Source organism: Corvus kubaryi, unplaced genomic scaffold, assembly GCF_017639235.1.
Source record: "Corvus kubaryi isolate FWS band 111438036 unplaced genomic scaffold, C.kubaryi_AGA036_p1.0 37398, whole genome shotgun sequence".
NCBI lineage: Eukaryota > Metazoa > Chordata > Aves > Passeriformes > Corvidae > Corvus > Corvus kubaryi.
In genome coordinates, this window is record NW_024581137.1 from 38074708 (window position 1) to 38651423 (window position 576716).

A 576716-nucleotide genomic window follows, 5' to 3' on the forward strand; every position below is an offset into this window, starting at 1 on the left:
TCTATGTTCTGAACATAAAAGAATCTGCCTTTCCAAGCCTTTGAACCAATATTCAAAAGGGAACTTGATTTTGTATCCTACTTTTTATATAAATCATCCCTGTTCTCCATGCATTGCAAGGCCCAGAATATGTCAGTGAATTTGTCCATGACATCACTCTTATATCTTAGGAAAACACCATGTAAGAGATGGGAATAAAACTCAGAACCTGTAGGTTCCACGTGATCTTTCAAGATGTTTCTGGTGGTGCACAAACTAGGGGGTTTTTTGTGACAATTTTGTCTCTTCAGTACCAGTGGTTGGTGAGGTTGGGAACCTCAAGCTGTAGCTTTTCAGGCAAACTAAGGCATATTTAAAGTGAAGGTCAAATTGTGCTCTCCTAATGAAGAAGGTTGTTTCTTGTATACCTTGCAGAAAAAACCCCATAGATCTGCACAACAGATGGAGGGCCAGTTGCCCTGCTGTGCCCCCATGAGTCCCTGTTTTGCAAACAAACAAAACACAGAGGCAGATACATTCCTGACCTCTAATCACAAGCCTTTATTGTGTATTTAGAGAGGTTGAGGATGCAGGTGATACTATTTTCCATGGGTTTGGTCCAAGTTTTGTCACAGACAGGAGTCCTGGAGTCAAACAGGACCAGGCTTAGCTTCCAGAGGGTTTCTGGCACGGAAATTTTTGGTGGGACTGTGTAACTGTTGTGATCATGCATGAATATTTATGGACTTCTTACTTCAGGGATATCTTTGTGCAATTCCTTCTTTAAAAAGCTGTTGAAGATTGCTTTTATTTCTGACAATTAAATGTAGTTTTTTTCCCTGTCTCATTTTGCTACCCATAGAAAACAAGAGGTTTGTGAAGCTTAAGGTGTGGCATGTGTCTCACAAGGTGATGTTAAACACTCTGCTCTTCTTCTGTGGCTCTCAAAGCCCCCTCTAAACCTCTCAGTGTTCTTATCCTCATTTTTGTATGTGAAACACAGAGAAGTCTTTAATTGCAGTGATTATCAAGTGATTAACTGGCAATCTGAAAATGGCATCCAGAAAGACCTTGACTGCCTCCTGTAAAGGGCCAAATGAAAAATTTGACAGAAGAATAGTTAAAAGTTTCATAGAAGTTAGAATCCTCTTCCTCCAAGTGTAATAATTCAAACACTCTGAGACGAATCCTGTCCCTGTTGCTAAATTTGGTCTGGACCCTTACACATACTCTTTTCTTGGTGTCTGCACCAACTCTCAGGGGAGGATCTCCTCCTTTTCAATATTCTTAAACATCCGAGTGCCCAGGACTGTGGCAAGAGAAGCCCAGAGTCACAAAAAAATCAGAAATTTTTTTTCTGAGAAATTTTTCACTGAAAGTAAGAGCAGCTCATTAGCAATGTGTTAACTCATACTTGTAATTTTACATCTGACATTTGACTGTCACCCTGTTCTGGACACCAATTTTGTATTTATTCACCATATTACATCTTCTGGTACGTAAAGAGTAAGGCTCAAATTCACAAAGGGGCTGAGGGACAGGTGCTGATACAAGGGACAGTTGCTATTGCCTAAGATACCAGGATCCAGCAGTGCAATTCCCAGAGCAAACTGGAGGTTAGGATTTAAAGTCATGATGCCCAACATATCCGGCTGGTTGGTAGGGAGTTAGGCAGAAATGCTGAGAGAACTGCTTTGGGATTTACAGTCCAGGAGCCCTCCCTGAACTAAGGTGTCCCTTGAATATATGCACCTTTCTTAGTATTTTCTTGGGAAAGATAATGACAGGGGAAGAAGAGGTGTGAGAGGTGGCACAGACTTATTACCCATAATGATTCAGTGCACCTAAGTGGTTCATGCAGCACTAGAGCTGGCATTTTAATTTAATTTTTGGAATCATGTGTTCCATATCTTTACTGAGGTTTCCCAACGCTTCCGAAATTGGGGAAAAAATCCCCAAACAACACAATCCTCAACCCCCCCACAACCTCAACCCAAACAGTAAGGTATACAGCAATGTTCCTTGGTAGATTTTCAAATTGGCTGTTATGCCAGTTAGAAGTGTATTACCCTGATGCTGGAAAAAAAGTAGTTACATAATTTTGCTACATTCTTTTGAGCTTAAATGCCTAAATCAGTGTTGGCTTCCTGTAATACTAAAAAACACAAATATGTTTTTAAATCACAAAATAGGCAGATGGTGAAGGAAAACTCTAGACCCAATGCACAAGTATCTAGCGACTGTTTTCTTTCAGTGGACTTTGCAAAACCTGTTGGGCAAACAGAATCCTAACTAAATAATGCTGATTCTACTTCTTTCCAAGAAGAAATAATTGAAAAGAATCAAATGATAAATGAAATGAATGGTGCCCCATCAAAGCAAATGGTGATAAATAGAAACACCTTAGTGTTGCCAGCACTCACACTAATGTGAACAGGTCAGTAGAATTTATAATTATTTTTTTTACCTTTTGCAGGCTGGTTCTTTGTGCTGAATCTGATGTTAAAGTGATAAATTAGAAAGAGGGAGGTTGTCTAATGAGCAAGTAGGCAGCAATATATCAAAACACCCCAAACAAATCTAGGCTTCTACCAATCTCTAGGGTTTTTTTGGTGTTCCTTTTAGGAGAGAAAAGCATGCTCATTCTGACGCTGCAGCCAAAAACATATAAATATTTTATATTATTTTCCATATAGATGCATATATAGATAGGCACACAAATACTCATGTCATCTTCCAATATGTGTACAAGTCTGCAAGACTGGGAGGACAATCTCTACTCTTGATCAGTGGAAGAGTTTGCAGTTACTTGCCTATGAGTGTTTAAACATGCAACAATACATCTGCATTTCTGAAAGTGAAGCCCTTCATGTTGTACTAGAAATATAAGTCACTTAAGTCAATGGGGAAATGCTCATTTAATTCCATGAATATTCAATCAAATGCATAATTTTCTTGCTTCTAAGGTTGGATGTGGTTCCTCTAAGGAATATATTTAATCACAGGGAAAGCACCCCTTTAAATGTCTTCATTATTCCATTCAAAAAGAGTTAATGAATAAAGAGGAGAAATTATATCTTTGTACTAAAAAGATTCAGAAATGTTGAAAATTTAAAACATACAAATAACAGAAATCAAAATACTGAGAATTTTCATAAAGCAATAACATGGGTGAAATTGTCATTTCTATAGTTTCAAATATTTCATTTTGCTTCCAACTTCTATGTTTTAAGTAACTTAAATGTCAGTATAGAAGTAATTTTGAACTGAAAATCCAACATGTTCTTTTCTTAGAATAGTAACATCAAAAGTTTTGTGCTATTTATCTAAATATTCTTTTCTTTTAGTAGGTTAGAATACAGACCTTTTCCCATATTTTGCTTTAAACATTTTTCAGCAAGAAAGCTCTTAATCAATAAATTAACTACTTATTCTGTACCAAATCCCCCACAGCCAGGAAAACTAGCAGCATTTTCCCTTTTTTTCTCCTATTCATGGATGAATTTACTCAAATTGTCTCCAGTGTTGAGTGATGTATCACATACAAGTCTGGGCATAATCTTCTCTGCCAGTTGTTTGCTGAAGACAACCTGATGAAAATGATGGTTTACCTCTGTGCTTTCAGCTCAGCATTTTGCTCACTATCACAAAGAGATAAACCAGAGGTTTTATATCTAGCCTTTTTTCCAAGGTCTGTGAATATCTACAGGAAAATCATTAAAAACAAACAAAAAAATTATTTATTTAATTCTGACTCCCTGTCCTAGAAATGCTGCTCTGACATAAAGCCTGTCTTTGGTCTTTTAATTTTGCGTTTGGTTTTGTTGCTTTTCTTGATGGTGTTCCAATATTTTCCTGATTTTTTTCTCTGTTTGGCTATCGTGGGAGAACCCAGCTCTTTCTTCATTTTCAGTCTCATCCTAGAGGACATGTATGCCAGACAACCTTCCTCAAGCTGACCACAAGGCTTCTCTTTGCTATCCCCTCAGCCTAGTGCAAGGGCACCTGGTAGTGTCAGAGAGCATTTCTGGCAGAGTGTATACAGCAGACAGCTGTGAAGGTAAACTTACAAAGAAAACTTCAGAGAAATGGAAGATAACCTCCTGTGGCTGCAATGTTCTTTCTTATATCTCACAGACTAAAAATAGGCTTTTGTGTTTGTCTACAATTTGTATTTTTATTTTCTGTGGGTTTCCTATTAATAATGGACAATAAACTAATTAAAAAACAGCCTCTCTGTGTGCTTTGGCTCCCTTATAGCTGAGTTAGCAACTCTGGCTACATGCTGAGATGACTGGTAGAGCTGCAGGCCCTTATTGCCAAGGTCTGCATTATATTTTTTCCATCACTAGCAGTGAGCAGCTTTTCCTTCTTCTTTTGAAGCTTCTAGGTAATAGTCTTGTTATTCCAAACTCATGGAAAGGGAAAGACATTCAAACAGACACCAGATGATAGCCTCAGTGAATCCTGCATTTTAAAAAATTTGGACTTTTTTCTTTTCAATTAAAAAAAATCCATTAAAAATTCCTTTAGAACTTTAGTTACTGCATCCAAATTTCACTTATACCTCCAACCTCACATTTTGTGCTTCTCAGTTACCACAGGTACTGAGAGCCTTGCAGGACCCCTGGGAGTTTGAGAAATGCTGCCATTTTATCCACAAAAGCCTGAGTCTCATACATTAAAAGTACCATGATTAACCTGCCTTCAAAATTGGTTAAAATGCCTCAGATTTATTTGTGGCCATATAGGAAATCTTTGGAGAAGCTGAGACATAAACCTGGAGCATTTGGTATAACATGGTCTTGTGAATGGCTGAGTGCAGCTTATTGTCTAGCCAGATGACTTCAGATCTTAAAATCAGCAACCCTTGTAAGGCTTTTTCTGGTTTTAGAAGGAGAGAGACCAAGAATATGGACTTACTCATATCTGGAAGGGGAATATCCTACACTTTGGATAGTATGAGGGAGCAGCCTACCACAAAGCAAGGACTGGGGAACACCCATTGAGTACAATCAGTAAGAAAGTAATGAGCTTTTTGATTTCTTAGGAGCCATAAATTGATTTTTGCCATTGGGATACTGCAGCATTAGATACAGTGGGTCTGAAAACTAAATACTAAATGTTTTTCAGTTCCTGAGAGAAATAAAACAACCAATAAGTGGTGCAGGATTGTATATTAATCACTCTCCCCTATTTCAAATGTTTTCCTCATATTTGCAGTTTGCCCTATGTAAATCTTGCTTATTCACATGGTTCTCATTAGCATTTCATGTCTTCAAGAATCCACACATGAAATTACTTCCTTTTTTCCAGCTGTACCAGAGCAAAAGCTTGCATTCACTTTGTGCTGGTGTATTTGCCACTTAAAACTAAAGTGCTCTGTTTTGCTGAGTTGAGTCATCACTAAAGGGTATGCAACATCCATCTTGTAACCAACTGTAGTCAGACCCTTTAATTAATGGCTTGGGATTCTGCTTTGCCTTTTAAAAGGATAAAATCTAATTGCAGTTCAGATTAGGCTGTCTAATGAACATGACCACAAAGCAATTGATCAAAACTAATAGGGGGAATAGTTATGCCAACATTAAGTAAACCTTGTTTGTTTTGCATATGTAACCTAAGGAAGTATTGCAAACATTATTGATGCACTATTTGCTTCTCTGGAATTTCAGTCAAATACTTTGCTGTGGTTCAAAGACAGAAGCTCTAAGCCCTATTTTTCTAGTACTAGGAATATTGCTTTTTCATCTTCCATTTAGTATAATATAACAAAGATGCTGTTCTGAGAACCTTTTGACATAGCAGATCTAATTTTAATTTACCACACATTGGGAGAGATGCTGGAGCTGAGTAAGGCAGCCTGATCTGCTCCCTGTATAACAACCAGAGCAACTCAAAAGAGGTGCAGAGTGATAGCAGGAGGTGACTCTCTTCCAAGAGTTATGGAACACCCATTTGCTGACCTGACGCATGCTCCAGGGACGTGTGAGGCTTACCTGGTGTTCGTATCAGGAATGCCACCACGGGACTCCCAAGCCTCTGACAGTCCGCTGACTGCTACCTGCTGCTGTTCCCTGTTGTTTCATGTGGGCACCAGTGATACAGCCAGGAGCAGCCTGAGGAGTATCAAGGATTGCACAGTACTGGGAGGAGTGGTAAGGAACTCTGGAATGCAGGTGGTTTTTCATCAATCCTCCTGGTCAAAGGGAAGGGGTTTGAAAGAGCCAGTTGAATGTGACAAATCAACAAGTGGTTACAGGACTGGTGCCACAGCCAAGGGTTTGACTACTTCAGACCATGGGACTGTCATTGAGAAACCTGGTCTGCTGGGGGCTGATGGCGTCTGTCTGTCAGTCAGAGAAGAGGAACAGCATCTTCAGCCGTGGGCTTTAAACCAGGAAACCTCAATCCATCCCACTCCCATGAGCACGATGCCAGTGCCTGCAACAGATGCCCAGAGCCTGCAGAGGGATCACACATCAGCAGGCAAGCACCTGAAAACCAGCACAAAGGAATTCCAGCCACTCCAGCCAGTAAGTCAGTTTCACTGGGGGGAGGGGGGGGGAGGGACAACTCAAATGCCTCTATGCAAATGCACACACCATGGGGAATGACCAAGAGGAGTTAGAGCTATGCACATGCCTGCAGGGCCATAGTCTTACTGGGATTGTGCAGATGTGGTGTGATGGCTCCTATGACCACAGTGTTGGAATGGATGGATACAGGCTCTTTAAGAAGGACAGGTAGGGAGACAAGGAGCGGGTGTCACCCTCTGTGTCAATGACCAGCTGGAGTGCATGGAGCTCTGCCTGGGAATGGAGAGAAGTGGGCTGGGATTAAAGGGAGGGCAGGGACTGGGGACATTATAGTGGGAGTCTCCTACAGGCCACCTAACCAGGAAGACTGAGCAGATGAGACCGAGCAGATGGGACATATTGGAGCAGCCTTGCATTCAGAAGCCTTAGTCCTCATGGGGGTCTTCAAAGACTCCATGATTAGGAAGAAATTCTTTACTGTGAGGGTGGTGAGACACTGGAACAGGTTGTCTAGAAAGTGGCTACCCCACCCCTGGAAGTGTTCAAGGCCAGGTTGGATGGGGATTTGAGCAATGTGGTCTAGTGGAAGTTGTCCCTGCCCATGACAGGGTGTTGGAACTAGAAGGTCTCTCCCAACGCAAATCATTCTATGATTCTGTGATTTTAACTTCTGTGCAGGAGTATTCTAGAGGTTTATCTTCGCATATGAAAATAAAACAACCCCCAATTTTCTCTTATGGAATATTTTGTTTTTATTATTGAAAACAAGTCTTTTGTCCTAATTAGACAGAGTTGGAGATCAAAAGATAATCTTTACATTTTTTCTGTATGTTCATGGTGTACTTGTAGGCAAGAATTAGGTCACAGCATGAAATTCATGCTCCAAATGCACAGTAAATTTTTCAAATTTACATAATGTAGCAATGTATCTTCAAAGTACTTTCCTCTTGATCTTTAGTTAGAGATGATTTATGTTACCTGAGAAAGGGTTTCAAGATAAAGCCCTTTTCAAAGATCATAAAAGATTAACTTGTATATTCAGATACAAGACGCTTGTATTTCGATACATTCAGATTTGCAAACAGAAGTCCAAGCTTCTTTTACCTTTTTTTTTTTTTTTTTTTTTTTTTTTGGTGACATGAGGTAAATTTCTTAAATGTTAGGCAATTTTCTCAGGTTCATTATTTATGAGTATTTTTATGGGAAGGTCAGTTTAAGAATATCACAAAATCTTTGAAATGAGAAAAATTTCTTGAAATGTTATGCTGCAGATGTGGCACATTTCTTAAGATTAAGGCAAAACTATAAAAAGAAACAAAATACAATATAAGAAGGTTTACTGGACTAAACATAGGTGGAATTAATTGGAATAATTTCCACAGAATCACAGAATTATGGGAAGGCACCTCTGGAGATGGGCAAGTCCAACCTCCTCCTCAGAGCAGGGTCAATGACACCAGGTTGCTCAGGGCCATGTTCAGGCAGATTTTGAGCATCTCTAAAGATGAAGATGACACACCGATCTGAGCAGCCTGCGCCAGTGTTTGACCACCTGCAGAATAAAAATTAATTTTTTCTTATTTTTAAGCAGAATTTCTTGTACTTCTGTTTGTGCCTATTGCCTCTTGTCCTATCACTGAGGGCCACTGCAGCTCAGTCTTAACTTTACTCCTTCTCTTCATCTGTTTATACACTTGGATAACATCCCCCCAGACCCTTGTCTTCTCCAGTCTGCATGGCCCTGGCTCTCTCAGCATCTCGTCATGTGTCAGATGCTTCAACCTCCTCAACACTGCTGTGGCCCTTCTCTGGACTCTGTAGTGTGTCCATGTCTCTCTTGTCCTGGGGAGCCCAGGACTAGACACAGCTCTACACAGCTGTCTCACCAGGCCTGAGTAGACAGGGGGGAGCATCTTCCTTCACCTGCTTGCAATGCTTTTTCTGAACCAGCCTTGGACCCTGTGAGCAAATTTTGCCTAACTTTCAGTATCTGCCAAGCAAATACTAGCATCTAACCTAGCTACCCAAAGATGTCTTTGTAATCAATGGAGAGAAATAGGATCATTTATTGGAACTAGTATCCTTGAATTGTGTCTTTTTATTTATAGTAAAAGGAATTTAAATTACTCAGATTAGAAGTATAACACCAAATAAAAGACGCTCAACCACAACTTAGAATTTATGAAGCTTAATCCAACAAGGGGGTTTGCTCTGCCTAAGTTCTTAGCACCTATTTCCATCTAATCATATTTGGGAGTTAAAATAAATTTTCTGAGGTCACAACTTACAAAGGATTACTTTTGCTTGGAAACATGATCAGAGAAAAAGAAAGTACTCAGCTTTCATAGAAGAACCTATCCACCAGAGCATTCACCCAGAGGGTGGAAGAAAGACAAGTTCAAAGCTCTAGTCCCTACTTGCCATAAAAGTATTTGAATGACTACCATATAACCTAGTAGAGCAGAGTATTTTGCAATGTGTTGAAGTCAAATGACAGTAAAGAAAAAAGAAGGAAAATTCACAAGGTCAGTTAGAGATCCTGACTTTCTAGCTTTTGCATAGGCATGAACAGGAAGTTTGTTGGCATAAAACACACTTGCATAGGGAATCAGATCCCTCGAACATGACTGCCAGTGGCTGTCTGGTGGTGACAGGAATCTCTCCTGGAAGAGTCTTTGCAGCAGTGTCTTTGGCTGGGTTGAGATTCCCAGAGCTGTTGCTCTGCTCAGTTCTGACCTGGTTGGTTCATGGTCCTACACAACCACCTCCAGCACATAGTTAATGACATATACAACAACTCTTAAATACCTTAACTACATATTAAAAAATGGGTTATGTGAACATTTTTGTAGCTGCAGTAACAGGTTCAACTATTAGCAAGTGTCTTATCTATGCACACATATGAGTTCTACAGCAGAAACAGCCTGGGCATCTGTAGGACATTCCAATCAGGATATTAATCAACACATTTGAGCATACAAATTGTTGCCTGGGGAGAATCTCCATCATTGCCTGAAATTCCCATCTGGAGAGCTCCTGTCACAATCAAACACTTTGCTGTGGAGGGGTAATGTTGAACACCCATTTCAAACCAGTCCACTGTCTCTAAACAGCACATTATCTCACTGATAGGTCCAGAATTTCCAGTTTCCTCCCTAGGGCATGCATTTCTGGAGCACAGTGACTCACCCCAGTAGGAGCAACTGGGCAGTTCCTATTGTGCCTGATTCACAGCTTGCTTTCAGGGAAGTGTTCTGCAAAGTAGTGTATCTAAATTTGGGCATTACTGGACACTACAGAACTCAAATGTAAGACTAATCCATGGGAAATAACCTTTATTAGTCATTTTGCTTTTGGATAATTTTTTTTTAATTCTACAGCATTTTACAACCAGCTTTCTATCTTAATGTTTCCTTCACCCATTTATACAGAAATGTGTTGCTCTGAAATGCAGAAATTTCTGCAGAAATGCTAGAAATAGATACATGCCATGAAAACCTCCACATAGCTTACATCTATAGTTCCAACAATGAGAGAAATCAATATATTTCTCAAAAATATTCCTATGGGGGAAAAAGGCAGAGTTTCCTCTTATTTTATGTACAAACCAATGTAGAAGTACTATTTTTAAAAATTATGTAAAAGCTGCAATGAAATTGAAAAGAAAGTCCGCAAACAAAATGTAAAAATCAATGTTTCAGTAGGAATTTCAAGGGGTTTTGCTTTCATAAATAACTATATCAAATTTTGAAGTCAAACTGATTCATTGATGAGAGGGAAAAAATAATGTTAAAAACATAAGACTCTCTGCTGTATTGAGGAGGAGATAAGAGGGATGACGAGGTGCGATACAGATTTTTTTCATACGTATATATGAAATACATACTTCATTAAAATCACTGCAGAAAGCCAACCTATGCAAAGCAAGTCAGAAAATAACATATTTTCCTTTTATGCACAAAAATGCTAGTCTCCAAAATATAAGATCCCAAAATACAGGCAATGAATCAGCATAATACAAATAGAATCACAGAATTGTTTAGGTTAAAAGAGACCATTAAAATCATCAACTCCACCTGTTAACCCAGCACTGCCAGGCCCACCACTAAACCATATCCCTCAGTGCCACATCTAAACGTCTTTTAAATACCTCCAAGGATGGTAACTCAAATGCTCCCCCGGGCAGACTGTTCCAGTGCTTGACAACCCTTTCTGTGAAAAAAAATTTTCATAATACCTATTCTGAACCTCCTCTGGTGCAACATAAGGCCATTTCCTGTTGTCCTGTCACTTGTTACCCATGAGACGAGACTGACCCCACGCGGCTACAAGGTCCTTTCAGGACTGTAGTAGGTTGTAGTTGTAGAGAGCCGTAAGGTCCCTGTGAGACTCATTTTGCCCAGACTAAACACCCTCAGCTGCCCTCAGCTGCTCCTCACAAGACTTGAGCTCCAGACCCTTCCCCAGCTCCATTGCCCTTCTCTGGACTTGCTCCAGCAGCTCAATGTCTTTCTTGCAGTGATGGGCCCAGAACTGGATGCAGCACTCAAGGTGTGGCCTCAACAGTGCCCAATACAGGGGGATGATCACTGCTCTGGTACTGCTGGGAACACTATTTCTCATACAGGCCAGGATTAGCCTTCTTGGCCAGGTGGGCAGAGCTGGCTCATGTTCAGCTGCTGTTGACCAGCACCTCCAGGCTGTTTTCTGCTGGGCATCTTTCCAGGCACTTCCCCCAGCCTGTAGTGCTGCCTGGGGTTGCTGGGAGCCAGGGGTAGGACCCAGCACTTGGTATTGTTGAATCTCATACTGTTGGCCTTGGCCCATCGATCCAGCCTCTCCAGATTCCCTCTGCAGAGTCCTCCTGACCTCCAGCAGACCAACACTCCCGCCTGGTCAATTAGATACAGGGCTGATTAGGCTGTCTTTCCACCAGGCACAGTATTTTCACACTTTTGTGAACACCTTCATCTGGATCCATTCTGACACAAATATACTGTGCATTGAGTTTAAAACATTTCCACTAAGAGAACATGTCTTGTGATTTCAGATGAAAATCAGGAGCATTACCTTTACTATTACCACATTTGAAAGTGAACTTGCTTTCTTACTCCTTTGAAAGAATGAGATCTGCTAGCATTCACAAATGGCCCAAGAGACAGGTAACATATTAAATGAATAATTTTGAATTCGGTAGGTGGTTTTATTTCAAATGTGTCATAAGCCTAAAATATTGAGCTTCCAACAATTAAAAAAAATATTCCCATATTCCAATTAACATTCTGAACTTTACTTTCAGGAAAATTCTAACTTTAAAACATTCTTATAAAGTAGTCTACAAATACATACAAGGAATTTACAAGGAATTTCACTTTTCAGTATAATGCATGGAATGGTAGAGTTGCAGGAGTTCTTAGGACTGGGGGACTAGAGAAGTTAAAATCAGGATAGATCACATCATTTAGGTGCTAGAATTTCCCAAGTCAGAGGACTGAGGTGGAGTCTGCATGACAGAAAATACATAGCTTTTCCTTCCTAATTCCTAGCATCAAGAGTCATAATAAAAGAACTCTTATAACTTCGTAACAGAGATGGGTCTGGCACTCTGCTAGCTAGTGAGATGTCCCCAGGACATGAGAAGAACATCAGTCTCTTACTAATAATTTGCTTCTGTGACATCTGTGCACCTGGGAATGCATTGCTAAGTTTCTGTAATTGTGAAATACTTCCTTGTTTTGTATGGATCAGTGTGCTCAACACAGCAACAATTCAGACTTTCAACGCTCCACGATTCACTACTGACTGCTATTTATGCCATCCCCATCTCATACTAATAATTGTTGTAGGTATTAAAAAATACATTGTTGTAACTTTCAGCAAATGATCTGAGTCAAATCATTTTGCTGACAAAAAGTGATATTGCTTATATGAGGCTCTCAGATACTCGAAGGTGGAGTAAGAAGAATAAGATTAGGATCTAACAGAGATTTGATCGCTGTCATCTCAACAACAAGATGTTGACAGCTAGAATAAATAACTTCTCAGGAGCAACTTGTTAAACTGGGTTAAAAGAGGATCTGTAATGATGTGGCCTACTTTAATACCTCCTGCCAATCAGATTATATTTTATTACTTTGCTGAACTGTACAGCATGATTCAGTTTGTGTGAAACTAGAGGGTGTCACAAGATACAGACACTCATATTTCCTGAAAGCAATTTGGCAGAAAACGTGGATAAAAACAACAGCATGCTGGTGTCAGAAGAAAAGACAAAAGGCTTCATGAGAGTTATTTAGGGCTAGCAGAGTGCTGGTCTAAGGCAAAGTGGCCATGCTTTGCCATCTAAAAAATGTTCTCTCTGCTTCTGTGGCACGCATCAGGAAAACCTCTGAAAGTAGTACATATACATCAGCTCATATTACCATTAAATGTCCTTGAGAGTAAGTTATGGGGCACCATCAGCCTCTTCAAGCAAGTAAAAGTCCTTCCTGAAATATTATGAGTGGAAAAACTTAAACTACCAAATTCAAACCCACCCAAATGGTAAACAAGAAATTAATAGTGTTGCTCAGAAAAGGGCTGTAAAGCAGAACAGGCATGAAAATTTCACAGCAATACTAGTACTAGTGACCTGAACAAATTACGTTGTATCTTGTAGTTTAGAACACTACACCTACTTTTATAAACTGACAGAGAATATGGCTAAAAGGAGCTAGTAGCTTTTAAGCAATCTTTTGATATGAAGCACCCTCTGTTTGCAAAGGTATACATTATAGTCAATGTAACTTAGTTTCTTTGCTGGTAGCTGGATGCAAAGACATTCTGCAAGTGTTTTCTCTGGTTTTTGAATTGCTGTATCATTCCTCTGTGTTCTCTCTCAAACCAGCTTGTAAGTATGTGGGTATCAGAACCAATGCAGACTTTCATGGTTATCTTTACTGATATTAGGTTTAAAAGCAAAATCAACATTCTCCTTCTAGTCAGTGTCACCTCTTTAAGAGGAGATATTTGGCCATTCTGACCCAGCATCTTTCTGACTTGGGACCCCAATAAAAGGCCCACAAGTTAAAGCCAGAGGAAAATGTACCTTCCCCTTCTAGAACAGACTGGTGCTCAGACACTTTCTGGGGAAGCAAAAGATTAACTTCTGGGCAGTGTGATAGGCTCAAATCCAATTTTTAATTTTTTTTTAGAAATTGCCCTTCTGAGCTCTTCATAGTCTAATCTGAAGTAGTGGTCCTCTGAAGCTGTGACCCTGCCTTGGAAAAGAGACTGGAAGGTGCAGAAGAGTGCTTGGATGAGACAGCCTGGGCAGCATGGCAAGTTACAGCCTCAGTGGGAAGTCTCATGTTCCCATGTCTCCTTCAACAGCTGGCTTTGTTTCACACACAAGGCTCTGTATATTTTTTCATTCATTAAAATATCTGTCTGTTCTGCTTCGTTCCTGTTTACCATTCCACAGACATTTGTGTCAATGCCAGTGTTTTTAGCAATGGCTTTGTGTGTAAGCATGGATGAAATCATTAAGTAGTAACTAAGCAATGATCCACGAGGAAGTTCTTGTAAAAGCACAACCCAGTCACTACTGCTAATAACCCATGCCCAAGCATTTTAGATCAATCCTAGAAACTATTTAAAATGTGCTCTACTACTAGAGTGCTGTTTTAACCTTTTAAAAATGAACATTTTAGGGGTTTATTGCATTTTTTGGCTCTGTGGGCCCATCTGAAATACCTGCCTCCTGAAACAGCACAAGAAAACTTAAAAACTCATCATGTCAGTACAGCTTGATAAGGACACCACCAGTAATGTATGGAGCTGGTGGTGGTTGAGTGGCTGAGGCAGATTAAAGAACACAGAACTTGACCTGATCTTTGCAACTGCCAAAAAGACAAATCTTTACCAAATGTGGTGGTTAACAAGTAATAAGCTTGTGTCAGGTAGCTCCTTTCAGTTACACTTCATGTCTTTCGTTCCCTCATCTTAACCCATTCATGTCAGAGATATCTTGAGCTCTCAGCAAAATGCATCATGTGTTTGAAGCAAAATTACAAAATGAATGAAAAACACTTTTTTTGCGCTAACCTTGTTGTTTTGCTGTGGGTTGAAGAAAAGGGAGGTGAGAGATAAGGAAAGAACTGTTCTAGTGCCTTTTGTTTCAGATCATAAAATAAGAAGATGGGTTAGGGAATGGTTGGAGGATTTAAACACTGAGAGGCAAGTACAGAAAGGATTTTCTCCTATAAACCTGCATGAAATGCCTTTCAAATATTTTGTTTTGTTTTAGCTTGGAAAAAACACTTGATTTGTAGTTGAGCTTATCCCGTATTAACAGGCATGCTGACATTAACTTGGGGAAGAAAGACTGAGAATCCTCCTCTGTCTCAGGCAAGTTATTAAGATTCACAGTAAACCTTTGCAGGAAAAGAAAACAACTGTGAACAGCAGAGCTGAGTTTGCCAAAGGACTCTGGGCTGTGCCAGTGCCCTGGGGGCAGCACGTTCAGGGTGGACGTGCCTGTCTGTCACTAATGAGAATCCTGAGGGACTCCCGGGGAGCAAATTTAGGACCAGGAGATGGAAAGAAAAAACCTGTTTATTTAGGGAGGCTATGCCACTAAAGCAATCAGCCCTCACTCTCCAGCTCCAGGGTTCTCTACAGAGCTGCCTAAACCTATTTTCAGTGATGCCCCGCAGCTTTCCAATGCTCCCAGTCCACCAGGGCTCTAACTGCAGCAGCTGCTCATAAACATGTGAAACCAACAGGAAAGGACAAGTAACTTCCAAGGACTTAACACTGAATTTCTAAAGGTTGGAGCTTGCTTTGATTTTCTCCACGGAAAGTTGGAGAGATACCCCTTTTCTAAGAACGTTTTGGTCAAATGCTCCTGGCAGAACTGAAGGATAACACAGAGTTGTGATCAGCCTGGGCAGAGTCAGAGTAATTTAAACTTTAGTGGTCTTACATAGGTAATCTAGTCTTGATGACAGTCTGGGTTTTGTAAAAAGTTTTCTTTCAGTTTAGAGATAAATTCTTTAATATTTTCCTGTAAATAGCCAATCTCCTGCTACCTTTTCTAGAGCTAAGATTTTATCCTTCACAGCATTCTTATTAAATTTCAATAGATAGTTAAATTAACAGGCATTTTTTGACAAAGCAAATATTTCTGCCTACTACTGAGACATTTATGTACATGAAACTTAATATGTCATACTTTTCCTCTTGCATTAAAAAAAGCCCCCCTTCCTATGATCACAGATGTGCACTTTCTCTAGTGCTTATCCGATAAGCTGGGACAATTTCCACACTCGTTTTACAGAGAGTCAGCTGAGGAAACTTGGTCAAAGAGAAGGTATGCAATGCAGGAGATGCATAAAATCCCTCCAGAGCCAGGTTGCCACTCAGGTTGTCCTTCCTTTCCATCATCACATAAATTTAAATTGGACACACAGCTACTCCCTAACGTGTATATGCATGCACTCTCTACCCATACCCAAGCAGTAGGAAACACTGAGTAGGAAACTCATATGATTAGGAAAGGAGGCAGTCACACTGAGCTCCACCAACCTCTCCACTCTAGATGCCAGAGGGCTGGATATGCAGGCCACAAGCTGGAGCACACTTGCACAGCTATAGAGACCTAGCACTGGCACTGTAGAGATGTCAGGCTGTTACTGTCAACTACTAATTTGCAAGTCACAGATGGGCTGCATTTGAAAGAAGTATATTAAGTATCAAAGGTGCAACTTCCATGACTATCCAGTAGCCTAAAGGAGGGGAAGGGTAATCAGATTAATTTTCTTCATAGCTTTATGTGGAAAAGCTTTGGACTATTTATGAGAACCCTCAGAATTATTTGGACATTATATTGCTCTTACCCAGTTTGCAATTAGAAATTAAAATGTTTGATTAATACACAAAGTGAATGTTGATCCACATAGAAACAGGAGAAATGGGTTGGAAGTGTCTCCCTTAGTTATAAAGTTCATCTTGCTGCTGTCTCAGTCAGTCATATAATGAAATTCCTTTCATAAAATTATCTCATTTCATTGTAGAATGACTTAAAGGTTTTTTCTGTTCCCAGTCTTTCTGCAGGAAGGCAATTCAAGAACATAATTTTTCTTATGGCAGGAGACTGCACTGGTGCCCAGCCTAAGTTTGTCCTCAGCACAGTATTCTTCATAGACTAATAATAGGTCTGTTGACTTAAGCAGCTCTTTTTCCCCGATTTCTTCCTTCCATATTGCATCCATAGAGGGTGATCATCCCAGTCTGCATGTTGAGACACTTTTCAAATCACATGTTCCAGGTCTGAGGCTTTTACTCCCTAGCTGTCTCCCCAGTAGCTTCTCCATATCTGCTATGTGTCCAGTCACTGCTCCTGCACAGAAGTCACTGCCACCTGCCATAGCATTCTGGGTGATGTCTTGCCAGGGCCTGTATGGACATTGATGACTCTCTGATTCTCCTGAATACATTTTAAGCCATTCATCCTCTTTTTCCACACATCCCTCACCGAGACACTTCTGTGGAAGCTGTGATCATCTGCAATACTCACATTTTTCCAAACAATCCCACAATTTTTAAAATTTAACTTCTAGAAAAAATGAAAATGTGTGTTTGTAAGTCCATGATTTTGCCATTTCTATCATTAATTTCATGACAGTTCTCAAGCTCTGCTGTTCATCATGACCCGCCCTGCCCTGATAATTCTTTTCAATTCCACATCATCGGAAAATGTCATCAAAATACCCTTGGTTTTCATATCAGGGTCATTAAGAAAATATTAAGCAAAATATGTGCTGCAGATGATCCTTAGAGATGCCTCAAGTATCATACTTCTTCCTTCAAGATTAACTTTTGCCATTTGGTTCATTTGATCCCATTTGGTTTATTTTCTACATTCCTTTAAGTACTGTGGAAAGTAACATTGTTATATACAACTGCTTCTGTGTTTACTGAAGATCAGATAGATTAGGCTGCCTGCGTGTCTTTTGCATGGAAAAACAAATTGTCAAGGGAAGATACAGAGTTATTCTGACAGTATTGTCTTCTAGGGTATCAGGAAAAAAAATTGGACTCTTATGCTGAGTTTTATCCTATCTTCTTCCTACAGGACTGGAAACAGCACTGTGGTGCCTTTCCACAGCTGCGTGAGAGCCCTTCCACCATGGCCCACCACTCTTCCAGCAACTGCACCACCTTTGTAACACCAACCAGTGCGGCATGGAGGGGGGACGCAAAGCCCCTTAATTTTCTTTCCCGGCCTAATGAATCTTCATTTGTTTACCTCTGAGTCTTTGACACCACCATTTTCATACTCGTTCTCAAAACCCCCAGACATCATGTCCTGGGATGACCACAAACTATAGTGTAGTTGCTGGCATTACATCTCTCCCATCCTCCTTTTAAGAAGAGATACCGTATTTGCTGGTCTCCAGTTCTCTAATATAACCCTTGATTTTATGAGCTTCCAAAAAGCCTTTTTCTACAATTTATTTTTTTGAAATGGTGGAAAGACTTTTAGTATATCACTATAGAAAACTGAGGACTTGTACTCATCAGTCTTTAGGCTATACCCAGTCTATCTTTAATCATTATTTCCACTCTGAATACATAACAGCTAATTCTTCTATTTTTTTGTTGTATGAATCCCTATTTTTTTTATTTTCCCCCTGTTTTCTTTGGGAGGTCTAACTCAAGGTCGTAGATGGTCAGAACTGTACAGTGTTGCTTTAAGTCATTGAAGAATTGATGATACTAATTGAGGAAAGCATGAGCTGGGCTCCTGATTGCCTGGCTCAAGCAAGGGTTGACAACAGAAGGATGTCTGGAAAGACATGGAGGTCTCACACCTGAGAAGAGGCACAGAAGAGCACCCACAGCTCTGTACTCCCCCTTCACCCTGAAAACCAAGCCTTGATGTAAAATTGGTCCATTAAGGAATAAGGATATACGCAAAGACTCTCTGGCAAAGGTCAGACAGCCTCCACTGCTGCATATAGCATGCCATTTTTCCATCCCATTGGGAAGGGACAAAAATGTATAGTAAAATAATGCCTTTTCCTGGTCTTAATTTTTAAGAGGCAGACATGGTTAAGGGAGAAAGGGTTTTTATCTCGGTATTTAATAAGGATCCTTATGGTGCACCACTTTGCCCAGGTGGAATGCGCTGAAATGCACACCCATGACAGATCGCGTATACAATTTATAGACCTTGCAAATTAGCATATCTAACAAAGATTCCCCAATGAGAGGCTTGAATGAATAGCATGACACCCCCCATCCCAAGGAATTCCCCCCTGGATGAGCCTGTCCTTGTTTACAGGATGCGTTCTAGAGAGGACCTTGGTTTCGCAGGACAGTGTAGGCCTTTCTAGGCTCCAACTGCAAGGCCTTTAGGATGTTTGGTCTCTTGGTTTAACAGAATATTAGGACTATGCTAAATTATTGGGCTTAAGGAATTACAAGTATGCATGCTAAGAGCACTGAGGATAAATAAAAGCTATATAAAAGGTATATATAAAAGGTATATAAAAGACAAAAAATCATCATGGCATCAATAAAAGGGTGGCTTCAGGGCAGAAAGGGTCACAGGGGGAAAACACCTCTGCCTGCTCAGGATCAGTTGGTAGACTGTGTCTCTCCTCCTCTCCTGAAAGGATGCCTTTAGGTGAGCTTTGCACCTCCAACTTTGTTGGACCAGACCTGGGAATATTCATTTCATGTATATGTGTGTGTGTGTGTATGTGTGTGTGTGTGTGTGTAGACACACACATACAGCACTACAGATGTCTGTTGCCATGCTTTCTGTAGTAACATGCATTAACACTCTGCAATTGTTTCCTTGATCACCAGCAATCCTGAACCTTCTTTCCTGTTGCTTCAATGAACTGTACTGTTCATGAACCTAGATCATGCAAGTCCTTATTGAACACAACCAGACCTGAATTGGTAAACTGCATTATTTGTGAACCTGTACTTGTGAAAGTTCTTATTGAACTTAACTAGGCATACCGTGCTGACTTAACTTCAATCAGAAGTTAAACCCAGTCATACCCAGCCCCTCTGATCTCTGAAGACCAGCTGCAACCAACGGTGGTTTACTTTCTGCTAAATTTCTATACCTTTAATGCAACACTCATTTTTTGGAGAGTCTTGTTCTATTTCAATACTTTCCAACACCTTAGTTTTCTGTATTGATCACTTCTTCCTTTCCTTATAGCCATATTTCTTAGCCCTACTATTTCCCTTCAAGTCTGCAGCTGATCTTTCCAAGGTTTTTACCTCTAGGCTGGTAGTATACATGTTTTGAACATTTCTGCCTGTGAGATACAGAGGAATCTGAACCCTGTCTTACATGCCAGTTCTGATGCTTTCAGGTATTCTTACATCTTTAGCTAGTTCCCTCAGTTAAAATTTTGAAATTGAGAATTTTAAATCCAGAAGTTTTTCATTATCAATACTTCTAAACTGGGGTGCTGGACTTGAGATATCCCACTAAATGATGTTGGTTTGGGAGGTGATACTAATTAGCTGCAAACCCCATGGAAGAGAGGAAAAGCAAGGGTAATGCAGCTCCCTGACTCAGGTCTGCTGCTGTCCACACCTGAATTCCCCATTTCCCTCACACAAGGAGAGGCACCAAAGTGGTAAAGCAACACACATTCTGTGTTTATTAATGGTTTTCTTAGCTTACCATGTAGGAACAAATGCAAATAACATTATGAATTTTTAGGAAATGAGGCATTTAGAGGACAAGCAATTTTCTTCAGGAAAGGGATTTGGTTTACCATGATGTTAGACATATCTCAGATCTTCGGAGACAAAAGCCCTGACTGAACCAGCTTGACCACCATGCCTTGCACTTCAGATAAACGCACCCCCAAAAGCAACAGGTTCAAGCTAATGGTAGACATGGATCACAAGCTGAGTGTCAAGCATGATCAAGCTCCAGTAAAAGTGATGTATGAGGTAAGAACAGATGAACGAAGATTGTCTAAACCAGACAACGAGAAAATTAATGATAACAGTCCTTAGCACAACTGTAGTGAGGATGGGAGAAATCTATGCAGGAATAAATAGGAAAAGGAATAATGGACTTGAATTGCTGCAAGAAAGTTTTAAAACATGTTAAAATATATCTTTCATATGTGTATACTAAAAAATGGATAAGAATTGATTGGCAAAGAAATCTGCAACACGTCCGCTATTGGAGTTCTCTAAAAACAGATTAAATAGATTAAAATAGCTTTTCTCAGGAGAGTTGTGGTTATCATTGATTTTACCTTGAGGATGATAAACAGACTACATGAGCCCCAGGGAAGCTTCCAGACCTATGACACTGTGGCAAAGACTGGGAAATCTAGGAAAGGTCTGGCCTTTCGTACACTTGCTCATTCACTGTTTCTTTAGATACAGACTCTTCACCAAGAAATTATATAAGTGAAATATATTCAACTTTAGCAAATGTAATGGTTGAGGTCTTGATATCTTTTGCTTGATGAAAAAATACAGCTTGGTGAAAGCCAAAACAAAGTTGCAGGAGGAACTCCTTTTTGTACATAGTGCCATAAATAGTTCTTTTTCACTCTGTGTGGTACCAGCTAGAGATCATTTTGTTTCCTAAAACTACAGGACCTATATCTTTGTCTTGGCAGGTTACCATTTTGATATTGCTCCTTGCTTGCCCTCCCTCTGTATTACTCAGATTAAAGACAAGACTTTTTTTCTGATGAATTTCCCATCAATGCCTCTATTCTTCCTCTTTCAATTCATTTTCCTAGTAATTTTAGCTGGCCTTTCTAAAATGGCCTTCCTTACTATTAATCTAGGTCTTCTACAGTATCTAATTACATATGGCTATCATACACACAAGTTTGTATGAAAGCCTTTTATATTTAAACTCTATAACCCAGCTCTATAATTAGAGCCATCAGATGGTTTTTCATCTCTGCCATTAATTTTACCAATACCAGTTCACCAACCTGCAGCAGTCACTGTGGCTGTTCCCTTTCTGGGCTGCAGGCCATGGTGGGATGGGGCTGGAGAGGTGTCTTGGTTTTTGAGACAAAACTCTGGAATGAGTGTTCCTCCCCTTTCCCTCCGTCAATGAGACAAATGGGTCACAAGGAGTGAAAGTGGGAAAAAGAAACCAAACTGTTTATTAACACATGAACAAAACAGGGTAGAACAGGATAAAAAAACGCCCACAAAATACAACAAATTCCCGGAGAGGGAACAGACACGTGGGCTCGGACCAGCCAGGGCCACCTTGCAGAACCCCCAGACCAGTGAGGAGGGAAGGGAGGCAGTGAGGCAAGGGGAAGGAAAGGGAAAAAAAAACCAAGAAAAAACCCCAACAGAACCTTTTCCTAGCTAGCTGGGACACAGAGGAATCCCAGGAAAGCAGCACAGTGCTCCCGGCGTGTTCCCTCCCGAGCCCTCCCGAGCCCTTGGGCTGAGCCGTGGCTCCGCCCCCTCGGGCCCGTGGCTCCGCCCCCGGGTCCATCTTAAAGGCACAGCGTCCTTGGGCCTTGAGTGGCCGGTTAAGGAATAAAGCGGCTTCATAACGTCACCCCGGGACAAGAGGTCCTGCCTGTGTCATCCTGCTCATCCCATCCAAAAAGGACAAGGAAATTGCAGCCTGACCTCCCCACAGCAAAAAAAAAGGTGGCTCATAATAGATACATTTTCTTCACAGGTCTCCCCATGATGAGGTATATTTGTGCCCTGTTCCCATTCAGAGCCTTTGCACTTTAATGTCTTACAAAAACATTGCCATTTCTACATTTAGACTTAGGGATTTGATGAGATAGATGGTGTTTTGGGGATAGTAAAATATTTTAATCCAAGGCCATTTTCTGTAAAAGAGTGGAAAAGTACTTTTTGAGGAAAAGGTTCATAATTTTCCTCTTTTTTTTTTTTTTTTTAAAGACAAACATTTGAGTATACTTTAAATTAGTTTTTCTTTTCAGCTGTGAACAAGATGAAAAAATGAGTCATGGATATCCTGATAATCTGAGGAGAGCACAAACCATCATTGAGGACAAGCAGGGGAACAAGAATGGAAAGAAACTTAGAAAATTTAAGCTTGTTATAAGACATCAATTTAATACACAGAAAATAATGTTTAAGGTAGGGCAACATTAAAAATCTTACAGAATATGGATGCTAAAAGAGTAAGCAATCGATAGTTCAGCATGGGGAAGATTAAGATGACATTGGCTTAATTTGCAGCAAAGAATTAGGTTTGACTTTAGGAAAACCTTGCTAATTCTAACAATAGAAAAATACTGTTAGAGGCTACTCAGAGAGATGGCAGAATTCCCAGTGGAAAGTTTCAAGAACATATTTCCAGAATGGATTCGGTATGTTTGGTTCTGCCTCATTACAGAAAGATAACCTGACCCAGCCTTGTATTGCTCTGAGCTCCCTTCCCTATACTGTTTCAAGGAGACAAAAGGGAACTTGAGAGAAACTTTCTCAAACTTTAGTTTCAGGTCAAATTGAAATTTTTCTTGTATTTCTGATTAAAACTAAAAGTCTTGGAGAGTTTTTATGAAAAACAGATCAGATTTTTTCCCCAAAAGTGTTAATGGTGATTATCTTTCAAAACCTCTGATACTTTAATTTATTTCCAAAAGGAGAAAAAAACCCCACCTCTTTATATTTGAGCATGAGAGACTTTTTACCTGAGCTGTAAGTGGAGGTGAACTTCTCTTTCTGGGTTTGGCTGCCGTGTGAGCCTGGGAATGCACCACACATTCTGACTGATCAGCAAGACAAAGTGCTTTTCTCTTAGTCCTAAGACTTATACTGCAGGAAGAAAGTCTAGCAAATTGGATGTAGATAGCAACATCTCTTCCAACCTGGCATCACTTTAGCCAGTTCAGAAGAGACTAAGCCCATCTCCATAAGGAAAAAGGCAATTAGCTGGCTACCTAAAATAAACAGAGAGCTACCTCCTTCACAGCTGGAGGCACACTCTGCCACTGTGTTGGAGATGGTGTTGGGTACCACAGAGGGAGAGGTGAGAAAAATAATACCAAATTAGATCAATTCATGATTTCTTCTGCTCCCTGCAGAATAATTCCCAGGAACTATAAGCAGCTGCCCCTGGGTGCAGGTTTCCAGATGCTGTGTGTGTTGCGTCTTGCCACTCGGCAAGTGTATTCTTCCTCCCAGTGTCTGCTGACAGGTCTGGCCCTGTGACCATCTGGCTTGCAAAGTAATGAGACCAAATGAAATGGAGCTTGAAGAATTAACATTCTTTCCTTAATCTATTAATAACCGCACAGTGTTGATTTTGGTGACAGCTAGATACTTTATTGTGAAGCAGACTGGTTAATTAGAAGCATCGTAGTGAAGGTTATATTGGATATGTGTATCCCTTCAGAGACACACATTTTTAATAAGGAGAGGTTGGTTTTGCTCATAGACTTAAACAGTCACAGAAAATGCTATTTGTGAAAAAGACAATAAAATCTAAAAAAAGGACAATTTTCTCCAGCTCTCTGTTACTGGATTTTTGCTATTCAGAAGATCTGTCTATTTTTAATATGGCTGCCAGCTAAAAGCTATCAGTACACAAAAGGAGGATCAGAGACATGCAGATCTCTGCACCAGTACCAAGCCACCTCATTTTCAGAGTCCTGAGGGCCGTCTTCCTAGCCTGAATAAGCACACAGACAGGCACCTTTCTTAATAAGGAAAAGCATTCCCATTTACATAACTTAACTCTGGTCACGAGCATCTCATTGGTTCTTTTATCTGCTCCTGCCACTGGCAGACACAAAACACAGCTGACCCATAGGCATTCTTAATTGTATTTAGAGAAGGTTCATATGGTTTCAAAACAGTTCAGATTAAGTCTATAGGACCTCTGGATAAATTGGAAGAAATAGAGGTTTGGCTTGATTTAATTAAATTTATTTTAAGCTGATCTAAAGCCACACTGGTACAATTTTGAATTTAACCATCACCTTCTGGTAACTTGTTATTCTGGGAGTAGCTTGTTCACATGTCAAGGCTTTCAGATTGAGGAGCTGGCTGTATAAAAATACCTCTATTTTTCTGGCACAGTTATTAACTGGTACAAGTCAATGCTTTTAAAACTGGTGTTTGTTATTTGAAATATCAGCCTTTAAGTAAATATCTTTTCATTACCACTTCCCAAGTGAGTAAGGTACTGAGAGTGAAGGCACAACTGAGTAGTTCCAGTGTTCCCTGTGGACCCCTGGCACTGCCACCTCTGATATTTTCACACCTTCTCCATCCTCGAAGACTGCACAACAGTGTCAGCTGCCCAGGTTAACTTATTACCTGTGTAAAGTGACAGGTTTTTTGCTCTTAATCCTTAAACTTACGCTACTGTAATAACAAAAAGCCTCGTTAATAATTACTGTTCTTCACCACGAGAGACATGCAGGCACTCGGACTGCTCCTTTCCTTTTCTCCTCCATCTCTCCACTGTAATGCTTTGTCCCCTCCAGCTCCACCTCTGTAAAGACTTTGCTCTGATTTCTGCTCCCGTTGATGCTCATCATCTCAATCATTGCTTTCTCTCCACCTCACTTCTTCCCTCTCTTCCCAGCAGCTGTTTTTTCATCTTTCAACTCTGGCACAGAATGGGTCCAGCAGTACTAATCAGAGGATTATATTTGCATAGTCCTCACTGCCTGCTCAGATCAGGTCCAAGCATCTCTGGTGGCTCTGCACCAGGTGGGCCAGTGGGTCCCAAAGAGGCAGCTGGGGCCAAGACTGTCAGAGGCTGCTTCTTCCCAGTGGTCCTTTCACTCTTGTACTGGCATGGGCTGCATCACCCTGGGAGGGACCAGCTGTCCCCTGGCCACCTGCCAGGCACTGCTGCTGGCACTGCCATGCTGATATAGTGTCCTCTTGCTCAGCAAGAACTCAGCACTGGCCCTGTCAAATGGCAGTCTGCATTTGAGTAGGGGAAACTTACATTTTGATTACTGAACCCCATCAGAGAAAAACTTTGGGATTTTTGTGACATTTATCACACAAGCATCTGTTCTTTTCTCAAATGGTTGTTTCCATTATTAAGTTCAGGTTCAGTATTCCTAAATACTGCTTGGTTTAGGAATGTAACAGAGTGCTCTTCAGATTTTCAACTGTAGATCTGATAAATTGTGGAAAATGGCTGTAGTTTTCCTTGTGCTTCTTCTTCTGCTCTCACTGGGCCAGTGGCAGCTGAGTTTATGGTCTCGTGGCCCCAGGGCTCCCTGCTGATATTAGGAGTCCCTTTTCCTCTGGAACAGAAAACCAAATGTATTTGTGATATAATCATGATATCAACAGGTAGGGAAAGGCAATGACAGCATGACCACAATGACAGAAAAATGTGCATTTCTCTTTCCTATCCTCTGAGTATCCCCATTTAAACCTCCACATCTCTCCAACTTCAGGAGAAACATGTGGGGCCAGCACTACCAACTGGATGGATCTGAAGTTAGGATCCTTTAAGAATTTTTAGATATCTAAATAAAATACTGGCCTGATATCCAGGAAGGTTCAAACCTGCTTTATTTTACCTCTGCAGCCCTAGAAATTACATATCCCATATAGATGTCCAAAAATGAATTTAGTGGTTTAATTTGTGTTTAAATACATTGTCCCAGGAATATCTCACTTTGATTAAGAAAATTCTATTATTGCAATGTCTAAATAGCAGCAACGAATGAAACCCCAGAGCATTTTATTCCAAGTGGAGGAGGTGTTCAAGGATATACCAGACGAGTACACTATCTGGATGAGAAAAGCAGATTTCAATAGAGCACATGTGGAAATGGACATCAGAGTTGTTGGGCAGAAAAAAACTGGAGACAAAAGACTTGAAGTTTTTCATGTATTTTCTTACTGCTCAGGAGACTTTACAGCTCCATCTGAAGAAGGATACTTCTTGTCCATAGGTGGAATTGAATTTCTATATTTGAAGACCACACTTTGGTTTTGAACCTGAGGAAATGGAATCGGAGAACCTAGCAAGTTCTGGTGAAAAGTGGGGAAGAGCAACCAGTTTACAACTCTACCAAGGATTTTTTTGTGTACTATGGTCTCCAGGAGATATAGAGTTGCCAGAAAAGGGCTGTGGGAGGAATCATCCACTTCCAACCTCTTTTTTTTTTTTCTCAGAACTATATTTAAAATACTATAAAACTGTCATTTGTTTTGGATAGTTTTGCCTGATCCTGTTTCTGGCTGTGATTTACTGCCGATATCTTGGTAGATGATTTTCCTTCTGATTTAGAGTAGTATTAAAACTAAGCAAAGCCCATCACAAGGATCTCAGTGTAGTTCCAGAGGACTCACTCACAGCTTTTCAGCAGCTGTACTGTTTGTGTAATTTTGTGTAAGAAATACCTAATCCTGCAAGTGATACTCAAGGGAATAATACCACCGACAACAAGCATCTAAGTTTAGCACCAGATTTGAAAGCTGGCACACAGTCAATAATACAGTCCAAAACTGCTGCCCAGCACTTCTACAACAACAGTCACAGCTGAAGACTATTGCACACCCACCAGACATTCTACAATAACACGCCTGGGAGGTGTTCCCGCAATAGTCTTGATAGTCAGTGAAAAAGCAGAGTGGAAAAAAACCCCCAGCTTCCAGATATAAAATATTTTGAGACTCCATTCAAGCTATTATAGCTGTGCTAAATCTGGCCTTGAAAATTTTAGACATGCTACTGATGGGCATGAAAAAACGTTGTGTCACATACTAAATTGAGTATTGTTGATGCATTCACAAATGGCCATGCAAAATTAGATAATTTAATGACCAAAAAAAAAAAAAGTTAGTGAACACTGCTAAAGAATTACATGCAGTACCATCTGTTGGCTTTTTTCTTCTTCCCTTGAATCTTTGCACGTCCATTGAAGGTTACTGTTACCATCTAAGTTGCATAAACTCAGTGTGAGTAAACAGAAATGATTTATTTTGTGAATTTCCAAGTTCAAAACTTGTGAACTGCAGCATTTAGCCTTGTCACTGATTAAACTGTTTTATAAAGAATTTCATTAATCTTACTTCATTGTGTAAGTTATTAATTTTAGAAGATTTTTTGCTATGTGTTTTCATAGTTCAGTAAAAAATGATCAAGTTAAAGTGGAGATGGATATGGAGCAGAAGGTCTGTGCCTTTAGGGACTGGCACCAGTTATTAGACACATATCTTAAAGAATCTGAAATTCCTCCTGGCAGGTGTATCATAAACAAGAAGCTGTAACTTATGGTCTGATGGTGCTGAGCTACTTGGCCATTATAATTAAACTTACATTAAAAGAACCCTCCTGCTGTTCCCCTCTCCTTCTGGAAAGGCTAGCAGTTTTCTTCAAACAATTATGACAGTATTTCTAACACCTCTGCATTAGTTTTCAGGATATAAAAAGCCACATGCTCCTTTACACGGCCAGACTGCAAATCTAGCAGAGGGGAAAGGAAGCACAGGAACTGGGAGCAGCATTCCCCATCAGAAATGGGAATTGCTGGGAAGAACTAGGCAATAGCTAGAGTGATCTCTTCTTCCAGTTCTATTTTAAGATAAAGTGACATAGATACACAGCTCTCTAGCTGAAAGAAAAAAGAAAATCCAAACAAGAAAATTATGTCAGTAAGAAGCAATTGCTTTCCTGGGTTGGCCAACAGCTGTATATTTAACTCATGACGTGGGGGATGGCAAAGACAAAGGTGAAGCTTCCCAGGTAGTGTGACCACTTTGGTCTCTTCCTCCAGACAACCCCAGTCTTCAGTTTCAGGCTCTCTCCCAGGCTAGTTTCCCCCTGGAGTTCAGTCTCCCACACACCTCCTGACTCTATTCAGGATCTGGTTCATACCTTATCAGTAAATTGCTCCCTCTCCCATTCAGTTCCATTGCTATTCCTTCACATCTTCCCTTCATCTCTGTTTTCTGCTACCTGCAGGATCCAGTATACTCACACATACCAGAGTTTGCATATCATGAGATTGTAAGGGCATTTAAAAACTAAATTTGAACCTCAAGTGGTCCTATACCAAATGAATTTTCAAGTTTTAATTTGGGCAGAAGTTTGACACACATGAACAGAGCTTTCTGGCTCCCTCATGCTCCCACTTGGGGCACTAGAAGTTTTCAGGCCCTCAAATGCATTGACTTGTGTGAGAGCACCAGCTTTTCTGCAAGCAGTTTTTGGCTGAGTTCTACAAAAAAAAATTTATTCTCCAAATAGAAATTCATAGACACAGCACTTGCAGCTTTGCAAAGTTATAAGCAACCAAAAGACAGGCTAAAATGGGAATCAATACCAAATCTTATCTACAGCCAATGCTGGGATCTTGTTTGCAATAAGAACACGTGCCTGAATAGTATCTATATAGCATCCTGTCCACCTGCTGCCTCAAGAGATATTCAGACTATGTCATAAAATGCCAGCAATTCCAATTCTTCTCCAGCCAAGCCTTCCAACTGTAGATTTCCAAAGTGCACAGAAATATTTATAACTAGCATTCATACTGTTAATTGAAATATTAGTGGGAGATACCGGCTGCTTCATGTATCAAAATACTGACATTTATTATTGCTGGTTGGCAGAGACTTCAGGGATCTTTTAAATTGTTGTACAAATTTGAGTGTTAATGAAAGCATACTAGTGGAGTTGAGAGAGACCCAAACATGAGCTCTAACCCTTTGCTCTACTCCTGCCTTTGTAAGAGCTTTACTCTGCAGAGCCAAAGCCTGGGCTGGGTTCCCTGGAAAGCAAAGGACTAGCATCATAATTTGACTTTTTCCAATTTCTTTTTCTCTGTGCAGGAAGAGCACACCAGATACTTGAAAATCTGCTATCCCTATGGCTTGGTGTGCAGTTATATTAGCAAGAAGAATGAGAGAAATGGAAAAAGAAAGTCTTGGGCAGCCTTGAAAGATGTTGCTTTAAGGGAGCTTGACTCAGTCCCTTCAGGGCGAAGATGTGTTTTATCCCACGCATTGCCAGTTTGAAGTTGCATGCCATTTTCTTAATTGCATATTCAAATTATTAAGAAGCACTGCTGCTAGCATTATGATCACAAGTGAAATTAATATAGGCTCTCACTGATTTTGGAACGAATTGGAAAATTATTACATGTGTAACATTACATGTATATTAAATAAGAACATAATGACCATTTAGACATTTTACACAATATAGGAACAGCAGGTGCAATTTCCTTATTCTCTTTATGCAGCCTGATAACTCTTATAATCCTCCTTCTTGGAAAGACTGACTATATAATTGTTATCAATCTTGTGGTAGCAATCTTGCCTAACTAGGAGGATACATTACAATTTAGACCTCCCTATCCTAGGCGTTGTACAAACGGAAAGAAAAAGTGGATCCATGACAAACAGAAATTACAATCTTAGTCTAAGGCTAAAGTCAGTAGGTGGCAAGGTAAAGAAAAAGTATAGTTTTGTTATAGTGTATTTTAGAAGCTGAATTGCCTGTTGCCATGACTTACCATGCTACAATTTCAGGATTGATTTTACCTGAGCAGTTTGTTAACTTTTCATTGTATCAATCCAGACATTTATGCTGTGTACTCACGATAGTGGTGCCCAAGAGAGTTGGAGGCTCATGACAGCTTTAGTAGCCAGCCTTTGGATAAATACATGGAAGAGCACTACACAATGAAAACGCAGAGATTTCATTCTCAACATCCTATTAGTGTAACTCTTAAATGGTGATAGACTCTCACTCAAGTGTGACATTAGAGGGACTATAAGACACTCATGGCTCAGAATCCCTTAGAAAGCGGTGGAGGATTACTGGCTAATCCTCCTTTAATGGTTACTTAACAAAAATCCAGTAGATTATATAAAAGAACCTAGTTATTTTGTGTCTTTGACTGAAATATCTGTTTTGCTGTATTAGAACAAGGCACACACTGGACACAGCATCTCTGGTCCTGCCTTTCCTCCGGCTTTGCTGTATTAGATCTTTGTGCTTTGTTTCTGGCATTACTTCCAATGAAATAACATAAGTGAGAAAGCAGAGGTCCCAAAGCTCCAAAGCTGGAGTGAGCTGTGCTGGTGGTGGGACTTCCCCCTTGGGCTCCTCTCCAGGGATCCATGTAGGTGGGCTCTGTTGCACACCAGCTGAGTGCTAGAGCTGACTGGAATGTTTCAGCCACACAATTTTGCCTGAAAACTTGTATTTGTCAAAAAAAGCACTCAGAGAGAAAGCATAGTTTCACTGAAAAAGATCTTTCATGTTTTAGATAGAATTTTTAACTGCAAAGGAAGTTTTCCCCCCAGAACTGGACATCCAAGGCATAGAAACCATGATTCCCTTCCCTGCTCTACCTGAAGTACCCAGAGTATTTCAGCCTTCATTTCTCACTCTCTTGTTTAGCACCCTCAATGCTAGTAATTGATAGGCTGGGTCCATTTACTGTTCTTCAGTGTTTGGAGTGTTTCTTATTTTGTCCTGCAATGAAAGCTTGTCTCTTTTGCAGCCAGAATATCTATCTGCTGACGAGCCTTACTGTGACTGTCAAAACTGTACCAGCAGCTTTTATCTTCACAGCACATAGGAAGGCCTTAGGAAAAAATACTGGACTTTTAAGGTGGAGAGGGCACAAAATCTTGCTAGTTATGTCTGTCCAAAGCCACTGAGGAGGTCTGTAATTGAAGTAGTTTTTCCTATTTTCTCTAGCTATGAGGCCATTGTAAGCCACAAAATTTACACAGAGATGTACAAGGATCTCCAGTAACTCTAGATCCATTTATTTCAAATGAACTTAAGAACTCAATAGCCCTGGCTCAAGCACTTTGACTGGACAACCCATTGCTGAGTGTAAATGACTTGAAATCAAGAGCTACTTTATCTCCACTTGCAGACTTCTGCAACTAGTTCCTGAAATCATGAAGGCAAAATTATTGTTCTTTCTGAGAACACAGAAGCTTTGGTTGTCTTGTTGCTTTATTCCCTCTCATCTTTTCTAGTTGCCCTTAAGTTAATTACAGTTAATTAAAAATGTGATTTGAAGATCAGAAGTAAAATTCAGTAATCTTTTAATTGCTGTTGAAACATTTGCATAGGCGTTTCCACTTTCTCTTAAGCTGGTTTAATTTTTAATAAAATCTTGTCTGGAGAGTGAGGTTAGCAGACACTTTGTTAGCAAAACAGCAGCTTAACAGCTGGGGAAGGCAGACCATATAGCCTGTTGCTATAGAGTCTGGCTGTTTTGCTATTCAAATATCATGCCTTTATATTATGCCTTTTAGGAATATTTCTAAGACAAGCTTGCATCATATTGGATTAAATCAAATCCTGACAGTTTTCTCTGACTATATGTAACCCCGTATTATTAATTAACTATAAGGTATGAGAGCTCTGACAGTTTCTGAAATGGAAGAGAGCAAGTTCCTTAGGGCTAGAGGCTAAGAATTTCAATCTGCAAAAACATACACATCAGTGTAGTGCTGTGCTTTTGTACTTTTTGTTTCATTTTGCAATATCAAATACTGCATCCCAGTTGTATAATCCAATTCATGTTACTGGACCAAATAACTCTACAGACATAGGACACTGCTTAAGTTTAAATGCAGCATGTAGAGGATATGAACATACAAAATGGCAACAAAACACAGAGCACAGAACAAGAAAATAACAGATACGGAAAAAATAAGACTAGGAAGAATCTTGACATATGATACCCTTCTTCTCCCTCACTGCAAGATCAGCTCTGCCTTTGCTGTTTGCAGCAACTGGGATCAGAGCTCTGCAGCTCCAGAGATGCTCTGGCTGCATCCCCTGCATCCTGCTGTCTTATTGGGTCATTGTCATTATGGAATTTAACCTGCTGTCTCACCTGGGATTCTTTGTCCGCACGTTAAACTCATTGCTCTTTTCTTCTTTGGACGATAATTTACTACTGTGTGATACTTCACTTGCTGCAGGAAGAAACTGTCAGAAATCAAAGATTTTAGGCTCATAACATATCAGTCCAGACACATGGTGCCCTCCCTATAGCTCTAAAGTGTGATTACATATTCTGCCACAGGTTAGCCAAGGATGTTGCTTTTACTAGGTTTGCAATGGCTCTTGTAGCAGCGTCACTGTTGGTAGACGGTGCCAGTGCTGTGTTTTGCAATCATGGGTAACTATTTTCAAACACATCACTCCAACATTGATAATGCATCACCAATTAGTCTGAACAGAAGCTCACACTCCCAGCTGCACTGATTCAGTACTGTAACACTGTGCATTTCAGAGCCATGGCTTTCGCTGTTGCCTTTGTTGTGTTCTTTTTCATCCAGGCATTCTCCATAGACCAGTTGTTACAGCTAAATTTTTGCTCAGATTGTGGCAATTCCAACCACTAACAAAAAATCCTTTAAAAACAATCCACAGGGCTTGTACGTCTTGTGAGAATATGTGGGTCTTGAAAGACCAAAGGAAATCTTTACCTTAGGAAAAGATAAAATTTATTTAAAGAGCATTAACATTATAAATCTTGAACATGTTTTAAAAGACTACACTCACTGAACTCTTAATCACATTTGAACATGTAATGATGATGCCAATATTTTGTAAGTTATTATAAAAATAAATTTCTTCAGAGATCTACAGAGTAACCATTGACAACCAAAGTTTCATCCTGTTGAGTTCATTGCATCAGTTTGGGAAGAAAATTTTTCCAGGCAAACATGTCTCAAATGCACTCACTAATTAATCTGCTAATATTAAAGGCAAACAGTTGCAAATCCTGCAGGATAATTTTACCCCTTGTGCATTCTCTCTATAGTAGATCCATTACTCTGATGCAATTAAGATCCCTGCATTTTTGCAATGATTCACTAACAGTAATTTGTAATGCAGCAATCGTATGATGCCCCAATGAGCTGTACATATAGTAAAGATACTGCTAGGTTTCAGAACTTTTATTCCAAGATTAATGAAAGAGAGAGGCTGTGGCAGACAGAGCCACTATACTGAAATCATGTGTTATTATTTGCATCTTTAAAAATACAGTCTGTTTAAGGTACATATGATTTGTGGGAGGAGCACCATCAGAGTTTGTATATGTGACACTTCATACACCAGAATATGGCCAGTAGTCTTTTAAACATGCTTCTGTCAAAGACAGGAACTCCCACACGCTCCTATTACATCCCAGGTTTGAAAGTAATTTATAAATGTTTAGACAATGTAGAACAGGCAAGAAATTCATTAAGCCATTCCTCAATAGCTAGACAGAGATAGGAGTTTCCATCTGGTACAGCCCAGTGGTTCCCACTGCGGTGAACTGATAGTGCATATGGTTTCTTTTGGCAATTAGTTCACTTTTTAGAACTTTTCCTTCCAAGCATGGGGGAAAAAAACCAAAACAGGACCAAAAAAATAGGAAGGTCTCCCTGCTTCACCTATGTATTTATTATACCACTGACTCTGTGAGAGTCCTGTCTATTAATTCCACACTAAGAAGCTATTGTTAATGTATCTTTCCTGCTGGTCTTTACTAAGTTGAATGATTGATGCATCTGTGTCAGTATACTCTTCTTGTAACTACATATTCACAGGCAGAATTAGAATTATGTATTTTGTAGTTGAATTTTGAATAAGTAAATTCCATGTAACTAGCTGAGAACAGTGATAAGAAATTTCTCACTTCCATACTGATGGGGCATGAGACAGCCAATACCTGGTTTTTGTTACAGTTCCTCTCTCAGAGTGTGATGTTACTTGTTTTCATCACTGGCCTTCTCTGCCATCCCAGTACTCTGCAGGGTATTTATGCATGTATCAGTGCTTTATAAAGTACCAGAGCTTGAACATGATTTAAAAGAATGTTGAAAACTTACTTTATTTAAAACTAAGTTAAATAATATTATTTAAAATAACTTAAAAGCCTAAAAATGGATTTACCTAGAGTTAAAATAACAGATAAAGGTTCCATGCCCAGCAACATTACTCACAAAAATTTTATTAATCTTTATGTCTTTCTTATACACTTTGCTCCATTGGTAGTTGCTATGATTACCTGTAAATGCCATTAATTTCATTACTTTATCAAAGTACACAAACCAAATGAACATCAACATACACTGAACTTTTTAGATTAAATTTTGTTTGAAGCTTACATTCCCCCTGCATTTCTAAGCAGTTATATGCTATAGAATTAAAGACAAGATAGATTTTTCTTTTGATGATATTCTGAACCAAAGCTTTAGAGAGCACTGTGTGTTACAGGAGACATGAAAAAGATGTGACAGTTGGCAACACTGGTTGTGTTTCGTTACCATCACATCCGAATGCAGGGAAGCTGCTCCCAGCACTGCTAACATTTACTCCTCTGGAAATCGCCCAGACCACCATCCTTCTCCAGGCTGCAAAGAAGGGAGAAGGTATCTGGAAGCAGTGATGAAAGCTGGCTGTTAAAAAGCGTGCTCTGAGCAGAGATTTGTTTTGAGTCAGGTGGCAAAATATCTGTCTGCGAGCAAGACAGGCTTGTGAGGCGTCTGTGGGCAGAGCTCGCTCAGGTGCTGGCAGGTTGCAGATTCTCCACCAGCTGGTCTGAAGGCTCTCCCGAGCCCGTGGAGGAGACAAGCTCCTCCTCTCCAACCAGCAGTTTTCAGTTGTACAGGGAATGAATAGCAAGAGTGCACCTACTGCTTATCAGCACAGAATAGCTGAAACCTCTTCTTCTCCTGGCTCACATAGAGCAAGTCTCTCCAAGACTCTCACACTTCTCCAGAGTGTATGGCTCAGATCCTCCCGCTAATCTGGTTTTACAGTATTGTGGTGTAATGTCACACTTGTCTGGCAGTTTGTCTGGCCCTCTAAGCCCCTCAGGATGCTGTTGTACAAGACAACCATAACACATTTCCACTTCAGACCTGTGGTCTGGCTTGAAAATGCAAACATCTCCTTTACCACAAACCTCAACGCACAATGATATACAGCAGAGGTACTCCCTAGCAACGAAGTTCAAGGAAAAATCTTCTTATTTGGAGTTTAGAATACGAAAACACAGAGAACAAAAAACCATGCACAGGCTGTGAAATAAGTGTTCATTATAAAATTAAATATAATTGAACTTTTTAAACTTCTGTGTGTTTATAGCTGTTTCACCAGAAGAAGGCAATTTTGGAGAGGTAGCTGGAGGCTGTACCACTGGGGATTTACTCCTGTAGTAGTGATGACTGGACCATGTATGGGTCTATTTCAGGGACTACACAGTGATTTAGCAGAGCTTTAGGTTCCCTAGGGAGTAATCAGTGGTGAGGGTGCGTGTGAATGTGATTATGGGGACCTCAACATACCATATGTTCTACAGGCTCAAAATATGGGAAAATGATTTCCTAACTGGTAACACGTAACTGAAACAGCTGCTGTTTTAGAAGGAGCAAATCCATCACCTAGGATTCCCAAGAGGAGTTAAATCATCACTTGATACATCAAAGTGTTGAATTAACTTTTCCCGGTGAGGCAGAGTTTAACTGCTGCTGTATTTGAGCCAGATATTTGATAGTCTTTGTAAATTGAACAAAGCCCCTGCATGCCAAAATTAAATGGTGATTCTATCTAAAGAAAACAGGGGGGTTTCCAACCATCTCGAAGGAGGCTTTGTGAAAAGCGGAAATCTTTCAAGAGGAAATATACTTGAAATATCTTGAAAGATAATTGTTTGGATATGTGGGACATGCAAACTAGTTGTCCAGGTTAAAAGAAAGCTTTCTTGAAAAAAGAATACAAAACTGTCGCTGTTGACTGAGGAAACCACTACTATTTTTAAAATACCAAAATACCTATAGAAGATGACCTCTGCCTTAGTTTTGCTTAAGGCATGCAAGACCCATGCTAGTCAAAACCCCAACAATCTCTTTGAAGCATTCCTCAGATACTATGTCTGTCTTTCACAGAATTCAGACTTCTGCAGTGGACAGTGGATGTCTTCAGACTATGGTCACACCCTGTGAAACCCAGATAAGCAAGTAACAAGGAACCAGTTTTCAGAACACCTTTTTTTCCATTCACTTTCTAGGAAACCTTGATCACATCCAAATTGAAGACTAGTCCAAAGTGATCTATACACCTTCATAAGAAATTAAAATACCTAAAGCTGAATTTAAGAGCAGCTTATAATACATCACAACAGCTTTATTGCTTAAGACAAAAAGTAACTCAAGACTTCTTTTGCACACTCAGTCGAGAGGACGTAATTTTGGAGCTCCAGATTCTTTAATATTCCTGAAAAAGTCTTCTTTGCCAAAGAAGAAGCTTTCCATTCAAGTGACCTTTTCACTTCCAGGCCACATTCCAAAAACAACAACAAAAAAGGAAAACAACCCACAAATTAAACAAAACCTAGGCAAATTTCTGGTCTAGATGTTCGTCATTTTATTGGGAACTTTGCTATAGGTTTATATGAAAGCTGTTTCTATATGATAGTGGTGGAAAATAATTTAAAACCACAGAATACAAAATCAATGGGTAACTTTAAAGAAGGGGACTCTAGGCATCAAGAGATGAAAGATATTCTTCTCTTAGGACAGTTATCTTGTTTTCTCAGTTTTGGATGGCTAGATGCCAAGCAAGCCTGAAACTGTCACAAGAAGGAGAGAACTAGATGATGATGAACAACTCTCTCAGCTGCCACCACTCTGGATTTAAGAAAGCTTTAGAGAATCTAGGGGGTATTAGACAGACCATAAAGGAGACAAACTGGAAGAAGGGAAATCAGAGTTGAGGGACTCTGAGATTCACTATAATAGACACAAATACGTATTATATAATATACCTATAGATATCAAAAGCAAATTTCATGGGCCAGAATTGATGCACTGGAAGGAAAGGAAAAGGATTTGAAATTTTGTCTTACAGTGACTGAGAGGGAAAGAGGGAACAGGGAGTCCATACAGCCCAAAGTATTGATAGATCAAGTGCTAGGGAGATTAATTGGAGGAGCAGAAAGCCACAGAGGCAAAATCTTTCTGGAATTAAAGAAGTAGGCTAGTTTTTGGTCCCGAAAAAGAAAGAGGTTCAAGGGGATGCAAATAGCAGCTCTGACACTGGTTCAGACATAGGTTTCTGGAAGCAAGAGAGGAAAAACCTACGCACGAGAATGAAGATAGCAAAACAGAGATGAGATCTCAGAGCAAATTAATTTTAAGGATTTCAAGAAGCTCAGAGATGAAGTGGAAAAGGGATACGAAATGATCATTGGAAAAAGCTTGCTTTGTATTTACTTGGAGCAGTGGTGCTAAAAGCTGAACTGACAGGCTGGAGGTAAGGAACTGAAGAGAAGGAAGTGATTTTATGGCTTACAGGAACAAGTAGCCAGAGGGGAAAATAAGTCTTAATTGATGCAAGGTCTCCTAGTTTATTCAGAAAAAAAATACAATATTTTTCCTGTTAATTACTAGGGACAATTCTTGAAATGCAACAGCTTGTTTTAAAGAGCATATGGTAGGGGGTGCTAGGCAAATGCAGCAGACAATGTGTTACCAAAAGAAGAAAATCTCTTTTACATAAGGAGACATATGTAATCCAAATTTATCCACACCATACCATCCAAAAGGGTATTTTAAATCATGCTGTCTATAACACTAATAGTCAGTCTGCAATTACTCAGTAAGGTATGTGCAATCAGTACTTTCAGACATTACTCCAAGGGGCGGCTTGAATCTTAGATATATAGGAAAAAAATAATGGAATCGTAGCTAGGAGTTTGTGTGATAAGCGATGGGCTAACCTGGCTGTGATAAGTGATGTGCCAACCCAGCTTGATCACATGCTGAGGCCAATAAATGGTCCTATTGTCTGGAAGCTACTCAAAACTCTGCAACCACAGGATTTACCTCTTTTACATAAATATAATTTTTCTGCCTTCCTCAAGCAGTCTTTGAATATGTGCTAATAACTTAAATTTATTGTTCAGCAGTGCTCTCTTTATGGCATTAGGTTTTTATATCTCTGCAACAACATGGTTCTCTTACTGTCTCATTGCCACCTTTTGTCAGCTGCCTTCCAGTTTTATATTCTCTGGCACAGTGTGAAGAAATTTCTGATCTACCTTCTCTTATATCCACCCAAATACTTTTGTAGATGAGCCACGGAGGGGAAAACTGGCAGCACTCTGCAATTCATCATAAAATTACCTCGTTTAAAATAAAATTTTGAGTTCCTATGATAGAGTCACAAACAAGCCATGTCACAGAATGGATCTTATTAAAAGCAGAAACTAATTATGAATGCCCATCTTTCCAACATCAGTGAGCAGGATAGAGATCTGAAGGAGGATATGGAGGACAGTGGCTGGCATCAGGAATTATGTGGGAAGACAGGGTTCCACAGTGGGATCTGCTCTGGGAACAGACATGCAGACTGCTGGGTTGGGTAAGATACGGTGCCCATATCAGCTCTGGATCAGTCAGGATGGTTGAGGGGTGCCAGGGGGTCTGAGGGATAGGGTGAGTGGGCTAGCACAGCCTGCAGCTCAGGGGGCTCTGTGCTGGCAACAGGTGCTGGCAGTGCCACCTCTGAGGAAAAGGGGTTTCTGTGGCAGCCTCTGTGTTCAAGTGGCCATCTGGGTTCATGCTGTGTGGCCTCCTCAACTCTTTGTGCAGGTTTCCAAGGTGGAGTAGGGATGAAGAGCACAGTCCCAACTTCACACCTTGGTTCTGCTGGGGAACCAAAAACCTGCGAGCAGCTCTCTGCGGCCAGCTGGGAAGCCAGCCCACAGGTTGCATGGCAAAGACAGTGCCATGCACTTTAACCTGAAATGGATTTTGATGAGCATTTTGGGTGTTGTAGAATGAGAAATGATGACTAGTATTTTCTTGTTTAAGATAAGATCAAAACAGAACCCACAGTGACTTCAAACCAACAGTAAATTCTATGTAACCTAAAGAAAATATGCCCTTCCCAGTTTTGAGTCTCCTTCAGTCACAGCAGATACTGTGATGCCTCACCAAGAGAGTGAGCATTAATGTTGCCAATTCAGCCATCATGTCCTCCTGATTGCACTGTTTCTGCCAAAGGAGCTAGCAGCAGATGCAGCTGCTTGTAAAGAAGAACAGATTAAAAACATGCAAAGCTTTCATGAAGGTGAAGCACATGTACTAAGTTAGCAGTTCAATATCTATCCACTCTTGACTTAGCTGAGTGTTTCCAACAGCTCTTTATTTCATACAAAGGCTAATTTTTGTAGCAATATCTACTGAGAGAGTAAGGCCAACTTTGGAGATGTCATAACCACAAACAAAAAAATCTTTCACTTCCTGACACATCTTCTTCGTGCATGATCTTGCAGTACAAAGCACTAGTCCTTTGTGAGTGGCAGTTTCCATACCAACCTTGCTCTCTTAAGCACGCTTATGAAGAGCTGAGATGAAAAGACTGGAGTTGAACCTGACAGCTACTGCACTCTGTGCTCACTACGATTGTAGGTTTGCAGCCCCCACCTGTGGAGGTGCTCACCAGAGAGCACTGCAGCAGGAGCATCACGCCTCCATTAAACCCAGTGCCAGGTTAGGTATCTACATTAGTCACAGGGAGAGCTAGATATGGAGGAATGGAAATCACTACTGAATGAGGGGACACCTTATAATAGTCAATAGGAAGTGCTAAAAAGGGAAGAGTGTTTCTTCCAGACTTAGACATCTGTTCCTTCTCTGGCCCCAGACTCGAAAAACATATGTGAGATTCACAGACCAACACTCTGTCACTTAAATCATTTCTTTGGGTACAGACGACCAGCTCCCTTTGTTTCTTTAAAAAACATAGTCAGTGGCAACATAATTTTATCAGCTAGTCTGGTGTTCAGATCTGAGTCTTTTCCAGCATGAGGCAGATCAAGCTCTCTTCCCAGCAGACAGATCTGTGTGGCACACTGGGATGAGCCTCCTGCCTGGTACACATTTCCTACTGTTCAAAAACAGTGGGAACAATTTTAGGGTCAGAAGGAGTGACAGTAGGAGAAATCATGATGTTGTAAATCTGAGAAGACAGTATTCAGATAAGACAGAGGGCCTTACTTCAAGCCTTGCCCAAACACATGAGTAAAAACATGCATTAAACAGTATTAAACAGTTGCCGTACAGTCACACAGCATAAAATAAATTATATAGTGATCAAGAACTAAACCCCAGCTATGTTCATGAAAAGCAAATGCTATAAACATCTAGTAGACATCTAGTACCTCTACATCCCTCTTTCTGAGCAGAAACTCTCACTGAAGCTTCTTCTATTTTAGTTGCTATTCCCTCTCTTACCTCTGACCATGCCTCACATCAAAGCCATCTTTGCAGTTTTCCCTTTGCAGCCCATTTCTAGCCCCTCTCCAGGTACAGCTCTAGGCTTTCTCTGTCTTTCACCTTACCTTTTGTTCATTTGTAGGTGCTTAAACTCCTTTCCATATCTGCTCCATGTTCTCAATCATAGTTACTTTGAATTTTAGCTTTTGCATCATGACTCTGGAAAGATGTTTTCTCACTGTCTTGCTGCTAATTAAAGGTAGCTTGCTGAGGGCTCTGATCCACAGTCCCAGGAGATTCCTTACCCTTTCATTTGGCACACAGTTATTTTCCAGGTGATTAGTTATGGTATTTTTAAGTGGTTTACAAAAATGATGTTTGCTAGGTACAGTGCATTAAATTCTCCCATCAAAGTCATACTCTTTATATTTTTAAGAGGAAGTAATTATTAATCATGCTAGTTAAAATATTCATTGTAATTTTGAGTTTGTCTGCCACTTTGAAAATAAACAGCTTGTTTTGCTATTACATATGTTTTAGAACTGCATTACTTAACACCCAGCTGTAAGCCTGAGTAAAAATCACAGAAACAGAAATCTGTAGGCAGATGTTGCATTTCAACATCCGTTCTCACACTCAGCTCAGAAAATCTTGTGTGCAGATTACACTTTCCTTGAGACGATCCAGTTCCTAACCACTGACTTGGCATCAGCAATTACATCAGGGCAGCAAGGCAGAGTACATGCGTCCTTTGAACTGACTTCATGGATCATTGATCCCAAAAGTCATTGAAGGCAACAGGTGGTTAGACAGCATTACAGGAATAGGTTTATTGATTCAACTCCTTAAATAAAACATTATGAAGAAAAGACTATCACAAAAGATCTGCAGGTTATCCAGCAGGTTTGTGCTGTGCATCTCACTCCTGATATAAAATATGCATGGTACAAATGCCCTGGGAATCTGCTCCTTGTCACTGGGATTGTGTCACACAGAGCAAGCCAAGCAAAGGCAGGATGTGTGTGAATAGCATGTTTACAGCGATAGGTGACTGAGCACTAGTGCTGAGTTCATTCACTTTGTGCCTGCTAAAAATCAAACTTTCATCCATATTTGATGTTTAGTACAGGCTGAATCTTTCCATATATTTACACCGATTTTGTTTTTCCAGCTATCTCAGCTCTCATTGACTATCCAGGCTCTCCCATGCCATTTCAGGGCAAAATTACACAGGTCAGTCATGATTTAAAAGCTGATTTTGCTCTGGAAAGAAAACTCATACAATTAGGGTCAGCCACAAGGTAATTTTAGAACCTGTCATCTCCACAGAGCTGAGCTGGGCTCACAGGCTGTGTGATGTTGGAGCCCAGTTGTTCAGCTCGGGAGGGTCTGGAGGCACGTGGGTGATATGCTTACCTGTCCAGCTCTTTGGATGCAGCACAGAGGGTCTGCTGACATTGCTTCACAGCTGCAACACCTGGCCTGTTGTCTCTCTTAGCATTCCAAGGCCAGGGTGAGCGCTGAGGCTTATTGCTGGTGTGCTTTTCACCACAGTCTGCCTACCCTGGCCAGAGTGCAATGCCCCTGCTGCCCAAGGTAGCCAGGAGCTCCCCACGCCGCCAGTGCAGCTCACATCCTAGTTGTGTCAGGAATCACACGTTGACACAGGTTGTGGAAATGATTCCCTCAACTTGGTGGCCCCACTTGCAAAAATATTTTTGGGAATGGCACTGACTGATAAAAATATGCACTGTAGTCTATGCCAAGGCAGTGGTAAATTTGCTATAGCAACATAGTATGTCTGATGGGTATGTTATTCTGAAGCCTCAGCTGTGGGCCAGGACTCCACACTAGATACTGCACAAGCCCAGACTGAAAACTGTCACTGCGAATTTGCTTTCTAAAGTAAGTGATTTGATGAATGATGATAGCCTCTGTTGTCAAAAGTACTGGTTTCAGAGTACAAATCCTGCTATTTTTATCTTCAGTTGTTTGCTAAACCTCCAAGTAAACTTTCAAGTTCCAGAGCAACTTGCTTTCTCACAAAATATTTTTGAGTAATTTCTGACTTGCCTTTTAACTCTGCCCTAGAGGTAGCCTAATGAAGTCCTGACAAAAAAGGACTTCAGGAGGTTGTAGAAACCCTCAGTCATTGACGAATATTGATATTTGCAAAGATGTTTCACATGGAATAAAACACATTCACATTTACCAAATAGTTGTTATCTCCAGCCTATTCATACATGAGACTTTGCTTTCTCTCCTGCAGTGGAAGAGCCAAAACATAACTTGATGTAAGATCATGTAGGCTAAGGATGACAGAAAAAGTGCAATGAGAAACAAGGGGGTGCAAAGCAACCCCATGGGGACTGCAGCTGCCTCCTGCTGAGACAAAATGTCTCCAGAGACACCAAAGGAAACTATTTCATAAATGGGCCCTCCTGGAGTATGAAAGTCTAAAGGCATCCCACGGGCACAAAAAAGTGAGTAATTCCAAAGGAAGGGGTGGTTTTCATATGATATGGTTAAATCATGCTGTGTAGTCTATTTATTAATGCTCTAAATGGTTTTCTTATTTAGGTTACTTGCTTCAGATTAAACCCTTTTTCCAGTCGGCAGTGTAAGTAAACAGCTGTATGATGAGGTTTGCTTCCTGGTGCTGGGATGTAGGAAGGACTCCAGACTTACAGTGTGCAGCTCCTAGCTAGTGCAGAGTCGATGCAGTTCCATTTGCATAATTTTAAAATATCAAATTAATCCTGATTATGTAACTTTAACTTTTATGCTTACCTAATGAACCTGAACATGACAGGTGCACCTTAGACAGCTATTTACACCTGGGCTGAATTTTGTCTTTAAAAGGCCTAGTAAGGTGAAAAAGATTTCTACAACAAATTTTCATCCTATTTGATAAACACACCTCTCTGTGTCAATCCTATAATGATTTTAGATAGAACATAAATGGCTATATGAATAAAAGTACCCAATTCCAATGGAATTTGTTTCATTACATTCACATGTTTTGTTTAGCATTTTTATGATACCACATGAAAAATGAATGAATACTCAAACTTCAGTTTACATCATTCCTTAGTGATTAATTGCAGCATAAACACCATGATTCTTCTATACTGAAATAAAAAAAAAAAAACCTCAGAGACATGTTTAATCATTTGGATCTAATAGTGCTGTGTTTATTCATTCCTTTTTGGTCCATTAGAGAGTAAATTAGATTTGATTCACTTACTTTGATTGGCTTAATTGTGCCAGTTACAGATGAAGTACAAATAAAACCGTAATAAATCCAGCAGATGTTTAACCTGCTCAACCAAGATCTTTAACAGTCAATTCCAATAGCAATTTACACTCAGCAGTTTAACCAGACCCTTAGGAAGTTGATTTGATCTTTCTGAAAACCAGACACTTTATTTCTGTGTTGTTGAAACAAGACTGCTGTACCATATTTTCAAGTCTGGATTATTTTACAAATACTTTTTGTGATCTTGCTCTTCTCTGTGCTGGGAATTCTCCTCTGCCAAGAGGATTTTAGGACCTGGTGTAAAAGTAAATCCTATGGCTTCTGCCCAAGGTAAAAACACTAAAGGTCACTAGTAGAGAAAACAACAATTTCAGAATAAAATTATAAAATAATGGTTTTTAATGTCTTTGATTCAAAAATCTGAAAATACTTACATCTAATGCATAATGCACTAAACCACAAGGTTCATCAGATCACAATTTAAATTGCTGTGACCTTTAAATATGCTATTTAATATGTGCATGAGAAATTTTAATACTAAATACCATATCTTAGTCAAATTGGTCTTTCACGTGGCATTGCAAAGCCATCTGTATCTATAGAACTAAAAAGGACAATATACATGAGCGAACCAGTCCATGCTGGAGTTCATTATGCCCCACCAAGCCCCACCAAGAAATAAAGTAGCTTATTAACATAGAAAAATGTCAGTTATTTTAATTATAACAGGAGGTGAAAGGAATCTTCTCTGAGTGTGAAATTACTGTGAAGCCATCCATTGATCCCTCTATTTAATCAGTCTCTTGAGAACACTAGGAAGATGGAAGAGTATCTGATTAGTGTGGAAGTGTCAGCCTGGAATTAGCTTTAGGCACCTGGCTTTCATACTGAGGGCTTTCCCCTCTCCACCCACAAACCTGGATTGCTGGCTGGATTTACCACTTACCCCACTGAAGCAGGGTTCCTTCCCTGTACGATTCCAATGTGAAAAACTAGAGGATGCCCAAACCTTTTGGTTAGGTTTCCTGACCAAAACTCAGCAAATGACACACCAGGTCTCAGTGAAGAGAACAAACCCAAAACCCCCAAATAAGTTACTCCAAAGGCATCCAAGAAGGCCAAGCAGACCACTGTCCCTGGGATGAAACCCACTGAGGTGGGTCAAGGAGAGATCCTTCCCTCCCCAGCCAGCTCCAGCAAAACATGGGCTGACTGTGCGCAGGGACATGGGACTTATTTTGGACTGTACGGGGGAACAGCTGTGCAAAACTTACAGGACATTTTGAAGGGATTTAGGGTAAAATGGCCTATGGGACATTTAGGGAAAGAACCAAGGTTGGGAAAGGTGTCCAGGTGGCTCAGGGTTTTGGGTGAAACAGGGAAGAGGCCCACAAGTACCAGGTACTTCCATCAGTTCTCCACAAGAAAATCACAACTTGACCATGCAGGCAGAGCCTGCTGCTCATGCAGGTGCCTATTAGTGTGAGGAAGTTACACTCCTCCTTCCTCTGTTGTAAAATCTTTTACTTCTCCAACTAGCAGCAGAGGATGATACTCAGCAAACCATTGAATTCACACCCATACTGAAAACAATCAATTTGCAAACAAGATATAACCTGGAGTAGGTTCTGAGTACTTTGAATATTGAACAAATCTGTCAAAATCAAATTCTGTTCATAGATAATTCGTGAATAGCAGAAAAAGCTAAAACAGCAAAATAAATGTTTGATCTGCATAGTGTATGCTGTTCTGTCAACATCTGAATTATCAACCAGAACACCTACTCAGATTCTTCAATGTCAGATCCAAATTTACTGCCCCCAAGACAAGTCTGATCTGTTCAGAGGAGGCTGAGGTGAGCTGATCAGTGCTAGGCATGTATATACCTTCTATTAACACTACAATGGCCATCTCTAGGAAAAATCTCTTCCCTATAAACCAGCTTTCTGTTTTAAACCAAACTAAACTATGCAACGTCTGATTTTTCTTCTTTGTGTGCGTGTGTGCATGTATGCATTACATTACACTTGATTATTGTGATGATTTTCAAAGCACTTGAATTATCCACCAACCACATTATTTTGTATTTTATTCAGTTTACCATGAAAATTGCCTGTGAATTAAACCACAATCTATAATAATGTTCACTCCATATTATTGATTTTTAAAGTGTTTGCAAATAAAATCTATATTTAGAGCGTAAAACTTCTCAATACAGTCCTGAAACTGTTCATATTGAACTAGACATCTTACTCTCAGACTTCATCTTTGCTGCAAACCCTATCACTTTAAAAGGAGCCCTTTATTAAAACGGTATTCCTACACCAGCAGAGCAATACAGGAAGCTGTGATCGGATCTGACAGTTGGTTTACTCTTAACATTTGATCACAAAATTTCCGTGCCATCTGCGGGAAGCCACACAGGCAAATGTGTCATCACATCTAATAATGAAAAGAAGAAACAGACAGAACGTGCTGTAGAAACAGACTGCTTTAATTAACCCCCGAACAATGCTTTGCAGAATTTGCAGAGGAAAAGTCCTGTGTGGACAGGTTGCAAAGGAGAATGTCACAACAACAGCAAAAGAGGGTTTTACCTTAGATGCACCATAGATTTATTAAGAAAACCTTCTAAGTGAAGCATTAGGGATTGCACGCCCTGCAGACCTCTGAATTCAGTGAAGGCAGGCAATGCTGGTAGCAACTGGCAGCTTTGCCTTGTGACAAGGGCAGTGCCCAGCTGTGCTTGCAGACTGTCTGCCTCGGGCCACTGACTGCACTGACCATATGAGATAAGGGTGTAGGAGACTTGAGAAGTTCAGTAGTTATGCTTAGGAGATAAAAAAGCTGTCTGATTTTTACTCTGAATGGGGGTCTCCAGCCACAAAGAGATGAATGGAAATAGATGCAGAGCGGCATCCCCCGGTGCCAGTCAGGGTGAGGTATGGTGTGGGGAACATAATGGGGGATCAAATCCCTGGGTGATTCAAGCACGTGAAGCTCTGAAGGACTGGCCTGTGATGATGGGTAGAATATAGGTGCACTTTAGAGAACAGTTTGCTCCTGCACAGGTCATGACACTCCTATGTGATTTATATCTCAGCAAAGAAATGGTGCTATGCTGTTTTATCCTGACTGCATGCCCTGCTGCCTGGTTATTCTGTGCTGAGGACAAAGGTGATAGCTTGCCATGCTCGTTCGAAGAGATGCAAATCTTTCATTATTGAAGACAGCCTGAGCACCAGGACATGGTTGCAGTGTGAGTTGTGCCAAACACCACCCGACAACCAGGCAGGAGGGAAACCCCATAGTGGCAGGGTGGGCTCGCTCGGACAGTGTTTGGATGTCTGGGGAAAACAAGTCATACAGGATCGTTCTTATCTGCAAGTCAGCACCCTGTTTCAGCACACACTTGAGGTTCCAGACTGCCCCTGAGCCTTCCCAGCTGCTTCCTCATTTACACCTGGTCTCAAGTTCTGCTGCACCAGTGTTTGGAGGAAAGCAAGTGGTGATACTACTATTACTTTCTTTATGTTTTTCAAGCACTTTATTTTTTCTCTGCCTTTGGCAGGTTGGTCATCCTCCCTAGGTATGATCTAAAGAGGTGACACCCAATGGTCCTTCAAGGCACTCCAGGCAGTGGGTTGTCAGGATTTGATCTCTTGCAGGAAATAAAGTTTCTTGGGATTTTATTTGCAGTCCAGATCCATCTGCAACAGCATAGCCAGGGTTGGCTTTGGGCACTTTGTGGAAGCATCCATGAGTTGTCTGCTCAATGCCAGCTCAGCAGAGCCCTGACAGCGACGTCCAGGTTTGGCAGCTGGAGCTCGCAGTGTACTGGGACCTTCCCCTCCCAGCAGCAGGCAGTAGATGGACACGGCTCAGGCTGCCCCTGACCAGGGACAGGCAGACTTGGCTGGTGTTCAGCTCACGTCACAGCCCAGGACCCATTTCTACCCAGCCCATTTAACAATTCAGCACTTAAAGTAAAAAAGGAGGGTCTGTGGCATGGCACAGAACTTGGTGGAGAAAGGCAGCTGACAGCTCTCAGAGCCATGGCAGGACAAGCACATTACCCATTCTGGTCTGTACCACCGAGAATGACACTGCAACACTCACTTATGAAAAAATTAGCACCTTCATAACATTCCTGTGTGACCAAGTGTGGTAGCACTATACCTGTGTGAAAATTGGAGTAATTTGCTATCCTTGAATGCCACCTATAGGTTAATGTTTTCTGAAATAATCTTGATAAAAACCATGGAAGACAGAGGTCAAAGTGTAGTTTTGGATCAAAGTGCCAAACTTTTGTGTGCTTACATTGATTTTTGTAAGATCACTACTTGTCCTCAGGACAGTTGCATCCATTGCCTGATTACCTCTCTATATGATTTTACAGATCTTCTCACTCATGGTCTTAATGACTCCTTTATGAAGTTGTCACTCAAAGGTTAATCTTTTGCAGGAAAACAGCCCTATGGATTTATTCCTTATTGCACAAAACCCTTTAGTTACTGCATGATACTGACACACAGCATCCTTTAGGAAGATGTCACAGGGCACTTTGCAACAAGTGAGTTTCAGATCATTAACAGGGAAGTCAGTAATATTCAGCAGCTGTGTGGCTGGCCCGACTTTCTGGTAAGAAATTTTTGAGCAGCTTGCATTTGACCCTCCACTTTACATTGTGTCCTTTCTATTTATTTATATTTTCCTCATTAGAGCAGAAACTTACCACTTCTCAACTCTGTAAAAACAGGAGGTTTCTTTGGGAACCAGTTTATTTGGGAAGTTTTTGATAAAATAAATGAAACCATCTAGAGATGGTCAATCCATTTCAAAGAGGATTTATCCTGCAAGCTGCCGGGCATAAGCTGCACTGTGTTCATGGCCTTCCCCTGCATAACACCTTTTGAGAAGGCACCCAGTACACTGCAAGACCTCCGTGCCTTACCCCACCTCTGGCTCAGTGATTCAGCTACAACAATTTTAGAACATATTTTGTCCCACTCCTAATATATGCTGACACATATTTGGTAGCATATTTGGGCAATGTTGCTATTTTAGCACTATGAGACAGCCTAATGTAACTTCTATTACAATAACCTCCCTGAAATGCTTGGGAAAAGAGGAATACAGATTTGGGTTTTCTTTTTTTTTTTTTAGACCTTCTAAAAGATGTAGATGGATAAGATGTTACTACAAATATTTTCTTGTTCTTCACACCTGTATACATGGAACATATGGGAGTATAATTTAATAAAGAATGTTTCTTTTATTCACCTATAATATCTTCAGGACACTTACAATGAGGTCAATGTTTGATGTCAGCCATTGAATCTCCAGCTTGATATCAAATAAAATCAGCAATGCAATAATGGAAGCATAATGCAGATTAAGAAATTCTGTTGATGAAGGATGTCCTGGGATATAAAATGTCTCCTAAAAATGTTTCCAGAAGTACATGGTAACTCATTACAACACTCAATTTCACCGATATGTGTAACAGCAGGAAAAACCAGCTTTCTCATATAAACGTCAGCTTTTCATTTTCAAAAATTTAAAGCACAATTAATTACTGCAGTCCTTCCTCAAATCCTTAGATTATTTCTTAGAGAACACCCAAAAATGAATACGCAAACAGCCTGGGATCCCTTTGTTGTACAATCTAATGAACTGTTAAATACATGAGCAGAGGTGCATAATTCTGTCTCCTCAACCTTTGTTGCTAAAATAAATGCTCAATGGATCATTGCGAATACATCCTTACCACACAGGCTGATATGCTCCTAAAGCCCCTGTTGTCTTCAAATTTTCCTTAAAAGACTTGAGAAAATATTTAATATTTGCACTTTTTGGATAACAGTGATGTAATAAAGTAACAAAAGCAGATGTAATCAGCTCAAATGATAAAGAGTAACTTCTCTTTAGATAGCCTGATATTACTTTATTACGAACATTGTTTTTTTATTTCTCAGCTTAAGCTATTTGCCTATCAGTTCCAAATGTCCTTTAACTGTGCTATTGTACATACCAAATGCCTTTGCTTGAATAGAAGTTTGGGCTATTGAATTGCTGCAGTCTTTCATTTTTTATCACATGCGCTGAAGGTACTGTACAAGCATCTGTCCACATTAGCAGGCTCAGCTGCACATTTGCTCTCATGGAGTCAAGAGAAGGCAGTATTTTCCTGATGACATTCCTAGGGCCATCTAATTGTTTTTCCTCTGTTAAGAGTCTCTCCCAGGAGGTATAAACAACTTGCAGAGAGGAAAAAAAAAGCATTCAAGGCATCTTCCAAGATGACAAAGCACAAAAAGTTAGGAGAGACATGACTTTGCCTTCTCTTTTTCTTATTTCGGTATTTGCACTGTTCCTTAGTAAGGCCTCAGAAGCAATGAGTCAGGAAGTAAGGCTCTTAAAATAATCTAGAAATGTTCAGAAGAAATGTATGTTTTGCAAAATCCTAGGCTGTGCCATCTCCAGCAATTTCTCTAATGACTGTTCTACTGGAGAAGAGAGAAATACTTTCCATCAGCCTTCTCCTTGCAAGTATTGCTCCCCAGAACTCCCATCCTTAGCAACAGAGAGTTTGGGCAGGCCTGACCTCTCCTGTTCCTGATGGTGTATTTCTCACCGGATGGGCTTTTTGAGGTGGCAACCCATTTATTTAGGGACGACTTCGCTGAGGGGACCAGTGTGAGGCTGGTGAGCAGCCACAGTATCAGTGGTTCCTGCTGTCTCCAGATATCATCCCCTTCACAACAGAGCCTTCCCAAAAGGGGAGGAGGAAGGGAACGAAGTGGTATCATAGAGGGGCTTCCCTTCAAGGGCTGCCTGTTGCCTGGCCACATAACTCATTTTTAAATACATACATTTAGAGAAGCTTCTCCTGAGCTAGGAACAAGCTTGGCTTTGTCACGTCTGCAAGATCATGGATGCAATTAGGACTCTGCCAGCGTGTGACCTGGTAAACTGCATGGTGAGATAAGGTAACGCTTTCTCATCCATTTCTGTCAACGAAGGCAGGTTTTGGCACGGCTAATGACAAAATTCTTCCCTTTGGACAAAACAGTGCATTTTTATGATTCTGGTGCTGGCTGTGATTCAGCTTTTCTGTATGTCAGTTGCCAGCAGCTTCCTCAGATGAATCAGTTTCTGTTCCCTAAACTGAGGCAGACAGATGTTAGCAAAATATCTGTGCAGTACTTAATTCCAAATACTATAAAGAGAACTTTCTTGGATTTTCATTCTGTCTAGAGGACTGGTTGAGGCTGTGCAAAAAAAAAAAATTGCCTTGGAAACAAAAGGATCAGAAGGCATCCCCTTGTTCCAACTTGGACAGAAGTCTTTGGCACACTCACATAAACTGTATTTCACATGTTCTTCAGTATCTGTGGGATTTCAATATTTTTTTTCTACATGATTCTGAAAATGTTAAGATGCCAAATGATCTTTGCACAGAAAACTCTAGCATTGCCTTTTGGCCAGAAGGTGATCATAGAGCTTTCTGACTCACTTCTAGCACAAATAGTAAACAAAGCTTATTCAGCATTGAGCAGCCGTCTATGTTGGCAGATTTTGCAAGAATCCCAGCAAGAGTGGAATCCTACCAAAATAAGACTGTGCCAAGTTAGCGGAGTACGATGCAGAGGCCAGCATCTGCAAGTCCTCTTCCTATTACTGTCAGATACGGGAAGCCTTGGTGCAAGGTATTACATTTGGAAAAGTATCTTGGGTTTTCCACATAATCATACTGCTCTGGAACAGATAGCTGGACCAAGAAGGAAATATCCACTGATACTATTTTCATTAACCTTCCAGGGAATCATTCATATGAAAGCATAAATAATTCTATGGGGGAAGCCTGAAAAAATTGACAGCAGTATTAACTTGCACTCTACCTCAGGGGTTGTTCCTCTCTATCATTAGACTGAAATGGAAATATTCTGGGAATGACTACCTGATCCCCTAGATTTACTTTTAATGACAAAGACAGTTTAAGCCCAAGAAAAGCAATGGCATTTTTAGGAAAAGGAAAAATACATACAGAAATATTTGCTGTATATCAAATGCATGCCCATTTATCACAATAAGCTAGTATGCATGGATTGCACTTTATCTGTCCTTAGAAAGAGTTCAGTGAGTACTAAGGAGGCAATTATTCTTAAAATATCTTAAAGGACCAACGGGCAAACAGATGGGTGATTCCAAGCAGGGTAGACAAGAAGCTCCTGTGGTACAGCTGGTGTTTGCAGTGCAATCACCTCCAGCTGAACTCCTCACTCCCTGCAGGGTCGGTGTAGAGGAAGGCGTGACGCCAAAAACACACTTGTGGCATGACTCACCCAACCTCTTGTACAGTCAAAACTGGAGCATCAAAATTCAAGCATTGAAACAAGCTGCCATGGGGAAGTGGCTGAGACACCATCCCTGGAAGTATTTAAAAGATGTAGCACTTAAGGACATGGTTTAGTGGTGAACTTGGCAGTGTTTATGGCTGGACAAGATGATCTTAGAAGTCTTTTCCATCCTAAATGATTCTCTGATTCTAATCTGAATTTCTCTTGCTGCAACATGGGAAGGTTTCCTTCCAGTGCTCAGCTCTGTAAGGAGTCTAACTGCCCTCTCTCTAAACCCTGGCAGGTAGCTGAGGACAGCAATCACATCTCACCTCCATGTATCTCCTCCAGGTGATTAAGCCCAGATTTTAAATACCTGCAGGAGGCCAAGGTGCAGCTCCCACTCCACTCCTTGGCCAGCACTGCCTGCATCTCCCTGGAGCAAGGTGAGAAGCTCAGACTCAGGTAGTGATGGGTAGCAGGTTTAACAGTGTCACTTGTCAACCATCCATCCATAATTAAAGCTAAACACATGTCTTACCCTGTCTGATGGGCAGGGCAGTCTCTCCTCCCACACAGACTGCTCTGAGGACACGTAAGGGCAGTGAGCACTGTGCTTAGATACAGCTGATTTAGCATCCCCATTCAGATTAGGGGCATGTATCACTGATAGTCTCAAAATTAACTTGCCACTGAACTGATATTTTGAAAATATTCAAAAAGTTTATCTATCAGGGGAAGTTTCAAAGAGAAAAAGGCAAATGAGGTATAATGGCAAAACACAGTTTCTAGTGGGACTTGAGTCAAAGCTCATCTGTCATTGCCAGCAGTATGACTACATGCACAAGGTAGGTAGTTTCAAAAATAAAACGATTTCACCAGAACAGATAAGTGTTGTTTTAAAAATGGCAGATACCATTTTAGCATTCGTATGAGAAAGGTTATAAATAGGTAGTTTTGAACATAAAGCATCCAAGCTACAAGAGAAGACAGACCCTGCTTTATGCTGTTGCTGCCGGGATTATCTGTGCTGCGGCTTTGCCCAGAAGGAATCAGCCTTATCAAGGTTCTCTGATCTCAAAGAAGAACAGAAATGATGTTGAAGATGATACAAGAATTGTCCGTGAGACCTGCCTTCTCAGGGTCTCTTTAAATCATGATTGGTTATTCTTCTTTTTTTGTGTATCTATTACATCATGTTTTCCATGAAGGGCTGTAGGTGGTCATCGGAGGAGACATGGAGGAGGAGAGACACACAAACAGGAACAGACTGGGATGTTGTTCTGCAGCTGGGCCAGCATTATTTCCTTGGATGGGACAGAGAGATCCAGGCTTTTCTCAGCAACACAGAAGAGTATAGGTAGAGCTGTTTCTATACCTTTGTGCTTTCACTCTGTCTAAAAAGTTTTCTATTTGATGTGTTCCTTTTTTTAGCATTACAGATTCCTCCCTTCCCTGTAGGGAATTTTATCTCAAAGCCTTGGTCCTTTTGGGGCATGTCGCAGGAGTAGTCTTTCCTTGTTACCATGCTAAAGAATCCATTGATTGACCTGTACATGAAACCATCCTATATATTTAGCAAAAAGTATATGAAAATTTATACAGTATGAAAACAATCACAGGAAAGCTGGCATATGCTGGGCATCTCATGAGGGATTTCATTTTACCAAGCAATTCTAATTTTTTTTTTCATTTGAGTACAGCAAGAAAGATGAGTGCCAGAGATAAAATTACATTAAAGAAGGCAGTAGCTTAGCACCCTGGGACATGGAGGACAAGAGGTGTTGCACGTGGGAAAACGCATGATGAGAGATTCATGGTGTGCTGTAGCTTTGCAAAGCTTACCTGGCACAGCCAAGAAAACTCAAATGAGACAGAATGGGCAACAAGGAGTCAGTGGCATGAATCATAAGGGTGTAATGACTCAGGAACCAAGTTCATATTAACCAATGGGATAGACTGAATGGGAACAAAGCAAATCTCAGGGAGGCCAGATTCAATGACAGCACAATGTGAGTTGATGATTTGTAATTTTAATAATGCAAAATTCAGTAAATAAAATGTTAAAATAAGCAACTTTAATAATTCATTGCAATATTTACTATTTTAGGACTGTTATTTTGATTCAATTGTTCAGTGTCATTGTATGTCCTTTCCTTGTAACCATGTCACAACTTAGACATTACAGTGTTTCACAATGGCCAGCTAACTGTAAGGCATTTCTGGGTTTTTCAACAATGCAGAACCCCATCTGTCACGCTAGAACATCAGCTTTGCACTACACTCTTGCTCACCGAGGTTTTGTATCACCTCAGGTGGCCTATATTTCTAATCCTTGTCCTAAAGCAGCAAGTTTTTGTAGGTTTGAATACCATTTAGGACTTCAATAGTTTGTGTCTCCAAAGCACTGTGTAAATATTAACCAATGTACACATACGGTAACTTCACCCAATGATAACTGTGTTAACTGCAGCAGTTAGAGCCAAAGGCTGCATCAAAATTTAGAGGTTATGCTGTGATTATCTTTGCTGTATCTGTAAAAGCACTCATAGGTGCTTTTGGTAGACCTGACATTTTTGCATACAGAATATATATAACCTACACCAAAATCAATCTTTTAAAAAATAGTTTGTCTGTGTTTGATGCTGCACAATGACAGATGCAGACATAAGAACAGGTAAAGTGTTAATGGTGGGCAAACTGCAGGGCTGACTGCAGGCTTCTCAGCTTAGCACTCATCACAAGCAAAATCATAGGAAAGACTGAGCCTGACATAAATATTATTGTTAAAGACTGGTTTAAGTACAATGTAAGATGCAAATATAAGGAACACTGACAACACACTTTAATGAAAACAATAGCATCCCTTTTAAATGTAAATTTAAATGTTAGCATTTAACACTGAAATATTGCTAGCATTTTTGACAAGTTTAGTTAATAAAAAGTGACAGCTGACATAATACACTTAGATTTCAGAAGGTTCTTTCCCGTGATACAGTATGACATCCCAATTAAAAACATTTAACTGAACCACTGAAGCACAAACTAAAAAAGATTTAAAACTGTCTGTTTGGTGGATCTCAGAAAGAAATCATAGGTGGGGTCTCTTTTTAGGCTCAAATGTGTTCAGTCTGTGCTGCGGAGCAGATGCCATCAGATTACACCTACAACCCACCAAGACCAAGGCTTAGGAGAAGAAGACTACCTAGCTCAGTTTCTCACTAGCACAGAAAGCATCTCATGAAGGCCCCTACATTTTTAGTAACACATTCACATCTGCTCTCTTGCTTTTCTCACTATGGCATTTTTCCCATCTGACCTAGTCAGGTTTCACCGTGTTCGGGGCAAAGTCTTCACTCCTGAGCTGTAATAAAATCTTCTTGTAGCCAATACCAGGCTTTTTGTCAAGTTCAGTTGACTTTGGCTAAGGTCCTCAGTGAGTTATTCAAACAAACAAAATTCCACCAATTACTTGTACCTAAACAGTGGTGAAAGTCAACTCCCGGATGCACCTGAGGACCTCTACAAAGAAAAACACTAGTCACAGAGATTTGGGTGAAAACAAACCTTTATGTATTACTCCTGCCCAGGGGTAGCTTCCAGCCGTAAAAGACAATAGTAGAACAGGTACATACACCTTGCACTGCACAGCAAAATAGTCTGCAAACTCTGTGTGAAAACAGAAGATTTTGGTATTGCTATCTGCATAAAATTGCAGAACCAGGCCTTGTGCACACCTGAATAAACTGATCTCCAGAGCCCTTATGATGGGTTAATAGCCTCATAGCAAGTGCACAAACTGAGGTGACAGATGTAACAGACACAGAGAATTAAAATGTAATTAACATTACATCCAGGATATATGTTTACATTAACTGCCAACCTGATTGTTCCACTATATAACCAATGAGAAAAGTTGAGAGACCCCCAGCATAAACAGAGATATTTTTATATGGGTACCAGTAGGCATGAAAAGTAAATCAGAAGAGCAATGGTGATCACACAATGCTCTCTGAGCCTGTGGCACAGAAGCAAGAGGCTTGCAATTTATCATGCAGTTAAGAAGGCAGCAGGAATCCTACAATTCCTATTGTGAAGCTGCAGAATTGTCCTGTAGTCAGCAATTTAGTCTGGACCATTTTATTAAAATATCTTTTAGTGCTTTGCAACATAACTTCTGTTTGAGACAATAATCTTGAATTCAAAGTGAGAAGAGTCTCCAGGCTGCAGTGGAGAGCTCTGCAAGCTCAAGAGGACAGATTGCTATTAGCACTCCAGCAGTTCCTCACTGTGGGTAATCACATTATAATATGCTTTCTTCTCCTGCAGAGGCTGATGAATATATGTATATATAACAGGTTCAGGATGCATGTTTCTACCATTTTTAAAGTCTGACTTCTTACTGTGGCAATAACTTGTTTTCTGTTTAACACTGGCAAGTAAAAAAATTGCTAGAACTTGGGCATCTTTCCCAGTCTCTTTAAACATACTGCCTTTATAGGAGCCATGAGGCTTTAGCTGCTCCCACTACAAACAGCATCAGGAGCTCACTCTGTCCTTTGTTGTATCAAGCTTGTTATGGCTTTCATTTGAGAAGATTGCATGTATACAAACCTCAGAAAATGCAAAGTGGTTTAGGTTGATCTGACATTTGTAACACGCCTCTATCTTGTCGGTTTGGAGTGTAGGGAGGATGGATCTTACAAATGGATACTCAATTTCAAAACTCACATTAACGTCATGGGATCTTTACTTGAAACAGCCCTAGGGTAACTATGAGGTCCCTATTCAGCTGTTACCAACTCTTCGAAAGTATCGTAGGACTTCAATGAAGATAAATAAAATGAATACATTGTAGTCTAGATCCGTAACTTCTTATGGCATAAAATAGCACTTCAGTGAACAATCAAATTACCATCAAGAGATGGGTCTCAGAAGAGGTCCTCCAGCCCTCTGCCATTCTCAGTTATAAAGGGTCTTTATAGTAGTTTTGAGATCCAGTCCAATAAAGCAGTGCAACATAAGAACACAAGACTGGTGTTACTGAGGCAGACCATGGGTTTGTTGATCACTGCCTCCTGTTCCTGTCTGTGGTCAACAGTGGAGGAATACTAATGCAGGGGAAGCAGGCACTTCTATTTCCCCCAAGTTGAGTCCCTGACTCCAAAAAAACATTGTAGCTCAGAGCCTTTCTGAACAAGAGCTGTTGCCTTTTCATTTAATGGATACTGATGGGTTCTTTTAAATTAATTTTTTCTACTCATGTTTTTAAAGCCATTCAAATTCGTAGTATTCCCAGCATCCAAACTCAAGGGGCCACACAGATTACCTGTGTAGTATGCAAAAACCATCACCTTTGTTTTGAACTTTCTGCCTGCTGTTAAAATTAGATGTCCCTTAGATCTTTCAGCTGGATGTGTCAGAGCCCCCATTCATTCCCCATTAACCTTTTCTGAGCTGCTCCTTAGTTTATAGCTCTCACATGCCCTGAAACTGTCATGTCTTAAAGCATTTAGATCTTCTTTGAAATAAGCTTTGCTAGCAAAGAGAAAACATTGTAAGCTTTAGCCTTCTAGCAGGATAGCGAGAAACCATCACCATCTTCCGACATCACAACAAAATGCACATTGGCCAAAAAACACCTCAGCAGTTTTTTTCTGTCTCACTCCAGGAAAAAACTTCTATTCCAAAAGATCATATCCTAAGTGATGCAACACCATTCTTCGTCCAAACTCTGTTATGCAGCCATATACAAACAGGCCAGCTCTCAGAGGGTATCATCCCATCTTACTGTCCCATGCACAAAGTCCAGAGCATAAATGGTCTCCACAGATCCATACATATTATAACAATAAGGAATTACACAACATGCTTTTCATGTTGAGGCAATGCTTTAGAGGTTTCTCTAAGTCTGTGCTTGCATAAATCAGTTGTGTTTGTTGGGATGGTGAAATAACTACCACATCTCACACAGCAACAAGTAGTATGGGAAATTTCGAAAGAAAAAAGTCTTTAATCACACAAATCTTCAATTCATACTGACTCAGAACTATCTTCCATTTCCATAATTTACAGGAAATGGACAATTAGGAAGTTTCTAAGCCTGCTCATTTATTTTGAGCCTATTTCAAAATGATTGCTGTCTTTTCAAGCCTGTCTCCTTTGAGTAACACAGGACTGTGATTAACAATAACCAAGTATAATTTGAGAACAAATCAGTACAGCACTGAGTGCCGTAGCTCAGGAGTTTCTCTCCAAACTGTCTGCAATGCCTTCAACCACCAATCTTTGCTTCTTCCCCGACCACAGCAATATTAGAGAGCGATTTTCTGTTCAGCTCCCAGTAGCCAGGAGGTGGAGTCGTGGGGCTTCAGCACCGCCCAGCCTAGCTCATAGCCCACAGGCCTCTTCAGATGATCAATCTATTAGAGATCTATCTTCTGAAAATAAAAAACGTAAAAAACAAGAAGTTTTTAATGGATCATAGAGATGACAAAGACCCGGAGCCATCACATGCTTCTGAATTTGCTGCACAGACATATTTTGTGTGATTAGCAGAAGCCAGTACTTCTTGGGGGAAAACATTGTAGGGTAAAAGGTTCAGAGAAAGGAAAACAATTTGAAATTGTCTGCAGCCAGCCTTGCTCAGACAATATGGATCTGAATTTCAATTCTCTGTAAACAAGCAGCCCATCTCTGAGTGTGTCAGCAGTTTTAATATCATGTCATCCAATCAATGCAGTTTGTGTTCTGGGAATCAGAAAAAAAATACTTTTGCATTCATGGGAGAGAAGACATTTAGTCCCGTTTTACTAATTCCTTCTACTAAATTGTACCTCACTTAGTGTCTTGCTGATGGCAAAGACCAGCATTTACTTTCTGGCACTCTCGAATTCCTTTTTCAACAACATAATGAGTTCACACATGCTTCCAGACTGCTGTACAGAAAGAAGTAGCAAATCACTCTACAGAGAGTGACATTTCTTCTTCTGTGATGCAGTCTGAGTGTACCACTGCTGAACACACTTTTTAAGGTGAACTGTCTATCTGAAATCACAATTTGCTTGACAATACTGAGCTAGTTCTTAAGCTGCTGAAGTCTGTCAGAGATCCATTTAATTCAATGGAGACATGCTAATTTGAACTAAAGAGCTGACCCTCTGTGCCTACCCATATTAAATTATGATTCTATTAGACGGATCACAGATAATTATAATCCTGTATTCTTCTGTTTATTGACACCGTGTCTCTGGGAACACTCTCTTAAATGAATTTAGCTAGTCATCTGCCATTCATTACAATTACAGGAACATAAACACAGACTCCCAAACGAAAACGGAAAAAAAAACCCCAACCCAGAAATAAAAGACCATAAAACCACAGCAAAATTCAAAGAAATTATAGGCAGGTCTAATATTTGATCTGCTTTCCACTCATTGTAAAAATGTTGCCTACCAAGCTGGAGAGATTTGAATGACTCCTTAACAGGCAATTCATGATCTTTGTCATGCAGCATCAATCTGCACACATAAGCCCCATCTCATTCAGTTCTGGACCAGGACTGGCCCCAGCACTCTTCAGACCATAAGGTTTCCTCTTATTTTAATTTTGCAAGAACAGATGTCTCCTGCCTGGCAAAATATCACTGCCTTTGCGCAGTGGAGAGCCACTGTCCCCTGCCATGCACTGACCTTGACACAGAGCCTTACCAGTGTGGCACAGAGGGCTCATCACGTCACAGAGATGCTGCCCCACTGCTGCAATGGTGATGCTGCCTCACTGCTGCCTTGTGCCATATTCTGCTCTGATGGAGAATAACAGAGGTAAAGTTACCTTGTGTCTTCAGGTTCTCATGAAAATCAGAAAGGAAAGGAGCTTTGTAGACCATGTGATCCCTCCTTTCTGTTTGCCTTTTTCTCCTCCGTATGTTCATTTCTCTGGTAAAAGACTGTGAACCTGATTTAACAGATAAACCTAAACCCTCTCCAAGCTGTAGTTAATTCTTGTCTGTCTTAGTAAAGCAGGCTTCCATTTAATCCTAAATCACTAAATACAAAGTTTTTAAGTACACTGCACATCTCATCATGTTTGGTGGAAGAGGTACTACAAACACCTTGTATGCCCTTTAACAAATTTAACCACAGCAAACTTTACTCAAAAGGCAGATCATCTCCTCTCTGGTACCTCAGCTAGCTCACAAATCACTGTATTGCCATACATCTGGGATGAAATCACCCTCTGCAACAGCACAGGCCAGGGCCAGCTGTGGGTACTGGTGGAGGGGCAGCTGAACCCAAGTCTGCAGTGGGCTCTTGGGGCTGGGAAGAGCAGCCCTATGCTGGGCTGCCTGTGAACAGCACACCCAGCAGATGGAGGGATGTGTTTATTCCCCTCTTTCTGGAACTTGTGAGGCCAAATCTGGTGTGCTGTGTCTAGATCTGGGTTCCCTGGTACAGTAAAACCATTACACATGGGAGATTCCATGGGAGGGACATCAAGAAGATTACAGGGTGGTAGCACAAATCAGGAGTATAAATATGTAAAGAGAGTGAAGAATTGGATTTGTCCCATTTGAAGGTGGTCAGGCTAAGGGAAGATCGTACTGTCTTCTTCAACCAACTCATGGGAGAATGTGGAGAACATGGAGCCTGACTCTTTCCAGTGATGAACTGTGAAATGCATGCAACTTGCAGCAAGAGAAATTTGACATGTGGAAATGTATCACAACAGAGAAACAAAACAAATTCTGGAACAAGCAACTCAGCAAGCTTCTGGAATTCCCATCCTTGAAGATGCTCAAAATGCAACTGGGCAGTAAAGCAACCTGGTTGAGGTTTGAAGTTAATCCTGCTCTGAGCCAGGCACTGGAGCATGTGACGTCCAGGGTCCCCTCCAACTTAAACCATTCTGTGATGTTGTAGGGGAAGAGACAGATGTTTTGTGGGGATGTAAGGTGGTGCAAGTCCTTTGGAGGCCAATAAGGTCTAGATGCTCCTTCTGAGTCTGCCCCACACATCCCGTGTGACCAACCACCCTGAGGCAGCTTAGGCATCATGCATCCTGGTGAACCTGGAGACAACAGGAACACCTATATTGTCCGAGCAACTACCCACTGCCAGTAGCATTTAACCTTGTCTAGGATCATGTCATCATCTTTCCCAGCTGAAAACTAGGCACACACAGAGGGAGACAGATTAACTGTATTTGAAGGCTACGGGTTCCATAGCCATGGAGGCCATCAAACAATAAAGGAAAACATCTACAAATAACGCAAACTAACATCCAATACTGGGGAAATCCATAATTTTGTCTGTCAACTTATCTGAAATGGAAATCAGCTGTCAGGGATTGAAGTTAAGTGGGGAATGTGAAAACATGATTTTAAATGTTTGGTGAGTACTTTTCAAGGCAGTATTAACATTAATAATTCCTGTTGGTATTTGGATCGCCGTTGTCACCCACTCGCTTTGGCATCGTATCATACATAAAACTTTTGCCATTTGAGCTAATTAGTAACATTCTCCGATATTGCCACTAGCACCTAACTTAAAATTTGTCATCATTTAGCATTCCCAGGTCATTTGTTTGCACCATTTTTTAAACTTCTTCCACATATTCAGAACCATTTCAAGGCTATGAAGGTCCAAATTTTGCTAGACAGCCCTCTCCATGAATCTGTAGTCCCATCTCTGGGTACTAGGATCTAGGAACTCTTTGTCATTTTAAAGTAGGAGCCACTCACCACCCTTTGCATGTGTGGAAACTGCTGCTGAAAGCAGCAGGCCTGTGTGCACGGGAGGGATCGTAAGTGTGTATTCTTACTGTGGTCATCCTGTGGTACATAATCATGGCTTAGTGGATGTACACAGGGCACCACAGTGCCACATAAAGATATCCAAATCAGCTGCAATACTGATACTTTAGCTCAGGGATCCATCAGGATGATTCATCTATTTGTCACCTTAACAATAGACTATACAGTATCTTCTTGCAATCATGAGAGAGGTACCTCCAGATGCTGATTACCTTGATCTTGGCAAGAAAAACTGCTGGCAGGCAGTTCAACAAGGTCAGACTGACCTCAAACGCATTTGAGGTGCCTTGGCATGAGAGATTTCTTTAGGGGATCACTGACCAATATAAGGAACACGGTGAAGCAGCTATATGAAATGTAAAAGTAATAATATTCCTAATAAGCACCTGGCTTTTTATTGCTACAAGATTTTGAGTTTATTTTCTTGTAAAAACTCTACTGTAACTCTAGGTCAGGAGTCACCATCTCCCTACACACCTAGCATTAAGAATTATAATGAACATCAGTCAACATCTGTAAGCTTTTAAAAAGCACTAGATTTCATATTTTCATGATATTTTACCATTACCTTTATTACAAGAAAATTGCAGAAAATAAGAAGTATGACTGCTCTGTCTTTATTTCATTTAATCTTGATACCTAAATAAATGCATTTTCAAGTATATAGCACAGCTGAGGACAATATGCTCGACTGTGGTGCATGTGCCTTTTGCAGCAGCTGAGGTTCAGGAGATGCTGCCTTGCACAGAGACACGACCCTAAGCTTGTCTCTCCATGTGGTGGTTTTCCCCATGGCTGGAAGGTGCCAAGGAGCAGATGGCCACCAAGGCCACTTCGTGCCTGCCATCCTCCAGAGATGCCTCAGGGGTGGCGGCAGCGGCCCCCAGGGCTCAGTGCATCGCTCTGACTGACACAGGGACCAGCCGGCCTCCTGGGCCCTGCCCTTTTAACCAAGAATGCTGGGGGAACCTGAAGCACAGGAAAGGAAGGGCAGAGAACTGATCAGTAGTAGTCTGATCCTGGGCAATTTATTTTCAAAACAGTTTTTTCTTGCTGGCTGCATTTTTATGTAAATATGTGGGGGGTTTTTAGGAGAGGGAGTCCATGTGTCATAATAGATACTCTGCAAATTTACACTGGCTCTCTTAATTCCTTATTGATGCCTTTTCCTGGTCTTAAAATCAAGAGTCAAACATGGTTAGAAGGGGAAAAGGGATTTGACCTTGGTATTTATTTTAAGGATCCTTAGGTACACCACGTCCAGGTCATATGCATCGAAATGCACCCCGCAAAAATGTCCCCCCCCCCCCCCCAAAGATCTGGTATAACATTATAGGTTTTACTAATTAGCATATCTATCAAAGATTCCCCAATGAGAGGCTCAAGTGAGCCCCCCTCCCCAAGGAACCTTCCCCTGGATGGTTCTATCTTGGTTCACAGAATGTGTTCTGGAGAGGACCTTGGGGTCTGGGGCACACTGATCCCTAGCTACGAAGCTTCTAAAATGTTTAGTCTCTTAGCTTGACAAACAAGTCCAAGAATGTAGGCAAAAAGCACTAAGAATACAGAAGTTGTAAAAAGGTATAACAGGGGTATAAAAGAAAAGGCAAAAAATCTTCATGGCATCATTATGAGTAGCTCACAGTATATAAAAGGTACAAGTTAAAGACTTTTTTTTTCTTAAGGGTATACATTCAGTGTGAAGCTACAATTTTAGGTCTATTATTGAGAGGCAACCAGCAGTCTGCAAAAATTGAATGACTTTATCAACTGGGTGATCTCACAGTCCAGTTTATAGCAAATACAGGAGGGCCAAGTCTGATTGTTAGCAACAAGACAGCCATGGGCAGAAAATAGTTACAGAAAATGCCAGTCACTAGAACAAAAGAAAATTCTATTTTAGTCTCACCCCCACAAACACTATATTCAATGCAAAGCAGGAAAAGATTAAAAAATGAAAATATTATTATTTCAAACAAAATGAAATGCTCAGCTCTAGTCTAAAAAAAGACAGTACTGATGTGGGCATACAGAAGATGCTACTTTTCAGGGAAGCATTTGCCTTGCTAACACCCTGTCTATCTGTGAGACAAAAATGACACAAACATATGAAGATGATAAAATGGGGTTATCCACAGGGGTAAGCACATTCACGAGAGGGGGAGGCTGAAAGCCTGCATTTGCCAGTTACCCAGCACACTACTACTTGGTCTCTCCAAGCGGACAGCCTCTGCTCCTCTTCTTAAGACTTTGTTGCTGCAGAGCTTGTTCTTCTCTGCCGAGACCCTGCCTGGTTGTACCCAACCCAGGTGTGCCCAGGCCTGGGGTGTCGCTGCTGCTCACAGCACACCAACTCTCCACTTCCTGAGCACTCCCCTGTGTGCAATGGAATAACACCTCCTTCAGACAGTCCCTGAGGTAGCTGGGGGGTGGGCTACAGGGGTAGCTTCTGTGAGAAGCTGCCAGAAGCTTTCCCCATGTCTGGCAGAGCCAACTCCAGCTGGCTCCAGGATGGACCTATCACTGGCCAGGGCTGAGCCCATCAGTGACGGTGATAGCACCTCTGGGATAACACACGTAAGAAAGGGAAAAAATACCCTGAACTGATTATGCAGGCAGAGAGAGGAGTGAGAATATGTGAGAAAAAACTGAAGACACAAACATCAGTGCTGAAGCAGGGGAGGAAGTGTTCCAGGCACTGGAGCAGAGTTTTCCCTGCAGCCCCTGGATGCCCACACAGGAGCCCATAGAGGACCCCACACCAGAGCATGTGAACGCCAAAAAGCAAAGGCATATGGTATCCCATGGAAAAACGATGTTGGAGCAGGTTCCTAGCAGGATCTGTGACCCCATGGAGAGAGGAGCTCACACTGGAGCAGGTTTGCTGGCAGGACTTGTGACCCCATGAGACACCCATGCTGGAATAGCCTGTTCCTGAAGGACTGCACCCTGTGGAAGAGTCCCTCACTGGAACAGTTCTTGAAGACTGTCAGAAGGACTTATGCTGGAGATGCACATGGAGGACTGTCTCTGATGGAAAGGACTCCATGCTGGAGCAGGAGGAGAGTGTAAGGAATCCAGTCACAGTCATCTCACCACTGCAGGAAAAAGCACACCAAGTTTTTCATCTAAATAAGACAGGTGAAAAACACCAAAGGAAGTCTCATACCAAAATCTTTAGCAGGACACAAAGGAAAAGAAAAATGATACCACTTTTTTCATGACCAGAGAAGAAATCTATAGTAACGTTCAAAAGCCATCCACTCGTCATGAATCTTCACCACAGATCCCTCACCTAGTGCAATCTAAACATGACTAGACCTTCACCCAGACTCAAACAGTCTTCCTGGAAAATTCTTGTGATCCAGTCTTTGTGGCAATGCAGGCAGTAGGACAGTAAGTGCTATACCATGGAAATAGTTGCAGTTTCAGCAGCACCAATCAGGAAAAATGAAAGGGTGCTGCCAAACGCTTCACGATCTAGATGGAAAATAAAACACTTTGGTTCATAAGAAAATGGGTTTCGTCTTCCTCTCAGGCTATGAAGTAGTTCTCTTATTGGTAATTCCAGATATGGAAGATTTTTAGAAACAGACATCAGTAAGTTTATCTCCAGCTGGAGCAGGTCTCCCTGGTTTGTTGTTAACCACTTGTGTTCCCTAACTCTATGTTGAATTGTTTGTCTCTTTACAGAACTCTGTTCAGAACTGTCAAAATTAATTCCTAGGATATATGCTTGGGAAATTTTGTCCCTGCAGACTCTGTTCTCATATAGCTTCTACTAGATTATTTCAGTCAACTGAACAAAGTTTTCCATCCCTTTCAATTATTCATTTTTTTCCCAGAGATGTTATTTATACAGCAGTGTACACAGTGCTTTGCAGTAAGTAGGTATGTCAGGCAAAGAACAATGTCCTCTTGACAGCCTTTGCAGCACAAAGAAATTAATAAGGTACAGACCAAAACAGTAAGAGTAAGGAGGCAAGGTGACTGCAGTTCAAATATTTCGTGGAACAAAAGCAATGGTATGAATGTTTGAAAAAGCAAAAGTATTTGTCACATTCAGAAGGGTTTGTTCACTTCAAACATCTATAATGCAAGGATCCATGTCTGAGCTAGTCACTGGAGGTTCCTTTCTGGTGAGAAGCAAGTGTTTTAAGTGCTGAGATTCATCTAATTTAGACACCTTGAAAGGAATTATGCTTTATGTTCTACTTATCAAGCATTCCTCCATTGACTGAAACTTAGTCAAGCTGAGCAACTCAGATGAGGATAGTTATATTTAGTTAGATGATTCCAACCTACTATTCTAGCCACATGACAATATCTCTTTTAAGTCCTTTGTAAATGAAATTTCTGCTTGACAAAACTTCAAGCAGTGGTTCCCCATTCTTTTCCACTGTGGAGAGCTTTTTTTAAGTCCCCTATGCACAAACATTTTTTTCCTGGAGGTAATTGCTAGATTAGCTCAATTAAATCAGCTGTCTCATAGGCTGCATTCTAAATCAGATTTGGTTATAGAAGCCCGTTTTTTAAATGCTGTCTGCAGATATTTTTTCTTTTTGTTGTAAATAGATGCTGTGTAAGTGTGGTTTACAGCCCTGCCATGGAACAGGCTGAGTCAGAGCAAACTGGAGTTGACCTGACTTAGCCTTTTACGTGACTGGTCACAAACAGGGATGGAGTAACTAAAGGGAGGCAGAAACCTTTTAGCTGTGTCTGTAAGCTGCAGATTATTCCACGGTACCATGTCTTCAGCCTCCACTGCTCCCACTCCTGTTCAACGTGGCCACCCACTGGGCAGGGACAAAGCAGGCAGACATCCAGTGGGGTTTTGCCTGACACCCTGTGACTGCTGGAACTCCAACTGGAAACTCACACCTTTGAGGAAGGAAGTGGAGTGCAGCACAGAGAGCACAACTGCAGCCCAAGCTGAGCACCTTCAGGTCCCTGCAGCAGCAAGGAAAGCTGAGGTTGCTCAGAGCTTGGTCTCACATTTGAGGCTATAAACGTTGTCATGGGAAAAAATACTGAAAATTTTTTTTTCTTCTGCAAGTAGAAGAAGCCACTTGTGCTGTGGCACCGAGCAGCAATGAGACTGCAATGATTTGGTGCCAGTGAAGCCCATTGATCTGGAATGGAAAGTCCTGCTTCCCTTTAGCACTGCTAAACCTCAATCAGTCTCCTGTATGAGACATCCTTTGTTTTTCTATTTAATAATTTCAGTAACTCTGCAATATGAAACTTTCTCCATCCAATCCTTGTGTGTGGGAGGGTGTGAATATTTCCAGCTCATAGTAATGAATGCTTTGGCACAGGCGGTTGCAGCAGGCAGAGGCCTGCGAGCTCCGCTTTCCAAGCCAGACTCCAATATGCTTCTCGCTGCACCCCAGTGCTAATGCAATTAGCTTTGCTTTCCATGTGCACCATGGTGAGACAACACAGGCAGAGCAACGGATGAGTACTCAAAAAACTCTGTGCTTTTTTTACATACTAAAAAGTAAATCACGTTTCTTACATTAGACTCTTCAGTCTGAAAAGGGTGTCTAAAAATCTGAGACACTCATGAAAACAGAATGTCCCTCTGCAGTGGTTTGGTGACACAGAAGAATGTACCTGATCAGCTCAAAGCTGGTCCCACCCTGGCAGAAGGAGGCAGCTACAGATGCTTCCTGCTCTCTTCCCCAGAAAACAAATTCTCTCTCAGCTGCATTCAGGAAGAGTTTGAATTCAATGTCTGTTTTCAATGTGCACATTGCCTTCCTTTTCAGTCCTGAAGCCAGGCTCCAGAGAAGACCTTGAGCAGCACAGACAGTATAAAACACTTCTGATTTGTCTTTTCTGTCGCTACCCTATGAATGCATTAACATTTTAGCATTTTTCTGTATTATGGCAACACAGAAGTGTTGATGCCATTTAAAATTGGTCCCAAGTAACTGATGAAGTGATTAGATGCTGCCATGGTATGTTAATTAGATGTGCAGCACAAAACCTGTCTATTTAGCCAATCATGGTATTTCTTCTAAAATGAAGCCATACATTTCAAACTTTAAATATATAGAATGAAAAATATGAATTAAGAGAAGAAAAAACCAAAATATCAGCTAATGAAAGGTATTGATAATAGATTATTATGCATACTTTAATCATGAAAAGCACATTGTTTTAAATAATACAGTACATTCTAAAGCCAAGTAGATGTAGATGCTAATTGTCTTCTCCATTACAGAGAGAGAGCTAATGCCAGAGATTTGAGGCAAATGGCACTTAACCTCCTGAACCCCAGATGAAGAGGGAGATAGATGTTTGCTTTTGATCATTCTGGTCTTTTCATTATCTGAATCAATAAATACCCCTTATATCTTTGAGTCATGTTTCTAATTAGTCAGCCTCTTGGGCCTGGTTTACAAAATAAAATATAAATCAACGCACATTTGTAAATTCCAACAAGCATGCTGGGCCAATGCCATCTCAATAAAATAATTAAAATGCCATCAGCCTGTTAACTTGCTCTCATCTCTGCCAAAATATATATACTGTCAAATGCCAACTCATTTGGAATGCTAAAGAGAAAGGTATTTTGAAGATACAATAGATGCAATAAATATAAGATATAAAATACTTAACTCTTGATATAATCAATTAAAGATTTACTTTCCTTTGTTAGTGGAAGGAACTGCATAAAGAGAACTAGCAATTAATGTTCTTGACTATGAAGATCACAGAATCACAGAATAGTTTGGGTTGGAAGAGACCTTTAAAGGTCATCAGTCTAACAGCCCCTGCAATGAGCAGGGGTATCTTCAACTAGATCGGGTTGCTCAGAATCCTGTCTACTGTAACCTTGAATGTTTCTAGGGCTGGGGTATCCACCAGCTCTCTGGGCAACCTGTTCCAGGGTCTCTCCACCCTCACTGTAAAAATGTCTACCTTAGATCTAATTAAAATCTATCCCCTTTCACTTTGAAACTGTTATAACTTGTCCTATCACAACAGGATCTGCTAAAAAGTTTGTCATCATCTTTCTTATAAGCTGTCTTTAGGTACATGGAGACGGCTGAAAGGTCTTCTCAAAGTCTTCTCTTCCCCAGGCCGAACAGCCCCAATTCTCTCAGTCTTTCCTCACAAGTCACATATATCATCCCTCTGATAATTTTTGTGGTCCTCCTGCGGGCCTGCTCCAACCCATCCATGTCCTTCCTGTGCTGGGCACTCCAGAGCTGGATGCAGTGCTCCAGATGGGGTCCCCCTCACCAGAGCAGAGCAGAGGGGCAGAATCCCCTCCCCTTCCCTGCTGCCCACACTGCTTTTGGTGCAGCCCAGGACACGTTTGGGTCTCTGGGCTGTGAGTACACATGGCTGGGTCGTGTCCAGCCTCATCCACCAGCAACCCCAGGTCCTTCCGGGCAGGGCTGCTCCACATCCCTTCATCCCCCAGTCTGTGTTGATACCAGACAGTTGCCCCAGTCCAGGTAGGTCAGATACCTATGATCCAGAAAATACTCAATGAAGCTTGCAATTAGCTTCTCTAAAAGGAAATGCATGCATTACAGAGTGAAATATATATGGTGACACATGGGGCTTGAGTTCTACAAAGACAAGAGCCTGTAAGGGACCCCCCTCATTGGAGCATCCAGGAGACAAATTGATTAAGATGATTAATTTTCCCTTCTTGTGCTTACTGTTATGCCTCATGTGTACCAGGACAAATGTGTAAGGACAAATTATCAAAAACAGCCTCTGAAATCCCATCTGCCCCTCTCTGAATTCCCAGCTTTGTGTACACGCTCTCGCTTGCTGCTTCCAACAAAAGGCCAGATTCAATTCTCATCGGAACCAGTGAAGGAAGGGAGATAGAAAATAGCACATTTAAAGTGGAAGACAAATCCCTACAGCTCCAAATAGGTAAAAGAAGGGACTGGAATTTTTCCATAAAGAGTCTCCAGTGAACTAGTCAAGCAAGTGATGTATCACACATCAAGCATCAATTAATTGAATATCTATAATTATGAGGCTCATTAGCAGTATGCAAGACTTGAGAAAGAATTCTTAAGGAAAGAAAAGTGGAAGATATGGAAACATGTAGGAAATAATATAGAAATACTTTTTTTTCCAGAATAGATAAAGCCAAACTGTCTTGATATTTTGGGGGTTTGTATGCTAATTGCTGGTGAAACGTCCTAAATTTCCTTTACCTAAATTTAAGATAATCTACATATGGTGCCATATGAGGAATAGTTAAGCTGGAAGAGATCGTCCTTTGTGTAAGAATCATAGATTTGCTCAGAAACTGACTGCAATAGCAATGAGAAAAGGAAAAGGAAAGTTACTGGTGCAAATCCCAAAACACAAGTCTTAGGATGTAGCATGCTTAAAATTTTTGCTAATGGCACAGACACAACCAACCACGCACAAAATGATCTGGGTGCTTCTGACACCTGTGGCAGTGCAAGTGGCTCCAGCCACTCTGTCTCCTGAGGAGAACCCAGACAACCAGCTGTGGTGGTCAGCAACCCAAGATTAGCATGTAACTCCAGTCGTGGTGAGAACCCACGAGTCCCTTTTTCTGCCTTTTGCATGTTTTCTCCCAATTGGTTAATGTTTTCCCCTCCCTGTTTTATGTATGAAGTTGTGTATATCCATTTCCCTTCTTTAATATGTATCAGTTCTACAAAGTTCTTTGTTCCTTGACGCCCCATTGGATCCCTAAGTCCCTCCTATGCGTTGTTCGCATTGGTTCCCATTGTCAACCCTGCCTACTTGCCCCTATCCCATTGGCTGTGATCCCTCTCCCCGCCTATCTTGTACCCAGTATAAAATCCCTGGACCCTCCTACCAATTGGTGTCTATGTTCCTGTCTTTTCACTGGGTAAACCTGCGTGGAACACATACAGAGAGTCCCCTCTCTTTACTTCTTTGCCTCTGCTACTGCGCACTTACTCGACCAGCTTAGAGGGAAGCTCCCTCGGGTGAGGAGCTCAGCTCCATCTGCCTGCTTCACTTGTGGGTGTGTGACTGCCGTGGCATGGACGGGACCATGGCTAGACCTCCAGGTGCCTTTTAAGCTAGCACGCAGCTCCCCATCAGACACCCAACTGGGAAGTACCAACATCATGATGAGGATTCAAAACAGCACAAAGAAAAAAGCAAATTACTTAGAGACACGGAGGAGAGGAACAAAATAATAATACAATTGGCACTAAAGGTTTATCAGGATTTGGTGGGAAAGGGCAAAGAATATTTGTTTTGGCTACACCAAGATAGCAGTCTAAATTCTGTAGTAAATTTTTAGCAATCATCACCCACATCTTTTCTCATCACTATTAACTTTTAAATCAAAGTGATAGAAAATGCTCAGCAGAGCATTGTCTGTTGTTCTGTCCTGAGTTGCATCAGGATCAGAAGCTGACTCCCTTCCTGGGTTGGGGCAGCTTCCCTATTCTAAGGGCAGGCTGCAGGAGCTGTAGGAAACACTGCGAGGGGAGAAGGTGCTGGTGCTCTCATGGCAAGCAGGACTGTGTGGGCTACCGAGCTGCTTCCAGTGAGAACTGAAGGTTGATACTTCTTAAACACAGCCTGAATGTTCAGTGAGCTTTCTTTTTGGCAGACTTTCTTTTTTTTTTTTTTTTGGCAAACTGTTCTCCTCTCTGCAGTAATGCTTCAGCTTTGATCTGAAAGCCCTAGGGCCCGAGAGCTGGGAGGAAGGATTCGGGCAGTGCTCACATCAAAAGCCCCTTCCCTCTCAGAGCACTTTCAGCACCAGTTCCCCGTGGGATTTACTGGGTCACCTCCCCAGCATGCACTGCAATGGGGAATGAAGGGGATGAAGAGGGACGTGGTCTTGCTGGATGTCATGCTTGCTTTGACAGTGCTCTGTAATTCCAAATGGGTGGTTTTGGACACAGAGACTCACAAAGGGTTTTAGGTGCTGGTTTGCAATCAACTTTAAAAACGAATTGAAGTAGTGACTACCAATGAAATAATGCAGAATTACACTGGAAGCAAAAAACTGGAGAGTTGGGACAGAAGCTCCAATTTTGTTCATGCTGATGACCAAGGAATCAGAGACTGCATGGCTACATTTTGTCACCCCACCATAAAGGTCTATGGGACACAATATAACAGTTGCTGTTTGGAAGACACATAGGTGAGGATGTGCTTGAAAAGTAGCATCCTGTATTTGGACAGCCCCAACCTGAGCAACACCCCAATGTGGAAGTCCCTCTGTCAATATGTTATGTATATCAACTTAGTTTACACGCACTAATTCCACTTTAAGAAGCGTAAGAATTTCTAACCATTTATTCCTTTGCAGAAAACATTGTTTTGTAAGCACACTAAGAGCAAGAGAACAGTAATGGGTTTCTAGATCCTTGGCCTTTTGCAGACTGTTTGCGATGAACACCTCAATACCTGAGGAAGTGACGATATAATCATCTTTATAAATAATAGAAAGGACTCTGCTTTGCTTTGCTGTTCTCCTGCTCCAAACTTAAGGAAAGACACAGAGAAGCAGAGGAATGCAAATTACATTTGTTTCCAACTCTGTGGCCTTATAACACTTCATAAACAGACAAAGCAGAGATATCACCCACTCATTACAGGAAAAGGAAGGCAGTATATTCCTTAATGACTGAGTAACCAGTGTGCTTCATTGCCTTCAAAGACCATAACATTCAGGAGAACTAGTGAAATTTAGAGCAAGAAAAATCTTTGAAGCCCCTGGAGCTTGAGGGAACTCAGCCTTCTGTAGGAATAGGCACAAGAGGGTGGAGAGGGCATAGAAGGATTTTGCCTCTCTTATGTTTACCCATCTGCCAGGTTTCTACTTTGATCTTGGTTTTCTTACTTGTAAAGTACTAGGATGTGATTTTAAAGGCTTGTGATTTACTCTGCTGCAATTTTCAGCAAGTAAGAATGATTGTATTTATTTGATAATTATCATTATTTACAATAATTTCAAAGACTAATTGCTCACAGTATCACAGAAAAAAATAGGTTGGAAAAGACCTTTGAGATCATCAAGTCCAACCTATGACCCAACACCACTATGTCAAATAGACCATGGCACTGAGTGCCACATCCAATCTTTTCTTAAACACCTCCAGGGACAGTGACTCCACTGCCTCCCTGGGGAGCCCATTCCAATGCCCAATCACCCTTTCTGTGAAGAGCTTGTTCCTAATGTCCGACTTAAATTTCCCCTGGTGCAGCTTAAGGCTGTGTCCTCTTGTCCTGTCACTGGTTGCCTGGGAGAAGAGACCGATCCCCACCTGGCTACAACCTCATTTCACAGAGTTGTAGAGAGTGATAAGGTCTCCCCTGAGCCTTCTCCTCTCCAGGCTACTCTTAACATAATTTTTAAAAATAATTTTCAAAAGCTGGAGGCTGCTGATGTTATAAGAACAGAGTAGAAACAAAAGACCCCCAGTCTATTTTTTTTACAATTCTTCTCCTGAGCAACCTCAACCAGCACCAATGAACACCCTGCTGACTTCCTGGGGATAAGAAGGAACCTCAAGTGTCATCTGAGTTGTACCTCTCATTTGTAAGACTGGTAGAGGGGCTTACATCAACAGTTGCAGGGCAGTGATAACTACTAGGTTGAAAAAAAACATGAGACCTTTAGCAGGGGGGGTTCCGGGTGCAGGTCCCCGCATATTAAGAACGTACCACTGGGGAGGCGTTTCGGGGCTTGACCCATGAGGTTGATTCGGTGGTACATTGCTTCGGACTCGTGGTTTCTCAGAAACCAGGCTGCAAGAGGGTCAACAGTGGCCCAAAGGCGCTTATTAACATTGAATTGACTGGTAGTGGGAGGCTCGAATGTCATGTAACCATCCCCAGTTTGGTTTGTGGAACCCAGTAGATCTAACTCTTCTGGTGTCCCCATGGTGACACTGATGCTTTTCAAGAATGCACCTTGCCAGCAGGCATGCTGCTGCGCAGGCTTGAGTCCGATCAGCCCTGAACAGTTGTCATTGTTTGTGGCGTTCCCTATCAGTGAGCTGTTGTCTAGCATCCCTCAGAAGTCTTGCGGGTTAAAATACGGGACCCCAATTAAACAGGTGTGAAATGGGTCCCCTGGCGTGGCCAGGCTCAGACACATGGAGTCTTGCCCCATTAAATCAGCTAGGGTGGCCCACATGTTTTGTCTCTTTTGGATTGCTGTTAACATTGCATGGGACCCGGTTAGGATGCTTATGAGAAGCAAACTTCTCAGAATGTTTGCAGGTCCAGCTCTGCTTTGTCGCTTCCCAGCGCTCAGGGATCACCACATGCTGCCACAGGACACAAACCTGTGTGCTACTCTCTCATCCTAACACTGTCACACTCCGTACTGCCTTCACTCGATCTAAATGGGCAGACAGCTGATCGAAAATGTCCACCAATGCCCTTGTCTCAAGACAGTCAAAAAACAATTCCCCACTCTACCTCTGTGTCTGGTGCTATACCCAAGAATTTACGCAACCCCCCTTCTTGGTTCCGCCTTCGATCACGGTCCTAACAAGGCAGGCATGTATACCACCCGCCTTCTAACATTAGCTCCCAGAGCAGGAACTGTGAAGGGGTTAACAACAATTGTATGACGCTGATGCAATCATTAGGATACAGGACATCTGGCACTGGGTCAGTCCTCACCGTCGGGGCTGATGGAGGCAATGGCTGCACCCCTCCTCGCGGGAAGGGAGGGGCCGTAGGCACTGTGCCTGGTTCTCCCGACAGGAATGTAGGAGTTCTGGTGGCTATCTTGACCGGGGGCCATGGGATGCCACAGTGCTGATGTGGTTCCACAAGCCTTAGATTCCAGCACGTCCTGACGTGTAGACAATTCAGCAAGTTTCTTGATTACTTCATGCATCATCTCTTGGTGGTTCTCCTCCTCTTGGGGCTGACCCTGGCTGGCTCTGTTTCTGTGGCCGACAAAGCCGTAGAGGCTGCTTTGCTGTCAGACGATGATGCGCTGTCTGGCAGAGGGGGGTGGCACGCCGCCGCTTTCGGCCAGGAGCTAGGACCGCTTGTTTCTCCTCTGCTGGCCTGCGCCCCACCCCCAGGGTCGGGAGCCTGTGCTTCCGCCTTTGCAGCCATTTCTCCCTCAGACGTCGAGGGGTAACTTCCTTTCCCGCCGCGTCTAGCAACTCCCACAGGGACCGTATGGGTGCTGCTGTTCCCTTAATCTGTGTGCCCGCGGTCAGCCCGAAGAATCGCGCAGCCCTGGACTCTGCCCTGGTCTCTGGCCGCCGCTTTGTAAGACCCCCATCACCTTCCTTCCCAGAGCCACTAATCCCTAAAGCTTCCATGGCTGCCACGGCCACTGTCCTCTCTGCTTTCATCTCTGTGAGAGTGTTAGTCACTGCCCTCCAAGTTAATCCAAGAGCTTTAGCTTCTTTACCTTCTTTTCCACCCTCAATCATGGACAGCCACAGTTCGTTCCCAACTTCCCACCACGCTTCGGTCAAAAACAAAAGCGAAGTGTATTTCAAAAATCCGTGTTCCCAGGCCCATGTAATGAGGGCATTAAGATCACGATCCTTTGTAGTCTCGCCTCTCTTAGAGAGGATTCTGGCTAGGAGGCAAGTCCCTGCCTTGTACTCCACAGCTTCTTACCTGCGGGGACTCACTCGGCTGCATGAGCTCTGGTCTCCAGCATCACTCCGCTTTGAGACCCTTCCCGCATCCAGCTCCCACAGGCTCCAGCACCGATAATAGGATGATTCGGAGTCTTACTGCATTTAAGCAAACCTGCATGTAGCAAAAATCACTCAGGTCCCTGTTCGGGCACCAGGTTTAGCAGGGGGGGGTCTGAGCGCAGGGGAGCCGGCCAAAGTCACGATACGAACACCAATATGATTTGAGCATCGTGCTTCCTTTATTGTTTACTTACACTCACTTATATCTACTTTACAAAGCTTCACGCCCTATTCCCACGGGACAGCCTCTAAGCAGCGGGGGAGCCGACCAGCGTGTAACTTTTCCCAAGGCTGTTCAAGGCTGCCCGCTGCCAGGTGTCTTTCTGGCCTATCTGCAGCCTTAGGCCCCTTCAGGGGTTCTTCTGCAGCAGCCCTGGGTTGCCCAAACTCTCCTGGGCTATCATATGCCCCTGTTCCACAAGGAATCCCTCTACAGAGACCGTGTAAAACTGACAAGAGAATAAGCTCTCTACAGAAGAAGGATGGGTTACAAAATATTCTATGTCAGTGTTTAACTGAACATATTCAGCTAGAAGAAATAGAGAAATTAGGCAGCAAGGCTAAATTTATATTTAGTTTTACACTGGTGATAAATACAGATTTAAATGAATATCAAATACAAGCAACACACAAAACAATTGTATTTCTTCTTAAGAAGTGGCTGTGTTCTGGTCTTTTGCCTAATAGAGGATGCTGGGCAGAGACTGTAGGCCACTCCTGCTTGGGGGAATATCATGAAATGCCAAATTTTAAAAATCACAGGCCATATAATGAGTACAAAATCCTTATCCCATGGCTGTAGTTGCATATGCAGTTTTCTTTCACTGTAGGCACAATATTACCAGTACTGTTGTGCAAGTCTTTTGTATTTTGTTCCTAGATAGCTCAGTCTATCTTGGAGCCAAGTTTTGTGAAATAGTAAAATCACGTTCCATTAAACAACTCTATTTTTAAGCTGTGATTAGGCTTTATAGCAACAAGCAAACAAGAATCTGATTTAAAAACAAATATACTAAGTGCAAAATACAAAAAAAAAAAAGGCACACATATACATCTTAGGATCTTAGGAATTTATTTAGGGTTTGGTTTTGTTGTTGTCTTGTTTTGGGGTTCTTTTGGTTTGGTTGGTTTTTTGGCTTAAGTACCTCAGGTGCTCAAGTCTCTGGAAAACTACCCTAGCTACTGAATTTTTTGTAATGTGTAGAAGTGAAGCAGACGGAAGTGAGATGAAAGGACGGAGTTTAGGTAGGGAGGTGGTGAGAGCACTGTAAACACTTGGAAAGATTTCTTATAAGTTAATAAAAGTTTTGTTAAATGGCTACCAAAGCACTCCTGTCACACCCCAGGTGGATCATCAGCTCTGCAAGGGCACAGTGAGTACAGAGGGACCGCACATTAAGGACAGCACTTCTGCCTACATGCACACAGCCGGGGCTGTAACTCTGCTGGAGGGAACAGAGAGCTGCTGGCCACGATGTTCAAGCATGACAGCACATGTAGACATTGAAGCTCAGCCTCTCCTCTGCTCCCCTTTCTCACAGATGTAAAAAGCCTGGAGCCCCTTCTGCTCATCACACAGGGAGACCCCAAGACATCAAGGCCAATGTCAGCTACAGGCCTGGTCCTAAAACATTTTCCCTTGAGACCAGCTTTGTAGATTTTCTTGTAAATACTTTATTCCTAGAGGCTAAATTTCCACCATTTGCCTCCAACTGAATAGCAAACCCATAGCATATCATAAAATACATGTTTCATTCCTCAGCAGGTGCAGATAATGGCACAGATTTCTCAGATTAGGCTGGAGAAATTCTTTGATACTTCAAAATAATTAAAAATGATCTGGCATGCAAATGTCAAAATGGAAGAAATTTAGCAGAAAATGGAGGAGAAATGGCCAGATCTTCCTATTATCACTTGCTGTACATCTCACAAGACAGCTGATTCCCAGCTCTGTATGGGTTCCAGCATTCAGTGATTTATTGGGTAATTCAGCATTTGCCAGTATGTCTTGTGCTAATTAAATGCATCGCACTCTATTCAGAAATGTCACAATTGATTTGTCTTTTGCAAGCACTGACTTTATTTCAATCTTCTAAAAAAGATTTTATGAGCCCCAGATAACTTATCCTGGCACATTCATCTCCCAGGGCAGCTTCCGCATCTGAGGGCAGTATGGGAAGAAACCAACAGTGAACAGCCAATACAAATGTCTTCTTTGGACAGCTTATTTATCTCATATATGCTGTATATCCAGGAGTGTGTAGCCTATATGGTGAAATTACAAGCTGGTCCATTAATGTACAAAAACACTTAAACATGACAGAAGTTAATATACTGTATTGGCAGGCTTTATTGGCTGATAGACTGAGCCAAAGAGCCATGAGACTGAAAACACTGTAATCTGTAACAAGGTGTTTATTTACAAGTGGTTTTGTGACTGAATTTGGCTATTAACTAAATTGCGTCAAGAGGAAACGAGCATAAAATAACTCACTCTAAATATAAGATGCCAAAGCATGCTTAGTATAATATTCAGAACCTGAGGACAATTCTGTCGTTTTAATTCAGTGCTTTTCCCCACACGCTATGCATAACTGAGTGCTGAGGGTGAATTACAGCTTTTGCGACTCAGCTGTGGAGAACACATTTACAGTGTACAGTAGAAAACTGCTTTGTTCTGAGAAAGTACAATTCCTCACATGGAATTGTGGTTGCAACTTAATCGGAATTGAAAATCTGTGATGCAAGACAAGAAAGGCCACTTTTCATGTGACACAGAGGAAAATAATTACCTGTTTTAAGGCAGGGAATGATTAGTCAGAGAGCCAGCAGCAGGATCAATGCAAATATTTTGAGTGTTTTAGTATAAACCAGTAATTTTCTATTACTACTATCCTAGACCCTTTGCAGATTAGATTATTCTGTGACAGAAATTGTTGCAGGGAGGGAACTTGCTGCCTTGACAAGAAACTTTACGGAATAGGCTCGAATCAGTTAAACACAGTTTGAATTTGTCATTTGTCACATTAGCAACTGAGTGTTGCATTTGTAGCAGTTTGGTGTAAAGCAGAGGGAGGACACTGTGTCTATTTTTTGCTGCACAGGCTTCTGCTGCTGGGCCCCAACCAAGGATGCCTCCTATAAGTGGCTGTCTGAGATACTGCAGCAGTGGTGACATTTAACTGGAAGACAGTGATTCACACAATTTACTCCCTGGTGACAGACAGTGACTCTTTACACGCTGTCTGAAGAAAAGCCTTGGCCATGAACATGGTTATTTGGCTATGGCTGTTCATCTTGCCAGAGCATGGGTGAGTGTGGAGTACAACTGGACTGTTGGTTCGAGGTTGCTGTTCATTCGTACACCTTTGTTGTCTCCTCTTCGCTGATTTGTATGTGAAAGTGAGAAAACACAGTATGTGAACCGGAATAGGAAGGTCTTGGGTCCTTTATTCTGCAACTTCAGGCAGACATACTACACACTTCTTCTCATAAACTCATCATGTTCAGGCTGCTGAAATTACCTCTTAGTGAGGCTGTTCCAGAATCTCACCAACAATTAGAAACACTTTTCTCCTGATTTCCATCTTAAAATATGTATTTATTTGTTCTGTGCTTATATGATTCTTCTGCTTAAATATCTCTTCTTATTCTGACTACATATGTCCTTTATGCATTTATAGAGCAGAGCACTATCATATGCTCTCCCAGTTTCCACCCAACCAGTCTGCTAAGCTGTACCAACCAACTGTTTTAACATCTATTCCTCTGGTCATCCTCACTCCCTGCACCAATTCTAATTTTATTTAATGTTTCTAGCACACAGAGAGCCAGAATTATTTCAAATAATCTATATTGTACAATGACTTTTATACTTTCCTTTTTTTCTGATTATGCTCCATATGCTACATTAGTACCAAATCTGATTCTTTCACAATTGCATGATAATTATTGCTTACAGGGACTCTCTCATTGAGTAACATACTTTGGTTTTCTTCTCCTTTTTCATTTCAAACCTATGAATTCCTAGTTTACATGAAAAGATTGTATCACTCTTCCTTAAGTGCAACTACATTTTACCCAATTTTCTATTACCTAATCTATTTTAATCCTTTGGTTATCCAGTTCTTCATAATATTCTGATTTGTTGCTCTCTTCTGGTGCAACAATTCTATTTTCTATGTGCAGAATGTATTTCATATAGAACCCCACAAATACACTGTTTACATGATGGAGGGGAAGATTACACACCAAACATCTTTGCTACAACCGTTTTAGTATTGCTTTATTTTCCCGTGTTACTGACAAAGACGGTGTCATGGAAGTAGCTGTACCTTCACTACTAAAAGGAGCATCTGCTTCTGTAATAAAAGGGTAGGCATTTGTCTCTAGAAGTATTTTAGGATACCATTACTGCAAAAGGCTGAGACAGCTCACAGGAAAGCAATATTTTCAAACCCACAGTTTTTCATAACTGACTGTTGGAAAGTAAGAATTAGTAGTTCACCAAAACTGGTATTTTAGAGAACTGAGATGAAGGAACAAATCTGGTTAAAGAAGAGGACCATATCACATATGGAAACTTAGCTGATTAGTAGTGTCATGGAATATGCTTCTATTTCATCAGGAAAACTTTCTGGCGATGCAGAAAGCTCAAATCTAACACAGTATCTGGTGTTCTGATAAGTTTTGCTTTCAGCTGCAATTGCCAAGCCACTCTTTCAAGTCACCATCTGTAGGTCATGCAGGGTACTCCAGAGCAGTCACTGCTCATTTGCCAATGCAAGAAGTCATGGACCACTTACACTGTTGTATCTTCCAACACAAATTTTTACCATCAGGAATCATGTTTTTGGAAAGGGCCTCCAAATTCACAAATTGAGTTTAGCATCCCACCTGTTGTGTTGGTAAGTCTTCATAAAACTTTTGCAAATCGGGTAGTGGCAGAGATGTGGTTGAGTGAGATGGCTAAGGATTGATACCCCTCCCCTGCTGTATATGCAGTAGTGAAGGTCGTGTTTAAATGGGGTCTCCCTGCATGTGTAGTGGAGACACTGACAACAGCGTCACTTCTTGGTCTGCCCACGGCACAGGTCGGCACTTGCAGGGGAGGGACTGCTGGAGTCTTTGTCAGTCTCTGAAGAAAGAACACCCTCACACACTGCTGTGTAAAACTTCTCTCATTTCTTCTAAACTTAACTTCCATCCGTAGTGCATTGCATAGTGGGTGGGGAAAAAAGGGGTGCAGACCGATTAAATGTTCTAATTGGAAGTTAGAGCGAAAATGTACAATTAGTGCCTGGAAGATAGAAACAATGAATCTCGATTTCCTTGAACACTTTCTAATGGGACAGTTGCTAATGCAGCTGCTTTTTCTTCTATGCATGCAAAACTGATGCACTTCTTTGCAAATATTTCCCATTCTCTTTCCTGCCAGTTCACTCCCATTTGTGTCATTGGCAAAACTCCCACTGATCATGCAGGCAGAATGATCAATGCCTTCTATACCTGGATGTTTGTCTTCCTTTTTAGGATATATTTGATTGTTTTTCTTCTTACTAGCTCACTTGTTCTACCTATGTTGGCTTCCCTTCATGGCACTGTCACAAATAAAGATGGTGATTTAATAGAGGTGAGCAAAATTTTGCCTCTGAGTCTTTCTAGGTGGTAAGACCAGAAAAGGAGATAGCTAAACAGGCCATAGTGTGCATTTCTACTTGTATTTAGATTAAGAACTATGTAGAAAGATCTTGGTAGATAGGAAAGCCTAGTTGCTGACTTGTAGGGCTCATGAATCAAACACAAGCCTTTTCTTAGACCCCCAGCATACAAATGCACCACAGACAATTTCTATGTTAGAGCACTCCAGAGGTCCGCAAACCCATCACTGCTAGTTCAAGTCCTGGGAGATGCCTGTCTTTCCTTCCTGGCTATGTCATTCCTCTCCTCTGCCTTGGAGAGGTCATAGCATGCTATTTCAGGCAGTACAGGTATGTTTCTCTTCTCTTCCTTCCCACACCATTTACCCTTCTCAGCCAGGAAATGAACTACATTTTCTCTATTCCTGCATCTTCTTTTCATATTCCCTCTCTCTCTGTCATGTCCCAATAGCTCCACTCCTTAGTGCGGCTCCCCAGGGTGGGTTACAATGTGCCATCCTGAGTGCATTTCTTTCTAAGAGTGTCAGTTTTCACTGGATGAGAGGCAAACACTGAGGACAGAGAAGGATTCTCTCTAGGGCTGTGCAGAACTGTTCCGCCCTTATTTTTATTTAGACTTCTGTCAAATAAAAGCAAGCATTCACTGTCTGAGCTGTGTCCTCCCACTATGGCAACAAACACAGGTCTTAGAGAGGGGAAGGGAAAACAGGTTATGAGAAATCACGTACACAGGACAACGGCCCTGAGCCTGCCTTTCTGGCTCCTTGAGCCACCCCAGCTCCGAGGAGCCGCTGCGGGCTCCCACGTGGCGCGGCGTCTCAGCCCCCGCTCCGCCGTCCACGCAGCGACGGCGCCAGTGCCAGGGAGCCTCCCGCGCCAGCTGAGTCACAACGCTCCCCACGAACACAACCAAGCAGCCCGCTTGCCCCGGCACTACTGAGCTCCTTCGTAATCCTCATCTTCCCCAGAGCTTCCGAGGAGAAAGCCAAAAGAGCCTTCTCCTCTCAGTCATTCTTGGAAGACGGGCATTTGTCCCGCAGAAGCAAGAAGGCTATGTTTCTTTTATTTGCAATTAAAATAGAGTTCTTAAGCACCACATTTTAACGCAGAAGCAAAATAAACAATAAATCAACAAAAGCGTAGCTTGTTAGTTGAGAGAAAACTGCTACATTCTGCCTTTGCTGCTCGCTTTCTGGAATATGAAAGACTCCAGTCAGTTGCTGTGTGCCAAGGATTCAAATAAAAAATACATACATAAAAACAGACAGTTACTTCTAGCAGAAAGCCAGGATTCGTGCTTGATAGGCTCTAGAATAGATATTACTCACTAGTTGCATCTGCTGAAAGTCTGGATCGTTCCCTGGAATATGTCATCTTAGCTCCAAGCCACAAACTGAACCAAGGGGCTTCTCAGGGACTGTGAGCTCATATCTGCTGTAAGGGTGAAGATGGCCACAGGTGCTCGGGACAGCTGAGACAGCCATGTGCAGCTAGAACACTGAAAAATATTAGTCCTACTGCCCGAAAACTGCCAGCAATGACTTGTCCTTCTGGTGTACAGACAATCACTCAGTTTATTTAAATTAGCTGTACACATCTACACGAGCTGCACTTGGCCACATCTGACTTCCCAATCAGTTTGCAGCATGAGAAATTACATGTGGAAAACTGCAAGTGGGTGGCTTATCCTGGGCAAGGGCCAGAGTTGTTGCAAGTGGCCTCAAAAAGCACTGAGTAAACTTGCCATTTCCCTGAACCCTACGCATGTTTCCCCATTCAGTTCTTCTTCTGTCTGTCATTCTTTTGGTGGTAGAAATGCTCCATACCAGATTTCTGCACCTGTTACTCTCCTAAAACACTAGAAATACCTTCCCTTGCTATGAGTGTGACTGTTCACAGTGACAGGAGTCTGCAGAGTCTCAACCCTGGTTAAAAAACACCCACTGTAATTGATAGATGAGGTGATTAACACCAGAAACACTACCCCAGGAAGGGGAAAAAGCAGCTAAATGCTGACAAAATCCTGCCGTCAAATGGCAACCAAGTTGCAGAATATGAGTCTTACCTGTTAATTGCTGTGATTTGCTTCTGAGACAGCTGAAGGTCAGCAAGAAAAAAAATTATTTTTGTTCAGTGGAAAATAAAAGCCCTTCTGGGGTGTAACAAAGAAAATTCTTTTGATTACTCACCTGGGCAAAGTCAGACTTAAATCTCATAATTTTATTTGGAAAAGAGTCCTAATGAAGGAAGGATGTTTAGGCAAGTGGGAAAACAAATCCCTCTTTAGGATTCCTGTGATTTAAACTTGAGTGAGAACTAACCCTTGAAGTCTGGGCAGCAGGAAGTAGAAAAGGCACTGACAAGCAAGACATTTGTTTCTGCCTGACTTATTGTGCTGACTCTTGCAGGGAGCATGGTGACAAGCAGGAAAGACAGAACAGGTGGTCAGATGTTGCCTAGGAATAAAAACAAAATGCTTTTTGAAGAAAGCACAGGGAAATGAGTCAAACAGAAATAAAAGGAAGGTTAAGAAAACAGATCACAAACAAAAATTAAAAAAAAGACCACCAAAACCACTAATGATTAAGAAGAGGGGAAATACCAACAAAATGGGAAAGGACCTACTTACAAATTTACCTGTGGTCCAAGAGAAGAAAATAACTGGACTTTTAGTAGAAGCTGCTCACTCAAGCCATCCATCGGTAAAAGAAGTATCAAGATAGGTCTGTGTAACTTGCCACATCCTCAACTGCCTTCAGGAAATCAGTACATGTCAACTGAAATGACACTAATGGAGCTCCTGGCCCAAAGATTTCAAATGTTTGTGATTAGCTGGCTGTCGATAGATGTGTAACTGAAGTAAAATCCTTCCTTAAGTGAAGCTGCAAGTGCATCATCAAACACAAATCACAATGAAACCCAAAAAGTGGAGGACTTGTCTATGCTGACTCAGTGATGTTTGAGAGATCCAAATTGCTCATGGAGTTTTTCAGATTGGACGGAAAAAATATTTACACCCTGAACTTGAGAAGCCTTGTAGCTTTGAGTGTAAGCAATACTTACATGAAGCTGGACCAGATGATCATCTCCACTTGAATGGTGGGATTATGGTGACAAATAGTCACATCTGCAGAGTCCCTTGCTTCTGTTATCACTATGCATGCTCAAATGTCTCTCAGCAATGAAATTGCAACTTTACATTTGAAAAGCCTTTTTAGAAGGAAAGTAATACGGCATGTGGGAGGTCAGGCAACATATCCAGCAAACGAATCCTCCTGCTCTTATTGGAGGGCAAATGATGAAATATGACAATAAGCAAGAAAGTTGCAGTGGGAAAGGTGAGGGTTGATCAAGCACATTGATTTTGGGGACACTTAGAAACAAATCTGACCTGATGTAAAGCTCCTGTAAAGATTCTGCCAAAGCAGAGTCATTAAATGTGACTTCATCGCCAGTCAATGTTGCCCATTCAGTATTGCTCACAGTGTTAACAACAATTACTTTTCCTCAATACAGAAAATCTAACAAAAGTCTGTTAATGAGGAGAGCGAAATAATCTTCTCTCATTGCTAGTCCACTCTTGCATATATAGGTATATGTTGGTGAGAACATGGGTTGGCAGGCAGTCTGCAACACATGAGAACTTCATGTAATCAGCTCTGCATGTGTCTTGGTTTGAAAGACAGGTGTCTGCTAAGGAAGGCAGGAGCCCCCCTTGGAAAGGCAGATGCAACCCCCCTTCCCTCCGAGTTATTATAATTTTGAAATCAAGGGGCTTTTAGGCAAAGATGTGGAAAATAGGAATAACAGTTCTTTACTATTATATACCTATATGTGTATAACCAGTCAAACAAACAACAATAACCATGGCAGTAACAGCGAACAATCACAAACCCAGTCCCAGCCTTCTCGGCTGTCGGGCCCTTTCCCCTCGGGTGCAGTTCCGCTCGCAGCCGGCAGGGGCGCTGGCGGCTCCCGGTGAGCAGGGCAGGTGCGATGGTTCCCCCGCGGCTGCAGGGGGCGCTCCGGAGCGAGCTCGGGGAGCACGCGGCACCGGTGCCCTGGGATCCCGGGAAGGGATGGGACAAAGGCTTCACAAACCCCTGGGCAGCCGATCCCGGTGTCCGGCCAGACCCTCGGGAACAGCAGGCTGGAACGGCAGGATGGAATGGCAGGGACGAGCACAAATCCCGGGTGGCAGACGAGATGTATCCAAATGGGGAACCCCCCAGAGGTCTGGGCAGGCAGGGTGAGCAGGACTACAACGTAGTGAAGGCATGAGGCAACAGCGGGCCAGGGCGACCACAGCCCGGCTCCAAGCGGGGCAGGGAAGGTGGGCTTTGGGATCCCGGGGCTTCTCCAGCAGAAGGAAAAGCAGCCGAAGAAAGCAGCCTCCCTCTCTGTCCAAACGAGACAGACTCCCCACACACCCAGGTGAAACAAACGAGTAGCCAGCTCTTTTGTTTTTCTTAAATACCCAGCCATTTGTCCCCCTAGCAACATGTATGGGTAAAATTCCTTTAACATAAAAAAAACCCAGCAGAGCTCCTAAAACCCCAACAGCATGGAAGGCTGGTCTCTTACAGGACTCTGAAAAGTCTAACAAGAATTTCACTGAACCTCAGTGCCAAGCAAATTTAAAAAAAAAGTTGGAAATAGTTCTTCTTTTCTATTTTTCCATCCTTTTACTTTCCATTTTATGAAGTCCTTCCTACTCTTAAACAGCCTTGCTTTAGAGTATTTGCAATAATTTCAGACCAGATGGAGTCACACACTGATAGGCAATACTGTATAACAATTGTCCAATAATTAATAAACACTTGGCATTTCATAATTTGATATAAAAATCATCATACACTAATTTATTGCAAGTATGAGTCCAACAGGTAATTCCGGATGACTGCTATAGCTTGGCATCAGCTCATGTTCTTCATGTACGTATGGTACAGCATTTTCATTTTAAGAAAGAGCTCTAGCAAAACTTTACAACCAAAGTACACAGAAAAAAAATCACCAGGTCTCTTCCCCACATTGGGCTTTTCTGTGTCAGTAGAGAGTGTAGATCTTCTGACAGAAACATTGTACCTTTCTGGTGGAAACCTTGTCATCACATCCAGAGCGATGAAAATTTTTCTGTGCAACAGCAGTAGGCTGAAGTTTTACTGTATTTAAAATAAATCAGGATTTCTGGCCCATGGCCTTGTAAGAAAAGCCTCCTAAGGAGTATTATGACTTGGGTACAAAGCTTTTCAGCTACATTGCGTGGAACGTACAAATGTGGGGTTTTTTTCAATGTATGTATTTGTGAGATCTTGATATTATAGCAGAAACTGTTTTGAAGAAGCAATAAGAAATCTGTTCACCTAACTATAATGTGACTCTCACAATTTTCATATGATACAATTTCATAGGCTATTTTGTAATCAACACATGATCCCTCAGGAGCCTAGAAGTAGGAGCAGAGCATAATTACAAAGGTTGTCAGCACATTTCTGCAAATAAAGTGGCCAAAGTTTCCTTCCCTTAGTTCCAGTTTAACTCAGGAGCATAACTAAGGGAGTTCCTGAGATACAGGGGAGTTTCAAATGCTTCTGATCACAGTTTCCCCAGTATGGCGCAATGCAGCAGTAGTGGGTTTAATCTCAGGTGTGATCTTTTCAAAATGATTTTGTATCAAGTTAAATCAGAGCTCAGGACAAGTACTCAGAGAAGCTGAACTTCTGATTCATCCACAGGTGCAAACTATTCCCACCAACCTAGGGTAACTGTTTTTTCTTATGATCTAACAGTATTTATCAGTGCAGCAAAGTATCTAAGAATCTTTCAGACATGAAGGAGAATAATATCTAAAACTATGCTTGCAATTTGCCATGACAGGTTTTTGCATGTTTCAGGTATGTTGGTGTATGCTAACTGGATATAGTTAACTATACAGTTAATGAAAAAAATGCCTATATGGGCATGCAGATGCAGGGTCTAATTGCACAAATCGCCAGATGTGCTCTGACAGTACATGGCAGATTTGGTTTAGGGCATCAGGACATGGGCTTTCCCCTTTCAGAGGGATTCTGCACAAGTGTCCCTGCCATTCCCCACAACAGGAGCTGTGAAGAACGAGTGTCCAGCCTGCATCTAATACACAATTTTGCTGTTGAAATACCACTAGCCCTTTGCAATATTTCATGGTGATTCTTAAAACGTCATCTCCTCAACTTAAGTAGTTTAATCTAAAAATGTTTGATGTTGGTTTGAAAACCAAAACAAACCAGCACGCCTCTCCCTCCCCAACACCTCTAGCCTTAAGAGGACCTATTGAGAAAATCCTATGAACATAATCCAAGTGCTTCCAAAGACTGAGAGTCTAAATGAGAGCTCAAGCTGCATAACTTTGTCTCCTAAAAGCACCCCTTGCCCAGCTGCTGCAGGAGCCCTCCCCATGACACTGGGGAGTAGGCAGCAAAGTACCCTGGAGCTGTGCAGCAAAACTCCTGCTGCAAAGCAAATCCTTCACTTACCCTGTAACTCTGTGGGCAGGAGCACCCATTCCAGCAGCTCCCTGTGTGCTCCCACCTCAGCTCCCTGAGACACAAAAGGTTCAAATGTTTTTTCATGTCTTGTTTAAAGCCCTGGAAGATCCTTTTTGAATAAGCCTAGTTTCAGTGTATTCTGCAAGCTCAGTCTGCTCTGCAGACTTCATATTCCAGCTTTTTCCTAGCCTACAGGCAAATTAGAAATACATGCACATTCTAGGAGACTAGAAACCTCAGAGGGACATCTGAAGGGAACTGGAATGGTTTCACAGTTAAGTCACACCAAGGGATCTTACCTTTATTCGAATAACCTTTACATAAGTGATCATTTGTACTGCTTGTGCGATGTCAAAGCAGTCGAGACAATCAGCAAAATGTCAATTCTCTCTCCTGCTTTCAACAGACTTTGCTACAGACCCCAACAGAATCCTCTGGCCCTCTGGGAATAGAGTTGTCATGCTGGAAGAGCCAGAAGTGAAGGTGGGGTAGTTAATATCCCCAGCAAGGCACCTACATTGATCTCCAGTCTACTCCTGTTCATATTTCTCTCGTTGGGATTAGATGCAGAGCAGGCTCCCCAAAGACCACTTAGCAGGCAGGCTGTGATTTGAACCACTTCAGGGCTTCTCGATCGGGTTGTTACCAGACACTAACAGCCAACATTTCTCAAGCTGCTCTGCCCTTTTGCTTAAGGTTGCTTTGTGCCTGCTAACCAAACTGATATCTCAATCATGGCAGATTAATGTCACTCTGCTGTACCCTGAGAAAAAAGGGAGGAAAAAAAACAGTGTGTTTCTTTTTTCATAAAGGCTGCCATGCCAGGAGGGACCATGATGAATTTTCACTATCCACTTGCCCATCTGCCCTGCACCCTCTCCATCAGGTTTTGTAATTAATTCCTCCTCAGCAAGGGCGACTATCCTGAGCAGTAAAAGACTCTGGGTAATACAGTTATAAAAACTATCAAGCCTGTAAATGGGGCAGTAAGTGATAAATAATTTACTTTTATCAGAATTCCTGAATCTTATTACAGGTTCAGCAATTGTATGTCCTTCTAGTCCACAACCATGCCAAAAAAGGGAAATAATTTCAATAGTCTTGTGGTTAAATATATTGAATTGCTGTACAAGTATTGAACTCACCACTCTTTTACCTTCTGTCCTTTTAGAGTTGCCAAGGTCGCTATTATGGTGGGGCCTGCAAAATGCAAAATAGAAACCACTTCAATTTGATTTGTTGGTGAAGATTTTGTCATAAATAAATGACAAACTGTCCCTGGAGGACAAGTATATCCTCATCTTCTTTTCAATCCCATTGTAAGGTTTATTATATTTTATATGATCAGAGATACATTAAACTGCTCTGGTTGTCTCCTTTTTCCCTCCCCACTATTAGTGTCTGTGTATATAAAAATATGTATGGTCACAAAAGAAACTAAGGGAAAGTAGGGAGGCCTCCACTAGCCCTGCAGTCTGGTTCAGAAGTGACAGCTGAAACACCCACTATGACAAGCTAAGCAGAAAAAAACTTTACTGACACCTCATAACTGCCAAAAGACCCAGGGATGGATTGCACTCAAACTCCCATTCTTGGTTTTCATAACCAAATGTGGCAACAGCAACAAAGAAACCTCTCTCATCTCTTCTCTTCTTCAAAAAGCTGGAAAAGATTTTTTTTTACATGTTGATTTTCATCTTGATTCCAGGAAAGAAACAGCTTGAGAAAGCACATGCCTCCTATGAAATAACCAAAATTCCAAACTGCTTCTCACTGTCTGTTCTTTTCCTGGCCTTCTGATCTATGCTAATTGCTAAACTTTGAGTATGTACTTGAAATTTTCTGTGGGCAATGTGACTCTCTTCAAATAAAAATAGATGCCAGAATTTTTTTCTAACTGAAATACATGCAAGAGAATGACATTTAATGTAAGTGTTTAATCATTATTAATTGCTTTGGTATTCATTGAAATCATGATGGGTTCATTTGAATGTATAGCACCATTTAAGAATAATCTGAACAAGTAAATATGCCAGATCAGTGTAAAAAAGCATAGTGAAGCCTTCTAGGAATGTTATTTAATCCACAGATGTGTATGTTGGAGATAGTTAGAAATTCTTATTAATTGCATGAGATACCTTCAAGAAATAACCCCACCTATTTCATGGAATAAAGAATTTTGTTGAAAATCTGAAGTTTAAAACATTTTAAAAGCAAAGTCATTATAATAATTAAGTTTAGAGTTTGAAATTATTTTTTTCCTAACAAGTTTTGTGATAAAGCTATGTTTTGTATTTTCTTTAAAGTAATTTCTTTAAAATATAATGTTTGGTATTTTCTTTAAAATTTTCTTTAAAAATGCCCAGCTCTAGCCCAGGCAGACAAAAGTCATCAGCCAAAGTACACATGACCTGTCAGGGAATATAGCATCCCAAAGACTTGCCAAAAAGGTCTCTACGGAGCTCTTTTTTGTGAGTTCAGGGAAAACTGTTTGGAATCCTGCCACCTTAGGGACACAGAGACTCCAGAGCACAATTTTCAGTTGACACCCTTTCTCCATTAAAATAACTCTTAACCTCTTACCACAGAGACCTGGTGTAAATGTATCCACTTTTTCCTTCTCAAAAAACCCCCAAACTCTGTTAAGACTTTCAATCTCTTTAAAACATCAGAAATATAATCACAAGAACTGGCAGATGTAGCAAGCCAAGCAGTTATAGCCACACAGGGCAATATTCAGACATCTATTCACACGTGCACGCACACAGATGCCATACAATTTCATTTCAGAAGAAAACAAATTTAAAATTTTATTATTTCTTCCTCTTATCTAGTAACTACGCTGTTTCTTCCAGTTTCCTACTCATTAAACACACCATTTTCCAAGTCTCAGTTATGAATCCCTTAGCTGAACAGGGTCAAACTTTTCAATATTAGACACCAACATTTCTCATTGAGCCAGTTGTTGGCATTGCAATTTTACTGAAGTTTTACTGCTGACAATGGGCACCGAACAGAAAAGAGAAACAGAGCCTAGATAAAGGGAAGGAAGCCAGTTTTTCTACTGGAAAAATCTATCTTGATGATTAGGAAGAACAATTGGTTTTCTTTTTAAAGTTATGTTTCTGAGCAGAGCAGCATTTTATAAACTGCGTAACTACAGCTGTAGGAATTTAAGGCAATGGATGCTAAGAAATCATGAGTTAAAAGTAAATTTTTCTGGAAGACAATAAATCTATTTACATGACAATTTCTATTCTCATCTCAGAAGGTGAGTGCACAGCTGAAGATATGCAGTGGTGAACATTTTGATATCTATCCCTACATTTTACCAGTGCTACCCATCCTGTCGATTCTCCTCCACTCCAAATACAATAGCATAGTAATGCATTTCTCTCTCATGTTTGTAATTTTATCTTAGCTCTCGTGCTCTATAGTTACAGTTGGGAAAGTTTAAATGGAAAGATTCATCTGGCCTTTTACATATAAAAGTTGCCATTTCATCTTAATGCAACAAAAGAATACTTAATGATACTTAATCATATATGAAGACTATTTTGAACCAGGTAGGAAGATTCAAATAACAAATTGTATATATTCTTTAAAAAAATATGGAGATGTTTCACTCTGCTGGCTTAGAACAGCTGAAGGAAGAAAAACAATGACATTTTGAAGTAAGAAGAAGAAATCTGGCTTATTTGTAGAAGCAAGACAAAAGGCAATGAGAGATGTGAATTCTCTTTCTCAAATTAAAGAAAAAATTTGTAAATATATGCTTTAAACTCTCTACTTTTATATTTGTTGATGGAATACCTGATAGAATTGGAGTCCTGTTACTATCCTCAAAAAGATCAACATTGGAGATGGTGGGAATTTTTCTGGTAAAATAGATTTCTGTCACAAATATGTCAACTGCTCAAAGCCAAAAGTTTGTGCAAAATATGGATGTGCTTGCTTCCATAAAGATGAGCTCCTCTCTGCTGGGGAGGAAGCTGGAGGGAAAAAAAGTATATTCAGAGATAATATTTTCATCCCAACCTTTTCCTCTTAGATCACTGGCCAAAATACTGTATTTTCAGTCATTCTGAGGTAAGCATGACCAGAAACAGAATAACAAGGGCAGGATAGGTTGGGCTCCCCTTATTTTGTATGGTGTGACTTCCACTTTTAAACCTGAGACAGAGAAAAGCTTCCCCTTTCATGACCCCATTCACATAACATTTATGTCTGTCCTGAATGAGAACCAGTCTATTTGATTTTCTCATTTTTCCAGTTCGAAAACAGGTGAGTATGCTTGGGTTAATCCCCATGTGGAAAAGGCAATCAAGAAAACTTTTCCAAGGAGGCTGAAAAACATTTTCTATTTGAACTTTATTAATATTACTAGTGGCTGAAGAGCACTTTCCGAGTCTTAAAAAAGTGTTAAAAGAAAATGTCCTTTCATGGCTAAGTGAAATAAAAAGCTTGACAGCAAGATAGCTCTCTTCACAATTAAAAACATCAGCAAAGCTGTAGCTAAATATGTTTCAAATTCAGTTCCAGCAAATGTTAATCTGCCAACTGTATGAAGCCACCTCTAATAGCCAATGGCTTGCTAGTGAACTGCATAGAAGTTCTGGCACATTGATGCACATACATAATGAAAACAAGGCATTTTAAGGTATTTAATTCAATTTTTTCAAGTCACCACTGAAATTTAATTCTCTTTTACAACTGACAGTGGTAATACCAGCAGTCATATGATATTCACAGACATTAACAATGTGAACAGTTATTACTGTGGGCACCGCCAAAAGTAGAATTGTAAACCAACAAACATATCTGAAGGCTTTCCTGGGAAGATGACTGAGGGTAAAAAAGGTAACAGTGTGAAAATTATAGGGAACAGTATGTTTGCTGCTCCCTGGATGGCACGTGGTCAGCATACCCAACCTTCCACACACAACACAACCTAAGAGGGATTAAATGGAGAGTGGAGAGAAGCGAGACACCCAGAGCAGCCAGGCTTTGTCAAAACCCATGCAGAGGAGGGAACTCAGTGGTACTTTCTAGCTGATAAACTGTGCAGCAGCTGAAAACCAAGGGAGATTAAGGAAGATGTTCTGCTGTTGAATCAGCAACCATGGCAAAATCACTCTCCTTGATGTGTGTCCCCATCCCAAGGTTATCTCAGGTACAGAAAGACAGAACAACTAGCTCACTGTTCACATGGACCCTAGTGTTCCAGACTCCTGATGTAGTATCTAGCACTAGATACATTGCTGTCTTGCAGAGATGTTAAAAGCTCTCAGTAGAGAGTACTAGAGAAGTGTAGAGTGTTGTCATTGAAGCAGAGCAACCAAAAACAATGAATGGACTCCAAGACTGTGGACCTTACGGAGCAGAGAATTTTGTCTCAACATTAAACCATCACAATCAAAAGTCTGGATTGAATCACTGTGGATCATGTATAAACACATCCTTTGATTTAAAAGTGGATACTTTGCTCTTCCCTTAATAAAATATTCAAGGAATGAATTACTCTCACTTGTTAAACAACAGAGTATTATTTCTAATCTGAGTTTGTCTAGTTCAAGGTCACTATTTTTACCTTTTCAGATGGACAACCAGCTACCGCTACTTAATGTATAAGGATCATATATTTTAATCTTACCCGTAATAAAAAATATTTGAAAAACTAAGGGCTTAAGCATGGCTCTCCTATTTTCCTTCAACCTTCCCTGTAACTCTCCTCAGAGATGTTTTGTGTTTTTTAACACCCTTTGTGAAGAGACAAGATGGGAAGGAATGGTCAAATAATACTTGAGTCAGTGTCACTATAGATTTGAGATAATTCCATCTGCCTACTTCTCTTTGATAATGGCAGATGTAAGCATGCAGGGATTACACTGTGGTCTTGCATAGAGCATCAGATTGGGGTCTTGGCTTCTTTTGATTGTTTTCTGTGATTCCTATGTCATCTTCAGAACTACTGAATTACACCCTCACCTTATCAATACTTTCTCTGAGTCTAGATACAGGGTCTTCATATAGGGATGAACTTAAAAAATATGTTCTTGAGGTAAGCATAGCATACACAATTTATCCACTGGGAATTTTGTACCTATCTGTAAATTTTAGCATGATGATTCAAAAATAGTTAGCAAGACAATTGAACAGCAACAACCTGAGAACAGATATCTTCTTTCTGCCAGATAATTATTTTCCCATTTTGTGAGATTAAGTATCCAAGTTCTAGGTAATACAGGCAACATCAATCTTGCCTTCTCCATTTATTTTCCAAGTTTAAAAGTGAGTTTCTAAGAAACCACTATGAGAAGTGGTCAGTTGTGAATGTTGATATTTTTATTTGTGAAAAGTAAAGAATTTTTCTCTTAAAAAAAAATCAAAATTTTACGAAGAAAAGCATTACTCTGGAAAACTCAATCTCTAAAACCCATCTTCTGTGATGAATCTAGTAAATACAGGGTACTCAGTTGCTTTTTTTAAATGTAACTACGGAATATTCATCTGTTTTTGGAAATGTTCAGCCTATTCAGGGACTACAGCTATTGAAAAAATTCTTAATATCAGCAAACAAGTGTATTTCATAACTTTGACTATAACTTTGTAATACAGCCATTATAAAGTCTGTGTGTCTTTGGCCTAAATAGACTCACGTTAATGCATACACAGGACTATTTCAGCATGCAATTACCACTATTTATTTAATATGCTGTCATTAAAGACTGCACTTCGAAGCATGATGAATAAGGCTTCAAAAATATAAACCAATTTTGTATGATGCATATTGCAAGTAAGATTATTTTCTGGAGATTTCTTGCTTTAAACAAGGTTTTCCCCTTTCCCTCTCCCTTCCCTCTCCCTTCCCTCTCCCTTCCCTCCCCCTTCCCTCTCCCTTCCCTCTCCCTTCCCTTCCCTTCCCTTCCCTTCCCTTCCCTTCCCTTCCCTTCCCTCTCCCTTCCCTCCCCCTCTCCTCCCCTTCCCCTTCCCCTTCCCCTTCCGCTATAAAATTTGTAAATTCATTTAAAAACAAGAGATTTAGACAAGGTAAATATTGTGTTCAGTGTACTATGGGGGCAAAAACTATACTTTTGGTATAAGGTACCCAGGAAATCCTCTTTGTCAGCATCCACTGATTCTCAGACATCTGAAATGCAGACATTTTATACAAAGAAATAGAAAATGAGAATATTCTGACAGGATGAGGAAACAGCCTTGTCTTGAAAATCCACATTAAAATGAGCTGGATTGCACCCAAAATGCTAATTTGTTTTCAGGAGAGGAAGTTTCTTGATATATTTAATATTTTATCTACTATTATTAAACTGTGTCTATATTTTTACATCACAAATGAGACCATTTGCTTGTATTTGTTCCCCCAGTTACACAAACCATCTCTGTTTCATTACTCTGCCATTAAAAGACGCTAGGGGCATAGGTTTAATCTAAATGAAGCACCTTTCTTACAGTGAGACGCCAGATTGATTTACATGCTCTTGTAACACATGCCTCATGGCAAAATACAGACAGCTCAAATCTGAAACCTGAGAGCTCTTTAACAGTGCACAGCAATACTGAACTATACTCCAACCCTTGAAGATAAGAACATTTTATCCAAATCCATTAGCAGGGGTTTGGACAGCATAACACATACCTGCCACATTGTATAGCACACGCTTACACACTCAGAGCTGTAGGACTCCCAGCAGCCTAGATCAAAGGTCTCATCTCTCAGATAGCTACAGAAAACCAAACTCCCCTGAACATACAGAACTGCACAAATTACTTTTTGCTGCTTTAATGCAGATCGGTATATTCTGTAGGTTTGCATCAATCTGGTTTCCTAGTGAAGGAAGGCACATTCCTGGGTGCTTCAGTGCACCAAGATTCAATGCTAACATACTGATGGCCTGAGAAAAATGAACGTTTTCCTGATGCAACGACTCACATACTGAAGGACTACATAGCTGAGCTCTGACCTCTGCTTTGCCTTGCCCCCTTCCTGGTCTTGACACATGGTTTCCCTGGCTCACAAGCCAGCTGGTAGAGGAGTTACCACTGCTTTCACTAACACTTCTGTGCAAAAAAAAATTCACTGTAAGCCTCACCTGGTTCTTACTGGGTCAACTAAGTATAGGAGTAAATTGTATCACTAGACTGGGAATCTAACTCTCAAATCTTGGGAAAAACCTATTGTGAATCTACTGATAATGTCATGTCATAATTCCTTCCTGGATGTTTCACCAAAACTGTAGTTCTAAAAATCTTCTGTTGCTCCTCTTCAAGCCCTATGCATATGTAAAAAAACCCCCAAGACCTTGAAACAATAAAACCCCTGAAGTTTTAATTAAGGAACAAAATTTGGGTGCTTTCAACTGCACTGAAACACATTTTTCTTTCTGTATCTGCAAAATCAATTGCAGGTGCATTAGGGAGTATTTGTACTGCTGACTCTTTGACTGACATCTTCAAATAAATTGTTCATGGTCCAAGTACTCAGGTGTAAAGTTTACACAATTGAATTCTAAGTGGATGAGGGAAGCAAAGCTTGACACCTGCTGTATCATGGTTACAAAAATGAACTTCTTTGAACTTGAAGTCCTGCCTGCACTAGAACGACATGTTCCTATCAGTCGAGATGCTAGATCCTAAGTCGCTCAAACACGCATGGAAGTACCCTGTACCCTCAGATATCTGCGTGTTTTGATACATAAAACAGAAGCTGTGTCCTGGATTTACCTGGCTTTATAAAGTGTTACAGGAGGACCTGATCAGCACCCAACAACTTTCAATATTAAGCAAAAGACAATATTAGCAGGGAGCTTTTAGTTAAATAAATATAATGGACATTGAGAATGTGAGATCAATAGAGTGCTTAGGTAAACACTTAAATTAAGACAGGTAGCCATTGTCTTCTTCAAGGTCCCATTCAACTGCTTTTTTTAACTCATTCCTACATAGCCATCAACAGCGCTTTTAATCAAACTTTGCAAAACACTTTCCAATAGCAAGTGACAGACCTGGCAAACTTGTGTGAGGAAAAGCCAATGACTTGTTATGAAGAAAGTCATGGCAGACAGGAGAAAATCTATGATTTCAGCATTGAATGCCACAGAGCACTGCAGTGCTCCTTCTGAGGCAGTGTGAGCAGGACAAGCAAAGACCCAGCCTGCACGAGTCTGAACTACCTTCTCTTTCCATTGGCTGGTTGACTAAATGTCACATTACTGGGGCAGCAAACACTGAGTTCTCACTGCTGCTCCATGGAATGTCCCCTGAGAAAAAAAAGGGGGGGAAATATCCAGGGCTGTTAATTTGGCATCTTTCATGAACACAAAACTCACACAAAAAAAATTAAGAAGGGAAAAGTAACCAAGCCAGTTTCAGCAAAATGACTGCAAAGTTGTACTGAGTTGTGATAAACCACTAAAAGTGTGGAGTGACTCTATTTTCAAAGCAATTGAAAAGTTACTGTTCAAATGCAGCACTAAGCATAACTAATTTGTTCTGGTAGTGACTTCAGGCTGCCAAATGCATTTTAAAAAGAACCCCACTTAAAATGCATCCTTAGAGCAAAATGTACCAATGTTATCTAATTGAACAGTGAAAGGAGGGGCCCACTGCCTTTCTTTCAAGCAGGAATGGTTCAAGAAAAGAATATTTCTGTTGCACCACAATAACAAAGCTGTAGGTGACAACTGCATTTTCCTATCAGTTTCAGCCTTAATAGGTCTGCACAATCACTATCACACTACACTTCAACTTGCTGTATCAAAAAAATTAGAACAGACAGGCACCACTTTAAGGCAGTTGGTACAATTTACCTTAACTTAATAGGGTCTTTCTGTGGGAGGATGGCTAGGGGTATAACAGTCCTAAAGATATATTCATACCTTTCTTCGACGCTTCGTAAGGTCAGCTGCTTTCATGACAGCAGTCATAGAGATATTTATCTGGCTCAGAACATTTGTTTAGTCCTTGTTTGAATATCTCAGTCTTCATTCTATTAAATATTAGCAGATTTTTAAAAAATTTTCATCAAGTTCAGATGCAAGCAATGACAAATCTTTTTTTCAGATTTTTTTATGGCTGTTTGCTCTCCACTCAGTTTTCTGTGCAGACATAGTTTGAAGCTGACCTATCATGTACTGCTTCTGTTGCACTCCCAATAGCAAAGCTGATAGAGAAGTAGACAGTCCCTGAATTTCTTCTTCTCTAGACAAAGTAAATATTTAAGGAAATTTAGACAAATTAGCAACAAGTCCCCTGATGTTTTACAGAACATCATATTTTCCAGCAATTAAAGGTGTTCTTGTAAAAGGAGGCATCCACTTCTCATGGTCCCTGGGGTAAATGATATGCCCGAAAGGAAGCTATGACCAGGATCTTCATCATCTGGAACATGTTTTGAGGGCCACTGGCTGGAAAATTACATTGAGTCTAGCTGAGTCCAAAACGCTGGCATGTAACTATTTCTGAGTTGTAAGTATTCTCCTAAATTTAATAGAAGAAGCCACAGATTGTTAGAATGCAAGCAGCTGGAACTGGCTCGGTATATTTCTAGCTAACTGGCACCCATGTTACAGACAATTATATTAAATATACTGAGTTATTATTTCTGAATTGATAGATTTCCAAACAGGAAACAAAAATATACCTCAGATTTATAAAATGTGCCTATTATCTCTGATTAGTTTGTCCCATCTGTTTTCCTCAGAAAACAATCTCTCTATAAACATGGGCTTCCATGTATGATTGCTGTCACCGGTACAAATAAGAGGTGGAATTTTACTAAGTACAATTTTCACATTCTTTTGCACAGGAGATTATGCAATCTGCATTGACAAGAATTTAGACTTACAGTTTATGCAAGGCAATTAAATAGGAAGGTACAGTGTCTCAAGTGCACTGTCTGAGATAATTAATATAATATTCAGAAACTGTAACTTTGCCTCCTAAAATGCAAGCTCTTCTGATTTACCTATCACTGAGAGAGGAGAAAAAACCACTCCTGCTCATAATAGGAATATTGTGGCATGACACTTGGTATCCTATCCAACAAGGCAATAAATCAAAGAACACAGCAGCCAAATTTTTAAAGAAAGAATGTTTTCAGCTGAAAGAGAACTGTCCTTGACTTTCTTCATGTGGATGTAAAACTATGATTCAACAGCAAATATGAATAAAAAATTAAAATGTACATATACAATAACAGTAGCTCTAACCTCAGAAATCAAAACATGGGAAAATGAAAAATCTCTCCCTGTAAGATGTTGCAATTGATAATGCTGTTTCAGGATACAAGGGCATACTGTCAGCTCATCATTTAGGCAACAAAAAAATTAACCAGAAAAGCTTATTTTGATGTCTGTTCTGTTTTTGTGCATGAGTACTTCCACGTGCATGTGGATGAGGATGCATGTGTGGCTTTCAGTTCTTTGCTACCTCTTATCTTCCTTTTTGTTTTTTTGCCTGTAAGATCAACACAAACAAAGGAAGACTGACTAATGCGTCTCACGCTGAAAGTTTCTCTCCAGGGAGAACTGCCTTTGCCCACACAGCACACCATTAAAAATGGTGAGGCTCCACATGGGAGCACAGGGCTTCCCACATGCAGCAGCCTGCAGGATCAGGGGAATTAATGGTGCAAAATGTTGTCTAAAGCAGGCACATGACTGAAGAGTAAAAAAATATATAGATCTAAAAACTTAAGGAGCTCCTTGTAAATGCAAAATAAAAACAAAAAAGTTTTTCTTTGTCCTGTTCTCCCACAAACATTCAATATGAGAAAATCCCTTTCACTTGTTTGCCTGATCTCCAGTTAGTTATCCTTGAAGAGCTGTCAGTTTACCCCTTTTCCCATGACTACATCAATTCCTGCATGGTGTGCACAACACAGAAGGGAACTATTTTCAAGCAGGTTTCTTGTCCCTATTAAAAATTTGCAACTGAGGAATTATGCAAGAAAACGGTAAATCCAGGTCATCCTCACTCCGGCAATCCCCAGCAGCTGCTGTAGCCCCTGGAAGTGACAGTAGTCAGCCTTGAAATTTCTACAGCTATGTAATATGGCTGGAAGCAATACCATCAAGTATACAGTTGGTATCATACAAATTAATACAGTGTAAATTCTGCCACTTTGCTGCTCACCCCAGTAAGCTCTTCCTTTCGCTTTCAAGGAGTAGCTGTGCTGATCAATAACCAGAAAATCTGTTAGAACCAGAGAAAATTGTTTGCCTTGTGAAAGCTGTTTCTCTCCTGTAAACATTTGCTTTTAAATAGCATGGTCTGCAGCTGCATCCTAGATTGAGCAAGCCAGCAGAAATTGCTCACCCTAGTTTGACTTGAAAGGGGCAGTCATTTCGACTCCTATCAGTCGGCCTCAAACTTGACCCCTCTCCCACCCAACTTATGGTCAACACCAAGGGACTGCAGGATCAGGATCATTAAGCAGTGCTGAATGGACAAGTCCTAAAGCAAAGCAGAGGGACAGTCAATTGTAGGCAGAATGCAGCAGATTTATATCCACTAGGTGAAAGAAAAATGACTCCTAAATGGGTTGGAGCAGCTGTGAAACTAGTCTGCCACAAGAAAGGATGAAGCATGGGAATCTCAGAGAAGAGCCTCTTTGCTATCCAACTCTAAAAGCAATTACCATAGATAAAAGCAAGTTCCTGACAGGGGAGGCAAACTGACAGGGCTCAATTCTTAAACAGCAATCTGATCCCCTGGGACCTTCCAGATCACTTACAGACCTACCATCACAGCACCATTACTGACGGAAAAGATGACAACAGAGTAGGAGTGGGAGAGACTGTCCCTTCAAATAAACTGATGTTGTCCAGAAAGAGAGGCAGTAAAGAGAGGATTCCAGTGTAAATTACTGTCCTCGATGCACATGTTAGGGAAAGCAATATAGTCAGGGTTGGTAAGAATAAGCTTCAGTTCTGCAAATCAGAAAGTAAAACCCTCAGGCATTTAAATTTTTAATTGAATTCCCTTTTAGTGTGCTAAATCTGATTGTGATTAGGGTTCAGTAGTTAATTTCATGGATCAGAACAATTGTTCCATAATCTCCCAAACATGATTCCGTAAGGCCTAAAGCTGTATTACATTTTTGCTGTAAGCACAAACTAATATAATTTTTTAAATAAAATATGAAATTATAATATATTACATTGTACGGGGAGGCAATTATTTGGTCTAGTGGTAGGCATTGATCTATTTAAAAAAAATCAGAGAAAAGCTCAAGGTTAAACTGAGGAGTTAGAGGAAGACTGGAGAAAATACAATATCTTTCATTTCTCTAAAAGAAAGTTTTGAACTATATGTCTCATGAGCCATGACAGAGAGCAAAAACTGAGAAGATAGAGCAGAGCAAGAAGCTGGACACTGAAGCATGGAAAGATGTATGCTTATTATTACTTAGAGAGACAGGTGAAAACAACAAGTAAGTGAACAAGTGAGAATAAAAGATCAAGAAGTTGCAGTTAAAGCTGAAGTGGTAGCAGGTGGCCATGCTGCAAGAAGGGAAAATAAAGAATTTCTACTTCTGAAAAAAAAATAGACAAATAACATAAGTTTACAAAAAGAAGCCCTCACAAATAAAACTTTCAGTATGTGGATGGCTGGAGTCAGAACTATAAAAGTTTTACTCAACAGGGAAATGTTTAAAGGCATTGTGTGGTAACTCCTCTGCTGACGGTGTAGTTCCTTGATCAGGCTACCTTAGTGCAAAGTCCAGGCAAGCTAAAGCATGCATGGGTGCACCACGCTCACCAGGGGTAGCCCAGATAGCATTAATAAATACAAATACTTGAGCTTTCCTTGATCTAGCATTAACCAATTTCAGATCCATCTGTTCCACTTTGGATCGCAGCCTGAATGTCTCATGTTAACTTCATATGCTTCTAAATTGCCATCAGTTGTATCTTCTATTAAATAATGTTCATAATTCAATAACCATCTGTACAGAACAAGGGCAGTGTTCTCACTAATTTCAAAAAGCCTGCTTAGAGAGTGGGGCATAGAAGACCTGATCTCATACTCCTAAATTCACTCCTAGGTTTAAAGAACACTACTAATAGCATCTTCTTGTGCCCAAATTAACAGTGAAACATTCAAACAAAATAAAAATGTGCTTTAAGCAAACAAAACAAAGGCTTGTACGCCAAATTTTATCTTTTGTTAAACATAAGCAGTCTTGTGACCTTCAGAGCCCTTTTCCTAAGCAATGGAAATTTGAAGCAAATAAAGAACAAATTGTGTTTCCAAAAAGAAATGGGAGGTAGGGAACTGATTTAACGAGATAGGATTTGATCCAGTGAGTTAGTAGGAAAACAAAACAGTCTAGCCTCCCTTTATGGCTTACTTTGAGCCTGTAGAGCCATCTCCATTTCAATTCCCCTCATTAAGGAGTTTTCTCATTCTCAGTTTCTCTCATTAAAGACATAAAGTTTAAAAGGTGTCAAGTAACTGGAAGAAATTGTGTTTGTACAGTGAATTGAAATCTAGCAGCCTCAAGTTTTGCCCTCAATTACATCCACACGAACATATTTGTAACTTTGGTACTAATTGCAAATACAGATGGTATCAAAGTCATTTATCTGCAGCTCTTGGGATTTATCAAAGAAACGAAGGTAAAGTGGCAGGTTGAAGTGACAACTCTTGGTTTACTCACGTGTGTTATCACTGATCACAGCAGAAATAAGCTTGAATTTTGTGCTACTGAATGAAGTCATCCTAGCACTGAGCTGGAAACAAAGCAGTGGTTGTTTCAAAATTTCCTCCACATAATACTATAAAATGATGTTCAAATCAATAAAAGTGAGTGAAACAGCAAAGTGTACTCCATTTTTTGCTGCATTGTAAAAAAAATGTTTCTTGAAAAGAGCTGGAAATGTTTATTTGGGAATCTTTTGCTGTTGACCAGCGGCCCCTTATAAATTATGCAAATTTCCCCATCAGCCCATCTTCTACTCTGTCAGTGAACTTTTCCTCTCCTCTGTTCCTTTTCATTCCTCTCCTCCTTCTATTCTTCTACTGTGTCATCATCAACAGTAGGACACCTGCAGTTTAAGATTATATGTGACTTTAAACCTGTCATTTTCTAAAAAAAGTCTTTGTAGTCACTTGTCATCTAGATCCAGTAAACTTATGTACATGTCTTTGAAAAAATTCCTCTTAACACAGAAGGTGAACATGCACTTTTTGCTGAAAACACCTCAGAAGCTTACAGACTCCCAGGAATACTTGTCTGCATACTCCTCTCTGGGAAAAAAAAATCTTTTTCGGCTCAAACAAAAGCTTGAAAATACTTACCTCCTAAAATATTAATCAACAAGATAACAGGCGAGGTACCATCACACAAGCTGCTTAGAGTTTCTAGCCTAGTCAAAAGAAAAACAGATGAAGGTGCTGAGAGAATTGAATTCAGTGGTATTCTGAAATAACATTAAGCTGAATTCTACAAACTTTCTTAATGATCAGCCTAGCTTGGCTTTTTCTAAATACCCTCCACCAACGCAAGTTATAACTAAGAATGTAGGATTAAGCAAGTCTTTAGTCAAAGTCAACATTGTTCTGCCTTTTGCCTCCAGAGACATATTTACTTTTGCTGTTAATGAACAGCTTTGTGTTATTTCTATTTAAATATTATGTATTGCCTACTTCTTCCAATTTTTATTTGCTCCTTGGAGCACCTGCAATTTAACACTCAGACGGGTACCTACATCTTCAGTACCTCAGAATTTTTCCAAAAAAGTCACTGTCATCATTGAGTAACACTTAATAAAAAAACCTCCATTTCCTAAAGAAAAAGTCATACCTCAAGCCCCTTGCAAACAGTCATGGTTGATTTTAAAACCCTACTTACCATCCAATTCATGTCCCACATGCATAGAAAGAGTCCCGTCTGTCGCTCTGTCATTTAAGAGCAATAGGCATACGCCAGACTGACAAGCAAATTATTCTTTCCGACCCTCTAAGTTCATGGAATCCCTTTGGAAAGAGCATGATCAATAAAGGGTTTCCCTTGAGGATTAAATTTTTCTTATTTTACCCTTGCTGAATGAATTATGTCTGCAGTGTTTTCATGCTCTGGAGTTCCCATTTATTCATCCTACCAACTTAGATTGGATTATATTGTGCATGTGCGCAAATTATACTCTCACTTCCCATTTCTCAACAGCATGTGCAAATGCTTATGTTTGCAATGGCCCTTGCACATGCACTGCATGTTACATTCTGCCTCTTTTTCCTTTCTATGCTTACTATCTTTCTGAAGAAGGAGTAGTAGTAATCTGGGGCCTTCAGTCACTAAGTTTTATTATAGCAAACTGGAATTTTCTGTCTTTGAGTCATACCAGAAGAAAAACTCATAAACAGCATAATATTGAAGAAGTGCTTGTTTGTACCTGAAATTTTGCCTGGTTTTCCAGTTACATTAGAATCATGGAACCACAGAATTTTTGGATTGGAGAAGACCTCTCTAAGGTCATTGAGTCCAACCATTAACCTAACACTGCCAAGCCCACCACTAAACGATGTCCCTAAGCACCACATCTACATGTCTTTTATGTACCTGCAGGGATGGTGACTCCACAACTTCCCTGGGCAGCCCAGCTGGCCTAATGAATGCTATAATGTTTTACTGTTATCACAGTCCTCCCAAAAGGGGCTTGTATAAAAGAAGAAAAATATTGCATTTAAACTAGTGTAAACGTTACCAATTGTTCTCTGAGTAAAAGTAAAACATGGCATAGTTTTTCTATCTTCTATATCACCTGAGTAATTGAGCTCCAAGAAGAAGGTTTCAGTCTGGAAGAGATCACCCAGTCTCAGGGGTCCCTCTCCACAGGGTTCCAGTGTCGTGGCTCAGCTGCTTCCATAGCTACCAGGTGGCAGTGGCTCTCACAGCCTCTCTGCTCTGGGAAAACCCACCTGGTTTTGGGACCTATGCACCCTCCAGGTATGGACCTTTGAGAGCACTTTCCCCTGGGTCACCCTGGCCTGATGTTGCAACTACTGGTCTGCTCTCTTCTTCATACACCTTTGTAAAGAGAAGAAATGCTACTGAAGCTCAAGAACTGCAAGTATTTGGTCCTTGTTTTGTGTCTACTGTCAAACAGTGGACAGAGATTACAACAATGTCCCAAATGGAAAAGGAACATTGGCTTCAGTGCTCCTTCTGGTCATGCCATGACTGGGATGGACAAAAACACAGGCATGATTTAACCTTGAGCAAACTAACTTCTAGAAAAGCTACTGACATCAAGCTTTGTTTTAGAGCAGACCTAGCAAAATAAAGAACACTCTTTTTTTTTCTTTTTCTTTTTAATAGTAAACTATTTCTCCTTGTTTCTGAACTATGAAATATGGATATTTTAGCTTATGATGTTACTGACAGCTGTCACTGCTATTGGTACAGCTGAGAGGCTTTGGGGGGCAAGGGTGGTGGCTTGATTCCCCAGTTTCATGAACCATTTAACCTGGCAACCAATTCAGTATTTCTAGAAAGCCCACGGCCTGGTTTTCAGACTTGGAAAGTGGATTCAAGTGCCAGATACATTAAATAAGGTTGTATATCACCTAAATTGTGAACACAGTGTCATATGTATAGACTCTGCCAGCTGCTGACTTGTTTTCACTGTTCACTATGCATTTGGTCTGAACGAGGCAGTCTCATTACTTTATGTTTACAAGCCTCCGTTTTGTAGCAGGTTGAAGACAAGGACGTAAAAATCAAACATATAGTATCTTACTTCGCTTTGGACATAGTGAAGATTGCTGTAAAGAGAAGCTCATTCTTCATGTGTAAAAATGCAGACTGAATATGATTTTACTTTGTACCTACCCAAGTTTTAATACTGCTTGTATATTTTAAAACACAAAAGATGTAGAAGTGCAGGTCTTATGTAAAATTCATCACAAATCTTCAAAACAGGTTGGATATGGCCAGTGACAAATAATGTCCCATAAAGCATTGCATGACTATTTTTAACATAGCTCTCATACATAATTTCTCCTGCACTGAGTGCCCAGCAATATGAACATATTGAAATACAAGGCATTAGAAATGACAGGCCTTCATATCTCCACTTAATCTTTGCAGGACCCCTCCTCACTTAACTTCATATGAGAAGCAAATAAAAGCAAGTGACGTGAACAACTGGAACCATCCCAGCAGCTTAGTTCCAGCCATCTATTTGTATTAATCACTACTGCATATTCTTGGTGATGGATGCTAATTCAAAAGATCCCAAGCATTTCACTTGTGTCACCGTCTTCATATTTACTTTCTCTTACTGGGCAGTAATTTCCCTTCAGTTGAGATCCTAAAGGTTGAGCCCTCCCCACACCAATATCAACAGTCATTGCGGACTCTAACCCTCAGGTCTAGTATTCTCAAAATGCCTTTTTTCTCTTTCTTTCTTTCTTTCTTTTTTTTTTTTGTTTTAAGCCAAAGTTTCATGTCTCCATCACTTTCATAGAAGAACAACTTTGTCTTACCTCCTACCTCTCTGAAGTTGTTTACTTCAGCACCCTCCTCATTTTTCATCCACTACCTCCACTTTTGTCCTTCACTGTAAGATAGGTGGTAAATGGCCCGTGCATCAGCATGAATTGGCTTTCATTCCCAGTTTTTCCCACTCACTTTCTGCATCACAAGATTCTCTGGGATCTGAATAAAAGCTAGGATCCATCTCCCCCAGGCCACATTAAAGGCAGGCACACAAGAATCCATTTGCAGGCATCATGCTGCAGTGCTGGCCCCAGACTGTTACAAATGGGAACAAGGAAGAGTGAAATAAAACAGATAGCAATGAAAAGAGTAAGTACTTCTCCCAGAAAAGCTTGAGGTCCACTTCCTGACTTCAGGTAATATGTCTCCACAATGCACTGGGTGACTTTGCTGCAGCCTTGGCTGTGTGTGGGGGCTAGAGAAGTTCTGTTCCCTGTGCCTTTGCTAGTCATGTTGACAGCAAGTTTACCCTTCCACAAAATGGAATAGTACCACACTGGGTGCTGTGAGCCTTAGGGAAATAAGACACTTTTGAGATCCTCGGTCAAGGATTCTGAAGATTAATTATTTATCAGAAAAATTTCTTTACTGAGAGGGTTAAAAAGCATTGGAATTGGCTGCCCAGGGAAGTGGCATAGCACTTAGTGCCAAGATTTGGTTGATGTGGTGGCATTCAGTCAAAGGCTGGACTCAATGATCCTGGTAGTCTTTTGCAACCTTAATGATTCTAACTTGGTGTGAGCTGAGTTTTCATTTCATACTCTGGACCTGCACTTTCTTTCAGAATCAGACATTGCCATCCTGTTTGTACATACCAGGCAGTGCCTCTTCAACTTTCCTATTTGCATTGCAAGGACAGATTAGAAAATACAGCTTCTTGCAAGCCCAAGCACTCAGCACAAACTCCCACCCCCCCTATGCCCCCGCGCCCCCCAAATGACTCAGTTGATTCCAGCCTCCTCCCTGTGTAAACAGGGGGTACGCACAAGGACAGGCAGGATGATCACAGCCACCGACTCTCATTCGTACTAGGAGCCAAGGATGACACAAAAAGCACTGCTGCCCCTCACTGCACGGGGAAACTCCTGGGTCCGGCGAGCGGGCAGCGCGCTGGGCGGCTCCCGGCGGGGAGGCAGAGCGGCAGCGCTGCGCTCCCCAGCCATTCTCCCGCCCTCCGGAGCGTCCGACACCCCGGACTCCGCAGGCCCCACCACCCCCAGCCTGCTCCACCACTCGCTCCCGTCCCCGGGAAGTCCCGCCCCGCTCGGGGCGGTCGCGGCTCTTTGCCCGCCAGGGGCCTGCGGGGTGCGGTGCTGCTGGCGGAGGGTCCGGCCCGCGGGGTGAGCGCCCGGGACCCGGGGAACATCTGCGGAGCTGCTCCGCGACCTCCCGCGGCCCAGAGCCATGCCGGGCTCCCCCTTGGTGCCCTTGGCTCCCCCTTGATGCCCTTGGCTCGCCCTTGATGCCCTCGGCCCGACAAGGTGCCCGGGCCGGGAAACTTGGCCCGAGTTGAGGGGCGAGAGCGGCTTGCGCCCGCTGCGCTGCTGGCCCGGGAAGGCCGGAGGCGGGAGAGCGGGAAGCGGCCGGCGGCGCTCCGGACTGGGGCGGGCGGGGAGCGCAGGGCTGTGCCGGGGCTCGGGCCGCGGGTCAGGGCTGCGGCGCGGCCCGGCCCACCCGGTACAGCCCCGGCTGCGGAGCGGCTGCGGGACGAGGGGCAGAGGTGGCCGGGACGGCGGTGCTGGGTCAGGCAGGCCTCCTGCGGGGAGCCCCGCGGCACGTCTGAAGTGCGAGGGGACGAGCAGCTCTCTGCAAAAGCGTTTTACAGCACCAGATGATAGTTATCAGCAGAATAAGCCTCGAGCTTAGGCGGCTTCACTGTGTGAGTGCAGCTACGCTGCTATTATTAGTGCTGGTATTTAATATTTGTACAGCCATAACAAGTTAAATATTGGAACTACGTCCTCTCTAGTACTCCTCTCCCGACAGTTCCCGAGGGTGTCTCTGTGAAGGAACAAATGCCTCAATCCAAAACTGGGACCTTCAGAGCCTGCCTTCAGCTGCCTCTCCATCTGGAAGCACTAGCAGCCCTCTGCAAGATGCTTCCAGAGTTGTTCAGGCTTGTCAAGGCTCAGCAGCAAAGCTCCAGACTTGCCTGTGTGCCCTGTTGGGGTTCCTACACCATGCATGTTCTCCGTGGCCTGAGGCGTGCTGCCCTTTCCAAGACACAGATGCAGCAGGCTCCCTACTCCCCTGGCACCAGCTTGGTGAGCTGCGGAGGGGAGGCTGAATTGAGCGAGGGAGGTCCAGCTCCCCCTGCCAGGTGTGCACGGTAGCAGTCACTGCTGGGCAGTGGCCTTGGGTTTTGGCAACTCCTCTGCAGCAGGTCTTGTGTTGTGGTTAGTTTGGTCGCGAGTTGAAGCGCACAGGTCCGGTTGGTGATGTATGTGTGATCTCTAAGATACCTGTAACCATAATCCTTTTTTTCAGGTGTCTGTTGTTAAGGGTGGTGTCTTCTGTATGCTAGAGGCTTGTGACAGTTCTTGAATGAAACAAATTTTTAGCTCGAGGTCACATTTGGGAAATTTTGTTTTACTTGTCTGGAATTCCCTTCTGTTTTACACTGGATACATTATTCAACATCCTCTGTCATAATACGTTCTGTAGTGTTTAAAGGTTGTTGCCTTCTTTCTGCTGCAGGCTGTGTTTCAGTGATGGGTGAAGTGATGCTTCTAATAGGTAGTTTTGTATCATTTTGTCAGGTACTTTGGGATTGTTTTATGAAAGACTACGTAAGTGTCATTTATTATTATGAATGCCTCTCATGTTTGGAATTTACCAGACATAATATTTGCCATCCTGTCACCATCATCACATTCATTTTCATAGTTATAATCAAAGGTGGCAACAATGGCATTCAGATGCTTAATTATACTTCATGTAGGTGACCAGTGCTAACTTATTAAATTAATGCATGGTGCAGCAGGAACAAGTGTCACAGCTTCCCTCTGTGGTTAGGGAGCCATCAGCTTGCTTCTCACACATAAAAATCAGTATACAGTGAAGCATATGGCACCAGTGAGTTCTGTGTTTATTAAAGGACTATTCCTCTGAACATTCTGTGAATTTTTTTCCTTATTTCACTTGATGTAGATCTAAAATGTTTTTCCTGTCTTTCAGGACTTGAAATACTGAGCAAATTCATTTTTTTGTTAGATGAAACCAAGACTTCTTAAGGCTCATGAAAACAGTGAGACTTCTGCTTGCATCAGACTGGCCACCTGTCTGGTATGGGGAGGATTAGAGATCCATGTAGACTGTGGAAACCTAAGGTTGAAGTCCCTGGTTTGATTCAGAGCAGTTTTGAACTTCTTAACATTTTCTGCATTTCTGGAGAACTGGATTGCCAGCTGTGTTGGAAGGGAAAGGGAGTATCCCATCCCTCTAGTTCCAAGAAGAAATTACATCTTCTCAAAACTGGTAGGGTGAAGCAGGTTTCCTGCTTTAATGTCATTTTTCTGGTCACAAATTAAAAAGCTTCCTCAGAATTTTCTAAGCAGTGGCCATGTGTTTGGTCTGATAGTAATATGTATGCTGGTAATAATCCAAGAAAAGCATTTTATCCTAACAATAGCTGGGATATGTTTCACAAGTACTTAACTACTCAGATAAAAAGGAAGTACAAAGAAGGGCCACCACCACCATCATCTCTTAGATGACAGCTTTAGGAAAATCACAGTTTTTTACTTGGATCTCAGAAACATGTAGAATCACTCTTCTCAAAGATATTCTGAAACCCTACTTTCGTGTAGCAAAAGCCACAGGGTTTTTATTGACGTAACTTTTGTGGAGGAGGGAGGACCAAAGAATGGTATGTTACCTGCTGAACTACTCCCTTTTTCTGCTCTTCTGGGATCTCACTTCTTTCCTCAAAATGTGAAAGGAGAATTGTTTTATCCCACAGTTGTCTTTTCCCTGTCCAGAGTTGCTACAGTGAGGATTAGTGATCAAGTGAAAGGAATTTACCTCTTTTTTTTAGATGTGATTTGTGTACCTTTTGGCAGATGGGTCATTTTCAGATGCGTCTGGAAATCTTCCACTGGTTTTAATGCTTGAACTCTGGTGTTCTGTAAGCTTTATTGGTGGACTTTGTTCTTTGTTGTTCACTTTAGACTGGGTAGCAAGGGGTTTTTTTTGAAAATAGTTAATAGTTTTCAGGACAAAAATACTGAGTTTGTATCTTCTTTCAGAAATACAAAAAGGCAAAACAGTGGCAGGGTTCTCTGTCCAGTTCTGGTTAAGACTGAGGATTCAGCAATACCTGGAAAGGAAGCAGAAGGTTATGTAGGAGACCTGACAATTTTATCAGCTTGTGTGTGTTGGTCGTTCCTAGCATTCCACTGTTGTTCCCAGGTGGGGATAAGAACTTTAAAACAACAGGAGTTGTATAAGCAAGAGGTCATTGACTCTGACCGCTGACAAAGCATGCAGACTCTGTAAAGGCGTTCTCTAAGGTAAAAGATACTCCTTGAATTACACCCATCAGCTTTGAGCTTTCACTTGTCTCACATTAGCTTTTCTTGTGTGGCCTTGTTTCTTTAGAGCAGAAGTGGATTTTGAGAAGGGCATACAGCTTCCATTTCCTGACACAAAGCCACAGTCCAAAGGCTTTTCTCCAGGTATTTTTTCCCATTAGGTCTTCAGATTGGTTGCAAATTTTGTGATGCAGTTGTTTGCAGTAGTGGGACACTGAATTTAGTTCTGTACATCTAAGCTCATCACTCCCTAGTAAAGAAGGTGGTTTTCTGGAAGCCTGTGCTTATTTCAGTTGCTGCAGTCTGTAGTATTTAATGAGACATTAAACCCAATCCCTATGCTCTTTTCCACCATGCATGGCTTTACAGGTCTCAGTGGATCAGTGACTGGTGTGTTCTGTGGCAAAGCTGATGTTGGGGTTCATTCATCTGAATTTTTCTTGATGGTAATGTTCAGTCTTGATCAAGAAGTAGTAATGCACATCACTCATCCATTGCTTAGATTTGTATAGTGCATTTCTGCATGTAAAGATCATAGAGTGATTTGGTGTGGCTGTGTAAGACTGTACAAGTGAGTGATAATGCTCCACCCAGAATGCTTACTGCAATGTTTAAGCTCATATGAAAATATGTGTGTGACCTTAAGTAGAGAGAAAACCAGTAAAAGTCAGTGAGAATAACAGCAAAGGGTAGAGTTAGATGTATGCTTGTTTCAAATTTGAAATTTAGAGGGAATAAAGGCTGGATATGCATTCCTGAAAAGGAGACTTTTTTTCCTACATCTTGTTGTCCTAGCAAGAGAGTATGTATTTGTGCCCTAGAACCCATGAGAAGCAAATGTGATTCCATTAAGTCTTAAGAACATGAATGTATGTATTAACATGCAGGACTTAGCCCATATTTGCATATAGCATAATGTGACTTCAGTTCTGATTTTTGGCCTAAAAACACTATGTGTGCATGTAAAATATAATTAATGTAATGTTTGACCCTGGAGGAGAATTTTTATCTGACCTTTTATCAGGAGTAATTTTGGAAGCTGCCCAGAATGAAAAATCCCTGAAGTTCTTCTAAAGGAGATGTTAATGAAAAAACACTTAGGGGTATGCTGGTCTCAGATCTCTCTGAGGAAGAGAAACTTCAATGTGACTTTGCTCAGAGAAGCCTAGATTTTGAGACTGTTATCTGCACAGAAATAAGGTAAAATAGAAGTCTGAGCATTCTGGTCACAACAGCTAAACTTTAACCAAATTAAAAAAAAAAAGTGCAAAGTTCTATATGCAGAGTGACTTAGACTCTGCTTCTTGGGGCAAATCACGCGTGCTTGCTTTGATCCCAAGGGTCTGTGCACCCTGCAAGACCAGTACTGCGCTTGTTCTGGTGTGGCAGTTCGACTGTGAGGAAGCAATCTGCTTTAGAGATGCCTGGCTCAAAGCCTGGCTGGAGCCAGAATGTGATCCTCAAGCCTTGCAAAGCCTGAAGGTCTGTCTGCCACAAGCTGAGCCACAGAGGGAAGCCGCTGTAAGAATTTTCTCTTACCTTTCAGGTGAACATTTAAAAGCTTTGCTTCTCACTTACCCAGCTCCTTATCAGAGTGTGCCTTTCAGAGGTTCGGAGGGCAGGGGCTCAATATATTGGCCTTTCCCGTATGTGTACTAGTGTTTACATTTCTCTTAAAATTTAAGTGACTTTGCTTTTGGGTTGTAGAACATTCACAGTGCCACTCAAGCAATGTAGCTGCTGTGGAGTGTGTGTACCTGCATATTTTGATGGGACTTTTCTTTATCACAGTTGGATGATATAAGGCTTGGTTAAAGCTCTTGTAATTTTTTTTTCATAGCACATACTGTAACCTTATATAAAGTCTTAGTTTTAGTATTCCTTGTCACTTCTGTAGTGTAAAGGCTTTTTGTTTGTTCAAACCATATATAGAAAATTTAGTAAAAAGCAATATGTAGCATTTCTTTTAGCTTGGCTTCTTAAGGAAATACGTTTCTGAATGGTTTGTGGACCAGAAGTAGGTTACTGAAGGCCACAACATTAACCCACTATTCTGAGTATTTCCAGAATAGTGTGTTTCGTGGAAAAATGTGGCCAGGTAGAGTAGATGATGCTTTTTAAATACTCCCCCCCAAGAGTTCTCTAGGCTTTGAGTCTGTTGGCCAATTTCTACCCAGTTGAGAGCTTACACATCCAAAATGATGAGGACTGTATGCATGCTGCATGAAGATACAGCCATCCAAAGGTGTGAAAGTGAAGGTGCCCCACTAAGGGAAGAGCTGCAGCATATGCTCCTGTGGGGTTAGGCAGGAGTTTGTGTAGGAGAGGGGCACCTCTCTTCTTACTCCTCTCTCATAAGAGCTTTATTCAAGGCATGAAAAATCTCCCATGTGACATTGTTCCTTAGGACACAAAGCTTTGAGTTAGCTTGAAGTTCAGAAAATCATGGTAATCTCGTAGCTCCATTTTGGGAGAGGAAAAAGACCAGTGTCACTTCTGACCGTTGTCAGTTCTGAAGACAGGGAAGAACATTTATTACTTTTAATGAAAATAATCTGTCACCTTCAGAGCAGCATATCTGCCATTTCTACAGAAGAGACAGAAGTTTGTCCAGAAACCTCAATTTTTTCAGTACTTCCACTCATTTTCAAATTCTGTTTCTTGGGCAGAATAACCCAAAAGCTATATAAGATGCATTGTTCTCTCATGTAACACAAACTGGTGATGGTGTGAGTGTGCCTATGTAGGACTACAGTGTCACAGGCTTTGGAGAACTTTGTGGAGACTGGCGCACAGGGAATTGCTGGGCTAAGTGACAGGTGAGTCAGCATCTGTCCTGGAGCAAATGCAAGTTCTGTCCTGCTGCCCTCAGCCACCCAGCTGTGACAAGCTCTGCTCCACAGTCCCTCTAGCTGTGCTTGCCTGACAACATGCATGAGCAAAAAAGCCATGCTTGCTGAAATCTGTGTCCAAGGGAGTGCTGGGTTTCAGGTGTGTTTGTGCTGTAATTACCACTCGTGAATATACTTTTGAAGAAGGTAAAGTAGATCTGGCATCCATCTGTTGGAGAAGTTAGAAAGCTTGCTTGTCTGGTGGGGAAGAGGAAGAATGGGGAGTATTGAGCAGGCAGTATTGAGTTCCTTCCACTCTGTAAACCTCTACAGGATTGGCAGAAACATGGAGAAAGAGAAAAAGAAGTTAATTTTTAAAATTCTTCCTGACATAGTCTACATATGTTCTCTTACATCTGCCTCTCCTCTTCCTTTGTCTTGCTAACTTTCTCCCTTGTCACAAAATGTTTACATGTGGGGAATGGCAAGATAACACAGCATAGACTAACTAATAGTAATTTCCTACACGTGTCTCATATATTTCTAATTAGTGGCTTTTCCATGCTCTGTAGGGGTTGCTCAAACTAGAATTGAATGCTCAAAACATTTCCTCCATCTGTAAGTATATAGTGAGCCTGTGCTATGTCACATTTCCCAGGACTGCATGGTTGTAAAGGAAAGACCCACTTAAAATGCTCTTGATGCAGCCAGGGCAGCCCTTTTTTCTAAATGGCAGCTGTGTTTAACTTTTTCTGGATACAGTTAATACCTATTGAGCCGTTCTTTTTGCTTTTTTTGGTAAATTTTATGTCACAGCAATCTGGATTTAATGTTGCTCTAATCTCACATTGTAATGTAACAGCAATGAAATGATTCCCACAGCAGTCCACAGAGAATCTGTGGTAATGCCATTAAAATGTGCTTACCGAATCAAAACAAATGCAAAATTAGCATGTGGAAACTGTGTTTATGTGATTATAATGTTTCAGCAATATGAGATTACTGTAGGAAGCAACTAATCCAAACCTAGGGGGACTTCCCATTACAAGGCCATTAAAATGACACAATGACTGAAGCACAAGTTTCAGATGGGAAAAGTGGAAACATAAATCTTGTCATCAGTATTCAGGCAAAACATCTATTGAACTCAGTGGAGTTTTTATCAGAGTCAGGAAAGCAGCACCATGACCTTTTCAGTAGCAAGTCTCTTTTCTCTTACCAATACCTCTAGGAAGAATATTTACTTCAGCAGGATTTGGTAGTTGGCTGATGGTGAGAGTTGTATTTTATGCATCATGCAATTGGTGGTTACAAAGATTTGTCCAGCATTTATTACAAAAATGTTAAGGTATTGTTTCAAGGTTGTTGTGTAATAATACAAGTTTTGGTTATATCTTGAAGTAATTTTCTCATTTTTGTCTGAATTTTTAATTTTCAGGAAATATAATTTATTTCTCTCTTTATACAGCGCCCAGAGCTGAGAAGTCTTGGACTGTGCAGGAGCTCCTTGGCAATACTACCACATAAATTAGTGATTTTCAAAACCAAAATAGCTGTTATTGCCAGATATGAACCTACCTGTTTATCTTCTGTTATAGGAATCAGCACCTTTCCCCCTAACCTCAGACTGGGTTGAGATTAAGGAAATGTAATTCAGATGTCTTATGTAGAACCATCTGAAATATATTTGTCTTGTCCTGGATTGTTTCTTGGCTTGCTCCTTAGTCCATGGAAGGAGGATAACATTACAGAAAGTGACTTGTCCTGTCCTATTACAAGCATCCAAAATAAGCTGGACGAATTGCCTATAGATAACGTTCTTCCATCTCCACTATGAAAATGGTCTAGATGATTGTTCTGTAGTAGACATACATCATTTAAATGGCTAAATTGGGTGGTATGAATGCAGTTCTTGGTGTATGAAAGAAGCAACTTTTTCAGAAGAAAGTTCTGTGTAAAACGTGGCATGCAAGTCACAAGAAAAACACACAAACGTTGATTTCTGTAGTAACATATGCATACTTAAATTAAATATGAATCCTTCTTCCATTTAAAAGCTATTTGCACCTAAATTCTGTTTTAAAAATACTTAATTAAATTCTGATTCCATCAAGTGAATCTTATTAGGAATAACGTATCATAGCATAATCAGAGTAGGCTGTTTATGTGAATGACAGTAGGGAAGATATCAGGATAGTGGTTTCAAAAATAATTCCAGTCACAGATTACTGACTGTCTTTATTTTTTATAATTCTTTTATTCAGAGTGGTGGGTTTCTAAAACTGTGTTATTAAGCTGGACCAGGCATTAATATATTTTTCATGAAGATAAAATTAGGCCTACTTTAAATGCTCTTTGTGTCAGTTTCCATTTCTTGTGATGCTTCTTATATTTATAAAAATCCTTGGCCTCAGTCAAAAGGTTCTGTAAATTCTGTATGTGAGCTATAATCTGAAATCTAGAGTTTAAAAATCAACAGGTTGTGTCTGCTACAAGAGAAACCTGGCACGGGAATTGGTAATTTTAGATGTTTCCTGCCGTTACAAATCACAAGACAGCAGCCTCAGATCTCACATGAGCAGCCATTGGGTCTTTGCAATGGGCAGGCCAGATTAATTGAGGGTAATCAACTTTTCTTCAAAGTGATAATCTGAAAGCAAGCAAAAATTCACAGTTGATTAGAGTGGCCTTTTTGAGTAACTGCAGTACTAAATAGCTAAGCGGCTGAAGTGTAAGATTGTTAAGGAAACAGACTGTAATTGATCTGTGTCAAGCTTTATCAAAAGAAATTAAATACTTGTATATTTAATTGTACATAGGTTTGGTTTGCTAACTTAATAAATGGATTGGAAAATTGTCAGTAAACATGGGGAAAGAGAAGTGTGAATCCAATGCAGAGGGTAGTTATCACTCTTTGCTGTCAGGGTTTTGCTGAATGCCAGAGCATAGATACTTAACATTAAAAAAAAAAAAAAAAGGTAAAAAAATAAAGCAAAGGTAATGCTTAGAATTATGTCAGTTGCTTTGCTGTGCATATAAGAATGACTCAGATCACTGAACTTTCTCCGAAATAGTGGGTTGCTCTATATAGAGCACCAGCCTTCTTCAAGGATGGAATTAACAACTGCTTAATTGAATTGCAGCTAGGAGCAGTTTCTGACTAAGACAGGTATTTTGCTTTGAATTATTTGCTCAAGAATAATATTTTCTGAAATCATGCACTTCTTAATTTGTTTGGAAGAAAAATAAATTGTTCTATTAATCAGCCAGCTGATTAATAGCCAGCTGATTCAGTCTGTTCTATGAGAGTAATTATTCTTCTACCTTCTCAGACAAGTTAACGTGCTAGTTCAGGAAAGAAATTCCTAAAAGAACAGTTCTTCCTAAGTCTACTTGTATACAAGGCAAGTAAACATAGTCAGTCAGTCATTTCTCTTTTTTACGGATGGCCAACTCTTCTTATTACAGTGAGCCCCAGCACTATGGACTTCACCAGGGAGGCAATAGCTGCCTTTTCTGGGGTCTGGGTCACTTTTGTGCATTGATGCTCTGACAGTGACTGCTTCTCATGAGATCAAAGTATCCCCAAAGAGATCTTGATGTTCCTGTGCCCTTTGATATGTAGAGTTCAGTGCCCTTCAGATTTCAGTTTTTCTGTCATCCTGGTAGATTAACCTTAGCAGTTAAAAGGAAAATGTCCTCTGAGGGCTTTACCAGTAACAAACCCATGTTTATGACATTATTCACTAAAAGGGAGGCAAAAATGGGAAAGACCTTTCTCTCTTTAATCAATAATGCATGCTCTAGTTAGTCCTTTCCTCTGGACATGATTAAACATGTATTTTGTTTCATAACTGATGATTTTGGTTGTGTAGGGATTTTAACTATATATCCTCAAGCCTTTGTGACTAGCATCAGGGAGATCTAACATGAACTGGTTAGTCAGGACTACCCCCACTACCAAAGGAAAAAAAATTAAAATCCCAATGGGGAGAGCTGCAGTTAATTCTAACCTGCAGTGAGTCAGGCCAAACTGGCACAGGGCCTTCAACATGAACCAGTTGCAGACTGTAACCTCAGTGTTTGTCTTTGTCACTGCTCATTTGAAGTTTTGAGAAGTAACATTGTTTCATTTGTGTTAAAGATGAATTAAACAGTGTCTGAGATGCTGAGCTGTATATAAATTGTTAGATTAAGGTCTGTTCTTCGCTGGTAAAATACTTGGCCAGTGAAGCACTTCGGCTTCTCCACCGCTGTTTGTGGGCTGTGCTGTATCTTTGGCAACTGTTGTCAGCCTTAGAGGAGTGGTCCTGGGCTGTTCCAGACCTCCAGAGCGCAGCTGTCAGGAGAACCTGAGTCCTGCTGTAGCCAGAGGAGCAGATTATCACCCCTACTCCTGCCTTCCACTTAGAGGGGGGCAGACAAGGTGCCCAAACACAGACAGCTTCCTCGGCATGCGAGGGGGACATTGAGTCTTGGAGGCCACAGATAAACTGAACATACCAGTAAGGAATATTCAGGCTTGGTGCCAAGTGTGTTCATCTGGTGGCTGAAGCTGACAAAATTTGACAGCTGCTGAAGAGCAAAGAATCCTAAATGAACATACAGTGGTTGTTATTAAATAGGAAACATTTATCTTAATGTGATACTGACTGCAGCACAATAAATGATTGCAATTTCCAGGTACTGAAATATGATGTGTTTATGTTACTGGAGTACTGATACAAGTACAGTTGGTTGAAATAAATGCCTTGTTTTTCATATTGCCCACCCTGCTGCAAACAGCTTTTGGGAACATCCCAGTGAACACACACAGTGTGTAGGTACATGTGCAAGAGATTTCAGAAACTGCCTGAGAAAGCACTGCTCTTTCTGAAATGTTTTTGTTTCCTTTCTTCTTCCTTCCCAGACTCCTTTAGGATCTGATTTTTTTCCCCCTTTGTTAAAGAAAAATGCCTTCCTTGAGTGGAAAAGTGCAGACTGTCTTGGGCCCTGTGGAGCCAGACTGTCTTGGCTACACATTAACTCACGAACACTTGACAATGAACTACAGCAGCTGCTTTTGTCCACCTTCTCCAGGCCAAGAGCCTTTGTCTAATGGGCCCATTGAGATGAAGAACTTGTTTTGGATTAAGCAAAATCCCTACAGCCATAAAGAAAACCTTCTTTTGTATCGGGAAACAGATGCTGTGAGGGAGGAGCTGCTGCATTTTAAAGCAGCAGGTGGTGGGACGATTGTGGAAAACACAACTACAGGAATTGGCCGGGATGTGAATACTTTGAAGAAACTTGCTGAAGAAACTGGAGTTCATATTATTGCTGGTGCTGGGTTTTATGTGGATTCCACTCATTCTTCTCAAACACAGGCCATGACGGTGGAGCAGGTAAGTCTTAACCATTGCTTCAGTGTCTCTGTCCTGTGAATTATCTCTGGGTAAGCCAAAGTTGGAGAGAGGTTCCAGTAAAATAGATGAAATAAAGAGGTTCTCAGTGTAGAAAACAGGATCAGCATTACTGCTCGTGTGTAATAGCTGGAGGAGCACTGCTTGCATGCGCTTGGGTTATCTGTCAGAATTTCCAGTTCTTAAGCTCCGTTTTCTCTGAGGGGTTTGTTATAATGCAACAGTAAGAGGAAAATACAGTATTTCATATGTGGACCTGTGGTACACCACCAATTATCTTGAGTTTTTTACTATTTTTTAAGGAAGGATTTTATCCTGGCTACCTCTTTTGTCACTTTTTCTGGCTAATTGCTTCCCAGTGAGTTTACCCAGCATTCTTGTAAAAATCATAAATAATTGCAATATTTATAGGACAGTTGTAAATTATTGCTCTGCTCAGGCTGTGTGTTATAGCTCTCTATCATTTGTCCAGGCTTTTCAGGGCATAGTCTACATCAGGCTGTTTGTACGGTGACTAAGACAATGTGTTAATAATAACTGAGGTCTCCAGATACTCCTATAATAATAAATATTCATCTTTTATTAAGAAAATGTGGTGATAAGGAGAAGAGGGAATGGAACTCTCCAAGGTAGGAGGCTGTGAATGTGTATGAATAGAGCTGAGAAATTTTTTTTTTAGTCTGTTGCCGTTTACAAATGAGTCAAATTAATTTTAAAAATCAGTGGTCAAAACTTGAGCAGTGCTGCCAACAAAACTGGACCCAAGCAGGCCCAAACTACACTACAGTACTGCTTTTCGTAAGTGTTCTTCCATTGCTTGAAATACAAATAGATACAAATAGAATAGATACAAATAGATTTCCAAGGCAAAAGTTTCCCTTCTGTGTTTGGTGGGCTGATGGGAGACCCACAGATTTCCTGTACTCAGCACTTAGAAGGTAGGCTATCATCAGTGCCGTTTTGTGCTCTCAATTCTGAATGTATGCTTAAGATATATGGCCTGTTCCAGGAAAGAAAAACGAAAGCTTTCATGGCAAACTAGTTTTATTAAGAGATTCTGATATTTTTGTTAATGGATGTTCTAAAGCAGGCTAATTTTGATCCTGTGAATTTGTCAAATGAGCTTTGTTTTTGTAGTTCTGAAGTCAGCAGAGCTCCTGTTGTTTTACGTTGGCATTGCCATAGGCAGGTTTTGCCTTAAACTTATCTCTTCAGGATGCTCGCCAGAGTTTCTCCCTTTCCTATCTGAATGACAAAGTTTCCTTATTCTCTGCTCCCTTGTTTTGGAAAAAATTACATTGAGTTGTGTCTGGAGCCAATTCAGGAGTGCAAGGCAAAGGTTTTGGAATAAACTAACCTTTTTTTTTTTTTTAAAGAAAATTTAATCTCTGCCTAAATCAGAGTTCAAATTACGTGTAGACCAGCTTTCTTGGCAAACCTGGACAAATGTGTGAGTGGATACTGTTAAACTGATTTGCTTCTATGTTTATTTTGGTCTTGGTGAATGGCTGGCATAACATTAGTTGACAGAAACCAGATTTTAACTGCAGTGTTTTCACACACGCAGCTGTTAATTAAATAAATTCTGAAAGACCTTGGGAGTATAACTAGCCCAGTGTCCATAGGCCAAATCTGATGCTATTTAACACAAATAGTATTAATAACCAAAAATCTCATTTTACTGTTCTCTAGCTGGCAGGGATTATTGTTGATGAGGTACTCAAAGGAGCAGATGGGACTAATATCAAGTGTGGTGTGGTGGGAGAAATAGGTTGCTCCTGGCCTTTGACTCCGAGTGAACACAGAGTGCTTCAGGCAACAGCACAGGCTCAGTCCCAGCTTGGGTGCCCTGTTATCATCCATCCTGGCAGGAACAGCGACTCACCTTTCCAGATTATCCGCATTCTGCAGGAAGCTGGGGCTGATGCTTCAAAGACAGTCATGTCTCACCTCGACAGGTAAGGAGACTGTTCTGCTGTGCTTCCACACAACTCACTGGGATTTTGCAAAACTATGCTGGAAAAAGTTGGCATAGATTATTATCCTCAAGTTTACTGACTTAAAGATAAGTGCTTATGTAGAGCCTGATCATCCTTCAGCAATTCAGTCAGGATCAGCTTTTAGATTCACATTGATAAAGATTTTGGTATTTTAAATGCTGGCTTTGAAAGCTTAGGTGAGGGGTTAGGAACAACTGTAGACACATTTAAAAAATGGGAATTCCATGAATTTGGATCCCTGCACAAATCCCTGTATTTACAAAGCACTGGACATTGAGCAGCTCTCACTAAATTGGTTGGGAAGTTGCTGGGCTTCCAGAGCTTTTGAACACTGAGTCACTCTTAATGGCCTTACCAAAATCTCACAGAAGCTAATGGAGATTTCCTTGATTTGGCTGGAGTCTGGATCAAAGCAAAAGGCAGATTTTTAATGTTCTACTACCAGACAGAGGAAATATTGCTTAAAAAGAAAATAGTTGGGTTTTGGATAGTTCATACATAGACCAGATAGTTAACTTTTAGCTTCCTCAAGAACAAAAGCCAGGAGCTCCACATGAGGCATGGAGAGAAATTGGGATGCTTTTCTGTCCCCAGCTTAGAAATACAGCCTCTATTACCAAATCAGTTTTGTATGACCTTGTGTTGCTCATGGTGAGCTGGAATATGTCCAGGCATTGATTAGTTTGGCCAGTTGCTGAATAATGGAGACTATTTGTGGTCATATGATTCTCAGAAATTGGATTGTTTGCCCTCAGTGTGAATGCAGTGCAGGCAACAGCACTGTGCTCCAAATTTCTCATGGCTACAGGCTCTAAGAGCTTGCAAATCGAGCTACAGGTGTTTGATATTCACACAGAGCTCCTTGTTTTACTTGAGGATTTTAGGAGCATAAAATTCGTGCCATGAAATTATATTTGAGTATTATAAATTAATTCCTTTTCATATTTACCTGTATTCCACTGTATCTATAGCTGTATTTTTCACCCCTTTTTGAAGAAAAAGTGGTTACTTAAATCTTTTTATGAAAGAGGACTGAGCAAGCTGCAGGTATCAGTAGTTATGTAGCCATTTTGGTACAACATAAACATACAATTATGGTTTTTCGCCTCTTGTACATTGTTGTAAATTGTTGAATTAAGTAATTAATTGATAGAAACTAAGCAATATAAGTAGGAAAACAGAGATGCGGTTTCAGTAACAGCTGCTGATGCACAATATGACATTTCCTTATATCTCTTTCTATCATTACTTTCACACATTCAGGTTGGCACTTGCTATAACATAAACTACTGTGAAGTTTGGCTTTGCAATGTGCATTTAACATTTTAAGTCTCCTCCAGTAAGAAAAATCCACGTGGGAGCATCCCAGTCCCTTAAATGTGAGATAAATTTGTATATAGCTCCATATTTCATGTCTGTATTTGACATAGAATGGTAGTTTTACAGTGGATTTACAATGAAATGATAAAACTAAAATGCTGGCTACCATGTCTTGCAATTTAGCACCTTAGAACAAAAGGTAGCACGTATCCATAGTGGAACTATGGTGTACTAAAAGGCAGGGAGCAAAAGCTCTTGAGCCTTGGCTTTAGCCATTTGTTCAGGGTTAAGTTTGTAAAGGACATCAACATCTTGGTTCACTTGATTAACTTTTGTTAGAAGACTCAGAGCAACTGTTATGAATTTGGGGTGTCTGTCCCTGTGGTATTTATGGCTGAGGTCCACATTACAGGATGCTTCACCATTCACCCCCCTCCTTTTCCATGAGCTCATGGCTGTTCAGGGACAGTGTTGCACAAACACTCAATTCCAGCTCAGAGATCAGCAATTTGTACTGGGAACTGCTGCTGTTGCTACATCTTTGTGGATCACAGTGGACCCCATGGCTGACAAAACTAAGTTCTCCGGCTCTTCGTTGGGATAGAACACCCAAAAGCATGACACTAACAGTAGTTTTAAAAAGAAATTGTTCTGGCTGTGATTTTGAACTAGATTGTTGGGTGTTTTTGCCACCTGCACAGCATTGAATACTCTTGGTGATTGTCTCCCTGTGAACTGAGCCGGGCTGGATCTAAAATAATCTGTTCTTTTGCTCTGCACTTTGAAAACTCACTTGGTGATATGTTCTGTCTCTGTAAACTGTAACATTTATTTTAAAATAACATTTTTTATTAATTACAGTTGGCAAGTCTTAGACTCCTGCTGATGGCAGGCTTGTTTGAACATGGGTTTTCTCTCTCTATACCCATCTGTTCCTCCTACTTGATCTGTTGTTAAGTCATAATATTGAAATTGTGACATCAGTCATTTCCATAGCAACAGACTGTGATGTAATTGTATAAGGTAAAACTGCTTTGTGACATCAACATCTGCAATAATAAACCCCAGCAAACTACTGCCCTTTTGGTTAACTGTGCTGCTCTTGTGGAAACTTGGTTTCTTCTTAAAAAAAAAAAAATTGTAGCAGCTGTAAAGATAAAATCAGATCATTTGAGTGTTTTTGTTTTCCTTTGGACAGCTTATACACTTGGTAAAAATGGTTCAAAGAAAACCCAAAATATTCCAGAGAGCTGTTATTTCTGTTGCCATTATTTTCCAAATGAGTGAGAGGTGTTAGAAGCTTTGTTCCTTCACTTCTCAAATCTGCTGCAAAGCCCATGTCCCAGATACTCACAGTGCCATTACATATTTTGGTGAGGACGTTTTCTTAAGGTGTTCTGGCCAGATCCCAGTGCAAACAATGATATATTGCTGTTCTAATGGCAATCCAGAAACATCACTGTACAAAATAGAAACTAAAGACAAAATTGTATATTACCGGTGTGTGATGGATGAAACAAGCCCTGGATGAAGCTGTCTCCTGTAACTCTTTTGGGAAAGTAAATCTGTCTTGTGTAAGTAATCCATTGTGGTTTTTTTTTTTTTTTTTTTTGATGTCACTATGAATTAACCTCCTCCTTAAATGTCCTTCCTTGTTAGGTTGTCTGTTGAGAGGGTTAATGATATCAAAAGTAAGTAACTTTCCTGTTTCTGTTTAAAGGTTATCATAGAGGTTTTCATTATTTCCTGGGGAAAGAGTTGGTTTTGTTCTGGTTTTTTAATGCATGAAATCCCAAATGAATGTAAGAAAGACAATGCTGTGTATCATCTTAAGTTGCATGTGTCAAACAGGAGTCCTGTTTTTCAAATGGGTGAATTAAATCTTAGATTATTGGGTTTTTTCCTTGCAAATAGGAGGTCACAAGACACCTGTTCTCGTACCATAAGAAGTTTTATTCCTGTTACAGTGCTGACTCTGTGTTATTTATGTTCTGCAGGACCATATTTGATACAAAGGAACTTCTCGAATTTGCTAAACTTGGATGCTACTTAGAGTATGACCTATTTGGTACAGAATTCCTTCATTACCAGTTCCATCCGGATATTGACATGCCAAGCGACAATGAAAGAATTGCAAGGTATCTGCTCCCATGCAGTTTTAGCTATAGCATGACCACTGACAAAAAAATACTATTGGTACTTGTTTTAAGGCAGTCACAGAGCGATTCTGCTTGCTGTTCAAAATTGTCTTCTATCATACTAAAATAATGCCATTTTCCCCTGCTGCTGTCACACCTTTAGAGCAGCATGTATCATTTCTTCTGAGAGAAAGATGCAGAATCCCAGTGTTGTAGGAAGTTACTTGAGAAGAAGATCAAGAGCTTTTTAAACTTCATTCTCTGTCCTAATTCCATGTTAATCTGGTTGAATTTTATCATTTACTGAATTTATACAGTCTGTAAAAAGGAAAAGGCTGGAAATACTGTGTATGTGATAGGATTAAGTACTTCTGTTTGAAACACAGTACTGGAAACCTAGTGCTGCTACTAAACATCATCTGAGCCTGTTACATCTCCTCACTAGTGTACTATCCCAGCAAAACTCACTGGTGTTTTGGATGGATTTGATTCTGTGCTTTCATCTTGAAAAACTGCCTATTTTCTTCCAAGCACTTTATCACCTTTCCTCCCCCTGTCCTTTTGTCCTTTCTCTCTTTTGAAGGATGGGATTCCTGTCTCCTCAGATCTCCCATGCTCCTCACACTCACTCACAATGTGAAAATATTGGCCCCACTGGCAGGATACCTCTTCCCTGCTTCTCATCAGCACCTGCAGTCTCAGCTCAGCTGCACTGCAAATCTGTTGTGCTAACACAAAGTTTTGCCAAGGAGATACATTCTGTGTAAAAACTGTCTGAGAGAAGGTAGGATCAGCTGGGAATGGACACCTCACTCCTTCCACTCCATCTGGAGGTGTGATGCTGCCGTGCTGTTTGTCCACAGTGTTTGTGAGCAGTGAAGTGGCAGGTGTCTGAGAGGGGGGTGCCATCCTGCCTGTATCTTTTTTTTTCTTCCAGAGTCACAAACAGTTCTTTCCTTCTCCTTGATGAGAAGGATTTTATGATTGCTGATCACTAATGAAGTAACTTCTAGCTTTCCCTTACATTTCAGACATAGCTTCCCTCCCCCTCATTGTCAGATTAATCTTGAAACTGATCTATTTTCAAACTGTTCTCTCCTACGAAGGTGCTGTGGTTATTCCACTCACTGCCAAGCATTTGCTGCTGCTCTTCACACTAGAGATTGTTTCTCTTAACAGTGCTCTCAGTCTTGCAGTCAGTATTTTAAACTGATGCAAGAAATCCACAGTTTTCGCATTTAGAATGAGTAAAGTTGCTTTCTCTGCTGTGCCTCCTGCCCTCTCCTGTGCCATGGAAGGTCAGCATCTACAGAAGCACTGGGGAGTATATAGAGAGGACTGGACTAGGCCTTAGTTAACAAGTGCATGTTCAACCGTGGCAGAGTGTTCATTCTATCCATGATACTTGCTCAACCACCATTGTCTCTCCTGAAATACTCTAGTGTCTGAGTATTTCTTGCAGCAGGCTGTTCATAAGAAGAAAAGGTGAAAAGTTTGTCTTCTCATTGCACAGTGTGAGTATGTGCATTTGAGTTATAAGTGCCATTAAATGGATATTGATGCACCCACAGTGGACGTAGGATGGCTGGGGCAATCTCCTTAGGGTTTTGTTTCATGAAACAGTACCACAGAGGTAGAAATCAAATTGACCTCTAAATGAAAATACTGAATGGAAAATATTTGTTCACATCTTTTCTGTTCAAAACATAAACTTCTGTAGTCATAACATACCTACTTGACACAGTTTAGCTGTCTGTATGTACTTCAGCAGTTTGGCTGCAGTCTACTGCCAATGCAAGCAAAACAGTGACTTTTGTTCTGGGGCAGTTTGGAATCAGAAGCAGGTACTAACTAAATTTACAGGAATGAGCAAAAAGGAGCAATGGATACAGAATGGGAGGGATTGTATGCCTCCCCAACCCATGACATTACGTCAATGTTAAAAGAGGTGATTCTAAGAATATGTTTGGTTGGCAAGGAACTTAGTTCCTCCAGTGCCATTGCTCGTACTCTCTGATTGGCTTGTGGTCTCTCTGTATTTCAGAAATACTTTTGAAGATATCTGGAGGAGATCCTTGTGATGTTGTAACACTATGGTTTATGTAGTGTTGTGCACTGTATGGCACAGTGTATGGTGGGCTTTGAGAGACTGCAACATTTTACTAAATTCTGTCCTATTTGCCTTCTTTCTGCTGCCTGTGTTGATTAGATCCTGCTACATGTATCCCCTTGTAACTAGTTGTAATAAAAACTGTCAGTAAGGGCTTTCAGATACAGTGCGGTTACTTGCAAGGCTAGTTTTTGTTTTCTTGCTGATCAAAGCATTGTCGGGAAGGTAAGAATTGGAATTTCACAGTGCTGGCAAGTGATGGAATTGGAGGCCTTCATGAGGAATGAGCACTTTCCAGGGCTGGTCTGTCAAACCCTGCCACTTCAATGCTGCAATCCCCTGCTAAACTAAACTGAAGCTTACTGGGAAGCTTAACAGTCATGCAAGACAGGAGTGTAGACATCCACATATTATAAATGCTAAAAAATTAGCTGATCAAAGGATTAAGGCTACCTGAGTGAAACATGGAACCGAAGGACTTGTAGCAGTCCTGCTACAAGGGTGTGACCAGAAGGATTACTTCTTTTTCCAAGCTGACTTGTCATGTTGCCAAGGCTTTTTAGCTGCGCTGCCATATTAGTTCTTATTTCCTGGCGTGTACTAGTGCTGTGCCACACCAGTCTTACTTATCTTCTTTAATGAACATCTTTGAAATGTGTTTGGATGATAACCATCTATATAGAGTATGATACTGGCAACTGCAAGTTTTTATTAATCTGCTTTGCAAATGTGATTTAACTGAAGATATGGAAGTATATATGTAATTGAGCCAGGCTCCTTAAAGACCTGTCATACACAGAGTCTGGTCATTAGCAAATGTAGTGGGACCAGCTTTGTGACAGTAGTAAGAAGTAACCTGCTGAGAAGGAATTTATGTAGGAAATTATTATTTACTCATGTATATAAAACCTGTGTTCCGTGTGTGGTGATGCTGAAGTTCTTGAATTCCTCTGTGGACTTAATGGGTCTGGAAATGCAAAGTCATGTGCCAAAAGGAAAGAATTTTTCTTCTCCGTTTTGATATGTGTGGTGGTGTGTTTTCAGAGGTGGAGGATTTTTCATGCGATAAAAAATGCATTTTAATTTCAGGTAAATGTAAGGAGTATGTCCTCTGAGCACCTAAGTATTTTCTGTTATAATACAGTCCAGCAGTACAGTAACATAAGAAATGTAAATCCTAGTGTGTTCTGTGCTGTTGCAGTGAGAACTTTCACTGGCAGGGATGCTTTTAACTTTTGCAGGATTCGTATGCTGATTGATGAAGGCTATGAAGACAGAATTCTGATGGCTCATGATGTGCACACCAAGAACAGGTTGATGAAATATGGAGGTCATGGATATTCACATATCTTTAAAAATATAGTTCCTAAAATGCTAATTAGAGGCATATCCCAAGATAAAATTGATAAAATACTCCTAGCAAATCCAAAGCGGTGGTTGACTTTTAAGTAGGAATAATGAATAAGTATGCCTGTTTTATAGGGAAGCTTGATAAAATTCAGATTTCAGGAGAGCAGGCATTTTGAATTTTTTTTTTCAGAGAAACTGAAAATTATTAAGTAGATACAAACAAACTGATTATAACTTTTCTTTTTAATTAGAACATCAAAATTGTGTACTGTCTCTACACTTTGTCCCTTCTGAAAGTTTGTTTGTGAATGATTTACTGATTCTGAGCCTACCTACAAGATCTTTTCAACTGAAATTTTAAAATAATTGTTTCAAAAGCGTAGTCTAATACTGTTACTGAATGTTACCCCCAAACTACTTTTGAAGATGCATAACCTGGACTTGGAAGGAAATTATAGTTTTCAGTTAAATTTCCTGTCTCGAGGGGCTGATTTTAATCCTTGTAATACTGACAATCTTCTCATTGTCCTTATATTCTTTAAGTGATACTTGATGAAATGTCTGGAACTTTTAAATAGCTTCCATAGACAAGAGAAGGCAAGAGGAATCTCAAATAAATCTAAAAAGATAATGTTTCTTTCTAGTTTAACAATTTACTTAATTGTAACTGAAAATGTAAAAAATACATGGAAAAATATATTTTTGAATAAAGTATTTTGATCACCTCTTAAACTATGTGCAATATTATTACAGATGTCTTTTTCTAATTGCATTAAGTTTTTAACATGAACTTGGAGTCTCACAGCAATCGTGTAAAACCTGAAACATACTAGCTTCTTTTTGTAAGGATGCAACACCAGCACTCAAAATATATTACATAATACAGTTTTAATGAGTTGTAACAGTTATAACAAAGGTTGTGATATAAGTCTTTACAAATCAGTATATCAAGATATGATGAAAAAGGAAGAAATGTTTGCCTTATATGTGGTTTTCACATAATGTTCTTCACTCTTGTCTAACTTTAACCAGGGCAGGTGATTTATCCAAAAAATGGTCTTATCCAATAGCAGTGGTAGCCTGATTTCAAAAGCTTCTTCAAAATGTGACCCTGTATGTCTTGTAGTATTGAGCTTTACCAATAAACACCTTAGTAAATGCAATTGCTGGTTGTAAATGACCTCTAGCTCAGTGCAGGGCTGTTGGACACTATGTAATGAATCTCTAGCTACACTGCTGTGGGAGCGCACTGGCCAGCAACAGCGGAGCGAACAGACAAGTCAGTTACACATCTGTTAGTAAAATAATGCCTCCTAGAAATTAAACAGGAGTAACCACTACAGTGTACAGATACAGGCTGGCACTTTGTCATAAGGTAAAAGCATTAACCGTTCTGCTGAGATAATACACAAGCAGCTGGCAGCACCATGTCCCCTTGTAAACCCTGGATGAGTTTGCCTGGCAATCCTCTCAGTCAGCCTGGACTCACTCGGCATTTGTTTTGAACTGGATGGCTCAAAGCAGAAGGAGTAACACGTTCTGTTTAAGAAAAGGTTCCCTCATTCAAGCGAGATTTTTAGGGAGATGTGTAAAATCTTTATCAGACTTCTGCCGAGTAGCCAGCACTGGAGAGCGTTTTTGTCAGTGGCAGACACTTTGGCAATTTTAGTACAGATAAATCTAAGTTTTTACCCTTATTACATTAGACAAGGTTGCTTGTGACAGAGTATATGAAATAGCAGTGCTAGGGGTAGCCTCTATTACTCTTTAATGATTTATAGAAATGTTACCTTGATTTTGCCAAAATGTTAAATAACATAACAAACTGTGCTAAAGAAATTTAATAATCTTGCTAAAATTTAGGTTTAGAGTGAAATCTGCAAGTTTTAACCTGAGAGAAATAGCCTCCCAAAACCAAAACAAATAATCCATTTTCTGAATAAAAATATTCTGTGGACATTACTGCTATGACTGATTTTAAAGCATTTTTATAACTATGTATCCGTGTTTCGTTTAGTTCTCCAAGCTATTAATCCTCTATATGGATTAAGCTTCTTTGAGACTTTATATATCTATATCTATATGAATGAGAAAAATAGGTTTTAATACAGACTCTTTTTTTTGCATGTAAATATCTGCTTCTTTCTTTGCATATGTGTTATCATTTTTTGGTAATATGCTTCTCTGTGTCCATCTCATAGGCATGCCTTACCACAAGCTGGTAACTAGCTTCCATGGAAAAGGTCTGTGTGACAGCATTTTCTCATGTGTCAGATCTCCCCCTCTTCCTTTGTTGGAAAAATCCCACTAAATTCAGTGAGACAAGACACCTAAGACAGTTAAGGTTTTGACCCATTATATTCCTATGAAATTTTAGTGGAACATCTGCAGTATATTAATCCATAACTACTTTATTAAAAATAGTACCCAGGTACAGACTAAGTGTGAAAAGACTAATGAAGACTAATTGCTGCAAAGAAAACACTCTGCCTTAGTCTGATGGTGTGGTTGCCAGGCTTCCTAAATATTTACACAACTAACCATCAAGAATGGGCCTGTAATAATTGTCTAAATATATATTTACATGTATACAAATTAAAAGCCAAATCCCTTTTCCACTAATAGCAGTGGGAGTTTTGCCATTTGCTTTGGTGGAATCAAGGATATGATCCAGTAGAATAGTTTGTCAACTGTTGGATTTTTCAGGGGAAAATAGTGTTTCTGCTATCCTTCTTTTTCTTTTACAGGACAGCTAAGGGAAAGACAAAATTTAAATAACTTCACTGGATTGATTTTATGTTAAAAGTCTAATGTAAACCTACAAAGCAGGAGCATCAAGTTAAGGCTTGAAGCTTGAAGCTGATTAGTGTCTAGTTTTAAGTGGAAGGGTAAGAAAAGTACAAGGCAAACAATTTCTTTGCAGAGAGAAAGTATATTTTGATTACCTCTTCCTTTTATTGTAAAATCATTCCTCACCACACTATGAGTGGACTCCAAGCATCATTGTTAGCAGGTAAGTCACAAGAACCAAAGCTGAAGTATGGATAAAGCAGCAAGACCATAACACATCAAAGTATCATATACACTGAAGAAATAACTCAGCGTCCTTAGGTGGGCCTTTTTTTCCCTGTAAAAATTTGATCTATGTAGAACTTCATTCACATGGACACTAACAATGAGGAAGTGTTTGCTTTGGCGGAAGTGGATCGCACATCTGTTTAACTTGGTTTGTGGCTTTTTAACATAAGGTTTCTCTGTGTTGTACAGATGTGAATCAGGTAGCATTCGACTTTTTTCCCCTGCTGTTGAGGTGTTCAGTGGTCACTCTCTGCTGGGGTGCTTGTTTCATTGACTTTTGCCACGCAAATCCATCACTTAGAAGAGCAGGCTTCATTTCTTGACTGGTTTGGTGGGTCTTTTTACTCATTATCAGTCAGCATAAATAATAAATCCAGAAAATGTGCTGTATTTGTTGTTGTTTCCTCCATGTGCTTTTCCTCCATCTAATTTAATGTAAACTTCATCTCCTGGCTCCAAGTGAAGAACCACACTGTTACTGGCATAGTCGTAGTTCTGATCAGCATCCTGAGCAATCGCACTAGCTCGAACCTACATAAAATACAGAATGACTGGTTAAGAAAACTCAGGGAATTTTTCCTGCCTGTTGAAATTAAAGCATATCCTCAACATTTTATTCAACATGCATGAGTTGCCACTTTAAACATCTGGCAACATATATTGTAGTTTATTCCTGTGATTATTGCTTATTTTCTCCTACAGTACTTCTGAAACTAAAGCAGTAATATGCTCCCTTCTCAGTCATCTGATGAATTCACAACTGCCTGGTCTTCCGTAGATGTCTGGAGCCTTTTTAAATATATGTGTAAGAAAAGCTGGAGTTGGGAGAACTGGATCTGGTTGTGCACCAATTTTACATTGTAACTTGTATCAGTGGGACAAATGATTGACAATGGTGAGGATCCACAGGGAGGCCCACAGGGAGCTCCCAAGATGGACTTTTTCCAGGGGCAGTTTATTGTCATACCAAGTAATAGAATCATGCTGCAAAAAAGAATACAAGAAGTACACCCACACACACACATGCACACAAGCAGGTAAGCATCGTAGTCTGGGTTTGGAAAAAGGGCTATTACCACATTTCAGTAAGCAAACATTTAATCTCCCTGTGTTTTAAGAGATGCACCTTTGAAAAATCACAGGCAAGTCGCTATTTGCTTTAGGAGGTTTTTGGAATTTACAAATCATTGTGGGCTTTTCACTTGCAACTTTCCCTTAAACATACTTTTTTCCCATTTCTCCCTTGGTATTCCATGACTGATTAAATTTGACATTTCTTGCAAACTGGAAGTAATCTGTAATTTCAAGATGTATGTTGGTTTCCAGCAATGAACAGGCTGTGCCATTGTAAGTCTCCAAATCATTTATATATAATTTGACTCTGTTTGGTAAAATATTTAAACATGGTTGTATGTGATTTATTTCAGTGTAACACGTCATCTGCTTGTTGCTTGTCTTTGTTCTGGCGTAGTTACAGAGCAGTAAATGATTTAGTGGTATTGCAAATCTGAACTAAGTAATAATGCATGACTTGGTGTACTATATGTGGGATTTTTTCTGTTCTGAACTGAAAAATAGGCTATAAGTCACAATTTTCCATGGATTCCTTTCAAAGTTTACATGATAAATTTCCAAATTAAATTTTCATGTGATGTGATTTCACATTAATATTGAAATGTTAAAAAGGAGGGGGTTCTTTTACTATGCAGGATCTTATGGCATTATGCAGCTTAAAAATCACAGTAGGTGGAAATTCTTTATGCATCCTGTAAGAACAGTGAGAAAGGCTGCAAAGGCTTGTGAAGCTGTGACAGGCTGCAAATTTAAACTGATACATGGCATGATGATAAACCCCGACTATTTCAGGACTTCTTGGTTCTGACTTGCCTGGTATTGTTTACAGGGGTGATCTGTTTTGCTAGTTTTTTAAACAACAATTATTCTAAATACTGGATGTTTTCTTTGGAATAATGGCTGGCAGGGCAGAGTTGAAGGCTCTGGACCATTAACCCTGGGAAGACCTTCCAGAGAAACTAACAGACTGAGATGGTTGCTGGCAGTGGAAATGGAAAGGGCAAATGGGGAGGAGTGAAAAGGCTGCAGAGAAGGTAGAAAAACTTTCACAGAGAACTAATATCTTGCATAATGGTGAGCAAAAATGCTTAAAGGACTTTTCAAATTCTAATTTACTTCCTAATGAAATGCTACTTTGTGGATTTGTATAAAAGGTTGTGTTTCTGTGGATGGTAAGGGGGAATTCAAATTACATCAGTGACTATCCTAAAGGAGTCAGCATGTGGACACTGGCTACAACGGCAATGGATATTTCATTTTCAAGATTTTACATAGTACATACTGGCTGGAAAAAAAAAAAGAGTTTCTGGGTATTGAAAGTCTAGAAACCAAAATGCAGATCTTACTGCCCTGTGTGTAGCAGCAAAGGTCCTGTGTGCTATTCTTAATGGGTTTACCTTCTTGCTTAGTTAGCCAGTGCAATTTCTTTTTAAAGGCTAGGAGAACAGTCTCAAATGAATTCTCAGGGAGTGTACTGCTGCAAGAGGGTAAATGTATCTCAAAACGAAAGCATTGTGAGACAATACATTTCACAAGTTCCATGTAAGTTCTTTCATGAAGCTGCGGTCTCAGCCTGCACACACATACCTAAGCTGAGTGATCTCAGCACTTCCCTGTTCAAGCTTGATAACCATTACAGCAGACAATGTGGTAACACTGGGGACCTTGACGTTCCACATATGTATTGCTTAGGACTGGGGTTTTTTTCTGTGAATCATACATTTTTCAGTGTTTTGGGTTTTTTCATTGTTAAAGAGCACTGGATTTATAATGTTACCTTTGTCACTCCATTTAACTACTTACTTTCAAAATTTCTGAGCTTCCTTACAAATATACATAAAGCCTGTCACATCATCGTTTAGTGTTTCAAGTATAAATCATAATGTCATTGAAGAATTATAACTGTGGATCAATTTTAAACCATTTATATGCAAGTATTTACCTAAATATCTTGTATAGTATATACAAATATACACATGGAACCCCTGTTTGGTTGTTTTGGGATTTTTTCTTCTTTGAAAAATTACGAGTTTAATTTGTCTCATGTCTGGTACTGGAAGTAGCTATATTTGGAAATGGTTAGACTTCAGGTTCAATTGAATATTTGTAATTGGATACTTCTTTAAAACTACTGCTATGTATTTATTTTTCACGGTTTGTGAAAATAAACACCCTACAACATTATAAATAAGGGTAAAAATAGATCAGTTCTTTAATTGCAAGTACAATTGCATTCTTACAGTGTGCAATATTGCTTTTGTAGGAAGATATCAAAGTGAATATATTAGGATGTACTTTGTTTTACTAGTCCTGGTTTGTCTGCTGAGACAGTATTTATGGTAGACATTTTCTAATTTAATTAATTGCCGCTGATGTCCTCATCATTCTGTTCTCACAGTCCTTCTGAGGAGCCATAAACAAAAGGTTAAGTGGCATATCAGATTAATTTACCGGCCGCCGCCGCTCCGGTGTGCGCTGAGCACAAAGGGCCGTGAGCCGGCCGTGCTCGGCGGGGGAGGAGACGCGCAAACGAACGAGTTTCTTCGCGGCCTCCCGGCACGGCGGAAACACGGGGCCCGGTGTTCAGTCCTCCGGACACGGCGTGGAGCCGGTCCATGCCCCAGCCTAGCCCGCCGGAGGGCGAACAGCCCAGGGGGAGCGGCAGCGCTGGCTCCGGGCTGCCCGAGCCGCCGGCCCGCCCTGCAGCCCCTGCGCGCCGGGCCGGCTCGGGCGCCGAGGGGGGACCTGTTGAGCGGCCGGTGCGCCGCGCGTCCCTCGCCCTCCCGCCGCGCGGACACCTCGCACTGTCCCTGGGCACCCAAAGCCTGAGGGATGGCGGTGCCGCTAAGCTGTAGGAATTAGGGCCAGCCTACCCGTGTCTGTTAACTACGCACGGAAGAGCCCCAGAATTGCGAAGGACGGCTCCCCTGGGGCAATGTTACAGGTACAGCCTCTCCCAGCGCAGTGGCAACGTTTATCCTCATTAAAAGGGATGATTCCTCTGTTTTTCAGACGGTAGCATCGCAAGACCTTTAATTACTTCCGATGTCTCCATCCTGCCCAGCGGATGCCGACAGACTCGGGTCTTGCCCGGGCTCTCCGAACGCCCGGTGTACCTCCCGGCATGGGCCAGGCCGTCAGCCGGCGCCTTCCCCTGCGCTGGCCCGCCAAGGGCTCCGGTCTGCGGCCGCCGAGCTCACTCTGTTATCAGCTCTCCTGACAGGGGGAAGCCTCGCTCCCCGCCGGGGGCTGAGCGTGTCAAAGCGGCGCTCCGCTGCGTGGGAGCCCCGTCCCGTGCCGCGGCGGCGTTCCTCCCACCCACCTCACCCTTTCCCCACGCAGCACCACCCTCTTCTGAGCTCACCCACCGCCCCTGGCTCCCCTCTCTTGCCGGGGTCTTTCCCCTCCCCGAGGGAGCGCCGGGCTCTTCACGCCCCTGCGGGGGCTGCGCTGCTGGTACTCCCGCCCCCCGCTCCCGTCCCGGCAGAGCGGCGGGCAGCGCTCCGCGGCCGGGGCGGCGGCCAGGGCGGGCCGGGAGCGGGAAGGGCCGGGTGCTGCTCTGCCCGCGGAACCGCCCGGACAGCGGGCTGGGAGCGGCACCTGCGGCGCGGCTCTCGGGGAGGAGAGCGCGTCGAGTCCGCATTCACCCAGCAGCCTGGGCGACCTCTGCTCTGAGCGGAACATCCGACCCCTCGGTGGCCTTCGGGCACCCGAGGCGGAGCGGGACGGCGCTCCCCGCAGGTTCCCCGCCAGCTGCGGAGAGGCGACCGCCGGTCCCCCTCGCCCGCTTCGCGCCGCCCGGGCTCGGGCTCCGCTCCCCCGCCACTCACCCGCGCCGCCCCCAGCGGCCGCCCGGCTCCCCCTCCCCGTCCGCTTCCCGCCCTTCCCGCGCCGCTCCGCCCGCTCCCCGCACAGCGCCCGCTCCCACGGGGAACCCCCCTGCTCCTCGGCGCCCGCTGCCCTCCTGTCCCCGGCTGCTCCCGGCGCGGCGCCCACCTGGTTGTTCTTGCAGAGGTCGGCCCACATGCTGGTGCCGTCGCCGCCCCGCATGAGCACATGGTAGGTGAAGAAGTAGATGCCGGGGATGGAGCAGGTGAACTTGCCGGTGGTGGGGTCGTAGTGGTTGCCCAGGTTGGTGACCACGTCGTCGAACTTGAGCACCTCGTAACCCTCGTGCTGCCTCTTGAGGCCGGCGTAGAAGGCGATCTTGGGGACGGTGCTGTAGGTGGCGGCGCTGATGGCCCCCGCCGCGTTCAGCCCCGGCGCCCCGGGGGGGCCTGGCAGGCCCTGCCGCCCCGGCTCGCCCTTCTCACCCGGCGGCCCCACCGGGCCGGGCGGCCCCGGCTCCCCCGGCGGGCCACGCGGCCCCGCTTTGCCCGGCCGGCCGGCCTCCCCCTTGGGCCCCTGGATGAAGGTGGGCAGGGACTGCATGAGCCCGCGGTCGGGCGTGGCCGCCGTGCTGGGCGCCTTGGTGCCGCCGTAGGGGTCGCAGACCATGCGGCAGGTGCCCAGCATCTCGTAGTGCGCCGAGGTCCCGGCCGAGCTGACCAGCACGGGAATGAGGATGACCAGCAGCAGCACCATCACCACCCCCAGCGCGCCGGCCGCGATCAGCCGCCGCCTGCTGCCCACCAGCCGGCTCAGCGCAGGGCGATCCTCTTGTCTGCTTTTGGACAAAATCTTGATGGTTGGTGGGGTTCCTCCTCAGAGCCGAAAAAACGCCGAGCCCGCGCGAGCTCGGCTCCGCTGGGGCTCGGCTGCCCTCCCGAGGGCCGCCGGTGCTGCGGGGGCTCCCGCGGGTCGCGGCGCTCCGCTGCGGCCGCTGCAGCCGCGGGGCGGGCGAGGGAGCGGAGCGGAGCGGGAGAGGGAGAGCTGCCGCCGCGCCCCGGCCGCCCGCACTTTTATGCTCCCGCTGGCGATCGACTTTTTTTTTTTGCAGGCTGTGCCAGTCCGAGTCAACTTTCCCTGGAACTTGCCTTTCCTCTCGCGATCGCCCCGCTCGCCTCCTCGCTCTCTCTCTCCCTCCCTCTCTCTCTCTTTTCGCAGAGACGACAGTCCTCAGCGGGGCCGCGCCTCCCGGCCGCCCCGGTGCCCGCCGCCCAGTGCCCGCGCCGCCGCGCCGAAGCCGGGGCCGGAGCCGAAGGGAGAGCGGGATCCTGCCCGGGTGCCACCTGCCAAGAGAGGAGGAGGCTGACGAGCGCGCTGGAGCAATTTATAGGCACCCAAAAGCGCAGGGGAAAGGGGAGCTGCTTTGGCATCACATTCCAGCATCTGCTCTGCTCTTCCCACTCACAGAGAGTTTGGCATTACTCTGGCAGTGTGGGAAATATATATTTTTTTTCTTTTCTCCCTCCCCCACCCCTCCCGCAAAAGGATGAACAGCGAAATCGTGAGCCTCACTCAATAGCTGCATCTTGCAATGACAGCTCTTTCTGAAGCAGACCGAAGGGAAGAGATGTGCTTAGCAGCCTCTGGTACCCTTCAGGTCACCGATCGAGAATTAAAAGGTCAATCCACCTCCTGCTTAACGCTTCCCTGAGGCCACTGTGCCATGTTAATGTTTTCTGGGAAATACCGCTTTAAATGCAGGGATGTTTTACCAATTGTCCAAGTAGAAGTTATTTGAAAATGTGCCTCCCACAATAATAAAGAGATTAACATCTCTGGCAATTTCGGATCTCCCTCTTCCTCCTCATCCCAATTGCAACCACAAAGGCAGAGAAGGAAATAGTTTTTCCCGTGAATTAAAATTGACATACTCATCACTGGCTACAGTGTTTCCCGGTGTTAAAGCCAGCCGCTCTGCTCTGCTTGCAAACTGACACTGAGGGAAAGTGTTCCCTTTTGTTTAGGAGCCAAAGAAGAGTCCGGGGTATATGCAAATCGACAGATGCCTGGACCTGGGGGGCAGCAAAGCATTTTGTTAAATCTTGTGGGGGTTTTTTTTGGTTTTTTTTGGGTTGTTTTTGTTTTGTTTTTTTTTTGTTTGTTTGGTTTTTTGGTGCATGAAAAACTTCTCCTCCCCCAAGGTCTGGTGGGCACCTCTGTGACTGAGTGGAAAGGTGAATGTACAATATTAGTGGCATTGTTGCAGACAAAATATTAAGGAACTTGTCCTGCTTACAGATACACAAGGTACACAAAGAGCTGTTTAAATAAACAAACAGAATTGATTCCTAAATCATACTTCTGTATTCAGGAGCAATGGACGTCAATCAAACCTGGGTGACATTTGCCTGTCAATACAGGGATGATGGCTGGAAAGAGTGTGACTTATTACAGCAAGGCAAGAATCAGAAATGAGCAACAGCAGCAAATAGGACAACAATGAAATAATGGCATCTCCAGTGATAGAGGGCTGTGATCTTGTCTTGGATTTTATTAGCACGAATCTGCTCTCCCCTCACCCGTTCTCTTTTATTTCTTTTCTATTCCACAACACAATAAGGTCAAACAAGCAGGCAGTGGGAAACAAAGATTCATTGATTCTTCCTTTTAAGCAGAAATGTCAGCAGCTCCTTTTGCTCTTTCCTGAGAGACTCAAAGGCAACGAGTGTGTCCATGCCGTGCAGAGATGGGCCAGTTCAGCTCCTTATCTCCCCAGAAAACTGTCGACAAAGCTTCCATTCATGTACTTGTAAATATTCCTCCCTCCCCTTTGTAAAGTTTTTTCTTTTTTCTCTAATGCTCTGTCTTTAAAAAATTCTTTATCTGTCACTGACACAAGCTAGCCAGTTCCCTTAGCTAAGGGCTTCCCCTCAAGACCCAGGAAGGCAGTTGAACGCACTTGGAGGGTTATGTTCATATCTCATTGCTCTCTTTACCCCACAGGAAAGTGCTTTCAGCACTGTTTTTTCTTCTGGGCAAGAATAACTGAAAAGTTGTGCCAGGAGTGACTGCTCTGTCTCAGCCTGTAGCTGGGCCCTTGAGTTGTTGTATTCAGTCATCCTAACCCAGCTGGTTTTTGTGACATCAGGGTGTGCGTAAACCTTCATTGCAATGGCTGTGTTACACATTAGGCAAAGAGCAGATCTCGTCCTCAAATAAACACAAACCTGTCATGATCTGTGAAGCCATTGTGATGCTGGGTGACCTATTGGCATCAAGCACACCCTCAGTTCCTTGCTCCAGCTATGATAAGCCGGAGTCTTAAAGTGAGGTCCTACCATACCAACCACATTTTCCTTCTTGATAGATAGTTTTATCCTCATGCATACTGCCTCATTCACTCTGAACTGTTGCAGACTTTCTCCCAAAGAAGACAGCCATAAAAATCACATCCAGAGTAATCAGAATAGAGAGATCAGACCAAATACTGGGAGTTTGTATGTTAGTTTGGAACATAACCTGGGACCTTGGATTTAGTTACCAGATTAACCTTAGTCCCCAAGGAAAAGTCGTATTTTCTTGGAAAATTAAGAATGGGAAACCAAAGCACTCAGAAGTTGTGCGTCAGAGGTCTCAGCAGCCTGTACAAATTAAAAGGAAGTGTAGAAACCTCTTTTTACCATGTGACCTCTGTTGTCCTGAAATGGTGTGTCAAAACATTGATTTGCTGTAATTAAGGCTCGGATAGCACTTAAGTTATAATCTCTTCATGCTAAAGGCTGACAGTCCAGATTGACAGTCCATTCTCAGTGTAACCATTAAACCTACGTGAGGTGCTGCCAGTCTTAATGTGCTAAATTTATTTCTATTTTTGAAGCCTTCTTGCTTGCTTGCTCTGGCCTTTCAGCTTGTTTGCTTCCCTTCCCTTTCCCTGGGCCCTTGTGCATTCAGACACGCAGTTGGTGTTCGAGCTGTATTCCCTGCAGCTTCTGCCATTTGCTGAAGTCACAGCTCTTACTGACTAATTAGTTACTGTTCATACAGAGACTTAAAGACATACAGCATAACATGCATGTCCATTTTACATGTGTGCTGCTACCTCAGCATTAACACATGGGAAAACTGAAGAAAACCATTTACAAACTCATCCACTGGCACACAGGACAACACATTCTGCAGGCACCAAGCACAAAATGGCTCCTTATGCCTGCACTGCTAAATTCAAAGTTAGCCCAGGAAAAATGCTCTGTGAAAAAGGGCAACCCTTTACCAGCTACAGTAAGCAGGAGTAACATGGAAAAAGGCATATGCCTAGCAAATGAGTGTGCGAATGCTGTGCCAAGCTCCATACTGCTTCTGCTCACTCCTATCTGCATCTGGTTTGCTCCCACTTATATTTTCAATCTCTTTTATTATTATTTTAGAGAAGTGTTTTGAATTTCACTCTGCTGAAAAAAAAATTAAGGCTTTACTACACTGTACTGTTATAAACACTGGTTTAATTTTGTATGTAAAGGTTAGCATTTCAGCCTGGATACCAGTAGTACGGTCAGGGAAAAAACATGCACTCACTCCAACATATAATTAGGTTCAATGCTGCAAAATAGATCATAAAGAGGGAAAAATATTCATATCAGTATAGGTGGCTCAAAGGCACCATGGTGACAGACATGCCAGTGACATGTTGCTATCCCAAACCATCCTTGGTATCCTATTTCACATCTGTTCCATTAGTTTGGTAAGATCAGCACTGGCATTTGTGTCAGGTAGCAGATCCTGGAGAGGATCATGTCTTGCACCAGTTTTGGTGGGAGCTAGTACAGGCAGCTTTAACTAAACTCTCACAAAACCTGTTTTAGTCAGGATGACTGAAGACCAAATATGGTTATAGTGCTGCAAGTTGCCCACTGTGTTCCTTAATAAAAATTAGTCTTTTCATGCTCATGGAAGGAAAATCAGCTTTGGTGTGAAAAAAAAAAAATTGTTTTACTAGTTTTTGCAAGCTTTTATCTGTCCTTTGGAACATACGAAGTCATTTTCCAGGCTAATCTCTGCTACTACAGGATTTAACCCATCTTTATGTGTGATTGGAAATACTGTAGATTAAGTTTTATTGTGATTAGTAAAGCCCTTTGAAGATCAGTCTCTGTATGTAAAGGCAAACAGGAAAATGATCCAAAGAAAATGTGTCCAGCCTTGAAAGGGTTACATCCACTTTTCAAATCCAGATGAGGAGGGAATTCAGGGAGAGGGCTGTCGCTAAAGTGACAGGGCTCAACAAGGAGAATTTGCAAATAAATTTGACACATTTCTTCCTTTTTAGTTTTTAATCTGAAAAGATCAGTCAAGTATGACTGGTTACCGGGGGGAGGGAAGGGGTGAGAGCAGAATCAAAGTGGAAAGATTGGAACCAAAATCATGCACGTCATATTTTGACTGGTGAATTACTGCAGATATAAAAACATAACTGTGTATGTAAAAATAAGTCTTAAACACATAGGGAGCTACAGATTAGACATTCACCTGATGAAGTTTAAGGATATAAAATAATCGTATATGACACTTGATAATTGCCAACATAAATAGCAGTAATTAACCACAAAAATGCTCATAATTGTGAGTGCCCCTGTTTATTCAAAATAAAACACTAGTTGCAAACATAAAAAATTGTTCTTTCAGGTTTCTTCTTTCCCATTCAGCTTCAAGCCTGCTGGTCTGTGTCTTTTCTCTATTCCATCCCTCTGGAGTCATGATCTAAGGTGGTGAATACAAGGCTGTAGTGCTGCTAGGGAAAGCATGCAGTCAACCTTGGGGCTATTTTTGATTGTGATGCAAGTACCTCTCCAGCCACAGTGGGGCCTGACCAGTTCATTGCTCTTGCCCTGGTGACGGTACAGAACTGCCAGAGCTGTGTCAGATTCATGGTCTCTGGGAAAAGCTGCACCCACTGACATCCTCTTTCTTACCTGTCCCCCTTTCCAAGTGGCAGGTCCGTGCTTTCCTTTGCACAAGGAGCTGGGATTTGGACAGTTTCTGGAGAGTCTCTAAGAGCCATGGTGCTATGGACGTGTAATTGAGCAGTGCTTGCACCAACCAGCAAATGCTTCCTGCACAAATAGCCTCAGTTTGCCATAAGTGCACTGCATTTCAGGAACTGGGTTACCAACCAGGAGGGTTTTTTACATAGCACTTCCACCAGCTTTTCTCACAGCAGCCTGGGCTTCCAGTGTCCCTACAGACCATGATAGTATCTGCTTGCAGCAGGGTCCAGCTCACAGCCTAGGTGAGCTGTACTTGTCGAAAACACCTTTTTTCTCTACACACCCCATTTTTCCCTTCCTCTGGGATGGGTGTTTTAACTCATCACCCTCTTTTAATGAAGTGCTGGCTTCTGCCACCACCTGTGTAACAACAACATTGGTGGCAATGTTTTCCATATAGGCTTTCTGCTTGATCCACCCCCTTCTTTTTAACTCCCTTCTGGATAAAATCCATAGCAGATAACCTGTCATAAGGAGGCACACAGAAGAACTCAGAGTGTTCATTAATAAAGCCCAAAATATAGAGATATTCATAAATGCTATTAAATCAAGGAGTATTGCTAATAATGAAGGCTACAGTGTCGGCATTCTTATGAGGATGTAAATAGTAAATACAAAGGGGTGGAAGATAAATGCCTCTAACATGGGAGTAAGATTAAACAACCACTTTGTCCCTGCTTAAAACTACACCAATAAGCAAAGGCATATATCATGTTGCACTTCTATTAAAAATTATGTCAGTAGTTAGAGTCAATCAGGAGGAGATTTCCAGATGATTTGCCCATGAGAACGATTTTGGTTACCTTTGAAATGGTTATTAGACTGCCAATGCTATTAAAAGAGATGTTAGGGGAAAAAAGCAAGAGCAGAGACAAGGTTTTCTTAACTGTCATCTGTGATTTACCCTTCCTCCTCCAAACCTGAAAGACTCCCTTTCCATTGTTCTACCAACCCAGCAATCTTCTGGCATTTCATACTGGAGTCCTTTATATTCATCAGGAGGTTGATGGATGGGCAATAAGAATGGATAGATGGGAGTGGAAAACTCAAAATTAAAATCCCCAGAGTGGCAAGATGCCCAAGAGATTTATTTTTTCTTCTGTCATCCCCTCAACTGAATTTCTTTTTGTGCCTGATTATTGATTTCTGGAGCAGTTAATGGTGTAATTTACTTTGCAAGTTGCAATTACTTCTTATCATTCATTTTTCTTCCTATCTGTTCATTAGCTAAAGCAGGAGACTCTTTGATCACAAACAATCTTGCCCACAACAAAATGGTGTACGGTGGACCTTGGTGTGATCCTGCAAGACTCTGAGTTTTGATTATTATAGTAGGCAACTGTGTTTGGAATTTTGCGGAAGTTGGTCTTACATTGTTAAAAAAGGCATGTTGCAATATTATTCTGTAGGCCCAATCCAGCACAAATTAGGAATAACTCCACAGATGTAAATTGTAAACGGAGGTGTTAACTAGCACGTGAGATCAGAATTGGGTCTGCTATTTGCATCACACTCCTGGAATCCTGTTTCAGTTCTGTTCACCCAGTTTGCTAAAATCAGCTTGCTGCAACAGAGTTGCAAATCACAGGGATATACAATGAGTGCTCTCCTTCCCAAAAGGGTCTGATTATACCTGCACAATGAGGAAGGGACCAGGACATTTCCCTGTGGCACTGTAGAGATATAAGCCTTGCAGAGGAACCATTGTTTATTTTTTTTTCCAGCATAATACATTGCCAATGCCATTATTAATAAGATATCCTGTACTGGATGTAACTTTGGGTTTGGTATTTGTTATTTTATGTTATGTTATTTGTGCATTTAGCAATAATAGCAAATAAAGGATGCAGATCGGAGACAAAAATTGAATATCTCCTGAGATATGCATGTGTTCATACATTCAAAATTCATACATTTTCAGCTAGACTGTTTGTGTTCTTTCTATGCAGCATTAAAACTCTAGTGTGCACAATTACTGCCCAAATCCAAAATGCCTCAAGTGAGAAATGGAACATGACTGCCTAGAGAGCATGTCTGCCTTCTGGGACTGAGATTTTCTGATCCCCAGTGACATAAAATTTCAGCTGGAATGCTACTTTCATGTACTGAGACATTACACATATGTTTTCAATATGGAGAGACACACATATGCACATGTATGCACACAAATGTAAAATAGAAATGTGTATGTTTTTGTGAAATCAGAACAGAACAATAAAACCTATGACTATCATAATTCAGGAATCTGCTATTTTGTGTTTTAAACGTAATTCAAAAGAGCAGGATAATATACAAAATATTCCATGAAAATGTTCTTGATCACTGGCATGCATTACTCTACTGAGTTAATTGATAGAGAGCCAAATGCTGTTTGCATTTCACTCATGAGCAATCCCATAGGCCTGGAAGGAGCCCTCACTCCTGTGCTACTACACACTGAGCCTCTTTGAACTTACCTTAGAGTTTCACTGCCATTTGTGAGAACAGAATTTACCCTGGAATCTCCTCTTTAATTAGCTTTAAATCACTAATGCCAGTCTTCCAGTATCTTAAAGAGGCAAGAATCTTTTATGGATTTTAATGCCTGGGAAAGAGAATGAAATGGGAAGAATTTTCTGTGAGTGTCCTGATAAATGCCACTTCTCTCTGCAGTGCTGGAAGGGATCAGAAAAAGATATCTGAGGAGAGAGCTATGCCTCTGAGCAGGGTAAGACCATCTGACTGTTGTGAACCTGGGTTACAAAGGGAATCACAGATCACAGAATCACTAGGTTGGAAGAGACCTTCAAGATCATTGAGTCCAACCAATGCCCTAACCTCAACTAAATCATGGCACCAAGTGCCACATCCAATCTTTTTTTAAATACATCCAGGGATGGTGGCTCCACCACCTCCCTGGGCAGACAAGTCCAGTATTTAACCACTCTTTCCATAAAAAACTTTTTCCTGATATCCGACCTATATTTCTCCTGACACAGCTTAAGACTGTGTCCTCTCGTTCTGTCAGTTGCTGCCTGGAGAAAGAGACCAACCCCCACCTGACCACAACCACCCTTCAGGAAGTTGTAGACAGTGATAAGGTCACTTCTGAGTCTTCCTTTTCTCCATGCTAAACAACCCCAGTCCCTCAGTCATTCCTCATAGGGCTTGTGTTCCAAGCCCCTCACCAGCCTTGTCGCCTCCTCTGGATGCACTCAATGCCATTTTTGGAGAGCAGCATTTCCTGCCATAATGTTGCAGTGATAATGTGTTGAGAAAAACATGTTTAATTATTATTTTCAGAATTAATTTTGAGCCAGGCAAAGTGCAGCACAGGGAGTGTGCCTGCAGGAGGAATCTTTGTGTCGGCACAGGGAGCAATGCTGCAGCAAAGGTGAATAGTGGCAACATTGAGGTAGCTTTGAGCAAATTCTTCAGACAACTTGTCTGGTGAGTGCTTCTCCAACATTTGTCTCCCACCAGGCAGGGATATTAACGGCTTTAAGCACAAACCAAATTTGTACTGCCAACTCTGTTACTCGGGCTCCTTTATTCAGGAAGTATGGCGAGAGGAAAGCAATACGCAGTTGTGCTGCCAAGCATGGACACTGTGGGATTCAGCCACCAGACAGACTGAGTCTGAAGACTTTGAGTCAGTTTCCTTTTTATGTATTTAATCATCCCCTTAGGTTTTATGTCCCAGATATTTTTTCTTTACACCGGGTAGGCATTTATTTGGCATTTAACATACATATTTTATTAGGTTTCTGGTCTTAATTATGTCCCTATCACACCTCCCCACTCAATCTATTACAGCTTTTTCATTTTAAAGTGCTAATAAATAGCTAGTCTGAAGTCAGAAAGTAGGTATCTCAGTGACAACATCACATCTGGGCTTCCTTTCCTCTTGGTGTATTCACTGGGCAGGTGAAAATACGGTTTGGTTTTCTATTTTCCAGTCAAAATAAACTTCCTCACCTCTGTGATTTCAGTATGTCATGTTAGAACAATCTCCTTCATCTGCCCAGCTTCCTACATCTGTGCAGCTTCCGATGAGGGGCACAAAGGATAAACTGAGCTGCCCTTGCTGTTCCCTTTGCAGGGTTCTCTTTCACTTGTACAGAGGTGAGATCTCAGTGCAAAGGATGCTGCTGCCAGAGGACTGCGAGGGGGTGGCAAATGCAAAACCATGTCCAGAACTCCAGTCACTTGTAAGATTTGCGTGCCTCCACTCCAGACAATCACACCTGCTGTGTTCCTGTTTATACAGTGTTTGTGCCAGGTTTGCAGAGTGAGAACACTTTGAGTATTGATGGGCCCATAGACACTGTCCTGGAGTCAGGACTTTATTCCCTACACACGCATTCTCCTTGTGCTGTTTTGTCTTCAGTTGTATGAAAATGTAAATGAACTGATTTCTAATTGCTTTAAGTCAGGCAGGCTGTAGGACTGTGAAAAATACAGATAAAAGCTGTTATTTGAAAACCTGCAGACAAATCTGTCACTTGGACCCACAACCTTTCCCACTGGCCACCTGCTCAGGGCAGAATGTGCAGCATTTCCTCACCCAGGGGCATCCACAGTGGCAGAAGAGAGCAACAGAGAAAGAAGTATAAGTATTTGTCCTGATGAGGACACAATTGCCAGGTGATGGCAATTCTCAGGTAAACTAGATGCTGCAATGGAGGTGCTCCTCTCTGCAAAAAGGCATGTGTTTGCCAAGCTCCACATGAGAACTCTGAGAAGTAGAATACAGAGCTAAAGTCTGTGGCTGATCTTGCTGAATGGGACAGATGGAAACCCTTGCCAAAAATAGCTTTGCTAGAAGTAGAACACATGGTAAATTGCATTAATTTTAATAATTGCTTTTTATGCTTTGATAAAAACTGGCAAAGACCTAAAGGATCCTCTACCCAAGATAATTAGCATAGTTCTCCTCGACTGCTCCCCTTTAAAGAGAATGCTGTTTTGAGGCTCTCACAGCTCACAGAATTGAGAAGGATGAGGCTGCCCACTTGTGCCAGGAAAGCTGAATGCTCACTAGTATGTGGGACCCACTGGAAAAACAGTTTAGCTGCTGATACATCAAGTAGCTTGAGGCCATTAAAGCAGCCTTGAGTCTGCAGCCTGGCAACATCCAATGTCTCTCTGACCACAGGATCTTGCAGAATCACACTCTGAAGGTGAGCAGATCCACAATCTTTAAAAAAAAAATCAGCAACCACCTTTTTCTGAAAGGAAAGGGAAATTTTAATTTTTTTTTTTTTTTCAGGAGACACAGGATTTCTAGGTGCTGTAGGAGAAAGGGAACAGGCAGCTCCTTCACCCCCTGCAAACAGGATTTTCAGCTACTATGGTGCCAGGTAGACCTGTCTTTTTGCCACATGAAAAGGGATAATGGGAAGAGCATGCCTGCACTACTGCTTCTTATCCCAATCTCTGCTCAAGATTTAGGGGTGCTTGACTTGAAAAGAAATCTTCATATCAAAGTAATCTCCTCCAGAAATGGTGCTGGATGCAGTGTCAGACAGCACCAGCACCCCATTAACTCCAGCCATCTCACCACCCTCCTAAATTGGTTTAGTCTTCTGCCCAGTCAAACCAAAACACAGAGCTCCAGCTGCTGGCAGTGTCCAGGCCAGTGACATGGAACTGGATTCTAATTGATGTTGTTAACGCAGGGCATCTGCTCTTCAAACAGCTCTGAAATAATTTTTAATTACCTGGGGGATTTTGGAGCCAACAATGCCTGCATTCTGTCCAGTTTTCGGGAATACACAATACATTTCTTACTCAGGTGCTATACATTTTTGCATGAATTAAATGTATTCTCTTTTACAGCTAAAAAAGTGTGACTGTCAGTCCAGATCAGAGTCAGCCCAAGATACAGTCACAAACCTGTCAGGGTCAGCTATACAAGAGTACAGTGTCTAGGAGTGGTATTTGTCTCTATTAGATTAAGGAAGCTCACTGGAACTGCAGTTTTGTCCCCGAAAGAGCACTCTGGGACTGCAGCGGAATGGGGTTGATTTTCTTTTTCCTGCCAGGGCCAAGCTCAGGCAAAGAGACAGGATTTGTGCCACATAAGAGCAGCCTGGGCAAGTCTGAGTAGGTGATAGAAATGCATAAATATAGAAATACAAATGTGGCAGCATGCAACTAATGCCCCAAAAGGACTCTTGAGCTAAACATTGGTTGCTTGAGAGTGTGATTTGGATGCACTAAGTACTGATTGTTAAAAGTCATTGTGCCATAGACTGAAAAATCCTCCTAGTTCAGGTCTTCTCCAGCCACGGGGATTACAGAAGTGAGCAAACTCATCCCTATGCAAGGCACCTGCTCCCTCACGTGCAGCATGGTTTGTCTTTCCTTCCCAAGCCAGAAGCGAAGCACACGGGCAGGAGCTCAGCAGGGCTGGAGGGATGCTGTCGCCCAGGTGGGAGGCAGCTGCTGGCTGGCAGGTTTGTGCTGCGGTGCTCAAAGCAGGGGTGGCACCAGAAGCAAGAGCTGCTGCACCCCAAAATGCCTCCCTGCCTTCCCATGGGCTCCCCCCACACCCCAGGTATCTAGTCCTTGAGCACACGTGTGCAGATTGTGCTACTGATGTTATTTGTATCCAGTAATTTTCTAAAGCTCAGATTTAGATTGACAAATGTATTCTGATTTCCTAATATGTTTTCTTCACATCTTTGCTGTGTTTTTCCATAAGAATTATTCTGTTCAGCAGCTTGGGAGAAAACAATCAACAGCTAGAAGGTATATTCAACTTCAGAATTTTGCAGAGAATGATAATGCCTCTTCTTTTTTTTTTTCCCCCTCTGAAAAATGTATTTGTCTCTGTGTTTCCTCCACTGACACTATCCTGTAGCTCTGCCTTTAACCTGATATTCTGCCACCACTCCTGTTTCTATTGACGTGTTTCTGTAAGGTTGGTCTGTCAGGCTGATATTTTGCTCCCACTTTTTTCCTGCAGCTGCACTGCTGTTTAACAGCCTCTTCACAGAGCCCCTCGAAGGCTGATGATTGCGACGCTTCAAGCGCTCAGTGAAGCCCTCCTCAAACACAGCCCTCAGCTGAGAAACACTGCGAGAGGGGCAAAGAACTGGGGAGAAGTGGACATACCTGAGCAAACACTGCAAGAGGGATGAGATATTCTGGAGCTGCTGGGTTGAAACATTTGACTGCATCACAGGCAGCAGATGAGGACAAATTTTTGACTTTTCTGCAAACCTGTGGGTTTTGACTGTAACTGAAAATGTATGTCTCAGTGTGTCAGGAGATGAGAAATCTTAGAAACACCAACAGAATACCAAAAGTGCTGCAAGAAAGCAGAGCTGATTCAGTTTCTTGTCTTACTTAGTAATCAAAGAAGTTGCTTTTGATAGCTTGCTTGTGAAAAAGGCTTTGTCATTTTTCTTCCAGAAATTAGCAGCTTTATTTGAACTACTGTCAGGATGCCAAAACTGTGCAGGGAGTGGGACAACTGTAAAAACTGTATTTTAGGACTGATTAGGGGAGACCAAGCCCCCAGCTTTGTCATGGTTCGATCAGAACCACCAGCCTGTGCTCACAGGTCCCATAAATACAGAAATCCAGCTAGGCACTGGTGGGATTTTTGAGAACTGCCCAAGAAAGTGCTATTACACCCATACTGGTTGAGTTGAACAGGTTTGCGTGATAGCAGACAAGTCATTCTGCAGTGGATAATTAAAAGCTCACTCATCATGCAAACTCCTTCTTTACATACTGGTAGAGAAGGAGTTTGCATGATGAGTGAGCTTTGCTATCTGGGAGCTATTTCCAGCATGATGGATACAAAGTTATCTGAGCATGCTAGACAGAAAATTGTCTTTTTAATCCATTATATGAATAGGCTAGATTGTTTTTAGAGATGGTGCCTAAATTTTTGTTTAGAGCCAAGTTTCTGTACTCTACAGAGGGGCAGATTTTCCCTGTAAGCTCAGGATGGATGTAGACTTTCTGTTTAGGAGGAAAGATCCAGAAACAGAGCACTGATTTGTGCTTAATCCCATTCAAAGGTTCTTCACAGTCATCCAAGTCCCGTGGCCAATTCAAAAAGGGAAGAGGGGAAAGAGGAGAGACCAAGAACTGCCTGGCAGAAGGCTCTCTGCTGATAGGGCTTGGCTGCAGAAGGAAAGCCTGTTCGTTACCAGTATAAAAAAGTCATTGGGAATTTCCTCTGGACCTGAGTGCTGACACTCCAGTGCCCAACAGCGATGAGAGAACAAAGATTCTCCGTATGCTATAAATCATAATGCATAATGTGTTTGTCCATTTTTCTCCCAAAACTTTTTAGAAAGGCCAAGCTGCAGAGAATTGAACAAATCCAGATTCAAACTCTCCTTGTCTCAAATGTTCTAATTGTGCTGCTCTGATCTCTGCTCCCTGGTTTATGTGCTAACCTCCGCTCCGAAGAATTACTCACATTCTTTCTGAACTGCACCCACCCACCACAGCCCAGCTCATTTACGGTGTGCACCCCACTGGTAGCCCCAGGAATGCAGTGGCAGGTCTCAGCCGAGTTTGCTTACAACTTGTTTGCATTTCCTATAGCACATCTGCATGCACAGAAGGGGAAGTCACTTCCCAGGCTGCCTGAAAGGGACATTGTGACTGATGGAAAGAAGAATACAAGACCCATACCAGAATACCAAATCTCAGATTAAAGCATTTCGTACTACAGAAGCAGTTTAACATACTTTGTGCAGAAGGAAATTTCACTAGAAGTCTGCCAGGATTTTGGAATCATGAGGGATATGCTCTGTGAAATAAGGGCAGAGGATTGACCCTGTCATGCTATTAGACCTTTCCAGACACCCACGTAAGAGCCCTGGTTTCCAGTAATGTGGAAATACTGCTTTTTGCCACAGACCTTGTGAACGGAGGTATTTCATTTCGAGGAGCCCTCAGCGCCCACTCCTTGCAGAGGCAGTGTTAGGCAGGGCACCTACTGGGGCGGGCTGATCCTCTGCCCCTGCACAGGGTACCACACTCCCTATCCTTGCCCTGAAAGTTTATTTCTCTTAATAATGTCTTGTAACTCCCACCAGATGCATCCGCGTTCATCCACTCCCTTGAGAAGTTTGAGCCTTTGCCCTGGGTTTACTATACCCATTCTTTTTGGGGTGGTGCCACCTGACTCCTAAGCCAGGGTGAGGAGCAGCCACTTCTTCAGGTCTCTCAACAATGTTGTGATTTCAGCCTTCAAGGCAGATGAGCCTTCTTTGCTGGCTGCAACACTGAAATGGAAAATGTTGACTGAACGAGACTTACTCTGAACAGAACATGAGCATTTTCTTCTCAGTCACACTTGAATTTTTTGATCATTGGTGCTACAGGTTACAAACATGTCTTCCACCCTCCTGGAACAGCCACCAGACAACTTGTGAGGTGAGAAGGAGGAAGGCAGGAAGCCCTGCCAGCTAAAAAAGCTAAGGCATGAGGCAGAGCAAATGTGCTTTGCGTTTCATCAGCACTTTTGCACCCAAATAAGGTCTGATGGCTGTTACCTGGACAATGGTCTTGCATGATGCCATCAGTCACTCTTCAGCCTAAATTCTGGGTAACTCTTATTAGCAGAGGGAGCTCCTGCAGTGGCTGTTGACATCTGCTTGTGTCTCCTGTAGTGTCATGTCATGTTCCAGCAGATTGAGACACTGCAAAACCTTGAAGATAGGAGTGGTGTTCTCTGTGAAAATGTTTCAGAATTTGGGCCTAATTTTATTTTCCTTCCTGGTAGGAAATGTCTGCCATGGCACCTGTAACCAGGAGAGGAGGTCTGAGTGAAAAAGGACATTAGTTTTCTTCTTTTATAGGGACAATAAAGAAAAATTACATTAAGCAAAGATAAGGTAGGAAAACAGCTGATTTGAAATGTGTAAGAGATGTGTGGTCTTCTTAAAAATCCCACAGGACCTGATAATCTCAGTTTACAACTAGTTTAAGGCAAAACGCAAAAAAATGACGAGGCTGGCCCTAACCATCACTTTAGAGGGAGATTATTCACATTGTTTCACAGGAAGTGGTGAATTACTAAAAATTACATGGAGACCCATGTCCGTGTTGCTGCAATTACTCCCAATTACTGTCACTCACTCTTCTAAGGGATTTCTCACTGCTGTGTTTGCAAGGGCAGCCTCCTCTTGTTGCTGTGCCCTGACTCACCGCTGCTGTCCTGGGAATGCTGGGTCTTGGAGCAGGGCTGGGCCACTGGAGAGGCTTTGCACAGGTGGGGGTGTTTGAAGAGGGGTGGGCTCCATCTCCTCTCACTGCTATCACCCACTGCAGCCAGCCCCTCCTTTGTTTGCCCTGACCCTAATTACAGCTCTGTACTTTCATTCCCCACACTAGGGGCCCAGTCGAATGTACGGAAGGAGCCTCAGGAGAGTGGTGGGTGGCACTGAAGCCTCCATTATGTGTGCTCGCGCTTCATCCTGGCCAGGAGTCAATCTTCCATCCCAGAAAAGTCTCTGCATTTGTGAGAGGGAACTGGCTCTGTAGCTGCTCTTCTGGCTTGGGCTGGGCTCCCCTGGTGCTATCTGCTAATCACCTCCTCTTGTCACAGCTTTTTCCTCCCCTCCACTGTTGTTGGCTTGTGGAACTCCCATTAACTGGGCTGATTGCAACACTATCAAAAAATTGCCTTGAGACTTATCTAATTATTCATCCTCTTATATCTCTTCCAGTGTCCAAAACCCATGGAAGGGGGAAAGGAAAAGTTTAAGACAGAGACCAGCTTTCACCTGTGATTACACACAGGTGTTACACCTCACCTCCCTGAAGGCTTGAGCTCAGAGGGCTGTGAAGACTTCTATGCCTTGTGATACACCACAAGTGGCTCCTGCCCCCGAGTCCTCTCTCCTGCTGAGCCAAGCCCAGGCACCTGCACCGTGGGGATGGCAGCAGCCCTGCCTGCTGGCTTTGAAGCTCGCTTGCTGTTTCAGAGGCTTGCCCACTTGCAGACGCAGCCCTGTGCCTGTGCTCCCCTGCACGCCCTCCTTGTCTGCTGGTGATGGGTGGCAACCTCTCGCATGTGCCAGTGACATCCCAGTGCTGGCATTACCTTGGCTAGGTAGGATATCTCAGGAAGTAGGAGCAGTGCACCATGGAACTGCAAATAACTACTGTGGAAACACAATTTATTTTCCGTTTTCATCTGTATCTGATGCATTTTAACTGAAAACAAGACTAATGCTTTGGAAAGGAAACAAAACTCAGTCTCCTCTTCACTTTTCATCTTTTTCTTCAAAAGCCCAGATCATCATTCTCTGGACGCTCTCCTTAGTTTTGGGAAGATCTGGGCATTGATGGGACAGAAGCAGTTTGACTCATCCTTCCCTCATAGATTCAGACTTTTATCATGAGTCTCTTACTAATGAGAATAAAAGAGCAAAATCCGAGTGTTTGCCATTATTGGGGGATTGTTTTGCACTTACCAATGTGGCTTCTCTGGTATAAGGGCTGTTCCTAAGAAAAATGTGGCACTGAATCACCAGAGAGACCCATGTGCAGGTCCTGAGCACCTCAAAGCAGCACCTTCCTGCACTGAGAGGAGCTGGGTTCAATGCTGCCTGCTGCCTGGTGTACATTTATTTCTGCAGTATTTGCCACTTACCTTTTATTTTCCAGAAGGCTTGTGAGCTTCACGAGCACCCAACAAATCCCAGGGTTCTTCTTGCCATCCCTGCAATCCCCACTCCAAGCCAAACCCTTCTCCCTCTACTTGTCACCCTGAAAAGTCCTTACCACCCGTTCAGCTTTTCCCTTCCTCTAACGCCCTACATGTGGAATGTGCCTATCAACCTGCACCTCCACTCTTGCTTTCCCCAGGGTCCTCTGGTCTCTCTTCTGCCTTGTAAGCTCCCAGGCTGTTGCAAAAAAAGGTGATAGAGCCAGGCTGGGGTGTCCAGCAGTGTTTGTTTGCAGTGACACCTCATAGGTATTCAGGCTGCTCTTCTCCTTGCTGATGAGCCTCATCTACAGAGTTTTCCTGCATAAAAAACTGCACATGTCAGAGGGGAAAGACAAATGACGATAGCAATAATGTGGAAGAACATCCTCTGAACATCTGAGAGGGCTGAATCATGAACCACTTTTATCAAGGCGTACAAGAGGCACTTAAATATTAGCTGGTGCTTATAAATAATATTGGTATATTAAATACATTTTTTCACAGTTTTATAAAGCAAGTGATCTCTATTTGCTTTCAACTGGAAATCATAAAGTAAAAATCAATGAGCTTATATCAAGCTTGTATTATGGTCCTTAAAGAGCCAACTAACTCTATAAAAATGACTGTTTTTTAATGAAGATATAATTAATTGGATTGAGTTGGCAAAGTTTAAGTGCCTTGTCATATTTTGATTGCTATGTAGGGCTAGAACTTATTGATTTTATAGAACACCCTGTAGATACATGTAATGATTAATTTCATTTGGTTTACAAGAACAGAAACCTTCTATGCAGAACTGGATGTGCTATTCTATTTTTTCATAACCGCCTGTACCTGGCAGGAGCATGGGTCTAGCTGTGGAGCTACTACAGGTCGCCTGGCCTTCCCTGGTTTCTTATTTACTCCAAAGAAATTCCATATTTCTCCCAAACCCATGCAGCTTGTAATTTCAAGGACTTTTCAGAGAGTATTTTTCACTATCTATTTCTTGTGTGTTTCTGTTTTCTTTCTGAAATAAGGAATAGTAAGTTTTAGTCCATGTTTCCTGGTTTGCAAAGCCATCAACCACAGGTCCAGAATCCAGGCCCAGCTCATGAACCTCAGGATAGAGAAGGTGGCTCCAGAGCCCTTCGTGTCTGGGGGCCCCCGGGCAGCTCCCTGCCCTGCCCCAGCAGCCCCAGCCCACGGCAGCTGGGGGCTCTCCCAGGGAGAGGTGCAGAGGAGCATCACTGCCCTCAAATCCAGCCAAGGCGGGGACAGCCGGGCCAGCTGGGGGGGGGTCTGGCTGCCCCCCAAGTGGGGCAAGCCGGGGCTGTGATCCTCTTCACACACACCACAGCGGGGCTCGGCTTGGTGCGCAGTCCTTGGAGCTGATTTTCCCGAGGCTTTGGGGCTATTTTTAGCCGTAGCTACAGCACTCGGTGCCACATGGCTGCCTCTGAATTATTTGGTTTCTTAATTGGCGGAGTTGATGTAAAAGCAAAGTGAGGGGAAAGGAAATACCAGCAGCCTCCCTGGGGACACCCTGCCAAGCCTGGGGGTGACAGACGTGCTCACTGTGAACTGTCTCGGCATGCTTTTGTACCAGCAACACGGGGAATGCAAGATCCGGATTTCAGGCCTTAGTTTCAGATCCGCTCTGGTGTTCCCTCCCTCGCCTCTCCGGCTGTGTTCTTGCCCCCACTGCTGGCACAGGCGGAAAGTGCATCCCGAGGTGCTGCCGGGCATCCTCCCTGGCTGCACGGGCAGCTCGGAGCCGCTGGAAGCTGGACCTCAGGCCCACACGGAATCTGCAAGGTACCGGGATTGAAATCAGAGCTTTGATTTTTGTGTTTGCCCTCAGAACGGATATTGAATGTGTGATCCACACGGTGTTTAATGAGTCTCTGGGTATAAACTGGCAGAGCAAAAATCTTTTGATTAACTTAAGCTGACCAGAAATGAAAACAGGAAAGTCCCTTTGTACAGTCTGGATGGTAACTGCTAAAATCATACCCAGTAACTATCCATGCACTGCATTCCTCCACATCAGTGCTCTCTTCCATTCCAAACACAGATGCTCATTTCTGTGTGATGTTGGGAAATCACATGTGCCAGGCATGTTTGAGTGGCTCCCCAAAATAAAGTATCTGGATCGATATGATAGTGAAGAAGTGGCTGAGGATGCTCAAACCAGGCCACCAACAATATGGTTTCTCAGGGGACAGTCGACCAGATCACCAGTTCTCCATGCCACTGCTGTGATGTTACATCCTAAACTACACAGTTGGAGGGAAAACGACATCCAATATTAAGCTGAAATCCACCTCCTACTGAGGTCTGAGCCACCCACATCCCAGCACAACCCACAGCCTCTACAGCATTGCCCCTTCTCCAGCAGTGCTCCGTGTTGCAGGTCGAGCCTCAGACTGGTTCTTTGGCTCTGCCCTTCTGGCTGCTCCTTGCTGGGGCACTGCCACCCTGAGCCCCACAGGCGATTCCTTCCTGGCAACCCCTAGGTTGTGAAGAGCCACTTTTTCTGTGGCACTTTGGTCCTGGGGAGTGGTGCTGACCAAGCTCAGTGTCGTTCCCATGGGTGCTGGGTTTCACATGAGGATGGTAGGGGCAATCACCAGGGTCCAGGAGGTGTCCCTGCTCCTCAGGCTCTGCTTCCTGTCACTGGGAACTACACTGCCAGCAGCCTGCAACTTCCATGCTGGCAAAGCAAAGATTAACAAAACGACGAGGAGCACAGCGTTGCCCAGGCTCGGGTACAGGACAGGACTGCCTAGGGGCTTGCAGAATGGCCACCCTGGCAGAGGGCACCCCATTTAGATGATCACTGAAACAGTGGGGGTGTGTGGTCCAGTGCTTGGAAGGCACCATCTGCAGGCATGGATCACCCCAGGCTGGAGGTGCAGCTTGTCCCCTTGCTAGCACCCAGCTGGATGCAGCCATGCTCCCCATTCCTGCTTGTCCTGGGGCTGCCCCAGCACCAGGCCATTTGAAACATTATCTTGAATAACTGGGCTATCAGGAAAATTGAGAATGTACATTCAGCCTGGGGCTCATCACTGCTTGGCTGAGCACTGGCTGTACATTCAGGGCTGCCAGTGGCACAGGAGCAGGGCAGAGCAGCAGAGAGGCTCTCGCCAGCAGCAAGGGAGCCAAGCTGAGGAGTGAGTGCCCTGGAAAAGCCACCTTCCCCAGTGCTTTGCCCCCAGTTGCACCTTGCCGCTAAAGCTGCCTCTGAACACGTCCATCAAGCTGCAGGGGTGACTCCTGTGACTGGTACTCGCGCAATTGCTGTGCTTCTTGATCTAAAAATACGGTTAAAATTTTGCTCTTGAGATACATTGTAAAAATGTCACTTTTCACGGCTTTCTCACAGCAGGGATACGGCTCCTGGCGAGCTGTAACTCAGCTCCTGCTCTGGGGGGGACTGGAGCGGCAGTGCCTGCCTGAGGCACCCACAGGTGAGCTGGAAGGGGAAGCAGGAGCTCAGCTGTGCCAATGGCAACAGCTTTGGCAGCAGCTCTGGATGGAAACCAACCACAGAGATTTATAAATCACTGCTCTTTACAGGCAAATTACTTCTCCTTAGATAAGAGGAAACAAAGTACCCAGGAGGGGAAGAAAGTCTTAACTTTTGGGAGGTTATCATGGTTTCATCCCACAACATCTGCCAGCCCTGTGTCAGTGCAAGGTAACCAACACATGGCATGAATCCGAGAGTATAAAAGATGTATCATTACAAGAAGGAGTAGGAGGAAAATAAAGCAAGTTGACAGCTCACATCCTGTGCCATAATCCTAGAAATTGTTAATATTTACAAAATTAACAACTAATATAACCGATGACAATCTCACTCCTCCTGGTTGTCATGCGGATATTAACAGTTACCACCCGCTACAAACTGGAAATATTCCCCGTCTCTGGAGCTCCTGCTGCTCAGCAAGCGTGGGGATGGCACAGACTTAGCCTTCCAGCTTTCCCACCAGCCCCAAGCCAGGAGCCAGGGTGGAACACCCAGGCACTGCTGGAGCCAGAAATGCCTCCTGACCTCACTCTGCTTCTGGGAGCAGAGGGTCAGGCAGAATAGGAGGGGGATTTTTCTCTCTCCCCAGCTCCTCCAGGAGCCCAGGATCCAGCCCCATGCAGTGCAGTGTGGTGGGGAGAACCCAGAGGAGGATGGGGAGTACAGACACTGGAGGGAGGAGAGGCAAGGGCCACACGGGCTCAGATCACACCTTGGAACAAGCTGCCTTTTCAGGGAGAAGCTCCTATACTGCTGGTGTGATTTGCCAGCTGTAAGGCTGGAAGCTAATTGATGAGCATATGCTAGAGTGTCATTCCCTAAACATGAAAGACCTGACTAAAACCAAAATGAAGGTGCTTGAACACTAGTGGCTCCATAGGAAACTTATTCCTAGACTAACAATCATAAGAAGATGAAACTTTAAAATCACAGTGCAATTCCCCACTATTTTTTTTAAAAAAAGAGTAACAGCAGTGCCCATTTTCTCAGAACTGTGATTTTTTAAACTGTTACCTGTCCATCAAAAGGACTGCAGGAGGCAAGACAGGGTTGACACTGTTAAGTACAAGAAAACTGTGGATGGTGCCTGCACAAGCAAGTTTTCTGGCTTCATTTTGCCCTATCCTTAGTAAGGAACATTAGTTTCCCAGGCCACTCTTTGCACAGGCAGTGTGTCAGGCTTACGGTAATTTTAAAAGGTTTCCTCTGTCAAGGTGTACAGTATGCAAAAAATCACCATACTCTTTCCAGTTCACTGTATGCAAAATCAAAACAGAGAATTACCAGCATAACTGTTTTCAAAGAGCTCCCAGGTACAGGAATAATTTTAAAAAGCAAATTTTCTCTTCACTGGAATACCTTTCTCACCTTGAAGTGGAATGCTGTTGGCTGTATGACAGGGTGGCCCTAAGAGGCAACCTGAACAAGTGACCCTGAATGAATGAATGGATGGCAAAAAGACCCTCTTCAAGGCAACCTGAGATCAGGGATCTCATTTTCAACTAGGCCAGTGAAACAATACTGATCAGTGGAGCAAAGAGCAGCCTTTCCAGAGCTTGGTGCTCCAGCTGGCACAACACAAGTGCTTACCTAGGTGCAGCAACCAAGGGCTCTTTGGAAGGGGCCTCAGTTTGATGGATCCTCTGGAGGAATGACCATGGGGACCATCATGAGCTGCACTGCTCGTTAAGTGGTTCACTACAGTAAGATACAGCAACTCCTTTCCTTGAAGTACAGTGGGGAAATAAATGTGACCCAGTAAAACATAACATTGTTTTTAAATATTAAAAAAGCCATGACCTAAGAGAACAGATACATAAAATCATCACAGTCACATTAAAACTGTTGTGTAGTTTGCTCTAGGAAGCTGGTACATTTTTAGAAACACTGAAACCTTAGCAACATTACATCCCAGATAGTTTGCTTTTCTTTCCCTTGTCTTTTATTCTGCCCTGCACCTCTGAAGAGCATTTCTCTACAACCCATTTTGTTTTCTGTTTGTAAAGCTTTATGCATTTCAGTTTTTCATCATCTTCTGAGATCATTATCTTATTTTTTCATCTTTTTTTTCAAGAAACTTCTTCCCCCCCCTCCACCCCCCATCTGCCACCATCTTCAGTATAATACTTCTCCCTTTAGGATTTCTTTTATCCTTCTAATCTTTATGCCTTTCACTTAACTCTTCCCCAGGCCCTTCATTCCTGCTTTTGCTTGTCAAAACTGTGTTTCTTCCTCCTTCATGAGGGAAGAAGTGGGAAGGTTGGGTGGATTTTTTTGCTATGAGCACATAGGAATGCTCCAATCAATACTTTGCAACCCTGCAGAGGAGAGCTTGCATGACTCTTCCAACACTTTCAAAGTTTGCTACTGCAGTTAATGAAAGTCTGACTAATGCTTGCAAACCATAAGCTTATTTTAAAGCAGTGCTGTAGCTTCCCACCATCAGGCCATCCCCAACAAGCTTTTAATTTTACATTAGAGACACTACTCCATGCTTTGAAATACTTGTAGCCCTGTAGCAACTTCTTTTTGTCTAAACCCCAGGACACAGAGCAGGTGATGGACACAGTCTCAGCCACCACCTGAGCCTTCAGCTCTGGCTGGATTTCTGTTCAAACCAAAGGAAAGCTGAACTGCCACCCCACTCACAGAAAGCCATGTCTGTGTGTACCCAGGGAGATTTTGGAAGACTGGTGAATCCAGTTCAGCTGGAAGTGAGTGTATGTAGAACGTCTCCAAGTCTCAAAGCAGGTATCTGGCCACTGGTGCAGCCCTGAGGAAGTGGCACCCTCAAGGGTTGGGGTAGCATTCAGTGCTGGGCAAGTTTCCAGAGCCTCTTCACCTCTTCCTGATAGATGTGCCATTGCTATTTATTTTGTTCCAAAAAGAATTTGCAATAGTAGTTTGGGGATCTTCTGACATTTCATTGACATTTCTTCAGGACTTTTTGTAGCATGATTATTACTGCCATTAGGTCCCCTCACGTGTTAATGCCCACATTTAATTGTGTGCATTCCAGATGGGGCACAGTTTTTGCTGTGAGTTCTTAACATGCATCCAACCTAGCACCTTCATGGGCCTGTTTCAGTTGGACCTGTTCCCTACGCAGATCACTTAAGAGGTCTGGAAAATCCTCTGCAGAGCTTGCAACAGATAGAATTGACTGTTCCTGACAAGTCTATCATTTTTACTGTTCTCCATCTGCCTACCAAGACTGCCTCATTCTTCTGAAGTACTGAAGACCACTTAAAGTGTGTCTAAAGCTTGATGCCAACTTCCCAGCCCTGCTTGCCAATTCAAAAGAAATCTGTTGCAAAATATATGTCAATACATTTATTCCCAGACTAAGGCAACCATGTTACTCAAATGCTGGGGTAATCCTAAATGTGCTTGAGAGGCTGGTGCTGATAACAGAATCTTCAGATACAAAACGGCTTTTGCAGAAGGCATCACTTCTAGCATGAGATATTTAAAGCCTTTTCTTTTCCCACTGAATGCAACAGGCCTGTCTCGGCAGTCTGGGCATGCTTCCCAGCTTGCTGTCCGGATGGGATGGCAGCCGACACTCGGCAACGGGTTGCTTGGGTACAAAATTCATTAAATTGGAAATCAGGGGCAGGAAGGTCTTGATATAAGCGATCCAGGTATGAGCATCTGTTCCTGTTCCTTGAGTTCCCTTGTTAGCTTTTGCTCTCCTAAGACTAAAATTGTTTGGGAAACACTGTCTGTAGATTTTAGGTTTTTCTTCCCCATTGGTAAAACCTGAAACTATCTGAGCTGTTAAACCATTTGTGGCTTCTGAGCTTGGTTGTGGTGCCAGCTTTGTATAGATAAATATAGAACCTGTGGCATTTTCAAAAGCCATTTGGAATAGCTCTTCAATACAAGCACTTTCAGCAGAGATTAAACATATTATTTGGGTTTTCTGCCTAAAGAAAAAAAATCACTTGAAAAATTGGCAGAAGTACCAGTTTCTTCAAATGACAAAGTTCTCTTCCCCAAACTGAGTCTGGCAATTGGCAGCTCTCTACAAAGACAATTTTTTTTCTTTCCTCTCTCCCCTTCCCTACTCCTTGATTTCAAAATAACCTTCAAGGCAAAAAGAGCAGTACACAGCAACATAAAAAAAGAAAATGATTAAAATTTTTCACTCCTTGAACAGAATGCTTTGCATTTTAACTAACTTGTATCAGATAAAATGCTACCACATTCCTACAGAAGAAATCAATGCATTACAGAAAACTGGACACATTCCTCAAGGAATTTCCATTTCAGAAGTTCTCCTGAATAAACTAAACAACACAATAGAAATGAAGAGCTTTATTAAAATCACTTGGAATATCATATGAAATTTAGTATTGTATAGTATAAGTGCAAATTCCCCAATATTAACAGGATGTGACACATGTGAAAAGAGGACATTAATATACATAACAATAGGAAAGTTGAAATATGTTTGACAGTGATGTATTAAATGGCTACATAAATATGACCACAATTAGGAGCATATGTAATTTTGTTTCCCTCTAGCAGTATCTTCTAAAGCACTATACATAGTAAATTGCATTTAATTCTAATCCCTGCTTTCTTATACGTAACAGGAGATGTGTAAAAATATTACAGGCACAAGCAAAAGCAACATAGAAGATGTGAAAACAGAGGCAGAAGCCAGGCACTTATTTGTTCTTGGCTGCCAGAGGTTTACGGCTGATCTTCTTTGACTTGTCATTGTTCTTCTTTGGAGGTTCAGGGTTTGCCTGCATGTGTCTGCCATAAAGACTGTAAGGAAAGGAGAAAAAAAATTTTGATCTAACCATTAAACACAGACTTTTGCTCTGCAGCACATTAAACAAAGCATCTAGTTACTAAAAATAATAAAAAAGGGTCTTTATTTTGTCTCAACACACTGAATTTTTAATCAGATCTCAAGCTGCAGTCATTAACATTTGGTTTTTTGTGACTTTGGTTTTTCACGACTTTTCAGGGGAGTAACATCAGGGAAGAGGAGGCCTTTGGAGCAGTGAAGGAGCAATCAGTTTTGCCTTCAGAAACTAGCAACCTTTATTCTGCAGTTATGGGATTAAGGCTCAGAAGGCTATAAGGATGTGTATTCAAGTAGACAGTGACAAAAATTGGGTTGAACTGGAGAGATAGAGTGCCTGCTTAGAGCAAAGTGAGCATCATCCCTACCAGAAAACCCAGGGGCTTGATAATGTGACAGAGAGCAATGGTGTCACAGCTGCCTTTGCTGCTCACACATGATTGATAGCACTGGGACAGCTACCAACACATCAATGCCACATTAGTAAGTACCACTGATTAAATGTTGACAAAGTATCCTACAATTAAGACAGCTAGCATTCACTGTGAAGCTAAATGGACCACATGGCTGAGAGGATCTTGCTAAATATCACATAGTAATTAATAGATAATTTATGAGTAATCCTGATTAAACTAAATTAAAAACCTACCCGAAATAAACACAGCTCAAACTTAACTTCCCTTATTGACATAAAGTGCTTTTTGAAGATGCACTTTGTGGGTTTTGGTTGGCGTAATTTTCTTCATAGTGGCTGGTATGGGGCTGTGGTTTGGATTTACACTGAAAACAGTGTTGATAATGCAGGGATATTTTAGTTATTGCTGATTGGGGCTTGCACAGAGCCAAGGCCTTTTCAGCTCCTCACCCCACCAGTGAGAGGGCTGGGAGTGCACAAGTTGTTGGGAAGAGATGCAGCCAGGACAGCTGACCCCAACTGGCCCAAGGCATATCCCAGACCATACCACATCCTGCCCATCATATAAAGCTGGGGGAAGAAGGAAGGGGGGATGTTTGGAGCGATGATGTTGCCTTCCCAAGTCACCGTTACATGTGATCTTGAAGGTCTTTTCCAACCTTTGTGATTCTGTGTCTCTATTTTATTTACTACTCTAATTCTATGTCAGAATGTTAAAAACTACCATCTGCTGTGACCTTTATGTTGCTGTACCTGGAAGATACTTCAGCCCTGGGGTTCCACAGTTCCCTGGACTGTGGAATGGGATTAGAGCTCCTTGTAGGGTGGGGTGGAGAGGCAGTGCTTGCTTTCACCTTCTCAGCAGCTGAAGTTTTACATCATGCTACTAAGCAGGCTGCTGTCAAGGTGTACTGTAGCCAAAACAGCCTTGCTCAAGGAAAATACAACTGTAAACTATGACATTACTTCACCTCACTGAAATTTTACGTGTGTCATCACCTACTGTCAACAAGGGATCAGGTGCGATTTCCCGATGAATGCAGAGAGCCCTGACCCTCTGTGATAACTACATGCTTCGTATTAGCTACAATACACATATTTTTCTTTTATTTCATAAGAGATAGAGCTCCAGCAGCACAAGGCTGTATTTTATCCAAGTACACAGTACATATATTAATCAAACATACATCCTATATAACTGTCCTGTTCTGGAAGGTGTTAAGTGAGTCAAGGGAGGGAGTCTATGGAAGGAGAGGGTTCAGTATTATGAAAAGCTATCACTGTAGAAGAACACAGAAGTGACATTCAAGGAGGTTGTCCTATCAGAAACTGACCCAGGATAGAAAAAGTCAGGGAACAAGCAGCATCTTGTTCTCAACGATAGGCAGTGCAGCATTTGAACCACTGTCAGCAGTAATTTTGTAACTCTTAGAAGTTAGCACTAGTTAGGTAAACACAAAATTAACATTCAAGCTAGTTTTTGGCTCTTTTAAAGTACCCATTTGGGACTTCAAGCACTGAATTAACAGAGAATCCAGTGATCCACTGTATCTGAGCACAAAAATCCTTCGTGGATAGGAACAGAAGTCCCCGGTCACTGTCCTGCGTTCCACATCCTGCTGCCCCATATCTCCTTTGTCCTGTTAGTGCCAACCCAAAGAGGACTGAAACAGCTTTAGTGGCTCTCAATTGTTACATTCCCCCCTTTTCTCAAGTTGGTTTAGGTTCCTCCTTTTTACTCTGGAAACTTTATGTAAGTTTCCCTCTCAGGTGATCCTTTTGGTATTCATTCTGCCTCTCACTTCCTCCCTTCTCAGGGCAAATGTTCAAATTTGTGGACTGGTAGAGCTCAGATTAGTGAACTTCCCAAAGCAAAAGGGTGTGGTGGGAATTCTACTGACTACACAGATGCTTTTGAAATGCAGAAAACCAGAATAATGACAATTTTGAATGAACTTCAGAGTTCTGGTAAAGTCTACTTGGGCAATGCCTTTTGACTGCAAAAACAGGTCCAGCAGCCATTACTGAGTGCATTAAGCAGTAAAAATAACAATTGACCTGTAGGTACTTTTGGGGTTTTTTTGGTATTTGCTCCTTACAATATTCAGTGCTATTGGTGCCCCAGCAACTCCCTTTGCCCCATGCAAATACTACATTAGTAGTAATAGATGTACATGAGTTGAAGGCATCTACAGCAATTTTACATTCTTTTTACCTATTTTCATGTCCAACCACTTCTATCAGCATCAACACCAAAGTTTCATTCAGCAAACTAATTAATGGGTTTGAAATAAGAAAATCAAATATATCTACTTAGGTTTCCTTGGCAAAATGAGAGGAAGTTTCAATGCACATTGCTATCCCAACTGAAAATGAGTGCTTTACAATCTATCATGTAGGCTGCTAGTCAAAGAGCAAGGATCAGACTTACTTAGATTATACAAGCCTTCATACACAGGGTCTCTCTATTCTGTTGGCGTACATCATATGTGAGGAGACATAAGGTGTCACAACAATACTTAAATACAATAATGACTGTGATAATGCCTCTGGGACAGAATTTGTCTTCTGTTACAGCAAGGAAAAGAGAATTCCAAATTTTCAATGAACTTCTGGTACAATAACAGACACCACTTTTATAGCTCCAAGGGAAAAAAAAGCCAAAGGGAAAGAAAAAAGCAAAATAAAAACACCAATGGAGATTATCAGCAGCTATCGAGAGAAGCAACTATCTGACTTCCACAAAACCTATAAAGCTTTAGTTTTAATAGATGTGAAGTTTGCATAAAGTCTTTAATAATTTCAGTACTTACTGGAAAGACATGGCCACAGAAACAGCTGCAGCCAAGCTGTACAAACGATGTACATGCTCTTGCTCTGCATGAACACAGAGTCAGACATGTTAGGCAGAGACGCACATCATCCTTGGCAGCAGAGGTCAGCTGAAGACGTACACAGACAGTTCTGCTGCTCAGCTGACGGATGGTGATGCGCTAGAGGATGGCACCTTGACATAGCTGTTTGCATGACTAGACCCTTAGCCAAGGCAGACTGTCTCCATAAACACACAAAATAATTTTGACGCAGATTGTGGCTACGGTTTCAAGGCAGATTTGTGAGATAAGTGCTGATAACACATTCATGGCAGTGCCTTCTCACTTGATATTTTGGAACGTCACCTGTTCACGGGGCTGGTACAGCTCTGAGCAGGACACTACACACAGCTTGAAGGCTGAAACCTCTGCTGAAGGACAAAATCTGGAGTGCAAACAAATATTTGAGATGTTTCCAGTTTGCAGTAACAGTAAGAAGCTGGTTACTATAACCACAGCTCACAAACTGCAGAACCTTCGTAGACTTAGCAGCCACAGTATTGCAGGCAGACTTCTCATTCCATTAAAATTAAAGGGGAGATTTACATGCAAGACTGAAAGTGCAGAAAGCCCTCAGACAGAGACTCTGAGTAGCTTTCTTTCCTTGTATATATTTTTAAAAGTATCTTTCATGAACAAAAATGTTTCTTTGTATGCAGATATAAACACAAACAAAATCTTCCTGCATTTTCCACCTGCCCCACTGGAAGTAACAAACGACAGCAGCATGGCTGCTGCAGCAGCAAAACTAACAACATCAAGTGAGAAAGATGCTCATTAAACTTCATCATTCTGTCTACTTTAATGATGCTTTTACTTAATAAAAATTCCCTAAGTAGTTGCAAGGATATTAGGCAAGGTCTCTGGTTATGTATCAGGGGCCTAAGCTGTCACTAGCAAGCATGCAGTTCAGGAGAGGCATTCCCAAGAGGAGAGAGTGAATACAGCTTTCTTGTAATAAATTCAGAGAGAATCAATAACCACAGCTTGCTGCATTACTTAAGCATTTAGGAAAGTAGGTAATCCTTCTAAATTAAACCACAAATTGCTAAATGTTGCAATTTACAGTGTAAGATCAGGCATGGAACCTTGTAACTTGAAAGCATACAGTCTTGCTACCAAAATCTCTGGATTTAAAAACAGAACCATAGTTAAAATTCTTAAATTCATAAGGGTCAAAAGAGTCACTTTCAAAAACAAATTCAGCACAACTGACTCAAATTTTCCTCTCTTGTACAACAAAATTCTCACTAGCCAAGGGCTACATGCTCCCAGAGGTAAGAGAGAACTTGCGTAAGCTAGGAAACTAGTGCAAAGTGTTTGATGCACACATTGATTTTTTTGAGTTTAAGCATTTTGAAAAAAGGTTTCAAGACTGAGCCATGAGAAACGCACTGGTCTCACTTGATGTCTGTAACAGACCCACAGGCTGAATATGCAGTAGAAAAAAGACCACACAGTTAAATATGGTCCTGGAGAGATGCTACCTCCAACTATGTACTGTAATCAGGGAAACAAAGGTGAAACATTCCAGCTTTGCTTGATTTTTCAAAAGCTGAAGCTCAGGGTCAGGCAGATATTTAGTATTCAGATGAAGCTTCAGAAGTTGGTACTCACAGTGACCTCAACAGGACAGTCCTAAGCCCCAGGTGATGATGCCGGAGAGGGGAAAGGCTGAATCGGTGGTGGTATCGCTAAAAATCCAAAGCTGAAAGAAGTGTTTGCATGACTGATACATGCTGGCTACCCTGCCTTAGTTACAGTTCACATGCACTTACTGCAAGGTGCTTTTGCCACAGCAGTTTTTGAGTAGCTAATTGCTGCTCTGGTATCCCCTCTGAGTGACTGGAACTGACCTTTTCTATGTGGGAGCTGCTAACATGTAATCCCCTCAAACCACATATTCCCTCTCCCAGGAAAGGGACGGACACTGGAATTTAATTTGTCAGTCATGTACCAGTGAGAGAAAACAGTGGAGGTAAAAATTACTATGCAAGTATATTATATTGGTAGTTCACCAATAATGTTTTTAGTCTTTGCGACGTCAGTCAGATCATCTCATTGAAGAGGAACACTGCATGGGTAAGTGAAACCAGTATCTGTTTTCCTTACACCCGAACAGCAAACTGCAGCTTTAGGATTCTTAACAAAGAAAAACCAGACATGAGCGATTCCTTTTATTCAGCTGATATTTTGCCCTTTGTTTTCAAGTGCTCTGAGAGCAGATGGCAGCAATGCCAGTGATGTTCATCATCTGAAGCTCTCACAAGTTTCTTCAAAACCCCTCAGCTTTGGCCTGCCTGTGTCTGTACAGCTCTCTCCTCCCGTTCTACGATGGAGGTAGCACTGGCTGGATGAAGGGGGCAGGTGCTGGCAGTGCCACGTGCTGCAAGAGCCTCTGGGCCACTGACCCTGCAGCTCTCAATGTGCTGTGAAACTGCTCCGCTATTTTTAGGTCTGTTAACAACTTGCCTTCCTCTACAGCCCACTGACACTCTGGGATGCCTAATACTTCAGACTGTCCCTCTCCAAATGCCAGAGCCCAGCCCCGAGACACTCCCAAGTGCAACAATCAGTGTTATTTTTCTGTTCCTCTTACCTGCCTCAATTATCTTCATAACCCGAAGTTCCTGCAGACTTTGCCTGTCACCACTCTCCCTAATTCCTCCTAAGTCCTGCATTTCAACTTTCAAAGAGACTTTCTGCATCACCAGAAATCCCTAATACCCTCAAAGCTTTTCTGGGTCTTCACCCCACAGGCACTGGGAAGGGGAACTGATCATCTCTTCCCATCTTGGATTAGCTCATTTATTTTTTGGCTAGTTTCATTTTTTGGAGCCCAAATTAGGTAAGAAGAAGAGGATTCAGCATGGGTGGAGAGATATGTATCCAAGCCCATGTCTCCCAGTCAGTGGAGATCTAGCTAATGAAGCCAGTGGAGCAAAGAGCATTTTGGGTGGTCAAGTGCAAGTGTCTGTTGTGAGATGCTTAGCTGCACTGCTCTGTTGAAGATTTTCACCAGCTACAGCGGACAGTGGGTAGTTAGCTAACACGCAGACTCCCCTGTTTAGCTATTTTAAAATGCTACATGGAGTCCACCCAACCACTCCCTCTATGTTCCCACTCTGCACTCTCACAAGCTGTTAGCTACCTTACATTAGAGACTCTGCTGAGTCACGCAGTCCAAAGCTGACTTATTCAGAATTCCTGCCTAAAACCACTCCAAATCTCAGCAAGTAAAAAAAGTATTCCACCAAAACTTTCTGGAACTCACTGTTGCAGCATCCATGTAGAACATGCATCCTCCAAAATAAATCCCATGAGTCTCGTACTGGCTACTTCACTGTTTGGTTTTCCACAGGGCTCTCTTCTGCTGGACCCCTCTACCCCAGTCTATTCCCTTTACATTTGCTGCTCTATACACCTGAAGAAAAGAAAGACTCAACCTCTAAGTGCCGCATTTCCTACCCTCTATCCCTACAGGTTACTGTCAGAGACAGACCCTGACCAGAGAGACCTTTGGCCTCAGCTCAGAGGTCCCTGACCTGACACGTCAGTGAGGGGAGATTTGAGCTGAGGCAACTATGATTTACAAACACTTGATCTCCTATAGGGCTGGCAATTGATGGATAATTGTAATTCTGACAGACACATCTGCTCTTAAAATGATTAATTTAATCCTTGCTTCTTTACTCACCATCTTGCATGTTATGGGGAACTAATTTTTTTTTTTTCCATAAAGGAATTCCAAGCAGGTGTTAGGTATTTCTCTAATTAATACACAGTAATAAAAGAAAGCCTTCTCCTTATATTCTCTGAGGCTAGCATACTTTTGAAGCAAGTACTTTAAATGTGAGGCTTGTTAGGAAACACAGCTGGAAGCTCATAGAAGCCTAGCAAAAAAAAGGATTTTTTTAAAAGGAAAATGTACAGACCAAGATTTGCAAAGCTGGCTAATGACTTTGCATACCCAACCTGAAAGACCTTACAAGAAGTGTGGCTTTTGGCAGACACAATTTTGAAAGCACTAGCACTAGGTTCTGAAAGTCAGACCTATCTCAATACCCAGGGAGCCCAACACTGAAAATCTTCAGCTGTGCTACAGATCCAGAGAGACACACGGGGAGGGGGCTGTCATGGAACTGTCACAAAGATGGAAAGGACAGGGTATGCTTATCTTTATTTCTTTCAAAACAGAGACAAACAGGAATTAAGATTTCATCTAGAGAATCTATTATGCTGATAAAACAACTCCCAGCTAGCCCAGTATAATGAAACAACAGCTGGAGGGACCAGGGAGAGAACAATTTGTTTCTACATGTGGATAGTCCTACCAGGCTACTTCAGTTCTGAAGAATTTCTCACCTGGGACGCAGATCTTCAAGCACATTCAGGAGGCCTGATCTCCCTTCTCATGCTCCATTTCGAATGGAACAATGAGTTCAGCATACACATGCAGACCAGTCCCTGAATCCACCCCAGGCACAAAAAACTGCATAGGCCAGAAACTGAAGTTCCTAAGGGTAAGAATTCCCACAGATTGCAGTGGAATAATTTTCTACTTGTTTTCACAGATCACATAGTGCTTTCCTACTTAGGACCAGAAGAAACAACAGAGTGCCAGATACAGGCATCATCTTAAACTCTGAGGGCTGAGGTATCCACTAGAACAAATGGTATCCTACATCTAATTCATCAAAAGCAATCAGGAGCCACAGAAACTGCAGAGCATGCTCAGATTCTTTGGCAGATGCCAGCACAGGTAGCTGCAGAGAAAAATGCACCACCAAGAAGGAAAAAGACTACTCAAGTGAGAAAGAAGTGTGTTCTGTTTACTGAAGTCATCTGTATCATCACAACTCTTCTCTTTATTTATTTGTAATTTGTGAGCATGCAATAGAAAAAACAACAGTTGCTCCATTTCCCCAACCCACGTTGGGATAACACTCAAGGCCACCTGCCTGATCTCAAACTAACCCTGGGCAGGCAGCAAACACAGAAGAGAAAACACACTGGCATGCAACACAGACGTCCTCCTGAAGACAGCTGAGCACAGTATTTTTCATTCTTATGTTATTTTAATGTTGTTGTCCATGTGGAGTCCTTTGGGCTTCAGTAAAACAGTGCTCACTTTCCTTTCTGAATGCTACATTGCTGCTCAGATAAATGCCCTTACATAATCTTTATTATTGATTTATTACATGCATTTTGCTGTGTACCTAATTAACATTTAAAAAAAGGAAAACAGAGGGCAAAAATATCCAAGTGCAAGCCAGGGAACTTTTTTTAAGCTATTCTGTGTCTGGCAGGTATGTATTTCTTTTCCAGTAACTAGACGAACTGTACCAATAAAATGTATAGAAGGGACTCTGGGGAAATACTGATACAGAGTCTCTTTTTCCCTTTTTTTTATTTAAGCAAAATTGAAGTGTCTGAGTTAATCTGAGCCTGCTCTGCTGCACACTGAGGATGACCAGTTTCACTGGCAGTAGCATGGAGAACATTCAGCAAACTGTAATTCCCCAAACACAGGGTTTATATAGCTGCCCTGCTCTGCTGGGCTGGCTCACACGCCTCTCCCAGGGTGTCTGCCTCTGCCACCCCAACTGGCTGCAGGGCCAACTCTCCAACAGCTCCTTAAAATAAACACAAGGACTGAGCAGTGACAACGGACACAGTGACAAGGTGGGAAACTCAACCAAACCAACCCCTCTGAATCACCACCTCTGAGACCCTCAAAGGGAAAGGAAGAAGTCCCAGTCTTGTCACACAACCCATTTGTGTGAGCCAACACAAGAAATTCTGGAAGGCTCTGTGAGCTCTGGGGACCACTGTGTAAAAGGGGCACAGGATTTACTGTGGAATGCTTAGACAGAGTTTTGGGATTGAACAAGAGTATTTAAGGATTATACAGGACTTGTGAGTTCTTATGGGGACAGACTGAGAGAGTGGAAGTGAGTGACCAAGGATGACAGCAGAGTACAAGTGCAGGGAAAAGGAGAGAGGATGAGGCAGGGAATAAATGAGGTCAATAGTGTGCAAGCAGGAGGAGGTCAGAACACTTGTTTGGCAGAACTCTGTGCCAAATCACCTTTACTTTTTCCTGCCTAAAACCCTGTCTCTAGCTGTTTTCTGTGTGAGTGTGCCCTGTGTTCTGGCAGCATGCATGCATGTCCCATCAGCAAAGTTCAAGACAGATCAGCTGGTCAATAGGATGGACTGGAGCAACCAAGGGGCTCTAGGATCAGCCCTCCAAAGGACTGAAGGGTGTTGGCTGGTAAGACTGGGTCTGGGGGCCTGATATTTGAAACATCAAGACTGGGGAGCCAGGTATCAGAGGGATCCCTGACATAGGGTTTTCCCTGAGCATTGCATGGAAATGTATCGAGGAATGCAGTCTGTCCCCATCATGCTAATCTGCCCATGGCTGGCCATGTGTACATACGTGTTTTGAGTCTGGTTAGCCTTGCTACTGACAGGACAATGGAACAGGGATATGGAGCAGCTGCTCACTGCCATCGGCGAAGGAATTAACTTGGTTCCGCCAGGACACTGGATTTAGGTGCTTAAAAGCACTACCAGGAAGATGAAGAATGGAGGAAACTCATTTCACTTTATGTCAACACTGCAATGAAAATGTTGCTTTTTGACACAAAGGACCACATCTGAAGTGCTACACATCTCAGACATTCCAATTTCACTCAGCCACATGAGTTGGCTTTGTTTAACTCATGATGGATACACTTTCCAGAAAAGCTGTTCTTGGACAAAGTTTTTGAGCATGCTTAACAGATCAATGTGGGTCTCTCCAGTTTCCAAACACAAGCCTTTCAACTACTCCCTGGCCAACACGGGCACAAACATGCCAATTAGATCAACCTTACAGACACCTGGTAAGTTGTGCTCTGACAGATCAACATACATGCAAAGGAAAAAAGTGATTCAAAGCCAATTTCAAAATCATTGTCATCATACATGTTAAAATGCTGAAATGCTGAAAGCCGAAGACCAAGCAGTTCTATATGGAAGCAAAAAATATCAATACAGTGGTTTTCCGGTTATGTAACTTTACTGTGGAAGACCAAAGATGGTCACTCAGAAACCATACAATAAAATGATACAGACTCTTCACCTAATTTTCCAGCCAGTTTTGTACAAAGCTTCAAAACCTTAGTATTTGGCAAACAATTACTGGGTTTCAAGCAAATCTTTGGTGATTTTCCATGGCTTTTACTGTGCCAACAAAGCTGTTCCAGAATCTTTTCAGGAGGGACCTATGCTATGTGGCAGCCAATAATCTTTATGGCAACACTGCAATGAAAATGTCGCTTACTGTAATGAGCAGAGATCATAAGTTAAGCCCCCAGCTACCTTTCTATTATTTTTCATTAGAGTTTTTCTGGCTTTGCTATGCTTCAAAGCACTTAGGGAATTACCCCAAATTAGGCTCACTAGTCAGCTCATCATTACTCAGACCACACTGAAACTGAGTAATCAGCAAACTGAACCAGCTCCGAGTAACACAAGACACTAACATTTGTTTGAATGTTTACGATTTCTTTTTTAGTTTGTCCTCTTTCTTAAAGGTCTGTTCTGTAAAACAAACTTGCTCACAGTTGGAGGTGGTTTTAAAACAACAGGAACATCACACAGTATTTTTTCATGCCATTAACACCTTGAGCAAAGGGTTGGGCTTCCCTTCATCTACCAAAAACAAACTGTGATAGAGTCATGTTTTCTTGACAGCAGTGTTATTCCTAGACTTGTGTTCCATAGTGCTAGATGAGGTGGGTGAGATAAGAAGTCTCACTTACTATGTGAATACTCATCCCTAATCTATGGCAGATTTTTACATTGGCTTCCTTCCCTCTTGAAAAGCAGGAAGATGACCAACCTGCTTAAAAAGAGCAGTAACGCTGACATCAGTTAAATTCTGATGACATCCAATCTGCATGACTTCCCAAGTTGCTCTCACTGTCTTTCAGGGCCCACAGTGTGAACAACATAAAGCCTTTTGAAAGGCTTTCTTCTCCCCCAGTGTCTGTCAAGATGAAATGGCAATACAGTGTCAGCCTGATTTTGATTTCAACAAAATCAATACAAGTTTTGCTTCTGATTTCATTGGGTTCAAGGTTTGGCCTTTAAGGTCTTGTCCATGCAAACAAAAAGGCAAACTGCAGTTGCAGTATGGCTTACAAACCCCAAACTATGTATAACAACATACGAACAACATCTAGGCTGGCTATGAACAGTGGAGTGAAAATTACGCTTTCTCATCAAGTGCTAGTAATAGCTAAGGTCAATGAGTCACCCTGTGACATCTTAATGCATGCATTGACCAAAATAGTTTCTCTTGCAAGGAAGGTGGGATTATGCATACTGATCTGGTTTTGCTCAACATCCTTTTGCTGTAGGTAGGCAGCATTTATCCTAAATTGTTGGTGCTTATGAATGCTCATGAGTTAAAGGAACAAATATGGAACTTTTACTGAAAAGGACAAGAACTAGTTTACTCATCAGATAATTGCAAAAGGCACCCACGGGAACCTTCAAGCATGATGTAAAATAAACTAGTGATTCCACCTTCTTCTGGGCAACAGGAAAGGGAACATGGAGTTGAAAACACAAGCACTGAATCAGTCTAAGTGCCACAGCAACGACAAAGGCAGAAAGAGTGAAACAACAGGGAGCCAAACACAATACTGCAGTCTTGGTGGACAAACTGCAGATCATCTACTTTGCATCTTCTTTGAAACAGGCTGGAAAACACACTGCAGGGAGGGCAAACATGGTCCTTGGCTCTTTCTTTCTGGTTTCTCAACCAACAGGCTATTAACATGTTTTCCAAATCCCAGTCTATGCAGACAAGGTAGCAAACAGGCACTCCTTTACTTGTGAAAGGTAAGATATTAGATTGGATATTAGGAGAAATTTCTTCACTGAAACAGTGGTCAAGCCCTGGAAGAGACTGCCCAGGGAAATGGTGGAATCACTGTCTCTGGAAGTACTCAAAATATGTGTGGATGTGGTGCTTAGAGGCATGGTTTAGTGGCAGACTAGCAGTGCTGTGCTCACGGTTGGTCTCAATGATCTCAAAGGTCTTTTTCAACCTTTGTACTTCTATGATTCAAATTCCAGCATTCCCCAAGCTTGTGATATGGAGCAGATTTATGAGAAATGAAGGAGTGGGAAAAGCAAAGTGACAAAAGGTTTGTCAACAGCTCTCTGTCACTGAGAATGCACTTCATTTACCAGTCAATTGCAGTGTCTAGGAGACACATTCATTGACAACTTACTGCCAATTGATCCAACATCTATATAAAACTCTTCTTATGCAACGAGCTTGCTGACTCAGATGATGATGAGATCTATAGAGAATTAATAGCTATACTAAGTCCCTAACTGCACTAATTTCTAAACAAAATGAAACCAGAAGGAATAAAATCTCACCAACATCTCAGCAGCTAGACCATATTCACTGCTTACAGCACATTTTTGAATGAAATTCACTTTGATACACTCCATAGCTGGGGTAAAAGTATGGCATGGGTATGAAGTAAAAGTCCTTATGCAAACACTGTTTTTTACCTCTATGGCCATATGTACTCGTGGGATTACTTTTGAAATACAGGGACTCTGCATTTTCTACTCCCTCAATTTAGCATGGAAGCACCAGAGATGCTCAGGGCTGTATGGCACCAAGTGCTCTGTGCGGTCGCATGCCTCAGCCTCTCACCAGGACAGGGTAATGCTGTGAATGGCTAATTGATCCTGCAGTGGCTTTAACAATTGGCAGTCACTTCACACCGCTGGCAGCATTCCTGCAGTGCACACTGCCTGCTTTGCTTTGTACTACCTGTTTTATCACTTCATGATAAGGCAGTGTCAAAGACAGCAGGCATAACCTATTCTGGCATCTCCATCTGGCTTTATATATCAGACTTGTGCTGCTCTGGTGGATTAGTTTCAGATCCCTGTTGGCAGATCAAAGGCAGCAGTAATAACCACAAATCAACCCCTCTTTAAGGCCTAAAACATCTTCTCCCTCATAGCATGCCTCATTTCTTCACCACTCCAGACCCCTTATAAATACCAACTTTGCCTAGACACAACAGTTGTATGCAGATACTCAGGCCCTGGAGAATTTGGCACTGTGTTTTCGCCTGCTTTTTTCTGTTCTATTATGACAATCAAAATGAGCAGCATCAATAGAGGTGCTCATGTAGACGAAACATTGGAGTCCCTATAAGCCAGAAAGCTGCTTGGTGCCAAAGTGAGAGTATACACAGAAGATGGCTTGCTTCCCTTAGTCTCATCTCAGGTAATGTATTCTCCAGCACTCAGCAGAGCTGTATTTCCACTGAAGCACCCAGCTGCTTTCAGCTCACTGCTCAGTGCTCTAAGCTGACCGACAGATGTTTTCAGATACAGAAAAGATGCATCCTCAGTTGAACAACTGCACAGTGGACAGGCTGCTGTCTAATGGTGTTTCCAGACAGCTTCCCCCTTGATTAGCACATGCTCTAGAAAACAGGACTCAGAAAAGGGATTCATGAGGTTCAAGATCCACACTGTTGCTCCCATACAGGGGAAACATCTGGATCCTTTCACCATGACTGTTCTTGCATTCTTGAGATTGCTCTTGATTTCCTGATGTTCACCTCCTAGGATTTATCTAAAGGCAGTGAAAGTTAAAAAATGACTCAAAGACTAGGCAGCAGCTCTCTGCTTGGCTATATCTTACTAACAAAATGAGGCTTTTACTACAGGAGAAGTAGCTTTTGTTTACTCCCTCTCTGTAACACCTTCACAGGGACAAAGCTGCACTTACCATGATGTAGCTAGACAGTTCAGTGGATCTCAAATGTGGCCAAAAAAAAAAAAAAATCTGTGCCTTGGATTTCACATGAAAACTGCATTTGTGCTGTAGAAGATATACCTCCATAGGCAGTGAAGACATAAACTCTCCCTCTTAACCTTCTTTAAATCTTTCTGTCTTGTAACTTGCAGTTTGAACTATGTCTCTAAAGAGACTGCAACATCAGCTAGAAGCTAGATCAGGAATAGTTCAATATTCCTACATTCTACTTAAAACGAAACCCAGAGATAAATAGCAAAAATGAGAGCTGCTTAAAGATCTCCTGAAATTATTAAGAAAAAAATTAATCAATTAAAGATAAAAATACACAAATCATCTGGTGCCAACATTGCATTTGTACAGCTTGCAAAGGCCAGAAAGACCTAATATTTCAGGATTACCACATAAGGGCTTGAAAAATATTTTCTCCTAAAATTCTTTTGAATACAAATGTGAAGTACTTTGATCCTGATTTTTTTCAGAATTCAATTAAGTTCCACTCAATTGACTGTTTACCCCTTATAGTTTTTTATTACACACATAAAACTAGACACTGTCTCAACATATGGAAAATGTGGATGGTACATATTGTTTGTAGCTGCACATAATTTTAAGAACTGTAACTGTACTATTTCTAGATAATTTTTAAACTATGACAAAGATGCATACTATTGAAGAAAAATGGCGACCCTATAAAAAGCTGTACGTGTTTGAGTCAATCAAGTAAAGAGAGTCATTTTCTTCTTATAGTATGATTCTTCTGCATGCTAGTGGAAGCAGAAAGTCAGAAAGATTAACTGAAGACCAAGAAAAAAAGACCATCCTCTTCTTCCCTCTCCCACTACTGAGCTTAGAAAAATGTCCAAAAAATGAAAAAAAAAAAAAAGACACTGGCAGCTTCTAGGACAGTTTAATAAACCTTGGGGAAGGCCTCAGTGTTGAATTTGCCTTCCCAGTAGAACCTAAAGCATTGCTACTAAAGCAATGCAATATAGTTTATGAACTTGTCTTTACTGCTGCATAACTTATCTTTGAGAAATGATACTATGGTGAACAACTACTCTCTCTGAATCTCTTTGGGCTGCAATGGACTGCAGGCTTTATCACAGGAAGTAAACTGGACCAAGATTGAACTCCAAACTGAAATATATATACTGTATTTTTGAATTAATGAAAAATTTTTAATTCAAAAGTTAAATACTAGTACACTCAAGTAGGTTTTTATGCTCCATGTCAACTTCCGAACTACAAGTCTTTTTGACGTATTTTACACTGACACTAAAAAGAAACAAACTCCAGAACAATTAATATTTCTTTCTGTTCAAGAAAATTTCCCTTTTCTGTTTTATTAGCTTTCTGTCTAACAAAAAGCAAATAAATCCTTTCATAAAAAAACCAAACAAGAAAACCCAACCAAAGTAGAATAGAAGTCACAAATACAAAACCACACTGCAAATTCAGAATAAACGTAAGTAAACCTCAGTAATCAAAGACAAAGGTATATGAACTTTACTTCTTTGCCTAGTCTAGTGCTCATGGTACAGTTTGCTCAGATCACTTTCCAGCACTGTAGTTACCCTGCTCTAGAAAATGCTTCTGTTTTGGGGTGCATGCTTTCTGTCAGGTCAGCAAGTCGACATGTCTATGCAGCTCTTTGATTACCAGATTTAATATGATGGAGGCGTGGGAAACCCTAGCCAGAGGAAAAAAGGAAAAGGAAAGAAAATAGATCAGTCAATTTTTTAACACAAAACTCCCCCCACAAATCAGATGGTGGGAATTGGAAGGTGTAAGTGCACAGTGGGGTATGCATATATGCTGTGGAGAAAACTTCATTGTCACTCAAAGCCCACAAGCCCATGCAATGCTGACATAAAGAGTGGTGAGGAATGAGAACAGTGGGACAGAGACTCACAGAATAACGGGCAGCCTGATTTGTTGACAAAGACTTATCAGACAGGTCTGTAGAACAGCTTTGTAAGGAAACTGATTTAGCCCGGAAAAACAACTGTGCTTAAGGACTGCTGACCTGTGAGTACAGTAGGGTAGTTTTAATCCCTGGATGTTATAATGGACAACTGGCATTACTCCCTGCTTTTGTCTATTACAAGATAATTTCAGGATGCTAGATTATTTGATAAATTCCAACATTTCAGGGAATGTTCTAGGCAATGGAAAATGCTATATTCATTTGGATGAAAAAAAAGAAAATGAGAGGGAAAAGGTACATTTAAGCACAGAGTTTGTGACCTCTTGCCTCTGGCTAGCAAATGCAGCTGTTTCAGCCATCCAGGTCTGGGGGCAATGGTCTATAGACCAAAGAGCCATGGAACAGCTGCCACCTGCTTTGCCAGAGTTAACAAGTCTGGCAAAGAAGAACCCCCATTTCCTCCATATCCTTGAAGGACTTGAAGTACAGTTTACGAATGCTAACACCAAGAAAAAAACTGCCTCAGGGAGAGGAAGAAAGACCAAGCTAGGGGAAAGATGGAAGAGAAGAAGGAACAGCTATGAGGTCAAAAGAGGAATAAGAGACACACAAAGCTTCATATATGGAAGAGCAACTGACCCTGGCAAAAGAAGACAAAGCTGGTATATTGCAAGAAACATGCAGTCAACTCTCATTTCAGTGAAGAAAGGGAGCATGGAAGGAATGAAGGAACAGATGAGCATGCAGACCATGTGAATTCATGAAGCCTTTATGGAACAGAATAGAAGAACATGAGGGGCTCTTGATGATGCAAGGAGAATACCCCTCAAATGCTGTTCTCCTTATTTTATGATTTTCAGTACCATTACTTCAAGAGCAAGCACAGTCAGCATGAGCACACACTGCAGCAGACTGTTCCCCGTTTAAACATACATGGTGCTTGTCAGTTCTTCACATCCATCTCTCAGTCACATTAGCTCCATTAATGAAAAAATAAATGTTGCAAAAGGGAAGTATTAACACAGCCAATGCCAAGGACATTAATTTTAAAAATGCTATTTACTTTGTATCAGAGCAGTCATGTATCTTGATCTTGAACAGTTCTTAGTCTTGTCCAGATTCTGATTCCATGCTGTAGAGACAAACTCTGTCCTGACTCTCCTTCCTGCACATGATTAATTTACTTGACATCTTTAGTACTGTACCCACTTGATGGGCTTCATGTATTTAGCAGAAGACAGTAATTCTTATTAAAGCAAAAGAGTTTTTTAGTGCAAATCCTGGATAGTGACTTACTGTAAAGTTTAGACACAATACAGGTAAAACTATCTGCTTGAAGAGAGAAGTCCATACACAACAGTTGGCCCAAACAGCTTTGTGAGAAATTTGCAGCTCTGTGAAGAGTGGGTGGGCCTACAGTCTTGAGGGATAAGTGCTAGGTCCAGCCAGCTGCCTACGAGTATCACTCAGCATCTGTCTTTGAAGATCCAAGAGCTCAGACACAGGACTCTAGTGAAGACAGCCGTGCACGTAGCCTGCCTTCCTAAATCTGTGCCACTAACACAAACCAACCACAATGTCGACTCTGCATTTCCTCCTCATCAACAGAAAAAACTACAGAGAGCACAAAACGACTGCCAAAGCACAAGGAAAAGGTCAGTCTGCATTTTTTTTATTTGCCAAGAGAACAAGGCAGACAAAATAGGAGAGCCTAGGCAGCCTCTGGGATGTGTGGGTGGTGATCTCAAGACACTTAAGGATCTGACAATTATCTCCATAGCAGTCACTGTTACCAGTAAACCCAGTATTTTCAGAAACGGGAGAGGAACCAGAAGCAATTATCTAACCCTGTCAGGAAATGTGCCTATAGATAACTTGGAAATAACCTGCATATGTGAACACAAGTCGAGTTTATTTCCACCACCTCCTCGTATGTCCAAGATGTGACTTCAGCTGTTCTTAGCAGATGCCAGATGACCTCGATGCTCTCCTGCTCTGATACCACATTAGTGCCCAGCTCCCCAGCAGGGTTCTTTGGCAGACATCACATGCAAAGTTAGCATTACTAAAGCCCCAGCTGATATTCTCTTCAAAACTCTCTGTTCCCCTTTTCTTGGTCTCTATAGCAACACCCAGCATCCTGCAAACAGCACGAGCCAGCTCGGGGCTCACTCTGCACTCATTCATCTCAGATGTTTGAAGAATCGCCTCTCTTCCCTGTACAAATATTTCTAAAACTCCCTGCTGATGTCCCCACGTCTCCGACACAGTTCCACTGCTCTGTGTCACAAACCCATCACGGCTGCCCCTAATGAAGTCCCACTCCAGAACAGGTAAAAGAGCCAAAATCAAACCCAAACATGTTGCCTATCACTAGAGGCAGACTGTGGACCTTCTCTTGAAAATCCTGGTTCTTGTGAGAGCTCTCCTTTTTAAAAGCTATCCCTGCTAAGTAAAGGCATTGAAGATCAGCTGTAGATGGCCAAAATAAAAACAGGGAGGCAAGGACAAAAGAGCAGAACTTCCCTTTGACCTACATTTTTTCCAGGATACATCCTCCTTATTTGCTATTTTGTTTAAATGGGCTGTGATTATATGTTATTATTCCTCATTTTTCACTCATTCTGTACTTACGTTAATTCTGGCCTGGGAGAATCAAGAAGATCTCATTTAACTTGATTCTTAGTAAGAGAGGGATGTATCTGCAGTGTACTTTCTATTCCTACCAGAACAACAAAGAACAGGCCAGGAGTTCACAGCTTTAAGATAAAATAATCAACACGTAAAATAAAAACAGTTTGAAGAAAGAAAGAAACTTCCTTGAAGGAATCATATCAGTTTTGCAAAAATTAGTTTAATAGTACTTCTGTTTATGTGTATGGCGGAAAAATCTACACATGCTACAATGGGAGATCTGTAACTTCTCCCAGTGCATGAAGAAAACATTTTCTTTCAGAAGGAAAAAGTAATTTTTGTTGAGACAGTATATAATTTACCACACACAAATGTGTTGATCCAAACCCAACCTACATGTCTCCGTACCTTATGCTCAAATTTTCTCTCACTGAATTCAATACATTAAGTGCTGCCTAACTCCTACCTCCTGAATTCAGCCAAAAAAAAAATCATTTTTTCCTTTAAAAAAACACCCTTTGAAATAGAATGTATTCTTGTTGTTATGGCCTACAACTTAAGAGACTGAAAACAGCCACTAGTTAACAACCTACCTATTGCCCTGTGAAGTGTGAGCAAGTGTGAACCCTTGCTGTGAAGAAATTGCCCAAAGGAAAGGGCAGGGCATACACCCTGGTCCCCTCTGATCTGGAGAGAAAAAACGTATCAGGGCTTAATCACTCAAAAAGCCTTGCTGTTTTATCTTTCCATGCTACCTAACCTTTGTTAGCCAGAAAATAAAAAGGTGGGCCACAGCACAGCCACGGGGTTTGCATCCTTGCACACACTCATGAACCTTGGTCAGCGTCTAAATCCTGGGAGCTCTGTATCTCTTCTGGAGCCATCACCCCAGGGACAGGGAGATGCTTGAGATTATGCACCACCACTGTATTTACACTAAAGGCTGCACACCCTTACACACCTGAGCTATCAAGTCAGAGCTTTTGCTAGTTACTGATTAAAAGAGGGGAGGGGACGTACTGAAACCGGCACTTTTCTAGAAGCAAGAGGAAGAGATGATTCAAAATGGCTCAGAATAATTTTAAAGCCTGTTAGTTCAAGCTGTGATCCTAAAATAATATGATTTAAGTAATTCAAAGCAGTCACTAAGTTTAGCAATTTAGTAGTATTAAAGGAAGTGGAGTTGACCCAAAGTAAACATGGTGAACCAAAATCACAAAAAGGAAAACCAGAGTCCTAAGAAGAGGACAAGCAAGAAAATGCAAGTTGGCTGTGCTTTTGACATTTGCCCATCATACATCTCTCCCACCTACTGATTGGTAATGGGAGGAAAAGGTAGAAAATATTGTCTTATATCCTACCCTTTGATTATTTGTGTCCTTGATTTCTGCTTTTACTAAATGCTCCATTTTTCTACTGTTGCACTTCCTCCTATCTCTTCCCTTTGCCTAATCAGCCGATCCTTTTCATTTATATTCCCGTTCAAGATTTTGGCTTTTCCCATTTCTTTTCTCTTTCCAGCTTGTCAGCCTTCATCTTCTTACTGGTCTTCTTCTTGTACCACTTTTATGCTTTCTTCTTTCCTTTCCCTGTTTCTCATCCTTTATCACTTTTTTTATATAGGATACTCATCTTTCCATCTGTGCTCCCTTTTTGCTTCTCGGTGGTTGGATCTGAAGAGGAGTAACTCTTGTTTTGAGACACTTAAGTAAGAAAATGAAGGTCTCTTAATATTTTTCACAGCGAATGGGCACACACCGCACAGAGGGGATCTGCTAAAATGAATTTTAAGATATTTTCCTGGATCCCATATAATTGTTCAAAAAATATTATTAAAGTATTTAAAAAGGATTTCCTATGAAACGTTTCATATAAATCTTTATGGGAATTGCAGTAAGTTCCATTTTTCCCCTTAAAAAGCAGGCATGAAATAAAAGTTATTACTGACATCTGTCATATTTTAAATTCCTTTATAAAATTTAGTAGTGGCAGCAACAGATGTAGCATAAACCACTGTGAAACAATCTCCCTAATAGAGCAGCCTTTAGGAAAGCAACTTCATCATTGACAGTCATTTAGTAACACAGGAGGCAGCTTCCCAGGAGATATTTGCTGCTGTTATATTAGAGGTAATTAAACTATAAGGTGATTTATTTCTTTGCAGCCATGTAATTGAACTTTCTAAAGCCATTTATGACACCTTATGAAAGTATCAGCAGATGCGGAACATGATTATCCCCAGCCAAACTGTGTTTACAACACACAGAGCCACAAAAATTCTACAAAATGCCATTTATTGGCAAAACATTAATATATTAACCCACAAAGGACAGTGCACTGAGGGTAAAAATGCTGTCACTAAATGTACATCTCTCCACCCTTCCCCATGCTCTCTCCTTCCTATGATTGACAGTGATTTTCAGAGAGTAGGCATTTTCTCCAGGCAAGAAAATCTGAGTATATAAAAAATAGTTTTATATTAGTTCTATTGCAGCACTACTGATTACTAAAGGAAGCTCCAGACAACGAAATATATTTATGTATTTAAAAACAATGTGTACTCAAGAGTAAAAAAAAGCCCTATGTATAAAAATAGGAATATCAATGCCTCATGTATTTTCCCCGCCATATTAACGAATCCAGCAAAAAAATCCTTGATATGTCATTTGCTGATTGATGAGCACAGAGAACTGAGACCTGAGCACGGAATTTTATTGCGGAAGACATTTTCATCTGCAGCCAAATCACCAGGGAAACACTTTGTCAAACAACTTCATTCTGCAGGGAGACTTTGTGACAATATTGGCAACTTAAGAATTTGTTCTGTTTTTTCCGATAGCATCTACCTGTCCATGTTGAGAAATATTTACAGCAGCACTGCAATTCATGCAGATGACCAGCTTAAACCCCAGGAACAAGTGTTTCACATTTCATTGCAACAATATGTAAAAAATAGATGCTCACAAGCCCTAGTTTTAAAAGAATATTTCTCTCTTTATCCATATATAAATGATCCAATACATTTTTGGGAAGACTTTCATACCAAATCCATGTACTTTCATAATAACTAACCTTATATCAAGCATCTGCAGGGCTACAAATCCATACTTGTTTTCAAGTGCTCAAGTACCTCTTTTACACCCCCACCTCCCTCCCTTTTTTTTAACTGAGTGGGGACTGAATCTAACAAAATACTGCCTTTACATCATCAATTAGGTAAGATGCTAGGATTCCAGTAGAACACCATGGGTTAATATATTCACACTCCTGCTGCTCCTGAAAAAGAAATCTAAGTCCTGTTGATTGGCTTGAAGCTTCTAATTATTTTCTGTGTTGTGCAAAACTCCCAGGTTTCACAATTTCTTCCTGAGATGGCAGGAAGAGTGACCTACTGTGACATTTTCTCAGTTGAGAACAGTCACTTGGTGCTCTCAATGGCTCAGCTGTGCTGCCCACAATGGGCTAAACCTGACAAATCCAGAAACAAGTAGTCTCAGTCACAATTTACGTATAAAACTGTATGCATAATTCCTTTGTTCATATATAAAACCCCAAATAAATGGCTAAACAAGATGGCTAAGACTACCTGGCATGTGATGGAGCAGGGGAAGCGAGGAGTGCGACTACTCCTCTGCAGTCAAGGCATACTTTCATTCCAGCAGATCACCAACTTCAACTCAAGCTATTGGTAGAACTCCAGTCCCTTGCACTGAACAGGGTTAATTTCTCCTTTGGATTCTAGGCTTAAACCCTCTAAGCCTAATTGATAATTCTGTATCTAAAAATAAGGAGTTAAGCTGAGTAATTACAATTTTTCTCAGAGAAGTTTCCTTAGGTACATCAGTGCCATTTTACCTGAGCAATCTGCCAATGGTGTTGTTCCACCACCTAATTTAAAGGATGTGGGATCAAGTGTTTAGTTCTAGATCCCAGTCAGCTGGCAAATAAAAAAGGTTTTTATCCAGCACTGAGCATCCATTTCCAGCATTTCTATTGCCACAAGATTTACTCAAACCTCTGCAGCTGTCCATCCTCATTATGCTGGCCTTTGCAAACATAGAATTACGCTTTAAACTCACACGTGCATACTAAGCAAAACTAACAGGCTTTTATGGTTTGAAATAGAAGTATGGTCTGAGCAGGTTACCACCAACTTCATTACCTTATTTAAAGCTATGAACGCACTTTATCAGTTATCTCTTATGAAACAAGTATTTCTCTATGTCATCTACTCTTATCTAAAATCTCAGATCAAGTCCCACCTCAGACAAATCATCCCCTTTGTTTATAGATAAATTCTGTCAGGGATGAAAGCTGAATGATTTGTGAGACTTTAAAATTGCAACTCTTCATACCTGCTGTTTCACTTGGGTTTTTTTCCATTAAAAAAGCCTTGAAACAAACAAAAAAAATTTTAAAAAACCCACCCCAGTGACGTCTTTCCTACACCACAAGCAGCTTAGTAAAAATAAGTGTGTGGGTCTCTAAATTGCTCCGTGAGTAGAGCAAGATGCCTAATGCTCTCTTGAGACCATCTACACATCTGTGTCAGTGACAGGCGTTCTCCTCTCACAAGGGACAAGCCCCCAGCACAGAGCTGCTTCTGCAGTGGCTGTCAGGAGAGTGCTTAGAGCCCTGTTCACTCATCCTAGGTGTGAGAGGTAGAAATTATTCCTCTGAGCTGGGCATCCTCAATCTGATGCTGATGATCCTTTCCTAGCAGATCACTTTTACGTGTTTTTTTTCCCCCTACTATACACTGTTTTCTTTGGCTTGTTGATCTCTGACTACAGCTTGCAGTTCACATGGCACACAAATAAATATAAACCAGACAACAACGTCGAAGTTCTTATACTCCATAAAGCAGAGAGCACAAGGCCAGGCTGACTGAACATCTTGCCTCACATCTGGAAGAGGAAGTGCTTTTCCCTTTCTACCAGAGCGTATGAACACAGCTTGTTACAGGCACTGCTGCTTTAACGCGACAGGTTAACAAGGCCCTGGCTTGCTCAGCAGTAATGATCTTTCAACATCCCTTTGAGATCAATGCACAGCTTTCCTCAGGACCCACTTACTGGAACACTGCTCAGGAGGGAATGTAACTTTGCAACACCATGCTCAAATCAGACGGCTCTACCAGGAGCTGCTTTGGTGAGAGACATGGGGATGCCTGCAAAGTCCTTTGATTTGGGATGCTGGAATGATGCATCCCCGACCCTTCACCAACCACACTGCAGCACAGCTTTACCTGTGTTACCTACCATTGTTAAAGATTTTAACCTCATGATCTAGTTTTGTTTCAAGTCCTTTCCCACCACTGGGCTGCAATTTTTGGCAAATGCCTCACTCCATCTGGTCTTTGTCCACAGCAAACAGGATACAGTGGAAGGCAGTTAAGGTATCGTTCTGAACACACTTTGACAAACCACAAATGTAAAGAAAACACGGGACATCTCACTGCCATAAAAACACGCTGGTTTTTACTCTCTCCTAAATGTAAGCGTAGATACATGTAGCTTGATCAAGACGACCTGTTAAAAAATAGACTCAAAACAAAACACCCAAGAAATGACAGCTCAGCTATTAGCATTGGGCAACAAGTATTTCTTACAGAGCCCCTACAGCAACTTCCTCTTAGAGACAGAAAGGTGTTTGAGTGGAGAGGGCAGAAAGGTTTGATCTTTCTTTTTAATTTTTTTTTTAAAAATGCTTCACTGTTATAATCTAAGCTGGTAAAACTAAATTTCAATTTTTTTTCTAGTTAAGCCATTACGTTTTAATCCTCTTCCTGTGAACAGCACTGCTATTAGTCCAAAGGGAGTTCAGACAGTACTTTAACCACAGACATAGGATGTATAACTAAAATTCTCATTTTGAATGTATTATCTTTTGGACAGTAGAAAGTCTACCCCACAATTTGGAAGCCGTTTCTCAAAGACTTTATTTTTCCCTACTCAGAATTACTAACATGAAAACACCTTCTTTCGAAGTGTCAAACACCAGGCACTAACACTGCATGGGTCTGAGTCTTGAACATGACTTCACTGAAATGACACTGCCTATTTCAAACCTGCCTTCTCTGAGAGGAGAGACATTAATAGCTGACCAAACCATGCTAACATTGCTCCAGCTCAGGAGGCTGGACCCCAGCATCTCAAAGGGATGTCAGAAGACTTTTACTAAGGACTCAGTACCTAACAACAAGCTTTAGGGTGCAAGTGCTAGTTTCACCCAAAATGTAACCGTTGAGTCGTAAAACAGGGCAGCATTACAGTAACTGAACAGAAATGTATGCCACCATCCGGTGCACACAATCTCTCATCCTACTGATCTGTTTTAGAAGAAAGCAAAAACCAGAATGCTGGATGGCAAAAGTAGCCAACATCATGAAGAACTGAACAAAGTGAGTGTGGTCTCCTTGCTGGGGTCCCATCACTGGGGGCAGTTACACAGTTAAGGTCGTAATGCAGCAACTGCAGATGCTGCATTTTCTATCCTGCTTCAAAACTATTATTTAATTCCTAATATATTGCTGTCTCCATCCAAAGACCAGAAATAGTATGAAATTAGGACTCAGTACTTATTCATGAGATCAAATTTAAGCAATTCTTCTTTCTGGGATTGCAGGCTTGATCTCATTTGCTGTAACACAGAAAAGGAGTAACTGTGGAGGTCAATGTCAGTGCAAGAAAGGGATGAGTCATTCCTTAACTGCAGGTTTGTACTGAAAGGGAAGAAGTGATTTCCCAGCCAAGGCAGCACAGACAACAGAAGCAGTGAAGAAGCAGTGCTATGAGTTTCAGCTGCATAAGACTGCTGAGCCGTATGTTGTTGTATCTTTACTGTTATTCATACTCATTAAGCCAACTTGAATGCTTTCTGGCATGCTGGGTATCAGACTTTCCTCTCAAGAACAGACAAAAGCAAGGCAGTAAGTGTGCTCTGTTTTACTTACCATGGGGCTGATGCTTGCTAGGTGTAAGCTGCAACAGCATGATGGACCTCTTATGTCAGTGGACAATCTCTCAATTTTCCTTTTAGATGTTAGGATATTACAGGATATACCTTTTACCCTTTTCTAACGTTCCAGGGTAAAAGATCTAGCCTTTGACACCACTGTCAATACTATACTCAAAAATTCCAGCTAGAGAGATAAACAAACAAGCCCACAAATGACTCAGAAATGTTACCTCCTTGCAGTCACATTGGGAACATAAACAGTGAACAAAGACACCAGCAGAGTAGATTAAAATCCACTGAAACAACTGCAAGGAGGTTTACATTTAATTAATAGGATACAAGCTTCAGATGGACAGACAGAGCAAAAACAGACAAAATAAAACACAACCCTGAATGTCCTTCTTTTACACAGCAGAAAAGAACTGAAAAAAAAGTAATGGATATTTTACAGGTGTAAGTATTAACAAGGACTTCTATATTCCTTTTACTTACCTGTGATGGAACACTTTCTGTTTCGACAATCACAACTTCTTTGACAGAGAAGAATACTCTAACTCCATAAGCTACCAACTTCAACTACCTCTCAGGAAGGCTCAAACACCAGTGAGCACCACACAGTTTGGGGTACTCTGAACTAGGAAAACTCCTATCAAAATCTTGACCACAAGCACCACAGCCTCACACCTACGGGAAATCAGACAGAGGAGAAGGAGACACTACATTTGCAAGAAATTTTATCCAGGAATACAAAGCCAGTGCAAAGAAACCTGCCAAGCCAGCCAGCCAGCCAGTATATTTCAGAATTAGAAGTGTGACACAGCAGACAAGTCACACCAAGCAGCACAGCAAACATCAGCAGCTGAATGGCCAGGACCACCACTGCAAGTGAAACAGCACATTGGTAAACAACTCTTCCCCACACCTGCTCTCACTCTTTCCTGGGAATGACTGATTTGTAACTTGATGGGGTCTGAAGAAATCCCACCAGAAGGGAAGAAACTAGTTTTGCAAAGTTTAAAACCAATTCCAGCTTTAAGGAAAGGGCATAATGGGGCAGTTTGGACAATACAATAAAAAATGGAGAACTCAGATTTGCCAGTCACTATTCAGAAAGAATCAGCAACTTTGCAAGACACTGATCAAATGAGCTCTGACCTCATTGGACATGTGTGATCTCGAGTATTAAATCCACCACTAACACACAGTGATGCCACAAGGCAACTTTTTTAAATTAGCCATACATGCCCAGAATATAGGAACATACCAACCATAAGACAGAAAAAATCATGATAGAGAAGGCCACACTGGGCCAGAGGATTTGGCACTAGAAAGATTTCTCTGAGACTGGATTTACGAAGTATGTTGGAGTGCCAATACATCTACCATTTAAGTGGCCTGTGAGTGCTGAAGAGTTTGGAGAGATGTCCTCCTCTGCATTGCATCTGCCTACTGAACTGCTGAATTTTAAAACACCACCTCCCTCTGCCGCCTCAGCCAGCTCCCTCCCCAAAACACCCCAGTAACTTCACTGAAGCATGCCTCCCTCCTCTGGGTGCCCACAACACTCTCTTGGAATTTACTTGGGAAATTTCTGTCTGATGCTTTTCATCACTTAAGTTCTCATCCTCTTTAATTTGGCAAGTCTATGGCATTACGTGAAGGGACTTGAAAGGTTGAAAAACTAATAAATAAATAAATAAATAAATAACCTGGATCATGCCTTTGCTGCTTGAAAATAAGAATTTTTTCTTCCATGAGAATTACTTTACTTCTTTGCTTGGCTGCTACCTGCATGCAGTAACCATCAGGAACATTTGTTGGGAAAACTAGCAGCCGTGTCTCAAAAATGCAGTGAAAATATTTATTCCTGCAGAGAGGATTTTCTAGAAGCTGGTTATTTAGGCCATGTGCAGCCTGCATGAACAGTCTTCTCTGGCAAGAAATGCAAGAATTTTTTTCTATCAGATTTTCATCTGTTTCTCAGAAATGCCCCAATCAGTACTTAAGAACGAGGTAATTTTTTAATCAAGAGCCTATTCAGTGAGCTGTCTGCCCTCAGGTCCATCTCATTCATCTCTCTGGACATGGGTTTCAGTTTTCTCCTCCAAAGAGGTTAACAGATTGCTGTAATTGGATGGCCCCAAGAAAAGGGGTTTAAGCACCAGAGTAGCTAGAAACAGAAACCAGCCTGTGCTCTGAGCAATGAAAGAGTTCCCCCTTATTAAATATTACTAACAATGTGTTTTAAGTACTTCAGGAAAAAGCATGATCTAAGAGTTAATTCACTTGTATACTTCTATGAAAAGGTCTCCCTTGGCATTCAGGTTAAAACTGTCCATATCCCACTTGTAATAAGCAATAGAAAAATACTACTCTGACTAGTGGTTGCATATTTTAAACATCTGTAGACTGTTACAATTCTGTAATTAGCTTCCTTCCCCTACTGACCTACTGGCAACTACTACTGCCACAGAAGCACAGTTCCTCATGTCTTCTGCTTTATTTGCAAACAGATCTTCTCAATTATTTTCTAAAATTACTTTCTGAAAATGCACAAATAAGAAAAGATGTCCTGACTGACCTCTAACCTTGTGAAATCTGTACTGTATTTGTCATCATTAAAAATGCACACCTGGTTCTGCATTCTTCCTGTGTTTTCATTTGCTTGTGGGTTTTTTAGGATTTTAACAAGGTTAGAAGGTAATTTACTGGAATTACAAAACGCAGAAAACAAAAAAAAAATTTTCAACTAATTATGCACGGAGAGTTAAAACAGATGCCTGAACCACAAGCAAAGTCATGTGAAGCATCACCTTTTAAAAAGCCTACAACTTATCAAGAGTCACATACTCCACGACAATTAAGACCTATTGAAGTTTCAATCTGAATATGCCCCATTCCTTTTAATTCTCAAAAGAGTTGATATATCCACATAAAATCAGTGAATATTTATTGAGAGTTAGCATAACACTGAATAACCAAACAATGGTAAATATGTGTGCAATCCTCTGTGAAAAAGAAACTATGTGAAAACCCCTAACTACCAAATCAGATTAGACTTTTCAGCATTACAAGATAAACCGAAGCTTTCCTTAACATTTCATTTTAACAAAACGGAATATATAAACTCTGCACTAACAAAAACTCAATTGTTATCTGTTGAAACCACTCATAGATAAAAGTGGTCCCTGGGATGGCTCAGCACCACGTAACAGCAACCTACAGTATGTGGTGGTGTATGGGGAATAAGTCCCACAGTACCCGAAACACTGAATCAAAGATGATACATCTGGACAATACCAGTTAAATCCATAAATACGGTGACTCACTGGAAGGATAATAAGATATAATCTCTTATTGAATCAGAATGTGCAATGATGGATACTCTAAAGAATGATGGATATGCTTCAGTCAGAGGAAGAATTTCTGCTAGACACAGGGATATCAGAGGCAGATCTGAAAAAAAATATTTACAGCCTTCAGATGAAACACAAATATTATATCAAAAGCATTTGCTGTATCACTTAACCCAGGCAAAGATATAAATCCACTTTTAAAAGCAGGTCTTCCAGAAAAATTCAGTTATCCAAAATACGTTTCTTCTATTTCCTGATGCCAGAATTTGAAGCAATGCATTAATCAAAATTGCTTCTAAGAAGTAGGTTGTTTCTTTCTCCTTTTTGTTTTTAGGGTTGGGAGAAAGCAGTGAGGTGAAAAGGACAACAGACTCATTCATTAAATTACACACACATACATATTCTTTTGCACACAGACTGTCAAGAAAGTAAAAAAATCACCATTGCCCAAGTGTGAATAATAAAATGTAGTTATATTGAGAGTTCCTGTTTCAAAGGCACTGGAATTACCTGTCACACTAGAGCACTGTTCTGCGGGTCTGAGGGACAACTTTGAAAGGCATTTGTCACTGAACCAATTCACCAAAGTTACTGAACCAACCTGTGCTCATTTCAACTGGAAGTTCCTAGGAAAGGAAGAAATAATTGCTCAAAATTTGAAGTGTGTAAAAATGTGGGGACAGGAGACAGTAAGAAAAGTTTAAAAATATTTGAGCAGCTTGGACTATAGGAAACACAAAGGGAGAGTTCTCTGGGAGCAGAAGCAACAGTGAAGCATTTGTTCCACATTAGGTCCTGCTCCCAGGGACATTCCTGATGTTATTTACGTGCCCAGGCATTCTTGCAATGCACCAAAGGAAGGGTGCTTACCTGGGAAGAATGACTTGATGACAAATGTTATTTCTGCAAAACACATTCTCCTTAAAAGTACTGTCCTTAAATCATACTAGAGATCTAATATATTTACCAGGAACCTCGCTTCCTGAGATTTCCCAAAGCCTTGCTTTATGATTACTTCTCAGTGTTTTTCATCAGGTTCTAAAACAGCCTGGTGGTGTCCAACATAAAAACTAAACAGATCTCCTGAAGCATCAAAAAATATAACCAAGAGATAAGACCACTTTATCTGACTTTTAAAAATACTGTTGTTGGAGTTACAAATCTAGGAAACATAAATAAGAACTGGGGCCACTAGATGTTATTAAAAGAAAACTATTTCATATTGTTATATGGTTGCTTTGAAGCTTCTATAACTCTGTCAAAAGGCAGGTATTTTATGGATACAAGGAAAATATTTTTTAAGTTCTATGTATTTCAAAACTTGCCCAAACCATATGCATGCTGACCATATGTGAAAATGAGATGGACAAAGATCCCCTATGTTATCTATGGTGCAGACTACAGTTCCATAAATGGCATGACTTGACAAAACAAGTCACCATCAGTACACTGGACTGCGGATTTACAGCTGAGGAGCTGCTTCTGCAGGAGCTGTCTGCACGTGCCCTCCAGCCACCCAGTAAATGGCAGGTGACTCCACTGGAGGGGTACAGCACCTTTGCCTCAGGACACAAAGATGAGCTCTGGCAGGTCTCAGGGTTTCAGCAGGTATACTAGAAGGTGATGTGACCCTGTGACTGTGCATCTCACCTCTGCTCTGAGCCTCAGCACTGAAGAAAGGGCAGGGAACCTTATAGCATCTGAGGTCTTAAAAACAGCTTCCAGCCACAAAAGCTGAACAGACCCTGAATTAATTGTGGCCTCTCAACCAGGGCAGCACTTACAGAGTCTCTATGTAGACCATGGGTCAGCAACCTTGCCCAAGTGGCACGTCAGACTGTGTGTACCCAAATCACAGAAACCCAACAGGTACCAGAAGATGCTTTTTCTCAGAGGAAAACAGGGCTCCTTTTATCTGTCCTCTGCAGAGGAAACAGCTCTCCAAAGATGGCAACTTGGTGGGGAGCAGGTGCCAGAGACCCTAGTTTTCTGGGACACCTCTGGGCACAGTACAACACCTCAGCTGCTCTTCGGCTAAACGCATCTGAAGTACATGACCCTCTGCAATTCACTACTGCACTGTCCATGCCAAGAGATGGCTGACAAAACAGGAGGCGCATGGGCCAGGGGAAGGAAAACGCACCCACGTCTCAATGCTCTCTCTTTGGTATGTGTCACTCTGCCCCGCTGTCAACCACAGGTGACTTCTGCATAACCTTCTTTGAACTCCCATGCCTGTATCACTGAGCAGTAAGCTTTTCAGCTCACAGAGCTTTAGGTGGATCTATCTCCCATAACCTATTGCGCATTTACCCCTGAACATGAGTACTCTGGCTGCTTCCAAGGAATGTCCAGGAGATGGAAATCCAGCCCCTTCCAAAGGCAAAAGTTGCCACCTGGACGGTAATGGTGTAGCTAGATGTAGTGCCTGGGTTAGGTGATGGCATGTATTATGGACCACTACTGCTACTACAGAGCCGATTTCTGTCTGGTCCATGCACCCCAATTTCTTTTCTGCAGGAATAATGGCCAAGGGAATACGAAGAGGAACAATCTTGCCTTCAGGCAGCAGCAGAATGAAGCTGGGAATGAATGACGTGCTAAAATCCAAACCACCTCCCGTCTTCCTTCTGTTTAACTTCTGTCCCAGATTATTTCTCTAAATTATCTGGATTATGAGAAATATTTAGTAAAGTTCCTTCTCCACTATATCATGTCACTTACTATTTTACAGCACTGTAACATGGTTGATCATTTCCTTCCCAGTGTCGAGTTCAGGTCTATTTCTGCAGATTTGTATTTCTTATTGTATACAGTTTTCCAATATTAACTATTTTAAGTAATTTAAGTGCCTTACCTTCCTAACTGGGTAATGCTACTGAAAACCTATAAACTCTCAGTTTGCAAACTCCTCAACTATTTTTGCTATACATCTAATCTAAAATAATAAATTTTGTTCTGTCACCCAATAGACTAATTTTTCACTTTTTTTCCCAATATGATTCCAGGGTGAAGAGATTTTGTTACAGTCTTTTAGATGTGGAGTACACAAGTCACTTTTAGATACAGGTATACATAATCTTAACCTAATAAATATTTTGAACGTTACAGAATAAGAAAAACTGTTTTACAGGCTTCAACTGCACAATGAACTCTCAGACAAAACCATTATTTCTATCATGATTGTGCACCTATACATAATTTCTGCCCAACAAAATCCAACAGAAAAAAAAGACAGAATTAAGATTTTTTTTTTTTTTTTCCTTTATCTAAATTACACAAGTCCTATGTGTCACATTCTCCCTGCTGGGTCCATCTAGGCCATGTTGCCCTTTCATTTAAGAACAGACTCAAGCCTTTGCTGTGAAATAAACAAACAAAAAGTATTTCCCAGAGGAATAATTTTATCCCTCTCTAGGTAAGTCTGCCCCCTCCATCTTTACATTCCTGTATTACTCTTGAAAGACACTGACAGCAGACTGAAGGCACTGTCAGACAAAAATTACTTCTGCAGCGGACAGGAATTCAATCTTGCAACACTTCTTTTTGATCAGATAAAATTTTGGTAGACCCCCTCCTAAAAAGGAAAGTATTTTTTAAATCAGATCCATCTTCTGGCAAAACGAGCCTCACAATTTCAAAGGAGGATTGTGAACAAGATGGTTTATTGGAGAGGAGAATGATAGCTACTGGTTTTTGGGCTGTCAGAAAAGAACACAATTAAAACATTAGCCATCCACTACTGAACAGAAATACTACAGGAGACAGATATTTGCTAGAATATCTCCTAAGACTAAAACCATAACTACTTTGTTTGATGTCTTGCAAATAAAATGAGAGAAAAGTGAACCAGAAGGGGAAATTGTTTTAGGTGGAAAACAGTGTTTCAGGCTAGATATAACACACTTGTGATGGTAGAACTGAACTAGTCTCATTGCAAGCAAAACACCTCAGTCAAGGACAAGTAAAAAGCCAGACCAGGGCTGTCCCAAAACATTCCTTATAAGTGATCTATCACAATATAATACACTTGAACCTCACAGTTCATACTGCTGCTCTAAGCATGCTTCACTAATGAATAAAAACACTGAAGTTGATATATTAGCTGGGGTTTTTTTCCTTAAGGAGGGAAAAATCTTACTGAACAATAAAGGAAACCTTAAATAAAAGAAAAATTCAGGAAAGTTACTGAAAGAGCACCTCCCTCAGCAACACTGAAAAATAAGAGCAACAAAATATAACAGGGTACGCATACTTTTAACTTCTTTTTTTATACATACTTGTTTTACCAAGCACACTTCCAGGTTAAATAAAACAGTGCCATTGGAAAAAATTTACCTTTGAAATATCTTCTTTTCACTTTAAAACACTGTGACATGTCAGTCAGGTTTTACAAGGTGATAAAACACCTCTGTTATTGAGCAGAACTATTCTTCAGAGCACTTCTGCAACTTCATCTTTGTGTCCAACAACACACCCACTGTGGAGTCTGACAAGCAATATCTATGTGACTACCTCTTACTGTTTAAAGGGTTTAATAGTATTTTGTGTAGATACTACATTGCATACAAATTCTTTGTAATTTATTTTGGTGGTGATGTATATAGAGTTTCATGTTAGCCACAGCAAACACAAATTTTTTTTTTTAAGGAAAACTACAATTGCTTATTCTTGAAACCTGCATTTTTCACCTTTTGAGCATAAGTAGATGTATTTTCAGTGTCACTATCGCTGAGATTTCCTGCTATTTTTATTTTCTACTGACAGAATACTCAAAGCTGACAAATGTTGTAGAACAGTCATAGTTATTAAAAGCTTTAATTTACAGCAAATAGTAACAGTTTGCTTTTGCTGCTCATAAACCAAAATTCTAAGAGGTGCAAATAGAGGAAAGGTGGCAACAAAACACTTCGATAGATTTTTAAATAATTCTACAAGCAATAATGATAGAGAGTAACATATCTGCTTTCATTGTGCATATACAACATCATCAGGTTTATGGATCTTGAAATAGCCCTTTTAAATTTGGCTTATATATTAAAAAAATCAGGTACCATATCTGTAAGTGAACAAGAAGCCCAAAAAGATAAAATGAATAGCATATTTAAGCACACCTTTTTGAACTGCTGGGCTTTGCTGTGAATACTGCTGCTCTTCTTTAGTAAAGTTGTGCTTATGTTTGATGAAGTGGTGTCTGTTCACCTCTCCAGCTTCAGTCCCTAAAATGGTTATTTCTCCTGCCTTACTCCCCTTTCTTCTGCCACCATAAAACATGGGTAACAATTACTACTGAAGCTTTTCAACACCCAAAAAGTTGGTATCTATCTTTCAATAACCATATCCAATACTGTATTTCAGCACACAGGTCTCTGAATCTGATTAATTTTAAGGCCTTTTGTACAACACTGAGGTAGTTGTCTGAGATGCTGCGGATCCATACATTCCTGGTATTAAACACGGAATTGCTGGCTGCAAGCCCTGTAAATTAATAGTATCAAAAGGGAGAGTATGAAGGATACGGAAGGAAATTATAGCTGCCACTTCATGGTAAAGACTGTGTTGCAGACAGCTGAAATACTTGGTATTTATGACGTCTGGCATCACTGCACTTCCCAGTTCCCATACTCTGCCCGCTGTCTGCACCTGTAGGACGGCTGAGGGAGCTGCAATGTGTCGGACCTCGCCTCATGAAGGACCTGAACAGGTCTCTGGATGGGCGGCTTCCCCTGCGTGACGGAGCTTAAGGTGTTTCAAATCCCCCACTAGCAAGGAGTACTGGCACAAGAAACGGTGATTTACTGAGCAGCAGAAATTAAATATAAAATCATCTTTCCCTGAGATAATAAACAAACATGTTGAGTAACTATTCTGTGACTGCAGTGTCCTACGCTCCTGACTTGGCTGCTGTGCACAGTCAAACAAGTCTGACAGTACATTTAACTCCTTAAGAGATTTCCCCTTATTTTTCACTCCTGTTTCACTGAGAATTTTTTTCCTCACATATTCCACTCTTACTAACAAAAGACCTCCCTGTTCTTGAAAACCTGCATTAGTAAGTCTGCATTTTTGCACAGTTGACTCTAAGCATTTTTGTATATTTCTTCCTGTCACTGCACTGTGAAAGCTCCCATCACAAGCAAAGCACAGCCCACATTACTTTGCTCTCCAGTAAGTTACGAATTTCCAGTAAAACTAACTGTCAGTACAACAATCAAAAATGTATTTTACTTTTGTTATAATAGGCACAGTAATTGCCTCCATAAGAGCAACAACCCTGAAGTTATATATATGCTTGATGCATCAATTTTGGTTTTTCTTCTCTCCTTTTCCTAGTGGTCATCTCTGGTAAAAAAAAGTAATGCCGAATAACAAAACACTGAACTTCTATTTATTTCATCTTTTCACACTGAAATTTCCAAAGATGATTACAGAAGGCAATTTTTCAGGCTTAACTGCTGCGTCCAAAAAATCTCCAAAGGAAAAATCTTTTGAAAGCCAAACTTTCAAGAGCAGAAGACAACCTCATAAGGTAGGCAAAGTATGCTGTGGCACGTTTCTCTACTGCAAAATTGCTGTTTTTGCTAACTAAGAAAATTGGAAGTTATGCTCACATTCTTTCCTGACAAAGTAGTGTTTTCAGCTATATGAGGACATTTTAAAAGCTCTTAAGGTTTATTTTTAACTTTATTACTTATAACTTTATTTAACTTTTTACTTATTTTAAAGTAAACAAACTTCTTTCCATCGTCTATGTTAAAGAGTCTTCAGGGTTGGGACAGAAAATTATTTTTAAAAAATCAGAAAACCTACTTTTAGTGTCCTATGTGTGGTTCACACGTCCCTCTAGCAACATATATGCTATGAAGTGACATGATGGGTGAAATAAGAGGACTACAACTTCATGGCAAAGATTAAGACAATGGAGGTTCTTGCCCTCCAATGAACTCTGCTGAGAAAGCTGAAAGCACACTGAACCTGCATTCCAGATTTCATGTTTCCTTTAGGAACAGTTGCTGTTAAAGATCTCCAGTGATGAAAGAAGTAAATTTCAGTCTATTTGAGACTTTGAACATTTTTTGTCTTATTCTCACTCAAGATCAGACTTTTTTCCCTTCTTCTTCAAAGACTTGCTTGAAAATATTTCAACATACTTCTTCAAGGAAGACCCCTCAACTTCACCCATCTTTCCTCATAAAAGAACTTTTTAAACCTTTGACTTTGCTTGTTCCTCTGCTTGGGACATTCTCTGATTGGTTCCCTTTTTTTTTTGCAGATGGATACATACCTTAAAATAGAGCTGACAGAACTGAGTACAGCAGGTACATTACTTCTTCCACGTCACATAAGGCACTTCTGCAGTGGTGTGGTGGCATTTGCTGACCCTCTGTGATTCCAGAGCTCATTCTGTAGATCCAGGGCTCAGCAGTAATTCCCTACTATGTATTCCTTCAGTCAGTATTTCACACTCAGCTCTGCTGAACTGCAGGCTATTCATTTCAGGACACAGTACTATTTATATTTGAAATGCTTTTTTATTTTCCAAAATCATTAAAGATGATTTTTTTTTATTGTAACTCTTGTCTCCTGTCCTGTTATCTTCTCTTTGACTCTGCTAATCACTTTATCATGCTATCATGTCTACAGAAAAAATACGTATCAAATACAAGTTCCCAATTTTTCAGAGGAAAACTTTCTATATGAATTAAATGAATGACTAAATGGTCAGTAGGCAAGCAATAGAGCAAGTAGAAGAAAAAGAAAGAATGTCTGATATAAATACTGATATATGATATACTGATATATGATACTGTGCATCACTTGCTTCTCTTGGGGTTTTATTTCTCTCTTTTCTCATTATAATTATTACTGTTATAATAATTATTATTACAAGTCTCTGTTATTTACGATCTCATACATCTTTTAATTTTTTCCCTTTATTCTTAGCTAGCAACTGCTTATATTGCAATCTCGAGACCAAGCAGTAGAAGCGAATGTGCTTTAGCCTTTTGTGCAGTAGAAGAAAAACTTTCCTAAACAAGCAGAAGTAGAATAAAGACAATCTGATCTGGACTGTAAGATGAGGTTAAAAACAGCATCCAGGAAATCTCTGCTTCAGAGATCTACTGAAACATCTGGTTTTTCCCACAGCACTACTGGCTATTCTAGGAAATCAGCCACTGCCTTTGGCTCAAGAAAAAGGCTCAAAACTTGAAAATGTTCTTAAACATTCACAATCATTCTGAAGAGTCATTTTCCAATGCAGATACCTGCATTGTGATCCAGTAAAGTGCAAAAATTAACGCCCAGCAGGAGTAGGCCTGGCAGGTGTAGGAATCTAAAGCTATTAAATGAATTATACAACACCTCTATTCATGTGCCCCATACAACAAGCACAGCAATGACAAAGAGGGAGTCAAAGAGGGGTAGAAAGCTGTAAATAGGACATAGGTTGGATAATGTAAGATCTTGGGTGAATTTGTGTGGAGTTAATTTCTCCTGCTGGTTTGCCTTCATACCAGTACACTTCACAACACTCTAAAGATCAGGCCATTATCCACTGTCCATATGGCAAAGAGCATAATTTCCCTCTGCCTACGTCACTCCTGTCCTGAAGTCACCAAAAATAATTTACTCTTCCTCAGTGCATTGTGCTCAATTGTTTATTCCTCTTTAGCTGGTTCTGCCCAACTTCAACCTGATATGAAAGGACCATCTTTTTTCCCCCCCATCAATCCCATTTCCTCTGCCCTATCAAGGATGTTACCTTTATTGCCCCATCCACCTATTTCCCACATTGTCCTGGTTTCTGCTGGGACAGTTAGTTTTCTTCTTAGTAGGTGGTACTGCATTTAACACAAGATTTATGTTGATAACACACTGGTGTTTTAGTTGTTTTTAAGTAGTGCTTACCCCCAGTCAAGGACTTTTCAGTGTCTCATGCTCTGACAGTGAGGAGCTGAACAAAAAGCTGGGAGGGAGCACAGCCACGACAGCTGACCAAACTGGCCAAAGGGATATTCCACACCACAGAACATCATGCCCAGTGTATAAACAGGGGGAGTCATCTATGAGAGACTGATGACTGCTCAGGGACAGGCTGAGCATTGGTCAGTGGGTGGTGAGCAATTGTATTGTGCATCACTTGTTTCTCTTGGGGTTTTATTCCTCTCTTTTTCTCATTATAATTATTACTGTTATAATAATTACTATTACAATAATTTACTTTGTTTCAATTATTAAACTGTCCTTATCTCAACCCATGAGTGTTTACATTTTTCCTGAATCTCCTCCCAGTCCCACCTGAGGGTGGGGAATGGGGAATGAGTGAGTGGCTGCAAAGTGGCCAGCTGGGGATAAACCACAACACAAACAGAGAACTCCTGATGTGCTTTCACCAACCCATGTATGGACAAATCTCTTCTGACATACTATAGAAATAATTACCCCATTATAACTCAACACTTTCAATAAGGCCCCATTTATACTGTGAAACATCTAAACAGTTAACAAAAAGAATCATGACATTATAAAGCACTTTGGAAAAGTTTATTCCCTTTGACACTTTGTCTTTCAGACTCCTCAGTTCTCAAGATCAGGAACTGGTTTGTATTTTGAATATCATCCAGGACATTTTGGTAGCATCCAAAATCTAATAATCATAACAGCAATAAAAGTAGCAACACGTTTCAGATGCTGTCCTCAGAGACTTCGTGTTTCACAGGGTTCAGCCAATTAATGGAAAAATCAATGTTGCCAGTAATTGCTTTTGGAGTCAGTTGGTTCAGCTCCTTTGAATATGATGGTTGTATTTCCACCCACTGGGTAAACAACCATGATGGAAAGCTCATTTGCATGGTTTTTAGAACACACCAGCACAAACTGAAGTGATCTGCATGATTTGCAAGACCTATAACATGATGGTTTTGTCAGTGCATGTGCCAACATTAAAAAAGCTTTCTCTTGCAACTCAGTATGGGAGCAGGGTATTAGGAAAAAAAAAACCTAATAAAACCGTGTCTTTTTAGTTTTAACACATTTTGAGCTTCTTCCACCACTTAGTCAACAAAATTAGCAATCAGTAGAAATCCTGAAGTGAGACGGATGGTTTAGTTACTGTCAGTAACATACTTCAGAGGTCTGTAACAAATAGCAGCATCAAATGAATAAATAATGTTCAAAGCCTAACAGCCGGCTTCCGTAACAGTGTGAAAATATGTAAACGTTACATCGCTCTACTCTTCAAACCGGCTCTCCTTTCATTCCTCAGAGACTCCTCTGTCAGAATAACAAGCTAAAAACAAAATATGAATGACAAGTGCACATACTTAGCTGATTGAGAACACAGAGTCGAACAGTAACCATATAAATCTCGTCTCTCAAAGAGGCTGTGTGAATTCCAGGCAGAAATATTGATTTTGATCTAGTCTACTGCAGTGTAGATTGCTAATTGGAGTTCAAAATCTATGCGGAGTGCTCTCCTCAAAAATGGCAACTTTCAGCACTTTTCTTAGTCCAGTTAGGACACCTAGAACTTTATACTTAAAACCCATTAACACTGGCAAAGGCCTCTGCTATGTCTATACATCCTTGACAAACATCTGATTTGTGAACTTCAAGTGTACAAATAATCATAGCCTAAAGATATAAGAAAACTGTAAATGTTATCAGTAACTTTACTTTTGATCTGGATTTTTTCAGTGAACTGACTATGTGGTGGGCAGGTGGAAGGGGGTGATGCTGCCCCTCTGCTCTGCTCTTGTGAGGCCTGACCTGGACTGCTGCATCCAGCTCTGGGGTCCTCAGCACAGGAAGGGCATGGACCTGTTGGAGTGAGTCCAGGGGAGAACCAACAAAGTGATTAGCAGGCAGGAGCACCAACCCTATGAGAAAAGGCTGAGAGGGTTGGGGTTGTTCAGCCTGAAGAAGAGAAGGCTCCAGGGAGACCTTAATGCAGTACTTGAAGGTGGCCTTTAAGAAAAATGAGGCCAGACCTTTTAGGAGGATCTCTTGCAACAGGATAAGGAGTGATGGTTTTAAACTAAAAGAGGGTAGACTCAGACTAGATATAAGGAAGGAGTTTTTTACAGTGAGGATGGTAAAACACTGGAACAGGTTACCCTGAAAGGTGGTAGATGCCCCATCCCTGGAAACATTAAAATCAGGTTGGACAGGGCTCTGAACAGTATCTCCTACCACCTCTTGGGGGAGGCTGCTGGGCTAAATGAGTCAGAGGTCTACCACAGAAAGTCTTTTCCTGTGTCCTTAGGATGCCTACTGTCAAACGGGAGCTGAAGCAGTCAAACCACAGGTAAGACTAGCCACAAATGAATGATGCAGTAAAGGTTTTATCAGAAAAAAAACCAATATTGTTTGTCCAAAAAGGTCAAGAATCATTATTTTATATCTAGCTATGAAAAACTCTCAAGCTACTAAATTAAACTGAAACATTTCATTTAGAAGTTTCACTGTGAAAGGTTAGGGGAACAGTTGCCTAAACTCCAATTAGTGCTGTATCCCGTGATTTTCACACACTAATTCACAAAGGCCCATTTTAATTAAAGGAAAAACGCCAGGTCACTTTTGTTGGCATCATTAGGTGGAAAAAACCTCCATGACACCCAACAAACCAACAGCAAAAAAAAATAAAAACCCAGCAGGCACAAGCAGCTGTTTACCACTCTCTAATGCTGTAAATAACAATTACATTAAATAAAAGTTCAGGAACAAGGTCCAAAGTTTGAGCTAGTGTTACTCTATACTGACTCTAAAAGTTTCTGAGATTGTAATAGCAAGAGCATTAAGCATTTCCCCTCAACAGAGTAGGTTCACAGGAAACCAAAGGATATAATAAAATTGATGACAGTATCTCCTTGGCTGCTATTACAGAAGGACTGACCAAGGGTAGTTATTGACCCAAATTGTCCATTATGTTGGTTAAAAAACAAGACTGAAAAACTTTCAGCCTTCTCTGGTAAAATTGATGTCATGTTGTTCTGAGAGGGAAAAGGGCTGTCTGCCCTCTGAAGGAGAAAGGTTAAGCTTTCCAAGTGGTCCATCTTTTATCCCCAAAACAATTGTGCTGACAGTAAACCATGAGCCTGCCACCACTCGGAGACCCACATGTAGCAAGAGGTGTCACTGCTTGCAGAGACTTAACAAAGAAATTAATACCACTGGCTTGCTTTTATAAGTGCAGACCCATCCTGGTCTCAGTAGCTTTCAGCCAGTCTGCCTCTTTTTGTGCTGGATAGCCATTGAGAAACACCTCCTAATTACAAAACTCCCAGAAAGTCCATCAAATATGTTTTATCTACACCACTTGTGCTGGCAGAACAGATGGGAGAGGCCATTTGGAGAACCATGTGCTTCTCTCATTCTGCTGCCCAACTAAAGGTGTAAAATGTTTGACTGCACACAGAGAAAATCCCTTTGCTAACCATAGACAAACAGGGCAACACAGAGGGTTTGAGGCATGTCGACCTGCTCAAATCAGTGCATGGTTTGACATTTGCTGCTACTGAGCTCTAAGGTTTCAGAATCCAGTTGCTTCAGGTATTTTTCTTGTCCACCTTTTGCTATACAAAATTTTCCAGTAACCACCATCTGAACACTGATTTCTGTTATGACATCACTTCAGAGAAGCACACCTGGGCATACAAACCATTAAGACAAGTCAGGAAGAGGCACAGGGTTAAGTTATGAGAGGAGCTTTTGTTCTGCCCAAGAGAAAATGAACAGTGAACTTGCACTGTGATCCAATTGTTCTGAACCACTGTATCACACACTGTGTAGAGGAAAAAGACCTTTCACAGTGTTCTGCTGAAAAGTTAAAAGAAAAGCAGCCCCCATCAGTCCCAAACATTTCAGTACAGGAATTAATGAATAAACATCAGTGTGGAAAAATATTTTACTTAGTAAAGGGTGAGCTCAGACAGGAGGTGGATAAATAAGACGGCTAAAAAAGAAATTTCTTGGATTTCTCTTTATGGATACTTACAGTTGGCCAGCAAATCCAGCCAGAAACCTCCACAGAGAGATAGGGTAAACCACATGTATCGCACCATCTTTCTCTTGGCTTTTCTTATTTCTCATTTTTCCCCATTTTATTTGCAGAACTATGCCTATGTGCAAGACTTTACTCTTGCAACAGTATTTCCTGCATCACTTGTAGTCTAAACAATTTTGATGCTTTGCAAAATCTTTTGATAAACACAAAGATGCTGCACTTCTTTGGGAGCAGGGAATGCACAGCTGGGACTGTGTCTTTTGTTTCAATGTAAAGCAATTGCTGTACCTATCCCTCTATAGGCAAACCATGGTCGTGGCAGCAGTGGTCACAAAGTTGTTTGTCATGCAGATTTGTCAGGGTTAATTTTTACACTGATCTGTTTTTTTCTTAAATTGTTTTCTATTTAATTATGAACAGGAATCTTGAGTGTATTCCAGCAAGACATGAAATAATAATGCATAAAAAGAGACTGTTCCTTTATTCCACGTGAAGACATTTATCAAATGCAAAGCGTTCATCAGATGGTTTGCACTTGCAAACTTGCACTTAGATTCTAATTGCCTTTGACAACAAGTGAAAAAAGTTCTGCATCATCATGCAAATGGCAGCACAGTAACCCAATTCTAAAGTATTCACCACAAAGCAAAAGATTTCAGCCACAGTATCAGATTCCTCCAGCTTCACACAACAAGACCCAACCAACTTACAACTATTCTACACTGCCAATGTGGAAATGTTTTAAGTTATATTTTTTTTTTCTGAAAGTCAAACCTTTTCTCCTCGCAAATTACATTTTAAAAAAACCCCAAAAAACCAACGTAGTTGACAAAGTAAGATACACAGTATGTATCACCTTAGGTTCCCTTCTGGATATTGATACAGGCAGACTTTTTCATTTGAATTCTATTGGAAATAAAGACGTCTGGACTGTGTACACAAATTAGCCAATGTTTATAGACAAGCCACCACATAAGGTAACCGTGACTATTATAGCCACTCTAAGCACATCACATTGGTAGAAAGCCTCCCCATCCTGCTTCTTTTATTTCAGCAGAAGTCTTGCTGCCCTGACAAACCTGGGGGAGGTGTAAGGCACCACACACTCCAGAGGTATGCAACTGATTTTTATAACTTTGCTGGGACATCTCTGGGTAAGCCACAAAAATGCATTATAAACATGTTTCACCACCCTATTTATTTTTAAAAGAACCAATTCATAGTTGTAAGCTAGGGAATGGATAAGCACATAGAATTTAATTAGATGTGTAGCCCTAATTTTTCAATGTATATCCCTTTTTCACCTAAATAAAACATTTTTTTAAGAAGAGCAGCAAACAATTATATATAGAAGATATGTACTGCTACTAAACCTTTTGAAAGTATTCTTAAATGTAAACTGCAAATATATGTCTTTAAGAGATGCTGATCAGGGTTTTGGAAAATGCCCCATGGATCGTTCTAAAATTTAGAAAAATTTCCAATATAGTGTCATGATAAAATGGGTCAGAAAATGTATTGAATCAAGACATAAGAATAGAGCAGTTAATCTACACTGCAACCAGTTATGAATAATTTTAATAAGTACGCAAAGACTACATTCTGCCACATAAAACAGCTAGTCAGCTGTAAACCTACAATACATTTTTAGGCTATAGTATGTGTGTACCTAGAATTACATAATTAATGATGATCTTCATGAATATAGTAATTTGGATTCTGCAATATCTACATTTTGCATCACTTCATCCCATGATTCATTTTGATAATCTCAGTATTTTACCTACGAATATTATTTTTACAAATTTATTTTTAACACCTTTTTTTTTTTTTTTAAATTTCATGTCGATGGAATTCTACACGTCAATGCCCATTGTTTTCTAGATCTATCCTTCTGAAAAAGAATGCATTGGAACTGAGTTAATGGATGCATTTGTTGAACAATAGATAATTTCAGCACTAAACCAAATATATACAAGAATGTGGGAGAATATTTATGGACAGATGAGTGTGTAGAGACACATATACCATGAACATATAAACCTTTTAGACATCTATCTCTATCCTTCTATCAGAAACACAGGAGGTATTTCAGCTTATCTTAATCCAGACTCCTTCTTTTTCCAATACATATCCTCTTTAGTGCTCACGTATATATTCCCATGCCAAGGTACAAATGTTTAAGTGAAACAGCCTTTCTGATTCCCAGCTCCATTGTCTGTGAAACATAGGGAGAGGAAGATTTGGTGTGAAATATGTCCTAGTATTATCTAATATCACAAATCAATCCTTTACAGGGAAACAGGAATTACTAATATTCACCCTTGATGTAAGGGTCTCATTTTCTTACACATAAATGCTAATATCTTCTTCAGTGAGGAAATAATTAAAGCAACTCATGCTGCTTACACTTTGTGAATACAGGTAAAACTGACTTTAGCAAATCAAGTTTGAAAGTATTAGAACTAAACATTAAGTTTAATGATGCAATGAAACTAAGTTTATGAATAATTGTATAGATTAGTGGATACAGGAGTCGCCAAGCAAAGGGAATATGAAGTTTCAATTACCATTCTTAACACCATAAGCCACAAAATACCTGGCATTTATATGCTTATAAGCAAGTAATACTGGAAAAAAAAATCAAGTAGTGCAATACTTAAAAAGAAGCAATCATCAGTACAGCCATAACCCAATGGGAATCCAAACACAACACCAATGTGTAAAAGGCCACTGTTTATCTTTGCAAACTTAAGTGTCAGGATATTTATGATTGCTCAAGTCACTGTCACTATTCTAATAAAATGCATCTGTGGGTTTCAGGTTGGTTGACAAGAACTTTTACCTGCCAACTCCCCTCCATAAAACAATGTGGGATGTACAGGTTGCAACACTTAAACACGTATTTGCCACATCCAAAGCTATGAACTACGCAGTGAATCACTTGGAACTGATACACTACTACCAGCCAGATTTTGATCGAAGACACACCTGAATCTCTATGGCAATCTAGTTGGTAGTATCTCATCGTGTGAACAGGACCGTACTTAAGAGGAAAGCAGGAAAAATCAACTTATCTGGAAGAGATTAAAATCTCATTATGGCATGCATCTACAGAATAGTCTCAAAACTGAAGCAAAAAGTAAACAAATTAATCAAAACCTAAATTGTGAAATGCCAGACTGAATTTCAAAGAATTTCACCTGCAGAAAGAAACTGTTTTGTTTCAATTCCTGGAGAGAAACTGCAAATTAAAGTAAACCAACAAAGAAAAAGGAGTCAATATTACTAATTAGAAAAAAAAAAAGCAAAATGGCTCAGTGAAGAAATCAGGAGGCAATATAGCATGATTTGATGGACCAGTGTAAAACTGTTTTTGAACCACCTCTCCTAATTATAGCAGAAGTATCACACCAGAGATACTCAGACACATCAGGTCAGGTACAGCAAGTATCCAAATACACCGAACAGAATTCACCCTCAATAACTTTCAATAAAAATGCAAGGTACAAGAGACAACCTCATGAAAACAAAAACATCATCTGTCCCTCAAGTTCTCTGTACTAGTCGTTACAGCAGCTCTTGACTCTTTCCATCGGTGGTAAGACCTATGAAAGGGGCTGTGGGATCTTGGACTTAAACTCTGCTTAACCTCTGTGTGTGGAAGAGTAGATAGATCTTTATGCCTTTGTCCTGTCTGTGATGCTCAAGAAAATCCAGGTGAAGTTATGGAAAACAAAGGCCTAGCTTGGTAGATTTCACACTGGGAATGAAGTGAAGTGAGCTTCCAGCGAAGGGAACAAACAGAACTGTGTGCCCCAACGTCAGTCTGCCACTAACTGGCTGATTTCTTACCAGCGACCTGAACTGCCAACTTTCCACTGCAAAATCCACGTACACCTTTGTCTGCTGGTATGGTTTTTGGGAGCTTACGGCCCTAAGCTGAAGACAGCTTGTTTTGAGATCTTTGAAAAGTTACTAAAGCTATACATGAGATCTGTGACAGCCATGGAACTGGGTTTCTACCTTACACCTTGTCAGTTTCCAGATACCTCTCCAATTTATAGAAGGACTTGAAACTCAAATGCCCACTTTACTATTCATCCAGCAGACGCTTCCAAATTTACTCTGGGAGTACTCTGAAATACATACGTATTTCAAGAAATCCTCCTTACTCACTGTCCAAATCACAGCCTTTAATCCACAGAATTTAACAGTTCTTTTAACTGTAGTTTTATATATTATACCACAAAGCTGTCCTAAACATGGACCAGTCCAAACCCCAGTCTGCCTTAAAATCAAGACCAGAGAAGATTAGTCCATTCTAATCTGAATGCAAATACTACTGAGCAGCAGCCATGTAAAAAGTACACAGAGAGATGGTTACTTATTTCGACATGTTAACGACAAATACAACAGCTTAGAAATTCCATGTCTCATTACAGATTTGTCCCAAGAATAAAAAGAAGATAAAAATTTACTGTTCAAGAAAGATTCACACAGATGAAACTGTTGGTAGGCTAGTAAAGCTGCAGTCAATGTTAGCATTGACTACTGGATGTTATAAAACCACCACACTTTTAAAGCTGTATCTAGAAGAGAAATAAGAGAGCTGTATCTAGTTCCCTTACACCTTATGTACACACCAAAGTGAACAATCCACAGCAACCATTTTTAGCCATAAATCACTTGAACTGGAATCAGACCAGGGAGATAAACTTTAAAGGCTACAAGACAATAGCATTTCTGTAAGCTGCTCATCCCACAGGCAGCCCTATTTTCAGTCATACTTAGGACCACAAACACAGAAAAACACAATACTGAAGTTAAATACGTTTCTCCTGGAAAAGCATGCATCGAGTAGAAGAGGGAACAGTAGGGTTTCTTTCGTATTATTCACAGTTCTGCATCACTTGGTAGCCATCCAGAAACATCCTTTCTGGTTATTAACACAGAATAAATTCAATCTCCCTTCAGTTATTTTTCTATTAGACAAAACATATGAAAGCTACCTACAAGAATTCCATTAATGAGACTTGTATATTTTCAGCATCACCAGATTCAGGTGAAACACAGGCTGTCGGGACTTTCTCCCTCCCCCTATTTCTGAACACAAGACAAATCCAGACTTCCGATTAGTTTACTGATGCTGGGGAGGGGGGCGTTGGTTAAATTTTTAGTTCTTGAAAACACTTATTTTCTCTTCATAGGGGGTTTGCTTCATTTGGTGCATGCAGCAGACCCAGGTTGTCTTCCTCATGCCTTTGGACACGTGGCTGAGGGGCAGATGTAACCAGCCCCTGGAGCTTAAACCTGCTTCAGCTGGGCCACTTCTGCTGTGGCTGCACTGCTGCCCTCTGGGCTAGTGCTGTCTGTCAGGCACTGAGTTCAAGGAGGTAATTCAGACTAAAATTGCCAAAATAAGTTTCCAGCTGTATCAGCCCCTGAACACCCTTGCTCCACAGCCACATGAGAGCCAGCACCAGCTGGGGCACACAGGAGACTGGAATCAGCAACAGTGGCACCCAAGGGCCTTCCCCTCTGGGCCTCAAGAAGAGCATGGCGTAGTTATTTGGTGAACTGTCTCGGTCCCTGAGGTGCTCAGCTGACTATAGGGATACCCTAAAGTGACTCTTTGTTCTTCTTGTGACTGCTTGACTTGCCTACATTTGAGTCATGAGATGAAGCCGGGCTCCATAAACCAATACAATTTTCTGTTTTTATCATTCCCCAAACACTCTGAGGACACTGTCCTCCTCTGAGGACAAGGCTACCAGCTTGCATGTGGATTGTCCATCTGGGAACCAACAGCAGTTATCAAAGGAAGGTGAAGCCACCAGCCATGCTCCCTGTGCTGTCACAAGTATGTTCTTATAACATTGCTGTTGCTATATCCCCTTGCAGCCAACTGGTCAGGGGAGTCCACTGCATGTGCACTGACTGTGGAGGAAACTCAACCAGAGAAAAGTTAGGAGAGTTTCAGTAAGATGAGCATTTTGCTTTAATAAAAAGGTAGGTCTGAGAAGTACTCAGCTCTGACTTAGTTACAAGAAGATCCACAAGAAGTGTGACCAAGAAATTCACCTTAAAATACCAAACCAGAGTCATGTAAGGTTACTGTATCCAATCAGACACTAGAAGTTTAACTGGAATGAGTATCAGAGGTCCTTATGCAACTGGACCAGAGACTGAAGTATGTTTGCGTCACTCCAGTACTACTTACAATGTACTTCCATCCTACCCCATTCCTGAAGTGTAAATGATCTACTGCAACTAACTACAAAAGTTTCAAATTTTAATTAACGTTCTTTGTTACATTTTACATAGACATTTCATGCCTTACCAGAATGGTGCTAACACTGAAATATACATACATACATACATATATATGTATGTATGTATGTAAGTATGTATATATTAAAAAAAAAAAAGAAGGAAGAAAAATCCTGCACTAAAGGCAGCAACTATGTCATGGTCATGAGTATTTTAATGAAAATACAAGCAGAACCTCTGACCCTAGCAGTAAATGCAATACACAAGTGTCAAAAGCATGTAGTCGTGAATGATCTTTTACATGCCACTTTGTTCACCCTATTAAGATGCGAGCTATTTCTTTGATTTATCTGGTAATAAATTTTTTATGACTAGTGAGTCTCATAAAAATTGCTTTGGTGCTGACTACTTTGATTAATAAGACCAAAGAATCGAAACTGTCAGAAATTCATGGGCAAGAGTAAATTACTGCCAAACATACACTAGATATTCCATAAAATATAGACTAAAAAAGGTTGATTTGGTAATTTTTATCTTGCATCAATTTGCTTGATATAATTTATATTTAGGATCATCACTGTCATTCCTTGCATACCTTTTCTTTTTTTAAATTCAACAATAGTGTAAATCTGAATTTTGGAGAAATGAACAGGAGACAGAACATCCTAATACCCAAAACTCACATCTGGAATTTAGCTTGGAAATTATATCCAGTTTAAAGGTGACTAAAACTCATGTTCTAAGAGCTGCAGCTTTTATAATCAAAATCCCTTTTACATTAAGAATCAAAACTGACACACATATATCCATGCCTAAATCCTGTTCTTCTAAAACTGTGATCTTTCTTCATTGAGGTCTTTGTATGTAGCAGGTTCTTGCAACGCATCTTTGAAGAGTTCTGGATCCCTCTCTCTTACCTTGGATAACTCTCAAAACATTTAATATGCAGAAACTACCACAAAATTAGATACTGAAGCAAGTCAGAGGTAGCAATCTGGGTATACACGTGAATACAGATCAAGCATATCCTTTTCCTACCAAGAGGAACCATACTTACAGCACTGGGTACAGGATTTGCTGCATTTACTTCTGCGTATATTTACCATCCTGTGACAGCATTTTGGTGCAAGATGTATTTCTGTAGGATTGAAAACCTACCTGATCAAAAATTTTTACAGATAACCGAAAGGACTTAGGGAATCACTGCTCCACATTCAGTGAAACAAATGCTGCTGTTTACATTCAAAACTGGAGACGGCGTCTTAAAACATGTGGCAAAAATATGAAGAGGACTAATATTCCTGCATTTATTATTATTGCTTTTGTGGAGCTGGAGCAAGTGAAATGGTCAGTATAGCATATAATTCTTTTTACTGTTTATGCTCCTGCACACTTCACTTTAGACTACAATGTCTTTTTCCCATCAAGTGTAATAAAGAAGAAAAATAACAGCGTAGTTTTTCCTGGCATATTTGATACTGATTTTCAGTATATCAGAATTTTAGGGTTCAGTAATTAAAGTGGTTGGGTACAGAAAAAAAAAAAGCCATTGCAAAGCTGTAGTCAAAAGGTGTTGACTACACAGGACCTAAATTTGACTATCCCCAGCTTTAACAGGAGGACATTTCTTGTTTGGTCGGAGGAAAGCACTGAAAATACAGGACTGAGAAATCCTGTGTCATATATAGCAGAAGTTCTTGCTTTTCAGCTTAAACTTTTCAAGAAAAAGTTAATTTTAATGACAAGAATTTAAAGTGAAATCTGATCATAACCATTTTCAACACTGTGTTTTAGGTGTAAGGGGCTGTAAAAGTGCATATAAACAGGACGACAGTAATACCTGATAAAATAAAATCGTGGCTTTTAAGAAGTTTATCAGAGCTTGCATTACAAGTGGCTCCAGCAAATTACACCAGAATAATTCCAACCTCAGCCTTCCACAGGATAAATAGTTGATAAAGGCAATCATAAAATTAGGGACAGGTCTCCATCTAGCTGACAGCCCTCACCAGAAGGATAAAGAAATTGCTAAAGATCACACAAAACCCTGAAACAATGTGAAACTGAAAGAAGAAACTGGAGTTCAATAAAAACCAGCATGCAATAAAACAGATATGGCTGCATAGAGAATAGAAATTGCAGACAGATCTGCTTGATTATAAAAGCGCCACTTTTTAATTTATCTCTCAAATAAAACCAGCAAATGTGTGCAGTAACTCTTCTTGTTTGGTTATAAAGAACCAATCTGAAGAAGAAAACAAGAAAGCAAATCAACTGAATTTTGAAGATTACAAAGGGTTAAGAGACTTATCACTACTTACTGTTAGCTGCATCACTTTACCAGAAACCCCTTATTATGTGGAAAAACAGTGTTTTCCACATTAGTCCTCAACTAGTATTGTTCTGTCTGCCATTGCCAATCTATTCTTCTTCCTCTTACCATCTTGAGGATTTTCCTAAAAATGCTCTATTCTTTTTGTTACCTATTGTTAATGCCTTTTCCTTGTCTTAAAATCAAGAATCAAACACAGGAAGGAAAAGGGGATTTTACCTTGGTATTTATTTTAGGATCCTTAGGTGCACTACGTCCAGGTGGAATGCACCCCAATGCACACTGCAATGCACACCCACAAAAGATCTGGTATAACACTATAGGTGTTACTAATTAGCACATCTATCAAAGATTCCCCAATGAGAGGCTCAAGTGAGCCCCCTCTCCCCGAGGAACCTTCCCCTGGATGGTTCTGTCTTAGTTTATAAAATGTGTTCTGGAGAGGACCTTGGTGTCTGGAGCATTCTGATCCCTAACTATGAAGCTTCTAAGATGTTTTAGTCTCCTATCTTGACAAATAAGTCTAAGAATGTAAGCTAAAAACCACTATGAATACAGAAGTTATACAAAGGTATAAAAAGGGTATAAAAGGCAAAAAAACATCACGGCATCACTGTAAAGTCCAAATTCTGTTCCCGGCAATACCCTTCTCTCCAACAGACAAAAAACCCCCACTCAAACAAAATTAGGTGAGTTACTCTCAGAGAATATCAACTGAATTTCTGAATTGCATGTATTTTGGACACACTGCCTTTGGTTAGCAACAACACCCCCCTAGAAATGCTGAGAAAACCCCTTGAATCCATTGGAGATGACAGACCCACCATGTCCACCGCAGTGAGAGCAGCAGAACACACTATAGGATAGAAGGCCCTACAACTGCAGTAGTTCTGGCAGACTCTAAAATCAGGCAATAGATCATCACCTTTGGATACTACACACAGTGTCCTAAAATCCACATGGATCATACAATAACCTTAATACTGAGATGTTGCTCTAAAACGTATTTTCCCAGAAATTATCCTGAGGCAAGCAGAGGACAATAACAGAAAACTGAATGTTACTTTCCCTAGCAGGTTGCCCTTAGTAAGTTGTACCCTGCTTTCCTTTCCTTATTTGCTTGACTTCTGCTCTCATATAATAGAAGTGTCAGCATTTAAACACATTTTTAACATCCCTTTAAAACTACTGACACCAGAATGACATCAGCTGGGGCTGATGCGGAATGCAGTTGCACCTCTCAGTGCACTTCGGATATATTACGTCTCTTAAAATGTTTTTCAGTGCTGATTGCCTTCTGGAAAGATGTATTCACTTGTTTTTATCTCCTCCTGTAATCCTAACCACACCATGTGGTATATTTTGCATATCTTATTCACAGATATGAAGCTCTTCTTTGAGCTGCTTTAAAATACACTGTGTACAGGCACAGTTCATTAAATGATCCAGGACAGCCCACACCTTCACTGTTATCTATCACCAACTTCCAGGTCATCAAAAACAACTGTGTATTTGCTTGCGAATACCTGAGGAAAACATTTAACAACTCCAGGTCAGATCTCTGTGGAGCTCACAAGAAACATTCTCTTTGGTAAATGTCTCCCAAGACCTATCAGGGAGTTGTTAATTCTTCTTAGTGTTTTATTGAAATTATGCAGTGCTCATTTTCTAATGACAATGTTGTGTACAAACTAAATGTCTCACAAAGTTCTATGGTTAAAGAGCTGCCTTGACCAACCAAATCTGTAATATTTGTAAGATTTAATATTTCTTTAGGAAAAGGTTCTCAAAATCATAGTCATGCTTTAAAGTGTATGAATTACATTCCTATTACAATCACATTCTTTGTATCATCACTAGAAGAATTTCATGTCTCTTTTTCACTATTTAACCCAGAATTAATTTCAGAGTAAACTAGCTCATAATAATCCAATTTGGTCTATTCACCTTCCTTGATGCTGGAACGATACTAGCACTGCTGTCGACTTTTGAGTCTTTCGCTGACACAACAATTTAACTAAGACTGAGCTTTGGTGACTCCAGACTCTGGTCAGTCAAGTCTTCTAAACCTTCTGGGTGCATGCCCAGAGGCTTGGATGTTTAAAACCATTTCTCACAACAAAATGTTGGTCAGGCTTCTACTTAAGGGACTGAGAAATAACTCATCTTCCCTAAATTATCATCCAGCTTGCACTGAACAGAAGCATAACAGAACATGACTTTCCCTCCCACATTATTAATAATCTATCATAGTTTAGAAAAGGGCCCATTTAGTTTTTAAGGTTTATCATAATCAGATAGTTACAAGCAGCCTCTCCAGTGGCTAAGAGCCTAACAAGATAGATCCCACTTTGGATTGGCCCTCTTTCCCACGGCAGAAACATTTTTCAATCTCCTCTATCATTTTTCCTGCCCAAGGTGCCACTTGCCTGCAGCTGCACATCTCACTCTTTGCTTGCCTGGTTAGACCTCAACCTGTTCTCTAGGCCAGGTCCTGGATCCTGTTGCTTACCAGTTTCTCTGGCACACCCTACCTGTTACTCATTTTGGATTTTACCACAATTACCATTGATTTTTAACTCAGCAACTAATCTTGCCTTGTCCTATGCAACTTTGATTTGATGCAACTTTGTGCTGTTTCCCTACTTAAGTCCTGTACCCTACCACCGTTACCCTAGCTTTGGTTTCGTCAAGTCCTCAGCTTCTGCACTTAACTCACTTGATTCCAATTTCACTTCTAACATAGCTCCAGACATCTGCCCCAGTGACATAAACCCTGGGTTATTATCCTTGACATGGTAAATGTATTACTGCATAATATTTTAAACTTTTATACAAAGTTCATATCAAAGGAAATCACAGTAGCAGTAGTTACACCAATATTTATATGTGCAGTATCTATATCTGTCAGATACATCAGTGATAGCTTTGGTTTTATTACATATCCATCTTAGCAATATATAAACAAAAATATACAGACATAGTGTTTTTATTGTTTGTCTTTTGACATGGGTTCCAGTTAGCTCTTCTTTTGGGAAGAGTTACAGATTTGCATGTAAATGTTGTCTAAAGATGTCAGGACTCTGAGTCATCTATTTTCTCTGTTGGAAATAATGTACTAATATATTTATCAATTTTTAAAATACAGCCAATAAATACAACATTTGGTTGGAATACAAATCAGCATTTTCATATAAAATATACAGTACCATGTCTTCAATACAACAGAACTAAACGTAAATGACATTTTTATATTTCCCCACATCAGCTTGATAAAAGATTTTTATTGGTAAATTTTAAATTTTTTTACTGGTACGTGATCAAAATGTGTGAATCAGGACTATTAACACTTGTTTACTTCTCAGCTATGATGGATCCTGCTTCCTGCCATCCTTTGAGAGAAGCTTAATTTGTCACGAGTTCATCTTCACGGGAGATGTGGCATCTCAGAGACTCCCACCTAAGGTAGATCTGAGGTTATATTTTTTCCACTACCTTTACCCAGTCTTTGAAACCATGCCAAAATAAATGCGGTCACAGCTACCACTGGCACAGATGGTACATCCATGTGAGGGGTCAAATGGTAAAGATGCCAGGCTAAAAAGACACTGAAAGAGTTAAGTGAGCTCCAGCAACAGACTGTTGGACATACATCACCATCTTATTTCTTGTACAGGCCCAGGACAACCACACAAAGCAAATGAGAAAGGAAAAGAAGTATTCACTAATGGTGCATGCTATGAGCGTAGGAACATGAGCAATCCCTCAAGGAACAGGGACAATACTGGTTCTAGAAGTATTTGTAGAGCTGCATCTAAGAGAAAACTAATGCATGAAGCCTTCTATTCCATTGCCCTAGTTTGGTCTGGATAGAGTTCATTTTCTCCCTAGTACCTGGTACAGAGCAGAGTTTTGGATTCAGGATGAGAATAATGTTGATAACACACTGTTATGTTTTGGTTGTTGCTGAGTAGTGCTTGCACTGAGCCAAGGACTTTTCAGTGTTTCATGCTCTGAAATGGAAGAGCTGCACAAGAAGCTGGAGAAGGGGAGAACATAGCTGGGACAGCTGACCAAACTGGCCAAAGGGATATTCCACACCACAGAACGTCATGCCCAGTGTATAAACTGGGGGAGTTGGCCAAGGGACAGATTGCTGCTCAGGGATGGGCTCAGCCTTGGTCAGTGATCGGTAATTGTATTGTGCATCTGGGGTTTATCCTTCTCTTTTTTATTACTATTATTATTATAGTATTTTAATATCAGTATTATTATTATATTTACTTTGTTTAAATTATTAAATTGCTTTTAATTCAAGCTTTTTCCTTCCCTGATTCTGCTCCATCCCATGGGGGGTAGGGGAAGGCGTGAACAGCTGTGTGCTTCTAAACTGCTGTCTGGAGTTAAATCGCTACATCCACAAACTACCAAAGAATACTACAGACAAAAGCAAAGAAAATAAAGAAGGTAAATGGCATTTATTATGGCCTGTCTTTCTTAACAGGGTGGGGTAGACTCACACTATCCAAGTTCTTTAAATCTTCACTGACCTCTGCAGATCATACAAAGAGCTGAGGTGCCTGACTGAGCTCTGCTGAATCGGATCTATAGATCTTTCAAGCAACTGGCCTGTGTTCCTCTGTACAATCTTTATTTCCCCCAGGGAGTACAGAATACCAACCATTTGAAATTACTCCTGAAATCAACTGTGCCCAGTTCTTTTTGGTATCATCACAAGATTAGATAATGACTGGATAATTTAATTTTACTTTAGAGATAGCCAAAGAAAAGCATTCTCGCTATGTATTGCTACAGTCTAAGTGCAAAAAGAAATGTTAGGAAGACTTCCATAACCCCAATGATTTTTTCCTAATGAATATATAATTTATGTAATAACAATTCTTAGCTTATGAAAAATTTTCAGTAATTATAAACAACTGCACAAAACTGCCATGTTCATTTAAACAGGTTACTAAATGCAGAAATACGCATGATTATTCTTCATATTAACAGAAAACAGAGCTTTGCCTCCTTTAGTTTAATGTCAGTGGCACTGTGCAGTTATCTTAATATATATGGGGGTGTCATCTGAATTATTCACTCAAAAATCAGGAGATGTGAATGCAAGGTCTGCCTACATCACAGACACGCCATCCTCTGCCACAAGTCATCACATCATGTACCCCTGCCCAACTGATCAGTGCTCACTGAAACTAGATTTTGGCCTTCATTTCTTCTGTTGCAAGACTGTTTCTATCAGAAAGTTATTTACTACCTTGCTCCCTTAATAATTAGAGACCTTCCTTCAAATATACACCTGGCCAGCTTATTTATATTTGTTCCTACATACACCATTTTTTTTGTCTTAAATGAAATTTTTTCCTCCCCATCTCCCTTCCAATGACAACCATGACCTCTGTTACCAGACTTTACTTTGCTAAATAAATCACATACCTTTTAAATTTCCTCTTCTTTCTTCATTCATTTCACTATCCTATTATATTTCACACTTTGCCTGTTCCTGCCTGAATTCATCTTTCATGAACATAATGACCACAACTGTGAAATATTTCCTTTTCTGTACTGGAAAATTTCCACTCTTTCAGCCAAACTCTGGGGATTGCACCCATCTTTCTCTTCCCCTCACTCCAGCATATCACACCGGTGGCTTGCCTATAACTAATACACCCAAGCCTTCCTCTTTGTTTGCTGATTTTACTGTGTGGCGTGCTGATTCTTTTCTATGCTGCTAGCTTTGTACCATCGGCAAACATAATTTAAATATTCCTGCTTTTTGTGTTAACATAAAATGGGATTCTTGCAGGTCCCAGACTGTGCTGCACAAGTAACACCATTTCAGGACTATCTCTCTTCATATCAGTTCAACCTGCTGATGCCTTCGTATCAACTGCTGGCAATTCTCACTTTCCCAACATGCTTCCCAAGAACCAACACCTGGATTTTTCATTTGTTTGACCTCTTTTCCACTCCTTGATAGGTGGTTTTACTGATTATCATCTTTACATCTCAACAGCACCAAACACCATACACCTGAACTTAAACAGGGTTAACAACTGTGGAATAAGATCATGAATTATTTCAAGATACTATTTGTATTCTACTGCAGTACTCTTGAGTATCCTGCCAGTCTCCTTGAGTTGTTAAAAATAAATGCTGAAATACTCTTCATTAATATAACCCAGGAGAGGAATCTGTTCCTTCACTACCTGTGTCTGTTGCCCTGGAAGCAGCTGCTGCATAATAGTGGGGTTCAGTACAACAACTCATTCCCAAGAAGCTGGGGAGATTCTCTACACTGTGGATTTTTCCACACTGTCACTGCCGATGAAATGGGGTTTCCAATTACAATGCTTAGCACAGAGCAGCCTGCCCAGGGAAACCTATGTTCCAATGCTGCCAAGCGATACATGCTCAGCACCGCATTTGTCAAACCATCTCTTCTGCTAAGAGTTCATGTGTCAGTCTTGAAAATGGCTTGCTCTTCTACTACCTTTCCTGATGGAAATGTGAAAAGTGCAACTTCCCTCCTTTCACGAAACATCTTGTTGAGGCTCTTGACTCCAAATTGACTGCCTCGTGGGAAAAATCTGCTTTCTAGAGACTTAAAAATGGTGAGACTGTTCTATTGTAATTCTGCCTCACTGGGATATGGAGGTCAAACAGGGAAACAACAATCATTAGATAATGAGTTAAAAGGTGATTCCTGGGTTTAAGGGCAGCTTAAAAACGCACTCAGGACCCAGCAATTTCTTTTGTTTTAGAAGGGATTACACTACCAGGTGTTGGTATTTGCAATAGACTCTGCTGTGATAAAATCAAAATCACTATCCTACCTGTTACAGAAACAAACATGCAAAGAACAAGTTCCACATGAAGATGGATCAAGAGCATATGAATAATTCCAGAAATGTACCCAAAGACCAGCTTTCCGGACTAACTTTGCTGTAAATGCCAGCAACCAAACCCACCCACTGGTACCAATTGCGTATCTCAGTTTTATCTCATCTTATACAAATAACTAATTATCTTACAGAAATCCTAAGGAATATCATAGAATTTTGTTCTTCATAGGAGGTTAATTCATTGTTTTCTTTCAAACATTTATGTCTGTATGCACTTATCTAAGTACATTGTGACCACTAAATCACACAATACATCATCTATTTGTCAGTATCCTAGAGAGAGAAGATCCTCTGAGAATATGCTTACAACATAAAGGTCACTCTGAAAGTTGACTAAAGGCATGAATAAAAAATAAAACATTTAGTTAAGCCCTTTGAGGAGACAAGGTTGCCATTATCCTTCACTGTTTAGGCAAATTCTTCAACTGCTTTTCAACACTATCATGACATCACACAGAGTTTAATGGCAGCTCCTGAGTACATATAGAATCAAAGCCAAAATTCAGCTTCCTAAAGTTTCAGGAAGTTAAAAAGCAGTGAGAGATTAAGAATCATTACATACTTGGCAAACTGACCTATTTCCAAACGATGCTGTCACAGGATGATATGTGCAGTGGGCGTATTTTAGCCAACAAAAGCTAGCAAAGTGCCAAGAGCTGCTGAATTTCCTGTTAAGTATTAAGAGCCCCTCCACACACATTTTCCACCACAATATACGACCCATCTTTTTGTCAGTGCAAGTCTTCCTTGAAAAATTAGGGTTGAAAAAAATCACTGGGTACCATTTCTCATGAAAGGTAAGGAAATTAAAGGAAATGAAAGAAGCTACAAAGAAAGAAGAGCTGATCTGAGGGTCTTACTGGTTAACATGCTTCTGAAGTAAAGTGCAATTCCAGTTTTATACTTGGTGCGTGAGTATCATGTAAAATGAGTGTGGAAATGTAAAAGTATGCAAGACAAATGACATTTTATCTTTAGACATAATCATCCCTCATGGGTGTCATCCCTACTTATCAATTAATCACTAGAGCATGAATATCCCAAGACATGGCTAAAAATGGGATGCAATTTTTCACTAAATATGCTTGAAACAGCCAGTACATTTCACAAAAGAAAGAAGAGGTTTGTGATCTATTTGGTAGCTGCTTCCCAAGTGCAACCTCACAGAATCTGAAAGGAGATCCCTGACATTGACTGCAGCGATGACTTGTGCCAGTTACCAGCAGAAACCTCAAGGTTTATTTACATGAGTACAAGTGAGTGCATTGCCAGGACTTACTGAGTTACTGCTTTCTGGCTAAGTTAACAGCAACTGAGCAAACATGAAGTTCTAGCCATTGCAAACAAAATAAAATCAGCATTATTAGTATTAGCATAACCCCCTAAGTGAAAATGTAACTTGGTGAGCCCCTGAAACTTGGCACTTGTGCCTGTATGAGCCTACCCTCACTGTCTTAGCTAGTCTAGACAATGTTAAACTTGTAAACAAAGAAAAGTCAGTATTTCCAATCAGCTAGCAAAAGCAATGGACAAAGGGAAACAAATCTGTCTCTGGAGCTCAAAAGTCATCTGCCATACAGATGCATAGTTCTGGTTTATGAGAGTTTACATCTTCCAGTACCTGAAAGCAAACTTACTGGTCTGATGGTCAGCTGCTGATGTATGTTCTATCTTCTCAGTGTTGCAAGTGAGGTTAGCTAAGCAGCATCCTATCCAATCATTCATTTACCTGTACTGCTTTGCCTCACAGTAAAAGTTAACCTGTTTGGATCTATCAAATGTTGGAAGATTTTTTTTTTATTTTGGCAGAATGAGCAATAAAACACACAAAAACTCAAGAACTTGACTTTCCTTATTTAGATATCCACAGGGAAAAATTCTAAATTCACATATCAACCTTGCGATTTGCTTAATAGGAAATAAGACACACTACCTGTTCAAAGGCTCTGAAAGAAAAAGGCAGTTGAAGAAGCTGTATAGTCATTAGCAGGGAAGTTCAAAATTTCACCACAAAAACCAGTTTTAATTTCTTCTGAGTCCTGATCTGCTTTTGTGCACAATAATGCTACTAGATCTGTTACCTAGACGATGCCACTGCTTTCGACTTTTAATTCCTAAACCCAAATGCAAACAGAGGAATGTCTTAGAATATGGCATCCCAGTAATTCTCAGATCACATACTTAGAGGAAACTGGAAATAAAAAGGACAGTATTTTTTCAGTAGGAAAATCCATGAACTCTCTTTACAGCAGGGGAAACAAGTAAAATCAAAACTCAAAAAAAGTTACTACTGGGTTTCTAACAAAATTATACTGATACTTTTAATTTATGATTTAAATATAAAATGGTCATACGCTGAAAATCTAAAATTAACACCTAATTATTAACATCTCCATGCATTTGGGTTTCATCACTAAACTTTGAAAATTATGACACATTAATGTGTCATAATAGCTTCTAAGATCAAAGTAGAAACCATGAATGAGCCACAGAAAGATTACTTGGTTTTGATTTTTTTCCCTATTAATAACTAGAGTCTGATTCTGCTTACACTGTTAACTATACAGGTTTCAGATATTTACTGAGGACAAAATCAAAACTGGCCCATTAGCCAACAAGACACTGCTACACCTCAGCAAAGAGCAAGACAACAAGCACAATATGGCTAACTCAGAACAAAGAACAACAGCTGAGGTAACTGATGAATTACAGAACCTTCTTGTCAATTTTGATTAAACAGGAAAGTTGCCAGAGCATTTTAATATACCCAGAGTTACTTTTTTTTTTTCTTTAACAGCTTCCCCCCCATCCCCTTCCCCACAAACTGAATATGGGTCAAATTCTCAAAACTGCACTTCAGACCTTAAAATTTTGCTGTCCTCATGATGCCCAGAGTGGTCCCTGTGAGAAGTGCATGAAGATCCCCAACCTACACTGCTCAGCAAACAGAAATATAAAACTGACAATACAAAGCAGAATTACAAAACATTATCAAGAACCCGAGATGCAGCTGCACAGTGAAAAGGGGGGGGGAAGGGATGGTCCAAGGAGATAGGCAGCTGTTTCCCTACACCATGTCTGTAGTACAGAGTACTACTGCAAGAAGGGTGTTGCAGCCTACTTAAATCTATTAATAAATCTGTCTTGAGAACACGCATTACAGCATAAATATCAGCACCCTTCTGAGACACACAATTCTTGCAACCACTCTCCCATCTGTGATTCTTTTAATTTAAAATTCTGTAAATGAAGAGCAATAGCCGACAAAAGCCATTATTGGGTCATTTAGTTTCATATAGAAATTTACATCTCAGTTACTTAATTGGAATCCCACAACTGTCACTTGTGAGAATACTCTTCTCTGGTAATTTTGTTCAGACAGCAAACATATAAAAGATTGTCAGAAATGCTTCTGAATTATTAAAATGTATTTTTTAAATAAAGGCAATATGCAAAAACTAACTTTCCAATCCAGAGGCTGTACTGTTGTACTTTCTACTGCTCCTAGGGAGACAGCATCAAGAATGCTTCTAGACACTGAAAAATAACTTCCCATCTAAAGAATAACATGGAGACTTTTTTACTTAAAATAAATATTACAATTCAGTGAATGATTAAAGACATTTTTTCCTAAACCATTAGTCAGCATTTGTACATGGAATCTCGCATTAAAATGGAGAAGCCCAGCACACACATTTACACATTGCTGAAGAAAGCACTAGTACCTGTATTTGAATTACTAAGGTTATAGACTTTTGCCAATTAGTCCAGATCAAAACAGGTTTGAAGTCTGGATATCTCTCAAAACATAACAACCCACATCCAAAACCATTAACAAAAATCTATTTCAATCTATAAAGCCATACTGAACATACTTAAAATTAGTACTTCTCAAAAGGCTTGTAATGCTTGTTCTTTTACATCTCTCATGTTACATTGAAGTTCTTAGAAATAAACAAAAATGCAGGACAGTATCAAACAATCTTTGTGCTTTCCTAACTTGACTACATGACAGTCACCTTCTTCTTAGCAAAATTCCTTAATATAAATGTACAGGCTTGCATATTTGTCCTGGATACCAAGTTACTGCATGTATTATGAAAGATATGTGTAGCTGGTAACACTTTGCCCAAAACACTACAGGGAAAAAAATAAACAACACAGCTACAGTATATAATGTAATACTTACTATTTATATGTTTCTGAACGAATGTATTCGAAAACATGAGATACTCCCAGCTGGAACTGATCAGCAATAGGGGTAACCCAAGGATTGTTCTCCGCTTTGAAGACTTGTTTTTGACCGGTCAAATCCAAATTACCTGAAAGAGATTGAACGAAACACCACATGAAAAATGTTTGAAATATGAAAAATTTGAAAGAAATACCTTGCTGTGAATATAAAAACCTTTTATTTGTTTCAGAAAGTACAACCGTAATAAAAGGAAATATTTCAGTCTTAGCAAAGAGAACAGAAGGACAAAGTGGTTCCCACCATGATGGATGCGGTTCCACTCTATTTGTTTTCAGCGCTGCTACAAAGGGTTGCAAAGCAGGGTTGAACTTTGTCCACTTGTTTATTCAATTAGTTTTAAGTGTGACTTGATAACGCACCTTTTCACTATCTCCACCATGATCTGCAGGAATGAAAGAGTGATTCTCTGGTAGAAGTCTGCTCTGCTGAAGCTTGGCATTGCAGAGCATTCCTCAATCCCTGCTCCAGGGGCTTTTTGCCTTCCCAGTGCCCAGCATGTTGTCTGCACCAAGATCCCACACTGATCTGTGGTTAGAGTGACACATACGCACCAAAGCAAACAAACAGCGCTGTTCTTGTAACACGGCAGTTTTACCTATTCTGTTGACAGAAGACACAAGAGACCTACTACTGGCTTGCTTGGGGTTTTCTTGTTTGTTCATTTTTAAAAGTTTACCATCCAACCCCGAAACAGTACATGCTCCACCGAAACTCCTCATGACTATGGATATGAAAGGCTGAATTCCAGGACAGTCTGGCCATTGAAATATTTTCTTGTGTTCTTTAAATTAAGAAATCTGTGGCACATTTTCAATTTATTTTTGTGAATTTTACAATGAAGAGAGGCCTACCCTTTCCCCAGAAATCAACAATAACTAAACCACAAGATAAAATAATCTTTTAAGTATGGAGAACAAAACAAAAAGGGTTTTGAAGACTGACTGAGCCAAGCTGCTCATGAAATCTGAAATCAACCTGACACCACAGCTTTCCAAAATAAAAGGAGCTGTGCAAGTGCAGGCAAGGGGAGCTGCTGCAAACCCTGTGCTCACTGCCCGCTCTGGCTACACATTCTGAATGACAGCTAATCCTTGGTGTATTCCTCTCTGTAAAAGGGGTTAAGACAATTAAAGACAGGCCATTATATGGTGTGAAAAGATGCCAAGCATCTCATACCAGCCTATCATGGCATCACGATTACCTTAACAAGCTCATCTGCCAGCTGTCTGTGGCAGGCTGGTCTGAGCCAGCAGTGGCAGGAGCATCCCCCACAGCCGTCAGTCAGGCGGCAGCCGCCCGCTGCCACACGCTTCAGTGCACCTCGTCTGCTTTATTAAGGGACTCAGCAGCCCTGTTCTAACAAGGATCAGGAAAAAGGATTAAGTACTGTGACAAAGAGGACCTAATAAGCAAGAAAGCAGTGTGTCTAAATCTGTGCTGGCTGAAGGCGTGGGCCGGCGCTCTTGCCATGCAGCTCTCACGTGGAGGCCGCGGGGGAAGCCGACCAGCGCAGAGATTAGCCCTAACCCTCTGACCAGGGCTGCTGGGAAGATCCTGTATCACTCAGGGGCTTGCTTTGCAACTGCAAATTGGATTTCCCATTTTATTACCTGCAAAAAATCCTGTATGCTGCCCTCTGAAACTACCAACGCTGCAAGCACTCTGTAGGTGCTACAACAGGGTAAAATGATCAATCTGTGCACAACTAATAAAACCAGTTAAATTTGGGGATGCAGGCTTGGTTCCATCATAGGTCAAGTTCAATGCTGCTTATAGGAATAAGTTACATGCGCCCAAAATCTCAATATCCAGGGTCTCAGCTGAATCCTCTTGTCCCAAGCTGTGTCAGAAATTGTCCATCCAGGGAAGGCTGCTGCATGTTTCCATTCCCACAGCACTTGAGCAGCATGCCCACTTCCATTTCAAATACCACATGGCCCATATAAACATAATTCATTGTAATAATTACTACTCTACTACAGCAAAAGGAATCTTACAGCAGAAGAAAGACTGCTCAAGCAGAATAACCTGTAGGTCCTCATGCCAATGTATTAACTTTATTTTCCTCTGTCTTCTCTTTTTTCCCAAAATACATTGGAGGCAGGTACAAATATTTCTTTTCACCTTCACAGGGAAGGAGGCAGGAGGCCCTAATTAATCTGATTACGGAGGAAACTGGGGCACACAAAAATTCAGGATCTGCACCAAAATCCACCCCTCCCTGCCCAGGACGTCCTTCTGGGAGCCTTGCCAGCAGCAGCTGGCCTGGCAGCCCATCCCACTGGCCACCTAGAGCTGGAGTGAGAACCTAGGGATTTTAAGTGAAGAATTTAATCAAGTGTGCTAGTGAGAAAAGGAACAACTTGTCTGTCCTCACGGCAAGCACTGGGTTCTCTGCAGGTGAGTGAAGGAGGGCTGCCCTACAGAAGACAGGAAGGACAGGGCAACCAATGCTTTAAAATCCTCCCTGTTTGATACCAAAATTTCCATCTGGAAATGAAGGCAGAAAAATAAGTAGGAAGTTACACGGAGAGTGCCCCACCTCATCAGACCTAAGGAAGAAATGGAGTCTAATCCTCCTGACACAAGGCAAGCCATTTGAGCACAAAGAAGCCACATAATTAAAAATGAGACAGAAGGGAAATGTTCGTACTGCATCACCATACATTGCTTGGGGCCATATCCTGCTGTCCTTTCTATGCTTACAGCTAAAAAAATCCATGAATCAAGGGCATATCTAATTCTCTGGCTGCAGGACATCCAGGAGTCCCAAGCACAAGGCCAATGTCTCAGTAGCATCTCATGAATAGTATGTGCTGGGGCAGCCAAATACACAGGAGCACACTGCAGGGACCCTTCTGCTGCAGTGCACAGGACAAACCCAGCAGTGTGGAAGACATCATCACACTCGCCTGAAGCAATGGCTCTGGTACCGGGCTCACCTCAGGAGTGCCGAGCAACCAGGCACCTCACACGTGTCCCTATCCCCCCAGCCCAAAGGTCTCCTTGCCTAGGTGATTTTTTTATGGCAGCACCACGTTAGAAAATGCTGTTATTCCACCCCTGCAGCACTAGAGCCAGGGAAAAAGCCATTGCAGATGTGCCTTCATGCGTATTGTCTAACAGCAGCATCAGCAGAACACCATCCCCAGGGCTTTCAGAAATTTATATAGTGTTCTGCTACACAGATCACATCAAATCCCTCAGACACTTTTAGTAAGCAAAATACAGAATTACCTCCAGTAAAACTCCAGCACCAAAGATTCAATCACAAAATGTATTAGGATTGGAGACTGCACTGGTCACTGCTGTTTTGTTCTTTCCATGCATATCTGCCTATTAAAAAATATTTATCATTTCTCTAATTTGGCATAATTGTTTCACTAAAATTGTATTTCTTCATTATGGACTTCAAGTTCTTGCTATTTTGTCATACTGAAAGGGATCAGCTCCACCGAAAGGCATCACAGTCGTGTGCCTCTGGTAAGCGAGGAAGAACAGGCCATCTTCAAGGCTAGTCAGCACAGCCCCTTTCCTAGGGCACAGAAATGTTTTTCAAATTATTTTTGAGTGCTTCTAAAATTATTCTAATAAATCATCAAAACTATACACCCCAGAACTCAGGTTTAACATGCTTAAAGAACCTTCTAAGTCCGACGGGTACTTTTTTTACTCTCTCTTAGGTAAATATAGATTACCAAGTAGGAAGACTGAAAAGTGGACACTGCTGCTACCAGCAAGTGGACACTGAAAAGAGAACAGAACCTGGAAAAGGGAAGAGTAGAGATCTAACAGCTGACTGCTGTGGACAACCTGCACAGAATGACCAAAAACCTTCTAAAAGGAGCCATCTGTGTGGTCTTAAAAGTGCCTGATTCTTGGCATTTTTATTTCTGTCTCAGCACTCATTGTATCTAAAGATGATCCTGAACCCTTAAGTTTGACTGGATCCCTGTGATTTAACTTCTTTGTTTACCCCACCTCAAAACCAAATTGCTCCTAATGCCCAACTACTAAGCTGTGCAGACCTGAAAACTGTCTACTGTCCAAATCTCTCGTTAGCTGCCACCTGGGAGCTACAATAGAACTACACCAAAACTCCTGAAAATTCAAGTGCAAAATCAAAGTATGCATATTTTTATTTTAATGTGCTCTAACTTAGGTGATCCATTAACAAAAAATACCATTTATCACTTCTTAAATTCAGAGCTTCTACAGCCATGGGTGGGCAGAAGGGCCACTCGTATGACAGCAGGCACACCTCATCCTGAGAGACATTTACAGGATAAGAAGACAGCTACACTTTCCTGTCTCAGTGGATCTATCCTGCACTCGAGCTAAAACATGATCATTAATGTTTCTTGTTATTTTCCTGCAGTGCTGTTGAAATAAAAAGTAGTTTGTGTGAACACTCATGTTTTGCTCAAATGCCTCCAAAGGTCAGAAAAGAGCTCGTAATAGAAAATAAAATGCTGCCTCCCACAGTTGTGTTTGCAGAGGGTATCACAGCCAGTAATAATACCACCCATCACTCTGGCCAAGGGTGCCTTCAGACCTCCCAGGCTACTCCTGTCCATTAGATCTAGTCTGCAAGCACCCCTTACATACACCCACAAGCCCCTCATCCTCTTGTGATGTATGATCTACAAAGTGTGTAATATTTACCCAACAGATGTATACTGGAGGTACAGTAAGGTATGACTAGTGTACATAGGCATTACTTCAACACATACAAAAGGAAACAGAATGAACACAAACCTGGCTTGTCCTTTCCACTTGAATGCCCTTGGCAATACTTTAAATACTCTCAAAAATTAAAAGGTGAAATTAGGTAATTAAACAGCTCTGACATTTGAGAACTGAACAATGGCATTCAGCATAAGAAACATGATCCTAGCTGTAAAATGCCAGATCAACACTTCTTTGTAATGGTTTAAATTCATCCCCAGTGCAGCTTCATTAAAATCAATGGATATGATTTTTAGCCTGTATACTGTTGAGCTTCACATCTGTGTCCTGTTGATACTCTGACTCCCCTCCCAGCCTACACTCTGCTTCACTGACCTCAAGGAGAGTCCTCAAACTGTAACACATCCCCTTTAGTGATTCCTCTTAAGACTGCAATTTAAATGTTCTTTCCCTTTACAACATAAAGGTCTTACTCTCTGTTGCACATATGAAACAAAGAACAAAATTAGTTTTAGTAATTTATTTAGATATAAATACCTCCGAATCCTGTTTTATTAAATGCTAAGTAAGGGATCAGTCCACTGCACTAAATTTAAACTTAGGTTGTACGTAAAAATATGTCTGTCCTGGCTTTAGATTTGCTTTACACTACAGGGATTATAATTTTTATTACTTTTGTGGCATTTGCTTTGTCTTGAGAGAGAGAGATTGTTTTAAGTGCAGGGGTAGAAGAAATATCATGACTATTATGTCATAAAAAGGATACCAAAGTAATTAAATTGTGAATGATGTCTTACTACCTATGTAAAAAAATGAAAATATATACTCATTTCTATGCCACAAAGTATTATCAAAAGCCAGTGATTTTTACCCCAATCTTAAGCATATGTAAGGCTGTGCACCAGTAACTCATACCATTCCTATAAACAAGCAAGATCATCTATGCTTTCAAGACACAGCACTTTTGAAGGATTAGTAACAGAATACAGTAGAATTAAACAGTATTTATAAAGGAGCAGTAAGACAACAAAGAGCAAAGTCTTCTTGTACCTAAGTGAAGTGTGACTCCACCTCTTTGGAACCAGCAGAAATATTCACGGAAATACTGTATGATAAACAAATGTACATCTTCATAGTATATGTCAAAAATACAAATTTGCTTACTAATGAGCTTCTGTGCACTAAGAGAGAACAACTAAATTTAGTAAACCTAAACCTAGACTGAAATGCCTCCGAAAGATCAATCCCAGCAACGCTTCTGCCCTCTCACCCCTACATCCTTACACTGAAGAAGATCTAACAGCATCACTTCTAGCCACCGGCACTTCAGAGAACCCTGAAATAGTATTTGTGGTGGTTCTACATAATGTGGGAAAAGGTTCAAGTCTCAGATAACAACGAATCAGATTCAGTACATGCAAATAAATGAGATACTCCAGAGCATCCATCACACAGAAGCAGGCTGGAAGTCTTCCCCTGACTCCTTTCCTAACCACACAGATGGGAATGCCTGCAACCTCCCCTGTGAGTGTTAGACAGGAAGCCCCATGGTAAGAGGAGGCTGAGGGAGCAATCTGAAAGCCAAACACTGAAGCCCTAAGTCCATCCTCACAATTACTCTCAGGGAGTTAAAACAGGTTTTGCAACATCACATGTTATTCTTACAACTTCTTAGATGCACATGATGATTTCCAATAATGAGTTCAGAGATGAGACTCCAGCATTCACCTGAACACATTTAACAGTAGATCTCTGTGTCAGTTCAGTAACTGAAGAGCTTCCAAACACATTTCAAACATCTGGTCTGAAAAACATCAGGAGATGGAGACTCTGCCAGTTGTGTCTTGTTCTAATGTTCATCACTGTAAAAATACATTCTTTATTTTAGTGCTGAACTAAGCTGACTTAGTTCTAAAACACTGCTGGCTCCCTCTCCTACAAGCTTTCTTCTCATGGAGTGAGGATGAGCAGCCAAGTGTCCTCTCACTCTTCACTTTGATAGGTTAAATAGTCTGATGATACTGTGATAGCATAATAGCTACTCCATTTGCTTCAACTCTTAGTAAAAGTTTATTTCATAGCTGAAATACATCAAGTAAAAGCAGACCATCTAAATCTTGAATTCTCTACCCTTGATGTAAATGTGAAGTGATACAGGCCAAACTGGTACCACCTCAGCCACAGCTATTACAATTGTACTGGAAGAGAATTTTACCCTCCAGCATGTTTCATAGGAGAGAGTTTAAAACAAAGTGAATGTAGTCCTGAGATATTTATACAAAATCCCAGCATCAAAGGTCAGCCAGAATCTTTATACCAAAGTGTAATGGGAAGTCTGACACTTCAGATGTGTCAGGACTGAAGATGAAGCCTAGGAACGAGAAGAGGATGGATGAAATGCCAAATTACTACCTTAAACCACACTTCAGGTACTAAATACAGGCAGATTATAGACCTAACCTAGCTGGGCAAACTCACATTTCCGTATTCAGGTGACAGGAGGAGTGGTTAACTCTCTGGGAACAAGGGGAGAGCCCTTGAAACTTCTACCATCACAGTACACAACAAACCAGACCTTACAGGACAAGTAGTAGAAAGAGTAAATAGTAATAACATTCACAGAGGAAAACCATAAAACAGGAACTTATTCAATGCAGCACATAAGGTACCCCTCACCTAACAACACTGCTAATGGCTTGTACTGCCACATGACAAATCAGGCTGTTTCAACAGCTGAGCTCCACCACACAGAGCTTTCAGGTACCAGGGCAACCAGCGCAGCTGATGCCATTGTCTTGGTAGCTAAGAGGAAAGGCAGAAGAAAGAGCACTTTAACAAAAATCCAAGAAATTACCTCAAAATGTACTTTCAAAATGTATTTCTAAAAATATCTTCTAAAATTATTTATTACTTACAACTCGATTATAAATTAATTTCTCCCGGATTCCTCACATAAGAGTGAGACCAATTACTAGAAGACCTACAAGTACTGCTAAGTTTCACCGATTTCTTTCTATGAAAGGTGACATGTTGTGCTGGAAATACCATTTCCTTCACTGCTCTATGTAACAAATGCCCAGTGCTGACTGGGATCCCAAGGGGCAAACCAACAGTCACTGCTAAGTGTTCCCAGTGAAGAAACCCAAGAAACACACTATGCAGCAGAGGAGTTCTGAAACAAAGGAAATTAACGTGATGTCAAAGCAGTTTAACATCAAAGACACTCTAATGGCACAGGAAGCATTACAGGCTTAGAGGATCAGCATCCCAATTTATTTTGAAATATATTGCACATTTTTTCCAGCATCAGAAACTCCCCTGAGATTCTCAATTACACAGGAATTCAACAGAGCATTCTCTCTTTGAAGGGTCCCTATCAGACCAAAATCTAGTTAACTTAAAAAAATGACTTCAAAAAAGACTCACTGTATTGCTTTTGCCCCTCACCTTTGAAACTTCATTCAAACACAGGTTGCCAAGTACTCAGAAGAGCGAAACCACTTTAAAGTACTATGAAATGCATAAAATGAACCAAATACATCAAAAAATGCAACATTCGCTCAGATTGGTTCTAATTACAGTACTCTTACTCTTACTACAGCTCTGACACAACAGATGAAGTATCTGCTGACAGAAACATCATTATTATGTTGATGATACTTATAATCAGAGTACAGTCAACATGAGGAGCACCCACACACACACACTGTAGTCATCTGAGAAATGACTCTAAAACTTGCATATTTTAAAAACTAATGCAAGATCAAATCTGAATCTTGGAAAGTTTGGCAAGAATTACAGCAGTGTACATCAAGTACTCTGCATTCAGCCTGGTTTCTAACTACATAACAAGTGATGGGGGGTAGGGTGTAGTGGTTTTGCCTTTTTTTTCTTTTTTTAACTTAAACCTTAAATGAGAATCACAATTAGACTATGCACAGATTTTCAGAGAAGCTTTTCTATATAAATAATCTCTCCATAACCTATCTTGTTACATACATGTTTTTTATTGCTTCTTGACTGATAGCTTGTTTTCTAAGACTGCTGATGTAGCAGTTGTTTTGTTTATCCACCCTTACCTAGGTTCCAAAAGTAGAAACATGTCTTTTTTTGAAATTGTAAGGTATCAACTAGTTGTTCCAGTGCTCAGAACTGTTGTCCAAAGAGCTCCAGTGTTCAGGCTTCCAACAAGCACCACTGACCTGTATTGCAGGTGTGAGCAGCGCTGTGTTGTGACACAGGCAGGGTGCAGTGACAGTTTATACTAAAATAAGAAAAGTCTGGCATTTACATCAACTATTGGAAAATTTCCAACACTTGGAAAAGACATATCTTTTGTAAAGTAAGTGATTCTTGTATTTGCACAAGCCTGTTATAATTACCTGAGTAAACGGCTATTTCGATTAATATTTACTTGAACAAACAACTGCAGCTACTACTTTGCATAATATAATATTAATTCACAAATTCTAGAGTAATTTCAAAAGCCTAAATTTTAAAAGGCCTTCCTGTGATGGAAATATTGAGACTTTCGGCACAATTCCTTGAACTGTGTATTTAAAGCCAATCCTCTCTACACAGAAGGTAATTTAGCTGTTCAAAATTAAAAATTTATGAAAGAATTACTTAGTTATTCTGATATACAAATTAAATTTACAAAACGTTTAATGTTCCTTAAAAAGGAACAGGCTACTTACCCCATCCAGATTGGTTTTTTTTTTACAAGGCTCGAATTTTCCACTTTTCTCATATGTACTAACAATTAACTAACAATTCTGATAGTGTGTCTCTTTACCAGAGGAAATTATTTGATAAACTAGAACAGTATTGAACAGCAACTTATACACCATTGATGCCAAATTCAGTTTTGAAAAAGGAGGATGATAATTGGGAATATATTCTTTGAAATCCCTGTTCTTCCATATGCATAAACCTGAGCAAGCTACGTGTGCGCACACGTGTTGGCAGCAGGGTAGTGCACACAGGCAACATTAGAATCTGGGCTTTAAAAATCATATAATTTGTTTTCACATCAAAAAAGAAAATCTACAGACAAGCTAGTTACATTCTCTGGGTGGTTATTTAGCTACATCTTTGTGAGTATTCTGCACTATGTACTACTCTCGCACTCCTCATTCTGCTGAGAAAAACCTGAGAAAATCTTTTATGTAGCACATATGGGTCCACCTAGATGAACAAACAATGAACTTAAAACACCATCACTGATGTTACTAATTGCATCTACCATTTTATGTGGTTCTTGTTTCTACTCTCTTTCCAAACCATTCTCATTGTTAAATGGTCAGAACACACAAAGTGACAGATTTAGTGCCTCCTTGGCAATTTATATAACTGACTGCAACTCTGTTGTTGCAGTGAATCATGATTTATTTGTCTCGCAATGCAGCACATAACCTTTTAAATGCTAGAGAAAAAAATGCCAGCGCCTCTTTAAAGTTTATATATGACTGCCCACCACCATTTCTCATGAATGGGGTTTTGAGAGACAAATGACAAAAACAAGCTGCAAATTCCACCCACCTACTCCTGGCCATTTCCTGTGTTCATCACTCACATGTACTGTATTTACAGAAAAGCACCTCACCCAGTGCACTCTTTTAGTCCTCTCATTTCCTCCTGGGCAGGAATATGTTTCTTAGATTAGCGGTAGGCATTCTCTGCTAAACGCAACAGAGGATAACAGCAACCTCCCCCAGCCCTGCACTGATGCCACGCCCAATCACACCAGGTGAAATTACAGGCTGATGGTAGGGGGTTATTTATCGGTATCACCATTCCAAAGTTGTGACCTCGAGGCCTGTCTGTGGCCTTTTTCATACCCTATTCTCCATTCCTTCCTCTGCACTTAGTTCCATTACCTTTAAAAAACACTTTAATGTAACACACACATCCTTCTCATCATTCAGTTGTGCCCATCTCCGTGATAAATGAACATCCAGCGAGTCACTGCTGTCCACCAGTGCCTGAACTAAGCCAGTCAAAAGCCTTCAGCAGCTTTAATTATGAAAGTGATAATGAGAGAGAAAAGATTGTTTACTTTTAATGGAACAGCAGCAGCTCCAATTAATGCAAACAGGACCTGCTCATTGAAAAGCTATTTATCTGACATGCACACCAAAAAGTATTTGGATAGTTCTGAGTACATTATAATTCAGTTTTAAAAATTTAGGAGGGAGAACTTGGACAGCAGACAAAGTTCATACTCCCTCAGATGGTGACTATGGCATTAGCAGTCCAGGCAGTAGGTAGTAACCCTCTAATACCACCTTTCATCGGCAGACTTTAAAACTGTCTGCAAAGGGGTGCTTCTCTAAACTGCCCTGGTTTACAGAAGGGAAAACAGGGCTGCAGAGATTCACTCTTGCCTATGGCCTCTTCCCTGATCTCAAACAAGCCTTCCAAACCTTAGTCTGGTGTTTCATTCCCTACATGTGTGCCTAAATGTTTAATAAACAAGCAAGAACATTGCTTTTCACAGTAAATATTTGTGCTTGCAAGTTGCACAAATTACAAATCTAAACTTCAGTGTAATGTTTTCTAGAAATGTACCCCAAAATCTATTTCAAAAATTTGAGATAATTCTAGTATTATTCACAGCATAGATCACAACAGAAATTATGGCAACTGATCAGAAATGAGGATTTTGAGTGAGACCATAAAACGAAACATTGATAAATTTATACAGGAAAAAAAAAGTAGAATTTATAAAATACCTTTTGAGTAATAAAGAATAGAGGTAACAAGGACTTAGCTGTGTCAGTGCACCTCACCTTCATCAGCTGGGGCAAAATTAAAAGTCCTTCTTCTACCAGATTGTGATATCGTTTTATAATGCAAACAAACGTTAACTAAGAAGACGACATTTCCCTTGGATATCCTGAGTTTTGTAGGTCAATACAAAATAAATATGGAGAATTTTGTTTCAAACATTTCCCTTTGGGATGGATTTTGATAGTAAAACCATTTAATGGGGATCTGTTGTTATGCTTGTAAGGCAGCAGCATGTTTAGAACATTTCATTAGCCAAAGAAGGTGGTTAGACTCAGTGCACCATTCATCTTCCACTTTCTGAAAAAACCCTGAAAGCTGTAATTTAGTGAGCTACAGAAAAATGTATTTACAGACACTACATGCTTCTGAAACATTATTGCTATTGAAAGAGAACTGATAAATAAACATGACTTTGATAAAAACCTAAAGAAAGTATACCTGTGTCAAGACATAAACATCTGAAATTAAAGAAAAGAGAGCAACTTTCAATCACTAGTGGTGAGGGGAAAAGGCAAAAAACCTCATAGTGGGCAAACAAGAGTCAAAGCAAATACCTTCCCCAATTCAGAGAAGAAAAGCACTTTGCTCTATAAAACAAAAAGCATTTGTTGCAGACTGTCACATTAAAGCACACAGGGTCAACAGGTCAAAGCAAGTTCTTCTGAAAACAAATAATTTTATTTTAATTATGTTAACTTCAGTCACTATCCTTCTGAGTTTTGGGAACTTTTATGTGGAAGGTACCAGCAGGAAGAAGCTTCCCCATGTAACAGTCCACAGTAACAAGAAGCAAGGAACAGACCCTGTGTAACAGGTGTTTCAAAAACAGGTAATTGACACAACTACATTACTCCCGATGAAAATATTTTTAAAGATTTTAAGATCAGAAACCAATTTTGGGCTTGGGGCAAACAGGAACCATGCTCCTCACATAAAATGGAGTACTGCAATGCAAATTCAGCAAAACCAATACTTAAGTTTCAAAGAAAAACTCTTCCTTCACAGGTTGAAAGAACCCACCTATAACTATATTTAAATGCACAGTATGACAAATTCAAATTACATCAATCAGTTCCATTGCTTTAAGTTAAAGAGCTGTCAACTCCCTAAAAAAGGTAGGCTATCAAACTGAAAAAACAAAAACATCCTCTCATTTAGCGGTATTATTTCACTCTAGCTGATCAAACTTCCACTTTGTATAGGCACAGTCACTAAGAACCCACTTATGCTACTGTCATTTTGCTTCAGTGTTCTCAAAACTCAGTGAGAGATAAGAATGGGTTTGCTGACCCTGTGTTTATGATACGTTACATAAAGCAAGGTGCTGTACATAAATTGGCAATCAGGTGTAATAATACACAAGAAAAATGCAACATGTAAAAAAGTAATAAAACCAAACACACATCATCTTCTGGCTCCTCCTGCATATCCAGGAGGAAGGTGAAAAAGTGAGTTTTTCTCAGGGGAAAGTAAATATTAGCATATATGATGACTTAAGCATAATCATTTCAGAGGAAATACAGTTCATCATCATCATTATTAGACAAACAAATAAATTATCATCTGTATTCTTACCCAGTTCTGGGGGCAGCACAGTAAGACGATTTCCCTGGATATGCAGTTCCTTAAGCTGGGTGAGCTCACCAATTTCTTTAGGCAGTGATATCAGGTCATTGTCTCTAAGACTCAGCTAAGAGCAAACATAAATTCAGTCAGAACAATTTTCAGTTACCATAAAGCAGCCCAAAAGAGAACTCTGCTCCCTCTGCCCCCACCTTTCTCCTGAATGCTCAGTTCTTCCAATTTATTAACAAGTGTCTTCTGGTAAACAAGAAACAGTTCCAGGTGTAGTGGTCTGTTCCTGCAAACCTACCCTACTACTCCTCAAATTGACTGGATCCTATTCCTACAAGTATTGCAAAAGTGAATTGATTTTCCAAGAATTTAGATAAATTACTTACTATCTGCAACTTTGTGAGCTTCCCAATATCTGGCGGCAGGATTTCAAAATCGTTGTCACTTAGATAGAGTGCACGAAGGGTGGCTGCAAATTAAATAGCAATATATAAACAGGGTGGCATATAACCCAACCATTTGAGGTCTAATCAATAAAAAGGAGTCAGGTTTGATTAATAACCCTGACTTGGTGAAAAGCCTCTGACATACCCAGGGCTCACAATAATAACAAGCAGGTCAAACTTAGATTTACTGGCTTATTATACTGTTGGTGAGTTCAGGAAAACATCTATATTCAAAAAGACTAACACAATTAACAATTTCTGCAACAGTAGACTCTGGCAGATTCTGGCAAATAGTCTGAATGCTCAGACGTAAGAATAAAGTCATTACTCTTTATTACCCCCGATTCTTATTTATTGCATCAATTTGCATCCTAAACAAACATTAAAAAAAGTCTGAGTTTTTTTGGCAAATATGCATCTATCTTAAGCTCTACAGAAACCACACTGGGAAAGAGATCTGAAATGAAATACAGGAGACTCAAACTGTATAATTTGTAATTTCCATGTGAAGTCTCAATGAAATTCACCAAAAAAAAGATGACCTAGCACAACTATGCAGCTTGCTATTATGGAACAAGCATACACGACAGCTGGAAAAAGGAATTAAAATGGAGACTCACAAAGAACTGTCAGGTGCAGCAGGAGAGAAGGTGGTCAGATCAGCAAAACCTCTCCTTCCCACCAGAGGAGATCCTATTTGTCTTACGTAGTTTACTCCTCCTCTTCTCATTTCACTAAATGTGACCATTTTTAATAATGCTGACTTAAAGATTTCCCTGTGCCAGGTTACAATCACAACATCCCTCAGAGAGCAGCACTCCTTCTCTCCCCTCACCTGTCACTTTGATGCTGAAGGCACCGATCCTGAAGCCACTTCAGCACAGTACACGGAAAAGCAGAATCACTGAAATCTAGAAAGCGCCAGAATTCAAGTTGCTCAGGCAACCATAATGCAGACCTTTTGCACATATGCATTACAATACCTTTCTGTCAACTCTCTGGGTATATATTTTTAGCATATGCAAAGATCAGCTTAGCTCTACCATTCCTCTGCCAAGCTTTGTAACCTCAGCATATGTTTTAATGTACTGGATACCTCAACATCCAAATGCTGTTAAAACTATTTTAGTAATGAACCATCAAGAAGACATTTGTTTTCAGACTCAACACACAACAGTTGTGTTGCAAAACAGTTTATCTTCCCCTGAGGCTTGCAGCCCTTCATGATGTTTTAACTGAGTATGGGACCCAAGGAAATATTACTCAGAAGAAAACTAATTTACCATTACTAAGCAAGTCTTCTCGTGTCCAAAGGTGTCAGGTAACTGTATGATAAATATTGCTGAGCTATGTAGAAATACTCAAGATATATTAAAAGAAAAACATAAACACTGGGAAAAAATCTGTTGTATTTTGGTCTCCATCAAATAAATTTCAACTGCAGAAAGCAAAGCACCATATCCTGAAGATCTGTAGAATTTTTAGAAAAGTTTCTTACTCAGATAGAAGAAGTTTCCCGGTAGGGAATTTTCATTTAAATTGTTGTAAGTCAAGTCAAGAACTTCTAGGGCTGGTAAAGAGCCAAATCCCCTTGGCAAGGTGTTTAACCTGTTCATGCTGTAAGTAAAGAGAAAAAAAAAAAATATTACATCAGTATTCACTTTACCTAACAGGAGTAACACAGGTCACAAGAGTTTTGGGTTTTTTTCCCTTTTTTTCCCTTAAAAAAATGTAACCTATGCCAAGATTTCCTCTTGTTTTGAAAAGGGTTTGATGCTCCCAGATACCAAGCAAGTCTTTTGCAATGCAGACCTTTTTATAACCTTTCATTCCCATAAATATACTCAAAACTTAGGCACTCTGAAGGGATTGTCTGTTATGTCAACCAGCAGCCACAGCTGAAGCACACAGCACTAGGGAGAGAGGTGTCACAATGCCATGCTCAGCTTAAACAGTGTTCCATGGAGAAAGCTGGTCCTTGGTAGATGACTTCTAGCTAAACTACAAATTACCCTTTTACACATCATCTTGACCATTTGCCATTCTGCCACGTAGTTCTTCACCATGGTACCAAACACAAAGGGGAATTCCTCAACTGCATGGTGTTTATATTCATTGGTAACTGCTGCTCAAACCTCTTCTTAAGAATAGCAAATCTGTGTTACTACAGAACTATTGATGCACATGGAACATGAAGTAAATAAAATGTCAGTCCTGTGACTGATGAGGCTTAATCTAAATATAGCTCAATCAGCCAGTCTTAAGAGGGTTTAGGACAGCAGTTCCCACCAGCAACAATCAGAACAACATCAGGAAATGTAACCGAAGGAAGAGATTTCTCTGATAACCTGCAGCAGACAAGGTAGAAAAAATGGTAACTCTTCTCTGACCTCAAAGAGCTTGAACAAGGTGATCCAGATAATCACTAGAGCTGCTGCAAAAATGAAGGCAGGCACACAGCTGGAGATACCTTCACAGAACCTTACTGTTTGTGTATGAACTGTTTGTGTATGGTTGTTTATCATATGAACAGAAAAAAACTACCTACCAGCTTCTTGTTCATAGTGTTCCTATTGCATGTACAGCAAATATATAACTTGTGAATATGGATCTTGTTTCAGTTGGCACCCAGGTTTGAAAGCAAAATTGAGAAGAGAGGCATCCTCAGAAAGAGACTGTACAGGTAGCTACTGTCAAGAACAGGATTTTATTCTTATGTGATGACTGGAAACAAATATGACCTTTCAGATGTTGTCTCTAAACATAGTCTGAATTTGATTCTCTTTTTGATGCTAAAGTGATAAAGAACAGTCACAACTGAAGTCAAGAGGAGATGTTATGAGAATATATGAAGTCTGATCTAACACCTAGAACTACAAAAACTCAAGTCAAAGTACTGACAAAGTTGTGCAACCAAAAATAAGAAAGACCACATAACCATGTGAGGAAAGACAGGAGAAGAGCATCTACCACTTCTTTCACAAACTCAGAAAATAACCTGACCTTTCCTTACCCCTTTTGCATAAGCCAGCCCACCCAAACAAAACAAGAACGTATAGAGATCAGCTCTCTGGAGATAAACCTAGATGAAATCCTTCTTCCTCCTCATTCCCAATAAGAAGTCCCATCATGGGCATCCAGCTGCTGTAGTAGAAGCATTTAAAATACAGAAAGGCATTCTCCACTATTGCTACCACAGAGTTCTCATTGTTTTAAAAACTGGTCTTTATATCAAACAGGACTAAAGAAAGCAGTGCATTTTCTGCTAGTGAAAAGGGTTTTTTATCAAGTTGCCCTAATGGCCTTCCTTTTTGCAAGCAAGGAATGGGGAGAAAAAGAATGTTCTCCCTACTGACAAGAAGCAGAATGGTATCTATTCTTTGGCATGGATAGAGAACCACCTCAAAGTTGCTGCCCAGCACTATTCATCCCTGCAGAAGTTCAAGCACTGAGCTTGTGCCTCACCTGCCTTCCAAAGGTTACTTTTTTAAGCTTTCAGTGCTGCAGTACACCTTCCCTCTTTCCACATCACTTGACCCTTCTATGCCAAAACCCACCCAAAAATAATCTCTGCCCTTTATTCAAGGTTCCTCTCTCCCCTAGGGGGCTGTTCTGAAGCCCTAACACATGCACTGCAGATGACAAGAGGGTTTCTGGGCTGCCTCCTGAAAAACCTACTAGGGCAGAAAAGCGACTGACTCCAAGGATGTCCAAAGCAGAACCGATTTTGCAGAGCTAAGACTGGGTGGTAAATCCAGTGCCTGGAAGATTATGTGTAAGGATAGGATGAAGAAGGAAGAGCATTTAGTCTCTAAGATTTTACGCCACATGATACGTGAAAGTGGCAACTGTGGTTCCAGACCTGAATGTCTGCAGTTCCTAGCACCAAGTGGTCTTTTGCACATTTTTTTTTCCATTAATGCAGACTAGTATCTGAACTATATTAACAATGGTCACTGCTTTAATCCATGGGAAGTGCTCAACTTCTTCCTTCATGTACTGCAATACCTCTATATGCCATTCCAAAAATATTGCTCTAACCTCCAAAATACATAGAATCCTGATTAATATTTGCTCTGAAAAGCAGTTTCAGGTTTAAACAGATATTAAGGAAAGCTAGAGAGCTACTGTGACCAAAAAATAAGACCACGGAAGACAGATCATCATTAAAACATTTATTGGCATTCCAACAGTTCAAGATGCAATTCAATTTTCAGCAATTTACAAAAGTATCTAAAGCAGAATACACAGAGCCTAGCCAAAATCATTTGGTATTCTGAAGAGCAAAAAATGCTCAGTTTAAAGTGTTCAGAAGTTGGAATTTATAAAATACAAACATTCTTTCTAGGAGAAGCCTACAATGCTAGAGCTTACGTCTACCAGTGCTTTCCTAAATAGTTACACTTTAATATGCCCATTTAATTTTAAGAAGATCTTATGCTTCACATTTGTTTTCTTAATAATTCAAGAAAGCCCTCTGCAACTATAGTTATTATAAAGTATCACCAAATCTACCAGAATATAGAGTCTGAACACTTAAAAGAAACATCCGTGGCACAAATTCATTCAATACTAGCTCTCTGAACTAAATGCACACCACATCTAATATGTGCTGCTTCTTTTACAGGTTTAATATAAACTGAAATGTCTATAAACCCAAATTTGAAAATTTGGAATTAAAGTCCTAAATTAACATGGATATTTTTTTCAAATCAGAATATTGAAATAGAAATAAAGCTTGATTCTTATGCAGTAACCACAGAATTAAGAGGCAGCTGCTAGAGAAGTAAAAGTCAATAATTGTTCAGTTTCACTACAGTATTTGATGAATATGATTTGCTGTTGTCCTTAAATGGTTATCAGTATACCAGAGTTAAGTGCTTGATCACTTAAGTTATCTGTTTATCTGACATCAGCTGAACACTTTGAAGCCATAATTCTCAAGTTATCCCCAAAACCACTTTCAGTAAGAAACTTTACTATCAAAAAATAAGAAGTTCCAGGTTCAGTTGCAATGACATTTGATAACACCTCTATTACAGCAAAGTTTTGCATTAAGATACGCACCCAAGGTTCAGGTGTTTGAGCTTCTGAAGGCTGCTTATCTGTGTAGGCAGCTCCTCAATCTGGTTGTTGAAAAAGTTGAGCACTTCTATGTTTCTCAGGTCTGCGATGTTTGCTGGCACAGCTGTGGGAAAGTTTTCACAGTGAGAGACTGCAATTAAAGCAAGCTACCCAGACTACAGATGCTTTACCAGCACCTGGCACTTGCACTGTTTGTACAGTGGCTGCAGCACAGAAAGCATCTCATTATTCCAATAAAAGCAAAGTTTATATTCAAAAAGCCTCCTATCTGGAACCTGTTCTCATTGCTGAGAGAAATTATACTCTTCAGAAATTACTACCAGAATTGTAAGATATTTTGACTAACAAAGACTACTGCAGAGAGAGAAAGACAAGAACAAGTGCTCTCATATACTAACAGAAGCAGGCTGTCCTCTCAATTCATGTAGCACACACAGGTCTTAAAAGAGCAGAGCCTGAGAGACTTGGATCATTTCATTATTTGAGTGGAAAAAACATTAACGATACAAGTAGTTACACCAAGACAGCAGTTGTACTAAAGGTCTTTAACAACAAACGTAAAATAATCCCTCATTTTTAGCAATAGCCCATTCTGCTTACTGCTTAAACAATTGAGTATCCCAATTCTCGGTCATTTGAGATACAACAAGTATTACAAAAAATGAAATTCAGCCCTAAAAGAACTGTTTAGCCAAGCCCATTTTGAGTTACCACCCCTGTGTGATAAACTAACTGGTCAATACACACAGGCTATAGTGGATTACCAACAGATCAATAGCTGGTTGTTATTATCTACAAAAAAGAAATATCAGGCAGAAGCACAATCTGAATGACTATGCTAATGGGGTTAAAAAGATATTCAGATTCACATCTTTTCCCCCTTAGTGAGATTTAAGCAGCCAGCCGAGTAAAGGAGGTTGGCAAGTCACCGGCACTGAAGCTTGCACCTGTGCTCAATATTCACCTTGGTTCAGTCTCAACTTTGACTGCATCAGGAACCCACTGAGTGCACATCTAAATAATCAGAAGGTTTTATGAGGCCATGATTTTTTTTTTATTTATCAGTGTAAGGCAGTCTCAGTCCTAAAACAGAGTCAATAATGTTTACAAAGCAGAACATTGCAGTATGTCACATTTACTAGATTTTAAGTCTAATTACACTGTGAACAATAATGGGATCCCTAACAAAGACTCTAATTACACTACATAAATATTACTGTTGAGGGCCTTATTCATTGCAGGAGGTTTTTAGGAGACTTTTATATAAAGTCATTAAGGCAAATCTGAACATTTAAAAGACCTCCCATTGTGGTATTTTCCAACTGGTCCATGCTTATCTGTCATTCAACGATAGCAAGAATTATGTGTGTTCACAAACTAAAGGGTATTTCACTATTACTGTTGTTTTAAATTATTCCCTAACAGAAGATAACTGAGGATTTTAATTGGCATAATTCAGCTGTTTCCAGCCTCAATATTTCACCAGAACAGTAACTACCAGTATTAAAATATTTTCCTTTCAGAAATTAGACTTCATAATCTCACTTTGATGAGATGGGCAAACCATGTTTCTGATCTTCACAGATACCGCATTTATGAAGACTAGGAATCAGAAGTTCTAGCAAATACAGGTTTTAGTTTAGTCAAAGCCTAAACAATAGAAAGACCAATACAGATATATCACTGTCTCCTGATACATCTGTTTAATTCCCACATACTGTATTTCATGTTGCGAATGACACATTGGATACTTTATATCATTATTTTCTTCAAGAAATACTAAAAGCTGCATTGGTAAGCAGGCTGAGATGAGAAAAAAAGGCTAAATATTTAGCACAGGATTTGAATGTAATACTTTTGTGTCTCACCCTGTTAAATCAAAATGAAAAGCCCCAACCCACAACTGTACTTTTTAGTTTGGAGGGAATGCCTGGAGGTATTTCATGAGAAGGAAAAACAGAAGAGTAGGTCAAGACCATGCTTGTGGTAGGGAAGAGAGGACTTTTTCCTGTAGTAGTTTATTTTCTGGTTTCTTCCCAGATACGTAGCAGACGCCAAATCCCAAGACATTCATGTTCTGGCAATACTGAATTCCACTCGAGTCACCTTCTCATGATGAGCTGTGAGAGTGAACTGTCAGCATCCTGGTTCTATTCACCCACGTATTTACAGTACGAACCACAGTGTCTTAACAACTCTTCTAAGACCATCTGCTGCCCAGTGTCATTAACAACTCCCCCTCAGCAAATGCTAGTAAAATTTGGCAGCCCAATGCCTTTGCGTTCTCCTGTGAAGCTTCAGTAACATCATGAAGCTCCATTCATATTAAGTCTCACTTCACAAGACCAGGAACAGCTTCCTTCCCCTTGTTCAATACTGGAAATTGCATACAGTGATTCATTATGACAGCTACAGACTTCACCTTGATTTCAAAGGTTGGTTGACAGTGAAAGACATGGTCTACAGGCTGTCCACAAGGAATAAGAGAACTTTGTTCATGTTTCTGGCAATAAGGATTGGCAACTTGTTATACTTCAAAGCATTTATGCTCTTTTTGCCCTGAAGTTAGTGGCAATTCTTTAGGCACTATAACATCAAGTTCTCATCAAGTTCACTTGAGGCAACTTATTACATTTTATTCCTATGCAACCAGCAGCCGTTCAAAAGTTAACAAAATTAGTTCCAAAATACAGATAAGAACGACTGAATGCTACTATTCAATGCCTATATAAATCACCTAGAGTATCCTGGATCTGGGCCTTAGCTCTCTTTCAACATTGAGAACCAGAAGCCAACACCAGACTTGATCTTCACTAGAGGTCTGATGTTGCCCTCAGTTGGAGAGCAGACACTGGATTAGAAGGACCTTTCCAAGACAGCTATTTACCCTGCAGAGCAGCTAGCTAAAAACATCCAGATCAGTGACAGCAGCTTGAAATCACACATCCCAGATGTAACCCTTTCTCATAAAGCAGGAAGTCAAGAAGTTCTCATACCACTACTGACAACTGACATGCAAATCCAGCTCCTTTTCTATACCCAACCTCTGGCAAAGGACAAAAGCACAGGAAATGGAAAAGAAGAAAAAGAAGGCCATTATTTTCCCTCTAGTTCCGCTCTGTAACTCTTTGGCCATTCAGACAGTTTTCAATACAATTTCTCTGGTGGTGGCAGGGCCCTTCATACAGCTGAAAATACACAAGCCTCAAAAAGCCATTATTTCTGAAAATAGTCACCAAGATTATTTCTCTTAAAGCATCTGTGAAGCCCTGGGAAAAAACAGTAATCCTCACAACTTCAAAAGTAAACAAACTCAGGTGTTCGCAAAATTAAGTCTCCATTTCATCTAGAAGATGAAATTAAGTCTCCATTTCATCTAGAAGATGAAATTAAGTCTCCATTTCATCTAGAAGATGAAATCTAGTCTGCCTTTTTTGTTTGTTTGTTTAGTAAAGACACTAAATATTAAACATTTCTGAAGATACTCTTGGTAAGAAAGATCTGTATCAAAATTTCCTTTACAATGCAAAAGTAAAATAAAAAACATTTCAGATAAGGAATCTCAGATGAAAAAAACCCACAAGAGTCAATAAACTACCCAACTGAGTAAGTGAAATGATTTAGTAAAAATGTGAGTCTCCATGAGAAGAACACATGGTACATAAACTGTATTAAACATAAACTTCAGTTCATTTAAACCTTAACACTGAATGTTCAAAATAAACATAGTCCCACTGCCTGGAAAATGCTATCTATAATATCTGATTATGCATAAAATTCTGCACGAGTAAACTTGAAATCTCCTCAATAAATATGATCCAAAGGCTACAGAAAACCTTCAACTGAATTCAGTGTTTTTTGAATCAGACATCAAGAGAGATAAGAATTTTAATTTTTTAAAGTACGATTAATTCCTTTGGCAATCACATCCTTAGAAACTTAGAATAGCTGCAGAATCCCTGATTTTTCAGAATGTTTCTTTACTTAATGAAGTAAGTTTGCAGTACCTAGGAACATGATGTTCAGTAGTACTCCAAACCTTTACAGGTTCTAAGGGAATATTTATCCAAAAGAGCTATTAAAGTAGCACTACCTGACAGAGAAGAGATTTATAAGACTATGCCAGTTTCTCATTAACTGTTTCACTGAAAAGCTGGTCAAGAGTCAGAGTAAAGAGAACTCAATATAGACCTTTCAGAGTCCAATCAGTCCAGTATGGATCCCAAGTAGTTTTCTTGCCAAGAGCAAGAACCCACTTTTTAAGACTAAAGTAAAACCTGAGGGCTATACAATATAATAAACCCAGACTTGCTAATCCAGTTAGCATCAGCAGGAAGTTTTCATGAGTAAGGATCCCTTAGTGTAAAGGTCATAAAGACATGAAATGTTACTCACATTTCATGGGGGAGGAAGAATTTAGAATACTAAATATATAATGCATTCTGTGCATCCAATATAACTGTATTCATAGAGCTGGAGTCATGTTTAGATTAATTTGACAAGGGTTCTGTTATACTGAAAGAGAAGCAATCAGCTTCACCAAAATGAAAGAGGAATTAGCAGAGGGAGAAGACAACAGTTTTCATTTTAAATATTCATAGGCATGCTGATATCATACTTGGCAGCTAACTGGAGAGAATTCTGATCCCAACTGAAGCATACAGTACTTAATTTACACACTATGTAGTTCAGGTTTCCCCTTTTGCCCTCCCTTCACTCTTCCAAAGATGGATATTAATCTTCCTCACACTGAAAACATTAAAAACAAACTTGTCTCCTTAATCCTCAGCTCTTTCCAGAAACCAGCAGGGTTTTCTTACTGCAACTATCCACTGAAGAACCTCAGATACAAAACTGTTCTTAAGAATATGTTTAAATTATATTATAGTTCACTGATGTGCTACTGTGCTAACAAAGCAATTTGTCAATAAACAGTTTTCATTTAGAAGCCAGAGTCTAAGGAGAAGAGCAGTGAGCATAAGAAAGACTGAGAAGACACTGGGAATCAAGTGACATCTAGTGAAGAGAAAGAACAAATCTGTTCTTCTCTGAGAAGACAGCTTAAGATGTCAGAGTTTGGAGAGAAATACTAGAAACCAGGGGCTGAGGTTTGGAAGGGATTACTATGTTGAAAATACATCACCTAACTGCAAACAACTGAAACCACACCAAAATAGCTCACAAAAATCTGATGCTTGTTAGCTTTTTTTACAGCATTAAGGAATGATGTGAATAAGAATATATATAAAAATGTGGATATAAACATGCCCTTCATTTCTGCAAATAATTTTGAAGAAAACTAAGTATAAGACAAGCTTTTTGAATTACTGTAGTGAACCACAGCATCTTCAGTAACTGCTTTGTGAGAAGTGCACAGTTTAGCCAAGACACTCGCTGTCTTAATATTTAAGTCACAAGAAAAAAAACCCATGAGGTATACCATGCAAAGAACATTGAAGAACATGGGCTACATATCCTTATTACAGGTCAGATTATCTGTGTGTTGATACTTCAACAGCAGGTGGTTAAGAGAAGTAACTTCTGCAGGACAAAAGAACTTTAGTTGATAGTGCTGAAATTTATTATCAGGCTTCCAGGAAATGCAAACAGTATCACCAAATACCAGTGAGTCTCTTTCAGGTGTTTAAATTGCTTAAGCATGATCTTTTCAGTTTCACACTACTGCACAGTTGCTGGCTTTAGATAAATCAACTAGTTTGAAGTTCGTTCAGTGCATTCGCCTTCCTCTTCCTCAATATTCTCTTTACTTCTGTCTATTTAACATGTTTTCTGTAGTTTACAAAAGGGACTAACCAAAGATGCCCTGCACACCAGGCCTTGAACAATTACTATAGGTTACCCTCAAAAGTGAAGATCACTTCAGTCTCTTACTCAGAAGTGTCCATCTACCTATGTGCTTACCAGTGCTTATTTACAAAATTCTGCTTTCAGTGTGTCTAAAACATTTTTCATAATTTCGGTTCGCCTTATTAGCCAGTATTTGGAGTTTACACTTTTTACACCACTGAAATGTTTTTAGAAATTCACATAGGACTATTTCTCACTGTAACTTGGATCAGCTGAGTCTTTCCCCTATTCAGCATTGCAGACTGCTGTGCTGACACTGCTTAGTGGGGACACCAGCCTGTCCTCTAAACACACTCACAGAAGAGGCTGCAGTAAAAAAGCTCACTGCTCAAAAGCAGAGTCAGCACATGTGTTTCTTGTTCCAGTTCTCAGAACTGGGAATAAATTAAGCTCCCTCCTAGTTTGGGCTCCCCATACCCAGTATTTAAAGCCACCTCCTGAAGTCTGTATGGTACAGACTTAATGTACCTGTGCCTCTGTGTTAGCTTACCCCAGGCTTCAGCTGACTCTACATTCCATTTCCAGCTATGGGAGATATTACTTCAAGATGAGCAACCAGTTATCACATTGCCCATCATCACATCAAGATAGGAAATTATTTCACCCCAAAGGTTATGCCATAGGATGTGAATGGAAAAAGTAAGAGGCCAGATGGTGAATGGTCTGAAGGGAAATGCTGCGTCATTATCCACTTCAACACACCTGACTACTAAAAGAACAAAAAGAATACATAGAAAATATAGTACAAAACCAAGTACACAAAACTACATCCAGTTTCTCCTCAATCTAGACCAAATCTACCTTGTCGCAGTCCTTCCATATTAGAAGCCAAAAACTTCCACATGGCTTGCTAGACAGTAAATTCTATAACATAAAATTAAGCTCTTTAATAAGGTGAGTTCACTTTTGCAGTGTTCACTAACTTTGAAAATACCAAGTGCAAAATAGTCTGTATCTGGCAAGAGGATTTCCATTACAACCTGTATATAAACACGGAGAATGATCATTTATATGGGGCTTCTACAAAAAAATTACATCTATTTTAAGCCACTGGGAAATAAGTGAAGACACAAGAAATTTGTAGTAACATGTCAGAAGACACTGAGACTTAAAAAAATGAGTTAATATGATTGCAGGTGTCTTTTAGTAAGTGAAGAACAACAGTTTCTGAAGAACTACATTCAAAACAAGTGATTTGTGTCTAGTGTTGTTTTTAGTATGGTCACTTTACTTATGATGCAAAACTGACTTTGGTGCCATACAGCACAGACCTTCACAATTTAATTTATGTGTAAATTGGGTGGTTTCTGCATGTATCCTTATACCATTACAGCACAAAACTCTTTCACACATTATTCTGTTTCATACTCCCAAAGCTTCTTAGAAGCAAAGCTGATATTATATATATTTAAAACTAAAATGCTCTACCATCTGTATTTTTTCAGAACCAAAGGTTTGGGGCTTTTTTCAGGAAGAAAAGAAAAAAGCTAACAAGGTATTTAATCTAAACATTTGAGTAAAACCCAGATGCCACAAATTTAGTAAAGCATATGTATAGGGATCTCCTTTTTCCTCCTTTTCACATCCTCCTATGTACTGCATTCATAAAGATATTTCCCATTAGAGATCCCTGCCTCAGAAATAGGAAGTAAAACTAAACCAAAATATACAAAAAAATGAAGGGCTTGCAGTCAACTTAAAGCATCCCTCCCACACACAGTTGATAGACCACTGCCAGGCACAAGTCTTGTGCTTTGGACACAGCCCTAGTCTCACTATGCAGACATTACTTGTCCCATTTTGGGGTATATTGTGTTAGGACAACAGCACAGAATGACTTCCTGGAAGGAAGCAGAGGCAGAAGCAAAGTAAAGGAGAATACAAGAAGCAACAAAGACTAAAGAGTACACAATCATCTAGTTCCTTCCAGAAGTCAGTAAATATGCAATATAAATAACCTGATACCAAGCAAGATGCAAAGTGTCAGACAATACCGGTGGGAGAGACCATAACACATTCAGCAGACTGGAGAAGACAAAGCAGCTAGACTGAGAAGGAATTCAGGACAGGCAGATGCAGTGTTGCTGTCTCTGGGCTACCTCCAACACATCCAGGTATAGACTACACCCAGAAGGGTGACTCAGAAAGGAGACATCCTAATATAAAAATGAAACCAAGAGATTTTAGCAGCATGCTAAAAAAGATCAAGGACACAGTCAAGAGGGTTAACAGCAACAAAGGGACAAGCTTCTGTGCTGTTCACACACAGAGAGAAAAACAATTTAGGAGATGGCAGAGCAAAGAAGCAGTAAGTCGTGTGAGCAGGAAAAAAAAAAAAAAGGAAAGTTTTGAACTGCTCTGCTGAAAGAAGGCAAAATGTACAATGATGAGAAGGGGTGACCACATGGATGTCAAAAGAACATGATCAATGAGACACAGCTATTCTGACAGGAGCACTATGTGAACTCGAACAGAATTCAGGTCTGGAAATGGGAACCAGCAGCAAAAAACTAATGGATCACCTCACTAAAAGGAAGAGACTAAAGATGAGTAAAGGACTATATGAGAATCAAGGGAGAAGCAGTGCAAAGATCACAGAACAGTACAGGACAGCAGATCAGAAGAATGGTAGAGGAGGACAGAGAACATGACATCAGGTAACACAGAAGAGGTTTGAGGAAAAAATAGCTGTTCCCGATCTCTCATCATTTAATCATTTAACTATACTGGGTAAGGAATCAGAGCACAAGAGCAAAAGCATATAGAAATCATTAGTAGTGAGCTATGAATAGCAGGAAACTTCTGAGATCATTTACAGGCAGCACAAGAATAAGTGAAGCCAGTGAGCACAGGATCACCTGAGGTTAAGGAGACTGAGGAGAACAGTAAAAACTAAGTTGCTGTCCACCATCACCTACCAGGCGGGATAAACAGCTACCAGCCACCAGGAACACAAGCGTCTTCCCAGGAAAACAACTGCTAAATATACTCAAACAGTGACCTCTGCTGGACAAACCACAGAGTGCTGGTACTTGCACGGGCAGCAGGAACACTCCAGGTACAACCACGTAACGACACAAAAGCTGGAATCTCTGAATAGATTGCTGCAAATGATCGCAACGTTAATTAACCACCACTGGCAGATAACGCAAATAATTGTTACAGTAGTTACAAGTCAAAGACTTACTGCACATCCCAAAATAAGTGAAAATAAAACAGGTTGGCAGCGTAATAGTTGCACATGTATTGATGACAACCAGCACTCAACCCTGCTGTCAATGCTGAAGTAACCTTTAATACCCCAGCCTGCTTTTCAGTCACATCTTCCCCTCTGTGACCTTCTGAGTGGGATTATAGAGAAACTGAGCTTCTGAAACCTCTTCAAATACACTTCCTATTCACAATGTAGTACATGGATTTTAATTGTCAAAACTTCAGGAGCATACCAAGTAAGGATTTCCCATCCCATACTAGGATGTGAAATTTTGTATATGTTTTAAGTGGCTGGAGAATACCTTGAGTTAGCCTACCTATCTAAAGTCTAGAAGGCTCAGTATGCCTTCATACTTTATGGCAAAATAGTACACAAAAGCTGCTCTGCTAGGAAAAAAAAGTAAGGCAAGGCATAAGCCACATTTTTATGCTCTATCAGTTTTCTTCATAAAAGGAAGTTTTCTCTGTTGCTAGTTCTGCTCCAATTATTGCTCAATTACAAATCTAGTAGCACAAGGAGACCAAAAGTTGAAACCTAATTTACCCACTGACTTCAGCCTGCAAAGGTACTTTTTTCCAGTCAAAGGTAGCCATTTGTTGTTCTAGCACAATCAATTTATAAATAAAGTAAATAAATAAATAAATAAATAAACCCCCCAAACCCATGAGCCCTGAAGACACATGACAGACAAACCCTACCATCAGCTGGGAAAAAATCCTCATCCTGACTCAGATGATCTCTTTTACACTGTCTCCCAGAGCTCCACCTCATTGTGCTTGAAATTATATAGGGGAAGGCCCAGATTAAAAACAGACAAGCATGGTAATATCCCTTCCTCCCCCTGACCTGGGCTCCCCAGAATCTCAATATTGTGCAGTTCCCAACCGGTTCCCCAGAACCATTATTAAAGCACAAACTCTAGCTGAAGCGCTCTAACGAAGTAGATAGGTCTAAGTTTGATTTCAAGAACTTTTATGACAGATTCCTTAACACATGACTGGCACTGCCACCCCAGCATGAACCACGGAGCAGCAATGTGAGAGGAATCGCTGCAGCTGGCCCTGGAACAGGCAGATCTACACCAACACCTGAAGGTCACTTTCATCCTGCACAGAGGCATCAGATGAGCAAGTGGCCCAGATTGCTGCAGACTTCCAGTTACATTCCACCTGAACTTGAGTGAAGCAGCCCTAAGTAGAAATACATAAAACAGAAGCATAAATACCCATAAAAATTACTACTGTTGCACAGATGATGCAGAAACAATATTTATGGCTGACCAAACTGATCAAATGTGGTTTCTACAATAGTGTCCTGTGGTTCAAACTCCCTCTGTGCCCCTCTAGCACAGCTACCCCAATTCTCTACCACTATTCATGTCCCATAAATGATCCTATTGAACAGGAGGTGAATGTTACCTGTATCTCCCTCAGCTAACATCAAGTGACATGGAACAAAAACAACTTGGTCACATCTACCCAAATTAATCCACCACACTGAAGGGTAGGTATCTATGGTTCAGCCACTTATTTTCACCAATTTAAACAATGTTTGTCAGGACTTCTATTGCATTTATTTTGATGGTAGCCAACGGCTTCAAAAGACACCTGGGTCAAGATCAGACAACTTACACAGGCTAAGACTGTCTTCAATTTTGCTTCTCAGTATACTGGACAGAAGGCTTTAAAATGACTAAATGATGGAACAATAAACTCCCAGTACAACATACAGAGAAACTGGCCTCTGTGTCTACATTATACTAAGAAAAAGCACAAATACTTTCCTGCTTTCTACTGGATTGTCAAGAGACCCTACAGAGGAATCATCCCAGCTTTGTCACTTACACAGCACCTGGTTCAACAAGACTGCACAATCACAGCTATTTAGCTTCACTGAAAGTTCTGCTTCTCATTTTGAAGCACAAGAATTTCTCACCAAGCAGCAAAGGACAGACTCAGCTGTTTCAGAAGTCACCAAGAGCAGAAAAAGCCAGTTCAAGACTCCTCCATTAGCACCAGATAGCTGAAAAAAATTCAGCCTAGTATAGATCCAGAAAAATCAATGTGAACTTGAGTACTTCTGATAATGAATGATTTAGATACATAAATGCAGTACAAATGGCACACTAGAAATATTAACAAAATCCATGCCACAATAGTATTCTGAGTAGTACGATGGATTTAATAGAGCAGTCCTCACACTTGCTAATGAAACTTTACTTACTTTTAATAGTTTTCTAGCAAAAATGCGAAATATGTTTACATAAAAATATGCACATCCAGTTTTTACATTTATTTATTCTTTCAGATAGACATATTTATTCTAAAACAGCAAAAAAATAGCTAGCAGAACACTCATTTAAATGGCAGAAAACTAGTAGAAGATGCTAATATGACCTTAGTGTAGCATGTCAAGTGTCACTGCCATCAGCTTCCTAGTCATTTTAAGAACAATCTGCTAAGACAATTAATTACATAGCTTAAAAGATTAGGTCAACAGTGTCAAATATGAAAATATGAACTTGAAATTTAGCCTTTTAAAAATGTGTGCTGTCTATTTAAGTGTCTACATCCATTTGTGAAAGAAGAGTAAGTTTCAGACTTGATGAGTTACTTCTCAGAAGCAGTGGTCTTCCCTTCCCATGAAAGAAACCCAAACACAGCAATTAGAAAGGCTTACAGAATCCCTTGGCTGAGAGAAGGCATATACTTGCAGTCTGATGATAAAATGGCTACTTTAGGAGAAAGCAGTTAATTGAAGGCTAAGATTTAATATAATGTAACACAAACTTATAGTCATGGCAATCTTTAAACTGGTATTTTGAAAACTGAAACTACTTTAAGCATATGGCACATTCTGGATTTTTCTTGAATAGTTAAAGTCAACCTGAGCACATCCTTCTCAGCTGCTCCTTATTACTGGATCTTTCCCCCCCCCCCAGTCAGGTCTGCAGCTAAGACTCAGCTAGGGCGTAGGTTAGCTACTCAGCTTTTCAGTGTGGAGCTCATGATGAAGCACATGCCCTCCCCAGGCTCAGATCTGAGACAGCCAAGTTTACTGTGATTCAAGTCTCCATGCAGGAGCTTCAGCCTGTCTCCTCTTCCTCACAGCAAGGCAGACAGCTGCTACCTGCCCAGCCAGCTGTGTGTTCAGCTGAGATCACCCTTTAGCTACGCTAAGTTTGCAAAGCACCAGGTGGAAGAGCTGATTCACTGTCAGTCTGAAAGTCTGTTAGACTTCAGAAGTTCTAGGAATTTTACAAATCCCAGAGAAAGAATAGTGATGTTTACAAACAGTAACATTTCCAACTCATTTCATCCTTGTGCCAGGTAAGCAGCCATTCAGACAGAGATACCAGAGCAAATAATCAGGACCAGAGAGAAGCTTTCCTGTCAGCACCGAGGTTCCCAACCTTGGGTGAGCTGTCTGACCACAAGCATTAGACAGAGTTATGCAGAATGAACTGCTACCTCAAGGTGCCTGCAGCCCTCCAAAGGCTGCAGAGAAAGCTGAAGTGGCTGAGGACAACTAACTGCCTAGCTTTCAGAAGCTCGAGTTCAGAGACAGCCATCCCCTTGCAGTACCTGAGGGAACCCACAAAAGTCACCAGCTGGGTGGCCCCACAGCCCAGCTCCACCAGTGGCTGATAACAGATGCCAGATGGCAATATGCCCAAATAAAATTTACCATAATCTTTCTCAAAACATTCTCCCAGCTTCAGAATATTTTTAACTTCATGGCCTTCTAAACCATGGACAGACCTGTATGTTTAACAGTGATGCACTTTGGATTTACCCTCCCTTAACTGGCCCATTAATCTACCCATCAGTCATCATTTACATGCCAGATGGCTGGAAACTGTGGGTCACATTTGTAATGAAATTGAGATTTCTTTGAAAACTACAATGGGATAAAAACAAATAGCAAGACGACTGTCTAGAGGGCACTACACCATCAGAAGAAGGGTCCTGAATAACTAATTCATACTTCTCACAGTCAGTCATGAAATGCCCATAATTTTATCTATTTACTACTACAAACTGTTTGAGCTACACATTAGTACCCAATAAACTGCATCCAGAGAAGTGCTTATGTGCTAAAATCTAAGGATATTTGTGTTTTTCCTCACGTTTAATCCTTTACAAATGCTCAGGGACTCTAGTGACACTTTTGCATTAATTGACATGTTTTAAATAACACATACTACCTTACATCTCATGCAGCAAGAAGTGTAGAGTTTAACAGGCTGGGTTTTATTGGTTTGTTTTTGGTTTTTTAGACCCATCTCAATTTGTAAAGATTTCCTTGGATACACCCTAAAGCACCTACCTAGTCCTCTTGTCAACACATACCCACTTTATTGGTTCCATTCACCTCCCCATTTCATCTCTCCAGTTGAGTTTCAAAAAGGGAAGGACTGGTTTAGAGAGAAATCCACTGGCACACGCAGAGAGCAGACAAGAACAAGAACATCAACAAAACCAACACTTCTCTTTAGAAGATGCACAGCAACAGGGATGAGACCAAATTTACTGCCTGAATTTCAACAACCAAGAAGCAGGAATGTTTGCACAAGATACTGGTAGATAAACCACACAAACAAAGAACAAACAACCCCCAAACCCACAAAAACTTTTGCCTTGCAAAAGTCAGTCTGATATCTGCCTCCGCCAAGTTAAGTCTCATATTTATGTTCTCAACATGCTATTTGCCAACACCTCACTTAGGGGCTTCTTTACTGTGGGAAGCAGGGTCCACAAGCTGAAGGTGGTGTGTGCAGTATGACTAAGAGACAGCTTTTGTTTGGACAGAAATAGGCTACTTGACTTCCACACCTATGCTTACATTCAGTTGGCCTTGCTCATACATGTTTGGTTATAGATATAATGCACTGGAGTTGTAATTGCTTGCTAGACAGTAAATTCTATAACATAAAATTAAGCTCTTTAATAAGGTGAGTTCTTTAATAAGGTAAGTTTTGGCTTCAGCCAAATTCATTATCCATTCACTAAAATGCAAACTGTATTGTTTCTGATACAGCTAAAGAGATTTCAAAAGTCCTCACCTTAACATAAGGACTTCAGAGTCATGGTAGGAAGTGGATTTCTGACTGAACTGGTTACAAGACTGAGAATTACAGATCTTCCAGTACATTGCAGGTCTGTATTGAAGCTGTATTGAAAATGGCTGCTAAGTCACACCCTCAATCTCTTCACTTTTAATGAAGTACTAACCAAGAAGCACCACTCTTAATAGTGACATTGTACTCTAAATCAAACTAGCAGTGTCAGCTTTTCCATATTACTTAACTGCCTGCAATGAAGTCCAAAACCAGGAATATACTTACTTGTAAGCTTGTTGTGACTCAGAACCAGCTGTGTGATGTGAGACAGCGTAACTGCAAATGAAGAGAGAAAGAAGTTAGTTTATGGACATGGCAACTGAGAGCTTGTAGCTATTTCAGCTGAAAAAAAAATAGTAAAGTTGTTCTCTCCACTCTAGTAACTTGATTCATGTGCATTGTCAAAACAAACAAGAGAAGATCAAGACTAAAGGACACATCCACCTACTCCTCTGCCCTTTAACTTTACATTTCTGTTACTGCATCAGACACAACTTGAGAAGCTTTTACTCACAGATACCGCAACCTGTTTCAGCTAACCCTTGAAAAAGCTCATGACTTAACAGAGGCAAATATAATCTGTTAGCAGAATGAAAGCAATCACTCAAAGGCACCATCAGATCAGAAAGTTCAGTGTTTAAAAAAAAAAAAAAAGCACTACCATGGTTCCCTGTGCAATTGTGGGTTGTGAAGGAAGGAAATGCAGGTAGGAGAAAGGAAGAAACAGTGCACCCACCCCAAATTTCTCCTAAAATTTGAGCACTCTTAAGTACTGCCTGCATCACCTCCCAATGCAGAACAAGAGGACAGGGAAATAAGCCCATAGAAAGTCTGTAAGGGTATTGTAGGAAAATCATCACTAAAGGGCAGACAAGCAGCTTAGAGCAGAGCTCTAAGTTTAAAACATAAAAGGCACCCCAGCATCTGAACCATAAGCAACCATGTAACACTACTGAGTGCTTACCCATACAGATAAATACAGGATTGCAATTTACCCAGAAAAATGAGAGAAGATACTGGAGATAGTAACAAGCTTGTGAACAAATGTCTAAGTACACTAGTTTCTCTTGGTTTAGCTGTTTTCTTAGCTGTGACAATCAGTAATAGTCAACATTTCATGGGCCCTTGATATCCAAGCCTGACCACCAAGAACACAACCATCAGAAGGGCAGCCCTACCACTTGACATCCAGAGATGTGAAGTGCTCTAGTCTCATGTCTTCAGTTCCAAGGCAAACTGACATCACCAGTGCCAGGGAAAAAAACCTGTTTTCCTGCATTTAACTTCAGAAAAATGTCATTCTAGAGCTCTGAGGCTTTACCTAGACTTAACAGCATCAACAAAAAAATTTACTTTGTACAGTATCAAAAACAATAATGATTTTTTTTCGTTTTTTTTTTTTTAACAAAGCTGCTTCCATTTCGCTTTGCTTTTAAAACAGATGAGTCGAACTAAAGTGGCAGAACAAGACCAACTAACACCACCTCACCCCCATACTAAAGAGTCAGCATCATGCCATGGGCACAATGACAACTGGACCCCTGCATCGCTTCTGCCTGGCAAAGGTCTGCAACACCCATGCTGAATTGTGGGTGCAGCCACTGGGAAGTCAAACTGGGCACTCAGGTACAGTGTATGTTCTAAGAGAACTTTTCCACTATTTCCTTTTCTACTTCAAAGTTGATGCTTTTTTGGTTTATTAAAGCAGAACAAAGACTGAAGATGCCACCACGCTTCTGTGGCCTTGACTAGATGATTCTAGTTTTGCATAGAGCTTTGCCAGTTTCAGAGAATCCAAAATTCAGATGATCTGTTTTTTATTTTGTTGGAGTGCATAATGAATTTCATTACAGTAAGACCATCCCCACCACATGCCTTTTAATAAAAGCAGCTAATGACTTGAGAAACGACACGAGGAAAGCTCAAATTTAGTTCATATATCCACCATGATTTGACTTTCTTCACTCTTTTCTGTCCATTAATCATTTATTCTATGAAGAAGATATGACTTCTGTGATTATTTGTTAAAACTAAGGCTAGACATATCCAAGGTATCAAAATAAAACAAACTGTTTTCATGAGAAATGATAAGATCTTCCCCTGTCTCACTATGGGAAAGCATAAAAATCAAAATGACAACTCACATAGACTAAGAGAAGTGTTTAGGATTTTGTTTCTGTGCTCAAGATGCAATTCAATATTTAAAAGCAGGCCAAATAATATTTAACTCCTGCAAAAAGCCAGCCTCTTCTAAGGAGACAGCACTTGCATGCAACTTGCTTGCACCACAGAAGCATCAAGTCACTGAGCTGCACTAAATGCTACACAGCAGCACAAACGCAAGTAACGGCTCAGGATCAGTTACAAACTGAGCTCAGAAAATGAAGTATTTTACTAAGAGAGAACAGAGGCAGACCTCAATTTAAGCCAAGTGTTTGCACATGGTGAACCTCTCCTGCCACAGTGTCATCATGTCTGTACAAAGGAAGTGTGGATGCTTATTCAAGGGCAATGAAGCTTTGGGGCTGCAGACTTTGGTCTTCTGAACATCAAACTCCTCATGAATTTAAATACCATAATGTTCTGTGCATATTTAAAAGTAAGTCTTCTAACTACACCATCAAGCCATGTGCACCACTGGCCTTTAGCAACACAAGGTTAGAAGCATTATTCTCACTACTCCCTCTCCTTTTTTGTCCCACTACCGTATTCTTCAACTGAGACTATTTTCAGAAAGGTTTCCTCTCTCACACCTATACAGAACAGAACAAAGTCCATATCAAAAATTTCAAGGCTGAAATCCCTAGACCAAAGACATTTGAATCTGTATTTTACTGTCCAAATTTGACTGAAGTCTAGACACCTTGTCTGAGACTCCACTATCTCAGTCAATCCTGATGCATGACAAAAAAATCCCATGGCATCTTTGACCAGCAACAGCAGGCTGACATCCCCCAAAGGAGCAAGAAAGGCTACACTCCACTACTATTTTGAAAAGAGCAAAGTTTTAGGTGTCTGTGCTCTGGACTACTTCCAGCAGCATTTTAGACATATCAAGACAAAGAGATACTTCAGTCTTGAAAGGTCCAAAGCTACCACCAGTTCAGAGACAAATTTAAGAAAGGGAGCCATGATAAGAGAGCAGTACTTGCTCACTCCCTACACAGAGGGGAATTTGCTCACTTACATTAAACTGACCTGTGTCAAACGACCAGCTCCTGGAAATGACATGTTTTCCAGTACGCTGCCACATGCCTACTCCTGTGAAAAGGACTGTGTTGTGGGAACAGCTGACTGAGATTTACCTCATCCTATATATAAAGTCATTCTGCAGGACAACTAAACCATCAAGTCTTGATATCAAAGAAGATACTTGTCTTAGGCAACTGATTAACATCTGCAAGTAACATCTAGAAGGCTAAAGGGGGCCTGGTGGGGCAATTTTGATTTGGATGTACACAGTCCAGGTAAGCATAACACACAACAGGTCAGATGACTCATCCCGAGTACCAGTCTGCCAAGAATGGAGGGGCACTGAGATACCCCTGGGGAATTGCTATAGCCTGTGATGCCATTGGAGGAGCTTCTGGACACCGCCTTGATAACATTATAGTCATTAGCATACAGGCAATAAGTTACTATGATTTCATGAATGCACCAGATACTCACACAGAAGTCTGAGGGTCAGGACAATACCTACTGCCAGAGCAATTGACTTCCACAGTAACCACAAACTCTCATTATGGTCCCAGTCCCTCTATTACTTCAAAACAGAGCGAGTCAAGGGAAGAACATTTAGGTTCTTCCATTTTGGCCCTAATATCAAGTCTCTTCATATACTGCAGTCGTGCACTGCAAGTTAGCTTTACAAAAAATATCTGGATGACAATACTCAACCTAATTATTAAGGAAAAAATAAAACAAATAAAAACCCTGTCAAAAAAAAAAACCAAAAAAACCCCAAAAAGCCTGACAAACCAACCAAACAAAAGCAAAATAAATTAAAAAAAAAACCCCACACCCACAAAACAGGAAGACCCTAGTGACTTTGCTGAGCCAAGATAAGACACTGCCTGTCCCACTGGAGGAAGTTAATGCAGGATGAGCATTACAGTATTGTTACAAGTAGCCTGCCTCTCCATCTTCTGTCCTTTGGTTATTTTAGGAATGAACAATTTTATAAACACTAACTTTCTGATAAATAATTCTAGTCATGTTAATTCTTACCATGCAAGTATGTACTTTATTCAAAATATGAATAGCTTACAGATGGAATGATAATGAGAGCCAATTAACACATAAATAGGATTGCATCCAATATTCCTTCCGTGACAACAGAGCAGATGTCACAAGTTATTTGGGCAGAATAATTCCTTCATTCTTAGCTTCTCCATATCAGTCAGTTAAAAGACACATAAATGAGACTGGTCCACACTCTAAGAACAATCCCATAGTTGCTGATGGCTGTTCAAAGTCCTACCAATAAATGCCCCCTATCCTTTGCTACACTAGGGAAGGGGCACATCATTCCCTACTTGCTGAACCTGCTTGTTCAGCCTACGGGATGTCTATTAATGCTCTCTACCATTACCTGTCCATGGTGGACACAGCTTTATAAACAAATGTCATCTATTTATTCCACAATATGAAGGCAAAAAAACCCAAACCAACACAACAGAACACTTCCATGGAGCAAGACATTTTTTAACACTATTTATGTACAGAGGATGCACAACTATAGTATAGATGTGCACACAGATAGTGTAACTGTTGTTTTCTCATATGCTGGAATAATAAGAAGAGTCTTTAACACTTAAAATTGTTTCACACAATCTTAGCATGACAAGCTAAAGAACAGAACACTTAGATCAAGGGATATTTTTTGTCTCAAATTAAATCTCTTTTCTACAGAACGTCTGAAAAAGGGTTCTCATACTACAGTACTGAAAGCATCAGAAATTCAGATGCTCTCAAGGTCTGTAACACAATTCTAGTTTGTACTTTAAGTCATTAGGAGAAAACATGGAAGTGCCCGGCTTCAAGAAATATTCCAAAAACAGAACTCGACTTCTAATGACATTAATGAACTCCTGATTTAGAAGTGGTTCAGGGACTACTTAATTTTTCTTTGTGAATCTGAATGCCACATTGTAAATAAGCTAGTAACCACGCTCTTTCTTTGCTAAACATGAAAGTGGGAAGAGATGTAAAGGTTGCCAAGCTTCCAGGTCTAAGCTAACTTGTCAATCTCCTTCCAGATAGAAGTATTTCATCCCTAATTGGAAAGAGACACCGATATTTGACAGAGGCAAGTTTTGTCTGTTTCGTCTCTCCCACAGCTACTACAGAGGGTGGAAGTCAATGCAGAAGAAAATCAGAGTGACTGCCCTGTACTGCAGCAAGTCATTCACTAGACTGAAAAAAAAAAAGCCAGAAGAGAATCATATCCAAGACAGGGCATATATTCCCCTTTGCTCCTCTTTGCCCCCACATAACATCGGTTTTCTCTATCACTTACATTTTGCTGGGGTTTTTTTCTAAACACACATGACAAGAACAGGGCTACACCTAAGAAAAAGGATTGATTGGCACACTGAACAGATGTTACATGGTATACTTGTTCAAATCCTTGTGCCTGTATTAACCCTAAGTGAATTAACTTAAGAAAGCTTAAATACAAGCTCACTAGTCATTCTGCAGCAAGTACTCAAATGTGCAGTGAGACAGGGCTTGGTCCTGTCCTTGAAGAGTAAGGACTATAGGGACCAGCTTACCTTTAGGGGATATTTGGCACCTCTGGTAGGGTCATTCACAACCACTAAATAATTACATGACACAAAATCCTGATCAGGGGCTATTGAACACTGTAACTCAGGCATATCTTCCAACCTACTAAGTCCTTAAAACTCAAATAGTCAAAAACATTCCCTACAATCGTTATCTAAATTACCTTAACTCTCAACATCTGCTGGTGGCCCTCCTTATAGATGAAACCCTGTGCAAGAAGAGTCACTGGACATGAATAGTCATGATTGCTTTTAACAGAGATCTTTACTTCATGATCTTTTACTTCAGGAAAAAAAAAAATAGCTGAAAAGGCAAGCTTTAACACCGTCCTGGAAAGGTGTGCAAAACACAGAGAAGGAAACGTACCAGGTCAGTCTCCTTTAGTTTACATGCCAGTTCTGAGAGCCAGAGAAAACCCAAACACCCAATCTACATTAGAAAAGACCATCCATTTGGAGTCAGATGACAGGGGTTTGAAAACAAGTTTAACACTTCCTCAAACCATTACCAAAAATTCAAAAGTAATACCTATTCATTATTTTTTATTTGGCAGAAGGTATTCCTTCTTCAGAAGGCAAATACTTTCATGGTAGAAAAAAACCCCAAACCCAAAAAACACGACTTATCTGTTCTCTGTCAGCGACCACAATAACTGAAAAAGCAATTAGTTTAACAGAAATCAGCCATCATTTCCCCCTTCCCTAACTTTCATCCCAAATTGAAGAAGGCCCCAAATCCCCATGCTAGATCAAGTCACACAACATGTACCAGGAGTATCTGCAGAGACCCCTCTGATGCAGTCTAACTAGGGTACCACAAGTCTATACCCCATGTAGGGAGCTCCCTGCCAAAGACATTTCAGATGCTTAATTGGCAACCTGGTATCAGGGAACATCTGGGGACCACAGTGTTCCACCTTGCGGTCCCTGGCCCTGCCTGAACAACAAATCCTAAAGAGTCTTTGTACAAGAAAAGCTTTTTTTTTAGGATTACCAATGTGCTTCAACATTATCCTTTCTCTATGCTGAAAGATCAAAGCTGGTTAATTAATTATGCGTCTAGTGCTGACAGAAGGCACCAAGTCTACTTAACAAAAGCAACAGTACTCTGTTGCTGCCCCATATACTCGACAGATCTAAGTATAGTTCTGAAAATTAATCTTTAATTAATGTGAGCTAAACACTACTTTGTCTCAAATAAATGCTCATCCAATAAAAATGCAGTGACTATTTAATGTGAGCTCACGTACATAGTCCTTACACCACCATCTTCCCAAAGTTCCATGCACCGCCCAGAAGCAGGAAAAGAGTAAGTACAGCATGAAGACTAAAGTACAGAACCTAGTTCTGCAAAACTGTACTTAAGACTTCATCCTTTATTGATGAGATTGAAGACACCTTGATGTGCTCCTGACACTGCAGATAATGGCGCATTGGTAGGGAGCCATACCCTTCCCTGTGTTCATATCTCTCTTGTAAGAAGAGTTAGGTACATTTGCTTCTGGCTGCTATCAAGTTTAACAAAGTAAAGAGCTAAACCAGGATACAGTCAAGTTTTAAGTACATTGGTTGGTTGAAATTCTGCTTTTTTTCCCTCACTGCATCACGCATTTAGAAAAATTTCAGCCTGTGGCACACTACAGTCAGTCACAACTTTAACTCCCTGAGTATTGGCTGTGCCATACCATCATGTGCATTTTAGCAAGGCAAAGATACCTGACTTGCTCTTCGTTTATGTGTTCTCCAGAACTGTAACAGCATGTTGTTATTGGTATGCTGTATTTACTGTAAATTAACTACAGCAAATGTACCGTACCAACAGCAGCACCCTGCCATGGTTCAGGAAGCATGTGCAACTGTATAATACCCAAAGCATGATGTCGCTGTATCTGTGTATTACTGTCCTCTCCTTCAGAGACCAGCCACGCGCAATTGCAGGCTGATGTCACCCTATCCCTTTCAAAAACCAGTGGGGATGCTACGTGGCTGGCGATTTTTGTTTCAGTAGCACGACGGAGAAGAGGGAAAGTCTCCCCATCAGTCAAGTGCTAGAATGCCAGCAGTACGACAGGGAACGCTGAGCCCCGGTGCGGGGCTCCCCTGGACACACGCACGGCTCCTTGCGGTGCTGCCGGCAGCCTAATGCGAGGCGTTTCGCTCAGCCCATGGATCTCTCACTAAGCCCCCCATGCCCAAAGGCCACCCCCGCACCGAAGAGTCCCGGGCGGCCGCACCATCGCAGCAGGGCCGGGGCAGCGGCCGGAGCGGGGCGGGGCGGCCCGGACACCCCGCGCCCAGGGCCGGCCCTGCTCGCCCGGGACAAATAAGGAAGTTTCCGCGCTTTCCCCGCCCGCCGCCGCCGGTACCTACAGAGGCCGGGCACGTCCAGCATGCTGGAGATGCCGCGGTCGCACATGTCCACCTCGGGCTGGTTCTTCTCCCTGCTCTCCTCCACGATCTTCTTCAGGGACTTGGACATGGTCTAGGCGGGGCAGAAATGGACACCGTGAGCCGGGCGGCGGGGGAAACCCGCCGGGGGCTCCAACCGGAACAGCGCCGGGACAGCCCCGTCTCCGAGGGGTCCGAGGGCAGCGAATCCCCCTGTCCGGCGCCGCCGAGGGGCCCCGTCCCGCCCCGCCCCGTCCCGTCCCCTCCCGCCCCGCCCTGTCCGCCGCGCCCGCCCCAGGCCGGCGGAGCACTGCCCGGGATGCCGGCGGCTCTCCCGGCCCGGGCGGAGGACAGGCCCGGCCTGGCCCTGCCCCGAGGGCACTCACCGCACGGCGCTCCGGTGGGAAGCGGCGGGACGGCGGGCGGATCCCACGGCGGGACAGCGGGCGGGTCCCGGCGGAACCCCGCCCCGCCCCGCCCCGCCCCGCTCGCCCCCGCGCGCAGGCGCAGCGCAGCCCCGCCCGCACTGACCGGCGGGGGCGGCAGCAGCGCCTGGCGGAGCCGGCGGGGCCCGGAGGGGTCGGGCCGGGACGCTCGGAGCGCTCCGGGTTTGGAAAGGCTGCCGGAGACAAAACACATAATCGCCAAAATAATCCACAGCAAAAAAACCCGGTGCATTTAACCAGCGGTTTCCTTTTCTTCAGGTGCCTTCATGGATTTTCTAGTCGGCTCTAGTAGCAATACCGGTCACAAGGCTGGGTCCGTGTTCTGAGCACTTGTAACTGGCCTCGACAGACCTTGGCGTTGGAGTTACAGCCTTACTGTCCAGAATCTAGTTAAGCATGTAACCTCTTCCGTAGAAGTTAAGAAGCTCCTACTTACTGTCATTCAACAGATGCAGAAGTTCAGAGCAATTAATGACTAAATCTATAAAATTACCTAAAGCCAGCTACCCATTGAGAACCACAGCTTTGAATTTTGCATATGCACCCCATGGTGTTACTTAGTAGCCTAAAAATGGTATCCGCAGAAACCAAGATGATGAACATTTGCCTAAGCCAGCAAATAAAAAATTTTCTGGAGGCGCGCCTTCAACTTTTCCTTTTTTTTGGAATGTAAGGATTTAATATCAGACTGCAGAATTGTAGCATGTTTATTCCTAATTGGAGTTTCCTACCTTGAGACCTTCCTGAAGTTACTGTCTGCTTTCAGGTCTTTCTTACAACTGGAAGAACTTCCTTGTAGCTGGATTTCTCAGCAGAACCTACTGTCACTCAGATACACAGGACAGTGATGTACAGTTCTTTTTTTGTCTGCAGAAACATGAATCTGGATCCCTTTCCTGTCTAAGAAAATGCCCTGACTGCCACCAGTCAGTTGTCCCAAAGACTTAAGTGCTAACATGTCTGCTGTTCTTTTTTCATGGCAAATGATCACAGGTGTCATTTGGTAGCAAAGGCCCCTGCAGATTAATTGTCTGTAAGTGTGGTCCTGCTTCCTTATTCCAATTAACAGCACACGTGACTCTAACAAGACACCCAAAAAACAGTCTTCATGGCTAATGCGAAGCTCACCTCTCTTCTCTCTGCCCCATTTACACAATGATCAATACATTGCATGTAGCCTAGATATTCACATTCTACCCCTACCATAGAAGTATTTAGTTACTCCCCACTTAATAAACATATTTTCATTACTCCCTTTCATCAGGATTGTGGGGTTTTTCAGCCATCTAGGTAATTTCATTATCCTGTTGTTGTGTAAAGAATTCATCTATTATTCACACCTTTTATGTGACCTTCTCTGGGTCCTGCTTGAGCAAACCTTTTGTCTGAGCATGAATTCATACCCCAGTCAGGTCTGCATTGAATTTGGCAAAGGGGAGTTGCTGTCAAGCCTTCCTTTTAGAGTTTCACAGTGCCTCCTGGACACTGAGTACCAATTGTCTGAGAAGATGTGGGAAGGAAGCTACGCAAGCCACACTGTCCAAAGGTTCTTGATCATGAAAACTGATTTTTCAGATTGTCCCTTCAGCAGTCATGGAGAGTCATTTCTTGCAGAGGGTCTGTGTCACTGCAGTCACCCAGTCTCCCTCCTCTTATCCCCCCATCTCTTCCCAGTACATGCAGTCATTCCAAAACCCCTTTGGCCCCAGATATTCCTAGCTCCCTCTATACCCCCAGCTGGAGACTGGTCAGCCTGTGCCTAGGGACCAGCCAGTAGAGCCCTCCCCACATGTACAGTGCTTGAGCTCACAGTAGAAGCTTTTTCTATTTAGGTCTTGCTGTATCTTATAGCTACTGATTTTTTGCTTATGAAACAACTATAAAATATCTTTGCTATCTGTCAGATCTGTTCTAAATCCGTCACTTGGCTTAAATGTTTGTAGAGCAGATGCCTGAGTTCTTTGCAGAGGCTGGCATATGCCTTCTGTCCTTAGGACTGCAGGCTAAAGTAGGTGACTATAGGTCGATGGATGGCCATGATTGTGTGGCAGAGCTGCAGTTTTCCCTGTGCTGGTCAGAGGAGGGAGAAGTTGCCCCTGCAGTGGTGCTCCAGCCTGCTCCGCCTAGGCAGTGACAGCTGGACCTGCCTCCTGCTGGCTCCTCTCACTGCGCTGGGGATCAGCAAGGGGAGGAGCAGCTCTGATGGCTCCATTGCTTTCGCTGTCCTAGGTACTTCTATTCACCAAGGAAATTTTGTTTTACATTATTATTCTATTTCTATCCCTGCTTTCCCCCTCCAAGAAAAGCTGTGATAATGGGCAACATTAATGCAGGAATAGCGTGTCATCAAAACCATACAACAGCAACACGCCCCTGCAAAACCAGTTGTGTAGTGCTGGGCACTGCTACTACAAAGGTATCCATCAACATTACACTCACTAAATGTGATAACTGGCAATATTTATTTTTCCAATCATTTCCTTATATAAGCAAACTCCTAGAAGTTGGCCTCTGGTTTTATTATCATTTAATAAACGTTTTATGCATTTATTTGTTAATAAACCTGTATTGTTGCAGTTGTTTTGTATTAGGAACAATATAGTCAATCCCATGAATTTTTGTTGCATTTCATTTTAATTAGGACTGAAAAATAATCCTCCAGTTTTAGTTTGGCAGTTGACAAAAAATAATTACTCCAAATTTGTTAATTCTGGTGCCTAGGACAAGTATTCTGTGTTATTATGGGGAACTGAGACACCTCCTCCTTTGCTTAATGAACCAATTGAAAACTGTTTTTCAGTCAAAATTGCTTTGTAAATTTAACTAAAATTAGCTAATGTTTTAAATTGACCAGCACCATGATTTCTGGCATTTAGCTGTGTATCTTCTGTCTCCTTTACTTCAAGTAACTATAACCCTAAGAATATCTCATTGTGGTATTATTTCTCATTTCCAAAGAGCAGTCTTGCTACATGGGAAAGGCAATTAAAAACGTTGTTATAGACATTTTAGTGCTTATTCTTCAAATCCTGGTCTTTGGAGGGCTTACCATTTATATATAACTGCCTCATAAAATTACTTTTATATAAGAATAAACATCTATAGTAACAAGCAGAAGAAGATTTACATGTAACAGAAAACCATGCAGGCTCTAGAAAGTGAAAACCTGCACATTCATTATCCATGCTTTGCAATTGACAGAGGGAGGTTGTAGCCATGCAGTTATTGCAATACAGACATGCAGCATTCACAACAATGACATTATAAAATAGCAGTGTACACAGACGTAAAAGCAGTGTTGTGAGATGAAGCTATATTTCTTATTAAACACAGATTTTTTTTCTTTGGAATTGTACACTGCAAAAAGCACATAGAAGTTCCATGGAATAATTCTTTCCAGATCATTTGTTCTGCTTGTTTGTGTGTGCTGTGGGTTCCTTTTAAAGCGTTTTAAATTACTTCTTACCTTCCAAGACAGAAACATGGCTTAATAGCAGCTCTCTTCTTTAAGGACCTCCACTTTAATACTTCTGCAGTTGGTATTTTTGTTGTCGCTCCTCATATAAATTAGAGGACAGCAGTAGGTTACTTTGTTTCTTTATTCCTTTGTTCCTTTTTTTTTTAAAGAATGGGTTTGATAATTTACTCTAATTTTAGACTTCGACTATTTTTGGTGAGAGTCAGTTTGGCTAGATCAATTGAACCTTGTACCAGTAGCTTCATTCAACAGTCTTCATGAGCACAAATTCTCAGCTGGACCTCTTTTTTTCTCTAAATAACCTCATGCATTTTACTCATTTGTCAATAAAATTATGCATAGGTACTGAGTACTTCCAACATTTAAAAATGTGCCAAGCATTAGTTAGTTATTGTTGGATTTAAAAAAAACCTTAAAAATTCCTCTTCCTCCCATTCATAGTGCTCTTTAGTCTTTTCTTCTGCAGAATTCCAATGATTTTTTAAATTTGATGATACGACAGAAGATCTTGCCAGCAGCAAGTATTTATTGTATAAAAAAATGTCCAAAAGCATTTAATTGCTTTGAGGTGAAACATGCTTTTTCTCTTCATGAAATCAGTCTTTTTGAAGTATAGATTTCAGCAAACTCACCAATTTAACAGAGTTCAGAGTTCAAACTCACCAATTTAACAGAGATCCCCTTAGATGAGATCCTAAGGGCAGAGGTTGTGTTACCAGAATGGCCTCAGGCATGTGAAGGTGCCCAGAGCACATCTCCATAGCAGTCCCTAAGTCAGCAGACCAGCCTCAGTTCGGTGAGCTCAGGGACTGCCGTGTCCTCGGGCAGCTTGGTGTCCTTAAACTGTGTGAGGTGGAGCTGACACCAGCCTTGAAGAGCCACTAATGAACTTCATTCATTAAAACCACATGCAGGTTTCTGTTTGCCATTTTATGCTCTGTCACACCTGCAAAAAGGCCGAGGTTTAACCTGAGAACGCATTTCTGACGGGGCTGATCCACTTTTAGCAGGAGCAATGAACGTACCACAGAACACTGCCTGCAGTGGCAGGGAGCTGTTTGGAGGGACATATCCTTCCCTTTCACATGTGGCTTCCAGCTGAGCTGTGCTCCGGGCTGGTGAAATGCAGAAAATGACAACATTCTTGCCAAGCTGATTCATGCCCAAAATCTGATGCTTCCACGTCCAGCCACCCAGCAGCAAGTGACAGCATCCAGAACTTGAGGGGATTCTCTGCCAGCTGCAGATTTGGTGCACCAACTGCACCAAATCCATGGTGAGTCATAGGAAGGTCAGAGTCACAATGGACGTTCATAAAGCCTGTGATGCCGCGTTCCACAGGGGACCAATACAGTCCTCCTTATCTCTGCAGGCAAACCACTCAATCCATGCTTGATTGTACCTGGAGTTCCTTACACATTGCTGTCTGTAGAATTTATTTTGTGGCTTTATGTCCAGACAGTTCAGATGTTTCTTTATTGCTTGCTGTCACCTGTAGGGAGTTTTAATAAACCATATGGACAAAGATTGCATCATCCTTTGACTGCAAATACCACATCAGTTTGAGTGGACCTGTACATAGACTCAGTTTTTCTTAATCCTTGGACAATTATAAAATGCTGGCTTACATCTCATTCTGTTGCCCAGTGGGACTTCACAGGTTTCTCTTTTTCTAACTTACCACCAGAGGATTTTGAGTTGTATTTTATAGTTTGTCCTTTTTGTCTGCTTTGTTTTTTCTACATTTTATCTTAATCAGAGTATCTGCTTGCTCAGCTGTAATAAAGTTTTGTATGTTTGTGGAATGATGGCTTTTTCGGCATTCACTGGGAAATCTTCAAAGTGTTCCTAGATTTTGTTAAAACTGCCACTTACACTTTAATATAATTTCACAATTATTACTGGAATGATCAAATTAAGGAATTGTTTTCACTGTGAGTGACTCCTTGTAATAGTTGTGAAGGAAGAATTCTCATAAGGCCATGTTCCTTTGCTGCTGTCCAAATTTCTCTTGTCTGTCCATTACAGTTGACATTCACGAAATGAATTGGTCATTTGTTCTGGATTGTGACAAAAAACGTTTCATGGTGGGAATCAGTGTCCTCTGTATACCCTGTCAACAACATCTTTTATGTATGATGTATGTTAGCCTGGGGAAGGGAAAAACTAATTGTAGTCAAAGGTCAATTGATATTTTTATGTCTGCCCTATTCCAAAGTTATATCTGTTTCATAAATGTCTAGGTAGTTGCCTACAATTTGACTAGAAGAGTGACATAGTTACTAAAAGTCTCAAAAGTATTTTATATTCAGTCATAAAATAGACTTTGAAGCTTGAAAACGTAATTCAACAAGTATAACTACAGGTATCTGAATATATTGAACATAGGGCTCTGATCCTGACATTACTTCTTAATGTGGTTAAGATTTAGAACCATATCATGTCTTTGCTTTGTTAAACTTCAGTGAATGTTCAAGTACTGATTCTGCTGGGTTCTTATACCCAATGCACAGTATTACTGAAAGTTCTTCAGCACAGTTATCTGTTTAAGTGGTTGTAGGACAGGGACCATTTTTTAGCAAATTCTGATTTGATCTAATTTGAATAAAACTTAAGCTGATATTTTCAGAGATGCTTGGGACAAAACCACGTAACTCTAGAGAACTAATTAAAGATGGCTTCATGTCTTCTGTCCTCTTATTAACTTAATGTGTAAGTTTTATCCCGGGTAATTCACTTTTTATAGCATTAATTGTGAAACTTTGAAATTATGTAGAAGAATATAAATAATATGTTGCAAAAGCTCTTTTTCCCAGTTGGGTAGGTAGTAGTTTATTTTCAGTACAATGGGAGACCAAGGGGTTTTTTGACAGAATTCCAAATTCATAATAGCTACATTTACAGTAACTTTTAAAAGACCTTCTTTCAGCTGCAATTATCATCACTGGACTTCAAACCTCCTTTATGATCTAGAGTCTCTTCAGTATAGCATGGAATGGTAATATATTTCTCATAAACAGCGTTTTAGCTCGTCCAGCTTAACTGGAATCCTGATGGTAAAGTCACATATTCAGCATGAAATTTTATATAGACTTGATGAGATGTTGCAGTAAATGGAGCAATGTTTGTGTCCTAAAATGAAAGACAAGAAAAATGAAAAGCTTTATAGAACATCAAGATCCTTTGAAAGAGACAGAGAGTTAAAACTGAGGCACAAATTGGACCATAGATTGACAGTGATCTCAGGTCTGTTCTAGTTACTGCTGCTGCATTTCTCCCTCAGGCTATTGCAAATATTTAAATCACAAATACAACGAAGTACGGAGCAAACTTGTTTGATGCCTCCCACTAGATGTCACTGTACGGTCTGAGTTGGAAGGCTTCTAAGGTACCACACCTGCCTTATGCCTCGCTTCCACTCATCTATGTGGAACTCCTGCCAGAATTAGGGAAATGGTCTTGTACACGAAACAGTAAAAATTCCTTTTAACCACTTCTGGGGTCACAGAGGGAAGGCAATACGTACCGTGCCACAGTAGGGCCCGGCAGGGGGATGGCTGGCATCTGGCCCATTGTAGAGGATCAGATAGTTGCTGCTGCAATCCCCTGGGTCATCGATGCTGATGAAATCAAAGTTCACTGTGACAATTCGTCCCTGGGGCGCAGTAATGGCCCACTCGCAGTCAGTGTTGCTGTGGTAAGTTGCTGGGTACCGGGGACTGGCAAATGAGCCAGTGGTGCCATATAATGTTCCGCCGCATCCTGGAAGCAGACACTGTTAGTTGGCCTAGAAGGCTTAGTTTCACAGGGTAATACATGATGCAGTGCATTAGTACAGTATTAGTAGTAGTGCTGAAAAACAGAGAGACTGAGCTGTGACAACTAATGTGGCTAAGAACACTAATAAGTAAGAGATAAAACTGAGGCTCTAGAATATGCAATGTACATTAGACCATCACTGAATATTAAAAACCACACCCCCTCCCCCCCAAATTCTTTGAAACAGGAACTGAAATTTTAAGTCTGTGCCTTAATCAGTTCAGTTCCCAGCTGCTCAACTGGAGATGAATTCACTGTGACTGTTTTTAGGCATGAAAAGTAGTGAATCCTCATCGGATAGAAAAATATAGAGAACAGCTCAGAGAAATTAGTCATATTAAGTAAATCAAAGTCCATTTCTATCAAAATTCAATCTTCAACAGTGGGCAGAAGCAGATGACCTGGGGAAAATGCAAGTTTATAGAGCAAAAATGTGCAGGTCATGCCCCAGATTAACCTCAGTCTCTGAGAATTTTCAGCTTACTGCTCCTGGAGATGGCATCTTTCTACTTAATAATGTTTATCAGATGTCTTCCATGAACTTGTGTGTGTAGCCCTTGAATCCATGTAAATTTGTAGCATGCTGTGGGAAGGAGCGCCACAATTTAACTGCATATTGTATCAAGAACTGGTTTGTTTAGTTTGTTTCGAACCTATGAGCTCCTGGCTTTATATGACGGCTGCTAGTTCTTCTATGGGAAAAGTCAGTGAACAGGTGATCACTATTTATGATCCAATATCACTCGATTTTATAGACTTCAGTAGTTTCTTAACCAGATTAAAAAGTCTCAGCATACCTCATACAGAAGCCTTTTTAATCTTGAGCCCTTTTTTAATCCTGATTTTTTATAAGGGGAAGAGACCAGAACTGTGCACATGATTCAATTTTTGTGTGTACTATGGATTTATACAGTGGCTGTCTATTTCTTCTCTGTTCCTTTCCCAATAATTTCTATCACTATGCCAGTCTATTTGACGCTTAGTGAACTTTTGTTTTCATGAAACTATTTTACCCCAAAGATCTTCTTGTTGAGTACTTAAAGTCAACTCAGTGCCCATATTTTTGCAAGTTAGGATTGCCTTTTTTTTGACCACATTCTTTGTTGACACTTTCCTACACTGAGCTTTATCGGCCTTTCCATCACTGGGTCACTAAGTACTGTATGGTTATTCTGCAGTGCTTCTTATCTGGCCACGAGCTTTTCTACCTCCAGTAACTCCATGTCATGAAGAAACTATTACCCAGCTCTTCACTGCCATTTCATAAGCCATTCATGAATGTGTCCATGACATAGTCACTACACAGCATTATAGGTAGTTTATTTTCTTGGGGCAACTTCCTGTCCTCTTCAGGCTTAGCTGTGCCTAGCTTCTAGGGCATATCACAACCGGACTATCGGAGCAAGGTGGGTCACCACCACCACCACCACTCTGTAGATCCCAAGGTAGATGTTCCTGATATTTTCTAGCCCCTCAGTGAAAGAAGGAGGTCTTCATCTTAAGTGGATTGTATCATCTGAGGTTTCTAAAGTCTATATTAGGGAGACGGAATTGCTTCCATCTCATGAAATGAATCTTGCCCCACTGGTCTTGAGAAGCAACTACATCTCTCCAGTGACTGAGTAGGGTGGACTGTGGGCGCTAGGGAAGGTCTAAAGTAGTGATGAGGCAGGGTCCAAAAAGAGTTGAATTCCACATTGCTGCATTTTCCTTCTATGTAGCATTATTTTGTAGCTACAGCCTTACCACTTGATGATGAAGTCCAAGTAATTTCATATCCATCATGAGCCCCTGAAAAATCGCTCTTGAAACGAAGGTAGACAACATGGTTTTGGGGGAAGATGGGACTGGGCACAGTGTTTCCACAGAACCTGCCAAGTAGGGGTGATTGCACATCACTCCCATTTCTGACCTTCAGAAGACACAAAAAATACTGTCAACATTAACTTCCTATGCCAGTTATACACCAGCACAATTCTTCACAGTTACAAACACAGCACAAACTAAGTAGTGACTTGCATGCATACTATAGCTGTCATTTTAATTCTGTTTTTTTTCCTACCACATATTCTTATGTAGAAGGAAAAAGAGACCATTAACTGGTCTGAGTTTTGTAAGTAATTGCACAGAACAAGTATCATCAGAAACAGGCAGCTAAGTGTTATAATGTGGTGTATCTCCCGACTGAAAAAAATTAACTAGTAGCTAAGATGTCCTTATGCAATTCAAGCCCATGTTTTGCTTTTCATAAGAAATGTTAATATTCCAGAGGAAAAGATTGATTCTTCACCCTGCAGACTACTCTTTTCCCCAGTCACATTAAGACACAGATCATATTACATAGCTCAGATTTAATCTGATTTTTTTTCTGTTCTCCAATAATGCTGGTACTTAGATCCATTTCTTGAGACAGTAAAGAGGATATGAAAGGAGAGCTAAATAATGATTTTGCCACAGACGTCTGGGTTTTGTTATCTGACCAGTGAACAGGGAAACCTGCAAGAGTGAGGATTGTGTAGGAGGAAGATACCCTTTTCATTGACACGAAGTACTTTTGCAAGTATCTTACAGTTGTCACTAGAGCTTGTTGGTTTCAGGTTTGTTTTTGTTTTTTTTTTTTTAATTGCTTTCTAGAGAAAATTTTTCTAGAGAAAATTTTCTAGAGAAAAATATCAACCAGGTGGAATCTACTGCTGTAACAAACCCACTCAGATTTATGGCTTTCTGTTCATGCATAGATGTTAATATCAAACACAAGCTATTCCAGATGACTTTGTTAACTGGGTAACCTCAACAAGAGCTAGGTAAAGATGAGTTAGCTGATAATGAAACTATTTATTCACTGGGTTTGTACTTACTAGGGTGTATTGTTTAACCTCTTACTATAACATCTAAGTATTTTTCACCATAAAATTGTAGCAATAAATTAGTTCCTAATTCAGTCAGTTGAACTCAGACTTGATCCAAACTTATTAATATCCTTTGAATTCAGTAGATTTTTACACAGGCTCACAAAATATGTATACTTGCAAGATACCTCTAGGAAATCACGTGAACACTGGATGCTGTCTTCCAAACTGAAATAATGGAAAAAGAGAGATATTGTGTGATTTGGGGGAGCTCGAAGAATGATAGAACAATCCATATTATTGGGGTGAGGACCAGGCCAGCCAGGGCTCTTCAGGTAACCAAATGTCTGATTGTACTCTCTGCTGCAACCTTGAGACAGAAAACCAGAAACATATAAGGATTTCAGATCTCTGTATTGCTTTTCAATGTATGAAATAAACAAAGAGAATAGTAGATAGATTTTTTTTGGGGCATTTCTTCAGGCTTACCTGTAGCTTGATAGGAAAATCGGACTCCATTGTTAATCATATATTCATCTGACTTGAAAGTCACAATGGCAGTGCGATCGTAAGAATAAAATTCAGGGACTGGAAACGTTTCAGTGCCACAGAATCTATGGGCTGACCCTTGACTCTGCTGGAATTTAATACATCACAAGTTACTTAATGATATAATTCAGTTTTATATTTACTTAAGGTAAATAAATCTCTCAACACTTTATATACCAGTTATAAAATTGCATTTTAAAGTTCTCATGGAAATCACTTAATAATATCTCAACATTTCGTGTGGAATTAGTATTAGAAACAAATATAATATAACAGGTATTCTCATGCCAAAATGAGAAATGATGAAAGAAGGTTTAGAATAGTGTAATATGAGGGACATAAATAGTTGGGGTTTTTTTGTGGTGTTTTTAAAAACACTCTTCCTGGCATGAATATTCATTTTTATTATGGTTCTTGGATGAGAGGAAGCACAAAACTTGCTGTGGGACAGTATTTTCTGGGTGTTAAGTTTGGCAGCACTGTTACTTGGTGCAACTGTGAAAAACTGTGTAACACTTGCCCAGTTCTAACTCCATGTGTGCAGAGAGTGCCTCTGTGAGGTCTGTGTACAGTTACCCTACCTTAAGTGGGGCACGGTGAGTAATGCTTTGGATGTGCCCCTCACAAAGAATCATCAATGAATATATTACCAAACAGTAGATTTCTTCTCTCTTTCCAAACAGTAAAGGGAGCTGAATGGGAATGGGGAATAGTATCCCCTGTAAATTTCTTACTGTTGGTGAATCCTGGAGTTCTAGGTAGTTCTGAGAGCAGTCCTGGCTGGAATGGAGGTGGAAGGCCTCTACCACCACCCTGACTTGCTGTTGTGGAGGGGCGTCAATGACCCAAGTGCAGAGAGTAAATGGTGGATATTCATTTGGAAAATTAGGAGATGTTGCAGTCAGGGATGTAGAAGTTGCATTATAGATTCCTCCACACAGGCCTGTGTAAAACAGTAGCAAATGCATCGTAGAGTGAAAACTGGGGAAACTATTTTTTGAGAAAAACTCAAATGGAGTTGAGTTTTGGATGGTATACTTTTGTATTTACCTTTGAGTCTCTGGAAGGAAAACAAAAAGCAAAATACATGCTAATGGTGTCACCAATTTATATGCATACATATATATATATGTATACTTACGATCCACTGTGGTGTAGGTGGCATTGAAACCCGCCCTTTCCACAGAATTGTCTGTGTGAAATTTCACCGTCAAGGAATTATGGGTAGAAAGAAAAGGAGCTGGCACTGTAGATCCACAGAATGTTCCAACTAAATTGGCATTTTCATTATCTCCATCGTAAAGCTGAAAGAAGCAAAATATATAACTAATAGTTTAGGCACAACAAACAAATAAAGGAAAATAAAATTCTCTGACCCCTCCTTACATTACAATTTCGTTTACTTGAAAGCCCAATATGTGCTCTTGTGCTTTAATAGGATGTTCTTGATGACCATAATTATTCACTGCCATATTAACTAATTCTGTTGGACAGGGTAAATCTCATTATGGAACATTCTGGTGCTGTCTCAGCAAATCTATCAAAAAATGATTACATTTTAATTTGGCATTCTCATTTCTTTATTATATGTAAACTCAAAGTGCTTTTCAGTGAGAAGATTGATTTTATTCATCAAAATGTAGAATGAATTAATTGCTTCATTGAGTATCTCAAATGTTCAACAGGATCTATAACATTCCTTGATGGAGTTTGTTTAGCAGGATTCTGCTATTTGATGTTTTGTATGCTCATCTCCAAGAAAATAGCTTCTACAGGTGAGCACTGAGCACCAAGACTTTTGATGAAAAAAAGATATGAAAAATTTTATTAATTTAAGTCCTTTCAAGCAATTGTGTATGATAATGAATCTGCAAGTTTACTCTGAAGTTTTGCTTTACATGTGTTTGGGTTTTGTTTTGTTTCTATTCTGTGAAATAAATACTCATTAAATGAGCAGTCTGAGACCAGAAGTGTGTGTAATGTTAAAACTCTTACTGGTTTCCAAAAAGACAGGATGACATCTGGAGTTGTAATCTAACCCAATGAAAATATTTAATTATGTTAAGCAATTTAATTTCTTCTTAAGATCATTTTCTGTTAGTTAAATTAGCCTCATGGAGAACATAATGGATTGTATCTCACTGATACTTTCTTGTTAAAATACGCAGCTCTCTTACTTTGACATAATCATATCGGCAAATCTGAGCAGACTGTGCTTCAAGCTCAAATGAAGTGAAGGTGAGGTTGATCAGTTTGTTTACAGGTGCAGTTATGATCCATACACAGTCCAAATTTTTCTCATATCTTCTGGTCACATTGGAAACTGGAGGGCCAAAGGTAGAAGCTGAAGTTGACAAATAACCACCACAGCCATTCTGAGGTCCTGTTGAAGAAGCAGAAGCTTTTTAACAGCAATTCCTGACATTTATTTAATCTTCAACTCCTTAATGTTAAGCCAGCAGCTTTTTATCTGTGCTACAGTATTTTACTGTCCTGTCTTGCAAGGACTATCTGAGTGATTAAAAGACTTTCAACACAAAGAGAGACATGAATCACAATTAGATTTCATAGAGTGATTTAAGAAAGTCTCTTGACTTCTGTTGAATATAAAAACAGTATTTACTTTGAAAATGTAGCGATAGAAATTTTTAACAGGAACTGTAAGAAGACAGAGGGCAGCAATGAAACAGAAAAGCATTGGTCTGAAGACCTTTGAACGGGATTCTTGCTGGCCGCTGAGAATATTTAGTCAGTAGGGGGCACTGAGCTGTTGGCTTTGAAAATGTGATATAAAATCAAGTTGCTTGTTTTGGCAATAAAACCGCATCCTAGGGGGATTGAATTTGGCAGCCTGACACCGTATTCACGAATCTAGCTAAAAGGGACTTACTTCTGGAAGCGTTTTGCTTGGTGGGAACTTACAGCCCCTCTGAAATGCAGGCTGCTTTTAATTTGGTTCCCACAGACAGGGCTAAGTCCTTGACTTATTTACTGTGAAAATTTGAACCCTATAAAGTCAGTCACATTGAAAGAAATTACCTTTGGGGAAAAGCAGTTATTTGTCACATTGAATTACAAACAAGCAAAAAACACAGATTATCACAAGCTTTTTTTTTTTTTTTTTTTTTAAATAGTTTGATTTCCAGAGGTTGGACTGGGTTAGTAAATGTGCTCATCAATTCATTTATTTCCTTCCCCAGTCTCTATGAGGTCTCCTGGCCACTTACTTAACTCAGGAATTTAAATAAAATCTTGTTTATACTCTTGCTTTGGGGTCTGAGGAAAGAGTTTTTGTAAACTGCACAGAGCAGAGGAGTAACTGCAAGCAGCCTTTTTCTTCTGCAGCAAATCCATTTATGAGCATTCAATAACAAACGAAGCTACAGCTGTGGCTAAGCAACACAAGCAGGGTTTCAGAATTTCATCTGCATGTGTAAAATATGCCTGTCTGGCACATTCAGTGACTTAACCTTGACACGCTGATACATTTCCAGACATATAAAACTGTACCTTACTTGAGCTACAGTGTTACAAAAGATCGTTCTGGTGAGAAATCAGCATCCAAGACCAGGATTGCATCAGTAACCCGGGGCTTGCGAGACTGTTGTGGTTAAAGCAGAGTGACTAAGGCTGAAAGTCATCCTGCTCTACCAACCAAAGCCAGAAAACCCCACCCTGTAAAGCAGTTTGCTTAAACCCAAAATCCTAGTAACATTAGATTTCAGCTTTTGCTATAGCTAAAAATGAACAGAAGAAACATATTACAAAGTGAAAAAGTCAGGAATTAATAGTCCAGTTTTGTGGGCATTTAATGAAGTCAGAAATTTGGAAAAGTGTTAGCATTCATACCAGTGTCACTGCAGAAGGCAAGAACAGCAGGGGAAATGTGAGCAATAAATCACATTCTCACAAATAGTCTAGGAAGGAGGAAAATGTCAGACAGGAGGGTGCCTGGGCCCTAAGAGTGCAGTTTCACCCTTCTGTGTGATTTATTCCATTCCCCTGAAACAATCTTATTGGGGCTGTTTCCTGCCAGCATTTTTGGACAATGTCTGCTAAAGATAACATTAAGCATATAAACGCCATAGATCATAGTCTGACCATCCAGCCCTGCAATATTGAGTCTGGACTGATATATGGGTCAGACTCTAACAAAGCTCCCCTTCCTCTTTTTCAAAGGTAGAATTGCAGACATGCCAGTCAGACCATGGCAACACGAGTCAGGGAATTGCCACAGAGCCATGTGACAAGAAGGCTCTCAGTGCTGCAGGATCATCCTTTTTTTTTTAATATTATATGTCTGGACTTTGCAGTGGTGAAATTCACTGCTAACTGTGCAGCTATGAACACAGCTCTAATGACAAAGAATTCATATGTGGGTAGGCTCTGTGTGTACAGCATATGAAAAGGACCTGACAGAGTGAGAAGCAGGCCAAATCCTCCTCATCAGAAGAGTAATTCCAACTAATATAGTATAGCCAGCAATATCATCTAAGGGGACATAAATAACTGAAAGTGTGATTTATAGTTAATAAACATGATGTTTCACAATGCCTGGCCTGCTCAGCTGGGGTAGAGTCAGATGCTTACAGGACAGTACATTATAAATAACAGCTAGATTGGAAGCTGACCAGATATCAAGTAGTCCTGCATCAAGCCACATAAAGAGCAGTCCTAGTTGAAAAATCCATCTCTCTTGGTGCTTTTCAGTACTGATCAACGTCACATCTGATTGCAGGCACTAGAAGTTACACAATAGTGAAACTGTGTAGATGAAGGTAACACCCACAAGTAAATGAAGAACCAACTGCTTAACAGGAGGGCACTAAGAGAAACTCTATCTCACTGCATTTTAGCCAAGACAAAACACATTGCTTTAAAAATCAGCACCACTTCTGAGCAGAAGGCCAAAGAGTAGCCATCCAGCCTCCATATGATTTATAATGGAAAGATATTCATCACTGCCTAACACAGCCAGAAACAAATGTAGCTAAAATCTAGGCAAAATCTGGGGCTGAGAAGTCTGTTAATTTGTAGAATAGACTCTTTTATATTAAAAGCTAAACTTGATTAGGATAGTGAGAAACGTACCTCATAGAACAATTTGTGTGTTAGCAGATGGACCAACTACATGGCTGACTGTCTTGTTTTAGTCTTTGCTTTCTTATTTGAAATAAAAATCATAAGGTCATCATAAATCAGATGGCAATTTTGTTCTCATAAACAGCTTGCCAGAGAACACAAATTGTCAGAACTAGGGCACACACTGTCATCTGTAATTGCTTTTGGTGGGAAGCATTAATGAAACTAAAAGGCTCAAGGACCATTCAGAAAAGAAGGAATTGAAGGTTCCCTATGGCAAATAAAAATCATTACAGCAGAGACCAAGAAAATGTTTCTCTGTTAAGAGTTATCCCCTCTAGATATGGAATAAAGATGAAGATAAATCTTTGAAGCTTCCTGCCTTTGAAGTACAGCCACGGTTCATTTATACAGGTATGGGTGCAATGAAAGGGTAACCTACTGAATCTATCAGAATCAACTAAACCACTGACATTTCAAAAGACAACAAAGCAGTTTTGCTGTCTTTCCCTTCTTTTACAAATGAGCACCCTATACAGCTACTAGAAGGCTGCAAAGTTAAAGAAATGGTCTCGTTCTGCTCGATAGTAATGAAAATTCCCTCCAAGACTTCTGACTCTCTTTTGGTTTCACTTAGAAGCATCCCTCTAGACTTCTCTCTGATCTGAACTAAAGATGGGTATACGCAAAAATTAGTGCAGTTAAGACTAATTCTTCTTTCTTGATGGGTCTTATTTCCAGTGCATGGGAGTGGCTGGACTTACTGTGGCTAATAATTACCTCATACCTTATCTGGATCATGGCTTCAAGCAGTAAGGCTCAGAAGGACAGGGTGGAGTGGGAAATTGTATTCTGCTTTGTCTTGTGGCTGATACTGAAGGTTGGTAAACCTTCTGAAGCTGATCTGTTCCTGTGTTTGGCAATCACTGCACCAACATTGTGATTTTGTGTGGCTGCAGGCCCTATCCACAGAGCCTGCAACATTTCAGGAGACCTCTTAAAGCACAAGGCCCTTTAGAGTCCTTAGACTAGCTGTTATGAAGAAATGTTTTTTGACTGGTTTGATGGCCTGGCAATGGCAGGCAGTGACATTTAGGACTGTAAAGCCCCAGTATCCTGCTTTAGCTGGATTTCACAAATGCAGTCAGAGGGAATTTGTATCCTTAAGGTTTTTTGGACTGATACCAAGAATAACGGTCCAGACATGCTCTGTCCTAAGCCTGCAAAACTGTGATCTATGTCCTATCCATCTCCTTGATCCTTGTCTGGGAGACCAAAGGCTGATGTGCAGTTTTGCCTAATTCCAATATTTAGTAATACTGAAGTAGTGTTCATATTTGGCACCACAGCTGTTTAAGCCTTTGCAGATCCCTCTTGTGATGTGAATGAGAAAGGTCTCCTCACGTCTTTTTTGTATGCACCAGAGGACAGATTTTCAGCTGAAGAAGTCATTGACTTCAGTCAAGCTAAGACAATTCATGCCAGCAGAGTTCACCCACAGTTTTTTGAAGTTCCATTAATCTGAATATCCCATCAACTTTTAACCACTTAGTCACTACAAAGATATGTAATTACTGTGTCAGAAAGTAAGTTTTCACCTCAATTTTTCAGATCAGACAGAAATTTCTCATTTGAATGTCTGCCTTTCTTCTTATCTGTCCAATTTGAGCATGCAAGTCCTTTCTACTTATTTTGCTTTGGAAGAAGAAATCCTTCACTGGAGTTATTCAAGCACTGTTTGGATGCAATCCTACGCAATGTTGTCTAGGATGACCCTGCCTGAGCAGGGAGGTTGGAGCAGATGACCCACTGTGGTCCTTTCCAACATCACCCATTCTGTCACCCTGTGATCAATTAACTGACATTTCTGAGAGGCATTCGTAGACAATCCCTTAGCTCAACAGTTGTATTCTTTTCAAAGACACCAAAGAGATGTATTCCAACACCACAAATGCTTTCTAAATTTAGTGAGATTTCAAGCTGAGGGATATTTTTATATTTGAGCCCCAAAATACATTTAGAAACAGTCTGGGAGTTGTGACTTATGATCATATAATCTGATCCTGTCACAGATGTTCTTATTTCCATAGACTATAATAAGATCAAGAAAAGATATTATTAGCCACAATTTATTCACTTATTTTAATACGTAAAGCTAATCATAAGTTATCCATGACAGTATAATGAAATGTCTAATACTAATGGGTAATATATTTGGCAAAAATTGTGTGAACTGAAAGCCCAAAGAAATTTCTGCCAGAAGACTTGTTACATTTAGACAATTTACTTCTCAGCTAGACCCTCTGCAGCACCAGGTTCCAAGTTCAGGTTGGGCACCCTGAGATACACCCCTGGAAACCGGTCCTAATGAAGTGTGAAATCTCTGCAAGTCACTGTTGCTTTTCCAAAGACATAAGAAAACACAACAGCATTCACATGCCACAGTCAAGGACACATGCTTCTAAGATTTTTTTGTGGGAGGAAGAAAAATTTTCAGGATTCAGCTGTGCTGAGTCCCATTACAGGCCATAACTGCTGTTATCAATGCAGGTGCCTGGTGCCACCTACAGCAGGTACCAACATTAATTACATAAACCAGTGCAGTGAACTACTTCTGGTAGTATGAGAATTTAGATATGACACACAAAAGGACACCCACCCCTGGCCTATGCAACAGAATATCCAAAACTATATTTTACACCTTATATTGCTCATTTGGAATTGTGGGGGGCTTTTTCAGCAAGTCTGAACAAGCCCAAAAGAATCTGCAGCAACTGTGCATGCTGAACAATGCTGAAAATGTACACTTAGAAACCGAACATAGAGTAAGCCATAGTTTCAGTCTGCAGGACAGAACACGAACTAGAACTAAATGAGGCAATTTTTTTTGTTGATACAATAAAATAGCATAAAATGCTGTGAAAATTCCACTGGATCAAATTTTTAAAATGTAAACTGTAATTTCATTAGGAGAGAGAGTAAACCTGTTAGTGACAGGCATTTAGTATTCAATTCCACACAGGAAATAAGTAATTCAATACACAGCAAACAGAATAAGAGAAGGCAGATACCTCTGGGTGATTTATCAGGTAAATTACAGATCATCTTATCAAGAAGAAAAGCATGTAGATTATAATCTATTTCTATTAGATGCAAACTAGACTATTTATGGAAATTAGCTATTAATGCATTTTTCTGGTATATAAGGGAAGATTAATTTTTCCAGCTATTTTTCTTCTAAACTATACTTGCTTATGATTATTTTTCTTATGTAAAATGATCACTATTCATTTAATAGAAATGATGATTTGTGTAAGAAGAATGGAGAGGTCCTTGAGGGAAAAGCTGAGCAAACTAAGGACAATGTAGAGGATGGGGTGTTTCAGGAATTAACATTCCAACAGCCTAATGGTTGCCAAAGGTTTAGGAGACATTTCTTGTGCCCTAGAGCCAACAACACTGGTATTCTCATTGTGGCTGCCCTATTCTTCTTGCCTGTCTATATCTGTTGGGTTTTCTTTGTTTAGTGTTTAAATCATAATTTTTTTGGTGACTTTAGATAGTTGCTTTATTCTGCCTGTGCAGTGCCTTTTGCAGGGGAATCATGGCCCATGAGCTCAAAAGCCCCAAAATAATGCAAACTAGGGACCACAGTGGTATTAATCCAGTACACAATGCTCATCTTTCACAGCATATAAACTTGAATTTCTCCTGCATGCTAACAAAAGATAGTATAAAAAAGGGAGAGGAAAAAGCTGGTCACAGCTTGAAGTCAAGCAGAATTTAGGGCAGTTGAGAAAAGGCAGGTAATCTTCCTCCCTTCCTCTATCCCACCTTCTCCACTGTCCCAACTGTTGCAGTTTTACCTGTATTGTGTGAATAAAGCTCAGGAAGAGCCTTCTGACTCAACCCACTTATCTAACCATGTGCAACACTTTGCTGCTTGTAAATTCATGTGAATTCCTTAGAAAGCCTCAGTGAGCAGACCTGAATTGCAGAAGACCCCTTGATCGTTCTGTGATGGTTTAGAATGTGAAGTATTTTTCTTTGCTGAGACAATGGAGCTATGTGCACAAGCAGAGAGCTTTCAAGGAGAAATGATTTCCTGTTAATAAAGTCACAGCTACATCACCAACAGACATTGCTGACTCTTTAAAACAAGAAATAAAATCCAAATCTTTATGTCTTCTTAGCTTTTGTATCGTAAGTCTCAGAAGGATCACAAATTGAGGTAAGAGGGTCATGCCATGGAAATGTGTAGAAACCCCATTTATCACCAAAGTCCTATCTGTGCTATTACATCAGGGATGGCAGAGGTATGTGCAGGCTCTGTCCCTGCCAGCCAGGGTCAGCTGAAAAACTCAGGTCTTCCCTTAGAGCTCGAGAGATAATCAGGAGATCTTTGGCCAAGTCACAAGCTCAGTACACGCAGATCTCATTCTTTGAAGAAAGATCTTAGCTTTCCTTCCTTTACAGGGACATCTCATGTAACCAAATGCCTTAAGCTGATATTGATTTCTCTCTTCTTATCCTTTTATTGATTGTCTAGAGGAGCACATGCTCGCTGTGGAAAAGGGGTATAATTCTCATTTTATGGACTGAAAACAAAGGCAGAAAAAAGGTCAGTGGTAACTAAGGTGAGTCTGTCTTTCCACAGATCTAACACTTGGAGTGGGCTGGGATCTTCCAGTCAGCCCAGCTCACCAGCTCTGCCTGAGAGTACACCCAAGTATTCAAAAAATGAGGCTGATAAGTGCTCAAACTTAGCAGCAGAAGTAGTGAAAAGATAAACCCTCTGAACCACATCACACTGTGATGATGAGGCTGTATGCTCTACTGCCTCAAACACACTCAAACAGCGGGTTATGACAAAGAATGCTGCCTGTGAAATTTGCACTTTTTATTGCACAGTGTATGGAGTAGCATGGGGAAAGAAAAGATATTTGACAAGAAAGGTGAGACATTGCTGAACAGTCAAATTAACACTCTTTCATACTTTCTTTTAGTCTCTTTTTTCTGTCTAGTAGGGGACTTTGAATATTCTGTTGGGGGCAGGATTGGTGATGGAAACAAATTGTTTTAATAAAAACAGGGAAGGTTTTCTACAAAAATTTCAGGGTTTAACTCTTTGTGTGCCTCGATAACCCTAGATTTTGGCAGTATTCCTAAAAGAAGCCTCATCAGGAAAGAAATTGGAAGAGCTTGTGGGGAAAGGATACAGTTTAGTTTGCTACAAACAGAAACAATGTACTGTTTCTGTTTGCTTCTTTCCAATATGCATATATCAGGGTCACTCACAACATAAAACAGAGAGCAATAATTACGTTATCCAGTTGTGTTTCCCTGGGGCAACTAGAGAATAATGTGCTCCTTGTCATCCAACAGAGAATGAGGCCTCTTGTTCCTCTACAGATATCATCTTCCTTATTCAAGAGATTTATCATTATTAATTGTCATCTGATTGCATTTGTACTTTCACAAAACCACATGGGTTTTATCTTTTAACAGACATGAGGGAGCTTCTCTAAAGCACCATGATAACAGGTTTTTAGATCTTCATGGTTTTATTGTCTTTTATTTGAAGCATAATCTGAGACCTCCTAGTACAAAGATGTGTCACATATTTTCCTGGCTCTATTTTTTAGGCAAGCCAAACTGGAAACATTTATAGGATGTGACTCATATTTTCCTTTTGTAACATGCTTTTCTACTTTTTGGCTATTCTATTCTAGCATGGGACTGCCAAGATCCTTGCTAATGACTGTGTGGTTTAGTGCTTGTGGCTTGCTTCCCACAATGAAGAGAGAAGACCTACCATTAAGCATCTCACCGCCACGGACTCTTCATCACACAACTCATACCTCCGCCTGGGCATCTTTTATAACTTGCAACTCACTGCTCCTGAGTAACCCATGCAACATCTCAACCTATTTTTCCTTGGGAGCCTCCAGAAATGCCCCTCCAAAACATCTAAGAGATGTCAAAGTTTATTCATAAAAGTCTTCTCCTCACTCTAGGAAATTATCAGGCATGGTACTGACTTGAAGAGCTTGGCTTGAGTTCTGTTGAGTGCTTAAGGAGAATATCTGGCAAGTTGCACCAATAAATCTAAAGTCAGTGGCTAAAAAATTGACTAAATGCCAACAGGAAGAAGAAGACCTTGGGGATTTCCTGATGGTCTCACCCTGGAAACATGAACCCAGGCTGCAGGAGATCTGTAACAACTGATACTTCAGGGTTTAAAGACAACAACTTGTGAAGCAACATTAAGTTACCTGGAATACCATTCACAAGACTTAAAGACCATTCACAAGGTCTTAAAGGTCCTTATAACAATTACTTTGAGTGAAGCAAAGGAAGAGTTAATAATAGTAATAACCATGAGGTTCTGTGGGAATATTTTTCCTGGCAAAGCCTGTAGAACCACTTATTTTCCTTATCTGTAAACACTTTCTCAGACTATCAAATGAGAAAGTCACTGGTTAGGGGTAGGGAGGGGATTCAATGACTCAGCAGAAGACTATGTTTGCTCTGCCACAAAGGCCTTTCATTCTGATCTGTCTGAGTGCCAGCTTTGCAAACCAGACAATTACTTCTTTCTAGATCACAAAAGACATGGACTTAATTATACAGGAAAATAGTAGAGATGACATGAAATCAATTATTTGCATGCAATAATAGTTTGTTGCTTACCATCCCTAAACAATTCAGATGTTATAAGAAGAAAATAATCTCCTTTTACACCTTGATCTTTAAATTAGACTACTGAATTTAAACTGTATTTGAAGGTAATAATCAAGCTTTGCCCTTTAATCTTGTGTCCATCAAAACAAAAGGCATCCAGTGCCTTCCTACTATGACCCCATATGTCTTATGGCCAACTAATCAGAACGATCCCACAAATGAGTAGAAATCAGCACAGTGGTGCCTGGTGGGGAACCACAATCTCAACTGACCTCAACACTTTAGTTCTTTAGAAGGTGTGAGGGAAACTGAAAGGAAATGGAAATTGAGGGTAGATTGAAAGGAGGCATCTTTAGCACACCACCAGCCTTCGACTACAGAAGAATAAAAATTCTCAGGTGTTGCTGTATTTCCTCCAAAAGAGAGGCCTTTGGGTGCTGCTAAGCCTTCAGTCACCCAAGAAATACCTGTCCCTTCAGAGAGGCAGGAAAAGAGTAGCAAAGAATAAAGGGCATCAGTTCAGAACCAGACTGGAATGCAGGGATCCCATAAGCCTAGTATTTAGCTTAGTTCATTCAATTTTTATGAAATCAGAAACATTTGTCTGCTTCACAGACCCCTAGAGAGGGAGATCACAACTGCTCCTCACCAAAAGAAATCACTTACCAGCAGATTATGAGTCTGATAATACACTTACCTAAGGTCTCCCTGAAAGATGCTTTCCATCCCCTGTCTGCTCCATAGAAGTCAGTACTAAACACCAGGAACAAGTTATTACTGGAGCTCTTAATATTTGGAGGCAATTCTGAGCCACAGAATTTCCCAAGGAGAGGAGCATGAATATCTGAGCCATCATACACTGCAACATAATCTTTGTAGCAGGAGGGAGATATTTCAAGCTGGAAGCTGTTGAATCTGTAAAACACAGTAGGAACCTTAGGGATCACATTTTCAGTTCTTTTCCTGTGTTACGTGTGTTTTAATGCTTGAGGAAAGGTCCAAGTACTAGCATTAGCCAAAGCCATACACAGACAAAACGTCTCTTCAGGAACAAACCAAGCAACTATTAAAAGTATGGCAAAACTCTTCAGCCATCAAGCCTCAAAGAAATTGGGACTCTCACCCACTGGGCCTCCTGCAAGGCAAGCTGTCAGCACACCTCAGCTTGCTGTGAAGCAGTAGGTCTCTCCTGTGCAAACATGCCCTCTCTCACTTCAGCAATTGCTAAGGCCGCAATTTCCTTGGGCGCGAGTGGCCCATAAAATGCAGGCACAGAGTGCAGGCCAGTGAGTCTTCCTCTTAGCTGGGAAATGTTCTCCTAATTCACAATCATATGATTGAAGAACAGATCAGTTTTTAATTTCTCAGTGGCAAGATTTTGTGGCAACAATATCCCTCTCTTAGGCAAGGCAGCATGCACTCAGAAATACACTCTTTTTGGGTGGATATTATTACTTTGTCTATAAAGTGAGTACCAGCCTTCTAAAAGAATTATTATTTCTCTTGTTTAAACTTCTCAAAGGCTGACAGAATTTAACTAAAAAACATGAGCTGCATTTTTATAATTTCTTAGTCCTCTCAGTAACCAAACCGGGAACTTAAAACTGTGGTGATGCTTTTTACATAACAAGTTAAAAAGAAAGATGGAAGGGAGCCTGAGGCTGATCAAAATTACTTCAGTAACCATTTCTTATTTTAGTTTAGCTTTGACCTTGGAAAAGGAAAGACACAGAAAATATTGTCAATAATTGCTATCTTTAACTGGAATCAGAGACCTCCCTGTTCCCTTAATGACAAATTGAACTTGGATTACATACTTCAGGGCAACTACTTTGCCATTTCCAACTGTGATGTAGTATGAGCAGTTCATGTTGTTGTGATAATCAAGAACTGAATGGGCCGGACTGCTGATAACACCATTAGAGCCATTAAAAATGCCACCACAAGCTGTAGGGGAAACAGAAAAAAGAGTGATTAGTGTCTGGATACTAGTTTGGTCCTTATTGTCATATTTCTTTCAGGAGTTTACCCACAAAGAAAGAAAAACCCTTGATAAATGGGGAGCAGTCTTCATTGTGATGCCTAGAACTATTAAATGTGGGATGCCTGTGGGGCTGTGCTCTGCAGTGGAAGACTAATCAGCACTGAAGTAACAGGTTGTTACTAACTCATACCAAATGGCACTGGCACTGTGCAGGAAAAGACTGAGCCTGATTTCAAGTCTCTTGCAGTAGGTCCAGGGAGCAGCAGGATGGGGTGGGTGCCCCATGCAGCAGCAGGAGTGAGGAGGGCCTGGAGTAGCTCTGCACTCATTCTAGCTTGCCAAGAGAAACCTGTCTGATATGTGGGCAAAGACATTCCTTCATCCAGATCCTGGCTCCACTGAAGCCTCTAATCAGCCACAGTTGCACTCATAGCCCTGTCTCTGATGTTTCTGGAATAAATGTATGCAGAGCCTCATCATCTGTCAACACCCTGTCAGGGCTGGGGCATTGTTGTAGCATTTGTTCTGCACAGAAATGCATAGAGGATTCTCCAGGTATCACTAATCCTGTTCCCCACCTCACCCTGTGCTGGGACTCACCAGCACTGTGGGGTGGCTGAACTGAAGGACTGAATATTTGCTTTCTGGCTAAAAAGCAAGTTAAACTCTGCAGCTGTAAACTCAAGCCACTGCTTGGCTTCTCAGGGTTTCACACCATGGATGCAAATGAGGCCAGGATGTGGCTAATGTTTGTTCCCAGCTTCAGTGCTTCAGGGAACAAAAACTCTAATATCCATTGTTAGCTTACAATCTTAAACTTAGCCAAAAAAAAAAAGTTTCCCCGAGTCTCCCTGCATCCTGTTGATAAGCTCAGAGCCACACACAGTTTTTCATGTTTCAAAGAAGATGCCATTGCCCAGGCCACCACCTAGACAAAGACAGTCCTGTACAGGGTGCTGCTGGATGCAGAGTCCCTTGACTCCTCAGGCTGGCAGCCTGGAGCACTGGCACATAAAGGATAGGAGCTGGGAGGATAAAGAATCAGCATTATTCTACACTAGGAGGGGGGAGTCTTTTTCATTTTTTTTTCAGCAAACAATGCAACTAGGGGGAAGAGGAATGTTAATTGGCAGAATCTGCTTTGTATACAACAACGAGCTAATAAAGCTGCAGTCATCCTTCTGAAATGTCAGAAGTCACAAGTCAGATAGCAGCAACTGACTTGAGTGAGTTATGAAGGTCTTTTCCATGAGTAACTGCACATTGTCACTTCTCAGTGCCAGTCCCTCTGTCTCATCTGTATCAGGCCATTCATTACACATAAAGAATTTAGCCTTATGCTTTTTTGCTGTGGCTTTGTACATGAAGAATGCATTAAGGGAAATACCAAAGTTACAAACTCACACCTCTTTGCAGTTAGAAAATGATGCTTTTAAATATAAAAGTGGTCTCTACCTGTTAAACCTTGAAAATATTAAAATTGGTTTTTCAAATAAAATCAATCTTCTGGGATATTCATATTTGTGCAGAAATTCTAAACACAGTTGGAAATTTCTTTTTTGAATTCACATTTCCTCTTTAAAACATAAGAGATCTCTTGTGAATGACAAAAGAGCTTTGGTGAAAATAGCTATTAAAAAATAAAAATAAATCTATATCCCAGGTTTTATTTACATTAATTCCTAGCACCGCAAGAGGGTCATCAAATGGAGGCATATAGCCCATTTACCTGTTCTGTTTCCCATATTGTATAATGTAGTTTTAGTATAACTGAGAATAAGACCAGTCTCCTGTAAGTGATAAAATCCTTAAAATTAATTCAGTTAAATAAACTAGCGATGTTTCTCCTTAGACAATGCAAACAACAAACAAACAAAATCTGCCAAACATTGTTGCATTTCTTTACTACAGAAAAGGAAAAGTGTTTCAGTTCCTGACTTGGTCCCATGGAAAGTCTAGAAATGAGAACTGTGAGGTAACACATCATTCAGAGTGTTAATACACACCAAACAGTGCTATGTCCTGGTCCTGAGAACTGTTTTGGGCAAATGCAGAGGGAAAATGTACCATCTACAACCATCTAAGGTATTCCCAAAATGAGGTACAGCTTTCCTACATGAAACAGTTATCCAGTTGGAATATTTCTACCCTCTAAAATACAGAACAGTGTATACTCACCAATCGCTCTGTATCTGGCCTGGAATCCAAAGCCTACAATGTGGGAGTCAGTGTAGAAGGTGAGCAGCATCGGTCCAAAGACACTGACTGGGGCAGGGAGCTCATTCCCACAGAGCGTGATCAGAGGATGCGCGGCTGCGCTCTTCCCACTGAAGATGCTTAGTCCATCATAAAGACAAATTCTGCTCAGGAGTGCTGGGTCTGCATGGACATAGAGTGCAGGAGTGTTAGCAGCATATTTTACATGTGATTTACTGAGCAACAACTACATAGGCCTCATCCAGGATAAGAATTACATTTTATATTACTCTCTGTTCCAGGGATCTGAGGACCTAATTTGCTTGCTGAGGAAGCAAATGTCAATTTTTAACATGCAGTAAAACTGCGGCAGAAAGAATCAAAAAGACCCTGTATATAAGACATCAGACTTGTCTCATTCAACACATCCTATGATCTGGAAAAGGCTCCAGGCCCCTTGAATTAGTGGGAGTTCACAGTTTGGTGAATGCTATCTATGAGAAGATAAGAGGACCCAACAAAAGCATGGATCTCCTCTGCAGACAAAAGCAATGTAACTTTTTGTTACAGGCAACTAGTTACCTGGAATTTCTTTCCCCTAATGCAGAGTTCAGCACTCAGTGCAGGAAATTTTAAACCATTAAGAGTGAGACTTTTTAAAAATCAGAAAGTAGTCCATACACTAGCAAGTTTCAGAGGTGACTTATTTCTCCCTGATTTTTCTCAAACTTCAGAGTACCTAAGCTCAGGCTCTTCAGCTTGATTCAAGGAAAAGTCAAAAGAAAATTTGATCTTGCTGTGATTTTCTAAAGCAAACTGTTTTAGGGGGAAAATCAGTGTAGATATTAGGCTGAGTGGAACAAAAAGGAATACAGAAATGGAGAGTTTAGCATTCAATTTTTTTTTTTTCCCACTGGTTTTAAGTTTCTCATTTGCAGTTAGCTTTCTGCAGAAATTAGACATTTTCTCTGACTCCCTGCCCTACCTTCAGGACTTTCTAGCCATCTCACTGTTTGCAAACAGATTCGACTGAGGTAAGAGGTCCCAAAAATATGGTGGTCAAATCAGTTTCACAGAATCACAGAATACACTGAGTTGAAAGGGACCCAAGGATCATCAAGTCCAACTCCTGGCTCTGCACAGCACCATCTCCCAGAATCACACCATGTGCCTGAGAGCATGGTCCAAACACTTCTTGAACTCTGCCAGGCTTGGTGTTCTGACCACTTCCCTGGGGAGCCTGTTCCAGTGCCCAACCACCTTCGGGGGGAAGATCTTTTCCTAATATACAACCTAAAGCTCTCCTGACACAACCTCAGGCTGTTCTATTGTTTCCTGTCACTGTGCGCCACAGAGAAGAGATCAGTGCCTGCCCCTCCTCTTCCCCTCACAAGGAAATTGTAAACTGCAGTGAGGTCTCCCCTCAGTCTCCTCCAGGCTGAACAGACCAAGTGACCTCAGCCACTCCTCATGTGGCTTCCCCTCAAGGCCCTTCACCATCTTCATTACCCTCCTTTGGACGCTCCCTAACAGCTTAAAGTCTTTCTTATATTGGGTTGACCACAAGGTCAGTATCTGAGTAAGAGTGGCAGAGGAATGTTCCCAAAGAAGGACAAGCTGCACTTTCTGGGGGTGTGAGACATCTACCAAGCACCTGCCACTGGCACCCTGGGAGCTCAGAGCCATGTCGCCACCTCCCTGTCCAGCTGGGAGCCATAAGCATGGGGAGAAGTTGGTGGTACCCAGTCTGGCACCACCAAGGGATACAAGGTGGGAGCAAAAAGACAGCCATTTGGGTTATGCAATAAAGCTGAATTAATGCTGTCAGTGAAAAACACAGCACACACCTACTGAAAAATTAGTTTCATTAGTTGTTATACTTAAAGAATAACTTGATATTTTTCTTTGTCTTTTTCATAATTTACAAGCTTAATAGAAGCTGGTGTGCCACATGTTTATTAAGTTACCATGTTTAGTGACCTGTAGTAATGGGACAGTTACTTAAACTGCCAAGGATTAATAGGGAATTCTCTAAATTTAACAGGAGAGACGCTGAGCCTACTGTTGTAGCAGAGTGATTCCTGCAGATTGTCCAGTCAAAACAAGCTGCTTCCAGTTGTTGCAGGAAACAAGATAACTCATATTGAACAGGACGACAAGTAGGACTGGAGGGATAGCTCTGTTTCATGAGAGCAACAGAATGATCTCAGCAGTCAGATGTATTTTAGATCATCTCTGGAGGCTTAATTTAAAAAATTCTTTCTGTCTCAATGAAGACAATGTATGCTAACATGCTTTGCAATTATGTCAGTACAGAAACATGGCATGGTGCTTGTCTGACTCTAGTAAGAGTAACTCAGCTGGTAACAACCAGCCACATCAGATAGCTGATTATACTGTTAGTAAAATAATTGATTAAAAATGTTCTTCATGTCCTATCCTGTTTTGGAATATTTGATAATGTGATAAAATTTTAAAAAATAATAAATTTTAAAATTCAAATTTAAAAAAAGAAATTGAGATCAGTGCAATTTCAAGATGGAAAAGATTTGAGAAAGCAGCCTAGGTCATTTTCCGAAAAGACTGGAGAAAGGCATGAAGTGAAACAAATTCCTCAGCAAAGCAGAGTTCCCTAATACTTATCACAAGTTGATTTGCACTGTTGCATTGGAAAAAAACAAGATGGTTGAGGAAGAATTGCGTGCAAAAGTCTTAATTTCTAGATTTAAATCCTCATTGTTTGGGCCAATATGATTTATGACTCATGAATCCTGGCAAGACAGATGATTGTTTGATCTCTATCTTGTAACTCATTCTCTTGTTTACACTTTTCTTAATTTCTCACCAACCTAACTGCATTATTCTGTAAATATTCCCCAGTTTTGGATTCTCCTCATGTCATACTTTCAGCCTCTACGCATACTCAGCACATCATCAGCAATTCTTCTCTGTGGTTTATTTCCTCTAATCATATCATCTTAAATCTTTTCTAGACCGATTTCCATCCCATACACTACAATGAAATAGCTTTCATGAGTCTCCAGAGATCTGTTAGTAGCCAGATGTCAGACCCACATCCTCTTTGAGCTGACAGGCACTTTTCACATAGCCAGCCCTACTTTTTTCATAAAACCTTGTCTACTAAGAGCTTTTGCTCATCCTTCTGGTATTACTGTATCCTCTCTTCTGATTCATCTATGAGGATTCAGTGAGATGTCTTCTGTCTTCCGCTCCTTATCTCCACATTAGCTCTGTATAATCTCATTTGCAAGGACAGATGCAACTGCTCTCTCTGTATTGGTGACCCCGTAAGTTTCCAGTTACTATCTTTAAGATAAACTCTTTCCTATCCTTCCCCATAGCTATGACTCTCACCTGGGAAATACTGATTATTTCAACATGGATAGTGTACCATTCATTCCTCTAGCCTTGACAATATTTCTTCCAAATACTTCTGGAGAGATCATTTATTTGGCTTGACATTATGAACATGTCCCTGTTTCTTTGAATTGGTGCATGCATTTGCTTTCAAGGGCTTTTGTTATCTATCTGTACTCCATTTATCATCTCTTGATACCATTCAGCATTGATACATTGACCCTTGCCTCCAAAGTTCACAAGATAACAGCTTCAGTTGTCCTTACATTACATTTTGAAATATGCCTTTGGGTTGTCTCCTTTCCACTTAGCAGAAATTTCTGTCCAGTCTCATTATTCTCCATAAAATCATTTGTTTGATATGATGCCTGCACATAAACCTTGACCAAATCTGGGCCCCTGACTATCTGATCACTAATACCAATGTTCTGTTTCCACCTCTCTGTCTTTAGCCATAGATTCTGTTTCATTTATTATTGAGGCAGAACCTGTCTTTTTGTTTAAAGTCTTTAAAACTTAAAATAATGAGGCTTTGGTTCACAACAGCAGCTTCTGATATAAATGGCAATACAATTAATAATTACTAATGTAGAATAGGTATTAGCTAGAAACATACCCCTGTGCTATGTATCAACCAGCTCTGTAGCACAAGATACTGTTTTGAAAGCAAGGAATTAAAATTCTTTCTCATATATATTCTATTTCAAAATAATCTATTGCTAAACTTGTCTATTTTCTGAATTGCCTGGTAACAATTGAGAAAGCAGAGAGAGCAGACTCCAAAACAAAGCTGTGACCCTATCCCAGATTGCAAAATTGCAGACACATGTGTTTTAAAATAGGAGAAATAAACATGTTGTTTAAACATTTTTCAGGTCAACATAGTATAAACACAAAGCAGTTGTCTTGTATGGACAGAGTATAAATACTGCAGAATTCTAAAAGCAGATATTGCAGGAAACCTACATCCATTTTCTCTATTTTCCCATTATTTGGGACTCTGACTTTATTGCATGCTACACTGACACTTGAAGAGTATTACAGGCACTTAATAATACATTACTGTAGCTGTCCTAGAGGTGAATTTGTCGGAATGTTCATCTGAATAAATCTTATGGACAAAAAATTGAATGTGACTAATTATTTCTTAGATAGTAAGTCCAAAAAAAAAGATAAATAAGGGGTTTTTACTAATTCTAATGTGTGATTTGTGTAGACTTTTGATCCAAGGAGGGAGGACAGATGGAAGACAGTTATCACTGCAGAAATTGGGCTGAGATAAACTCACCCCTATTTGTTTGGTTCTTTATAAAATAACCAAACACAACAATGCAAGTGGTAGCTTATGCAACTTCTTGAAACTGGCAAATCAAAAGAGAGGTTCTGTTAGTATATTGAGTTTGGCACAGGAATAAACATCCTTCACAGTGCGAGGAAGTCACAGAAGCTAAGCCAAACTCCATTCATGGGATTAATCTTGCCTATGTTTTCCTGCCCAGATCTCAATTATCTTGTGTAAGCTATTGTCATGGCTTCCTGCAATAGTCGATAGGTAAAGAGAGGGAGAGAGGCTTTCAGAAAGTAGTTCGCTCCACCTGCACAGCACAGGTTGTTCTGAGTTTAGAGCCCTCCTCCACTACTAGGAGACAAATCTAGATGAATATCTAATTTAGATGTATATTTTCAGGGGCTCCAAGTGAGATGAAAATTGTTCTACCTACCTAGAAGCAGAGAGTTTAGATTAAATTTTGGTCGCAAAATCAACAAATGCAGTTTCCCCCAGTTCCCTCTTGCTCTATTAGTTGCTATATTTAGTGCTTAATACATATTTAATACTTAGTACATACATACCATGTTCATTTGGTACCAGATACTGACACCATATCACTGCTGTGGGTTAACAGCCTCAGTCACTCTTTATAATCAGAACAGGCATCCCATCATAACTGAAAACATAACTACTCTAGGGCAGAGACCTGTGACTAACTCATGAAGTCATTCCATTTTGCAGCAATGTGTCACTGCGCTATAGACAATTGCCTTCTGTCTTCTAATTTTCTGTAGAAGATATCTCAACTTGTTCAAGTCAATAAGATATGAATGCCTTAAAGGCATTATTTCAAATATTTCTTTTCTTAATAACTATGGAAAAAAACCAATTAGATTTCTTTTGAGAGGTCAAATAGTTAATAAATTATGTTAACTAGACATGCAGCTAAACTTTAAAACCCAATCCAGAACATCTGTAATAGTACGGTCAAAATTTTAAAGGCTGCTCTCAGCAACAATCTAAGCAGGTGTGATGCTTCCTTGCATAAGGAATAGCTAGAAATGTTTTTAACAGATGCTGCCAAACATTGTCCTGCCTTTGCAAAAGAACGAATGGAGTTCACACTGGAAACCCTTAGGCACATGTGCTAAATATATTCAGTGCAACTGCTGAATAATTTTTCACTTCTCCAATGATGGTTTGCAAGATAGTGGTTTCAATCTTCTTTACAATTTAAACCCAGGCAATTTTTCTTTACTTCAGGGTTGTATTTTAAGATTTTGTGAAAAATACTAGTAATCAACTAATACTGGAGAGTGTCATACTTCCTCTTTGCTAACCAGATGTCCATTAGCTCATATCCACAGTTCTTTCATGTGACTAAGAAGTTTTAGTTGGTGTAGCCTAAGGAAGCCTATAAAAATAAAGGAACAAATTTCCCTGCAAGAAATAGAATATTTTTAGTATTGATGTAGATCTATGTTTATTATTACGTCTGTATCACCTCTCTGCATTAACCCTCTTGATAATAAAAGCTTGGATCCATTTATAAATTAACTGAATGCACAGACAGAATGCAGATTAGTAAATGTACTCAAAGAGTAGTCAAAATTGGCACCATCTGATTCAGCCTAATGTTTAGTGTTTCTGGGGAATAATAATTTCTTCTATGTGAAGAAATTATGTAATTTCTGTGGTTTACATTTTATTAAAAAAAATTCTTAAAGCAGTGGTTTGTATTAGGGGACGAAAAAATCATTTCAGATAAAATAATAATCAAAACAAATCTTTACCTCAGACCTAAATTAAGTCTGAACCAGAATACTTTTGAATTCAAAACAGTCTGGAAACTTAAAAAGAAAACAAAAGAATCCTATTTTCTGCCTTTGTTGTTGGGTCTGAAGAAAAATTCAAATCACGCAACCCAACTTAATAGCAAATTACTCAATATCTCTTTGTCTGGTGACTTCAAGGGAACCAGATTAAGATGACCTCAAAATGTGTGATGCCACCCAAGTAGTTTGGACATACTGATTCCTCTGTGTTATCATGGCATGTCCACACATAAAAATTTGACCTTATCAAGGTTGAGAAAGTTTTACCATTCACACCAAAGGGATCAGGATACTATACTTGTTATTTCTTGGATAAATGCTGTCAAGTTTGACAATGACAAGAGGAACTTTTTTTCACTGGTATATACAGGATAATCACTTATATGCATTTCCCACTGCTGCAGTCTTTTACCTAATTTCGTATTTCTATGTTCTTAACATCCTCCTCGTAAAGCATCCTTGTATATTTATAGTTATTTTATCAGTTAAGGAACAGATGCACTGAAAAGCAAAACAGCTGCCTAAGATCAAAAAGATTGTGAGGCTCAATGGCAAAAAAAAAAAAAAAAGAAAAAAAAAAAAAAAAAGGCAGGAACAAAGACCCAGATTAGCCACAGTCGCTTTTATATTCCAAGAAACTGGTAAATTCCCAACATCATTGCAAGATATTCAACAGGTGAAATCTCTCTTCATTCTTCTGGAAGACTTCAGTGACTCAAAACCCAACCCTGGAAACTATAAATGTTTGTCTGTAAAAGATTTTCAAAATGGACCAGCAAATTACACCATCAGTGATTTTCAATGATAGAAGACTTGCATGTTTTCAAGTAAGAAATTACACTTCATAATACATACTGAAATTATGAAGAAGCAGTTACCTTCCAAATGAAAAGTCTCAAATTCTAGGATCACCAGTGACTGTGGTCCCTGATCTATGACATAATTGCAGTTCAGATTGTTATCATACTGTCTAGGATAGTTTGGAGAGACAATACGACCTTCAGGGCTGGTGAAATTTGCTCCACATCCTGCAAACAAATAAATAAAGCACAGTTATAATCTGGAGATTATATTATTCTGGGTTTACAGTAAGAAACCCAATAATGGACACAAGGACCTCACCTCTCCTGGTGAAAAAACCAAGGAGAGCAGCATATACCATGATGGCAAAAGCAGGTTTTACACATACACAGAGCAGTGTTTTTGGGAAGTGTAGGGCTTTCCTGCCTAGAGTGTCACATTCTTGCATAAAACCAGGCCATAGGCCTGCAGCCCACTGACCAGAAGGACACAGCACTGCTCTTCTTGTGGGTGTGGAGCCTGCACATTTCAAAATCCCTCAGTACATACAAACGTATCTGAATTGGAGGGGGGGTTATTGGGGCACAGCAGCAGTTCAGCCTAATGCCCACATTAGTCTAAGTGGTGCCATTCTTGGCATCCAGGAAAATGCAGGCTGCCGTAAGGCCATCTCTGCATTGCTTTGCTAGATGCAGAGCCAGGAAAGGTTTGCCATGCAGAAATTTTCAGACACACAGAACAGTTCATTTTCATGGAGCTCCTTTGGATCCTAACGACTTGCATGGCCTTTGTTTCTCTTTTTTTAAGACAAAAGCTTAAAAGAATGCAGTACACAGTGAAATGCTGGTATAAGATTAGGAACAGGCAGATGAAGCCTGTGACTGTCTCCACTAAGAGATTGTTAGATGTTACTGACAATGTTAGTGCAAACATAAAACCAAAAGTGGTTTCAATTCAGAATTCTGTCTGCTTCAATAGTGTTTCCCTCTAAGTACTTAGTTTCTCTCTGTTTTAATCTGAATCCCATGAAGGGCAAGTGGTTTCCTTTGGCAGCATCCTACAAAAAAACCCAAGCAACCAACAGCAGCTGAGCAGTACCTTTTCTACTTCTGGTGCGTTTGACCATCACAAAGCACATGCCATTAGGTTAAAGAAATTTCTTTTTAAGAAATGTAAAGCTTTAGTTTCCATGCAGTTTAACTATCAATTTTTTAAATTTAAAGCTTGGTCATTCTTTTCAGCACACTGGGAAGGCAAAGGTGGCTGAGAATAATTACAAAGTTAGGGCTGCATCTTGGGCAAGTCCAACACTAGAGTTCATTGCATTCAGTAAGGAAACTCTTGGTTTACAAATCTGGGCAGAGGCTTCAATGTCTTGTTGGATCACAGTCTGAATTGCTACACGCAGGTCAAACTAATCCCAAATGGACCAACAGAGCAGCCGTCTGGCTTTAATATTACTTACTGCTTGTGAAAGACGCGGAGAAACCTGGCGCAGGAGCATCCTGAGACTGAAATACTGTAGTTATCACATTGTTTGGAGCAACAACGGGATCAGGAGCTGAACTTCCACATCCTGTGGCTAACAAAGCTGCTGCTTCTTCATTATTTCCTCTCCACACCTGGCAGGGCCAGATTGGAAATGGTTTAGTGCTTTTAAAGCCTAAGTAGTTTGTGGGAACCCACCAGGAATTACACATGCAATTTTTCTTTCCATAGGCTTCGGGTAGGATTCATCTCACACTGAACCTAAGAGCTCTAAATTGGAGCTAATTACTATAGTCAGTGGAGATAAAAAGGTTCCTCCAAGGAGTGAATCACAGTGAATAACTTAGGGTGCCAGGGACCTCTGAAAGGTATCTGGAGGTCATTTGCTTGAACCCCTCCTGGTAACAGAGCAAATATAGATCAGGTCCAGGGGACAAGAGAAAAACATTTTATGCATATCATTACCTACTTCCATTTTGTTTCTGCCTACTTAACTCCATACAATCCATGAATATGCATATCTGTGCATACAAGGCATTATTACATGCAATCCTCATGTTAGTCAGTAAATAAAAATCAAAGCTGTCATGCTAGGGTAACATGCAGGCATCAGACTGTGAGATCTGGATCCTTAATACCTAGTGTTGCTAATATTGTTTTTTAAATTTTGCATTCACTTGTTCAGTGACAAGTATCAAATCAAGCAAAGAGTTAATAAAATAATAAAATAAAAAAATATATAATAAATAAAAAACCAATTTTTTTAAAAAATTATTACTTCAACTGCACCAATAGCCCATTGAAGCTCAATCAAACCATGCATCCAAAAAAGCACATGCAGGTTTAGGTAGGTATTTAAGTGAAATCCTCTTTAGCTAATTACTTAAATATGTGCTTGAGGCTCACAGTTTAAGTAGTGAATTTCAAGACAGATGTAAAATGAAACACAGGTATAAATGTTTGATGTTCCTAAACATTTAAATATTTTCCTGAATCATGTTTTTTATTGACAGGATTTAAAATGTCTGTTTAAATAATGAATTATTTACTCTAATAATAAAATTACTTTTGTTGATGTGTTTGAACAGTTTTTTACTGTAGTTCATACCAAAAATATATTAAATCATATCTGATGTTTAAAATAAAGTGTTTGAAGAAACTGAGTGGAAATAGTACAACCACATGAATTGTGATTTCTCTAAGCAACCATCCTAGAAAGGGTTAGCCAAGGGTTAGTCTGTAAGTGTAATCGTATGAATCACCTTATTCTTGTGACCAGGTGTTTGAGGCAATGGATGCTCAAAGGATTAATTATAGAGTCTGTAGCCTGGCCAAGGTTTTGCAGTGTCACTATTGATTTTGGATTACTCTCTTTTGGCTGCTCAGTTTGGAATAAATGGAAGAAACTTACATCATTCTACAACTTTTCAGACACTGTCGTACATCTCAAATTGGACATTCAGAAAAGGAAGTGGACATCAAAAATTTCAGATCTTTCTCTATGGAGAAAATCTCCAATTGACATAGTTTTGCTTATGTAATTCAGGGCAGTTTAGGAATCTAAAATTAAACACTTTTACTGAGTGGCATTAAGACTTTCATATTAGTGAAATGTATTGTAACATTGCATCAATTAATTTTTGGAGCAGGTTATGAAAAGACAAACCTAATAGCTGTGGGGTTTTTATCACAGCCTTAAAAATGAGTGCAACTGTGGTTTTTAAGTTGGTAGGTACAGATCAGATGTACAGCTGTTCAAGTCTTCCTACATGTTGTGAAATTATGTTTGCCCTTTATTTCAAGTGGGAGTTGTACTGCTGGGGAGAAAATGAGCACAAAACCACTGAACATATGCCAAATGCCTGAGAAAAGAATGACACTGAAAAATTCAAAGCATGTCCACTCTATTCTATTGCTGTATAAAAAGGAGGAGTAGTGCAACCTGGACAGTCTAAACACTTATAAAGAAGTTTGGTAGAATTACAGTGTGACATTCCAGGGTTTTTTATTCACTGGAGTAATTGAAAAGATCTTTTCTTTACGCTATATTTTCTCATTCTTTTCTGGTTGTGAAATAATAGATGTCTTCTTTATATTTTTCATTTTTGGGGAAGCATGTAGGGTGATGGGACCCTCCTGGAGGAACCTCAAGAACTGATGAAAATTAAAATTATATACAGGCCAGTTCACAAAGCACACAGAAAATGGACTGTATGATACAAGAACTTTAGTTTGTATTTCCCAAACTTTGTGCCTTGACAATCTAAACCATAACAAATGTAAAACAGGGTTCTGAAATCATGACTTCTTAAAGCACTGCTCTGCTGATCTAACCTCAACAATTATTTTACCTTCACATAACTGCTCTGGCAGCTTCCATTGCTGTCTGGAATCTGGAAGTTACTGTGGAAGTTCATCTCCAAGTGTTTGCTTTCATGCGTAATGATGGTCCATGTGCATCTGGTGTTCATGGGAAAGTTTTGAGGCCAATGAGGGGACTTGATTGTACCATTATCTGAATGAATGATTCCACCACAGCCTGGAAAAAATGGTAACAGATGGGAGAAATATTCAATATTTTTTGGTGGTGTTAGCTTTGAATGGTTGTTTGTTTCTGTGGCTGCAAGGGTGAGAGAGGAAAGCCCTGATACCCACTGAAACTTCATTTACCCCTCTTGAATTTCTTTTTCCCACCCCTGCAGCAGGGAGGTAGGTACATTCTGGAGGTGTTTCTTTGTACTTCACTTTATTTTCTTCACAAGCTCATTCTCCTTGCCACTTCATAGCCTTTTGCAAGGTCCATCTATATACTTGTCATGGGTTAGCAAGCATAGTCCCGGAAGTGATGTTCTTGCAAATGGGTGCTTACAGCTTCCTCTGTGACCTGACAGAACCTATCAGCTGGCCAGTTTGAATATGGACAATTCTTTAAGCAACTTAAAGTTGTGGCCACCTCTGTGATCCACACTTAAGAATAGACAAACCCTGAGGTAGAGTCTCTGTCTCGTTTCTGGTGCTGGGACAGGTGGCTGCGGGCCCCGTACGGGGGCCAGCGGGCCCGGCCCAGGCCCTGCTCGGGCAAGGCTGGGCTGGGCCATGGCCATCCTGGAGCTGATGGGCCCTGTTCCACCCACGGAACGTTCCTCCTCCCCTTCCCCCCCCCACAGCCCTGCTGTGGGCAGCCAGAGCAGCTCGGCTCCCCCTCTCCAGTGCAGCCGAAATTCAGCTGAAGCTGCACCGCTGTCTGGCAGAGATCATGTGACCAACAGCGATAAGCGAAATTCCAGCTGCAAGGCCTGGGCGAGATTAACCCTTTTAGTACTGTAAAGAGCTGAAAACCTGAGGGAAGAGAAAGAGGAGATGCTTAAAGCTGAAATTCTGTTGTAAAGCTATGATATATCAGAATACTCATTGTAATTTCATGAAGGCATGGGGGGTGGGGCGTTCAACTTGCACTTGTGAGCAAAAGCACCTGCGCTGAGATAGGCAGATGCTGAAGCAGCTGTAATTTCATAAGAAGTTTGAACAGGGAGAGATGGAAGTGATGAGGACTTTTGCTCCAAATGGAAAAGGAGAAAACCTCAGTTCCTAGAGATGCTCCCAGAGATAGTCCTAAAGATGAAGATGAGGAGGACCCTTTGCCCCCAGGGAAGGAGAAGGGCCTCTGTTCTTAGAGATGAAATGCTCCCAGAGATGGGTGAAGAGAACTTTTGTTTCTGAATGGCTCAACCTTAAAATTGTACCCCAAAAACTTCAAGAGTGGACCCTCGAAAGCAGTTGTGGGAAAAGCTGCAAGTCGGGGAAGGGACTCGCATGCGAGCAGAGAACCAACCCGGGCGGCTGTCTCGTGATAATGTTTTCATAGCATGGGCAAGAGAGACTCCTCTTCCTGAATGGACTGAACAAGGTTATTATGGATGTGGTAAACAGACTGAACATCTGAAGGGTTTTCTTTTTACATTGTCAGTGGGAGAAAGGCGGAAGGTGGGGGGAGGAGAAGTGTTCTGAAGGTGTGGTATGATCTTTTTTTCCTCCTCTTTTAGGTCTGTTAATAAACTTCTTTATATTCTTTCAAGTTTGGTGCCTGCTTTGCGTTTCTCCTAACTCTTATCTCACAGAAGGTAAACAGTAATGAGTATTTTAGACCAAACCACTACAATACTCCTGGCAATTTGAAGTGAATATTGCTTTGAAAGAGTGCAGGGGTCACAAATACATCTGAGGCTGTGTTGATTTCTCCCCACACCCCACTGCATGCACATTGTGACAGCCATTCAGAAAAGCACTCTAGGGAAAAAAACAATCCACTGTTATATCCTTTTTTCTTCTCACTCTGCAACATGCAAATATTGCAGTTCCACATGTGAATCTATTCAAGCTACATCCGTTTACCCAGGGCAAAATGGTGACTTCCCTGGTCCAGGCAGCCCTGTGGATCTCAGTGGAATTATGGGGAGTGCTGAAAAACATGCCTTTAAAAATTGCTAACAGATTCATTTATAAAGGGGAATAGCTGGTCATGGCTCTGTGGCAGCTCATGTTTTTATACATAAAAAGTTTAGTTAATTTGAAACATATTTGCAAATACCATGCCAAGAATAATTTACTAGGGCTATGCGTACAGTACTAGAAACCCCTTATTATTTCAGATGCAATGTAGTAAAAGGACGAATAAAGAGCAAAAAAAAAGGGTTTGTAACATCCTACTTTTTCCTCTTAATTGAAAAAATATATAATAGCTTTAAAAGGAAGATTTTATTTTTTGTTCTTTTGTGTTAGAAATGGCAAATGTGTTTAGAAGGATGTGAAGCCAAGTTTTGGTCACACATACAGAATGTGTGACCCACAGATTCTCAGTGAACAAATGAGAAGAAAGCTGAAGAAAGTAAATTAGGTATATATAGAAAAGAAAACTTTCACAGAGAGAATACTGCCTATGCACATGGCAGGTGTAGGCTAATGTCTACTACACCATTGAAAAGTGGGCTTCATTGCACATGAAATCTCAGGGACATCAGGGAATGGTGTCAAAAACTTGCTAAAGTGACTGTATATTCATGCAAGCACAGAGTATTGATATGCTTAAGAAGACACTCCATCAACTAACTGTGTGAATACAGCTACATCATTAGTGGACAGAAAGCTGATCAGGATCTGCCAGAAGGTTTGCAGCTGGAGTTGACACTAGGAAGCATATGCCAGCTCTGTACTGAGGTAGGATGGCATGGTGATTTCTGCCCTGCCACCATCTGCCACATCTACACATGCCTTTAGTCCTTCAGTGACTTCCTGAAGCATACTGCACAAACGGTGAGCTGCCTTATTTGTTTTTTGTAATCCAGAGTGATGATGATTTCAAGAGAAAGAAGATAGCTTTGAGAAATGTACCATTCAATCCTGCATGTATACCGCCATCAAAAGTGTACCAACATCTCCATCACAGTGCAAGAGTTCTAGGCTCTTGTCATATGTGCGCTTTGAGAAGTTCTGTCTGCCTCTCTGTTTTGGAACTCACTTCTTCCTAGTTTTAAGTGTTTAAACCAAATCAAACTGTGGAACAATTGTTATTCATGAAGTGAAATGTCTCATAGTCCTTGACAATAGATACCACTGCTGGGAGGGTAATGGTGATGGTATCAATTTACAGCCATCAAGAAACTGCCAGTAGGAGGCTTAAAAAGTACAAAATCTATCCAAATTTGAATTCTTTGTGTGAGATCAGAAAGCACTAGATTAATACTTGAATTTTTTAGTACTGGCTCCTTTCAGGGATCCTGAAGATGATGGCATGCATTTCTTTTGTTCTTTAACGTGAACTTACCTAAAGATTCTGCTGTCCATGTTGCATAAAAGCCACCTCCTTGAACTGAGTGATCAGAGTTAAAGATGACGACTAGCTTGTTGGAACCAGACCGAATAGTCCCAGGTGAGGTGTTTCCACAATACTTTCCTATGACAGGAGACCCTGGAGAGCCACCATTCAGGATAGTAACAGAATCCCACTTACAAAGTGAATGGTTTTCAACGTGGAAAGCTGTAAAAGTAAGCTGCAACATACAAAGGTGACATTCAGTTCCTAAAACCAGTCACTCTAGGGGAGGGTTTAGAGCAATTTCAGACAGATCCTGTAGCCATCATGGCACAATAATTTGTGGGTGCACTCAGAAGTCTTCTTCATGATGCTTTCCTGCAAGTATTGATTGGAATCTTGCCACTACAAGTAACAGCAGCTACTTAACTTGAAGAAACAAGTGGAAGAGGAATTAATATGTTCAAAACTGGCATTATTGTGACTTTAACATATTTTGAAACTAAGTATGTGCTTCAAAACAGTGTTGAATATGTATAGGTGTTGAACCACTTTCCTGCACTCAGTTTCTGTTCATGAAATGTAAGTAGCTATGCAAGCAGAAGGCCTTGAATTTTTTTCTTCCTATTATTTCAAATCAATATACTAACATTTGCTAAAAATAATGTTAGTTTCCACCAAAACAGAAACAGTTCCATGGTTTGTTCCTGTGGGCCTGGATGCGTTGCATAAACAGACTGGGCTGGACAGGCAGCCTCTGAGCCTGTCTGCCTCCCACACTGATGTCATTTGTCCTTGGAGAGATATGCTCACGGGTGGGATTTTCAGTTCAAACATTCAGATTGCTGATCCTGTAGACTCCTGGTTTGTTGATGCTGAAATATTGATGTACGCTAGTTACTGCCTGGCTCTGTTTCCATCAGTTTTGGGGTTTTTAAACCAGTTTCAGGAGCAGGATCTTTGTAGAAAAGTTTAGCAAATACACAGTATTTTTTCCTGTACCTTTTGTGTGTCTTCATTTCCAAAAGAACCTGTCTAAGACTAAATAAAAATTTAGCTGCAATAGTTTAAATTCAAAACTTTGCCAGCAACTGAAACTGGCAGCTTATACTGGAAAAAATTAGTCTGCCTTCACTGAGAGTGCAGCTACTCAGTTCTTTCAAAACAGAAATCTGCTTTCATCTGATTAAAATTAGTTCTGCTTTAAACTAGTTTGTGGATTAAATAGAAATCTTGTGTTCTACTAAAATAATCCTGTATTCCCTGAAATAAGTACATAGGCAGTGGTCAGGATATCATGTAGCAGAATAATTAGGACTATGGGTTTGCATTTCTAACCTTCGGAGTTGTAAGCAAGGAAAACATGATAGGGAAATTCGTGAAAGACATTACATATGAAAATCTGCAATGTGTTTTCACAAAACTGCTTTTCTGACCTGAACCATAAATGTCACTGATTGGATCTGTGCTTGCAAGAATCAGTCAAATAATTCAGTGAATTAAGTTTTGCACTGCTTGGCCATAAAGGTGCTTAAATTGGTCTGTCAGGAGTTTGACTCAAGAAAGTAGCACCTCAGGCAGACTTTTAATACTTATTGGGAAATAAGAGCAACACTTTATTGATGTACCTTGTACCAGAAATCATATTATGTTCCAGATTAACCAGTAACACACAAAAGTAACTTTCTAGTGGCTTGAAACTTTCCAGCAGAGAAGAAAAACCTTCAGCCTCATTTATTTTCATGACAGTGAGAATATCAAAGAACATCTAATAAAATTAGTTATTTCAGCTTTGTAAACATAGAAAGTCATCATTTAAAGGAGAATTCAGTGCCGTGTTTAGGGATCAAGTTATCCTAGGATCTTTCTGCTTTTCAGAAAGAACTATCTGGTTTTGTTGTGCTATCTTCATTCCCTCTTTTAGGTAAAGTCAATGGGAAGGTATTTCATTCCTCCACATTTCTGACTTTCCAAATTTTCTCAAATCTGTTCTTCAAAACTCAGAAGGTACTTCTCACACTGTCTGCTGTGCACACAATTGTGACATGTTACTCACAGTGATGGTTTCACCTTCAGGGGCTTCCAACACCCAGGAGCAGTGATTCAGATTGCTGTAAGGCTCTGGGTAGTTAGGGCTTGAGATAACTCCCCTTTCACCTGACTGTATACCACCACAGGCTGAAAAAAAAAAGTAACATTCCAATATGTTTTTGGAACTGAACACTATAATCAAATGAATGAAAGATTTTTCAGCTTGTAATAGTACTGAAATATATTTAAGTTGTACTGATAGAGACAAAAAAGAACAATTTATCTGGGAAATTCCAAGTTTTAAAATCTTTGTCATTGAATAGTGAGTAAAAAGATGCAATGACCTTGAAACTTTGCATTTATTCTGATACTTAATATAACACTGCAAAACCTTTGCCAGCTGATACATCTGCCTCTCCACCTTATCTTCCATTTATCTCACTCTTAAGCCAACCAGCGCCATTCTTGGACCAACACAATGAAGCCAAAAAGTTTCTGATGTGTCTAGATAAGCCCAAGGGCTAAATTCAGCTGTGACAGGAAGAGTAGTTGTTTGGGCACCTAAATGGCAAAGTAGTGTAATTTGCAGTGATACAGCTTCAAGTGGATTTCAAAATGTGTGCAAAGGTTCAAGCAGCAGAATGCATTTCAGCTCTGCTAGCACTCCAGAGACCTATTTGAAGTAAGTCAAACTTGGCTGGTATCACCTGTTACATCCCTATTCCCAAGAGCAACCAGCTGTTCTGAGTGTTGCACAGCATTGCAAAAACTCAAAACGTGGTTTGGGGAATGGCAACAGTGAGGCAGAAAATAAATCCGAGAGTTCAACGCTTTGGAAGCATATAAATAGTAGCAAGCACTGTGTAACTTTTGAGGACCTCTTTGAGAGTTGATCCCATCATGACTATTCTCCGTATCACCAAATGACTAGCAACATTCCCCAGGAGTGCCTCAGTGAGCCAAGGCAGCAGTCTATCAAGCCATTTACCTTCAAAGGTGTAATGGGCCAAGAATCCTTTATCTTCTCTGTTTTCATCACTTAAAAAGTGTACCCACACCTGGGGGGCAGCTATAACTAGTGGCACAGATGGTGCAGACTGACCACAAAGCCTGGCTATTAGCTCTCCATCAGCATCCCCTAAATAAAGAAAGTAAAAAAATATAAACACAACACTTTTTGAGTCCTAAAAGAGCGACAATAACATAAAGGAATAGTGCAAACATGCAATTCATTGTGTTTTGACAAGAAAACAGAGAAGAGTACATATCACACAGTAACTGATTATTTGTTATGGATATGAGCAGAGTGTTGCAGTTCATTGCTGAGATCTAAATCTTGGCAACAAAAAAGTTCACTCCAAAGCTATATTAATGATCCTTTTATTATCCTGGACTCCTTTTCTCCCCGTCATGCCATCCTGCACACTTTCATATGTCATATCAGACACACAGAAACCTCACTGTTCTGCCCCAAAACTACAGATCTTTTGGGGCAGAACAGTGGAAAGAGATGGCCTAAAGACCGTATCACATGGACACCTATTGAACCTTTGTTTTTGTGAAATCCTCATTAATGTCAACAGGGATTTTGAGTTTTCTGCTATATAGAGATGTGCATGACCCATGAACAAGCTGTCATCACTGTATTAATAGTGGGCATCTCAAAAGAATTTTGCACATCTCAGCTCCATTTGGGGTCTCTTGGGTAACTTAAAGTTGAATTAGACCTTTCCCTAACTACGTATCTGCTGTATCAAGGGTCTTAAAGAGCACCTGCCTGAGTGTAGTGGTATTCTGCACTGCTGCATCTCATTGCTCATTAAATCTTACTTGTCAGCATACACAGATGAATGAGGGTATTCTGCTTTTGACACCAGACTAGATGTGAAACTGGAGTTCCATTATTAGTGCTGAAATGAACACTACTATTTAGACGACAAAACTGTGTAGAACAAAGCAAGACTACACTTTCTTCCCTTTTCTTTGATTGTATTGCCTGCAGGCCTGAGGTTCACAATAAAGTGAGAGTAGCAGGAATGGATGAGTAACACAGCCGATATATTTTACTATTTCTTTCTTTGAGTTTTCTTTCTATTATTTCCCAGCTCCAGTGCATACATGGGAGAGAACTGCTAGGCTACAGAGCTATGCAGGCTCTGGCTCTACACAGGACAAACTGATGTTATACAGCCAAGAGCTCTTGCTCAAATGAGTGCAGATATGGATGTGACAGATTCCCACTTTACCTTTTCACATGTTTCAGAAAGCATTTCCTGGTAAATTAAAACCTGCTCTCTCTGGGACTCACATGTACAGCCTTTCTGTGAAGAAAACAGCTGCAGCTTTCATACTACACTTGGCAATAGCAGAATGACATTCATATGACATTTCCAGTTGCTTGCTCTTGTGGATAGATAAAGATGCTCAAATATGCAGGGATATTACTGGTGCATTAATCCTGTGATTTTTTTTTTCCTTTTAAATGCTTTAGTCTCTGTTTTGCAATGCATTCTCACAGGAAATATGGATTTCTTTTTGGAGAATCTTATAGAACACAAAAATGGGTCTGAAGTGGGCCTGCAGTCCAGAGGCTATGAATAATTAAAACATTCTTTACTCCATTCCTGCTGTCCCTGGAGATATTTCAGGACCAGGCAGAGAATGGGGAGTGGACCAAATAAATTGTTTTGAAGGCTGCAAATGCCATCTCTCAAGGAAGATTAAGTGAAATTCATATTGTCCCTTGTAAAGAGAGAGTCAGGTGAGTATTGCAAACAGCAAAACTATTTATCCCCCCAAGATGTCTATCCAGTTTTCCATTTTCTCCCCTGAAAGAACAGGTGACCAAATCCATGCATCCATCACTCTGGCAGTGAAATCCCACTTCTGATTGTGGATGCAACATGGGAGGCATGATATGAAAACTCTCAAATGTACAGATTCTACAACAGCCACTCCCTGCAAATATATATGAACCAGATTTGGCACAAACACAGTTGTACAACCAGAATCTTGATAGATTTATCCATTCTCCTGCTGAACATACAAACCTATTCGTAGCTCTAGGTAGTCATACTGGCAGTTCTGGTGACGTTCCAAGTGGAAATCCTCAAAAGATATATAAATGGATGAATTATAGTGGGAGGGATTTTTGATGATCCATTCACAGTTCAGGTTACTTGTGTAATTTATGATGCCATCATAACCAGGAGAAGAGAAATTCCCGCCTGCATATGCCATCAGGGTTCCCCCACAAACTGCAGAAACAAAATATAGTTTATTTAAAAGTAGTAATAATTCTTGCATGAGGAGATCTCATGCAAATAGTAATGATTCTTTCCCCTCTTTATTTAGGGATGCTCATATCAGAAAGCACATGTGCTGATTAGATCAAAACCTTTTCCATCTTCTTACTTTTTTATAATTTACTGCTGTGTGCAAGAGAATTCGAGTCCTCGAGTTTATTGGCAAGTCTTTAAAAACATGCATATAAACAAAGAATGATTATTTACAGTATAAATAAAATATTTCACCAGCGCTATCAATACAACAAGCATTATTTCATATTTTGATAAAATCTCACTACAGCTTCAGTTCACTATTGTCCAGCCCTACTCATTACCTAATTCTAGACTTAAGAGGAAATTTTCATGGAAGATACCCTCATGCCATAGTAGGATGCTTGGAGTGGGAGTTGGAAAATAAGTTCAAAAGACTAAAGCCTGCAGTAGTAAGGCTCTGCCAGCTGCCTCATCTCTGGAGGCTAGGCTTGCAAAAGTAGGTTAGCTGCACTCTTTCACAAGCTACAATAAATTAATTACCCCTCTGAGTAATAAGGAAGCACTTGAATTATTCAATTTGTCTATAGCACTATGCTTTTTGGAACCTTTCATGGAATAATGACACTTCAGACCATCTCTTACTCAAGACTAAGTACAAAACAATAAATCAGTAGGGAGAGCAGGGACTGTAATTCATACAGAGACACATGAAGTCCACTGCTCCCAGAGGTTCTCCATTTTTTTCAAGTCTTTTCAGCTAATTAAAGATACATATCTATTCCCATCTGGAGATGTAAGAGAAAAAATGGTATCAGAGGTTTATTATCTGTTCAGGTAAATTTTTTTTAGTATGTGCCAGTACTCTAGCTGTGAAATGACTCACCAAAGATCAATCACTTAAGTCAAAAACACACTACCTGCATCTTCACTAGAGGTGTATGAGACACTGAAGCCTCTGGTTGCATGGGACATATCTGTCACCAAAATGACTTTCATTTTGTTTCCAGTGGATTTCACCTCAGTGCCTGGATTTACCTCTCCACACAGTTTGGCCAGCTGGGGAGAGTTTTGCCCAAGGCCATTGTAAACCTGTGGGGTCAAAATAAACTCCAGTTACACCAATATACAGTCTTATGAGCATCTCCTGTATCATTTAACAGTGTTTACCATCTTTAAAACAAAGTTCACTGATGTCCCTCACAGGGGGTTAGTTCTCAAATCTACTTAAAACCTTGCAACAAACTTTCATTGCCTCGAATGGATGAGGCCCTGCAGTAAACATCAAAAATAATTTGCTTATTTTGGTGAAATACACACATATTCTCTCTTTCTCTCTCTCTTTCCTTCTTAAAACAGAAATTGAAATTGTTTTATTGAGAAGCATACTGTGTTTTAGCTCAATATTAATATATTCAATCACTTAATAATGCCAGCTACTGATCATAATAATTTAATTTCAAATCATCCTCTTTTTATTCTTGGTAAAGCCAACATCAGCTTCATCAAAATCCTCTCCAACATATTGAATGCTGGTGGGCATTTCTGATTATTTCACTTTTTGATGATCCAGAGATATTTTGCTCTGTTTCTTTCATGCACCCTTTAGCCTAGAAATTAATTTCCTTCTTTTTACTCTGCAGTTCAAGCAAGGCAGAAATGATGCTTCCCATTGAGACTTGGAATATATTAGAGTGTTGAAGGCATAAAAGCTGGCAGGAAAAATCTTCCTTTAAGAGATCATTAACTGGTAAAAAGCCAGCTCCCAAAGGTTTGTCTAAAGCATCTGTGAAGAAAAACACGGGAAACATCATCTACAAACCTCAAGGGATGGATAGCTATTTCAGCCCCCCATGCTTGTGCATGGATTGGCTTCTGATCATCCTACAGTTAATTTCCGTGTTTGCACTGCTTATCTGAACAAGTGGGAACCTAAACTCTACCTCACATTCCTGCAATTTCATAGAAGAATCATGTTTTTGAGGCATTTGTACATCTGACCAGGCCCAGGTCTGTGTGCCAGATTTGATTTTTTTTCACAAAATAATGAGAAATCAAAAATAAACATGATAAAATAACCAATATCTATATTTTTGGAGATGGAGAGTGATATAGAAGTAGAATTTATTGGGGTTTCCTTATCTTTAGTTCAGAGGAGTAATTTGTTGCAGCCTCTGGCTTTTTCTTTTCCTTCTTTTTTTTTTTTTAATTGACAGCAATAACAGCAGCAGTAGATACCTCCAAAATCAATAAAACCTGGAACTGACTGATGGTTTTTGTTTCCACAGAAAAGAGACATTGTAAGCTTTCCAAAACCCCAGATTTTTTTTTCATAATTGATAAAAAGACAACTCCAATGATTCCTCTAAGTTTTCCACTCTGCCTGGGCCACAATTTCAAAAGTTCCATACTCCAAAACAAGCAGATGTTTTTAGATGCTCTACAGAGATAGCTTTCTCTCATTAATCTGCTTTTCCCAGATTAAATTATGATTTGTCTTAAAAGCATATATAGACCTGTAAGTGAATTTTCAGCTTTATTATGTCCATTAATTCTCCATAAAGGGATTAGGAAAAGCAGTTTCTGACTCTACATCCAATACTCACAGCCACATAATCTGATGAGCAGCTCCAGTGGTCTTCAGTGTTCATGTCATTAAAGGTTAGGGTCACACGCCGGCCTTCTTCCACTGTGATCCTCCATTCACACACTCGGTTATGTGGGTATAGGTTGGGATAGTTGGGTGAAGTAAATGTTCCAACAGGTGCAGTAAGATCCCCACCACATTCTGAAATGTCCAGATATTGGGACAGTTCTCAGAGTAAAGCACTGCTTATAGAATTATAGCAAAAAAAATCAATGCTGCGAGAAAACGAGATCCTGAGAGGCTGATTTGATTGGCCTACCCTGTCCATATGTTTGTCTAAACAGCCAAGTTCCTGCCAGTCTTTATCACTCAGTCATAAAAGCAGTTGAGTATTAACTGACCATAGCCGCTCCTTTTAGTCTAATTTAGTCTAATTTTAGTCTAATTTTAGTCTAATTGTTAATAATCACTTTTCTGAAGGGCTTGTCTCGGGCTTCAGAAGCCTGGGTGACCCAAAGGCTTTGATGTCATATGATGCAAGCCCCTCATTGTGGCAAGACTGAGACATTTCGGACTTTCAGAGGACTGAGCAGAGCTACACAGAACAAGCAGAGTCTTAGAGTGAGTAATGATGGAGGATGTATTTTTCCTTTTCTGGATAACAGAGGTAGAGAAAAACTTTTAGGTATTTTAAGCAACACTTTTGAGTACAGTTATTTTGTGCTTTTCCTATCTTTTTTATGAATACCAAACTGTGCTGTGAGGAAAGAACAGTGAAGGTCTTGGATACAGAGAGTGCATTTTTTCTGAAACCTGTGACAGAATTTTAGCAGCTTACCCTCAGTTTCCTTTTAAAATAGAGCAATATAATTTAATGCAGTGTAGTGGAAGTCCCTTTCCTCATGCTCACAGATTCTGCAGAATAGTCTGATCAGTGCATTCACCTGCATTAAATTTTTGGTAATAGAGTTTCTCATCTAAGTTTGCATAAAAGGATCCTAGGAGTGGAATAACATTCTTTTGGAGATTGTTTCCCCCTCTGTTGTTTTATTGCAGAATCAAACATGAAGAAAGCATTCAGTTGAACTTTTAAATGAGCTGGAAGGAGTTAAGAAGGGTCAGCAGGAGACTGGAATACGATGACTATTGCAAAGAATTACTAAAATAGGAGCCATATTTTGGTAGGACAAGCATTGCATGGACAATGAAGATGGTGAAAGAAGCGTGAAGCAGGAGTACGTCCGTGTCCTCAGTCCTTATTAGAGCAGCTCTTTGAAGTAATTGTGCTCAGGAAAAGGGACAATGGGCACAAACTGAAGCACATGAAATTTCACCTGAACATATGAAAACACTTTTCCCTGTGAGGGTCATTGAATACCAGTATAAGTTGATCTTGCTTATAAAGAGGGATGTGGGAAGGGTATGTTAGGACATCCCTCGACTGACTGTTGAAGAAAAAAGGTGTGGAAGAGTGTGCTTCCTTGTGCCACTGATGGCAACATCCATTATAGCAGGAGATTGCTTGCTTCAGCAAATTTCAGCTCAGCTAAGTTGTTGCCAGAGAGCTCTATTCATACATCCCCCCAAAGTTTAAATTTAAGAGCAAATACACACCACTCCAAGAACAAGTAATCTATAATATATGTTGTATTTGTGCAATTATGGTCTGTGGTATAAGTTGCTTCCTGAGAGTATATTTCAACCTTACAAATCCAACCTTCAGTACTGGAATCAAAGCGCAGTCTGAATCCTCGGGCATTGACTGATTCATCAGTGACAAACTTGACATAAGCAAAACTGTCAGAGGTGTCCACAGCATCAGGGAGAGTATTACCACAGTACCTGCCCAACAAATTTCCTGCAAAAATCACATAGAGAAAGAGAAATTTATATCAATATATTATTTATATTTATATTTATATTTATATTGAAGGGTCACTTTCCAATTTAATTGGACAGGCAGTAGTAAACTAGTAGAATCAAGTTATTGCTGGCAAACAGAAGGATTTTGTTTGCCTTACTTTGCATCAGCAAGCAAGGCAGACACAAGCAAATACTGTACATTGAAAAGGCTCACTTTGCACCCAAAGAGAAATGCTTTCAGGAACCTCTGGTGAGGTTTCATAGTAGTACTAAGGAGGGGAAGAGAAACACTGAAATAATTCTCAGACCAGAAGCGTTGTATTCTCGGATCTCCACAAAGTCATTTGTGCACTTGGAAGAGTTTTGAATATCTAGGCCTTCTAATCTGATGGTAAGATAGTGGCCCCTGGGACCCCGAAGGAACCATTCACACAGCAGGTTGTCTTGATAATGAAGGTCAGGATACCCCATGCTTTCGATGGTACCAGTTTGTCCTATCACTGTCCCACCACAGGGAGCTGCAAAAGGAAGAATATTGTTTGGTTGGCTGTAGAATCTCAGAGAGATGATCTTTCTCCTAAACAAGACTTAAAGGTAAGGCACAAATGACTTGTTCTCTAACTGTGGTAATAAAACAGGAATTGCCTTCCAATTAAATATCTTCCATGTTTTCAATCTAATTCAATCAATCCTGGTTGCTGGTTTGTTCCATTTTTTTCAGCCCCCCCCCCCCCAACCATTGCAAGCATCCCTTCCGCTCTTTCATATATCTTATCATTTGAATAAACTTACAGTTTTCAATCTAATCTCTGACTATGTCCATATTTACCAGAAAACCTTGCAAAGATGTATCAGATAAATTAAAAAGAAATGAAATTTGCTAAGTGTGAATCTAAATTTTTTATGACAGACAAAAGTTGACTTCTAGTTTGGGTCAACAGTTATAGTTCAGCCTCCTTCTTCCTTTAATCCCTTCGTGTTCACTCCTTGTGGTGTCTCAGTGAGTAATCACTGCACAGTGTATAAAACAGCTATTAATTTTTAATTGTCTCCTTCTGAACACTCATTTCTCTGCAGTACCTGCAAACATAAGTTTTAGTAGTAAGGCTTACAGCAAACATGTAATTCTTGGGGTGGTCATGTTCAGGGCCAGGAGTTGGACCTTGATTATCCTTGTGGTTCCTTTCCAAATCAGGATATTCTATGATTCTATGAAACAATATTCTCAGGTGGAATAAATTGGATTTTTTTTTTTACAGTGGTTTCTGTGTCTGTCAGTTACAATCTTTCCATGGCAATAACAGTTGTGTTCATACTGTTACATCCTTGATTCGTTAGGGCTTTGTTTCAGGATGACTGGCATTCAGCTAAGATAGTGTAAATCTGTTGTGGCTAAATGTAAGTTACAGCTTCATATACTAACAAATATACGTATATACGAAGTTTCTTCAGTTTTTACATTCAGAAATATGATAGCACTCTATTTTGGCTTAAGTGTTTTAGATCTAACACAATTACCAAAGTTCTGTGTAAAACAATATAGTTCACTACTTTGCCTTTGAGAAATTAACAGTCCTTAGACTATCCTATATGAGTGATACTAACATAATGGCTGTTATTCTTTGAAGATTACTAACATTATCAAACCCCAAAAAGTAGCTTATTTCTGAATCTGATCAAGGACTATTTTTTTCTTGAATTTTAAAATATTTCTAGTGCTTTCTAACCCTGTTTTTTCAGCTTGAGAGCAAATAACTTTAAAGTATTTATTTTCCCAGATGACAAATAATGGTTCTCATTGCTCATTCCTTTTCCAGCCCATTATTATGCTGCCCCTGTTTGTCTAGCAGCTTTGTTATTATAGAGTGATTTACATTTACATAGAGAAGCTCCTAATTAGCTCTTCTACTGCCAGTTCTTTGCTGACCTTTGCATTCACCTTCAGAACCCTGCTCATGAAAGTTACCCTAAGTTTGCATTCTGAAAATCAAACCATGTTACACTACTTTATCCACACTGACCTTTTTTCTACTGCTACTTTGACTTTGACAGGAGGTTATCCAGTAGGTGTTTCTGCTGCTGCTGGTCTATGAGCACTTTCCTATTAATATTTCCCTAATTTTCACCTCTTGCTAGGTGCAGAACATGCTGATATTCTGATGCCTTAGCTCTAACACTAACTGAAAGCACCACGTACCTGTCAGCCCATCTCACAGGTCTGATTTAAGCCCTATTAAAAAAGCCTAACACTTGAGACCAAAATCTTCTTTAAAATCATAGAAAATGATAAGTGCAAGCATTACCAATGGAGTATTTAGCATTGAATCCCATGTGTGTGGCACTGCTGTCAGACCTGAACCTCAGGTACATGACAGCTCCTGAGGATCTCTGTGAGCCTGGCATCAAACCTCCACACAGCTTGGCAATGAGGGGGGCACTGGAGTCGGCACCGCTGCGCAGCTCTAGGTAACTGGAAGTGCAGCTGGAAGAGGAGAGAATTTTCTTTTCAATGTATGGCAGTATTGGTTCAAAATCATTCCAGTACGTGCATAAAGCCATGAAACTGTAGTGATTTAGATTGGTTTCCATGCAGTGTGACCAGGACAGAATCAACAAGATCATAATCCATTGCAGTTATGTAACAATTGAATCAAAAGAAGTGCTAGAAACATTGAGAGAGATTAATCTAAAACTCAGTCTATGATCAGATCAGATATGACAGGAGCAGCTTCTGGATAGGCATACGAACAGCACTGGCAAAAGTAGCTGGGACCATCTTTAATACATTTTTTTGGCAGGATTCAGATTCAGCAGATATTCCCTACTAAGTTTCACTGATGAATGTTGAAATAAGGGACAACAAGAGGACAGATTAAGGGAATAGAAATTCAGTTCTGGGGTCTAATTAGGTGGGCATACAAAGACCCAAAATATCTTAACTATAAGCTTTGTCTTCAGAATGGTGCAGTGTCCTTGAAGCCAGAAAGGACACCTTTGGGATTCTCCATCCTTCACTATTTTTTCTGGATGTGGTTTCACAGGCTCACCTTTGCCTTACAGTGAACTTCATCCAATCAATGAAGTTACATCAGCTGGAAAATAGCCTTGTTTTATGCTTCAGGCAGGGAGTGCAAAATGTGTACACCCACAGCAAACCAGCACCGGGCAATGGAGGAAGGAGGCAAAGTGTCATGGTGGCAATCTATTGGCTTTAAAAGCACCCGAGAGTCCAAATGACTGAAAACCTGAATATGAAAGGACTATAGGGCACAGATTTTACAGAAAGCACTTTTCTACCATGGATGTTCCACTTTTTCTGTCATACTGATTTCTGTTACGCATTGCAAAGTGCTAGGAATGTAAACCAGTGACCTGATAGCTTCAGTGATCTCTCAAAAATTTCTTAACCCCATTTAATTTTAATTATGGAAGTGTTTATTCTCTGGGAGGAATTAGAGAAAGTAACAGGTAAAGAAAAATCAGAATGGAGTCTCTGAAGAAACATAGGCAAAATTGGATGTATACTTTGGTGAAGGTTCAATGTAAAACTGATCTTCAAATTGCAGCTCTACTGCATGTCCATTGGGAGCAGTTATGGTCCAGACACAGTCAGCATGCGGAGGGTAATTGCTCGGGTAGTTGGGGGAAGATGTATATCCACTGGGGTTGAAATCATTGATATAAATGTTCCCTCCACAGGCTGGGAAAGAAAAGATCACCAATAAAAAACAATATGAAAAGGAAATGGGTGGGGCATCAAAAATATGACTTATCACTATATTCCAACACAGTTTCCTTTTGATGTCATACAGTTACATAAATAAAACCATGTATGTTATTGCTTACTGTGGGAAAACATTTTAATGCAGTAGAATCCTATATTCCTGTGCTCCTGCTTACCTAGCCCTCTTCATTCCCAAGTGTTCAGGGCCTGAATTAAACTGTCTTATTTCTTCCTTGGATTGCTTCTAAAACAAGCACAAAACTTATTTCTTGCCTTGTTCCTATCCCAATTCCGAAGAGCTAGGAAGTCCACAAGTCAAACCCATCAATATTTCTGTGAATCGTTCCCAACATCTACTTTCCAAGAACTGAAATGTCTGTTTGAGATAATAATGAATGTGTGAGGAATGCCAGTCAGAGGAAACATGAGGATTTGTTCAGGTCCTTTACCTGACAAAAATATCTTTATTTTGACCAGAACCTTTCTGTCCCAAACCCCCTCTATATTCTAGCAGTACTGGTTTAACACAATTCCATAAATTGAAGTAGTAGAAATGCTATTGTACGGCTTCACCTATTCCCCTCATGAATCCTCTAATGTAATGCTAATTCTTTGGGGCAGCAAGGAAAATAGGCAGAAATCAAGCACTTAAAGATTTGAGCTGATTGACAGGTTGCCTTAGTTGTTTAGATACACTGTTTAACAGGTGTCTGGGTGTGCCAAGTGGTGTGTGTTATGAGGACAGTGGGATAACTGCAAATGGCAAGTTCGTGATTTACTCCTGGGACCTGGGTCTCCATTTTGTTCATTCTTTCAAAAAAAGTTAGCTTTGGCAATCAATGTTATTTTCTCAGTTGGGAGGAAAACCTGTGAGAAATCTTGCCACCTTTCTTGACACACTACCCTGAAAAATTCCTAACTTCATTTAGCACTTGCGCTGGGTAGTAAATGTTCAAAATAATGTTCTTGTTTCCAAGAGTTTTTTCCTTTCCTGTATGAATTTTTGACATCTCTTCCTAACTGTAGATGCTACCTCCCTACTAAAGGGTCTCCCCCTTTTCTTTTGTTTTAAATCCATCTTTAATATCTTCAGGTTCTGTGACCTGACACTCTTTAAAAAGGAAAAATCTGAATGTCAGATCAGAAGTCATGCACTGTACGACATTTTTGCAGACATCTGATTTTACCAGAATTGGACCTTAGAACAAAAATATCCTTTAAGAGGACAAACTCCAAGTTACATGTGTATAAGTGGCAGAATTTGTTACCTAGACTTACCTAGACTCTTAGCCTCATATTTCAGTTTGAATCCTTGACCCTCGTTCCTGCTGTCAGAAGTGAAGTGGACAAACAGCTGATTGTCTGTGGTGTACATGGTAGAGATAGGGCTGGTTCCACAAAACCGTCCATTCCCTCTTCCAGACACTAAAGGTGGGGCAGAATTATCTAACCCATTCTTCAGCTAAAACAGAAATTGCTAATGTTACTCAAGCAAACAGCCCTGGAATGTAAATTTTGAGCACACATCATCTTAATGCTTCCAGCCACAGGGGAAATTATTAAACTAGTGATTAATTAATACACATTAATAAAAAAGAGAGTGAGATAGAAAGAAATACCATCTTTGGTATTTCTCTTTGGTGTTTGCACCCCGTGACATCCTGAGCTGCTTTACTGACCCTGAAATCTGTAAGGTTCAGAAGCTTTAACAGCTTTGAGGATTTGGTGACCCAGCCAATAAACTCACCTCTACGTAATCTCCAAGGATGCAGGAAGTATCCTCACTCTTAACCTGGAAAGGCTGTTCAAAATGAACAGCAATGATAAATCCAGTAGTTACCACTACATGCCAGGAACAATTCAGATTAGGAGAATAGTTTTGAGGGTAGTTGGGGGATGTTATCACACCCCTGCTTGTGTGCAAATAGCCTCCACAACCTGAAAAAAAAAGGTGAAAGTTGAAGCAAAGAGAAATACAAACATCAAATATTCACCCATTCATTTTGAGAAAAACCCTGTTCCTGAAAGATGTGATGGGTAAAAATAAGTGTTGAAATGAGTGTATGAAGAGCTGAGGGGCATATAGCAATGCACATGATGAATGATCTCCCAAAACACAAGCTTATGGATTACAAGATGACACCCACAGAAATTCCTGACAGTGAGACTGTTGTCAGGCTTAGCAGATGAATAAGCAGGTAGCAATGTCAAGGAGGTCCCATGGCAGGAGCTTATCATTACCCTGTCTGAGGACATTGCTTCTAGCCATGGACCAAAACACTGACATCTACCCCAGCTGCCAGTCAGAAAAATTTCCCCTGATTGTCACGGTTGCCCTAACACCTTCTTGGTGCCTCAGCCCATTCAGGGATCTCTTATCATTCCTGAGTGGGTGTGGGAGGACTGTTGCTGGAAACTGCTGACATTCCTGCTAGAATTTATACAGCTTTCTGCATTTGTCTCTTCCTGCTTTGAGTCATTTATTTCCCTCTCTTACTTGAGCATTCTTTCACCCTTCAGCTGAGCTGTTATAAACTCAGGCACATGCTTTTCTTCCTTCTGAGAAGTGACTGGTCTGGTTGAATCACTCTTTGTGCATTATATTACTGGGAAAATAGCAAATTTTACCTATGTAGAGTCAGACATTTATTAACACATATTCATGAGAGGTGAATAATTAGATGTGTGATTAATTAGATCGTAGACAGCTGTTAACAATACCAGAGTCTTTTACCCCATTTTTAGCAGCAAGGCAGACATTTATCTGGGGGAGAAGAGAAACAAGTCTTACTTTTGTGATAAGAGGCATTAAAACCAGCTCCAGTGACACTTGCATCTGACATGAAGTGGATGAACATTGAATCTCCAGTTGATCTTATTGGCCCAGGAGGTTCTCGTCCACACAGAGTAGCCAGTACTGGGGAAAGACTATTGTCTCCTGAGATAAAAAGAACATGTTAGTGTTAAAACTAAATCAGTCCACATCTGCCTGTTTGTTGCTGTGGCTCACACTTACAGGAAGGTGCTTTTCAAGACCTTTAAGCCCTTACAGATTTAGAAATATTTTTATAGATCACCAAAGATTTTGCCAGACTTTGCTAATTTTATGTTAACTAGCAGAATGTCTCAGAATAGAGGAAGAGTACTGCTTCAGGGCATGTTCTCATTGCTATCTAGATTGCTTAAGCTCAGTGGAGATGAGAATTTGAGGTATTTGGACCTTGGGTCTCTACTGCATCCTGTCAGCACAGGGCAAGATTGACTTCTCACCATCTTTGATAATAAGTTTGTCATAGTTGCATGAGTTGTGAGATTCTATGTCTAGTCCCAGGATATTGAATTCCACAGTGGATCCAGGAGCTCTGATAAGCCACATACAGTCCTCAAGATTTCTGTAATTCATTGGCCAGCCCGGTGAGAAGAGGAATGAAGGTGTTTCTTCAGTTGTTACAGCCCCTCCACATGCACCTGTCATGGACAAGAAGACAAAAATAGAAAGCATCCTCTTTTAAACAGAACACTCCCCTCATGTAATATAAGATGACAGTCCTACAATTACACACAATGAGGGCACAGTGATGATGTGTATAGTTACAGTAATGCAGGAATTCTTCAACTTCAGGTCGGATTGGAAGTATAAAACTTGGAAGTCCTCATTTGTGAGGATGTTCCTGTGCTGCTTGTTGCAGCAATGATGTGACCTATTTTACCATGAGGAATATCTAGCAAAGGACCTAAGAGCATCTACCACAGTTTAACATAAGTTGTTGTGCTGTTTCATATCACAATGGCCAATGATTTAGAATGGTTTTTCAAGAGGGATAATTTTCCATGAAGGCATATCAGTGTTTAGATTTAATGAAATACCTGTGTAAAGAAAAATTATCCTCTAGCAACATACTTATTTTTAGAACACTGTAAATTAGTATATCTGAGAGTCCCTAGAAATTGTTTTAAAGAGCTAGTAAAATGCTTCATTAAAGTGTCACTGAAAGCTTTCTCTCATTAATAGCTAGAGCTTTCTCTAGCGGGGAAGTTGGTTTGGAGTTCTTTAAGTAAAGTTGAGTGTATCACTGGCTGTATCACTTGTAACTGTGCAACCCACTGAAAACCCACCTCTAGCAATGGGCTGTGCAACAGCAGAAGCATCCACTGCATACCACTCCAAAAGAAAGCCTTTTCCAGTCACAGATGAATCTGACTGGAACTGGATTGTCATCGAACTGCCAGAGGATGCAAAAGAAGCAAGGTCTGCGCCACAATATGTTTCAATAAGACGAGAATGAGCAGTGGGCCCATCATACACCTGCAGAGAGAATAGTGCTGTTCCTCACAGAGCCAGATTTTCATCTGCCCCATACTCAGCAAATTTCCAAGGAGAAAATTACCCTCTTTAAATGACTGAGGGATCTTTCAGCAAACCTAAGTTAGCAAGAAACCTTTCTTATAAAAAAGGAACAAATTATATTCTGTTAAATGTGAAACTTTCACAGAACAAGGATTTGAATGGAAGCCATCAAATTCAGCTCATTCCCTATCACAGGGATGCTCTTTGGGGACATAGAATGGCATCCCACATTAAAAAAAGTCCACAGGTACAATTCTGGTCCTTGACGGGAAAAAAAAACCCCATGACATGTAGTGAAAAGAAAAGGAATTACTTTTCTTTTTTTCCTTTCTCTTTTTTTCCCCCACTGAGGAACATATATATTTTGAGTTCTATCAGATACTTATGCAGAAATATTTTTTCCATTGTATGTATTTATAAGCCAAAATTTTGGGTGGTTACAAGATGTTTCTCCTTTGTCACCTTTCAAGACTATTTTGTTCTTTTCATCTACTACCCAGTAAAAATGTCCAGTAGAGAAAGCTAGGAAATATTAAATAAACATTAACATTACATTAATGATCTGATCCTTGAGTCAGGTTAAAGGTCAGGCTGATTTACACTCACTAAATGTCTAGCTGGTTTAAGAAACTTATTTTGCTTTGAAAGGGACAAAGAAAGGCAGGCTGAGTTAGGAGAAAAAAATGTTGGTAATGTATGACATGAGATGAAAGACAAAGTTTTATTTCCCTTTTGAACTAATATTACATTTGAATATCATTAAATGAATAATGAACTGAAAATATAGAACTAGTATGAACTTTCTCAAATATTAAAAAAGGATAATTGATTAACTGCTTAAAAAAAACCAAAAGAAAGCAAGAAGAGATTTACCTTATTTAAGTGGTTATGTTAGCTAAGTTCAGAAAAAAATTGTGTCCTCTATCGTTCCATTTTACTTAGCACCGTGAATGCTGTATTGAAGAAGCCCCTGCTTATTGCAGGGCGTTGGATTAGGTGACCTGTAAAAGGCCCCTTCCAACTCCAAACTATTCCATTATTCTATATTTAACCTGGCTAGACTGTAATACAGGGGAGTACAGAAAAACAATCAAACTGGAAGAAAGAGGCACCTTTCTACTGCCATCAGCAAAATTACTGATGCAGAGAACAAAGAAGATGCAAGTAAATGATACCTTGTAGGATTTAAAAATAACTTTATTTTTAGAAGCACTGAGATGATATTATCACTGTTGTCCTTAACTGAACCAGCACAGAGCAAATTTCAGTCTGGTATCTGACCTGAAATTCTTGAATATTAATATTCAGGATTGTACCATTGCAGACTTATTTTTAGTAAATTTCAAACTTACAGACTGGAAATACCTGTTAGGGATCCAAAGAGTATGTAACTCTCCCTAAAATTTATAATTATTGAAAAGATAGCATAGCAAAACCAATAAGCCACACCAAATACTCTTAAATGCTTCCCATTCCTCCTGTAGGTTTCTCTATCCATCCATTTTACTAAAGTTGATTGAAATAAAATAACTTCTCAGAATGAAATCACCTTTAGATTGTCATACTGGCACCTGTGATGATTTTCAATATCCATCTGCAGGATACGGACATGGATAACTTGTGAAGCATTAACACTTATCCGCCACTGGTAGTTGGAATTGTGAGGGTAACTTCTGGGCCACTGTGGTGAAGCTATTTGTCCTCTGTCTCCCACAATGTCATTTCCATACACTGAAAAACAAGAAAGAGACAACTAATGCCTCTAATTCACAAAGAGTAAAAGAAACACTGGGGCCCATCTGACTTAGTTTACTTTGGACTAGACAGTGCTGTAAGGCTGTAAGACATGTCTCAGAGAGTCCCAAGATGCACATCTAATGATTTTCTTGTTTTGAGAGCTGCAGTGTTCCCTTTTCTGAAGGAAATTACCCATTTGAGCCACATGGGTATATGTGTAGGAGAGGTGGGAAGACAACACATATAAACTCCTCCCTGACTCTGACTACTTTGTGTTCATTTCTACCCAAAAGCATTAAAGAATTTTTTTTTTTTAAATGCCTTTGCATGTTCTGGTAAAAAATGCTTCTGAATTCATTGAGGTCTGAACTATTGATAATTCTGTTTGAAAATGAGTAGTTAAAATCTCAAAATAAGGAAAATTATTAGAAGTTTAGCTTGCATAATCAGAATGGCTGTGGACATTTAGCTTCTGAAGTCTGTTTGTGCAGCAGAATTTCCCTTTTTCTAATTCTGCTCCCTGGTTGATGGCATCTAGATCCAAACCAGAAGATGGACACCGTCATACTCAAAAACCAAAATGGAAAGCTGTGAAAGAAATACTTTTTTCTTAATTTGTCAATTGCCTAATAAATATGATACATTTACAAAATTATTCAGTATACCTACATGCACATGAATTCTGTTCTGGCATGTTTTAGAGCACCCCTTTACATTTCTACAGATATTTTACAAAATAATTTTTAAGCAAATTTACAGCTTTTTTGACATCAGCAAATATTTTCTAATAGACTTTACAGGGCCAAACAATCACATTTTAGAATCATTTCGGAAGTACTATGGAAGAAAGATAGTTTTCAATCAAATTACATTTACTTACAGTGAGAGAAGGTGGCCCTGAAGCCAACATCCATGCCTGAACTGTCCGAGACAAATTTGACCCACAGGATATGTCCAATAGTTGATGTATAATTTAAAGGCAAGGAGTTCCCACAGAATCGTCCTGCCAGCGTGCCTGTATCATTCCCTTCACGAATCTCCAGGTAATCTTTGGTGCAGCCACTACTATTCTCCACCTGAAATACTCTGTTTCAATAGCAGTAGAAGAGCATTAGCATGCATATGACTGGCACATACTTCAGAGTGTGGCCTGCCAGGCCATGAATCCCACTGTAACTGGTATGCTGTAAGAGTTAAGAAAAAGGCAGCAACAAAACCCTCATCACCTGCCAAGGCCACTAATACAGGGGTCCCTCTTTCCAACCCCTTATTTTATAACAGAACTTCAGTGTGCAGAGTTACTCATTTTAAAGAGTTCTCAAATCCTTGTAAAATTTCTTGGTTCTCCAAGAACAACCATGAAACACAGCCCTGAGATACAATCCAGATTTTTAATGTAAATCCAGTGAGTGTTGGGTGCAGAGAATATTTTAGCCCCTTCATATGTGTATTATTTCAGCACACTCCATGGTGAGAAAACATTTGCTGATTTAGTTGTAGTTAACACCTCTCAGCTCAGATATCCCTTAGCAGTTTCTCCAGAATTATAAAATATTACAGTTTCTCTGGCCTCTCTGAGTGTCACACATCTGGGTGTGCAAAATAATAACAAGGATTATTATCTATTCTTCTAAACTACCTTTTACTGTAGAAAAGGAATGAGATATAGTGATCAAATGATAAATTTTTAATTATTGCACCAAGCTGAATGCTAAATATGTTCTAAAAATCATGATTTGTATTTCCAAGTGAAATGCTTTAATGCAAACCAAGATGGTTTTTAGAAGCAGACTATGAATATATAGCAAAGATTCCAGAGAGTGCCTCTAATAACCAGTGCCTTAAATATTTGTGCTTTCTGATTTTCTGGTAACAACTTCTCCCTTTCAGGTTTGAATTTAGCCATATGTGTTCAGCATAACATGCTGTGAAATGGTCCCAACCACTCATCTGGATATATTTCAGAACAATTTAAAGCTAACCCTCACATTACAAGACAGACATTTCAGTTCAGACTGAGCTGAAGAAAATGAATTACTTGTAGCAACAAAATTTTATAACGCCCTAATATGAAATTAAATAAAACAAATAATGCTTTCTAATGCAATTACTCCATGCTTTCCAGTATTTTCAGCTTGCCTTTCAGCTATGTGTAACTGAAGAAAAAGAATTAACATCTACTCAGTGTCACTTTATGTAAGTGAATTGTATGTTCCGCAGAAAGTTTCTGTGGAAAACTAGAATTTTGGTTTGCTTCTGAAAAGTTATTGTTTATTTTGTAGCATTTGGAAAAATGTTTTCAGGCTTTTGGAAAACCTTTTGGAAAATGTTTTTAGGCTGTAGTACTTTTTCTCTGCTTCAGTGAGTAGAGGAGGAATACAATGTCCTTTTCATTGCATTAGTGAATCAGTACATGCCTAACAAGTTGTGCTTTATGCAGTCAGTGTGTTACCAGAAAAATTTTCCTTTTGTTCTGATTAACTGCAAATGCAGGTTTCAGAGTTAGTTTTCTTTTCGTGCTCATTCTTGGTAAGCTTTGCTAAAGGTCAGTGCTCTCTTTCTTGGCAGCAGCCACTGTTTGATGCCCGGAAATGGAGAGGCTCAGAAATCTACCTCATGGGTAAAGAACGACCTAAAAGCCCTGGTAAAGGACTCCACATTATTCTCCACATGACTTTCCTGTCAGAAGTGTTCAAAGGAAAGTTAGTTTGCTGAAGGGAAAACAAAATTCAATCACATATTCTCCTGATTCCTGTTGTAGATCCTCTGCTTTAACTGTTGGAGAAATTTTGAGGAGTTTAATATCAATTTTAGAATCCCAGAATAGAATCATATAATGTTTTGAATTGGAAGGGACCTTAAAGTTCAAGTAGGTCCAAACCCCTTGCTATGGACAGGGACACCTTCCACTAGACCAGATTTCCCAGAGCTCCATCCAGTCTGGCCATGAACACTGCCAGGTTTGGGGCATCCACAACTTCTCTGGGCAACCTGTTCCAGTGCCCCATTCTTTACTGTTACAGTAAAGAATTTCTTTCTAACATCTAATCTAAACCTGTCCTTTTTCAGTTTGAAGCTATTGCCCCTTGTCCTGTCACTACAGTTGCTCCTGAAGGGTCCCTCTCCATCTTTCCTGTATGCTCCCTTCAGATACTGGAAGGTTGCCATGAGGTCTCCACACAGCCTTCTCTTCTCTAGCCTGAACAGCCCAAACCTTCTCTGCCTGTCTGCAGTAGAGAGGTGCTCCAGTCCCCTTTTCAACTTTGTGGCTTCCATGTCTTTCTTACACTGTGGGCAACACAACCATATGCATATTCCATGTGGGGTCTTATGAGAGCGTAGTAGAGGGGCAGAATCCCCCCTCGACCTGCCACACTCCTTTGGATGCAGCCCAGGATTCCTTTGGCTTTCTGGGCTGTGAGTGCACATTTCTGGCTGTTGTTGAGCTTTTTTCATCAACCATCACCTCCAAGTCTTTCTCTATAGGGCTGCTCTAAATCCCTTCTCTGCCTGGCCTGTGGATGTATCTGGGATTGCCCCTACCCAGGTATAGGATCTGGCACTTGACTGTTGAATTTCATGAGGTTTGCATCAGCCCACCTCTCAATTGTGTCAAGATCCCTCCGGAGGTATAACTCTACAATGTGTGGAATATCTAGGTCCTTTATATTAATCAGCTATATAATAAACACTAAAATGAATCTTTACATTGTAAATGTAAGGAAATTCCTTTGTAAAGAAAAGGCAGAGTGATGTTAAATTTCCTCTTCTTGTTTATGAGAGAGATCTGGCTTCTTCAGCATCCCATGCTGCTCAAATAATAAATCACCTATTTATATAATGCCATATACGCCTTAATATATGCGATGACTAAGACAGGGAAACACTGATTGCAAGCTGCCACTAACCCCTGCTGTGTTCTCTTTCCAAGTTACTCTAAAAATATGTTTCAGCTTTATCATTCGGTAATTACATTTCCTAATAAACACAGAACATCCTTCCTTCAGGTCTGTTAAAGGCTGAATAATAACCCCTGGCAATGCATTTACATGAAGGACAGCTGGAGTCGGTTGCCAGGGGAGCTGATGATTGTCCAGACACACTCGCTGTTGAGAGGATATGGCTCGGGATAGCCAGGGCTGTTGAAAGCTCCTCTGTCCATGTGGAAAGTACCCCCGCAGGCTGCAACAAGAAAGAGACAGTAGAGGCTTGGAAAGGGTGGCATAAAAAACCAAAAAAAAAGCTTCACAGAGCCAGAGCATTTGCTAATCAAGAAAGCATTTCTCCTTGTCTCTTTGTTCTTTGCTTGTTGATATATGTGCTGAGACCTTGGCCAAAAAGAGGAAGGGCAACAGGGAAGGTTAAAAAATTGAATGGCAGAGAGAAAAAGAGGTAAAGGATTTGTTCTTTTTCTTAAAAGTCAGAGGCATAAGGAAGTAGTATCTGTTGTATGGACTTACATGATGACGATGCAGCATAGGTGGCATGGAAGCCCCTGGCAGTAATGTTGTGGTTGGAGATGAAGTTCACCACCAAGGCATTACCAAAAGAAGTGATAGGATATGGCATAGTAGTGCCACAGTAACGGCCTGAAAGAGTGCAAGCCAGAGAGGGAAAAAAAAAGTGTTCAGCATGTAATTACAACTGCTAATTTAACATTTGGAGTTAATGCCTGACAACAAGCAGCAGTAGCATTTGTTGTTTACAATTGCAGTTGTCAATTCAATCTACATAAAAATGAAATAGTCCACTTAATTTGCACAAAACTCAACTCTTGTGGCAATTTTTTTTTAAGGACCTCCTGCTCTCCAGACACCCTCATCACTGGTTATTCTGTCATTGAGTTCCCTCAACGAAAATGAAAAAAAAAAGAGAAATTACTGCCTAATTGGAAATAAACCCCCCAAAAATCTATCAAATATATCTGACAGCAGTTTCCATTTCACTCAGTTGGTTTCTGATGAAAAAAACCAAGTGAAAAATAACAGACCAGTTCTCCTGCAATGGATTGTAATACAGGGATTAGAAATAGGAATCACAATCTAGCAAAAAGGCATCTGACAGTAATAAGAAAGATAGCAGCTAGTGTCATAGAATCATGGAATACTTTGGGTTGGAAGGAGCCTTTAAAGGTCATCTAGTCCAACCCCCCTGCAATGAGCAGGGAGATCTTTAACTAGATCTGGTTGCTCAGAACCTCATCCAGCCTGACCTTGAATGTTTCCAGGACGTCTACCAATTCTGTGGACAAGTTGTTGCAGTGATTCACCACCCTCATTGTAAAAATTTTTTTCCTTATATCTAGTTTAAATCTACCTTCTTTTAGCTTAAAACCATGACAATCTCGATAGGTCCTTCTAAAATATTTTCCCCATCTTTTTTACATGGCCCCTTTAAGTACTGAAAAGTCCTTTAGTCAAGTGAAAGCCAAGGATAGGAGACCAAAAAATGAATTCTGCTCTTAGCTACAAACCATTTAAATTGACTGCAGCCCCACTCTCCACAAAGAAGCACGTACAAAAGTAGAGTAAGAGAGAACAGAAAAGTAGAGTAATAAGACACAGATATTCTGAATTTTCCAGAAAGGAATTAGAGGCAACCCTGGGGATATGAGGAGAGTTGGGACCACCCTGTGTTCAGGGCTCTGAATTTTGCTGCTTCCGGCTGCTCCTGGCACTTGAAGAAGATGGTTCTGTCCAGAGATGTCAGAAGAAAGCTATAAAAACTCAGGAAAGAGCAGAAAATTTTCTGCTTTCCATAGCTTGAGGAAAAACCATTCTCTGCTCCCAGAAATCTGCAGCTTCCTTACCAGTGTTTAGCATGGACTGCAGTTATTTTCTGTGCTTGTGAGTTATATGTTTTTGTATAGTTAACTGGGAATTCAGTTTAAATTGAATTGCTTGGTTCCCAATATTGTTCAGCTGAGGAGGAAGGAAAAGGCAGCTGGAGTGAACACCAAACTGCAGGTTACTAGGAGCATACTCAGAGCCTGGGAGGACTCTGCCATTCACACTGAAGACTCATTCTCCATTCTCAGTTTCCTCTGGCAGAGAGGCCGAGGAGATTCTGTTTTCAAAGAAAATCCATTTAGCAGGAGGCCATGCACAGAAAACCTTCTCCTGCTTACCTTGGGTGTAGTTTTATATATATTGAAATGCACAAGGGAAAGGTACAATACCTTGAAGAGGAGCCTCATAGTTATTCCCATCCAAAATCTCCACAAAATCCGTTGCACAGTTTTGTCTATCATTTTCAACATCGAAGTCAGTGAACGAAAGTGTGACGTGGTTGACTGGCAACGGCAAAGAGTAAAAATTGAGAAAGAAGTTTGTAATTTCACAGAGAAATAATTACATGTAAACAAATGTTCTTTTTTTTCCCTGAAGTCAATCAGTCCCCATAAAGCATAACATCCAAAGTAGTTTTTTTCATTATATGTTGAATGAATTTGATGGAAGTGCATTAACCTCTCCTGCAAAGGTCCTGGTAAATGTCTTCACCTTTCAGTACTTTCTAGTACAATTAACATTGGAAGGACAGGATTTAACACATACACATGGATCTAAGTTTCCTTGTATCTGGACAACTTACTATATACTGAAAACATTAGCAAATACAACATGGAAAATCTACAGACATTCAGAAACAAAAGTTATTTCTACACACCCATGACCTGCTGTCCCTTTGCAATCTATACCATAGATCTGGACAAATATGAACTGCTGCTGCCCTGCTCCAGGCTTAGAAAGAGCCACTTCTTTCATCATATTGCAACATTCCATATTCATCAATTGGGCTGGTCAAAGGATCATTAACTACCCTCAGCTATACTTGTACAGAATTGGATTTTCCACACTCTTGGACTGCAGGCTATATCATGAAAAAGAGGATTTCTGGTTCAGCGTATTTTTGACTTTCCTACTACTCTTGCTTCTCTGATACAAACAAAAGTGAAGTCACAGCTGGCAGAAGAGAAGCTGTCCTTGACACCAGTCTGGGACAGTAGTTACTACTGGCCTTAGGGCTCCCATGCAGTTTGAGCGGGTCAGAAAGAGTCTCATGATTTAGATGACAATTAAGTTTTCTCCCACACTGACCAAGCTGAATTTGACACAAATATTTTGCTTCTCACTGGGCCCCACTTAATTGGCTCGCATAAGCTGAAATGACAGACGTGGAGCCAGCGCTGCGTTCAGCAGGGTGCCGCTGACTGGCGTTCAGCTGCATACGTGTGTTCCGCACTCCTTTGTGTCCTGTCTGGTCAATCAATTACAGCTATCAATGCAGGTCCTCAGGATACACAGCAAAAAGGGAAAAAACACAGCGGGTGGCCATAGCAGGAGACTTGCTGGCCTTCCCAGTAAAAGCAGAGCAGGAGCTCTGCTGTGGCCTGCCATTGGCTAAATCTATCGGATATGCAATGCAATGTATGTATGCTATTTATGTATGTAATGCTGTGCAACGGTGTAATGAAGCCATGTGGAGCTGTAACACGAGGCATGGGATGGTCCTGCTGGCAAGTGGAGGAGGTCACTTCTTCTACAGCACTTTTATGGTCTCTCATACTCTTGTAATTCAGGAGACAACAGTCATATATGAGTTTTCAATATGAATCCAGGGAAAGTTTGTCTTTAAAAATAAACGTTGTATAGGTGAGGAAGAGCTTTGATGATGTCCTTTTCATGGACATCCTATTTGTATAAGTAACTATGATAAAAAAAACCTATTACTTATCTCCTGATTTGTGTTTTGGTGTTTTCTTGGCAAATTGATATTTGTTTTATAACCTAGCAAAATAAACTTATAAATATGATTGAAACATCCTATGATTTTAACAACAATGGCTAAATATAAGATGTACAGATGAAGTAGAATAGTTCCTATTTAAAATTAGGATACCAGAACGCTATTATAGGATTTAACACATACAAATTTTTTTAGGAATCTTATACAATGTAAAGGTAATAGAGGGTATTAAAGGTAGTACCAGTATCTGATGGAAAATATTTGGTGTTTTATGACCAATCATAAATCTGTGCAAAATTATGAATAGCTGAGAGTGTATCTATGCATATAACACTCCTTATTTATGTATTTTTCTTTGTATTTGAAATTGAAGATTCTGTGTATCTTTTTTCATTATTCAATCTATTTTTTAATGTTACTAGCATAGATTTCATGTAACACAACTCTAGTTTGAAAACGCCAGACCAAAATAAGTTCAGCTAAATACAAGTGCTTTAATTATATGTAAACCCTGAGATTTTCTCACAAATGAATCCAACATCACATAGTATTCAACACCTCACTTATAATTGTAACACTTGGGTCACAGTAAATTGGGTGAGATGACAGAGTTGCAAATTGTTTTCCTCGCTATGCACTAAATCTTTTGCAGTGAAATCTGACTTGTGACTGACTGGGAGAACCACACTCATCAACTACCAGGATGCAGAACTTCCTAAAGACATAAAGGAGGAATTTGGCATTGTTATTGCAGAAAAGAAGATGAGGATATTAGTCATCCCAGCTAACTATAAAAGATGTTTTTACTTACATGGTTCCTGAGCCTGAATAATCCAGCTGCAGTTCTGATTGTTTGGGTATTTGGCAGGATACAGAGGAGAGGAAATTGCTGCCCCAACTGAATCTGACTCTATGAAACTTCCACATGCTTTAGAATGAAACACAAAGATACAGATACATATATAAATATTTGTATATACAAATCACCTTGCTTAGATTCTGTAGTGAAAATGAATGCATAAAGTGTAACATGGAACATCAGCATGAAATGAGGATAAAATTCTCCATAGTATTTAATCAGAAGAAGAGACTTAAGGATTAGTTCCCAGCGCTGGGTGCACTTTCTTGACCTGGATCCACAAGCCATGCTGCACCTGGCTGACCATCTGCAAGAAGCCAGAGTGACTTTAGACCTGATAGTTTTCATCTCCTCATAGCCCAGAAGAGAAATCTTGGGGCCAAAGTGTTAAACTCTCTCAAAGTGTTAAACTTGGTTCTGGGGTAGTGCAATACACCTATTTCTCTGGTCATTTGTCTAGGCTGGCATCTAGGAAGAAAAAAATCATAAATTACTGTCCACTACCTTCCAGCAGCCAGGGATGGCACCACATTGCATTAGCGGGATCCTCTTGTGAGCTGTGTCAGCAAAACTGCAATTGTGTGAGGTGTTGCACTATGCTAGAGCTTGACTGACTGCAGAACTTTGGCTGACAGTGCTGAGTGCTGCCATGCCTCATCTCTAAGCTCAGTGGCTGCTCATAAACTGCCCAGGTCAGAGTTTAACACACACCTGCTTTGAACTGCCGGGTGAGGAGGTGAGTACCAAAGAGTGAGATTCATTTATTGTGCTGTGCTGCCTAAAATACCAAACAAAAGATGGGATTTAACTGAGTTTTCTCAGGAAGAGAGGAGCTGAGTTGTAAAATCCTAGGCAGGGAACACTCACTCATCAGACATGGTTTGAGCAGTACTAAATCCAGTAAATGTGTTCTGAGAAAACTGAACAGATTAGGCTCTCACAGCTGCTAGCCAGAAATGGCTAATTAGCTATCTAACTAGTATCTCAGTAACTGAGTAACTGAGATTTTTGTTGATACAAAATCCTCCTTTTCTTTATAATTTTTCACAATATTTTCAAAGAATGAAACATTTTTGGGAAAAGCAATATTTATGGTGAAAAGAATCCTGAGAGGAAAATAAGAGAAACTGATTTTCTCTGCAAAAACTAGATGTCTGCATCTTGGGGAAAAACTGTTGCCGAAATTATTGAGAAAAAGTGAAAGCAAATCACCAGTTATCAAATAGTATGCAATTTCATGAAAATTCTGCCCAGTTGGTGTCATTTTTCATTAAAAAGGAAACCATGTAAAATACCAATTAGTCTGCCACAAATTGGATAGTTGATGTTTGGCAGGGTGTGCAGGCCTGAATCCATGGACTTCATCAACAGCATCACACAGAATTCTTTTATAGCTTTTCAGAGTCATGCGCATGGATGGACATATAAAATGTTATTTTGTCACTAGGTCTGTGGAAACTGCCAGTTGCACATTTTTCTCAGGACGGTTATGGACAGCTAACCCTCTAGGGAGGAAGAGTAAGAGGCAGCTGATGTGTACTAGATGCCTTGCTATAAAAAGTATGAAATCTTTTTTCCCAGTTGAAGAATCTAAGTTGATCCTCAGGCTTTAAATTCTTTAATCTATAATTCGGAAAATTCATTCCTGGTAAAGATACACACTCCATGTGCTTCATGTGTAGAAATTATACTTTCCATTATCAGCTGTGCTAAAAGACTGTGTCTGATACAAAGTGGTGATTAGATAAATATGCATTAATGTAAATGATGAAATTACCCTCAGTGAAGTGAGCACTGAAGCCCCGGTGCTGGATGGTTGTATCGGAGTGCAGTCGGATGTACATCAGATTCTTGGAGGATGTGATAGGAAGGGGATGCTGTGTTCCACAGAGTCTTCTAAGAAGTGGTGCTTCATTGTTGGGACCATCAAATACCTGTTATGAAAAGATCAAATGAAGTGGTTTTTTTCAATGGGAGTATTGAGAAGACTTTATTTCATTCTCTCTCTTATGTTTCATATATTTTGATCCTGATATAATCCTGCTATGGGCAGTGCAAACAAACTGTGCATTGCTTATCTTAAGTGGCAATTTCCAAAAAATGTGTGTGTTTCAGGTTGAAGCTACTGTGACCCTTGTAACAGAAATGCCTCAAGCAAAAATCTTCTTTCATGTGTATTGGGTATTAAAGCAATTCTCCTTTAAAAATCCAGATATTCTCATACATTTGTTGTTTTCTCTTAAGGGCCAGCATGAGTTCCTGTGTAGCTTTCATTCAGTTAGACCCTACATCTTGCCTCAGTAAAATTTCTAAACTAGCCCTAATATGCAATTGGTGCACCAGTGAGAGCTATGTTTCTGGATAAAAGGTCACTAGGATTATGGTTTTTAGATACATGGACCTGGCATCAAGGATCAGAGTCCTATATCTATGTTTTATAACAGTTTTAAAGTGCTGAATTACACACATATACATGAAGTGCTATTTAAGCAGCGGGTAAAGATTAAAAAAAAAAAAAAAAAAAGGAGGAAGAATGTAAAGATAGGTTTAAAAACTTCACTTTTAATTTTACCACAAATGCCTTCCTTCTCTTTTTTCCCCCCTACAACTGATAATTTTGTTTCCTTCCTGTTTCACAATCAGGAAGAGAAGGACAGAGAAGTTAGAACCAACTTAAGCAACTTCAAAATTTTGACAAGAGAAAGCACAGAGAGAGAAGAATGGGCACAGCCTCAGTCTCCCATTAATTATTCCCAGCACTCCAACAGAAGTGATTTGTTGCTGCTGTGTTTGGAGCCAAGGAACAACCTCAGAAGTGCCTGGTTTCAGAAGCGAGGAGTGCTGGAGCTCCCAGCATGGTTGCATGACCCACAGAGGAAGAGCCTTTGGGCTACTGGGCAGCAACAGCAGCTGAATTCAGTTCCTGTTTCAGCATTAACATCCTGCCCGGCCATAGGCACATCATTTAATACAATTTATGACTCGGCTGGAGAAAAATATGGATTAAAATGTGGATAGGAGTACTCGAAGATGGAGCCAGGATGATAAAAGCTATATAAATGCCATCAGATTAGAAGACATGTACTTTTTATTGAGATTGTCTTCTTTTACTTCAAAATGCCTCACATTCTAGTGAGTCTGTGCAAGGCTGCACCAATGAATTAGAAATTTTTAACTAGACCATGTAACACAATGCAGTGTTTCTGCCTCCAGTATTCAAAGGCTTTTGAGCACACTAGTGAAAACAGCAGCTGAGAGAAAGATGACCTGTCTCAAATAAACCTCAGAGCTAAGAAACAAGGGACAAAACTCCTGCTTAATCCCCTGACATACCCTACATAGTCAATGCCGTACTCATGAATTAAACATTGGCCTGTGATTCTGGGAATACTAGCTAGCTGTGTGGGATCTTGTGATGGAGCATTAAGTCCGCAACGCCTGTTAAAATTAGTACCTGGTAAAGACACCCAAAAACATCCATCCATTCAACCTTTTCTTCTCTCTTGGAAGCCTGCCACAATCAAACCTCTAATACACAGCGTGCAGTGTTTATTCTTCCTCTGCACATATATTCTGTATATAAATCAGACTGCCTGGAGTTAAAAACCACAAACGATGGAATGTGGGGGAATTAAAATAACCCTTAGGAATTAAGGCAGTGTCTTTCCCTTGACAGTAGTGAGAGGATTTCATTTGAATGCTAGAACTGAGAAGCATTTCATCAGCAGAGCAGAGAGAGAGGACCTGACTGCTCCTGGTAAAATGCTGGGTTTGATTGATCTGCGTGCCTCTGCCCAGCTGAGGATACAACCAGGAGGATTTCAGGCTTGAAGTTAGATCAGAAACCACAATATTCACACACTGGTTCAGGAAAGAGTTGTATCTCTGCAATTTCTTGAAGCTATTTTAAAAACATCTGAGAAATGCATTTTTGTGGCTACATGAGTAAGGAAAACTGATGCATCTGCTTACTTAAAAGCCAAGTTTTCAGTTGCATTGTGCTTAGCAGCAATTCCCTTTCCACAGTGAACATAACTGACTCATTGCCTTCTTCTTCAAACGTGTCCTGAATTTTGCACAAACACATGAAAAAAAGATGTCAAATTTTGTCTTCTGAGCCAAAAAACCTCCACATATTTGTAACTGTTCTCTCTTGAAAGATCCTCTTTGCCAACACCTGGAATAAATTAAGTTGTACCTCCTCTCTATCTCACAGAAGCTTACATTTCTACATTCTTGTGTACTACTTGTTATACTGAAACAGGAAAGAAAAATAACATTTACTTAATCAAACTCACTGGACAGATCAAACTATTTCTCCCTCCCCTTTTCAGGATCTTGTGCTACAAGCACTGCCTTCTGAGTCACGTCCTCCTCTAGAGTCCAAATATTTGGAACTCTTGCTGACCTGAGCTCCTGGCATAGCATCAGATATATTAGTGGCTAAATACAGTCCAAAAATACAGCAATTGGTGCATTCCCAATTTCTTTCCCTCCATTTTCTTTCAAATAAACAAATTTGTTGTGAGACACACTCTCCAGGTAGAAGTACACAGAGGCTGGTACACAGAGAGGAATTAAAAATTTACTCAAGGATGGTGACACTGACAACAAAAACTCTTCTCAAAGATCTTATGCGTTCTACGTAATATAACTGAGTTAGACTTGAGAGTAGAGAAAGGCTATACACCCTCATTTAGCAGAAGAAGAGATGCTCATCTGTTCTGAGAACAAATAAGAAACAAAACTGAGGTGCAGAAACAGAGGACTCAACTAAATTCAGAAAGCTAAACGAATGACAAATGTACTCTCTGTGCACTCCCTCCATTGGCTCTAGAGGGAGCTCAGGGCAGTTATCCCACGATTTACCATCACAGGCTCAGAATACATTTGGCTGAACCTAGATCTGTGCTCAGATTGACATCTAAAATCACTGAGCAGAACTGAAAAATGCATTGGGTTTTATGGAGTTGCAGCATAGCCAAGAAGCAGCAGACACAGGTATTTCCCCTGCTCCCACTTTGCTCACATAACACATGTGCAATGGAAAACCTTAGAGGAAAAAAATACATTTTCATGTGTTCCCCATAGAAAGGAATTTATGGCAGAAATATTTGAGAAAAAAAAAAAATTGAGTCATAATGCAGGAAAAAATGAGTGGATCCAGAAGGGGGAGGGTGAAGGAGAAGACCATTGGTACACTCAGGGGCGGAGGGAAGCCTCAAGAGAACTCACAGAGCAAATAAAATCCATACAGATAAGTAAAAATTCAAGAAACAGAAAAGCGTGGAACCACTGTGCTACTCATACATGGTAGTTGTTCCTGTATTAGGGAGAGAAAAACAACCCACCTGCTTCCTTAGCTGCCTGTATTTTCCATTTACACAACTTTTGGAATGCAATTCCTAAACCAGTCACAGTCAGACATCTACTTGTATTTTCCAGCTACTCTCTGTTCCCTCACTCTGTTCTCCTCTGTGTGAGGCATAAAGCAAGTCTTGGAACGAGGTGAACACGAATCACATCTAGGTGTTGGTAACAAGTGATTCTCCTATTATTGGCATACCAAGAGTGAAAGAAACCCCATTTACTCCTTTCTTGTTCTGCTGGTTCCCCTACATGAGCACTGAAAAACTCTGCCTCATACAGCAAAGCCTCAGACCCCTTCATTATCTCTTGGCTTAAAACCAGCATTCCGACTCATCAATTTTCAAACCACACCACACTTGGTGGGCAGTGATTGATGTTTGCATCAAATTTGAATCTCCAGTTGTGTTTGCACAGCTGGGGCTGATGGGAAATCTTCTTCACGACCCCCAAAAAACCAAAAAGCAGAAGCAAACAACAGATGCTCCTGTACCTTTGGAGGACAAGGGGTGTCACTGCACGTGGTCTGCAGACTCCGTTCAGGGAAAGAGCTCTGGCACAGCCATCTCCTCTGCCCACTGAGGGAATGATTTTTTCCAATGATTCACAACCCAATGTCCTATCCAGCCACTGATAAGTCTCCCAAGGTAATGGGAGACTTATGGATGTAGCTGCAAGGAGCTCATGGAACCAAGTACTCCACAAAGTGTTTAGATACGTACAAATGTCCCTTGGCAGCAGGTCTAGAAGAGAAACTTGTATATCAGGCCTTTTCAGAATTTAGCCCTTAATTTGTGAAGGGTTCATTTGTGTTGATACAAGTACGACCATCTCAGATAGCCTGCATTTCTGTCAGGCACTTTGACTTCCTACTCTTTTGTCATAGCACAGAAAATTTGAAAGTTCCTTTTCAATGGTCTCCTGATGTAGTTAGTAATTTAAATAAAAAGACATAACCGTATTTCTTTATGCTTCATAACCAGAATAAAAAAAAGGAACAGTCACTGTACAAAGACGCTTTGTGGCCAAATGAAATCTTCAGTTCTGCTCAGCAAAATGGGGGCACATTTCCTTTTTTCTAGTTCAGTACAAAAAAGCTTTACGAGGCAATGTTGTTAAAACTGATGCTGTTTTCAAAAGAGTCTTGGTTCCTGCCAAATTGAATTCTTTGTGAATGACAGTTTATCAAGGAGAGGAAAGCTGGATTCTGGGCTACAGCCACTGTGCTTTAACTGACTAGAACTGATCACACATGCCTTTGTACTGAGTGAAGTGCAATCTGACATCGGGGGTCAGGATTTCATGTCCCTGCTCCCAAAAGGCCAAGTGGAGACTTGGAGAGTTTTTCGTTGTTGTGCACTGATTGAGCAGCAATTTGAATTTCTGTGACATCAACAAAAGTTCACAAACCACCAGCAATGTGAAGCTTTAAAGAGAGCAGTGGGTCTAATGAAGCAATTAAACAGACAGCTGAGTAGCACCTGAATACACAGTATATACATAAAAAAAATCAGCCAGCAACAATTCCCTCTGGATGTAGACTCCCCCTCTCCTGAGTTTGTAGCAGGGTGTGGGCAATCTGCAATATATGTCAGCAGTTCCTCCTATGGCTTGGAACAAGCTGCGGTAAACTGCACTATAAATGGGAGAGGGTGTCATCATAACAGTCATCTATGTATGAGGTTATTTTGCAAGTATTTCACCAGACTAATTAAGGAAACTTTTGAAATTTCTTTTGTTACTTACTTCAACATTGTCATAGTTACATGAATGGTGATTTTCTATGTCAAAATCCGTGAAATTCAATAGGACTCTGTGGCTGTGGTCCACTTGGATGACCCAGGAACAATCTGTGTTGTTATTATAAGGTTGAGGATAGTTTGGAGAATGGATTTCCCCACTTGTAGCTTGGAAAATACCACCACAGCCTGAAAAAGACACAATTAGTTTAAATTACAAGCTCTTCTCTTCATGCTTAGTGAGAACCTACCTCTATTTTTAAACTAAGAACACTTCCTTCTTTACGTTTCCTACATTAAGATTTTGTAAGATGAGCGCTACAACTGTTCAAGTGTCCTGGCTGCAACAAAAATCAATGGAAATTCCTATCAGGAAAGTTTAACATTATCATTATAGTTGAATATGCAACAGCACTGCTCTGAGTAATGTAGCCCCAAGCTGGTAGTAGATGTTGTGAAGGCTGAAGCTTTAGTTCTGGTACTCCTCTATCCTAGATACTGTAAAAGCAATCCAAAATACTGTTCATATGAATGCCACACACCTGACATACTGAGAAAGCAATAACTAGGCCTAGCTGAGCGCAGGGTGAGAAAATTACTTCTTTACTGAGAGCTCATTGCTCATGAGCAGTGCAGCAATTGCAAACCTCACATTTCTACTTCTCTACCCAGGAAGTTGAGGGTTTCCTGAGGACTCCACCCTCAGATACTTCTGATCAGAACAGATCTGGTGCTCATGAATATCTAAATAGCCTGGAACTATAGATTCCGTGTGGGAAGTACCAGGGCTTTCAACAGGACTAACATGAACAAACGCACTTTTATATCTTTAAAAGGGATAGAGGAGAGAGAAAGAAAGACATTGGGATTGTTGTAGATGGAGGCAGCCTGCTGGAAGGATAAAAAACTATACTGTTATTGCATTCTGGTGAGTGGGTATTTTAGAGGCTAGAGGGGGGTTGGAGTACAACAGGCAAGATATTGTAAAGGAATGAGAAAGCTTCAGGGGGCCTAAGCAGAAAAAATAAGCTGCCAGGTCTCAGAAGGGGATTTGTTCAAAGGACTATTGTAGACTTCTTTTATTAAGAAAAGATCTTGTGCCTTTCTCATAAAACTTGTGAGAGAGGAGAAGTATAAACCTTGACAAATTAATGAATCAGCGTGCTTAATCAAGCAAAACTGCAAGAATTAAAATTTGCCTTTTGTAATTTTTCATTGATATTTCATATTTTCTGATAATTGTCCTTTTTTATAAGAGCTCCCATGTAGAGATATGGTTGAGTCTTTTAAGCATATCTCTTCTTTTACTGATTACCAGTAAGGCTATGAACAACTAATCACATTGGGGGTGGATGAACCTTTTAGAATTCAAGTATTTACTAATCACTCCAAATATTTTTGGAGTCCACTGAGTTCTTCAAGTTAAGCCATGTTCTCAGATATTTTTCACCTTACCTTTTAAAACCAAAAGCATCATTCACTGAAAAAAGTACTCTGTATGGGTAAGTGGGTGGGAAGAACTGGTAGCATGCAGAAGTCCTTTGCTGATTTCAGGAATGTCTTGATTAATTATGCAGAGAAGAAACCCAAACAAAATACATAAATAGGCCTAGGTTTCAGCTAATTAGACAATTTTTAACTCTGTGAATTTTTCAGCATTTCTTAGTGTTACCAAATTCAGTATCGCCCAAATTCTTTTTCAGCTTTCAGTCCTGTGCTGGTTGACTACTTTAAATGCTTACATGGCTGATCCTCAACTCTCAGAATTCCTGAATTTATCATGGCATTAATCAGTATACTCACCACCTGGATTTTCTTGCCAGGAGGCATTAAAACCTTTCCCTGCCACTGCTGCATCTGTCTCGAAACGGACAATGGCTGAATTGCCAGTGGTGGAGACTCGCAGTGGGTTCTGTGCTGGTCTTGAAACACACAGCTGGGCTAGCCTAGGAGAGAGGAAATCTGGGCCACCAAAGACCTAGAAATGGAAGAAATATTGTCAAAGTTTTCCAAAGAGAGTGTCTGCCACACAGAGTACATGAGAAGTGTTCAGTTTTTAGGAGGAAAAAACCAACCCCATCTATAATTATTGAAAATGATTCAACATTTTAAAATGTAAAACTAATAGAGTAATTTTCTCTGCGGGTTTACCTGGTATCTGAACCCCCTGTACAAACCAAGTTTAAAATTCTAGATGATTTCAGAATATCCTTGCAATAAATAGAATTTTCTGTTTGAGGACTTGGCCACATTCTTCTTCCCTTTCCCTCCAGAACATTCTCTGGGCATATAGACCCAGATTTTTTTGTGTGTGTGCTTGTGCAAACAAACTGCTTCTTTTTGCAGGAAACTGTGCTGATGATTTGCACCATTGATATTTAGAGGCATAGTTAAAGATGATTTTTAAATTGGAGCTAGATTTCATCTTTCCTTCTGATAAAACAAAAAACCACTGCAACTTTATTTACTTCAAGGGCAGCATAAATATACAAACTACTGGATTTGGGTCAAGTAAACTACATTTTAATAATGTTCTTCAGAAGCAAGGATATATAGCATACATATTTGCCAAAAAAGACCTGGTTTTGGCTTTTAAGAGTAATTATTTCTTACTCAGAAGAGTGTGCCTCAGGCAGTCATAAACCAGAGAACCACCACTCTCTTAAGCATCACAGCAGTATTATGTACTTACAATGCATTTTTAAACCTAGTGAAGTGAATTAAGTGGCAGTGATGAAGCCTTGTTAACCCTGTTTCTTGTTTTCCAGAAGGGACGTAGGATTTTAGTTTGAACTCATTTATGACTGGTGGAACCGGCTCACCTTCCCTAGTCTTCCCTCTCAAAGCAGAAGAAAATACACATGCTGAGTGCAATTTCCAATTGACATGTGATTTTGGTGCCTAGAGCCCTCAATGATTGAATTTTCTTGGCTTCCTGCATGCTAATGAAATAGCACCCAATACTAACAGTCTACCACCTTCCACTGGTATGTCCCTCATAGGACTGCAGCTGCAAAACTCAGCTTGACAGTAACCTCAGATGTGAAAACTATAAAACAGGTACACCTAATAGAGAACATGCTGCTGTCTTTCAGCAACTGAGCTAGTAATAGAAAGATTCTAATTCTGTAAGCACATATTATATATAAATGCTGAAACTAAAGTAGGTAACAGCAAGTTCTAACAACATAAAAAAACCCAACCCAAAATAACAATAAAAACAAACAAGCAAACAAACAAACAAAAATCTGAAAGCAGAGAATAGGAGTATAAGGCAACAAATCCCATCAGAATTTTCCAACAGTAGCACCTCAAGTCCACTCCAAAATGTAATAGTTTGGTAAACATCAAAAAAGTTAAAAGAAGCAATCCATGCATCTTTCTCAAAAAGTGACAGTACTGTTAGAAACAGCTTTATATGTGACCTTTTCTTCTATGATCACTTCAAGATGAGAGGAAACTCAATGTTTTAATAAGCTCTGTCAGACACTTTTTAACCCCAGAAGAAGTTTGGGTTCTGTCCAAGCTAAATATCTGAGCAAGTCTAACAAAGAGCTGAGCTAGTCCCTCCACATCCAGGGCTAAGTGTACTGCATTGCTACATAATTTGATTAATTGTGTGCTCACTAACTGCTCATAGGACCTGACACCGCTCTGATGCTAGAGATATAAAAGAAAGAATTTGGTTTTAACTGGAAAAAAAAAAAATCAGTGACTCCAGGTTAATGTGAGACCTCAGGAACTGAGGCTTGCATCCCCAGAAGAAATAAGGAATTTATTTTTCTATAAACGTCCTAGTCTGTTAGATGTTCAAAAGACAGTATTTTGCTTTGGTGGCTGATAACACAGGCTTAATAGCTTAAACATTCTTATTTTGACTGAGACAGCAGTTTTTGCATTCTGCAGGGAGGCTGTGTGACTTGAATGGATAATGATTCCTCTGTCCAATTGATTGTCTCAAGGCATTCAAAAGAAGTCACTATGGATGAAATCACAGCTCAGATTCAGAATCTGTAATGAAGCTGTCACAGTCTGGGGAAGAAGCCTGTTTGTCCGCTGGAAGCTCAGCGTCATCAGAAAAATCTTACTGCTTGGCTGCTCATGAGGCCCAGTGACAGCTGCATTTGTCAGAAGTCTGCTCAAAATGTGAATTTTAAAATGTGTTTGTGGTACATTCTCTGAGTCAGAGCCACAGCATGAGACCTAGCAAGAACACATGCTCTTAATCATCTAAACCAGCCTAGGGAAGCTATGTGGCAGAGGAAACAGCAGGAGTTTCTAATATGCATCTAGTAAGTCTCATGGACCAGCCTCTCACATCATCCCTGGCGCTCCCTGGGGCTTTCTGCACACCATGGGCAAGGGAACCAAACCCAGCTCTGACATAAAGCCTGCGGATTTATGCAGCATTACCTCAGAAATTAACTTGGCCCTAGCTGAACACTTTGAATTGACCTGTTGGGAAAGAATTAAGGATGGGGAAGAAATATTGATAGAAATCTGAAGTTTGTGGGTCTCCTTTACATTGTTAACTGTTCAGCAACAGCTTCTGCACAGTTTCAAAATAGAAAGCAGTCAGAGGCATGCTCTTTATAATTAGGAGTGTATTTTCTTTCCTCCTTTAGGCCAGTTTAATTAATCAGATGTTTTCATAAGGGCTGGAACAAAAACAAGTTTGAGTGTTTCCATGACAAAAAACAATAAAATATTGTATTTGGCTACAAAGAGAAAAACCAATAGTTACCACATGAAAAAAGAAGAGGGAAAAGAGAATGGATGGAAAGAATGAATTCAAGGGTGTGGTTCATAAAGAGTGATAGGATGTCTGAGCTGAAAAAAAACCCCAGAAACATCTAGTCTGACCAGGGTACCTGATCCAGAGATAAAGTGGTATTGGATGACTTAGCAGGGCTGCAGGACACTGCCATTAAGCCCATGGTTTTAATCTGTTCTTATCATTTGCTTCTGCCCCATTAGCTCCATTTAATGTTAACAGTCAGCATTCCAGAGTTATGAGCAACAGAAAGCTGTTTTTATGCGGTTGGTCACCCTCATGACACAGATTTTCTGGGAATAACACTGATCCCTGCTCAGATATAGCTTCCAGCAAAGGGAGAGCCTGGCTCTGACAGAGAATTAAGAACTATGGTAATACCTGATGTTTCTTTATATTTAAATGAGAAGACCAGAGCATCTAATAGACTCAGAAGTGCAATAAATTGACAGTCTTCCCTCCTTTTCAGCTCAGAGCTACATCTTGCTGAGGCAGAATATATTTATAGTTTATAAAAAAAACCTGGTCCTTGTTAAGTAGAAGATATAATTTGTCATAATTTATTCAAAGCAGACATGGTAATTTTCCTCTATGAATGTATTTTCAATAGAAGCCATTTAAAAATTATTTCAAGCCTTTCATTGTGTGCAAAATAATGTCTTCTATTTCCATTAAACATTTCTATAAAACATCTTTAAGAACAATTTAAATTTGCTTCTGGATGTTTATAAAAGGAATGGAATTTGATGGGGAAGAAAAAAAGACAGACTGCAACAGTGTCATAAAACAAACAGGAGGAAAGATTAAAGGAGAATGTGTCAAACACTTGAGCCATGGGGATAACCTGAGGATTTCACATTAAAAAAAACAAATTAATGTAACTATTATTGCACAGTTGTGGTGAAACATATGGCAGTCCTGGGATACTGGCATGGAAATTACAGCTTGTTTAAGAGGCATTTTCAAAGGAAAGGGAAGGGAGGCTCTTGCTGCCTTTTACAAGAACAAGGACGCTTCAGATAAATGTACAAGAGTGACATATTCAAGAAACTATGGTACAAAAATGAAGATAGCAGCAAAGGTGTTGTAATGGGAAATATCTCTTAGAATTTTCTTAAATTCACTGCCAGCTCAAAGGGATGAGGGTGCTCCTAAGTGAAAGCTAAATGCATACAGGAGAGCAACTTTTGTGATTTCTGGGAAATATTTATTACAAGACAGCTTATTCCAGGTAGCAGACTTAATGGGACCTGGAGGCACGGCAGAGTGCAGAGTTACTTTAGTACTGATTTTGACTTCCCATTAAAACTGGAAAGTTGTTTGACGTGAAAGAAAGCAGGAAGCAGTAGAACTTGCTACTCAGAGATAAGGAAAATGTGAAATCAGGAGAATAACCACAAGAAAAATCAGACTTCAAACCCCAAAGAATACTTAGACAGGATATTTCTGGGAAGTTAATGTGAGAGACCTTTGGAACCTTAGTGATCACTGAAACACACTGTATCAAAAGGACACCAGGAACCTCTTTTTTTTAATAGTCTGCAAACTCAAATGCATGTGTGGTTTTCAGCTTGGACATACACAGACAACTACAGGAAAGAAGATGACAAGATAAAGCAGCTTCTGAAAATGGCTAACCATGGGGGTTTTTTTCCCCACTAAACCTGAGTCATCACTTGTTCTGTGCAGACTATGTCAATCATGCTATGAATTAATTTTATAACAAAAGCAAGAAAATAGGTATGTGGAGAGGTACATAAAGCTCCACCCAGTGCCTGCAGTTTGGCAGGGGAAGCTCTATGCTGCCAGGCAGGACCTTTGATCATGCACTAAGACATGAATCAATTTTCCCCTGATGATTTATGTTAGGTTATCTGCCAACAGATCAGAGACAGGGGTTGGGAACCGGATGAACCAAGGTCAGGAGACAGGTAACTCGCAGCATGCCAGTTCTGAGGGCAGGAAGGCAGGGGAGTTCAGGCAGCAAGGTGAGCATCTGTGCATGTATGGTTAGAAAGAAGCAAAACATAGCAACTAAGCTGCAAATGGCAAAGAAAGGAAACCCAAAACCTAAAGTGAATACCTTGCTCAGGAACACAGAGCAGCAAACTGCAGGATCCTGTTAAACAGTGTGTTTAAGCAGTCAGTGTCCAGCAACCCTCTCAATTGGTTCTAGGCCAGCTACCTTCCCAGTCCAAAAGTTCTCAAACAAATGGTTGCCAGTCATCTGTACTCTTGATGGATCATGATAGCTCCTGAGCAACCATCTGCAGATGTAGGTATTGTCCTTGGACTATTCAAGAAATGGTCATTCATAGCAAATTTAGATTTGGAGGCTGTTTGATGGATTCCTCTGGGCAGCAGGGACATAACTGAAGGCAGATTAACTTCAATCTAGTAATTCTGGGCACAAAGAACAATGAAGATGCAATACAACAGACTTCATCAATACCATACCAGCCAGTACATGTCACCTACTCACAGTCTATGGTGTCGGCAATGTGACATGCAGGCACACTTGCCAATGCTACTGATGGAGAATTCATGCAACAACTTCCTTACACCCAGATCCTACAGAAGTCCCAAAGTCAACAGGATACTCAAAGCACAGTGTCCATTTGGTCAAGATTTCCACTGCATTGATAAGCTAAATAACATAGCCTGGAGAAATCAAAGCTACTAATGTGGGAATGGGCAGCAGTGCATAGGTGTGCGTGCTGGACAGAAAATTGTCTCACCGTATGCTGTATCACATCACCCAGGAGAAGAAAGGCTGCAGCAGAGTGGTACAAGTTCTCTTAGTCAATCTTTTGCATTCATTACAAAAACATTAAAATGTCACCCATGTAATAACATTGACAAAAAGTCCCAACAAGTGTACTTCCGTTAGTGATCTCAAATGTCTCTAGTGAGAGCAGTTGAGAAAGTCTATAATTCTAAACAAGTTCTTCCTGAAATTATTTCCTATCCCTTCTTCCTGTACTGCAAGTCTATTCAACTCTGTTAGCTGCAATTGGTCACCTGGTTGAGCAAAACATGAGCAAAAATATGTCTTACATAACAGGGTCATCCAGTCTTACGGGTCTCTTAAAGGTCAGTACATGCTTAGAGAGGCCCCTTTTCTCCTTTTTCCACCACCCTAAGATGACTAGGATATTGCCTCTTCTTTTATTTTTTTTCTTCTGAGTGCAAAAATTCTGCATAATTTTCATCACACAGGGTTGTAAATCTCCTCACATTCTTGGAAGGCCCTACACAAGGCCTCACCTGAGTTATCCTCACAGTGATCTATCATATTCCTTTACACCAGGAAATTATCTTCATGGTACAGCACTCTACACTTAGATTTTGTAAAAGGTGAGCTTTTTAAGACTAAGTTTTTCAATGCAGTTTTGTCTCTTGTTAGGAAGCATACAGTGCTTCCTAACATCATAATTGGTTAAGGTATAGTCACCAAAGACACAAAAGCAAAAAATAATAAGAACATTGTGGCTTCTGTGACAACACCTGTTGAACATAACTGTAACCATGGGAAATTGTGGTAGAATTGTTTGTTCTGCATCTGCAGTTCTTGGGATTATCTGTTCCAGACAGAAATGAATGTAACTTGTGTATTTTAGAGGAGTAAATAAAATGCTCTTACCTCCAAAACATCATAGCTGCAGTTTGGGTGATATTCAATGTCGAATTCCTGAATAGTGAGTTGAATGCTGCTACCAGGTGCTGTGTGGATGTACCAGATGCATTCCCTATTGCTTGGGTATCTGGTAGGGTAGCCAGGGCTGTGAAACGAACCAGAAGGGCCAGATAGTTCTTCTCCACAACCTGACAACAAAGCAAAACAGCCTGTCAGTGAGGAGCTCTGGAAAAACTCACCAACAGCTCTGTGATAAGGACAGGCAGTAGCACCCATTTCATAGACACATTTTCCTTCCAGCCCTTCCACTGGGCTGGAAGGTGTGCTCTGTCACAGGGAACCTGGGAAGATAATGGCAGGCTGGAGCTGTTTGCACTGCCTGTGCAGGAAGTACTTCACCTCCTGTTTTGGTACGTTTCATACCAAACCTCAGCATCTGCTCTGACTGCTGAACGAACTGAAACACTGTCCTGGGTTAGCAAAACTGAACCCGCTACAGACACAGAGGAAAAAAGTGACACTTTTTGTATTGGCTTCTAACTTCATCAGTTCTAAAAAGCTAAATCAGATCCATTCTCAGCTCTTACTGACTTTAAATAATGCACAAGCAAAGTTATCACAGGGAGGTCTTTCTATTGATGTAAAAATGCAGTTTCCCACTGCTTTAGAAATCCTAAAATTAAAGACAATGCAATTTGCCTCAGCCTACTGAGCATGATTACAAGCTGCCAGCTCACAGTGGATAAAACCAGCTTTCTGACACTTGGTGAGTTTATGTTCTTCTCAAAATTCAGTTGTAACAGTGCAATTGTATAACAAGCCATGTTTGAAAAGTCATGTATTTTCTTTTCAGATAAGAAAGTATTGTCCTAACACCACTCCCCAGACCCTGGGGTGACTAAGTTCTTACATAGTATGAGCTAGATTGAAAAAAAACAACAGTAGCAAAACAATGGATGAAATGCAGGCCCTGGTTGAACAGGACAAAGCAGCTGAACATCTGAGACTAGTTTTATCACTGCTTTATAAAGACGTGGTAAGCATAGCACTAGCCTGTCTTTAACGAATTCCTGGGAAGATGCTACTCCTGACTCAGTCCCCAAGTTCAGGCATAAGCCGAGAAGGAAGGCACAGCAGCCCTCCCAGTTTCAGGGCAGATTTAGATCAGCTACATTCATAGTGAAACCTTACCTTTAGAGAAGCCAATAGGGTGGCTATGTACCTGTCACATGCAGAAAGCAAAAGGATTCTGTGTTTGATCTGATTTTGTGTGTGCCACTCTGCCTTCCAGCAGCATTTTTTTTGCTCTTTACATTACAAGCCCCCCAAGTGTTTAATTTAGACACTAATCTTTTGCTTACACAGAATGTATAGGGCCACTTGAGCTTTGTAATGCACACACTCCATCAATCTCTTCGGCTTCATCTCCAGAGGAAAGGTTCCGTCACATAGCAAAGGCCCAAAATACTTAATAAAACCATCTAACAAACCACGAGCTCTAAATTCCCGGAGGCATATACTGTGGTATGTCACAAGTGATAAATAGCATCTGTATTAGAGCCTTTATTTATAGGAGATATTTTATAACATAAACCAAATAAACTACCCCTTTGATCTGCTCAACATATCCACGCAGATGTGTAAAACTCATGAAATCTCTATTAAATCTGAGAATAATTTGCAATTTGAACAAGGTGTCTGGCTGTTGCTCTGCTTTACAACTTTTTTTTTCAGGAAGCTGCAGATCAAGATCTTCAATTAAGTGCAAATATTTTCCTTAACACCTTTCATGTCAAACTTGCGGCTGCTAAGTCCTAGAAGCATTTACCATCATTTCTACCAAGTGGTCTTTCAGCTTCACATAGGAAACCTGACTTTGGCTTCCTCGTAGTTTCTTATAGGAGTTTTAGGACTGCAAAACACAAATCTATGAGGGGAAAGAGCAGCAGGTCTGAAAGGAAGCAAATCTATTTTAAGCTAAAAAAGGAGACATCTAAATACAGATGTGAGGCCATGCCAGCTACCTTACGCTGATCTTTCAGTCCATCACACAGAATCCACCAGAAAAACACCTTTTAAACAAAAGAATTCCCACTAATCAGGTAAACTTTTACAGGGTAGAAGTTGACTCACAGGTGAATTGGCACAGGGTTAGCTCTTCTCCCTTTCCCCACCCTGCTGCACACGATGCAGCTGGAGGTGGCTTGCCCTGCAGTCACAAAGCTACATTGTCACGCTACTGGGCATCTCAATCTAGGAGCTAAAGAAGCTTTTAAGTGTACTTTAAACCAATCCTGCCTTCAATCCCTATGGAGAAAAAGGCAGTGCACTTCCTTCCCTGAGGCTGCCAGCACGGGTAAATCTTAAGCCCCTGAAACTTTGATATCCATGAACATTTCATCAGTGGGATGGAGAGGAAGAAAGCTTCTATGTAAAGCACCATCCCTTTTTTTTGCCAGTGCCATTAGAAAATGGCCAGTTTTTCATCTAAAGAAACCAGGTCGTTGAGGTTTTACAACTGGAGAAAAATAGGTGTCGTCGTCGGGGAAGCCTTACAGTGGAATTTGCAGACTTTCTCTCCCCTCAGCAGCTGGAATTACACAGCCACTAAGGACAGACCTCAGGAGGAAAAGCCGCTTCGCCAGCTTGGGAAACAGTAAGATATCTCAACAAACAGACTTCATGTCTCGGCCCCTGAGGGGGTGGGAACAGGGAGCAGGGGAGTTTCAGCAGGAGAGAACAAAGCCAATTGCTATTTATCTCAGCCTGAAGAAAGCTGGGAACATTTTAAAACTTAACAGGCAGTTATGACTCAGCTTCTCCAACTGAGAATTTCCTGCTAGCCACAAAAGACGTTTTTTATTTAAACCCAAAATGGCTCAGAGGAGTGGAAAGCTTGTGTGCTCTTCTTTGAGGCACAGACCTTTCTTCCATGCAACCCTTGCAGGTAGCATTCAGATTACACACACTCCCTCTCCAGAGAGGTTTATATTTCCTCTGAGCTCAATCAACATTCTCTGGCAGCACATGAGTAAGAAGGTCAAACTGTTTTTAATGTCCCATTTCTTTTCTTCCAACTAAAATGTTCCCAGAAAAGGCTTTTTTTTTTTTTTTTTTGAGTGATTCTTTTTAAGTGTACCAGTAAAATGGAGGTAAAGCTTAGGTCTCTGAGATTCATTTCTTATAAGTTGTTTGCAAACAGATCAGAGTTACTTGAGTTTATGCCTAAGCATTCACTGACTAATAGATGAAAAAAGAACTCAGTGATCTTTGCAAATATGTGAACTTCACACCTGAATTCTTTTGACTGACCAGCATATGCCAGTAGAAACCTCCACATCAGAGCAGAAGCAGTATCTCTGAACTCTCTGGCCAGCTGCCAGGAAGTCTATGCAGGATGTTTCTGCTCTTAATAAGAATGAGGTAAGAATCAATTCTGTTGTGCTTTTCTGAAAGTATAGATGCTAGTTGATTTTTAAAACATATTTACGTAAATACTTATGAGATTAAAACAAATGTTCCAAATTTAAACTCAGTGGCTGTATTATAACACCCAAATGAGAAAACTTAAATAATAAACTTTTTGAAATGCTTACAAAACTTTGATTACAACCTTACATGAATAATTAATTACACGAATACAAACCTTCTCCCAATGTTTGTATTTGTCTGCAAACATCAAATAAAAGTTTGATTCTATTCAAATAAATGGAATTTGTGCTGTTTACAGCAACGAAGTAAAAAAATTTGGTCTCTAGGGATAAATAAAAATGCAAAAGTAGAACCTATAAGTTGCTGCATTACTTCAGCTCTCACTGAAAAAACAGTGAATAATACCAAGCCATTCTGCTCCTAGTGAAACATCTTTAAAAGATTTTCTCAGCACAGAAATACATGGTCTTGTTGTGTGCTGTGAAATGCAAGCAGCTGCACTGTGGAAAAGTTTCTTGCAGCTGAACTGCGTACAGCATATGACCAGTTTGTTACAACCTCCTTGCAGTAATTTTTGACATTCCAGCCCTGCAGTTAAACAGTGAAAAAAAAAAAGAAAGGGAAGATACTCTTTTAGTAGTGTAAAGGTTCTGGAATTCCCTTGAAAAATGCTGAAAACTACTACCTACTCTGGTGTTAGTTGCTAGGAAATCAGACAGCAAACAGAAAACTTAGGAAACATATATTTGGTGGTTTTGCTTTCCTCTGACCAAAATCTACGTATTCATTGAAGATTGTGCAAGGGATGATTTACAGATCTTTCCATATTACTGCCTGTCTGGTTAGCAGATGGTGTTCATTAACCAAAGAAGAATCCCAATTCTCAGAAATAATTATAGCTGAACAGAAATGTTGTAATCTGTGGAAAACTCTATTATTTGCAGGGTTTTCAGATTTATTCATGGGTATGTTTTAGCCACATGCTAGAAAAATCCCACCCATAAGGGTTAAAGTGAACTGGCACTGTTCCTGTAAAATCAAAGTTGGGGAAATGAAAGGATACAGAGTTTTCCAGTTGTGGTACTCATGGTGAAACATTTCAGTAAGTGTAAACCGACTCTAACTGCAAGGAGCATGTACTTATAAACATTTTCCTGTGCTACAATAATACTTGCATGAAGTGTAATTTGGATTTGATTCTGAAAACTTTTGCTCTCTTGGGTAGGTTTGGTTATAGAATATTGTCCAATGGCTGAAGTAGAATAATTTATGTGATAAGGGTTTATGCAAGAGAGCAAAAATTCAAGTGAGATACTGTTTTGGGTTTTTTCTGCTTTTTGATTTATTAATATCAGAGCCTGTTCATCCTTAGACTTAATTTGACAGAAAGACACTGAAAAGGAATAGTCATTTTTGGAAACTGAACAAATGGCAATTTGTCAAAGGTTACACAAGAAATCAACAACAGGGATATGATTCAGGCTTAGAAAATGTGGACCTCAGCTCCTTTGCTGACCTGCAGTGTGATATTCTCTTCAGCAATCCTAATGGATGCGTGACAAATGTTTGCAGTGAATGGCTTCTGCACCTTCATCTAACCTCTGTTTCTGTAGTGCTTCTCTGAAGAACTATCAAACTATTTAACATTTGACCTGACACATATACTGACAATGTGAAATGGAAAGCAGAATAGTGGGTGCAAATTTGGACAATGCTGAGAAGAGACAATTAAATTTATAAGCTCTATTGACAGTCAAGCAGACAAATGAGTGAGCTCCCAATGAAAGGCAGATGTATATATAAAGCAGTGAGCCCCTACATGCACATTGCTTAATAAGGTAAGTGATGGGCCCAGGGACATATATTTATGTGTCTTCTCAGATATGACAGTTGTCACTGGTGTAATTTTGCACTGAGAGACCTTTGCCCTCTTGGCCTCCTGAATTTTTTTCAAGGAAAGCAATTTGATTGGCATTGCATCATTGCAATATCCAGACTGTTACCACAAGTTTGTTCTTTCTCAAAGGGCCAATATATGCCCCCATATATATTTGCTTATATTAAGCTTCCTAAAACAGAGTGAAAGTAGAATAAGAACCTTGCAGATTCAAGTTTTCCACTGGTAAATAATCCTCTTAAGGCCTTGACTGCTGAAGAAAACATTAGCAATTTAGCCAAATCAATTCTAAATCCATCCTCATCAATGAAAGCCCCTTAGATGAACAATGTTATTTCAGAACCACAATAGTTTTTAAATTTACTTATCTGCACTAGAGCTTTCTATCCAAGTTAAAATTACATAGGACACTTTTAAGCATAAATAACAGCATTCTCCTAAGATCAGTTACTAATTCTGTCTTTGTGAAAGCCTACAGGTTTTCAAAGAAATCACTTTTTAGAGCGGGTTTCCTGAACAGCTGGAAAGATCAGATGCAAATGTTTTAAATCAGAACAGTTTTGTTTCATTTGTGGCAGGAGGGGCTACTCAAATCAGCTATCAGTGAGGTAAGCTTTTGTCTTTTTTTGACCACCTCACAACTGTGAAAAAGCTGCTGGGAAGAGTGTCTGAAGCAAACTGTATTAGGCACATGGCAAATATAAGTGCTGCTCTCTTTACCATCAAAATACATGAATGTCCTTAATATATATCTCATAGAGGCTTCACAACTGCCAGTTAAGGAGCACATGGACAGCCTGAGAAATAGTTCACAGCAGCTTGAACTCTAGAGCACACATTTGTCACTTGAGCAGAAATAAAAGCTCTTCTCTCAGCAATGCATGTAGCTCTGTTATTTTCTTGTCAGGTGAGATGTTACCAGATCTGGGTGTAGATTTCCCTAGGGATTTTCCCTCAGGGAAGAAACATCCAAATGCTTCACTCTGAAATACCCAACTCAAAGGCTGCATCTCCTGATTAGTTCCCCTAGACAAGGAGACTTTTTCCAGTGAATTTTTTTAATGTACTTGAAAGATTTTCAGAAGGGAGAGGTAAATATAGTACCCTGACCACTAATTTTATCCACTCTAGGGCAACAGACAATGTAGCCACCAAGAGTAAGAGGAATAGCTGCATTTGTGCATGACACCAATGGAGAAAAAAAGAGGAAATTTCTGTAAGGAACAAAAATATGACAACTGTGGTCAGCTCTGGAGGAGCTTGCACTCATGTTGCAAGCTGTCAGAAGTCACAGCTGTGATGTTCTGAGCCAGCAATGACATTCCCTAAGAGCCAGGCCTATCTGATCCCAGAGATCCTGGTCTGCTGCTTAGACAGTCCCACATTAGCAGTCTGGGCCCTGTGCGGCATTAGGGTGGAGTTTAGTGTCCAGGAATTAACAGAAGGGCAGTGCCATCTGACAGAACTGAATGTCAGTGCAAAAAAGGGCTGCAGAGGGGTGGAAAAGGAGGGAAAGCACAAGAGTGTTTACCATGCAGGCAGATTCTGGAAAGCTTTCAGAGCTTTAGAAAAGCAAGTTAACCCAGCACCATGGTTACTGTATGGAACTGATGTCATCTGGCTGTGCATAAAAGCCTCCACTTTTTCTTCTTTTGTGCAGCTCCAGACTGACGTCACCCCAAAGCACAAGAAGGTACCTTTGTGCTGCAGCCCTTCCCCTGCTGGCTCCTGCTACACATCCCACTCCTTGCGTGTGTCCCTCCCCTACCCAGAAATGCTCCTGCATTCACCCTGCTGAATGCAAGGCACCTCTGTGCAGCCAGCAGAGCCAGCAAGCTCCACCTGTCCGTGGTGGGTGCAAGGAGCTTCCATTCAAACCGTGTGCAGCATGCCTTACACCTCAGCAACCCACAAGGGTGCCTCTGCAGCCCACTTAGCTGCTTCACGATGCTGTCAAACCTGAATGCTGCAGGCTGATTAGACAGACAGGGCAACTGGGGCAATTTAATTATTCTCAAGGTTGGAACCCCTTTGATGGGATGTACAATGGCACACAATTTAGTCTTGTTAAATAAGCAGAGTAAAAATATTACATTTGTAGCCTTACTTAGGAAGATACTGCAAACATAGTTTGCAGCTGTACAATCATTAAGAGATTTGTTTATAGTTGGTGTGCATGCTTGCCTGTTTAATAAGGCCTGTGACAGTTTTCATGACATTCAAGAACAAGAGAACAAACACCCAAAGCACATCCTGGCCAATGTTATTTCACGCAGAGAAATGGGACGGGGGCAGCTGGAAGTGGACACTACTGAAGAAAACAAGTACCACTAAATTAAACTAGAGAGAAGCCTGCACAGAAAACAGAAGTCTACAGAAGTGGGAAAAACTGAGGGCTGAATGTTCCCATTAGAAAGCCCAAGTCACTCGTAGTTACCCATAAGAGCATCTATCTCCTGTTCAGTACAGAAATTCTGGATACGCCCCTCATCCCTGTGCCTACTCCTGGAAATGAAAGCATATTTCACTGACAGCTCTCAGTCTGCAATCAGCTGATCTTTGATGGTGTCCATGTGCAGAAACATCCACTGGGAAAGTATGTGAAGAATTAAAAGGAAATGCAGTGGATTTAGAGCTGTAATGGGTTATTTCTATTTAGATAACATAGAATGCCATAAGCTGGGAGTCCATTACCCATACGGGGAAAGAAACCTACTTTCCCAGATGAAACCTGGCTAACTTACCGTTACTATGCCATAGCATCTGGAACCCACTTCTAGCATTCAGTCCATCAGAGTAAAACTCCACATGAAGGCTGGCCCCTGTAGTGCTCCCTGCAAGTGGAAGAGACTGTCCACAGAAAGTGCCTATCAGGGTGGATTGTGCATCAGGCCCATCATAGAGCTGAAATGAAACAAAAAAAAATGCTAGTGAGTAAAAAGAAGCTCCCCAATTTAGCAGCTCCCCAGTTCTTAATGTTTTGTAAAGGCTGAGAAAAAGAAAGCAGTGACACTTCTCCCACTGGCCACCCTTGCACAGCAATATGAGCCTGTGGACTGTGGAAAGATTTGGGTAAAATAATGAGTAAATAAAATGCCACTATGTCTTTAAACCTGGCTGCACACTGTGTGCAGTAGGAAGGGTTTGCTGTTTCTGTTTTGGTGTGTATTGGGGGTTGCTGGGGAAGAAGATAAAGGGCAAGTGGCAATGAACTGAAATAGAAAGAAAAAGAGGACGTCATGGGTCTGATTTGCCCATGCATCTAAGGTGCTCAGTGCCTCCAAACACCTTGGTGACATCTCTGTTTACATCTTCATCTCTTTAAGACTGCACTCAGGTGATATGAGGACTGCCTGGGCTTCTGATGGAGAAAACCATCACAATGGCCTCCCAAATTAGTGAGGACAAACTGAAAACCAGAAGTAAATCTTCAAAAACACAAGGGAATTCCATATCTGTTTGTGGTTTCATAATCTCATGCTAGAGTCTTGCTTTGGAGGAAAACTGGACTGAGCCATGCTTCTGAATTTTATTTCCTTGTTACACTCTACGTGCTGGTATTTTGACAATCAGTGTGTTGTCAGATGTAGCCAGCCTGAAAATCTTTCTGTTCTCCAAATACAGATGGGAAATCCTCCATTCCACACTTAAAACATTGCCACTCTTAAAAAAACCCTAAATCCACCAAACAATCAAAACAACAAAATGCTAGGGAAATATTTCTGTATTTAAATATTTAAATGATGTCTGAAGGTAGTCATATACTCACAGGTAAATGAAAACACTTAATACATATTTTGATGGGTGATAGTAGATGCTTAGAGCTTTTAATCTTCTTTACATTTGTTGTCTCCAGACAGGTTTAAATGGTCTTTCAAATTCTAGTTTTGTAACTTTTTTCAAATCCAGCAAATCACACTGAACATACTCTGTGTTCTCACCAAATACCCCATGCCTCAGTGTCATTTTTCAGGTGTGAGGAATGTAATTTTTGCTAAGCTAGTAAAAATAAGATATTTTAGTTAAATTGCCTTTGATTTACAATATCAGATTGCTGGTTATTTTCAAGGTATTACTTGCTTTATTATTTCTACCTTGGTTACTATGATTCTTAAAGTTTAGAAAAACAGCAACCCTGGTCCTTTATTATCACTTTGCGACAATTCATCTGATCTTCTGAATCACAAAGCATATCTTCCTAGCACAACCCAGCAAATTACTGGCACAGAAACCATGTCTGAACGTTCTCATTGTGCATTTTTGGCATGCTTCCTTTCAGAATTTCAACAAAAACTTTTCTCTGTTCTGAAGCCATCACCATAAAATTCTCTCCATGCAAAGAATAAAATCTATGATCTCTAGAAAGACAGCAAAGGTTTATTTATCTTTGCTCTCTATTCAAATGTCTTTTCCAAGTATCTTTGATTCCACTAAGAATTCTGCTACATTCAGTACTCTGTAACTCATACTATGGAAGTAGGACATTACAACAGATATTGATTAACCATGCTAGCTAATAACTTTTGCATACATTTTCTGGCGGACTCACATATGGGAATAAGTAATTAAACCCTCAGCCTTTCTGTTTAAGATGCTTGTCTTGCAGAATCTTCAGAAATCTTGCAATTCATTTAAAACATAGTTGGGTCCAAGAAATCAACTCAAGTGGTTTCAAATCCTCTAGCAGACAGTCCAGTTTAAATGTTTGGGTTTTTTTAATTAAAAAAAAAAAAAAAATTGGAGTTAGTTCTGCCAGAAATTAGGGGCAAATTGCAGGAATAATTCTATGCTCTAATATTCCATGGCCTATTTCATGACTGGTGACCATGAATCTAATACAATTAAAGGCTCAAAATAAGGTAAGCGTATTGCAACTTGAGAAATATCACTCTATTTGGTAAGATTTCTCTTGGTGAAATCAGAAAAGATTAGAAGTTTCTAATTGCAGACACATTGCTGATAGTGATCAGATGTGTTTGAAAATAACACATTCTTTCAAGACATAAGTTCAGTAAAATGAAATAAAGTCAGATCCAATCAGATTTTTTAATAGTATTTCCTTTGACAACTCTGTAGTATATACTACTCATATTTCTGTGGCTTCAAGCCATAGAAATCTTACATCAGAAAAATATGAATGGTGAAGAATGAATCAATGTGGAGATCATGCATCTGTACTCTGAATAGTAGCTAAAACTATGTCAAGATACATATTCACAATCTGCCATTAGCTCTAGTGATTACAAATGAAAACCCATTCTAAAGAACTATGGACTAAGCCATACCTAGAAACTTCCAAATCCAAACAACAACAAAAAAGCTTCATGTGTCTCCTGCAATTTGATTCATCAAGGGAGTATTATTTTTATCTAAGACAGAGAATGCCACATTTGTATGTCATTTCCTCTGAAAACAGTCCATCAGTTTTGCTAGACACAAAGAATGGTTACTATGGCAATCCCTTCATGCCGTGCTACCCTGTGGGTTTGAGTTCAGAGCAGCATTTCGCAGGGAATTTGAGTGCCTGGCCAGCTGTAACTCATTGAGAGAGGCAGAACCACGACTGCTAGAATTACAGCCTGGTTTTTTTGAGCTGTCTCTCATTTCTAAATGAAGGGAACAGCTGTGTGTTTTCACAGGGCATTTTGAACTTCTCAAACCACCTTTTGCTCTCATACAAACACAGGCAAGTGAAACTGAAGCTGAACACAGCTCTCATGAGCCACAATTTCTCTTCTGATCTCTTGAGATAGTGTTGCTTGTGTAAGGTCCTGCTTTGTCAGCTGTGTTATCTTAAACTGCTGCAAATCGAGGTAAGGGTCTTCTGTAGGCTATATGAGGCAAGATACTCCTTATGATTGTGCAAGACAATTGGATTTTGGGACAGTGTATTAGTCAGTCCTGTACCATATTGACTCCAGTAACTGGAGATTTGCCTCCCTTCCAGCTCCTCATTGGGAAGAAAGTGCCTGTTCCCCTTCTGTGTGTATATTGGTTTTGTAATATATTTATTTGCTCAGACCTTTTAGCCTCCACCAGAAAATCCAAGCACTTCATAATGATTTTGGCAGACAATTCAACAGGCAGAACATGCAAACACACGTTCAGATCCTTAGCCTCTCTTTTTTAGCCAAAGCAATTGCCCAGCAGCAAGCAGAACGCTCCATTTCATTGGCCTGCACCCCAGCACTGGGCCCAGGTGGGGCTGTGCTATGTTCAGATGAATTATTTATTAGGCATGGGCTCAATAACTGTTAGAAGAAATTCCTTACCAGGCTGCCTAGGAGCAAGTACATAAGTTGACACGAAGGTAAAAAGGGGAGGTGCCAGCTCTCTAAGGGATGAATCAAGCTGTGTGACTGCCCTGCAGTGAAGTGGCAGCTGAAAACCTTTTGCTGTACATTAGAATGGGGCTGGGAAAGCAGGACTAGGAAAAGCTGCAGGAAGGGTTTGGCTTGGGTAGCTTTCCCGGGGGGGACACCATGGTCACCAGCATTACATTTTGGCTTTTCTGACTCTTCAGCCTGGAAATATGTCACCAACACCAATAATGATGCCCTGGAGGCCACAGCTGTTCACTTCTCTTTGGAAGAGCAAAGCAAAAGGGCATGACCTGTGTCACAGAAAAGCTCATTGCCAGAACTGGAGCAGGGGCTCAGGGGCTGAGCTGACTGGAAAATTAAATTTCTTCCTCTGCTTGGAAGAAATAAAGATCTAGAAAAAGTGGGGTAATAAAGTTTGAATGTGATTTATTCGGACATACTCGAGGTAGGGACAATTTTCTAGCCAAGCGCCTTGTCAAGCTTATTTCGTCTTGCAAAGTGAGCCTTTCAGATTGGCAGTGAGACTCCACCTGTTCAGTTTTTCTGACAGAAAACTGGGGGGGTGGAGGTGGGGGGAGTGTTAGGGCAAAATACCAGTTTTCTCTTTGACAACTTTATTTCTATGAAAAGGCATGGGGTTTCTTTCATCAGGAAGAATATTACAGAGGAAAAGCCCATGCCTAATCAGCTCTGGAAAAAAGCTGCTTGTATACATTGGTTCATCATAACACATAGGCTTGATCAAGAGGTGATAGTCTTCAAAAACAAACTTTCAGTGTTATACGAGGGGAAAATCTATCCTATGAATACCAGCATTTTAATGTACTGTAAAAAATTCTGTCATCAGATGTCATGAATTCATCATAATAATGAGAAATTATATCAATAATTGTCTCCAACTGAGTCTTGAAACAAACTGTTTACTGTCAGAAAACCTTTATACAGGGACCAGCAGCAAGAGTCCTGGGCTGTATTTGCAGAACTCAGGAAAGGAGGCGTTGCCTTGGATCAGACCAACAAAGCTGTGAGTGTCCCACCCATGGTCAGAGCCTCTAGGCTGACACACGCAAATATCGCTTTCCTCTTAGAAGTGGGAAAGCTGATATGGGATTGTTTGGATCTAAACACCAGAGTCACTGATTACAGGTTTCTGAATAGCTCTTCCTGAAAGGAAATGAAAGGAAGGGAAATTTTGGAAAGGAAATTTTCATGGCATTGCAACAAATATATTACCAGAAAACAAAAAGAAGCAAAAACCAGACAATATAATCCTCATCCAAGCAACAGAATGCACTCCAAAGAGAGATTATTACCATTAATGGTTAAAACAAGAATTAACACAAACAAAAATAATTAATTTCCAAGCAACATACTTCCTTCCAGGACGGATAGAGTGCAAACTTAAGAATGCTCAGGTCTGTCAGCCAGAGGGAAAAACCAAACAAATTAAAGCTCCAGGATGTGGCCCAGTGTGCTAGCTGAGCACCACAATGACATTGTTTCACAGAAACAAAGGCAGCTTAAGACTTTGACAGGCTGACTGCATGGAGCCTTGACACTTCTGCACAAACAGGAGAACAAAACAAGGTTATGTTTGTGCTTGGATGATGAGAAAAGCTTGCAACTGCCACTAGAAAAAAGGCCCTCCTAAAGAACTCATTCTAATTAATATTTTAATATGATTATTTAAATATGTTTATGGCCTAGATGACTGCGATAAAAGTCCTTGCTCTGATCATCACAGGCAACTTTCTTGTCTCTGCACACTGACATATTTTCACTAATGAACCATTTTATTCCACAGTACAATGGAATTTGACATCAGGCATCACTTAGACATGTAGGCATACCAGTTAATCTTGCTGGGATTTATCTAGCATTTGGAAATAAATAAATGTCTAGTTTGTTAATAATAAGACTTTTATCTGACTCTATGTTTTGTCTTGTAACCTGATCCTGAAATACTCAGAGCCCTTTGAAAATTTCAAGCAATGCTGAAGTCCACATTATTGGAATGATATTTTTTAAAACAGTTTCCCCCCTCTTAAATTACCACTTACTTCCTTCTTAAAGATTTTTAACTAGAGTCATATCTGCTCATTCCTGTCTTTCTAGGGAAGGTTTATTTCTTCAAATTATACGAAACCAGTATTTTTCATTAGTGATGAATGAATTATAAGAACGTAAGAAATGCAGGGTGTATCTTTGGATTAAATTTTAAAATTGTTTTAAATATAGGAGTAGGGAATAATTGTTGCTAAAGAGAGGAATGCCTAGGAGACATTCACCTAGTCAGTACATCCCAAGATCTGCACTTAAAACCTTATTTGTTCAGCATGCCATTCTAAATCTCCAAAGCTGTATTGGGAAAGTACCTCCTCCTAATCTGCATGCTGTGGTGGACAGAATCCACATGGGTCCCCAAAGGTCTCTGCTGACCAAGGGAGTGCCTGGGGATCCATGCCTTTGCGGCAGTGGGATCACGTTCCTGGTGACGAGGCTGTTGCTATTTTGGTAGAGTGCCTGCTTTCCTCAAAGCTCAGAAATTGAGGCGGGTCCTCTGCAGCGAGAATCCACTCATCGTGGAGGGAACAGGACTGCTTTTGCGCTTGGGACAATGTTTCCAAAGTTATTCTTCAGCAGAAAGCTGTTGTTGTAGGAAAAGCTCCTTACAGAGGGAGGGCTGGGCCTAAGGACACAGCAATCGGGGGATGGAGCAGTATGCCTGCTCTGAAAAGCCCAGGGTGGTCTGAGCAGTTTGCAGTGCTGCTGACTGGAGCCCAGGGCTGTGCTACTCCTCCTGTGCTTTGCCAGCCCAGATGAACTGAACTGTAAGTGGAAGGAACATCACACTGACACTATAAGGGACCAGAGAGGGCAGGAAGGGCTCTGGAAGTTCCCCCTTATCTGAGAAAACTTGCATCATGCGTATCTACGGACACTACAGAGAGTTGCGGCTTGGTCTCAGCAAATGGAGACAGAAGAAAAGGGAAATATTCCTGCCTCTTAGGCTTTCAGGCTTGCTTATGGGAACAATGCAGGGGGTGCACACGACCTTCTTCAAAATCCAGTGTGGTTTTTGCTGTGCTGTCTGGGGTCTTCCCTTTGATGAGGGAAAGCTTTGACTGATTTAAATGGATTTTCTCCAGCCACAATGTAATTTTTTTATTGCAACATCTGTGCTGAGTGTGATAACCAGACAGTCTCACAGATAATGGCCAGGCTTTCCAGCAAAATCTGGAATACAGAAGAAGAACCAAGGAAACAAGAATCCAGATGCAGCTAGATGAGTCCCAAATATTCTCTCTCCAACAAGGGGCGTGCACACTACCATCATGTGGTGGTATTTCACAGTCATTTCATTGTACCATGCTTGTTTCTGAAGGAACAGGCTAAGTCACATTGCTGTGAGCTGGCAGGGTATGGAAAACGGCAAGTCCACAAACGTCTGACTCATTTTGAGTCCAAAAGAGGAGTCTGTGCTGACTTCACTCGTGCTTCTTGTCATCTGAGGTTTCTGTAGGCACCAGGCAACCCTCACATCCCTACAAATTTAGCTGTTGCGAGGGGTTGAGGGTTTTGTGTGCATTTGTAACCTTTCAAATAGCAAATAGCAAAGCCAAAGTATAATTTGATTCTGGCAATGCAGGCAATTAGAAAAACAAAATATCTGAGCCCTGAGCCAGTCTTGTTTAGGGTGGGCAGCTTTTTGACCTGACACTCTCAGGTCTCTCATTGAAAATCGGTGCATGGGCTAAGATTTGATTGTATACCAATGGTGAAGTCTGACACAGAAATCTGAGGAGAATTGTGACTTTCATTCTTACAGTCTTACACTGAAGGATTTCTAGTGGAGGCCCATAACCCCCTGAAGGAATTCAGGGATGTGCTGGTGTGCTGCCAGCTTGCATGATAATAAGTTACTGGATACCACTGCAGCCTGGCCAGCAGGCTATGATTTGATGTCTGTGTGCAGGACCTGGGTGGGTATATTTCATACATCATCTGCTTCTCCAGCAGTGACATTTTGTAAATCAATGCATGGCCATAAGAAAAGCCATTCCCTCTGCTTGAAGAATTCCTGCAGCACTTTAGAAAGACACACTCATAAATAAAATGTAATAATGGTAATCTCCTAATAAAGTTCAAGCATATTTGCTAATTGTAAGAGGGAGTAAAACTAGAAACAGGGTAAGATATTTTTGTGTTAAGCTAATAAAAAAAGAGGATGACCAGATGAGTGCGAGCGACAATTATCTAATGCAGTATTCCCAGATGGAGAAAAAGGATATTATGGCACATCCCTGGAATGCTACTGTGGTTTAAGAAAGGGGGAAAAAAAAGACATATCCTGTTACCACCAGAAGGAAATGAAACAGTTCGCAGGAGCAGATGCCACATTAATTCCTCTATTCATTTGATAATATTCCTCATATAATCATGCAATGGTATTTTAATCACTTTGAGCCTAATTGCTGAAAGGGTCTGGACTGCTTAAATACACTGACAGTAAACAAGTAAGGCAGTGCTCTAGTCCAAAGTGGAACTCTGTCCTGGCCTGCAGCAGAAAAAAGGCATTTTTTGTTATCAGACAGTTATTTGCTCTCACAAGATGTTCTTTTGCATTAACCCAATGATAATTTCATCATTGACAGTAGATGCACAGACCAAAGGGGTGAAACTCAGACAGAGAGCTCTAAAGCTTGTCATGCTGCCTGACAAAATTTTGCTATCCGCTTATCAGGCTGCTGGCATCCTGCAAAAGGCTGGGCAAGGTCTTCCCTTGTCCTGGTTCTGTCCAGGACAGGGTTAATTTTTTGCAGTAGGTGAGAGGGGGCATGGCCAGGACACATGGGTTATTCTGTACTACCTCACTTCATTGCCAGGGCAGGGGACAGGGCCAGCAAGAAGGGTCTCCTTCTGGCCTGGAAAACCTGGCAGGGGGAGCTGTCTGGTATTGTCTATTATAGTTTGAGCGGTTTTTTTGCCTGTATGAATAATTTCTTCTCTTATACTCTCTGTCATTAATATTGTTGCTCTTATTGTTAATTTTCTTATCTCAACCCTTGACCTTTGCCTTATGTGCCTTCAATTGGAGAGGGAAAGGGGAGCAGCTCATGGCTTTAGTGGAAGTACTAACGTGGAGAATACCATTTCTAAACCACCACATCCCTGTACTTAATAAAAGCAGATGCTAAATAGACTGGACATCAAAGGACAATAGTACTTTCTGAGCAGAAGAACAAAGAGGGAGATTGTCACTGAAAGATAGAATGATTAGTGGTTTTCAAATAATATTTTTCTTATGTAAAGAAGGAATATATTTCAGTTCTACTGCAGGACTCTGATCTTCAGGTCAAAGACATGACATTCTCCTTACTTTGCCTCCCCAGAGATTATGTTCTGCCATACCAAATAAGAAGGTAATTCATCATTAGGGATAGGGAGTTAAATATACGCTTGTTCAGCCAATAATCTGATGAATGTAGAGTAAAGAATGACATTTTTATGTCATTGTCTGCAATATCTCACCAGTTACAGCCCCATGACTCCTCTAGAAAGACTAATGTCAGGTTATTAAGCCAAGGCATAGCAAACAATGTAACTTAAAGACCATCCAGTCTAATTACACTTGGTGTAGCATCACCAGTAAACAACCTGCTATTTGATATGCCTTGTATCTTCTTATTGTCACTTCTGTACATGTCTTTATCAGAAGCAATTCATCTCATATTCTTGCAACTTCTCTGCAAGACTCCTTCCGAAGTGTCACACATCCTATGAGCCTTACTTGCAATGAGCCAACATCCTCTGACAGGACATGAAACACTGCACAGTGCTCATTTGCTGGGAAAGTGCTCATATGAAATTCGTGCTAGACACTGACATTATAAAAAACTGCAGTTTTGCCTCCCTCCCACATTGCCCCTTCTCAGTTTCTGGCACCTACACACAGAGGCAGAGAATTGCCACAAATTCAGAAGAACAGAGTTTTTTCCTTCCTACTTGACACAGGTTGTATATAGTTGTATATGCTAAAGTGGTGGAGATGCAGGCCCTGCCCAGACCAGACCAAGCTGGAGCCACCCAATGCTCCCTGCAGAGAGAGAATGCTGCTCACCATGAGTAACACCAGCCAGCTGGTGGAACGGTGGCCTGGCTGACAAGAAACATCCCATGATCAAAGGAGAAAAGGAAATAGGTTACACAATACACAGCAGACTTCTCATTGTACAGCTGTGATTGAATTTCAGTCTGGGACAGCCATGCACTGTACTTGTACTTACTCGTACTCACTGGACATGACCATATTTTTCCTGTCCTTAATGTGAAATGGTTATGGCATGATATATCTTTGGTAACTGAAAATCACTAAGAATACCCGTGTGTAGAAATTTTTGGTTTTGACATTACATATATAACTTCTGACTCATATGTAGATTAAGCCAGGGAGCAAATAGCAAATTAACTGTGTATATCTGACTGAATCAGTCATGAGGCAAAATGCTCTTCTTATGTGGGTTTGGGTCAGAATGTCAGTCATAATTAAACACAAAGCTGAAGAACAGACCCTTTTCCAGTATGAAGACTGTGATCAAAACCATTGTGTCCAGCAGTACTCAGGAAAACAGCTTGCTCAGTCTAGCTGTCCCCACCCCACCAAGCACCATGATATTCCCCTTCATAATTCAGGAAGATTTCAAAAAAACTAGAGGTTTAGTTTGAGATTATAAAAATATGTCCACATGTCCATAAATCTGTTTCTCACACTAACTTTTAAAAGCAGCTCTACTACTTTTGCGTTTTTTGCAACTGCCATTTCTTGACTGTGGTTTAAGGCAGGCCATGTGTCTACAATAATACCTCTGTAACATTTAGTCTTCACCTTTTGCATCATATACCAGTTTTCCTTACTCTTCTGCCACTACAACTGTGATCATCACCTAATCCAGCCTAACAGCTAACTCTTGTCCCTCCTGTCCCCAGCCTCCCAGCAAGCAGGAGGAAATATTGTCACCAAGCCTGCCATCTGCCAGCTGTCACAGAGCAGCATGCAGCTACTGTCAGAGCTGCCACAGATCTAAGAAGACAAAGAGAGTGTTGCTGTCTGCTGTAAGGGCCTGAGGTGGAAGAGCTGCTGCACAAACGCAAAAGGAGATGGAAGAACGGAAACTTAAAAGCTCCCAGGGAAAAGAGCACTTGATCAGCACCAGTGGCCACTCTGGTTTATGAGCACAGCTCTACATGGAAAGTGTCTGACCAGCAGCTTCCCATTTCCTTCAAGAAAACAGTGAGGGACTCTGGTGTATGGTCCCTGCATCACCTACTTAGACTACAGTGAACAGGTTTATGTCTCTATTATACTCAGCAAAAGCATCAGATCTGCCCCTTTTAGACCTCGCTGCAATGAAGGAATCTCAAAACTAACGTGACAGAAAAGTAGTTTATTTTAGCTGAATGACTATGAGGTTTCTTTTAATGATCCATCTTTTCCAATTTGCAGCGGTGTCAGACTCCACATGGATTTCAAACAGAAAAGTCCCAAATATCTGAAATCTGCTTAGAAAGTGAGCTATATACTTGGCCCAGATGATTCCCCCTTTCCCCTACACCACAGCACACTCCCAGCCTTGCCAATATGTTCCCCTTTCGCAAGATGCAGGGTGGGAGCAAACACTATTCAATTCCCTGGCTGGTTCAGCCTTGTTCTCTTTTTACACTATGGCACATATTTGTACAGCATGCAACAACCAAATGAGAACATCTTTTCCAACTGGTATTTCTTAATGGCATTTGGAGAAAGATTTGTAAGTAATGTTACACGAAATGCAAATAAAAGCCTCCTTAACACACTTCCACGACTCTATTTTCCCCTTGTATTTTCTTTTTTGTACCTCTTTCAGTCTGTATTTTCTTTGATTGAAAGCACTGAAAAACTGTTAAGCAAAGAGTGCTCCTGTCTCCTCACTCTCTCCAATATGTTTTATTTCTGTTCTTTTAAGTGCTTTGGATCAGGTCCTTGCCTCTGGCACAATTCCTCCACCCCTGACTTATGTCTAGAATAGTGTCTTCTGGCAAGTTTCTTGCTCCTCACAGGCTGGCTACTGTGTGCAGGGCTCCTGCTTTTCAAGGGTCAAGGCCTTAGGCATCTTGAGATGAGCACTGGCCTCTCTGCTTGGCTCCAATGTTTCCTTTTCAGCCTCCTCGCAAGAACAAACCAGGGCTTAATAGTTAGTTCTCAATACAGTGCTCCCTTGTTATTTTCTTCACATGTCTATTCTTTCTTTCCATTCCTGGCCACAAAGAGAAGAAGCTGGAAGAACATAATTTTTCCCAGTTTACTACCAATTTTGAGCTGTGAAAGCTGCCGTACTGAAGAGGGAGTGAGGGAGGACATCTAGAAGGAACAGATTAAGCCATCAGCAGGTCTGTTTCTGAACCTTCTGCAAGATCCCAGTGTAAGTATCCCCAGAAATGCAGGCACTATTCCATCATCCTCTCCCTGGCTGTAACAAGTCTTCTCTAAGATTTCTCTAAATTTCAGTTCCTCTTTTGCATAAACCTAAGTAGAGCACAGGGGCTACATGCTGGCATCCTGTACAAGGGTGAGATCTGAAGGATGAATTAGTCCAGCAAAACAGCAAAATTTTAGGCAGGAGATTATAATCCACAGTATAGAGTGATCATGACTACCCTCTACATTCTACAGTACTATGTACAAAATTGAGAGAAAATACCTTTTAAGTTGTCCTAGAAAATTTCAAGAAAACTTTTTTTTTGTCCTTGAAATGTTTTTTCAAGGAAATGAAAATAAAGGGTACTTGGCTTTAGATTGACTATATGGTTTCATTTGCCTAAAAACATCACATTTTGTTTGTGGGTGCATTAATTCTCTTTTAGTCCCTTTAAAGACACAGATGAATTATGAAAAGCATAAACAGGAGACACAGCAACTCTCTCTTTAAAAAAGTAGAAATTAAATATATCGAAGTTTTTGAACACTCCTTCTCAGATAAAAACAAGAGGAAAATAATTGGCCTCATTGCCTTTTTGCAATCCATTCACTAATCTCAGGATTTTCCCTTTTTTGCATGAAGTTGGAATCACAGCATCTCACTTCGCCCAAAAAAACCAGCACATCTAATCTAAGGTGGTAGCTAGACTGTACCAAACCGAGGCACCTGCAGAATGATTCATCCTCTCAGAGGCACACTTCTGTCTCAAGGTAGCAATGCTTCACCCCCTACTGATCGCTGAGGAAACAGGTTAAATAGTTTGGATTTAACACTTGAGCTTTAATGGTTACATTTAGATAAGATAAATTTCCCCTTGCTCTTCTGCAATCTTATTACTTTTCTTTATTGTTAGAGACTTGATTTTTCTTGTTTCTAGAATCTGGGTACATACCTTCAAGAAGTCACGATCACAGTCAGATCCATCTTCTAAATCAAAGGCTGTGAAGCTATAGTTGAGAGTGTTCCCCTTGGTGGTTTGGATAGTCCAGTTGCAGTGCTCATTTAATGGGTAATTATTTGGGTAATTTAAACTTTCCAATATGCCATGGCTACGATTAACAGTCAGCACTTCATGGCAAACTGAAAAAAAAGTGGTAAGAGATTATATTTGTATAGTGTTATTAATCCAATATCTCAAAAATTACTTATTGAAGTTACTGATAACATTATAAGGTGAGAAATATTTTTATTCAGATTAGAGAAGCATTGCAGAAAGAGAATGGTGACCTACTGAAGAACATATTTTATATGCTTCAACCAGAATTCAAATTTGAATCTTTCAGCATTATTATGACCTTTTCTGACACTTGCAGACCCATCAGTATATATAATAAATGCATATATTTGGGCAGTTTTCTTTAATTCTGAATACATGGGTATTCATGAAACATATTTTCTTTTTTTTTTTTTTAATAACTAATTATAGAATTAGTTATAAAATATAACTGTATAAATATATAAACTACAAATTTACCCTATCATTTGAAATAATTTAAGGAGGTGCCCCACAAATACTGGCTAATAGATAAAAGTGGTTTATTTCAGTTAACTAGGAAAAAATTATGATCCCTGGCTAAAACAACCAATGGAAAGTACACTACTAGTATTAGGCTTTCTAGCCCCAGAAAGAGAAAGTGATCATGAAAATTTTTAAAAAGGAGCCATGATTTTCCTTGTAAGACATTCAGTAGCATCCTAGAATAAGAACTGGATGCTTATGTGGAATAATAAGAGCTTTCCTTTAAGTGCAGAGAAAATGAAAATAAACTAAACTAGATAAAGAACAAAATTACAATTATGGCATTAGATCAGTGAGTCTCATTTTCCTGTATCCACCTTTCCCTAAAGACAAAAAATATCAGTGTCAATCCCTTGTCTGGAGAGAGCACACAATGTGTATCAGGAGCAGAGCAGTGTAATGCAGAGGGAAGTGGGCAGGAGGCAGGCAGCAGACCAGGCTCTTTGGTTTAGGCAGCAAATTTGCAGAGTTTGAACAGCAGAAATAGCTGAGATTCACTTGCATAGCTATTCTATTGTCTGTCACCACAGATAGTACACCTACTTCCTGCACATTCTTTTATCCTATGCAAACGTTTTAACAAGCAGCAAGGTCTGTGTTTTCAGTACTTCAAAATGCTTGGGATACAGCTAAAGGTCAGGCAGAGTGGAGTGGAGCTTCCCTGCAAAGCTACACTGAAGCATATGACTTTCTGAAAGGGCAGGACAAAGAACACAAAATGGGTTGTGAAGAATGCAAGATGGGTAAAAGCTGCCACCCCCTGCCATCAGGATTTTATTAGAAACATATCAGGCACAAAGGTGCCTTTGAATGGTACCTTGATACCATGTTTTCCTTTGCAACATTTTCCAATTAACCATTACATTTCTTTCATGTACATGTAAATGTATCTGGTATCCACGCACCCTTATTTTATAACATACTGCCTACATAATTTTAGCTTTTGGGCAAACCATTAAAAGCTTTCTCTGATGCATCTTCAGGAATTAAATATGAATGTAAATCACATTATCTGATAGCTCAAGTTCTACATCTGAGTGCTTTGAAAGTATTCTGTTTAATTAATGAAAGGGAGGGGGAACCTTTTCTAATATATCCTCTTGACATTGCAGTGTGTAAAGTACATGGTAGATGAATCTGTAGTAGTATCTGTAAGGAATGAGGGAGCCAAGGGTGCCTCCCTCTTCTAATTACTCTATGTGTCACACATAGATGAATAGCTGTTTCATAATCCATTTACTATTGTCCAAACCTAGGACAACTTCATGTCTACAAACCTATAACAATCCTTATCACTTGGGCATGTCATACTTAGAGGACACAAAGATGCTTGCAAATCACTTTGTATGTGATGAAATTACATATCTTCCAATGTGCACTTAACCATAAAAAAAGCATAAAGTGTATAAAGAGAAAAGTAAACACCAGGACTATATTCAAGGTTATGACTGGGAATAAAATAACTTTAATTTGTCACATGTCTTCTTGTATTTTTCTCCAGATGTTATTATTCTGATATTTCTGGGGTAGTACTATTTTACAAAAATAATGTTTGCAAGAAAAGTATTACCCTTACCACAAGATACAAAAAATGAAACTTTTAAAAATGTTCCTGATAGGCTAAATTATCCCAAGCACCCCCAGTGATGCAGTCTGGTTGACAGAAACTCAATTATCTTTTGTCATCCTGCTTCAAAAGCAGCTCTAAGAGCAGAGAATCTTGCTGTGTCTGCCTTCTCTTTTAAAAAATCAGGAGCCTGAAGGAGCAGAAGAGCAAGCGTAGTCCAATCTATCCTGTTATGGACTTCCAGCACTTGTTATTCTGAGTAAATCTGGAGTGGTAAGGGCCACTGGTGCAGGTAATAGAAATAGAGCCACCTTACCAGCTTTCTCCTGAGGAAGAGATAATCTCCATCCCAGGTAGATGGGCAGATAATTTTTAGCTCTCTGTGTTCTGTAACTGTACCAGACTAGAGAATCTGTGTTGGTGGCATGCTCTATACATTTTACTGCGCTCATAAATATGTAAGATCATTCACTGCAAGCAGTTTCACAGACAACATGAGCTGTAGAAACATGTTCTCATCTTCTTTCACTTACCCTGTTTGTATTGGGCTAAGAAACCTCCACCTTGCAGACTGTTGTCTGTCCTTAGTTTTACATACACGCTGTCTCCACTGGAATGGATTGGTTGTGGTATCTGATCCCCACAAAATTTACCTAGCTGTCTAGCACTGCTGCTGTTGCCATCATATATCTTAAAAAAAAACCAAGAAAAAATTAAAAAATAATAAATCTGATGACATTACAAATCCTATTAATTTCCGCCTAATAAATGTCTGCTTAGAGAAATGTTACTGGATATACAAGAGGTTAAATTCCATTTCTGCTTAGAGGAAGCCTGGCAGGCATTTCAGAAACAAGCAAAACTAGGAAGCCAGTAACTGGATACTAGTGGGTTTTTAGGGGCTTAGTTACCAAGAGGGGAACACAGCACTCCATTTCAATTTTATTAAAAATATTAAAATTATTTTTGCAGCAATTCAAATATGAAATTTGGGATTAACAATACGGTTATTGGCACTGTTGTGCTTTTTTCCACTTAATTTACTAAGAAAGCATACTAAAGCCTTGGTTCAAAATACAGAAAATTTAAAAGATATAGACAGATTCTTGTTTCTATTGATCAGATTCTTTCTATCTAGATATAAATGCTTTTGTTACCAGCAACTACACAGACTCTGCTGCCTTGCCTCTCATGGCTCTGTGATATGAAGGTAGCACATCAACAGGGAGCTTTTCTATTCTGGCTCTGTTCAGTTAGGAATATTTGAAAACCGAGGCTCTGTGTTTTTTTGGGCCTTTGCACTCACATACTCAGCTGACTCCTATGGAGCAGGGTGTCCCAGGGGACCTACCGCAAGGTAATCGAAGGCGCACTTCTGGTGATATTCTAGATGGAACTGCTCAAACTGGATTTCGAATGGACTTCCTCGGTTTCCTTTGAGCAACCAGTAGCACTCTGAATTGTGGTAATATGGCATAGGGTAGTTGGGAGACATGAAGATGCCTGAGGATGTTATGAAAGTCCCACCACAACCTGAAAATGGCAGAGAAAGCAAACCAACATTAAACAGTTAGAACAGTAAAGAACTAGACATAGCGTGTGAGATTCTCACTACTGACCTCTTTTATATGCCCTGAACATCTCTGGTAATGCCCCAAAAGTCTGCATCTAGCCATCAATGTTATAAGCAGAAGAGAGGCCATAGCACCTAGAAATATTAACTATCTAATTTGTAGAGTGCTTCTGATAGAGAGTTAACCTTCAAATTAGAAACCTCTTCATTAAATTCTTAATTACTGCTTTCCTAAGCATAAGAGAAAATTGAACCTACTTTATATCTAGGGAATAGTATGCCCTTCTCTGTGGTAAAAAAGAAAGCCCAAGGATCCAGAAATATCCTTGATCTTAACAACATGCATACATCTCACTATATAATTAGCAGACAAACTTTAGAAGATGGGAAGCAGAAAAATTGTGGGAAAAAAGGTGAGAAATTAAATACAAACAAAAGATCAAAAATGAGATGTGTCAAATAGTTCTATACTCGATGCAGTCATTTTACCTGCTGAGGTACCATCCCACTCTGCTGAAAATCCCTTTCTTGTGCCAAATATGTCACTTACAAACTTTATCCACAGCTTGTTACCATGAGAGGTTATAACAGGAGGCAGGTCTGTACCACAGTATTTTCCAAGAGGAGGAGAAGTTTCATAGCCTCCATCTCTAGAATGGTAGAGAAGAAAAATCTTTGGTCAAAGAGAGATACCATGAGAAATGCTAGCAAATCAAAAATCTTGTGATTCTTTTAGACTTGGGAAAGACTAATCCTGGCTCTTCATCTTCCACAGAAATACTGCTACCAAATACTGAGTCTTGCTACTTGCAGTAATACGTCCTACCACAATCACCTGCTTGCTGGGTATGTCACTCTCTCATCTCAGCAGCCTGAGGGTGTGTCAACACAATGACAGGCTTGAGAAGCGTCTCAGGTAGACTATATTATCTATATTCTACAAGCTGACAATCATTGGTGCAACCAAAGGTAATCTTCTAATTTGAAGCAGTAATTTTCTCACTGCTCACTGTTTAGCCTGGCACAAACCTAGATGAGCGGACTTATTTAAAAAAAACGTTTATTTGCCACCACACAAATGGGAATTCATTTCTGAATTCAATTCACTGATGTTATGCACATTTTCAAATATTTTCTTAGTCTTCAGAATTGGTTCTACAGCCACTTATTTTCCTATTTTTAAATTAAGTAATATTTCCAGTAACATTTTTTAATACTGCAATCAGGATACACAGTTAATGTTCTGTTCTGCCTCCTGCACATGCCTTATGGGAATAAAAAAGATGGTGACAACCTGCTTATCAATTGCTTCCTGGCCGTGTCTTTAAGCACCTTCATACTACAAACACCCTACAGGTCAGTAGGAAAATAATAATCTATATATGGGTGTGATCTTGCTATGATGCTTTTTAAGTGGACAGTAATACTTTCAATTGCATATTCACAGGTTTCCTGCTGCTTCTGAGAAAAATTTCCACTTAGCCTTTGCCACTCTGTTTTCTTGTTATCCTCCCAGCTTAAACTGCTTGCTGCTGTCTCATGTTACTGGCAGTTGAAGAAATGTGCCAGAACCTCCCCTCACTTGCATCTTGGCCTCTGCAGCTGTGGTCACATGAACAATTTTCTTAGTTGACTGAATGCAATTTATCAGATGACACCTCAGAACAAGGAACGAGAGAGGCACCTCACCTAAGACTTGTGTAGCTACGCCATTCAACAGTATCAGGTTTGAAGAGACATTCTAAAAATCCAGTTACAGCAGCAGCAATGTGCAGAGTTGCACTTAGAAAGTTCTGTCTGTATCTTAAAAACTTGTTTAATGCTGCTGAACTCTTCACAGTGAAAACAGAGTTAGATTTATGCTATAAATAAGTGCTTTCAGTTCCTAAGATGAAAAAGTGAAAAAAATCACCCTGTTTGCAATTTGGATCACCCCAAATTAAAGTGTTAATTGTTAAAATAAATTTAGATTAAATTTAACCTCAGATTGTTGTCTTATAAAGAAAAAACTGAAACGCTTTACTTAGAAAATACTGAAAAAGTTTTTCAGGTTTTCATAACTTTCTCCAGTTTGTATGTACAGCTGAAAAAACCCAGCTAATTCAGCAGGGATTCAGAATCTCAATAGTGCAACTTCAGCAAGCAGATTTCTGTTTGGTTTTAGACACACTTACCAAAGAATAACCCATACAGAATATCTGGTATAACGTTCAGGATGAGCTTTATCATGGTGCTCAGTGAGGTAATGGAAACTCTTAGCATGCTCAAACTGAAAAAGCACACTACATTCTGCAGATATGGTTCACCCAGAGAGCTGGCTCATGAGGACCAGAATGGGTACACCAACACTGCAAAGTGCAAATCCATCAGCAGCCACGCAGTAGAAAAGACATGTACTTGGTGCTGCTATACTGTAAGCAGATAACCTTCCTGCAAATATTAATTTCTTCTATTTGTCTCTGTCCTGTAAAATTTCCTAGAAATCACTAAGTTAGTGTCCTAAGTTTAATGGTGATGCCAGAATAGAAAAATATAGCAGATTATATATATGCTCCTCGTGTTACAGCCTAGAGCAGCTGCTGTCTAAAGACTATAAACATAAAACAAAATATAGAATCATAGAACAGCTTGGGTTGGAAGGGGCATTTAAGGGTCATCTATGCCTCTCAACTCTGCAATGAATAGGGATATCTTCAACTAGAAAAGGTTGCTCAGAGCCTCGTCCAGCCTGATCTTGAACATTTCCAGGGATGGGGCATCAACTACCTCTGTGGGCAACCTGTTCCAGTGCCTCACTACCCTCATTGAAAAAAATTTCTTCTGAACAATCCAAACTCTCTCAGCCTGTCTTTATATGAGAGTGCTCCAGTTCTCTGATTGTCTTCATAGTCCTCCTTTGAACTTGCTCCAAGAGGTCCATATCCTTATGCTGGGGGCCCCAGAGCTGGATGCAGCACTCCATGTGGGGTCTCACCAGGGCAGAGCAGAGGGGCAGAATCACCTCCCTTGACCTGCTGCCCATGCTGCTTTTGATGCAGCCCAGGATACTGCTGGCTTTCTGGGCTGCAAGGGCACATTGCCAGGTCCTCTCTAATTTTTCATCCACCAGCACCCTCAAGTCCTTCTGATCCATTCACTCCCCAGCCTGTACTGATATTGAGAGTTGCTCCAAACCAGGAGCAGGACCTTGTACTTGGCCTTGCTGAATCTCACAAGGTTCACATGGGCCAACTGGTCAAGCTTATCCAGGTCCCTCTGAATGGCATCCTGTCATTCAGGTGTGTCAACTGCACCCTCAGCTCGGTGTCACTGGCAAACTTGATGAGGCTGCATTGATCCAAGTGTCTATGTCATTAATGAAGATATTAAATAACACTGATCCCAGTACAGACCCTTGAGGGATCACTTGTCAGAGATCTCCATCTGCACATCAAGCCATTGGCCACTATCCTCTGGATGTGACAATCCAATCAATTCCTCATCTTCTGAACCATCCACCCATCAAATGTATCTCCCTCCAATTTAGAGAGAAGAATGTTGCGGGGGACTGTGTCAAAAGCTTTACAGAATTCCACACAGATGACATCTGTAGCTGTTCACTCATCCATTGATGTAGTCATTCCATCACAGAAGGACACTGGGTTGGTCAAGAATGCCCTTCGTGAAGTCATGCTGGCTGTCTCGGGCCACCTCCCTGTCTTCCATGTGCCTTAGCAGAGCTTCTAGGAGGATCTGTTCCATGATCTTTCCAGGTATGCAGGTGAGGCTCACAGGTCAATAGTTCCCAGGGTCCTCTTTTCTATCCTTTTTAAGAATGGGTACAATGTTTCCCCTTTTCACCTGGGACTTCCCCTCACTGCCATGACTTTTCAAATATCATGGAGAATATGTCACAAAACAGGCAATAAAACTCTTTGTTTCTGCACTATGGAAAACAACCCAAATGCAGTCCACACATTCCACTTGCTCTCAGAACTGGAATTTATCAAGTAGGAAAGTTGACAACAGAGCAGGATGAAAGGAGGAAAAGGTAGCCTTTAAAGCTCTCTGGTAAGTCCTTTACCCACATTGACAGCAAGGTGTATAGTTAAAACTAAAGACTCTAAACATGCCTAAGTGGGTTTGAACAACTTACATGGTGATCAGTACTAAGGATAGGAGAAATAATTAGCCTTGCCTGATTTCTACATAATCCTCTGTACAGCGTTTGTTCCCTTCCAAGGTGAAGTTGGTGAAGCGCAGCACAATCTGTCTGTTTATTCCCACTGTGATGGTGTATATGCACTCAGTCCGGACAGGGTAGTTATTGGGGTAGTTTGGAGATGTTAGCACGCCAGTTTCAGAAGTGTAGTTGTGTGAGCAAACTTTAAAAAGAAAAGAAACAAAGATGAATTAATTTCATATGTCTGCTAAATTAACAGGAAATTTCTATTTTCAACAGGCAGAGGAGCAAACATCCTGTGTTCCTGCGCATTGTAACTCTTCCTGGACACGTCTTAACTGCTGAATGTCAACAGTATAAACTAAAACCAGAATCCAGCTGTTTCATGGGATTTCTTATATTTTAGTTGATTTTGTTCAGCTTTTACCAGAACACCGTGCCTGTAATAAATAGGCAACATAAAAGCAGTTTCAGCTGCCTAGATGGTTTTGCCCTAAACCCCAAGTAAGCAGAGAAAGGAAACTGAAAGGGATGTCTCGCTGAACCCAAAAGGTAGGATTCCTGAATTTCTGAAATGCAGTGGTGATGGAAACTAAATATAGTTTCTAGCTATGAGGAGAAGCTACATTGTTTTCAAGCATTCCTCAGGATCAAACCTGGTAGAGGAGATTTTATATCTAAATATCTTTTCCCATTTTCTAGGCCATAAGTGACAATAAGTGGTATAATCCTTAGAATCTGAGGACACGACAATTTTACTTAAGGTCTTATACTTAAAGCAACTACATCAGCTGCAGTGTAGCAGTGTTTATCCTTAACTCTTAAATTGCATAACAATTTAGGGGGGAAGGGGTTGAGCTACACTTCAGGCCCTTCATGTCTAAGGTTGGTCATTTCCATGTCTGTTCTCTATCCATTCTAACTGCTAAAACACTTTTGCTTTTAATGGTGTATTTTTAATGGTATTTTTTTGCATTCTTGGTCACCTAGAAGGCCTGTGTCGAGAACATTTTCTGTGGGATTTGTGCCGGTTTGGCCAAATTTAGAAATATATCCTCTGAGAGAAGGCAAGTCACCACCCCTCCCCCACCAGGTTCAGGAAAAATAAATTTTCCTTGAAGGAAAGTGAAGGAGATAAAAACTATTTATTTAACAAACACATGGGAAAAGGAAAATAATGCTAAATAATAAAATCTTTCACTGTGGAGAAAAAAAACCTGCGGAAGTGTCAGAGTCCTCCCTTTGGTCTCCTCGGAGCTGGGGCTTGGCCCAGGGCCAGGCCCTCTGCGCTTGGTGGAAAGTCCTCCTGATGTGTTCTGATATTGAAACAGTCCAGCAGAAAAGGGAGAAAATCCGAAATTCCAGGGAAGGGAAAAAAATTCAACTCTCAGTCTCTCTCTGGAGAAAAGGAAACTGAAAACTGCCAAAAGCTGACCGGGCAGCCGCAAGCCGGGCGCCTCCTCCCTCCCCTGCCGCAGCTGGAAAAACAACGCTATCTCTGTGTGACCTTGAACAAGCTGCAAACTGCTTTGAAAAAGTTTTGCTCAGGTTTTTCCTTCCCCCTCTCAGGCTCAGTTTAAAGGCATAGAAAGGCACAAAAATTAATTTCTGGGCATAGGGCAGCGATATGGGATACACATCACAAAGTCACCCCAAGATAAATACTCCCAAAGCTAGCTCTCAGACTCATGTTCCTAATTCATCATGGGGAGAAAAGAGAAACAGGACACAAAAAAGGGTCAATAATTTTCTTCCATTGGCTTGTGCTTTGGTATTGACAAGTCAAAAAGATTTTATGCACTAATTTACCTAAAATCATTATCTATTAAAGTCTTTATCTTGAATTTTCATCATTTATGTGTTCCATCACAGATATGCTTTAATGTACATGTATAACAAACAGGTTAGTTCCGGTCACCATAAGAGCCTTGTACTGCTTTGTAAATTCTTATAATGCCCTGGCTGTGCTACCAGCTCCCATGGTGTTTTGTGATATGTAGGGCTTATCATCAAACCCCAGATCCTCAAGTCATATGATTTTTTGAGAGTGCTGCCTGAAGGGTTAGAATTCTGACTTAGAAATGTCACCCAAGTTTCCCTAACAAACTACTACAGAAAAAGTATTAAAAAATTAAAAAGAAAATGTGTGTATATTTATTAGGTTACTTATTTTTAAATAATTATTTCCTCCTGCTTTTGGAGGGATGGATGTCTGACTTGTGCCTACTTAATGATTAGAGCTCTTGCAATACTGCCATTACGTACTCAGAGACTGAGACCAAGAATATCAGCTTTCAACCTGGAGAATATTAAAACTGGTGTGCTAGATAAGAACTCTTACAGCAAAATTAGCACTACAGAAGCCAGAATTTTTTTTTTATCAGTCCTTTTAATAACAATTTCCACAGAACTGTCCAGGTTCCGTCCCTCACCAAAATTTTTCTTCTTGGGAGGAACCCAGACAGAAACTTATAACCCAAGTGTGCTGTTTTAAGCTGGATGGTGTGTACTGCTTTACATTTCACTTAAAAATCTTCTTTATGAGCTAAGGGATAATAAATAGAGAAGATGGAACAGGGACTGCCATATAAATGTTAGACTTCTGGCTACAGTGAAACAAATCCAAGTATAGATGGAGTATGCTGGCTCCTATGAGGATTTAGAAAAGCATAAACAAACCCATGTTTTTTGACAGCCAACTCTTTTCTGGTAACTGGATTAATTCATGGTGTTCTACTTTCAGCAGGAGAGCTGGCACTCCCCTTTAGCACCCACCTCTCTAACAACATTTGGGGGTGTGCTTGGGCACACCCTTCAGTGAACATTTAGCAAAGTTAGCATGAAAAAAGTACTTTGACTCCTTTGCCAAAGTTCAGAATGCAGTCTAATACTATATGTGATTATTGTGTGTCTGGAAAAAAATATTAATTCAGTTTAGTTGGAAGACTCTTATTACAGCTCATGAAAAACAGAAGGAGGCAATTGTTGAGGACAATCACACATCTTGCTTTGCCCAGTGTGTGAGGTTTTGAAAGCTATTCAATCTGCCTTCTGATTTTAGTACTGAATGTGTTTGCTTTTCTGAAAAAAAAATGCCATAAATGGCAGTAACCCACTGCAACAGCCAATAGCAGAGAAAAATTCCAGCTTTTGTACTATTCACTCATGCAATCATGCATAATGTAGAAAATTATATCCATGTTTTTTCCCCTAAAGAGATATCAATCAGTTGCCACAATCCTAAATAATCAAAAATCAAGAAATAGTGCAATATATAACATGGGATTTTTCTTTCAGTCTCACTGTACCAAAGGAAAACTGGGATTCCAAACAATTCACTCTTTATGTAGTACCATCCATGTTTAGGAAAGAAATGAAGAAACTATCACATGAAGTATATGCCTCTCCACAGGCAATGTGAAAGCACATCTGCACTCCAGGGCCTTCTGTTACTTCTGCTGGCAGGTGCTAAGAGACTTGGTTTTTACCAAGGAGACACACAAAGGTCTTTTGTAGCATGTTAGACCCAAACTCCCTCAAAATACTGGGTAAAATGGTTCAAAAAGAATCTCTGCCTGCCTTCTGCTGATTTGCACCTAAACACACATACTGTGGAGTTGTACTCACATATATTGGCATGTACAGGCAGTACAGACTAACACCCTGACCAAACACTGCCAAGTTACAGCTGTCTAACAAGCTGTCAGATGCCAGCCAATTGAGCCTTTTTCCTGAGACTTGGGATGAACTGAGCAGATGCCCAAGACACATATAGGACATCAGCTTTATTTTCTGTTTTAGGTCAACCTCATTCAACCATTCCCTGTACATCTCTGCACATAAATATTTGTCAACTATTAATTTCCATTCTTGTCATTGCTTGTTCAGCTGAAGACCAAAGTCAGGCATCATACTCCTAATAATTACTGGGTTCAGTCAGAAAGATGGGAATGAAGATTTCAACTTGTACTCAGCGATCAATGAAGAAGACACACAAATCCATACTACATTTTCAGGTGCACTTTTAACTTCATGGGTTCACAGAGGTTTTTCTCTTTTCTCATCCTTCTCAAACTCTGACTTCTCCAAACTGTCATTGTAGCTAACATATAATCCACAATGAAGGTATTTAAAACCAGCTTACCCATCTTGATAAATAATATCATTCACAATTCAGGATGATAATGAAGAAAATAATCTTTCACAAAAGCCAGAGAAAGACCAGGAATAAAAAGCCTATCAGGAAGGAAATCTGCTTAATCAACTTAACAAACCTTGTTAAGGTTAACTTCTCCCAGCAGAAAGAATGAAATGAAGCATCTCTAAATAAATAAACAAATTTAAAAAAAACCCCAAAACCAGGAAACCAACCAACAAAACAATGAAACACACCACCAAAACCCCAATGCAAAGTAAAACAGATGAACTCACACTTATCTGTGAAGAAGTTGAGGGGAAAAAAATAATAGCACTGAATCCAGTACTATTCCTATTGGAAAATTTTGGCCTGTATCTATCAAGACCCTGAACAAAAGTTCCAGACAAAACTAAACTCTTTCAAAGATTTCTCAATTTTTTTACATGGCTTATTTGTGATGTGGTCAGCCAAAACTGGCAGAAGACAATCCTAAAATCTACCATAACACTTACATGGCTCTTATGATATTCATCAATCTGGTAGTTGAGACCTGGACTCTTTGAAACAAATCAAAACATTACCTTGAATTCCTTGTGACTTTCCCCTTTAAATGACAGAAGGATGGTGAAGAACTAAGAATCCAAGGTACCTGTAGTTTAAGTGGGTGATACATATTTTAAAATGAGTATCATGTGGGCATGTCTGACTGAAGGATTTCCATCTGTATTGTGGCTCCATGAGCCATTCACAGCTACTAGCTGGCAGACTGCTAAAGCAATTGTTTGCACTTTATGGGCCATGGCCATGGCTGCATCTTGTGGCATTCCTTTTTTTTTTTTTTTTGACAGGAAACATAGCTTTGCCTTTTATTCTTTTCAGGCTACTTTTCAAGTATTTAATATATCACAGATAAGCCATGCAAACAAAAACATTGTTTACCAAGATGCATGGAGAAGAAAATTAGTTTCATTTTGCATTAAAAAAAAAAATCACTTTTACTTATGCTTCTTTTTTAAACTCCAATTTATTTGGTGGAGGGAGGACGGGTAATCTTGTCCATGTTTTCAATAGCTCATTCTCTCTGAAATAACTCCAGGAAAAAGACTATTGAAATGTGTAATATGAACCAGAACATCTTTGAAAAGTTCTGATACTGGTTATGCTCTAGCTGGCTAAGGATACACAACTTAAAAATATGAAGGATTCTTCTTGCACAAGAAACATTATTAGAACCATATTTTCTTTAGCATAAAAAATGTAAATAAGCACCAGATGTAAAAAAAAAAAAAAATCATGGTTTTGGTAAATCTCTCAGATATTATTATGGTTAGCAATTTGCTGCCTTAGTGTAACTGGATATACATGAGATGAAGATCAGACCTAAACCTGAGATGATTGCAGGGAAGTGAAGAGTTGCTTCTCACAGCAAAATCCACATAAACATACATGTTTGCCTTCTCTCAGGCCACAGAAACTTCAAAACACTTTATTCTTAATAAAAAACTGAATTTTAGCCGTCTGATATTTTTGAAAACTTTATAGCCATGCTTGTTCTGGGACCAAAAGAAAGAAATCTTTGTAAAAAAAACCAAATCATAGTTTCAGCCTCTCTGTAAGTTCATTACTCTCACTTGCAGTAGCTATCTCCCACTTTGCCATATTTATACAAGCTGTAGTGGTTGAAATTAACAAGTGTTTACTCTAGAGATCGTTCTAAGTCAGAGTGAGAAGAAATTGACAGTTAGCCCAGATTGGCTGAAGAGTAGTGAAGATATTTGTGTTCATTTTGGGAAAAGAAAATCATATAAAATTTGGATTAAGATATTACATAGTGCTAATTTCATATAAACATACGATATAATTGTTAAAAGCATTGAAGAGACAGCAGATCTGCATTTTTAAGGCATAGTTTGAAAACATTGCAGGGACAGCATTGATGCAGTTTGAACTCCACACGACACACTACTACACACTACATCAATGGATGAGTGAACAGCTACAGATGTCATCTGTGTGGAATTCTGTAAAGCTTTTGACACAGTGCTTTGGCTGAAAGATGAGAAAAGCCAATCACCATGGTGGTGGTAAAGGAGGGGAATACTAAAGAGAGGAGGCAGGACAGCATTGAAGTGACTAACAGAATCACAGAAACAGATATGGTTACAACAGAGACAGAAATATAGATTAATGTTGAATAAAGAATACTTTGATCTTGATGGACTGTGAGAAAAGTATTTATAAGAATATTTAGGAAGGAATCAATCCACCCACGAAATAGTAATCTGAGGCGAATTAAAAGGAAAAAATATCACATTAAAAAGCAACAATGGTATTTACAGAAGATTTAGTTTGCAGTTGCAAACAAAGGCTAAAAAAAGACTTTATAAGGATGATAATTTCACAATTTCTCACTATTAAGAATTCAGATTTCAAACTACAGAGTTTTCTTGGAAAGATTTTTAAAAGTAGAACTTGGTTTTTTTGCCTATTACTTTCTAAGAAACAGAAATTTCCTCCTTGAAATAGCTCTCATTAAATCTTAATTGTTTGCACTGCCTTTTTGGTTTCCATGTTAGATAACTCAAATATAAATTAAGGCAGCTGAGAAAATGGTTTATTTGGACTTGTAAGTTTTCTGGTAGTGAATAAAACCACAGTGGCAAAATCTGTACTGGTCCTGCCTATACACATACTTGAGAGACAAAATAATAGACAATTTTCCCAAGATGTCACCAAGAAAGCAGTTAGGAATTGCAAATTTTTCTGCTTTTAAACAGGTTGAATAAATTCAGGAATTAGAAAAAATAAAGAAACTAAGAGCAAACAACGAACAGCCATTGGTAGCTTATGGCTGCATAGATGAGTACTATGAATTTCTGGTATTCATCCAATAAATCCCTTGTAGGCTGCACTCACACACAGAAACTACGTAAGAACTGGTTAATGATGGATAACAAGCATCCTAGCTACAAATGCATTCTCATTTTTACCTTTTTTTCCCTTGTGACTCTGCTTCTTCTGTGGTTTAGTTCTGCTAGGCAGACCCTGTACCTCTACCTTCCATAGCACTAACTGCCATGTCTGGTCGTTTCTTGAACACATCCAGGGATGGTGACTCCACCACCTCCCTGAGCAGTCCATTCCAATGCTTAACCACCCTTTCAGTGAAACAAATCCTCCTAATGTCCAAAGGAGAAGAGAACGGAGAGAATGAGCAGTCATTCTTCCTTTACCTCACTGATGTAAGCCTTGGCCCTTTAGAAAATACTTAAACAAGGGATTTAATGCATAACAGCAGCCTTGAACTCTGGTGGAGACAGAAATGTTGCACTCTGTTGTAATGAAAAAAATCACTTGTGCGTTCAGGTTATTCTGCTGCTTTATCAAATTTCATCCTAATTGACCTTTCTCTTCCCACCATCAATATTGAACCTTACAGGGACTGAATTAATTTTTTATGGCACCCAAGAGTCTCCCATTTAAGTGAGTGTCCATGATCACTAAGTTTGCTAGATCACATATACTCAGCTCAGAATGGACAAAGAAAATTCAGAAAATACTTTTCCTAAATAATTCATGCAGTTCTGCCATGTCAGCTCTTACTGACTTCTTAAAGAAAGCAACAATGCTGCTTACAGAAATTGCTTTCTGCTTTTCTAGGGAGTAAAAAGCTTTTGAATAAAGCAGAATGAATAAGAAGGAGTAGAAGAGGCACCAGGAAGTCTTCTGGCAACACAGAAAATAATGTTTCTGTTTCTTGTAGTGGTTATTTACAGTGACAGCTGAAAACATTTAATTTGCATAATGAACAGACTGACATATTACCTTTGGATGCATTCAGGGAGATATAATTAGCTGAGAAGCCCTCAGATGCAACGCTGTGATCTGTCATGAAGGACAACGTCATCATATTGCCACCACTAGTGAGAGATGGTGGAATTGATCTTCCACAGTACCTGCAGCAAAAAGATACCCCAAATTGAATGGCAGTACTTTATAAAGCATCTGTATCACTGGAAGAGAATCCAGCTTTCCCAGAAGTTTGAATAGCTACACATACACAATTCTCTCCTTTGGATGATACAGATCCCAGGCATATACCCTGTATCAGGGGACTAAATAGCACACTACATGTACAAGGGTACAAATCTAAAGTGTGGAAAAATCAGAGAAGAAACTCTGACTTTCATCAAGTTGTCAAATTCCTATTGAATTTATGCTATGCTGTACCTACAACATACTCTGTTATTTTGTAGGAGTCAGAGTGGCTGGCCAAACACTAAGATTGCAAAATGCTCTCCATTATGAGAGTCATTTGCTCCTTATTTTCCAAAATGCTGCCATGTCAGCCAACTATTTTACAGTCTATAGCTGCAGCTGGATACTGTTCCCGAGTAATTCAAATGTTCTTGAATTCTAGCAAGGAAACCCTGTGTACACACCAATTGGAGAAGTGGAATAAAAGAAAATATTCTTCCCAGAGATACAATCATGTATCAGGAGAAAGTGAAAACTAAATCCCATAAAATGGAGGTTGTGGTCTAGTTTTTGTGGAGATCCAAATATACAGCCTTTTAAGTAATCTTTCTTTCACTTCAGCAAGTCTTTAAAATCATGTCTTTTCTGGGCAGAGATGTATTGAGGCTTTTCAACTTATTTTCCATAAATCAAAATGTTAACGAAGAGGGACAAAACCAGCTATTGAAACCTGTCCTTAAAAGAGCTATCCTTTTGACACACCCTAGTTTCTCCCAGTATATTATTTATTAAATGTGCTCCTTGTTCCATGTTTAAGGAAAGCAAGCTACTTTTGCTATCTTAGAAGAGAAATTGCTGCTATTGTTTCTGTGATAAAGAGAAAATAATCTATACACAAAACTTAAGGAAGCAAATTGAGTATCAAGACCTACAGAACAGTGCTCACTCCACAGTAATTCAGGTCTGTAGGCTAATGGACATATTCACCTTCCCAATTTTTGCACAGTGCTGTTGTCATATATTTCAAGATAATCTTTTCTGCAACCATAATCAAACGCCAAGTTAAATGAAGTGAATGTCAGGCGGATAAGGTAGCCGGGTTGAACGTTGATAATCCAGGTACAGTTAATCCCATGTGGGTAGACATGTGGATAACCAGGACTTGTAATGGTTCCTGACGGTCCAGTGAGAGTCTCTCCACATACTGCAGAGATTTAAAACATTAGGTTAAATGATATATTTATAAAAAAAGAGTTAGACACTTATACAATTGGTTACTTTTCTTTCTGAAATTTCATAGTCTTTCTTCCTTGATTCATACTACACTAACTGATTCAGAGTTTATCTCCCATTACACCATCATAAAACTTGATTGCCAATTGTTCTCATTTTGCGGGAACATTTGGAATGTCCCAGAACTCTACACGGAAAACAGCAAAACAATTCTTACCTGTATCTAATGGCCAGTACTGAGCTCTGAAGCCAAGGTTGGTAAGTGAGGAAGCTCTGAATTTGATATAGAGATTGCTCCGTGTGGATTGCACTCTAGAGGGTACAGCTGTACCACAGTATTTCTCCAAAACAGGAGAGTCTCCATTGTTGCCATCTCTGACCTGAAGAACAGTGTATTCAAAATATCCTATAGAAATTTTTTTTACATTCAAGTATTAAGCATAAAGTAATTCATAAGAACGATATAAAAGAGATCCTTAGTAAGTCAACCCCACCCTTTCTTCAGTGTGGTTTCTACTACAGGCACATAAAATACAATCTTATGCCTATCAGAGAAGCACTGTCCCACCAAAATCATGTCAGATGGAGAAAAGATGAGATCTTACACCCTCAGCAGTAAGTGGCACATAAACCTCCCAAACCAGGCCTATCTGTTTAAAGACACCTGATACTTGTCTCCGATTATCAAAGCAGTCATACCATCTTTGAAGAACCAAGAAAAGCTTTGGGATCCCATTATGAACCTGGAAAAGCTTTTGTGACTGCTGGAAGTAGTGCTCGCCTGTCAAGAGCTTCTACTTTGGTGAAGATGAGTATTAGAAGGAACTTGCAGATCCATATCTACTATTCATAGTATATGTGTGTTATTCTTTACCTCGATGTAGTCCGAATCACAAGTGGTTGTGTTTCGAATGTCAAAGTCGATAAAGTTAAGAATCACCACTTTGGTGTCTGGCTGGGAGATGATCCACTCACAGGTCTTTGGGTGAGGGGATATCCTGGGGTAATAAGGTGAATGTATTGTGCCTGCTCCAGACAAGGAACCTCCACAGGCTGCCAAGAGACACCAAGAAACAGTACTTGTGATGAATGACTTCAAGGTATGTATCATAATGATGATGTATGATGTGTATCAAATAACACCATGAAATTAGGAAAAAAGCAACCCTAAACCCCTTTCTTATTCCAGCAGCTACTTCAGACCACTCAAGTAGTATTAAGAACATACTTAAAAGTACAAATTACTATAGGTATAGCATAAACATACTTGTACAGAAGACCAAACTGTGCCTATGAAAACTAATGGATTTGACTCATCTGTTTCACAGACACAGGCTTGTCAGTGGTTAATAACTAAAAGACAGGCAAAATGAAAGTAAAAAGATTTAGGCAGAACTGAAGCTATAATATCTTTTGTATGTCAGCAGCAAGTGATACATCATTAGTAGAATCACAGAATATTCTGAGTTGGAAGGGACTCACAAGGAAGATCAAGTCCAACTCAAATGAATGGCTCATATGAGGAACGAACCCACAACCTTGCTGTTATTAGCACCATGCTCTAACCATCTGAGCTAATCTCATGATCAGAAGCAGTGAAGGGCATGTTTCCAAGCATTGTAGCAGTGCCTACAGCAGACCTACTGAAGACATCTTTTAAAATAAATTAATTACTCTATTTTGTTCTTTCTTTTGAAGTTCGTGTCTAACCTATTATATGAATAAGACAGCACAGAAATGACTGAAAGTGTCCAAATTACAGATAAATTCACTGTGCAAGTGACCAGTTCTTCTTACCAACTTGATAAACAGCCCTGAAGCTAGTTCTTTGCACAGAAGCATCAGACTTGAATTTGATCCAGAGACCATTGCTGGTAGAAGTGATTGGAGACATGAGTGTATTATGACAGATTTTTCTAATAAGAGGAGACATCTCATTGTCACCATCTCGAACCTAGTCATCAAAAAGAAGAAAGAAAAGTGTTAAATCATAAAAGCATTGGGATCTGATATCCAGATAAAATTATAATCTCACAAGAGATACTACATAACAAAAGGAGTAACTGTTTTACATATTTATAAGAGGGGCATCACAGTAATTGGCCCAACCACAGGACTTATGAGAGCTCAAAGTAACAGTCATGAATAGCACAGAAGACACAAACACATGCTGCTGTCATTAGGATGAAACAGATCTTCTCTATGAGCCACAGTTTTAGCACTATTTGGGCCTATGTTGCCAAAAGTGACACCTTTAGTATGAAAGACAGGTGGGGTTCTCACCAATGATAGCTGTGAAATTTTTGCCAGCACTAAAATCTGCTGAGGAAAAAAAGTGTATTTTTGATTTTCTTGCTCTGGCCGTGAAGTTTCCAGTGATTTTTCAATGGCACTTCTCCAGAACAAGCATCTGTCCCATCACACCCATACCTCAATGCAGGCACACAGCTCACTAACAGGAGATGCAACTCTAGCAGTAAAGAGGCACACTGATGTCTTTTCACTCCTCTATCTGAAGGGTTCAGTGCATGATAATGGCAATGAAGCTATATCAGGGAATCCAGCTTTTACCTTCTGCACTGCCTTTCTACTCACCTCAATCAATTTGCTAATCAAAGGAGAAATGCATCTTACATATTTTCCCTAAAGTTGATTATAAATCCTTATTATCAAGGGGAGTAGATGGGAAAGAGGTATTTGTACCTCAAAACTTCAGACCCTGAATCCATAGTACATGACTAAGAATAGCTATATCCAGAAATCCAGGCAGAGCCCTGGTATATCTCTGAGGTATCCATTTCATTCCAGGTGGGCAAAAACCTGAGGTCCAAAAGACAGGACCTCTGTTCTTTGCCCAAGCAAAAAATGCAATTTTTGTCCCAAAGATTCTCCTGAAAACCAAACAACTCTTTTCTGCTGTAAAAGTGGTGGTAGTTCATGTAGATGGAACTGCTTTTAAATGCATCTATGTGCTGTCAAACACAAAAAATCATTCCAGTGAATTCACTGGCAAAGCAGGGACATCCAGCTTTCCGGCTCCCTCTCATCACCAGTTCTTTCTTCCTCAGCTGTACTCATCCATGGGCTGGGAGAGAAGGTAAGGAACCCTCATGGCTGCCCTGGTGAGCAGGCAGTGGCTGGCCTGCTTGCCCAGCTTTGTAGTCTCAACCTGGTGAGATGGCCTTCTGACTAACAGATATTTCCAGTTTCCCTGGAATTTTAGTTTAAGGTGGCAGAGTTATTCTGGATTTACAGCAGAGCAGCTGACATCAGAATTTGTGCCAAAATATTTAGTAAATCTTTGGAAAGCAGTGAAAGCTTCCAGAACTGTAATTCACAGGAATTTACATATTTTTCTTGAGCTGACTCTTCTTACATTTTTGGTTTATAAAGTCCAGTGAGTAGTGATAAAAATAACAGGTTCTCTAAACCATGTAACATCTTCTATTGCCAGTTAGAAGGCTGGTATGGAAAAGGAGCTGCCTTAGCTAACATCTTAACTCTGCATCACCATGTCACAGACTTTCTCAAGTAAGTTTTATTGTCTCTATTTTCTTGTTGAAGATGCCTTCCTTAGTAAGAAAGTAAACATCTCTCGTTGAGCAAGTGCTGTGAGATGTGTCTGGTCCCTGTGGAAAGTCTACAGATTTCCTGGTATAGCCAGGGAATGGAATAATCTACACCTCTCCAAAGTGACAAAAGAGTTGTTGGAGAGTGACTTTTAAAGTGACGTAAACACCCAAAAGCTATCTCCCTAGATGAACTTCAGTATAAAACCCAGTGGGACAGTATTTTAGAAAAGCACACGAGAAAAATCAGGCCTTGATAGCGGAGCACAGTACGTTGGTTTTACTGACTGTCCCTGCCAGAAAATGTTGGTCCCATTTCTCTGCTCTGGGCTGAGCCACAGAGTAAGAGGGCAGAAAGAAGTGGAGGGCAGAAGCATAGGGAAACTAAAGGGCTTGTGACTGATCAGCAAGCAGTGAGGTAAATGCCTTGCTGAACTAATACAAACCGATGGCATTCAACAGAAATGGTTTTGTTTCTCTGGCTGCTGTGAATTTCGCTGCTGCTTTGCCAGCAATTAGGCAAGAGGAGTAGCAGGCCAAACAAACAAAAGCTGTCTGTTTTCATTAAACACACTTCCCCTCTCATTTCAGAAACTAATTACACTTCGTTCCAACACAGGTCTTTGAATCACAGGAGGAGAGAAGGGAACGATGTCAGCACAATAACATCTTTTAAAAATAGACTAACAGCACAGAGCTCACAGGGGCCTGTTCCTCACTGGTCAGGATGAGATTAAACACAAAATCAAATCTGTTCTGCCACTGAGCTGCATGGCTGGCAGTGCTGGACCCTGCTCTGGGGCCGCAGGGATGGCTCCCGCCTGTTTCAGCTGCGGTGGCACCTTTGCAAATCAACCACTGACTGCTCCCATTTTGTTTTCCTTCTGTTTAGCTCTGCACAGCACAGGCACTGTTTTACACAGACAGCAGTACCCGGCAGCCGTCCCATGTGGGATGAGGTGTTTATGAGAGTATAGAGAAATACAGGCTGGGTATAACAGCAGAGGCCTTGAGACACGGCAAGTTGGGGCAGGACACAGAGGAGAACACAGACAGGGTGATAGGAGAAGGTGCACGGGCCACCAACAGAGAGAGCTTGTCAGGCTCTGAGGGCACCACCACGACTCACTGGGGCCAGCCTTGTCTCCACCTGGGCCCCTCACCCTGCCACAGTCCAGGACCACGTGGGGGCTGTCAGTCCCTGCCTCAGCCATGGGTTCTGCTGAGCCAGGTTCCCCCGTGTGCCCCACATCCCGGCCTGCCTCAGTCCATGCCCATCCCCAGGCAGGTGCCCACGGCCCAGGGCTGCCCTGCTCCCTGGCCAGGGCGGTGGGACAGGCCCTGCCCCTGGCCTGCACAGCACCGCGCCAGACCTCACCTGCGGCCAGCTCCAGTGGGGCAGACTGGCAGCTGGGCAAAACTGGGCTTAAACACAACAAAGAAAATGAAAACATGGTATCTCATGTAGTTAAAAGGTGCCCTACAGCTGTAAATTTGTATGTAACACGAAGTTGCAGACCAATGAAGAGAGAGGTAGGAGTAAAAGCAAACATAAAAGTAACCTCAAGTGGATTTCCGTTAGTACTAACATTAGTACTGCATTAATATTACATTTTCCATATAGAAACATTCTAACTGTACTATTTTAGTTTCTTTTCCAGTTAGATTTAGACTAATAACAATTCTTGAATTAGATCATAAGATTTCAGTTATGGCAACAATAAACTCCTGGCTTTGCATATGTATATAGAATAATAGAATCACTAAGGTTGGAAAGGACCTAACCTCTAAATCTATCTCTAAGTCCAACTGTAAACCGAGCTTGGCCAAGCCCACCACTAAATCGTGTCCCTAAGTGCCACTTCTACACATCATTTAAATACCTCCAGGAATGGTAATTCAACCACTTCCCTGGTGTGTGTATAAATATTTATATGGTGTGTTTCCTTTTACTGTCAGAACAAGATCTTCCATATAACACTATGACTCCAGAAAATGCTGTGTAGTGGCTATGGCATTAAATCTATTTTTCTTGCAGTTGACATGCATATACCAGATGTCCAAACTGCCCCTTAATCATGTACAGACTATTAAGAATTAGTGTTAAGCTAGACAGATTTTCTCATTCTCTTATCTTTGCTTCACTCCAAATGCACCATCCTGCTCTTTCAGCTCTTGTGACTTTTGGACCCTAGTAAATTCAAATACTTAGTGGTTTGATTAACACCTGTTTCTGCAGTGGCCCTTGGGACAGAAGTTATACATGCTCTGGTACACACACATGCAATCAAACTTTCATATCAACTGATTAAGTGAGTCACCTCTATGTAATTTGCTGAACAACCGCTATGACTCTCCAGCTCAATATGGGTGAAATTGAGGAATACTTTTTCGTCCTCTGGCTGTCGGATAATGTAGATACATTGTTGGCTGTTGATATAAGGGTTAGGCCAGAAAGGAGATGTGATAACCCCTTCACTCTCAGTGAAATTTCCTCCACAACTTGGATCTGCTATATTAAGAAAAAAAAGAAAAATTGAGATATTCATAAGTACAGTAACTCCTTTTGAGGCTGCCTCTGTACAATATCTGCAAATCAAAAAGAATTACTATATTATAAAAGAGCAAGTGTTAATTACATCCCTTAGTGTGTTGTTGGCTCTATCTCAAGAATGTCACAGAACAATCTTTAATCCTGAGTATTTTACTTACCAGGAGATGTTGTATAGAGAATATGGAAACCTTTATCAGTAACTAAGTCATCAGAGTGAAAGTGAATCCATGCATATGGACCAGTGGTTTGGAGTGGTGGTGGAGATCCAGTGCTGCAGTATTTACCAAGGACAGGGTCTTGTGGAAGAAGACCATCTCGAATCTAGACAGAATGATAGATCAACATTTGGGATTACCAGATGAGTGCCAGTTGTGAACAGTACCAACACTTCTTAAGCTATCTTGGAGGCCCCAGAGGTATTGTGGATGGTGGGTGGAGGGAAAGCTCATAGGAAGTTCCTCCAAACACACAGGAACCAAGAAACAGATCCACCAGCATAGCTGTGATGCTGCTGCTGGGAGTCATCAAGAGTTCTGTGAAAGAAAGTATCAGGAGATCTACTGTTGAACTGTTTTCTTGAAATCATGCTTTTTGATTGCACACAACATGGAATTGCAAACTGCCTTCTCATTTCCATGCAAAGGTATTGGTGTATTCTGTAAATATTACGTCACACTTGACAAAAAGCCCTAAGTTCATACATCAAGTCAGGGACTGCTGTGCGAGCTATGATATGAATCTATTAGTCTTAGATCCTTTTCCTGAATAGTTTCCCGTAGGCTCATGAATTCTCTGTGGGCTGACATTTGACAAGGAGTTTGGAGACTGAACTTTGTAAGAAAGTGAAAGCTTCCCATAAAGTATTTGGCCTGAATCCCATCCTTTTTGTCACAGGACTTCCACCGACTTCAGTGAAGCAGGTTTTCATCCCCTTTCTGTCATATTGTCTCTGATTGTGCATGGATGGCTGGAATACGTAAATAAAAAGGAGCATTTCAACCCAGGATTAGATTTTCAAACAGTGCCCTTCTGTACATAAAAAAGTTTTGGAATATCTTGTTTTGCAATAACATATCCACAAAATGTTGTCATAATTCACAATCACGCTTTACCTCTAAATAGTCATAGCTGCAGTTTTCATGGTGTTCTAGGCTCAGTGTGCCAAAAGCAAATGTGATGAGGAGGCCAGGACTGGTTGAGATGGTCCAGAAACAATCTCTGTTTACAGGATAGTTACCAGGATATCCTGGAGAGCTTATCGAGCCATAAGTACCTGTCAGCTCACCACCACATTCTAACAGAAAGAGACAAGGAAGATCAACGTCTTTATCACCACATGTTGGGTCAGAAGATGAATTGTCCTGTAGTGTCAAAACTAGTGCCCACTTTGAGGTCAGAATGAATTAAAAAACAAAGACCGAGACAAAGAAACCAGCAAGTTTCTTCTTTCTTTAAATTTTGCAGTTAATTCTGCAACTCAATTTTAAAAGGAGAACTCCAAATACTTCCTGATTTGCACAGTAAAAGGAAGATTCTTTCCCAGTTGTGATGAATATGTCTTAAGAAGAATAATCAGAAGCACTGTGTTTGGATTGGATTTACAAAATTAATCTGAATTTCTGTACTTTGTAAATAGGCTCCATTTTTTTATTCTATCACAAGACTATTTCCATTAAAAAGAAAAAAAAGGAAAATTTAATTACAGGTAAGGCTGTTTTATATACCTGTAATAAAATAACATCAGTGCAACAGTTGGGAATGGGAGAGGTAAGTCATGTGTTACACCTCAGGAATAGCTAGTTTAATCACATCTATACTGCTCTCCTTGCTTTTTTTTTTTTAGTGCTATGTTTTCCCAAAAAATACCTGCCTTCACTTTTCAGTACTCATTTTTGTCTATTAGTAATTATCAATCTAATAATGACAATTGAAAAAAAAAAACCCACCAACAATCATATTAAAGGCATTTCAAGAAATATTTATAGAAATAAGGAAATAGCACTTTTTTACTCTATGGTTCATTCAAGACACAACCTAATGCACGATTTTGTTTCTAGATAATACACAGAACACCGAAGTGACCCTGATGTTACGTGAGATGGTTTGAAGTTTACCTCTGTAAATGCATTGCCAGGTCATCTGGAACAATCACCCAAGCAGCATTACCAAGAATTCAGGCACAAATGTACAACAAATCATACCAAAAAGCTCACACATTCTTTTCAATCCAATTCCCTACAATCTATCATGTTTGGAACATTTAGGCACTTGTAAATTGCAAGTGGCAAAACAAGCCATTAACTTGCTTGCTTGAAGTACTAGACACTTTTGTGAGAAGAGAACTGACCAGATAGATGAATGGCATCCCCAGGAACACACTCTCTTTGGGGGATTCCTCACAGGAGGTGTAAAGCAGCCTTTAAAAAGAGCAGAAAGCTATTCATGCAGAGGCCTAGAGCTAGAGCTTGAAAATATCTTCAAGTGATATATATGTCTACATTTCAGCCTCACTCCCTTGTAAAATACTGTCCTTCTGCACCTAATTGTTCCTAATCAAAGGAAAGAAGTAATTCATTTTACTCCAAAACCATGAAGATGTTTGGCATTTCATCAACTTACCAGGATGCTGGGATTCCCAATGAACAGTAAAACCTCTGGTAATGGTGTGGTTTGAGTATAACCAAAAATACAGAGAGTTGTGGGAACTGAAAAGCTCTGCAGGACCTGGGAAGCCACAGTATTTTCCCAGCATGTGCATTGATGCTGAAGGCCCATCATGGATTTGAAGGAATTCCGAGTTACACTCATTACTTGTCTCCAGATGGAAGAACGGGAAAGTAACATGCAGAATCTAATAGAAGTAAGAAAACAAGAAATATCTTTTTTCCATCTGCTGAGACACTGTCTATGCAGAAACTTTATAGAGCAGATATATGTATTCATGCAACTGTGAGAATAGATGAGGTTTAGAGCCATTATGTCATTTCCTGAAATGTTCCATGACAGAAGAGAGTATTAAAGAATCTTGAGAGTCAAAACGAAAGAGAGAAGATAGACAGATAGATAAGAATTTAGGCAGTGAAGTTTTCTGGAAGGAGCATTATTTCTGTAAATTAATAATTGGGACCATTTGTCTATGTGTGTTATATGTGTGAAATATGTATGTGTAAATCTCAAGCCATGTGAAAAGCTTGAAATACAGCATAAAATACCTTATTCCAGGTTTCCCATGGCAGTTTTTTCATCAGATAATTAGCATTTTTCATCCCTGCTGTAGTTGAAAGTATTGTAATGGGAGTTAAAAGATTCAATGATCTTGTTTTGCACATATAAAATCAGTGTCTCTAAAGCCCGTTCTGGATACTTAGTGACATACACAGCTCTAAGTTTGTTCAGATTCTTCATTGATGTGCTTTAATATGCTCAGCTGAAGACAGTAGTGGCTTCCAGGCTTAAGGCTGAATATATGTCACATAGATATACATATGTAATGCTGTATAAACCACTGTTAAGCACTGGTTTTTAAAATGACTTAATTAATTCCACAAAATGTCAAAAATACATCAAATATTTAGATTCCAAGTAAGAAATTTCATGCTGAAGTATGAAGTAGCATATTTTGTAGTTGTTATTTATAACACAAGTGGAACTGTTAGTTGCAGATGAGGAGCAGAATATATATTTGTGTGCAACATTTAAAAATTAATCCTTGAAAAAAAACCAAATGCTGTTATTGTTATTACACAAAGCCACTGACTACAAATTAAGCATTCAACATTTCTGCAGTCAGAGATCAGAAACATGAAATTGTTTTGGGGTCACAGAATCACAGAATAGTCTGAGCTGGAAGGGAGCTAGAAGAATCATCAAGTTCAACTCTTGAGTGAATGGCCCATATGGGGATCAAACCCACAGCCTTGATGTCGTTAGCACCAGGCTCTGACCAACTCACCTAGCTCATGAACCACCTGTGGAGCCCAGCAGAGCAGAGCTTTTCCCATGCAGCTATACACAGATCACATTCTAAAGCAATGTAGAACAGTTCCCTTCTCTAGCTAGAGATAAGGAAATAAAATCTAACCCTCAGCTGCTTAGGAAAAGCCTGGAAAATCTAACCCAAGCAAATCCTTAGGCTAAGGAGCCTGAAGGCTTGGAAGGATCTGAAACTTATTCTTTTGAAAAGCTATTTATTCTGAGGGGATTGGATCATAACATTGGAACACGTGTAGCATGAAGATAGTCATGTTTGCTCTGATAAACTGAGGGTCCTGCAGACTGAGGGTTTCTTTAATGTGAACTCTATTTTACCTTGTTGGGATTAGTTTGAATAACCCAAGCACAGCTGACCCCACTGCTGTACCACTGGCTGTTTGGGTTGTTAGGGTAACTGAAAGTCCCACTCAAGCCTGAGAGGTACCCTCCACAAACTGCAGAAAGAGAGAGAAAATTAAACACATTAATTTTGTGCTATTACTGTACAGAGTAAAACCTGACTTTTTTTTTGCATAGCTTTTGCTTCTTAAACATTTAAAGCAACGCTGAAAAGTACTTCTATAAAAGGCTCTTTAGGATTTCCTCTTGAGTGGAATGACATCTCAAAAAAAAGCAAATTCCCTGAAAGAAAAACAGTTCCTGGAAAAAGAACAAAGAATATCAGTTGGAACATGTGGATACTGCCAAAAGCTATTGATTGTGTCTCATGATAGTGTTCATACACTGCTTTGCTTCCAGTAGGGTACCTCCAGATTGAATGTCTAAATTTTCCCCTACAATCAAATAACATTTTGCATTTTGAAGTTAAAATGATGTAAAATTCTTTTTCTCAGTAATGGTACATCATAGAAGTTATCCTCAAGAGGTTTTATTGTCCCATTTATCCTTTTTGGTCAGATTCCTGGGCCTGATAATTCCTCTCATGATATACCATGGTCTCTTCTCTCACTGAATCATTCAATGCATGGGAACTGAGAGCCCCCAGGCAGCAACACCAAACAGCTACAGAAAAATATAATAAAGCAACCAAAATATAATGCACATATAGCTACAGTGTGCGCCAAGCAGCGGTAGTTTAACATTGAACTGATTCTAAAGAAATAGCCAGTTCTCACCATACTGTTTTGTTTCAAGAGTGGTAAAAACAACATAATTTTATTTGAAATATCCATCTAAAACATCTCACCTTTTTTCAACCAGATTCAAAATTATCATGTAATAAAATACATGCTTTTTTCATTTATTAGAAACTAAAAGAACAGTTGGTACAGTATGATTCCTTACTGCATAAAAACTGGCTTTCTATCCCTTTATTATGAATGGCTAAAAATAAAAATTTTTCCCATGTGGACTTAATAATAAGACATTACTAGTTAGATACTTCAGGAAAATATAAAAAAGCCCAAAATAGTTCTAAAATAGAGCAGCTTTCACAGGGGATCAGTGGAAGCTTTACATTCTCTATTACATTAAAATTTAATTTGCTTTCTTCTTAGCAATCTACAATAAAAATGAGCCACTCCTGTTGTCACAGGGACACTGAACCCACTGGAATGCTATCCTGACCTGGTTTAATTAAAATTAACGGCAAAAAAAGTTCTCAAACAAACAGAAAAAGTTACATTAAGAGGAAATGTTAAAGGGAGTTCCTTGCAGTCTGTATAAAACTGAGAGTCCCCCATTTTCATGGCTAACATTTCTTTCATTACATTTCTGTCTGAAAACCTTTTCTGGCTTTTCCTCTTTACTAAGAACATCAGGACCTCTCGGCTTCATAAGAGATGAAATAAAATGCACAAAAGAGAAACATCAATAAATTCTCTTGTTCTCCTTATACTGGATCCTCTTTCCCAACCAGCTTACCAGAACACTTTCTCAGGAGCAGAGATCTGATTTTAGGATGCCTGGCATCTAGCCAAGGCCAGTGGGCCTGCAGATCAACTTCACTGTTGCGTTCCTACTGCTAAACAAAACAGCTATAAATGAAGCTCATGGAAAACTCTGATTTGGAGGGAATTTGGGTTGGGACCTCTAATCCACCAAACACAGGGCTGTTTTTGCCATCATAACGCAGTTCTTATTCACATATTAATCCCATAAACCAAGCATCTCCTCGCTGAAGCCTGCTGTCCCATTTCCCAGGGGGAAAGGAGGAGGAGGAGGTTCTGGCTGTACCTTGCTGGGCTGTCTGGCACTGTGGTCCTGTCCAGGCGCTGGTGCACTCACAGGAGTAGCCATTGACCCCATCGGTGCAGCTCCCCCCATTCTGGCACGGGTTGCTGATACATTCATCAATGTTCTCTGTACAATTAGGGCCTGTCCAGCCTGCATTACACAGGCAGAAATAGCCAGAGATCATTGCCTACAGGTATAAACAAATCAAATAAACTGTGAGCAAAGAAACCAATAGAGCCAGCAGAAAGACTGATGTTTACACTTATTTTATGAGGAGATACTGGAGTAAAGAAATAAAACCTTTGAAACTTTTTGGCCTTGATGGTCACTGGTGAATACCAAAATAAACATAAAGCCTAATCAGATTATCTATCTCTTCAGGTTTTTTTCTATTAAATTATTTCTTTGCAGGGCTCTTTCAAATTACTTTCTTAAAAATCAAAATCTGTATTCATTTAGCTGTTCAGAAAACTGTTTGCTTGGTTTTAGAATGATCACACTAGAATCAAGTCAATCATATTAGCTAAACCTTATAAAAAGCAAGGCAAGATATTTGGTTTATAAGTAATTTCTCTCAAGACCTTTCTCTGGGAAGTCTGCAGTTACGTGGGCTGTTAACTTTCATTTTCATCCTGAGGAATGTTAAAGGGAACAATTTCATCACCTTTTCAGCTTTATCGCTTATTCTGTATGTCTCTTTTCCATTTCCATTGTCACAACCTTTACTACTTCTCCTTATAATGAAGTCCTTCCAAATCTGTAACTGCTTTAATTTCATATGTTCTCTTACCTTACATCTCTTGTTTTATAGACACAGTCTTTAAAGGCAAAGCAGAACATGGTCCCAGGTACATGCTACAATCCCATCTTTGATGACAAACAATCAGTGTTTTTCATTCTCTATTTGCTTTTGCCTTACCTATTCATGTCCTCTGTATCCCAAAGAGAGATTTTCAGTATGATGGAAAAGGGTTTTGATGTGTATTTAGGACTCTGAATGTTGCTTTAAAAGGTGTTTTCTGATCTGCATTGTCTGATATTTAATTGACATTATATTTCCTCTGTCATTATGCTGGCCAAATACAGCTCTGATGTTTCTCTATTTTATTAGATGCTTCTGTAGTCCCATTACTTAAATATCTGTGTTATTATCTTCAGGTACTAGTTTGCAGCCATGATTCCCTACTGTTGTATGTTAGAATATATTTAGGGGAAGATGTCATATCTTTTAATAGATTGACTAAAATGAACTTAGTAGTCAGGAAAAGTAGATTAGAAATGGGCACAACTGGCCCTTTATACATCCAAGTGAAGACACAGTAGATACCTACAGAATAGACAGCAAGGAATGCTGGGGAGGAGTGGAGTGTAAGTGAGGGCGCCGTCACATTTCACACAGAAAATGGAAAAAGCAAAAGATAATACACCCCAGAATCATAGAAACATTTAGCTTGGAAAAGACCCTTAAGATCATCAGGTGCACCTGTTAACCTAACACTGCCAAATCCATATCTTACGTCTCATTTTCCCTGTGCCTCCAGGGAGAACCAAAAGGAGGATATCTGCAGACTAATGGGCATAAATGGGAAAAGACTCCACTGGAACAAAAAATTTAGCATTTGTGAATATTTCTCCAAAATCACCATTGTAAGTCCTCCACAACAAAATCCCCAGGTCTGCAGCAGGACTTTCCAGAGCACAGCATACCTCATTGAGGAAGCCAAAAACGTCTTCACAGGGTTCATGTGGACAACCTAAATGTTCGCTGTGTATGAGAATGAATTCACAGCACCAACCAGTTTAGGTCCAAAAGACTTGGTTACCATCAATTCCTTTGAAACACACTTTCCATGTTCGCGTAAACAGCCTGAGACTCCAGGAGCACTCTCACAAGATCAGACTAGGAACACATAGCCAATTCTGCTGGATATTAACAATCTGAAGGTCAGCAGAGGTACTGGATCTGTTATCATGGGTAATTCCTCCATCACCCAGGGTGGTAAATTACTTTCGTGTGCCACCAGGGACAGTCATTCATCAGTTCTCCCCCATCAGCACTAGCATTCCACTGGCTAGCCTGGGCTACCAAACACAACTTCTCAGGTCATTGGTGCCAAGATTACCATCTCTACTTCACACACAAAGAAATGGCTTATGTGCCCTGAAACTCACTTTTCTTTCCCCAGATATATCCACTGATCTTGCAATCCCCACTGACTTTGCCTCATCTCATTAGTATGTCTGCACTCAGCCTTCATCAGTCTCACCAGTCTCCCTGACTGGTTATAACTCCACAATGTTGTCAGCAAGTGTGAGGAGACCAGCACTTACCAAGCACTGCCCATTTGCACAAGGGTTTTGCAGCTGACAGATATCACTGAGAGGAGAGCACCCATTCGGCCCATATCCACTTCCAGTGTACCCAGATGTGCAGGAACAAAATGCCATGGGCCCTTGGGAGATGAGACAAGACACAGAAGGTAATTCAGTCTGTCACAATGACAATACCAATGTCTGTAAATGTCCTGGACATTTTGAAGCAGAGTCTTTATACAATTCTAACTTATTTAATCTTTTGACACCTTCCCTGGTCAGTGCCCAGTTTGACCATGGAAAGAGCCATGGTGTTGTTTTGTTATGGCCACCATCATGGGAAGTGGTGGGTGTAGTCAAAGGGTACTTATGGGAAGGGGAGTAGTAAAAGCAGTTGTATAATTGGAAAACTGCATCAAAGAAAAATGGTGAACATCTCCACAGTTTTAGGAAAAAGTCCTCTTTTTGGTGGAGCCTAAATCTGCTTCTGTCAATGTTTATGGAAAAGTCTGCTGGCTTTAGCTAACCTGCCTGTAAAATTCTTTGGGTTAGGCAAAACTGATTGTGGAGAAGGGGCTGCAATCTAGATATGTTGCAACAAAGTGGATTAATCCTAACCAGATCCTCCTTGAATTCACACTGATTTGCCTTACAGTCTTTAAGAAAGCATCATACCTGGACCTGAGGTACAAGTAGCCAAAGGATGGCACCCTCCATTATTTACAGAGCAGATATCAACCCGGGTACATCTTTGTCCATCTCCCTCATAACCTGTTCAGAGGTAAATCTCAGTTAGTCTGTAACAAACTATGTTCTTTGAGAATCAACAGCAAAACAATCAACTGGTGAGCAAAACACTAATTCATGGTGTAAAATCATAGTCTTCTGCAGTTAAAATGAAAAAAATTGAGATAGCTGCTGAAGTAAAACCTGGCATATTTATTGTGGCTCCTTCATTGCAGGGATGGATTCTGACTATAAATAAATCCTTCCATGGTTGCAGAAAAAAAGATACATTAGTGCTTGCCAAATATAAGTGAGGTCAGTGATGCCATAGAAGCCCATGCCTCTCAGCCACCATGCTTTGCTCTCCCTACATATCTGTACCCAGTCAGCCCTGGGTACACATCCAGGCTGTTTCCTCCTGCACACCAGAGCAGCCCTTGGATCTCAAACATGACTCCCAGTTCTTCTCAGGACGTTCAGGAGGACCAATGCCCTGCAGCACGACTCTTCATGGCCAGAGCTGACATCACCAAAACTTGTCTGAGGCCACATGGTGATATCCCTTCAGCACTCAGTAACTGGGAGCCTTCACTACATGCAGCCTATTGCCATTTAAATAGCAATCAAAAAGTCAATTAGAAAGACTTTTTCCTGCTGTATTTCTTGTAATGATACCATACATTTCAGAAAGCATTTTAAATCAAATTGTAAAGTTGCAACTTCCACTGCTTGACCTGTACTGCAATGGAAACACTCAGCCTCCTCAGACAGCATTCAGAGCGTGACAATTATCAAGACCTTTTTTTACTGCAGACAATACAGCTGATTTATGGCACACAGGATACTCCTTCAATTAATACAGACAATGAAATTACTATCATAATTATGCAATCCTTGTTTCCCGTTAATGATCTTGTAAAGGAAGTACTTCACCAAATCTAGGCTCTAACACTGAAAACATCTACCTAGTACAAAACAAACACATTTCAGAGGATCATCTTTACAGGCATACTCTATACAATGTTCATTAATAGCTGAAGCAGTTTGAACATCCTTGGACTCTGCATTCTGTATTACAGTATTGTGTATGTGATATTCTTTCTATGAAACCAATTTTCAGCTTCTTAAATCTACCCCAAAATGGGCTCAAATGTGTTGAATCTTCATCTTTTTAAGCCCTTTCATAGTATTATCAGCAGGATATCCATTTTACCTGGTGGACAGAGCCCACAGTGGAATGACCCAGCTGTGTTGATACATTGGACCATTGGTACTGTTGAGCAGCCTCCATTATTAATTGCACATTCATCAATGTCTTTGCAAGTGTAGCCATTTCCTTGCCAGCCTAAAAGGCAGCACAGAAAAGACATCAGAAAGAAAATGCCTGGCCTTTTTGGTTTCTTCTTTGACCAAATCTTTTCACAGAGTACAACTGAATCGCACTTCATCAGCACAAGAGTAAACCTGTCTCTCTCAGAAGTGATTAAAATTAATACCAGTCTGAAAATTAGGTTTCAAACACAACACGTTGGAGATGTGTGTGGAAGAATGTTTTATTTTAACTGCATTCTGGATATTCCAGATTCAAACACACTTTTACCTAAAGAGGATGTAGTTCTGGTCCAGTGCATGTATGTAGATTTTGCAGCAAAGCTTTATTGCAACTTCAGTTAAATACTTTAAAAACTCCTCCCATAGACACCACCTGCCCAACTCAGGAAGAGTAATCATAGGTTATATGGTCTGAGGGGACAATCAGATTTTTATATTGCCTTAGGGCAGGAAACATGCAGATATGAAAGTACTGCAGACCTATTACGTGAAGGTGATAGGACATGATGGACATGAAGGTACCTGTGGACATCAGATCTATTTAGGTGCTCAGTTTAGAATGAGATAAATCATGCATTAGACTCTACTGCCTGTGTTACCTAGATAGGACATAACCTGAAAGCATTTATTCCCTAGAATACAGACCAAAGCATTTCATGGAGTTACTCTCATGCGCATCCTGTGTCTGTGCTTATGCTACATGAGCAGCAGTACCCCTGACACCCCATCCCACCTGAGAGCATAGAAGGACGAGATACCTGTGGGGCAGGGACCACAGGTGTAGGAGCCTAGAGTGTTGTGGCACTGCACAGGTGGATCCTGTGAACACGGAGGATGAGGGAGGCTGCATTCATCAATATCAGCGCTGCAGGCAGGGCTGCCAGGAGGGGATATCCAGCCAGTTTCACAGATACAGTGGTACTTGGGCTGCCACAGAAAACACCACGTTGCATATAGAAGATATTTGCAATAGTCAAGAAAAAGGCAGGAGGAGTTAATTTCATAAAATGACTTTCAAACTATAGCAAGAAAGCTTTCAGAGCATTATATGTCTTGCATATTTTGTTTGGTAAGTTGTTTCAGTAGTTTTCTCAGTCTATTTCTTCCTCTGAATTTACTTATTCAGATTATGGAAGCAACTCAGGCTCATTCATTATGTTCATAAAAGAAATCTGTAATTTACCCCAAAGCTCCTAGAGAAAATTAGATCAATTATGAGCTGTACATAAACTTAATTAAAAGTCCTCAACTTGCTTTTTAACCAGGGCAAACAGATCAGTGTAAGCAACCTGAAATAATCTTGGCTATTTTATCTTAATCAAATTATTCCATAGTCTATGCAAGGTGCAGCACTGACATTAAATTGCAAATACATGTTTTCTTTTAGGAAAACAGTTTTCTCTCTAGTAAACTTTACTAATGGCCAGATTTCAGCATTTATCTAGCTTTGGTCCAATTAAAGCTAATGGGAGCTTGTTGATTGTCACAGGAGCAGACACTGTTAAGCCAACACTGAACTCTTTTCAAAAGCTTTCTCAACAAAAAGTGGGCATTAAATAAGTGATGAGTTGTGAAACTTCTAAAAATTAATCAAAGCAATTATTTTACAGCAAAACACAAAAAATATGTGCTGTGACTGGAATGGTGCATGGGCATATAGGAGTATTAAGGAGCACAAGCTTGGCTGGGTGGTTTTGGAGGGCTGCTCTGAGTGGAAAGAACCAAAGCTGGCATGGTCCATCTGTCTCTTTGGAGTGAACACCCTGTACCCAGATCCTCGCCCAAATGGAATGAGCCAGCTTGCCCCAGAAGAGCACTCAAGTGTGTGCCAGCATCCACCCAGTGCAGATGCTTGGAAAGATTGGGCCTGGAGTCAGACACCACATCCAGCTGACACTGAGGAGCACCAAAGATAAGCAGCAGCCACCCAGTCACCGTGCAGCCCTTCAGCTTCCAGGCCCCTGGCAGTAATGTTCCACTGGCATGCCTTTTCCCAGGAAAAATAAGATTCATTATGTTTGTCCTTCTTAATCATTTAAGCAGTAAAATATTCTAGCAACTTAGAACTCCCAAAATAATGAACAGTAAGAATATTATATTTCAAATAAGACTTTAACTTATAAAAAAAATATTCCCAAGCTCCCTATGGATGTAGTAGTAGATCTAATACTGTGACAAGAACCTCTAACAAGACATAAGACATTTTTGATTCTTTCTGCCATCCTTGGTACAACAGAGAGGTTGTTATATTGTATAGTGGCATTTCTTGCTGTTTTTCAGCAGCAGTGTGTGCTACACAGTTTTGTCATGCTCAGCAGTATTTGTTGCTTATTCATGCTGTGCTGTGTAATGAAGTTTATACATTGTTCCTTACCCTGTGGGGCTGATCCCTTTCTCCATCTACACAGAGGCCATGCTCACAGAGCGTCTCAGATCCTTCCTGGCAGTCATCAAACTTCAAGGCACAGTGAGGCCCATAGGTTTCTGGAGTACAGGAGCAGCTAATAGTGAAAGTGGAAAAAAAATCAAAATTTTGTCTTTCTACCACTGTTAAAGATTGTTTATTACCATTCTCCACTCTATGGTGTTTTTCTTAAGAAATACATCTCTTTAGCTATATTCACAATCCTGCTAATAATCATGCACAGAGGCCAAATCTCCTGTTCAAGACACTCAAGAATCACGTGAGACTTATGTATATTCATGGCTGTCTGGCCCTATGGGAGAATCTACAGCCTTTTGTTACATTCATAAGCACAAATCCAGAAAAAAAGAAAAGTCTAACATAAGATTTAAACTGAACATGAACCTGGAAAACCCCACTTCAGTCAAAGAGCACCTAAACTTCCTTTTTCAGTTTATGACCATCATATGATGCCAAGTGCCAAAAATCCTGCCTCTGGCAATATGCAGATATGCCATGTCTGGCCTGTACTGGAGAGTGAGGTACCTTAATCCCCACACCACAACAAGGGGCAGCTGCTGTCTCAGCAGTGCATCAGCTTTTAGGGATGTGTGGTGGGCAAGAGGTGGCATTTGGGGTTGGTGGGGTGGGAAGAACAAAGCAGTGGATTGAAAGAAGACCTTCTACTGGGAGGATCTGTTTTGAAAGCTGCCAGATGCATCACATCATTATTTATAGGGCAGAGATTAGACAGTATTATACATATGTGGTGGAACTGAAATGGGGAACTTCCAAACCATCGGATAATGTTTCCCTTTTCTCTGGCTCTATTTCCACATAGACAAAATGTGAGGCTCTGAAATACAACTGAAAGGGATATAAATGTACAGAAAACCTCCTGTCAGATCACTAGCTTCTTATTAAAATGACAGTGAGACTCTCATTTGGATTCAAGTTACATGCTGCATTGTCTGCACCTTGCAGAGACATATGGCAGGTACACACCCATCTTGGATTGCTTTTAAGGTGCCTAATGAAAAATGCTCAGTAAGAGCATTTCTCTGCAGAATTAGAATCAGGGTATTCCAGTGCAGCTGACCTGGACCTTCGAGCAATTTATATAAAATAAGCTGCTGCTGTCCCTTCCACTATGTCACATACTCAGCTGAAATAGCAGTTTGATAAGCCAGTTGTAGGTAACTAAACAGTGCACCCAGGACAAGCAATCCACACGAACTTAGGCTTCAAAAACCCACAACAGCTTAATGCTTAACTGCAGTCTGCAGTGCAAGACAGCGTGTTCATTATTGTAAGAGACAGCAAGCAGAACAACACCTTCCCATCAGTGCAGCAGCTCAGCCTGGGCAAGCACAGAGGCAACAGGTCAGGGAACCAGATGACTTTTGTATGTCTGAAGTACATTCAGAGCTTCATGCTCAACTTCAAAGGACACAACAAGGCAATGTGACCATCTCCAAAGGAGGAGAACAATGGCACTGTCTCCTGTCTAGTCTGGCAAAGATTAATCTGCTACCCATCCTAAGTTTCTCAGAGAAGAGCTTCAAGAAGTACGTCACACTGCAAGGCACTTCAGCCAAATTGTGATGCACTGCTGCTTGGCACTGACATGGTTCTCTCACATGGCTCATGGCACGTTGTGACGAGGCCCCTGTTATTTTGGTTGTGACACAGAAGTCTGATAGACATGGGGCCTTCCACAGCCTTTCATTCAACTGATGCAATGGCCACTTAAGGCTCTGATTAAGGAAGGTGTTTCCTGGATACTTGCTCTATTTCCTCATACTTCAGTGCTTTCCTGAGTTACAGGAAAAGCATGCAGGTAAAGAATATGAACAAGGAATGAAGACTGCATTATGTTCCATTTCATGCAACCTAATCCAGTACTTCCCACCACCTGGTATTATCTCTGCAGGCTATGGAAAGTCAATTATTACCCTTTTCTTTCCTGCAGTCCACACTGGTGTATATAACCATGCCAGAGCAGTAGCGGGGTGACCTAGGTTGTAGAGCCCCAGAAAGCTTAGCAGCAATGTCCTCACAGCTGCTGAAAAGAGATGTCATGCTCTGCCTGGGGTTGGATTTAGCATTTGGGGAGCACTCAGAAATAAGTAAGACAATATGTGAAAAGAGATAAAAGGCAGTACAATGGACTTGGGGAAGGGACTATATAATAATCCTGAGTGTGTAATGAAAAAGCAGTAATATTAAGGTTTTGATGACTTATGAAGAGGTCCTAGTTCATTTCATGAAGCACTGATTCAGCAAGTACCAAGGAGGGCAAGAAGTACATGAGGGAATCATGACTATACTAACACAATGACAACGCTTGCAAGAATGGCAGACCTTAAACCTTGAGTCACACACCTGTACATCTCTGAGCATAATAAAAAACAAATAAAGGCAGATTACTTTGTGTGTTGTTTCCTCGACAAATATCTGTTGCAGACAAGCTAGAAACATCCTTTAAAATTGAAGTAAAGCTTACAAGGAAGCATCATGCACCAGTGACACCTCAGCAGACTGTGTTAATGCTGAAGCATGAGGAGCACTATAGGAGGACTTCCTTTGTTTGGGGTTCTTCCAAGAACTCACAAAGCACTATAAGCTAGTGTTACATCAAGCAAATATTTGTGGGGGCTAAGATTTTCGGTCTGAAGCAGGAGACAAAATGCTTTGCAGAAAGTTGTGGCATGCTCTCCAGCGTGCTTGTTCCCATTGCACAGGGATAGCTTTGTATTATATTTGAAAGTTATTTATTTACCAGATTATTTGACATTTTGGGTAATGAGACACAAAATGTTCAGGCTGGCTTGCCCTCAAGCAAGTGAATGTTTTCTAAGGAGCTGGGCACAGCCAGAGAAGAATATGCTCCAGAAGCCTCATGCATATGGGGCCCAGCACAAAGGCAGCCCCGGCACCCCCCTTGGTCTGACAGCTGCAGACAGCATTTCTCTTCCCCTTCTGTCTGGCAGCACTGTGCATTCCTTGCTCTGCTGCTGTCTCAGCAGTGCCTGTGTTTCTGGAGGGGATGGAGGCATTTCACAGAACTGTTTCTGATTTCCCAGAATACTCTGTGTTGGAAGGGACCCACAAGGATCATCAAGTCCAAGCCTTAGTGAATGGCCTGCATGGGGATTAACTCATGATCTTGGTGTTATTAGCACCCTGCTATGACCAACTGAATGTGCTGGGAATGCCAGTGATCAAAGGTGCCCATATATCCAGGAGATTTCCAATTCAAAGCCTTTTCTGGGCCAAGCCTGTTCACTCCCTTCATACCCTCACTCCCTCTGAGTTCAAGGGGTGAGAGTGGAGGGATGGTAACGTGGCTGTGCTCTGTGGGCATGTTGGTGAGTGCTGGTTACAGACCATCATGAGCATCTCACCTCCCCAGCTACATCCCATGGTGCAGGATATTTCCATTAAAGCATCTGCACCTACAACAGGGGGGTGGGTCACTGGAGCCAGCCTTCAGTTTGCAGCCTTCTCCCCTGGCATGGCTGTGTGATGGATCTGGTTCCTGCTGCTCTTCTTGTGTCAAAGCAGGCAATGGCTTTGGAGGCCCTTCTGCATCTGTGGTGGGCTCAGTGTACAGTGCAGTAAGGATCTTATATTTTCTCAGGCTGCTAGGGTTTATAGTGCATAGATATTAAACAGACTTACTTCTAGAACTTGTGCTGCAGGCGCGATATGGGGTAAAAAAGTAGCAGAGTATTCTACACAGGATATTTGTGCCTAGTTTTGAGAGTTTACCTGTAGCTGCCTGGTGTGTTCACACAAGTGGCTCCATTCTGGCAGCCTAATGCTGTTCCAGCAAAAATCTGGCATTCATTAACATCCACGGAGCACAGGGGGCCCTAAGATGAAATGGAAAACCAGTTTATTTTCCAAATAACTGAGAAAAGAAGCAAACCATGGACCCAATGTTAATATAGTTTTCAAAGATACACAAACCATGGGCTGCTAGCAACACAGCTTCCCTTATGAAACACAATAACAAAACTATTTTTCAGCTGTGTTTCTGTGACCCTTGCTATCAGTGAGATGGGGATAAAATATTTCAGATGTAGAAAGCATATGAACAGCACATTTTTGTCATCCCTTCACTTTCCAACCAGAAAAAGACTCAGAAAATTTTCTTTTTAACTGTTTCTATCAGGAAAGCACATAAATTTTGACCCAAATCTTGCTGGGCTAACTTTTAAGTTGAAATCCTTTGAGAAGAAGATATAACATTTCCATCTCTGGTGCACAGAATAGCACCATTAAACCATTTGCTAGTAAAGTCTCTGGATTTAAAAAAGTCAGAATGGCACTGATTATTTATACACCCCATTTGTCCTACATGTTCGAGATTGAATAAACATCCATCCCTTCCCCCATTCTCTCTCTATCCTTGTGTAAGGTCAACAGCAAGGCATGCAGTTCAGTTCAGTGCTCAGCAAAAACCAGACTAATTCTCTGCTGTGGGAACTGCCAAGAATCACTGACTTCATGGGCCATCGCCTGTGTGTAACAGTGCAGGGTTTGGCCCAGTGCTTTGGGCTTCTTTCTTTTTTACATGTATAGATTGATATTGTTGAGAAGCAAACGAGCTGCTCTCCAGCCAGTGAGTGATACTGCTGCTTTGCTGTTCAGTGTATCTCACTCTACCCTGAGCAACCCTAAAATGCTGCGCTTCGTGGCGATCACACTAACCTAGATGCAGACTTACAGTTAAAATACACACTCTGTAGTCAAGGAGGTTAAAGACTCACCTGCCAGCTGCTGGGACAGAGGCAAAAGAAACCATCCAGTGAGTTTACACAGGTCCCTGTGTTCTTACAGGGGTTACTACTGCATGCTCTCCTCTGGATGTCCTGAAATGCCAGAAAAAAGTAGAAAATGAGGTTTCTGCTTAGTTCGTGTTCCATTAGCATTTATTTTCAAGAAAAACCTTCTTTTTTCTTTTTTCTTTTTTTTTTTCTCATTCTTTCTTGGATTCCCCCTCCAATTTTTTCAGCAAGGTTGATTTGTAAAAGTTTTGAGCTATTTCACTTATCCCTGTACAAAATAATCATGCTGTGATTGGTACTACACAGAATGGTCAAGCCCTAGGATGAGAAAAGCCCTGTAAAAAGTAAATAATAATAGAGACTGTTCTTCAGCAGCAGCGTCTAGATGGAGGGTTATCTTGTCTTTTTGATTCCATGGGTGATTCATCTGACAATTGTTTTTACAGCACCTTTAGGTGTGGCTTGTCACAAGCTCACTGGAGAAGCAAGCAACAGCTGAAACTTAGCTAGTTCCAATACAATAAAAATTCAGTTTGAGTTTCTGGTCTTTATCTTGACAGACCAGTGAAGGAAATGTTTACTTCTCCTTGGTATCTACTTGTTGTTCTTGAATGTACAACTGTTTTTCTGCTAAGAAATGCAGGCTCCTACACAGTTTATATTTTGTAAGAAGGCATGTCACCTCCTCCACAAATCTTGGTCCTTTTTTTTAACCTTCTGTTACCAAAAAAAGTTTTCCTGAGGAATGCATGAGAGGAAAGAAATCATTTAGCTATTTAATCATTGAAACCTCTCTTTATTTACTTGGGGCTGGGATTTTCTTTTCTGCTCTCTAGTTTGCTTCCCATTTACTTACCTGCTGTAAGCTTTGAAGTTTGTTATCAAGACTCAGGATCTGCAAAAGAAATTCAAATTGCATTGTGCTTGGTATGAGAGTGACCACAGAGGTACTTGCTGGATACTGATAAGCTAACAAAATGTATTCCTCTGAGAAAAGAGAATAGCTGATATGTGAAACCAGGTGACAGTCGGAACCAAATGAGGCCCCATTCACTGTGATTTTGGTGGGTTTGGCTGTTCAGAAAATGACAGCTTAAACATGTCCCAGCCTGGATCCACAAGGCAAGACTCAGTCTTGCAAAGACATGTTCAGGTGCTCAAAACCAAGAATGTGAATATTCCTGTGGGATTGTCCAGGTCCTTGCATGCATGACAAGGACGGAGGTCTGGGACAGAGCACTGACAGGCAAGAAAAGGGTCACCAAATCTCACTGGGTCGTAACCACAAACAGCAAGCTGAATAAGGGAATATGATAGATACATACTAGCACCATTTCCCTAAAGGAAGATCTCTTAGGCTATAAAATATTTTCCTATAAGGAACTTGTGGAAACACTGTAACAAAAGACACTTAAATCAGGCAATGGTTTAAAAATTTTCTCATGGAAAAAAATTTTCAGGAGCAGGGAAGTGACAAAACTACTGCATAGGTCTTTTCTTTCCACAGAAAATCCCTATAGCCCATTTCACCCGTGGAATGGGATGTCTGTTTAACAACTATGAAAACATATATGGTTCATTTCCAGAATTTATCCATAAATATTAGAGGATATAGTCAATACAGATGCTGACAATGAAAAAAGAAGAATCACAGTAACTGGAAATTTTTGGGGGATTTACAGAAATTTTTGCATTGTCTCCAGAGCTTCTGAATAAGCATCTCAAAATTAAACACAGACTCCAAGCTGATGTTAAAGAGGGACTCTGCTCCAGTTCCCTGAACTGCGTCCAGAAATACTAAAACGAATCAGGTTGTTTAATATTAGTGCGAGGAATGGAAAACTGGGAATGTCGGAGGAGGATAACGTGAAGGTATGGCTCACCTTGGAGGTCAGCAGAGTAATCTGCTGGGATACATTCTGAGAGGCACTGCTGGCTTTTTTAAGTTCTTGAATCTCTGTGCTACTCTCTCTAACCTAAACAACAGAGATAATGTGAAACAAACCTTGACTTTTCAAAAGCTTAGGAAAGTTTTGTCCTTGCATAACTTTACTATTATAAAGTCCACTTAAATACAGAGAGCTCTACTACACACACAATTTAATCTTGTAATTATCTTCTGTGATGGCATGATTACTTTACAAGTCTGTAATAGCTAACTTTTATATTAGACTACTGATATAGATAATATAAAATAAAATAATACAAACCACATCAAACACTTGTGAAAACAATTTAACCATTAATATGTAAAACTGAAAATGAAAATATATTAAGGAAAAGTAACTATATCACCTGACTAAAAAGTTCTGCAAGGTCTTCTTCATTAATTTTTACTTTCCCCAATGGTCCAGTTCTAAATTCAATATTTTTGCTGGAGCCAGCATGGAACACTAAATTACCCTGCTCGGAGGATAAACGAGGCCTGTTGTGTTATGGAGAAAAAAAAAAAAAAAAAAAAAAAGAGATCATTTAGTTACACATATCTGCCAAAGAGTGTGTAAAATAGAGATGCAGTAAAGCCATTCTGCTCCCATTACCAGCACTGCCAGGCCACCACATCAACAAATGCAATGGTACTTACTGCTCATCATAAGTGGCTCTTTTCTGCCTCTTTTTTTCATGGTGGTTTGGGTCACAGCTCAGTCCAGCAAGTAATAATAACACAACTACAAGCCCAGGGACAGGAGGAGTCCAAAGCATTGCTCTCCTTCAGCTGTCCTGAGCTTGAAGTGAAACCTCCAGTGCTGGATTGGGCTGTTGTGAGCCCAGGTGCCCTTTGCTCTCACACAACTCCTTGTTCACAAGGTGCCCATTCTGCTGCCTTGTCTTGCAAGGGTGAACTTTATCTCAGATACCTTAATTAAAGATTGACAGCATGCAAATCCCCTAGACATTAAATGCATTTTTCTGTTTTTGTCTTTTGGTTTCAGGAGCTTTGAGAGATCATTAATTGGAATCTGCCTGTATTTTATCAGTATGTCTTTGCCCTTTGTACAGCTGAGCACCCCTGTCTCCCTGAGCACCTTGTAACCTGCAGCCGTCTGCTGCAGAAACGGCTCTCTCACATGCTGCACCACAGGGGCAAAGGAAAGATTATTTGGCAGCACTAAAGGACTTAACTGTTACAAAAAAATCCCCAACCCCAAATGTAAAACCCACAGTGGCTGGCAAGGAATACTTGTATTGAAAGAGAAGCTTCCAGTCAGTAATTTACTGGGCAGATGACACAAACAAGTCAGCAGTACTGAACAGCATCCCATGGATTACAACAACAAAGTACAATTTTAACTGAATATGGTTGCTCTGACTCAAGGGTGGCTCAGTCCCCAGATGCTGAGGCTCAGGCTGCTTCTGCTGAAAGCCATGAGAGATTCCATGTCCCACCTCTCCTTTGCTTTTGCCAGAGTCTCCACATTCCCCTTGCAAAAGACTTTTCTGTGCTTTGTTCTTTCTGCTTAGAGGAGCTCTGCATATGTTTTCTTTCCTCATGCTAGGAGCTTCCTGAACTTCCAGGCCCACCACCATTCCTTTTCATTTTCCTTTTTGCTTAGTAGACATCTTATTCAGATTGCTCACATTTCAAAACTCTATTGAGAAGAGTAGCAACAGTTGTACCTGCTCTTGCTTGTAGGTAACACCCAGCATCGTTTAAGCCCCAGACCTTCCTGGAAGCCATGGAGCTCTGGTACTTCCTAACCCTGCCCAGTCTTTCTGCTCCAGTTTGTGCTTGTGACCTACAGATGTCCCACAGATATGTGGAATCTCCCCATGGAAGCATTATGAGCTTAAAACAACCTGGGAAGAAATTGGATGTGGTGACAAAAAATACTAATGTCACCTCAAAAAGAGACGGATGCACGCTGTGAACGTGAATGTGAAGTCAGGCTGGCCAATGTTTGTGGTGCTGCCACAGATAACTTGATCTTCACTGTGAGTAACCATAATGCCTTAGATTGTAACAGCTGTATCCCACCATTTTTGTCTGCATAAAACCTAGATTTTTATTACATTTTATTATCTTTGTTTTCATAAACTTACCTTGGAATTCAGAACCGCATCAGCATGCTGACCACTTCCCTTGCGCTCACGCTGACTGTGATATAGGTAACCCAGCAGTCACTGCTGCTGCCAGGGCATCTGGAAGGGCAGAGGGGAAGCTCCTACCGAACCCACGGAAGACAGTCCATCCCATGTACCTACTAGTGAGGTAGAAGGACAGCTCTCTGGGCGTTCACCTGCTCTGCAGCAGGGAGTCTATCAGCTGTTCCTGCCAGAACAGAGAATATAAGGTGAATTTTCCATGTGTTGTCCTTTACCATCATGAGGGACAATGTTTCCATAAAAATACAGAATTGTGTCCTTAGTTGTTGGAAATATGACTGCTCCATATGACTGCTCCATTCAATCCACATGAGCTATGTTTTTTTATACCAACTGAGAATCTGTCCCTCCACCTTTTTTATATTTACTATTATGCTTTTTGCCCTGAAACATCTGTTCAGGAACAGGACAGCATAGACAAATTATCAATGTTTCTGTCCAGTCTACGGGACACCTTCTGCCTCTGGGTATCCTGGTACTGTCCATTAAACTAGCGCTCATTAACATTCTTTCCGTCGATTCTGAAGCCTGTCTGGAGGGGATTTTTTCTCTTTTTGTTTTGATTTGCTTTTTGTTTTAACAGTTTACTGAGTTTGTGTAAGTGTCAGTTGGGTGTCAATTTGAATAAAGTCTGGGCCAACTACACCCGCACTCCATAGCAGAGTGGCTGAATGTCTGGATACTCCAGGAACTTACTTTCACAAAGTCCATTGTATGCTGACAGTTTCCATCCTGGCCTTCGGCTGTGGCCCACAAAATCCTTCCTTTCCTCTATTCATTTCTTCTGCACACTGAGTATGCATTGCCCCTCTCTGTCGCCTGTCAACCTTCAATTCAGGCTTCCCTTTCCAACTAATTAACTCCAATAAACCAATAACCAGTGAGCAATAAACCATAAAGGATGAAGACAAGGCTGCTAATGCAAGGAACAAGAAGAAATTCACCTTCTCTTCCTGCACGCTTTATAGCTTAGAAAATAGTTGGCCTGAAGACCAGCTGACTTTGACTATGCACTGATTATAGGATGGAAAGAGAGGGTTGGGCACCCACCTATTTGCATGACACACAGTTTTCCATTTCATTAGACCTTCCAGATTTTAGTTAATTTAGTCTTTATTCCTAGTGAATGCACCTTAGGCTGGCCAAATTGAGAAATCTATAAACCTCCTTGAGGAGAGAAATAGGTCCACACCTTCTGATTTTACTGTAATATATTGGATTGAGACATCATTTTTGGAAGAACATAATGGAAAACATGCAAATGTCTGGCATAAGAATAGGTGCTGTTCTTTTTAACAAGAAGAGCTGGCATGAACCTCTCCTCCTGGGACAGATCATTCATTACCTCTCTACAATGAAGGCTCAGAAAACAGCTCTATAGAGTATAGGTTGTGTGCAGATTTGGCAAGAGTAACCGAGTGTTTGTCTCTAATTCTGGTTGAAGTTCATCCTGTACTAGCAGGGACTACGATTTACCACCATCTTGTGTAGCTGTGTGAAATGAAATGGTGGTATTCCTCTACTTCTCCAGCACTATGTGCCTGCAGTGCAAAGACAATGGTATAGAAGGTAAGAGTTGACTCAGATCACGGCCAAAAATTCAACATGCATTAATTACTCCTAGAAAGTAACTCAGATGCATGGATATGACATGAGTTTTTGACAATGTTACCTTTTTAAATGGAGGAAGAGCAGCAATTGGTGTCAATCCAAGCCTGGCTAACTTTTTAATGGAAGACCAAAAAATAATCCTTTTTTTTTCCTACAGACAGAAAAAAAAATCCCTGCTGTTCAGTGTTATCACTCAAATATTTGCAAATAATTATAAATCTGGTCCATTGCTGGTTAAATACCAAGTAGAGCACATTTACCCAAGCTTTCCGTCAGCTGAGCTCGTATCTCCCAGTTCTTCCGTCTTCACTTCCTGGATCCTCTTTCATCTTTCCTCTTTCTAGTAATACTCTAGTGTTCAAAAGTGACACACAACACATGAAGTGACACTCCCTATAACTGTGCAAATTCATGGTATAAACCATGCTCAATGTTGAACTCAGCACTTCCCATGTGTCCCTACAGCTCTGAGACAACCAAGCACTAAGTTGGTTATCAGGCCCTGTGCAAAGGATCAGCAACCATGGGATTTACATCAAATGTAGGTGACTCTGAAAAGTAACATTCCCCTTGCTGTTCCTTACCTATAACCACCTACCATCAGTTCCTTCTCTCTATTCATGAGTGTCTGGAGAGTTTTATGGCCACAGCATCTTCCCCAGGGGCTGCAGCTGCTGCAAGCCTCCACTTCCCACACCCCTCCTTGAGGATTTCTTTTGCTTCTCAGCATTCTGCTCTCTGACACCTGTCTAAGATTCCGCTTCCTCAACACAGTTGATGAAGTTCATAAGTTACCTGCTAATGAAGTTAAACTACCTGGCCAGGAAATTGAGTTTTTCAGATTTTAATAGCAAATGACAAAGATAAGAGTCTTGATTTAGTTAGCTACTTAAGTTGGAATTGATCTACTGTCCCAATTCTCCATGGATTCCTTTATCACAATGACGTTTTAACATGTTAGATTTTTACTTTCCTTATGAGACTTTTATTTTAGTTATTCTTTCTGATTTTTCTTCCTACACATTGCTGTTTCTATAAACAACTAACCACTTTGATGCTTCTTAGTCTCCATTTCATTCGTTTTTGTAATTAGGTTCACTAAAAGCTTCCAGTTGGTTGTATTGGCTTTGTTCTTTTCTATTGATTATTCCAGTCCTTTTAACACATTCCAGTTGCTTTAAAACACACTGGAGTTATTTTTAGGGACTTCCACTTGCATAGCCACCCTTCTTCAGTAACAACCCTAAAGCCATGAATGAACCTGGCTGCACAACCTCCATTGGATTCACTCTGCTCTGTACTGCTGGCTTTTACCGAGATGCTCAGTCCGAGCTGTATCTGTAAAGCATTTGCTGTGTGTGGATGCTGTGGTCACAAGTACGGTAACCACAGCACCATACAATTCTGTCACCATACAAAATAAGCAGTAAGATCCATCATCCTGGGCAAGAAGAAGATCTGTCCAGATCAGTGGATCATCCAGGTCACTCTCCAACAGTGGCCAAAAGCAGATAGGAAATGAAGGGTACACGAAGGGGCAAGCACACACAGTACCTCTGCTAGGTACTCTCCTGGCCTCCACTTACTTGCAGCTCGGGAACTTCTTCAGTCAGAGATTTACTTACTCAGTACTCTCAAAGGATTTTTCTTACATGAACTTGTCCAGTCTTCTCCCCAAGCTTCACCTTACAACGCATGTAAGGTTGTAATGAGTAACAACACGTTAAGTGTGGTCAATATACAGTGAAAATGGCAATAAAAATATTAATTCTGAGAAGAATCCCATTTTTAAGTGTGTTATTTATAAACTGAGACTGATTTATTTTTAAAAATATATATAGGGCAAACAGTTGAACTAATCAAAACCATTTATTACTATCTATGTATGAGAAAATACATCAGAACCATCAACATGCTTTTCTTCCAAATTCCAGGTGGCAATTAAAAAAATATTTCAATTAAAACAGCCCAGTGCATGGACAAAAGCACAAGACAAACATGCTCTAAGTGAATCCGGGATTTCAGGATGTATTCTTGCATCTAAAATCAGAGACAATCTTCCCTGGAGGAGATTTCAGGAACTTTTTTGCTGCAGTTTCCCAAATCCTAGTGAAGGGTATCCAACCAGTGTGGCCATCTGACACTCCATCCAACAAGTCTCTCACTAAAAGTGGTGTGTTCCACTTGATTTAAACCCTTCCAACTCTGCCTCTTGCTTCACCAGAGCTCTTACCAGAAGATTCCTGGTCCAGTTTCCTCCCACTGTCAAAAGCACCAGGTGAAGGAAAGTCAAAGAGAAAAACCCAGTTGTTTTGCTTTCAGAGGCAGCTGCCTGGCCTCCTAACAACAGCTACATAAATGCCCCAAACCTTACAATCAACCAAAGATAAAAATAACAGAAATCTTGTCATGGTCTTTGCAATAACATTTAAATTGGCATACTATCACTACCCAGTATTTCATAAACTTCCCCTTAATGAGGTTGTAACACTGCAACACTCATGTTTGCACATGCAAAAGGAAAATGGCTACTGGAATTAATTTCGGGCTCTATGTCTACTTTTTTCTGTTTTCACATTGTTTTTCCTTGGATATTTCTCTGACCAGTTCAACTTCATACAATATTTATATAACACTGCTCAGAAATGCCTAGTGCTCTTAACCAATTATTACATTACCTCCTCCAAATCCTTACTAATAGGTCAAACTCTTTAAACACCATCAGAAAAAAAATACAGCACTTAAGTGGTTGTAAACACATACGAGACAAAATATATTAAACTCCTAAGGAAAATAAATATAATTCAGTATTTATACAAGAATCCAAGTGTTAAACATTAGTATGAACAGCAAGCAAATAGAGCAGCCAAAGGGTGAGCTGAGAATTCAATACTTCATCCTTGAGATGTAACAAATATTTTCTAAATTTCCTGTTTATTTTAGAAATGTGTGACAACTGCTGAAACAGAATTGTACAGTCATTAAAGCATTGGACCTGTTCAGAGTTCTACTGAAATGTCTCTGTCAAAACCAAAATGGGCTTTCCCTTGACTAAGTTTATGAAATCGTTATCACCAATCAGTGTTTTCCCAGACTGTAATACAGAGATTCCTGAAAATCCTTATAATTCTCCTAGAAGAGACCAGTCAAAAGCAAGATAAAAAAGCCTCTGGGCAGGAGCCTTACATTCACTGCATGCAAGGATGCACCTCCACTTCAAGCATCAAAGAATACTCAAACTCACTGCATGAAACAAATGGTATTTTAATAATTTTGCTGCTAGACAGGTTTCTTCATGAGTATAGGGAAACCTGAGACTAACTCAGATAGAAACTAGCCGGTATAGGGAAGATTCTTGTAAGGCAGTCTGCAAGCTTCAGAAATGGCTGCATAAATGTAACACCACCAAATATGATACCCTTTTTCTCAGTAGAAATTCTCGAATTTGAGGGAACACAATCACATCACCTCACTCAGATAAAGAAATGTAATTAAGATGTGCAAATGAATGAGGTACAAAATCAAAAATCAGATTCTGGAAGTCTCCCTCCCTTTCCAAAGCTGTTTTCCAGATTTTACTTCTTCACCTTTCAGCTGCTTTTGTAATCACATTTCATTCCTGTGAAAATGCTTAAGCTGAAGTTGCAAAGTACAGCAATGATGTAGGCTGCAAAATACTTAGGATTAGGAGACTGCTTGGAAAAGGAAGCAACATGATCATCAAGTGAGGTCAAGCAGGTACAACCCAACAGAACTCAGTAAACCAGTCTATTAATGACAAACCAAGGAGATAAACAGCAGTCCCTCAATTTAGCTGCACCAGTATTACAGGGTTAGCAGGGGTAAAATACACAAATATGTATTTACAATTCTGAATTCTTTCAATTTTTTTCTTTCAGAAACAGCTCAAATCAGCAAACAGATTCAGTCTTCACAATCACATTGAATTAAAATTCACTGTCAATATGTAACAGGCTCTGTATTACTGTATCAGTTTTAGGTGCAGCTAGGTAAGTTTCAATTTCCACTTTAACACTGCTAGCTTAGAAGCGGCATATAAAGCATTAAAATATGTTCTACACATAAAGGAATTGAAAATTAATTGTTAATAGTAATATTTTTCCAAATATTATTACAGCAAAGCAAAATGAATAGACTATTTACGTAGTTTGGCAGAAGGAAATTCCAATTTATATGTCAAATTGATAAACTTTGTTTTCACACCAATGTTTGGAAAGATAGCAATAGATCTTCATACTACCACATTTCTCCCAAGAATAAGACCATACAGCTATAAGTTACTGATCTGGCTGATAAATCTACACAATGACCAGTGTGTGTACAGGTACCTATGGTTCACTCTCAAAACCACACCTGCTCTTTGCAGTTTAGTAGCCAGCATGGTAGTACTTTTTTGCCATTTCAGTACTACAAGGAACCAGGTAAAGACAGAGGCCAACGCCATCCTTCTCTAGAGCTTTGTCCAGAGCTCTTTCAGGAGAAAATTTCTCTTTTCCATTTCTCTTTTACAGCTGGAACAGTCCAAGCAGTCAATATGCTCTTGGAGAATAAGACAGGCTGAAGCAGGTCAACTCAAGCCTTTCCTGGTTTAACAGTCCATAAGAAACATGCAAATCAAGACTGAAGGAAGAAATACACAGGAGTCGGCATAAGATAAAGTATGGCACAAAACATCTACAGACACTCATTTTGAAATTGTTTTCAGGACTACAGCAGATGAAAGTAGCTGCAGTATGAAATGAATACAGCAGCTCTGTTCTCTATGGTCTTCAATTTCTCCTGCATTACCAAGCCCAGATGGAACATACCATGACTGTTCCAGTGTCATCCCATGGGTGCAGGGAAGAGGGGGAAGAAAACTCATTAATTTTCAGGATTGGCAACTTAAACTTACTGCTTGGTGCACAAGAACTATGACCAAACTACAAAATCCTTCTGTTTTCTTCACATAATCTCCCCAATGGATGCTTACTAAGTATCACCTCACCTTTTCCTCACTCAAGCTGTTTTTAATCTAGATACCAATGGGAAAATCCCAAGGAAAGATAACCACTGGAGCCCATGCTTCTTTAGAGGGGTTTCAGTTTCCCCATTATTTTTTCTATTATTTCAGAGGTACTGAACTCAAAAGACTTGATTAAAAACCCACTGAATCCAGCTCTGTGAGGTGCTGTACACCGGTGGCACTCAGTATGGCCACATACAGTGGTTTCAGCCCAACATACACTCCTAACCCTAGTACTACCACCAAGATTTGTGAAGAAATTTTCAGAAGCAGCCCATACAGTTTTTCTCCAGTTCTTATGTCACAGGAACCTAAACACGGAGCTTCAAAAATTTTTTTTATGTCTTTTACACGTAGGTCTTTGGTAATCAGAAATGATCTTATCCTGAAAAATATGAGAAGAGGAACAGGCAAGTTATTGTCAGGGCTGTGATAATCTTGAAATATTTTTATTCAGCTGCACCTAAACAAATCATTCCAGACAGATATAGTTGGGTTCCAGAATCTTACAAGTATTTAAAGAAGATGAGACAACCATAAAGGACAACACTATATCTTAAAAATTTTATACAAAATACTGAATTTAATAGTTTCATGAGCTACAAAAATCAAATCAAAATTTCAGATCATATATAGAGTAAATCTTTTCAGAAGAGATAATTTACATTTAAAGATGAAGACATTTTTCATGTAGAACTTGATCTCTGTACCTAATTAAAACAGCTTTGAAACAGTTGCACACAGTACTGAGAAAATGGTTTTAAGATAAAATGAAATAAAATAGTCTTATCTTTTTTCATTCAAATATTTGCATATACTGCTCTTTTTCATTTTGCAAACTAAAAAATAATATTTAAATAATGCAAATAAGTCATGTAAACTTCCATTTAAATAAAACACCTATAGAGTTCAAATCCATCATGAATACAAGTTATTAAAAATATATCAAAACTGTTCAGCAAAACGTCTAGACAAATATCTTGGTAAGCTCTGGTTTTTGCCCAGCTTCCATCAGCTTTCTCCTGAAAGATAGAAGTATTTTCTGCCACCAGTCCATATGCATCAGATTCGAGTTCTAAATTATTCAAGTAGAATGGAGATCAATTTTGCCACCACGTGTACGTTGAGGCTGTTTCCCAGAAGACGATAGCATTGCTTTACTGTTACCTTTTCAGGAAAACCTAAAACAAAAACATATAGTGCAACATCACTAGTCTGGGTTTGTTACTTTTTAGTCTAATTTTTTTTTCAGTGAACATTTCTTACAGCAGTTATCACAGACTGCTGCAGAATTCACCCTCCCTTCAGCTTCCCCCCAAAATTCACAAAGTTACAAAATCAATTTGCAACCAGTTCATTGGATTTGGATCAGTTCTTCTATTATCAATACTGCCATCTCTAAGGTTTCACAAGAAGCTTCAAAGCATTCCTCTGCTGTGTAACTAATGCTGACCTACCTTCCCTTCAGAGGGCTCAAAACATCCAGCAGTCTCAGGGAGGGGCAGCAGCACTAAATCCCTGCACAACTGCTACTCTAGATAACATCCACAGAAGAGCATGGCCACAACAGAAAGAAAACACAACGATTCTGCAGATGGATTAAACTGCACTTCTCAATAAGCTTTACATTGTACTTCCCACATGATCCCCTCTAACCAGCTCAGGCAAATCACGAGTCTCCCAGTGCAATACACCACCAGAACAGATTAAATGATGAGCAAGGCTTACTCAGCGAGTGATTAGGCAGTTGAACAATTTTCCATATAATTCACTGCCAACCCTGTTAAACACACTCAGAAATACAGACAGCATCAGAAATGTCCATCCCATAGTAAGTGCATGGACTGGCAGGAAGAAGGGAGCGCTGGTAAAAATGACACCAGTCCAGGTATTGTGAAAGGACTGTGTTGTATACTGAGTACCACTCCTGAGAGTGAAGCAGTTTCAAGCAGCCAGCTGGTCTGCTCTGTCCTTGCTTGCACTCTTACCTTACTCCAACTGTGAGGTAAAGTACATTTGCTTCAACCTGAGTGAAAGATGAACACCAGTGGTGGCTTAACTGTTAGGGTCATATAGGTAAGCTGCTGAAACTTGACCACATTCAATTATTTCATCATTCCCTAAGAAGAAACACCTAACTTTGACTTGGAGGTCATCACCACCCCAATTAGCTCAGATGCATAAGCACACTGTGAGTGCAAGTAGTGATATGTATGCTCTGAAATTTTCACAGCTCTTCAGAAAAAATTCTCTTCCAGAGAGAGCTCAGGAGAGAATGTGGTTGAATAGCTGTTGAGCCAAAGAAGGCTCTGAGGAGGAGGTGGTGTCTGGGAGGAGTTGTTCCATCCTTCTCTGCCAGTTATTCGTGCCTCAAATGTGGACTGCTTTGGTAAACACATCTTCTGCCAGCTCCATCCACTCTGCCCAGCTTCCTAAGCACTCACATTTGGGCAAATGTTCTTCTGTCTTTGGAACAATCACTTGCACTCCCACACACACTTCCTTAGATGGAGTTTTCACATTTGATCAATGATAAGGTACAGAATAAAGGCATTTTAAAAGAGTACATGAAAATAAATATGTATTTATGCACACATACACACACAGGTGCACCAAGAAGCCTACCTGAATCTTGACAATGTCAGAATTCCTCCTTCTACCTTTTGGCAACTGAAAACCAAGAATTAATTTTCAGAACTCATGATCTCCTTTATCCCAAGCCTCCTCCTTCTGACTCTTAACACTGTCTTGCACTTTCTATCTTCTTGGCTCCACACAGAATCAAAAAGTCAGATTCAACACCTCCCAGTATGCTGGCACTTGCTGCACAGCTCTCACTGTAGCATTGATGTCACACACAGTACTTGATGACATTGAGGTCTTAACAGCACGTACTGCCCCACCATATTAGCTTTTGCTTCCTAAAAGCTTGCATAAATTGCTAATAAGAAAAATGGAAAACACATCCTGACATCACTGTCATGAAAGCAGGTCACAGGTGTGAGAATGCTCTGTTCACTTTTAACGATATTGCTGTGGGACCCACCAGAGTGACTAAGACAAATGACTGCAGTATTTCATTGAACTGTAGTGCAATTACTATTTATACATTTAGATGTTAAAAGCACAAATAAATCTGGTCATGTTAAGAATGAACAATGACTTTAACTCTGGACCTCACATATTGGAAAAGGCCATCCACCTCTTAAAACACAGAACCATTTAGACAATCACATTTCTTCTGATGATACTGTAGCTGCACTAGTAACAGCATCTGTTACAAAGCTCCTGGCAGTATGTTCACATAGTTTTCAGCTTAATAGTTTCCTCATTCTTCAGTTTCTTGGACCAACAACATATACGCAGGGGGTACAATTCCAAGCTTTCTGGTTTTGAAAATTTCAGCCTAAATGTTGTCAGTACAGAACACAGTAGCAGAGAACTTATAACACATTTTGCTCTGAAAATACCATATTTCACAATGATTACTTGAAGTTTAGCATGGGAGAAATGCTGTCAGGGCAACACCTTTTGCTGCAGCCATAAATATATCCACTTTCAAAAAAACCCAGAGCTTGCAAATTGTCAAAGGAAACTGAGACAGTACCTAAATTCACTAAAGATTTCAATCAGCCTAGAATCAAGTAACACTTTTTTAAGCAAAAAGTGGGAAATGTTTTAAACACAAAGAAATGTCAGACTTGTGACTCAACGCAGTGGGAAAAGCATGTTCTGCCTATGAATCAGGAGCATATGCAAGAGGAAACCACCAAATGAGAGAGGCCTGCTTTTTGTGTTGTCAAAGTTGGAAAAGTAGTATAGAGAGGGAAGAGAACTGCAAGAACTGTAAAACAGTTAAAATACTAACTGCCATAATTATGGCAAAAGGGTATTGTCCTCTGAGAAGTGGAATCCCAACCAACAAAAGACAGGTCTGCTAAATGAACACATTGTACATGGTGATGATCTGACTTCTTCAGAAGCCTGACTTGTCTTCAGAGTTCAGTTCTGGTTTGCAAAAACATTGAACCTCACTGGTGTCTCTGCAGATAAGCTCTGAACAGAAAGTATGGTATCACTCCAAGCACTATGAAATTACCAAAGCCAAGTTTCACAAACTGTTCACCCCACATTAATGCAGTCTTCCAAATATAAATTTCTCCATTGTCTCAGTTCTCCCTTTGTAAAATACAAGCAACATTAATCCAATTGCACCTCTCAGTAATGTTGCAGAGACTGATATAATAGTGGAAAAGTTCCATCTGTGTTTAAAGAAAAGAGAAAATAGGCAATTCTGGGTTCAAAAGAGATCTCGAGCAGCATGATAAGCCTATACAAGCCCAATCCAACTCTGTTAAGTTCAAGTATCTTGACATCAGCCTACATGGATATGGAACAGAGCTGTGCTTAAAGGCTTTCTGAAAACAGAACAGATCTATTAAAGAAGAGAGGCTGCGAAAAAACATTGCATGTTGGTATGTAACAACATAGCACACGCTTGCAAATACTCATAAACATGTAAGCTTAGTGCTGGCAGCTCTAGTTTCACTGTGCAACCTTGATAATGTTCTCCAAGTGTAGCAATTTCGAATATAAGAAGTAATAAATGAAAAAACAAACTAAAACTGTGAAAGAAAGACATACATAGAAACAAGTCACATTCCTTAAGTCACTGAGGAAGTCAAAGAAAAATATAACAAATTACTCAAGGTCAGTGCTGTCTTATTCTTTGAGCAATCTGGTGTAGTGGAAGGGAGTTGAAATTAGATGATCTTTAAGGTCTCTTCAAACACAAACCCTTTTATGATTTCATGGATGCTTTTGTTGCTGAGTGACAATTAATTCTTAGCAGGTAGTAACAGCAACACTTTCCTGCTTGCCCTTTTTTACAAGGAGAATTCTGATGAATTTATTTCAGGTTTAATTCTTGCTGATGTGCATCCAGTGTACTGATACTGCTGAGTTTTGTTCCTTGACTTCTTAAAAAAAACCCACTTAGAAAACAAAGTAACTGACCAAGGACTGCCTTTTCTAGAAGAGAGATGGCTTAATAGATTGGTTACTCCTCAACAAAGAACTATCTGTATCATCTAAAATTCCCTTTCTGCCAGCAGCTATAAATGTGTGGAAGGGAGAAAGCAAGAAGCCAAACACTGAGAACCACAGACTTCCTAAGCTGGCAGGATATGCTGATTTACCACAGTTGTGAGTAACACTGGCTGCTGAGTAAATAATTTCAACTTAAAACAAAGGTATTCCTTCATTGCGCTTCAGTAACAGAGCATTTCGCCTGCCAAAACCTTATTCTTAGCTTATGAAGATAAACCTCACCACAGAAGCTGGCTCTTACAAAATGTGAAAAAAACTGGTTGAAATTCAGAGAAATTCAAAGTTAGGCAAAATACAAGAATCAACCAATCAGGAGGGCTGAAAAAAATGCAAAATAAAAAGAATGGAATAGTCCCAGCAAAAAAAAAAAAAACAACCAAGCATTGGCATTTCTGAAGAATAATGTAGAAGGAGGTGCTTTGTAGCACATACCAAATTCCAAAGGGAATCCATGAAGATTTGCTATTTCTCTTGGGGTAAAGTACCTCAGTTTTAGTGTTGACAATTTCATAAGCTTCTCTTCTTCTGGTAAGTTGTCAATATGCTTAAACACTGATTCAAGCTATGAAGAATATAAAAAACAAGAGATATGACTGATGCAGGCCAAATATGTAAAATTTACAGTCACATCTTAATAGAATATTTCCTTAATTATCAAAGTGACAAAGACAATAGCATGTTTTGCTTGAAAGTGTCATTCATACTCTATTTTTGCAGCCAGCATCTCAACACATGGACTTGCAAGAAAGAAATCAATGTTGCCATGAGGATGTTCATAATTTGTTCCTCCAGTTCCAAGCTATACCAATACTTAATGGGGCAATCAAAGAACAAACATTTGTTAATGGCAAAGGACAGTGACTCAGTATAACTCAACAGCAGACCATTCATACAAATTAAGTTGTATGGATGCAGCTGTTTTAATACACTTGCTTTGAGATTATTCTGAATTCCTGAGCTGCATTCTTTCTATGTTTAGAAATGCCCTATAATATTAGTGACCAGCACAGAAGTGCAGGAGGCAGGGCTTGTGTACAAAACAGGCTTTGTGAAAAATATCTTTGAATGCTGATTCACCAGTACATTTATTATCTTCCCCAATACCTAAACACCACTTGGTCATGAACTTAGTATCAACAGTAGAACTTTTCAAAATACTCTTCCCACATAAACCGTAAGTTTGAAATTCAAACATGTTAAACATCTGACAATATTTACTGAATCATCTGTGTACAAAAAACGGCCCTCGATTCACAACACTGCGCTGTAGGTTCTCCACAGAACCAGTCATTTCTAATGTTTTCACATGCCCCCACAAAACCTCTGTATGACATGACACATAATAAAATAACTGCAACTCATATTCTCCTCACAGAGAGACACAGATATAATTTTGGCCTAAACAAACTGCTATTTAGGAACACAAAGTAAGCCAATTGGAAACTCAGTTGCCATAAAATGTACATTTGAAAGATTTTTTCTTATAATATTCAGAATAACAAAGGAGAAGACAAAAACCCCAAGCTTTAAAACAAGTCTAGAGTTTTAAAACAAGTCATTCTAATATGTTAGACTACACACTTACCTCTACGTCTACTGCTGTCTGCAGAACTGAGCCTGTCCCTTCTACATAGTGTCCATACCTCAACAACGACAAAAACAATCTCAAATTAATATTTTCACTGGATTTCATAGTACTGTCAACTGCAAAGATGCAGGGAGGTTACTTAGGTTCCTTTGCCTTGATTAACAAACAGCCTCCTGGACAGATAAAGCAAAAGGCCTTGTTATAAACACTGCTAACCCCTGGAGTGCAGTACCCTCTGAATGTGCACTCTGGGGATGAGTCTACACTCAGTGCACAAGGGTTCATCCACACTAGTGCCTTATATATGGCAATTACATAAAGCCAAGGAACTCAAGCATAGGACCACCAAAAAGAGCCATCTACATTGCCTAAAACAATTTTACATAAAAGGCAAAGTATGTTAAAGGTCAAATGGTCCCAGGGGTTCAAATTAGCTCTCCTTATTCAAAGGAGGACCACTAGTGTGAGCCTTCAGCTTTCATGTCAAAGCATTAGGAACAAAGTGGTTCAGTCAGGTTTAATTTTTGGTTGCTTGTGGATTTTCCACTGAAGGAAAGCAGATGGCCAGGCATCTATGCGGAGCAGTAGAAGAAAGAACGAAGAAGAAAAAAATTAAATCCAAGTAAACAGTAAGCAAACTTACATTCTGAAACCTATGATAGCTGCTCTGCATGCCTTGTGGTTGATTGCATAACAAATTGTTTACTCCGAAGTCTCTTTAAGGCTGTCATTTAAATATAATTATGGACTTTCAGAAACATGCTCTATTGGTCTAACTATGGCAGTTTGAACATTCTGAACAGAAAGTGACTGAGTGAAGACAACAGATGGCTTTGCACTGTGGAACAACTTCAGAAGATCCCCAGCGTTAGAGGGATGTGGTCTGCATCAACTGTTAACAGATACTATTCTCTAGTTTTATCTGTACAACTGTAAGGACAATTATAAAGGTCTTTTGTTCCACTTGGGACCCATTCCTAAAGCATGGCAGAAGTTATGTTTCAAGCCTTTCTAATTCCACAGTGAATAAAAGAATACTCTCCCTTCAGCACAAGACAAAATGACCCAGCATGGCTCAATCTTGAGTATTTCATCCTCAGCTGAAAAAGCTACAATTAGTTCTGCCAATAACAGCCAGAGCAGCACTCATTTTAAAACAAAGTGGTTACAAATCTTCCTCAAGATCAGAAGACCTAAACACTGTTACAGATTAAATACATATGGAATTTAACTGTGTTGTAAATACATCATCTTTAGCTGGTTAGTCGCATTCCGGAAATTCCCTAACACCAAGTTTAACAATGTAATGCACACACAGCACTGAGGAATCCTCGTCTTCCTCTTATATAGCATCTGGTAATATTTCAGTTTAATATAACTGAGCCAAAACAAATAATTGAGGTAAATTTCTAAGTGGTATTGAAGAGTTTTATTCAGAGAAATAAATGCTCCTGTCTAAATAACTGGCACTAGAGTACAGAACTCCTTCCCTTCCCCTCCCCCTCCCCTCCCCCCAAAAATCCAGTTGGTGTCCATGTGGTTTGATGGCCATGTGTGTATGTGCATGTGTGTGTTGGTGCTTTAACACAAATGTGGGCATATGGCTAATGTAATGCTAGCTGGATTGTTATTAATTATTATTGAAGCTGCTGACTACAGGAAAGTTAACATTCCTACCTCAGACCCAGAACATAATTAAATTTTGTCACAGTAAAAAAATTATGTATTGATTTTCTGACATTTCATTCCAAGTTATAATGAAAGAAGTTGGCTTAAGAAATTACAGTCTTCAATTTTCATCTGTTTCAAGATTCCCTCCCTCCTTCATTTCTGTAAGCTTTAAAAAAAGTCTTTTCATTTCATACGTGTATTTTTTATGGTTATATTGTGTCCTGTATTATGACTGACAAAAAGTAATTTCCACAAAGCGAGAAAGCTCTTCTGTAATTGATATTTACGCTATTTTGAAAGGTATCACTTCTCTTGTCAATAGCATATCAAAAATTTTAAGTATGTCCAGAATGATTGTAACTAGGGAAGTTAGATATAATTTTCATTTCCTCTGTCCTTTAAAATAGTCAATTTCCTCTCAAAACTTCAGTCACCACAAACATACTCCAAAGAGAAACCACGGTGTTGGTAGTCTCATGAAACTGAGCAATCATTCACTAAGTGCCCAGGAATTCAGTGTCAGAAGGGCACGCAGAATTACGTGCTTGATCTCTCACGCATCACAGGCCATTACACTTTGCTGTATACTCCACCAAAGCCTTTCAGAAGACATACTGATATAGCCAAAATCACTGATGAATTATCAGTGTTTGAAGTCCCTGAATTAGCAAGGACTGGAGAAGGCATACCCAGATTATTTCCATCACTAAACCTTGCCAGAAATATGTGAAAACCAAAGAGAAAAGAGGGAAATTTTTCTCCCACTCTCAAAGCTGATGGTCAGTGTGACTTAGAAGAAAGACACCAGACAAGCATGGCAGCAGAGGGATTCTCTGTACTACTTGGAGTGCTGTTCCACCCCATTCAGGGGTCTTTTTCCTAAATGTCAAGCTTCAGAGAAACATAAAAACAAAACTTCTGGAATAGATACAGCAGGGACTTATTCTTGGCCTCAGAAAGTGACTTCGATGAGATGTAATTATAAATCTTCTCTTAATGCAAAGCTGTAAATGAGATGATTACATTGAGAAACATGTTGGCAACCTTCCTTCCCAAAGGCTCTTGAAAAAGGGAACAAAGATGGTAAATCAGACAGAACTACCACCACAACTACCTCCATGTCAGCAGAGGGTTAAGAGTCATGTTCCCCTGGTGTCAGATTTCCCACCACTACATACAGAGACTTTATATTAACTACTCAGGAGCCTCCTTCAGTGTCATTTTGATAAACGTGACCACAAGCTACCATGACGTGTTCTAGTGAAACCACAAGTGGGCAATTAATTTCAATGACACTTAAGGCACAGATAAGACACATGAGACACCATTCTGGCTAAGGGGTTTTTATGACCATTCTAGTTAAGAAAGAGATTCCAGAAGATGATGACTCTCCCACAACTCAAAAGAATGAGGGCAGAAAAAGCACATACATATATGTCAATGAGACCTTGGGGAAGGCCTTTCCCATTGCATAAATCTTGAACTTTTGAAATTCTTTTTCTTCTTTTTTATTGTCAAAAAAGTTAAAAATCAAAAAATCTGCAGGAATTCTGTCTATCTGGCAGCCTAATTTCTGGTAATTAAAAAAAAGTTACGATTAGCTTTAACTCATCATCCAAGCCATCTTATTGAAAGATTCAGTGAATTCAAAAAACCAATCCAATTAGAAAAATTTATCAGTATTAAAAATTCCAAAAAATTTCCAGGCTCCAACTGGAATGTTTCAATACAAATACATTCAGTGGAAAAGCTTCTCACCAGTTGTCCACAGAGTTTCAGAACACTCACCAACTTCCAGAAGTCAAACTTAAAATTGCATGGTACGAATCAGAAAACTACTAGACAGAAAAGCACTGATGTTCTGCTCCATCAAATATGATTTGTAATGCAGCAACCTAACTGGTTTCATGACAATCCACAGCTATTCTGATCTACATAGCTGAAAAATCCAAGAAATCAATAAAATGTACAGTGGAGACAGATTTAATGAGGAATGGATCTGTCATGCATGACACTTTGTAACTTCACTGAGCAATATAAAGCGATTCATTAATGAATCAGCACTATACCAGCCTACTGGAACCATATTTCCGCAGGGGTAATTAAGCTTCTGTGAAGGTCAACAACAAATGGCAACTGTCTTTTGTGAATGCCTTTTTGGAGTGGGCACATGATGTTCTGCCAGATAGATTCTCATGCTGGCATTCCACTGGATCAGCAAGCACACTATATAAGGAGATTTCTCTCAAAGGCCTAGAATTTTTTGATGAAACACCTCTCTGTGATTTTACAGGACACAAGTGAAAATACACTTAAAATTTCAGGACATGATTTAGCAAGACATTTTCTTGCAACTTACCCTTTTGTAAAGCATGTGGATCTCCGGCAGGTGGGTTTAACAATGTCTAACAAGAAAGCATAGCGCAATAAGGACTTTGGTGGTAAGAAATACTGACTCATTTCTTCATTTTCCTCTTCCAAGAAGTCTTTTAGCATTTGAATAGAGGAATCATTATCCTGATCACATTTCCTTTCCATTTCTTCTACTGTTTCAAGCTTAAATAGAAAGGCCCCTTTTGGTAAATTCTTCTTGCTGCTGCAATCTGGACCAATATTTGGATCCAGATTTTTCTCCTCAGGGGACAAAGAAAAACTGGTTTCACCCACTTTGTCGGCAACTTTTTCCTTGAGTAAATCTTCTGGATCCTGATCTGGGAATCTTGTCAATATCTAAGAAGAAAGTGTGACAAAAATAAAATTAAAGAACTGCATTTAATAAACAACTTGACATTCCACCATATGGCAAGTAAGAATTCCTTCAGAGATGCTCAGAATAAAGCAAGCAACCTTTTGATGTTATTTTCATGAAGATTTCAAAAGCAGTACCATCAGGATTTGTTGACCTATCACCAATGATGTCAGGAAAAACTACAAATAATTGCCTTTGCAAAAAGTCCTTTCCAAGTGTGTAAAAAATGGAGCAGGCCACTATCAGCATAGAAAACACATCTCCCAGCTGTTTAGAGCCATCTAAGCCATAGACATGCACATCAGTCCTTACAAAACTCAATATCCAGGCTGAAAAAAGGAGGCAGAATTTAACTTTTCTGTTGGTATCACTCAGTCCTCTTCTCCATTCATCAACACACACCACTAAACCAAAAACTTAACCTTCAATCTTCATCAAATGAAGCAAATTCAAATAACACGAATAGACTCACTTGGCCAGGAGACTGAAAGGAAAACGGTTCGTGGTGAAGCTTCGCAATTAGAAAATACCGCAGCCTAGAATTGGGAATGCCAAGCTGTAACCAAAATTCAGAAGCCTTTAGTCCATGTGATGGGTAGAGAAAAAGTGGTCTACAGCATCATACAAGTTATCTGACATTACATGCAGTAACAGAACTACAACATACTAATATATTTTGTGACTTCAGAGATATCAGTATTGACAGAATCAGACTCAAAGAATGGTTCGTGTTGGAAGGGACCTTTACGGTCCTCTAGTTCAAAGGCCCCTCCTGTGGGGAGGGACACCTTTCACTAGATCAGGTTGCTCAGAGCCCCATCCAAACCGGCTTTGAACACTTCCAGGCATGGGGTATCCACAATTTCTCTGAGCAACCCGTTCCAGTGCCTCACCATCCTCATCATAAAGAGCTTCATCCTAATAGCTAATCTAAACCTACTCTTTTAGTTTTAATCCATTGCCCCTTGTCCTGTCACTACAGACTCTTGTAAAAAGTCCCTCTCTGTGCTTCTTTTAGTCTCCCTTCAGGTACTGGAAGGCTGCAATTAGGTCACCCTGAAGGATTCTTTTTTCCAGGGTATTCTCTAGGTATTAGTTGATAATACCTACATACTTTTAAGTTCCATACCTACGTGCTTCCAGAGAACCAAGTGAGCAATTATTCTTTGCATCTTGTAGCTTTTACTTTATAAATGAATATGAATGCGAACAAAATTTTATGTGGTGCAAGAAGAAAAATTTACATGCCTCACGATTTCTTGGGACAGATACTATCCGTTTTCTGTTAAAACCAAAAGGGTTTCTCTTTGCCTTTTTAAACAAGGAATTATAAGACACCTAACAATTTAATAAATCTACCACAACTGGTTTTCAAGCTACACTCTATCAGCTTCTTTCAAATATTTATGGTACTTCACTGATTCCAGTTAGTCTTGCACAATCTGAATCTCTCTCAAACTTTTTTTTAGTTGCCAGGGTAACATGGAAACAAAGCTCCTCCTCCCACAAGAAACAGTCACATTTTCTGTGCTGGGAAATTCAGAGGCACAGCACTTCTGAAGCAATGAGGCTCCTGCAGGGAAAACCACCTTCCTGGTTACAGTGTAAATTCATGCCTTCTTAAAAATATCAAATGGCAGCAAAGCAATATGGAACTAGGATCTGAATACAAACAGCAATATGATTATGCCAGTATGAGAAATCGGAAGTCATGTCAGATGGTTTTCTCATTCAAGTGTATCTTCAGCTTTGGGCATGACTTTCTTTTCTAATACAAAAGAGCATTTTCAAATGTTCTTGCACTCAGTGCACTTTGAACTATTAAATAATATTAGAGCAATTTTAGTACTCACACAAGTTGGAGATAAGAGAAATTCCTGATATTTAAATCCACATGTTGTTAGTGTTTGCAAAAGTTCATTTCTGAAAAGAATCAAAAAGCAATTTTTCCCTTCACAGAGTCTTTAGCCCCTTTGTTTATCCCAAATAAAAACAGATTAAATTCAACATCACATTTACCAAAGCATTCATTGAAATAATTGGGGAGCAAATTACCAATATGATGTCATCCATTTCTGAATTTGAGAGACAACGTACAAGTTCAGTGTTAGAGACTATTATACATTCAAAGGCACCTCACTCATACTACAGTGCAAATGCCTCTTCAAAAAATATCCCATCTCTAGCAGAGTAACTGTAGTGTGTCAACAAGGAAAGTAATCAGAGGGCAAGATACTCTCTTTATTTGGAATCATAAAACAGGAGATTAAAACCACTACAAATAGCTCACTACTTCCCTCTGCTCACATACACAGCACCAGTTAAGCCTAACAAAAAGGCTAAGTCATGGGATGACAAAAATCAGTGGCTTTGACTATAAAAGGGAGGTGGGACTGTAGTTTATAAACAATGGAAAAAGACTGTAAGGGAGACAATCTTAAAAAGACTTTTCTTTTGTATTCCATGCAGACTGCACTAGGCTGGAACTGTACAAAAGGCAGGAGCTGTGGCCTGTATCTGGCACTGTATGGGAGACTGCATCCCAGGTGTCCTAAGAGAAAACAAGCGTCCTAATTGGGGTGCTTTCTGAAGTACAGCTTGTCCCAAGCACTGGCCAGCAAGGCACAGCGTAGGGAATGCCAGGGTCTACAAGACAGGACCATGAACACTTAACCAGTGATAGAGCTGAGCATGACTCCCAGCTGCCTGCCAGATTTGCTAAGAGCATGATACGCAGGGTGGCTGTTCTCTTGGTTCTTTAAGGAATGCTATGGAAAGATCCTACTCTATTCCAGCAAGAGCTGAGAAGTAAGACTGCAACTCTCTCTCTCCTGCTTTGGTCACAAGAGAGGAGAGTGCTCCTGCTGTCGTAAGGTAACTGTAGTGACACTTTCCTCTTCCACATTTCAGACCAAGACTATATACAATCTTACTGTATCTCTGGACCATTTGATGGCAGCCCTGAAACAGGGATAATCCACTATCAACAAAGGTACTCAAGAAAGCCCCATGACTGTTCTGTGACCTTAACACAAGATACCAAAGATACTATGGGCTCCTGTCATTAAGCCCCTGAAACCTCTGAGTGTTACACCAATTGTTATTTTTCCTTGAAAACTAATACTGACCTTTGCTAAAGGAAACATGATCATCAAATCAAATCAAATCAAATCAAATCATCAAATGAAATTAAAAATAAAATACTGTTGCAATGTATTTTACCCACTTAGAGAAATAAACAGGTATCTAGCAAGTTCTTTTCACAACCTAAGATTTCAATTCCTGTCCCATCTCAAGCTACTTTGTTAACTCCCATTCTAGGAAATAAAAATCCCTTCTAAAGAATAAATCCCTACTCCTTCTAAAGAATATATCCTTTTTGCAAACTAAAACCTGCATATATTAATTAGAGTTTACCTTGCAGAAGAGGATTCAAATCCTTTAACATTTTCTAAAAGTAGGTATTTTGGAAGCTTCTGAAGCCTACAAGGAAAAAAAACCAAACAAATCAGAGTAACAAGATGTAAAACACAGTATATGCATCTACAGATTTCTTTAGCTACCAGAAAGATCAAAGTATTTCCACATCATGCTAGCTGTAAAGTTTAGCATCCTTAAAAAAACAAAACTGAATTAAAAATGTGGACTGCTGGTAAAAACCACAAACCCCACTTATATTCGGATGAACAGCTGTACCCTCTTGTACTCCATGCATGTACTTTTGAAAATGTTTATCACTGTTCATTTCCTAAAGCACAAGATTATTATTCAACAGATTAAGTGTGTAATAGGAAATAAAATTGTTGGGGGAACACCAACTGCTACTTAGCCATAAAACTGTTGTTTTCAAGTGCTTGTACCTGAAATAAATGTCAAAATGTCACATCAGCCTAACTGACAACACATCAGAACCAGCATTCATTCAACTGATTTAAGAAACACAACATGCTTAGAGTTCAAACTGCAGATATTCTCAATTTTCTATACTTGAATTTTATTTTCATAGGGGGAAGGGAAGGAGGTGTCTGAGCTTTAACAAGACCAGTGCAAAGCTCTGGAAATAGGCACATTCCAAAAGCAGCATATTAAATCTCTGGAGAAATGCACAGGCCCAAACTGTGCCAGGGACTGTTTCAACAATTTAGAAGCATAGATGATTCAGATTCAAGTCTCTGGGAACATTTTGTGGCACTGATTAATTCTCTAATAAGGCTAATGTAGACACAGAATATCTGTCACACACTGGGATTTCAGAACAACATACAGAAGCAGGATATTAATACTCCCAGACAGCAGCTCCATGCTTACTGAAGTTAGTGACTTTGGACTTCCATTGGAACAAATCACAGCAGAATTTGTTTTAGCACAGTTTTAATTACCACCAATTAAAGACATCACATGAATTAAAAGAACCAATGCATCTCATAAGAAACTAGAAAATGTACAAAAAACTATGCCAAATTTTAAAATAGTAAAAATAATAGTGAAAAAATAATACTAAACTGAAGAAAAAGCAACACCAGCCAAGTTCCTTGCAGAGGAATGGAGAATATATCTGCTGGTATGTCTACTCACACTCATCATCATTGCCTACTATGAAACTTCTTTTTCTGCAATGAATCCAGAGCACAGCCTGCAATGCAAGCTCTTATAGGGGATCGACAGATCACAAGGCAAGTAATCACTGTACAAAGAGGAACTGTTAAGTACTTGGCAGGTATTCACATTAAAAATGTTTCTGTAAAAGCAGCATTTGGATGTTTTAGCATTGGATTTCCCCAGGTTATGGCTTGGACACGATAAACAGACAGTATCTGGACCATTTGGGTTGGACTTTGTTTGTTGGCTGGGTGCTCCAACGGTTTCCCAGGTCTTTCCAGACCTTGAAATTGTCCTTTCCATTATCTCTTGTACTTGTCATCCCAGGCTATCTCTGAGCCTCATTTCAGCAATATGTCATTATAAAAGGCTGAACAAAAGGTAAGTACATCCAAGGGATGAGAAATTATTTTACAATTTTTATAAACTGCATGCATGCCATAGCAATTTAGAATGTAAAGGGATAACTCCTAAAACAAGAATTTCCTTTTTTGGGGGCTGAAGTACTCCATACTCAATGTCTCACAAATGTATCATATTCAAAAAACACACAAGCACTATCTTAGTAAAACACAAATCCACTGGAATTGAGAAACTCTACAGAAGCCATCATGTTGAACCTTCTAATGACTGCTTAGAGTAGGTGCTGCTTCAAGAACCCTCCCCAAGGAGATAAGGAACATTAGCAGGGTCTCCTGGGATGTTGAGATAAAAGTGAGACAGCCAAGCCCAGGTCCTTTGCATCGTCATGATAAAAATGTATATCCTGGAGTGTCTAAAGCTTTGGTTTTGAGAAGGAGAAGCTTCTGCTGTTTATCCAGCTAAGCCCACAGCAACTGGGAAACAATATTTCTGTATTAATGCACTACAATGTCCTAAAAGCAGCCAGCCTCTTAACCATGTCTCTGTTTAATGGAAAGGAATCTCCAGGTCAGGATTCCTTTAAGGATATGAAAGGTACTATTATTCTGACAAATTATTAACTTACACAGTATCTGCCAGGTTTTATTTATCATTTTAAAAGATCAGTTGGAAACCTGTGTTACATTTCCTGTTCCACAAAAGACATCTTTTGCAACATCTAAACAACCCACGTTCTCTCCCTAATTTTGTGTCCCTGCCAGAGGGGAGTAGTAATAACCATTCTTTTTACTCATGAATTGTCTAACTTACTGGGCTACAGAATCTGTGATTTGTTTTGTGTTCTCTGCCACAGATTTCTTACGTATGGCCCTGCCAAGTCACTCAGCCCTTCTGTGTCTGTGCTCTCTTTCTGCTTATGACAAGGGCAAAGGCACAGTTCCATTTAATGTTGTTGGCTGCACACAGTTTCTAGAAGAAGGATGAAGATGCTTTTCTCCCAGTGTTAACAGCAATTTGAAAGAAAGGCTTTTTTGTACTGGTTTCCTTCTGTGCTGAAACCATTCATGTAAAAAAAAAAAAGTAAAAGAAAAAGAGACACCAAACATCCCTTTGTCCTTCTCCAATCTTAAGAGCATGATGAACTATTAGAGGAATATATAGAGAACAGCTGTCCTAGTCTCCAGGTGAAGCAAGACTGCCATTAATACAAATAATTATGGCTGTTTTATTAGGAACTGGGATCTGACCAGGCAAAAAATGACATATGAATACAAAGACAAGGAAACTGTTCAGAAAATGCAGTGCTATTCAAATTCTTTAGTATTACTACTCAAAACAAGAGATTGTACTACAAACCAAAAATACACAATCGGCCTCAACATATCTAGAAGCAGCACCAAAAAGAACAAAGACTTTAAGAAAGAATGGAAGGGGTTGGAAGATGCATTGCATTGTACAGTCTATAATACATTTAAACTAACTTTCAAATGGTACATCTTCAAAAGATGACTGTATGTTGAATCTAAGCTTTTGTAACCTGGTATTTTAAAAAAATTCCATGTTTCCATGAGACCAGTAGGCAAACTATTATATAATCTACTCCAGCTTCTACATAAAATCAATGCAAATTTGATGTTGAACTGAAAAGAACTTTTTTTCATTTATCATATAGGCACTGTTTAAACAGACATGCAATGAAAAGGAAAACAGACAATGAAAGCATATGCAGCAACTATGAAGTGATTACAGCATTAGTAAAATACAAGCATTTGTAAGTTACATATGATCACGTGAAAACAAACACAGAATACAGCACAATACTAGTAGTATCCCTCTAAAACATTAATAGATGACTTGTCTCACTAAAACATAGAAGACCTAGTTACAACAAAACCTAGTTACAAAAGAGGCTTTAGAATTGAGGTAGAAGTCCATTTATACCTTGGGAGAATATCAAGGATATAGAGAAAGCTCTTTGTCCGTGGATCGGCTACATCACCTTGCAGGCCAATTCTAAGAAAGAATAAAGAAACACCTGCGTATTACTCAGAGCAGACTGACATTTTTCTACAGAATGCTGACACTTTGCTTTGAGTTTCAAAAGGGGAGTCTGCAAAAGCATCACATATAGACAGGAGGACCTGCTCACAGAGGCAGTGTCCTGAAAGATGCTCTAAGGAATGAAAGTCTGCCCCTGGAATCCATCAGCTCACAACAAGGTTAAAATTGAAGCATTCAGTAATGAAATCCACTGCCCAGTCTGCAAAGCCTTTAGCATTCTGGTCTTGTCCAGCAAAGCCTTTGAACATACTTGGCTCTGAAAGAACAAAAAAGCCCCACTGGGTTTCTGGGAATACCCTGCTATTTTGCACTGAATATATTAAATTATTTCTATTAATTAAAACCTCATTGTTCACCATTTAGTAGGATTGAGCCCCACGTGAATGACTTTGGAACCAATTTTGTAACATTAAACTGGACAGATTATGTAGGTTACAGAAATGATAATGGTTCCAGGCCTGAGTTTCCCTAGCTTATACTTGCACTAGCTCATAAAAAAAGAATAAAAACTTTGTAGAAGAGCATTACCATGTATCTAAATTAGTCATACACAGATTATTTTTTTCATCCTATTATAAAGAAAAGAATCTGAAGAAATTATTCCTATATACATCATAAGTTTACACTAATTCATTTGTATAGATCAGCACCACTTTACAGGGATTTCTTTTCAATCTTAGAACATTCAGTGAGATATACTTTCTTACACAATCAGTGCTACCACCATCAACAGACTTTTTTCATGAAGCTACTACTTTGCATGAGTGCAGTTACTAGAATCTTACCTCCACTGGTCACTGCTGTCAAATGATATGAATTACAAGCTGATCTGAGAAATAATATCTCAGTAAACTCAGTCCTTAATCAGCAAGGTATTTCTCTTCATCATCCACAAAATCATTTCAAAACCATTATCCTTCCAGTCTTGGCTAAAATAGAAATATTCTTAAGAATAAACTATCTGTGCGCATGTGCAATTTTCAAAGTACAAATAAAACCAGATTACATGCTTAAGTCTCATGAAGAACTGAGAAATTCCAATACTCCTTCTGGAGTTGCCCCAGGAAAATATTAGATTGATACCTAAAAGGAAAGGCAGCACTCCTAAACACTAAATTTCACTAGTAGAGGAACAATACAGTACACAAAATTGGTGCTGTAGGAAGCTTACTTAATTTAAACTGAATTAACATACACATATGCAAGAAACGCGATCAACAATTAAGATGCAAATTGCTGCATTTCTTTCATTTCAGTAATCGTGGTGAACAGAGCTACAACACATTTGCTTAGGAAGAGAAAGACACACAGATCACCCACACATAATGTCACTCTTGAAAACACTTCTCCTTTGACCGTACATAGCGCAACAACTGCACTTCTTTCCCAAGTGTGCGGTAACTACCTTGTAAATGGCTGACAGGGAGGACTCATCAAAATCATATCAAAAGATAATCTGTCAAACTCCTGCAGTGTTATGCCCTGAAAACAGAAAAAAACAGAAGAATGTTGAGTGTTGTGAACTGTATAAAACTCTCGAGTCATCTTTCAGATCAAACTACCCCTGTTATTGCCACTGTATGCAAAAAACTACCTCATATCCCATTTGACCTAGTAATTTCAAAATCTTTTCTACCTTGACAAACCATAAAATGTAAATATGCATTCACTGCTTTGAATATAAAACAAAACACTAATAAGGTAGTATTTATACATAATCTTGAGGTTTTTATCTGCTCATTCTTTGAGGCATGTAGTGTCTCTTTCAGTAGATACTGACCTGTTATTTCTCCCGAAAATAAAGTATCATTATTCAGATATGAAGCCTTTGTACATCAAAACCAGTGTTCACATGCTCAAAATATGTGAAAAAATATCTGAGAATAAAAGTAGCTCAAATGTAAACATGATAATTTTTACAGATCCAAACTATGGGTTTTCACTCTTAGGAGCTCACTGGCAATGCATCCTGTAAAGTTTTTTTCATTCTAGTTTTTGCCCAGTAAAAAATATTCAAGGATATTGTATGGCTGAAATTCTCCTCTGCAAAAATATTTCTGCTCAGAAAAGAAAGAATTAGGTCTGTGGTAGGAATTAATTACACAGGCACAAATTCCTCTAAACTAAGTTTTCACCAACACTAGAAGGTCAACATACTAAGGGGCCAGGAGGAAAGAAGGACAATGATCAAATAACTATGACTTGGACAAAGAAATCACTCCTTACTTATTTTGAAGGATATCTATATAGCAAATGTAACATAACTAACCTCAGAAAACAAGACAAAAACTGCTATTTTTTTCCATTAAATTTGAAGAAGATGTTACTGACTAATAATCTGCTCCTGTCTACTATAAGATGACACAGGCAAGAATTCTTCTTTTTCCATTATTAAAATATAAACTATCATTTAGCTGGTTACTATTGAGTGCTGAATAAGCATTTAACCTTTAGCCACCTATTTAACTCTTACTTAAGCTGTTGTCCTAAAACAGACAAAGTATCTTTTACTGTCATGTTGTAAAACCATAAAAGATTAAAAAGTATACAGTAATTTATAACTCAATCCAGGCAAAACTCCATGCCTAGCTTGCCTCTCATTTATTAAAACAGAATCCAATTTTACTTAGTTATTTTTCAAATAATTTGGAAAGTAACAGAATTCCTAAAACATTTTATCTATTGAACCCATTAAAAAAATGTAAGACTGTTCCACCTAATATATTTTGTTGTGTTTTTCTGAGCTCAACTATAACTACAAAACAAAGGCCCCAAGTAATTTAATTAAATTCTTTCAAAGTACAAGAAAATATTTTTTTAATCTAAAAATATGATTTTTGACATTCCTTTACTGATGGTAAGCATTCCTCTTGACATTTATGTAACCTTTCTTGATGCAGCAGGCAAGACTTTAAGGAAAAGCCTGCAGTATGAATATCCCTCTTACTTCAACAAGCAACCACAGTACAAGAAATCAAAGTTATTGTACAACTGCTTCATTCATAATAACATAAATATTTGTTTTTCTCTGGTTACTAATAAGGACAGTGAAAACAACTTACATCTACAAATCCCCGACTACAGTAAAAATACATTAATTACTCACCTCAATAGTCTTTGCCCATAACGGCGTGTTGGGAAAGTTGTGCTTATAAACATCATTGGCAAGAGTGTTCACATCAACAGCAGCAACAACTTCTGCATATGTGCAGCTTTCTAAAATTAAAAAATAATTTGAAAACTCTATCTAATCTTTACTACTCTTAGAAGAATGTATTTGCTCAGTTGTGTTACAGCTACACTCAAAAACAAAAGGTAAATTATACAATCAAACTCTGCTGTGTTGTCTTTGAAACTTTGAATTAAAAACATACTGTTTTTCTACTCATATGGGCAATACTTCCCTTCCATATATATCCAGAGATGGAAGTTAACTGTGCACTTAATTGGTAGATAAATAAATTCCAAACAGGGTGCACCTTTACAACGTTTCTACCTGCACTCTGCAGGTCTCTGTGGCAAGCAAATTCCCTGGCTACAAGAACCCCAAGTCAACCTGCCAAGCCCCACCGCCACTGCCTTATCCACTCACAACTTACAAGAACTAAGTGTGTTATTTTAGAGGAGCACTACTTCTCATTATGAAAAAATGGCACCAATATATTTGATGTATGTCTACTCTTCCAATAAAACTTTTAAGTTGCCTGAAAAACATTTGTGCTTACATTTCAGTAAACCCTTAGGCCTCAAACTCAACTGCTGCCTCCTCTGAGTTAAAGGTCTCCAAAATACCAAACTTGGCAGCTTCTCCTCTCTTGCACAGAGGTATTATTGAAGAGAGGACAGTGTAACAAATATACTCACAGCTAAAATCCTGAAATAAAAATACACTAAAAAGAATGTAAATACACAACTGTTAATTTATAGAGTAAAAGAATAATAGGTTCTACAGAAGCCAAAGAGATAAAAAGAGCAGTGTTTACTCCATTGCTCATCATGTCACACTGTTTGTTATTACTAAACACAATACCTTCACTGAGGCTTTTTATCCAAGAAGATTGGCTGTGGTTACTGTTACAGCTGCAGGCAGAGAAGTGACCCCACCTCCTGATACCTAAGATCAGTTTCAACCACCAGGATATTTACATTATGGTCAGCATTACAAAGCCTCAGATGAAACACAGGCAATTTAAAAAAAAAGAAACAAGGCAAATAGCCACATGCCTTTGAATAATCTCACAATATGCTCAAGTAACACATTAACAAATGACCTTATGAGACAGCTTATGAATTACTGCTAGTCAGCTAATTATTTACAGTTTGAGAGATGAAAGCCCAACTGGGATGACCTCAGTGGATTTAATTTTGAATGATGCAGTTACCATCCATCTATTATCTTTCAGATTTTCAAGCTCATTTTAGTCAAAACTAAGATGAAAGAGGAATCTGGGTATTGAAAAGATTGCAGCAGACATTTTAACAAGGACAAAGCTGGTTCTTCCGGGTTTACTTGGTGCAATCGAGGGCAAAAAGATAAGGATTTTCGCAAGATAAATATTTACAGACCATTAAGGATCAACATACAAATCATTATTTGCTATTACTGTCTTGACCTTTTGACCATAAGTTGTAACTGAGAACTAAATACAGGTGTATCCACAAGGACAATAGAAAGACTACACCTGAGATTACAGAACAGGTATGTTAACACTGACACCTAGCGTGAAAAGCAGCTGGAAAATGTCTCAATTTACAAACGTATTCAAGAACCAACACTTGCATCTTCCTAAAACAAAGCTGCAGCATCTAAGTAACAGGAACAAACCTCAAGTACTGTTAAAGAGACTGCTTTTCTCACCTATTCCCTCAGTTCTTAAAACAAATCATCCTGACAAGCTAACCCTTACTGTGTTTTTCAGGTACTACAGAAGAAAAATAAAATTAAAATTAAATAAAATTTTAAAAATCAAGACCCTCAAATTATTATCTAAATTAACACAGAGTTTAAAATTGGCAATTGTGAAGGCAAGCTGTGTGCTTTCTCTCACAACTCATGATTCAGATACTCATCTTTTTTACTGTCATCCATCCAGTATCTCCCTGCATCCATGTAAGAAGAAAAAGCTAATGGGGATTTCCAAAAGCCTGGAAGTACTGGAAGAGAGGACATAGCTAATAGTAACCTATTGAATCTCCTTGAAATACAGTTCAGTCTAAACCAGAGATGTAAACCAGCATGGAAAAAAGACAGGAACTTTTCCTGAAGTATTCCACCTGAGATCCTCTCTTCCCATTTCAAAGACCTGATAAATTTTTCAAAGCTTCTTCTCCTTTTCATTTAAAAATTGAAGCTCACTTGGGAATTCCTGTTACAGAACAGGCTTCCTCTAAAAGCTGATTAAGCGTATTTGTGTGGAAATGCCCTGGAAACGCATGAAGGAGCTTGAGCAGACAAGCAGCTCACACATTCAACCTAACAAAGAAAAGCTTGTGTAAATTTCAAACAATGTGAAAATGCAACATCTTTAAAGAACTTCTCCTGAAAGTTAAATAACTTTATATCAAACTGTGGTATTCTGCTTTGCTATACCAATTACATTTACTACTTGAAAATTACTATAAGGAATGCATCATAAAATAAGCCTGAAAGCAGAATCTCAGAAAAACAGAATCAAGACTGTGTTTAACTATCCCCACTGATGAAAGGCACAAAACCAACTCAGGAATTGCTGACTGGAGGGATGTTAAATCAACTCCCCAAAAAACATAGCAGAACTTCAATACAGTAACAGACACAACTCTGGAGACTTCTTTATCCCCCTCTAAACAAGTACATCCAATTTTCGAAACACAGCTATTTAAGAGAATTACAGCAATGCAGAAAACAGTATCATTTTATTCAGACTAAAAAAAACATAATACACATTTCCTAAGTGAAACTAAGAGGCTGCTGGAATACTTGATTTGCAAGATTCCTCAACACCAGTTTTTGAGCTGAGACTTTACATTTCTGAGCAAGACGACATAGTTTAAACGGAAGCCACAGACATGATGAGGAAGTTACTCAGGGAGGTGTTATGACTTATTTTTAGGCAGACTACATTGTAATATTGTTTTGGCTGAAAGCAGGTGAAATCAAATTTGAATCATTCTATAAGTAATGTACTGATTTAGCACTTAAAGCTTAAAACCTCTTGGACCCAGACAGCTCAGACCCAGAAATTCTTTAACTGCCTAAAGAGGCAGCAATCACACTTTGGGTCCCAGTTCTCTGCTTTATTGAATACACAACGCTTACAAGCCCTTTCAGATATGGAGTTGTCCTTCATGAGGGAAAGGACACTGCTGTAATGATTGGAAGGTGATGCATTCGAAACAAAGGAAGACAGGATGCGTGCATTAGCTTCTGATTTGAAAAAGTAAACCCAAAGAGTGTCCCGTCAAATGCCAAAAATAAAATTTCTGATATTACAATAGCTGTCTTTTTCCTCTTCAAAATTGATTCCTTTGTCATGTGTTTCTGCAGACCTTAAAATTAACATAGATCTGTTTATATTCACTACTGTACTTTTGCAATAGAGTCATCAATGTCAACAGAACACATGAAATACACTGTGCTATAGCAAGGGCAGTTTGGTGGATTTCAGCATATTGGAAAACAGGAGCCAGAAAAATTATCTATTCTAACAGGTATATAGAAACGGATGGAAACGGGAAGATTAGTCACAAGCTTTGTCAGTCCTGTTTCCTTTTAAAACAGAGAACAAAGATTTAACTTCTCATTTGTCAGCTCTTGGCTGAAATGATTAGGCTGAACTGTCCATGGCTACAGTCATCACGACTATCAGTAAATTTGATACTTCCTTCCTGCAGGATACTTAGCAACTTCTTTCACTGCTCTGTTTGTGCAGGATTTGATCATGCTAAGCCATATAAACTTTATAAACTTACACTATAGCACAGCTGGCACCATCCTGTGCTACAAAGGGCTATATTTCGGAGAAGCATTAAATTGAGTTTAGGTGTAAAAACTTGCTCAAACCAGCAATATTTTTGTTTTGCATTGTGCTGAAACCTAAAGCTCCGTGTCAGTTTTGTCTCCTTTGCCTTTCCTGGTGGGATAGCTATGCTCAGTGTAAATACACACACCAATTTATTATGCTGTGCAATTCACAGAGACAATCAAATAAAATGAATAAACATGTATGACAGAGCACAAGAGACAGAAATTTTTACTCTGTTAAATTGAAATATACCAACTGCAGAGGAAAAATATCACCAACTTTATCACTGCAAAATTATGGTATTTTTTAAAGAATGCCCTTTAATTCTTTATGCAAGAATACTTTTTTCAGGGACCTGGCAGAATTACAAATGCTTGTGGCAGAGATGTGGAACCCATCTTTCATGGGAAAACTGCCTAAATTAATAAGCCAGTTTAGGTTTGTTTTGGTTGGGAAGGAGGAAGAGCAGGCTGTTTGTTTGATGGAAAGTTGCTAAGGAAATGAATTTGTAGCCATAGATTTTCTAAAAATAAAACACTATTTTTCACTGCAGAAACTCTGCACTTTATAAAGAATGAATTCACTCACACACACATAAAAAAAGTATCATAGATTTAGACACATATGACTTAAACATCAACCTTTATAAATCCCAAAAGGTTTGGGGCACAGGGTGGGAAGAAAAAAGAAATGCACTTCCATCCCTTAGCTTCCTCAATCTCTCAAGAGTGTGAATATGAACAGACTCACTGATTTCTGACTTTAACTAAGCTAAACTTTCTAAATTGTACATTTTTGCAAGTTTTGGTGTTAAAATATTATTATAAAGTATTCAAAATCTAAAACCAGAAATTCTGCATATGCTGAATTATCTATAGCTAAAGGACCAACAGAGAGCTAGAAAATCCCCAAGACTTTTATTTTTCAGCTTTAGACTGAAACCTAAATTCAGGAACAACCTTCCCTTCACTGTCAAAAAGAACATGATTCAACTATGAAGCTATGTACTCATAACTTCTACGTACTCTTTACAGAGAAACACTTAAAAGAGACTATAAACGTCCATCAATGTGAAAATTCAATTATTTCTTACTGTAAGCAAGGACAATCTCAAAACCAATTGCATACTATTTGGTGCCAAATGCATTCTACATTAATGACAGCTGCCAAAACAACAAACATCCTCATCCTGCAAGCTGTCCTAAAACCAAATTTTTGAGAGAACACAGTGAAAAAAGGCATCAAGGTAGAAAAGTCAGCATCAGATTTCCCGAAAAATACCTATTTGCCAATTGACACACTGGTAATTTCACAGAAAAGTAGAAAGTTGGACGAGCTGAACTAACCATAACTGACCCCATAACATAGCGAGGAACTAGCCTGCCAGAGCTGCAAAATCCCTTTTGTAAAACAAGGCTTTCCTGGGATGCTGTCACTGAAATACTCCATGCTCCCTCTGTTTTCAACATATTCCTATTATTTTTCTTGGCTTAAAGATTCACAAGAAACCATACCAAGATAATACATTATTATATATAATCTACATCTATCGTGCATCTGGCTTATGAAAGCACTGGCACAATGGAGGCCTTTCTTTCAAACTTCATATTTATATGGAAAAAACCACCGCAACCCTTCTAATATTTCTATACATGATTTAAAAGGAAGATGCTGAACAATCTGCCAGTTGCTAAATGGAGGATAGGATCAGAGACCTTTTCAAATAGCATGGTTTCATGTACATATATAGGCCAAAAACATATAAGAAACCCATTATTAAAGTACTTACAGAGGAACATTCACTTCTTTTCTATTTTATTTGCACGTAAAAGCAAACACTTCAATGTTCCTTGACCTTACTTTGTTCCTTCATAAACTGTGTAGGAAAGCTGAATCCAGATGTCTAAAGGACTTTAAAAAACAGTAAAAATTATCAAATGCCCAAGTATCTCTCTGGTCCCAAACAAAATCCAATTAATCAAAAACAGTTTTATATAATAACCTGTCATTTAATACTTAATTCAGTGCAAATTTTGTAGGACCCTTTTTATTCAAATTGCCTGACTATTACTTTTAACAAGACTCTAACCAAGATTGTCATCTAGAAGTGTATGGTTTGGACCTTTCCTGAGACAAAACAATGCTTATGGGCTGAGTTCTCATAAGCTTCCCAGAAAAATAAGCACCCAAATGGAAAAATGTTATACTAACTGTAATGTAAATAGTTTTTTGTCTATTCACTTCACAAATTTCAATTGGTACTTGAACATTTTGCACTAGTTAGGGTCATTTACACAAAAAATAATGTAAGTGTCCTTAGTTACAGTCCTTTCATCTGCTTTGGCTGATACCACTACAGAAAAATCTCAGTCTCACTATTCATACTTACTGCAATTTCTTCAGTCAAATGTAAACCCAGAAGAACAGAAATTACAACAAAGACTGACACTGAAGCAGTTCTGTTCAGCAAATTCAGAAACAGCAAACATGGAAGCAAATTTACCTTTTCAGGAAATAATAGTACAAGGGGCTTAGTTAAATCCTTCAGTCTCCAAACTACACTGTATAGGTGACATGATTTCAAGACTTCATGTGTGTAGTAACTATCCACTGGGGCATCACTAATTCTGTGTACCTTCTGGATAAAAGAGTAGTCTTATAATCTAATGACGCATTCCCACCCTCTTAAGTATTTACTGAGTTGCAAGTGATGTTTTCGCAGGTGGAAATTCACAGGATACCACATCTAGCATTATAATTTATTAAAAATTGCACAACACTACTGAACTGCCCCAAGACATCTATTATTATGGCAAGAACACAGCTAGATAATTCAGTAAAGAGTGAAGGAACCATGATGTAGGCTAACTTTCAGGAACCAGTCCACTTTCTATGGAAATATGGAAATTGTCTACAATACAACAAACATGGATGGCTAGCTGTGGTGGCCAATTGACCAGTGGTACAAGAGACAGAGAGAGCTCTTGGTGAGACAGTCTCTGGTGCCAAAGACTTAGGTTACAGTGAGGGAAAGAAGCCTCTCCCAGGATGCCATGTTCGGTTTCGGTAATGTACCCCAGTTCAGCTTCCCCGCTTGGCTCCTGTGTTAGCCACAGCCCTGTACTTACCCTGAGCTGTCACGTGCTCGGGGTCATTTGCCTCTGGAAACCTTCACAAGTTGTAGCAATGAACTGCTTTCTGTGGAACTCTAAGCAAGGACCCTTCTCAACTCCTTGCTATCGGCTTAATATTACTGAAGCCATCCCTGCGTCTGTGCGTTCATGCACAGGAGCCACAGAGCCGGCAGGGAACTCAGTAATAGCTAGCCATCACTTTGGAAATCTGGCTACTAGAAAAGCAGCACGTTACCATTAGCATGCACACTATATACAAGGCATAACACACTCTTTTTATTCTACCAAAACTCTCACATCTACAGTTCCAGACAAAGCTATACTTTCCTCTTAGTATTCTAAGAATGTCTCTGGAAATAAAGAAAATACATCCTCAAAATAGGTGGTTAGGAACAATGTAGGAACCTATTTTGTTGTGTATTTTTATATATAATAAATACATTGTATTTTATATATTTATATTTATAAATAAAGCATATATACACATTCAAGCAAAAACAGGATAGTAGAAAAAATGCCACTCTGATAATTGTGAGTATGTTTCAAGTAAATAAATGATGCTAAATGGATTTCACTCCCAAAGCATCCTCTTAATATTCCATAGCTCCCAGGAAAAATAGCAAGATAAGGCAGGTTTCCACTTGATCTTTCAATGACAATGCTCTCTGCTAATGCTCCTGAAGACTGCAGGATTTGAAGGATTGTAATTACAGTTAAAATTATTATGGTGATTCTCATAAATTATACTAATGTGTGTTGAAACCTGGACTTCAAAGTAGTAAGGTCCAGGGTACTTTACAAAGGAAATCAATAGCCCTACCTCAATTTTCAATTTGAGGAAGCCAATTCACAGTCTACAGGACCTGCTGAAGGTCACCCAGGCCGTGCTTTAACAATTCAGCAAATTCATCTCCAGGGTTCCTTGTACCAGATCAAAAACTCACCTGGGCACATGGGCTGGTGTGAACTCTCTATACCAGTTCAAATTACATTTGAACAATTGTCATGTTTATGTTATACCAGCCTCAGATGGTCAGGCCCATATTGGAACATGGCTCAGCTATTCACCTAACTATGGCCCATGAAACCAAGTCCATGTGCATGACAGTGGGAAACCCTGGCTAATGGGGTTATCATCCTGGGCACCTCACTGATCCCGATCCCATCTCCAGCAGGGGTGCGTCTGTATTAGACACAGCTCAAAATAACAAACACAAAATCATGGCCTTTCCAGAAGCAGCTGCCTGGTCCCACGAAGGAGCAGGGATCCCTTATTTCCGTCGCAACGTGCTCCTGGATACCTGGTGCCGACACGCCGGGCTGGAGAAGGGGCTCCGGGAGAAGAGAGGCCACCTCTGTCCTCCCCATCGAGAACAGGGCACCCTGCATAGTCCCCCCTCCCTCAAGGGCCGGGGTCCCCTCGAGAGGATGGAGCCCCCGAGGGCAGGGTGTCCCGGGCGGGGCAGGCAGCGCCGGGCCCCGCGGGACGCGCCGGTACCTCTGAGGGCCTGGTGCATCCCGCCGATGCCGCTGTACAGCTCCAGCACCCGCAGCGCCGCCATGCTCGGCCAGCCGCGTCGCCCGCCCGCCCGCTCGGCGCCTCCCCGAGCGCCGCCCGCCCGTTCCGCCGCTCTTTCGTTCCCCCCACCCGCCCCGGCCTGCGCCGCACCGGAGCAGCGGCTGCCCGGGCTTGGCGGTCGCTCGGGGAACCACAGGCGAACCATCCCCGGCTCAGCCGGCCTTGCCACCCCCTGAGGTGTCCGTGGGGCGGCTGCTGCCCGCGGCTCCGCCACCTGCGGCCTCCAGGCAGTGAGCGGTCGGGAGAGGGACCCGCTGCCCGCCGTGACTGCCTTGGGGGTCAGGCGAAACTCAGGCGGGTGGCGCGGGGACAGAAGGGGACGCAGGGTGGCGGAGGGGCTTGTCCTCATGAGGGGTGTGTGCTGTCCTGCCCGGGGGGCAGCTGGAGCCAGGGGCCTCGGCGGTGCCACGGGCCCGGGCGTTTCGTGATTTCGGCGTAGGGTGGTTTTCGAGAAGTCCTTTCAAAGCCCGCACGGGAAAGAAGGAAATAACTGATGGAACTGCCTTAATTTGCCCCAGCGCTTCTTGCTAAATTGAAAAGGAAGAGGCTACTCAATGACACTGTTGCCCCTGAAAAGTAATCCGGTTTTTAACAAATATTTTTCATATACGTGTGTATGTGTGTGTGTGTGTGTATCTCAACCAGAGTAAATATGTTGCAGACTGTTACATGGGTTACCCATCACAATCAAGCAGTCAGTCACCTATGCCTTAGTTTGCAGATTCAGATTGTAAAGTGAAGATGAAACATTAAAAAAAAAAATCAACCAAACCAAACCTGAACATGTTTCTCCACTACTTTCTTGATTGAATTATATTGTTGGGGAACCTTTAAGAAACCTGTCAAAAATAAGGTGGATTTAAGGAATATTTATTTTTTCCTTAGAAGCTGCCTCATACAGCATGTCATAGTAGCTCCCAACTCTTGACTTGCAGTGGGGGAAGAATTTTTAGCTGAAACTGGAGGGCAAAAAAAGAGGGAAATCTGCTGCCTTTCAACACACTCCTCCAGAATATAGGATGCATCAGCTGTGGAAAACAGTGGAATTAGAAACGAATTTTCAAAGCAAAAATATCAGTCCTTGCCAGTTTTTTCAAAACAGCCCTGTCATTTACTTATGTATCTTCATTATCAGAGTCCAAGGCTGCTGCTTTATTTGTCAGCTATGGAAGTAAGCAGGTGACTAAAACAAGTCCAAGTGTACTTCTAGATTTGTGAAAGGAAGTGCAGCAGCTGAGGTACCAGAGGAGAGCAGCAGGCATTGCAACCAGCCACGTTTCCCACATGGGTGGTTGATGGAGAACTGAGAAAAGGGAATCACATGGCACAAAAAATGTGCTCACTGGAGAAAACAGTCATGGGAGAAAGATGCTGAAGGCTCTGAAAAGAAGGGGTCAAGATGATGAAGATGGCTACAAAGAGCAAGGTTGTTATCAGCTAAGAAGATACACTTCAGTAGAACCCCTTCAAAATATAGATGCAAGGTGAAAATAAAGAAAAAGACAACCTTTAGACTATTGAAATTAGTAAAGCCAATGAAAGAGTTTGAGTTTCTTGTCTTAGTATTCCCGTAATCTACAGATCACAGCAACGCCAGATACTGTGATGAGTGGGAGCTGTAGTCAGCCAGAAACAGGTCATTTATTTGGAGCTGCCCAGTACCTGGAGTGATTAATATCAGACAGGGAGACAGAGCTGAGACCTGTTTTTCCTTCTCCTTTCCCTGACTCCAAGGTATTTTTGCCATTCACACATAGGAAAAGTGGAGTCTGATGGAAAAAGCAGCAGAGATGTCTCTGCTATGCTGGTGGCAGTAGAACATTCCCTGCTCAGGGGAAATCCTCCACCTACTTCCTCCACCTGTGTAGTAAACTGGAGAATATGATCAACATGCCTCCACTCAGGCAACAAAAAAACTCATAACCTAGGTTGGGATTTTATTGCCTTCCTCTTGCAAAGAATGGGAAACACCAAAATTTCCCTAGTGCTCATTTTTAAAAAACTGGCAGCAGTCACTTTTATAATTCTGTATAAGTGTCTGCCCATACCTGGTTCTCATTATCAATTGACAGCTGCAAAAAGAACCAAAATGAAAACAGGGAATCTGGAAGCAGTAACATGTAGTGCTCTTCACTTTAAAAATGTAAAGTCAACATAATAATAACCATACTTTTTGGATCCAAACTTACATAATAGTATTTAAGGTATGCTGCTTATTTCAGACAGGGGCAATGGCCAAGAAGTGCTGAGATCCATGGCCACTCATATCTTTCTCCTCACAGGAAAACCCAGAATGATGGCAGAGGGAGGGTGAGGCCTGTGAAAGCAATTGTTCATACTTCACTCTGAAAATCTTGCTGACATGTGCTGCCACTGTCATGGGGCAGGCTAAATGTTGCTCACACTTTGTCTTGTGACCCCAAAGCAGCCATGTGTCTGCAAAATTTCCCAATTGGATCTCTCTGACTTATTGAAATTTGGGTATTGTGACAGCTCCTTTTTACTCTTCTCCATGCATATAGGATAGATAGGATTGCTGTAAAACTCAATGAACATTTCATTTTATTAACAGAGAAGATTAATAACAGAGTTAAAGTCCAAAGTCCAACTCTGGACTCTACGTTTTTTAGGACACAAGCATGGGCTGTTTCATGTATAAATTATGGCTACACAATACAGTTGGCTTTAAACAACACATGGAAGACTTTTCTAAAATGATGTTAATTTATTTTAAATGGGTACATCTACATAACTATGATAATGCATTGATGAAGCAGCGACTTTCTTGACTCTAATGTATTCATAGTAAAATATATTTTAAGCAAACTGATCATTTAGTAATATTTTTAAAGTTGTTGACATAAGCATGTGATATCAGCATTTTCACTGAGACAGCTTTGAAAACTCCTGCCTCCTACCAACTAGCAGCATTTCCTCAATGCAGCAATTTCTGCAGTTTGCCCACATCTCTGATGAGCGGTATGATACAGGTAATCATGCTAGATCTGAAATTGTTGCCCTGGTGGTCAACAAACACATCCAGTGAAACAGCTACATATGGTAAGAGGAACATGCAAATGAAACCACTGCGATATTTTCACTTCTTAAAATGCTTCAGAATTGTTAAAAACGTTACAATTAGCAATGCTGACAAAGAACATCACAGAAACATGCAAAAACCCCTGCCTTAAGATTCTGCGTTGTACTTGGCAACTGAAAAGCAAAATTACAAAATATGACTGGACCGTGTAATCTTGTCCTCAAAGTGAAAAGGAAAGATTTTCACTGCTCTGTTTCTATAATTCACACCAGCAACAAATGCACACAAAACTCTACAGGCAGTTCCATGTAAGTCTCCTCCCTGCCCTCCCCTTTGCAGCAGAGCAGAGCTAGCAGGGCCTCTGCCTGCCCCCAGCTGTGACAGAGGCTGCCAGTCTGCAGTGCCTGTTACTGGGCTTTGTTGAGGCCATGAATATAACCCCTCAGTGTAAAGGCTGGGTGATGAAAGGTAGTAGACCTGTAGCTGAGAAGTGTTTGTGAGCATTTCCTCTTTATTCATAAAGTGGAGAGAGAGCAGGGAAATTCTACCTGTCCTCATACACCAGATGTTTAAAAGTGACTTCACAGTGACCAGCCAAAATTTCAGTGCAAGCAAATACCAATGTTGATGGCTAAAAACCAAAAAATGCTGCTTCTGTCCAAAAGTCCAATATAACCTACTATCTACCCAAGTAAGGATCAGGAAGAATATACAAACATCTCAGCTGTCTGGAAGGGAAGCTCATGTTCTGGATCAGAAATCACTGTGGCCAGTAAAGAATGTGAGGCATGTCACAGCCTTGCAATGCAACCAATGAACTGAAAAAAATCACTGAGCATGTATAGCATCAATTATTATTTCCATAACCATTGGCCCAGTAGGTTACTAATAAAACTAAAAACCTTTTGCAGTTTATCAAAGTCAATCTTTATCGGATGTCATGTTTCAGGAGGATATTTATCAGACTTGGTTTCTGCTGAAATGGTGCTCAGTAAAAGTAGCTGTCAACCACAAGAGGCGGTGCTTCCAGGAAGCCTGCTGGGCCGTGCCTGTATGGCTAAGGAAGCCTATGATTTTCATTTATAATGCCACGCATCTGCAAGACTAGAAATGAAAACCACATAAAACCAGGTTTGTCAGCCTCTCTCAATGCATTTCTAAGAACTCTATACCAGGGAAATTTATGTAGCTGAAATTATTCGGAAGAGTGATCAGACACAAACATTTTTAACCTTTTGCTTTTCAAATATGTTCAGGATTTTATTTTCAGGTTTTGGTGCTAGGCATATACTCTGTAGGGAGTAAGGAATAAAAAAACATTGCTTGTCTAATTAAATCTACTTTTCTGGTTTAAATACATTTAAATCTAAATAAATCTGGCCTGTTTGTTATGTTTGGCCTGCAGCGGTTACCCGGGCTGGATGAGAGGCATATGTTTATATGATGTTATTGACTTACTTGTACTTACACATTCCAGTGCTTGAAAAAAAAAATATATAAAAAATTATATATTCACTGGACTGAACAAAACGGACTGAGACCTGTTTAAGGCCCCTGCAGTCAGGCAAAAGATTGCTGGTGCAACAAATGTGTTTTGAGTCAGACCTTTGAAGGGTGACAGCAGGCACAGAGCCAGGCATTTGTTATAGGGGGATCAGTTAAGGATGAGGTAATGGCGTGGGAGATCCCAGCTCACTTGCAAGGGCAGGAGGAAATGCCTGCTGCTCTCTCAAAGGGAGGGGAGGGGAGATGAGGGAGAGAAAGGAAGTGCAGATGGTGAGCCTGGATATGCCTCTTAACTTTCTGCTTAAGCCAGGAATTTTCACCTCCGGTATCCCCATGTGATTTGCACAACTTATACTGTGCAAACTGAAAAAGACTTGTAGCTGTATGTCAGTGTTGGTCACACCTTCTGATCACAAGGCCATCTAGTATCACCTACAGCTTTTGTACACAGCAGTCTTGTCTTTTAAGGAGTTCAGCCCCTGCCCGAACTGGTTTTGTTTTCATTCAGTCCCATGTGGTGAGTTTAATTTCGGACTATGACTAGTGTTAGCACAGAAAATGAGACCTGCCATGGTGCTAGGATTTCAGTAGAAGGATATTTCCTCCAGAAAGGAAACCTTTAATGCAGCCATAGCATAGCTGTAACTGTGGCCCTGCTGAGCTGCCTTCAGATTAGATAAACCAAAATTGTACACAGTGAGTGCTGTAAAATCTGCCCAAGAAGCTGAGCACTTGGTGCCTAGGCAGCACAGAGATGTCTTCCACCCTGGCTCTATTGCTAGCATTTGCCAATGAGTTACTTTAAAGCTAATATAAAACTATTTGATAGCACTTACGGACTGCAATTACAAAAGTTATTGTACTTAAAATATTCTCTTTCTGGCTTTGGACATGCCTGCAAATGTCTGTCAAACACACCAATATATTATCCACCCAAAAGTTTCTTGGAAAGTAGCCTCTAATAAAACACAGATTTGAAGAAGTTGTGAGATTTTGTAAGGATAAACTGAAATAAAGGATAAATTGAAAAGTTATTCTGAAAAAAAATCTAGGAAGAATATAACTGTCCTTTTTGCCTCCTCTTGGGGCCCTTCCCCTTTTCCCTTTGCCTCAACTAAGAACAACAGCTTTAGGTTTTTCTAAAGTTGAAACAAACTTTTTTTACAACAAAGACTGTGAAATTTAAATGTTATTTTTGCCATGACAGCCTGGAGAGAAAAGCCCCCAAAAAGCCTAGCCTAAAAGGGTTAAGAAAGCCTAAAATACTTATTTCTGAAGAAATCGTCTTGCACAAGGCAGATGTCAGCATGGACTGGTAGTGTCGAAATTCAGCTGTAGGGAGCTGGGCTGACTTAAAACTCCAGCAAATATGTTTCACATAATTCATCAGAAAAATACAATGGGAGATTGTTGGTATTGTCCATTGGGAACCCTGCATGTCAGAAGAAGTCCCTGAGGATGATTTCATCACAATTTTGGTGCCAAGTCAGATGCAGCACTCATCTCCTACAGTATAGGACACTGTTGTTCAAAAGCTAACCATATTAAACGCAAGTAATTAATTAACCTAAAGTGCAAATAATTCCCATTGTCATTGGCAGTCCAGGCATCACGTATATTGTAGTACAATAGTATTGTGTCCTTCATCTGCAGAATATGTCTCAAGATTCCTCTTGATACGACAGAAGTTGATTATTTTTGGAATATAACTGCAGGACAGTGGCATTACCATATTCAGGGAAAACCATGCCTCTCCCTTTGAAATATCCTGACATCTGACCTGTATGTTGTTTCATCCTGATGTGCTAGACTTTCATGGTGGGCTTGGTGAATTCCGTCATGGAGTTTACAGAAATGCCTGATCCTTGTCAAATAAACAGCTACAAACATTTGCAAAATCTGAGTTAGCAAAACTGAAACATCCATAAAGCTCCTGAATAGTTGTTAGGTCCTTCCTCCTGTCATCCTACACAAGCTCTCTCCCACCTAGTAACCATTTACAAGACCAAATTCTTAAGGAAAATTTCAGGTAGACAGTGAATTGTCTTTGTATTGGGAAATAGGCACCATGCCACTTGAAAAAGTATGGACACCTCCACTCTTCCAGACATTTGCTCTCTTCCTTCTCTAGCCATATGCATCACCTCTTCTGTATTTAACCAATTTTCCACTCAATTCCTTGTAGCCCACAATATTTTATGCATTTTAAATCTGGATCATCTTCCCTCCTTAATCCCAGCTGGACAGAGTATATTTATGCTTGAAAATTAGGCATAGAGCTGGCATGTAAAGGCAGAATGTCCTTTTAGAAACTCGGTCTTCTCAGCTTTGGGGTGTGTGCACCACTGCCTCTTCCCTTTGAAAGGAGCCAACCAATCCCAGAATGGCTAACACAATGTACACTCAGTTTATGAGTCTCATTGGAACCAAGGATTTGGCACAAGAACTTGGACTGAGGAATCCACTAAAATCTTGGCCTTCAAGGAGCTGGTACTGTTCTTCTTGTCCTGGGCATCTCAGAGGAAGAATGGAACAATTGCTGCACGCAATTAATGATTCCATTGCTGTGTCCTGCCTCTTCCTCAGAAAGATCATCATTTCCTGGTATATCATGGCAAGAAAACATTATGCTATTTATGCTTTGTGTAAGTGATGGAACTGGGGGAGAGAGAAGAATGAAATCACTTCTCAGATTTAATTGTTTTTAGGCTAGAGGAGCTCTTTAAGCAGTTTGCTTTGAAAAAGCTTGGCCAAAAAGAAGTAGTAAATGTTTAACTGACAGGGTTCATTAATGGCATTGTAGAATCACTTCTTTTAGATTTTCCCAAAGAGAGAATGGATGGATGGATGGATGGATGGATGGATGGATGGATGACTCATCCCTGAAAAAGTCTGCAACCTCAAAATTTAAAACAGTGAACCCAGACAGATAGGGCTTCCCATGGTAATGTGACAAGTGACTGTTCATCCACACTGTTGGCTTGTACCCATACCAACAGTTTGCTGCAGGAATTGCCACCTAGTGCTGAGCAAGGTCAAGATGGCCAGGTCAGGAATGTGGCAAAGGACAGAAAGAAGCTACACACACTATGGATTTTGCATAGATTCTCCTGAAAACTTGAGCTGCTTAATTCAAATATTTTATCTGATATTTAAGTTAAATGGTCCTTATAAAGTGCCTATCATGATCCTTGAACAATTTCTTGGTCTTTGATAGAATACAGGTTTCATGAAAAAAGGCTAGTGGAGAGAGAAAATCTCAAATTGTCTATTTTTGGGCACCCAAAATCAACACTGAGAGACTGTGTGTATTTTTAAAATTGGTTCTGCTTAAAGAGTTTCAGGTTAAGCATTGAGCCTTAAACCATGCCAAACCTCTCCTCAGTTTGGAAAATCTTGTTCTTTATGTCCCAGTCATTGCTGACTGTATTGCTGCCATTCAGCAGTCAGTGCTATTGTTATTAAATGAAGTGAGACAGGTTGCCATTCTTGATTTGTTGTTTTTTTTTTTTTTATTTGTTTAAGGAATGGACTAAATAAATTGCTATACTTGTGATAGAGCTTAAAAACTTCTTTATCTTCTCATGTTGCCAGAGGCGTGCATAATGTTTGAGACAACCTCAGGGCACAGGGCTGTAGTGGCTTTGAAAATGAGCACCCAATTTGGTACAGAAATGTCCTATTTTGATACAGAAAACTTCTTATTCTGGCAATTTGAAACCATAGTAGAGAGGAACTTAATGCATGACAGTAATAATTCTTTGGAAATGTAGATCGTGCAGCTGGGTGGCTTGACTCATGTTCAAGTCACTTCCTTAATGATGAAACCCCTGCCAGTTTCATATAGTTCATTATACATTAAAATAGAATGTTTTAGACAGACTTGGTTAGTTTTGAGTATAGAGCCTAGTCATTTACTTGAAAAAAATCAGCAGCTAGTCATACCAATTTGATATGCTTTGCAACACTGGCAATGACAATAGGCAACGTAATTTTTAAAATAAATTTCATAAAAGAATTTGCCCATTTCTTTCTCAAGGCCAAAATTAGTCAAGGAAGTTACTCATAAGAAGAGATTTCAATGCTAGAACATTTAAGTGTTCTGCAGCCTGGTGATACTCAGAAATCCAGATCAGCTTCTCCTAGGCAAAACGTAGGGAGATGGATCATCTGGATTCAGAAAAATCATCTCTTCCCAGGATGCACTGGCCTTTCTTGGGGGCTCCTCCTTACACTTGGCTCCCAGCTAAAGGGAGGGACTTGTCCCAGCTGAAGATTAGAGTCAGAATCCTCTTTTTTTCTTTTGAAACAGGAATCTTTCTCTTTTCAAAACCATAGCAGTCTTCATGTTTTCAGGCCATGGCTGAAGGTGCTCTTAGTGAAAGTCACAGCAGTCACTCAAGTGATAGGCCATAGCACTTGCTCTGATAGGCTGAGCACTACAGAGAGTTCCTCCTGTTCAGTTGTCTGTAGGGTGTTACGGGTCTTTTATTTCCTCATGTTAAAGTGTGTCCCTATTGCCCAGAGTTTGTTTAATATTCATGGTGCAGGGGAAGCATGAAGGAATGCCTCTACAGCCCCATGCATGCCAGGGCTTAAGGTTGCTGTATGGTACTGACAACAAAAATTATTGTATTTGCATGGCAGGATGTTTTTTCATGGGTATTTAATGTTTATGTGTCTTTCTACACTTCATGGAAGCAGAAACTTTAGAAAAAGGGCATAAATCTGATTAAAAAAGCATTCACATTTGTTTAGTCAAGGTTTATATAACTGGAAAGCACATTCAATATTTGGACTAAATTGATCTAATTTCATAGTGTTTAAATTAAATGTTAAAAAAAAGAAGTGAATGCCAGTCTTTTCAGTAACGTTATTAGACCAACAGATATTTTTGCAAGGAAATAAAAGAAATTCTGTTATATGGACTTTTTAATTTTTAGTACAACAGATATGCAGTATAAAGCCATTCAGGCACCTGTACCTTCTCTCTATGCATATCCATTTTCCCTGTCAATGACACTTACACACAATACAGATGTCTTTTTGCTAAACTTCTAGAACTTAATTCCATATTTCATTCTTAGCAGTAAACCAATATATAGTTATCTGAAAAAAAAAAAAAAAACAAAAAAGGCAAAAAAGAAAATTTCAGTGTGAACTGGAACTCTTATAATGAAAACACCTGTTTGTTTTTTCAAGAGTGCCATTGGCTTACCTCTGATCTACCTCTGCAGAGGTGATATTGCAGGCTGACCAGGCAGCTGCAGGACTGTGTACTGGAATTGCAAGGGACGGCATCGCAGTAAACAGCACAGATGACAACCAGTAGTTTATGACTAATCCCCAATGCGGTGCTGAGTGATGCTGTTAGCTGTCTGTTCTTCATGTCAGAAGTGGTCAAGATCTCCACCAGCCACCACCTCTGATATAGTCCCATAGCATTTTCCATGAAACTAGACAGATTCCTGTGATTTCATTTCCATTCAAAGTACACTGTGAGTAGCTACACTGAGATAGAGTCTTTTCTGAAAAGGAGAGTGGAGATCTTTTTGCATTTCAAGGGGACATGTTTTATTCCCCTTTGGGGTTTGCAATGCAAATGTGCATTAAATTTATTACAACCTCACAAGAAACTTACAGCTTCTTCCATTTATGCATCTGTGTAAGCGCGAACCAGCAAAAAGCACTTAAAGGTTTCCTGTAGTCCCAACAGCCGACAATATGTGAACAATTCATAGTGAGACACGGAAATGAGGCAGGTGGCCAAGAGCACATATGGCAGCAGTGACACAAACATATGGAAATTACACTTGAAACATGAAGTGGGTGGGTCATATTTACTAAAACAAATACCTTGTATTTTAGGGGCTAAGCATTTTCTGAATGAGGATGATTGTTGCATATGTGTGCCATTGAAGGTTTTGTGAAATGTAAGCTGTGCTCTGTTAGGAAAAACAGATGGGCCACCAACATACCTTTAAAAAACCAACAGTCTACTAAAGCTATCAGTATTTCTGAGTAAAGCATCTTTAATCCATGAGACTGTTGGTTATGTGCTCTTTTTTGCCTACTCATAGAATGAGAATGTACTTTTGTGCCAGGGCTCACAAAGGCTTACAGCTCAAACTTGATGGCTTAAATAGAGCTCTGAGAGGGCTGGGCAGCACAACAGCATCCAGGCTGGGCTTTGGGAACCCTTAGCCTCAGGAATGCTGTGTGACCTCTGCCTCTTATTCAGTGGGTGAATGGAATGAGCTGTAGCCCAGGACTTATACTGCAAGCACTTCAGTAGCTCAACCTTGTCAGCTTCCTTTGCTTGACTAAGCTTCAGTGAACAAAAGAAATTAAAACCTCAAGGACCCACATTTAGATACAACTGCATTCCTACACTTCTGGTTGCCAACAGAATGAAAGCAAAGCACAATTTCCTTCAAAAAACAGTATCTTTAATAAAATATGCAGGTTGTAAAGCACATTACCTGAAGTACAATAGTTGACTACTGTGAATTGGGGTGTGAAGATTACCTTTCTCTCTACCCATTGTTCATGTTCAGGTTTATCAGAACTTCCAGTGAAGATACTGCTTTCTGCAGGACTGCAAGCTAAAAAGAATCAAAAATCAATGGTAGTTTTGCATCCCCTAAGTGCTGAATTAATACATTATAGATAATACTTCCACAATGTATCACTCACTTCCCATAGCGAAGTGGGAAAAGATGTCCCTTACCTGATGCATCAGTGCAAAATTTAAGAATATGAGTCGTGCTTTGGCCGCTCAAGTTTTAAATTATCTAAATGGCAGGGATTCTGCCGTCTTCCTTAAGCAACCTCTGCATTCATGCTGAAAACAATCTGCTGCTGCTCTGAGTTTTTCTGTGTTAACTTTTATGCCATTGCTATTGCCCTGTACTACCTACATCATTCTTTTCTACTGCTAGTAGTCCTGTTTTGATAGTAAAATTGCTCTTAAAACACTAGGATTTTTGTCTGGCCTTTTATGTTGCACACATATTTGTAGATCATATCTAATGAATAATTATCATTTTGCCAGGTACTCTCCTAAGGCTCTCACCATGTAACTACCAAAATTAATAGCAAAAGTCTGTTGGGTACAACAGTGGAGAAACAAACCTTTGTTAAAATCAAGCCTGCTACTATCCTAGTTGTTATCCAGGAGCAAGATCCTGGATGCAGCAATTTCAATAATGTACTGTCGACACAAAACCCCCTAAGTTATTGCTGGAATCATCGTTACAATAATGGCAGAATTAAGTCTTAGGCACGTAACTGCTTACCCAGCTACAGGGAAAACATAGTTAACCTGTAAAGTTTGTGTCTTAAGCATAGGAGCTAAGATTGTTGTCATGGGAGGCAGCTAAAGAAAACACATATATTATTTTTCTGGCTGTTTATTTTGAACATTTGGCAGCCCTTTGTGAATAGTTAGCATCATTTTCCCTGAACTTACTCTTTCAGAAAGCTCAGAAAGGAATGAAAGGTTCTTAGAAAGATACATAGATATATACACATCATACCTTTAGAGGGGTTTTAATAAGTTATTCGGAGTATTTTGCCAGGCCTGTGGCACAACATTAAACTTGCCAACTGCTTCTTGCAGTCACCGCGCTCACTCCGGAGGGGGACAACGAGAGGCAAAGGGGAAACCCAGCGCCCATCTCCGCGACGCCGAGGATGCCGCTGCTGTCACCCCCAATCCTCCCCGGGCGCGCCGTGCCGGGGTTCCCCGCGCCCCCTGTGCGGGCCTCCGCCCCGCCACGTCCCGCAGCCCCGGCGGAAACCTCTCGGGGCTCGGCCACAGCACAGGCTGCCGCCCACCCTCCACCGGCCGAGCCGCCCCCCTCGCCGCCTTTGTGTCCGCAGCGGCGGCCGCCGCCCCTTCCCCGGGGAAGAGGCGAGGTGGGGCGGGGCGGGCCCGGCGGGGGCGGGTTCGGGGGCGCCCATAAGTAGGGGCCCGGGCGGCGGCCACCGCCCTTCTTCACCGCACGCCCCAGTGGTCGCGCTCCGCTCCCGGATTACAAAGCCCGCGCCGCCGTCGCTATGAGCATCAGCACGAAAAACTCCTCGTACCGCCGCATGTTCGGCGGGAGCAGCCGCCCCAGCACCGGCACCCGCTACATCACGTCCAGCACCCGGTACTCGCTGGGCAGTGCCCTGCGGCCCAGCAGCGCCCGGTACGTGTCCGCCTCGCCCGGCGGTATGTACGCCAGCAAGACGACGTCGGTGCGGCTGCGGAGCAGCATGCCGCCCATGCGGCTCCACGACTCCGTAGACTTCTCCCTGGCCGACGCTATCAACACGGAGTTTAAGGCGAACCGCACTAATGAGAAGGTTGAGCTGCAGGAGCTTAATGACCGCTTCGCCAACTACATCGACAAGGTGCGCTTCCTGGAGCAGCAAAACAAGATCCTGCTGGCCGAGCTGGAGCAGCTCAAGGGCAAGGGCACGTCCCGCCTGGGTGACCTCTACGAGGAGGAGATGCGGGAGCTGCGGCGACAGGTGGACCAGCTCACCAACGACAAGGCACGCGTGGAAGTGGAGCGGGACAACCTCGCCGACGACATCATGCGGCTGCGGGAGAAGTGAGTGTGCCGGGGGGACGCGGGTTCGGGCTGCCGGTGCCTCCCGCTGCCTCCCCCCCCCCCCCCCCCCCCCCGCCCTGTCCCCTGGCGTGGAAGCAGCCCTTGAGCATCCCTAGCGGCACCGGGCCGGCGGGAGGCTGGGTGGGGGGGATTTGGGCGACCCCCGCTCCCTCCTCACCACTGTCTTGCCCCTTCCAGGTTGCAAGAGGAGATGCTTCAGAGGGAGGAGGCCGAGAACACCCTACAGTCTTTCAGACAGGTTAGCAGTGGTGGAGGAGGGAGGGGCCCGGGGAGGTGGTGGCTGTGCCTGGGGCGGAGGGTGGGAGTGCAGGAGTTTGCTTTCCTTGCACAAAGAGATTCCGTCAGTTCTCACGCAAGCCCTCCGTGTTTTCTTTAGGGGGATGCTGCGGTCTGAGGGGAGGGGAGGGAAACTATTGTCCTGCTTTATCCAAGTCTAGCCCGTTTTACAAAAACCGCCCCGACGTGGAATCACTTTCCGATCCAATAAAAGTGAAAGGGGGCCATCTGCTCGCTTGGCTGAAGGGTATTAATGGTTTCTATGGGATTCACCGTGGAATGCAGATACGGGCATTATGGCAAGTGTGGTGGCAGCAGATTGAAATAATAGATCCCTTTGTGTCGGAGGGGAGGGCGCAGTGGGCTGCATTCTTACTAAATGTGTAATGGTGTGGGCATATTTCTAGGTAAATGTGTCTATTATGGTCCAGTTTTTGTACAAAGCAGAACTCCTTTTTGATGAATCACTGGTCAGTGCATTACTGGGCAACAGTTTCAAATTTAAGGTTTTTCATGTGGGTGTTGTCTGCTGACAAGAAGTAGACAGTATGTTCCGTGGGGTGAGGTCTCAGGATTGAGCCTGCTTCCTCTGGGTGTCCATTAAGAACATGGAATTTAATCCTCTGTAAAACAAAGATGTTAACCTAAGAAACAAGTTATGTTAGAGTTTAGTCTTTGTAGGATGCTGTGATGTTACCCAGATAAAGTAAAACCTACATGACAACCAGAAACAACTGTGCAAACAGTGTTTGAAAATTCTTAAGCTCAAGTTTTCACTTGTGCAAAACCAGCTTTCAACTTAGATTAAGCCTTGTTTGGACTAGGAGATATTTAGGAATGTGCCTTCTCAAAACAAGGTCTCTTCCCTAAAACTGCTGGTGTAAAACAGCATTGCTAGCATTCTTCCAGACTGGAAGTGACTGCCCATATCTCTAGGCAGCTGGGTACAGGCTGACTTTGTCCCAGAGCTCTTCATAGGCATTAATAATAATAATAATAAGTACTTGATTGTCAGCATTTTCCTGGGAAAGGCTTTTGACTGTGGTATGATTATAGTCCTTGAAAGAGAGCAGGTGTGTTCATGAGATAGTGTGGGGAAACTGAAACACCTATTCCCATTCAGAGCCTGGGAATTCAGTCTCCACTGGCGTTCTGAGGACAGAAGTTTGAAACAACAGTTTTGAGATGCTACCTTAATTTAAGCTTCTGGGGTTTTTTTGAGTGCTAAGACAATTTAATATAGTGTGAAGTTCTATGAAGGAGAATTTAGCTTAAGTTTTAGAGAACCTCATCTACTTTGATTCATTGCTGAATTCAGGTGAAGGATCAATTGACTTAAGCTTGGCTTTTAAATGATATTTCATATTTAATTGGTGCATTCTAGGCATGTCTGTATTTCAAACCAGCTGAATGTTATGAAGGCTGTAGGCTTTAAAGTGAACTTGGCTTGGAGCGCATACCCCACACTCATTATCCAGCTCTTCCGTGTACTTTGGGAAGGGGTCATTCAGCAGCTCAGCCTCTAGCAGATGTGTGCATGCATGACAGTCAGAATTGGATCCATTTAACCTCCTGAGCTGTAGCTTGTGCATAAGAAATGTGAATCATTGTCTATGGAAACTCTACACTAAATCTACTCTTGACATAACCAGTGTGTGCTGGTGTGCTTGATTTGAACATCAGTCATACCTCATTTTTCCTTACTGGCAAGGGGGGAGTTAACATGCAGGTTTTGAAACCTAAATCTGTTTCAGTGAAAGTGAAATTAACTTCCTAGAACACTGAAGCTGAAATATCCTGTTGTGCTTTCCATTTTAAAGAAATGTGCAGCTCTTTATTAAATCATTATATTTTTCCACTGGAAAGTTGTATAGATTTGGAACACTTCAGCAGGTACTTTGCTGATCTGAGGTACCATCAAAGCTACTTTTTACTTGATGGAACAGTTGTGTACTTCAGTATTTTAAAATAAAGAATGAATATCTGAACTTAAGCTTTTATTTCCAAAAAGCTGCCTGTTTCAGAGACGGTTCAGCTCATATGTACTGAATTTTAATTTATTTTTTCTGGGCAAAGATGTGATTTTACTCATGTGCTGAGGGACATACAGCATAAAATAAACGTGGAGGTTCAGTGAGTACTTGTGGTGGCCGGTTAGCCTGTGGTACATGGGACAGAGAGTTCCTTTGGGGCAGGACAAGCATCACAGTTAGTGAGAATGTTATTTACTGCAACTTTGCCAGCTAGTCCAGCAGCAAGGAATAGGTCCTGAACCTGTGACAAGACTAACAGGTCAGGTCCTGGCTAACAGGAGGTTTGTCTGAGGTAAAAATGGATGCTCAATCCTGCAAACTGTGTGGCTTGCATTGAAGAATCTCCTAGAATAAAATCAGTGCATATTCCAACTGTATGTATCTATAACTTGTACTTGTTTATTCAGGCTACAAGTAGCTTATTCGTTTGTGTGGTTCTCCACACATCTGGGCACTATTGAAACACTGAATCTTAATGATAGGGAATATATAAATGATAGCATATAGTAAAGTACATACCACATATTGTAAATGTCTTCAGTTTAAGTTGTTTTCAGTTTACCATAAGGTCCTAAAATCCTGTAGCTATTCTGTTGTTACAAAAAAAATTAATAGCCTTCAGGGTGAAGATTTCTTTAAAATCCTCTAGAAAATTTTGGATGTCTGGCCAATTGTGTAAACATTTTGGGTCATAGCCATGTAATTTTCTGCTAGAATGATCTTGAGGGGTTTTGGGGGGAGGAGAACAAATTAATTAGGAAATTCTTTCCCTGAACTGAAAAACGGAGCTGATATGAACTGTGGGTGTAAAACTCGAATTGATAGAAAAGTTATGGAATGACACATGAAAGGAGTGTTTTGCTGGATAAAGTAAACAGAATAATTCTTCTGGAGCAAGGACCTTACCCCAGAGTAGGAGTGATCCAAGGAAGGGCTTTCTAGGAGTCTAAAGAAAACACTCCTTTTTTCAAAAGTGCCATAATAAAGAGAGCTGCTGATCAGGAATGCTTATGCTTTGGGCAATCCAAAATAGCTTTAGAGTAAGCTGTGAGAACCTGATATGTTAATACCCTGTGAGCACAAGCATGTGGCTGTGTATGTAACTAGTGTGAAAGGAACAATCTTCCCCTTTGCAGACTGAATGCCCTACACATTCAAAATGCAGAAGGTTCCCATTCAGTGTTTAGTCTTAAGTTATGTTGTTGAACTAACTCAAGCTGCTCCCATGTAACATTCATGATGTGTCTTCTGTTATGCTCTAAATGAATTTTTGCTGTTGATTAAGACTATCTCAGTCCACCAAAAGGTGGAGTCTTTGCCAGCAACTGTGAGGGTGTAGGCAATGATGAGTAGCTCAGTTTGTTTATGCTCATACCTTCTTTTTCTCAAGGGAGATCTGTTGACCTGCATGAAGTAAATGCTGCAGTTCCTATACGTACCTCATCAGCTTTACAAGTATGCTTTAAAACTGTGGTCTGTGGACTTAGGGGACTCTGTCCTTGGTCACCAAGGAGTCCCTAAGTTAAGCCCACTGATAGGCATGAAGGCACATGTGTTGCACTTTTAAGACCCACTGAAAAGTGGAAGTTTGCAAATTGCAAGACTAACTCTTTTTCAGTGTAGTCAAGCTAGAAGTGCTTGCTGCTGACTTCTGACTCAAGTACTTGTAGGATTTACACCCACCATGATCTGTGTGCTCTTGATCATGCTTAGCAGCATGTCAGCAAAAATGATGTAATCAACATAAGTGGTATGGTTTGCAAATTCACAGTGAAGGTGTATATATTCGTTTAAGGCTGGGGTAGGAGATGGCAAAAAGGTTTTTTTACAGCTTTTGATTTCCTGTTGTCTTGCCAGAAAGCTCAGATGTAGCATCAGTCTGTATGCTGCTGAACTTGCTGTAAGACTTTTCTACATCCCTTTTGTAAGATTATGAATCATTCTCTCTCATCAGGATGTTGACAATGCCTCTCTGGCACGTCTTGATCTTGAGCGCAAAGTTGAGTCCCTGCAAGAGGAGATTGTCTTCTTGAAGAAGCTTCATGATGAGGTAAGCTGAGAAACAAGGTCTGTGTTCAGATGCAGACTGTCTAGCAAGGAAGCTTTTTGCTGGTTCTGTCCCAGAGTCTCCACCTGTGTATGATCTGTGTGCTTTTGTGCAATAATGTTGAGTGTCTGTTTCTCTCTAAGGAAATCCGAGAATTGCAGGCCCAACTCCAGGAACAGCACATCCAGATTGATATGGATGTTTCTAAGCCTGATCTTACTGCTGCCCTGCGTGATGTTCGCCAACAGTATGAGAGTGTTGCTGCTAAGAATCTTCAGGAAGCTGAAGAATGGTACAAGTCCAAAGTAAGTAAAATGCATCAGGCACTGGAACTAATTGTATGTAACAGCTTTGCTGTAGCACTTTGCTGTTCCCTCAGTTGCTCTAATGGACATGAACATAACCATGACACAAAGTCTTTTTTTAAATCCTAGTCTGGGAGGGGTACAACTGAAAACATTTTGTGCCGTAACTACAGCATCAAAGTAATGGGCGCGCATTGGCAGTCTTCCCTGTGCTTGTACCTGAAAGCAGATGTTGGATGAAGTACTGGAGAAATGAGTGAAAAAATGATGAAAAGATGGGAAATGTACAGGGTGGGAAAACAAGTATGAAAATTTGCCATGAGTTCTAATATAACAATTAGAAATAGGCATTTTAAGAGTAATGCTAATGTTTAAGCATTTCAGGTGCTAATCCTTGTAATACCTTCAGTTGCCCTCAACTGCTGTGTCTGCAGAAAGTCTCTTTCACCATTTCTGTTGAAGGGTTATGCTAACCAGACTGGGGCTTTCCAGTTTGCAGATCTCTCTGAAGCTGCTAACAGGAACAACGATGCCCTGCGCCAGGCCAAGCAGGAAGCCAATGAGTACCGCAGACAGATCCAGTCTCTCACCTGCGAAGTCGATGCTCTTAAGGGAAGCGTAAGTAGAAGACAGCAGTTGTTCTTCTTCACTGCAGCTTTAAGCACTGCACTGCAGTTTAACTGTGAATTTGGATGTGAATGCAGGTCATCTGCCGTGCAATTCAGCAGTGTATTAGTACTTTTGAAAAGGATGCTATGGGCTCAGTACTTTTGAAAAGGATGCTATGGGCTCAATTTGTTTGCATGCACAACGGTGCACTGGCTAGATTGATACACTGAACTAGTCTTACTAAAGCTGTAAACAATGAGTTCATTCTCTTGATATACTATTCACTGTTTATTTAGCACTTTCTGAAAGTGTTTATGCCTTGTCTGTGAGGTACAGCTAAAGTTATAAAAAAAACCTTCAGGAGCAGTAAAATGTGCAAATTCTGCTGTTGCTAGAACGTGACTGCCTTAAGGACAGGATTGAAATGGATGTAACAGTGTTTAGCACACCTGCAAATCTCCTCTAGTAAGGACTGCCTACATGCTCACTTGAACTGCATGTGTTGGGCTTACTGTAAAGGATGGCTTTGCCACCTAGTAGAGCAAATATGTGGCACACCTCAGATCACGTAGCAGAATAACCCTCTTTGACTTGGCAAAGGGAAGATAAGGATATGACCAATTTGGGACATGTCTGGGGATTTTCAGAAAGTATGCTAATGTAACACAACTTTCCCTTTTTTAAAATGTTAAGGATCTTGAGGGTGGGGAAGAATGACTGAACTGCAGCAGTGCTGGATTTCACTATTCTCTTCCAGAATGAGTCCCTGGAGCGCCAAATGCGTGAAATGGAGGAGAATTTTGCTGTTGAAGCTGCTAACTACCAAGACACTATTGGCCGTCTGCAGGATGAGATCCAGAACATGAAGGAAGAGATGGCTCGCCATCTCCGCGAGTACCAGGACCTGCTGAATGTAAAGATGGCCCTTGATATTGAGATTGCCACCTACAGAAAACTGCTGGAGGGTGAAGAGAGCAGGTAATCCCATGCAGATGCTTTTCTAAAACCAGTAATTACTGGAAGATACTTTATACCCATGTCTGATTTTATCCATTTTTTTTTTCCTTCAGGATTAACATGCCTATTCCAACCTTTGCTGCTTTGAACCTGAGAGGTAAGCTGTTTCTGCTACTTCAGTTTAGGCAGTTGCTCTATCATTAGCATGAGGGTTCTGGATAGTTCCTTTTATGCTGGTTTTTAAACTTGTATAAGTGCAGTTGGTTTTGAATACTCTTCTTGGATCCAACTACAGTATTTGCAATTATTTAATCTTGGGTGGTAGCAGCTCTTTTGTTCCTGGACACATATTTTTAAATATTGGTACATAGCAAGTAATGAGTTTGGATACCTGCTGAAAGTGCTTTAAGGGACACAGAGAGAACATGTAGAAGACCTGGCTTATACTAAATAGGATTCTGAAAGTAGACACTAAGATCTGTTACACCTCATTTCTTTGAGGGGGCACTTCATCTAGACTATTGGTAATAATAAATCTTCTTCTGCAGAAACCAACATTGAGTCTCAGCCAATGGTTGACACTCACTCAAAGAGAACACTTCTAATTAAGACCGTCGAAACTAGAGATGGACAGGTTGGTGGTAACTTTCAATTTTATTTCTATGACAGCTGGTTACCTTAAATTCTTAAGTTTGTCTACTGCTTACTGCAGCTTGTACGTGGTAGTAAGTATTGAGTAGAACAGCAATTGGCACTCCAGGCTGTGTGACGGAACATGTAGGTATAGAAAACAGGATTATCTGGAAAAAATCAAAATTCATCTGGTAGTAAAACCTTAAGTTGCTGACTGTTACTTGTGTATTGATTATTTAAGTTCAGCTGACATGTGGCAGGAAACACAGGTACTTTACTTGCCTAGGATACGATGCTGTTGTTAGTGTAAGTAAATAAAACTTAAATTATTTCTGTATGCTATTTACAAACTAGAATTTCTCATAAGTGAGAGCTGATACCTGCTTGTTCACATTTTGGAAGTGGATGTTCCACTTCTAACTCTTAAAAAACCCACAGCAATCTTCCTTCTAAAATTAATGCAAGTGTTTCTGTTTTTCATTAGGTTATTAATGAAACTTCCCAGCATCATGATGACTTGGAGTAAAGCTGAAGTGACGATGCATACTTACTAAAGGAGAAATTCTTACCAGCAAGATTGAAAAAGTCCATGTCTTAAAGGAAGAAACAGCTTTCAAGTGCCTTTCTGCAGTTTTTCCATGAGCGCAAGATGATTATGCTAGGAAATAGGTCTTAGATCTTACAAACTGACTCCCCCTGAAGGATTAGAGTTTACAATGGAGCCTAGTTTACAAATAGCAATATCTTGTGCTGCAATACTGTTTTTAAGTATCTGAATTCAATAAAACTGCTTTTTCCAGCACAGTATGAGCAACCTGTCGCTACTTCAATAAATCTTTGGAAAATGGCTCTTGATGTGTTCTAATTTGTTAACTTCATGAGTTTCTGGAAAGCCATAACAACATAATGCTGGAATTATTATACGGTTGACATCTCTAGTACTGGCTGTGTGGAATGCTGTTTTTTTCAGTTTAACTAGATAAACTGTCTTACTCACTGCTTAGGTTTTGGAACCAATTAAAATGGATTATAACTGGCAGATGCATAATGTATTATGATATTTCTTATCACTTGAATAAAATACTTCAAGCTAATAAAAATTAATCTTGCTTCCATATACTAGTTAATGCAGTTACTAAATGTCAGAATGCCTGAAGTACCTTAAAACTTGGCTTTCTAAAACACAGTAGTTACGTAGCAGAGAAATAGTTCATGTGAGCCCTTATCTCAGACAGCACCTTGCAAAGTTAACAGCTGACTTGGTGCATTAACTTATTTTTCCAGGAAAAACTAGTTCCCAAAGGCATGTTGGTATTACAGAAGCTAAATGAAGGCTTTGCCCGGAGTGGGGGTTAGGAGAGACTAACTTGCCTTTTTGCTGACAATTCCAGTATTTAAACCCCTTTTACAAAAGGAGAGCCACCATGCTTGGTGTTCTCTGCTGAACATCAGTGTAAATGCAAGTTCCACTCTGCTTTGCCATAAGTCTTCCAGGAAGCAGTAGTGGAAGTCCTCTTTGAATACTTAAGTTTTCTTCTGCAGAGCAGCATACTTGTCAAATTTAAACACAATAATGACCCGCAGCACAGCCCCATGAAAGTAGCTACTGTGTTCTGTATTACTTCTGTAAAGCCTGCTTTCTGTAACTCTTTTACTGAGGTACAAATTTTCTGGAATGAGTAAATGCAAACTGAAGTTGTTCAGTAAATATGAATAGCATTCAGAGTAAGGGTAGTACTTTCATGTTGTACAGATACTCTTGCTAGCAGTTTGGAACTGATCTGTAAGAAAACCTTACTGTTGTCTCCATCTGACAGGGATGAAAACAATTTACTCCTTTCCCATCCTTATTCTTACCCTTGGTCAAGTGTGTGACTAACTGGATGCAGTGCAGGCACTGGAGGGGGTATGGGGGCAGTAGGACTCTGCTTCTTTTATTCCAGTTGCTGGCAGCACCAGGTTAGGAGTCCTGCAGCCAGGATACTGAAGAGGGAGGTGGGCAGTCCCTGGGGTGTGCTGAAACCCTCTGCAGCTCTAACACACAGGCATCCTGAAACCTGAAGGTGGAGCCTAGGCATGAGGGCAGTTTACATCTTTGAGCCACCTAGGGAGAAGAGGCTGCTGAAGTTCTTCACAGCAGAAAAGCACCTGTGCTGTTCTTACCCCACTTTTCTGTAGTAAGTGTTCAAAGAAGACTTCAGCCTCCCACTTCCCATCAGGCCAGGGGGGAGTTTCACTGTTGCACCAAACATGGGCTGATGATACATGTAAATCCATTAGGCTGGGATATGTCCCTGTCCAGTTTGGTGCTTTATGTGCTTCCCAAGTGAAAAGTCCTGCAGCTGATCTGTTTGTTCTGATGACTCCTTCATGCAAAAGGGGCAGAAGTGACACTGAGGAGGGTGCCTAGACCCAAGCCTCAGCCACAGCTTTTGCCTCAGCAAAGCAGAACAGAGTCAACTGGTCCACCACATAGAGGGTAGAAGAGTCTCTCTAGAAGTTGAGAGTGAACTCAGCATTTTTCATGTTGCAGAGATTACAGACATCAGGTTTTCTACTACCTTTCAACATCCAGACTGATAAAGCACAAATGAGCTTGCATGGGAAGTCTTTTCTGTGATAATGCCAGCTCTGGGCCTGTGTAATATCTCATTTTGAGCCCTTTATAGGCACAGGTTATCAACAGCCTTTTAGGGCAAGTGTGGAGTAAGGGACTGATGTCCTGCCTGTTGCAGACTACTTAGGTATTTCTCTGGATCTAGGTACTGAAAAAGTTGAGCCAGTGCTAAATGTAATTTCTTGCAGCTAAAGCAATGGGAGAGCCCTGGTTGGTGGCATCTGGCAGCATGTGGGTAGGGAGAGCCAGCTCTGCTAGGGGCTGGTGGGGACCCTCAGTGGCTCTGGGCAGAGACCCACAGCACAGTGTGCTTTTTGATATATATGTACATTGACCTCCATAGGCTGTGATAGTCGTTCAGATGTTGCTCCCCCTCTGCCACCAGCTACCAGGCTCAATGCTTTCTGCTGCCTTTGATTGCTTCACTCAGTAGATAAAAGAAGTGCCTGTATCAAGCACTGACTGCAGCAAAGGAGTTATTCCTGGCTCTTCAGTGTTTGGGGTTACTCAGAATACAGACAAGCATGTGGCAGAGCTCTCAGTCCTGGGAATAAATAGGAAAATAAATAAAAATAAATAAACCTAGTTGCCTAGGGGACAAGGAGATTGCAGGAGACCTCAAAAAGCCATGCTCCTGCAAGTGCGAGAGCACCCTCATGGTGGAGAGTGGACAGTGGCTGTGTAAACTTCTCAGTGTTTGATCGAGGGACACCAGCCTTATGCTCGTATATAATTACTGAAAGCTGCTTAGTGTTGAGCCAGCAGCTGACCTCAGAACTGTATTTCACATCCCAATAACTGCAGGCAGCAGCTGCACCAAGTGGGGCAGCCCCCACCGATGGCTGGGTGCTTGTCCTGCCCTCCAACAAGCCCCATGAAGCTGCTTCCCTGAGCTTACATAGTGAGTGCCTCCAAACATGTGAGCTGTTCCCAGAGTCAACAACATTAATCCTTCAGATGACTGAGAATCCTCATATTCAGTTTATTTTGCCTCATGTAGCCAGAACCTTGTTTTCATTTTTTTAAATTTTTTAAAATAATCTTGCAAAACATGGAAACTGTTACCAGAGACTCCATATTCCAAGCCCCTGGGAATGTGTAGCTAATGCAGTTCTGCCATCCAGATGGTCTGCTTTAGTATACAGCAAATGTATTTTTCCCTCCCTCTCTCATTTTTTCTTTTTTTCTTTTTCTTTTTCTTTTTCTTTTTCTTTTTCTCTCCTCTCCTCTCCTCTCCTCTCCTCTCCTTCATCTCTCCCTTGTCTAATATTTCATTGTTGAACACACTGGCTCACAGAGTGCTTGCAGTTCTGTCCCAGCCAAAGGCTCTGGCCTTCTCTCTTCCCCTCCCCGTGTCAGCTTTTTTCAGTTGTTACATCTGTAAATGAATCTGGTGCTTTCACTGGTGCCCTACTGTGCTGGGTGGGAACATCTGTATTTTTTTAAGTGCAGGGAGGAAATACCTTCAAGACTGCTCTGAGGTTCTGAATGTTTAACTCTGAGGTTAAATTGCTCGGGATGCTTGGGCTGGCGCCTGCTGGCAGCATGGTGGAAAGCTGTCCATCCGTGCTGGCAGTGGGGGCTGGCCTCACTGGGCCTCAGGCTGCAGGGTGCTGCCCCATGGACTGACAGGGGTCTGGGTAAAGCTACAAAAGCACCCAAAAGCAGGAACTTTCAGAAAACTGCTCACAGGAAACCACTCATCCCAGCCCATTTTGAAACTTCCCAACTGGGGCCTGGGCCAAATCCCACCAGGCTAGGCCCAGCACCTGTGATTAGAGCACTTCCAGGGCTCACATTCAAAGTCCTATTTGCAGGTGCAAGGTCCCACATGTAGGTGGGTTACTGGGCACTTTGAGACTGGTCTGTTTTCCCATTAGTCATTTAAACATACCGTGTAAATTCTCAATCACCTTTAGGCACCCATGGAGCATGGAGACACTTGTGGCTGACATCCCTGTCATAACTGTCCCTGTTGGTGGCAGTCACCAAGGATCCAAGGCTGTGAGGAGATCACGTCCAGCTGGAGCACACCTGGTGTTGGGAGGGTCCTGCTCCTGGCCATGGCTTGCTTATGCCAACTGCTGGAAGGGAAGGCAACCAGAGGATATAAATGCCCATGTTTGGAGAGGATGAACAGTTGAGTGGCTGGATAGAGAATTTTGCTGGCGCCCTAATAAGTATTGGAGATTTTAATTATGAAATCCTTCCACAGGGGAAAGGAAGCCTGGATATTACCAAAAAAAATTAAGTAATTTGCATACAATAAACTGCTCTAAGAGACATTTACTCAAGTGCAATCACGCATGCAGAACTAGGAAGTGCCAAAAATAAATTATATCTTCAGTCTTCATTTGGTCCCTTTATGCTCATGCATAATCCTACAGATTTGAGCTGCAAGCCCATGGACCTTGTTTCATGCAGTGTGCACACCCAATAGCACTTCAGGAATCACCACTGCTCACTGCTAGAGCATTTCAGATCCCCCGCCTGCGTGTTTCCCCAGTTCATCTGCTTTAAAGAGTCCAAATTTTTAATTTCCTCTAGAGAAGCCTCTGTTGTTCTTCATGATCCTTTGCAACACCTCTGTGAGAGGTGGGGTATTGTCAGCCCTGTATCAAACATGGGGCCATGGAGCACTGCAGTCAAGCTCAGAAGTGGAAGCCAACCTCAGGGGGTCCACTGGGAAGGTGGTTAGCACTGTGTAGTTTTAAGGCACTTACTGATTTCACGTCCAGGTATTTTCCCAGTCTAGATTTCAGATTAAGTCCCCACAAAATGAAGCTCACACATTATGGGGTACCAGTGTAAAACACAGTTCAAGTGAAACTCTCAGCTTCAGCCAGGAAAGCTATAGCACAAACACAGAAAAATCTGTTTCTCCAACAGCGTAGAGTTACCTTAGCCATAAGACCCTTTTCCTCTCCACAGCATATTGCATCCTTCATTCCACGTTCCCTCTTTCTGCACTAAGGGCAGCAAATCTCTGGCTAACAGGCCCCTCACAACCCAGTCCAAGGCCATTCCCTAGGCCAGAGGGAAAAGTTGCTTGTGGGCTTCCGTCCACAGCAACCAAACTCATTGCCTCAGGAAAGGGCAAATCCACAGCAGCCACATCTCTGCACAGTGGGGTGTCATAGTTTCCATACAAACGCCTCAGCCTGACATTTTGGGCTGGTTTCTTTTCCAGAGATGTATTGCAGCTGTCTCCCTGTGGTGGATGACGTGAACTGCAAGGCAAAGACAGCCTGCATGGAGACTTTGTTCTGGCTGGTGGATTCTTGCCTGCAGTGAATGATACAGGGTGGATGGTATGGCTGCAAAGGGAGAGACACCGCTTTCCCCAAGAACTGTCCTGCAGTTATTCTCTGCTGCTATCTGCGAGGCAGGAAGCTGTCTCAGACTTGAGAGACAGCATATAAATACATTTTCAGGATGGAGAAGAGTGGTAGGTTTAACCTGGCCAGCAGCCAAGCACCTACAGAAATGCTTGCTTCTCCTTGTCACTGCCAGTGGGATGGGGAACAAAAAAGGAAAAACCAAAGTAAGGAAATTTGTGAGTGGAGATAAAGACAATTTAATAGGTGAAGAAAAAGTGGGGGAAAACTCCAGGAAAAATAAAGGCAATCACACATGATCCTCCACAGCCAGATGGAGGCCCAGCTGGTCTCTGAACAATGGCCACCTTGGAAGCCTTCCCTCCTGGTTTACTCCAGTACTTTATTGCTGATGGTTGAGCTGATTGAGCATGACATTGTAAGGTATGGAATATCCCTTTGGCCAATGAAGGTCATTTGTCCCAGCTGTGTTCCCTCCCAGTGTCTTTCCCACCCTCAGCCAGACTTCTTGATGGGTCAGAGTGGGAAACAAAGAGAAAGCCTTGATGCCTTGCAAGCACTGTTCAGCAACAGGCAAAATATCGGTGCACCACCAACACTGTTTTAGTCACAAATCCAAAGCACAGCACCCCCAGGGCTGCTGTGAACACAGTGAACTCCATTTTGGCCAGACCCAGTCAAGAATCTTGCAGAAATTCAGGTGGGGGTGTGTGTCTTTGTACCTGGCAGTGGGATGGAGGCCATATACAAGATCTGAGAATGACCTAGATTCAAAGTCCGTATTTTCCAAATTAAGGAGAAAGTTTGAAACCCAAACCTCCCAACTGTCTTGGGGTGACTTTATGAAGTGTATCCCATATCGCTGCCCTATGCCCAGAAATTAATTTTTGTGCCTTTCTATGCCTTTAAACTGAGCCTGAGAGGGAAGGAAAAACTGAGCAAAACTTTTTCAAAGCAGTTTGCAGCTTGTTCAAGGTCACGCAGAGATAGCGACTTTTTTTTTTTCCCCAGCTGGGGCAGGGAAGCGAGGAAGCACCCGGCTTGCTGTTTTTTCCAGTCAGCTTTTGGCCAGTGGTTCAGCTTATTTTTCTCTGGAGAGAGACTGAGAGTTGAACTTCTTTCCTTCCCTGGAATTTCAGATTTTCTCCCTTTTCCATGGGAGTGCTTCAATATTAGAACACATCAGGAGGACTTTCCACTGAGCACAGAGGGCCTGGCCCTGGGCCAAGCCCCAGCTCCGAGGAGACCAAAGGGAGGACTCTGACACTTTCCCAGGTTTTTTCTCCACAGTGAGAGGTTTTATTATTTAGCATTATTATCCTTTTCCCGTGTGTTTGTTAAATAAATAGTTTTATTTCCTTCACTTTCCTTTGAGGAAAATTTACTTTTCCTGAACCTGGTGGGGGAAGGGTGGTTGTGCCTTCTCTCAGAGGATATATTTCTAAATTTGGCCAAATCGGAACACCAACTTAAGACACCTTATAGATTTCATGGGTGTCTGAGGAATGTATGAGCTAGAAGATCTCTGCCCTTTTATACAACCACCTTTATAATACATGGAAGAGTGACTAATATGGGGAGGTTTTGCTGTCTGAAGCATTCCATGTGCAGACCAGGTTTCCATTCCCATTCCTAGCTATTGTTTAAATACTGAAAAAATACCTTGGCTCCCACCTACTGTAAACCATTACAATAATATTTTTAAGGCTTATTTTGCAAATTGGAGATGGTAATTACAAACATACCTTCTGCTCCAGCAGTCCTTCTTTGATGATGCTTGCTGGAGTGCATGACAGGTTTTCTGCCCCCCCCCCCCCCCCAGCTTTTCCTCTCAGCCCTTAGTGTCCTGCAGCTGGGTGGCTGTGGAAGTGTGTTTCTGTACCACACAAAGTACTTTCCATGATTGGAACTAGTTGATCTTTAAGGTCCCTTCCAACCCAAAACATTCTATGAGTCTATGATTCTTTACTCACTCTCCTCTAGCACTTCTGCATGGTTCAACATCTAGAGTGCCTTCTCATCCGGAAGTCATCTTGTATCCCTAATAATCCTCATCACTCTGTTCCTCATGCTAGTTATGCTATGATCTATTTAAAACAAGGTGACTAAGAACATGTCATCTTCAAAATGTGCATTGGAGCAATACAGTGACATAATGAGAGCTCCTGTTTTATGCTCAAAGTAAGTAAAAATATCCTAGCTACTTTTTTGATCACTGCTCAGTACTGGGCTGATGTTTCCAGAAAGTTATCCAAAGTGACTCAAAGATCTATTTCCTAAGGACTAATAGCTATGAGTTATTTTTTCTCCCACTTTGCTGTCATTGACATTAAATTTTCATTCCCCATTTGATCACCCAGTTATCTAGGAACACAAAACCCTTCTTCATCTTTGAGCTCAGCATTAATACTGATTGCCCTTTTTTCTTCTGTCAGCCTGCCAGACAGCCTTGGGTAGGTCCCTGGGGAATGTACTGAATGGTAAAGTCCAATGTACAAATACTTGTGGCAGCCCACTGACAGCTTCCTTCCACAGTGAAGGCTCCCCATTATTTCTGTCATTTCCTGCTTTCTAGCTTAAAACTGGGAGAACACGACCTTTGTGTCTCTTAGAAATTTGAAGTGATTGTTTTGCAAAGGTTTTTGACAAAATCTTCCATCTGCCCCACCCTTACCCACAAATCTTGTATAATCCTATAGATGTTTCCACCACATCCATGAGGTGTGACTTCCCCAGGAAAAAATGCATGAGGGATCCTACCCAGCACAGCTGCTCTCACAGTTCCTCCTGATCTTGCCAGGTAAAAACATTAGCATTATTGCTCTCTAGATTTCAGCATCGCCCTGGAGCCTCTTTTTAAGAGCCTGAAATGATAGCAAGCATTGTCTATTCTTCTGACACCAGGTGCATTGCAGTTCACAGATTAGCAGTTTCTGGCTGAGTTGCTGCAGAGCTGTTTGATGGTGGCCATCCTGCCTTCTTCTTACCTGTCAATGTATTGATTTGTTTCAAGACCTTTTCACTTTGAGATTGTTCTTTGTCTGTCTCAGGGGGCTTCTTCACCTTTTCCTTAATGAGCTGCATTCATCTAAGATTTTTTTCTTATTTTTGCTGAGTAATCCTTCTACTTCTTGACTATCTCACTTGAAGCTGCACTGAATTTCTGGCAGACATCATGGTTTGGATGTGCTTAAAAGTGTTTTTTTTATTAGCAACTTGCCACTTGAACAGGTATTTGATCCGTCTCATTAGAGATCTACTTTTCAACTGCCAGATTTTCCTGGGTTTCCCATTTGGACATGACTAGTAGTTCTTTTCACTGTCCTCTTAAACTTGGGTGGTGTTTTTCTGTGAGATTTTTTGTTCTTTCTCTTCCTTTTCCTTTTCTTCTTCCTCTTCCTCTTCCTTGAGGGCTTTTCAACATGATGGTGGGCAGTTCTCAGTATAATATGGTGTCATGGTTTAACCTTAGCTGGTAACTCAGCACCACACAGCCACTTGCTTGCTCCCTGCCCCCTCACCCCTGGTGGGATGGGAAGAAGAATCAGATAAAGGTAAAACCCAGGGGGTGAGATAAGAACAGTTTAATAATTTAGATAATGTAGAAAATATGACTACTACTACTAATAATAATTACAATGAAAAGGAAGATTACAAAAAAAAAAAAAAAAGAGGAGTAAAAGGAGAAAAAAGTGATGCACAATACAATTTCTCACCACCTGCTGACTGATGCCCAGCCTGTCCCTGTGTTGAGCTCAGCCTCTCTTGTTCAACTCCCTGCAGTTTATATCCTGAGCATGAGATTCTATGGTGTGGAATATCCCTTTGGCCAGTTTGATCAGTTGTCCTGGCTGTTCTCTGTCCCAGCTATCTCCTCACTTTCAGAGCATGAGACACTGAAAAGTCCTTGGCTCAGTGCAAGCACTACTCAGCAACAACCAAAACATCAGTGTGTTATCAACATTATTCTTATATGGAATCCAAAACACAGAACTATACCAGATACTAGGAAGAAAATGAACTCTATTCCCACATGAAACCAGGATATAAAGTGTCTCAAAAAATATCTTTGTGTCTAATCAGCATTTTCATATTTTTGGCTTCTAGGGTTTGTTGTGGTTTTTTGTTTGATTGTTTTTGGGGTTGTTTTTGTGTGTGTTTTGTGCAACTGCTATATCCCCTCCACCACTAACCTCTCCACTTTCCTCACAGGCTGTAAATTACTTGTCTCTCCCTGTCCTTTGCAAGATATGTTTTTAGGTTTTCTCTTCTTTAACCCATAATTCTCTAGCTGCCTTTTCCTCTGTAGGTAGTAGAGTTCCTATGTACCTAACTGAACTTGGAGCAATTGATTTGAACTTCACAGCATCTATTTCAGAAATGAAGAAAAGCTTTCAGATGAAAGTTTGTCATTTCCCCCCAACTTTATTAGATGAACTAATAAGACACAGGACCTCTATCCACAGACCTTGACTTACTGTCATCAGATGAATAAGCACTGTAGACGCTCCCAACATGGGCTGACAGGGAATGACTTAACCATCAGGGACTGTCCCACCTCCCCCAGCTAGGGAACAGGGCAGGCTGCTGTGGAATGACAGATGGAGCAGCCCAGCCCAAGGTATCAGGCACCTCCATGGGGAAGGAGGTGCCTGTTGCAGAGCGTGTCTGCTCTGATCAGGAAAAACCAGTAGATGAGGCCTTTCACAGCCTCCCATTCTCTGGTTCTGGTCCTCACAGCAGACTGTAGTTATAACAATACCTGATGGAGGAAGAGCACAACCTTGGAGGTTCCTGGAGAGTATTGATGAAAACATCCAGACCCAAGGGATAGAGAAGCCAGTAGGGAGAGGTGCCCTGTTGCATCTCCCACTTATAAAGAAGGGAAGGCTCCCTGAGGATGTGAGAGTCAAAGGCTGCCTTGACTGCAGTGACCAAGAGATGGTGAAGTGAAGAACCCTGAGAGGAGACAGCAGGGCAAAGACCAAGATCCCAACCTTGGCATTTAGGAGAGAACATTTTGACCTCTTCAGGGATCTGCTTGAAAGATTCCCATGGTATAGAAGCCTAAAGGGAAGAGGAGTTCAAGAAAGCTGGCTGATACTCAGCAATCACCCTCCTTATGCTTGAGAACAATCCATCCTAAAGAATAGGAAGTCAAGCAAAAATGTTAGGGGGTCTGTGTGGATTGTAAAGGAGTTTCTGGAAAAACTCAGATCTCAAAACAAAGCATGCAGAAAGTGGAATTAGGGTCAGGTAACCTGTGATAAATGTAGAAACACCTTCTGAGCAAACAGACACTGTTAGGAAAGAGGCAAAGCCACTGGAGTTGACTCTGGCAAGGAATGTCAAGAGCAACAAGATAAGCTTCCATAAATACATAAGGGGCAAAAGGAAGACCATTGAAAATGTGGGCTTGCTGCTGAAAGGGGCAGGCATTCTGGTGACACAGGACATGGACAAGGCTGAGGTACTTAATGTCTTCTTCATCTCAGCCTTTGCTAAAAAGACAAAATTCCCAGGAATCCCCAGAGACGAGTGTGAAAGATTGGAGCACGAAAGGTGTACCTTGGTGGAAGAGAATCAGGTCAGAGAACACTTAAACAAACTGGACATACATAAACCCCTGGGCCCCAAGGGGATGTACCACTGAGTGCTGAGGGCACTGGCTGATGTCATTGTAAAGCCACCTTCAGTTGTTCCTTCCTTTGCTTCTGGTGCTTCTCATATTTCCATGCAAAACAACAGTCATCACAGGCTTCTCACAATAGATCAGTGTCCCTTATATTTCATATCATCAGCTGGCAGTTGGAGAGTTGCACTTTACTGCTTCACACTTAAGAGATATGTTGACATTAAGGTAAGGCATTACGTGGGTAAAATCCTACACGAATAAATTCTGCATTCTGTAGTCTGAATGGAGCCTGCTGGAGCTCTTATGAGGGTAAGGAGGAGAAGCAGAGGTGGTAGAAGTGCTGCAGGATGAGAAAAGACAGATTGGTATAAAGGTTATAAAGGTTTGGAAAAGCACTATTTTATGCATGAGACAAAGCAAAGAACTGAACTGGCCTTCTAGCTTTGTCCAAGCTCCTTTCCATGTACGCAAAGCAATTTCAAATAGAGGATTTGCTTTTCATCTCTCAAATATTATTTCTGTTCATCCAAGAGGCCCTTCCCCAAATGCACCGTATATCACTGGGGACCTGCTCTACACTCCAAGTGTTTTTTTCATGTAATAAATACTTGACATTTAGAAAAATCGCTTCTAAATTTACACAGTGCAGAGCTCACAGTTTGAGATTACCCTCTAAGCACCCTGAAGTGCCAGGCGCATAAATAAATATCTTTGCAAATAGATTCTCATTTATTAGCTTTGCAAGAGTACTTTCACTTCTTGGAGATGGGTGATTACTACAGAAGGAAAGAAACACTTCTGGTTTAACTTAAATAGTAAGAAAATGCAGGAGAAAGGCTGATTGAAAATGTTAAATTCTCTCCCTGATCTTTTGATATTTTCTGTCTTTGTAATTTAAATTTCGTAATAAGAGTACTATATGTCTACACTGTCCAGTTGTGCTTTATGTCATAGTCAACCAAGTATAGATTAAGCTATGAAACAGCAGCAAGAGATAAACTGTCATTTTCAGGGACAGGAAATATGGTCTGTCTGCAGGTCATGCATGGTTTCCATTCATACAGGACATAAATAGATCTCAAGACATACTATCTACTCCCATAATACTACTGGGAGATGACCAAGCATTACTGTCCCCATTTCAAAGAGGAAATATTATAGGACTAATTGCTTTTCCATAGAGAAACCCGGGGATTGCTGTCTATTCCCACTACATAAAGATTGAAAAGTTCCCTACAAAGGCATCCTTCCATCTGAACTGCAGCATCTCACCTCATTTCCAGGAGTGTGGAAAGCGAGAAAAGATTCCTGATAGCCATGAATTGCTTGGCACCCCTTCTCACTATCACCTGTGCATAGTGCCTGTGCTGCACAGGCTGGAGTACTGATGCAGTTAATGGTGCTATGCAAGGATACAACCCTAACCAGTAACCAAGGTGATCTTTTCACTTACTTTTGCTGCCAAAACCCTAAACCTCTTGTTCAAACTGACTTTCTGCTGTCGGGCAGAACAGCTCTGTGATGGATGGGATAAAAGGCCTGTTTCTGACTACAGAAGACAGCCCAGATTGTTACCCTGGGACAGGCTGGATAGGCCAGGCTCTTCTTCAGTACAGACTGAGCCTTAGCAGCCAAAACCACAAGGGACCAGGGATCCTTGGACATGAGCTCAGAGCCCTTGAGCCCAGGGCCTTCAGCTCAGGGACTGCTTGTGTTTTCCCATGAAGTCTGTGAGTAACTAGCAGTGATAACCATGATGATTCCAGACTTTCGTTTTGGTCTAGGTGTGCCAGAACACTGTTTTTTCGCCAAGTCAACACTTTAGTGAAATTAAAGTAGTTTGAGACTTTTTCTGACAAATGACAGATGAAGCCATGTGGAACACATCGAAGCAAAGCAGGGAGTGGGGGGAGAGGTGCGTCCCTATTAGCAAAAAATCAAGGTTTTACTACTGCTTACATCTTTCTCTGAGTGTGGATAACCAGATTCAATGAATATGCTGCCCAGTCAAGCTTCATGACATTCTCTTTGTAGTGTTGTGTTACACTGAGAACCAGCTATTACTTATCTCCAGGTTCTGGCTCCATCAGGAAGATCTCCATGGCTCCCAAAGTCCCTCAGTTACTTTATGCCTTGCTAATGAATTTATCCAAGCAAAGCAGTGAAAACCCCCAAGTGAAAGCTGTTTGACTTGCACTGCTAGATTGACACACTAAGCTAAAGCCAAAGTACAATCGGATTAAACCACTTTTAATGTGTCTATTCAGGGCTGCACAGCAGTTCGAGTACACAAATCCAATACTGATTCCAACAGTGAATATTTGATAAAGAGCTTTTACATTCTGATTAACTTTTTGTGACCATGAAAAGTTGTTTTAGAGGTCAAAGAAATTAGGTTCACTAGGTTTGTTATTCGCAAAGGTTAATCTATACCTATTCTCTTTCAGAGAGTCCTTATCAACCTGATCTCATTATATGCAGTCTCTAAGGGATGCTATACACTCTGCTCTTTAGCTACTCTTTCCCTGCTCTCGAGGTGAAATGCCACAGGGTAGTGATCAGGCCTCAGCCATGGCTGTGTATGAATAAGGTAGTGGTAGCTCAGTCTGGGGTTGCACCTGCATTTCACCCCCTCCCTCAGGGTGGAGCACTGAACTATGGGCCAGCACACACACACATTCCCTCCATAAACCAGGGAATCTAGGATTTATCACATGCTAATTTAGACACCTAAACAAGCCAGTTGTATTATACTCCACTTCTCTCCAAGGCCATAAAGGGAACCCACAGTGGTGACTGAACTGTAGTGATGACACCTGCAGTCAGTTCCATGGAAACCACCTTTGGTGTCAAAATGCTTCTGTTCACTGCTAGACTGTACAGCACTGAACTCTTCAGCTGGGCCACACTCCCCTCTCTTCCTTTTCCCCTGGTCTGAGGTCACTTTGTAGTGATTTTTCGTCTCAGTTGATCCTTTGCTGTCTGACTTTTGAAATTAATATCCTCAGCAAATCATTCGGCTCCTGCAGAGCACACACAACACAATCAGTATAATTACTACATGTCACACCTCAGTTGTCACTTCACTTTAATGGACTGCAAGTAAGATGAACTTGAAAAATGCTCTAAGTTAATGTTCTTAGAGTTCCTATTTTAGACTCTTCTGAAAGATGTTACATGTATTCCAGAAGAGAGATTTCATCCTAGAAATTATCTGTATTACAGTGAAGTGAATAGGGCCAACAGAGTTCAGAGCTCTATGATCAACACTGTTGAAAAAACATTCACTGTAGATAGGGAAAGTGTAGGACATGATGGGACTGATCTAGTAAATGTAGGTGTTTATGATGTAGGAATTTATATATAAAGTAGTCACCCTGACTATGAAGGAGCCTTCTGTACTTAAGGACCATGGACCTTGCAAGTCTCCCTACCCTGGAGACTGTGGGTGGTGAGATGAGTCTGGGGCTATTTACTCCTGTCACCTCACTCAGCTTTACAGCAAGGTGAGGTGCCCATCTGCCTCCCACTCTCGCCCATTCAGTACTTCAACATGTTTGGCTTTTTAAAAAGCAGTTATTTTACACCCACATTTGATGGAGAACTGTGAATTCAATGCCAGAGTACAGAAGTCTTCCATTTTAGGTCACTCCCTCTGCCACTTAATAATTACACCCCCTCATCCTTCCTTTGTAACATTTCTCCATGATATGTCACACACAAGCATATCCAGAGTATCTTAAACTTTGTCTCTTACTCTTCTACTCCAATGCCTCAGAGAACAAGAACATCATTGTCTTTTTTTTGATCCAGCCTTGAAGCCTTTTCTGAGAGTGCAAAAACCTTTTTTTTTTCTTTTCTTTTTTTTTCTTTTTGTCATTGTTTTGTTCTGTTTTGTTTTTTAAAGAGAACCAACTAATTTAAAATCCAGCCAGGTTAAGAGTCCTTTTGCTTCTCTTTTATATCATAATCCAACTTCAGGACATTCACTGAGGCAGCATGCCACCACCCACCTCAACTCCTTCCCTTCCTACAGGTGACTCAGACCCATCATTCCTACCTTCCAGGCAGGAACCCGAGTGTGGGGGTTGGTAGCAGCCCAGAGGCAGGAGCTGTGCCCATGCTCTGTTAGAGGGCACACACAGTGGGAAGCTGCAGCCCACTCTTGGGATCCTGCTTGGTATCAGAGCAGGTGTTGCACAATGCATATTGTTTCAGAGAAACTATCAGTATTAAAGGGGCAGTTCAAACTGAGGGACCTTTACTGAATGATTTTACTTTATTAAAACTCTACACCTAATAAAAGAGTAATTTTTGGCCTTACAAGATTAAAAGCTAAACAAAAAGAACCGATGTCCCTGCAGGGTTGGATTTACACAAGCAGCATTGTGCTTAAAATTCAGAATATTTCTGCCTTAAAAGTCTCTCAAATTACCTAGTAAAAGTAATTTCAAATATGAAAGTTATTCAATTTCTAATGCTTATATATTTTTCCCAGCACATCCAGCATTTCTTACTCCAATGACAGCAGCAGTATGTGAGCTCCTGGACTAATTCAGTTTTGCTTCCCTGTGCTGTAGAAAACAGACAGCAGCCTAAATTCAGTCCTCGCTGTGGCCTCTTTTTTTTCACTTACATGATAAAAGATCTGCAGTGCTATACTTAAGAACTAATGCTTTCATTATGGTATCTCTATTAACCAGATGGCTCCATCTATCAGTCTGCAGTGGCCATGAGACCTTAACATTCCTATTTAGTATTAATTTGCTCTGGTGCAGAGTGAGGATGACAGACACTTGATACAGGATGGAAGAAGCAAGCTAAAACTTAGCCATGTGTCTCAAAACCCAGGCATATGTAGTTACCAAAACATGGGCATACTGGGATCCTTGAGAAGGAGGCAATCTCTCCCCACCTTTTAAAATGCTGATGATTCCTCAGCCCATATGTGTATTTTTCCAGCTGCTGGCTGTGCTGTGGCTGTGATCCCAGATCCCCTAGCCCACTGCTGTGGCTTTCAGCTGGTGGACTTCGGCCATTCCCTTCTTCTGGACTAAGACAGTGCCCTCATGTTGTAAAATCTTCACATGACACTTTTTGCCTAACAGAGGCAAGAGGAAAACTTAACCTGGTCTTGAACCATATAATTGCTCTTCGGAGCATTGCTTCTAAAGCCCTTCTAACACCAGTGACCAAGTGTTTCCCACAGCAGGAATGCCATCTTGATGGTAGGTGCCCTACCCCTAGGAGCATGGTCTGTGCTTGGTGTGATCCAGAGGTACAACAACTAACGTGACAGGCATAACCTCAGTGCACAACCACTTCCCTCCCACTCTCCTCTTGTCCAGCTCACTTTTCCCAGATTGCTTCCCTTCTAAATCAGGTATTAACAAAAAGGCAATGCTTTGTCTAGGGTTGCCCTCAGTTGTTCTGTGCTTGGAACAAGCAGTCCTAATCACTTGGCAGTGCTCTCTTTCAACATTGGCTGTTCATAAATATTTGAGATGGCTAAGCTCAATCTAAGACACTTTCCTCAGCAGAAATCACACTTCTGATTTAGAACTTGCTTTGATTATGAGGACACATTTGCATCTGCATCACTCATATGTGCAATTCCAGCTATCAGCACAGCAAACAAAAGAAACCCTTTGGTTCTGATCATCAGTGAAAGACTCATGCACTGTGGGAAGGAGGTAGGCCACAAAGATCCAGATCTTAATCTTCGGGCAGAAGCCACTTGATGGTCCATGAGCCCAAATAAAAGCTTTCCGCTCTAAACCTCTGTTCTGTCTGCAATAAAATTTGGCAGTTGCAGTTCAGTCCCTAGAGGGCCCTAAAGGATAACAGTCCTCCTCACCAAACAGCTGCATGTACATATTTGACCCAATTCAACGAGGCAGTCAGCTTCTATTTGGAGAAGTCACAGTAAGCAGTACAGTTGTTCTACAGCTGCCTTCTGCCCAAAAGTAAACACTTGGAAGGAAAATTCTCTCTCTGAACTTTATCTGTTTGAAATTCATTCACTACAAGCATCTTTGTATGTAGCCAAAACCTATATTAAGAAAAAATCCCAACACAAGCGACTAAAATATACATAGATATCTACTAGATACACATCTATCAGACATGTAGGTACTTTCCATAAAAAAGTATTTTATACAAAGTCAGTATTTTCTATAAAAGATTTTTTGCATCTATAGTTTTAACATTTTCCATTAATCATTGTTTTTGAAGCATTTTGTTATTCTTAGAGATAGTTTTCAAATTTAAGAGCTATTTTCAGAGGAAGATGGTAACAATTGTGTTTTCTTGTTTGGTTCCTTTCCTTGTTTGACATTTCTTCAATAAATAATTTTTGAAAAGTATTTCAAGTCATTAGAAGTAGCAAAAGAAGATGGTTAATTGTGTTGCCATTCAAGAACACAAAAGACTGAAACCACTTGAAGGTACCATTTAAGCAAGAGATGTTTACACATGCACCAGTGCCCCAACCCCCTATACCTGCTTTTAAGCAAAGCTTGCTTTCTTCCTTGCACAATCTTAAGGAACTGTCCGCATTTCTACTGTCAGTTGCTGATACTGTTCCAGAGGATTCAGACTAATGCATTTCCTATGCTGCTGGCCTCAGGAGACATATTTTTGATTGTTTAGTCTCAGAAATTCACAAAAGAAAAAACCCCACCACAATTATGCCTAATAAGTCTTTATTTCCAAACATAAATTGCAAAAATATTCTATTACAGAACAGGTAACAAGTACAGAATTCTAAGTATGCCTTGTAACAGTGAAACCATTGCCTCCTTCACAAAAAAATCAGCAGGCACTTAAAACATGAAAACAAAGTACAAATTAAATCAGCTGTAACAGATGACTCAACAATACAACTTCATCTTGCTTTTCTGTAATAAAAGCACACACACGGCTGAGGGGCTCCTGCCTCCTCCTAAACCCGGCGCAGAGACATTTCTATATTATGCTGCACACATTCTACCCAGACAACACCAAGTTCACATCTGAAAACATAAATAAATTCAGCACTGAGAGAATTTGAGGAACCTTTTTGGAACAGCAGTAGCAGAGCCTACACTAATAGCTTCGCAGAGAGCTTGGTGCATGTGGAGGAGCACAATTATACCAGCTCCATGGGGGAATAAGCTCTGCTTTGACAATTGCATTGGAAAGAATGGAGCTCAAATGAATGCAAACAATACACATTTTAAGAGACAACGAAACCTCTGGGCAAAAGCTATCACGGTAACTTTAAGAAATTACATTTTGACACATGGATGAGTCTCTGAAAAGAAAAGCCACACATTTGCCATCCCTGAGGAGCAGCCCTGCATAGGACCTCTCCATTCACCTGTTTTGTCACTTGCAGATCTTGAACTAAATCACAAGTGGAGGTTGCCTCTTAGGCCTATCTTAGAAAGGTAAATCTAAGATGCAAGTGTCCACATGAGTAACAAAAAAACTCCTCCAGAAATCAGCCAAATACCCTTAAAATTATTTTGGCTTGTATGACTGGTTTTTTAGGTGACATTATGTAACTTTCCACACACTTTACTCCGGTGGCATTAAAAAAGAATAATGTTTAAAATAATTTTAATTAGGTACTCAAACAAAAGAATATCAAGAATATTAACATAAAGAATACATATAAAACTACTATATAAATAGTGCATATAAAAATGCAGAAATGTTAGCTGCTACACTTCAGTGTCACAAGAATGGGTTTGTATTGTAAACACTGACAATAAATACACCAAGGAGGAGGTGTTTTTAGGGACATCTCACAGCCAAGCCAAGAGCTGAGAAGCCTAGCATGTTGTTGACCTACAGACTTGCTGTAAAGAATCTCCTCTTGTCAGGGATGAAAGTGAATCGTGAGGAATTTAAACTCAGCAATATTGACAGTAGACTATCCTGTCACAACTATTTGCATGATTCATTCTGATGGGCTCTTGCCTTGAAACCATGATAGGATCATTAAATACTTCCATCATGCATTGTAAGTTTTCTCCCTCACTGGAGAAAAGAGGGATTAAAAAAAGACAAGACACAGAAGTACCAGGTGCAGCAACAAACACTGATGTATTGCTGAAGGTACATCAGGATTTAGCAAATGTTCTTTTGAATGTTCTTTTGATGGCAACATGAAGATGCCACTCCTTGTGTTTCACAGCCAGACTGTTTTCATTGTAAACCAGTATCTGCCAGCACCTGCCACCCAAGGGCAGTTATTGCTCTTGCTCAGAGTGATGTGAGCTCTATCCACATCACAGTACTGCACTTACTCCTTGGTCGATGGCAAACTCAAGCTGATGTTCTCCCATCATGTTAAGCTCTCGCTGTACTACTGGAATTTGCTCGACACTGAGAGCACACTGATGGGCTGCTACCCCTGTAGCTGTAACCCAGTAACCCCGGGTCATTCCTCTGGTGCGCCGCGTTCTCAGAATAGGAAGGTATTCTGAAATGTGCCCTTATGAAAGGAGACCACGAAATAACAGCAATAGTCCCTTTGTTTAGTGGCATGCTGCAGAGCGTTTCTGCTCTACTTGATCATAATGATAATTTTGAGCCAATTAAATACTTTATGAAAATCTGGAACAAAGCTTAATAAATATAAATCTGCCCACTTGTTGTATGCTGTAGGTGAAAAGCCTTAAGGATTTCCCCTGAGAGATTAGCAGCATTTGAAATTTGTCTGTCCAGAAACTCAGAGAATGACGATCCTGTCTAAAATGACAGAATTAAAGAGAGTTGGGCCTTCTAAAGTAACTACACGCCCCCTTGGCACTGTTGTTGGCTAGCAGACCTGGAGATTAAAGAGATCTGCTGCTGAAGTACCACAAGATAAAGGATTACCTAGCTTTGAATATTTTAAACTAAGATATGTTTAACTAAAAGGCTCATATGTAAGAAGTCTACTGATTCAAAGTACGCAACAAGTGGCTATCAGCTGTTTGAGATAGGGCTGTTTCAGAATAAAGCACTCCACAGAATATTCCTTGAGCTTGATCTCACAGACTCACAGATCACATACAGGTGGATGTGTGTTTTGTGGACCTGAGTGTCCCTGGAGGAGATACTGCATGGATATTCAGGACCTCCCTCCACAAATTTGTCACAGGAGAGCAACTGACAGAACAAAAAAAGATCTCTAGGTCAAATAGATCTAAACCTCAATTGCCTTGTTAGGCTGCAGCTCCACCACGGAGTCTGTGCAGGCTCAAGCTGTACATGATCAATTAACCCAGATCAATTAACTGATCCATGTACTTGCACTGAATAAAATCAACTAATATCTAACAATAGGAATATTTTGCCAGTAATTTAGAGAGCCACAGAAGGTTCAAAGTCACCTAGATAATTTAGTTTCTTTTTCTGAGTCACACAAGACAGAGAATTTCATCTTTTGTCAAGCATGCTGGTATGTCAGTCATCTCACTACTGTACAAAGGAAAGAGAATCAAAATGAGAGCAACTGGTCTCAAACCGCCCAGGCCTTGTTCACCTCTGTTCTCTGCAGATGCTGTCTTAGATGCTGGGATTAGAAGAGACTGAAAGCAGAGGCATGCTGAATAACAAGCAAGTTTATGCAAGTTTACCATCAGTGAACTAAGAATTTTTCTGCTTATCATTTCTTAATCTGCCGGTGGTCAACAGCTTGTTAGAATGACTGTAATGGGAAAGAGAGAAGGGTGAGCAATAATCAGCAGTGTAGGCACCAAGAGTCCATAGTGTAGGTGCCTTAAGCACCTTCTGGCACCACAGGGTGAGATGGGCTCCGGCCCACCAGAAGAGCTGCTGTGCTGCCAATCCCCCCTGCAGGGGCCCATCTCTCCCTTCTGACCAGGCAGACCCTCAGAGATGTTGCCTCTGGACTTGGTCAAGCTTTCAGGGGACTCTGGGTCTGTCCAACAGCTGCTGGATAACAAATGGTGCCTGTTGTGTCCCTACAATCTCACCTGCATGGTCTTACCGGCTCCTTTGCTTTCCAACTTTAGCACCTCCAGTTAGGCAACGTGAATATCACACCAAGCAGCCTTCCCTGAGGTGTAAACCCGGTCGCTTAGAGCATGTTTTACTAAGCTGCAAGCATAGCAGTGTTTGATTCACAGTCACACAAACTCCCTAACAGACACTAAACAGGACTGCATAGCACTCCACAGGGTAAAGACAAATAACCAACTCAAGGCAGCACTGGATCCTGAAAGAGGATGCAACATTAGAGATTCAGAGGAGAAAAAGGAATAAAAGCAGCCAGGCGGGCTTTAATCAAAGGATGGTGTGATGCAGTCGTGCAAGGACACTGTCAGCTTCTGCAAAGGTAGAGTGGAAATATTAGCACATTGCCAGTGTTTCTATCTTTAGAAAGCTATTTAATCTCAATATTCATTCCACAGCATGTGACAGCATTGGAGGCTCACAATCCCTAAAAATGAATATTCCTCATGTGAAATAGAGGAAACTGAAAGGTCCTTCCTAACCTTTGGTCAAGAATCCTTCATCCAAACTGATGTTGTCTCAGTCTTACAAGAGTGTCATAAACATACCCAGCCAGGTACAAAATCCATTTATTATTATTAACCTGGCACAGATGTAAAATAAATGAGAAATAATTTATTCAGCTATCCAAGAAAACATCATTTCCCACAGTGAATGTACTTCAGAAAGTCTTGGTCATTCTAACTATACCCTGTGATGCAGAAATGCCACTATTAACTTGCTCAGCCTGCGCCTGAATTAGCACGACCCGGCCAGCACACAGCACCAGTAGTTATAATAAAGCTGAGTAAAATGTCTGCCCTCCTGTAGAGTGAAGGGGATGCAACTAACATCTCATAATAACTTCATGTCTGGAGCAAGGCCTGAGGTTCTTAATCTAAAGTCTAATATAGAGTGTATTTTTATTCTATGGAGAGTTAAGAGCATTTGTAGGAAAGGGTAGGAAAGATCAACAATTCCTTCACGCATTTCTTATCAGCCCCATCTTCCACACAAATCACTGAGAGCCTTGAGAGCAGGGAAGATCAGGTCTTCAGGTCACTGGCAAGTTTAAACTTCATGGAAACAGTGCTAAAAAGTCAGTGGCTGTCCATACTACAGAAATTTCTATTTGCTCTCATTTGTGAGTGCTACACCACACTCCTTCAGTTAATACCTCTTTTCATCAAGGCTAGAATAGGTTTCCTCTTTTTGGCTAAACCTCTCCTAAAATGTATTCTGATGACCTTTCCAGTTACTAATACATGTGTGTTTCAAATAGTGTAGCTGCACAGAAATAGTTCAGATGCACAGTAACTTCAGCTCTTCATGGCGTGTCATGGTACACTGTTTACATTTATTCACTGAAACAACGAAATCTGGTACTAACAAGTGCTTTTGAAAAAAGTTGCTTCTTTGCTAAAAATAAATTTCATCTTCTCCTCTCCCCATCTACTTCACACAACCAGGTTTTGCCCCTTTACTCACGCTGAGTAGTTAATTGAATTTAGTCTGAGCAATGAATGATCTTGCATTATCTCTATGTACACATGGAACATTTGCAGTTGTTCTGGATACAATGCAAGAACCTCTAAAAGATGTATGAATTTTCCCCAAGGCAAACCATGTAACTGCTACACAGCCAGGATCACCTCACTGCTCTACACTAGACTGGAATAAGTTACAGTCCTTATGTGAACAGAGGTGTGCCTTTGCCTCTCTGGAAGAAATGCAGCAAGGTTCTCCTCAACCTCAGCTGTTTGCATCACCCAAAGGACAACTACATCACTTTGCACAGCTTCTACTAAAAACACTCCATGTGAGTGATTTATAGCAGAGGAGATGCTCTTTTTGGGAGCAAATTTGTCTTTGATCTGTAACTAGGATGTTGCAGTAGGCAATCATCGATAACACTTGTAACATGGATGCAGGTTCTTGCAGCAGCCAGTTTTCTGCACATGAGCAGCAGATGCCTGTGGCCAGAAAATGGCAAAAATCTCACTGCTGGGCAAGAAAAAATGTGGATTCTGGTGCTGGAACTGGAACAGATCAGAGTAAATCAAACCCTTGTGCTCCCCTCTTTCAGTCACCACCTGGTAATGCAGATGGACTCAGCTCAATTCTGCTGTCTTTGTTTCTGTTAAAGGCTCTACTGACACTCAGAGGTCCACATGTGTATTAGTGGCATCAGTTATTGCCCCAAATCACTATGTAATTTTTAAAACCCCTTATTTTCAAAAATGGACTTTACTGCTGATATTTGCAGCCAGAATTTATGGACACTTTTGCTTGGGTAGGAGTAATACTGGATTCTGATATCATTATCCTGGAAATAGATCCAGATGCTGAATGTGTTTCAATCAACAGACCTGTAACCCCAATGATTGATTCTAATACTTCCAGGAGTGTTTATGTGATTATAAAACTGCTGCAAGGTAAGCTTTCAAATATTACAATGCAGTAATGCTCTTATGAGGTATACATTTAAAAGGCTTTTTTGAACCTTATTTCATAAGGTGCAATTCATTTGAGTGGGAATTTTTTTTGCAGATGTAATCCTCGAAGAGTGGAATACTGAATGCTCTTTAAATCAGTTGATTTGGGATTTAATGCTGCAGTAGCAAAAGGAGTTTTAGTAAATGAAATATCTGATAGTATCTGACTGTAAAAGAAGGACACTCTATCTTTGAACTGACCATTCAAAGGACTCTCAAAAAAAAGTCAGTGAAACTCTTAACAGAATCTGATTATTAAAATTTTTAAATTTTGTTTGCTTGCTCGGTTGGGGTTTTTTTTCTGCAGTAGAACATATAAGCATATAAACAGTAAAAGCTAGGGTACAACTGCTTGTCATGGTATGACACAGTTCTTGTAAATGATAAGGTGATTCTTTCCACTGGGCTGATATTTCACTTTCTCTTGTTGGAGGATGTTGCTCCACATGTATTCTCGGACTGCATGGAAAACTTAAAGAACTGCACAGGTTATAAATTAAGTGAAGGTAGTCACTTTTCTCATACGTCCTGGTGTTGAAGAGCTGGGGGTTGATGGTAAGAGGAACATTCTCCTAATAATGCCTAGTGCAGTTTCATTATCGTAGTCATATATGGATACAAGCTATAATACATGAAAAGAAACTGAATTATAGGCTTGGTACCCATCATCTTTCTAATGGAAATTCTGTCTCATGTATCAGCCAAGACAGAGCTGGAATGGCAAGAATGTGTGCAAAGTCATGCCTTACCAGGACTCTGGGGACTGTAGTGTGGAACCAGGTTCACTGTCCTCATTTGGAGCTAAACTGGACTCTAGACAGGAAAACAAGCAAGTAAAGTGGTTTATAAATAATTACACAGCTCTGGTCCTTCATACACTTGTTCTCAGAATTAACATTACTCATATGAGTGATACCATTAAATCCACAGCATCATCTATTGCACAAAAAATGAAAGCCCATAAACCACTTAACTATCTCTAACCTCAGGGATTTTCTCATCTGTGCACCCTGGGACAAACGAAGAATGACATGGTTCTGAATTAATTACTCCTCTGCAGCTCTTCTCATGACTTTTCTCATGTAGACAAATGCCAGTATTTGCAGGATGAAGTTTTTAACTGAAAATGTTCACTCATGCAGCCACCATACAGAAACTATTGCCTATATTATGTGATATCAACAAAACCAGAGATCTTATGTCAAAATATTTTAGTGATCCTCTAAGAAGCAAAATATGATGAATGTCACATATTGCCACCATCCTGAGATTGTGCTTTTCTACCATTAAACCAAGAGTAAGGAGTTTCAGAATTTTTCAAATAATTGTTACTTCATTATTTTAAAAAATGATCACTCAAAATTTGTAAATGTAGCAGTCACTGTGTGAAAAATCCACTTTGTTTTCTCCCCAAGTGTAAAATATTTCTCTATTGTAATAATGCAGTTTAATGCTCACAAAATCACATCAGATCAAATCCAACACCGAACTGCTGAGTTTGTCTCCTTAGGATCATCACTCTGGAATTAAAACAATAAAATATGTTATTGGTATTTCTTATATAGTGGAAAATCCACTTTTTATATTTGAAAGAAGCCAATAGTTTAGTCTTCTGTGTATGCATTGCACCTTCTGCATCTGCTTTTCATCTGTATTTCAGACTGTGAGTCTGTGATATTATACAGAATCACAGGCTCTCAGAATCCTCCTGGTTAAGCTGGAATGCTCGTGCCTGGTGTAACTCAAGCATCTGCTCTTTCTAAAGGAGGACTCCTTCATTTGAATACCCCCAGAACCGCTCACATTTACCCCACCTGCTCCACACTCTTCAGGCTTCTTAAGCTAACCGAGGTCTAGCCAGTATCTTCATGGGGACACATCCACTGCCAATCTGAATATGGATATGTTCTAAATTATATTATCTACTCATATTTTGAAATAGCTAGAGATTGCAATTATTCTGTTTCTTCAACAGGATAGTTCTGCTGTGGAAAACCAAACCAGAATTCTTCTAGATATGTAAATACTTCTGCATTTGAATTGAAATCTAACATAAATTCTAATTTGATTTAATCTATACTTTCCTATTCTGGTAGGTTTTAACTAAATCAGAAGCAATTTATCTCCACTTGTTTAATTACTGACATTATTCTTAACACGTAAATTTTTTTCACTGAATGCATGAGCGAAGTCTGTGCTTAAAAGCTGTACTGCAGGGATTCTAAGGCAGAAAACCTTTCTTTCAGTATCTAATAATTTCACATCGGATAATATTTGCCCAAGTCAAGGATAGTCTGAAATTTGGCTGTCTGACAGGAATCCAGAGGCATCCTTATTTTAAAATGTGGTATAATTTTTCTCAAGGTAATTAAAAGTGAACTGTGGGGTAGCTCCTATTTCTCTAGCTACACCAGGACACCACAAGCATAAAAGAATTTCAACAGAATTTAAGCTCATGTTGGCATTCTACTGTTATAAATAGGTTATGTGTAACAGTATTTATCACTTACTTGGTTGCAGCAAATATCAAGATTAAAAAAAACATCACATGAGGACAGAGTTTGGAACAAAATTATTCTTTTTCATGTCAGTTCCTGAGCAAGTAAGCAGGCATCCCCCTGCTTTACAGGATGCTGCTCTGGCAGCTCCACCTTGAGTGGAGGGAGTCACTGCTGCTCTCCGTCAGAAATAGATTGCATGTAATCGTTTGGCTGGAGTTAAAAAACCCATACCTACTTTTTACTTTCCAGGTAAGATACACTTACACAGTGGAAGGTTCAGCAATTCTTACTTCCTAATCACCCGCACACCTCTGCTCAAGCCCTCCTCCCTCAGTCCTTCTGCTCAGACAAATTGAACACTATTGACTTCCCCAGGCTCAGAGTCTCAGTTTCATTCTTCCTTTCTGTGTTTTTTTTTTCGTGGTGACTGACTCCTCTGAGCAGCTGCTTAATGTTGCTGTTCTGTATGTCAAAGAAACACATACTCATCTTCCCTGCTGTCTTTTCCTAGCAAAGGGAAAACCGGATGGATTCTTGGACAGACAAAATTTGCATTTTAGCCAGGCTTCTGGGCAATCAAATTTATGCCAGTCTGATTAATTTATCATCTGACAATTTTTCTAATCAGATTTTCAGGGGTTTTTTTCTATTTTTAAATATGAATCAGGTCATTTCCGCTCCTTGAACCTGTGTTTACTTGAAGCTAATGACATGCCCTTCAGGCTTATCAGGTTAAACCAATGAACAAACAAGACTTCCTCCAGCTGCAGGGCCATATAGCAAAAATTATTTGGTAATCTAATACAAAATAATAAAGGTAATTATTTTAATTATATTTCAACATTTTGCTGTTGCTGCATTTTCCATTTGACCCCCTGTGATAGGTGGACACCTACTTTAGTGACAGCCTGTACATGTCTGTTGAACATAATCATAAAGGTACAGGAGAGGATATTAAGGCAGAATTTCCCACACTGTGGGACTCTATAGGTCTCTCACATCTGACAATTCTCTCTATCCAATAAGGAAAATTCACCTTTCCAATGTCAAGGATGGTGTTTAGGAGCAATATTGCCAAAAATTATTTATTAGGATGCAGTTATACTCTCCCTATAAGTGTTCACAGCAGAGAAGCTTCCTTCACTTATTTACAGCAGCACACTTTTGCGTCCCAGTAAAGTGTGTGGGAGGTTCTGCCTGAGCCTTCTGTGGGCACCCACTGGTGTAAGGAACCTTCAGCTACCCACTAAGAGGGAAGAACACAGAACATGGAGAAGAACATAAAATGGAAATTGAAAAGAGAAAGGAGATTGTTCAATTTTTAGAAAAGGTCATCTTCAGTGAAAAATACTCATTACAGAATTTCAATTATCTCTAATAGTTGATAATACTAGCAGAATGGTAGCTCATACTGAAAGCATTTAATTTCTTTGGTTTTCTCCTTGTAAATATAAGTGTAAATTAGGGCAGCACAACTTATTCTTCTTGTGTTTTTTTTTTCTTTACAGCTTATTTGGCAAATTTGGCCACAAGTGACTTTCAGTCTGTCAAGCATGGACAGCATTTAATTAACACATACAGATACTTAAACATTTTTGTGGCTTCTATCTGCTTCTCTCTAGAGTAAAGATTTCTAAAGAGCTGCCTTTAATTTTCTTAGCTGGTGTAGTTACTACAATTAAAATTACACAGTCTGTCTCCAATGATTTATATTATAGGAATAACAAATACGATGAAAACTGCTGGATATCAACAGCTTAGCCACTAAGAAAAAATACATTATGTATTTCTTAACCTTTCCAATATTCTGCAATCTTTTACAACCAAAAAAAGCATACCTTAGCCACATGAAACTGCATATATATACAATTCAATGCCTCCTAGGTAATCTCCTGCCATGGACTAGGAGAATGGATTCACTAGGTGGATTCTAGGTTCTTTCTTACAGGTTTTATATTATTCTAATAATCAGAAAGCCACTTATTTTTCTATTTCTTGAAAAACTCCTTGAAACTGAATAAAATTGTGCCTTCCCGGTACTAGCAATCTGTTATTTTAAAACTTAGCATTCTCTGATGATAAACTAAGTGTGAATGTATCTCTGACAACACATTTTCTAAACACCAACAAAGGATATTCTCAAATACATTTCAGAACCTAGCCAGAAGAAAAGCACCCTGAGCTTTTAAGCTTAAGATTTCTGGCTGGAACAAGATGATGCTATTTTATTTTACTTAACTTGAGTGATACTGTCATGAGATTACATCCGTCCAATTAAAGCATATTGTATACAATGGCAGTTCTACTGTACACTTCACTTACTATTATATTAACTTGAACCCCCTGGAAAAATAGAGTTCTGTGAAGGAGACTTTGACAACAGTATCGTGAGTTCAGGAATTTCTGAGTTAGCTTAAAAGATGAAGAAGTACTCACGCAAATTGGTCTTATTTTGTCAAAAGGGAAAATCAAGATGCAAAACATGCAGACAAATCTTTTCAGAGTCATCTCTAGTGTGTACACAGTAAATTGGCTCAAGGTCAGAGGCCAGACTGTGCTGTATGTCTCTGAGGCAATACACAGAAGGTAGAGTTCCAAGGGGTTGGGACAGAAAGACCAGAGGAAAGGGAACGATACTTCATCCTATATTTGTAACTCCCAGATTCTGCGCTGCCTCAAGGTAAAATGCTCAGCAAGATCTGCTGTAGTGTATGGCAGCTCCCTCACTGCCGTCCACAAACTGCTCCGCAGCCCCGGGCCGTGAGCGCACACTGCTCTGATCTGTACCTAACAAGAGGGAACGAGGCCACAGATGCATGCTTCCCCTTCCTGGAACAAACCTCATCCTTACTCTGCTCTCTGTATATATCTGGAAAGGCTGTGCCAGGATTAGGCGTCTCCTTTTGGAGATCACAATGTGTGAATGCCTTTAATAAAGCAATTCTCAAAGGAGGTTGGCTCCTGGGAACTGATAGCAAGCCAAACATAGGTTGGCAAAGACATGTATCCGAGATAAGGAGACACAGCTGACTATGATTTATGTGGGTAATCTGTACTCAGCTATGCTCCCTATCTAATATTCACAATTAGAAAATATTTCTCAACTCTGTGATACATATTTATTCAGAAAGATACAATCTTTCACTTATTTAGGAATACAATTTTCACTGAGTGCAAGGTAGAAACATCTCTCTAAGGAAGAAAAGACACACTTTGTAAATCAAATTTTCCCTTGGCACATTAGTGAAATAAAGACATTTTATGTGGTAAGAATGGGACCTACCTTTTTAGTCTGATTCACATTTACCAAACTGCAACTTCAAAATGCCTTTGCCATGAAGCTGAAGGATCTGGTTGTATTCTTTGGGCATTGCATGGAAACCTGGTTTAGGCAGCTGGTTGTCATAATAGTGGTGGCTGATTGGCATCTTCTCTGTGGATTTTGAGAAAGGCCAGAAGCCATAGAGCTTCACATTCTCACACAGCTCAAGAGCAGCACTAGTGATCATAAAACCAGATGACAACCGGTAGGCTTTCACACCCTTAGTTCTCCAGAACTGGGCAAGACTTTTCAGATAAGTGGGGTGAAAAAATATTGCCCTTTGCGTTGCTTTGAACTCTTTCAGAGTGTGGTATACTTTAAAAGAAGTGGCCGTGTTGCTTCTGAAGGAAAATGCCGGCAGTAAAAGAAAAGCATCTCCATAGACCGCAATGTTTTCCAGAAATTGTGTCTTCTTTTCATTGAGCTTGTTGTATCTGCAAAGCACAACATTTTAGGAATGGAACGTAGTATTGACACAAACATCCAAAACAGCCCAACTGCATTTGCAAAGATGTGTTATGAACTCTGCTGCACCAGTTCAGACCGTCTACACTGCAAATTCATATCACCCTATTATAAGTTGTCATATGTGCAGCTATGAAAATCTGACTGTTGTCTAACAAGAACACACTAAATAGGATTGAACTGGCAACACAGGAGATTCTGAAGGACCTATTTACAGAATTGATCAATTCAAGAAATTAAGAAGAATGCAAAAAAATATTGTGTTCATACTTCCTCTGTTTAAAAATACATGCACTACAATATGTACTGTATGTGTTTGTGGAATGTGTTTCTTACATCAATAGGTATACAAGAATCTCTCTTCAAAATCTCTGTCTGCCCTGTGTGGAAATCCAAGGATGCATGAGCAGTCTTAGAGTGTTAAAGATTAGTGTGTGCTCAAGTTTTGCAGGGTTTTAGCTGCATTTGATATACTTTTAAATACCTAAAAATATAGGCATCCCTGTTTATGTCCTTCAACTACAAAAGCAACACATGGAGATCTATAAAGACTTAGAGCTCTAACTTCACAAATGATGAGAATTTATTCTCAGATGCTTTCAGTCCCCAAAAAAGGGCAAAGAGACTTAGTTCTCGCCCCTGGAGAATTCTGTGCTCCCAAATGTACTAGTGAAACTCCCAAGTTATCCGAGACGTGATACAAGCAAGGGGGTCGCTCAACTCACGTCCTCTACAGATCTGACTTTCTGAATCACCTAAACATATGGAGCTTCCACCCCCTTCGGGACTCAAAGCACAGAGTCCTCTTTCCCAGGTAGTTGTCTATTTGAGCAGTGTATTTTCACCTTTCAAAGGCTACCAGAGTCCACTTTTCACAAATGGCTCCAGCAGAAGCTGGAAAAATTGGTTTCATTTCTCTTCACAGCTTGAGTAGGTTCAAACCCTCTTTTCATGCAGCACTTCAAGTTGGAGGACAGCAGGCACTGCCATTTCTATTCAAACCACTCACACAAGAGTTACCTCTTGCACAACTAAATTAGTGCAAGGAGTGATACACCTCTTCTCAACCTGAAGGGGTTTAAACTTACAGCTTCTGCTTCCCAGAAAAGTGCCATTACCACCAGACTCTCAAACAAAATGAATGAGAGAGACTCAGGTCCTTCTGTTGACCCTGAACCTCTGCGCATGCAAGAGCCGTGCAGCCAAAATAAGCAAGAAATGCCTGAGCCTGTGTCTAGGAAAAGCGGCTGAAGGGTGAATTTCTGGCCTCCAGGAATTGTCTCTGCTTTTACTCAGTGTAAAGTGTTGAGCCTCCAGGACAGAAATCAAATCTCTCTTCTTCCTTAGCTAGAAACCTGGACAACTCAACTTTGTCTCAATCTCCTTTGCAGCTCTGCCACTGTAAGGAGAAGTGTAGCCCAGTTCCATTAGGACACCTACATTGTACACCCTGACAGACACAGTTCAAAAGCTGATTAACCTTAACAATAACATCAGACTAAGCCAGTATGCAAACACAGAGTTTGAAATTACAGGGAATAATGTCCCAATAGGTCTTCTGAGAGAAGAAACGAACTTAGTTCTTTCAAATGGTACCAAGTTGCTTCCTGCTTCTTCTTCAAAAGCATTTACAGATTTCTCTGAATATTTAAATAAATACTTTTTTAAAATCATAAAATCCTCTTATAATCTCAGTTAATCCTCCCACAGGTTTATCTCCTATTTCCTTCAGTGTAACTCCTTTTAACCCTAGTGTGACTTGATTTGGCTAAAAAATGAGTGCAGCTGTGGCAGAACACTTTGATTAAGCTCAGAAAAATTGTGGATCAGGGCAGTAGTCACCAAGGATGCTGAGTCATTGGACACTTTCCCTTCCTCATATTCTTGTGCAGCCCCACTAGCATCAACAAGCTAAATCTATTTTTGGAGATGCAATAATTCCTCTTCATTAAAGTCAAAAGGGTTGGGTAAGCATTAACGTAGTTAGTACTCATTGCAAAAAATGAAGTTCTATCCCTGAATCAATGAAAAATGCCTGTTAGTAATTTCTATGTACTCACTGTACTTTTTCCTTCTTCCTTTCAAGGAGAAAAAAAAAAGCTTTGCCTGATGTTGTCTTTTTGACAATACAGTTATGACAGACAATAAGATACAGTAAGATTAGCAAGCAGTAAATAACATGGCACAGCAGTCCTTTTCATAGATAAGCTGCAGTTCCAGCCTGCTGAAGATGTCAGATTAGTCAGGCTGGCCTTATTAGATTTTCTTTTCATCAAGAAGGTGAAAAAAAAACCACCTCTGCTGAGAAAAAAGTGTGTGAGCAAGCAGCTTTCATAGGGATTGAAAAAATGGATTACAGAAACTGGGCCTCTCAGGAAACAGCCCTCATCAGAACAGCCTCTAAGCTCATTACCTAAGAACGTGTGCTCACAGACCTGCTGATAGAGTTGGACACGCATTTCCAGGCTTTCCTGATTTATGATTACAATTCCTTTCTAAATGCTTGGGGTCATGAGGGTCATGGGCGGAAAAAGAAGAGGCTTGGGCTTACAATCACCAGTTTTACTCAGCCATAAATTGCTAACTAATATCAGCCAAGGCTCTTGCTAATCTAGGTATTGCTGATTCCTTTATGCTACAAAAAAGGCCAGGTTTAGAAGATTTCCATTTAGGCTAGTACATATTTTACATGGAAATGAAGTCTTAATGAGGTATTTACATGCACTGCTCTCTATGCTGGTATCCCAATGGATTTCCATGAAAATCTAAATCATATCAAATAATTATACACCATCGCGCAGAAACAGATTTGCAGCAGTACTCACTTCTGGGCTATGATACTCGGATTAACAGTCACAAGGTTTGTTTTATTGCCAACATCTTTGCTAATGTTTCCTGCGGTTGGAGGGAGGTTACACCTGAAATTGAGAAACATTTGCTTAAACAGATGTGCGCCAGAAATGCTTTAGAGTTATTCTTTGCAAATTCCTCTCTTGTACAATGGCACTTCCACATCAGCTCCCAGGGATGTCTAAGCACTTTACAAATATTAACTAAGGCTTACAGCACTTCTAGTAAAAATATTTAATCTACTGTACATATGGTTAAAATAGGGCAGAGAGAGCTCATTTTCATAAATTTTATCACAAACCAGGAGCACAGTCAAAATCCCAGGAGGAGCCAGTCTATGAAAGCCCTATGCTAGCTGCTAGGAAGTATTGCCCCTCTTGCCTAAACAATACTTTTCTGCTGAAAGTCTTCTACTACATCTTCTAACAACAACATAACTTGTCCTATCATAGAAACAGTGATTTCTTTAATATGTAAAGATGGCATTTTTTTAAATTCAGTCACTTAGTTTATCATCTTAGTACACAGATTTCCCATTTTCATTAAAACAGTCGTCTAACTGGAGGTTTTTTTTAGATTTTCAAAAGTCTAAATATTAGGCAAAAAGTAAGAAAAGGAAACAAAATTTAGCATGCTGTGTGATTGGACATCACTGAGAGAAGAACCTTCCCTCTGTTGCTGTTTCTTTGCATGAACTACAAACACTGAGTCACATACTGACAGAGTGGGCCAAATTACACTAGGAGTGCACGTGGTTTTTTCCCAGTCTATAGAGGGAGATTAAAAAAGCTACTTAAATAGATGCTTAATTTTTTAAATGAGTAACAGAAGATGAAACAAATATCGGGGCAATTAAGTAACTACATGAGTGAGCCAAACTACAGCTAAATAAACACTTTGTTAAACCAGAGATCTACATGTGACACTAAATTCCTAAAGGTTGTTAAATGACCAGAAATGTCAGGTTCTCAGATAATCACATTTCACATGACTGCAAGGTGTCTTTGCAATCACTGATCATACATGTATCCATCCAGCCTGATCTTTAATTAGAAAGCAACATTCTGAAAACTACAAAGCAGAAGTATCCTTAAAGAGCCAGAAATAAAGAATTGTCAAGATCCTTCCTCATTGCTACAAACTGGCATTGGCACACTTCCAACCCTGCCAAGTTTTTAAAAATGTTGGACACACTTCAGGAAGACGAAGCAGCTCTTACCTGAACACAAAGTCAGAACTATCGATTTCAGCTCCACAGCTGGAATTTTTCAGAATGCCTCCATTTCCAACCACAGCACAGTTCTTGAAGGGATAGACTGAAAGAGGAGAGGACTGCAACAAATAAAAAGATGCAGCCAATTCTTTATAAATGTTTCGATTGTTTCTTTGTGTTTATTTGCTCTTGCAGGTTTAATCTGGTAAATCCCAGTAAAAGCATTCATCATTTAGCAGACAGGATTGCCAAACCTGGACAGCCAAGAGCCAAAACCAGGCATCAACAGATAGAGAACTGCTACCTCTGCTATCAGAACTTTGAGAGGATAACACTGGATTGTTAAAACTGAGTACCTTTCGAATAGACTTAACACTAAAACTATCTAGTAGTGAATTGAAACCTTGACAAGCTAAGGAACTAATTTATACTGAAGATAGTTTAAATTTATCCATTTTCCTTTGCACTGGGGGTTGTCATACAGTCATTTACTTTCTCAGCTAATAGAAGGTAACTTTGCAAATTCTCCTCACTTGTGTCATCACACAATTACATTTGAAGCAGAACAATGAATTCAGGGGAACCTGAAGATGCTGTAAAGGATAACGATATGCCCTGGCTTAATTCTTTGGGAATGGGAGGCCTCACTGAAGAGCTTACTGTTTCTGGCTGTTCACCCTTTCTGCTCCTCTTCCTGTTACAGCTTGCTGTCTTGCAGTGGGGAACCCGAGTGGGAGCTAAGTGCATCAAGCAACTGAGCTTGAGAACCAGCACAGTTCACAACCTAGCCAATCAATGTAAATTGTTGGCTATTTAGGCTGACGTTACTATAGCTGGCTGTTATCCCAGCCTCAGAAACTTTTCATGTATCTTGCTCAACCTCTTCTGCTGTGGGAGCACTGACATTCAATGGAGGCCAACAGCTGGGATACATGACTGCAGAAATTAAATCCAGTTGTAAAAGTGAGTCAAAATTTGCTTATGGAAAGCATTAGCCTTCCTTCTCTCATCAGCTTGCCCAAAAAAAAGCAAGCGACACTGTTATGAACAAGGCAAAAAGTGTGGCGAAAGTGGCAAATATCATATTGCCTGGCGATATATTACAAAACAACATGTTCAAATATTTTGTTCAATTTTGAAAGGACAGTAGGAGAACACAAAGGCCAGACAATGCTGGCTAGCTTAGCATGTATATGTGCACATAAAACATACTACTTTTTTCTTCCCTCAGTTTAAATTTGGAACCACTAATATTGTCTACTGTGATTAAGCTAGTTAAGACTGATTCACAGCAGCACCAGGAAAAACTAGACTCATGGTAGCTGGGATCTCACAAATCAAGAATGTCAGAGATGGGTAAGAGGTCTCTCATGTGTTCTTAGCTTCAAGAAACCAAATACAACCTCTTTGTCTCGTCTCAAGATCTTGTTTGTCTATTGCAATCCTGAGCTACAAAGTCTGATTCCTTTCCTCAACCAGTGTGTCTGGCTGCAAACACCCTGCCCCAGTGCGTAACAAAGCTGGTGAAAAGGCTGGATAGAATGTCCTATGAAGAGTGGCCGAGGACTTTGGACTTGTATAGTTTGGAGAAAAAGAGGGGTGACCTCATTGCTCTCGACAGCTTCCTGAGGAAGGGAAGTGGAAAGAAAGGTGCTGATCTTGTCTCCGTTGTATCCAGTGATAGGACACATCACAATCGTTCCAAGCTGCACCGGGGCAGGTTTAGACATGACATTAGGAAGCATTTCTTTACCAAGAGGATGGTCAATTGCTGAAACAAGCTTCCTAGAGAGGTGGTTGATGTCCCCAGCTGTCAGTGTCTGAGGCATTTGGACCATGTCCTTAATAACTTGCTTTAACTTGGTCAGCCCTGAATTGGTCAGGCAGTTGGACTATGCAATCATTGTGGGTCCCTTCCAACAGAAATTACTCTGTTCTATTCTATTCTGTTCTGTGCTGTTTTGTATCAGATTTACCACCAAAATAGCTTTCATAACTTACATACCCCAGCCTGCACTGGAAATGACATGTTCTTCCAGATTGAAATGCCTTTAACAATGGGAATCATAAAAGCAAGGCAAACATTCTCAGAGTATTTGCTCCTGAATTCAGCTGGCTGCCAAGCCAGGCACTGCTTTTTTCTGTAGCAACTCTACCTGCAATCTATGATCTGTGATACCCTGTAGATGCCTCTACCACTGCAGAGGAAGGCTTAAAAGAAAAACCACCTTGCAAGGTGAATAAAGAAGTGCATGCAGGGGCTGACGGTCTCTTCCAGAGGAATCAAAGCATCTCAATTACTAACCCAAAATATATATAGGATGCTGTGATTACAATAACAAGTAAAGATACAGTTCTTACCACAGGCAGCATCTTAAAAATGTCCTCTGTAATGAGGATAGTCTTTTTACTGTCCACTTCGTAACTCATGTTACTTCCCAGTGGGCTGTTGTTTTGAGAAGCAATAAAATTGTGAACTGCATCACAGCAGGAAGCTAATTCTGACCTGCAAAAAACCCAAACAAACAAAACCAGATCAAAGACAGGCAAATAAGTAGGAAAGCAGTGCTAGAGAACCAGACCAATGAACACCAGTTTGAATTAACTAGCAACAAAAGGCTATATTAACCTTCTCTGACGTCATTTCCTTTGACTTGCCTTGCATTTTCAGAGCAAATGTTCAGAAATTAATCAGACTACGAACTTAGAAATGTTTTTATCTCTTGGTCTCCTTTTCCTACTCAAAAGAAGTTGTAATTGATCTCCTCAATATTATTAATTGCTAAGATTAATACAGAAACAGTGAGAGACTACAGTCCCCAAAGAATTAAAAATGTGATTTTCATCAACATAGAACAAGTGATGGTAAGAAATAGAAAGCTGGAGAAGAAAAAAAAAGGAAATAAAAGAGATGGTGATAGAAGGTACTGGCAATGGTACTTAGTGAACAGCTAGATGGTTGCAAGCCAATTAATTAATAATTAATTTCTACAACTGTTCATCACAATTTTCCTGTGCACAGCATCAGAGGTGTTAAATAAATTACATCACAACTTCCACCTAAAGAAGACAGATACCTATGTGGTAGAGACAGCCTAGCTGCTCCCCAAAACACCTAGCAGAAGTCCTTAAATAAATAAAAATGCAAGGGATTCACTTAAACCTTTTGTGGGAGTGAAGACTATCACTCATCTTACAATTCCTGTTACCTCCAAACATATAAAAATATTATGTGTGCAAACATTCTACATTATTAACAGTGAAATGAAATGAAAATCCCCATCAGGCCTTTGAAATCAGACCCAAAACACTATAATTCATTTTGCTTTAGGCAACAACATCCTCTCTGCTGCCATGGGATCTGATTTTCAGGCTGTAAGGCTGAAATATTCATAGCCAGACATTATGTATCAATTTCTAGGACACAGCTTTCTCATTAGGTGAGCTACTAAGAGAATTACTAACAATTTAGAGAGGGAAATGCATTTATAACAGAATTGCCGAGAATTTTGAAAATACCACACTGAAGGTTAATTGAGAAGAAAAAAAAATTTACAGTTAGAGCCAAAGGAATAGAAGTTATTTCATACTGTTTCATGTGCAAAGTAAAACAAATTGTTGAAACTAGTTAAATATTAGAGGCCAAATTCTGCTTGAAATTGAGCTGACTTTAATGGGGTAAGACACAGATAAGAGAAGTTGCTTCATTTCACTTTCTCAACAATGAAGACAGAGAAAATACAATAATAAAAATAACAAAAAAACCAATTATTATTATAAATATTATAAAATATTATAAATAATAATAATGTTTCTGATGGAACCATAGCATAGTCTAGCACACGGAAGAACCTAAAGATTATGTTTCCCATTTTTATGTTATGAACAGGTCTGGGATAACTCTCAATCTCACTTCCCTTGAAAAAATGGTCAAAATAAAAGGGGAAAAAAAAGCTTGGGAAGGTTGGTTTGAGTCATACATAAAATACCAAAGGAAGGAAAGAAAAGAGCACCATTTCAGTTGTCAGATGACTTACTGGTATATATTAACCCATTTTGAATACTGAGTTCTAAAACTCCTCCATGACAAAGTTTCCAGATGTATGAGGAACACTGGGAATGACTGAGCGCTGGGATGGCACAGATGTGAAATAACCACTCTAGGAGAGTAACCAGGAAATGTCACTCCTGAGAGAGGAGCCAGTAGGGTTCAGATTTCCATAACCTGCATTCCACTCCACTCCCTAAACATGATGATTCCCACTGCCCTGCTCCAAGCCTTAAGGGGCAGGGAAGATTGGTGGTCAATGAAAACCACTAGGTCCAAGGGTGGGGATGGAACTGAGACTGTGCTCTGTGGTTAGGAGGTACCCACATGGTGAAAACAATTGCTCTGTGCATATATAGTATCCTATTTTAAATATATGGCAAAATAAAACGGGAGCAATGAGGCAGTAGAGTCAAACAATGATGTCTGGGAACACTGGATATTGTTGAATCAGTTGGTTTTGACTGGAGCACACTTGCTTTTTTTTCTTGTACACTTTTTGCTATAACCAGCTCTTTCCAATCTTAATAAATACTGTAACAATAAGAGGATTCAGATATCACTGTCAGGTCCTAAAGGCACCACCAAGCCTCACTACTCCTGCCCAGCACCCTGCGGCTTCCCTTACCCTGTCTAGGGTCCAGGACCCTATTTCAACCTTCTAGAGCCATCAGTCCCCATCCCAGCAACACCACAGCATGGCCAGTCCCCAATTGTGTCCATCCTGTGCCCATGCCTGGGCTAGGGCTGCCCCATTCCTGGCTAGAGGTGGGATGAGCCCAGCTACCAGTTTCTGCTCTGCTGGCCAGGTTACTGTGTTTGGACCCTGTCCCTCAGGAAGCAGCTGTCCTTCACTGCTCCCTGGTGCTTACATGGAAATGAGGAATCATATAACCCTTAATTTTGATTTCCTTGCTTATTTTCTTGAAGCTAAATGATGCAAGCCTAAATATTATCTGTGTCAACCACTGGACATTCAGAGGAGAAGGAATAATGACAGAATATTCCTGCCAGCTTTAGTAAAACAGTTCTTTTGTGTGCAACAGCTACCAGACCCTGAAAAGGCAAACTGCTAACAGATCCCATTCATTAATAGAGATGACAGGTTTTTGCTTTTTATTACTCATTCCACAAGAACGAGTGCTTCAATAAAAGCAGAAACAGCATGGAAGAAAAATAAATACCAGAATTAATAAGAAAGTAATAGTTAAAATTAATATTATGGATCCACTGAGGAAGTAAAACAGAGCTAAACTAGTCCAGAAACACAGTAAGAACAAGATAATACATACTGAGTAATGACAAATATTCTTAGAGCATTCATGCCAAAAATTTGATGGCAACAATAGAAACCTTTTACTTAGATCAAATCATGACACAGAATCCCACTGTGCCCAAGCACCCCTGTACAGAGCTCCAGTGGGAATGCATGTAACCTGCAGACAGCAATACCCATGGCAGTGTATTCAGCAATCTGCTCACATAGGATTTTGTACACTGTGACACGTGGTAATCTACAACTGACAGCGAACGATGAAGAAGGGGTAGAGACTGGGCAGTTCAAGCAATCTTTTACTGCAATTTCATCACAATATTAATGTCATTCATATGTGGTCTGTCAGGAGGTGATGACTCACTAAAGAGCATTTATTTCACAAGATTAACACATGAAATCTACAAGCCACTCCTTTTAACAAGTGCTACATGTGAGGAGTTGCAAAGCCAAGACAACATTTTAACTTGTGTATTGTGCCACCTGGGTGGATGGAAACTTAAAACAAGAGTCAAAATCTTAACAGCACCAAACAGTGGTAACTTAAAGCCAAACTCTGGTTTTGTTTTTTTATTTTAAGAATGGAAATTGATTCACGTTGTCTGTTCCGACTGGGAGAAAATCCTGAGGTACAGAAGCAGCTCTTGGAAGACGCTGCTATACAGGCTGAGCATCCACCTCATACCTGTCAGAAGATGAGTGTATCTTACAGTAAGAAGGTTTAAGTTCCAGCTTTTATCAGAGACAGGGGGGTTGCCCTAGAACAAAAGGTGTTTATGATCCAGTCACAGCATCACAAGTCCAGATGGAAGGTGATGCTTGAGTCAAAGTACCCAAGTTTTGTAGGGCAATAGTTTTGGAAAGTATCTCCTCTGTAGAAGAGGTTATTACTGACAGTTTCTTATTCGGAGAAGCCTTTTCCTCACTTTCTCCTGCAGGGATGTGGAAGCTGAGTGATATCTAAGAGCTATTTTTAAATCCTGAGGCACAACTCCAAACACATATTTCTTATGCCAAGATAAGCAGAAAGGGAGTTGATTGCATTATCTAGAAAAGTCACTTGTAATAACTGAGGAACAAACTCAAAATCTGGAAAAAGACAACACCATTTTGACTGGTAATACATATCTCATAGGACTGAGTAAGTACAGTCATAATTATCTTAGTCAATAACCTAAGTGGAGCCATGTGCTGCATTTGTCTGGGAAGCTTTGATCATATTAGACAATACAGAGTCATACAATGTTTTTTGTTGCTCAGCATATACTTTCACTGAATTTTTTCCTTTGTGGCTGAAGGATGCAGGACCCAAGTTATATTCAGCTGGTACAGAATTTTGAGCCTACATGGCATCCAAATAACTTCTTAAGGTTCATGGCCGCTGAGACCTTACGAAAATCCCAGTTCCTTGAAGCCAGTTACCAAAATCGTTTTGGCTTGTGAGACAAGCCAAATAATGTTATTTTCCAACTGCTATGCAGTTTTTCCATGATGAATTGTTGGCAGAAACAGAGGGCTGTTGCCTTGATTACATGTTCCCAAAGTTTTCTGCATTACAAACACCTGACATGGATAGTCCACTGCTACAGTGGGGATTACTGTAACACACATATATCAGACCAGGAGTCCCATGGAAAGGAAATATATATATGGACCGGTTCTTGATAGATGTTCCAGAGATGCTTATTTCTCCAGCCACATGGCCGGGGCTCTGCCGAGGAACTGCTCAATCACGGGACCCGAGGGTCCCTGCCCACGCAGGGGAACACAAAACAACCAATGGGGAACGAGGCTGACCAGGGCCAGGGAAACACCGTGCCTCCCCCCAGGGCCCCTCTCCCAGGACCACATGGCAGGGGGGAGGGACCCCAACAGTCCACTCTATTTAGTGGAATATGCAGGCTCTAAATATGCTGATACAGTTTCTTTGCAGCTCCTGCAGTTGCTCTGGAGCCAAGATAGCTGCAAAATTAGCGACCTTGGTTCTGTGCTAGTATGAATATATGCATTTTAGCTGATTCAGGCCTTGTGTACAGGCTGCAAGTGTCTGCTGACAAGTCACAGCGTGCACACATCCTGAAGATGCTGCCAACTTCTCAACATCTCCAAAAACTCAACGCAGACCAACCATAAAGGCTAAAACAATCAACAACTAGTCACTTAGCAGACTCTCTCTGCTGGTTCAAAAGCCAGCACTGCCCTTACTCTGAGTGAAATGGGAAGAATCTATAATGAGGGTGAAATCTATCTTTATGTAAAAAGCTTTTGCAGAGTTTAAAAACTTCCCATTCCTCCAACCCTTTTACATTAACAATGCTTAGCTAAAGTGATTTTGGTTTGTATGTTTTAAAGTATTTTACTCAGATACATGTCTGGTGTGAAAAGGCACTTGCTTCTGCATCCAGACTTTACACAGCATTACTTTGGGACACAGGAAAGAAAGTATGCCACTGGAATTGGTATACTCCAGCCTACAGCTGGACCACTGGGCCAACACAGTTAACTGTGATCCTCAGGGTGGTGCAGTGGCCCCAGTGAGTCTACAGTCTGACAAAACTGTGTGAAATTAATAGTATTTCTTTTGTGTAGACTACACTTCAGTATGACACCAGTGCCTGTGGATCTGTGGCCTGAGGGCATTTGTCACTGCTGAGAACAGTGTGAAATATCTCACTGTCATCACACATTGGACTAAACTGGCGTGGGAGGAAGAGAAGAATGGCAGGAGATAAGACACTGCAGAAGTATCACAATATTCAAAACATTGTTCAAAATAATAAATGTTCAACTGTCTTTTCAGGCCATGGTGGGAAGGGTGAGGAAAATAATTTCAATTTGCTCTAAAGAAAGCTCAAGTTCAGTATTAGGAAACACTGAAACAGGTTGCCTAGGCAAGGTGCAAAATTTCAACAACTGGACTATTTTAACAGCGATCAGGACAAACCTTTTTCAATAATGGTGTAAATCTATTTGATTCTAAGTCACCATTTACAAACATCTATAAAGTGAATGCTTGTTTGCAAAACCAGTATCCTATCAGTCCTGTTATAAAGCACCTGCACATTATTGACACCAGCAATGCTTACAGAGAGAGATGTATCTCCTTGTGGATCTTCAGTCACCCAACACACAAAAACACCACACAAAAGAGAACCACATGCAAATTGAAACTAGCAAATATTTAAAGCTGTAACTCCCGTAAGCTAAGTGGATTTCACAGCACTTCACATTTTATAATCTAATTTGAACAAAGGGCAAAGCATTCAAGTGACAAAAGTCCATGGATTGCTACAAACCACAAAAAGCTTTGTGCTTGCTTAACAGTTTGTTTTAATAGGCTATCTAGCTTGGATATTTGTACTCATTAGGTCATGTGAGTTATTGTACTGTACATGTGAAGACATCAAAGAGTTTGAGGTTTCATACTGCAGAGATTGTTGTAACAGTAGAAGAACACACAAAAAATTCCAGTATGTAACAGCAAAATTTCAAGGGCACAACTACAAACACCAAGACTACTTTTTATCTATGTCCACTGCTGTAATATTTTATAATGAGCAAGCAATTATCTTATCGTACTGCACTGGGGGCTCTAGACAATGATACAGGTTTCTCCAGGCTCTTGTCAATCCAAGTCAGTGTGTCAATCATAGTGCAATGAGGCATATTATGACACATTCCAAACTTTTAGAAAAGAGTGGTTAAATCTGATATTTGAAACAGAACACGTTGAAGGGGAATACTACACTGACAGCCCTTGAATTGTCTATAAATAAAGTAACATCATAAACGTCTAAGACAAAGAAAGCCAAAAGGGTTGAATCTGAAATCAAGGCTGAATATGTAAGAAGTGTAATAAAATTTTCATACTAAAGACTATTTAAAGAGTCTGCCATGAAGACATAATTAGCTCAGACTGATCCAAAATTAGGTTCTCTTTATAGGAATCCTTCAACCTTTAGAAAAGTATATAATAGTCTGTAGACCAATTAAAAGATTCAAGCATTTCTTCAAACTGTCACTAACTACTATCTCTCCACCCTGCTTTTTCTCTCCTGAAATAAAATATGTCTTTGGATATATACTCATTATTTTACATATGATCTATTAAATCTGTGCAGCAAATATACTCTTAAACCACTCTGCAGTCCCAGAATTCTGTGTATTTTCTTGTAAACTCGAAGATTTCAGAGATTACAGCAGAAATATTGATCTGTTTAGTGTTAGAAAAGCTATTGATTATGTGGTGGTGTGAGCTTATATAAGCATAAATTGACCTTGCAGTGTGTTTTATTTGTGTTTCAGCTGGGGTTCATTGCAGTACACAGATGTGATAAGCAATACTGTTACATGGGTTAGAGTGTAGCCTGCAACAAAACTAATCTCTTCAAGAAGTAGGATTCTATAATCTGCAGGAATATATCTCCTCTCAAAAGTGTGTGTTAAACAAAGTGGGAAAAGGGTAATAGAGGTCAAGTAGAGTAAAAAGGCAGAGGGAAAATAACAGGACTAGGAAAATGGTTGATCTTTTAACTCTTCAAGAGTCTATGTTCTTTTTTTAAAGTAGTAATGTTCCTTTAAAAAAGAAGAAAATTTAAAATATTTTGGTCGGGGGGAACATCATGCCAGCTAAACTGCAGTGTAACAGCAGGAATTTTAAATCTGTATTTTACACCTAGGAATATCCTTCTCCCTTCATTATGAGATGCAAGTAAGGTTTGTCTGGAATGTTCTTTCCATAGGGAGAGGGCCCAGTACCCACAGCTCACTATTCCAGTGTGATACCTCTCCTGGAGCACTGTTGCATTACTTTGCCAGGCTTCAAGCTCAGTCAGATAGCCCAGAAATACAACGCTCAGAGGCTTCTCTGAAAGACAGAATTTGCTTAGCCTTTCCCTGTAACCTCTCTCCCCTCATTTTGAGGGCTGTTTTAACTATTTTGTAGCTTTCTGCGAAAACTGGAGTTGCAACGATTTTGAAAACCTGCAGATTATTTGATACCATTTATGTATATCCCAAATGAGAATAAATCAAGCTTAAAAGTCTGTAAAGCAGAGAGATGTGGAGGTGTAAAAAACAATTACAGCTTGCACTTAATTGGGCTCTGTAATTTGTTGCACTAATGAAACATTTCTTTAAAGTGGAAAACCTTTGAAGAATACTAATATAATAATTGATATTCAGGTTACCTAGGGAACTTGAGACTCTGCTGACTGTAGCTAGAAGACCCTTTGCAGAGAAATCTACCCAGGCACAGCTTTTTTTCCTAGAGCTTTAAGGATGACCCTTCCAGGCAGCTGTGAGATTATTTCCCCTACCCTTCCAAGTTTCTACCAAGTTTCTCTCTTAAAATCAAGAAATCCAAGGACTTGCTCTGTCTAAAACAAATTAGAGCTGATGTAAATCTGAAAAGGAAGGAAGAATTCAGGCGGGCTTAGAAGCAAAGGCATAATGGGAGATGCTAGATGATCATAGAGCTCTAAAGACCAAAAGAAATTTTAAAAAGGTCAAGAGAAGATGAATTTCATAAAGAAAAAGTCTGAATAAAAAATAGTTTTCCATACGTCCCTAGCAGTAAATGTTGGAGAAGACTCCCAAAATCACTATTAGCAGGATGCTACTTACACCACTTCTGGTAACTAACCCTTTGCTAGCTTCTATTGTGAAGTTAGATAAAGCCTCTTTAACAAGGACTGACAAATACTACTGTGGGGCACAATAAATCTTAACTAGATTTCAAGAGCAATGAACCAAGTGCTTGCACTTGCTCTTCTGAGGGCAGCCTATATCTGGCAATGCTGATGTCACCATTATGGCTACTAAGATAAGTGAAATGCCAGGAGATCGGTTCCCTGACAGAGTCTGGACAAAAATAAACCACAGTAGAGTGACTGTGGATATGGGAGGTATTTAAGGGAACCTCATGGCTTGTACTTGCTTCCTGGTTCATCTTGATTTTTAGAAATGCATGTGTAAACATCACGTAGCTGTCAAGAACCACTGAGCACTGCCAGAGAGCAACCTAGCAAAGAGCATGTGAACCTGCACAGCAGAGCAGCTTTAGAGGGAGCCATTTGGGAATGGGCAGCCCTCTGACAACACAGGGACACACTTTGTACAGCTGCATGACAAAGCTGAGCCTGGTAGTAGAGGGTCAACCTGGACTCCTGCACTCTGCTCTCCAACAGGGAGTTGGCAAAAAACACTGTAGTTTGTGCCAGACATGGCTGTCAGCTGTAGCCCTTTTGCCAAATAAAAAGAAGTATTTCTTTCCTGCATTGCACTTCTAATTTATATTATTTTATTTGGCCTGGATCTGCTGGGAGAGCGGCTTACAATGAGAACGGACGTGCACTCCTTGGCACACAGTGCTGTCTTCTAGGAACATAAGAGTTACTGGCTCAGATCACATATTCCTTCACTCCACTAGCAGCATGATGGAAGCCACCAGGAAAAGCTGCAGAGGAAAACACAGGAAAGCTCTGAAAAATTACCTACCCCAGGAGAAGCTGCTCTTGAACCTTATTAATTAGAGGTTAGTTTATGCCCTGAAGCGTAAGATATTAAATCCCTTATAAATATGCATGCCTGTTCTTCAGAACTTCAGGATAATAGAGAGATGTCATGAAATTGACACCACGCCTGAGAAGCATCTAAGCGTTCTCTCCATTTAACAGATGGACAAACAGGAAAAGAAGTCAAGCAGCTTCTCTGCAGTCTTGTCAGCGGGCAGACTTCTGGTGGCACTGGCAGGTGAATAATGGGATGCAGGCAGCTTCAAGTTTCTCCTGCAGAAGGTGGCTGGCTGTAGTACCCAATTTCTGCTGCACAACCCACCTGAGATTAATTTCCTCTTCTGCAAATGGGTGTTTATCTACCTACTTAATGAGATTTTCAGACTGTATAATATTTGTATTACATAGCTATTACTGACACTAGGCTAAGTCAGACAAAGGAAGAGATCTACTGCCCAGGGATTATTAATTCATTTATTTCACTGCAATTCTAGAAACATTTTCTTCCCCATAGCTCTATTAATGCATCATTTCTCAGCTAAAGTGCCCCTGCAAAGCTAGTTCCAGGCTTAAGTCTGATGAATAAGTCTGGGAGCGCTATAAGCATGGAGATTTAGGCAGCAAATTTTATAGAAAATTGGGTTTCCTCTTTTTAAAATATATTTTTTTAAAGCCTCTATTGACCAACTGCTAAGAGCCTTGAAAATCTCCAGTACAGAAAATCCAGGTCTTGGATTAAGGACAACTGTAAAATTTTAATATCCTATTTCCAAAAAACAATAGAGAAGATTTTGAGAATGAAAAAAGAAAGAAAAGACTTATGCAAAAAAAATCCATCTTTTGTAAAATAATGATTCACAGTGCCCTACAACAAAGTACCAGTCCTTGGTCGTATCAATGGAAATCTTTGATGACATCAAATGTGATCAAATTTCAGGATTAGAAGAATACAAAGTACTGTCATCAGAATTGCAGCATGGGTTATGTACATATGAACTAGCTAATACTCCAGCTGGTTTGGGTGTTAAAAACCAAGGAAACCATAACAGCTCAGCCCTTGAATGTTGATTCAGTAACAAGTTTGTCCAGCCTGTGCTGAAACACGGATTTTAAATGATGGTTTTCTGCTTGGTATTTGAGCAAAATTAAAGCTAGTAAGATCACCTCAACGTACATACAGTCCACACTTTTTTGGTGGCTTAGTGCATCCCACAATTTTGTCTTTTTGTTTCATCACTGGTTGCCTAACACACCTTGAGTACTTATGACCCATACTCCTTGCTGGAAGCCAAAGACAGCAGGAGGAACAGGAAGCATCCTGTACTTAAAGTCCAGTCTTGCATTATTTTTGGATGTTTGATTCCCATAAGCCTAGAAGAAGTAGAAGTTGGCCCAGTGGGGGGAGACTGTATAAGCAATAAATGAAGTCAGGCTGGACCAAGGAGTGGCTACTGTGCCACTGATTCAAACACCCAGTATAGCAGAAGCAAATAGCTGGTACGCGGTGGCTGGTCTGTTTGGAAGGAAGAGAAGTTAAAAAAAACCAACAGATTGGAAAACTAAAAGCCTAAATGTAGCAAGGTGAGGAGCAGGTGAGAGCAGCTTCACCTCCTGTCAACTCTGTGCAAGACACTTGCCTGTTCTGAAATGGAATGGGCTGCTTTACAGCTCCTTATCATGCTTGGTATCTCTGTGCACAGCTAAGGCCTGCCTGAGTCGATGCAGAGTTTCTTTAACTCCATGTATACTCCTACCTCAGCTTCGGGAAACACCATTAGTCAGTTGTTATACACAGCAAACACAGCAATTTATGTTGCACAAAACCCTTTACCCCATCCTGCCCCGCCCCAAAACTACTTCTTCCAAAGGTATCATGCTGAGCATGTGGATATTTAGTTCTCAATGCTAGTTAACTCCAAAGAGTTGGAAGATAGGTCGGTTTATTTATTTTTAACAATCATGACAGAATCTTTAATTCTGATCCATGCAAAAACATAATTCAAGAGAGCTTTTTGCCCTGGAGAAAACAGGGATGGCACAGTGAAGCTGTTCTTTAGAACCAGCGTGATGCATTTCCAAATGAGAGTTTAGGCTTTTCAGAGATCACCATCCCTACTGAGCATGTGCTTCTGTGCCACCCCAAACAAGGACAGATGGAATCACGTGCTGTCATGCTCAGGGGCCATGACATGCAGTGTCAAACCTAATGAGTGCCTTGGGCACTTCTGTAATAGAGGCAATAGTCTTGGGGTAAGGAATACACTGCTTCATTACAGTCTTCTATCAGAGTGCCCGTTCAGATGGACAAAATAACACTATCAATACTTTTTTAATACTGTAGGGTTTGTGCCAGGAATATTTTATTTCATTCTACTTAAGTTGGCTTACTATTCATTATAGTGGAAATAAGTGAAATTATTTATGTAGTTCTTTTATTCTACTCAGTTTGCACAGTTAAGTTCCAACAAACAAGAAGAGCCCCAGCATCAAAAGATTCATAGAAATCACTACAAGCAATACAAAATTATCTGTTTAAAAGGGAATATTTAAATTTATGCCTTGTTAGAAAAATCTAGGGTAAACAGTTTTTCTAAATGAGAGAATGAAAATTACCTGAATTTTGTAGATTCTTCTGGTTTCCTTACCCAGGTGCAGTTCTGCAGTTTTGTGACTATGTGAAGATAATAATCTTCTGAGTATCTAAAAAAGGAAACAACATCAAACACTAGAATATATATGTAAGGATATTTAGAAACAGTCTCCAAAAACATTCAAATGATGCATGTATTGAGAATAATATGCATGGTGCATATATAATAGATTGATTTTAGAACTCCATGACCCATTTTATTTTTGTAATTCGTAACAACACTACCCTCATTTAACTAGCATGACCTATTAAGCATCTCTTCTTAGTACTGATGTCCTAATGAACTTCAGAAACTTTCTAAAGTACCACTGTTTCAAACTTACATAACTGACCATAAATATCTTGAAGTTATTAGAAATCATATCAAGTGCAAAAGTCAAAAATAATACAAATAATTCTCTTCTACTTGGTTTTTTAAACTTTAAAAATGCTTTGAAAAGTGGCACTAGCAGGCCATGATGAAGCATAACACTTCTTATGCCTCTTCCTTCATTTACTTTATAGTGTCCCCAAAGCTCAATTATCTAAAGACCATAGACCAATATTTACAGATGTAAATTTTCCTTTAAATTGTCTCTAAAATAAAACAATCTGCTATTTTACATAAAAGAGAACTTTGGTTACATTGCTACATATAACCAAAGAGCTCTCTGCTCTTGAAAATATGTTCAAGAGATATAAATTTGTTCATAAGTGAAATACTTTGTAACATCTAAGTCAAAAGAACGGAGACATTTTTTCCTTTCATGTTCAATGTTACTACTTCTCCCATTTGTGCCTGGATCATAATACAGGATTTAAAAAAAACAGTAACTGACTTATAATAACTGGGGTAATAGGAAGAAAAGATGGTATGGATGCATGACTAAAATTCTGTGGGACTCAAGTCTCCAAACAAGACCCAACTCATTTTAACAAAAATAGCTTAATGTTGACCCAAATGATCGTGAGTTTATTTAAGCTGGAACTTAGAAGTGTCTGTTTTGAACAGTTTTACAAGAGTTGGGATGGCAAGAAACGTCACTTGTTTTAAATGGAGCACGAGAATTGATTAAAAGCGATACATAAAACCACTCTGGTGGTTGCAGCAGCAGAGGTCAATTATCTGAAAGCTTCCTTCCCTCTGTTCCACATTTGAAAAAACAGATTGTTTGCTTCATAAAAGTACTGTAATTGCTAAACGTAACTCAGTTATCTACCCCTGAGTAAAATCATGTCCAATTTCAACATGGAAAAATAAATTATACTTTAAAGAGGAATACTGCATTAGAACTGGTCTCTGGGTCAAGTTTGCACCTGTGACAACATGTACAATTTTCATCCTCCACACTTAGCAAACTCTTAATGGAACTAGATGATTCTCACTAAACTGATTTTACTGAGCCCTTCCCAACTCAAGAGAACTCAATTGGCAGAAGCAGGAAAAGAAAAAAAAAAACCTAGTTTTATGGCAGTTGTAGTTGATCAGACCTGGTGCAGTACATTCTTCCTCCTTCCAGTCCAACTCCAAATGATTTCTCTCCCTGTGTCACTACAGGTAGACCTACCTGACTCCACCTCTGTTTTGCTTTTTCCAGGTTTTACACTTGTCATATGCTTTCTTAGGCCACTTTTACTACCAGGGCAGAAAAATAATCCAGAAGGAAAAGGATATGCATATATATTTTCTTCTTCCTTATTGTATGAAACCAGATCAAGAAAGAATCCATCTAACCCAACACCCAGTATAAGTAAAGAGTGATGGAAATGGAGATCAAGGTCCTCCTATTTTGGCAGCTGCCTGCTGGTATGTTATCAGCCTTGGAACTGCAGCCAGAGAAAATGGAACTACTTTCCTGCTGAAGCTGCTACCTAAATCGAGTCACCATGGGGTCAGACGAGTGTCAGGAGCAGTGCAGGGCAGGGCGTGTTTGTGGGGTGAAAATGAGATAAAAGCACAGGACCAAAACAGCCTATTCTGATGTTGAATAACTCATCTAGTTTTATTCCTTAATCTAAACAAGAAATCACTCTTAGATGCTTGGATTCATAAAAAAATTCCAAAAATTAATAGGATAACAGACCATGAAGAGTTACTTAGCCTATCATTATCCAGGAGAAAAAAAAATATAGAAAAAGCAAATTCTAGCCTAAAGACATTGATAAGATGAAGATCAGAGTCAGAAATGAAAACAAAAATTACCATTGATTCAGAGAGAAATTGCATGGACTGACAAAGTTATTAGCAAGTTACAGGGAAACATTTGGTAAGGAGAAGAATGAAAGCATCACCCATAATGCTAGTTCTGAGGCCTCATAGGAAACAGGCACTAACTGTCAGAAACTGTAAGGACCTTCTAAGACTTGCAACAGAAAATGAATGCACTTAGTGTAAAAACACCAATTACAAAGCAAGAACACTGCAGCCTTTTCACTGCTGTCTCTACTGGATCAAACTGCTCTTGCTCGGAGGTATCCAAGCTCACCAGCTCACACAGAAAAGCACGATTTCCAGGTCTTTTTAAGTCAGAACACCACCTCTGCTCATCCTATGCACCCAGTTTAGCTCCTCTTGTGACTTACAAAGACACTCCGGACTGTCAGAACTCATCTTTGCCAGCTGGCACAGTGCCGCAGGCAGCAGAGACATCCCAGCACGCTGTCCTGGGGGACAGGAGCTCCCAACTGTGGCAGCTCTGCAAGGCATCTGCTCACACCAATAAAAGGTTTCTATGAAATGAACTCCACTTGATTACAGACAGTATTCCAATAGATAATTTTTTAAAGACTCAACATGAAGCTCTGGGATTTGCTGCAGCTGGGTTTACAGCCCAGAAAGCTTTTTTTTTTCTCTCAGAAATCCAGTTTTAGCATTTCCTGCATTAAAGGAGGCTTTGGGACTTACTTCTCCAAAGGAATCAGTTCAGATTATCAGGGAATCATTTCATGACTCTGCTGTAACCCAGACAGTCGTCTTCTCCACTGCTCCATTTCAAAGAGCTGGGACATTACATATATTTCCACTGACACCCAGGAGCCTACAGCACATATTCACTGATGCTAAAAGGGTTTTATTATTAAGATTAAAAAAGCTCAGGTAAATTGAGCTATAAAAATACTTGGACAACATAATAATTACAGTGCTGAGAAGAGTGAATGAATGGAACATGTTTTGTTTTGTCCTATTTTTGTCTGCCACCTGCACCACAACCATTATAACAACTTGCTGTCGTAGGAAACTCACTTATACTATATGAGCCCGACTGACAAGCAACACCTGGAAGGCTTTTTTTTTTTCCTACAGTATTTGTCAGGTAGGCAGTGACCTTCTATGTTAACTGCAGTGACTAAGGTTGAATTACTATGCACATTCAAGGCACTGACAAAGTATTAGTATCTTCTGATTTTTGGCAGATATCTAAAGGACAACAGCAAGGACAGAAGCACTGAGATAGTATGGAGACCAACAGGTAAAATGTCAGAACAGACAGATGCAGTCCCACCGGTTATTTGCTAAAACTAAATACCTACTTGTAAAAAAGGTATTTGAATTAGAAGGAAGATTGAGCAGCAGGAGTGAAAAAAGGACACATTTCTACTAAAGGACACATTTATGGTCAAGAAAGAAACAAATAAAAACAATGGCAGGAAGTGCAAAATAAGGGGAGGATCTGTTTTGCCTGTGGACACTAATACTACCAAAACAATTACCAGTTTTATAAGCCCCCAGGAGAGAGTACACAGGGCTTGCTCTAGAATAAGAATGGGAAACTGCTAACAAAACTCAGCATTTCAGGCTCTTTGTCACCACCAGCACATACTTACTATAATAATAACTTCCCACTTACATAGCATTTCTCACTATCAAATCATTTGACAAGCTTTAAAGTAATTTTTTTTCTTTTTCTTCCAACTTAAGAGGCAGGAGTGTCCAGAATGTCCCTGCAAGTCCAGAACTGCAATATAAAGCATTTATATATACCATGCCCATAGGTCACACCTTGGAAAAACAACAAAATCACTGCAGCTCCTCTCAGTGAAGTGCAGTAGCAGCAATATTCACGGCAAAAAGCAATCCCTTGCTCCTGTGTTCCAAGAACGTGTTTCTCTTCCTACCTGCCCAATTCATCTTCTGCCTCACTAAATGGTGCAGCCCCTTTCTCTTTAACCACAGAATAAAGGTCTTGTATGTTTTAAAGTTTCTCCTATAATCTCAGCTCCAAAATGTTCTCAATAGGAAGAGCTCCAAAGACTGTACAACTTTGCAATGTGTGGGATAAACAACAGCATTTACATTGCTGTTTCTGGATTTTGAAGGCAATACAGTGACTGCTTTTCCTTCTCCTGGTGTTAATCACTCAAGTTTTCAGTCAGCTGCATTCTTTGACCTCTGCCAGTCTATGTTTCAGCTCTCACTATCAGTGCATCAGAAACATACTGGTCTACCACCTTTCAAAAGAACAAAAACCTCAATGATAGTGTTGCTGAAACACGTGGAATATTAATGGGAGAAGAGATTGTAAAGAAGGAGGGGGGGAGGGGGAAAGAAGAAATAAATAAAGAAGTAATAATAAGAGCAAAGACAAAATGCTGGAAATATGAGAACTTAAGAAGAGGTGAAAGATCTTTAAATGCAGTAAGAAAGTAAGGAGGAAGCAGAAAAGACAGTAAGTTTTCAAATCATCACTTAATGTTGTTCTGGCCTTAAGGAAAAATTTGACTTCTCCAGTACTTTGAATAGGGAAACTCATATAATTATTTTTAGCTCACTTTTGTTTCTCATTCCATTCCTCTTCCCAAATGGATGGGAGTGGGGAGGGAAGCTCCCAGTTTTAAAGACACCACGGCACCATCCATTTTAAGCTGCAACTCAGTCCTAATGTGAAACCTTTTTTACTTACAAAGTTTTATTTATTGGTGTATCCTTTTATTTGTTGGTGCATCCATATAGGAAAAATGTTAAAAAATAATGGGCTGCCTCTCCTCTTTTCACTTTAGAAAGTGACAAGGAATTTGAGCAGGGCTGATATCAAACAGATTTTTCTCCATGCCAGAGAAATACAGAACAGCAAGTTGAAACCCCAAATTAATTTGGGGTGGGTTTTTTTCAATGTGTCTAAAATTGGACTGTTAGTTTCCTGTGGACTAGTTATCATAATTCACGCAACTAATTGGCAAGGCTTTATACTAGTGCATTTCCATACTTACTCTAGTTAATATGCTGAACAGAATCATTAACTGAAGTTGCTCACAAAAACGAGGAGTTTTCACCAGTCAGGGAAAAAACACTCAAGAATGAAATTATATCCCACATTTCTACTCAATATTTTTGTGAATAACTTGGAATGAAATGTTGGTAACTGACAAGAAGAAATCTTGTATTGTGAAAATAAAAAAGTTAAAATCCAACCTCGAATAAATCTATCATGCAAAAGAAAAAATGCAGCAAACATTGGTTGAACAAATTCAGTTTTCTGTTGCATAGCTCCATGTTAATATACCAAGAATTATGTAAAAAAAGGACAGTCTTTTACCCTTCTATTTAAAAAAAACAAAGCAGAAAGGACAGCAAACACCTACCTTTTCTTCTTGATGGATGATGACAAAATGTTGTCCTGAATTGCCTTACATTTTGAAGCCTGTTCAAACTGGTAAATTCCATTTTTATTAAGAGTTGTTCTGTTAAAACGGAGCAGGAGGAGAAAAAACAATAATCTTTAAAAGAGAGAACATATTCTACCAATGTTGTCACATTTACTTTGCTATGACAATAAGATTAATAACCGTTGATTTAGCTGAAAACATTGCGAAACAAATCTTACTGACTTCTATTGTGAAGCTCCTATCATTAAAGGAGAGTTTGCTGGTAGGGACTATAAAATATTTGATTCTTCAAAGTAACCCTATTTCATAGTCTGAATTATATTTTCCACTTTACACTGTAATCAGCAAATGTAATTTAAAAAAATAAATTAAATGGAAAGGCTCTTGAACATTACGTTTTGAAGATATCTAAAATATTCACTAGTAAAATATTTAGCAGATGTGATTTCCTAAAATCGTTGATGAAATGCAATATTCAGAGCAAATATAATATATACAGGAAACACCACAGGTGAAGTGGATCTTTATATTTCAGTCTTAACTTACTGACTCAAGCATAATACTTCCTGCCTTGTTTATTCTTTATTTACACAGCAAGAACAAATATTTGTAAAAGGAACCAAGGCAAGTGCCAGTTAGTGATCTTTAATTCCTGTCTTATTTTCACGAAACTCCTGTGTGGTCCTCTTGCTCTGGGCAGCCCTGGTAGAAGACTGAGATGTAAATTAGTAAATGACTGAGATACCAAGGTCTTATTCCATTCACCTCAGTTCATCGTGTATCTAGGTCAAATCTCATACAATCGCCCTCCTCTACCACCAGCCTTCCACTGTGTGGATTGCCATTTATCATAAAGATTTGTCCTCTGGCATTTTTATTTTCTCTGCCCCTCACCATCTTCCTCCCTGCCACCTTCCCCTCCTTTTTTGCTTCTGTCCCCTGATTTACTGCTTACAGAGCCCTTGGGCAATGCAGCCTATTTGTCCAAACCAGAAGTAGAAACACAGAAGACAGAGATGCTGTATGCTGTTCTTAAAGAACAACTGATAAGTATCTGTACAGAGGCACTGACATGAAGAGAAAGGGTCTTCCTGCTTTACACACAGCTTCTGAATCATCACTGCTTTTACTGACAAGGACCAAAACCCCATTGCCTTCACCTGCTACAATATGGAGACCCCTTACCAACAAGATTTCTGACAAACTCATTTTGAAGTTTGTCATCTTGCTTGGGAAAGATGCCATTTCAAGCCACAGGATCACAGAGTGGCTGAGGTTGGAAGGCATCTCTAGAGATCATCTGGTCCAAACTCCCTGCTCAGGCAGGGTCACCTAGAGAGGGTCATCAAGGACTGTATCAAGATGCTTTTGAATATCTCCAAGCATGGAGACTCCACAACCTCCCTGGGCAGCCTGTGCCAGTGCTCAGTCATTCTCACAGTGAAAAAGTTGCCTGATGGTCAGAGGGAACCGCCTGTGTTTCAGTTGGTGCCCACTGCCTCTGTTCTACCACTGAGCACCACTAAGAACTTGGCTCCATCCTCCTTGCATCCTCCCTTCAGCTATCAATAAGGTCCCTCCTGAGCTTCCTCTTCTTAAACACTTCAAATGAGAAGACTGACTGAAGAAGAAAGGAGAATAAATGCTTCTTTATTTTGCTGCTGAACTGACTGTCATGGTCATAGCTGACATAAAGGAAAAAGAAAGAACCACCTTTCTTTTTCTTTCCATTGTCCACGAATTTTCTAGAGACTAAGTCACCCCTAGCAGCAATTCCCACAGGATGCAGGCCACAGAGGAGAGAGAACAGCCCTCTTCCTTTTTTCCCCACCACCAAGAAATTCTTCCCAGTATACACTTAGTGCACCTAAGGAAGCATCCAGTCTGTATGCCCCTTGTTGAGGGCAACAGTAAGACAATACAACATAAACCTCTACCCTTTCAGTTCTGCAGTGACTTCAATAGATTGTAACAACTGGCACTGCCCACTGAGAGCTCCTTGGCTGCCTTTGTATACAGCTCTTTATCTCATTTTTTCTCAAGGAGTGACATACAAATAGCAGAAGGCTCTCAGAGCACACAGTTCAGAGCTAAAAACTCTGCAGGTCTCACATAGCAAGGGCTAGCAAATATTCTGCCTACACAGTTTTGGTACACAGGTTTATTGCAGCTTGGTCTGAATGGTTCTGTCTATGCAGACCAACCAGGTAGGCCCTTTCCAGTTCTCAAACAAATTTATTTAGCACTAAATCATGCTTCCTCTCTCTTGCTTCTTTAGCTCAGTAACCTCAAATGATTATTCTGCAGCTGCAGCTTGAAATAAGAGAAATGGCTACAGGCAAAAGTTTAGCTGCCTAAACAGCATCTTAAATAAAAGAAAAAAAAAAAAAAAGGAACTATTGATATAGGCCAAGTACGTGTTACCACTGCAAATAAGCCTTTCCATATAACTAAAACCTAAGATGTTGGATGCTGATTTGAGAGAGTGACCCCAGCCCTTCTGAGCCACAGCTGGCCACAAGAGACCCTCTCTAACATGTGAAGGCTGCCAGGATGACCAAGTCAGGCAGTTAGGTTTGATCAGCTCCCTGAGAGGTGCGTTCGCAGGCAGCAGCAGAACAACAACATTCTTTCACAACTCTGTGCAGACAATCATTACAAGGTCCTTACAGCTCCCTATTAATTTATGTCCTGAGATCTATGGGGCAATGAATAGATATCCTCTCAAACACAAGCTTTACTACACAGACTTTTAGTCCTTTTAAATTCATAAGATCAATGCAAGCAAGTTGCCTCATTTTTTAATACGCAATTTTTTTTTTTATGCACTCATTTCAAGACCCGAAAAATTCAAAGAGGAGGAAGTCAGAGAAAAAGAAAGAACAAAATAAATCCCTGTTCTGTCATTAAATCCTCACAGTCACTTTTACAGCCATCATGGAAAAAAAAAAAAGGAACAAAGAGTCTTTCCCTCCCTTTCCATAACCCATGCAAAGATTGGTGAAAATGGCACAATTGAGCAGAAAACCAGAAAGGAATTGTAATCTAAATTGTTTGTTCATATAGTGCAGGCACATGATAGATCACCAAAATGCTTCTACTGTGGCTTTTTACACATAAAATTTACTCAATGCTCTCTATATGGTGCAAAAAGTACAAAATTAAAACAATTTCTTTGCAAGAGATGTAAAACAATGACTCATTCCATCAGAAGTTAAATTTCTGAATTTCTGTTTCACTGTCAGAGTGGCATTTAGGTAAAAATGGGTGTGCAAGAGACAGTCCAGACTTCTACTGCATTATTCATGGCAAAGTTGTGCAGACATCAGACTCAGATTAAATTTCTGCTCATTTTGGACAATTGTGCAAGGCAACATTTATCACTAAATGAATTTACCTGACCTAGTGGATGACAATCTTTGTTCACTACTTAGAGCAGCACTACAACTTCTGCAATGAAATCAGATAACGTGCCTAACAACACAGATATCAGGCTACATTCAACTACTTTCGTTAACTATTAAGCTAAATGAGAACTCGAAGTAGAAACAGTCTCTTGGCTTGAACGCATAAAACTGATGATACAGTGAAATTTCAGCTGCATTTTCCTTAGGGCTTAGATGTTTTCAAAGCCAATCTCATTGGAGCAAATCTGAAAAACAGGGTTTTTTAAAATCATATACGAACAGCTTGAGGACCACATACTTCCTATGGTAATTCTAGGAACTCAGGAAGTACACCATCTGTACTTTAATAAATCCGCAGTAGATTAAGACCATGTGCCATATTTATCAGCATGTTTTTATTCTATATCTTGCTCTCGTGAAGACAGCAGATCCTCAAAGTGTAAAATTCTTTAAGACAAGGATTGTATTCACCTTTAGAATAAGAAATACAGAAACTATATGGAAAGGCCATAGTCCTTTTGCTGCTCTTGTAGCATTCAGTCCTGAGACAACAGGGAACCTTAGTGCAGGGAATCACCGGACAGAGAGGTATGTCAAGTAACATGGGATTCTGGGGGAGCAGAAAGGTACAAGGTAGAGGGAGGGAAAGAAAAGGGAAGCCCTTTAAAAACAAAACCAAACTCAACCCCAAAGAGTTATCAGAGTAGGAAAAAGGTATAGGCATAAGATGGAGGAATGGTAGGGAAGAAAACAAAAAGGCAGATGGAAAAAGGAAAGCTGGTGCTGTGAGTTGTAGTGTAACATGAAGATATGCCCAAGACTGAAAGGCCACTCCTCTAGACTTCCTTCAAAATCAGGTGGAAACAAAGAATGTGGGATGAGATTTTCAAAACTGTTCAGAACTGGACTGTCAGGCAGCAGTGAAAGCAACAAAAATTTCACCTCCCTAGTAAGTCCACACTGAAAGTAAGGGAAAATCCCACTCATTGGCTATTCACTCCACACCCAGCAGAACCAGTTGTTACTCTACTTTTCCATAACTTCTTGCCCTTGTCTGTCTGAAGCAGCACAGGAGCTCTAAACATGTTCCAGCCGAGCATCTTCAGCTATAAAAGATAACTTCTCTATGCAAAATTGCACATTTTTATCATTCTACCAAAGTGGCACTGAATAGAATTATCCAGATTGTGAATATCTTCTGTCTCAATCTCTCCCTTGAAGGGACTAATTTGTATTTGAATCTTGTCATCCGTTAGTTGAATACTATTAAAAAAAACCACAATCCATACTTCCCCAGGAAGGGTGGTCTTAAGTGCTGTCTTTGACACTATTTTAGATTAATCAGATGATAAGAATATAGTGATGTTTTTAAAGTTCACAACACCTTGATTAATAAGGCAATACACAATTTAAATTCTTGGTGAAATGGACTATAAAAATGGCTTTATCAAACCACAGTAGTGAGAATTTGTCTTGAAACATTAATCACAGTAACTGTTAAAGAGACTGATCCTACTATCTTTGTTCAAGTTCCTATGGAGGCATTGCCTATATAAGGAACACTAAATCAGGTCTTTAACACAAACTGCATCTTTAAGTTACTTGAAAGACCCTCCAGTGCATTCACCAGGGTTATGTATAACATCAGATACTTTTTATTTATAAAATCCATAAACTGCATGACAGGTAACATGACAAGCAGCATTCAGAGCCTCATAGTGGGTGAAGTGAAAAGAATAAGGCAGGTACACTAAAATCATGTTACAAGGGCACATGACAGAATGACAGAGCAGTTTCACTTGGACCAAGTAAACAGAAAGAGTCTGGGAAACCTTTCACCACTGTCAGAACATAAATGTGTCCTGGCAGCAGCTTTCAACTGAACACCTATTCATTTAGACAGAACTAATACATGAGGCATGTGTTCAAAATGTGCTCCTAAAATATGTCTGCATGCATTGCTTGGGAATGAAGGGGCAAAATATTAAGAGAGCAGTAAAATTAGTGAAGTGGACCCACTGCTGACTAATCTAAACCATAGCAAATTATTTGTGCCATACGTGAGGCCACTCCATAATTGTGGTATTAGCCTGTATCTTCTTTCCCTTCTGACCGCCTGTATGCAATATTTTGACAGGAGACAGAATGTACAGGTCTCTGTAGCATAGTTAATTAAGTATAGCTGCTTATTTCCTAGGCCTGCACAAAGATCTGCTGCTGAGAGAGGAATTGGAGAAACCAACACTGTGGAACACTGTATTAATACTAACTTGTTTACTCATGGCTCCTCAATCACTTCCTCCCACTGTTCAATTACCCCAGTGGTCTTTACGCTGTGCTTGCCCTGGACCTGCAAAGACAGAGAGCAAGCTAGGGAAATAGTAAGTGAATGCCTTAAAACTGGCAACACAGAATAACAGAGCAATGGTGGTCAGTTCTTCAGGGTACTTCTGCCTTGCCGTTACTTTTATGTAAAGTATATATAAATAGTGCTATTTTCACCCCCCTTGCAGGAGCTGCCAATATTTATCTGCTACATATTCCTGGGTAGTATAATAGGAGCTAGAATTTCTGCCTAAATTTAACCCAGCACAGCCTGGGCCTCATAACAGAGAAAAGACTACCTAGCTTCTCTTACTATTTTCACTTTCCCCTGATAAGCACTAGCAGTACTGAGCCTTCTGCACTACTATTAATGCAACCACTACACAAACAAATATGCCTGCACAAACACAGCTGGGGAGAGAGGAAAGGAGACAAAGAAGACCAAGGGTTTAAAGGTGAGAAAAATGAAAGACTTCTGGTTTTGGCTGTACTGTTGGCTCAAGAAAATAGAAATTGTACTTGCAGTTACAGCTTAAAAATTGAGAGGATGGTAGGAGGCATAGATAGGAGGATTTGCCAGAGAACATAGTATTGCAGTACAAATGATACTGGTTCCATGAATAAATCTGGGGACTGCTAGACATATCTTACTAACAATGGCCTTTCTTTTCAGTAAGAAACCCTACTAACAGGCACAGTAGTCTGTGAAATAAACCCAAGAAAAAACCTGCAAGTCACACCGTAGAGGCAGTCACATTGCTCCAATGAGCTAACACTTAACAAGAAAAAGGGGTAAGCAATGTCCTGTAAGAGACAAACCACATACTCAAGGTTATTTACTACTACACAGATCTTCAGAGAACTTTAGGTGCCTGGTCACCATGTATTTAAATATTGCTGCGCATAATAGCTGCCGAAATATCTAAGACAGTCTGATTCAATCCCCTGCCTTTCACCCTTTCATCCTTCAGTTTCATGCTTTTAAAAGAATTACTCAAAGTAAAAGAACAGATTAGCTTTCAATACTGCGAGGCAACAGAATAATAGGGCCTTGGAGATTCTTCGGGAGATGTCTGGTTACAAATACGCCTCCAACAGCAAAGGAAATCATGATAAGAAAAAAGATTAGCTTGTGACTGTGAAGATTGTCTAGATTACTTATACTTAGAGATCAAGAAGGATAGTGCCAAGGTTTTTTTCTTTTTCCTTTCCTGGAAAGATCCATGCACATCCACTTATGCAGGAAAGGACGTTGCTGTCAATAACACAACAATGCCATTCAAATGATCAGGGTAGTTTAGGAGAACCATACTTTCCCACTGCACACTGGAATCTAATTCCTATTGACCAGACCATCCATCTCCATCACTGAGGGATTGGTCTGAACCTCCTGAATGAGTCCAGATGCTCTCTGGATCAAACCTCTCCAGCATGGCCCTTAGCCAGGCCCAGCCCAGCTGCTGCCTGGATCAAACCCCTCCAGCATGGCTCCCTGCCCAGTCTTGCTGCTCTCTGGATGAAGTAACAGCTCCTGGTCAGTCCAGTCCAGCAGCTCTCTCTCCTTTCTCATACGCCAAACATGCACCACAAACTCCTGTCTTACTGAGCATAGCCACTCAGGTGAGAAAGCACATCCACTCCTGGATTTAGCTGGCAAGACATCTCTCCAAAGACACTATGGTTACAGGAGGCTGAGTAAATTGAAACTTTCTTTGGTGAATTATTTATTTGACACACTTTTGCAATCAGTTAGTCATGAAGAAATACAATTTCAGGTTTACAAAAACTAGCTCCAAATTAGTGCTAAAATTCTCCAAGTAGAATAAGGAAAAATACACATTTAAAATCTCAAGCTCACTTTCCCTATTACAAAGGTTAAAAACATGCCATGGATTTTCAGACCTCTCTGGTATGTGTTTCTTCTACTTTCTTTGCTCCAGTTGTGAGTGTACTAACAGCAGATGGGAAATAGCTAGGCTGTTCTCTGAAGTGCTCTCTGCCAGCATTTCTAGTCAGTTCAACTCCATGGTATAGCATACAGAGCTGAGTGAAAGGAGATGCAGCTCAGAAACTAGCAGGGAAAAGCGTGAGGAGACAGGCCGGGGGGAAACCACAGACATAACCCAAAACAGAGAGAAAAATGGAGTAATGACTACAAAAAAAGGCAAAGCAGAACTGAGTACATACTGCAAAACCAATACATTGCAACCAGGGAAAGAAGGGAAAAAAGGCAGAAAGGGAAAAAAATGAGAATAGGAAAGAGAAGCAGGCTAGAAGCTCATAACACCAGATAGGAGCATTTACAGAATTCTGTTCCATTTCTTTCACGCTAATTTTGAAAGATGCTATAAACTTACAGCTTTTGAAAGTTATAAATTTTGAGGGAGGGAGCACAAGGGTCTCTCATCGGAAACACATTAAGTAATGCATTGTTACAGTACACTGCAATGGTTACTAGAACATCACTTGCATTCACTTAGGGAAAGCATAGGCTGTCAAATTCAACTAGATTGGGTGAGATGGTGGCCTCTGTAAGGTTAACTGCACTGTCACTATTGTCTTCAACACAACCAGGACATGACAGTTTCTGTGAAAGACCCAATTCTTAAGTTCTTTCTAATTTTTATTATGTCTTTTTGACCATAATACATATTAACATATAATAGTCATGAAAACGGCAATGTTAATAAGGTCATATAAAGTAAAAGAGAAAAGCAAAAAATATTTCAAAACTACTTCTTATGTAGTATTTATCTCATGCGTGGATTACACCACCGTCCTATGCACTATTAGTTTTTCTACAGTGTGTGAGGACTCAAGAGCCTGAAAACAAGTCATTAGTACTGAAATCTGCATGTAAGACACAACTTGTTTCACAGCTGATTTTATGAAGTATTTCATATTAAACTTCACAGTATAAAATAACAGGCTGTAAAGCAAAGATCTACACTGATCTGAAAGGTCAAGACACAGGATCAAGTGAAGGGGCTCCCACAAAGTACGATGCCAACACAAAATGAAACAGGCTTCGTGTGTCTCACCTTCCTCCTATGGTCTGTAAATGATAAAACCGTATTTTTAACTAAATACACATTACAAAAACAGTAACAGTGTTACCCAGCCCCAGCTCCACCTTCCTGGAAAGGAGAATAAAAGATACCTGGAACATGCCATTCAGCAGGCACTTTTTGCATCGTACACTAACAAAACTGCTCTACGCAACATTTTATTGGGCTCAAAACCAACGGCAGAGTGACAGCCGTCATTAAGAGGGCCCATAAGCAAATTAATTCATTACAGTTAAAGCAAAGTGTCATTTTCTCTAATAATCTCTAACATTCTCTCCGATCAAGCTGCCGAAACAAAAGGAAGAATGAACCAGAGCGAAGGCGAATTTCTGTTTTTGTAGACCCGACCTCACGGACCCACCTGCGGGCGGCCAGCCCGTACCTGTTCTCGGTCTGAGGAAGGGGCGTCAGGGGAGACCTGAGGGCTCGCACCACTTTCGGCGTGACAGCCGCTACTCCTGCCTCCTCCTCCCAGCCCCTGGCAAGCGAGACGAGAAAACAAAGTTGTCAGGACCAGTGACTGAACATCACCCGGCGCGAGCGGCGCCGCTCTCCTGCCCACGACCCCGCTCACAGCCGCCAGCGCCCGCGCCGAGCCCAGACCGCGCCGGGGGCACCGTGCCGGGCTCCGCCGCGCCCCGCGGGGCTCGTCCCGCTCCTCCCTCCCTCCCCAGCCGGCTCCGGACCGCGGGCGAGGCCGCCCTACCTGGCGCGGAGGGGCTGCTGGCCGCCCAGGCGCAGGAGGCAGCCTCCCAGCAGCAGGCTGCCCAGCGCCGCGGCCAAGGCGATGACAGCCCGCATAGTGCGCTCGGCAGCGGCACCCACCGCAGTCACGGCCGCCCCATAGTATTTAAGGGAGACTGCGGGGAGGGGGAGGCGGCCATGGCAGCCACAGGGTCTCTGCGCTCCGCCCCTCGCCCGCAGCCCTGCGCCGCCGCCATCAGCCCCCCCTCCCACCGCGGCCGCCGCGCGGGCCCGGTTGGCCGGTGCTGGCGGGGGGCGGCGGGGCTCGGCCGGCGTGAGGGAGGCACCCGGGCGGCCTTTGCTCTCGGCTTGTGCCTGCGGCCGCTCGGGGCACTTCCCGGTGTCGGGGCGCTTCCTGGTGTCGAGGGCGGCGGACCCAGGGAGTCTAACTTTAATAGGGGAGAGGGGCGCCATGTGGGACCGCGGCGGGAGTAGCGTGCGGGGCTTGTCTGGCGAGGGCAGGCAGTTCTGTCCCGTGGCTGGTGTAGTGAAGCCGCTGCTACTTCAGTTGCTCTTTATCTGAATTAAAAAATAATAGTCAATGTGTGCTGTGTTTTGTCCTATAGAAGGTATGTTATAAAAATATGTATTTTGTAGATAAAAATGACCCCACCTGGAATACTGTGTGCAGCTCTGGGACCCCCCAACATAAGAAGGACGTGGACCTGTTCAGAGGAGGGCCATGAACATGATCTGAGGGATGGACCACCTCTGCTGTGGAGACAGGCTGAGAGAGCTGGGGTGGTTCAGTCTGGAGAAGAGAAGGCTCTGGGGGGACGTCGTTGCAGCCTTCTGGTATCTGAAGAGTGCCTACAAGAAAGCTGGAGAGGGAATTTTTAGCAAGGACATGTAGTGATAGGACAAGTGGAATGGCTTTAAACTGAAAGAAGGGGAGGTTGGATTGAATATTAGGAAGATATTCTTTACTGTGAGCATGGTGAGGCACTGGAACAGGTTGCCCTGAGAAGCCGTGGATGCCCCATCCCTGGAGGTGTTGGATGAGTCTGGCCTAGTGGAAGGTGTCCCTGCATATGGTAAAGGACAGCTGGAACTAGATGATCTGTGAGGTCCCTTCCAACCCAAAGCATTCTACGAGTCTATGATTTGCAGTGGTTTTGGCAAAGAGATGTTTCTGTAGTAAGCTTGTATCTTTCTACCTAATGGTGCATGCAGTGTTGCTTTCCCAAGTCAGCCATTGGTATGAGAAACCTAGTAAGGTGACAAGGTGCCAATAACTAGGCCTCCTTTATTAAAAGAGTGGGTAGTAGATGCTGTGACTTACAGCAGCCTTTCAATCACGAGCTCTCTGACACCTTGTTTTTGCAGAGTCTTCCCTATCCTTCCTGTTTTCTGTATCTGTTAGCATTTCCTTAAGCCTTGAAGCTGCTGCTCCTCTGTTCTCAAACAATGGCTGGAAAGCCTCAAAGAGCTCTGCTGCAACTATATTAATGAAGTACCATGGACTTGATATTGTGAGTGGTTAGATATGACAATAAGAAGCAGCATGCCAATAGTGCACCAGAGGAACAGCACAGCACCAGCTGTGATTGTGATGGCATATACAGGGAAATATCTATGATTTTTTGGGGCATTCATTAGCTCGCTGAGGAGCAGGGCTGTGGGTGCTGGTGGGAGGGAGCTAGAAGCAGTTGTCTGGTGTCCCAAGGGGTTGCAGGTATCCGAATGGCTCATTGCACAATCCCCCCCGGAGCAAGGCTCAGTTGTCTTCTTGGCTTTGACGTACTTAGTTGTAATAGCGAAACAAAGCCAGAGTTAAGACTTCTGAAATCCTGAAGAAGTTTGCTGGTTTGAGATTGTTGTGAATCATAAATGTCTGGAACATAAAGATGGCTCATCACCATTTCCCAAAAGCTTGCTTCAGGCCTATAAAACCAATTAACACTGTATATGAACAAGTAGGGGGCCAAGCTTTTCAAGGTAGGTGTATGTTTATTGATCAGCAGATACTGGAAATTTCAATCCCCCATCACCTCTGTAAAACATGAAGGCTCCTGCTTATGTTAGTGGATATCATCAACTATTTCATAATATCCATTAAATACACTATGTAAAACAGTAAGTCTTTCATCTTAGAAAGCCTAGTGGTATTCAGTTCCAGCTCTGAATGAAAGAAAACTGAGAATTACAGTCCAGAAAAAGATTTGGTTTTTTTCCCTCACTGTTATTTCCCTCTGCAATACAGTTTTCCCATGAGTCCTGAAGTATCACTGTCAGCTAATCCATGGGAAATTTAGTGATGCCAGTGAGGACATCATATTTCAAGTTAGAGGTCTGCTGCCATCACTAGTCTATAATACCAGTAAGGATTTTTTTTTTCTGAGATCAGAAGGTTAATCTTTGTGTCATATTAAAGTTCTTGCAAAGAAAATGGGAAGATTATAAACTATATGTGTTTAAATTAGACTTGGCACTTGGTGCTTGTTGTTTACTAACAAGTTTACAAACTTGTATTGATTGATTGTCACAGTATCTTTAAATGCTACCAGCCTTAATTTCCTGGCACAGCAGCTTAGTAGAAAGGTTAAGCGACCCTACTGGAGGGTGAGATGAGAATCAATGGTGAATCAGAATTCAGGAATGCTGGATTCAAAAGACCAAGTTTCTCTTATATGGTGTTGCCATGTCAGAAGTGATGGTGTGAGGTGATGCAATGTAGAGGGTCAAAATGATAAAGGCACAGGTGCCAAAGGTGCCACACAGGAAAAGACAGAGACTGACATAAAGTCTGTGTCCCATCTTGTCCTCCTCCTCACAGCTGGAAGCTGCTGCATCTTGGCAGTATCCCCCATCCTCTGATTCCCATTAGCTTCTGAAGTCAGCAGGAATTGATAATTGCTGGCTTGCACAGAAGGAAGAGATCACTAATCAGCCAGGTGGTGTCATCATGACTTTGTTACTGAGCTCCTACAGCCCTACTTAGCTGCTAATTTGGAAAAGCAAAATGCAGCCTTGGTTATCATCCATGAAAGGCTGCTGCCCCCAGGTTGTCAGGATTGCATCTCGAAAGGAGTCTGGTGGAGGTGCCATAGGGCTGCTGGTCACATGGAGCCAGCTTAGCCTTCTTATTTCCAGCAGCTAAATCATATTAAGAAGCAATTAATGTTCATTAAATGCTTTCCTAGTGCTGCCTTCTCATCTAGGCAATGGCTGTCATAGGGATATTAGTTATTGCAAATAGGAGGAGAGATGACTGTTACAATTAGGAAGAAGAGAAAGGTGCTAAAGATGTTCAGTGAAACTGGAGTCCCATGATCTGGGAAAGCATGAGAGTCCGCACAGTGAGGAGTTGGTGCGAGACAATCAGTTTGGGTATTTTTAGTGTAGCCATCAACGTGAGTGCTTTTAGCAAAAAAAAAATTATAGCAAATTCACAAAACTGAAACATATGTGTTTCAAACTGGGAGAAAATCATTGGTTCATTGCATTTCACAACTTCTTCATTTATTTCCACCCACGGTTTTGGGCAACATGGTTTTACGTAATGATAAACAGCAAGGACTAAGGTGCTGTCTGCCAGACTCCAGGACATGAAATGGCCCCAAACATTTCACTAAACAAAAATTGCAAAAAGCAGTGCATTCCTATACCCCATTAAAATAAAAAAAACTCAAGGCCAAACCCAGTAATCACCTTGTGTGGCTGTTGCTGTTATGCTTTTTTCTTGCCTTAATGTTTTTTCTGCTTTTTCAGGATGGAATTTTGTGTCCTGTAACTTAAAAATTAGGCTTTATCAAAATAATAATTTAATAACTAAATTCAGCCAGAAAACAGCCTGTTGAGATCTACATAAACCTAGCTAAATTATTAGGTGTTTAAAAGCAGTTACATGTACCATCTCTCTGAGGTGTTCATCAAGTGTGCCAGTGATGACTCATCCAGTCAGGCACCATTCACTCTCTGGAGAAGGTCAAGGTGAAAAAAAATCAGGGCACATGGAGAAGTCTTCAAGACTCTAAGTATCTCATAAGATGTCATACTTACAGAATCACAGAATATTCTGAGTTGGAAGTGACAGACAAGGATCATCGAGTCCAACTCTTAAGTGAATGGCCTGTATGGAGATTGAACCCATGACCTGGTGTTATTAGCTCCCTGCTCTAACCAACAGCAGGGTTTGCTTCTTGTGCACAAAATTAAGGATTTTTCACTGTTGTAAACTTTGTTTTTATATTTGTCAGAGTAATATATTGTGTGCGCTTCACCAGATTCCTTTATTTAGTTTAGCTGAGAAATCAGCTTCTCCTCTTTAGCAATCATAATCCAGCCCAATGGCAGATAAATACTCATTGCCAAAAATGCATCTTGTAGCATAAGCAAAGTTGAGGCCAGTAACTACTGAAAATGAGTGCTCTACTGCCAGCCACTGTGCAAGCCTTCATCCAATTAAGGGCACCGCAGGCATGTGCCCATGACTGTAGTGCAGTCTGGTTTGTATGCTTTTCCAAAGGAAGCTGATGGGCCAAGAGGATCTGAATTACAGTTAGATACAAAGAGGGATTTTAATGCAGAAACCAAAAAACTTGCAAGTTGTTAACCTGAAGGGAGATATTTTTTTTTCCCCATTCTCTTTTCTTTCCAAAGGCTCTCAGCACGACATCTTAACATGACACTATGAGAAAGGCTGTATTGGGTCAGACCAAAACAACGTGTTCTTCAGGCAGTGCCCAGTAGCACAATCCCAGGGAAGAACTGTGCAGTGATCCATCCCTAGGACCCTTTCTCAGCTTCCAGCAATCAATGGCTCGGAGAATTTCTGAACTGGAGCTAGCTGTGTGTTTAGTTGCCTTTCACGGATTTTTCTTCCAAAATTGTGTCTAATTGCTTTCTGAAACCATGTAAACTTCTGGCATCAACAGCAGCTTGTTCCAATGATTTCCATCCAAGATGAATCCTTCCATTACAATTAACCCAGGAACAATTTGCAAGTCTCTGTTGTTATTTGGAAACTCTGATCTCCTTCGCTAAAGGAGGTGATGTACTAAGTATTCTTTTGCAAAGAATTTTACTACAGTTGCACAAAACAGCGCTGCTGTTAATACAAATTCACAGCATCCATTGCTAGAATTCAGTGGGAGTTATTACAGAGCATACTGTGAATGCAAATTAAAAATAATGCACAACACTCAACCAAATCCTAATGGACCAATGGCACAATGTCAAATACATCAGGAGCAAAGACTTTTAATACAATTATTAAAACCCCAAGTAAAAAAACAAAGCAAGTAAATTAGCACTGAAAAAAACTGTTGGAGCAACATTTACTTGTCATAGATCAGCATGCAGACTGACTGTACAGCTCCCAGAGGCTTTTAAAATGCCTGCATGGCTGAAGGGGGAATATGCCCCCAGGGATGTCATATAATAGAAGGGTTCTCATTGGGCACTGTAGTCAATGGTTGAGGTAACTAAGTCAAACTAAACATTTTTTTCCATCACTGAGTGTGGCACAGTGTGTCCAGCTGCCCATCTGTAGAAAATTCCTATTTGGGATCACATGTTTGTTGAAGTGTGCATATAAAATACATAGTGATAGAAATGAGAGGCCGTAGTGGACTCCAGAGTCATCTTTTATGATACATGTGATGGGGTGTGGTGGTCAGTCAGCATCATTTATGAAAAATCAGAGCAACAATTCAGGAAAATAAATGCATGATGAGAGCAAATAGTGGGGATCACTTGGAAGAAGAAAAAAAAAAGGGATGGGTGTATGTAGGCCTAATCTTGTGATGGGAAGATTATCCATTGAATTTCATCCAAGAGGGTTGCCTGACTGTTCAGTGCCAAATGTCTTTTTGGGATCACAGTGCACTGAAAAAAGCTAGAGCCCTTTTTTTCTATATATATATTTTTTGGCATTCCTACATTTTCTTTGTTGAAATTCACAGAGTACAGTAAATGGAAAAATAAGGAAGAATCCTGTTCCAATGTATGAGGATAGACTACTTCATTGGTATGGAAGAACACCACAGAAGTGGTACAGAGCACCATGAACTCATGGGTTTGAGGGGTTTGGAGGAAGAAAGACAGGACCTCTGTCTTTAAACTGGAAAAAAGCCATTAACCTCATTAAATAGAGTTAAAAATATAACTGCCCAGATTGCAGCCTAAACATATTCTTACATAATAGTGATTCTCACAGTCTCTTCTGCAGTAAAAACTGTTGAACACTCCATAGAAACATAGCAGCTGCAAATCCCAGAGTTTCCTTCTTCTATCATCAGGTACTTCTTAGGCTATTTTCAGCAGTGAAGTTAATACTGATAAGGCTGTGATACAAGGGGGCTGCCAAAGGGGTGCAGGTGAGGGAGGTGGGGGTAAACAGACAGGGCTTGTGACTGTGGGATACCTTGCTGTGAAAAGGAGACCACCTGGAGGAGAAACCATGTCCCATAAATCATGGGGCTGTGTAGGAAAGGAATTGGTGCTTGAGAGTCAGGGTTCAACAAGGTCCCTTAGCTCAGATGCAGCTTTAAGCATGTGTTAACGTGGGGCCAGTCTTGAGCTGCTGGTGAGGCACCTGCCAGAGTCCTCTGAAAGTTCAGTGTGTCTCTGCAGTGAAACATCAGTATTTACACAGGGCAGGGGGCATATCCATGCAGTGATGAGGAAAAGCAAGGCAGTCACTGAACCTTCAGCACATCCTGGGAAGAGAAATATTATAGGAAAATAAGCCATACAAAAAAATATACCTCTTTTGCATTATGGCGGCTTCCTGTTTCAGAACCATCAGTGAAAGTAAGGTGGGAAAAAACTCTACACAATGCTTTATTTCTGTTTGTCTAGTAACATCTTGAGCCATTTATAAACTGGAACTGAAAGCTTTATGTCCAAACAGAAATAAATCCAGGGTACTTTAAGAGCTAGCAAGATATACAGGCATTTGGGAATACTTTTTGTAAACTGGAGTTGTCCCAAACGTCTTTTTTTCTCCGTTCTGAAGTAATTTTCTGTCTGAATGATACTAGTTGTAGACCAGAGTCCAAAATGAGGCAAAACATGATGGGATTTATGCCAACATATGAGAGAGCCATGTCAGCCAGTGCATGAGCATTGGTGTTCTGCTGGGGAGAGGACTGGCAGTGGGGCAGCTGGACTGGGGCTGTCCCTGGCAGCTGCAAAGCAGCACAGCCCCTCTCTGGCATGAGGAGAAAGTGAGAAACCTTGGAAGACCTGTGCTGTGGCCAGGGGATGTGGAAGGTGGCAGGCAGAGACCAAGGGAGGGAGTTAGGACATTTTCCTTCTCACGGCAGATCATCATCAATTTGGCTCAGCTCTCTCCCTCTCTCTCTGTATCTCTCTAAAAATGTAGTGCTAGGTACAGGACTTCAGTAAATACGCTGATATCCCACAGCTTGGTGACAGGCCTTGCTGATCGTATTGCAGCCCTGGCTCACTTTCATTAGGCTCTGCAAATATACTGCCATTCTCGCAAAATCTATGTGCTGGGTAAGCCAGAATCTCTCCTATGGTCCTCAGATAGCCACTTACCTATTTGTCTCCCTCTCAATTACTGTACTCACAGAGAAAGCACATTTTAGTTTATTATATCCAGTGCTTTTGATGGCCTGGCAGGAAAGAATTAAGGTCTAGCAGAGGGGAAAACCAAATGTAGCTTAGGAAGAGTGAGTGTCATCTGAACAGAAGGGATCAATAACAACTCTTATGTTTAGCATTATTTTCAGAACAGGCATTCAGTACCTAGCTCCCAGATGAGATTTTCTGCAGCACATGGTCATTTTCTTCTTACAGATTGACCAACCTAATTTTTAACCTTGAGAGCTTTAACACTCATGCTACTTATTTGGGCATGCCCTACAGATAACAAATCCATCTAAATAGACTAAGCTTATAAATATATGGTTTGCATACACCATTTCTGAGTATTCTTTATTGAATAGCCTTGGCCTCACCAGTAGATCTGAAGAAATCTAAAAATGTATCAGTGTTTGGGAAGAGGACCCAAAAGGGAGATCAGGAGCAAGGTGAGGAGGATGGAGGCACCAGGATGGTGAGGAGGTGTGTGGGGAGCACAGGGGTTCAGTGTGGGGGACAGGATGGCATGTGAAGTGTGTGGAGCCCGAGTCCTAAGGGCAGAGGGGAAGGGAGGATGAAGGCATTTTCAGCTGAGAGGAATTCTGGTGCTTAAAGTACCATTATCATGTGCTGGGGAGATGTGCATTTTAAATACCAGCATTTAAAATCCTTCGCCTTTAATGTCGTGTTTGCATATTGCATGAGTATGCATTTGACCGAATAGCTGAGTGTGTGTAAAAGTCAATTCTAAAGCAAGGAATCATCACTTGGAACCTGCAGCTGGAAAAAATTTATTCAGGCTTCCCAGATGCGCTCAGGCTCAGCTTGGCTGTCCTTAAGAGCAAACCGAAAAATTAACAAGTAAGCAATATATGAAATTGTTTTGAATAGCTGTTGGATATGGTCATGAAAACCTGAATGAGCCCCCTGCTGACAGCTGACCAGAGAGTACCACAGAGACCAGCAAGCAGACGCAGCAGCACTTCCCTGAACTGCCCCACACCACACTACTTGGATCTTCTTTAAGGCGAGACAGTGCTTCATCTTTGCACCACCTTTTTCCTTCTCGTGTGACTCAGTCTTCAGTATGTGTATGGTGCAGTAACTTTTGGGGAAAAAATCCCCAACAACCAACAATCTTTTCACCAGGGATGACATTGAGGCCACAAATTCAGTCCACATTGGAGGAGTTGGAACTAGCTCCCTTTCTCAACCACAGTGAACCAAATTTTCAGCACTGAATTGCATGTTTTCATTTCTGAGGCATGTTAGCATCTAGCTGAGGATGAGTAACGTGTAGTGGTTGGTATCTGAAAGATCTGCTGCACGGGATATTTGCATGTAGCCTACTGAGCACCATAAGACAGGAACCAGTGCTGTCATGGGGCCTGTTTCCTGTCTGGCCCAGTGATGCATGTCAAGATCTGAAGCTAGATGATCTCTGAAAATTAAAAGGTGCCAAGTAATTCAAACTTGTGACATATTGATTTCTCTGTTCAGACACCATATAATTCGTAAAGCTGCAACACAGCACTATAACTCAATGTTTGGTCTTTAATGACTGGCCCAGTTATAAATACTGTTTTACCATTTACTGACATTTTACATTTATTGAGCATGTATTTTATCTAGATGCATAAACAGAGTACAGGCCATTTTTAACAAACAGAAAAATATTTCAGGCTAAACAAAAGCAAGAACGCACAACTACGTGAATGCACTCCCAATGTGTGATGAGAAGGTGTTGCCAGATGTTCTGCAGGAAACTGGGGAAGGTGTGTATAGCGGCCGGGTTGGGGTCTGTGGCTCAGACCCAGGAAGCCGTGACCGCTCCAGAGAGAGTGTCCCACAAGGGACAGTCTTCCAGAGGTCTGCGGCGATCCCTCGGCCGCTGGGGCACCTCTGCAGAAAGGGTGCCTGTCTCAGCAGGCTGTCAGCCCTTTAGGGATTCAGTGAGAATGATTTCAGCTCTTGTTCTGCGAGGCAGACCCCAGGCTGGACCGGGGGGAGAGAGACGGGAGGCTCGTATTGATGCCATGAAGATTTTTTGCCTTTTCTTTTATACCCCTGTTATACCTTTTTACAACTTCTGTATTCTTAGTGCTTTTTGCCTACATTCTTGGACTTGTTTGTCAAGCTGAGAGACTAAACATTTTAGAAGCTTTGTAGCTAGGGATCAGTGTGCCCCAGACCCCAAGGTCCCCTCCAGAACACATTCTGTGAACCAAGATAGAACCATCCAGGGGAAGGTTCCTTGGGGACAGGGGCTCACTTGAGCCTCTCATTGGGGAATCTTTGATAGATATGCTAATTAGTAAAACCTATAATGTTATACCCAATGTTAGGGGGAGGGGGGACACAGAGACAGACTTGGCGGGGTGCATCTCGATGCATATGACCTGGACGTGTGCACCTAAGGATCCTTAAAATAAATACCAAGGTAAAATCCCTTTTCCCCTTCTAACCGTTTATGCCTCTTGATTTTAAGACCAGGAAAAGGCATCAGTATAGCAGTTCTGCATGAGGCAGCTTTATCAGTCTGTACCCCGCAAAAGGGAGGCTAGGGACGAGTTCTCCAACTCAAAGGGACAGAGGGCTAGATCTTATAGGGATACAAGGGTGGGTGTGAGATGGTAAAGGCCAATGGGTTACAAGGAATCTACATAGGGTATCCAAGAGTAGCATGGTTCTTGTTTTCTCTCATTCTCACCGAAAGTGTTGCCTTTTCCAAGGGGATTCTGCTGGGAGGTTATGCAATCTCCTTATCAGCAGGCCTCCCTCCAGGGCAGGGGCTGGGCATATGCCACAGGTTTGGGCCAGGGGGATGTGAGCAGAGCATGGAGAATAGTGTTGGAAGAGCTGCAGTAGGAACCCATGTCCTGGATAGCAGTTGGCTGAGTTCATAAGCTGGATGTGACATGAGTGGCAGTGCTTTGAGCTGCACTCTCATTTACCCCACACAAGGCATCATCCTAATAACAAACTGCAGCACCTGTTGGAGGGGACAGCAGGGAAGGGAGCTGTGTTTTCCTCAGGCTCTGGGTGAAGAAACACCGAAGGAGCTCTGTGGTGGGCACATGAAGATCAGATCTCTGTTGGGTTTTTTTTTCCTGGTTATAGCAAACAGGAATTATTTTCTGTAGACTGTAGCATCTGCACTCCCAGGTTCAGGTAATGTTACAGAAAAAGTGACAGAGCTTCCCCTTGGACTGTACTGATCTATTCTGTAATCATAAGGGTAAAATTGTATAAAATTTGGAAGTTCAGGTTAGATTCCTGAGTCCATAGATAGTGACTTCTCTTTTATTTAAGTAAAGAGAACATTTTTAGGAAATTAAGTAAGTAATGAAATATAAACTTACCTCCCCATTCACAATTTGTTTTTAAATAACCTATAGATACTGTGTTTACCTAGACAGGATGCAAAATGAATAAATTATGTACAAACAAGCTGGTTTTGCCAGTTATAGATATAAAACCTTGTAAGGGCTTCTGGTTTTAAAAGGAAGTTGAAATTATGTGTTTTTCATGTAAAGTATTAACATCATTAAATCTATTTATTTAAAAGATCTTTAAAAAACCAGGACACAAAAGTTTACTTTTATAGGACACAGATGGCACATCATGGCTGGGTTTCACATTATGAGATACAGTCATATGAAATATATACATCTGCATCTGAACCATTCACCCTGGTTCCATTTGTACTTAAACAAAAGATACTTCTGGAGAGAAATTTCTCTCATCCAAAAGTGAACATATTTAAGCTGATATTTATTATCATGTGTGTAAAAAAAAAAAGCCCCAGAGAGAAAAGCCCTCTTCTCCTGAGAAATAGTTAGAGGAATTAAAAGCATTCCTGTCCTCATCTGAAAACACAGGTTTTTTCATTCATTCAGACATATTATTTTATGAGATGACAGCAAGCTTTTAAATGAGTATTTCTTACATAGCCTGGCATACAACTTCTACTGGAGACACAAGGTTGAATGAAGTCACATTTTGACATGGACTAAGCTTGATAGATATAAGGTTTAATTACACTTGCATATTTAATTATGTGGGAAAAATAATTTAGAGACTTGTTACAGTGCTTGTTCTCATTGCCTTATTGACATGAGTTATCTTATCCATGAACACCCTGCTATATTCACACTACTTACTTCAATTTCTCCTGAATTTAGAGCCAAAATTAGCCTTTATCCTTTTCATGTAGAAGATGTTTGCCATACTTATCTTATAGGAGGTGGAATTTTCCAAGCACTTACCACAGAAATCAAAGGTGGTTTTGTTGTTAAATTCCCCAGAGAGCAGAATTAGTTGGTAGGAACTACACAGAGAAATCCTGCATCCACCAAAATAACTCATCCATCATCTGTGAAGGGCTCTGGTACCCTGACTGGATGGCACTGGTGTGCAGAGCACTACCAGGGCTGTGGCTCACACTGTGTTAAGAAGGTCACAAAGTGTGTGTTCTTGCTTTGGGAATTCAACTATCAAAAGCCCATTCTTCTTGAAGTTATAAGAGACTTGGAAAGAATATTGGGTTAAGTTTTTACTTACATTAATGAGAAAACCAATAACTAATGAAAGTCTAGGTTCAAATCAGTGAACCACACAATCATTTAATCTGGGAGAACTCTAAGGTCATAGAGTCCAACTCTTAACCCAGCACTGCCAAGTCCATCTCTAAGCCACGTCCCTCAGTGGCACACCCACGTGTCTCTACAACTCATATTCTGTCAGGCTGAGCATGCTCCTTCAAGAAAAGGAGCTGCCACAGATCTTGATGTACTAAGCCATAAATGTACAAGGTGATTACAGCAGATGTAGCCCCTGAACAGGCTAATGGGTCTGGGCACAAAGAACGCTGAGAGCCACAAAACGTGGTGAGTACACACACAGCCCAGCCATGCAGGAGGCCTTCCTGGGCAGCAGTACAGCTGGAATATCTTAGTGAACAAAGGGGAGCTAAACTCCTTAAAAAAAAAAGGCTTGGCAAAACTATTAAAAAACCTCTTTATCTGTTAAAAAAAAAAAGAAGACTCACACTGCAGTTCCTGGAAAATGACAGTCAAATTGAAACAGGGCAAGAAATCTGCTCCTAAACCTCTCCTGTGAACATGTTTTAAGAAGTTTTGTCTTTTGCATTTGAGTCATTGTATTGAGTTACAGAAGTGGAAGTGTTAAAAGAATTTCCATCATGCAAAATATCCAGCTAGTCAAAAAAAGCCATTCTAATTTTGTAAATTCTTCCTAAAGAAGTGACTGTAATGGGGAAGTAGTAATTAATGTAGATGGTGCTGTCTCAGAAGCATAGTGAGCTTGGCTGCACAAAGAGCTTGTTTTATGATTATTTAGGTATTACCTTTTCTCAAAAAATGTTTACTGAGGACCCCTGTTAGTTTGAAATAGTAGTTTTCATAGGATTTCTTCACTGCACCTGCTATTCTTAATTTGAACAAAACAGACATTCTTTGAGTAGCTTTTTTATAGTGTAGTCTAAGCTTTATGTAAATAATCTTTATATTTATACATGAGCTGGGATGAGTAATTTGTCCAGGATATAGCAATGTACTATACTGCCATTGAATTAAAACACAAACAGTTTGGTCATGAGGTAGCTTCACTGTAAACCCTAAATTAGATTAGATTAGATTAGATTAGATTGGAAAAGTGGTTGCCTTTCCCTGGCCAGGATTAAAATGTTAGCTGCTTTGGATATCAGGAAAATATTCTCAGGACAAAATCTCAAGAAACCGAAGGATGCCTGTGATTTAATTAGGCATCTTGTGCCATTTAGTGTTTCCCCAACTGCTCAGTCACTGGAGTCATGAGATTCTGAAAAGCCATGCTTTTCCTTTAAAAACAAAATTACTAGTCCTTAAAATTGCTGAGGTAAAAAAAATTAAAAGGAAGCTCCTTAGTGTTAAAGAAACCAAAAAGAAAAAAAAAAGATCAAGTATTTTGGAAGAACTGGTGTGTTTCTATGCAGGTTTTGAAAAGCTGTGTTTGATAGTATCAGCCATTATTAAGCAACTAATGTGGAAAAGAGACTGTATAGTTCACAGGGATAATTTTTTAAATCATTTTGCACCCCTTGGTCCTTAGAAGAAACCCCCAAAGAAATAATGATCAGGCAGAAGAGCCCCAGCCTCTGTAGGAGCAAAGTCCTGAGCCTCCTCCAACCCAGCACAGCAGACAGCAAGCAGCACATGTCCCAGATTGCTCCTGTCTGGCACAGCTGGAACTGCTGCCTCCTTCCTGGCACTGACATTCACAGTGCTAACGACCCAGTGGCAACTACTCTCAATCAGCCAGCAATATCGATGGTTTTCTACAGATCTCACAGCTGTGCTCCTGTTCTGGGACTTGATGTCTATGCCAGACTGTCCTGAAGGTGAGAGGAGAGATGGGGGGGAAGGGGCCCCAGGGCTGCTGCACTCACCCCTCCGCCTCAACACATAGCAGGTGGCAGCAGGTCTTTGCCTCCACAGTGCAGCCTGGGCAACACAAAGAGCTTGAGACATTTAAGATCATAACAACCATTGTGTGTGTTTAGAGTAGCCTCAATACCTCTCTCCAGCCATGTCTGAGAGGAAAAAAGCAAAAGGAGAAGGATGCAACCAGCAGGGCTTTCCCTTAGTGTCAACACTCAGCACTGTGAAATCTTCAGGTTAGTGGTTATCTCTGGACTGCCTTGTTAAAAAAACCTAAGGGTTTTTTCTTCCAGGAATTTGTCTAAATTCCTCTTGAACTTCCTTGTTACATGGAATTTAATTTCGCACTTTGGTTGGGAATTACGTGAAAAAAAGAAATCATCCTGTCATTTAATTTGCATTGGATGTCTGATAATTTCAGAACTTGATCCTTATGGTGTGCAAACAGTGGTTAACATTTTCTCATGATCCTCCTACCAGACATTGATTTAATTAGCCTTGTCTTAATGCTTCTCAGCTTATGAGTTCTTTTCAATTTTTTTACATCTGGAAGTAATTCTCAAAAGGTCTGAAAAAATTTAGGAGCACAGCTTATGAAAAATCCACATTTTCCAGTATCTGTCTTTAAGACAGATAACTTGGCATTGTCCTTGGTAATTAACTTGCCAGTACTACACGCCATGTTTCTAACAAGGTCTTTTTTGCACAAATTCAAAATACAGTAACAAGGAACTGGCCATCTTTTACCTGTGGCTGGATAAAAGCATTGAAAAATATACAAAATCAGAACAACAACATTAATGTTTCATAAAGGAAAAAAATGTGATATGAGATTGTATCTTTTACCAGTGATAGGGAAAAAAAAATACCCAAAGAAATATTGCTTCAAGGTTTTGTAGAAGCCTAATTTGAGGCAACTATTTATAGATGCTGCGTATTATGTTAATTTGGCTTCTCCTGACACACAAAGGCTTCCTTTGAGAGCTTTTGTAGTAAAAGAAGGAAGAAAGTGAGGGGCCCTCCCAAATAGAGATATGATAAAAGCTGCTGTCATTATAACAGATCATCAGAAAGAGAGAAGGAAATACTGAGACACCATTCATCACTTTGAGCAATGCTCACAAATAGCTCCTGGTTAGGTAGAACTAGCTGCAGTTTTTATGAAGAGGGATATGTTATCAGAAAAGTGCAATTTTTCCTTTTTTGCAGGCTGTTTACAAACTCATCCCAATTTCTGCCAGTGTTATTTGCAATAATTCATTCAAATACCTCACTCAAAACAGTAAGAAAGAATTAATTTCTATTTGAAAATAAATTTCTTTTCCCTGAAATGTTGTTGGGTTGGGGTTTTTTTCAGAAATGGGATGTGAAGTTTTCAGCTTCTAGACTGTATGCAAACAGATCATTTTAAATGGGTTATTTTCATTGTATTGAGGTCATTGATCACACTATTTTTTCTACTGCATGACTGTAGTAATGAAAAATAAGATTTTTGACATGGGAAAACAGACCAGAACTAATGAACTATCAACAATGCATATGAATAACAACCAGAAATGAACTGTGCTTTGTAGAATTTTAGGTTAGTTTTTATTTTTGGTGGTTTAAAAGGAATAGTGGCACTGTTGCCACCTTCACTGATTGCTTTACCCATAAAAATGCAATTTTTTCAGGGAGAAAAAAAGAAAATCTTTACAAATTAATGTCTGCAAACACAATATGGTTAGGGTATAAATGTAATGTCAGAAATTATGTGTTTATGGATGCTGCTTTGTGGCCAAATTCTTTCCACTCCCTTGCAGACAGACAGCAGGGGAGTAAAACCCTTTATATGGTGAAAAAGTCCACTCACAATGTAGACATCTTCTAGAAATGTGGTGCTGGATTTATTTAAAAATATTAACAAAACACTAGAAATCATTCACTTGGAGATTATTATAACTCATTTGTATCAAGCTGTTTTTCCATTAGTCTGTAGTAGTGCCATTAACCAGACACTCAAAATACCAGTCATTTGGGCAGTGCTCAAAGAGAAGCTTCTCTCCAGTCTATGGCAGAGCAGCATCAGCCACCATACAGCTGCTCTGGGTGCTGCCTATGGGTAAGGGGACGAGGCAGGAGGTGGGAGGAGGTGGCAGGCCAGCTGCTTGCCTGCACAAAAACTCCATCCACCAGCTGCTGGGGTGGCCTGGGAGCACCCTGGAGGATTTGTCTGATGTGAGCAGGCATGCTGTGCTGCTCCAGGGAGGGCACAAACTACAGAGGGGCTGACAAAGTTTTAAAAATTACTTGTCTGCACTCCAAAATCATCAAGCATATCACGTTTTGTATATTGCCCACATAATATGGACACGTAAGTTAAGCGCTGAGGCTCAGAAGATTTGATGCCTGTGCAGGTGCTGCTGGCCACAAAGGCTCTGCCAGCTTGCACAGGGATTTTGCTGTGGTATGCACTAAATGGTGTTGACTTAACCTCATCCCAGATATTACTTGAATGAACCCACACCATCAAATAACATCTTGGGCTAGGAAATCTGTGTCTAGACCAGATGTAAAGATATATTTAAAGCAATCTCACCATCTCTTATAATTCTCTCTCCTAGCAGTAGTCTGTAGTCAGGCTGGAGACGTGTAAAATCGGGGGTGTTGTTGTTTTTCAGGCCAGGGATAGCAAGTAATCAGTAGCCTAGAAACATCACCATTGCACTCATGTCCTTTGAGGTAGCAGCTGATACCAAGACTACAGAATCAAAATTAATCTTTCTGGACATATGGTTAAATCAACATAATTTCTTATCATCCTATTCCTTGGGGATAGAGGCAGAGAGCATCCAGATCTCCTGCATCCTATTATTAGGGATGTTATTATCATTACTTGCTGAAAAGCAATGTCGACTGAAAAAGGAACACTTTCTTCCTGCTAAAGGACCTGCCTTTTAATTTTTATTCTAGCATTGTTCAGGGTAGGGGGTGGTGCTATTAAAATGAGCTTCATTCTGCTGGGATAATGAATTCATTTATATTCTTCTACGCAACTGTCTTTACCACACTTTGTCACTGAGCCACTCTGAATTTTCAGTTGATGCAACCAGATAGAGTTGAATTGGAAAAAGCTGACATTTCCAAATGTGCCTGAGTAGGAAATGATTCAGTGGTTCCAAAGAGTAGAGCCAACTGTAAATGACCATTTGTAACATGATACATCTGGAACCCTAAGCCACCCTTTTGTTTTATGAGCTTCTAATCCTGCTATTTTAATGTGTGGTGCTTTCCTTTTCCATAGGAGGATTTTGATCCCATGCTGGTTTCTTTTGCATCTGGTGTGAAGAATTTGCATTGTAGCTGTCTAGGGAACTCATCATAGGGACAACCAGTGGTCCCTGTGCTCTGCAAACCCCACTGGGTCCCAGTCAGCCCAGGGCAGGCTGTTGATGTAGAGTGAAGAGTACATCTAAAGAAATTAGTCAGTGACTGAGCCTTTGCCATTTCGATGATTAGATTTTGACCTTGGATTCAAAATATTCATTTGCATTTGTCACAAAAGTGGTCACTGAGGTATGCAAGTCGTGCTGGCTTATTTTCTAACAGCCTATTTTGCAGCATATTGAGGTATTGTATGCCCTGGGAGAACAATCAAAAGCTTGTTTTACCTAATAAGGAAACTGCTGAGGCATATGAATAACCGTTCTGTTTTCCAATACATTTCACACCGATTAATTTTCCAGTTTTATGAAACAAGCTGCAGTTATCTTTGAGTCAGGTTCAGCGAACCAGTGCTTGACTTTAAATAGAAAACTACTGATGTTGCTGGGCAGATGCACACAGGCTTTCAAAAGACCAGTGCTCCCATCAATACCGAATGAAACCATCTTCTTCAATCTCCCACTTGCTTGCTTCTGGCTACAGGAACACTGACTTCCCTTGTAACTGAAGTATATTTTTATTTGATACTTCCAATATTTTCTTGTAAGAACTTGTGTATCAGCCCTGTTCAAGTTTCATAAAACTTCAAGTTTCATAAAAGAAGAAATGAAGTTCAATTTTACTTTTCTAATTCCTTTTCTATAGTTTACAGGTTTCTCTGAATCAGGTACTTTGTGGTAGAGAAGCTGAAGATGTGTTTGGCAGGCTGGCTAAAGGAACAGCTGAGCTGTTTGCTACTCAGATGGCTTTGTGTTTTGATTCTGTCCATGAAGAGTGTTCCATAAACTACCAATATTAAATATTTAGTCTTCTTTCTAACATTAGTGCTGCTAGGCACCACATTCCTGAGAAAATAATTCATGCTTCTAAGGCACACAGTCAAGTCTTGCTTATATTAAGCCAGTAGGAACAGAATAAACATAAAACTCATGTCACTTACCTTTTCCTGCTCAACTGCCTGGATCTCTGCAGCACTCAGGAGACCACTGGTGTGCTAGAGGATCAAGCTGTTGGCACATGAGGAGGGATGAGAAGAGGTGTCTGTGACATGGCTGCAGGACCCTCACCCAAGGACTTGCACAGTTCCCTTCCACTGCTGTTCCCTGCAACATAGCATAGGAGCACCATAACTCCCTGTGTAATACTTCTGCCTGCCAGTCAGGTCAGAGCCTCACACACAGATCCTTTCCAAGGCAGTAACGAAGGATGTTGAATCCTCACACTGAGGCCTCCTGGTCTGTGCATGTAGAAAGCTCTGGCATCGTATTGACAGCACAGCCAGCAGCCAGGGAAAGATTCCACACATAGGTTTAAACATTCCTAGCATGAAAGGTGCCATTTAAGCATCAGTCATCATGTTCACTGTTGGCAGAGGACTAGGTGACTCATTTTATCACCAAGGCTATTCCTAGAAAAAGAAAATGTAAGTGCGTTAGAAAGGCAGAAGGGCTCCAAGTACACGAAATCTTATAGTCTTTATAGGAGAGCCTAAAGTATCACCATTAAGCACCAATAAAATCCTGAGTGATTAAAGATCAGAGGAAATAGAAATGGGTTTGTGTTTCTGGCTATGCAGCATCATGCCAGGACTCACAGCGGGATCAGAGATATGTGGTGCCAGAGACCAGAGACCCAGGCACAGGTGATCAGCATTTGCTGGAGTTGTGGGTCTATGGTATTTTACAAACTGTTAACAGCTGCATGAGAAATACTTCAACATCCTAAATAGAGAACTCTGGAACAAGCACCGCTTTGTTTCCCATGACTATTAGTTCACCTCTCAACCAAATCTTTTCCTGCCCATGGGAATGATTTCCACTCATCTTATTGTTATATATTGTTAGAAAAATGGAGAGGGTATTACACTCAGAGAATGTTTTTAAAGTCACCCTATCAATCCTATTTTTGTTTGCTTTGTGGAGTTGTCTCAGAGTACACAAGATGGCTTGCTTTCAGATTAAATTAAACCAGAAGACAGGCTTCTGGGTTGTATCTAATGGGCTACAACCACTAATGGTGTTAATAGCCTCCTCCATCCCCCTCTGTGCCCCCACCCTGGATAGTGTGGACACTGGATCCCCAGTGCCAATTGTTTAACCCCATAGACCTACTCCTATTGCAAGCCACTACTCAGCAGCATGGGCATCCTTTCAGATGCTCCAGCCAGGTTCCTGCTGATTTATGCCTTTGCTGATCTGGACAGCAGTATGGGGTCTCTGACGCTTCCAATTCAATTTGAGCGTGTCAACTGACACATCTGCAGCCTTGCAGGTTGTAAACTTCAAAATCTGTAGACTAAATTCACTGATTGTATGTCAGGGTGTCCATGCCCTATCCATGTCCACATCCTCCTCACAGAACTCCCCAGCCTCCAGCTCCTTACTTCATGATTCCTCATAACTTTGCCTTATCACTTCTTTACACAGGTGGATGCACCAGCTCTGTTCCTTCCCTCAAATATAATTTGAACTCATGCAATGTAGCAAAGCACAGAGGAGTTAAAATCCATTAAGTTAGCAGGCTTGAGAGAGGGTATTTTGGCAGAAAGCATTCTGCATATTGCTTAACACCTATTTTACCTCAGTGTCCTGGTTTCAGCTAGAATAGAGTGAATTTCTTCTCAGTAGCTGTTACAGTGCTGTGTTTTGGATTCAGAATGAGAGAGCTGTTGATAACATATCAATGTGTTTTTTTGCTAAGTCATTTTATTCTAAGTCAAGGAGTTTTGTTTTTCCTTGTCTCATGCTCTGCCAGTGAAGAGATGCACAAAAAAACCACATTGGGAGGGAGCATAGCAGGGACAGGTGATCCAAACTGACCAAAAAGTTCCACACCACAGAACATCATTCCCAGTGTATAAACTGGGAGGAGTTACCCAGAAGCATGGCTGATCTGGGTTTGGGAAGGGAGGTCTGGCATTGGCAGAGCAGTTGTACTGTGCATCAATGATTTGTTTCCTTTTTTTTATCAGTATCATTATTTACCAGTATTATTGTATTTTACTTTATTTTCAATTATTAATCTGATCTTGTCTCAACATACAAGTTTTACTTCAATTCTCCTCCCCATTCCACCAGGGAGAGGGGGGTTGATTGAGCAGCTGGGGTGGTGTTTTGTCTCCAGCTGGGCTTAAAACCATGACAGTCCTATTTTGGCACCTGAACAGGGGAACCAAAGGTTAAGGACCAGAGTACGTTAAAAGAAAATTGTTATAAACATTCATTGTATTGGTTTAAAAATAGTTGCTAGTTAAAATGTGGACTTATTAGCCCTCATATCTGTGGTGTTTTGTCTGGGTTATACCTGTAATACCTCACTTGCAGAACATGTTCTTTGTGGTGTATTTCGTAGGATGAGTTTATGATATGACAGTGTTTCTGGTTGGGACACCAGCCTAGTGGATATATTCAGTATTGCAGGTACCTCTGTGCTTTGGGAGTTATCTACTTGAAACAACTGAAAATCACACCTTCTTTTTCTCCTTTTTCTCAGAGGAACAACATATGGAGGAAACATCTTCCTTTTTTTGTTTTTTCTTTTCTTTCCTCCTTTATTCCTTCCTTGTCCTCCAGGCTGATTACAGTAGTCAAGAATTTTAAAGATTTTCAATACCCTGTAGCTACCCTTGAAACCAAACTGGTCTTCCTGCTAGGAGCCAGCACGTTTTTGCATATGGTTCAGGCCTTCTTTCCTCATTTTTCCTTCTTCTAAGGTCAGATTTTTCCCCTCTTCTAAGGTCAGACAAATAATTAAGAACATTACCTAGAGATCTGCCCAGAAGTTGGATAGTTCAGAGTGGCGGGGTGGGTGGGATTGTATGAGCAAGTCCCTAGGGCAGTGGGCACCTACAACGTGTTTGCACCTTACCCCTAAACATGTGCAGAATCCAGAAAAGTAGCAAAGTATTTTTAAAAAGTGTCTTAACACCCTGGCACCCCAAAGAAGACCCAAATCTCTGCAGTGTGTTGGGGCCTGGCCCAGGCCTCTTGAGCCATGTTCAACACTGCTCAGTGGCCTCAGGAGGAGAAGGTCTTTAAATCTGACAATGTGGCAACAGGCCCTGCAGCTGTTCCAACTCCAGCAATAGGCACTGCCACTACTCCACCCCTGGAAATTACTCTGCATACTGCAGATCTTGTTTCTATCTTCTCTCCATATTTGTTTTCCTCAGAATGAATTGGTTCAGGAGTAGATGGCTTCCTGAAATCTGAGGACTGGCCAAAAGTCTATATTCAAAAATGGCTCTATTTCAGACAGAAAAAACCCATCAAGATAATATATGGACTTGACAACTCAGCTATAAGCACCTGTTCATCTCTTTATAGGTGAAGTTCAGTTGAGTGCATCTTGCTTCTAAAATTGTCCTGACACTACTGGGAATCTTGGGTCAGAGTAAAGGAAATGAGCAAACCCAGAAGCTCTGCCAAACTCAGTGCTATGAACACTGAGTGTACTGGGGAGCAGAGAGAAGGCTTCTTGTTCACCTCACAGTCACTGGCAAGTTCTACTGTCATATTTAATTTTCCATGAAATTATATTCAGACATAGGAGGGAAGTATCAGAAAGATTATTCATGTCTTGGCCAGGGTCTACGCAGAGGAGGGCTATCAGTGATAGGAGGTCTTTGTTAAAGGGTTTATTTTGTTCATGAACGAAGACCAGGTTTTCAGATGTGAGCAAGTTGTGGTCACTACAATGAGAAGGGAGTTTTGCTGTCAGGTTAGATCTCCATGCTGCTGCCAGTTTCTTTGCAGCTGTTGCCCCTCAAAATAGTCTCCAGTTAAGGAGGTGCTAAAAAAATATGATGATATGAAGACAAAAATAAGTAATTCACTAAACAGGAAACATTGTAAAAGTACATACATTGAGTCAGAACAAAAATCTGTGACTTACAGTACTTTGACCCAAGCTTCTTCTGAGACTGCCAGTGGCAGAAAAAAAGGCAAGAACCCCTCCTTGACTAAGAAAGCTGTTTTTAGGTACTTTACAAGGCACCTAATGTATTATTTGCTTTGACAAAACCCAGTTTTAAAACCAAGCGACTAAACAAGCAGGATAATACAGTGTGGTAGTTTATTGGTTTGTAGGGACAAACAGCTGCTTGAAACTTTTGTGACTGGCACAGAGTCAAGAGGTGACAGGGAGGTTGCTAGACCACTTGGATGGGCTGGTAATGCCTCTGTGATGACATATTTTAAGGAAGGAGGAAGCGCGAGAAGTTCCTTTTCCTGCTTCCCTGCTGAGGGGTGGTGAGGCAGGGGGCTCCTGGGCCTGCTCCTGGAGCGGGCCACCAGGGCCCCCAGCGTGGCGGCCGGGGCTGGGCCACCAGGAGAACCACTCTGGAGCCGCAAGCAGCCGTGAACAGCCGTGAGCAGCCGTGCAGCCAGGACCAGGCGGTGCAGGCCTCTGGGGCTGGCATAGCCCATGCGGGGCCAGCAGGCCCTTCCATTCAGCCGGCGCAGCTCGCGCCGAACCGGGCAAAAAACACCACGCAGCTGGCAACGAGAAACATGGCGAATATTTCCTGAGCGCAGAGCCCAGACGAGATCAACTTCTCAGCTGCAACTTGACAGACACCAACTTTCTTCCAAGTCAGAGAGAAAGGAAAAGTGAGGTCACATGAGGAGGCCAACATGGCGGCGCCAAGGTCGGTGGGGGAAGGGAGAGGGCGGAGGCGCTCCAAACACTGGAGCTGAGATTCTCCTGCAAGCTGTGGTGAGGACTATAATACAACAAACTCTTTCTCTATAATTCATTGAAGTGCATGGGGGGGTGCAGTGATGCCATGAAGATTTTTTGCCTTTTCTTTTATACCCCTGTTATACCTTTTTACTTCTGTATTCCCAGTGCTTTTTGCCTACATTCTTGGACTTGTTTGTCAAGCTGAGAGACTAAACATTTTAGAAGCTTCGTAGCTAGGGATCAGTGTGCCCCAGACCCCAAGGTCCTCTCCAGAACACATTCTGTAAACCAAGATAGAACCATCCAGGGGAAGGTTCCTTGGGGAGGGGGGCTCACTTGAGCCTCTCATTGGGGAATCTTTGATAGATATGCTAATTAGTAAAACCTATAATGTTATACCCGATCTTTGGGGACATACTCGGTAGGGTGCATCTCGATGCATATGACCTGGACGTGTGCACCTAAAGATCCTTAAAATAAATACCAAGGTAAAATTCCTTTTCCCCTTCTAACCGTGTTTGACTCTTGATTTTAAGACCAGGAAAAGGCATCAGCAGAGATCCATGCACAGCCTGTGAAAGGAGTGCTCACGCCAGAGCGCATAGATGCTGTGAGAGGCTTTTAGAGATTGAAGAAGAGAGCCTTTGCTTTCAGGCTGGAATAGCTCATCCTTAAAAGACTAAAACCCCATGAACCATTATGACCCACGCTGGCATTTGTGGGAAGACTGCGAGACCTGTGGGAGAGATTTTTTCACTTCAGCAGATTTGGGCGGGGCTGTTGTTTGTGAAGTTTGAAACCACGCTAGAGAAGTTTGCAGAGAACTGTCTCCCGTGAGATGGATCCCACGGCACAGCAGAAGAAGCTCTTTTTCCTTAAACATAAAGAAAGACTTAAGAAATGAAACACTGACCAAAACCCCATGTTTGTTTCCCTTGCACGGGTTGGTGGAAAGAGGGAGGTACTGGAAGAGAAAGGTGTTCTGAAAGTTTGCTTTGGTTTCTCATTATTCTTTTTACTTTTAATTCTGTTAGTAATAAATCTTCTTTATAATGTTTAAGTTTGGACCTGTTTTGCCTTGAAGTTTTTTCCATTTTTCTCAATAATCCATATTTCACCTCATGAAAATGAAGTTTCAATTTCCCCTTCTCTGCTTAGCTATAGCAGAGGTAAGTAAGTGAATAGTTTCTTCGCGGTGCTGGTGCCTAACCAGTGTCAAACCGCCACATACAGATGTGAAGCTATTTATCCAAGGGGAGAAAGCTTATGACTCAAATCCAGGTCTATTTGCAAAGTCTGTAAATTCAGACACCACCAAAAGTTGTCAACTTCACAGAATTGTGGCACCTGGTTTTCACTGAACTCCTGGGCTGATGGAAAAAATTTTTATTCCTCATACTCAAAAGCTAAACATTTTTTCCAATGCAAAGTTCACTTCTGAAGTGAGCTGCTAGAGAGTCTCCAATGGAAATTGGTGCTGCTTTGTCAATGTCAAGGGAAGATCTAACCTTCTGCTTCAGTCGGCTGGAGAATGGTACATGAGAAGATTCCTGATTGAAAAATGTGGCTTCACTAGAAGGTTGGTAAACAAAACCTGTTTGTTCAGGTTTTATTATAGAACAGCACAGCCACATGAAAGATACAACACATCTTTGCTTCTGCATTGATCTATCAGTTGAGAAAGAGTTCAGATGCGGCCAGAAGAAAGAGCACATTCGTGTTTTCTTTCTAAGTGCACTCTTGCTTTTGTTGTCCCAATTCACTATTCTTAGAGCCGCTAGGGCCCAGAGCCTTTTCAAGTCACTCTTCTTATTTACAGTCATTTGCGAATCATCCTGGCTCCTTCCCTGTCATTCACTCTCAGGTACTTCTTCCAGCTGCTGCTGCTATTGTTGTCAGCTATTGGAAAAATAAATAATTTCAAGAAGTGAAACACCCCTTCTCCCACACCTGTTATCCTCCATATTTCACCTATAGAAGCTGCCTTTCACATCATTAAATTGCTTCACCTCCTGCTGTTAGTTATGCCTGCAGAGATTTTGGCAAGTCCCTGTCTCTGTTGCTGAATGAGGCGCACCTTTCAGAGAAGCTGTGACTTACCTGGGACCATAACCCTTTGTCTCTTTCCTCTCTGTTGTCTCAAGGCTTTCAAGAACCATCCCAAGAGATATTTATTGCTGCTAAAACACACTAGTCACTAGTCTGGTTCGTCCTGCAAATGCAGAACAGCACATTTTGGGAGCAGCTTTTAGGGTAGCAGTGCAATTTTTCTTCAATTTTTCTTCAATATTCTGTAATATTCTGTGATTTGTGGGGCTTAACTGTGTCTTTCACATTCATAATCACCCTTGGTAATTTAAGAAGCATCAGTTTCCAGAAGCACAGATCCTCTTCACAGTCACCTTACAGCTCAATTTTATCCTTTTCTCTTTTTTTTATCCAACTAGTATTTTTACAAACAGCTGAGAAGGTTTTAAAACATGAAACCTATCTATAACTCTGTCAATAGCTGAAATAATGACCTACACCTTCTCTTGCGCAGAGGACTGTATAGCTTTTCTTCAGCAGCCCGAATATTTCTTTAACATGTTTCTGACTCTCTGACCAAGTGAGTATTTTTTCTCAAGGGTAGGTGATTATAGACTGCATGTGAGGACAAGGGGCCATGACAGAGACTGAAATGTGCTGGCTTGGAGCAATCCTGTCAGAGTTAGCTGTCTGCAGGCAGGCTCAGAGTGGGCTACATAGATTAATCTCCCTCGCTAATGTACTATTTCTTCACGTTGTCTTTCTTTTTACCTTTTGTTGTAGTAATGACTCACTGTGCTTAAAAGCTGTAATTCTGAATTCTGAAAATGGTCCCAAACCAAAGAATACTCCTTGATGCAAGGTGCAAGAGAATAAGCAAAAGTAGATTCAAAAACAGAGAGAATGTTTTAGAAATAGAAAGAAGTAGTGAGTATAGTGTATCATGGAGAGGCATGAGGTAAAAACTGCGAGAAATGTGACATTTTCCAGAAATGTATCAGGCAAGGGGAAAAAGTTCAAGTGACCATTATGTTTTCTGGGAAGACAACATGAAAGAAAAATGGCCCTGAAGTGGGTATTTTTTAAAATATTGCTAGGAGACAGGCATTGGATTTTCATGTAATCAGGTTCGCATAGGGAAGTGTTGAAGTTTGAGCCGGTGATCAGGCAGCATGAAAGATAATGAAGGGGCATATCACTTCTAGGAGAAAGAAAGTACTCTTGAAGGTATCAGCTTTACAAGAGAAATTGATCAGAGTGGAAACATTTCTGAGCCATGTATAGCAGATTTATAACTTGTTTTAACTCAAAATACACTATATACTGTTATTATAATCACTGTGTCAGAACAAATTGTAATGGAGATCAGATGTCAAAATCAAGGGGAAAAATCCAATCAACAGTCCTGACTTAAACTGTGAAAAGGCAGAGGTTATTTAGCACTAGCAAAGAAGAACCAGATCCGATTACAAGAGTTAGAAGGAATAGAAAGCTGTTTTACAGAATAGAGAGTAACTAAACCCTAAGTCAATGAAGGACAGAGGAAAATTAAGGAATTCCTGGATTTCTACAGGCCAAAGACTGAAAATCATAGTTGAAATCAATGTACACCTGCAGCCCTCTGAAACACCATGCAAGATGTGCTAAGCAATCAGATTTTTGCCAGAACTGTTACATTCTTAGGGGAATACATTTTGTAAGAGTTTGCAGAGCAGGATTTGATGTACCTATTAAGAAACAAGGACTCATTCACAGTCTGTCCAGTGAAAAAGAATTTCTCAAAAGGGAATGTGAGCAGAACATGACTCTGTTAAAGTTTGTGTCAGCTTGATATTGGCTTTTGAACTACCTTGAGATCTCAAAGAGAAAACATACTGCAGAGCACAGACACAATGGCGGCCATGGTGGGTGTTCTAGAGCTTCACACAAAAGGGCAATAACATCTTGAACATCCACTTTTAGGGAATAGACTACTGTGTCTGTTCTGAGGTGGAAAACAGGTCAAACACCCAGGCTCATTAAAAAGTAGAAGAGTCAATAAAGACAGAAAGAAATTGCACAGAAAAAAAGAATGATGGACACAATAAAGGTCTAGAAAGGGCAAACAAAACGTTTAATTCTGAGGAAGGAAACAAAGGTCAAAAACAACATAACAAAACATACCATTACCATTAAAAGTGTAAAAAAAGTCTTGTGCTTTATGAACAGTGTTCAATACAGCGTGAAATGAACTTATTTATGCTAACTCCTGAATCATGGAGTCTCAAGCTGAAGGGCCAAGAAGTCAGTCAACAGGACAGGCCAGAGAATCAAGACTGAGCAGAGCAGCACAGGGAACACAGGCAGAACATCACAAAGCCCACGAGATGCCCTGAAGACAAACTCAAAGACTGAGGAGGCCTAAGTCATGAGACACAAAAGTGACAGGCACGTGCTGATTTTAAGCAGTTGTTTGGGTTGGTTATAACCAGCCTGACAAGCGAAGGGAGACAGTTTTTCTTCCTTTCTTACGAATGTGTCAGCCTGGATGTTGATTCCCTTCGACACTGAATTTGTGTTGTGTGTCTTCCAGAATTTCCGCTGTTAAGCTTTCCCTTATTCTGTAATAAATTGCTCAGAGGAACTGCATTTCTGTACCTTTTTCTCTCATTAAGGTGTTTAAGTAGACTCATTAAGTATAACATTTGGACGATACCCAGGCAGCAGAGATTACCTCTTTTCTGTTAGCTAAATAGAAGTGCAGACAGAGTGCAATTTTCTTTACACTTGTGTTTCAGAGGGATACTAAGAGGATTTCATAGCAGGAAACTGGGGATTGCAGGAAACGATGCTGCAGGTGAAGGCAAGTGAGCTGTTTGCTCCAGTTTCTAAAGAGTATGTACATTTTATTCCCTCAAATTCTCCTAATCCTTCTTTGACCTCTAGAAGTGAACAGTATTTACAATGTTACAAGTGATTAGAAATGACATGTGCAGAACAATCAGTTTAAGCCTGGATTCCTACAGATTTTTATCTACTCAGCATTTCATCACAAACCCAGAAACTTCTTAATGCCTTTCTCTCTCAGCAACCTGAGATTCTGCTCTTATATTTCTGAAACCCTTGCTTTCGATTGCATCCCCTAGGTATCACCTAGAGAAAGAGCAGGGTGCAGTGGCTTGTCCAGAGCCTGTTGGTGCTGGCAGGGAAGTGATGTGTGCACCCCAGTTTAACCAGGGGCAAGTTCATGATCAGCTGATGGTGCCACCTCTCTTTTATGGTAACATTCACTTGGCTTTTTCGTCTCCATTCAAGCACAAATTTTCTAGAAAAAAATTAGGAATATGGTGTCTTTGAAACATTATTGTCTCTCTTTCATGTGGCTGAATTTCACAACTGCATTGAAAAGCCATTGGAGAGAGGACATGAACAAGCAGGAACCAGAAGTACAGTCACATACATGTCACTCCTTAGGAAGCCTTGAAGAGGTGCAGGACTTCTTTCTCATAGACAAGATCCTGAAAAAGGTAGGATTGATTTTTTCCTTTAGAGGTAATCTGCAATGTTTTCCTTCATTTTTTCCAAGTGGGACTTACAAGCCCTGGAAAGTGATCAGTTTTGGAGAGTGATCTCTTTTGGACGGTTTCTCAAATGAAAGCTGTTATGCAGCAGGGATACAACCTGTCTCCTCCTGATGGGGCAGCCTATGAGCAGTGTGAAGTCCTTTATCAGTGTGCCTCTAGGAATACTGTTTGCAGAGCCAGGTACAGTATGGTATTTATAGCCAAAGAGGTTAGAGTGGGATTCTGTGGAGAGAGAGAAGAAAGAATTGAGCTGTGGGCTGTGGGACACACCTGCAGAGGCACATGGCAGCACAAAGGAGCACATGGCAGCACAGAGAGGCTTGTCTCCACTGGACCCTGGGGGGAGGAGGTGTCACACTGCAGACCCCTATGGAGAGGAGCCTGCTGGGAGCTGACAGACGGGTGAACAGCGAGTGATCACCCCATAGAAGGGCATTTAGGAAGCGTGTTACTGATGTGGCAACATGGGATAGGTCATGTAGTGAGAATTGCCATGTAAGGAAATACTGTGCCTTGAAAAAGTGTATGAAACCAGCTTCTTTCTTTTGAATAAACGATTCAGATTCCCTGCCAGTCTGGGTCTGTGTCTCAGTCACTCACAGGATTCATCTCAATTAAAATTTGTTGTGTACAAAAGGTTAAATGAACCACCCATTTCTCTCCCCTGATTCTAATGGGATGCTCATGTACCTGCCCTGGCTGCAAACCTCTGCAGCATAAAAGTCTGAAGTTACTTGAAAGGAATCTCACCTTAATGTCCAGCCAGTAACTTCTATTTTACTTCCAAGTAGAATATTCTCAAACAGAAAAATACAGGTAGATATAAAGCAACATGACAAAACCCTTTTAAAGCACAATCTTACTATAAAATGCATAGGTGCAAATAAATCTGTCCCCTTGGTGACAAAGTCATCAACATCAATGTGACAGGATGCTATCTTTCAGCTTGCAAATGCTAAAGTTCCCATGCAGTAAGTGGACCGCACTTCATTAAAACCCATTTCTCTGTGCAACCACTGCCAACACCATGATCTCTCTCTGCAATTAAGAAAATGTAAAATGATCCTCTGCAGAGAAGAGTACAGTAGCAATGAAGGGAACAGAGTTAAGTCCAAACCTAAGCCAGCAAATAATTTTCTTTTTACAGCTTCCCAGAAAGGACTTGGCAAGGAACATGAGTAGACAACAGAGCACAGTAAATTGAAGGCTTTATCATGATCCCACTTCTCTGCCATGCTGAAATGCATTCCACTAAACTGCATTAAAAAAAAAGGTTTTATATATGGATGTATGTACAAATATATGAATATGAGTATGAATGAAGGCACATATTTACTTCAAAAATGAGTACATTGTAACTAACTCCAAAGTTCCAGCAGTCACTGCTGTCAAGACTGACCACTTCTGCCTTTTTGCCATGTAGAAGGAGCATGACCAACTAGTCACTGACACCATTTACCCTGGGAAACTGAAGTTCAGTTCCACAATGTGTTTTTCTGCTAGATTCTCGTTATCACACATTCTGATCTGCCTCAGGCAGGTATTAAGCCCCTTGTCAAGTCACAGCTTACATACTAACTGTGAATCATAGATTCTTTTAGCCCAAATTACCTCTGCATTTCAAGGATCTGAAATGGATACTGTGCAATTAAAGCATTTTAAAAGCATTGACACTTACAGCAATAACTCATTTTGTTGTTTTGTGTCAGACAAGCCATTTGTCTGCAGATACTGTATTATTATAATTGTTTTTAATGTCCCCTTTAGTTTTATGTCCAATAAACAGCATCAATCCTTTGTAAAGACAATATAATGTTCTCAGTATCAGAAGGGACTCGCATATAAAAGAGAGGAAAAATTGTATTTGCTATAGCCTTAAACCAAGTAAAGCCAAGTAAAATGAAATGAGAGAGTCACTGATTTCTTTCAGCTTTCCAAAGAATGATCTAGAGAGATGCAGTTTAGAAAACTTAAAGCAATATAGAAAAGAGAATTACACATGATGTGGGTTATAGACACAAAGGGCCACATATCATTTGCTGTAAACCAGCAACTTCACTTTCTTGGCACTACATGAATTCCCACCAAATGACCCGCCGGTCCACTTTAAGTGTCAGAAAAAAAATCTGGGAAACATGGAAAACTTCTCTGTTTACCTCAGACATGCAAGATCAGCATTTATACTTTGGAACTCGCTTGTTTTTACTGTGCATTGCTGTTAAATCCCATGTTCCTACTTTCTAAACAGTTCTTGCTGTCACTTCATGCTTTGTTTTCTCAGCCAGTTTCTTGTCTGTCACAACATTAAGCCTCTTTCTAAGCTCCTGAGAACAAAATATGGTTCTTTCAGTCAATCATCCTTACCAGAGGGCATAGTGGTAAAAAATGAGATGGGTGAACTGTTAGAACAGGGATTATTTAACTCTGTGTATACTCCCAGACTGAAAGCATGAACCACTGCTTAGAGTCCAGATTCATGGCTGCAGCTGGTTTCTTTTGAAGATCCACCCCTGCATCAGAAGGGGATTGGAAGCTACCAGAGTCTGAAGCCAAATCCTTGGCAGAGGTGAAACTCAAATAGCTGGATTCTAATGAAACTCTACCTCAGGGATATGGAAAGGCTTCAGGGGAATGGCTGTGCAGGTGTTTCAGATGGACCCTAGAGAATTTTCCCAGTACAGAGCTAAGGTGAATCAGGGTTAATCTCCTGATGCACAGAACAAGCCAAACACTCCTTTGGGGATCTGCAGTAAAAATGCAGGAAAAAGAGTTATTGGTTCCCCATTCAAGTTCCTGCCACTGTTCTCCAAATTCCAAGTCAAATACACCAGGAAAGCAAATAGATGCCATGACAACATACAAGAAGTTTCCATCACATTGCTTTTTATTGGAAAGAAACAGATTAATTCAGAACAAAAGACTACTCTGTCAGTGACAGAATGAGGTAAAATTAATACAATGAAATCTCATTGAATGAGACTATTCTTCCCAAATTGGGGATTAATTAATCCTTCACCTCCTTGTCCTCCAGCAGTATTATCTCCTTTTGTTTGCCAGGCAGATGACTCAGGAAATCTTTCCTCTAGATTTTATGACCACTGTTACAACTGTTCCTTTCTGTCCCTTGCCCCCTGTGGCCACTCTCAGCTTCCTTGTCTGTCTTGGTGTGGGAGCCTCTGCTGGCTGCTCACAGCTGGGGAGGCAACCTGGCTTTCCATTCACCTTCTTTCACCCTCCTCTATCCCATCTTTGGACTTGGAGACTGCACTAGCCAAGAATTTCCTAGGAAAAGAATGCATTTTTGACAGGAAATTGCATTTCACATTATTAGAATATTCAGAAAAATGTTTAATCTAAAACTGGTTCAGAAAAAGATCCCTTACTGTTTCTAGCTTTGTTAAAGGATCTTGTTAAATAAATTAAAATTCTTTTAAATTAAGAAAAGAAACATATCACCATTTCACACGTACTACCTATTCAAATTTTGAACTATTCTTAGAAAAGCTCTTTTAAAAGTCAAGTCTTCAAAATGGTTTAAGTCAGCACGATTCCATTGAGGCATGGCAGCAAAGGATCTGGCCCCAGGATCTGTATCTCCAAACCTACTGTAAACTGCAAACCTACCCAGCTGTGACATTTCAAAATGCAATCTCTTAAGGGCTTTTGTAAATTATCACATCCTGCTTGTGCACAGTCTCAAGAGGTATTATTTGCAGATGAAATCTCTCGGTAAGTAGTGTACCTAAAGAATAACAGCTATTTAGAGCTCACAGTAGTTCCATGGTAATTATTTCTCAGTTTCTCACAGAAGAGGAGCTGTACAGGATGGCACTGGTTAGTGCTCAGGGCAGTGGCCATCATCATGAGACCAGTAATTCTCTACGTGTGGTTTCTCAGAGAGACATACTAAAATAATAGCTTGTCTGCAGCTGACTTTAAATATGTCTAATTATCTCATTCAATATGCACCTGTTACAGTCTCAGAGGTTCTAGTAAATAATGAAGTAGTTTAACCCTTTCCTTCAATTAAAGGTTTGTTGCATATCTCACAGCTTTGAAACTAAGCATGCCTTGATCAAAAATCCTCCATACTTACAATCACCAAATCCAGGGTAATATCCTTTCTCAACCAGAGGAAATACTAGGTAATTCTACTTGGACCATGGGTATTTTTAGATACATCAATCTCAGGGAAATAAGAAATACACAATGAAGAAAGATCATCACTGGAGGGATGCTATGGGCCCGAAATGGGAGTTGTACTAGTTTGAAAACAAACCAGTGGTAAACTGCAAGTCAGAATTATAATTTAATAGGAAAATTAAAATAAATGCAATAATACAAGAACACTGACAGTCAGGATACAACCTGACACCCTGTTAGTCAGGGTGGTGGTAGCAGTCCAGATGAAGTGGTCTTGTTGAAGCAGTGATCCTGTAGAAGGGTCTGGTCTTCACCTGAAGGCCCTTGTTCCCTAGGAATCCAGTAGGTAAGGGCTACTTGCACGGTTCCACACCCCAGGTTATATCGAGGTGGGAATGCTTGGCTCCTCCCTCTGGGCGGAGCATCTCACAGTGGGCTGATGTAATTCTGTGAGCCATGCAGTGGGTCCTTGATGGCCCATTAAACAGAGATAGCTCCCCGAGGGAGTTATCAGGGATGAGTCAATGGTAGGAGATAACGAACACTGCCCCACCTGCTCTAACAGCTTGTGAAGATGATAATAGAATACATACTATTGGTTACATCTTATATTGTAACCTAGGACAGGAGTATAACTGTAAAGGTTAAAGCCCTTGGAAAGGTAGAAATCTTAGCACTAGCACAAGACACATTGAAGGTTTAAGCATCACCTCTGAAATGAAGTACACAGAATCATCTTAAAGCAAAAAGACCACCCCAACATGCCTTGGGAAAAAGAGCTTGTGACTGAATTCTCAGCACGCTCTTACAAGAAACACATCCCTGAGCAGACTTCCCTCAAACAGTTTCAGTCTGGAAACTTAGACCAGTGTTGGTGACCAACAGTTTTGCTATTCCTCAGAATTGTTGGTCTGACATTCCTCCCACAATTGTCATAAAAGACTGCAGTAAGGAAAGAGAGGTCCCAGATTTTCAGTATGCTGGCTCACCTACACAGCTCCTATTTCTCTTTCATACATATTTTATTCTGTGTAATGAGATTTCATAGCGCAGAATGAATTAGAAGATACAGGCTATGCTGGAGAAGATGATGTCAGAAAGATGGGAGACTGGACTGAACGAGCTGCCAGAACTATTTATGGAGGGCACCCAAAACCCTAGATAGATTTACTTCTGCTCCTTGAAACATTTGTGCTCTCAAGATGGAATCAGATCAGTCCAAGGTGCTATTTCTTCCAAGAAGTTCTTAACGTCTTAGAATTAAACTACATTAAAACACTGAAGGAAGGTGTTAATTCCTTCAACATGTAGAACCATGCAAATTGCAGGCACGTAGTGTGCCCAGATCTGAAAACCAAGAGCAGATATATAAATGGTACCTCTCATCAGTGAAGCACGTCTCATGTGTCTTCTCAATACCAAAGGTTAATAGCAAGTTTGTTCCAGTCACAAGCACAGCAGCCATCCAGGGGTTACTGACTCAGAAACACACTGTCTCCTTTTCAGTTCCCTAAACATATTTCCCACATACTACCCTTGGCATGTGGCTAAAGCCACTCACTCTTCACCTAACATGCAGTGTTAGTTCTGTTGTTCTCTGCTGGCTTTCTGCCCTCTGCACAGTCTAACCCTGGATACTTTACAGACCATCGAAGGTGATTGAGTTACCTCCAATTTAGTGCTGTTTAACAGCTCAAGGACTGTAGCAAGTGTTCAAATGAATCAGGGGAGTGAAAAGAGAGCAACAACCTGACATAGTTTACAAGAGAGCTCATGATTGTTCCCTCTCTGTCAGCATCCTGCACAGATCAGAAGGAAGCAGGACTAAAATAGAAGCATGTTTAAACATTGAATGCCTTCAGAAGATATTCTAAAGTATAATGCTCACTTCAGACAGAAGGTGAAGTCACTGTATCTTTCCCACAAATATTTGCAGCTAAGAGTTGAAGCTAATGATCAATGAAGTTGACTACAAACTTGCCATAAACTCAAGGGACTCAGGTATCTGAAACCACAAAAGTCCATTGACTTCATATTTGGTAGGCAAGGCTGTAATTAGTTTTTATGTAACTATATAGGTGGAAACAAACAAGTAAACAAACAAACAACACAGGCCCATTCACACATAATAGACATTTCCTGGAGGCAAGAGCATTCATAAAAAATGTTAGTATAGAATATTTTATCTTCATCCTGCAATTTTTGGGAGAATAAAGTTATTCCTAAAGACTGCAGCCATTGCACCATTTTAGGAATATCACAATGAAGTGTTCTTCCAGCTGTGGACTACTGCTAACCTGTTAAATAGCAGGGCCCTGAGACAACTGAGAAAATCACCAAGACCATAGATTTATTTTCACACAACAAAGAAATTGTGGGAAAATAATAATCTAAAAAGTAGCTTATGTTTGGTTTTATGGCAAAATAAAAATATGATGGCAACGCTGTCTAATATGGCTCTTAAGACAATCTTTCAATTTAAAAGGGTTGAGAAATGGAAATACCATGCCCTCTTGTTTTCTTTTTTCCAACTCAAGTTGCACGTAACAGTGACACATTTCTACCACCAGTAACTTCTTATGTATATTGATTTAAAAAAAACAAAAAACTTCTGTGGCAAGTATGAACACAGTGACATTTATAAAAGACAACAGTGGACACTGCCTATGGATCAAGTGGAGCTGAACATGCATGTATGCTATTTCAGCTACTCTTTCAATTTAAGCAGAGTTAGTTTGTGCCTCTGCTTTCTTTGTGGTAACCCTGAGATATGATCATCTTTTTAAAGATTCAATGCCAGCATATTTAGGGGCATTGTTCTCTACATTTCCAACATCTTTTCAAGCATTGTATTATTGTAGTTAGAACAGAGAACTAACTAAATAAATAAATCTTCAAATTATTTTAATAAACATTTCTCAAATGTATGAAGATGTTCAAAAGTGTTTATATCTCATGAATTCTAAAATACATTTTCTATTTAAGAACCTCTAGTGGCATTGTTTCATTTTTTTTTTTTTCTAGACACATAACTCTTTTGTGAAGAGTTGCCTGGATATAATGTAGAGATTGGAAGGTTAAATCAATTGAGCCCCAGTCAGAGATGATCACTGTAAAAGACTTCTGCTGGAAAGAACTCCATTTTTTTATTCTCAGTAATATCACCGCATTTTGAATGAAAACAGAAGTAATGTTAAATCCTTGCTTTCAGTTGGCAGCAGGTGTTACTTGCAAGATCCACAATACTGTCTCCGTTTTGTCACTGAATGAGTCTCAATCTTAATGGTCTTCCCAGACTTAATTTACAGAATAAAATGAAATTTTCTGTCTTCAGTAATGAAATTTGTTTCTTTTCTTCATGAGTTGAAGGTCTATAATATACTACTCAGCTTCATACATGATAAATTAAAAGGCATGCGAATGTGACTACACACCCAGGAGTCAGGATTCTCTTCTGAGTGCAGGAGGGTGCTTGGTGTGTGGAACAGGACACCCATTTGAATCTTTTCTTGCTTGTCACTTGCAATTTCCAAATCTGGAACAGCCACTTAAGGGCAGGCGAAGTGCCATCTTATGAATGGGGTGTGAGCAGAAACCACCAAGAGATTATATATGAAAATCAAAGTTGTTCAGTGATGGCAGCATTTCAAGCTAGGAATGTCCAAGCAGCTCTGAGGGATGATCTATCCTGCCTATTTTTAATGGGATGTGTCACTGGAGCTAGATTAATTTCAGAAATTAAAGATACTTTTGTAGATATGTGAAGGGAGTTTCTACAACTCTGCTGAGTTCAAATCAGTGTAATGCAATAGTGGTGTACCACTGGAGATTTCCAGGTGTTCTGGAGCATTTCTCAGGGAGCAGTGCTGGGTGCCCTGCAAAGCTGGGAGGAAGTGTGCACTGTGCAACAGCAAATGCACAAGAAGCTCAGGCTCTCTCCCAGACAGTACTAACAGGGAGGCTACAGCTCACTCTTTTCCTGGTAAACCCAGAATTACACAGAACAGAATACATGAACGTCTATGTCCCACAACACTCCTGTTGAGATCAGTCGCTATTCTTCCACTAGCTTCTATAGAAATCTGAATGGCTTAACCTTGGTAGAGGGCCAGGTAAATCCTGTCCTGTAAATTAAGATCAGAAGACCATTTCTGTGACTTTCAGATTAGGAGATCTACATCTCCATTATAATACATCTGACAGGATTTAAGCTTTGTATGCAGTTAAGCTCCTTGGGGTTACAACCACTTGATTCCTAATTCAAAAGAAGTAGGTGTGAATGCTCACACACTGCTTTATCATACAGTCATGGCAACAAAATCCTCACAGCTGCAATGTCATTGTCAGTCACATAGCAAAGGACAGCCAGAGGATGTTCTCTGCCTCCACTCCTCCCAAAGGTTAATACCAAAAAAAAGTCCTGTTCCAAAACACTGAAACATCAACTACTGGAACATCTATTTCAGGACCACTGTAATGCAATTTTTTTCATACATGTTGACATTCTCTTCAATGTCCTGTGTTTTCTGCTCTTCTTTGATAAACCAATATTACTACTCAAACCTACCACTTTTTATGGAATATACTTTAAGAAATATGAAAAGGCTGTCTGGGTAAGAGTAAATATGTTACAGGGGACCTCAAGATTAATTTGTGAAACAATTCTAGATAAAAAATATAGCATTTGTAAACAGATACCAGTCTGGGGTAATATGTTGCATGCTTGTATGAACTGACTTCTACATGCTAAAAAAAATTTAAAAATCAACTAGAACAAAGTTTAGAATATGTCTTTTAATTGAGGATTATTTTCTACAATGCTACAATATTAACAATCTCTAAAACAAATATCTGAATCTATATCCCAACAAATATTATAATATTTGCAAATAAATAAGTTATTAGAAGTATCATATTGTGTTGTTTTCCTGTCCATGTAAACTTCTAATGATAATGCATTTCAGAAGAAATAACAATAATAAGCAGTTGCAGTGCATTTACACTATTAAGAAACTTCAAGTGCAATTCTATACATATATATTCTATACACTTAAATTTTTCTGCACTTACACTTTTACAAAGCCATAAACTGAAAGGACATTCAAATACATTCAAGACTGAACAGAGAGGCAAGAGAGGTATGAATAAAAAGACAACATGTTTCAGGTGGTACAACATGACACAGAATGTACCGTACATCACCAGCCACTACCAGCTGCAGGCGTGAAATTGGCAGCAGTTTCCTAGAGAGGGCTGGAGTCACCCAACATTCAGGTTCTCCACAGTTCTCTTGGTATAGCTCTCAGGTCACTTGTCAGATTTACTTTTGTGACCTAAGAGTTCACCAGACAGGTCTTCTCCATCTGGGAAGTCATAGGGATGAATCACCTGGGGCCATCTGTAAAGCCGTCAGTCCTACTGGAGGCACTCGAGACCCCGAGAACGGTGCCAGTGGCACACGGTGCCTGACACTGACCCAAGAGTGCCACCCACTGTGAAGCTGTGCCCTCCTGGAAGCAAGTTCATGGAGCTACCCTTGGCAAACTGAAACCTGCCACTTTAGCAGCCTGGCAAAGCATCGTGGGCAATAACAATACTGCAACTCACTTGAGCAAGAGAACACAGAGCTCTGCAGAAAAATGGGGAGTTTGTTTTTTAAACAGCCATTGTAACAAACACAGAATGAAACATTTTAATGGCTACAGTTAATCATCTATAAAAACTGTAGGTTCAGCATGAATTTAAATTGTAAACTGGTGATAAACAATACAGTAAGTCTCAGCACATTTTAAAATACACATTATTAAATAAACCTTGATTTTCAGAAAAGCTTTCAACTTTTTTGTTCAAAAAAACCCACTTAAACAATCCTTTATGAATGGCAGCCAGTTTGCCTGCCTGAAAATTTTGATTTATGAAGCCCTACTGCCTAGTGCAGAACATTTATTTGTATTAACTTTCTTTTTTTTCTTTCTAAGGCAGATTAAGCAAGAGCTGAATTAAAAAACTGTTAATGTAACAACTAATTTAAAATTATAAATTATTATAATGGTTGTGATTTGGTTTCATTCTGGTTTATCTAGTAATTATACACATATCCAAATATCCACTGAAGTTAGCTACTGTGAAGAGTGCAAGTACAGAACAGTAGCTAGACCTAGATTTAAAATGCACATATTTCTATCTAGGCAAAAAAAGTTAGGTTCCATCTGGCCACAGAAAGGGTCTCAATGCATCTCCCTGTTAACTAGCCTTGCAATCTATCCATTAACACGAACCTGGCTAAATGCTATGCTCAATGGGAATTAGAAACAGGACCCTGCACCACTTCTCCAAGGCAGTTAATGTTGAACTGCGCTGTTGAGAGCGGTATGCCATACCCATCCTGGCAGACCAGTAATCTCAAGACATATAGGCTAAGAGATAGCAAAAGATAGCTGAGTGGAGCGGGAAAGCCCTTTCTGAAACACAGAAAAACACCCTTTGTGCACTGAGATCCTCCCAGCTGATCTCCTGAGCTCCCTAGGCAGAAGGTAATGAGAGCACACTGAGCTTCCTCTCACCTCACATCCTTCGTGGTGA

The 576716-nt window shown here is 40.5% G+C and overlaps 7 protein-coding genes and 1 long non-coding RNA gene across 29 annotated transcripts; 2 read left to right on the plus strand and 6 right to left on the minus strand.

Moving 5' to 3' along the window:
• Nucleotides 1–86043: 86043 nt before the first annotated feature.
• LOC121671986 lies at nt 86044–107764 on the minus strand. The gene is made up of 4 exons (XR_006018700.1): nt 107569–107764; nt 103381–103448; nt 89202–89256; nt 86044–88108 (listed from the first exon to the last, which is right to left on the minus strand). It is a non-coding gene; the product is annotated as an uncharacterized LOC121671986 (long non-coding RNA).
• Nucleotides 107765–107824: 60 nt separating this feature from the next.
• PTER (phosphotriesterase related) lies at nt 107825–128997 on the plus strand. Of its 8 annotated transcripts, none has more exons than XM_042044359.1 (6): nt 107864–107922; nt 111182–111258; nt 118855–119329; nt 121040–121305; nt 124665–124805; nt 128157–128997. In XM_042044359.1, exons 3-6 carry the CDS (start codon nt 118898–118900, stop codon nt 128365–128367), a joined length of 1050 nt encoding a protein of 349 aa, XP_041900293.1. In that variant the 5' UTR covers nt 107864–107922; nt 111182–111258; nt 118855–118897; the 3' UTR covers nt 128368–128997. The 8 variants fall into 8 exon arrangements, with proteins under 8 accessions (XP_041900289.1, XP_041900293.1, XP_041900295.1 ...); XM_042044357.1 differs by lacking the exon at nt 107864–107922 and adding an exon at nt 111011–111093; XM_042044355.1 differs by lacking the exon at nt 111182–111258 and having other exon boundaries at nt 107825–107922.
• A 137-nt stretch (nt 128998–129134) lies between these two features.
• On the minus strand, nt 129135–138087 carry C1QL3 (complement C1q like 3). The gene is made up of 2 exons (XM_042044364.1): nt 136414–138087; nt 129135–131874 (listed from the first exon to the last, which is right to left on the minus strand). Exons 1-2 carry the CDS (start codon nt 136999–137001, stop codon nt 131695–131697), a joined length of 768 nt encoding a protein of 255 aa, XP_041900298.1. The 5' UTR covers nt 137002–138087; the 3' UTR covers nt 129135–131694.
• Nucleotides 138088–161779: 23692 nt separating this feature from the next.
• On the minus strand, nt 161780–265544 carry RSU1 (Ras suppressor protein 1). The gene is made up of 9 exons (XM_042044363.1): nt 265463–265544; nt 265059–265170; nt 257128–257178; nt 242681–242801; nt 239112–239230; nt 237554–237636; nt 237168–237282; nt 224046–224178; nt 161780–162253 (listed from the first exon to the last, which is right to left on the minus strand). The coding sequence occupies exons 2-9, from the start codon at nt 265165–265167 to the stop codon at nt 162151–162153; spliced, it is 834 nt and encodes a 277-aa protein (XP_041900297.1). The 5' UTR covers nt 265168–265170; nt 265463–265544; the 3' UTR covers nt 161780–162150.
• A 4148-nt stretch (nt 265545–269692) lies between these two features.
• On the minus strand, nt 269693–415345 carry CUBN (cubilin). The gene is made up of 67 exons (XM_042044038.1): nt 415219–415345; nt 414930–415059; nt 414518–414610; nt 413491–413529; nt 412617–412718; nt 411613–411716; nt 407809–407935; nt 406193–406361; nt 405316–405447; nt 404052–404147; nt 403395–403516; nt 401064–401250; nt 399204–399322; nt 397515–397746; nt 396008–396189; nt 395054–395216; nt 394663–394853; nt 390570–390726; nt 389647–389825; nt 388990–389152; nt 388527–388743; nt 387387–387517; nt 379439–379625; nt 375751–375911; nt 375040–375221; nt 374222–374378; nt 371495–371682; nt 358508–358667; nt 350441–350622; nt 343827–344001; nt 342031–342212; nt 336695–336851; nt 334870–334986; nt 332491–332604; nt 330773–330901; nt 330362–330494; nt 327193–327398; nt 326125–326306; nt 324344–324533; nt 323498–323695; nt 323019–323165; nt 321975–322165; nt 321506–321689; nt 320029–320203; nt 318807–318985; nt 316812–317021; nt 316358–316498; nt 314660–314841; nt 312974–313145; nt 311826–312032; nt 309764–309913; nt 308801–308922; nt 306757–306982; nt 303287–303474; nt 300913–301069; nt 299525–299674; nt 292146–292346; nt 289801–289930; nt 288681–288898; nt 278395–278600; nt 277359–277521; nt 276952–277160; nt 276158–276305; nt 275857–276038; nt 274566–274731; nt 272527–272762; nt 269693–272132 (listed from the first exon to the last, which is right to left on the minus strand). Exons 1-67 carry the CDS (start codon nt 415335–415337, stop codon nt 272025–272027), a joined length of 10902 nt encoding a protein of 3633 aa, XP_041899972.1. The 5' UTR covers nt 415338–415345; the 3' UTR covers nt 269693–272024.
• An 8463-nt stretch (nt 415346–423808) lies between these two features.
• Nucleotides 423809–465704, minus strand: TRDMT1 (tRNA aspartic acid methyltransferase 1). Of its 12 annotated transcripts, none has more exons than XM_042044335.1 (12): nt 465317–465704; nt 464261–464383; nt 444622–444731; nt 442921–442997; nt 441396–441467; nt 437910–437975; nt 436346–436415; nt 434965–435048; nt 434103–434473; nt 430070–430127; nt 428917–429046; nt 423809–424556 (listed from the first exon to the last, which is right to left on the minus strand). In XM_042044335.1, the coding sequence occupies exons 4-12, from the start codon at nt 442956–442958 to the stop codon at nt 424456–424458; spliced, it is 990 nt and encodes a 329-aa protein (XP_041900269.1). In that variant the 5' UTR covers nt 442959–442997; nt 444622–444731; nt 464261–464383; nt 465317–465704; the 3' UTR covers nt 423809–424455. The 12 variants fall into 12 exon arrangements, 11 of the variants coding, with proteins under 11 accessions (XP_041900269.1, XP_041900265.1, XP_041900266.1 ...); XM_042044331.1 differs by lacking the exons at nt 464261–464383; nt 465317–465704 and adding exons at nt 450309–450430; nt 451023–452091; XM_042044332.1 differs by lacking the exons at nt 464261–464383; nt 465317–465704 and adding exons at nt 450309–451154; nt 451648–451745.
• A 58-nt stretch (nt 465705–465762) lies between these two features.
• Nucleotides 465763–474111, plus strand: VIM (vimentin). The gene is made up of 9 exons (XM_042044337.1): nt 465763–466381; nt 466580–466640; nt 470666–470761; nt 470902–471063; nt 471556–471681; nt 472430–472650; nt 472743–472786; nt 473178–473263; nt 473747–474111. Exons 1-9 carry the CDS (start codon nt 465840–465842, stop codon nt 473786–473788), a joined length of 1380 nt encoding a protein of 459 aa, XP_041900271.1. The 5' UTR covers nt 465763–465839; the 3' UTR covers nt 473789–474111.
• A 10865-nt stretch (nt 474112–484976) lies between these two features.
• On the minus strand, nt 484977–537498 carry ST8SIA6 (ST8 alpha-N-acetyl-neuraminide alpha-2,8-sialyltransferase 6). 4 transcript variants are annotated; one of them, XM_042043333.1, is made up of 9 exons: nt 537264–537498; nt 536919–537035; nt 527734–527832; nt 522138–522224; nt 510050–510194; nt 507695–507807; nt 506451–506543; nt 503122–503594; nt 484977–485192 (listed from the first exon to the last, which is right to left on the minus strand). In XM_042043333.1, the coding sequence occupies exons 1-8, from the start codon at nt 537356–537358 to the stop codon at nt 503126–503128; spliced, it is 1218 nt and encodes a 405-aa protein (XP_041899267.1). In that variant the 5' UTR covers nt 537359–537498; the 3' UTR covers nt 484977–485192; nt 503122–503125. The 4 variants fall into 4 exon arrangements, with proteins under 4 accessions (XP_041899267.1, XP_041899268.1, XP_041899266.1 ...); XM_042043334.1 differs by lacking the exon at nt 484977–485192 and adding an exon at nt 491540–498857 and having other exon boundaries at nt 536940–537035; nt 537264–537497; XM_042043332.1 differs by lacking the exon at nt 484977–485192 and adding an exon at nt 491540–498857 and having other exon boundaries at nt 537264–537497.
• Between the last annotated feature and the right edge of the window lie 39218 nt (nt 537499–576716).

Bases quoted from the DNA above. Each gene is read 5' to 3' on its own strand.
- PTER (XM_042044355.1), top strand. From the start codon at position 118,898: ATGCCTTCCTTGAGTGGAAAAGTGCAGACTGTCTTGGGCCCTGTGGAG. The intron at 119,330-121,039 runs GTAAGTCTTAAC...ACTGTTCTCTAG, and splicing joins AGGCCATGACGGTGGAGCAG to CTGGCAGGGATTATTGTTGA. The intron at 121,306-124,664 runs GTAAGGAGACTG...TATGTTCTGCAG, and splicing joins GTCATGTCTCACCTCGACAG to GACCATATTTGATACAAAGG.
- ST8SIA6 (XM_042043333.1), bottom strand. From the start codon at position 537,358: ATGCGGGCTGTCATCGCCTTGGCCGCGGCGCTGGGCAGCCTGCTGCTG. The intron at 522,225-527,733 runs GTAGGTGTTTGC...TTCCTTTTTTAG, and splicing joins TCATCCATCAAGAAGAAAAG to ATACTCAGAAGATTATTATC. The intron at 507,808-510,049 runs GTAAGAACTGTA...TATTTGTTGCAG, and splicing joins TTTTTAAGATGCTGCCTGTG to TCCTCTCCTCTTTCAGTCTA.
- C1QL3 (XM_042044364.1), bottom strand. From the start codon at position 137,001: ATGGTGCTGCTGCTGGTCATCCTCATTCCCGTGCTGGTCAGCTCGGCC. The intron at 131,875-136,413 runs GTGGGCGCCGCG...TATTTTATGTAG, and splicing joins ACCTCTGCAAGAACAACCAG to GTTCGAGCTAGTGCGATTGC.
- VIM (XM_042044337.1), top strand. From the start codon at position 465,840: ATGAGCATCAGCACGAAAAACTCCTCGTACCGCCGCATGTTCGGCGGG. The intron at 471,682-472,429 runs GTAAGTAGAAGA...ATTCTCTTCCAG, and splicing joins TCGATGCTCTTAAGGGAAGC to AATGAGTCCCTGGAGCGCCA. The intron at 473,264-473,746 runs GTTGGTGGTAAC...GTTTTTCATTAG, and splicing joins TCGAAACTAGAGATGGACAG to GTTATTAATGAAACTTCCCA.
- RSU1 (XM_042044363.1), bottom strand. From the start codon at position 265,167: ATGTCCAAGTCCCTGAAGAAGATCGTGGAGGAGAGCAGGGAGAAGAAC. The intron at 257,179-265,058 runs GTAGGTACCGGC...CTTCATTTGCAG, and splicing joins GCTGGACGTGCCCGGCCTCT to TTACGCTGTCTCACATCACA. The intron at 242,802-257,127 runs GTAAGTATATTC...ACTTTCCCACAG, and splicing joins GAGTCACAACAAGCTTACAA to CTGTGCCAGCAAACATCGCA.
- CUBN (XM_042044038.1), bottom strand. From the start codon at position 415,337: ATGCTTTGGACTCCTCCTGTCCCTGGGCTTGTAGTTGTGTTATTATTA. The intron at 375,912-379,438 runs GCAAGGCTAATT...CTACCATTCTAG, and splicing joins GAGGATTATGTAGAAATCAG to AGATGGAGGCTATGAAACTT. The intron at 321,690-321,974 runs GTGAGTTTATTG...TTTCTGTTTTAG, and splicing joins TCCTTGGAGATTACGTAGAG to CTGAAGAATGGGTTAGATAA.
- TRDMT1 (XM_042044325.1), bottom strand. From the start codon at position 453,215: ATGGCGGCGCTGCGGGTGCTGGAGCTGTACAGCGGCATCGGCGGGATG. The intron at 444,732-453,151 runs GTACCGGCGCGT...TTTTAATTTTAG, and splicing joins GATGCACCAGGCCCTCAGAG to AAAGCTGCACATATGCAGAA. The intron at 436,416-437,909 runs GTAAACTCTAAT...GATTCTTTTCAG, and splicing joins TTTGAATCCTCTTCTGCAAG to AAATGAACTTTTGCAAACAC.